The 576,716-nt window shown below is 42.4% G+C and overlaps 5 protein-coding genes and 2 pseudogenes across 11 annotated transcripts; 5 read left to right on the top strand and 2 right to left on the bottom strand.

The window, feature by feature from the left end:
- The first annotated feature begins 75,102 nt into the window (after nt 1–75,102).
- On the top strand, nt 75,103–83,541 carry SLC35G1 (solute carrier family 35 member G1). Its single transcript, XM_080912148.1, has 3 exons — nt 75,103–75,362; nt 78,864–79,044; nt 80,809–83,541. Exons 1-3 carry the CDS (start codon nt 75,176–75,178, stop codon nt 81,545–81,547), a joined length of 1,107 nt encoding a protein of 368 aa, XP_080768274.1. The 5' UTR covers nt 75,103–75,175; the 3' UTR covers nt 81,548–83,541.
- Nucleotides 83,542–97,020: 13,479 nt separating this feature from the next.
- LOC308416242 (tubulin alpha-1B chain-like) lies at nt 97,021–98,373 on the top strand (annotated as a pseudogene). Its single transcript has one exon. The product of its transcript is annotated as a tubulin alpha-1B chain-like (transcript).
- A 62,605-nt stretch (nt 98,374–160,978) lies between these two features.
- PLCE1 (phospholipase C epsilon 1) lies at nt 160,979–444,769 on the top strand. 4 transcript variants are annotated; one of them, XM_080913303.1, is made up of 33 exons: nt 160,979–161,270; nt 194,193–195,724; nt 286,989–287,277; nt 313,176–313,492; nt 361,177–361,322; nt 364,754–365,012; nt 366,797–366,999; nt 378,461–379,136; nt 383,339–383,521; nt 384,591–384,708; nt 385,523–385,631; nt 388,263–388,385; nt 388,474–388,610; nt 390,657–390,895; nt 392,267–392,328; nt 392,411–392,576; nt 398,792–398,899; nt 400,229–400,345; nt 401,511–401,669; nt 407,971–408,100; nt 411,703–411,824; nt 412,816–412,933; nt 415,476–415,607; nt 416,635–416,922; nt 422,910–423,073; nt 425,051–425,312; nt 427,572–427,690; nt 429,075–429,203; nt 431,382–431,591; nt 438,961–439,119; nt 441,184–441,402; nt 441,855–442,077; nt 443,726–444,769. In XM_080913303.1, exons 2-32 carry the CDS (start codon nt 194,531–194,533, stop codon nt 442,041–442,043), a joined length of 6,846 nt encoding a protein of 2,281 aa, XP_080769429.1. In that variant the 5' UTR covers nt 160,979–161,270; nt 194,193–194,530; the 3' UTR covers nt 442,044–442,077; nt 443,726–444,769. The 4 variants fall into 4 exon arrangements, with proteins under 4 accessions (XP_080769429.1, XP_080769428.1, XP_080769430.1 ...); XM_080913302.1 differs by having other exon boundaries at nt 385,523–385,679; XM_080913304.1 differs by lacking the exon at nt 383,339–383,521 and having other exon boundaries at nt 385,523–385,679.
- On the bottom strand, nt 237,819–239,493 carry LOC308416930 (stress-induced-phosphoprotein 1-like; annotated as a pseudogene). The gene has a single exon. The product of its transcript is annotated as a stress-induced-phosphoprotein 1-like (transcript).
- Nucleotides 303,079–304,493, top strand: LOC308416929 (large ribosomal subunit protein eL39-like; the record flags this gene model as incomplete). Its single annotated transcript, XM_080912051.1, has 2 exons — nt 303,079–303,094; nt 304,336–304,493. The coding sequence occupies 2 exons, from the start codon at nt 303,079–303,081 to the stop codon at nt 304,491–304,493; spliced, it is 174 nt and encodes a 57-aa protein (XP_080768177.1).
- Nucleotides 444,770–449,483: 4,714 nt separating the features above from the next.
- On the bottom strand, nt 449,484–478,582 carry NOC3L (NOC3 like DNA replication regulator). The gene is made up of 21 exons (XM_080910857.1): nt 478,488–478,582; nt 477,269–477,476; nt 475,001–475,133; nt 474,041–474,198; nt 473,298–473,351; nt 471,840–471,970; nt 469,713–469,874; nt 469,428–469,521; nt 467,281–467,456; nt 466,889–467,017; nt 465,185–465,316; nt 461,747–461,827; nt 461,333–461,433; nt 457,283–457,355; nt 457,133–457,196; nt 456,979–457,050; nt 456,475–456,656; nt 455,602–455,730; nt 454,144–454,241; nt 450,760–450,844; nt 449,484–450,137 (listed from the first exon to the last, which is right to left on the bottom strand). Exons 1-21 carry the CDS (start codon nt 478,494–478,496, stop codon nt 450,009–450,011), a joined length of 2,400 nt encoding a protein of 799 aa, XP_080766983.1. The 5' UTR covers nt 478,497–478,582; the 3' UTR covers nt 449,484–450,008.
- A 15,224-nt stretch (nt 478,583–493,806) lies between these two features.
- Nucleotides 493,807–576,180, top strand: TBC1D12 (TBC1 domain family member 12). 2 transcript variants are annotated; one of them, XM_080913584.1, is made up of 13 exons: nt 493,807–494,527; nt 511,933–512,056; nt 527,309–527,424; nt 550,512–550,594; nt 553,125–553,242; nt 555,274–555,380; nt 561,566–561,646; nt 566,590–566,678; nt 568,612–568,683; nt 569,358–569,486; nt 569,727–569,836; nt 571,902–572,160; nt 574,464–576,180. In XM_080913584.1, exons 1-13 carry the CDS (start codon nt 493,812–493,814, stop codon nt 574,530–574,532), a joined length of 2,073 nt encoding a protein of 690 aa, XP_080769710.1. In that variant the 5' UTR covers nt 493,807–493,811; the 3' UTR covers nt 574,533–576,180. The 2 variants fall into 2 exon arrangements, with proteins under 2 accessions (XP_080769710.1, XP_080769711.1); XM_080913585.1 differs by lacking the exons at nt 553,125–553,242; nt 555,274–555,380.
- The last annotated feature ends 536 nt before the right edge of the window (nt 576,181–576,716 follow it).

Raw genomic sequence — 576,716 nt, 5'->3', positions numbered from 1 at the left:
ACATCAGAGCACATCTTCTCACTGTATTCCTCAGCAAGAAGTCCTGTACTCCTGGATGGGCAGTTTGGTGGGTCCACCTCAAGACACACCAAGGAGAGAGAGAGGGAGAGAGAGGGAGATGGAAGGGAAAGGAATAGGATGAGAGAAGCAGCTGCCTATACTTCTGTTTGTTTCCTGTGCCACATCTCAAGACATCCAGTTGTGCTTTCTGCCCAGTTATCTGAGATACTTTTGTGACCATCCAGTTCCCACAAACACTCACATGCACACACACACATATACACCTGACATGCATGTATACACACATACTTTCTGAGAGATTTCTATATTCTTATAAACTATCCTCAACTGATATAGACCACATGGTGGCCGCTGTTACTTGACAAAGTTCCAGCATATCAGGATGGCAGACCACAATTCTGTTACATCCTTTTACCTTCATCTTTGATGACTTTTACTGTGTGTTATGGGAGTCTCCTTGTGCTTTCTGCACCCTTCCCATGGGGAATTTTGTATGAGCTTTGGTAGAGGGTATACATGTATACAATGGCAATCTCTCCAAACAAAATAATTCTTAGAAAACAGTCTCCGTCATTATGGAATGCTATACTGTGATAACTCTGCCCCCCCACAAGAACCCCCATTGCACCCCTGGCACCCAGAGTAGAGATGTTAAAGATTCACTAACTGAAAGACGGTTCCAGGAACTCTTAGGCACTTACACCTGCTCCCGAGGACGGAAGCACACAAGTGAGAGGAACAATCGAGACCCAGAGTCTGAGATAGTGCCCACAACTGATTCCCTGGGTGTGTGACTTACGAGATGAAAAGTGTCCCTGTGAGGAGCAGATTCTGTTAAGAAGTTAGACTGGCTTGATCCCTCTACCATAGACAGGAGCATCCACTGAGGGAAGGAGGGTGGTACGGCTAATGTAAGAAGAGTAAGATATCAGGACCCATAGATTTCAGATTATATTGTAACTCAGTAATCTTTACAGTTAAAATTAGTCTAAAATTGCCAGGGTGATGATCCTTATAGAGCTGTGGTCCTGCCTCAAACTGATTCTGAGCTCTTGCCTGGTGCTGGCCCTACGAGTTCACCTACAGGAACACTGCACTAGCAAATCATTCCGCTCTGCTAATATAGCCATCTGCCAATCCTAATGGCTACAGTGAAAGCATTTTAATCTGATTGGTGCCTACGACATTGGGCCTTATAGAGATGTCGCGCTTTGAAGTTCAAAAATGACCCTTGTCCTCCTATCCCAACGTTCTCCATGTTCCCCACATTTGTAATTCCTGTATCCCCACATTTGTAATTCCTGTAATAATATTCCCCGTTCCCCATCAATCACTGCGCGACTCTGTCTTAGGTCACCTGCCCACCTATCACACACCCCGCTCCCCGACTTCCCTACATTTTGGAATCTTCATTCATACCCTTCCGTGTGCCGCTCCCTCTTCTGGCTTTGCTGGCCCACTGGTTTTACCAGGAGCAAGGGTCCCAACTCAGCCGGCCCTGCAGGTTAGTTGTTGATTTAGCCATCATTCCTAGCTGACGTCACATTCCCGATGGTCAAGATTAACTCCTAGGCTCCTGTCACGTTTTTATCTCATCCACCCTGAAGCCTAAGCACTAAGAACAGTGCTTGCTACCTAGAAGATAAGACGAGCAGAAACGAAATAGCTGAAGCCCAGCTGCTTTGGCGTTCCTGTTTGCACATCAGTGGAGCAGCCTCATTCCCACAGAGAATCCTACCTGTGGATTACCCTCGAGTCAAGAGCAAAAGGCCAGGGATAAGGTGAAGGCAATGCTTCCGAAATGTCTGAATGCTTCATCATAGTCATCCCAGAGACAAACGGAGGCCTTACAGCCAGCTAGTAGGGGGTACCCGAGCAGCTTCTGCCCGAGGAGCTTCCGCCCAAGCATCTAAAAGTCAGTCTCAGCGAAACTGTGCCTCAGATACTGAGACCCTGTCTTCTCCATTCCCTTTATCCTGTATAGCCATATATATTTGACCGTATCTCAAACATAACAGGTTATGCTTCCTGGGTGCTGAGTCAGAGCCAGGAACTGTATTAAGTGCTCTTTCTACAGTATCATCCCTTCCTCTGTGATTCTAAGACTATTGCATTGTTTCACGGATGGGAAAGCATTTAGAAAGGCTAGATAACTTGTTCATGGTCATTTAGTTGATCAAGGAACAAAGAAAGATTCCCTTGGTTGAGATCTGCTATTGGTAACATTCCAGGAACTGCATGGGGACAAAATCCTAAATTAGAAATTCAGAACTCCAGGATCTGCCAGACACACAGACACACACTCAGGACCTGAAATGTTCCAGTAGCACATTGGTAAGTTTCATACTTATGAATACAACAAGCTCAACATTATTGAGGATGTTTATTAAACACCTACTATGTGCAGCACACCATGGTAGATAACACAAAGAAAACAAACTGAGCAAAAGTCATCCCTGTCTTTGAAGGATTTACAAAGCTGCCGAGGTTACGAATAAAAGCCTAAGTGCAAAACATGGGACAATGTGGCAGAATTAAGTTCTTTAAGAGGCTGACAGAGATGGTAACCATATCTTCCAGGGGCTCTTTGGTCTATAGACCAATCCTCTTGCTCCCTCCAATATTCTTCTTTCTGGGGCAATAGACATAGTGGTGACACATGTTTTACAATTAGGCAAACCTGTGTTTATATCTCAATGTGGCTTTTTACTAGTTTGATAATTATAGACAAGTCTATTACTATTCTATAAAATGTGGATAATAATAATTATTATTATAGGAGATATTGGTAGATTAAATCTAAGTTTCTTAAATGTCCTACTAGATGGGCCACTCAGTTTATGTGTATTTATTTATTTTAAAATTTTTCACATTTTACTTCTCTCTGTCTGTCTTTCTGTCTGTCTGTCTGTCTGTCTGTCTGTCTGTCTGTCTGTCTGTCTGTCTCTCTCTCTCTCTCTCTCTCTCTCTTTCTCTCTGTGTGTGTGTGTTTGGTGTTTAGTCTCCTTTAACCGTGTAGTTCCTGGAGAACAAACCCAGGGTCATCTGGCTTGGCAGCTACTTTTAGCCACTGAACCATCTCTTTGACTCTTTTCTTTATTGTGTGTGTGTGTGTGTGTGTGTGGTGCACATGTGAGTACATGCATAAGAATGCCAGTGCGCATGCGCAGAGGCCAGAGGCACAACTTTAAGGAGCAGATTCTCTTCCACAGGGAGTTTCAGGGATCAACCTTAAGTCATCAGATTTGCACAGCAAGCACTTGTACACACTGAGCCTTCTCTTGGGTTGAAGTGGAATTTTTAATAGGTCCATGTTGCATACAGCTAGCAGATCTGATCGGGGCGTGCACTGGACTGTTTCAGTTTGCGCCCAGGTTGATCCTGGGTAACTGACCTGCTATACCCTGCTGTATAGGAGCTGCGATCAAGAGCGTCAGTGGCAGGCTTCTCAACGTGCTTGTTCTTCTCTGTGACTGCTGAGGATATATGTGGGCTTCTAGAAGAAGGGATGAAACAGAAACCCAGAAGGTTCTGCCATTTTAGTCATTGAGACTTACGAGAGGAGAGCACAGACAGGCAGGCTGAAGAGCCAGCGGCATTCTTGTGTTCCAACACAGGAGACAGCAGGACTGAGATTTACATGGAGAGACTTTGTTCTCTGGGAACTTACTTCTATTTTAATAGAACTTGCTTTTGTTCCAGTGCGGCCAATGGTGTCTCGGTGAAGGGAACACTTTGTGAAAAATAAGCGCTTCAAACTTCTGTCTCCCTTTTGTGCCAATAAAAGTCAAATGTGCCCGAATAACAAAATGAAGTAATCTACCACAGTCTCTGTGAGCAGAGTTATGTTCAGAAGTGACGTGTGCTTTACTTTTACGGAAGATATGTTAGGATTTGTACCTAAGACAGGGAAGAATTGAACTTGGGAGAGGTTTACTGTGTTCTAGCTCTGTGACTGGCTTGGTTTCCTAAAGGGGAGTCTCCAGCAGACATGTTCCAGTGAGGAAAAGCAGATTCCCATTTCCTAGTCTCGAATCCCAACCATGTTCTTTGGATATATCAAAATTATCGGAATTTTTTTTTCAAATGCAAGTGGCCAAGACTCTACCCTAGATTCTGATCTCTGAGGTGCAGAGATCTCTAATCACTAAGGCAGTAAAAATTCCTCTTGGAACTGTCTTGGGGTTATTATGACTGTGAAAAGCTTTGGTCACCATGACCAAGACAACTTATAGAAGATAGAGTTTATTGGGGCTTATAGTCTGAGAAGTATGTTCATGACCATCTGGTTGGGACCACAGCTGCAACCTTACATCTTGAGACAGCAATCATAATGAAGAAAAAGAGAAAGCTAACTAGAAACACTTTGACTTTGAAACCTTAAAGTTTCTCCCCAGTGGCATATCTCTTCTAGCAAGGCCACACCTCCTAACCCTTCCCAAATAGTTCTAGCAATTGAGGAGCAAGCATTCAAACCTATAAGGCTACAGCGGCCACTCTATTTCAACCACCATGTGTTTTTAGCTTCAGAAATGCCTTAACCATTTGACCACATATTATTTCCATAACTCTGCCATTCCTTGGGTCTGTTTACTTCTGTGTTACCATCCTCCTAAGTCTTATTTCTTCCATGGAGGAGAAACATTCACAAGCAGCTCTGGCTGTTGGTCCTGTCTGTTCAGCCACTCCCAGAAGAAAGTTTAGGAACTTTCTCTTTGAATTTAGAGCAAAATCTCGGGGATGGAGCTCTTTGGTCCAGAGCTAGACTGGACAATCATTGTGGTAAAGGGCAGAATTCTCCCAATGGCTACTTTGGGCCATAATGCTTTTTTTGAGAACCTATAGATGAGAGCTAGACAAAAAGTAATTAAAGGTGACTTTTAGGAGTAAAACTGAGGAGTTATTATAAATAGAAAAAAAATGTTGGGCAAACAAGACCAGATGATGTCACTGTAGGGGGTTTGAGCTCAATTTCCAGAGCTGAATGACCAGACTATGTCCTCTGGTGTGTGTAAAATTTCTTTCTTGGGAGGTTTCAAAGCCTGTGCTTAATTAGCCATCCAGTCTTTGGAGAGGAGCCTGTGTTCATATCATGCTCTGTTCTTCTGACTGAGCTCCTGTCTCAAATGCCTCTCTCCCTGGCAAGGGCAACACAGCTGCCTTCCCTCCTTACAGTGAGGTTCAAATCTTCGGGGTTCCCTCATGGCCCAGACTTGCTCCTTCTTGACCTAGATTTCTGAAGATACCTAGTAATTTTTTGGAATTATCTTTAGCCAAGCTCAGGAAAGGAGAGTGGAACATCAATCACTGCCTTCAGTTAACACCGGCTTCCCAATCTGGGCATCTACAGCATCATATACACTTTATGTCAACAGAACATGGGCCAAAGAGATGGTTCAATGGGTATGGACACTTGTTGCCAAGCATGATGGCCTGAGTTCGATCCCCAGGACCCACACGGTGGAAAGAGAGAGTCAACTCCACAAGTATTCCTCTCACCTCTACACACATATGTATGCCTCCTACCACATGCACATAAATAAGTATAATTTTTTATAAAGTTCCTTAAATTGGTGCCAAAAGATAACTAAGTATACTGGCTGGCTTTGTGTCAACTTGACACAAGCTGGAGTTATCACAGAGAAAGGAGCCTCAGTTGAGGAAATGCCTCCATGAGATCCAGCTGTAAGGCATTTTCCCAACTAGTGATCAAGGAGGAGGGCCCAGCCCATTGTGGGTGGAGCCATCCCTGGGCTGGTAGACCTGGGTTCTATAAGGAAGCAGGCTGAGCAAGCCAGGGAGAACAAGCCAGTAAGTGACATCCCTCCATGGCCTCTGCATCAGCACCTGCTTCCTGACCTGTTTGAGTCCTAGTCCTGACTTTCTTTGGTGATGAACAGCAATGTGGAAGTGTAAGCTGAATAAACCCTTTCCTCCACAATTTACTTCTAAGTCATGATGTTTTGTGCAGGAATAAAAACCCTGACCAAGACATTAAGTAAATATATTCTTAGGGTCCAACCTATGCACACTGGACCTGTAGCTTCAAAGAATGAGACAAAGGTATTTTCATTTTTCTTTTCTTTTTGTTTTTGAGAATCAACCTTGCTTTTTTCTTCTTCTTTTAATTAATTATTTTATTTATTTACATTTCAAATGTTGTCCTCTTTCCCGGTCTACCCTCAGAAAACTCCTCTCCTCACCCCCTCCCCTTTGCCTCTAAGAGGTAAGAGGGTGCTCACCCACTCACTCACCAACTCCCCCCACCACTCTAGCTGGGGCATGAAGTCTCTACAGAAGACTCCCATTTGATGCCCAATAAGGCTGTCCTCTGCTACATATGGGGTCATCCCATCCATGTATACTCTTTGGTTGATGAATTAATCCCTGGGAGTTCTGAAGGGCCCAGTTAGTTGATATTGTTGTTCTTCCTATGGATTATAATTCCCTTCAGCTCCTTCTGTCCTTCCCCTAGCTCTTCTATTGGAGTTCCTGGGCTTAGTCCAATGGTTGTCTGAGTATCTGCATCTGTGTTAGTCAGGTACCATCAGAACCTCTCAGAAGATAGCCATCCCAGGCTTCTGTCCTTCACTTTTCTTGTGAAATGTTTCCTAGTGGATTGTGAAGTTGACAGTCTGGATTTGGGAATCCCTGGAATAACTGGTCACATCTCAGGGAACATCAGCATACCAATAATGACAAGCCTATGGATGGGAAAGTCTCCCCAGAGTTCTGGGCACACACTGAAGTGTCATCCAGGGTATGATGTTTAAGTTGCTTTGGGCTTCTTCTTGTTCTTCTTGTTCTTCTTGTTCTTGTTCTTGTTCTTCTTCTTCTTCTTCTTCTTTTTCTTCTTCTTCTTCTTCAATAAAATATTTGAACTGGATCTAAAGCTCTTTCCAATTTGAAAAAAGGTCTGTAGTCCTCTGTTGTAGAGGGTTTGGGGCGTGGTGAGGGAACAGATGAAAGAAACGTAGAGATTTAGAAGACAGTGAGGAGTTAGCCAGATTCTGCAGAATAACTTGTTGGGATGTTCGAGGTGAGGCTACGGATCATGCCAGTTTCCTGTTCGCTTGGCTTTGCCGGGTAAAGGATCTGCAGGCAGCATTTGGTATGTTGGTGTTTGACAAGTATGACATTTAACTCACCAAATGGGAAGTATTTTTAGGACAGAATCACCAAGGTTTAGAGGGGAAAAAAAGACTAGTATTTGGAATAGAGTATGAACAAGCAGATACACTATATTAAAAGGCCAAATAGAAAAAAAGGTCTCTCGCAAAATGGTCATACTTTCCTTCATTTGCACCTCGAAGCCTGAAATTTTGAATATTTCCTAAAAGGAGTTGCATATGTGTGTAGAGGTGAGAAGACAACTTGTGGAATCGACTGTCTCCTTCCATCGTGTGGGTCCTGGGGATCGAACTCAGGCCATCAGGCTTGGCAGCAAGTGCCTGGACCCACTGGGTTACCTGTTTGGCCCATGTTCTGTTGGTTCTGATGACGTAAGGCTTATATGATGCTGTGGGTGCCCAGATTGGGAAGCCAATGACAACTGAAGGCAGCAATTGAAAGAAAAGCTCCACTTTTCTTTCCTGCAGCTTGGTTTTTGACAATTTAAAAGGAAAAAAAAAAAAAAAAAAAGACTAGATATCCTCAGGAAAGCTCAGTCCAGAAGGAGCAAGTCTGGGCCAGGAGGGAGCCGTAAAGGTTTGAACCACACGATAAGAAACTTGCTCGTTTTCCACATCGGCATCGCTCTCCTCTATATTTCTTAAAATGCTGTTTTCCATTTAACGCAGTGACTTCTGGCTCACGTACACTATAAATGGTCTAAGCACCTGTGCAGAACAGACTGAACATGTTTGTGATGGAGATAAATTCTGAGAATTACTTTTGCCTGAGCATTTACCCTATGCAGGGAATGTGCTAAATCACTCTAATCATCTAATTATTGCCATAATGTGGTGATTGCCCCTACTGTCCAAAGAAAGAAATGAAGATTCCAGACCTAGGGACACAAAACACAGCAGAGACCATCACAAAGCCAGTTTCTTTCAACAAGTGAAATGGCAAAAAGCTTTCGTAGAGGACCCTCACCCCCAACCCAGGCTGCTTTTCTAACCTTGTTGCTTGGTGGAAAATAGAAGTGTTTGGCTCGCACAGTCAGTCAGCAGATTCTTGTAAAGCTAAGCAAGTAGCAAAATGATGCAGTTACTAACTTCATGAAAGCCGTATATAACTGTTACTCCCTCTGAGTCTTTCCCGAGAAGATATGGCGGGGCGAGTGTTCACCACCCAAACGAGGGAATAGAACAAGAAAGAGGGGGACAGAGGGTTGGGGTTTGGAAATAGAATTTAAGGCAGATGAGAAGCAGAGGCATTGCAGAGATGAGGTGGAAGGCAGTTCTGAGATGTCCTTTTTAAAGTTTGTTTATTTGTTTGTGTGCATGTGTACGTGTGCATGTGTACGTGTGCAGGTCAAAGGAATTGGTTGACTCCTTCCACCATTAGGGTCCCAGGCTGTTAGGTTTGGCAGCAAGCACCTTTAAGTGCTGAGCCAGCTCGTTGACCCTCATTCTGAGATGTCCATGCAGATGACAACAAAAGGACCAGAAGGTGAACATGAATGGAGCCTTCCTGGGATAATGGGAGGGTGCGTCCAGGGTTAGGATGAAGTGAGAAGTTATTGATGAGTTATCATTGTTGAGATTTACAAGGCTTTGGTCAATTATCAGGTTCACAGAAAACTAAACAAGTCACATAAAAATGAAAATATTAGTTTCAGGGGAACAGGTCACGAAAGCAGAAAAGCCACTTACAAGCACATTACCAATGGAGCTATTGCCCTAGCCCCGAAATGTAAATTTAATAACAACAAAATTTAACTAGAAGCCAGCACTATGGACCATTTACTCTAAGTTAATGTAACTGCCCCTATAGTTTAACCCATTCTGTTATATCATTCACCTATGTGCCCTTACTATCAACATTTTTGCCGGGCCAGGGAGTTTACACTCATTTCCTGAGGTCACAAAGCCTGAATGCAAACTTACGCAGCCTGCACTCAGAGGGCTGCTGTTCCTGCTGTCAAGGCATCTCTCCTCTCTTGCTGGTCCTTGGCGAGGGGCGAGGAATGGGGAGGGCACTGGGAGGCAGTGCCGAGAAAGTTAAATCTCCGTTGATTCTAATAATAAGTTGACAGATGCACATCCAGGACGAATAATGTAAGGAATTTCAGCCCATGCACACTACTCCGAGTAGAATACAGAAGTGGGTATCATTAGAAACACAAAGCAGCTGAAAGCATCTGTCTCTGGAGGAGGAGACTAGAGAGGAGTAGGGAAGGGCTCCTGCTATTACTGGAATCACTTTGTCTATTTTTTCGGGGTGGTGGAGGGGTGGGGGCTGGGGTTCGAGACAGGTTTTTTCCTATGCAGGCCTAGTGCATAGAACTCTTTAGTCCAGGCTGGCCTCGAACGCAGAGATCCTCCTGCCTCTGCCTACCGAGTGCTGGGATTAAAGGCATGCACCACTACCACTTTAATTTTTAAAAGGACTTTCTTTTTAAAATATTTTTTTACATTTACTTATCAGTCTTGAGCGTGCATGAGTGCACAGGTATGTGTGTACACCTGTCAGGAGTCCATTCTCTCCTTTTCTGACGTAGGTCCTTAGGAGTGAACTCAGGTCAGCAGGCTTGGCAGCAAATACCTTTACCCACGGAACCATCTTGCTGACCCTAATGTGACTTTCACATAACACTTGAGTAGCTTTTGAAGTGGGACGTTTTCTTCACAAAGAAAAGACACGAAATCCCCTCCCCTTCCAGCCCAGCTATTGTGTGAGACCATTGTTGGCTTGACAGTGGTTTTGCTGTCCCTATACCCATACTGAGGTCAGCATGCCAGTGTCCTGCCGGTCACTAGTGACTGAGCCAGATGTACACTGCCCTGCTTATACTTGGACGCAGCATACAGACCACTTAGATCATCTACTAAAAGAGCTCCTAGGAGTACACTCCTGCTCACACCTACATCCTGCAGTGGACTCGTGGACAGTATGAGGTGGTGTGTATCACTGATCTCATCTAACCCAGCACTTTGAACTATCTGAATTCACTCCCCTTTATCTCCAGCATTCTATATTTCACCCCCTTAGCATCTTCTGAATCTTCTCCCCTCCTGGGAAAAAAGTTTGAGTTTCTGTTTAAAGGGTCATCCTAGGAGTAGAGCGAGGGCTCAGCAGTTAAGGACACCTGGGGTCAGTTCCCAGCACCCACAGCAGGTATTGTAACTAGCTCTGTCAGTGGAACTGATGCCTTATTCTGGCCTCCACAGGTGGTGCACATAAACTCACACACATACACATAAAAAAATAAGAATTTGTAAGGGGGCAGTGACCTGATGCTACATTCTCAGCTACTTTGTCAGGGATGCTACAGCAGGTGAGTCATAGCAGCAACAATTATTACCACGCCGGGGAGCAAGAAGCTTTGTCCTTAAAAGGCTCTCGAGTTGGAACTAACGCAGTGAGTGGTACAAGATGAAAAGATACCGCTGCCTGACAACAAATCGAACAAGAACCAGAACGTAGTTGATGATCTCAGACATTTATCTGACTGTACTTTTGGGTCCTTCCCAGAAACAAACCATTAGCTGTTATGACAAATGCCAGAATCATTCATCCAGGCACGAGAGAGAACATCTACCTGGAAGCTGCACTATGGCTTCATGCCATGGGTCTTCGCTATAGGGGAGTCTGGTACCTGCTGAAGGGTTCTGAAGAAGGAGAGTTGAACAGCTATGACTCACAGCTTTGGGGGAGCGGGGGCTCAGGAAGAATAAATCTACATGTCCACCAGAGAGCTGCCAGCAGAACTAACATGTTCATGTAGCTTCAGTGTCTGTATGTGGTGATCGTGGACATCTATATGCCAGGAAACAGACGAGAAAAGATTTGTCTACTGTGGGCAAGGAAATTTTTGGAAAGACATCGTCTTCCCAGAGAGTAAGTAGAGGATCTATTATGGACAGTCCAAAAACAGAGTCCCAGGTTACCTAAAAGGATGATTAGCGTTGCCAAATGTTTGCCAGAGTCCTGCCTCTGCCTAATGATAAGGATGGTTGTAGGAGAAAGAGGAAGAGTAGGAAAGACATGGTAAAGCATCGCAGTTCATGCAGTGCCAGCCTGTGGTAGACGTAAGGACAGATATCAGATGATGGTTAGCACCTTCAAAGAACAACCTCTGGTGACCTTCCACCAGCTAGGTCCAAACTCCTAAAACCTGACTATCTGGTGACCTAGCATTCAAAACATGAGCCTGTAGGGAGAACATTTCAGGGTCAAACCATAACAATTCATAAGGACTAGACTAAGATATGAACAACTCATTCAATCACCCTGAAGCAATCACACAGCTTTTCCTGTGCACCAAAATGGAGGCACCATCAGGATTACAAATGTCCATTTGTCCTCAGGAAAGACAGATGATGGAAAAACCTTGACTTTCCCCTTCCCATAGGCCTTCAGCCTCCCAATCATCAGGAGGGACAATAGTCTCACCTATAGACCAGCACAAACTGCGTTATTTTTGGTGATTGTGTGGAGACTAAATTTTTGCAGCAAGGCCTCAAGTGTAGGGAATGAGGGATATGAGAACCGCCACCATTTGAGATGTCTGTCCTGTCTTTAGTGTTTCAGAGAAATCATGACTAGTTTTGTTCCTGTTCCTGATGAGGTAAAATCGTTGCTTTCATCATGTTCCCAAGTCTTCATGAGTACTCTGAATTAAATGTCTGGCTTTCCCCGAAGCTCTTCCAGGAGCTGTCTGGGGACTCCTGTGCATCCGAAATGAGGAAGATTGACAGAGCCTGCACAAAGTCTGTCAGCGGATAGTCTGGGGAATGGGGATCAGCAGTGTTCTGAAAGCCAGAGGTGAAGAAAAGAGCCTTGTACGGAGGGAGAGTGGGTGGGAGGGAACAGGAGGTAAGTTTTAAGAAGTGTGTCTAGGAGTTGCAGCCCCTACGCCATTTAAAAACACATCATTGGATCGTGTTCATCAGAAGAATCTTCTTTGAGAATCACTCTGTGAATCATAGTTTCAACAGGATTACAGAAATGACTAACATAATTCTGCTTCCTTTGAGTGAGCATTTGCATAACTTGAGCAGGTTATCTTGTACCTCAAGAGAAACCTGGAAAATTACCCACAGGACCCTAAAGAACCTGAAATCCAACAGACAGAATTCCAAACACTTGGCAACACACTGCTATTCCTACCCTTCTTATCCGTGCTCCCATATCAAGTTCCTCCAGAATCATCTTCCCTGCTCAAAAACTAGAAATAGTTCCTCTCTGTCTTTCTGGGAACAGCTCTAAGCTCCAGCCTTGGCTTTTAACCTCATTGCAGGCTGTAGGTTGTTCCCTAAGAGGGCTCACTGTGACTTGAACTGACCTGGTTTGTGTTGATGTCTCCCCCATGTGACAGCCTGGATTTCTACTTCAGTTCATTGTTCTCTGAGAGACCTTTTACAGTCCCCAGACTGAAAGTATTTAAAGATTTTAGTATCTTCATAGCCACAAAACCACAAAGCAACTTAATAAGTACTGTGTAGATTTGGGTTTACAGCCAAAGTAGGAGTCCAGAGCCATCTTTCATATAAAAAAAAGACAGGAAGCATCTGTACAAAGTCTGGTACTGTAGAATGAAGAATCGTGATATATGAGCTGCAATCTCTCTGTCTCTGTATCTCTCCCCCATTTATTGACGATGGATGGATGGATGAATGGATGGATGGATGGAAAAGGACTAGAACAAAGATAACTGAGCTGGAATTCACTGGGGAAATCACTTCAGAAGCTATGGAATGGGGCAGCACAGAAACTGGTCCCCACCGTAACCATAGTGACAGAGCAGCAGGAAGGTGGGAGGTGTGGAGAAGAATAGGCAAAGAGCAGTTCAGGCTGAGGACAAAAGAGAAAGAGAGAGAAGGGGTGACCAGATCATGGGCTAAGGAATAGGGACGGTGAATAGCTGGAGATAAATTCAAGTTTTTAAAGAAAGAATTAGTAACTGCAGTTAGCAAGGAAGGCAAGCTGCTCAGACAGCTGTGGGGTTCTTTTACATTAGAAAGGAGATCTATATATTCCATTAGGGTTTGGAAGAAGCAGGAACAGGGGCAATTATAGACGCTGCAGTTAGAGAGGGGAACTAGGAAGCATCCTTGGGGTTGCAGGAAGGTGGCCAGAATGCCCCAGAATTGCTTATCCTGGTGACCACACCACAGGGCTGCCCCCTGGTGGTAGATGTCTTCAAATACCAGAAGTCCATTTCTCTCTCTGCAGCTGAAGTGGCCAAACCAAACCCTTAGTAAGTTGGACAGATCAGAGCATAAAAACCCCAGGGTGATCTGTTAAATATAAATAGTATATGATGAGTAATGGATTAGTCTGTGCTTCTCCTACGACCTAATACAGTGGCACATGCTAATTACATTTCTTCTTGCTTTCTCATTCTCTTTGTGAGTAAGAGAGGAGAGAAAAAAAGAAAGGGGGTGAGGAGGAACGGACCTGAGGCCCAAAAATTGTCTCTCTATTTTCCTCATCTTCTCCTTCTCCTTCACTCTCTCCCTCCTCCCCTCCTCCTGTGGTGGTTTGAATAGGAGTGGCCCCCATAAACTCGTGAATCTGAACATTTGGCCACAGAAAGTAGCACTATTAGGAGGTATGGCCTTGTTGGAGGAAGTGTGTCACTATGGAAGCAGACCTTGAGGTCTTATATGCTCAAGCTATGCCCAGTGTAGCTTCTGCTACCTATGGATCAAGCTATAGAGCTCTCAGCTCCTTCTCCAGTACCATGTCTACCTGCATACCACCATGCTTGTTGCCATGATGATCATGGACTAAACCTCTGAAGCTGTAGTCCAGCCCCAACTAAATGCTTCCTTTATAAGAGTTGTAGTGGTCATGGTATCTCTTCCCAGCAATAGAAACCCTAACTAAAACACCTTCTTTCCTCTCATCCCCCTCCCCAACCCTCTTGCTTTTTAAACTTTAGTTATTCCTTATAACAATATGCCTTTAAAAATGAAATAAAATCAGAACAAATCCCTTATAAGATAAGATAAAGAGGAGGTTGAACTCTGCCCTCTCAGAGTTTCAAAAGACAAGACCGATGCTGATCTTCCCTATCTGTATCTCAGGATCCCCAAGAGTTTCTGATACAACTCAGCAGCTGCACAAGACCTGCTAGTTCCTGTCAGGCCCCTGGCAACAGATCTCCATTGTGGTCTCCCTGATCATCCTTCCTTCCTGGGTCTTATTCTGGCTCCTGGTCACCATTTCACAGGTTCCTGCCATCTGCTATTTCTGTCTAACTCTGCCCCTCTGCTCTCCAAACTGTACTGTAGAAGTATGCCCTGATGCTGAAAATCCATTCAATCACATAACATGAGCACCGTCTTTGTCACCTGTGTGCCATCAGAATGATGACTTAGAATCAGTCACTCTGAGGCACACCTACATTTTCTCTAATGATTGAGAGATAACCATTTTAAAATTTCATTCTCTATCACTCAGCTTTTTTTCAAAATATTTGTATTTCTTCCTGTTTTATATATATATAACAACAACAACAAAAAAAAAAAAATCCTGTTTCTAAAGGGGTGGAGAGATGGCTCCAATGCTCTTACAAAGGACCAGGATTTGATTCCCAGCACCCATATGGCAATGAACAACTTAATAGTTACAGAGAGTAAGCCCATGACCATCATTGTGGGGAGCATGGCGGCAGGCAGGCAGGCGTGTTGCTAGAGCAGAGCTGAGAACTTACATCTGATCTACAAACACGAGGCAGAGAGCAAACTGGGAATGGCATGGGCTTTAGGAACCTAAAAGCCCACTCCTGATGACACACCTCTTTCGACAAAGCCACACCCCTTGCCCTTCCAGAACAGTTCCACCACCTGGGGACTAAGCCTGCAAAGATATGAGCCTGTGGGAGCCATTTTTATTCAGACCTCCACATTTAGCATGTATAATGCCCTTGATTAATTTCCCAGAATAATAAACTAAGTAAATAAAGTAGTTAAGAACAGTTTTCTTTCTTTCATTATGTTCTCTTTAGAAATCATTATTGTCCTATAACAATTCTGAGGTTCCAAGTGAGTTCCCACACTGCCTATACCATGTGAGTTTTGGAAAATTGTCACCCTGGAAACGAGGGCCTCTGAGATGAGAAGAGAATTTAAGCAATGGTCTAGTCTAGAGAGCGCATGAAACTAAGCCAGGGTGAGACAGAGGCCAAAGAAACCCCAGCCTGAAAATGCTTTACAGGCTGAGATAAGTGGGGGAGTGGGGGCTGTTAATCCCACTGGGAGAGAGTAAGAACACTACCACAAGATTTGAGTTCCGCACCAGAGATTCTCAGAGCACTGTCTGAATTAGTCAGACTTTTAAAGGCAAACCCCACAAGGCTATGCGCGTCCTACCTTCTTCCAATCAGGAGTCAGTATATACCCTGATGCACCTCCCACCTGCATGTGCTCAAGCACATCCTGTGCGTTGGGGCAACCAAGCTTGTTTAAGAAAACCACACCTGGCTTGATTATCTTACGTGACTGCGGGCCCTCCGCATTCCCGGAAGTATCTGTCCTTAGGCAAGTGAGGCTTACAAGTTAGAGGCTTTGCTGTTTTATAGAGTTCTTAAGCATAATAATGTAAACTTAAAACGTAACTATAGCCATCACAGAAGTCTCCTGAGGTTACAAAACCAACCAAACAAACAAACAAAAACCATGCGGGTATGGTGGGCTGTAATCCCAGCACTAGGGAGGCCAGTTTGCTCTACAAAGGAGTTCAAGGTCAACCAGCGTTACATAACAAAGACCCTGTTCTGAAAACCAAAGTGTCATAGTAATTAATAAGTAGTAATACATCTCAATACATCTTATGTATGGGAAGTGGCTCATAGGTACGAAAGCTGTTCTGCATCTGGAAGCTACAGAAGAATCTGAAATCGGCTCTGAAATTAATCTGTTTAAAATATCCAAGAAAGCAAAACAAAAAAGAAAAAAAAACCTATAAGATAACATCTGGGGGGAAAAAACGTGGGTAGAAGAATTTGAGACTAGGATAGGTAATATACACAGAAGGGCCGGCAAGATGGCTCAGGGGGTAAACGTGTTTGACGTTAAGCCTGACCAACCTGAGTTCTGCCCAGGAGCCCACGTGGTGGAAAGAGAGAATCCACCCCAGCGGGCTGTCTTCTGCCCTGCCAACAAGTGTCCGGGCGTGAGTCAGAGGAGCAAGCGTGTGTGTGTGTGTGTGTGTGTGTGTGTGTGTGTGTGTGTGTGTGTGTGTGTGTGTGTGTGTGTGCGCGCGCGCGCGCGCACACTTTAATTCTTCAGCCCTTCAATATCCAACTGCTCTTCACTGCACTGACAGAAGAGGGTGCCCTCGAGCTGGGAATGGGAAGCGATCGTCCGTCCTTGAAGGTCATTCAGTGAAATCAGTCTGAATCTGTGCAGTTTTGCAGAGGGAAAAGGTGAGAGCGAAGGGGTCTCGGCAGCTGAAATGCTCCCCGGACCCGAGTGGGTTCTCTGGAATGTTCCACTGGAACATTTAAGCAGAGATGCTTCGTGCTCATGTACCGGAGGACTCAGTACTGTTGAGATGACAATTCTCCCCAAATTAAACTACAGAGAGACTTGACTTTCAAAACTCAGTGAGACTTACTGCAGTAGTTAGTGATCTACCACTATGTCCATAGAAATACAAGGAACTAGACCAGTGGTTCTCAGCCTTCCTAGCACTGTGACCCTTTAATACAGTTCCTTATGTTGGGGTTAACCCCCGCCCCCCGCCGCCAACCATACAGTATCTCAATATTTATTCATAATGGTAAAAACCAAACAAACGAAAACAAAAAACATCTAGAAACCACCCAACATCTCTCAAAGTGCATGAAGTAACTCACTGGGGTAAACACCTAACAGGTAAGCAAAGCCTACTGGAAAACCTCCCAAATATTACTCTGCAGCAGAGATGCCAGCTACAGACCAGTACATAGCATGATCTCCCTGTATGAAGTCCTACAAAAGGCAATTCTAGTCTGTAGCAACCAGAAACTTGATCACTTGGGCAGGGGATGATGACAAAGGGGACACGAACTTTTTAGGTGGAGAAATGTACATCTTTGTTATGGTGATGTTAGCCTCCTGACATTCATTTGCTAAAACTTACTTGTAATATTAATCCTTTTAAATGTTCCTAATATTTATACCCATAAAGACACTGGATGCAGGAACTGAGGGAAAAACCTGATAGCTCAGCAAGGTAACTTTGTTTTCTTAACTAGATATCGATTCACAAGCTAATTGTACAACGAAACTGCTAGCTCTTTAGGAATCTATGTGTGTCATTCTACAGAGCTAGTCTCCCTCTCTCTTGAGCTCCTCCAAGCCCAAGAGGGCTTCTTAACTCTCTGCCCTAGAATACTGTTTCACCTGTGTCCTGGGCCATGCCTCCGGGAGTCTGCAGATTATAGGTGTGAGATGCCATATCCAGGACCAACCCCTTGAAACTTTATTGCAAAATTATGTCTGTATGAGAAGGTCTGTCTCAATCGACTCTATCCATCTTCCTGTTTTGTAATAAGGTAGCAGCATTCAGGAAGCCCAGCAGTGGGCCAGAAAGGTGTGCACATGTCCCTGTGTTTATTCCCTCACTGTGTTTGGCTTTAAAATATCTTAGGCAGATTTTCCCCTGTTAGGAGCCCTGGAGATTCTATGATAAATTGTTTCTGAAAATCTTGCTGGCCTAGCTGAGCTGTTAACCTTTGAAGTTGCTATGGGAACCAGGAATTTAAAAAATAATACTACTAAATTATTGATGTAGAGAAAAGAGAAACTGGATGCCTATCTCAAGAGCATGCACTGAAAAGTTTAAGTGATTATTAACAGCTTCTTCATCTTCACTCAAATTATACAACAGAGGTTTCTCAGAGTAATTATCCTTGTCAATTAGCGTTTGTTAATGAATGAATGGATGGATGGATGGATGGATGGATGGATGGATGGATAAATGAATAGGAATGGGAGACAAGGTAATTGTGAGACAGTTTTAAGTAAACTGTCCTGCACACCTTACGTAAAATTGACTCTGTCACTCCCATGATTAGCTAGAAATTTTTACTTCTCTTCAATATTTTTTTTCTGGTTCTGAAGGTTCCCTGCGAGTCACTCGTTCACTCTCAGAACTCTTCTGGGCTGTGCTGTGAGGGTGAGAAGGTTGGTATCTACAAAAGTACCCCTTGTGAACTGGCTCAGAAGAGCCCTGTAGCGATGCATCATTGTAGGCCCGAGGCTTCCGGCCAAATCAGTGGAACCACCATATCCAGGTATTTATGGTTCCCTCTCAAGCAGAAAATAAGAGTGCATGCATTTTTAATGTCCAGAACCCACACTGTCTCCATTTCTCGATCTCAGAGTTAGAGTGCACACAGAGATCCACTGCCTTCAAGGAAAATGGATCTCTTTCCAGGAAGGACTTGCCTGGCTGCTGGGAATCTTATCAGCAGTCTCTTCGGCTGGTGCCACACAGGCCTCCTAAGCAGTGGGCTGCATCTCCAGCGGCAGCTTGGGGCTGAATACAAAGTCTGAGTTGGATCAGCCCATTGTGGAGCAACTTTTGAGGTTTTTCTGGCAGGCACCTATGATTGGCTGGGGCTCCTGGAACCAGAAATAAACCCCCCCCACCTCCTCAGATTTTGACATGTGAACATCTCAAGAATGCCTCCCATGAAACCTTTAGCTACATCTCAAGTTTGACTTTCCAGAAGCTTCTCCAGGAAAGATAGAGAACGCCCAGCGAAATGTGAATTTCAGATAACAGTACATAATTTTAGTGTAATCATGGCCAGTACTTCTTATGGCTCTCAGGTATTTGGCTTAAGCAAACGTTTGTTAGATGGAAGAAGATTTCAGGTTCTCAAAATAGAGCTTGTTATAAGAAAGAAGAGGTGCTCCCCACACCCCAGCACCACATAAGCATCTCTCCAGATGTCCACTTATCAGTAACACACCAGAGCTCCAATTTACCTAAGGGTGCTTGTTACAGATGTAGGTTTCTAGTAGCTGTTAGATTTACTGAACAAGAGTCTCTAGGGATGAGGCCAGAGACCTGCATTGAGGTAGGACCCCTAGGTAGATCTGCTCTGTAATGTCTGAGAACCTTTCTCACAAAGCTGCAGCTTGAACTAAAGTCCAGTTAGAAGGAAGGAGGTCCGAGATCAGGCCTATCCTGCCTCCTCCGAATCTCCCTCGGTGGGATGGGAATAAGTACCTGGACCAGGCTGGTCCTCATTATCCCTGGGAGTTTTTGAGGGAATGCAAATCTATGAAGTCAGAGACTGAAGGAAGTGGGCCCAGCTCTGCAGAGGAAATGGATCTGAATCAGCAGCAATCCTTGGAGCATGGTTCTGTGGACCGAGCATTCTATAACGAAAGAGTCTACAGTGCACACAAGCATGAATTCTCTGAGGAAGAGCATAGGTGTCTGCTCCTCTCTCCAGAATCTATACAGACCATTGTGAATCCTGAAATAGGGTTGAAAAGCCCCTGAGTGTACAAGGTGATCAAGCTGTGGCACAGAGCCTTCTGATTTCTCACAGACAGAAGTGCAAGGAGGTTTCTATTCAACATAAATCCAGGAGTAAGAACTGTTTCTAACTCTTGCTTTTTAAAACCCTTTAACACGAAGAACCCGTAGACAAACAAATGAATTTTTCTTATATTTTTATTCTATTTTATGTCAGAAAAGGCATATTTGGGTGAACCTTTCAAATAAATAAAAATCCACTTTCAAAAACTTGTAATTCCAGAACGTGGAAGACAGAGGCAAGTAGATCCCTGTGAGTTTGAAGGCAGCCTTGCTTACAAAGGATGTTGGAAAACCAGACAGAGCTACACAATAAGACCTTCTCTCAAAACAAAACTCCAACAAGCCTGTAAGTAAAGCTTCCCATAATGTTTGGTTGATGGAGAATTTGAAGTTAAGTGGGAAGAAACTAAATGGTATTAACTGCTAGAAATTCAGGTTCAGTTAACAATAAAGAGAACTAGAAAAAAATAATTTAAAACCCTTCTGCATATCAAAAAGCGAAGCCTGTCCACCAGTTTCCATTATAAAGATTATAGTGTCCAAAATTGTACTTATGTATTGCAAAGGGTGTCTCTCCACATTAGCAAACTGTAGAGTTTTCCAAAAACTAGAAAGAACCTGTGAATCCTTCTTGAAGTCTGTATGTGTATAGTTATGACCTGGTATGAAAAAGGAAGCAGCTGAATTATCTACGTTATGTAAAGAAATGTCCAATAATATGACAGAGGGGCCTGGAATGGCAGCTTACTGAATAGGGCCGCTGTTCTTCCAGGAAATCCAAGTTTGAGTCCCAGGTCAGGCCAATCATGATTATTTGTAACTCTAGCTCAAGGGGATCTGCACACATATAAAACACACACACACACACATACACACATACACACACACACACACACACACACACACACACAAAATAAAGTAAGTGTTCTTAAAAATAAGTGTATGATTAAGACTACCCAATTTGTAAGGTAGGTTAACTAGCTTGACACAGGCTATTAAATTCCTGGGTTTTTGTTTGTTTGCTTGTTTGTTCGTTTGTTTAGTCATTCATTCATTTCTCTTTTGTTATTTGAGTTTCGTGTTGAAGATTGATTCTAATGCTTTGATTTAATCAGGAATCTGTCCAAATGTTAAAGGTCCTCATCCCCACTTGGTTTTTGATCCATCATTAAAGATGCAGACGACCAATGGCTGAGCAAAGGGAGACAAGACAGGACCCTTAGAGGTGCCCAGGTTAGGATGCAGAGGGGAGGAGACAAAAGAATCACCATGACTGGGGAGGATGGGGAAGGAGAAGGATGAGATGTAGGAGCTACAGAAGAGAAAGTCATTAGCTATGTGAGAATTCAGGTGGATGGCCACTGGCCACTTCCCCAACTGGGCCTGGGGTAGCAGGGGAAAGTTTAGGAATGCCCAGCCTTTGAGGTAGCCAAGGCATTTTAAAATTATCTGGCATGTGTGTACATATTCCATTCTCAAATCCAGTTAGCTTCTGGGTGAGTGTATGCATGCAGTCCTCCAGGAGCCAAAGCAGTGTAGCTAAATTCACCGCTACAGTTGTGGGTGTTTTGCTCATAACCAGATAATGTTATATCTAGTTAAAGGTAAATTTCGGAGCCTCTGAATCCCTAGCAAAACCTATGCATATTAATAAAGATAAAATTTCAAGAATATTTTGTCATTCTAATCTAAATGCTCTAGTAGACAAAGAACTTGTGTGTTGGGAAATAAACAGACAATAAATTATATAAATTAGTAAAATATATGTTCTGCATCTTGGTCAGTTTTCTGTTGTTATTAAAAACAAGTATCTAGGGCTAGAGAGATGACTCAGCCATTAAAGGCTAGGCTCACAACCAAAATACAAATATCTAAGACTGGTCATTTTCAAGAAAAGAAGTGCTGAGCATGGTGGCACACATCTTTAGCCCCAACTCTCAAGGCAAGCAGATCTCTGACTTAGACGCTATCCTGGCCTATATAGTAAGTTCCAGGACAGCCAGGGTTAGTGCACAATAAAACACTGTCTCAAAACAAACAAACAAAACAAAACCACACAGGCAGTTACTTCTCTCACAGTTCTGAAGGTTGGGCATGCGGAGCATGGTACAGGCTTCTTCTCTACTTGATGAGGATGCTCTTGTCTCATAACCTGGTGAAGGGCATCACTTAGGAAGCCAAAGCAGATTTGCTAGCTCAGGTCATCTTTCCCCTTATTATAAAGTCACCCCCCCTCACACCACATACTACCATTCAAAGGCCCCACTTCTAAATAACTTTACCCTCTCTAAATACTTCTATTTGAGGATTAGGCATCCCACACAGGGACCTCCAGATACATTCAAACGAGTAATCTACTAGGCTGAGGCAGGCCAATAGAAACCTTTATGTGGATAGAGAGGGCAATTTTAGGTAGCATAGCCAGAAAAGAGCTGTGGGGAGGAGATGTCATCTGAGTGAGGCTGGGAAAGTCGAAAGATGTAAACATGTGAAAGAGTAACTGGAAGGCCACAGCGGGTTCCTGGCTTTTCACTGCTGAGCTGGTAAGCTTATTTGTAGAAGTCAACAGCAAAGGGAATATCTTATGTATTGTATCGATGCATTGAATGTCAATTAAAAAGCCTGTGTATGGCCTATGGGTTAGGCAGGAAATAGAACGCGGGACATCCAGGACACAGAAAGAATTCTGAGATAGAACCAGATGTGGAAAGATCTGCCCGGGAAGATGTGAGAGACAGAAGTGGGACACCTGAGCACGGGTACCAGCCATGTGGCAGAATGTAGATAAAAATAAATGGGTTATCTTAACTTATGATTTTAGTCAGAGAAGAGCCTAGCCATTTATTTGTAAGTATATTTTGAATCTGAGTCTTATTTCCGGGAGCATAGGGCTGGGAGGAAGAACCTGACCATAACATTATAGTGGAGCCTTCCCAACGCTTTTGGATGCTGTCCTTTTTCATCACAGCCTATATATTGCACACCCCGATCCTGAAGCCAGTTGAAGTTCGCATCCCCGCCCTCAAGAATAAATGAGTCTGCACTGTCGGAACTCAGATAAACACGGTGGAGTTCCAGCAGCAGCTCAGATAAGGAAACAGAAGCGACGCCACTTGCAGCTGCTGGGAAGATAACAGTGACAAGAAAGAAAATGGAAGGATTCCATGACTTCAAAGACACAGCAACACACAAGTCTTGCCACTGTTAAGTGGGGTTTTGTTCTGCAGTGTTTTGCGATACAGTGTTCTGATGTAGCCAAGTCCGCTGCGCTCTCAAACCTCTTGCCTTGGCCTTCCAAATGCTGGTCACAGCATGAGCGACCAGAACTGGCCAGGGTTTAGGTTTTACTCACACAAAGCAATTCTGAACCGAGGACAATGGCAAAGCTCATTGCTTGCTGCTGGCAGCTACTCGCTGGCAACTCTTCTCCAGCCTTGTCTAAGGGGTTGTTCTTGTAACATTGTTGCACATGCCTTCCCATGTGCTGTGCACCCCTGACCTTTAACCTCCTGCTCACTCTCCCAAGACACACCTTGGAATTTGACCTGCTGCCTTAAAACAAGCTGGCCGGATACAGGCTGCCTATACTTCAAAACGCAAAAGTTATAAAAGAGAATTTATTTCTCTCGATACTCCTGCCTGGCACAACCTCCCACCCTCACCCGCCCCCCAGCAAGGCCGGTCACTAAGCTTGGCAGTTCTGGGAATTGGGGGTGACCATCTCAGTGAGCCAAGGTGGGAAAAACAAGTGTAAAGCCTATCTATGTACTGAATACTCTTTTCAACCAGAGGCTCTCCGTGGGCCTTGTTTATCAATGCTATCAGATTACTAAAAACTAAACATAAGTTTGCAGTTTTCTTTATCCTTGATCTCTTCTGAGAATATTAATTCAAACTCTGAATAACAGTTCTGACGTGTTTCTTCCCCTGTTGGTATGGTTGTTAGTGTGTTTTGTTGGATACAGGGCCTTGCAACATATTCCAGGCTATCCTGAAACATATGTATCCTAGGCTAACCTCATAATCTTGACTCTCCTGCCTCAGTCTTCGGATTACTACAAGTACATGGATGTGCCATCACACCTGGACCTGTTCTCTTATTTATCCTCCTGGTTAATTACACAACCTCTGAATCCTAAGCTAAAACTGTGACATCATAACATACCAGGCAACCTTGGACAAGCTATTAACAGCTCCAAACCCAACTTACTTGTTATGGGGCAGTGATGATCTACATTTTAGAGTTTCTCAGAGAAGGAAATGGGTTCATGCATTTAAAAATATGTAAACACTGCCTCAGTAAATGATAGGTGTTCATTAAATGTAAAGTGTTACTAATTGTTCATTAATCTTTCAGGGCATTGAGTTTGAAACCATGGAAAAGTAACTTCAAGGAGCTGTGCTTCTGAAAGAAGACTGACAGATAGACAGACAGACAGGCAGGCAGGCAGGCAGACCAGGCTGATGTTCCGATGAGGCAAGTCTAAAGGCCTGCGGAGCCACAGACTATGAAGGTCCTATGGGAGAGCCGTCAGCGAACACCCCCTCCCCAAGGGAGAGATTGTCAAGCCATGACCATATTACTCAGCCCTTCCTGCTTGTTTTCCATTTCACCGTCATGTGTTTGACAGTATTTTTCAGTCTGGCCGAGCTTTTCTGACTGTCCCGAAATGGCATCTGGATCCTACCATTTGTATTCCTGATTCCTGTCTTGGGTCCCCTGTGACTCCAAAGCATCAAGCACCCCCCATGCCCTCACCAACCCCTAACAGGCTGAGAGGACTTCTGCTCTGGTAATACATTGACAAACACTACAGTCCTTGATCCATTCAAAGCAAAGTCCTTTCAACAGCCTTCCCCACATCACCACCACCTCGTTTCCAATCTCTTCTAGCATGTTCTCCTATCCCTTCCCTGTTTCAGACCTTTCTGAGGTTCTGGAACACACCAGGCACATTCATGCCCTAGGGCCTTTACACATATCCTCCACTATCTGCCCTAGATATCTTCAAGGCTTGCTTTTCCCCACTCACATTTTTACTCATACCCACACCTGTATTGACCTCACTATCTAAGATGAACCTCTGGAAAAACGGGCCAGTGGTTACAAAGTTAAGTCAGGACTAAGAGATCCCGATGTGCTATTGCACAGCAGTGTGACTATGGACAATAATATACTATGTGGTTTTAAAAAGAAGGGAAACAATTTTGAATGTTTTCACCGTAAATAACTGATGAATTCTTGAGGACATAAATATGTTTTTTTTAAAGATTTTTTAATTTTATGTATATAAGTACACTGCTGCTGTCTTCAAACACACCAGAAGAGGGCATCAGATCTCATTGCAGATGGTTGTGAGCCATCATGTGGTTGCTGGGATTTGAACTCAGGACCTCTGGAAGAGCAGTTGGTGCTCTTAACCACTAAGCCATCTATTCAGCCCAACATAGATATCTTTAATCTGATTTAATATTATATAATGTATCCTCATATGGAAATAGTTCATGGTACCCCACATTAATACCCACAATTTGTATATTTTACATATTAATTAAAATCATTTAAAATGTCTTGTGCCTCTAATTCATGCCTCTAATTCAGGAACTCATGAGGCTGAACCAGGGCAGAAACAAAAAACTGGCTAGCATCACTCCGGAGCTCTCTGCATTTCCCTAGTGCACACACTATGTTCTATAGTTCTGCATAATTTACTTGTGTTGCTTCTTACCTCGTTACTCCACTAGGCTGTAAGCTTCAGAAGAGGAGGGATATGTGTCTGCTTGGACCACCAACCATCCCATGCTGCACAATGTGGGTCCTCAAATGTTTATTAAATAAGAGATTGTCCATCCAGGTATGGAGGCACACACTTTTCAACCCCAGCATTCTAAACCCTAAGACAAGAGGCCAGGCCAGGCTACAGAATGAGGCAAGCACCCCACCTCCTATCCCTTAAAAACAAACAAACAAACAAACAAACAAACAAACAAACAAAAACCCTTGGTATTAGAACGCCTAGGGCAAGTTTAGCTGAGGCTTCTCACATTAGAAAACAGTGTTACCTCTTTGCATTTTAATTATTAAGCCTCTCAAGTGTGGAAACTCATTTTCACTTTACCCTTCAGTCAACAAAGCACTGAAGGTCCTTGAACTTGCTTAATGAGTCGGTGAGGATGAGAGCTAATTAACATGAAGTAGTCTAGACACTTGGTGACTCAGATCACCCAGAGACTCAGGCAGGGAGCAGACCTTTCTCAGGGTCTCTGCATATTTGCCTACTTGTCCAAGCCTCTAGGGGCATTCGGGGTCTTCCAAGAAAAGCACAGCCGGATTCTCCAGCTCCCAGCTTCCTCTGCCTATAAGTGGAAAACTACTTTCTCAGCCTCAGACAAGGGTCCTGGTTTGCTAGGTTCTCCAAATAACGGTCTGGGAGCCACTGAATTGGATGGAGTAAGCCCTGTGATTGTATCAGAGGTCACAGGATAATCTGGTTTGGACCTCGGCCTCTGCTTCTTCCTCTTCTGCTTTTTCTGACTAAGGAATATCTCTGTTCGGGTTACAAGGTTAGAATGGATGGTCCTCAGCAGTCTGGATGGGAATCCAGCTGGGCCACTCCCTGGCTGATTGACCACAGACAGGTTACTCAGCTTGTGACAATACTGAATTTTACTTGAGCTCTGAATAAAACAAAACATTTTACCACTGACTATATTGTTTAGAACAGTAAAGGGGTACTCTGCCCTCCCACATTTCTTCTTAAATGTGTCTCTGTCCTTCCTCGGCGCTCCTGTATGGCTCACTCCCTTCTTACTCTGATTCTATAAAAGCGAGAGCCCCTTCCCTTTCTTTGAGATGGTATTCAAAATGAGCATTGTCCCCATTGCAAGAGCCTGAGTAAAGCTCCTCAGGGGCATTCATTTCATGTTTCAGGCCCGTAAGCCTTCATTTTCTCACCTATTAAAAGAGAAACCATAGCTACTTTTTTGATTAGTTGGTTGGTTTGTGTTGTTTTGGGGTTTACTTAAGACAGCATCTCACTATGTAGTCCTGGTTGTCTTGGAACTCTTTCTGTAGACTAGACTGGTCTTACACTCACAGAGATCCCCCTGCCTCTGCTTTCCAAGTACTAGGATTAAACTTGTGTGGTACTATCACTCTGCATTTTTTTTTGGTTTTGAAAACGGGGTTTTTCTGTCTATCTCTGTCTGTCCTGGAACTCTGTAGATCAAGCTGACCGTGAACTCACAGATCTCTCTGCCTCTGCCAGACTGCTGCTTCTTAAACCCAACTATGCAAAGTAAGTAGTGAGCATAAAGCGTAATAAATGCTCAGTTAATATCTTGATGGACTTGTTATTTCTGCCGTCAGTTCTGCCCACCAGTCCAATCACACCCAGTCTTGGTCTTTGCAGTCTTGCACACTAACCCTGTCTGGAGGAAGTTGGTGCTCATTCTTCTTCATTGACAGAACTGTTCTAGATGTTTCTGCAGGAGTTTAGCCACATGTAGCTGACTTACCCACTATGAACAACACACACACATCCTAATACCCCTTTCTAATGCAGGCCACGATCAGCACGTCCCTGTTCACTGTCCATCTTGAAATAGGGAGACTAGGACCACTTTCTCACTCCGCCCACACGGTTTTCTTTAAATGCAAGACCTGCCCTGGGTCTCCTTTTGGATTTGACCTGGGATGTTTTCTGTATCTCTGGTTGCTGCTTACCTGTCCTCAGTATATATAGGGTAGAGCCTTGAGGAAGTGTTAGAGCTAAGTGTGTCCTAACTGGGTCTTTGCTGATGCTCAGGACTGGGACCTCCTGGGTAGCTCTTTAATGACACCCCTGATGTACAGCCAGCTCCCCAGAATCCCTGCTGTCCATAGTTCCATTCTTTGGAGCAAATGCCCTCTGAAATAATTTGTCTACCTTTCCTATTAGACCAAGATTCTTAATCTGCAATCCATAGACTACCCACAGGGATAATAAACAATGTATAACCAGAAAATACTAAGAGTCATTCTTCCAAGCCCAAGAACTCCTTGAGAACCAAGCTCGTGGCTTACCCACTGTAGTAAGCTCTGTACTAACAACACATGTGGTCAGAACAACGCTGGGCGACAGCAGCTCAACAGGCATGGCTGACGCACTGTGGGAAAAAGTAAGACCAAGCTGGGTGAAGGGGCTCCTGTCGGTGATTCCCCAGCACTTGGGAGGCTGAGGTCAAAGTTAAAAGGAGTGGCTTAAATGTAAAGCCAACTCGGTATACAGAGCGAGACTTTGTTATGAATAAATAAATAAATAAGTAAATAAATAAATAAATAAATAAAAGAATCAACAGCATAAAGTAAGCAGAATAGAGAGAGAGATAAAGAGAAATACTAGGTATTTAAAATCCTCTATATTTGCCCAGACATGTCTATTGGGATAGTCGGCTGCCAAAATATTGCAATTCTCAGAAAGTGTTCAGTCCCTGAAAATTCCAAATTTCTTTTAAATGTACTTAGAGAATTATCGACTTCCCTTCTTGTTTTAATTTTGCTAGGATAATGAGAGTTTCACAGAATTTTTGAAACAGAAATAGTTTTCTTTTAATTAATTATATATATATATATATATATATATATATATATATATATATATATATATATATATATATATATATATACACACAATGTAGCTGTCTTCAGACACACCAGAAGAGGGCATCAGATCTCATTACAGATGGTTGTGAGCCACAATGTGGTTGCCGGGATTGGAACTCAGGACCTCTAGAAGAGCAGTTGGTGCTCTTAACCACTGAGCCATCTCTCCAGCCCCAGAAATAGTTTTAAAATTCCTTCTGTACATTTGCACTAATGAACTGAGGTCTCATAGTTGTCCCTGGCATGGAATAACGCACAGAGATCCAAGGCTTGATCACATCCCCAGCATTTGTTCAGGGACCCCTTCCAGCTTGGAGGTGGAAACACTGCAACTACTTCCCTGTAGTTGATCCACAGATGTGGGGGAGAGGGGAGTGAAAGGAACAGTCTGGAATCCAGCAAGCCGACTGCAGCCAGCTGAAGGCAGCACAGAAAGGTTCTGCGTTTTCCCTGCAGAAAAGAACTGCAGGACGAATAGGAACACAAACAACAGCAACAACAGCAAAAGCAACGTTAGCAAGTTCACAAAGCAGAACCACACAGCTGAAGAGGCCAGGACAAGCATTAGAGGAAATGCCCAACTGTGCCCCAACCGTTCGGTTTGTGTGTCTCGGGGCCTTTCTTATTCTGCAGCTGAGTTCAAGTATCAGGGGAAATATCCATTGGTACACTCACTTTTCATCTCTAAAGGATTCTGCCCTTGAAGAGGAGAGGCATTAGGAACACAGTCATCAGGCAAAGAAGGGAATCCTAAAAGACATAAAAATCTTTGTTGAAGGAACCTTTATAGCAGGATTTAAGATACACATATAGTTCTTAGCCATTTTGACACTCTCATTCGTGATATGTTTCTTGCTTCTTTTACAAGTGATGTGCTCAGCAATGCCGGAATCCCAGGATGTCATCCAGGAAGACAAACTGGAGCCAGACTTAGATATTAAGAGTAAGGGACCCCCTTCATCCTCATAACCTCTTTATCTTCTGACTGTTTAGTCTTCCTGGGGGCAGTTCAAAATAGCCAAAGCAAACAGTCCAGCCTCTACATTTTCCACTGACCCTGTATGGAATTGTATTTTTGGTGTTCTGATACTTAGATACCCTGGCTCACTGACCCTAGAATGACTGCCCATCTGGTGCTAACAGGTAGTGTGCCTGTCTTATGCAGAATAATCAGTCCAGAGGTTCCCTGTTGCCACTCTGAGGTCTTCACATTCATGGTCACTATTCTGAAACCCTAAGCATTCTTAGAAAAGTTATCAAATAACCAGAGATAGCATCCCCACATCCTAGACCAGCTAATGTTACTTAAACCAGCCAAAGTTAAGCTTTCCTGCCTACCATAAAAACTACCCTAGCATACTGCTGTTCTGGGCACCCTAAATACATATCCATAGACCCCCCCCCAAAGATTCTCAATAAAACGGCCTGTGGTGGTTTGAATAAAAATGGTTCCATGGTCCCATAGATCCATATGGAGTGGCACTATTAGAAGGTGCTGTTAAATAGATTTCTTGGCTCTCTCCCAGACAAACTACACTAAACCAACACAGTTCCACATGGAGAGGTTTAATAGAACGATGAGACAGAGGTTGGGGTGGAGAGAAGAGGAGAGAGAGAGAAGGGGAGGGGGTCTTTTATAGGGGTAGTTACATCATTTGCTTAGCTGCTTCCATGGAGATGGAAGCACTGGTTGCTCTTCCAGAGACCCTAGTTTCAATTCTCAGCACCCACATGGCAACTCACAACTCTCTCTCTCTCTCACTCTCTCTCTCCACACACACACACACACACACACACACACACACACACACAAATATTTTAACAATTTAAATGTAAAAGATATTGAACATTATAACTAAGCTAATTGTTGTGATACTCTCTCTCTCTCTCTCTCTCTCTCTCTCTCTCTCTCTCTGTGTGTGTGTGTGTGTGTTTGTGTGTGTGTGTGTGTGTGTGTGTGTGTGTTTGTGTGTGTGTGTGTGTGTGTGTGATTCCTGGAGCTGGAGTTGTTGGTAGTTCTGAGTTCTTCCTGTAGATGAGCAGGAAGCAATTCCAGCAACTGAGCTATCTCCTTAGTCTTTCACCTGTGGTGGTGCCATCTCTGTGAGTAGGAGCTGTCCTAATGCCAACAGGTGTGGCTTTGTTGCAGTAGTTGTGCCCTTGCTGGAGGAGGTGTGTCATTAGGAGGTGAGCTTTAAGTTCTCAGAAGCTCGAACCTGGCCAGTATGTCACAGACCACAACAATCTCGTGCGGCCAGCAGATCTCAATGTAGAACTCTCAGCTACCGTTCCAGCATCACGTCTGCCTGTGCGTCTGCCTGCATGTCTGCGTGCCGCCATGCTTTCCGCCATGATGACGATGGACTAAACCTCTCAACTGTAAGCCAGCCCCAATTAAATATTTTCTTTTATAAGAGTAGCACTGGTCACGGTGTCTCTAAACAGCAATGCAATCTAAACTAAGACATTATACCATCTCACTGGGAGTTAAAAGCAGGGACCAGACTATCTTGCAGTTCCAACAGTGGCACCTGTACAGGCTGAGGGCATGCCACTCTGAGGTCTGGTTAAGGAGAGGGCTTTATTGTAGATGTGAGGGAGTGAATAGGGGCATCATCTGGAAGATTCCAGAGCAAGGAGGCTAAGTAATGAACTGAACATGGCCAGCAGACCTTACCTGGTCATGAGAGCTGGGAAGGGAAGATGGGGCGGGGGGGGGGGGCGGGAGAGAGAAAAGACTAATAGAGAGAACACAGCTAAATATAATGACAGGGTTCTAAGAGGAATGAGAAGCTAGAGGGAGGGGGCTGGGCGGGGGGAGGGAGAGAAAACTGAGAATGGGGATGGACTATTAGGGTAACAGTTACTTCTGATGGTGACAGAAAAGGACATGCCCTTTGGTATGCTAAGGGAGATGGCTCCTTTGGTAGAGGTGAACTGGTTTCACAAGTTCCTAAGGAATGCTGAATCTTGTCTAACAGCCAGAATTTGGGGAAATGGAGTATCCTTTGGACCCAACAGCATACAATTAAAACAGATCTTCAAGAGGTCTGCTCCAGCTGTTAAGAATGCCTGCTTTGGAAGATGTATAAGGAGCTTTGGTTTGACTCTGACTGAGAGGGTCTGTCTTCCAAGGAGAGGTAGCTAGTTCATTAACCCAGGATTGCAGCCCAGAGGAGAAAGCAAGGGTGAGGTAAAGGAGGTAAAGTTGAAGTGGGATAGGGACTTTGGCTGAATCGGGGCCCAAGAAACCAAAGCTCACAAAGGGACCCTGGGGTAAATAGTTTAAGACCAATTGACTTCTTGCTTTAGTGCTTTCGGGTTTTCTGAAATCCAGAGTCCTAATGCATCTCAACATTTCCACAGTAGCCAATTGCCTTTATGGAAAGAACAACTATTTACCGCCTGCAGGTTTGTATTAACATAAACTATGCAGATAGCTTTTTTTTGTTCTGGGGTGGAGAAGCTCTTTGTAGCTTGGGGCAATCAGACGTTCTCTTTAAGAAAGGCAGAATTAATTGGCTGTGGAAAATAAACCTGCCTTCCTTTGCCAGAGTACCCTTGGAGAGAAGTGATAGTCATTGGCTCTGTAACTGGCTCAGTTACATTATTTTAATTGTTTAAAAAAGATTCTCTGAGCCTTTGGAGGTCAGAAGCTGCTAAGTAGATGCAGTCTACCCCTGGCTAACCACCCACACAAACATATGTCACATCCTCTTTGTTCTGTGTTTATCGCTCCAGGTGGCTGTGGATGATTCTGTTGGGGCCCTAAACGATTACACTTCAAGCTGTATTTTTACATTTCTAGTTCATTTCACTAAGTACCTCTTAACAGAAGACTTTTGCAATTGATCTTCATCAGCTCGCTCGTTGTTAATGGGAAGACTGCAAAGAAAACTCTAGTTTCAATATGCCATAGGGTTCTAGTCTTTGGGTTGGACAAAGGACGCCTGGACACAGAGCAAGGCTTAGCAAAAATGAGGTGCGCAGTGGGATGGCCTTAGAACCGAGAGGCTATGAATCGGTTAATGTCTCATTCAAACAAAGGGACTTCTGAGAGCTCATCTGGGACTATGAATGGGACTCCTGAAAAGAAGCTATGAGAGTGATTGATTAGGATTTCAGTATGCTAGAGAGAATGGAATGTTGCAGGACCAGAGGCTAATTACCTTCTGTTGGTCTAGTTCAGTCATTCCTTGCCCATCACGGCAAAGTCATTAACATAATAGATAAAAAACCTCTGCAGACCTACCACATTCCACCAATCCCAAAGCTAAGAATGTCATCCTCCAGCGTCTTGGGCCTATAGAAAAGCCTCCCCATTTTGCTGTAACCACATCTCTAGTGTAACCACCAGTGTTGCCTTGATTTATGACTTTGTTTTGCAAAACTGTGAAGACTTCAGGAAACTGCTTCCTCATTGAAACCTGGTGCTTTGGGTCACCTAAGTCTGTCCCTGGGCCATGACTGTTTCAAGTGGCTCCAAAATAAATTGTCTCTTATTCCTTTTAAGACGACAGCTACAGATTTTGCCTTGCCAAGTAGTACTAACTGAATGGGATGTCAGTCATGGTTCAAGACATAGCAGCATTGTGAAGTTAGGAGACCACAGTGTCAGCATTTGGAGGTACAGGTAAAAGAGGCACAGCTTCCGACTGTTTTCCTTGGCAGTAGGGGATGGGAGTTCCCTAAGTTCTGGGAATCTCAAGTCAAGCCAGACCAACACTGAAAAGAATTCAGGATTAGCCAGTGTAGTAAGTAGAGTTGGGCAATTTTATGAAAGCTATTAATTGTTATTATAATTTTGTTATTATTAATTATTATTGGTTTTTTTTTTTTTTTTTTTTTTTTTGAGATAGAGGTTCTGTGTATAGCCCTTGCTATCCTGGAACTTACTCTGTTAGGCAAGGCTGTCCTTGAACTCAGACCTGCTTGCCTCTGCCTCCTGAGTGCTAGGATTAAAGGCGAGCACCATCACCGACCATCAGAAGAGCTTTCTAATACAAACTCAAGTATGTGGATGAAGGGAAATGGAATTCATGAATAAGATTTTGGCAGAATTTGTAGTCATTACTTTATCCATGGGTGACAAAATTATAGTAGACTAACCAAAAGTAGACCCACCGGACTACAGGAAGGCACAATACTTTTACTATGGGCAAAGTTGTCTGTGTTGTAAATCAAGTGTACTAGCTACCCCTTTAAATGGTCTGGGTTTCTTCTGTCTCCCAGTGTCTCTGTGTCTCTGTCTTTCTCTCACTCTGTCTCTCTTTCTCATGTTCCCACATCTGAACAGCCTTTAATTTTCCCCCTCCCCCAGTAAACCTCTTGCATTGGATCTGTTGCATGGTATGATCTCTTAGTGACACATCTTGGCCCCAATTGCCAAAGCTACCCCTGACCCCACCCTGCAGCCCCCTTCCCCCTGTTGCTTTATCCTAACAGTTTGAGATTCTCAGGCAATGACTGGCAGAAAGGAATGAAACCCTGCCCATGGTCATGCACATTCAAGACCTCAGCCTAAGCAGTTGCTGCTGTAGCATGAGATAACATTATATATACACATAGATGTGCACAAGGAATGTTCTCACAGCTTTTACGGCGAATGTTGTTTTGTGTTGGGATTCTTGCACCTCTGCTGGCTCCAATCCCTCTTGTGCCCCTCGGATCTCCCAGTCTTTCTGTTCTGCCTCAAGATGACATCCGTGAAAAGAGGAAAGTCGAAATGGAGGCTGTGCTGAGAGAGCTTGCCAGAGTCTAGATGCCTTAAGGCAACAGGATTGAGTTAGTTCTCAAGCCACTCTCTGGCAATGGGCATCCTTGGTTACCTTTGCCTGTAGCCAAATGGCCAGCATTCTGTTGTATCAGGGACTCCAGGTGGATGCTCTGATGTTTCTGGAGGCTGGGGTGATAGCTCAAGGGCTGCTGTACAAGGACAAAGACCTGAGTTTTGACACTCGGTGCCCAGTTAAAGCCAGTGTGGCAGTGTATGTACTGGGGTCAGAGACAGGAGGGGCCTACCAGCCAGTCTAGAGCAACCTCTAGGTTCACTGAGACTCAGTCACAAAAACTAAGGTGAATGCATGTCTAGCCTTCTTTTGTGAAAGCACGTGTGTACACATGGGCATCCACTACATTCATATACAATTTAGGAAGCTATTGAACTCTATTATGACACTTTTACTGTGTGTTTGAGTTATTTTCTTGGTTTATTGGTAATTGGTCTGTTGGTTGAGTGAGCAAGTCAGAGTCTTACTGACTCTTAGTCCTAGGCTGATAGTATGTAGCCCAAATTGGCCTTGAACTTGTGATCTCCCTGTGATTCAGCATTTTAAGTGCTAGAATTTCAAGAATGTGCCATCATGCCTGGATTCTCTTCTTTTTGTTGTTTTTATTTGAGATGGGATCTTGTGACTGGCCTGGGGTTTACAGTATATTCCAGGTCGGCCTACACAGTGTAGCCGTCTTCTGGTACCAACGTGTTCAGTGCTAAGTCCCATGCCGGCGCTCCTTCCTTCCTTCCTTCCTTCCTTCCTTCCTTCCTTCCTTCCTTCCTTCTTTCCTTCCTTTCTTTCTTTTCTGTTTGTTTTGGTTTTCTTTGTGTAGCCCCGGCTGTCCTGGATCTCATTCTGTAGACCAGGATGGTGTCAGAATCTCAGACTCAGATTTTCCTGCTTCTGCCTCCCAAGATTTATACCACTACCTTCCAGTCAAGCCTGCCTTCTTGTCCTTCATTTTATCTGTCACATGGCCCCACCCTCTCCAGTATTCAATAGGCATTTACCACAAAGGTAATTTAGCTTTGTGTATCTATATCAGCGCCCACCGCCCTCTACTTCCTTCTGTAAAGCTCTTTATCGCTTTTTGAACCTTCGTCTATGAATTTGCAATCCTAAAACACCACGCGCGCGCGCGCGCACACACACACACACACACACACACACACCCGATCAATGCTTGGACCAGTGTACATTTCTTAGCCTACTCCTTGTCTTTACGATAATGACACAAAGTCTCAGATTACTAATCATGAGACAAACACAAATGCACAAACACAAATGCACTTTATACATTGTAAACATGATAAAGATGTAAAGCTGAAATTCTTACAAGGAGATAGAAACATATGACAAAGTATAGATCAAAATAGAACTTTAACCCAACCCCTGCTCAGGAACCAACTCCATCTACAGCAAACAGCTTTCGAAGTCAGCCTGTCCTACAAGCCCTGATGAATCACCGTTACTAATCCCAGAAGAGAGCTCCTACAATAGCTGCCCTATCAGCCGCCCAGGTTGTTAGGCACCTGATAGTGACTGACACGTTTGAATTCCCTCAGCTACCTGCTTTCAGTTCAGTACTGACAGAGGAAATCAAATGTGTGTCCCAGCCAGTCACACAGGATGTCTTCAAGGTAGCCAACTGAAGTTTCTCCAAGCCAACAAAATGCATGAGGGACAGATCCTTCTTCACTAATGTTATCACAGTTTCTTGGAGTCCCAGCTAGAGCACACTATTGACAGCTCGCCCGCTCTCTTGGGTTAGCGGATCAAGAGAAATAGCTTCTCCTTTCCTCTTCTGTCTGCTGCCTGGGAACGACACCAAAACAAGACAAAGAAGGGGCGTCCACAGACCAGAAAACATTCACTTTATATAACTGCAGTCTTGAACTTCAACAGGAAGGCTGCTGTGAGCAACAGCTCATTTTGTGACAGATGCTGACATCTACTGGCCAAAATTGGTAGTTAAAAGTATAATATGTTTTAGCCCACAGTAAAGCTGTGATGCCTGTGATGGTGGTATGTAGAGTCAGAAGGGCTTGCGGTGGGTATGGAGTGCGGGTGTAGGAAGATGAGAACGTAGTCAGCCTGGGATGGAGACCTACGGATGAGGACAGAGCTATGGAACGGGACCATGAAGTGGGTTCTAGAATGCCCGGAACTCTGCCTTGCTGGTCTTAAGATTCTTGTCCTAAAACTTCTTATCTTGTTTCCCAAGTGGTTTTCTTTTTCCCCTTGAGGTGCACAGTACGTTTTCAAACCACCGGTTCTGTGGTCTCAAGCCACCTCAGAGGGAAATGTTCCTTGGTCACCACTGTCAGTATTACCAGGCGTTTCAGGACGCCAACTCCACACGTCTGGGCTAAGTGGTCTGTAAGTGGGCAGACTGGAGTCAGACTAGTGGTGCACAGACACTGCCTCTGTCATTCATTAGGTGTTAACTTTGGGTAAGTGGCTTTATTTCTCTCCATGTCTTTAAAATGAAGATGGCCACCGTGTCTTTCACGATTCACTCTTGAGAGAGTTTAAATAATCTGTGCTCAAAGCAGTAGCTAGAGCAGCCTAAATGCTAAACAAAGATTTGTGTCATTACCTACACTGATCGTTACAGCATTATTTTGAAGTAAATGCTGTATCTCTTACACCAGGAAAGTTTCCAGTTTCAGGCAGCAGGAAAACATGACAAATGGTGGCTTGTGTCTCTGCCTCCTCTCTCAACTCAGACAATTGCACAACAAGGGGCCTAGAGGTAAATGGCTGCTGGCCCTGGCTCCTGGCTGAGAGATGTCAGAGCCAGCATCTCAAAACTTTCTAGGGCTTTCATTCAAGACGGTGAGGTATTGTTCCAGTTTCAAACACCATGTTCAGCAAAAACAAGAGCAGGTCGTGTGTTCTTTTACTTTTTTTGCTCACTTTAATCAGAAAAAAAACTAAAATTATTTATTACTAAAGTCTGCTTTTGTTCGATTGGTCAAAACTGTCACTCGCCTACTCCTAGCTGAAAAGGCTCATGGGAAGTGAGTCTTTAACTTGCCCGGTTTATACGATCGGAAGGCAGCAGGGGAGAAGGGAGCTGGAGGTGACGGTTGTCAGCCATCTGGCTACGTGCCACACCTTAGAAAAGGGTGGAGCACCTGATACGATGATACTTCCGGCGTTCTACGTTCTATACCACGCTAATGCCGTGTTGGGTAGACTATGGAACCGTGGAAACCCACCTCAGTAAAACTCCAGTGCCTAAGCCTGCAGCCTCGGGCTTCCCAGTGGCTCAACTATGGTGTTGGAGGTTGGGAAAGAATACTTGCGTTATCTAAAGGCAAAGTGAGTTGATAGAGGTGACTTGTTGCAGATGTGCGAGAAGAAAACGGGAAGAGAAGGGTGGCGTGGGAGGGAGCAGGAAAGGGAAGACGAGAAATACAGTCAAGAGAAACCATGGCAACCTCACCCAGAGAGATAAAAAAGTCAGCCCTGTGTGAGGTATGCTGGGACTAATAACAGAGGATAAAGGGAGAAGACTGGGTGTCTTGTTAGGAAATTGGACTTCACAGACTAAACTGTGTTGGGCCTGACTTTCAACAGAAAGCCTTGCGATCCAAATCCACACGGCCTGTGGATCCAAATGTTCCCGATTCTAAAGCGCCTGTGTTGATGGAGCAGGCCATCGTGAGAACCTGCGGAGACAGAACGGGAGCAAAGGCTATAACCTGAAATTTCAATAGAAGGAGAACCCTTTAAGGATGCACATAAAGTCTACCATAGGACACCGTGTGTCAGTAAGGGGTTAGTTAGCCTTGGGCAGGAGCCTGATGGGAAACAGAAGACTTTTGAGCTTTTGAGTCCTGCCAACTGAGCGAGTACGGTGTGATGACTGAAGGCGCCTAAAGGTGGCGCTCGTGGATACTAGTGAGAGGGGGCGGGGCGAGGGGAAGGGTGTGGCTCAGTTGGTAGAGCTTTTGCCTAGTAGGCATAAAGTTCTGGGATACAATCCCATCGTGACATAAACCGTGTCTGATGATTCATAACTAATCCAACTCTTGGGAGGTAGATGCAGAGAGATCAAAAGTTCATGGCCAGCTTCTTCTGCTACATTACGAGTTTTAGTTTGAGACCAACCCCGGTTATATGAGATACACACACATTTCATTTGTAAGTGTTGACATTTTAACAAGACAAGTCTTCGATAAAGTGAATGTCATTGAACTCTGAAATAGCAATCACAGGGACCGAAGACAATTCTTCTTATTTATAAAGCCATTTTTTTTTTCAGTTCTTTGGCACTGAGTACTTTCACTGTCCAATTCTAGAACTTTTCCATCTTCCTTAACTGGACTTCTGACCCATTACACACTAAGCTCTCATTCTAGCCTCTTACCAGGCTTGGCAAGTGCCTGGTAAAATAAATAAGGTTTCTCCTTATTTCCCAGCATCCTGGCCCACAGGGAACTCGGTTTACAACTCTTGTCCCTTGGGGTTTTAAAGCCATCTTCTAGATTATATTACTTTCTGTATAATTTCCACAGGATCACCTTGTTTTGTGCTGTTCAGAAGAATACGCTTGGATGAGCTGAAAATGTGTCAGGCTGTCCCCTGTCTTTGGATGGACCGGTTCATTCACAGATGGACCCATCAGCGGAGCTGCGCGCCACGTGACCCTGAACAACTCTCTGTAAGGATGCCAAAGAAGGAGGTACACTACATCAGGAGACGTTCTCACCTCTTCTCCCACAAGCTTTCTTCTGATTGATGGTTCTTTGATCCGTGAAAGGAAACTTGGATCAAGGAATACAAACTGTTTTCATTGAAAACAGGTTGGTTAAGCTATTTAGCCAGTCTGCCCAGACATGAGTCACCAGCAGTTAAAGCCAGGTTAAAGGTAATAATATTGCTGAAATACAGCCTTTTAAGGCAAGCGGTTCAGCCAAGGCAGGGCTAATTAGCATAGGGTGGCAGTGATGGTGGGTGGTGGGCCCTAAAGCAAGAATTACAGATGGAAGACCTGGAGTCCAGACTCAGTCCAGACAGATCTTATTGGACCTGTGCACAGTACTTTTAAATATGATTAGCTTAGCTGGGGAATTTTAAAATTAAATTTCTGGTTTTGGTTGAAAAATTTGGCAACAAGCCTAGAATCCTGCCTGGTAAAAGAAAAGGCTTCCCATTCCTTATTTCCCTACATCCTGGCCCACAGGACCCAGGGTTTGCAACTCTGGTCCAGTAGGGTTTTAGAGCCAACTTCTAGGTTGTGTTTAATAAAATATCAAGTAAACAATTAATTATTGTTGGGATTCTGTAAACCCCACCCCTCAATTACCTGGCTGTAGCCAAGTATGCTCCGCCCCAATGACCTGACACTATAAAAGGGGCCGCTTGCCTCCTCCTCTCTCTCTTGCCTCCTGGCTCTCTTGCTCTCCCACTCCTATCCCTCCTCTTCTCCTTCCCTTCCCCCCTCTCCCTCCCTGTGCTCATAGCCGGCCTCTACTTCTCTCTCCTCCCCCCCCCCCTTTCTCTCTCCCTCTACTACTCTCTTAACTCTCTCATGACCTGAATAAACTCTATTCTGTACTATACCGTCATGTGGCTGGTCCCTTAGGGGGAAAGGATTCCCAACATGGACCCCCCCCCAGAGGCATCTCCCTTATCCCCAGGCACCTTCATGGGCCATATGCCCCCCACTCTCTTCATCCTTCCCCTAACATTGATGCTGAAACCCGAGACTTTTCATCTTTTCACAACATTGGTGCCCCGTGACTTTTCCTTTCATTGGTGCCCCATCATCTTTTCCTTACAATTATAGCTTCAAGATAATTAAAGAAAAATAAGAAAGCCTTTGAAAAATGAACAGATTCAGTGGGTGTTTTTAAAAGATGGGCTAAGCTTCAAATAAATTTGAAAAGTTGATAAAGTAATATAATTTGATATTTGAAGAGAAAGAGTCAGTCAATATGTATTTGGGGGCACTTTAACACCCCAACTTTTCAACCTGCACTCTGAATTGTCCCCCACACACTGACTACCACTAAACATACTACAGGGGACTTAATGCTTTAGTTATGGGTAAGATTTAGGCCTTTTTATGTGGTTATCATTATAGCTGAATAAACATTATGTTCTTAGATGTAGCCACTCATAATGACTTATTTTGTTTTGTTTTCATTAGAGTGTAAATTTACAAGAGTAGACACCTTTAATTTATTTCTAGAGCTAGGGATGATTGCAGACACAATAGCAGAAACCCAGTGGCTACGGGTAGAAAGGATGAACTTCTGAATGTGTGTATGTGTATGTATGTAGTCTGGTATAGAACCAGTAATCCGAGGTATGTTAGTTACGAAGCCACCTTCTTCATATTCAGAGAGCTCATTAGAATTATAAAAACAAGCCAGGAAGTGGTAGATCACACCTTTTATAAGCACTCAGCACTCAGGGGGTAGAGCTGGATCTCTATAAATTCAAGGCCAGCCTAGTTTACAAAGTGAGTTCCAGGACAGTGAGTACTACACAGAGAAAGCCTGTCTTGAAACAACTAAACAAAACTATAGAAACAAGACGTAAACTGGGCATGGTGGTACATGTGTTTAATCCCAGTATTCAGAAGGCAGAGGCTGGTAGAATTCTGGGAGTCTGAGATGAGCCTGGTGTATATAGTGAGTTCTAGGACAGTCATGGTTACATAACAAGGCCCTATCTCAAGAGCAAGCAAACCATTAAAAACAAGATATAAGATAGGAGATGATAAGGTAAAAATTTGTTTATTTGTTTGTGTGTGTGTGTGTGTGTGTGTGTGTGTGTGTGTGTGTGTCTTATTAGAGGTTCTTGAGCAAGTGACTTTAGTGACTTGATTTTACTTTGGAAGTTCAACACCATGCCTGGGTGAAAGACAAATCTCTAGTATGAAGATGTTGGGGCTCCAGAGAAAAGGAAAAATCTGGGAGGTTCCACAGAAGATAGTTGGGAGCATCACCTACAGGAATGAGTAGTTGGTAGTATTACCTACAAAAATGAGGAAGTCAGGACCGATGTGACTGCAAGAAACAGAAAGTCAGTTTGAATTCCTGGGAGCAAAAGTGCTTTATTGGCCCATAAAGCTGAACTGCAGAGAAAGTAGAAACAGGAACACTTGGCAGCCGATGCCTGGAGTCCACCCCACGCCCCGTCTGCTGTGGCTTCTCTGTATCCACTTTCTCTATGAGGCCAGAGCCACATCTGCCACTCTCCCAGACCCTCATCCTCCTATCTGACCCCAACCGTGACGAAACATGCTGCTTAGTGCCAAATAAGTATCACACTTTGTTTTGATGCATGAAAACTGAGAAAATAGCACCCACTGAAAGTCACAGAAGCACCTCATCTCATAGGTCCATAAAAGTCATCTGATCTTACAACCTTATCCAACGCATTAGTCATTTCTAGCAATATTCCCAACAAATGATCTTTTAGCAAGGACTGTACCACTTATGCACCGTTCAGGCACTCCAAGACGCTGTAAAAATGCTCCACACTGTTACAGAGTTGTTCTTTACAGTCAGATAATATCTACTACCAGTTGATAATGGCCTTCCCCTTTGTACATCTCAGTACATCAGATGCTTGAAGAGGTGGTTAGCCAGTTAATCTTCTCAGGATAAACTTCAACTTACTGTCACTATTTCGTATGTGGCACAGAGTTTAGCTCCCCCTGGACTTTATCAGCGGGCTTTCAACCTCCAAGAGGTATTTATTGTACACTGATTTTGTTCCGAGCAGTTAACTAGGTGTTAAGAAGGTCATGCATGGGAAGGAAAGCAGGTTCTTGGCATAATGGATAATAGACCCCTGAGAAACAGATGGATATTATCTGGGCAGTCCCATGAAAATACAACTTACATGTTTCTCTCTATATATTTTTTAAATATGAAAACATATTCTTATATTTCTGTGTTTTTGTTTTTCTAAAGATTTTACTTGTTTATTTTATATGTATGACAAGTACATTGTAGCTGTCCTCAGACACACCAGAAGAGGGCATCAGATCCCATTACAGATGGTTGTGAGCCACCATGTGGTTGCTGAGATTTGAACTCAGGACCTCTGGAAGAGCAGTCAGTGCTCTTAACCACTGAGCCACCTCTCCAGTCTCAGTACATGTTTCTCTTAAAGTTCAGTGTCACAATGAAATATAATGGGACTCATATGTGCTCCTATTGCTATGGCTTGGATCTGAATGTCTTCCTAAGGCTTGGTCGAAGGTGATGGCGCTATGGGAAAGAGGTAGAAATTCTCAGAGGTGAGGCCTAGGTGGGAAAGTAGGTCACTGGACCGTGGCCTGAATATAATAGGAACCTGGCCCTGCACATTCAAGCCCTTACTCGTTCTCCCCTTCTCTCTCTTCCCTCCCCTCTCTTCTTTTCCCTCCCTTGTCCTTACCTTCAGGAGGGGAATGTCCTGCCTCACCACAGTCCCCAAAACCAGGGTACCAACGAACCAAGGACAAAAGTCTCTGAAGCCAGGAGCCAAAATAAAGCTTTCCTCTTCTAAGCTGATTTTCTTGGGGGTTATTTTCTCACAGAAATGGACAGCAGACTCGCTTACATGGGGGCGGCAGATGGTGAAACTCACCCTCAAATTCATCTTCCAAAGGTAGTCCTTTGGAAGAACTCCTTTTTTTCTGAAAGGAGTAAGAACTGAACTTGTGACTTGCTTTTAATCAACAGGAAAGAAGAAAAACGGCGTAAGTGACAGGATGCAAGTTCGAGACTCTGTCTGGCCTCCCGGTCTAGCTCTGTTAGTCACTCTGGCTCTTTTTTCTCCGGTTCTGTAGGAAATAAATTTCTTCACCCTTTCCAGTGGAAGGGTTTTTTTTTTTTTTTCTATATTAGCATAATTAGCTAGACATAATAAAGGTTTCATTATAACATTCTCATTCAATATATATGACATGCTTTGATGCCACCACCCCTCTGTTCCCAACTCTTCCTCTTCTCCAGTAGCTCCCCACCATTGTCTGTCTGTTTTGTGGTCTGAGTCGAGCAGAGTTGTTTCCAGGTGAATGGTTGGGTGTTTGCTTACAGGAGCTTGGCACCTTCTCAGTTCCACACCATTGAAGAAACTGTCTCTCCCTCATCAGCCACGAACTTGCAGGCTCTTAAAAGGGTTCCCCGTGTTTTTCCTCTACAGCTTCAGCCTTCCAGGCTTTAAATTGAGGTCTTTGACTCATTTTGGATTGATTTCCTAAATTATTTATCTGGTTATTTCTCTGATCTTTCTCCAAGTGAATATCAAATTTCTCTTGCACCTTTGGTTGAATAGTGTCTGAGGCTGGCTCACAGATTCAGAGACTCAGGCAGCAGACAGGCAGACATGCTGGATAAAGGAGCTGAGAGAGTTCTACATCTTGATCCGAAGGTAGTCAGGAGACAGAGGTTGAGCATAGGACCTCAAAGCCCACACCCACAGTGACCCACTTCCTTCAACAAGGCCACACTTACTAGTGCCACTTCCCATGAACCCAACATGCTCAAACCAACACAAACAGGTTGTTTCCCAACCCCCCTCCCTTTTTTTGTCTTCTTTTTCAAAGGAGTTGAGTTTGGGTCAATGGCTCAGTTACTAAGTGTGCTTGCTGCTTTTGCAGAGGGCCTGGTTTGGGTTCTCAGCACGACGTAGTGTCTTACAACCTGCCATTACTCCAGTTCTGGAGAATCCAATGTCCTTCTCTGACCTCTGAAGGCACCAAGTGCACACCTGGTGCACATACATACACACAGGCAGGCAAAACACTCATACACATAAAATAAATAAATCTTTTTGAAAAACAAACCTCCGCTGTCAGGCAACTTCTTGGTCTACCAATCTGTTTTTATGCCAATGCCAAAGTTATCTTTATCTCTATAGTTCTGCTGTATAGTTTGAGCTTGGGCATTTCAGTATTTCTGGCTGTAATTTTTTCCCCTAAATCTTTAAGATATAACACCAGCATTTTGATAAGTGTCACATTAAATCTGTAGATTAATTCTGGTATCAGGATAAGAGTGACTTCATGGGATGAATTTTGTAATGTTCCTTACTTTTCTGTTTTGTGGAATAATTTATGAAGATTTGGCGTAAGGTCTTCCTTGAAAGTTTGCTAAAACTCAGCAGTGAACCCATCTGGTCCTAGGCCTTTCTTTTCTCTTAATTTTAATTACAGCTTTGAGCTCATTGCTTATAATGGCCTATTTAAATTACTTCTATTTTCTGCCTTTAATTTTGTAGATGATATTCATTTAGAAATCTTCTATTTTCTCGATTTCTTTTAGAGTGTATGTTTCATAGTAATCTCTGTAAGAGTGTCTACACAATAAAAGGAAATGTCAGGCTAGCGCGCAGATGGTCCAGAGAGTGGGAGAAAACTCTTTATCAGCTATATTTCAAACAAGGGGCTAAAAATTTAGAATTTACAAAGAATTGCAGAAATTAAATGAGGAAGTAAAACTGTCACTCAACAAATGAGCAAATGGATGCAGTAGACATTTTTCTAAAAAGATAAAGAAACATGTATGGCCAATAACTACTCTTAAGAAGTGTTCAACATCCCTAGTCATCAGGGGAATGCTAATAAAAATTACTTTGAGATACCACCTCACCTTCCCCCCAAAAAAAGGGCAGCTGGAGAGATGGTTCAGTGGTTAAGAGCACTGACTGCTCTTCCAGAGGTCTTGAGTTCAATTCCCAGCAACCACTGATGGTTCACAACCATCTGTAATGGGATCTGATGCTCTCTTCTGATGTGTCTGAAGACAGCTACAGTGTACTCACATAAATAAATAAATAATTTAAAAAAAAAACCTGACAACAAATATTGGAGTGGATGTGGAAGAAAAAGGAACTCTTATTCCCTACTGGCTCAAATGCAAATTTAAGCAGGCATTATGAAAATCAGTTTGGAGGTTTCTCAAAAATGTAAAAGTAGGAATGTTATATGACCCAGCTATTGCACTCTTGTGACATACCCAGAGTACTCTGTACCCGACCACAGCATAGGCAAGCACTCTCATGTTTGCCGCTCTGTTCACTGTAGAGGAACATGGCAACAACCTAGATATCCACCAATATCTATGTTCACTGTAGAGGACCACGGCAACAACCTAGATATCCACCTACATCTATGTTCACTGTAGAGGACCATGGCAACAACCTAGATATCCACCAACATCTATGTTCACTGTAGAGGACCACGGCAACAACCTAGATATCCACCAACATCTATGTTCACTGTAGAGGACCACGGCAACAACCTAGATATCCACCTACATCTATGTTCACTGTAGAGGACCACGGCAACAACCTAGATATCCACCAACATCTATGTTCACTGTAGAGGACCACGGCAACAACCTAGATATCCACCAACATCTATGTTCACTGTAGAGGACCATGGCAACAACCTAGATATCCACCAACATCTATGTTCACTGTAGAGGACAATGGCAACAACCTAGATATCCACCAACATCTATGTTCACTGTAGAGGAGCATGGCAACAACCTAGATATCCACCAACATCTATGTTGAATGGATAATGAAAACCTGGCACACACATAGAGCAGAATACTATTCAGTTGAGAGAGAGAGAGAGAGAGAGAGAGAGAGAGAGAGAGAGAGAGAGAGATTACAAAGCTTGCAGAACAGTGAGTACCTCCACTCCTCATCCCCACCCCGAATGCTAGATACCCAAACTTCTATGCAACCTAGAGGAAGCAGGGAGTCATGATTCCAAAATTCAGTGGCTCCCACCCAAACCAGAAAGAAGCTCACAACAGAGATCCAGTTTGCAGAAAATGGTTTTCATAGCCTTTCTACTTGAGTTTGTGTGTCTAGCTAAGATCCAAAAAATTGTCTTGCTTTTAGGGAATTGTGCAGTTTGTTTAAAATAAAATTCTACCAAGACTTCTCGTTTGTATGTTTTTAACGTCCTTAAGGGGACAGCTCTCAAAATCTACTGAAACCAGTGATTAGTATGTGAATTTTGTAGTCCATTAACACAAAAATAACCAAAGGTGTGGTCTCCGAGGAGCAAGGATATTGACAGCACTTGTCAATAGCAAGCTTCTCTGAGCAATCATACTCATGAGACAGAACGTGATGTGTGTATTCAAAACGGGATGAGGAAGGAGGAGCACCAAAGGTGCAAAAGGGAGTAAGTTATAAAGCTGTTGAAAACTGGGTTCACTGGTTTTGGAGAACTCAAGCAGAAGTTGATGTGAGCTCATGCGTGGACATGACACCTCTGGGCAAGCACTTTGTCCACAGCTGGTGTTTAAGTGATTGCAGTCTTAGCACATGCTAAAGATAACCCTTTGTTACGAAAACAGAAAACAAGAAACAAACAAACAAAAAACTGCCGATAGACACCAGGTCAGCAAAGCTTGGGGTGCCTGAGAATTCGAAAGAGTTCTTTTGTGGTGCCTGTCTTTGAAATAGGACTTATCTTAGACACCACTTCCCACTTATGGTTGTATCTGGGTCTGACAAGAATGATTACAGTCATCGACTAAGCTTTCATCGCACCGGGAACGCCGTGAGCTATGCTGTTTATAGGTTTATGTTAGTGACAAACATCCGAGTGAAACCATTTTAAAGGAGCAAAGATTTCTTTTGGCTTACGGTCAAGTAGCTTCACTGTCTGCTGGGGGCTGCCTACGTGGCAGAACAGTATTGTCATCTCTTGGCAGCCAGGGGGAAGCCAGGACAGAGACAAGAAGGGGAAAGATACTTTCTCAAAGACATAATCTAAGGATGCATTTCCTCCTTATGAGGTCATAGAATTATGAATCTGTGGATTAATGAATGATTGTTCCAGAGTCCTCAAGATGTAATTAGCTTCCAGTGATTGGAACCACCAACTGGGTTTTCACCACATGAACCTTCTGCAGGTCCCTTCATATCCAAACCCTAACATAGAGTGGCTGCCCTATTCCACAGTGGCCCTATTCATAGTGAATTGATAATTCAATGACTGTGCTTGTAACAAACAATTAGAGATTATAAATTAGATCAATAGAGATATCTGGCCCCATTTGGAACAATCAGATTCACTCCTGAAAGTTAGGTCTGATGGCTACCAAATTAGTAATTAGGATGCAAATGAAACTGAGTGGCCTCTCTCTCTCTCTCTCTCTCTCTCTCTCTCTCTCTGTCTCTCTCTCTCTCTCACACACACACACACACACACACACACACACACACACACACACACACGAGCGCAGGAAGAGAGAGGGAGAGAGACAGAGAGAGAGGGAGGAAGAGAGGGAGGGAAGGAGAGAGGGAGAGAGAGAAAGGGAGAGAGGGAGGGAGGGAGGGAGGGAGATATGGGGGGTGGCTGGGTGTAAGAGACTTCCCAACTGAATAGAGCGGTAAAGAAAGCCAGCCTGAAGAGTCAGGGAAAGCTAGTGTCCAGGGACTGTACACACCTGAGAGAAGTCCAAGGTCACCTTACTCAAGGTGGATATTTCCTAAGACACCCAACTGTGTTACTGTCCTAGGATTGTGAGGTACCTCCAGCATGTTCCTAAACCCATCCTGACCTCTTTTCCTTCTGACACTAGCTCCAGTGAATCTTTTTGCCAGCAGAGTTGAAAGATTGCACAAAGATAGTTGTGTTTGTTTGCCTCCTAGTAGGGCAGCCCGCAGCAGCTACAAGTCTCCAGGCCAGTTCAGATGATCTGACCTTCAACAGGCGTGCTATGACTCAGCAGTTTCCTCCCCCAGACCTCTGCAGAGTCCTGGGAAATCTCAGACAATGACTTCCCTCTCTGCATTCACTTGAACAGTCTCAGAACACAGGAAAGCAAGTCATCTAACACCAGGATTTGCTGGAAGACCGACCAAGCCTCTACCTGCCCCAGACAGCTAGCTAGTGAGAGACACAGGCCATTAAGCAAAAACTTATAATTCCCTTTCAGTGCTGACTAGACCTGGGGGGAGGCCATTACAGAGGCACAGGGTAGGGTACTTCTAGTCAAGGGAGCAGAAAGGAAAGTTATCTCTCGATAGAACAAGAGATCTAGAATCCATCAAAGTCATGTGTGCCACATGTTGCTTTAAGCTGTATGCATGTATATCACATATGTGCATTCATGCTAATTTAACCCACACAAGTCTAAATGCCTCTTTGTTCTAAATTAACAAGTGTCTACAATATGTAACTAGTATTGGTGGAGATGAGCTTCAAACTCATATTAATAATGAATGTCTGTTTATTGATTATTAGCTACAGTGTGTGAAGGGCACAATGTTTATCTGCCCTCGCATCCCCATGGGGGTTACTTTTATTTCCAAACCGTAAATATCTTTAGGCTTCGAAATGTGCATTTAATATGACCCAACTTTGTTCACAGGGCCAATGTCGAGAGGGTTAAAAAGAGCATTTCCAGGTTATTCGACCATGTTATCATACTCCAGAAAATAATGAGCAGCCTCCGAATTATTTATTATGTGCACTGACCTCTACACTTCGGGGAACAAGGAAAACAAACGGATCATTTCAAGGTTGTACCATCTGCCAACTGCAATTACCCTGTTAGGGGGAAATCCAGAGGAGGGTTGCTGGGTAAATGAAGCTGTTTACATGAAATGTTCCCTTTCGATAAAAACATCTCCAGGAAGGTTTCCATTCCCATATTTTAAGAGTTGATTTTCTAATTTCATCAGAAAATGTTTATTTAGTTACTCTAACAAAATGTCTTGCTGCAGCTTATAAAGATATTGCCACTGGCTGCCCTGTGTTTGCTTTTAATCAGAAAAAAAGTGTGTGTGTGTGTGTGAGAGAGAGAGAGAGAGAGAGAGAGAGAGAGAGAGAGAGAGAGAGAGAGAGAGAGTCTGAGAACAACTTTCAGACTTGGTTTTACTTCACTTTGCTCGAGGCCTCTCTTGTTTCTTCTCTTTGTTGTGTTGTACTCTAGGTGAGCTGGCTCTGAGCTTTTGGGGCCAGTCTCCTGTCTCTACCCCTCATAGCTGCTGAGTCTTGCGATTACAGCTTTGTGTTAACACACCCAGCTTTCTTATGTGACCCTGGGGACCAAGCTTAGATTATTAAGCTTTCCTTGCAAGAATGTGTACTCACCCAACCATCTCTCTGGTTATATTTTATATTTTTCAGACACGGCCTTAATACATAGCCTAGGTTATCCCAGAACTCTCGATCCCCCTGCCTCAGATTTCCGAGTGCTGAGGATAGGAAGGAATACTCCCACATCTAGCTGACAGTTGGTTTGTTACGGTTTTTCTGTCTTCCCTTGCCATGTCCTTCAGTCGCATCTGCAGCCCTCTCGGTGACTTTCTGCTCACTCCCTTCTGGAGACACTGCAGAGGTGCTGAGGGCAGAGCTGGTTTGCGCTGGTTTGCGCTGGTTTGCGCTCATGGACTGGCAGATGAGCAAGGAGCCTGATGCCACTCATCTCCTGGGACAGCAATTATGCCATTTTCATTGGGGCTCCTCCTCCCTTCCTCCCACGTGACAGCCGTGTATCTTCCGCCTGTCTCAGTGCTTCCTGTGATCACATGACTTGCTTCAGCTACTCAAACATGAGGAGTGGTATGAATGTATTAAGAGGAGCACACAGAAAATCCAATAATAGTGACACCCGTTGCTTTCTTTCTTCCTCTTGTATGTATGTGAGTGTTCTGTCTGTGTGTACACCAGCATGTTGGAATTGTAGATGGTTGTGAACCACCACGTGGTTGCTGGGGATCGAACTCAGGACCTCTGGAAGAGCAGTCAGCGCTCTAACCACTGAGCCACCTCTCCAGCCTGACACTAGTTTCTTAGCGGAAAATAACAAGTGAGGAGCCGGTAGAGGGATAGACACTGGAATACTGCTGGAGGGAATCTAAAATGGTGCAGATACTTTGTGAAACATTTGATTCTTCCTCAATGAATTTGATGCGAAGCTGGGTGTGGTGGCGCATGCCTGTAATCCCAGCACCTGGCAGGCAGAGGCAGGCAGATACTGTGAGTGCCAGGCCAGCCTGGGTGACTGTGACTATGTCTCCAAAAAGGAATTGTCATGGAAGCTGGCAATCCTGCTGCAGGGTATACACCTGAAAGAGAAAACAAGCATTCATTACGACACAAGTATTCCCAGCAGTTCAGCTACCATAGCCAAGTGCAGAAAGACTATTATCTATAAGCCAATCAATAGATAAATAAAATAATGCATATAAAATGAGATACTAGTTAGCCGTAAGCAAGAATGAACTACGGATGTAAGCCACAGCGTAAATGAAAGTCAGCAGCGTTACAGAGTGAAGAAGGTAGACGCAGAAGGGCACCTATGTGCAAGTCCGTTCATATGAAAGACTTGGAAGAGGAAAAGCAAACTGTCAGCTGCCAGATGCTAGGGGAAGTAGGGGTGGGGTGTGACTGTGCAGTAAGGAGGGTATTTCCATCTGGGGTTATAAAAATTTTCTGGCTCTAAACAGTGGTGACTGTATTCTATAAACTGTGAACGCAATTAATTCTACTAAATTATAATTTTGCTCTGTTAAGAACAATTTAGTTTATGTTATAATGTGTTAGATCACACATTTTAAAAAAAAAAAAATATATATATATATTTATTTTGTGTATATGAGTACACTATAGCTGTCTTCAGACACACCAGAAGAGGGCACTGGATCCCATAACAGATGGTTATAAGCCACCATGTGGTTGTTGGGAATTGAACTCAGGACCTCTGGAAGAGCAGTCAGTGCTCTTAACCACTGAGCCATCTCTCCAGCTCCCAGTCACACACTTTTTAAAAGTATGTGTACATGAGCACCCAGTTCTTCAGAGTGATCACAGACACGTGTCAATAAGTAACACCCATCAGCCAGGCTGACACTAGTCTGAACAAAACCAACTTTTCCGTTAAGTCATTTGTCACAGCAGCATGACCTAGCCCATTTTCCGCTGTAAACTGTTGGATCAGACTTGGTTCGCTGAGCCTTTCCTTATACCTCCTTTGTACCAGATAGTGGGAAAACAGAGGGAATAAGCCTCCAGCTACTTATAAACTAGCAAAGGAAGTAACCGTATAAATCAAAAGATGTTCTCCAGTGTGAGGCAACATAGTGGAGGTAGATTATAAGTTATAGTGAAATCACACAATAGAGGAGATTATGAGTCACACAGGGAACACATAGTAGATTCTGTGCTGTGGAGCAGACGCGCAATAGAGGGAAAGTATATGACAGAGTTGAATTATAAGCCACACTGGCCGGACTGGCCAAGTCCACCCTTAAAACCCAGAGAACCTACCCAAGAAGGCTAAACCTGAGTCAAAAAAAAAAAAAAAAAAAAAAAAAAAAAAAAAAAATCAAAAGATGTGTAAAAATTGCCAGGTAGAAAAGAGAAATTCACTTCAGGTTGGTAGAAGAGCTTGGAGCCTGTGCAAGGAGAAAGGCTTGCGACAGCTCAGTGCAGGGGATTGGCAATCATTCCATGACAGGATGTTGGAGATGAGACCAGAGAGGCTGGCAGGGATATGGATTCTGGACTAAATCTTGTTACCATTTCTTTCTAAGTTTCTGTTCGCTCCATCCATGGGAAGCGAATTCGTATACAGAATGCTAGCCTACAACACAGGCGAACCTGGGCACCCCATAGTTCGTGACAACTTAGAGGATGCCTTTGGGAAAGGAGACTATGGGTAATGTTGAACACGGATGCCATTTGCTGGGGTTTCTGTTGCTGTGATGAAACACCACAATCCAGAGCAACTTGGAAAGAAACAGTTTACCTTTCCGTCACCGGAGTGAGTCAAGACAGGACTTTGAGCAGGGCAGGAGAACCTGGAGGCAGGAGCTGATTCAGAGGCTGCGGAGAGGTGCTTCTTCCTGGCTTGCTCTTCATAGCTTGCTTAGCCTGCTTTCTTATAGATCCCAGAACCACCAGCCCAGGGATGGCACCAACCACGATGGGCTGGACCTTTTTCCCCCATCACTGATTAAGAAAATTCCCTACAGAATTTTCTACAGCCTAATCCTATGGAGATATTTTCTCAGTTGAAGTTCTTGTCTCAGATGGCTATAGCTTGTGTCAGGCGGACAGAGCACTAGCCAGCATTGTACTTAAGCTAAGAAACAGGATAATCAGAACTGTATTCTGAGGCATGGTTTAAAAGACAAAGCAGTATAAAAAATGAATGTCAAACCAGAAAGATCTGGACCTGTAGGAGGAAGCAGGTTTTAAAATTGCCCCCACCCGAGTGATTGGTAGGACTAGGAATAGCCTGGCCTCCCACTATTAGAAACCTGTTGATTGGCTCTGCTAGTGTATTTGATAGACACTTACATTTGAGGTCCTCACGTATGATTTTAGGAGAGGACTGGAGAGAGTTAAAGATGTCGGGGTTCTGAGACAATTAAAGCCCAGAGGATGGAGAGCTGAGAGACAATAAATGAGAAATTAAAAGTGCTGAGGGCATTGAAAGGGAACACACAGGAAGGAAACCCTCTGGGAAATAGCACTGACATTTCTTTGATGCCTAAAGGGATTTTGTCATCTGACTGAACCCTGAGAGTCTTTGAAGAAGTGACTCTTTCATCTGTCTCAGGGCTCCACGAGGGCACCTCAGAGGATTCCAGAAGAGTGGCCACAGTACAGGCTCACACTTTTTGTTAAATGAAATGTTTAAAAGATTATACTATTTATGTAATCTTAACAAACCCCTAGTTATCTCAAAGATCAAAGTATGTTGTCATTATTTACTTATCTTTCTGCCCTTCTAACTGGCCTGTGAAATCCTTAAATGCTATTTTACAAACAAACAGTCCCAAGCCATTCAATTTTCCCAAAAACCACTCAGGAGACAGATTCTAGGGTGAAAACCTATTAGCTCAGAGAGGCAGAGAAAGCTCCCAGCTGACCTCCCTACTCCCCTGACATCCCAGAAGGGTTTCTTATGTCCACTCCCTGTTGGCTGGTTACTTGCTCCATGTCATGACCTAGGGTCGACTTTATTTAGCTCTTGGGTTAAGGATGTGTGCTAGAGTTGAGCCGCACCACAAGATTTTTCCAATTCACAGTCTGATCAAATATTCCAATATTTTGCAACACTAGTCTTCATATCTGCCTTGGTTTCGGCACATAGTAAACACACAGGTGACAGGTTTGTGGATAAATATGTGAGTTTTAGAGTTCAGTCTAGATAGAGACTGTGATAACCATTTTGGGAACTCAGGCTCAGTTTTGTCAAGCTTTTGCCATAGAAATGTGGTAAGTAGAATATGTGTGTGTGTGTGTGTGTGTGTGTGTGTGTGTGTGTAAATTTTAACTATGACAGTGCCCTTCATACTAGTCAACATTAGTGATGCTGGATAAACTACGCTTAGAATGTAGTATCATACAGCTAATGGGACGAATCAAACAGAACCACATAGACAAATCCCACAAATATTAGTGGAAGAGGTCACATAAAAGCCTGCTCTTTTAATCTATTTTGTGCTACCAAAACAGAAAACTCAAAACTGGATTCTGAAGGCTAGGAAAACCCAAAGTCAAAGGGAGGGATTTCTTGTTGTCTTACCCCATGACAGAAGGCTGAAGGGCAAGAGGGCACATGCATTGGAGGCTCAAGGTGCAACAACTAACTCATTTTTCTTAAGCACCTATTCTCATAGTGACTAACACACTCCAGGATAATGGCATTAACCTACTAAGAGGTCAGTGCCCTCTAGACCAGCTTAATTCTTAAAGGTCCCATCTCTCAACACTGCAACAGTGAGGATTACATTTCCAGTGGTTGGGGTTCAGGAAATTGCCACACACACCGTATGCACATTGATCTCAGTTAAGCAAGAATGGTTTATTGAACACACCCCATAATACTGGACATTCAGGTCCACAAGAAGGAAAAAACTAATTGTAGCACTAGTCTGCTCTCAGGGTAGGCTTTTTATAGAAAAAAAAAACAGGTTCATAAGTGTTGCAGTAAATATTAAAATAGATGGCTTATCTCTTTATCGGCCACCGAGGTCTCACTCTGAGGGCTCTGCTCAGTATGAAGCGTGCACATGGACCCTGTCACCCCATCCAGGAGCTGCACTCCCCAGGAGAGTCCCTTCCAGGCGGTTCACTCCGCCCGCCCTGGTGCTTCTGCCCCGGGTAGTGGTTACCGCCCCGGCGTCTTCTTTCCTCCACCCCGAGTCACGAACATTACTCTGAAACCCAATAGCTTTTCATATATGTTTATATATTACACTCTCAACCCACAAACCCTCTCTACCATAAGAGTACATTAAATGGACAAAGATACAGACTTCCCTTTTATATGATATAAAAGACCTATATAATTCCTTAAAACATTCCCATCTACCTATTACCAATTACAGCCACCAGGCCTGCTTTCTCCAGCTCCATCTTGATTTCTTCTCCTCTCTGTTCCTCTTCTGTTTTCCTACCTTTTCCCCGCCTACCTCTCCACTGTCCAATCATATATCAATTTAACATAAATCTACTCTCAAGTTAAAGGACAAGGAAGGGTGCAGCTGGCTTACTTGGCAAAGTGTTATCTGCTAAGCTTTAAGCTGATTGGTCCTTGAGGTAACGCGGTTGGTGGCTGCGTAGTGAACAGGGGAATTTCAGAATATTGAGATGACAGCATGAGCATTATGACCATAATGTTTGGGCTTGTTAGTAACATTCTTCAGTGTTACCCACAAAAGCCACAGTGAGCTCATACGTAGTTGCAGGAAGGGCTGCCCCGTGGTTAGCTCTGACTCGAGATATTTTAGACATAACGGTTCATATTGACCTTTGATATGTTGGGCCCTATGCAAAGCTTCCTGGAATGTCTTAAGAGTAGCAAACCTCATACAGCACATTCAGGCATAAAAAAAATGGCTACAGCTATAGAGGTTGGGGGTCAGACCGTCACACAATAAGAACTTCTGAGGGCACATTCAAAGCACAGCATGATGTTATGAAATCTACATAAAGCACTTGAAGTTTAGATGAGCAGATAAGTATAGTTTGGAAGTCTGGAGGGCTTACCTTTGGGGGGCACAGTGAGGACAGATTCATGGGGTGCACTTTTAGAGAACTGTTCTCTGCTTCTCGATCTGGGTCGTGTTGACATGAGCGCGCTCGGTGTCTCTGAGCGTTCTTCGAGCTGTACATTTCTGTGCTTTGTTTGTTTGTTTTTAACTTAAATATCTATAGCACCTAATACTATGAGATACGTAGAAGCGTTTAGAAAAAATGTTGACATGAGCGTGGCGTTAAGACAGACAGTAATTGAAACAACACTATCAATCAGTAGGTTTCAGAAGGCATTGGAGACTTGGTTGACTATAGGCCCAATATTTCCTGGGTGGATGGTGTGTCCTGGTGGTCCATACTTGGCTGACAATATAGCAAATAAATAGATAAATAGAATCAAGAAACTGTTGAGAAATGACTTATATAAAATTACGAATTTTGTTAATATCGTTATAAAATTGCTTTTCTTCATCTCATTGCATTCTACCCCAAGAAGAGTGAGATTTCTTAGAGATACCACAACCCTAATGCAAACCACATAGTATCACTATTGTAGCGAGGGATGCTGACAGTTCAGTTTTCTCAGAGTTAAAGCCAAAAGATCAGGTGAAAGGAATTGCTCTAATGAGGTGCTCTCAGAAGCCAGCAATCCTGTTAATTAAATGCTCTGCCTGAGAAGCGGATGAAATTGTTCAGACCACCCACTGAGATGTCTAAGGTCTTGAATTCTGCTCCTATCTCTACTCCTTTAGTGTGACTGTAAGCAGATCAGTTGACATCTCTAAGCTTCATTTTCCCCATCTGTAAGCTGGAGAAAAAACACACACTTTAAAGAAAAAGAGCTCTTGCCTCTGGTATTCATAATAAACCCTCTCATATTCTTAGCAGCCAAATAGTCTTCTTCTATTTTGTATTCGAGAAAACAGGAGGCACGGCAGCAGGGGCGGGGGGGGGGGGCGTGCAGATGGGGGTCATCATCTCCTGAAGCCACACGGCTGGTAAGTGGGGCAGACAAATGGGACTCCAGAGCCTTGCTTTTAACAATTACTGAACTGCTGAACAGCCTGGTCAAGTTCCCCGGGGTTCAGTGAACCGATGCACCTAATTGTGCGTGGCATATTTGGAACATTTCATAAACGTTAATAATTAAGAGGGGAGCGGAGTGGAACCCAAGATATCTAACCATAACAAATCTGAGGTTAACATGGTTCATCTCTGGGCATGCCCAGTCTTCAAGCATAGATAAGTTCTCAGAGAGAGGTAAAAGGTTCCCGGGGTGTTAGGAATAATTTATGTGCATAGGAGCCAAGGTTCTCAACAATCTCAGGAACAGATTGGAAAGAGAGGACCAAACAGAGCAATAAGGTCTGCAGGGTGCCCTCTGCCCAGGAGAAAGGTGGTGGTGGGGGGGAAGGGGGGAGACCTGACTCATTGCTGAAGACATGGAGGAATCAGCTAGAGCTCCCCAGACACACACACACCCCATTCTCTGGCTCCTGGGATAGTTTGTCAAGCTGGGAGCAGATAGCCTAGGTCTGGATCCCATAACCTGCAGGATGCAGGCAATGCCAAGGTCAATGTTTGCACACCTCCATCTCTTGAGGACCCCATCCTTGAGACTGCAGGGGCCCTGTCTCTTTTGTTTGCCACTTAATTTCTGTTGCGCAGCAGAAACATTTAGACATTAGTCAGTCTGCTACATTTTTAAAAAATGGGATGAAGATAAATACATCGGGGACTAGAAAGGAAACCTGATATAAATATTTCAGATGGAACACAGGGACTTCAAAGACACTTCTAAAAAATCTTATAAGGGCTGTACATTCTGCAGAGCAGACTGCAGAACCCCAAATTCACACACTTTTTTTTTTTTTTAAATACTGGCAATATTTAGCTAAGAAACCACACTGAAAGGCTTGAAAGGCACCAAGCCAGGTTTTCTTTCCCCTCTTAGCCTTTGTATCTTTGGTGCTCACCATTCGATCCCAAGCCAGCTCAGGCTGCTGACCGGTTGGTTCATGCTCCTCTACAGTCCAGTCTCTCCCCTCTCACAGCTGATTTTCACACAGTGCCCGGTTAATATATTCTCCTCAGTCCCAGCGATCAGAGACAGCCAGGCTGCCAGCACTGTATAAAGGATCTATCAATCACATGGCATAGACCCCCCCACTGTAGCATGTGGGCCTAAACTCTCCTCAGTGTCCCCTTCATGTCTGCCTGTCTGTTTATAGTGTTAATTACCCTCTGAATAGATCTTATTCAAAAGGACAGTCTGTCTCAGTGTCTCCTAAACCCAGAATGTTTTTCTCATCTCTAGTTAGGAGCCAGAACTGAAGAGTGGCCAAGGGTGGTGCTGAAGATCATAGCTCATGTATCTTGGTGGGAATGTAGACCCGGGTTAACTGCAGCTATGGTTTTAGGTTCCTGAGGAGCCTTTACTGAGGTTTGTTTTGTATCCTTTTGAGATAGAGTCTCCCGGTGTAGCCCTGGGTGCTCTGTGACTCCCCATCCTCCTGCCTCAGACTCTCTCGTATGGGGATTGCCTGGCTATACTGCTGGTTTATTAGCTGACTCCTATATACTCTCAGAAAGGTTTTCTCTGGGAATGTTTACCCTTTTAAGGATAGTCGGTGTGTGGAGTGGGCTGGAAATGTAGCTTAGTGGTAGAGTTCCTGATGCTTGACTGACATGCAAAAAGCCCTGGGTTTGATTCCCAGCACGGCATAAGCTCGGAGTAGGGAGAGGGAAAAGGACCAGAAGTTCTTGGCTACTCAGAGACTTCAAGGGCAATCTGAGCTATATGAGACCCTGTCTCAAAAGTTACTCATTACCCCATGGGAAGTTATCAACTTTATCATATATTAACAATGTTAAATTTAACAATGTTAAAGTTATTGACATTATCAACCAACCTAACCCTCCAGAACTCCCAGAGACTAAAACACCAACCAATGAACACACCTGGAGAGAGACCCATGGCTCCAGTTGCATACATAAAATATCCAATTTAAAAAAAAGTTACTCATTAAGTAATTACAGAACTAAAAAAGTAGACATTCCCATAATGGTTACAATTTTCACCATCTTGAATACAGAGCTCGGTGCTAATTATTCACATCACCTTGCTGTCTCTCCACAGAACTCACTCATCTACCTAAACTGAAACCATACCGCTAAGCACTACCCCCATTCCTTCCCCATCCCACCACACCCTGGTAACCACGATTATACCTCCCATCACTATAAATCTGATTACCGCTAGGCCCCTCTAACAAGTGAAACCATTAAATTTTGTCCCTTGTGTGTTTATTTCATTGGCATAAAATTATTAAGGTTTATTCATGTTGTAACTTTGGTAAAAAAATTCCTTCTGAATGCTGAATAATATTTTCGTATATGGGGTATATCATATTTGCTTTATCTGTCGGTGGACATTTGAGTTGGTTTCACCTTTTCTCTTTGTTAATAATGATTCTGGGAACCAGGGTACAAACAACACACAAACAGGTATGTTCCAGTCTCTGTTCAGTAGAATTTCTGAGTCATGTGGTGATTCTCGGTGTAATTTTTTAATAAGCTGCCCTTATAGTCTTCTTTGCTTCTTACATTTTCAGAGATGGTTACCTATCTGAGCGATGTATTTTTGCCTTTCGAGTGCAATAGTCTACACTCATTCCAAGTGGCCTCTCTTTTGCCTGTTCCTTCTTTAGTAACAAGGTTATTTCAAAACATGATCTGAATGTTCTACTCCACTAATTTTTTTTTTTTCAAAACAGAAACATTAGGCTTCACTCTTTGGAACAAATTGCTATTTCCCAAGTCATGGTGTATATTTATATTTAAACTGTTAAGAATCTATACCTTCATGTCGAGGATAGGGCAAACAGTCTTTGAAATCAGTATTAAGACGCTGGTTTGGTCTGGGCATGCTAAGCTGTTTTGGAGCGTGCCCGGACTCCCAGCTACTCAGGGAGCAGGTGAGGGATGACTGCTTGGGTAGGTGAATTTCAGACCAGTCTGGACAACACAGTGAGATTATTACCAGTCTTAGGGTCACAAGCCTGTGCCAGCAACAAGCCAGGTTTAGATACCTTTCCTTAAGCCAGTTAAAAGAACCAATTTTAACAAGGAAAACGGAAAAAGGATATTTATTCAATGTAGCTACTTAGGAAAGAGAGACAAAGAAATCCAGAGACTTCTAAGTCTACCTTCAGGCTCCTACCTGAGTGTGCATAAAACAACAACAAAAACAACAACAGTCTAGCCAAGGTGTGATTCCCCAACTCACTACCCACAGCTTCAAATCTGTCTTGCAAGGCTGACAATTTCTAAAAAATTTTCCAAGAGAAAATCTCCTCCTTCCACCCCAGGGCATCAACCTCCTCTCCCTACAAATCCTAGTTTCTTGGGGGTTCACTGTTTTAATAGTGTGGTAGCCAAAGGAAGAGATGCAAACATTTTTTTAATTAATTAATTTTTATTAGCATATATCCATCAGACATAGCGTTTTTTTATATATTAAATATTCTGTATTTACATTTGAAATGTAATCCCCTTCACCCACCTGGCTCTCATCCCCTCCCCCTCTACTTGTCTTCACAAAGGTGCACTAGCTCCCAATAACCTTCTCCACCGCAGTGCCCTGGCTTCCCCTACATTGGGAAAACGTGCCCTCACTGGACCAAAGGCCTCTTCTCACATTGACGCCAGACACTGCTATTCTCCGCTACATATGCAACTGGAGCCATGGGCCTCTCAATGCATGTTCAATGGTTGGTGTTCTAGTCCATGGGAGCTGTGGAGGATTTGGTTGGTCGATAATGTTCTTCCCATGAGACCACAAACCCCTTCTGCTTCTTCATTCCCCCTGCCCTCCCAGCACCCACACCAGGTTCCCCGTGCTCAGTCTGATGGTTGGCTGTAAGCATGCTCATGACTCTGGCAGAGCCCCTGAGGAGGCACTCTGATCTGGTTCCTGCCAGCAAGCACCTCCCAGGACCAACCATAGTGCTTGGGCCCGGTGGCTGAAAATGGTGTGGATCCCCAGGTAAGGCAGCCCCTCCCTCTTCAATCCCTGCTCTTCCACTTGATCCTGTAACTCCTCCAGTGAGTGTTTTGTTCTCCCTTCTAAGAAGGCCTGAGGCCTCCACATTTTGGCCTTCCTTCTTTTTGAGTTTCATAAGGTCTGTGAATTGACAAACATTTTTTTTTTTTTAAATTGTGTTCATTCTTGCAAGGCGGGCTGGTTCCAAGGCTCACTTGAATAAATGAGTTTAATATCAGCCTGGGCGACAGAGTAAGACCTTGTTCCCCCACAAATAAAATGCAAATGAAGCTCTCAGTCTGGTTCATGGTGACACACTAGAAACACAAGGTTCTTTTTTTTTTTTTATCTAAGATCTATTTATTACATATAAGTGCACTGTCGCTGTCTTCAGACACAACAGAAGAGGGCATCAGATTTCATTCCAGATGGTTGTGAGCCACCATGTGGTTACTGGGATTTAAACTCGGGACCTCTGGAAGAGTAGTCGGTGCTCTTAACCACTGAGCCATCTCTCCAGCCCAGAAATACAAGGTTCTTAATGTACACCCATCCCAGCCAGGAATAGGCTTGAGTGCCAACAGTAACGGGGAACCAAGAGTCTAACTCTTGTGGTCCTGAGTCTCCACCTGCTGCAGCTGGACTATGAGGAGCTTGGCTTTCCAGTTGTTGATGGGGAGAGGCGGGGCCTACCGTTCTTCCACACTCCTCCTCACTAAGGCTCTGGATGTCACCCTCTTTGCTTACTGGAATCAAAGGGAGACCTACTGTTTGCTCTGGAAGATGAAGTCCTTCCAGGCACAACAGTTTCCCAAGTAGTTAATGGACCCTGACCACACCCAAGTCCACCCTTTCTTGCTAGTTCTCCAACCTGGAATCAGAACAGCAACTGAATTATCTCGGGGGATCTGAGCTGGTCTCCACCCACTCTTCAGACTATAGGGAATGGGGACCCACTTTTCAGCAGCTCCGTGGTTTTGCTCCCAAAGCCCTGGAATAACAAAGCTCAGTGGAGAATTTTAACCAGTCCATGCCCCTCCTGGGTGGATAAGCAAAGAGCCAGGCTCACGTGAATTGGTTGCCTTTTATCTGTGTGGCTCTTGTTTATATTTTATCTGTGTGGCTCTTGTTTGTAGAGCTGACACAGGAAAATGAATATGATCGCTACTATTCATATGGCAAGGTCAACAGTGGAGAGGGAGACAGAATAAACTGCAAGCCTGAAATGGTCTCAGCACCCCTTAGTCACTCTAGCCAGTACCAGTTGGTACCCATTTTCTTCTCTTAACAGTTGTCTCTTTTCAAGGATGTGATCATCAGAGTCCCTTCCCAAAGCACCACGCTTTTCCCTTCCTCTTCTCACTTCTCAGTCACCATCTCAACCTCTACACTGGGGGATTCCTTTTAGCTTTGCTACATCAAAATCCCAGACTGCAACAGAGAACGGCCCTGCCTTACTCGATGCTTGGAGAAAGCGTCTCCATTCTTGTGTCAGAGGAGTCTACCTGGACTTTCGGGGTACGTTCACCTTTTAGCTCTGCGCGGTGCCTCCCCGAATACAGACCCCTGTTAAAGTTCACATGGTAACTAGGTGGGAAAGAGCCTTGCTTCTCTGTGTTAAATCCTGCACCATTCCATCCAGAACCCCTCTGGAATACGGGGATCCCATCTTCCTCCCGGAAGAACAGGAGGCCTCGCTCTGATCAGCCACCCTCACACCCCTTCCTGCAGTTTTCCGTGGCAGCAAACGCAAAACCTTAACTCCATTATAAAGATCTTATGAATTCGAAAGGGATGGATTCATAGTAGCCACTTAAGGACAGTATTTGTCCTCTAACTGGTGATTCCCATTCGGCTAGCCACAGTCCAGCCTGCCTTTCGTCTTACAGGAGCCACACCCCATTTCAGGGGATTTGAACAAGCGATTGTGTGCTGATAGACAATCATACTGCAACAAGAAGATGTTGGTTTGTTGTTGTTGTTGTTTTGTTTGGTTTTAAATGAGTTTTGGCAAAGGTTTTTTTAAAGGAAAACTTTCTTTTATTCCCCAAGTCTGTTTTCTAACACGTTTCTAATAAAATCAGAATTAATTGGGTTAATGGGAGCCCGTGAGCATTTTCTGTAGTATTTTCCTTATGACGTGCCTAACTCTATATTATTACCTTCAGTAATGGACACCAGTTTTAGCCGACATGGCACAGTATTTAACTTCAGATTTCCTCAATGCCGGCAGCTGTGGGCGAGGATAAGCAGTTTCACTCTCTCCGGTTTGGTCACCCTTAGTACCAGTTTGTAACCCATTGCATCCTGTCTACTTTTCATAACAAGATGGAGCCTGGAGTTGACTGACACCAGGGACTTTCTCTGTCTTCTTTGTGGCTACCATCTTCCTGACTTAAGTGTGTGATGACACCTGTAAGGAAAAGATGACGGGGCACCAATGAAAAGAAAAGTCACAGGGCACCAATGTTGTGAAAGGATAATGATCCGAGTCACGGCACCAATGTTAGGGGAAGGATGAAGAGAGTGGGGGGCATATGGCCCATGGAGGTGCGGCGAGGCCTGAGGGCAAGGGAGATGCCTCTGAGGGGTCCATGTTGGGAATCCCTTCCCTGAGGGACCAGCCACACAACAGTATAGTACGGAATAGAGTTTATTCAGGTCATGGGAGAGTTAAGAGGGTGGTAGAGGCAGAGAGAGAGAAGTAGAGGAGTAGAGGCCGGCCATGAGCACGTGGGAGAGAGGGGGGAAGGGAAATGGGAGAGCAAGGCTGCAAGAGCACAAGGGCAGGAGAGGCCAAGAGAGAGAGGAGGGGTCAAGCAGCTCCTTTTATAGTGTCAGGTCACTGGGGCGGAGCATACCTGGCCACTGCTGGGTAATTGAGGGGTGGGGTATACCTGGCTGTTGCTAGGTAACTGAGAGGTGGGGTTTACAGAATCCCAACAACACCCCCCCCCAACCAAGACCAGTCACCAAGATAACCAGGGAGCAAGAAAGGCTAGGTAGCTCTTAATGCCTGTTTATTCTGATTTATTCAGATAATGAGACTTAGATTCCAAACATGTCTGCTCTCCACCTATACTATTCTTATGTTGTCATTCTGATCCATAAATAAAAACATCTCAAACTCAATTTATAGCTACTATTACTACCAAACTGTGATACACTCAAATCCTAATTCTCATGAATTCTTAATGTATTCAACATGCATTGTTTAATCCTAAGACTGAGAAACAGTACTTCATTTAAAAGGGTAAGCTACATCAGTTAAATTATGTATATGACATCATCTATTCAATTTATCGGAAATTGTAATTAATATAACAATAAACTAGTGCTCTTAACTTGGATTGTGCATGGGAAAGACACTGCGAGAAAACGCAAGAGATTGCCTTGCAATAAGAAACCTTCTCCAGAGGTAGAGAAATAAAAGACGATTTACTGTACACGTTTTGTTTATAGTTTTGTACACTGTCTTTAGTATGAGTGGGACCCGTTTCCTACTGGAACCGTTTGTAGTCAAAGTCAAACCACCTTACCAATACAATCCTGAAGCATGGCACAAGACACAGAAGCAAGACAGGAGTGTTAACGACAGCGGCACATTTTATTGCTCACAGACAGGTTTAAGGAATCACACATTGACTTCAGTGAGGTGGATGCATGTGTATTGATGCTATGTCCTTAAAATAATCACCAAGGAATATACAAGTTAACGTTTATACACCTTTCTGTCATTCTCCTGGATCCTTCACCAATATTACCTGGGGAAAATGCAAAAGCCAAACAAACAAGAACCTGAAGTCAGAGTCGCTTAGGTTTATCAAGACGGGAGGCAAGCTCAAAGCGAGCATCAGCCCAAGGACAAGCAAGGGAAAGGTGAACCCATCCTACCTTCCCACCAGCGAAACGCACTCCTGCATGGAGTGGAGCATAAACCGGTCTTTCCTGCTAACATAATAGAAATGCACGTTGTGTTCAAATACTGTGGAAAGGCAGGCGTGTGTGCCGTGGTGATTCTAACGGGCTGTTACAGAGCAGGCCAGGAACACAGCTGCAGGTTCTGGGGATGGAGTGTATTGGAGTTCGTTGATTGGGATAGTGGATTCTAGCAAAAACAAATTAAAATATAAAAAAGGAATGAACACAGAAGTACAAGCCAAAGGCGAAAGAGGCTTCTCTTATGTCTCAGCGACAGTCAGATGGAATGGACTTCAGTGTGGTTCATTCTGCTTTGGTGAGGCTTTGGTTTAGATCCCAATCTCAAGTGCTGACACATCTTCTGCAAGAACACTCAGAAGATGTCTTCTCAAACAGCAAACCTGTTTTTAGAGGTGTGTCGGCAGGGGACTGATAACTGATCGTGGAGAAAGTCCTAGCCTCTCCTGTCTACACGCCTATGTGTGTGGCTGCTTCCCTGAGTTAATGCTATGAGTCCACATAACTATCTTACCATCTTACCTCTAACACTGACCACAGCACCACATACATCGTCACTTCTGCCGTCAAAAGATTCCCCAATAAGGCACACAAATGTCCCTAGCCAGAAGTGACTGAGGCCACGCCGTCTCTGCTATTAAATGTGATTAGTCATTGTCTTCTCCCATTTTTTTTCCTCCTCTTCTCACATAACTCAATGTCATCCTTTAAAAAGGTTGAGTAGTAGTCACGGCCAGGCATTAAATGAGTAGGCTACTAGAATTGGTTGTATCAAGCCCCCAAGTCTTCCACTGTATCAAAATCACAGACCACTCAAGGATTTGCTAAGTTTTACTTTTATCATTTAGAAAAAAAAAACCACCCAAACCTATGGGATGCAATGAAAACAGTACTGAGAGGAAAACTCATAGCCCTAAGTGCTTCCAAAAAGAAACTGGAGAGAGCTTACATCAACAACCTGACAGCACAGCTAAAAGCCCTAGAACAAAAGGAAGCAGATATACCCAAGAAGAGTAGACGGCAAGAAATAATCAAAATTAGGGCAGAAATAGACCAAATAGAAACAAAAAGAACCATTGAAAAAAAATCAACAAAACCAAGAGTTGGTTCTTTGAGAAAATCAACAAGATTGATAAACCCCTAGCCAGACTAACTAGAGGGCAAAGAGAGAGTACACAAATTAACAGAATCAGAAAGGAAAGTGGAGACATAACAACTGAAACTGAGGAAATTCAAGAAATCATCAGATCCTACTACAAAAACTTATACTCCACAAAATTGGAAAATCTGGAGGAAATGGAAGAATCCCTAGACAGATACAAGATCCTAAAGTTAAACCAGGACCAAGTAAACCATCTAAATAATCTCATAACACCTAAAGAAATAGAAGAAGTCATCAAAAGCCTCCCAACCAAAAAAAGCCCAGGTCCAGACGGGTTCAATGCAGAATTTTATCAGACATTTATTGCGGATATAACACCAATACTCTCCAAACTATTCCACAAGATAGAATCAGATGGAATACTACCTAACTCATTTCTTGAGGCTACAATAACCCTCGTACCTAAACCACACAAAGACCCTACAAGGAAAGAGAACTTCAGACCAATCTCACTTATGAACATTGACGCAAAAATATTCAATAAAATCCTTGCAAACAGAGTCCAAGAACACATTAAAACGATCATTCATCATGACCAAGTAGGCTTCATCCCCAGAATGCAGGGATGGTTTAATATAAGGAAATTCATCAATGTAATCCACCATATAAACAAACTCAAAGAACAAAATCACATGATCATCTCACTAGATGCTGAGAAAGCATTCTACAAAATTCAACACCCCTTCATATTAAAAGTCCTGGAAAGAACGGGAATCCAAGGTCCATACCTAAACATAATAAAAGCAATATACAGCAAACCAACAGCCAACATCAAACTTAATGGTGGGAAACTTGAAGCAATCCCACTAAAATCAGGGACTCGACAAGGCTGCCCACTCTCCCCCTACCTATTCAACATAGTACTGGAAGTCCTGGCTGGAGCAATTAGACAGCAAAAGGAGATCAAGGGGATACAAATCGGAAAGGAAGAGATAAGAACATCACTCTTTGCTGATGACATGATAGTGTACTTAAGTGACCCCAAAAATTCCACCATAGAACTCCTACAGCTGATAAACAAGTTCAGCAAAGTAGCTGGATACAAAATTAACTTAAACAAATCAGTAGCCTTCCTATACTCAAAGGACAAACATGTAGAGAAAGAAATTAGGGAAAAGGTACCCTTCACAATCATCACAAAAACTATGAAATACCTTGGTGTGACTCTAACTAAGCAAGTGAAGGACCTGTATGACAAGAACTTCAAACCTCTAAAGAAGGAAATTGAGGATGATCTCAGAAAATGAAAAGATCTCCCATGCACATGGATTGGAAGGATCAACATCTTAAAAATGGCCATCCTACCAAAAGCAATCTACAGATTCAATGCAATCCCCATCAAAATTCCAACCCAGTACTTCATTGAATTGGAAAGATCAATGTGCAATTTCATATGGAATAACAAAGACCTAGAATAGCGAAATCCATCCTCAACAACAAAAAACATCTGCAGGAATCACTATCCCTGACCTCAAGCTATATTACAAGGCAATTGTGCTGAAAACTGCATGGTACTGGTACAGAAATAGGTATGTAGATCAATGGAATAGAATAGAAGATTCAGAAATGAGCCCTCAGGTATATGGTCACCTGATTTTTGACAAAGGAGCCATAAACATTCAATGGAAAAAGGACAGCCTATTCAACAAATGGTGCTGGTCCAACTGGCACTCAGCATGCAAAAGAATGAAAATAGACCCTTTCTTATCTCCTTGTACAAAGCTCAAGTGTAAGTGGATCAAAGATCTCCACATTAAACCAGATACACTGAAACTATTATATGAGAAAGTAGGGAAAACCTTAGAACACATAGGCACAGGAGAAAATTTTCTGAACAAAACACCAATGGCTCAAGCTCTAAGGTCAAAGATTAACAAATGGGACTTAATGAGACTGCAAAGTTTCTGTAAGGCTAAGGACATTGTCAAGAAAACAAAACGGCAGCCAACAGAATGGGAAAAGATCTTTACCAACTCCACATCAGATAGAGGCCTAATATCCAAGGTATACAAAGAACTCAAAAAGCTAGACACCAGAGAATCAAACAACCCTATTAAAAATGGGGTACAGAGCTAAACAAAACATTCTCAGCTGAGGAATATCGAATGGCTGAGAAACATCTGAGGAAGTGCTCGACATCCTTAGCCATCAGAGAAATGCAAATCAAAACAACCCTGAGATTCCACCTCACACCAGTCAGATTGGCCAAGATCCAAAACTCAGATGACAGCAGATGCTGGCGAGGTTGTGGAGAAAGAGGAACACTTCTCCACTGTTGGTGGGGTTGCAAACTAATACAACCACTCTGGAAATCAGCCTGGCGATACCTCAGAAAATTGGACATAGTACTACCTGAAGACCCAGCCATTCCACTTCTGGGCATATACCCCAGAGACACTTTAATACACATCAAAGATATATGTACCACAATGTTCATAGCAGCTCTATTTATAATAGCCGGAAGCTGGAAAGAACCCAGATGTCCTTCAGAAGATGAATGGATACAAAAATTGTGGTACATTTACACAATGGAATACTACTCAGCCACCAGAAACAATGACTTAACCAAATTCTGAAGAAAATGGCTGCATCTAGAAGATATCATCCTGAGTGAGATAACCCAGTCACAAAAGAACAGACATAATATGCAGTCACTGATAGTGGGAAGCTAACGCCAGAGTCTCGCACTGCCCCAGAAACAACTCATAGACTGTATGAAGTCCAAGAAAAAAAAAAAAAAAAAAAAACAAAACAAAAAAATAGTCATGCTCAATCCTTACCCACCAAGAATACATTGACAAATTCCGGGTTGTACCCTGTATTACATGTACTGACTGCTCATTGTTAAAAAAAAAAAATCTTTACACACCAAGAAAACTTTGACTATTTCCAGGTTGCATCTTGTTTTACATGTACTTTTTGCTCATTGTAACTGGTAGGATCTTGATCACACTATCAAACCTTTAAAAAAAAAAAAGTACTGACAAAAATGTATTATATACTTTTATACAAAAAATGCTTAAAATCTGTACATTTATCTTTGTTCTTTAAAATAAAGTTGTTAAAAACAAAACAAAAACAAAAACATAAACAAAAAAACGGAGTGCCCACTGTGCGCCAGAAGATGGTTAATACAGCTCTGGGTTAGCAGCCTCCTGATTAGATTCCATTTCTACCTCCTCCATAGGTGGTGGTTGGGTGATAATGGTAGGGATGGTTTCCACTTCCACAGCCACCATCTTAGCTGTATGCATGTTTGAAAGCAGTCTTCCATCACTTTTCAAGGCAAAGCTATACATTAGTTAAGTGAGAACTGAGGCATGCACTTGTCCTCGTTTGCTTAAGACAGTCCCAGTGAACCCACCCCTCTTGCCCTGCAATTTTTAAAAGAGTTCCTCAACCTAATCTAACTTCAAAATATAAAGACAGTTCCAGTTTGGAGGATTCTCTGTTCAGTGCAGGTAAAATCTTTTAGAGAAGTTTCCATGTTCTGCTGTGAGACAGTCATTGTGTCTCACTTACTAACAGCTGCTCTGAGCAGCGAGAGGTGAATTTCATCTCCATTCAGTGAAGGAGGTAACGGAGGCTTCAAGGATACATAGATGGGTGAGGCCATGCCATCAGAACAGAACTAGGATTCTCAACTTCAAGTCCAGTATTGCTTCTGCTATAACTGATACATGCCAACATGTATAAAGTCTAACTTCCCTCCCTCATTTGGTAACTTTGTTGGCTTCTGGACCTAGAACAGTTTAGGCATGTTCATCCTTGCCCAGAATCTGGGCAAGCATTTAAAGCAAGCAAAGAGATGGGGAAAAGAATTAACATAAAAAGCGCTTTAGCAAATCCAGAAAGCAAATGATGTAAAGCATAGCTCTACTGGGTTGTGTCAGGTTATTTGAATCTTTTATCTGGCCACATTAAGAATGGAATTGCATGGGGGCTGGAGAGATGGCCCCGTGATCAAGAGCACTGGCTGCTCTTCCAGAGGTCCTGAGTTCAATTCCCAGTAAGAATGGAATTGCAGGAGGCAGGGAGAGAAGAGAGGGGTTTTCGGGGGAGATACTGAATTTTGAAGAAAATCCAAATAAGTGCTATGTTGTCTTATAGATGCTTTTTCCCTTTGTCATATGGGTCAAAGGTATATATTCATCAAGTTAGAACTATAAGAAATATCAAATACTATAAAACTTATATTTAAGATGAAGAATTAAAATCTTATCACCTCAACTGTTAAACCTCTATGCAAATGTCTTAATCCCCCAACCCAGTAAAATCTTTGTTTATACAAAGACCCATTGCTATATTCCCTCGAGTGTAGAGAATAATGGTGACAGGTTGTAAATGTGAAGAAAGGACAATGTTTAAAATAAATATTAGAAGTTTAACCAACAAAGGAGCTAAATCCATCTCTGATTTATACAGTCCTTAAAAGCTGACTGATTTTGCCGGACATTGTGGTTCATGGGTTTAATTCCAGCATTTGCAAGGCAGAGGCAGGTGTATCTCTGACTTCAAGGCCAGCCTGATCTCCAAAGTGAGTTCCAGGACAGCCAGGACTATACAGAGAGAGATCCTGACTCAATACAAACAAACAACAAACATCTCAAACCCCCCAAAACAACCAAAAAAAATCAAATTTAAAAAAACAAGAAGAAACAAACAAAAATGTTCACTGATTTCTATGACATATTAACACACACTCCAAGAGAAAAGCAATAAAGTTAAAAACTCTAGCAGGGGTGGGGGGTTGGGAGTGGAAGAGGAAGAATGGGGGTAGGAGTGGGGAACTGGGGGGAAACTGGCACACATCTTTAATCCCAGCACTTGGGGGGCAGTGTTCAGCTGGTCTACAGAGCTAGTTCCAGGACAGCCAGGTCTACACACCTCTGCACACACATACACATCTTGTTTCAAAAAACAAAAATAAAGTAAAGCCAGGAACACTCCAGAAGATGCACTGGAGAGGGAGACAAAGAACTGGAAGACATTCTAAAAATCTTTCGCCTCAAAGATGGGTACCCATCAGTGAAGACTCCCCCTCATTGCATCCTTACCCAGGGATAAGGATAGATTTGTCATCCATTGGCCTTAAGAAAGAATGTTTGATATATTTCTATACACAGATCAGGCCTGAATATAGAATAAAATGTGTCTTCTAGAAAAACAATAGAACATTTTATTTTCCTGAAATTTGATTTCTATATAGGAAGGGAGACACTTACTATGATTTCCAGGCTTTCTGTCTTCATTCCCAGATGCACCTACACTGATTGTGGTATTAGTCATACCAAGTCTAGGCAGGGAGTGTCTGAGTTTGGACATTTGTAAAACTCTGGTTGCCTTGATCCTCCTTGATCATGGATTCAAACTACCACTTACCCCATAATAAAGATATCAGAGTGACCAAGCAAGCTCAGTCAGTCTACAAGGTTCTGCACAGGTATTTAAAAAAGAAAGAGACAGTTGGACAAAACTGTAGCAGGATCCCCAGCCAGTTCTGAGGCTGAAAGGTGGGTTCAATTCTTCCAGTCTCCTTTTATACCATTTTAATTACATAAAAGTAATGATAAGGTCAGTTCTAGGTTAAGGGAACAGGCCAGACAATAAACACAAAGAGTCAAGGAACAGGCAAGGCAATAAACAAAGTCCCATGATCACTGTTTCCAAGGGCTTATAAAGAGGACAGGATTATCTGAGCCCACTTCCCTGTCCTAGACAAAGTCAAGCTCTTGCCTGAAGCCTACTTCTTTGTTCTAGCCTAAAATCGGATTCCTGCCTAAGTTTACTTCCCTGTCCTAGCCCAATGTCAAATTTCTGCACGGAGTAGCCATACTTCCTTGTCCTGGGCCAAAGTCAAATTCTTGCCAAGCTACCCCAAAAGCTCTCCACATCAGAGGGTGTACTGGCTGGTTTTGTGTCAACTTGACACAAGCAGGAGTTATCACAAGAGAAGAGAGCCTCCTTTGAGGAAATGCCTGCTTGAGACCCAGCTGTAAGGCATTTTCCCAATTAGTGATGGGGGGAGAGGGTCAGCACATTGTGGGTGGTGCCATCCTTGGGCTGGTAGATCTGGGTTCTATAAGAAAGCAAGATGAGCAAGCCAGGGGAAGCAATTCAGTAAGCAACACCCCTCCATGGCCTCTGCCTCAGCTCCTGCCTTCAAGTTCCTGCCCTGTGTGAATTTCTGTCCTGATTTTGGTGATAAACAGTAATGTGGAAGTGTAAGCTGAATAAAGCCTTTTCTCCCCAACTTGCTTCTTGGTCATAATGTTTTGTGCAGGAATAGAAACTCTGACTAAGACAGAGGGCGACCCTTCAAGCAAGTATTCTGTTGGTGTAGGATCCAGTATCTATATCTTTCTTATATTATCAACATCTAGTTATACCTATATATTTCTTTTTCTGTCTCTTGTTAATTCCTATTCTAACTGCATGACCCAGCAGATGCTAAGACTCATTTGGACAAATTTATTCAGGTCATAAGGAAGACAGATGCTTTCAGTCCAGCCAGTTGTCACTGGACTCAACAGCAAGTCTCTTGTCTGATGTAAACCAGTGGGTTCAGTTTCATAAAGAAACAATGTTTTTATATACACTATTATTATCTCATGACAAAGATGTCTGGAGGAAAGTCAGCTACTGGGATGCTCATTCAAGGGGAGGATAGAGAAGACCCTCTGTCTAAAAATCTCTCAATAGTAACTTTAACATCTTAGTTTTAACAGGCATTTATTGGTGAGCTTTATTGGATGTTTTAAACATCAGTTGGATAACGTTTTACTATGTGTGCATTTACTACTTCTTTGTGTTTGTGACACATTGTTATTGTTCAAAAAGCACAGCTGGAGTCGTGACTCCAGCATTCTATGAAGACTGTCTTCCGTTTCCTAGAAAGCTTACCTGGAAGCATCCAAAGCCTCAGTGTTTAACAGTATGTGCCCAGGCAACATCATATTAATTCGTTACATTATCCCACGTACACGGCTTTCTTTCATAAAGGCGGCTTTTCACAATCTTATCCTAAGGCACACAATTGCCATCTGCTTCATAAGATCAGCTGTGTCTGCTTGCAAATGATGATCACATCCTGGCTTGCTGACTGTTGATGCTCCTTTATAGAAGGAATGGGGAGAGTAAGGAGAGTCAATGGATCCTCACCTGAGTACCCAGCCTCCCTCCTGGCCCGTCATACACCATTCTGCCCTAATTACGGGTGGCCTCATGGTATTGTGAAGGAGCTGGAGCACAGAGGCTGGGGAAGACTGGGAGCAGAGGTTTCCACTTATACAGCTACGGGAAAACCGTTAAAACATACTGGGTAAAGATGTTCCAACATAGCTGCTTTGGGGTGCCTGTATCCCTGTAAATACCCCCCACCCATGCAGAATAAGCCCAATAAACTCATTGGTTCTTTAGGGTGAAGTTTGATGAAATTGAACTTTGGTTTGTCATTGGGAGCTGATGATGAAAGGAGAGACATTACCCTTCCCCTTTCAGGAAGAAAATTCTCACATTGGATAGTAAATTCATTTGTTAGTATCATTATGTCTCCAGATACTGAGAAAGAAAATCAGTAAATAAAATAACATGTGAGAAGCACATATACATGAAAATTGTTTTAGTAAAGAGGGACTTATTACATATGAATATTGGGATGGTTGAACATTTCCATATTGGAAAAAAAGACTGGAAATCATTTGCAAGTTATGGAGATTTGAGTAAGTCACTTAAGGTACATAAAGGTTTTAAAGTCAATGATCAAAAATTATAAGGGCTGGCTAAAATGTATGTCTAGTCAAAGTTTATTGTCTTGTTAATATTTTAATGCCTTGACAATTTTGTAGCATAAAGTACCAGACAGTTATAACTGACCTTTTGGGAGTTTAATAACCATAGTTGGAGGTTATTTTAATTCGATCTTTGATCTGGGTTATCTCTTTAGGGATGAGAAAGTAACAGTGAAGTCCTCTTAAGGGGAAACCCCTAGTCAAGAGAACAGAATTTCTAGCCTGGGTGTAGACATAACATTCCAGTGGGGCCCTGCCAATCTCCTGACTAAGGACCCAGCCCTTGCAAGCAGGCTCACCTTAAACCACAGTAATGAAATATATGTGATCATTAATTTTTGTACTAAAGGACTAGTCTCATTATTGTAGTTTTTTACTACAAGACAGGACAGAAAAAGAGCAGGCATCTTTTGTTTTGTTTGTTTTGAGCCAGGGTTTTCTCTCTGTAGTCCTGACAGTCCAGGAACTCACTATGTAGACCAGGACGGCCTAGACTCAGAGGTCCACCTGCCTCTGCCTCCCAAGTGCTGGGATTAAAGGCCGTTCTCACCACTGCTCTGCAAGAGCCAACACTTTAATGAGTTTGAAAAGATGTGTTTTTGTTTTAAAGAGGAGGAATTTGTAAGAAATATTAAATATTAGTTTTTTTTCTATCAAATACTTATAAAACCTGTTTAGGAGAAGAAATCGACGATTTGTTTTTGTTTTTTAACCTCACCTACTTTGTAAGATTTTTCATGCAAATGTTTTCTTAAAAGATTTTATTTATTTTATAAGTATACTGTAGCTGTCTTCAGACACACCAGAAGAGGGCATCAGACTCATTACAAATGGTTGTGAGCCACCATGTGGTTGCTGGGACTTGAACTCAGGACCTCTGGAAGAGCAGACAGTGCTCTTAACGGCTGAGCCATCTCTCCAGTCCCATGCAAATGTTTTCATCCTTTCCCACCACCCATTAAAATGTTTGTTTACACAAAGCCAGGGCTGTATTCCAGGAATCGCATTCAGGAAGATCTGTGTTCCCTTTCCCCTTTGGCCTTCATTTCCTGAGGGCCAATTTTTAAAAGACTGGCTATAGAATAATACTATGAGGTCTGACCCCAGCCAATGGGGAAGGAGACACAGTCCCGTCTGAGGTGGAATGAAAACCAAATGCATTTCCTGTCTCTACGAGTTCCATCTTCCGAGTACACCCTCTTAATCAAGAGTAAAATTTACCCTGCCTAGGCCTTTCAGTTGGAGTAGTGGTCTCTTTCTTTGCCATCTGGAACCTAACTTCTAGCAGAACTGAGACAACTCCTTGTCTCAGCAAACTGAGACAACCCCCTTTGCCCTGTAATTTTTGTTTGTTTGGTTTTGGTTTTTTTGGAGACAGGGTTTCTGTTATGTTCTGGTTTTTCTGGAACTTGCCCAGTAGACCAGGTTGGCCTTGAAGTCTCAAAGATCTGCTGAACTCAATCTATCACCACACCCAGCTGCCCTGCATTTTTAAAGAGCCCTCCCTTTCAATCTTCTGTTTCAACCTTTATGTTTACACCTTAAAGGTCAGGTCGAAGTGTGCTTAAAAAACTGACCTAATACTTAAAAGGCCCTGGGGCATCACAGAGGTGCTCAGCAGCAATAAACAGACACCCGGTCCTTTTAAATTTCATTTAATCCACGTGTTTATTTAGAGATGGCATCTCACTATGTAGCGTTAGCAGGCTTTGAACTCACAGATCTACACTCCTCTTTCCCTAAATGCTGGGAGTACTGGGCGTGGGCCACCACGCCCAGCTCAGACAGTCTTTCTAAAGCAGCAGAAGGCCCCAAGACCGGAGGCGCCAGGGCAGAGAACCAAGCGTCCCTCCCAGTCTGTGCAAAGACAGAGGAGGACCAGTGTGCTGTCTAGCCCGACTGCACAGGGGCGGAGGTGGGGGGGGGGAGGGACCGTCACCGCGCCAGCTGCAGCCACCGCAGCCCGAGTGCACGAGCGCAGGCGGCCGGCTCCCCGGGGCGGGAGGGCAGCGGAGGACAGGCGCGCAGAGCCGGGAGCGGGCGCACGCGCACACGCACAGGCACCGGCTCGCCGGGGGCCGGAAGAGCCGAGCGGCCCGGCGGCAGTTGCGGGCGCCAGTAGGCGCGCGGCTGCGGCGAGAGCGCGGGCTTGCGGGATGGGGCCCCCGGAGAGCGCGGCGGAGCTCGCGGCCGAGGCGGTGGAGCTGCGCGAGCCGGAGCTGCAGCTCGCGGACCCGGCGTCCCCCGGCGAGGAGCACGTGGACGCCGAAGCGGAGGGCGCCCCCGGCCGCGGCAGGTGCTGGCCGTGTGGAGCCTGGGCGTGCGGCTCGCGTGGGGAGCCCGGTGAGTGCGGGCGGGTGACCGAGGTCCCGTCCTCTGTGTACCGGCCTGAGCCGAGACCCAGAAAGTTTCCGAGTGTTCGCCACCCAAAATTGGTGTCCCGGATAGGACCTCGGGTTCCAGTGGCAATCACTGGGGAAAGGTCACCGAGTGGGGCCAGGCAGCGGGTGGCAGGAAACCGACTTGGAACCTGCATCTCGAGTGTAAACCGATCTTCCTGAACCAAGTTGGAAAGACTCGAGTTCTGAAAGTGTTTGTCATGGAATCTCTGCATCTCAGAGAGGAGAGTTAAGTAGACCACTAGCCCTCAAGCTGTTGGGGATAGAGGACTTTTAAAGATACTGGCTTAAAACAAGGCACACCTTGTTAGAAGCCTCGGTGAAGAACTCCTAACTTTCGTTCAAACTCCCCTAAAGAGAGGTCGTGGAAGACGAGGGTTCCGGGTTGGGTCTCACCTCCATCTGCTAAGGTCTGGGTAGGGTAGGTCCAGACTGTACTAGGTAAGGCTCAGCATTTGCCAGAAACTCCGCCTAGGGCCCTTTCCACTGACTCGATTTCCAGTAAGAAGCCCATGCAGATCTTTCAGAATTACCTTTCTCAATCTATCTAATCTGGGTCTTTTCCCTAAACATGACCTGGGGCTTCTGTGCCTCTTGCCCCACCCAGGTTTCTCCCTTCTTGGTTGTGTTTTTCAGAGTTTAGAGAGAAAAGTCCTAGGGAGATGATGATTACTAGTTTTCTGTCCAGAAAGCAAAGAGAAAAGAGCTTTCTGATTTTGTTTGCATGGATTTGCCTCCAGAACAGGGTTACCCCACGCTGGACTGGCCAGTCTGGCTGCTCCTGAAGAGATCAGTTTCTCTCTAATCACCCTATGGGCTGAATGTCCTCCTGGCCTAATGTATGTAGACCCTGTCCTTGCAGACTTTAGTTTTCCATTTGGGCACGAGTGAAGGGGTCTGTATACTTAATCAGGCAGCCCAGGGTGAAATGTCAAAACATGGATAATTCCCAAGAATCTTGCCTTTCAATTTCAAGGCAAGTTTCTAACAATTTTTTTTAAAACAAATCATGAGAAAAGCTGGCATTAGATTTTCTTTCAACTGGCACATTTTAGACTCTGTAGTCCAGGCTGGCTCACACTCAGTCCTACTGCCCAAGCCTCCTTGAGTGCTGGGATTAAGGGTACCCAACATCAGGCCTGGCTTTGAGACTCTTGATCTTGGTGGTTTCTAAACAAAAGTCCCCTTCAGGTTCAGGCTGGAAGCTTAGCCAGTTTAGAGATGTGCTGACCCTCTTTGCTGTCTTTTAGACAGAGTAGAACTAAAGGGAGAGAGTTGTCCTTACCCTGCGCATCCAATTTTCCTGTTGAAGCGAACACTCTAATACATTAATGCCCCACTGGACCTCCAACCAGCTTCTACAAAGTTCCAAACGTTCTGGAGTGGGGCCTGGAAATGGAGTTTTTAAAAGTTTCCCCGGGTGATTCTAATTCCCAGCCAGGTCCAAGTTACTGGAGTGTGGAGAAGCCAAGTAAAAAAGGTTTTTACTCTCTTCTGGAAGTTGTATGGTGACCACTTAATTTTGAATCATTAAGCTTTCAACTTGTTTAGAGTGATTGGAACACCTTCAGTGGATGTTGGTGTGGAAATGGTATGCATGAGACAGTGTCTCCTTAGCCTGCTCGGCTCCTCACCATTTTTCAGAGGGAATTGAAAATTACCATGTAATAAGAAACTGAGGTTGCTTGAACCGAAGAACTGTTCCTTTTCTTCACTAACAATTCAGTTTGGCTCAACCTTCTGTTACCTGCCGGTCCTTAATCAGAAAACAGGAGCCTTAAATATTTGTAGGTTTTTGATTTGGGCATGATGGCACAAGTCTTTGGAGAGGGGAGATGCGATCTCTGAGTGGGATGCCAGCCTGATCTAGGACAGCCAGGGCTATCCTAGATCCTGCCTCTAAATATGTAAATAAATAATCAATAAATGCAAATACATATATAGGAAATATTTTAAAGCAGAAAACCCACTTTTAGAAGTTAAATATTATACTGTTATAATTGTTAAAAGGCAGTGGGTTTACGTTGGAGAGGATCCTTGAATTAATAAACCAGGGAGATGTTTTCTGTCCTAAGACTCCTCATTCTGTTCTGTTCTGTTCTGAGGGTGGAGGTTTCTTTTGAGAAAACTTGTTTTATTTGGATCTCAAATTTGAAATTTCAGAAGCCCAGCTCTTAAGACTGACCACAGCCAAGCCATGTGTTTTGTGGTACTTACTTGGCAATCTGGGGTCTCCTGGGGCCCCAGAGGCTCTTTATAGTTAGTTCCCACGGTGTTGGGAACTACAGGGGTAGAAAGTGACATGGGGCAGGGGGCTTTGACACCTCTCACAGAATGACAGTCCCAAGGTGGTCTCTCCAGGTGTAGACCCAGAACAGGAAGGTGTCTGATTTGGACAGTATGGCTGATGTAGAGGTCAGGCCCTATGGTGTTGCTGGAAAAGCTGTTAAGCTTTGGTCACAATCTGCAGTCACTCGTGGCCAAAGGTGTGAGGATGTTGAAATATATTACGTGGTGTATCATTTATCAGAGAAGGGCATTTTAAAAAGAGAACATAGTTATGCAATACTGTCCCATAGCTGAATGACACTTTGTACATCCTGAGCGTGGAGTGGCTGTTCAAGTCGTTCAAAGCAAATTGCAGCATCCACAGGTTTTGTGTCTCCCATGGACTCTTCATTAACGAGAGCCAGTTGTTTTCCTGATTGCTTTGTCTTCCCTCCGGTGTTCTTTAGGAGGGAGGGGTGTATGTTTGTGTATTGAGTGTGTGGCCTATTCAGATGTCAGTAATGAGTTCAATATTTAAAGGCCTGAAGAAAGCACCCATTTCCTGGTTCAAGTTATGGTAGGAAGTAAGAAGTTAAGGCTGGCAAAACTAGCAAAGCAGCTCACAGGTACCCTGCAGGGGAGCCTTTCAAGATGCTGTTCTTGCCTGTGGTGTTAGACCCTGGGCCTTCCCATGGGCTTCTCTTTTTCCCTCACTAGATAAGTTATTCAGGTTTTGTGTGCACGAACAGGCTGAGGCCCCTGCCCTAGAAAAGCTCACAGGCTTATAGGAGAAGTCATATAATAACAAGTGACAAATACAATTGCCGTTGATTTCCAGCAGAGACTTTGTCCCTAAAGCTCCTCAGTCAGAGGGATGACTTTTAATAAGCTAAAAGGGATCCAGTTTCTTTGTTTGTTTATTTGATTTTGTTTGTTTGTTTTTGTTTTTTAATTGGGAGAAACAGCAGTTTTAAAATGCTACTTTAAATCGTTACCCGCATCTGTGGCTTCTTTATACTGAACTGGGAGAGTTGTAACCAGACCACAGGTGCGTTTCTAAGGCCTACCCTGTAGTCTTTCCTCTTGCCGTTGATACCGAGCCTCTTTCGTAGATCTGAGTGAAGGTGGTGAGACACTTGCTTGGAACAAGGACTAACCAGAATCTAATCTCTTTCAGAAGCCAAGAAGAAAGCGCCCTTCCCTGGACTGGGCTTGTTTTACACGGTGTTGTCTGCCTTCCTTTTCTCAGTGGCCTCTTTATTCGTTAAAAAAGTGCAAGGCATCCATGCTGTAGAGATCAGTGCATTTCGATGTGTGGTCCAGATGCTAGTTATTATTCCTTGCTTAATATACAGAAAGTAAGTACTCTAAGAGTGAATAGAGGAGATTGATCAGTGTGTGTGAATCTGTTCATCTGCCTGCATATCTTACCCAGAGTAACAGGTTTACCAGAGATTGACCAGTCTAGTCCCCTTCACCCCGTTTAATGACATGTTCTTAGGGTCTGCTTACAGAAGGGTCTACAGTAAGCACATGCCACGAGCCCATCAAAGGAAGAGAAGGGGGATGTGTAACTGTTCCCTACCTTCCTTCACTCTGGCATAAATGGCATTTTGAAGATTAGAAAGTAAACAAGGCAAGTTAAGTACATCCTACTGTCAGGCTTCTATAGATGGGACACACCGCTTCCCTGCCCGATCGTACCAGTACCACTGAAGTCTTCCACACTTCAAGGTGGCAGGTGGAACCTTGAACAAGGTCCTTGACTACCTTGGTATTCAGGTTCTTCCGCATAAACTGGCGGGAGTGGCACTTTGTGGACTGTGCCCCACTGCAGGTTGCCAGGGTCAGATAAGAGTTACTTTTGGTTAGAGTACATTCTATAGACTTCAGCATGCAGGTACCATTTTCACCCTGCCCTCTCTCCCCTCCCTCCGCACCTGATCCCCTTTCTGTGTGGAATCTGTCATCTCTCAGAAGGGCTGAAATTGTCCCCTGACTCCACCCACACACCCTTGTCACTTACACATATTTATAGTCTTTGAACACTGGGAGGAAACTAGCTGGACCCTGACTGGCTACCTGACTCTTTGTTTTGGAGTTGAAGGTGCTTAAATCTCAAATCAGAAGTTGCCATCACCTGTATCCAGAGCCTCCTTTTATCTCCTGCCACGATACAGATTCAAAGTGACAATCTGCAAGGATTCATAGTGTCAGAAATTCCCATGCAAATGTAATGTGCAAGCCAGGGTGCCTTGGGAGATGGTGAGATAGCACCAGTTTCTAAAGGAGGTAACAACACTGAGGTTAGCAACCATATTCCCCGTTTTTCAATAAGAATATTCAGAAAGCTAGAAAGTATCTTGAAAATCTTTGGCTCTAATCTGTTTTGATGTTGTGTTCACTGTCATGGGCAATCCCTAGTTTTTCCACATAACTGTAGGTCACAGATTTGTGCTGACTCCAGATACCCATGGGTGCCAGATGAAGCATGTCCTAGCATGAGTCAGTGAGTTTTATGTAGCCAGGAGCTATAAAAGTAGGATCTAAATGAGTGAGTGGTTGAAAAAACACTGCTTTTTTTTTTTTTTTTTCCTGCCTCATATTCAGTGACTAAATTCTAGCATGGTCCAACTTTTGTAGAACAGTTGCTGTGACTGAATGTACATAGGCCAGGATTAAGCTTCCTTGTGTAGAGACCTAAAAACTTGAGATTATGTTTATTATAAAATGATGTGTTTTCATCATAGAAAATTTGAGGAAAATTATGTGATTCCACCTACTAGGATATAGTGTCCCTTAAGATCTAGTCCTTTATGTCTTTGCATTAGTTTTTGTAAGACTATCCATAAAGGGATACTTATCTGTATTTATTGACTTTGTGTCATGGTATTTATGAGGTTCTGTGTTCTTTTTTGCTCCTGCTGTGAACACTTTGAAACATCAGTACCAATACCTAGAAGAAATATTTTTAAAGGATTCATACTATTCAGTGCTAGAGAGTTTACTATTCCCTGATTTTTAATATAATGTACTTTTGGGATGATGTCTGATTAAGCATTTTGATTTCAAAGCAATGCCAAGTTCATTTAAAATGCATTTTTCCCCATTTAAATTTGCAGAACTGGGTTCATAGGTCCCAAAGGTCAACGGCTTTTCCTCTTCCTCAGAGGGGTCTTTGGTTCCAGTGCCATGATCCTTATGTACTATGCTTTCCAGACAACATCCCTCGCAGACGCCACAGTTATTGCATTTAGCTGTCCAGTGTTTACGTCCATATTTGCTTGGATATTTCTCAAGGAAAAGTACAGCCTTTGGGATGCTTTCTTCACCTTGTTCGCAATCGCTGGAGTGATACTTATCGTGAGACCGCCATTTTTATTTGGTTCTGACACTTCAGGGATGAGAGAAAGCTACTCAGAGCACATTAAGGGAACATTTGCCGCGATTGGACACGCTGTGCTATCTGCGATGACCCTGGTTATTCTGAGGAAAATTGGAAAATCTGTGGACTACTTTCTGAGCATTTGGTATTATGTCATACTTGGCCTTCCGGAAGCCATCATCGTCCTTTTTGTCATAGGAGAGTGGAGTCTGCCATACTGTGGGCTGGACAGGCTGTTTCTCATACTCATTGGAGTGTTAGGTTTGGGGGGTCAGGTATTTATCACTAAGGCAGTCCAAATAGAAAAAGCAGGACTCGTAGCAATAATGAAGACAATGGATATAGTCTTTGCTTTCATCTTTCAGATTGCTTTCTTTGATAATGTACCAACTTGGTGGACCGTGGGTGGGGCTCTCTGTGTAGTAGTCAGTACGACCGGAGCAACCATTCGCAGATGGCTGCAGAGCTCCAAATGAAATGTCACAGCTAAAATCTGCTTTTTCCCCCAAGTATGCCTGCTCAGACATTTTACACACCTACCCACATACCTGGAGGATCTGCATTTATCCATTGGTTATATTTAATACATTTCATAAAGTACCATTTTTGAACATAGTAGGTTTTTAATTAAGAGCAGCCAGGTAGGCTAGCCTAGCAGTTTCCAGCTGGCTTTATATTTGTGCTTTGGCTTGTGGATGAAGGAGGAGCTCATTTGAGGAGTTTCAGAAATTTTTATGAGTACAATTTTTTAAACTTATTTTTCGACAGAGGATGTGGATGGGAGATGCTCTATTTTAGCAGTGTAGGTAAGAAGCTGAATGTTGACAATGCTGCTCTAATCAGTACTGTGCTAATCCGCTGATCGCAATATAACCCCAACTAGGCTGCCGGGGCCGCAGCTTGGTACAGGTGCCTACTTACAAACAGGAGTAGAAATGAACCAGCCTTATTTTCAAGCATCTTAGAGATGATTACCACACGTCTCACTAATTTGTGCCTTTTCGTTTTGATGCTGGACCTTTTGTATGTACTCTGAACAGAGCCTTTAGCTTGCCACACGTGGCCAGCAGCTCTCTTTCTTTGGATATTAGCAGCTCTGGCTATCATTTTGATATTCAGTCGTTTTATTGAAATTACACTTTTTTTTTTTTTAACATTCCAAGATTTTTCAGTCTTAGATCCATGAGAGCAAATTGGTGTGACCAGTGTGTACATTCTCGACCTGAGGTGGTCTCACTTCGAGTGTGGTGATTTTTTTGTGTGCAAATTCTCTTTGAATTCATAGTGTGATGCCAAATACAATTTTCTCAGGATTGTAATAGGCTGGGCCATTGTCACATTGCCCAGATTCTACCATTTTTATTTACAAAACCCATAGTTCTAGAAGGTTCATCCTGCAATTAATCCCTCATTAAACCAAATATTTATGCCTTTACAGTACATGTCTGTTATTAAACTGACGGTCTCTTTTCCACTCTGGAATGGTATGTTATGTTATAATGCTTGTGGCATATGAACGATGTAAAGATGTATTAGTCCACAGGTGATTGGCTTTCACAGTTTTTTCCGCATATAGAAAGGGAACACAGGTAAATGCTAGTCTTTGACACACAATACCAGTGTGAACTTTGACAGTAGATTCTAACTGTGGAGGACCAGCAGGCTAATACCCTGTGAAAAAGGAGAGCTTGGTTGATTGGTTGGGATGCTGGGAGTGGAGTATATGACCGTAAGTCTTTGGATGCCTGTATGTTGAGACCATGATGACTGTCACCTCTTACTCTGTCAGACGCCGTCTATTGTTATCATTAGCTGCAGAGTTGAGGGGCTGCTGTTCTCTCCCACGCTTCTGAAGGAAGGGACTGGTCTCCTGGGTCTTACATTAGGCTATGAAAGGATCTTCTCCAGTAGAGAACTACTTAAGAGGAACTTTGAGTTTGGTGGTTTTAAAATCATATTTGCCACCTGATAGGCTGAATATTTATTTAGATGAGTCACAGTCGTACTTGGCCACAAGTAGGCTTGTTGTTGGTGGTGGAGGTGGTGCTATTCTACCAGCATCCTAGAAAACACAGTCAACAGACTTTTAGAACTCAGAGGGGGTCTTAGATCATCGTCCCAGGGGAGGGAGGCCTGCAATAGCCAGTTTCCATAGCAGCCTCTTCTCATTTAGTTCCTCTCCTTGGAGCCACTGCCTAACTTACACAATAGAAGAGTTTCTGGGACAGTGGAAGATAGACCCTTTTGGAAATACATTTTATTTCAACTGTGTCTTAAGTACTTGAATGTTAGGATATGTGGCTGACATTGGAGACAATGTTTCTTCTTATACCAATCTTAACAGGGTATGATTTTTTTAAAGCAATGTTCAAGTGTTTAAACAAGGCTATGTATTGTAACAATTATGGGGGGTTATGTATTTTCCAAAGATTGTATTTTCTATATCTTCAAAAGGGAAATATTTTTCCTAATGTGCTTTTATTTTGTAAGTAATAAAATCATAAAAGATGTTGGTTTTTATGACTATGGAAAGTGTCTCATGACTCATTTCTCTTCTGGACCAGGTGCTTCAAAACTCATTTTCTATAGGAGACTGGCCTCTAGGCATTTTGGTAGGCTGTGATCTTAAATTTTTAAACTTTACCTGTTCCTCATATAGAGCAAATATAACACGTTCAAAATAAAGATCTGTTAAGAGATCTTCGGTTTCCTAGACCCCAAGAGCTTGGAGCAGCTTGGAGCTGTGCTGTCTTTACAGAATCTACAGCTAGGTTCTGTAGTCTCCTAGGAACTCTTTCTATCCTCTCGGAGTCCTCAGTGATTGCAGTCATTACACCTGAGTTTTTTTACAGCTGTATTCTAAGACTTAAGACTTTGACATTGACCAGGCTGTCAAGGTCCGGACAGCCTTCCTGAAGCCCTGCCATTATCACTTCAGTTCTCAGAAAGCCACCACCGCACAGTGGTTCACACCGTCAGGTCCTTATGGCCTCCACTCCCTCTTCACCTCGGTTTCCCACATCCCAGCACAAATGAGATCCTGGGATCAGCCTTACCGTCAGCTCATACTTGCCTGAAGAATCTTTCCTCTTTTCCCTGTTTTTTTCATGACCTTTTATGTGTCCTCGGAGGCCTCCAGTGGCTGAGCTGAGGAGCTGTGATTTCTGATTCTTCCGCTTCCTCCAGGTTCTCACCCTCATTAATCCCTTTGGAGAAGGGGATTAGTTCATTAATCCCCTTGGAGGAGGGGATTAGTACCAGGTTAGGCAGCGGAAGATAGGTGTAGCTTTTGAGGCAAACAATGAACCTCAGCCATTTTCATGTGTTAAATAGAATATTATTCTCACTAGTGAGTGGCATAGACTTTGGGCCGAAAAGGAAGCACCAAAGCTTAAGTGTTGAGCCGTGCTTAAGACCTACCCCTTAAAATGATGGCCCCTAACCCCACCCTCAGCCCTCCTGAGAAGCCTTACCAAGAAGTGCAGGTACAGCTGTCTCCAAATGCAAACCTCACTCAGCCCCTCCTGTAAACACAGACTGGAGTGGATGGGCACTCGTCTGTTCAGGCTGAGCTGTCCACAGAGGGTTGCTGAGGGCCACTGCTTCTCTTACCAATGAACATGTCTCGTGCCTTTTTTTTCCAGTTGGCTTTAGTGCCTCTCCCCAGCGGGAAGATATTTGATTTGGGGAATAGGCCTATAACCCTCCATGTGCTTCCTTTGAATCAACCATGACTCTTAGCTTCTTTATCCACTAAACACAACTCATATAAGTGGTAAGAGCTAATTTTTCCTGTTATCATCATGTCCTTTCCTCCAGGTATGTGCAAGTGGTTGTGGTTGGCATGAGAATTGGTTTATTATGGTATTAGTTGGACATGTGATACCAGGACTTTTTTCTTGGTCCTTTTGGTGTTTTACTCCAAATCCCACACGCCACCATACTCGCCTAGAATTCTGCAGGATGCCTTACTAGCGACTCCCTACGATGCCTAAAGATACTCATCTTGGCTGTAGCTTATTTGAAACTGGCCTTGGAAAACTTCACAGAGAGCCCATGATATGTGGTACTGCCTTTTATCTAGAAAATGGGAGTGAGGGTCAGATCAGGAGGGTAGAGAGCAATTCCTTGTGATGTGAAGGCTGGACGGGTAATGTGGCAGTGTGGACCACAAGGACAGATGTACGGAGTTCAGGAGATACCATCGCTGGAGAAAAGAGCCTTGCTCTAACCTTTTATGACTCGTAAACTGTTCATAGCCCTAAGAAGTGTAGCCATAAAGCACAGGAACTAATCTACATTTGTGACGAGTTGCCAGGCTGAGCTGGAGAACATACAGCTCCACCTTTGAGGAAAGGGCAGGAGGAAGCATGTTGATGTGGTCAGGACAGAATCAAAGGACTGAGCCAGGACAGGCGAGAGAACATGGGAGCCAGGACACAGCCTGTTCCTGATAACGTAAGTACCAGCCATTCTTGCAGGCGATCTAAGCATGACCAGTCACATTCAAAGCTCAAACTGTCTATGCCAAAACACACCAGAGGGACGGGAACTGAAGATATAATTCTTTGGGGCTCTTTACGATCACACCAGGTGTTATCATGCTAATATTAAAGTCAAGTTCAAAGCCTAAAGTGTAATTCAGAAAGCACTAACCGTTTTTCTCATGTGACCCTCCCCTTGGGAGCGGACTTGCACTGCTGTGAGGAAGCTGGGGCCACATAAAAGACCCACAGGAAGAGGATTCTCCGCCCCTCAGGTCCTTCTGCACTCCGGCTGACAGTGTGCACACTGGGAATGGATCCTCCCGCCCTCAGGTAGGCAACCCCAACTAATGCTGTGTAGAGAAGACACAAACTTAACCTGCTTCTGGGTTCTCAGACTGTAGATTTGTGAGAATAAAAAAAAAAAAACAACTTGTTTTAAAATGTGTTCGAATCTGTAGGCATCCATTAATTGATCACAATTACAAGAAGACACTTTGATGTAAAAGATGAAATCACGAAAAGAGGACATGTCTAAATCAAGTCTTCTCCAATACCTAAACTGTTAATAATGGCACGGAGAGCGTTGGTGTGTTTCACACTCTTTCATGGATTTACAATAAAGTTTTTCTGGAGGTTACAAGATGCTGAAAAATCAGATAGAAGAAGCTAGCTTGTAACTGTCCCTGTTCCTGAAATACCAGCTCTGAGACTTAATTATGTAAGAATAAATGCCTAGGCCATATGCTTGGGCTTATAACCCAACCAGCTTGTGATTTAACCCATTTATTCTGAGTGCCATGTGGCTGGTTACCTCTCCTCAAATTCTTGTGTCTGTCTCCCCAGAGTTCGTGAGAATTGGTTCTGGCTCCTAACTCTATTCCAGAGTTCCTCTCTCCCTATCAGAACTCCTATTTCCTGCCTCAGCTAATAGACCATCAGCTTTTTACTGACAGGTGATGTTTCCAAGTAATGTTCACAAGAGATTCCCTCTGCACTAGTGTTGCAGTAAATATTAAAAGGGTTCTGTTGCTACCAGGCCCAAGGGTCTTACTCCATGGGAGCTGCTCCAGTGTGGAGCCGGGCACCTGGTACATTTCTCTACTACATGGTCCTCTAGGTGGTTAGTTACCACGCCTGGCACCCACACATCTCGTTCCACAGGCCACCTGCATGCTGCACTTTGAGTGGGCAACACAGCTGGAACTGCACACTCCAGCTGTCTCTCAGCCAGTGCGTTTGCACACTGTCCTCCACAGCCTGTTAAAATCAAGACCCAATAATCAATAATTTATCAATCAGATTTATATGTTAAATTTTCAATCCACAATACATCCAAACAATAAATTCACTGCCAATTAATAAAGATATAAAACACCCACCTAGACAAGATAAAATCTAGTTCACCTTGATCTGAACCATCCTCTTCTGCTGTCTCCATCTTGAATCGCCTGCTTTTTCCTTCTCTCCTGCCTTACCAAAACGTTGTCCCCGCCCCACTCTCCACTGTCTAATCATGTATCACCTTGACATCAACCAACACAACACCCTTTCTATCAAATGTAAGCTGTGCACAACTATTACCATCTAAAAAGCATCTAAATGGCTGTGATTTCTCAAAGTTAATTAACTTTAGTAGGCTAAAAACCTAAATTAGTCTTCAATTTCATCAGAAATCTGAGAATGAACAAATATCTATAAACACAGGAAGCCTAACATGGCTTCCAGAACTGAGGTTGTAGAGACAAATCTCCACTAGCACAGTCCCCTGTTAGCAACATGTGAGAGCAAGTCTTCAGCCTTCTGACCCAGACCTTTGAGATGCAGAAATCTTGAAGGGCTGATGATTCTGGCTTAGCAAAGATTATGCCAATTACTCTGCAATGTGTCCCTTTTTGGCCAGTAGTAGTCTGTAGATGAAATAGGCAGTTTTTTTAGCCCAGTGGCTGCCTCGCCACGATGTATACCTCACCTGGAGATGTTCAATATCTTCATTGAATCCACCACAGGGGAACTGTTAGGAGAAGACAGGTTGCAACAAAAGATAAATAACATTAGATGTCATAATTTATGGATTTCTGACATTTTTGAAAGCCCATCTATCTATATAAGGTAATCTGGACTGCTGTCTGTTAACTATTCTCAGCTATTTCTGATGGGAATATTTTTAAAACACTCTAAACATTAAACTAGGAGCCATGAATTTGTTATTTGGCCCCTAATTTCTATTTTTAATCAACTCAGAAGTTTGCAAAGGCATCAGTAGAAGCACTGGGTCCAAACCTTGTACTTTAAAATTTTTGTAACAAATAGGTTCTATACCGATGTAAAGATATGGCCTTAGCTTAGTTACCAAATGAGATTATGGCTGTACAAATCAACCTGGCTAATTCCTCCCTATTAAATTTTGACCATTTCTAAATTCCTCATAAAAACAACCTTAGAATAACCACCTCAGATGGTAAAATATGAGACTCTTAATCTCAGGGTAATGGGGTCATGCCTCATGTTGGGCGCTACCTAGCTATCCTCTCTTAAGCTAAATTTGTCATGTGTATATTTATGTAAAACAGTATCACTTTCATTTTTGGAGAAATGTTTGCCTTTGACAATTTCATATTTGTAAATTGTATTTTGATGGTGTTGACCCTCGTTACCCTCTCAGCCCTTCCCCACTCTTTCTGAATGGAAAATATTTTAATACCATGTTGTTATTGACAAGAAACAGTTTGTTTGTTTACCGTCTGGGGAGTCATCCTAGGACCTTGTACATGGTCTGCAGGTACTTGTCACTCAGCCATATCCTCAGCCCTGTGGTTATTTTTTTTTTCAGATTTATTTATTTATTTCATGTTTGTGGGTATTCTGCCTATGTCTTTAGACACACCAGAAGAGGGCATTGGATCTTATTACAGATGGTTGTGAGCCACCATGTGGTTGCTGGGACTTGAACTCAGGACCTCTGGAAGAGCAACCAATGCTCTTAACCACTGAACCATCTCTCCAACCCCAGTTTTGTTTTTTTTGTTTTTTATATTAGTTTCGCTTTTAAATACAGTAACTATATAGGAAACTTACACAGAAGCTTTCGGCATCTTCAATAGTTTTTCAAAAAGATATTTCATTTTATTTGTTGCTGTTATTCTTCTATTTTTACAAACAATAGATTTGCTACAACATGATCTGACTAATAATAGTTGAGCATAAAGGGGCCCAAGGACAAGAAATGTTAGAACAATACATTTAAAGACACACTAGGGGCAGGTGGAGACGTGTAGCTCAGTGGTAGAGTGCTGGCCTGGCACGTGTAGGGACCCAGTCTGATCTTCAGCCTTCAAATCAGGATACCTAGTTTGATCTCTTGAGAAAAAGTATGGAACAGAGACATAACAGAGTCTAAACTTGACACATCTTCCCAGATGTTCCCTTTTAGAACAGCGAATTTAAACAAGTCTTCATCTATCAGAGTATTCCAGGTTATCTGAAGAGGCAACAAAAAGTCCACTGGGCAGTGGTCATGGTCACAGAGAAGCATCTTCAGAGGCTCCATATTCTGTGCCTGTTTCTTTCAGATGTGTAGAGACTCAGGACACTTTGCAGCCCGTGTGCCTAGGTGCAACTGTAAAGCAGTTTGATAGCATCTATCAGATTTGCAAATGTGCATGATGCGCCCTACCCCCAGAAATCCCATTTGGGGAATTTGTCTACAGTGTGCAGTTTATCTGCTTATGTGCAAAACAGCATAAGAAGATTATTCACTGCAGGCTTATCTGTAATAGCAAAACATGGAGCAAGCCTGATCTTCTTCAGCAGGGTACTGGTTAGATGAGGCCTGGTATATATAAAAAATAAGCTAGCTTACAGTCCACAAATCAAGATCAAAGAAGTATCTTTCCATCCGTGGTTCTCAGAGCCTCCAAATGGCTAAGTGACAAAAGGAACTGAGGTTCAGATCAGCATGTGTGATCAGGGGCCGTTCCTGAAGGACACGCAGAAGCTGTAAGCATTGGCTGTCACTGGGACAAGGGACCCGGTGGCAGAAGGAGCCGTCACTGAATCCCCTTAGGATGCTTTGCATTTTGAACTGTGTCAAAGTTGGTGAAATAAAAACTAAAAGATAATTTCATTTAAAAAGAAAAAGGAAAAGCTAGACACACTTTTGGGTGTGTGTGTTTGGCCACTTTAGTTTGGGGATATTACTCTGCTCACCATCTTGACTTCATGCTGTTTCCTTCCTCTGCCTCACACAGACCAGACTTCATCCCACTGGCTCCAGGAATGAAGAAAATACAAAAGACGAAAACTGAGTCTCAGACTTTTCATAGGAACAGATCCCCCAGCAACGCACAGGACGCATGGCCTCTTCCTCACACAGATGTTTGGTTTCCTATAGAAAACATTTCTCTCCTAGAGGAGGAGACACATCTCTTGAATAAGTCCCACCCAGACCAGGAGCTCTTTGACATTTAATCCTTGCTAATTCTAGATAGGCCTATTGGGAGCCTGAAGTTCACAACAGTTGGAAGGTGTTAGTTACATGGTTAATTCTGGTTCCTATGCTTAATGGTAAGCCTGGACCACTAGGTCTGCCTGACTTGGAACTCCCACACTTCACAATAGCCTAGACACCTCCTCTTAGGATAACATTAAGTCTAGGGAGTCACTGTGGTGCCTGTCATTGTAGTGTAAGGACCACTTCTTTGAGACTAGGAGTCTGTCTTAGGGTTTCTATTGCTGTGAAGAGACACCATGACCAAGGCAACCCTTATAAAGGAAAACATTTTATTGGAGCTGGCTTACAGTTTCAGAGGCTCAGTCCATTGTCATCATGGCAGGAAGCATGGCAACATGCAGGTCGACATGATGTTGGAGGAGCCAAGAGTACTACCTCTCGATCCCAAGGCAGCCAGGAAGAGACTGTCTTCTGTGGGCAACCAAGAAGAGGCTCTCATTTTACACTGGGTGGAACCTGAGCATAGGAGTTCCCCAAGGCTCACCTACATAGTGACACATTTCCTCCAACAAGGCCACATCCTCATAGTGCCACTTCCCATGGGTCAAACATTCAAATCATCTCAGGGTCCCCCATTTCCATCCTTAATATAGAAGGAGCTAGATGAGAGATAGTGGGATAGGATGACCACCAGCATGTGTATTGTTAATTTTATTTTCCCAGTATTTGCTCCATAAAGGCAGCCAATGTAAAGAAGCTTCGTTACAGCCAAGCCTTTAAGTGAGGCATGCCTATAAGGGGAAGTAATGTATACATTGCTATATACTCAGCACACACGGACTATATCAGGATGCTTCTGGAGAACCTATTTGTGATTGACCTTCTGCTGCCTTTAAGTAAGAAAGAGTGGAGCTATGTGTAAACTCTGGGCCAGTGCATTCAGCCACCAGTTCCCCGGATGCGGATGCACTGAGACCAATGCTAAGGATGCAGGGTGACAGTGAGAAGCAGTCAGCCTAGGAAGTAGGAATGGAGAGTGGGGTTGGTAGGCTCCTGCCATCATCAACAAGAAATGTACCAAGATGGCACACTCCCTCCATTCCCACTGGAGGTGTGGCACTGAAAGACTTGTACTTCCTGGATCCTTGGTTCCTAATAACTTTCATTGTTTGTTGTTTGGAGGTATTGTTTGTTTCTTTTTTTCTTTTCCTTCATTTTATTATTGAGGAACTAGAAACTTGGAGACATGATCTATTTGGCCAAGGACACCTAGTTAACACAGAGCCTGGGTCTTATTAGCCCTGGCCTCTCAGACTCCAAGCCTGTGTTCTCTTTTTTATTTTTATGTATTCATCCTGACTGCAGCTTCCCCTCACAGTTCTCCCAGCCCCTTCCTCAGATCCACGGCTCCTTCATTTCCCTTTAGAAGAGAGCAGGCTCCCAGTGATATCAACCGAATTTGGCATAACAACTCACAGTAAGACTAGGGCTGGATGGGTCAGCCCAGCAGGAGGAACAGGGCTGTGAGCAGGCAGAAGGGTCTGAGACACCCCTACTCCCATTGTTAGGAGTTCAGCAGTAACCCGAACTAAAGATGTGTAGAGAGAGCCTGGTGCAGGCCCGTGCAGGCGCTGTGCTTGTTGTTTTAGTCTCTGTGAGCCCCTGTGAACCCTGCTTAGTTGATTCTTTGGACCACATTCTCATGGTGTCTTCAACCCCACTGACTCCTACAATTCTCTCCCTCCCACTCTCTCTCCTTCAGGGTTTCCCAAGATTCTCTTGATGTTTGGTTCTGTATCTACTCCCAGCAGTTGCTTTGGAAGCCTCCCTAATGACAATTGGGCTAAGCACTGATCGTATGACTATAGCAGAATATCATTAGGAATCATGTTTGGTTCTACCCTAGGTCTCTGAGCTAGTTATCTGGCTTCTGGGTCCTGGCCATCAAGGCAGTATTATGCACGGGCTCTGTCTCATGTTGTGGACCTCAGATTTACCAACTCCACACTCCAAAGAGGGCTAATATCCAAAATATATAAAGAACTCAAAAAATTAGACATTGGCAAACCAAACAGAATTCTCAACAGAAGAATCTCAAATGGTTGAGAAACACTTAAAGAAATGTTCGGCATCATCAGCCTTCAGGGAAATGCAAATGAACCTGACTTTGACTTTGAGAGTCAGTCCTACACCTGACAGGAGGGCTAAGATCAAACACACAAGTGACAGCTCATGCTAGCAGGGATGGGGAGCAAGGGGAACACTCCTCCATTGCTGGTGGGAGTGCAAACTTGTACAGCCACCATAGAAATCAATATGACAGTACCTCAGAAAAAATGGACAGTACCTAGATGTCCCCCAACTGAAGAGTGAATAGAGAAAAATGTGGTATTATTTATACAATAGAGCACAATCACTCAGCTGTTGGGGAAAAAAAACGACATCATGGAGTTTGCAGGAAAATGGTTGGAACTAGAAAAAAAAAAAGAAAAAAAAAAAAAAACAGCATTCTGAGTGAGGCAACCCAGACCTAGAAAGACAAACAGGACACATGCTCATAGGCTGGTATTGTCTCAGAGAAGTTAGATCACGAGGAGAGGTCTAGGGGGAACACATGGCTCTCTCCATGGAATAGGAAGTTAGTATAGATTTTGTGTGGACTCCAGGCTGGTGGGGATGAGACCAGGAGGGATCAGGTGAGGGTTGGAGGGACAGAGGGAGAGACAACTGAAATAGGTGGGCATTCAGGGGGACACACGAAAACCTAGTGCAGTGAAAACGGGAACCTCTGAGGTTGACCCTGGTGAGGTGTCTAGTAATGGAGAACATGGAGCCTGAACTGACCATCTTCTGTAACCAGGCTGGGCTCCCAGCGGGAGCTGGGACACCAACCCAAGCACTAGATCTACAAACCACAACTTACCCTGCCTGCAAGATGTGCTGGGGAGATGGTGGCTCAGGGCTGTGGGCATGGTAAGCCTGTGTTCTCCTTCTTGCTGCTTATACTAAGCCCGAAAGCTTCGTGCTTTAAGCACAATATTTCCTTAGGACTCCTTCCTCCCTCCCTGTCCTCCCCCTCAATTCCTGTCATTTTTTACATCCTGATTAATATATATCTGTATGTTTTCATGGGAATGTCTAATTCAGGGTTCTGGGCTTTTTAAAATATATATTATTTATTTAATGTATATGAGTACACTGTACTAGTCTTCAGACACACCAGAAGAGAGCATCAGATCTCTTTACAGATGGTTGTGAGCCACCATGTGGTTCCTGGGAACTGAACTCAGGACCCCTGGAAGAGCAGTCAGTGCTCTCAACCGCTGAGCCATCTCTGCAGCCTGGTACTGAGCTTTTATTACCCAAATATTCACTTCCTTAAGAAGATGTATCTTGTTTGTCCCCCGTCTCAAGGAACCTTTGAACTCAGTTGGGGGGGGTGTACGTGGCTCAGCGATTAAGTAATCAAATCTTTACACAAACATAAACTGTTCAATTATAAAACAAATACCCTCCCCCCCATAAAAAGGGCTGGAGTTGGCTCAGTGGTTAAGTGCACTGACTGTTCTTTCAAAGATCCTGAGTTCAAATTCCAGCCACCACATGGTGGCTCATAACCATCTGTAATGAGATCTGATGCCCTCTTCTGGTGTGTCTGAAGACAGCTACAGTGTACTTATATATAATAAATAAACATTTTAAAAAACAAACAAATATCCCTGTGCTTTATATCGTGTTATTACATAACCATGTGATTATAATTTGGCTTCTCATGTACTTAAGTGCAGAGGACAATGAACTAATCAAAGGCTTCAACACCTGGTTGTCTCACAGTTTTCAGTGAGTGTTAATGTTTGCCCATTATTATATCTTTTATATTTGGTTTCTGTAATTTTTCCTAGAGAGAGAATCTTACACCACTTTTTTTTTGTTTTTCTGAGATAATATCTTTACATTAGTCAGATTAATTAGCTACTACACAGTCAAATCTTCCACAGTCTCAGAAAATGAACAGACTTATGTTTCTTACACCTATCACAGTCTGCTTGCTACAAGATGCCATCTTTTATGAACTGCCCACCACAGGTTCTTGTATTTAAGGACTTGCACACTATCTGGCGGTGCTGTTTTGGGGTGCCAGGCATGGCTGGGAGGGGTGAGTCCTGGGTGCTGGCCTCTGGGTATTTTATCTCGGTCCCAGTTCTGGCTTGAGCCCTCTGCTTCTTGATTCACCAAGATATGAACAAATGTTCTGCAAGCCCCTGCTACCATGAACTGCATGGTCCAGCCACGGCACCTTCCCCTTATTATGATGGGCTGTACCCTCTAAAGTCTGAGACAAAGTTCTCCTCCCCTCAGTTGCTTCTGACATGTACTTTGCCACAGTGATGAGAAAAGCCAGTCTACTACTTGCTGTTGAAGCTCTCCTCTACCCTGGCCTGGGACTCCAGCCTAGTGCAGAAGTCTTAGCATGTAGCTTCCAAGCTTGCCAGCATTTTATGTGCACAGAGGCTGGGACAATGGCAAACATCACGCCCACATTTCAACCTCAATGGAAAAGACAATAGGAAACAGGGTTTTCCTTGTTGCTGAGGAATAAGGAAAGGAAGGGTGTGGCCCACATTCCTCTCTGGGGGAATGGCCCAACTAATTCCTTACCAGTCTAGGGTGGAGCTACTGATACAAAATGACACCCCAACCCCCCTAATAGGCCAGTGAGGCTCCTGACTTGGGCTCACTAGTCAGGTGCATTTCTCTTTCTCTCTTGTCAATCTGTCCTAAACAGGGTCACAAAGGCAGATTGCATCAGATAGTCCAGAGGTGGTGCTCAGGGACATGGGCTATATTCAGTGTTGGTTGTGGGGTTTCTTGGCTGCACTGGTTACCGTTTCTCCTCAGGTCCAGTTCTCTTGCTGTCCTGCCAAGTCTCTGAGATCCTGGCTTTCCTTCCTACCAATTTCCTGTCCAGTTAGAATCCATTACAAGTGCTTCCATGCAGAATGCCTTAACTATTATCCAGTGCTTGACCCTTACATGTTGACCAGCCAGATGTCTGTTCCATTCTTGACTTGGCCCTGAGCTGTGATAATCTTCCTGTGGAGAAGCATCTCCATCAGATCCAATGGCATGTCCAGTCAGTGTTCCCCAGACAACATGCTCTTGCATTACCTGCTGTAGTTAACCTTCCAAGTCCACTTTGGAAAGCAAACATTGATACAAGACAGGCATTTGAGGCTAAATAAATAGTAAAGGTGAGGCATCCTCATGACCAAAGTCTGAGTAATGGAACCACACCAAGGAGCCATCACTTAAGAAAGACTGGGCTGGAGAGATGGCTCAGCAGTTAAGAGCACTGGCTGCTCTTCCAGAGGACCTGAGTTCAATTCCCAGCAACTACATGGATCTGTAATGGAATCCAACACCCTCTTCTGGTGTGTCGGAAGACAGCAACAGTGTCCTCTGCTATAGAGTGAAAATTAGAATTTTCTGGAAGCCATATTAATAATGTATCAAAAAACAAATGAAAATTTAACAATATTTAACCCCCAATATATACGAATTACTACCCATCTCAGTGTATAATCAAAATAAAACTTACCAGTGAGACATTGTATATCCTGCTCCTTATTCAAAGCTTGGAGTCTATTTCTTAGTGTCTGCATGTCTCGATTAAGACCAGTCACACACTTCCAGGATTCAGTGGCCACAAGCAATAGTCACCATATGAGACAGCACAGATCCAGCAAATGCTGACGAGAGGAGGGCGCTGAAGGTACCATTCTTTGTGCTTGCTGTGGGTAACATATGTTAAGTCTCCTCGGACATTTTTCATTGTGACCCTTTGGAAAGTCTTTGGAATTTTTTTTTTTTTAATTTTCGTTGTGTTACAAATGAGAAAGATGAAGCTTGGGTAGTTTGTGGTCCTTGTGTGAAGTCATACAGCCAGCAGAGGACAAAGAGGACCATACACTGACTGATTTGACACACAACACCTGAGTTTTCTCATTCAGAGGGATGGGGAGATGAATTGCCTTGGACTTCATCCAGGAGACTGCAGATGAGAAAATGAGGCAGGCAAAGCTCAGAGGTGTTGGGGGCACTGACAAGGGCCTTGAGCCCACAGCATACACATGTCCAGAGAAGCCAAGAGTGTTGAGCGTGCAGAGGAAAGATATGCATCTTGTTGTCCCATCCTGAGAGCTGAGAACTGGACCTTATTAACAGCCCAGTGATCTGCATTTGTTGGGCCTGACCAAATCCAGCTCTTACAACCTGAACTGCAAATGGCTAGTAATTTAAGTGACCCTTGCAGCAAGGGGCTCACTCCCCAAGCTCCAAAAACCAGGACCAGGGATACCAAATAGTCTAAATGACCCTTATATTTTCTGTATAGCTGCAGGTTCCCCAGCTCCTACAACCAGACCAGAGGTGATTAATAGCCCAAATGACATTTATGCAATCTGTATGAGCAAGACCAGGCTAGACCATTCCTTAGGCCCTCAAGCTAGTAGTGTACATAGCCAATCTCTAGAACCCATCTTCTTGCAAGAAAATGGAGTCTTGTTGAGGTAAATAAGAATGTGGTAACCTTTTATCCCTGGATAGTGCTGGCACCATTAGGGCCACACTGCACTGTGGGGTATATTTATCTCAGTGGCTTCATGCTGCCCCCAAACACTCTCAGACCCAGGTGGTCCGCAAGCCACCCTCCCCCACCTGTCTCCCTGCCAGTGGGAACTTTGCTCACATTCTCCACCACCCAGTAAAAAAAGAAAACCACAACTCAATAATTAATTTATCAATCAGATTTATATATTAAATTCTCAGTCCACAATACTTGCACACAGTAAACTTACAACCATTTGACAAAGATGTAAACTTAAACAAATTGATCCTTAGGAACCCTTAGAAAGCCTCATTGCGTTACTTACCTCGACTCTTAGTTGTCGGGAATGGTAACCAGGACCCGGTGTCTGCCTCTATCACCCTTGCCTTCTAACCTGTAGCTGTCATGTGTGAGTGCATCTCCATCCACGTTGGCCAGGCTGGTGTCCAGATCGGCAGTGCCTGCTGGGAGCTCTACTGCCTGGAGCACGGCATCCAGCCTGATGGCCAGATGCCAAGTGACAAGACCATTGGGGGAGGAGACGACTCCTTCAACACCTTCAGTGAGACAGGAGCTGGCAAGCATGTGCCCCGGGCAGTGTTCATAGACCTGGAACCCACAGTTATTGATGAGGTTCACACTGGCACCTACCGCCAGCTCTTCCACCCCCAGCAGCTCATCACAGGCAAGGAAGATGCTGCCAATAACTATGCCCTTGGCCACTACACCATTGGCGAGGAGATCATTGACCTTGTCTAGGACAGGATTTGAAAGCTGGCTGACCAGTGCACAAGTCTCCAGGGCTTCTTCGTTTTCCACAGCTTTGGTGGTGGAACTGGTTCTGAGTTCTCCTCCCTGCTGATGGAGCGGCTCTTTGTTGATTATGGAAAGAAGTCCAAGCTGGAGTTCTCCATTTACCCAGCCCCCCAGGTTTCCACTGCAGTGGTTGAGCCCTACAATTCCATCCTCACCACCCACACCACCCTGGAGCGCTCTGATTGTGCCTTCATGGTGGACAATGAGGCCATCTATGATATCTGTCATAGAAACCTCAACATCGAGTGCCCAACCTACACTAACCTTAACCGCCTTATTAGCCAGATTGTGTCTTCCATCACTGCTTCCCTCAGATTTGATGGGGCCCTGAATGTTGATCTGACAGAATTCCAGACCAACCTGGTGTCCTACCCTCGAATCCACTTCCCTCTGGCCACTTATGCCCCTGTCATCTCTGCTGAGAAAGCCTACCATGAGCAGCTTTCTGTAGCAGAGATCACCTATGCCTGCTTTGAGCCAGCCAACCAGATGGTGAAATGTGACCCTTGCCATGGTAAATACATGGCTTGCTGCCTGCTGTACCGTGGTGATGTGGTCCCCAAAGATGTCAATGCTGCCATTGCCACCATCAAGACCAAGCACAGCATCCAGTTTGTGGACTGGTGCCCCACTGGTTTCAAGGTTAGCATCAACTACCAGCCTCCCACTGTGGTACCTGGTGGTGACCTGGCCAAGGTCCCAAGATCTGTGTGCATGCTGAGCAACACCACAGCCATTGCTGAGACCTGGGCTCGCTTAGGTCACAAGTTTGATCTGATGTATGCCAAGTGTGCCTTTGTGTACTGGTATGTGGGTGAGGGCATGGAGGAGGGGGAGTTCTCTGAAGCCTGTGAGGACATGGCTGTCCTAGAGAAGGATTATAAGGAGGTTGGTGTGGATTCTGTGGAAGGGGAGGGTGAGGAAGAAGGAGAGGAATACTAATTCATTCCTCCTACCCTGTATCGTGTCAAACTCAAAACTTCAGCTCCAGCATTAGCTGCAGGCATTGCTGCTCCTGGGCTGTGTCCGTTCTGTGATCATGTGTTCTCCAGGTGTACCTCCAACTTTTCCATGACGTGTCAAAGTAAAAGCTTTAAGAAAAGAAAAGAAAAAAGAAACCCTTAGAAATAATCATATCTACCTATTGCCAATTAAGACCACCTGGGTCTAGAACCTCATCAGTTGGCTCCCTCTTGATTCCCTCTCCTTTCCGTCTGCCTTACCAAAACTTTGTCGTGCCCCACTCTCTACCATCTAATCATGTATCACCTCGACCTAACTAGTGCCAGACATCAACCTACAAGTCTGAGTCAAGTTTTGATGTAATTATACTTCCTTGTACACTGGGATTGTATCATACCAGGAAACCTGATTTGTTGGGAATATACTACCTGCCATCAGACTCTCTAGAAGGTTCGATCCAGGGTGATGAAGTCAATCTGAGCCAAATTTTCATTCTCTTATCTTTGTGGTTTGCTTTCATGTGTGACACCTGCCGAGACCCCCTCACAGGAGATTGGCACAACTTGCAGTGAGCGTGCAGCCGAGCCAGCGATTCCCTGTGAAGGTAAGAGACAGTTAACACACAATTCAGAAGTGTAGAAATGGGTGCTGATGAGAAGCAGTCCTGAGGTGAGCACATGGAGACAAAAGCGAAGCTGCACCCCAGAGGAAGGCGTTGGAACACTAACAGGGCAGAGGTGGTGACATACAGAGCCATAACCTTGGCAAACGAGCTGTGTCAACAAAGTCAAAACACCCCAGGGCCCACCCACAGGGTTGCCCTTGGATGAGGTGCCAGAAACCTGGAGCCAGGGCAGAAGAGACAGTCTGGTGAACCACAGGGGCAAAGCCAAATGAGCCAGTGTCATTATGGAGAAGGTTGGGATGTATAACCCACAGCTAGGGAGTGGTGGTCTACACAAGCTACCAAAAGGACTGTGCTTAGCCGGGGGAGAAGCTCTATAACTACAACAGAATCCATATAAATAGCTCTCAATGAAATGAAGCCCGCAGGGCAAATGCATTCAACGCTTCTGCTGTGCCTTTCTTCTTTCTATTATTTATGACACAGTAGTGGTAGTGAGTAGTGCTGTTTGGGTGGCTTTGTCACTTCCCCTCTCCCCTTAGCAAATATAAGTTAACTCGGGGACCAGTGAGATGGCTCAGTGGGCAAAGGCACTTTCAGCCAAGCCTGACAGCCTGAGTTTGATCCCTATGAAGGTGGAAGGATAGATATGATTTTCACAAATTGACTTCTGACCTCCACACAGGTATTTTCTAGGAAGGAAGCCATCTTAAATAATGTATAAAGAAATAGGTGAAACTGTCAAAAAGACTTTAAATATATGTGCACACACATATATCATATATATCCTCTTAAATATTTATACATATCTCCACACACACACACACACACACACACACACACACACACACACATACATATACATATTTTGTGACAAGGTCAGGAATGGCTTTAGACTCACTATATAGCCAAAGGTGACCTGCCCCTACCTCTTAAATGCTAGGATTACAGGCATTTTACACCACAGATCATTATGCTATAGTGGGAATTGAACCCAAGGCTTTTTGTGTGCTAGACAGGGGCTCTGTCAACGGAGTTACATCCCTAGCTCAACCTACACCATTGGTAAGCTCAAGTTTCTTCTTGGTGTAGAAAAAACAATTTAGGACTAAAATAGTGAGCCAGGGACAAGATGGACTCTGGAGACAAGGTCGGTGTTGGCAGATCAGCTGGTTCTCCCAGAAGCCCTTGGGGGAAATAGGAAAGTACTGTTGTTTTCACACATTATTGCTTTTAATGCATGTAATTGTAACGGACTAAATAGTAAGAATTATTTATTGTTTTTGTTTTCTTAAAAGGATGTTTGACCTTTATGAGTTTTTAACTTCTTTTTTTTAAAAAAAATATTTATTTATGTATATGAGAATGCGGTTGCTGTCTTCAGACACACCTGAAGAGGGTGCCTGATCCCATTACAGATGGTTGTGAGCCACCATGTGGTAGCTGGGAATTGAACTCAGGACCTCTGGAAGAGCAGCCAGTTCTCTTAACTGCTGAGCCATCTCTTCAGCTCCTTAAACTATTTTTATTAATTATATTTGTTCATTGGCAATACCGTGAATACATGTAACACATTCTGATTGTTCTCATGCACTATTGTCTCTCTCCGTCCCTATAAGACTCTTTCCACTGTTCATGTCTTTCAGTTTTGTGACCCCTTGAGGTCTTCTCTTGAAGGTCTTGAAGGTCTTCTCTGTGACTAGTTTAGAACTATCCCATGGAACCTAGTGGGCTTGCCTGTGAGCTCATAGCTAAAGACAATGACTCTATCCTCACTAGCAGCCAAGAGTTCAGCAGGAAAATGAGCCTCTGAGCTCCTCCCTTTCCATGACTGACAGTTGATTTTGTGAGCTCCTCCCCGTCCATGACTGACAGTTGACTTGTCCAATCTTGTGCAGGTCCCGGACTGGTCAGTCACTACACTTGTGAATTCATAACTTCAATAACCACATCCTGCTCAGAAGACAGCATTTTTCTGGCTTTCTTCCTGTCTTCTGGCTCATTCATCCTTTCTGTCCTCTCCCCTACAGTGTTGTTCCCCGAGCCTTAGAATTGGGTGGCATTAATGCGCTCTTCAGGACTGAACGCTCAACCTTCATTGTCAGCACCTTGAGCAGCCACGAGTCTGTTCTCACTGTAGATTGAAGCTTCTCTGACTAAGGCCAAGAAGAGCCTTTGTGGGTTAGGTACAAACTTAATTATTTAGAAAGTGGTTTGACATTGTGTTAATTTCACTAAACAACCATAAGAAGTTAGCTAAGATTATGTGAATATGGGGAAAATAAAGCTATGTTCCAAAACTGGCTTCCAAATAAAGTTTGTTTCTCTTCTAGTTTTTTTTTTCTTTTAATCTGAGAAAGCTTCAGATGTTCAAAGATTTTTTTTTTAGATTTATTTATTATATATAAATACACTGTTGCTATCTTCAGACATACCAGAAGAGGGCATCCGATCCCTTTACAGGTGGTTGTAAGCCACCATGTGGTTGTTGGGAATTGAACTCAGGACCTCTGGAAGAACAGTAAATGCTCTTAACTACTGAGCCATCTCTTCAGCCCCCTCTCTTCTAGTTTTTTTTTTTTTTTTGTTTGCTTTTGTTTTTGTTTTTGTTTTTTTTTTTGACCAAATTTCAGATTTACAAAAAAAAAAAAAAAAAAAAAAAAAAAATCTCTGTACGAATTGTACAGGAATTCCCAATACTCTCCCCCCAGATTTCCTGAGTTGACACTGAGCTGAAAACACATTCACACAAACAGGAAATGGGACAGGGTGGAAGTTCAGGTAGAAACTCTGAATCCCACGAGACAGGGCCTGGGCATTCAGGTGAGGTTTCTGTGTAGAAGCTGCATCCCAGCCTTTGCTCTTATGCTTGTGACTGACAGGCTGAACCCACCCACATGGCTGCGACTATTCATCCGTTTATAACGCTACTGCGACATTCATTGCTCATGAAAACGCAAGTTTCCTTAACGCCTTGCTAAGATTCTGTGTGCAGACTCACATGTGGTCCTTTCAAGGGGCTGCCTGGCAGCTACGTTTGTGGAGTGTTGCTTTAGGTATTTGCCTGGATTTGTGTGTGTGTGTGTGTGTGTGTGTGTGTTCACATAACTTAGGCCAGATGCTGCTGCAGTTTTTTTTTTTTTTTTTTTTTTTTTTAATGAAAAGCTTGATAGACCAGTAGATGTCACTACAGCCATGGAAAAGAAGAGGTCTCGGGTACCAGCAAGACAAAAATTCTAAAATTACAGTGGAGGAATAAGGAAACAATCCTATGTGGATTCACCTGTAAATCACACACTCACACACAGACACACGTGCACACACAAGCGCACACACACATGCACATGAAAGATGAGTTGCAAGCCTGGCAACGTCTCACAGGGCTGAAACAGTGATCAGAGGTGACAGCCATTTTGGGCAGGTAAGTGGCACATCCTGTGCTCAGAAGCTTCTCTTAATTCTCCCCAAAGGAGACAGAAAGCCATCGGAGCACTCGGGAATGAGGTGGGTTAAATAGCTTGTCCAAGGACATTCAGTTAATGATGGAATAGTTAGGGGTCACCCTGCCTTAACTCTTCTGCTAGAGCAACAGGTTCAACCCTGGCTGGCTGGGGAAAAACTCGGGAATCCATATCACTCATGAAAACTCTAGCCAGTGTGTGTGTGTGTGTGTGTGTGTGTGTGTTGGACATAGCCCTGGCAGACCTTACCCTTCTCTCCATTCCCTCTGCTTGGCTAAAAACCTTTAGATCACATTCCTAAATGGACACCAAGGACCACTCCTTTATTTGGCCATTTTGTCCCCGGAGGCTGACTTCCGAGGTCCAGCTATCAAAGTATTGAAGTTCAGCAGCACTCAAAGGCTTCCCTAATTAACATGCCCAACTAAAATTAAACACTTCATGCTAACATGGGGTTTTCCTCTTGAACCTTTAACTGCCATTTTCCTGTGTGCCAAGCTTGTCTCCTCTCCACCCAGAGGCAGTCCTTTGTCTCTTTGGGGCAAACATCCCTTTCCCCTCCTCCCCTGGTGCTTCCCCTTCTTCCTCACCCTCTGTCCCTCTGGGATGAACAAATCTCTACCTCTCTCTCTCCCTCTTCCTCTCCCTCCCCCCCCCCCCCATCTCTCTGCTGAGAACTTGGTCTTGGTGTGTCTGGTGCTGACACTGGTCCTTTCATTGGGTATTTACATGCATGTGAAGGCCCTATGACCTCCAGTGTTATTCCTCCTTAGACACTGTCCACGACATTGGCTAGGCTGTGGCTAGTGAGCCCCAGGGACCCTCCTGTTTCTGCTTCCTTAGTGCTGGGATTACAACAAACAGGCATGCCCAGTTGGTCTCTCTCTCTCTCTCTCTCTCTCTCTCTCTCTCTCTCTCTCTCATTGTCTTCAGACACACCAGAGGAGAGCATCAGATCCCATTACAGATGGTTGTGAACCACCATGTGATTGCTGGGAATTGAACTCAGGACCTTTGGAAGAAAAGTCAGTGCTCTCAACCACTGAGCCATGTCACCAGGTCCCCCCCCCCCATCTCTCTTTCTTAGTGGGTTCTGGGAATCAGATCCTCCTGTTTTTGTGGCAAGCAAGCACTGTACAGACTAATTCATCTTTCCAGCCCCTCTCAAATACGTTTAAATTATATAGAGGACACGAAGATGCCAGATGACCTTTATTCAGGTTCATCTTCATCACCAAACGCTGCCCTCAGCAGCGGATCTAGGTTCTTTTACATTCATTCATTCATTCATTCATTCATTCATTTTTACATTTATTTATTTATTTATTTATATATTATGTTTATGTTTTAGTGTAGAACTGAGTTTTTACAGGGCATGGGAAGAAGAGGGCAGTAGGGGCAGAGAGACAGAAGAGAGGAGTAAAGAAGTAGAGGCCGGCCATGAGCACATGGAGAAAGGGGGGAAGGGAATGGGGGAAGGAGGGACAAGGGAGGTAAGGGAGTAGGAAGAAAACGAGAGGCCAAGAGCCTAAGTTCTTTTAAGATAGCTGACTTCCCTGACTCTCCTAAAGAACGTCTTGTTCATAGGAAGGGTTCACTGGGGTGTTTTTTTAGATGAGCTGTCAGAAAAATATCAGTTCACGACCCTCAAGGCCAAGTTCTTAGCACAAAGAAGATTTATTTGCCCCAGAGGAACAGAGGGCAGGAGATAAGAGACAGACAACACAGAAGATGAAGGATGAGGGAGAAAGGGAAGCGAGCAAGGGAGAGGGAGGAGGAGGATTTGTCCCGGAGGAAGGAGACTCACTTGCTTAGACCTGTGAGAGCCCTGAAGATATGTACCTACATAAACACACACATTCAGAGAGAGAGAGAGAGAGAGAGGGAGAGAGAGAGAGAGAGAGAGAGAGAGAGAGAGGGAGAGAGAGAGATTGAGAGAGTTTGGGGGAACTTGAAAAAGGTTGGAGTGTTGTGAAGAACATTCTAGATTCAGAGATACGTCTGGAGGAAGAACTAATGGACCTCATTTTCTCAGACTTTCCAAGGTAAAGCCCCTCCCTGGCTGGTACTCAGCACAAACTGACTCTTGTTTTCTGAAACACTGTCAGCACCTGACCCCTTTTGACAAATCACAAAACAGATGGTTGTTCACATGTTCTAAGAGGAGGCTGGCGTGCAGCTTTGGCTTGGAGTGTTACTGAGTTATGCAACTTGCTTTCTTCTGTAGTAACTCTTCTTCCTGAACAAGGAAACAACCCCATGGGTTGAGATCTCAGGACAAACATGGGCTGGCTGTGTTTGTTAGCCTCTCCAAGGTTCATGGGTCACACGCCTGGACAATGTCACTAGTCTGTTCTGTTCTTCCCTAAATATATAAATGTTTCCTGGCTCTACCAGGGTGCTTTAGTTTCTGCCCTAACTCTAACCCCAACCCCTAACCCTAACTACCACTGATACATTTTGTGAAATCATCTCTATGTGCTTTATGTTTAGAAAGGCTATTTGGGATGCTGTCTTGCTCCTTAGGGAACAAGTGAAATGTGGTTGGCTGTTATTTACTAACAGAATTTCTTCAGACTTGAATCTTCCTCACACACTTTATCCAGGGGCCAACAGAAGAAAGAATAAATGCCTCAAAACCAACAACTAAATCTACAATCAGTATAGTGTTCCTCCAGAACTGCCAGCAAACCCCATGTAAATTCATTATGAAAACCCCAAGTAAACAGAACAGCTTCACCTAACAGGAAACAACTGGGTTAAAACACTGAGCTAGCTCTACCATCAAGATGAAGGGCCAGAGCTGTGACTTCTTGTACTTGAACTCTGAATGGTGGGGATGCCAAACAATGTTGGTAAAACAGTTCAAATCACCAGGAGACTTTTGATCTATCTATCTGTCTGTCTGTCTGTCTGTCTGTCTGTCTGTCTGTCTGTCTGTCTGTCTGTCTGTCTATCTATCTATCTATCTATGTGTGTGTTGTGTGTATGGATGCATGTGTGTGTATATATATATATATATCTATCTATATATAAATATATATAGATATATTTAACATCTTTATGAAGATAAATATGTAGTATTTCCTGTGACGCAGGAACTCAATTTCTTAGACTTTCTCCTTTAAAAAAATCAGAAACAGAAAAAGTTAAAGATGCAAATTTCTTTAATAACTTACAGCAATGGTATACCTTTTGCCTTAGTTGAGTACAATAGGCTAAACAAACTACCTTCACAGATTAAAATCTTATATATGTTTCACAACCATATTTGTAGATGAAAGTAAACGAAGATTGTTCTGATGTGATATTAGTGGACAAAACAAGAGGGTAGGATGTGCAATGATTACTGGTTGGTGGTGGTACACAGATTTAATCCCAACACTCAGAAGACAGGAGAATTTCTGTGAGTTTGAGGTATGCAGAGTTCCAGGACAGCTAGGTCTATGCAGAGAAACCCTGTCTCAAAATATATCAACTCCTAACTCCCAAAAGAGAACAAAAAATTGGAATGTGCATTACACACAAGCACATACATGTACATACACACACCTCCATGTTAAATGAGTCAGTGATATCTGGCTGTTGAGAGTGCAGTTGGCTATCCCACCCTTGTACTGGCTTTGGGTAGGCAAGATAGCTGAGCTCTAAAATGATGTCATAGACATCTACCGTTTGATTAGCAGAATATGAGGTGGGCCAAGGGAGTGCCTAGATCTTACTAGGAGCATATTCTTCAAGAAAATACAGCTAGGAAGCTGGGTAGGGAAGGGCAGTAGTGAGTTAGCATGAGATTTTTGTGAGTCTAATATGGGCTGATTCCAGGACTGTCCAGGTTTGTTGCCCTGTAGGAGTTCTGTCCTGAGAGCAACTCAGGAAGTGGGCTTGGAGAATCTATGAGCCCTTGACAGTCAACACCCTCAGCAACTGGGCTCCAAGTGCAAAGTAAAGGGGGTGTGAGCTGGCTACAGGCCATCCCTCACACCAGTCAGAATGGCTAAGATCAAAAATTCAGATGACAGCAGATGCTGGTGAGGATGCGGAGAAAGAAGAACACTTCTCCACTGTTGGTGGGGTTGTAAGCTGGTACAACCACTCTGGAAATCAGTCTGGTGATTGCTCAGAAAATTGGACATAGTACTACCTGAAGACCCAGTTATTCCACTTCTGGGCATATACCCCAAAGATATACTCCAACATATAATAAGGACACATGCTCCACCATGTTCATAGCAGCTTTATTTATAATAGCCAGAAGCTGGAAAGAACCCAGATGTCCTTCAGTAGGTGAATGGATACAGAAATTGTGGTACATTTACACAATGGAGTACTACTACTCAGCTATTAGAAACAATGACTTTACAAAATTCCTAGACAAATGGATGGATCTAGAGAATATCATCCTGAGTGAGGTAATCCCGTCACAAAAGAATAATATGCAGTCACCGATAATTGGATACTAACCCTAGAAAGCTCTGAACACCCCAGAAACAACTTACAGACTATATGAAGTTCAAAAAACAAAACAAAAACAAAAAACAAAACAAAAAACAAAAAAAGCTCAAAAAGTGGAAGAGCCAGTCCTTCTTAGGAAAAAAGTATGTAACACCCTTTCAGAGTGTGGTACACATAGACCTTAAATCATTAATAATTCAAGAGCTAAGAATGTAGCCTTGTGGCAATTCTTGGTATTTAAAAATAATTATGTTTAATCTTTACACACCAAGAAAACTGACTATTTCCATGTTACATTTGCTTTACATGTACTTTATGCTCATTATAATTAGTAAGATTTCAATATATACTATCAAATCTTTAAAAAATCAAGTACTGATAAAAATATATTTATATAGCTTTATGCAAAAATGCTTAAAAAATCTGTACATTTATTTCTGTTTTTTAAAATAAAAATAAATAAATTAGAGCACTAAAAAAATTAATAAAATACATCCAATGGTGCCCCCTTGTGGTTGACAACTAGATTACCTAGATATGCATAGCTTGGGGCTATTTTCCTTTTTAATTTTAAACTCAAAATAACTTCCATTGCACTAGGTTTCCACACCATTCACAAAATGCCGCCTAATTTTAGTTGTCTTTTTAATATTTATTGCAATGATCATCCATTGATTACATCTGTAATCTTATACTTAGAGAGACCACGGTAGAAGGATAATATATTTGAGACCACCCTGGGCTGCCCAGCAGACCCTATTTCAAAAAGATTGGATACTAGAAAGGAATTCAACAATAGTGAGTGTGGAGAAAAAGAAAGCCTGGCTCACCACGGGTAGGTATGTAAACTGTTGTAGCCACCGTGGAAAAGGGTCTGGTGGCTATGCAGAAAATTACAACTAGACCTGCCGTATGACTCCATAAACCCCGCTCGCTCTGTGTCCTTATGGCCAGAGGACATGGGAATCTGCTTCCTGAGATTATTGCTCATTGCTGCAGCAGTGTCCACCATAACTGAGGCACAGAGTTCACCATGTAATTTGTTCAAGAAGGGTGACACTCTGGGCCACACTCTTTTCTTCTTTCCTGACATCAACACAGACAAATTCTTGGAGTTAAGTCCATGCAAAAGCAAGAAGTTACTCAGCTATCCCTGGCTGCCAACATCCTTGCAGGCAACCCCCATGGCATCTTAGGGTGTCATTTTCAAGCTACGAGTTCAGAGTGACATGATTTCTTTTCTTCCATTAAAGTGACATATATTCATGCTATAGGAAAAAACAAACAGTATAGACAAATTAAGAATTAAACCCCCTGTCCCCTCAGCATTTCTTGCCCTGGTTCTTTCCTTCATTTAGACTTCTGGTTTCTGGGTGTTTGGTTTGCTTCTCCCAGTAGACATACCAGTCAACTTGTGACTTACCTAAGAGGAATTTGGAAGCTGAGTAAGGAACTGAAAGTGGTCCAGGTTTATTTCATTATGATCAGATGTCCGAAAATAAATCTAGATCATCATTATGTGCCCACAAAGAGAACAACTTGGCACCGACGGAGAGGTATTTCATTGTAAGCTGGATGTGTTATGGCATTAGATGTTTGGTTTCATTATGTTCTCATTTGTTCACAGGCCAGCTAGACCACAGAGAATGTGAAGTCCCTGCCAGTCCTTTGCTGACCTCCAGTACTGTTAGGGAAAAAAAGAAAAAAGAAAGAAAGAAAAAAGAAAGAGAAAAAGAAAGAAAAGAGAAAGAAAAAAAAAGAAAGAAAGAACAAAAGAAAGAAAGAAAGGAAGCTAACTGAACAGAAAAGGTGTCAAGATTCACTTCCATAACCAACGTTCATGGGACACGGGGAAGGAATCTTGCATCCTCTCATTCACCTAAGTGTGTTGCAAAGTCTAGACACAGCTCTGGTTACAGCCGTTAACCTTCCAGTTAGAGTGACCCCCTTCCCCCACCCAAGCTTCTTCCGTACTGTAGGGCCCATCTTCACTTAAAAGAACTGTATTGGAAGGGTGCTCTCAGTGCTACCTTAGTGGGCTGTCTATTCTGCTGGTCAATGAATTCCCTAGTGGGCAAAAGCGTACAAGAGCAACCCTGTTTGTTAATGGGATGTCTCCACCAAGGAGTCCTAAACAGCATTAGGATAGCTATAGTCAAAATGTCAGATGCAAGCAATTCTTGGTGAAGACATGGAGAAATGGGAATCCTTATATATTCTGCTAATGGGAAAACCACCATGTTAGGTAGGGCTCATAAGAAAAATAGAACCAAGAGAATGTATATGCCACAAAAGGGTTTCACTAGAATGGCTGACATGATGGTTGGCTAACAAGAGCCTTCTGCAAGCTAGAGAGACAGAGAGTCCTGTATCTATCTTCTCAGTTCACAAAGCTGGATGCCTCCCTGGTCTCAGGCTGGCTCTGTAGGCCTGCTGGGTTTCTGCAAAACCTTTATCTTAGTTTAGTTGGGAAGCTCAAGAAACTACAGCAGAAACAAGGTTAGATGGTAAAGAACAAGGAGAGAAGGCAAGCATACCTCTCAGATTTCTGTATATCGGAATACCTCATTAGGAGTGGCAGCAGGGCTGGGGGGTGTGGGGCAGTTGTCTTCCTTCAGTTCATTCTTCATGAAAATGCCTTCAAGGACCCTGTGGTGGTTTGAATAGGAATGTCCTCCCCCCCCCCCCCCCATAGACTCATGTGTTTGAATGCTTGGCACCATTAGGAGGTGTGGCCTTTTTGGAGGAAGTATGTTACTGTGGGGCTGGGCTTTGAGGTCTCATAACCTCAGGCTATGTATGCCCATTGTGAGATACAATCTTCTCAGCTCCTTCTCCAGCACCAGGCTGCCATGAACTTCTGATACTGTAAGCCATCCCCAGTTAAATGTTTGGATCTTTTGAACCCATATTAAAGTTTTCCCAAATCCAAAAAAAAAAAAAAAAAAAAAAAAAAAAGTTACACCAAATGAAGTTGGTAAGAAGTCTCTCTCTCTCTTCTCTGTCTTACACACACACACACACACACACACACACACACAGTGTAACATTGAACTGTATAGACTAACATATATATATATATATATATCAACATAGATGAACATAAAGATCAACATATGAACACACAACATATATGTCAACATACAGATGAACATATATAGACCAACATAGAAACACACAAATAACAACAGTTGATCTAGGATTGGATGACAGTTTAAAGGTGAAGAATCTGTAAGTGCACTTTTATTTTTGCTTAGTGGGTTTGTTACCAGCAGTGCAAAGGCTTCAGACATCCTGGAAGTACTTTGTGACACGGTAAGAGGAAGCAGTGGATTATTTAATTTGTATCTAAGGTTTCTGAACCTGGAATGCTTGCCACTGGGAATAGAGTATGGGAATGTGAAAGGGGGCGTTGGACTTCGAGAAATTCCTTCTAGAGGCCTGGTGTCAAACTACTTATGCATGAATTTCTCCTCACTGGCCGAAAGAATCCAGACGTTGCTGACGTGGAGACATACACAACACACTCCTGCACCCGAGCCTCAGAAGCCATTTCAGAAGAGGTGAGGTTGTGTCTCTTAGAAATTTCCAAACTGCATCCTTAGAGTGTCACCAACCATCTAAATGCACGCTGAGCATGGATGGCTCCAATAAGCATGTTCACATGGAAGGGGAAAACCTCATGATGGCTCCAATAAGCATGTTCACATGGAAGGGGAAAACCTCATGGGACCGCAACCCTAGACAAAGAACTACAGGAAGTTAAGGAGTGCCGAGAGCAGGAGAAATGGTCTTCCCCAGAGAAGAGGCCACATAAGCTACCCAATACCAAGCGGTCACATACAACAAGAAAATTTATATTGACTGGACACAATGTATTTAGAAATACACATACATACATACAAATGTGTGTGTGTGTATCAGAAACAAAGATCATGAATTAGAGAGAGAAGTGTTTGCATGGAAACGGTTCAACAGAGGAAAGGGAAAGGAGAAAATGATGTAATTATATTTTAATTTCAAAATAAAGATTTTTAAAAAGCTCAGATACCACCACAACCCAGTGATAACAGTCTACTTAACATTTTGATCTTTCTAGTAAACTCTCTTTTGAACAACCCAAAGTCTCTTGGGGGAAAAACGTAACCAACAGTGAGTCAGAACAAAAACACAGGAGGCTTCATTGTACAGAGATGTGCCACCAGGATTGATAAGGATCTGTCAAAACCAAACCAAACCAAACCAAACCAAACCAAACCAAACCAAACCAAACCAAACCAAACCAAAACAAAACAAAAAACAGACTTCAAGGATTCTCAAAACTGACCAACTCAGGGTCATTTGGGCATCAAAATAAGCATCATTACTAATAACTTTAATAGAATCAAATAGAAATCCATGAGCTTCCTGTGGTATTACTTTTCAATCAATAAGTTTGATATATCATATAGATGTGTAGATAGATACATAGATAGATAGATAGATAGATGGATGGATAGATGGGTGTGTAGGTGGGTGGGTGGGTGGATGAGAGGAAACCTTTTTCTGTCTGAAGACTGTCAGATGGTGAATATAAACAGGATGATGAAATCAGAAAATCAGTACTTGGCAACCAACAGGACAATAAATTCAGCCAAGAAATATCACTGAATGGTCACCCGGGTGAGTGGGTGTTTGGTGAAGAACACAGTCACATGACCTCAAAATAGCATTGCACAAAACCATTTGCCAAGTATGAGAGAAAGCTGATACATGCAAGAAAGTCTGAGTCAGAATCCACTTTAATCAGGCAGGGAGGCATTATTAGACAGACTAAAATTACACAGTGCCTTGGAAGACATTGGTGAAGGACACACACCGCTTCTGTGGAATCCCTAAGGAAATACCAAGCCATTTGCTCAAGGAAACCCTGGGCAAAGGTGGGGACATTGCAAGTAACTCAAGGTCATTACATGAGTTACTTTCCTGTTGCTGTGATAAAATACGATGACCAACTCTGAGAAAGAGAGGCATCCTCATGTCAGGGATGAGAAGACAGAGACTGTCCTAATTCTGGGGAAATATACATTAGGGGCAAAACCAATTGTTTCAACTTTACCATGGTGGGAATGAGAATACTACTGAATCAGATGCAGTAAAAGCCAAGTTTTCAAGCCGGGCTTGGTGGTTTGTGCCTGTGGTCCCAGCACTGGAGAGGCAAAGGTAGAAGGATCACCGGCATGTTTAATCCAGCCTGGTCCACAGGGCATCATTTTGTGTTGTAAAGAGAACTTCCTCATTCAACTTTGTATACCCAATATTTCTTATCACATGTTTGCCAGACGCTCAAGTTAAGTTAAAACTTTAAGGGTCGAGGTGAGGGGGAGAGAGATCAATATATTTAGCTGTAAAGTTAAAAGGGCACTTGCTTCAGGCATTGCTGGATCCAGGGTTTCAATAATCCATGACCTGTGTCTGTACTCTCCTGTCCCTTCCCTCTTGCTTTCTCTTGCTCTCTCCTCTCTATTGGCTTTGTTCTTTCTTGCCAGCTGGAGGAAATAAAATTCTAGTCCTATAAACTTCACAGCCTCACATACGTTTGTTTTAGTGCCATGGTAAAAGTTGGCTGGAACCATCCAGGTGGAATGCACTCTTAGGTCACCTCGGCCCTAGTGGTTTCCTCACACTGAGCACAAGTCTTTCCCTTGTGTGCCTTGTGGTTTTTCCACCAATGCAGAAGCTTATGACAAATGGGAGGGAGCTTGGTCAGTCCCTGTGGCTTCCTGTGGTGACATTTAATGCTGCCCACCTTGGCCCCTTCTAGCCCCTCCATTTCCACTTTCCACCTTTCTGGAGTCACAGCCTTTTGTGAACCTCCTGTGGGTGCTTGGAATTGGACTCTGGTCCTCCGGAAGGACAGTTACTGCTCCTAATCACTAAGCCATCTCTTCAGCCCCCTGATCTCAGCAAAATGTAGTGCAAAGAATAGCAACATCATCATAAACAGCAACAGTAACAAAACAAAAGCAAAGACTAAATAAAAAAATGAAAAAAGTAGGAGCCGTTCAGAAGTTTGGCAAAACCAAGCTTGTGCCTGACCGTGGCACAGCAAGAAGTTAGAAAGTGCTTTACCACAGTCTGCCTCAGTTTCCCCAGTCTTGCCTCAATTGGAATTACACTAGCAGCAAAGGCCAGGGCTTCTCACTACCATGTGCTGTGTGGCCTCACACCCGGCCCCAGGCCCTAGGACTTCAGTCTCTTTAAGGACGTCGGCTGCATATTTTTGTTATCACGTTGTTGAGGAACACATGTCGGAAGTAGCAGGTGTGATGCTAATTTTAATACGGCCGGGAGTTGGCCGAGGCAGCTATTTCAGAAGGGCCTGGGGAGCCGCGTTAGAGCCTCAGGCTGGCTGGAGCATTGTGCTGCCTGAACGAACGGAGCCCCATTTGACTGAGTCCATTGAGCCTCCTTCTAGCTGCTTAAATCCCTCGAGTGCTGAGTGATAAAGGGGAGAGGGGGTCCGCACCTGTTCCAGCTTTGGAAAGAACCTGAAATAGAGCGAGCGTCTCGTGTGAAGACTCCACAGCATTTGCAGTTGCTTCCTAAGTGACAGTCCATTCCCGACTATTACATAACAGAAATAGGGCTATCTTTCTCTTGGTCTAGGTGCCATGTTTCTTCTTCTAAAAAAACAAAACCAAAAGAAAACAAGGAGACCTTTTTTTCATTCTACGTGCACGGACGTTTTGCCTGCATGTATTCCTGGGCACCCACTTGCATGCGTGGTACCCGTGGAGGCCAGAAGAGGGCACCAGAGCCCTGGAACTGGAATTGTTGTAAGCCACCAAATGGGTGCTAGGAATCACCCCACCCCCAGGCCCTCTGTCCCGGATCGTCTAGAAGAGCAGCCAGTGCTTTTAACTATTGGGCCAGCGCTCCGGCTACACCACTTTTCTTCTCAATGAAAGGAAGCTTTTGAGCACTTCTATGTGGATCTGGAGTCAGTGTGTGTGTCTTTTTTTTTTTTTTTTTCTCCTGATATGACCTACTAAAATGTTTCCTTTATATGTTTTTCTTTTTTTTTAAAATTGGGCCACTTATAACAATAAGCGGTCTTAATCTTTTTCTTTTCGAGACAACCAGCAGAGGAATGAATGAAAAAAATATGCATGAGAACCCAAAGCTTTGCTCAGTACACACAAAAAGGAGTAAAACAGAGTTCAGTTTAGTGCAACAGTATAGGGACGGACTGAGATCCAGAGGTGGGGGCTGGGGGAGGGAAAAGAGACAGGAGAGATAGAGGAGAGAGAGATGTCACATGGACTCAAGTTCCTAAACCCAAATTCATTACAACTGTGCCAACACCAGCCCTGGCTCCACAGCGTTCATTTATTTTGATGCCCGGTGCATCACTGGTTTTCCGGAGAGAGAATTTCCAGGAGTCCAGGAGCTTTGACAGCTCTCTATAAATTCTCCATTCTCCCAGCATTCCCTGCCTCCTGGTGAATACTGCTTGAGATACAAAGGATGATGAGACCCACGAGAGGATCTCGTATCAAACCGCTCGTACCCAGACCATCAGTCACAGGCACGTGCACCCCGCTCGGCTCCTTTCTGTTGTCATTCCTTCATGTTGTTAATGGCGCAGTTATAAAAATGAAATTCACCTCAATTCATATGGTCTGTGGGCTGTGTGCACCCCAGAATAGCTACACATGTGGCCAGCAGCAACAACAACAACAAAAAATCAATGTTATGAAGCCGTTTTTGCAATCTATTTGTGACTCGATGATTTGGTTCTCAAGTCCGAACTTTCGGGTGACGCATCATACTGCAATGTGAGAAGGCTACATGTGCTTTGAGAGGAATACACATTCTCCGAATACCTTTGTTCATAATGTAAAATAGTAAATGAATCTAAAATTAGTCTTGAGAATCGGGATGGCAATTAGTCACACCGCTTCCTTCCTCCTGTCTCTCTGCACGATGTTTGTCCACCAGTACCTCCAGGAGAAGCTAAGGATAGACAAATGGGTCCTGAGGCTATGAACCCAGGATCTTCTCCTCCCTCCGTCTCCTTCGGTCTAGACAGAAACTCCACCATGAACTCCCCCCTACCATAATTTTTCTTAGAATATTTGCCAAGACCAGATGAGGCTTTGTTGGGCTATGCCTCAGAGTTCTAGGCTCCATCCCAGTCCCTGAGTTTGACACTGAAGATGGTCAATGCAGGCCTGGGTGTAGCGAATCATTGCTCTGGTTCTGGTTTTGTCTTGACCTTTAAGCCCAAAGGTGAAGCCAAAAGTGTCTGTAACATCTATTACAAAACCAGATGATCTTCTGGTTTGGGCTAAGCACAGGAGAGTTATTTGTTTTGAAGAGTAAAAGGTTGTCAAAGGACACTGATTCCTTGCCCTAGGGATTTCCTCTGCCGCTCCCAGGAAATCCCACCCAGGAAATCCCACTTTCTTGAGATTTGAGTTCCCAAAATACCACAGAAGGTCCGGATGACCTCTGTGGAATGTCCCAACGCCCTAGGTGTGCCTGGGGGTGTACTGATAAAAAAAATGTATGATTCTTCCCCTTTGAATTTCCTCATTCCACCTGTCCTCCCCCTCCTTTGTAATTTTTGCCTTTATAAGCCTGTTACAAGTTCAGGCCGGGGTCGAACTCCTCTACCCCTGCGTGGTGTATGAGTCTCGACCCCAGCATGCTGGCCTGAGATCTCACTCTTTCACTTTCAATAAACTTCCTCATGCGATTGCAGCAAGTCTGGTCTCGGTGCCTCGCTGGGTGCGCGCCTCTCCTGAGATTTGAGTGAGGGTCTCCCTTCGGAGGTCTTTCATTTGGGGGCTTGTCCGGGATTTGCGCGACCACCCAGGGGCCCTAGACCTACTTGGAGGTAAGGATTTTCTTTCCTTTCTTTCCTTGTTGTCCTGTTGTGACTCTGTGTTTGTGGATTGTCCAGATTGTGATTCTGTGTTTGTGGATTGTCCAGATTGTGATTCTGTGTTTGTGATTTGTTCAGAGGTCTGGTGCGATCGCAGTTCGGTATTCGCAAACGCTCTAACCGAGTCTGCTCTTCCAAGGGAGGAGTGGAGTGGACGGGGATAGACGTGTCCAGGGTCCACCGTTTGCTCGCCCTGGGAGACGTCCCAGGAGGACAGGGGGAGGACCAGGGACGCCTGGTGGACCCCCACGGGAAAAGTCAGGAGATCAGTTTTTCTCCTTGACGATCTGTGTCAGAGGGCCAATTGTGGGCCATCTGGCTCTTTTCGGGATTTCGGGTCGACTCGAGGTCGGCGACTGACTTTGTCTCTCTGTTTTGTAGTATCTGTGAGTGTTTTGTGTGTGTGTGTCAGAACTAGAAATGGGCCAGACTGTGACAACCCCACTAACACTGACTTTGAACCATTGGATGGACATTAAGACAAGGGCCCATAATCTTTCTGTTGAAGTCAGGAAAGGACCGTGGCAAACTTTCTGCTCCTCCGAATGGCCGAGTTTTGGCGTAGGATGGCCTTCGGAGGGAACTTTTAATCTATCTCTCATCTCCGCTGTTAAGCGAATTGTTTTTCAGGCTTCAGGGGGACACCCCGATCAGGTTCCATACATCATCGTGTGGGAGGACCTGGTCCAAAACCCGACATCCTGGGTGAGACCCTGGACAGTGGGGGCAGAAACGGCAACGGTGGCTGTGGCCTCGAACAAGCTGGCACCTGCTCCATCGGCCCCCACGCAGATCTATCCTGAAATTGATGATGGTTTTCTTCTCCTCGACAACCCTCCACCCCCATACCCTCAACTGGCTTCTCATGCAAGTCCCCCACAGGCGCCGACTCCCACTGACTCCCAGACGGCCTCTGAAACAGAACCAGCGGCCGGGACCCGAAGCCCCCGGGGTTCGAAGCCCAGGGGGAAATGGCGCGGGGCTTGGCTCTGCTATTGCCCTACCATTACAGGCTTATGGACCCGCCCCAGCTCCGGGAGAAGTAGTCCTGCTACAGTATTGGCCGTTTTCATCAGCCGATATGTATAACTGGAAAAATAACCACCCCTCTTTTTCAGAGGACCCCTCGGGCCTGACCGGACTCCTTGAGTCCCTGATGTTTTCTCATCAGCCCACTTGGGACAACTGCCAGCAGCTTTTGCAGGTCCTCTTTACTACGGAAGAGAGGGAGAGGATCCTCCTGGAAGCTAGAAAAAATGTTCCAGGACCAGATGGGACCCCCACCAATCTCCCTAATCTTATAGATGCAGCTTTTCCCTTGATCCGCCCTGACTAGGATTACAACTCTGCAGAAGGTAAGGAGCGTCTCAAGGTCTACCGCTGGGCTCTAGTGGCAGGTCTCAAGGGAGCCGCAAGGCGACCCACGAATTTGGCTAAGGTAAGAGAGGTTCTTCAGGGACCTGTTGAGCCGCCGTCTGTGTTTCTTGACAGGGGTTATACCTTGACCCAACCTCTGAGGGTCAGCAGGCAGAGGTGGCTATGGCCTTTATACAGCAGTCAGCATCAGATATTAAGAAAAAGTTACAATGGCTAGAGGGGTTCCAAAACTATACCTTGCAGGATTTGGTGAAGGAATCAGAGAAAGTGTTTCATAAGGAGGAGACTGAGGAAGAGAAGCGAGAAAGAGAGAAGCAGAAGGCAGAGGAAAGAGAGGACCAGAGGGTAGTAGACAAAAAAGGAATTTGTAGGATTTTGGCCACAGTAGTGAAGGGCCAGGGAGTTAGGAATCAAGTCTGGCACTAGGAGGGAGCCTCTTGGCAAAGGTCAATGTGCTTACTATAAAGAAGAAGGCCACTGAGACAAAAAATTGCCCCAACAAGAAAAAAAGGGGACACCAGCAACAGAAGCCCCGGACATGTGGCTCCAAAGTTTTAAATATTTATGGACTACCCAAAGATCTGTGGATCTCGGAGTGGGCCGGGTATCCCACTTATTCATTGTAATGCCAGACTGTCCCTGCACCCCGTTGGGGAGAGACCTCCTGACTAAGATGGGGCACAGATTCACTTCCACTCTGATGGACCACAGGTTAGAGGTCCAGAAGGGGAGCCTGTGCAGGTTCTAACCATCCAGTTGGAGGATGAGTACCAACTCTAAACAGTCTGCCTCAGATCAGACGGACTGGTGGCTGCAGGCATATCCACAGGCCTGGGCGGAGACTGCAGGAATGAGAGAGGCTAAGAACCAGCCCCTGCCCATATGGAGCTGAAAGTCCAGGCTAGTGGTGCGTTAGTACCCCATATCAAAGGAGGCATGAGACGGGATCAAGACACTCATCATTCGGTTACTCCAACAACTTCGTATGTGTCCATCATCCTGAGGTATGCCTCTCCTACTGGTGCGGAAACATGGAACCAACGACTGCTGGACAGCTCAAGATCTCTGGGAGGTAAACAAATTGGTGGCAGAACTCCACCTCACAGTACTTAACCCCTATAACCTGTTGAGCTCATTGCCCTATCCAGGACCTGGTGTACAGCACTGGACTTGAAGAAAATGCATCAATGGACTCATCTAGAGGTAGACAAACTTGTAAAGACTGTCTTGAGGTCAAATTCTTTTGTGCCAGATTTGACTAGATAACTGTGTGCCATGTTAGAAAGCAAATGTATGTAGAAGGCTGGGAGGAGAGAAGATAGACCTGAGGTTTACTGAGAAGTGGATTTTACAGAACTGAGCCAAGAAGATATAGATATATAAGTATCTATTAGTCTTTATAGATACATTTTCTGGGTGGGTAAAAGCCTCCCCACAAAGAGAGAAATGGCAGCAGCGGTCATAGCTAAGAAGATTCCAGAAGAGATCTTCCCTAGGTTTGGCACCCCTAAGGTAATTGGATCAGACAATGGGCCATCTGTGTTGCCCAGGTAAGTTAGATATTAGCTTGTTTATTGGGGACTAATTGGAAATTACATTGTGCTTACAGACCCCAGAGCTCAGGACAGGTAGAAAGAATGAATATAACTCTAAAAGAGACCCTTACTAAATTAGCTATTGAGACCGGCGGTAAAGACTGGGTGACCCTCCTCCCCTTTGCGCTTCTTAGAGTCCGAAACTCGCCGGGGCGTTTCGGCCTTACCCCTTATGAAATCCTACATGGGGAACTGCCCCCCTTAACGGAGTCGTGCGGGATATTGGATCCTGGCACTAACTCCCCCTCCTCCTCTGCTCTATTTGCCCACTTAAAGGCCTTAGAAGTTATTAAAACACAGATCTGGAGTCGAATCAAAGAAGCCTACACTCCAGGAACCACCGCGGTGCCCCACAGGTTCCAGGTCCGAGACTCAGTCCTGGTCAGACGACATCGCGCTGGCATGCTTGAGCCCGGTGGAAGGGACACTACCTGGTGCTGTTGACTACCCCCTCGGCAGTCAAGGTCAACGAGATTGCTGCTTGGGTACAGTGGCAGCTGGTGACAATTCTCTTAAGCTGCACCTTCGTCGTAGCCCCAACCTTGGGTAATAACCCCCATGCCCCTCAAAAATTAACCTGGGAAGTGCTTAATGAAGTGGGCGACATCGTGTGGTCAACTACCCCTTGGACTTGGTGGCCTGATCTTGCACCCGATGTCTGTAAGTTAGCAGCCGGCTCTATGGCCTAGGATCTTTCCAGTTATACCAATTTAGAAAAGCCACCCCCAGAAGAACAGTGTGTCCCTCATGGCATAGGGATCACATTGGGGTGTTCAGGACAGTTTTACCGAGCCAACCTTAAGGCAGCAGACTTCTATGTCTGCCCCGGACAGGGACACACCAGGGAAATGAAGAGAGGGGCCTCAGACTATTTTTGTAGTAAATGGGGATGTGAGACCATGGGAAAAGCCTACTGGAACCCTTCCTCCGCTTGGGATCTAATTATAGTTAAAAAGGGTCGTAGGCCAGGGGAGCCAGAGAAAGGGGAAAGAGATCCATCCAAATACCTGGCTTATAGGACTGGGTGTGCCTCTAAAAGCTCCGGTAGCCCTCAGGGACCGTGCAAAGACAGTTATTGTAACCCTCTAAATATCAGCTTCACCCCATAGGGAAAACAAGATCGTCAGTGGGTAAGAGGAAACCGTTGGGGATGGAGAGTCTATACTGGCAGAGGGGACCCTAGATTCATTTTTTGTTATTAAGATAAAGATAGAGAGTCCACCCACATGACCCGTAGGCCCCAATTCGGTGCTCGATAACCCTGCACCCAGGCCTGAGAGTCCTCCTTGTCTCACTCTGTCACCAAAGGAGGACTCGTATCCCCTTTTGACCACACCCTCCTATCTCCCTATGAGAACTGAGGACCGCCTGTTCAATCTGCTTGATAGTGCATTTGTTGTTTTAAACTGCCACTACTTTGACCTTAGCTGTCTTGTTAGGACTTGGAGTGGCAGCAGGAATTGGAACAGGGGCAGCTGCCCTCATCCAACAACCTTACTACTATAATGAACTCAGAGCAGCTATGGACGCGGACCTGGGAGCATTAGAACAGTCCATAACCAAACTAGAAGAGTCATTGACTTCATTATCAGAGGTAGTGCTACAGAACAGGAGGGGATTAGATCTGCTTTTTCTAAAGGAAGGAGGGCTCTGTGCTGCCCTAAAAGAAGAATGTTGCTTTTACGTAGATCATTCTGGTGTCATAAGAGATTCTATGGCAAAGCTTAGAGAAAGACTAGAAAACAGAAAAAAAGAAAGAGAAACATACCAAGGATGGTATGAAAATTGGTTTAACCGGTCACCCTGGTTCTCTACAATAGTCTCTGCTTTAGTCGGGCCTTTACTCATTTTAATGCTAATCCTAACCTTTGGGCCATGCATCCTCAATAGACTGGTGACTTTTATAAAAGAAAGGGTGAGTGCTGTACAGGTAATGGTCCTAAGACAACAATACCAGATATTACAAGAAGCTGAGGGATCGCTCTAAGATTAGAGCTTTTTACAAAAAGAAAAACGGGGGAATGAAGAGTAAAAGGTTGTCAAAGGACACTGATTCCTTGCCCTAGGGATTTCCTCTGCCGCTCCCAGGAAATCCCACCCAGGAAATCCCACTTTCTTGAGATTTGAGTTCCCAAAATACCACAGAAGGTCCGGATGACCTCTGTGGAATGTCCCAACGCCCTAGGTGTGCCTGGGGGTGTACTGATAAAAAAAATGTATGATTCTTCCCCTTTGAATTTCCTCATTCCACCTGTCCTCCCCCTCCTTTGTAATTTTTGCCTTTATAAGCCTGTTACAAGTTCAGGCCGGGGTCGAACTCCTCTACCCCTGCGTGGTGTATGAGTCTCGACCCCAGCATGCTGGCCTGAGATCTCACTCTTTCACTTTCAATAAACTTCCTCATGCGATTGCAGCAAGTCTGGTCTCGGTGCCTCGCTGGGTGCGCGCCTCTCCTGAGATTTGAGTGAGGGTCTCCCTTCGGAGGTCTTTCAGTTTAACATGCATGTTGTTAATTTTATTTAGTAATAACCAACATGGTGATTGATGGGTAGACAGAGTTCACGGTGCCACTTAGACTCTTACTAAATATCCTCACGATAATCTCAAACAGACATTTAATTCCCATTTTATATATGAAGAAACTAAGACTCTTCCTCTGTAACTTTCCACCTTGTTTTTTGATACAGAACCTCTCACTGAACCCAGAGCTTGTCATTCATTCCAGGGATCTGTTTGTCTTTACACAGCATCCAGTGGGTGTTGGGGGATGGGGATGTGGGGGTTGAATGATGGGGTGGTGGGGGGTGGAGAGATGGGGGAGTGGGGGTTGGGGGACAGGGAGGTGGGGGATGGAGATAGGGAGGTAGGGGTTGGGGAATGGGATGTGGGGGTTGGGTGATGGGGAGGTGGGGGTTTGGGGATGGGGGTTGGGGGTTGGGAGACAGGGATGTGGGGGTTGGGAGATGGGGATGTGGGGGTTGGGGAAATAGGTATGTAGGGGTTTAGGGATGCAGATGTGGGGGTTGGGGTGCTTATAGGTCCACTTCACTACACTTAGCTTTTCCCCATGTGCTCAGGATCTGAACTCCAGTTCTTAAGCTTGCTCTACAAGCTCTTTACTTACAGAGCCATGTATGAAGCCATCACATTTTCTTTACTAAAAAGGTCTGGTCTCGTCCCACAGACTGTCAGCCCTGGGTGTGAAATTTTGCTCTTTTTCTCTCACCTCTCAGAATGCTAGCACACAGTGAATGTTTGCACGTGAGTTGTTAGAAGAATGCTGAAGTTAAGAAATCAAGGAGGAGAAAACCTCTTGATCTAATAGGCCATCTGGGTACAGCAGTGAACGTTAGTTTGTGGGTAGAGGTAAGGCTGGGCATACAGGGATGGAAGAGAGTTTCCAGGCTCCAGCCAGCACCTTCCCTTTGGTCCTTGTTTTCATCTGTAAAATGCCGGGGTTGAAACATATTCCTGGATCTTTCCAGCTCCATATTCCATATGTGTAGCAAAAGAGAACCAAGTGGCTTGATTTAATCACCCAGCTATTTATTATCCACCCACCCAACAATATTTACTAAGTGTCTTTTTGAGCCAGTCATTTTTGGATATCTTACAATCAGGCCGACATTTATGAGTGACACCTGGCTATGGGAGAGGGACTTCAGCCAGGTGGGGGTGGCACCAAAGTGCAGTATTCTGGGGGGAGGGAGGAGGGGCAGAGGGAGGGGAGACTTCACATACAAAAAAAAAAAAAAAAAAAAAAAAGAGGGGAAATTGAACCATGAAATACGTGGATTTTTTTTTTTGTTTTTGTTGTTTGTTTGATTTTGTTTTAATTTGTTTACTTTAGTTAGTTGGATTGTTTGAGACGGGGCCTGTGTAGGCCAGGCTAGCTTTCTGGAACTCACTGTATAAAATAAGCCAAGCTGGCCTAGACTCACGGAGATCCACATGCAACTGCCTTCCAAGTGACATTCATTAGTTACAGGGACGGGCCACTATGACCAGCTGACTATGTGTATTTTAAAAAATAATTTTATGAACAGTGAAAAGAGAAAAATTAAGTTTGAAAATTAGACAGTAATCCTAACATTAAAAAAACCTTTATTTCACTAAATTTTTTTTTAGCCAATTTGAAACTTGCCACCCTGTCATTCACACGTGTGAGACAGCATGAGACTCACGGATCAGGCTTCTGCCCGTGCCGAGTTCAAGGGAGGTCCAGAGGGACACCTCTATGCGATGGAGCTAGTGGTAGTGTGATGTCCAACTAAGCACTGGTTCTCCTAAGCAAAGTGGGATGGCATTGTTGGAAGAAGAAAGGGGCAGCAGGCTGGGGAAGAGCTAAAGATGTCCATGAAGGAGTTGGTAGGGATATGATATGAACAACAATTAGATACACAGATAAAAACAGTATCCAAGGGCTGGAGAGCTGGCTCAGGGGTTAAGAGCGGTTAAGAGTGTTCCTGAGTTCAAATCCCAGCAACCACATGGTGGCTCACAACCGTCTGTAATGAGATCCGACGCCTTCTTCTGGTGTGTCTGAAGACACCTACAGTGTACTTATATATAATAAATAAGCAAATTCTTGGGGTGGGGGACCAGTATCCAAGCTCTGGGTCAGGCCTGAGCCAGGGCAGCCAGACTCCAAGGCCGTCCCTCGGAGCTCTGAGGGTGAGCAGCTGTACCGTCTAATCTACGCTTCGCTCAGCTGCCTGCGCTCAGAACACAGCACATGCTCAGTGGAATGGAATTTGGAGCAGGCACAGCCCCTCAGAAGGCACAGAAACCTGATAGGTCGGCTTTAGCCTGGGGTTCCTCCAGGCATTTCCTCTCATTTGATTCCAATTCTTTGTGCTGTCCAAACAGAATAAAGCCTGTCTTCCACGCCAGAGGATAAGAGCAAACCAGACAGAGTGATCAGGCCAGAAATGCCCATTTAAGTGAGATGAGGAATTTGGTTGAGGCGAATGCCTTAGAGAGAGGCCCTGGTTTGGTTAGAAGGTGCTGGTACCAAGGACGGGGACTTTCTGTAATATGTGGGCAGTGAAGCTTTATTTATCTGGAGCCAGAAATGAGGATAAACAAACGACAATAATCTCTAGATCCAACAGGTCTGTGTGAGACCCTGGACGTGAAGAAAGGAGGAAACAGCGAGACAAGATCAAGAGCCAGTCTGTGAATAGACCAGGAAAGAAAACAGTCAGAGGAAAGCTTAAGAGAAGTTCAGAACAGGCAGGGAAACAGAGCTTAGCCACAGCGCAGTCTCCAAACTCCTGCAAGGTTCTGGACTAGATCTCAAACACTAAAAGAAAGGAAGGAAAGGAGGGAAGGAAAGATGGAGGGAGGGGGAAGGAAGGACTTAGATGCCTGAATCCTGGCTGTTGGACTAGTTAGACTAGACACATCAGGATCCAAACGAACTACAAGCAGGAACCAGAGGTCTAAAGTACAGAATCCAGAGGTCCAAAGTCAGACACAACACTAGCCGTCAGACAGACCTCTGCCGTTCTAGGACACCAGGCATGTTAGAGAGAATAGTTAAATGAAAACAAATGTAATTCTAGTTTAAAAGTTAAGTTTTCTGTCCATGGTCACTCAGCTCTATTGTCCCTGGGTCTGTGTGAGGACTAAGAACGTGGCTTGGGACATATAGTGGAGCAAAGCCACACAGTTCTTAGAAGTGGGCAGGAAAGAGTGAGCGACTGGAGCCAGGTCCCAGCACCTCTCAAGGGCCATGCCCCTGTGGTGGAGTACGTCCAAACCAGACCCCTAGCCTCAGATTTCCACCATCTCCCATAGCACCACCAGCCAGAAAACAAACCTTTGGATGACGTTACAGTTATAAACTATAGCAACAGATCTTTCAATTGGCAATGGTATCTACTAAATCTGACCCACGGTCTGACTGAGCAAGTGCAGCTGCTTAACCGGAGGTTACTTCATTGCACACTGGAGTCCCCTAGGGTTTAAATAAGCTGACGCCTCAGTTCCTCCAATAATCTAGTTTATCATATTTGAGGATTTTAGGTGGGTGGGGCAGTTTAATAGGTACTCATTGATAGCACTTCACAGTCAGGGCTGAGGACCACTCTCCTGACACTGGGTTTCAACAAACATGACACACAGGTCTTTTTTGAAAACCAGGGTCCACATCCACAAAGCAATGTAAAGTGTCCTATAATATCACTTTGGTCATTTCCTGGGCAGTTTGACAGCAACTTGTTATCTGAGCGGATGGAACATCAATTAAGAAAATGCCATAAGATTCGATTGTAGGCAGGCCTATAAGGCATTTCCTTAACTAGTGATTGATGTGGGAGGGGGAAGCCCATTGTGTCACCCCTGGGCTGGTGCCCTGGGTTCTATAAGAAAGCAGGCTGAGCAAGCCATGAGGAGCAAGCCAGTGAGCAGTTCCCCTCCATGGCCTCTGCATCAGCTCCTGCCTCCAGGTTCCTGCCCTGTTTGAGTTCCTGTCCTGGCTTCTTTTGATGATCAACTGTGTGTGCTATGGAAGCAGAAGTCAAATGAGCCCCAACTGGCTTTGGTCATGCGTTTTATCACAGCAGTCGTAACCTGAATTAAGATGGGAGATGTAACCAATATCTATGGATATTTCAGCAAATAACTTTTTTTAAAAAAAGACTTATTCCTTATTATAAGTAAGTACACTGCTGCTGTCTTCAGACACACCAGAAGAAGGCATCAGATCCCATTACAGATGGTTGTGAGCCACCATGTGGTTGCTGGGATTTGAACTCAGGACCTCTGGAAGAGCAGCCAGTGCTCTTAACCACTGAGCCATCTCTCCAGCCCAGAAAATAGCTTTAATAAAATAACTTTTATATTCAGTAAAGGGTTCAGGTTCTAAGCATACAGTTTCTTCTGGCAAATCTAACAGTTGACGAACCTCTTTGAGGAGAATTGCAGAAGTACCCTGCCCTAACTGTCCCGTAAGTTGACAGTATATGATCACATATACTTACTTCAAAGTCTATATATCATCACTTAAAACAAGAGATAGAACATTTCCATCATCCCCTGTGGGTCTCTGGGCCCACTTTCCAGTCAGCACTGGACTGTCCCCTGAGGCACTCAGAGATATTTCTATCACCACAGCTAAGCTTCAGCTGTTCTTGTATCTTATAACGATAGTATCATGTGGCAAGAACTCATCTGCACAAGCTCATTCCCCTAGACATAGTGTTTCTGTTGTGTTTTGTGAGTCGGTATTCATGCTTCTGAAGTCCATCCATACACGTGTGTGATATATCAGCTGGTTGCCACCATAAACATTGAAACATGAACATTCTTCACAAATGCTCTTCCATTCGTCTTAGGTACAACAAGATATTTTTCTGAATGTTTGTATCTGTTTGTGTACAGCAGTGAAACACACACACACACACACACACACACACACACACGGAGGTGCCAAGATCTGAGAATAGGTGTATAGCTGAGAGTAGCTGTTCAGGGGTTGTAGTATTTATTCATATCAGTACCAGTGGATATCACAGCTAAGACATTTCTCTGCCCACACTTTGCATGTAAGTCTGTTTCAATAATTGTAACTGCTGAGACATATACATTATTGCTATTTTAGTTGGTATTTACCTGATTACTGCTCATTTTAGGTACCTTCTCTTGTGTTTACTGGCTATATAAAACTGAAGAGATTTTGTTGCTTAAATTCTTTTAGATTTTAGATTCTTAATTGATCTCTAGAAGTTTTTTTTTTTTTAATTCTTGACTTCTCTGTCACCCATATACATTGTGAACATTTTCTTGCAGCCTACTAATTTTCTCTTTCACATTTTCTTCCTCATCTTTCTCCTCCTCCCTCCCCTTTCTCTTTTCTTTCTTTCTTCCTTTCTTCCTTCATTCCTTTTTTTCTTTGCTTATTTATTTCTTTGTTTCTTCCTTCCTTCCTTCCCTTTTTTCTTCCTTTCTTCCCTTTTTTCTTCCTTTCTTTCTCTTTCTTTCTTTCTTTCTTTCTTTCTTTCTTTCTTTCTTTTGACATAAGGTGTCTCTTATTCCACTGAGTATCACTTTGAACTTCTATATCTGCCCCTGTTTCTCAAGTGCTATTTCAGATCTGAGGATTTGCATACACACTGCATCCTTAAGGCAATCTCTTCATCAACTAAGCTGCATTCCTAGCTTGTCCCTCCCCTCCTCTCCAGTTCCCTCCTCTCCTCCCCTCCCTTCCTTTTCCTTCCCCTCCTCCCTTCCTTTCTCTTCTCTTTCTACTTTTGAAATATTTCTTTTTAAAAAATGTTTTATTTATTAAAATTAGATTTTCTTTGAGACAAATTCTCATTAGTATCCCCAGGTTGTTTCCAAACTTGTGATCCTTCTGCCTCAGCTGTTCATGTGCTGGGATTGCAGTGTGTGCTACCACATGAGACAGTCTTGTACCTATGAGGCATGAGACCCTTTCCACTACTGGGAAGAGTGTTCAGTGCAAGTTTTTAGAGATAGCAGCAACTTCGGGTTCTTCTGGTTTCAAAAGTTAAATTTGTCCCTTATTAAGATAAATACTAAAATATTTTTGTTCATCCCAAAGTCATGAAAATACTCCTCCGTCTCCCTGGAAACTTGGTGGTCTGTGCTTCCTTATTCAGGCCAATTGCACATCAACAGATTTTGTATCATGATGATTATTTAATTCCCATTATGAAATATATTTCCCTCCATAACACCCATCTTCACCCCCAAATTAACATATAAATCAGTGAGAAAGGGGTGCTTTTCTAGAAGGATGTGTGTAACACCCAAACTGATCAACTTGACTTGACACTATCAGATCTCTTTGGTACAAACCTGGCCAAATGAACAAGACGCAGACTTGAAACTGTGAGTATTCAAAACACGAGAAACTATCAAATGTCAGCTAATTTTCCGGTGAATGTGTTAGTCAGCTTTCTGTGGCTGGGACAAAAATAGCAGAGACAGCATCTTAAAGAGGAAAAATTTATTTTGGCTCACGATTTTAGAGATTGCTTCCCACGGGGTCTTAGGGCTGCTGTCCTTGAGCTTGTTGGAAAGCAGAGAACATTATGGCAGGAAGCTCAGAGCGGAAGAGTCTGCAGGCCTCGTTAGAGATGAGATGTGCAAACAGAGACAGGAAGCACTAGCTCCCAACCACCTCTTCAAAGACAGTTCTCCCTGTGACCTAACCTCCTCTCACAAGATCCACTTCCTACAAGTCCCAAGTAGCAGTGCAGGCTGGAGACCAAGTCTTCAGTACTTGCATCTTTAAGAGACATAGCAATCAGCATACTAGCCCTGGATCAATAGAAATATGAGTCTTGAGAAGTGCTCATTTTACTGTGTCTGAGGAATCTAAGACAGTTCTAAGCATATACTAAACACTTTATGTTTGTTATATTAATATATATATATATTAAATATATGTTGAGATAAAAGCTCATATATCACAAGCTAGGGGGCTGAAGAAGATGGCTTAGTGGTTAAAAGTACTGACTGCTCTTCCTGAGGACCCAAGTTCAATTCCCCATTCTTACATAGCAGCTCACAAGTCTGTAACTCTAAGCTTGGACACCCTCACACAAGCATACATAACAGGCACAACACCGATGTACGTGAACACAACTGAACAAATAATATTACAAGCTCTATAATGAAGACTAGCCTTAAAAGTTCCAATTCTCTACCTCACAACTACTGTGATCACAGGCATTTGGCACATCATGGCCAATTAATAAGCATTTCCCTTTGAGATATAGTCTTTCTTAAGAAATTTCTATCACGATGCTTGATCTTTCCATTGGTAGTGAGACACTTCATGCTTATGTTCATTTATAAATATCCATATTCGTATTTTCTACAGAAAACATTACTTATGTTCAAAATATACATTTATGTGGGCCAGGGACGACTGTTCAATAGCTAAAAAACTTGTCACACAGAGTGAAGACTGGAGTTTGGATTCCTAAGAACCCACATAAATGGCGTGTGGTCATGGCAGAAGATTTCTGGGGCAAGCTGACTCATCAGATTAGTCACATTGGTAAGTTCTGGGTTCAACTAAAAGCCCTCCCTCAACAAATAAGGTGGCATAACCAAGGAAGACTCTCCCTCCCCAACACACACAGACTCACCTGCTCACACATGAGCATCCACATACATGCAAATATGAGCATATATATGTATATACCCTACACACATGAAAAATAAAATATATATACATATCATATGCTTTTTTTTTGTGGGACTCTTTGACCTCCATTAGGAGAAAAGACAACATTATGACTGAGGCAACCTATTAAAAAAGCATGAATTAGGGGCATCCAGTTTCACAGGGTGAATTCATGTCTACTATTGTGGGGAACATGGTGACAGGCCAACAAGCATGGTACTAGTGCAGAAGCTGAGAGCTCATGCTGATCTGTAGGCCAACGCTGAGTAAGAGTGAGGCTGGGCCTAGGGCAGGCTTTCAGCCCCAATGACAGAACTCCTCCAGTAAGTCAACACTTCCTAGTTCTTCCAAAGCTGTTCCACCAGCTAGGAACCGAGCTTTCAAATGGATGGAAGCCATTTCTCATTCAAACCACCATGGGCTCTGTTATTAATAATTGGTAAAACTAAGTGACCAGGAGACTTCGTTTTGCAAACCCGTATCAAATATACAAATATATGATGTGTCTCTGAAATAGAATGCTTTATAAAACAGGCAAGAGGTGTTGACTGTTGCAAGAGCTGATGTTGCTTTACATCCAGTTTACCCTAAACATCAGAGGCTAAGAGCAGGGTGTGGTGGCAAAGGCTTGCAATCCCAGCACCCAGACAGAAGCATCCAGTGTTTGAGGCCAAAAAGTTGAAACCAAATAAGAAAAGAACATGACTACTCATCAAAATGCCTCCATCTCAAGGAATTCCTTTAAGGCTAATGACTTTAAAGTCTTTATAATCTATGGTGACACTGGCCAAAGAGCCAATTGTGATTCAGAGTATTCTTGGCCTTTACTCTGTCGCTGGACAAAATGTGTTATGTAAATTAATCCAAACGTAATTAGACTGTGTTTACTTAAACAAGAAAAAGACATCTTATTTATACTAACTATGAAGCCCTGCACCCTCAGTCTAGAGAGAGTCCACAGTGACCACTTTGATATGGGACAACTTGTCATTGTATCAATTATTTCTGTTGCCAGGAAACAGGATACCACAGACTAAGTTCATTGAAACAAGACATTTATTTTGGCTGGTGATTCTGCGGAGAGAAGGTGGAGGGGTCACATCTGGACATGGTTGTCCTGCTGGAAGTATCCAGGGGCAGCACTGGGCACCACATGGCAAAAACAGGGCATGCATATATCTCCTCAGGACTCTGTCCTTACGAAGTCACAGGATGAACTAACTGATGGGGCTTTGCCTTGGTGACCTTATCTAGCCCTAGTTCTCCCAAAACTCTGCTTCTAAACATCCTCTTCATGCTTCCCAATGGGGGTTGAATGTTAGTACATGAACTCCTGGGGGGACACACTCAAACCAAATCTAAACCACAGCACTTGCCAAAAATGAATACGTTTAACAGCCAAATGGGAGGGTTCTCTTCCCTCGGAGTGTGAAGCAGTTTTCTTTACTCACTTCCTTAAAAACAAAGAACAGGTTTAGTGTAAAAATTCAAAACAAACAGAAAATGGAGGTAGGGAATGCCACAGGGCACCACATATTTGGTCTGTCGTGTAGTTAGTAGACTATGGTGTATTTAATAGTCCTTGCTGGAGTATTAAGTATTCGTCCTGTATTCTACCATGATCAGAGGAGACGCTATGTTAAGATTTGGAAGGAGTATTGCAGATGGCAAGACTTTAGTGATTGCTCCAGCAGACCAGCTCAGGAAGAGCTGGTTTTACAGAAATAACATGGGGGTAGAGGGGTTTCAGTTTCATTCATGTGACCCAGCGGGCTGTGGGAAGTGGCCAGGATCGATCTGGCAGCGTAGATGCTGAGTCTGGATTTGGGATTAGCTTCTTACTCAGACAAGGACAGAGCAGTTCTCTCCAGCCCTGTGTTCTGCTGCTGCATCTGTGGTCAGGGGACAACCTGGAAGCCATTTCTCCCCCACCATGTCAGGTTTTCCGATACAATCCCGGTTGTCTAGCGCACTGACAGGTGCTTATACCTGCTGAGCCATTTCACTGGCACCTAGGATTATTAAGTACTTTAGTGACAATTGTTATTACAAAGGGTTTCAACTCAAGGGCAGCCAGGTGGAAGAGATAGACAAGACAAAGTATAAGGATGTAGAGCATTTGTCTGAAGTGTCCTAACTTCAGTTTCTAAGGCTGGAAGATAGAGATGAGAGTCGCCAATGAGAGAACAGCTTTGGGCCAAAGTAACAATAGAGTGTTTCCCATTCTAGAGTAGACATTGCAATCTCCAGTAAAATACCACCATTCAGAAGCAATAAATAATTCCCGTGGGCTTTCCTCTTGTCTCCACACCCCCTTACCTTGTATTATCTCTTCCTTCATATATACAGCCAATGGAGATTCCGCTCATATATTTTATGCCTTCCTCTTCCAAATTCTCTTACGTAAACTGTCCAAACTTGGATCTGGCGGCCACCTTTCCTGTGGCTCTCCAGCCCTGTTGCTGGTCCCAGAATCTGGTCCCTTTCCTAGCTAGCATCTGTAACATTTCTTGCTCATTAATTAATTAATTAATTAATCAATTTTTAGTGCTGGGGATTGAATCCAGGCTTTTGTGGATGCTCAGCTATATTCAGACCCATGGAATAGTTTTCAATAAGTTCTTTTATCTCAAAGATGCCTGTATCTGAGTTCTCTCAAGTAGGCTATCCTGTCAGCATGGAGTGTGTCTATGAAGCTAGTAGTGACTCCAGCCTCCTTACTCTGATTTCTTATAGTTCAATGTTAGCATTTTACTTCTCCTGAATGGTCAGTGGACTGGGCTGAAAGTTCTACCCTTATTACTTGGTCTTTCTGGCAGCCGGGCCCCATCCTGATCTACCTAAGGATCAGTCCTAGTCACCTAATCAACATAAACTCAGTCAAGATCAAAAGATGATCCCTGTGAAGTACAAAAGCCAGGTGCTGTCTCTCAGGAAATTCTAAGGGTTTTAGGAGCTCTGAGCTCTGAGTCAGGTACAAAGGCCAAATATATTTCTTATTACACCACAAATACTTTTTCAGTGAGGAAATATTTATGCTGCTAGAAAGCACATCCAAAATTTGAGAAGCCAAACCCATTCCATTCTGATCAAATGGAACTAATAGCAGACTGTGTTGGAAGAGTGTATTTCATGTCACAAGGTGTTTTAGCTGTGCCTCAAATAGTGAGCTTCAGGATGGCCCTGGGAGCTAGTAACTGATGTCAAAGTTTGGAGCAAAGGGAGGTTATAGCAGCCCAGGGGTTATACAATCACAAAATTGCTGGAGATTAGACTGGAATCCAGATTCTGAGTCTAAATCCACTGCCTCCTGCCCTATATCGGTCTGTCTTAATTTTAGAAGCATGAAATGGTACCCAATGTGTAGAACAAAAATGATGGGAAGCCATCATTTTAGACTAAGGGGTCCAAAGGGTTGGACCAGGCTAACAGTTCACAATCAAGTTCCACGTCACCAAGAACCAAGCAGTTTATACAGCTTTCTAAGAAATTGTGATTAGGGAGACGTTGGCAAAGAACCCTGACAGCCAAGAATTCTGATGGCCATCAATGATTTCTCTATTGTTCAGTCTCTCTGTCCCAGCATTATAAAGAAAGGAACTTTGGCACCAACCTTTTGTTTTTGTTTCTACTTCCTCCAACCTTTTTCTTAACAGCTCATTGAAACACTTACTCGATTTTATGAAATGAAACATTGAATGATTACAGAGTCGAAGGTATGGCTAGGGCTGACAAGCTGGCTCAGCTGGTTTAAGCACAAGCCTGATGACCTCCGTGCAATCCTGGAACCCTGAGCAGAAGAGAATTGTCTTCCAAAAGTTAATCTTTCACTTCCATAAACGTACTTCGGTATGCATGCACCCACTCTCTCTCTGTCTCTCTCTCTCATACACACACACACACACACACACACACACACACACACACACACATGCATGCACACACACATGTGAACCCATACACACACGATATATATATATATATATATATATATATATATATATATATATATATATACATTTATAGCTAATAAACAAAATGTAATAAAACCAATTAAGATTTTTAGATTTTAATTTTTTCCTTTTTTATCTTTATGGCTTTATTTTAGGGTGTATATATATATTTTTCTCTGTGTGTGTGCATATGTGTGTCCAGAGGCCAGAGGTTACTGGGTATCTTGCTCTACCCCTTATATCCTTAAGAACAGTTCTTTCACATGTTGATTAAATGGAATTGAATCTAAGACCCAGAAATAAACCCATACACCTATGGACACTTGATCTTTGATAAAGGAGCCAAAACCATACAGTGTTGGAATACTATTCAGCTATTAAAAACAAAGACATCACGAATTTTGCAGGCAAATCAATGAAACTTGAGAATGTTATCCTGAGTGAAGTAACCCAGTCCCCAAAGGACATGCATGGTATGTACTCACTTGTAAGTGGATATTAGCCATAAAATACAGGTACCATGTTACACTCCACAGACCCAAAGAAGCTAAACAAAAAGGAAGGCCCAAGAAAGGAAGCTTGAATGTTATTTAGAAGGAGGAATAAAAGAGTTGTAAGAGAAATCTAGAGGAAAGGAACTGGGGCGGGGGGATGGAAGGAGTATGAGGGGTTCAGGATCAGGTGTGGGGAAGGCCAGGAGAAGTGGTCAGATGACCATGAAAAGGAATGGAAATCTGCAACTGATGGGGGAGAGGTGAGGGGCATTTTCAAGAAGAGACAGAGACCTAGGATAAGGGAGGCACCCAAGAATCAATGGGGGTGACCTTAACTGTGACTCACTACATTGGGGATATGGAACCTGAAAAGGCCACCTCCTGTAGCCAGACAGGAACCCCAGTGGAGAGATGGAGACACCAACCTACCCATCAAACTTTCAATTCCCCATTTTTTTTTCTTTTGTCTACAAGAAATGCAGGCATGGGGGTTGGAGCAGAAACCAAGGGAATGGCCAAATCAATAACCAGCCAACTTGAGAGCCATTCCGTGGGCAAGCATCAGTTTCTAATACTATTAATGATACTCTGTTATGCTTGCAGAGAGGAGCATGTAGTTTTTTGAGAGGTACCACAAAGCAACCAGCACAGCTACAGACACCCACAACCAAACAATGGATGGAGCCTGGAGATTCTTATGAAACAATAGGAGAAAGGATTTCAGGCCCGAAGGGGAATAGGAACTCCACAGGAAGACCGACAGAGTCAACTAACCTAGAGCCTTGGGGTTCTCATAGAGTAAATCACCAACCAAAGAACATACACAGGCTGGACTTAGGCTTTTCCACTCATATGTAGTAGATGTGCAGCTTGGTCTTCATGTGGGTCCCAAACAACTGGAGTGGGATCATCCCTAAAGCTGTTGCCTATACATGGAATATGTCCTACTAGCTAGGATGCCCTGTCTGGCCTCAGTGGGAGAGGAAGCGCCTAGCCTTACTTGAAGTGCCAGAGTTGGGGGATACTGAGGGGACCTCAATTGCTCAGAGGAGAAGGGGTTGGGGGACAGATTGTGTCACAGATGGCCCGGATGGGGGAAGTGAGCAGGATGTAAAGTGAATAAGTAAAAAAATAAAATTATAAAACAAAACAGGTCTTCCTGAATTTAGAGCTAGGCTGCTGGCCAGCAAGCTCCAGTGATCTCTGGCCTTTACTCCCAAACACCCCTGATTTCCAGTCATGCTTGGCTTTTTATGTGGGTGCTGGAGGATACAAACTCGGGTCCTCAAGCTCATGAAGTAAGCACCCCTTTGAGCCATCTTGATACCTAGTGGTTACTTTGAGGTAGGGAGGAGGCAGGTTTCACACACTGTATCCAGGCTGGTCTGGAACTCATGTAGACCAGGTAGGCCTCAAACTTAGAGCAAATCCTCCTGTCTCAGCCTCCCAACTACTGAGATTACAGATGCACCATCAGGCCTTGCTCCCTGTTCTTTGACAAAGGCCATGTGAGTCGTTTTCATTCATATTTCATGATCCTGGACTAAAGAAAACTTGAAAGAGAATTTGCTATGCCCCTTAGCAACAGCATCCTTATTAGAGTGTGTGGTTTCCCGAGGGACAGGCACATGGGGTTTCTGTCTCTATGTATACTTAGCTGGTACCCTAAAGTTCCATTATCTTCCTGGCACAACTGGAAGGAATTTAAACCGCTCACTGCCACAGAAATCATTATTCAGGGACAATACTGCAGGCATAAGCAATCTATCAGCCGCTGAAGGGGAAACAGCAAGGGACGCCTAATGGATGTCAACATAACATAAAACCAGAGCTACGTTTAACTGGTAGAAGAAAAAACACACTAGCATAACAGCCGTACCTCTGAGTTCTCAGGAGAACCTAATTGCACTGGAGACCGTCCATGAGAAATACCAGATCATTAAAGAAATACGAAAAGGGTGTTCCCCTGATTCCCTGTCTCCCTCCCATTTTTGGCTTTTGATTTTTTTTTTCTTCCACTCAAACCCACCTTGCTCTTAGGCGTGCTGACAGTATGTTTGAAATCAGGCTAGGATGAGGTTCCGTTGCGATAAAAGCGTCTGCTGTGTGGGTGTCATAGCTGGCCATTGAAAGGCCTGGTGCCGGTGACTCACCGCAGCTTGGTTATTACACAGTCAGGCATCTTGTGAGCCAGCCTTAGTGGGAGTGTTTACTATAGAAACCCAAAGGCCTGCAAATCAGAGTTCTTCCTCAGCCCTCATCCAAGGTAGCTGAATCACACATGCTGCCCAAGACAGTAGAGGGCCGGGAAGGGGCATTGCTGCTCGGCACACACGTGCTGAAAACCACACACCAAGCTTTCTCTGACACCAAAGCTTTTGCCAGCGTCTCTGGTGACTGTGAATTTGCTGTGTACATAAAGGTTTACTAAGGCTGGTACTGTAGGGCTACACTTAAGACCATCTCCATGGTACCTGCTTAACATTCGGAGCAACAAAGACCAACCAAAGTGGGTAAAGTTCGGTTCACTTTTAGGTTAGAATGATGGAAAATGGTCATTATGCATTGTTAAACGAGAAAAGAAATCAATCTGTAACCTAGGCGTACATGATCCAATGTTTGCAGAGAGCTTTTGAACTGGATGTTATGGAAGGCCGCACCAGATTGAATGTCTTATGATGTGTAAACAGGGATGGTTACTCCTTTTTCCTTTTGAATTGGTCTTGGTTGGTCTCCTTAGGGGAAAAAAAAAACCCAAAAACCCAGGCACTTGATTTTCTTTTAGTTAAATACTACTTTTAAAGCAAAGAAGCGATCCAGAAATGTCAGATGAATTTGGTCACGCTCATCATTGGTCAACAGCCTCTTCCAAGCAAGCTTAAATCCGATCCAACACATGCTGTCTGTCCTATTTCTGTCCGTCTCAACCCATTCCCTCACTACATCACCCCGGCTGCCTTGGAACTCTATGTAGATCAGGCTGGCCTTGAACTAGTTTACCTGCTTTTTGACTCTCCGGTGCTTTTTTTTCCTTTTTAATGGGTGTTTGTTCCCCACCATAATGAATGCATTTCTTTGATAAACTAAATACCCAGTTGCACTTGTTTCAGAATACTTTGAATTAGTTTCTGCAAGGCACTGCTGTGTACTGCTTACGCTCTACACGTAGCCCGGGCTGGCCTCAAACTTGTTACATTGTTAAAGATGACCTGGAATTCCTGGTCCCTGAGTGCTAGGCTTACAGGCACCTCACGGCCACACCCAGTTTTTATGGTGCAGAGAGCTGAACTCAGGGCATGTAGGCAAGTACTCTTAACAACTGAGCCACATATTGACTGCCCTGGCCACATCTTGAACTGGAGTCCTGTATACCTAACAGGACTCTTTCCCGTTGTTAGCAGCAGGCAGATCTGGCAGCGCTTTTCTAACATCTTTTTATTAAGGGGGCTCAACTCTAGGGAGTTTGATGATTAGGGCTTCTCTGGCATTGAGGGGTGGGAGGGCTGGAGAGGGTGGGGGTGGAGATGGGCTGCAGTTCTTGCCGGATGGTAGGCGGGGCTTCTATAGCACCAGTGGCCTGGACAACTCTTGCTTGAAGATTGGGGGACTTTTATGGCATTTGGGAGTGGGTGAAGCTGTAGTTCCTGTTCAGCCAGGGAAGAGCCCTCAGACTTTAAAAGTGTCATCGGAAAACAGATACTTTCTCTGTGATTCTGTGACTCCGAAACATGTTTTTATCTTTTTCTCTTTCTTTCTTTCTTTCTTTCTTTCTTTCTTTCTTTCTTTCTTTCTTTCTTTTTTCTTTCTTTCTTCCTTCCTTTCTTTTTATCACATTTAGTTTTCCTGAGATGGAGGATATCTAAAAAGGTGGCTGACTCCAGGCCCAGCATGGATACCCTAGATTGAGATACATTGGTCCTAGATAAACTTAAAAGGAGATAGAGAAGGCAAAATTTGGTGGCACACACCCATGTTCCCAGCATGGCGGGGGGAAGGCAAGAGGGTGGTAAGGTTGAAGTCAATTTTGGCTACAAATTGAAAACCAAGCAAAGGTTACTTAGGCTTCTGTTCCTGGGGCACCACAGCACACGGGACATTTGCCTGATGTCACTACACGGATTTGCATTTCTTCCCATCAAACATCAACTTACATTTATCCTAACAAGAGTCTCTCTGGAGGACTGATTAGTTCTCCATATTGTCCTGTTAACTAACAGCAGGCTCTTCCTAATAACTGTTACTAAATTGAGATTCTTCGACTGGTGACATGGTGTAGCCCAGGAAAATGGAAAAATCATATGAGCAGACTAATGCTATTGAACATTAAATAAGATTATGCTCATAAAATGCTTAGTGTGGTGCCTTTGTACCCAGGAAGCACGCAGGAAATGTCGTGGTCATCATCATCATTCTTTATAACACAGCAGCTGACAATAACTTGCTAGTGCTATATTTCATTCACAATCCCCGTGTAAGGAATTTTCTGGTTTCCCCTCCAAGTCCCCCTAACCCATCCCCTCCTTCCCCTGCCTCTATGAAAGTGCTACCTCACCCACTCCCCCACCTCTCCCTCTTGCCTCCCTGCTCTGGCACTCCCCTCATGACACCGGGGGCATCATCAAGCCTTCACAGGACCAAGGATCTTTCCTCCTGTTGATGCCCAATAAGGCCATCCTCTGCTACATATGCAGCTGGAGCCATGGGTCCCTTTTTGGTTGGTGGTTTAGTCCCTGGGAGCTCTGGTGGGTCTGGTTGGTTGATATTATTGTTCTTCCTATGGGGTTGCAAACCTCTTCTGAGCTGGTGATTCTTCCAGTGCCTGGAGTCCAAGAACAGCTACAGATGCTCCTGCCTATAAAGGTCGTGGGCCTCTGTGTTCTGGTTGAGACTGATTAGCAGTTCTTGGTCTTAGTTTCACACCACAGCTCAGAATCTGCCTATCAGCAATGCAGATGGAGATGGGGATCTAGGCAACAGCCCAAAATATACACGGCAGTAATGCTGGTGTGGATGGGGGGATTGGGAGGATTTGGGATAGGGGGCTAGGAGGGTGGGTATCTGAGCAACAAAACGTTTTTTGTAATGGTAAATTTCAAACAGAATTATCTGGCATACCTATATTTTAATTTAGACTCACGTGTGCCAGCTCCTGAAATTCTCAGATTCTGAGTGAAAGCCCTGAGGTCTGTATTTTCTGCATGTTCCTGTGGTTTTTGGTGTGGTATGAAATATGAGAATTGCACGTGTGTGGTGACCAGGCTGTCAGAAGAGCAGGGCACTGCTCTTGATTTTGCTGCTCAGTTTTATTCTTCCTCCTCTGTGAGACAGGTGACTGACTGGATGGCTCTCAGAGGTGGCTCACGTCCCTCTGGCTCCAACACTGGGAAGTCCAGAGTCATTGTTCTGTTGCTTTGTCTGTCCACCTCCTCCGGGAAGTTAACCTCTCTGCTTGATTCCAGGGAAGTTTCTTGCAAACATGGGCTCCTGGGCCATTGTTGCTACTTCTGGTTGCATGTTCTGCCAAATCAGGTCAGCCGGAACCTTCTAGAGGAGATCTGAACTTGAGCAGAGAACTGAAGTCTGTCTCTTCTCTAGTGACAGAGCAGAAGCTGCCTCTGGAGTTTGGCCCCGGATTCTGCTTCCTTTGCCACAGAACAGGGAGCTAAGGTGATGGTTATTTACACAGACCGAAGTAAAGATGGCAGGTAGGGGAAGCTGGACCCCTTGTTCGAAGGACCTGTGGCATCTGTACATTCTCAGCTCTCGAGTATTCGAACTCAGGATAAAAAACAAAGGCACAGTGGCACCACGGAAGACTCCAGCTAACACAGCTTATCCTTGAAAACAGGCCTCAGGTGCGTCTACTTACCGCCTCGTTAGCATAGCACCTGACCTGATTTTAAAAGAGATCCAGAACTTGCTCAGTGGTTAAGAACATGCACTGTTTCTGTGGGGACTGGGGTTCAGTTTCCAGCACCCACATCAAGTAGCTCACAACAGCTACCAGCTCCAGGGGATCTGCTGCCCTCTTGTGTCATCTGTAAGGACCTACAGTCACATGTATCTATCATCATACACACACACACACACACACACACACACACACACAGATTTTTTAACTTTAAACTGAGATACAATTCAGATGCCATAAAATTTTGTATTTTAAGGTATATATAATTCAGTGCTTTTTAGTATATTCTGAAAGTGTACAACCATAATAACTACATAGTTACAAAACATTTTATTATTCCCAAAAGAAACATCAACATCATAATCCTTTTTTTTTTTTTTTTTTTTTTTTTTTTTTTGCTGGTTACCATGATAAAATATCCCGATAAAAAGCAATTAGAAGAGAAAAAAGTTTATCTGCTTCACAGCTCCACGTTACAGTCCGTCCTTGTGGGGCAGTTAAAGCAGCAGGAACGTGAGGCATTGGGTCACAGTACATCCACAGCCAACCGCAGACAGCCTCTCTCCATTTTATCCAGTCCAGGACCTCCTTGCTCAGGGCCCAGTCACCCTGCAATTAAGATGGAGCTTCCGATACCAATGAACACAATCAGGACAATCCCTCGAAGATGTTCTCAGAGGCTAACCTGAAGCTAGACAACTTTCACAGGTAAGTCTGGACACTCCCCTCCTAGGTACCAGATGCTGATTGTCACACCATTTGTAGACAGCAATTTCCTCCCCCACCCCACCCCACCCCCACCCTTACCAACCTCCACTTATAACTCAGGTGCTTCCATCCTTCATTTACAGGAAGGGAAACAGGGAGGAAGAGAGTCTGGTAGCTTTCTTATAAAGGTATCATACGTTTTCTTATAAGGGTAGATCTGGGAAGAGAACCAGCTAATTCATCTCTTCCCTTTTCTGGGCATATTCTTACCCAGTTTATTTCCTCAAGTTATATTTCCTTGCTACTGTAGACCTTTGCATACTGTTGTCTCTCTTTGAAAACAGGATTGGTTATGCTGAGAGATTAAGTTGCCCAGAAATGGGGGGGGGGCATGATTTTGATAACTTTATTTTTCTGTAACTGCAACATACTTGACCTCCTTAGGAGAGAGGTCAAACTGAATGAATACAGTGACTCTTTTTTTTTTTTTTTTTTTTTAATAAACCTAGGGAAGGGAGCAAGCTGAAGGTCCTCCACAGAGCCACAGCTCTTATGCAGAATGTCTAGAGGTTATTAGGCACCTGACCAAGATGAATATCCCTTATGCAAAATGAAGACAGAGTTCAATGGGAAAGGCCTAAGAAGAACAGAGACGATGAGGGTGCGTTATAGTGTGAATATTTGGAGTTCAAGCTAACTTAGAGGTTCTCCTTTGTGCAGATGTTATGATAATAAGACGGATTGCCCACTGACTGCTTTAATCTGATTGCAGAAGGCAGTAAGTTGCAATCTGATTTTTAGATGATGGAAGACAGTGGGGTGGTTTGGAGACAGCAATTTGTTCCCCTGCAGTTTTTCTTTCCGTGTTTAGGTTCATGGGAAACGGAGATACACAGCCTCAACTTCAAGGGTAAGAAGGCATCAAGGGCTACAGACCCATGTCTGTGGGCTACACACCCATATGCCCCTTGTGTGGCCCCCTTTCTGTGGCACAGAGTCTAGTTTTGTTCCCACAGATAATACCATGCCTGCAAAACCCAGGCTCCAGAGCCCCTCCGGGCAAAAGTCTAAAGAACAGCAAGTCCTGGGAACAATTGGGAATCCTGTTCAGTTTTGGCTGCCTGTGTCACTGGCTTGCCAGGCTGTCTGAAGCACTCGGGGAACACCCAGTCTTTGCCAGCACTTGAGCATAACAGTAGAAAACAAAAAGGAAACACCCCAAATTTCCCAGAAACGGAGAAGCAGAGCCACATTTGAAAGAGAAGATCCCCCGTTCTTTAGCACCAAGACTCCTTCCTACCCTAGCCCGGACACGTTGGTCCAATGTTCTGTCTATGACCAATGTTAAAATATTTTCCTATGGTCATTTCCCAAACTGGAAGTCTCCGACCTGTCTTTCGTGCCATTGCTCTGTTGGCACGTTTGAACCCTGCTCTCATCAAGGCTCACCCACCCACTCGACACTGTCCTCGTGTGGCTGGCTCTCATGTCCTGTTTGTGGCTTTTCTAACCTCCCCACCGCCGCTCACCTCCTACACTATATGCCATTCGCTTTCCATCTTCCTGTTATGATGGCTGCTGGACTCATTGACACACTCAATCTGAGTTTCTCTGATTTTTAAGGGTCTGGCCACACACACACACACACACACACACAGACACACACACACACACACGGAATCAAAATAAGACATACACACATCAATACACATAAACTGAGAATGATAATAAGCAATGTCTAGTGTTAGGATCGTGTAAAGAACATATAGCCAAGAGTAGTGACGTTACATTCCCTGCAGCAGGGTTGAAGACGCTGTGTGCAGCGGGCAGGGTCTCCTGAGAACAGCTTCAGCCAGAAGAACAGCCCCATTGCCTGCTGACCCCACAAGGCAGTAGTGAAAAACCAGCATCACGAGGAAGAAAATATTCAGGATCCAGCCATGCTGGTTTGTTCTTTCCAGTTGTCTTTTTCATCTTAGGCCAACTCCCTGGCTTCAGACTCTTTTTTTCTTCATAATCAGCTCATTTATTTGATATTTACAATCATTGCACAAACAGTATATCCTGAAGCATGGAGCCTTTCCACAAGTTCATATAGAGATAAACGTAATTTTCTCTAGTTCTTTTCCTCTGTTGCATACATTGGGGCAGCTTCAAATGGCTGATGGAAAGGTTCATACTTCTGAAACCCTAATTCAGTGAATTAAATGTCTACGGTAAAGATATTAAGCTTATTCATGTATCTTCATGCTTTTTAAAATCCAAATTGCAGTCATATAGTTTCGTATTTCATTAAATGTTAGTCTCAACTCTTAAAAATGATGATCACTACTTCATGCTTGTGTGTGTGTGCACGCACACACACACACTCACATATGCATGCATGCACGTCCTGTGCTACAGTGCACATGTAGAGGTCAGAGGACAACTGTGGAATCGGTTCTCTACCTGCACCTTTATGTAGGTTGTGGGGATTGAATTTGTGGCAAGCATCTTTCCTGTTGAGCCGTCTCAGCAGCCCAATTTCTTCGAATCACCTCACAGAACCTTAAATTCCCTGTTCAGTGCTTGTGTACTACACCATCTAGTAATAGTGTATAATTTATTAAATCTAACCCACTAAACATTTGTAGTGCTTTAATTTCTAGTTTTTAGGCATATTTTGTTATTATTATTATTATTATTATTATTATTATATTATCATCATTTTTCTTTTGTCAGCCTAATTTCTTGAAAAGAATTATGGGAGAAGTGACTATTTTCACAGCATGAAATAATTCCTATATGATGCTGCATTTTGGTCCCAGGTCTAAGCCTGTGGTTGGGCCACTAGCAATTTGTGTGGCTCAGCCTCCCCACCGCCTTGGCAGTGCTTGATGTTATTTCAAAAAACAAACCACAGTGAGGTGGGAAGAACTGGTTTAATAGACACAGAATGATGTTTGCTTTTCTTTAACTGTTTACTTTTCTACCACTATTTTCCCCAACTTTTTATTTTGAAAGTTTTAGATTTTCAGAGAAGTTGGAAAAATAAAAAGTGCACCAAGCATATATTTCTCAGCTGGATTCACCTGTGTTTAATATTTCCCACATTAGCTGTTTTTCTTTCTCAACACACACACACACCATACATACATACACATACATGAACACAATTCTTTCTCAACACACACACACACACCATACATATATACACATACATGAACACACACACATGCACACATATACATACATGCATACAGATACACACCCAGATAAACAATTTTTTCTTGTTCAACCAGTTGAACTGTGAAGGCATTATGATACTATATTTCTAACCTCTCCATCATGTGTGTTCAAATAAGCTGAGTAAGAACCATGTATTTTGGGCTGGAGAGATGCTCATCGATTAAGAGCACTGGCTGTTCTTCCAGAGGTCCTGAGTTCAAGACCCAGCAACCACACGGTGACTCACAACCATCTGTAATGGAATCTGATGCCCTCTTCTGATGTGTCTGATGACAGCTACGTTGTACTCATATAAATAAAATAAATCTTTAAAAAAAGAACCATGCATTTTATACCCAAGAAATTTCATCACTGGGTATGACAATATATGTCTATAATCCCAGCACTTGGGAGGCTGAGACAGGGGGATTGTTAGTTCAACACCAGCCTGGGATTCATAGTGAGCTGGTTTTGTGTCAACATGACACAAACTGGAGTCATCAGAGAAAGGAGCCTCAGTTGAGGAAATGCCTCCATGAGATCCTGCTGTAAGTAATTTTCTCAACTAGTAATTAATGGGGGAGGGCCCAGCCCACTGTGGGTGGTGCCATCTCTGGGCTGGTGGTCCAGGGTTCTATAGGAAAGCAGGCTGAGCAAGCCATGAAGAGCAAGCCAGTAAGCAGCATCCCTCCATGGTCTCTGCATCAGCTTCTGCCTCCAGGATCATGCCCTGTTTGAGTCCCTGTCTTGATCTCCTTCAATAATAAACAACAATATGGAGGCATAAGTGGAACGAAAACTTTACTCCACATTTTGCTTTTTGGTCATGGTGTTTAGTCAGAGCCTTAGAAACCCTGACTAAGATAAAGACTCTGTATCAAAAGTAAAAAATAAAATGAAATAAAATAAGGATAGGACTTGGTGGCCAAGAGCACCACAGCTCCAGGTTCAGACATACAGGTCACAACCTGTTGTGGTAAATATTAAATGGATGGCTTATCCTTTTATCCTTGGATACCACTCTAGTGTGGAGCCGATCGCACGGACTCTGCCACATGGTCCGTAAGCTGCACTCTCCACGCTGTTCCCTTGGGGGGGGGGGTTCGCTCCGCCCACCCTGTTGCTTCTCTCCCAAGTGGATACAACTGCCCTGGCGTGTTTCTTTCCTCCACTGTCTGGTATAAACACAACTCCAAAGCCCAACTGCTTTTCAAGCAGGTTTATATGTTAAATTCTTAATCCACAAACCCTCTACATAATAAGGTTACATCCAATGAACAAAGATACAAACTGCCCTTCTTATGAGATCAAAAGACCTATAGACTCCTTTTAAAATATTCATATCTACCCATTTCCAATTAATATCACCTGGATCTAGAGCCTCCTTTTCCAGCTCCATCTTGAGCTCCTCCATCTCTCTTCCACCTCCTGCTCCAACTTCTGCTCCTTGACCTTTCCCCACCTACCTCTCTCTTGTCCAATCATATATCGCCTTAACATAAATCTACAAAAACCATCTATAACTTTAGCTCCAAGGGATATAACACTCTCTTTTCACTTACACAGGCATCTGTCATGCAAGTGGTACACAGATACACACGCAAGCAAAACACCCCAATACACACAGTTTTAAAGTAGTAAGAGTGATCTTTGAATAAGCAAACAAAAAGAAGAAATAAAAGAAGACAAAAAAGTAAGAAGGTCCTAAGTGTTTCTTCCTCAGATAGAAAAAACAGCAAAAACATTCATCGGAGAGGACATCACCTGGAGAGACAGGCTGGCTGAATAATATCATATATACATGTAGTAGTAGATATTAAATATATGAATCTGGGAGTCACCTGTAGTCATAAATATTAAACAAAGGCAGATGGTTCCAAGCACCCCACCATGCTACCTCCTTCCACTCTCTGGCCCCCGCAGTGGCCGCCCTCTTGCGGCTCTCTTGTGCAGACTCTGTTCCCATTCCCAGCATTCGTCCCCTGTGGTTACTGTCACAATTCTCAGTAACCCAACACAACTAGAAGGTTGTAATTTATTAATCAGATTTATATCAGTAAATGCTCATTCCACAAAACATCCACACAATAAACTCAGAGCCAATTGATATTGATATAAACTGCCCACCTAGATAAGACAAATTATCCTGCAATAATCCATCTCTTATAAGCTATTCATAGCTATCTGTGGCTATTTAAAACCACACAGGTCCGGAGCATCCGTCTCTTCCTTCATCTTGGTTTCTTCTTCTGCTTCTCTCTTTCTCGTCTTTTAAAAACTCTGCCCCTGCCTTTCTTTTTCACTGCCCAATCACAGGCCTTGCCTTATCTTGTGCCTGCCCTCACCTGCATATAGACATCAATCCACATATATATATATATAATATGTTATATATTTATATATGTTTATATGTGTATAAGTATACCTGGACCTCTGAAATCTCTCCACCTGGCTCACTAAGTTCCCATGACAGAGTGATTGCCCTGCAATGCTTCCATGCTTCCAAATTCCCACAGCTAGTTGGGGTGCGCTTCTTGCAAACCCGTGCTTGGCTGCTGTACCTTTCTCTCTGGAACCCAGCTGAGTCACCACATGAAGGAAAACACCACACAATCTTAGTTTAGAATCAACAGGTGGGGCTGGAGAGATCGCTCAGTGGTTAAGAGCACTGACTGCTCTTCCAGAGGTTCTGAGTTCAAGTCCCAGCAACTACATGGTGGCTCACAACCTTCTGTAATGGGATCTGATGCCCTCTTCTGATGTGTCTGAAGACAGCTATAGTGTACTCATATAAATAAAATAAATAATTCTCAAACAAACAAACAAAATAATCAACAGGTAACACAATCATTGGGTGCAGCAACTAGCATTCTAGTTTGTAAGTTATTCTAAGTCAAAAAATTCTCCAGGGGGCTGGAGAGATGGCTCAGTGGTTAAGAGTACTGATTGCTTTATCCAAAGGTCCTGAGTTCAAATCTCAGCAACCACATGGTGGTTTACAACCATCTGTAATAAGATCTGATGCCTTCTTCTGGTGTGTCTGAAGACAGCTACAGTGTACTTATAGATAATTAATAAATAAATAAATACATATTTTAAAAAACTCCTCTAGTAGCAGATCCCCATGGATCTAGCACCTAAACTGGGATTCCCTCATCTATATTGTGTCCTTCATCATCTTACCCGTCCAAAAAGCTGCATTTATATATATATATATATATATATATATATATATATGGATATGAATATAGATATATGTGTGTGTATATGTGTGTATGTATATATATGTATATATATGCTTATACACACAAACTGCTGAGTTTGTTTAGTGCTACTCATATGTATATATTTTTAAGGCTAATAACTTGGTATCAGATGACCAGTTACGGTATTAGATGATCAATTTGGGGGTCTATTACTAGAGAGACTGGATCTTCCTCTCTCTGCAGTCATGTTGCCGGTAGTGCTTCATCTAGCAGATGGAGACCATTACAGAAAGCCCCAACTGGTCAAAATGCAGAAGACCATTGACTATAGGTCAGCTGATGCATCTACAACCCATATACTAAGGTCAGAGATTGGTATACTAAGGTCACAGAAGAGAGAAAGAGGAAAGAGTTTCAGATCCAGAGGACCAGGACGTCTATATCTGTCAGGAAACTTGCACCCCTACACTTGGAACAACATGACCATTTAGCAGAGATCTGAATAAAGACAGCAGCACTTGACGTACCAGGGTGGCTGGGAAAATCTCCCGTCTTTTGAGATTGATATCCATTTTATGTGTATGGGTGCTTTGTCTGCATGTATGTCTGTGCACTATGTGCATGCTGGGCCTTGGGAGGACAGCTGAGGGCATAGGATCCCCTGAAACTGGCATGACAGATGGCTGTTGGCTGCCATATGGTTCTGAGAATAACATGTAGGTTCTCTCCAGGAAGACCATCTCTTCAAGCCTCCTCCTTCCACCCTTATTTAACTGAAAGTTGTCTAAAAATTTGTCCTATTTTTCATATTATTTACCTCCTTTTTTTCCCCATTACTTTTTTCTCTTCCTCTGGTAAACCATTTGAATTACATTGGTTTCTATTACCTCTAAATAAGAAAATATCTGTGTCTTTTCATCCCCTTTCCCATATAATGGGAAGCATTATTTCAACATTCTTTTGTGGATTGCTTTGTTCAAACAGCTTAATCAATATATTATTGACTTAAACTGTCTATAACCAAAAGGTATAATTTGACACATTTTTACCCGTGTATACACCTGTAAGTTATTGTTTTAGTCAAGGTCTGTAGGTGACACGCAACTGATTGAACACACACACACACACACACACACACACACACACACACACACACAAGCTCATGAACGTAGAAGAGAGGGTTTATTAGAGTGGTTTATAGACTTTGACTGAGATTGTCTTACAACAGAAAGTCTAAATGTCCAGTAGGTGTTCCGTTCACAAGGCTGATGTCTTAGCTGGTTTTCAGTGTATGTCTAAAGGACAGAGACTCCACAGCCAGTGAAGACACGAACTTGCCAGCAAGAGTGAGAGCAAGCAGGCAGAGAGAGAGAGCTTCCTTCTTCCATATCCTCTGCATAGGCTGCCACCAGAAGGTGTGGCCCACATTAAAGGTGAAACTTCCCACCTCAAAAGATATGGATGAGAAGTAGGTGTTCCCACCTTAAATGATTGAATTAAAAAAAAGAAAATCTCTCCCAGGTGTACCCATACACCTGGGTTGCAGTTAATTCCAGATGTAGTCAAATTGACAGCCATCATCTCAAATCTCCCTTCTTCTTTCTTGTAATCCTTCCTTCTCCCCTGGCCCACACCATTTAACGCATGCTGCGTTCTTCGTTGTTTGTATGGTAGTATGCTGAGTGGGTATAGCTGCATTTAGTCAACAATCTTTTTAAACATGACAGGTGATTTCCAGTATTTTATATTTTAGTGTTACAGTGATTTATTGAAATAACCCCAGGCATATCTATGTTTCTGTTGTAGATATATACCCCCAGGACAAATTTGGTCCACCCAATTTTCAATAATTTGTCTACAATTGTGGGGATGAGACCTAAGCTTGCTTAGCCATGTTAATTATCTGAGTCCCTTCACTAGGTACGACTTAACACTGGTGTTCTGTGTATGTAATATGGTCACATCTTCGTATTTCTTGGTGCTAATCCTTGTTCTAAAAACAAAAAGGCATTCAGGGACAAAACTCCATGATCCTGAAAATCATTTGTGTCTGGGCCTTTATGAAAAGCTGATGAAAGCCATGAAATGTCCTTAGAAATTCATTCACATAACCTTAAGCCTTTAATTTAAAGGACACATACTCATGCTTTCGGCTCTCTACACTTATGATGAATGAAGTGACCAGTAAGGAGGTTAGGAGGAGAGGGGAAGAGGGAGAGGGGGAGGGGAGAGAGGAAGAGAGAAAGCTAGAGGAAAGGCAGAGAAGGGGAAAGAGAGGGGGTAAGAGGAGAGGGGAAGAGAGAGAGGGAGATGGAGGGGGGAGAGGGAGAGAGGGAGAGGTGAGAGGAGAGGGAGAGAAGGAGAGGGGGGGATAGAGGGAGAAACTACCCTTATTTGTGGTGGGGGGAAATTGCAGAAGCTACAAAAAAGTTCAGGTGACATCTTAACTCCAATTCCATATTTTTTTTTTATTGAGCACCTACTATGTGCCAGGTATTAATCTAGTTACTATGGATAGTAGTTGTCTTAGTTAGGGTTTTACTGCTGTGCCCATACAACATGACCAAGGCAACTCTTATAAGGACAACATTTAATTGGGGCTGGCTTACAGGTTCAGAGGTTCAGTCCATTATCATCAAGGCAGGAACATGGCAGCATCCAGGCAGGCATGGCGCAGGAGGAGCTGAGAGCTCTACATACTCATCTGAAGGCTGCTAGCTAAATACTTAAAGCTAGGGCTAGGGTCTTAAAGGCCATACCCAAAGTGACACACCTATTCCAACAAAGCCACACCTTCTAATAGTGCCATTCCCTGGGCTGAGCATATACAAACCATCACACTAGTTAAATGGTATAACTAGCCAGGAACCTCTTGGAACATTCAGTGGTGGTGACAGAAAGCAATCGGATCTAATCAGCTACTGGGGATAAGTATTATGGAAGAAAATAGGAAGCAAGGAGGACTTCCTGCTAAGACAGGCTTCTGAGGGAGAGGGGAGCCACTGCAGGGTTCTGAGCTGAACTGAACAGTTTAGGCCCCACACTTTGAAAAGCTCAGTCTGGATTCTGTTTGACAAAAGGTCGTGAAGGGCTGGAATACAGGCAATGGGGCTCGAGCATGGTTGCTGGGTGAACAGGTGAAAGCCCAAGGTGTTTCTGGCCAATGGAAGGGTAAGAGTTGAATGCCACCTTTGGAGCCGTAACTAAGTATCTTCCTGGTGGCTGTTGACTAGTGGGGGTGTCCACAGGACCCAGGAACCCCACCTGCAGGATTCCAGACTGAACATGGGCTCAGACTAGGAACGGTTGCATTGAACGAAGTGTCTGGTCTGCGTTGCCTAGCTTACCAGACAGCGCTGAGCTTAACAGAGATGAAAAATGAAAAACGTTAACGAACCATGGCAGAGCCTCCTCTGGCTGCTAATAAATCTGAGCCTGACTGCTCTTCCAGCGGTGGAATTATGCTTAGAGTTTGGACCAAATTGCATTAACTGTTGCTTCCGTGTACTCAATAAAAACAGGAGAAGCATGACTCACAGTCCCACTTATAAAAGCAATGCTTTTCAATACTGAGTAAAGGCTGCAGGAACAGGTCCAGCTAGATCTCAAGAATTGCTTCCTTGTGGATCACCTTGGCCAAAGGCCGACTTCTCTCTCAGCCTCTCTCTCTCTCTCTCTCTCTCTCTCTCTCTCTCTCTCTCTCTACCTCCCTCTCTCTCCCTCCCTTCCTTCCTAGGGTTAATGATTTAATGTGTTCAGTTGACCCCAAACCACTCCGAAGCTTGGCCTGCCTAAGGAGTATGTGGTTGAGCTGAGGCCACACTGGCATGTTCCATTGTGAGCCCGAGTCTGAAGAGCCTAGAGAGATGTGAAATAGCTTAACGTAGATGCCACAATCAGGCATATAAGGAGCTCAGAAGGTATCTGGGTCAACAGAACACTGTAGTCATTAACTCTGGGGAGGGATTTTCTGAATTCTACATTGATTCTGTTACTCCCTGCCTGGGCTTTACCTGTCCGTGCCTACACTTTTCAAATTAAGATAGTGCTTGGCCTATACAGTGCTTCAGGACAGCTACTGGTGGATAGGAATGTAAGAAAAGGCCTCAACTTCTCTGGCTAAGATCTGAGTAATGGCACCTTAAGTAGCTCTCATATAAAGCCCTTGGAAGTGATGAACGTATCACCCACCATGCACAGGTAGAGCTCTCTCATCAGCCTTTTGGTCAACGTTAAGGTGAGGGAAAGAGAATTGTGGAAAGACTCTCACAAAACAGATTCACACTAAGGACATATTTGAATTACTCTTGTTTTGCTTTTTTTCTGTTTTTCGAGACAGAGTCACTGTGTGGCCCTGGCCAGCCTGTAACTTATTATGTAGACCAGGCTGGATTCAAACTTACAGAGACCTGCCTGCCTCTGCCTCCCAAGAGCTTCGATTGTTGGTGTTACTTCAGTCTTTGCTCTCTACTGCTCATTTTGGTCTAACTCTGGGAGTGAAGTTAAAACTAAATTCAAGTTGGTTTCACTTACCTGGTAAGGATCTGTCCCAACTTTTCATAGTTGGAGGGCAGGATTGGAAAGGTCTTCTGAGTCCATTTGGCAACCCAATGTAATGGAAATGCCTCAGAGATAGGCTCTTGCAATATTACCCACAGGTGCCACAGTAACTGCTGTTTGGTATAAACTGCTCTGCTTAAAAAGTGTCTTAATAATTACCCAGGCACAGGGGAGACACAATTCCATAATATGTATAGGTTTGGCCCAGGGAGTGGCACTATTAGGAGGTATAACCTTGTTGGAGTGGGTGTGGCCTTGTTAGAGTAGGTGTGGCCTTGTTAGAGTAGGTGTGGCCTTGTTGAAGTGGGTCTGTTACTGTGGGTGTGGGCTTTAATACGTTCTAGCTGCTTGGAAGCCAGTCTTCTAGTGGCCTTGAGATGAAGATGTAGAACTCCCAGCATCTCCTTCTCCAGGTCTGCCTGGATGCTGCTATGTTTCCACCTTGCTGATAATGAACTGAAAATCTGAATTGGTAAGCCAGCTTCAGTGAATGATGTCCTTGTAAGAGTTGTTTTGGTCATGGTGTCTGTTCAAAGAAGCAAAACCCTGACACACATGGCCATGATAAAAGGCCCTTGAATCTGTGTCCCTAAACACAACTGAGGAACACCCACATACAAGCTGCCCTTTCCTCATTTTTATTCCTTCTCCCACCCCCGGGTCCTTACCTTCAGCGTTGGGTTTGGCTATCAGATCTACTTTTATAGTGATGACCTTGGATCTTTTAGCAGTTATCATTTTCTATTCCATCTCTGGGGCTTCATGGCTCACCCCCCCCCCACACACATACCTCCTACCCTGAGTTTATTTCAGTTCTTCTGAAGAGGTGACTCCATTAGGCACCACACATGTGAACAGCCCCTCAGCTGCCAAGTTTCCCTTTTGTGAGTTTGAAACTAATAATTCAGAATTGCTCAGTGAAATCAGATAAATGCCATATCTGAAAGATAGGTTGTTCAGGTGGACTTTGTAATGGAGTTGGGGGGCAGGTAGGTTAGGGGCTCTATCGGCAGTGTCAGGGAAACACATCTCAGCATTGAGAGTTTGCTTTGAAGTTCTACTAGCAGGTTACAGCTGTTTGAAGATTCTTTACAAAAACAGTCTTTTTGTACGGAGTGAACAGCCTTGGGGAAAACGCGCACATCAGGAAAAATGTGCACATCTCTAAGAGAGAGGAAGGGGGCACCTCCCTGCCAGATCAGCTGACTCAACCTTGGTGATCACTGCAGTGACAGATGACAGTCACAGCCACATCAGCACTCAGCCAATACATCCCAACTTAGAAGTGTTTTCCTTACAAGCTGTGTAAACTTGGATTTAAACAAACTCCCCACTGTAAATCTTAGCTTTTAACTCCATTTTAAAAAATTCCATTTAAGAAAAGACTAATGAATCATTGGCTCAGGTAGATAATGCATAGGGTTTGGTATATAGTAAATAGCTATGACCACTACTGGCTGCAGTGCTTGTTTCTTTAGCACGAATTTACTAACCAACACCATAAGAACTTTAACATGCCTAAGGCTATAGAACGTTCAACAAGCAGAATGCAAAACAAGCATGTGCTTTATAATACTATTTGAATATTATTAAAAAAATCACAGTGGGAAAAATGTGTGGTGGTGTGGTTCATGTGAAAGATGATCTTTTGGTGATCTTTTGGAAGTTACTTATCAAGTGAACATGACGGGTCACAAGTGGTACAATAGGCTGACGCAAAACTTCATAGAAACTAAAAACATTCTTTGCTTGGGGAATAACTGGAACATGATGCTGGTTTCGGGGAAATTTCTTCTTAGGGGACACAAAAACAAATATCCACCTCCTTTTTTAAGACTCAAAAAACCGAGCAAAGTGTAATTGCACCAGAGTTTAATCTGTGGAGCCTATGAGTTTAGTGGACATCTTGACATTTGCTCTCACAGTCTGGAACCTTTTTTTTTTTTTTTTTTTTTTTCTTATGCCAAGTAATTTGTATAAAAAAACTACACTATGGGCAAGGTAGAGAGTAGATCTCATGGGTAAGTAGATATGTGAGTGACTCCAAAGCAGATGTCACCAGAGAGCCTCAGCCCAACACGGAGGACAACTCGCTCCAGAGGTTAACTCTTCCCAGTTCATATATTTTAGCAATTTCCGGGACCCTGATAGCACAAATAATCGAGGTAGATTTGCATACATATGGGTGTTGTGGGGTGAGTAGAGAAAGAGGCTGCTCACATCTCAGGTGAGGGAGGTTCCAATAACCCCTCTCTCTCTCCTCCTAATTGAGGGGACATCAACAATCAACAGGCCAATTAGTGGTCTCCTGAAAACAGGTACAGCAGATCTGATGAAGATGGTAGGTTTGTTGTTGTTGTTTGGTGGGCTGTAATCTACAGTAACTAGAAAGGTGTGAGAAGGTATAGAGAGACTGAATGGCAGCCAGAACGACAGACTGTGGGCTCTAGAGACCCAGGCATCAATTCAGGTTCCACTTCATTATAAGAAGGAAGTGGTGCTCTTAGAGTTTTACCTCACGATTAAGCAAAAGGAATTATGTTAATCTATCTCCAGTAAGTGGACATCCAGTATGTGGACAGACTGTAAAGGTATGTTGCAGTCTGTGAATTTTGTTTAGGAAGTTTCTAAAAGAACTGCAAAGAACTCATAGTTTATTTCATTATGTAGATGTGAAATTCCTCTAGAAATTTCTAGAATTCTGAACATTCTTCTGGTATATAGACATAGGCATGAACCTGATTTTGCACTGTAACATTATCTGCAGCAAGACCACGTATTGCCTAATTGCTCTTTAAGTGGTTATACCAATGGAGACTCATCAACAAAGTATGAGTCATCAAGACTTTTCATCTTGACATTTGCTCTCAGTCTTGACATGGTCTTTTCTTATACCAAGTAGTTTGTGTATGTATACACACACACACACACACACACACACACACACACACATATATACATATATATATATATATATATATATAACTACCCTATGGGCAAGGTAGAGAGTGGACCTCATTTATTTGTTTCTAGAACATAAAATATGAACCAGCATGCTTTCATTCCTTCATATAATTTTCCTACCTTCTATTTTTCTGACTCAAAGGTGCTCTCTGGAGAATAGTAATCATTTATTTCTTGGCATGCTGCAACTTTTATTTCCCAGTCTTTGGGTTTTCTTTCTTAGGTGACTTGGTTCATTTTGCTTTTGTTTTTGTCTTCCCTGTGGTTGTGCAGGTTACCTGGTATGTTCATTGTTTTTGAGCTTCTGTGACCTGACAATAAGATAGAAACAAGTTAAGAGGGCCAAAGTTTGTTTTGATTCAGAATTTCTGAAGTTTTCAGTGTGTCATATAACACGGAAGGCTGAGAGGAACAGCTCTTCTGTCCATGAGAGTAGGGAAATAAGGAGGAAGGGGAAGAAGAAGAGGAAGAAGTGGAGGAGAAAGAAGAGGAGGAGGAAGAGGAAGAAGAAGAGGAGGAGCAGGAGGAGGAGGAGGAGAAGGAGTAGGAAGAAGAGGAAGAGGAGGAGGAGGAAGAGGAGAAGGAGGAGGAGAAAGAAGAGGTAGAAGAAGATGATGAAGAGAATGATGAAGAAAATGATGATAAGGAGGAGGAGAAATAGGAAGGAGAGAAGGAGGAGGAGAAGGAGGAAGAAGAGGAGTAGGAGGAAGAAGAGGAGGAGGAGAAGGACAGCTGATCACATGGTCAGGAAGCAGGAGTGGAGCATAACTGGAGAAGAGCTAGGCTGTGACCTCCAGGAGTCTACCCCTCCTCCTTCCAGACAGTTCCCACCTTCCAGAGATATTGCACCCCATTCAAATAATGTTATTACCTGGAAAACATAGTCTAAACATGAGCCTGTGGGGGGGGGGGTTCAGATTTAGACCATAACACGATTAGAACCAAATTTGCCTACTTACTTTTTTTTTTAAGCCTCTCACATAAACTCAACCTGAGATCTCAGTAACACAGTCCTGTGCTTCTTTCTAGACGTTTTCTAATTTTCGTGTTGTTTCTTGCTTGCTGCAGAAGTCAGCTTGATTCTTGTATATATATATATATATATATATATATATATATATATATATATATGTGTGTGTGTGTGTGTGTGTGTGTGTGTGTGTGTGTGTGTGTGTGTGTGTGTGTGTGACGAAACAGGCTTTAAACACTGATGAAAATAATCATATCAGCTAAAAGATGAAAGAAAACAGGCCTCACACAGCTCTTAAATAGAGAGCCCTTAAATACATCAAGAAAAGAAGTTGAATATGGTGAAGATTAAACAGGTGTGGAAAGATCTCTAGCAAGGGCACCCTGGCCAGCAAATCTCCTTCCCATAAAGGAGGCAGGATGCCAAGCTAAATGCCACACCCAGCAGGGAATGCCAGTGGCCACTGTTGGAATAGCCTGGAGAAGTTTGAAAAGGACTTTGTTGGCCAAGCAGAGGAAAAACAAGGACTCACATATATCGCTAGGGGAAATATAAACCATTATAACCTCTATCACGGTCAATTTGGCATCACCCTTTAAATTTAAAATGTCTGAAGCCTTTTGACCCTGTCGCTGGGACTTCTAGCCCTCTCCCCTACAGGAATACTATTCATTCTGGAGATGAAATGATGTGCGCCCAGGGCTGTTCATCACTTTTTTTTTTTTTTTTTAATGAGAGAAATGTTGAAAGCAAACTTAATTTCCATCGTCAGAAAACTGGATGGGTAAATAATGGCGTGGCCAGAGAATAAAACACAGTACTCTAGATGCAGGCATGGGGACAATCTTCAGCACACAGTGAGAGATGGAAGGGTCATGGTAGATGTAAAGTGTCAGGTGATTAATAGGGTATCAAATACGATACACTAAAAATACCCTGCAAGATACCCACGTGCTTATGTCTGAGTTATGAAAGAGGTGGTAAAGGATCATGAGAAGTTTGTTTGTTTATTGGTTGGGATCAAATCCAGGGCCTTATATGTACTGAGCAAGTGTTTTTACCACTGAGCTATCTCCCCAGACTATAGTTTAAAAATCTTTTAAAAACAATTTCTACACTCTTTTTAGTTTTAGATACAAATAGATTCAGATGGAGCTACGGGTTCAACACAACCCCTATCAAAATGCCAGCTACTTTTTCTTTCTCTCTCTTTCTTTCCTTCTTTCTTTCTTTTGTTTTTTTGCACAAATTAATTTTAAAATTCAGATGTAAGCGCAAGGCACACACATTATCAAAATAACCTTGAAAAGATACAAGTAGAAGAACTTGTGCTTCCTGTTAGTAAGTAAATGGTGAGGGATAGAAACCCTATAATCAAACTACTTCATTTCTTTTATAGGTGTTTATGAACGAGGCAAATCGCTCCACTCTCCCATGCCCCAGTTTCTTCTCACTTAAATAGAAATCACTGTGGTATTTATTTCATTGGTTTGTTGTGAGAGTCAAATGAGTGAATTCCCGCCGAGTACTTACAACTGTAGCTGGCCTTAAGTCACCATCTGAAAAACATAGGCATTGTGATTACTCCCTCATTTTATTTCTACACATTTAAAACACCTAGTCTTACTAATAGTTTGCTTTAAAAATTTAAAATTTGCCTTTTAGTTTTCTGCTTGGTTTTAATTGATGTTTCTGCAGGTCTTATCTCCTCCGTTTGTCGTGTTTTGTAGCTAGAGTCTTCTATTGAATGCTTAGATAGCTCACTGTAAACCGTTGTTCTTTTCTGGTAAATGCGTTCATTAGAAAAGTATGGTTTCCTGCCAGTATTGCTTTAGCAACAGCCAACACTTTTTTTTTGTATGTAGTATGCTGTTATTTTCATTGTCTTTCAGTTCTAGCACTTACATCTCTGTCAATACCTTTTAACCTATCAATTATTGGGGAATTTTGTTTCTCTCTTTTGTTGTTGTTGCTGTTTAAATATTATGTTCTATCTCTTTTTAGAGATTTTTCTTCTTTTCATGGTGCTTCTGCAGGTGTGTGCTTTGTGCATGTGTGCATGAGCATGTGAACCTGTGTGTGTGTGTGTGTGTGTGTGAGTGTGTGTGTGTGTGTGTGTGAGTGTGTGAGTGTGTGTGTGTGTGTGTGAGTGTGTGAGTGTGTGTGTGTGTGTGTGTGTGTGAGTGTGTGTGTGTGTGTGAGTGGATGTATGTCTCATTTCTGTTAGTGCCCGAAGAGACCAGAAGAGGATGTCAGATTCCTTGGAACGTGTTGTAAACTGGTCATGAGCTGCCTGACTGAATTTGGTCCTCCGTATGAGCAGTAGATACTGCTGAGCAATCTCTCCTGTCTGCTCCATCTTTTATAAAAGTGAGGAGGGAGAAAGGGGAAGGAGGACAGAATGAGAAAGGGAGATGAGTTGTTCCTTCTTTTCTAAACCGCTGCTCAACTCAGATTTCATGTCTGCAAACAAGGAAGAGGTGTATAGTATGTCCAAGGCACAGGAGGGTGTTTGCCACCTTCTGCTATGCTGTATCTGGACTTACTTAGATCCATTCCTGCCAGAATATCAGTACTCAGAAGGTGGGGCTTTGCTGACTGTTCTGTGCACTGCCCTCATCCTGGCATCCGGAGTAAACACACCAAAGAGAAACAATGCTTGCAAAAACTATCATTTAAGTAAACACCAGCAAAGCAAAGCCTGGATGAAGTTCCATGATTCCTCCATGAGTGAAGTCATACGAGAGTGTCACAATGGTGAGCACGGGGTGGTTGCTATTACCTCATGATTACTATCTGGCAGGAGCGCTTGAGAGCAGGCTGTGTTTAAGATGGTAATTATTAATGACAGGGTTGCTAGGCATGCTAGCCAAAGTGACATGCAGGCATTCATGGAGTTTCTTGTTCGTTAACCTTAACACACACCAAAACACACACATCAGAACACACACACACACACACACACACACACACACACACCAGTTTGGGCCTTTTATCTTCTACTTAAATCATTCTTTTGGCATGTATTAGTTCTTCTTCAGTGTTGACTGAAATACTATTGTTTTCTAATGTCTTTATTGTTTCAAATGCAGAGCCACTGAAGCACAGGATTGGTTGTAAATCAGTTCAGAGGTTCCAGTTGGGAAAAACTCAGTGAAGAAACTGGACCTGTTTGATTACAATGGCCTCATGAATGCCTGGTTTAGGCTCTCTAGCCTACTTGCAGACTGGGAAGGTCTGTCTGCACCGTCTAGGCAGTCACTGGCTCAGAGGGGGAAGAAACGGTGTCTCATAAAGCAAGGTCGTACCTTCTTCAGTCCTTTCTCAGCCTCCTAGGGTCTCAGTAGACACATTACCCCCAGCTGCTTAACACAAATCATCGTAGTAACCTGTACTGACCACTCAACCTCTCAGCTTCAGGATTTGTTTTAGCGCAGGTTGGCCCATGTCAGGCTTGTTGAGTATAACAGAGGGTCCATCTTTTTTTTTTTTTTTTAAGTCGAAGTATGCATAGTAGAGGGTGTACGGCGTCTTGCTGGGAAATAATTTTTACAACTTAAATTCTTAATGTTAAGGATTCCCACTTAAGTCCATTCCTGTCCAGTGGTCCTTTTGGTAACAATTCTGGGAAAAAAAAAAAAAAGATGGCAGGCTTTCTTCTTTGGTCTCCAGCTCCATATGTAGATACAGTCTTCACGTCCCCTTTTTGGAAGCTGTTGTTGTTTACTGAGCAGAATGGTCCTCTGTACTGAGATGCGGACTTGCTTCTCTGAACTGAACTTTCCATGGAAATTGTCCAGCGCTTCTCCGATTCTCAGGCGCTTTATCTGACAGTCTTTCTTCCTGCAGATAATGGCTGGCAGCAACCCACAGTGCAGAGGTTATATGCTGCACTTCTGAAAAGGCCTTGAATGGAGCCATTGTGCCCCTGAGACGGTCCTGCATGCTTGACTGAACAGAGAGCGGGGTGTAAAAAAAGGCACCTTGTACGCAAGTGTTGGCGAGGTTGAGGAGTGAATTAAGATCTCCAGAAAGTCTGGGCAGTGCTGTTCAGAGGGAGCAATGAGCCCTCTGGAAGCACTGTTAGCTCAGACATTCCAATGCGGTGAGGCAGCCTCAGGGACTAGGCTCCCTCCAGTGGCATTTATGGAGGGAGTGAGCAGGGGAACATTGGTCAGGATACTCTCTTTGCAAAGATTTGGTAAAGGTACCCTTTGTATTCGGTGGTGCCTGCAGGTCATCAGACTTGGGTGATCAGCTTTCTACTTATGGGACCTACATTTGTCTTGGATCTCAGTAGTGCACTGGCTTGGCTGGAGGGTTTGATGTTTTTGCCTCTCTAGCCACCAACTTTGCGGCAATCTGATTCCCACATCAAATTTAAAAGAAAGAACAACCAACCACAAGTTTGGAGGTACCAGGTGATGATGGTATCTGGATGAGTAGACCCACTAAATGAACTATACAGACCACAGGGTAATGGCATGCTAAATAAAAGCCCGATCGGTTCATCTACCAGGAAGGTACTTGCTGACCTCTCTACTTAGTTACCCAAGTCGATGGTTGGGGTAAATGACCATTTGTTTGTTGGTGGTCCAAAACTAAAAGTCCGACACTTAACGCACCAAAAATGTCCCCCCAAAGCCTTCTGCTAAGCCCTTCCTGAACCAGCTTTAGTGGGAAGCAACAACATTAGTTTTCATTAAAATCCTAGTGGTAAGAAAACAGCCAAACAGTATAAGGAGAGGGCTGGCAGATTTTTCTTATGGGCAGAATTCTTTGGCTGTCTTGTGCATTCTTGTTCCAGTCTCTCCTGTGCTCTAGAGGCTCCAAGGAGGGGAGATCTCATTTAAGAAGGACCTAAACTGAGCAAGAGCAGAACTTATGGGAAGCAACCATCGTGGCCATGATCCAGAGAGCCCAGCGAAGTTACAGGTAGATATGGGGGAGGGTGGGGGGCTGGACACACCCCTGTTGTGTGTCTCATACTGGCTAGGGCATGGTGACCTTTTCACAAGATGGTTAGTATGGAGATATTGAAGATTTCTGCATTAATTAAAGTTGTGGAGGAGAAAGACTATGGCTGTGGTGTGGAGGGTTGATGTGGTTCAAGGAAAAGACAAACTTGAGATGCGGGCCCGAAAGAATTGGTTCTGGTTGAACGTGGGAGATGGTGTCAGGCCTAGGGTATCTGTAAAACAGGCAGGTAACAAAGTTTGAGAGAAGGCACGGGTTTAGGTAAACGGGAGGAGGTTTGGTTTCTCTCCAGGTCTCTGGCTCTCCTAACTGCAGACAGGGCATAAAACTTTTGCCAGTAGCCAAGGACGCTCTATGCAAAGCCGGCAGTTTCTGGCAGCTGTGAAAATCTCTAGATCGGCTTCGAAAAACCAAACAGGCACGGTTGGCTTTTTTAGAGGTCACAGGCATGGGTAGTCACACACACACACACACACACACACACACACACACACACACACACACACACACACACACAAAGAGGGGTGGCTTGGGCACAAAGATAGCGTTCTCGCGAAATGAATGGATGAGTGCAGAGTGGCGGGAGTCTTGCTGCTGACACCCTCTAGAGTAATTTCGGTGAAGTCACTTAGTGACCTCGGGACCTCAGTTTTCTAATCTGTCACCCAGGGACGGTCAGGAGGGGAGGAAGTGAGAAAAGACCTCTTGCACCCGAGGTGTGCAGAATTCCCGCTCTCCCTGGAGCAAGGTGATCCATCGCAGCTGTAGCCGGCTCCCTCCTGGACCTGAGACGGAGTGGCTCTTGGGCTCCTTGGCCAGGGGGGAGGGGAGACTGGCTGGCGGTGGTCGCCGGGACTGCTGGGGTGGGGTGTCAGGGTGGTGGGGGCGGGCCCCATCCAGCCGAGTCGGGGGCGGGCCAGGCACTAGCCGCTCCCCCGGTCGCCTGGCGGCCCGCGGTGGCGCTCGCGGCCTCTCACCCCACGGGCAAGTTCTGGGAAAGCCCGGCCCAGGGCGGGGGCCCGCGCCGCCCCGCTCCGCTCGGCCCCGGGCAGCGCGCACTGCTGGGGCAAGGGCCGCGCGGGCTGCGCCCGGAGCGCGGGCGGGCGGCGGGGGCGGCGGGCTGGAGCAGTGGACGGCGGCTGCGCTCCCCGCTGTGCTCCCGGGCACTTGCCGGGCTCCTGCTCGCTCCTGGGAATCGGCTGTGGCGCTGACACTCTAGCCAGGACTCTCTACGGCTCTGGGGACTCACGCGCGTGGACCGGGTCCCCAGGGACGCGGCACTCCGGCTCCGCCGCACGACTGGCTGGAGATCTAAGGTGAGCCTGCGACTCTGTCGCTTGGTCCCTGAGGACCGCAGATCTGGAGAGCTGGGTTGGGTGTTCTCCGGATTGGCGTCGCTCCCGGGTAGCAGCCTGTGTTCGCGTACCTGGTGACCCAGCCAGAGACTCCCGCCTCCCAGGGACAGCCGGGACAGTCATCGCTTGGGGAATGCGAGGCTGGAGGTCACCCGGTTACCCTGGCCTCGGCTCACCCATTTCATGCTTTGTGTGTATGTGTGTGCGCGCGTGTGTGTTGGAAGTGGTCAGCACAAAGCAAAGTAGAAGTCCCCTTTTCAGCAACGCATTTCAATGAAAGTTGTCAGACATTGTTTCCGGAGAGATTTATCTGCAGAATCTTAATAAATACATACAGTTCAGGACCTGTCACACTCTAACTGATGATTTCGAGAAGGGCTATACTTTTTCTTTAAAGTCCTTCTGAATAACACAGATCCACAATTCTTTGGCCATGGTCCGTGTTCCGAGCACAGTGTAAATATGCCCCCCCCCACCTTTCATTTAAGCCGTGGCACACTTGGTTCAATTGACTAAATCAATCTGTATGGGAAATATTTGTCATTAAATGGTTTTGGTGCATTCAAAAGAAAAGCTCTCTGAATAACTAGAGTCGACTTCGCTAAAAACTTTTTTTGGACGTAGTTCATGATTTCATCAGCATTAGTGGGGTTTCACAACTTTAATGTAGACACCCCCCGTAGGGGCAGGGTGATGCCAAGGTCACAGAATAGGCACAGCTATAGCCAGGAACATGGAAACCCAGAAAAGCCAGTCTTGGGAAGTGGTTGCAGGTGGTTCCCTACTCAGCCTCCCCGCTGCTAGTGCAGGAGGAGCCCACCATCCCTCAGTTACTATACACAACTGTAGTTTTTCGGAACCGTGCTCCACAAGATGCTCTAGAACAAAGGTTCTCAACCTGTGGCTCACGACCATAGGGGTGCCCAATACTGTCAGAAAGCACAGAGCTTCACAACACAACTCACAACAGTGGCGAAATTACAGTTTTGAATCAGCCCCAAAAATGATTTTATGATTCACATTGAATAAAGGGTTGCAGCATTAGGAAGACTGACAACACATTGTAGGCTATGTTTTCTTCTTCCTCACTGACTTTCACCAGCCTCCCCAGTGGCGGTTCGAGACGCTAACCACTCTCCCGTTTGTTGACCCCGCCTCAAACGGCCAGCATCCTCCCCTCTGCTTTGATTGACGTAGCCTTTTACCCCAGTGGATCTGTGCGATTTATGCAGACAGCACATTTTCCTCACCCACGGTATTTGCTGAAACTTTCCCGGCCCGATCCCTGCACCTTGAAGGCTCTCTGGAAATAACTGTGGGCAGACATGAAACGTTAAGACTTTGGTTCGTACAAAGTAAAGCTCCATTTTAGAGGAATTAATGCAGCCACAAGGATTTACGGAAGCATTTACCATCCGTACATCCTTCACTTACAGCCCTCAGGGGGAATTTGCTCTCTGCTTAGGAGTGCCTCCTGGTCATCTTTGGCTTCAGACCAGGTAAAAGGTGAGATTAAGCTGGAGGGACATTCTTCCCTGGTCTTTCTAGTAAGACAAGCTCCTGGATGTGTTCCAGTTTGGCTTTTGTCATAAAAATTTTATACCTAAGCAATCGGAGTGAAGCTAGAGTCTAATGAAGGTGGATAGTTTTCTTTTTCTTGGTCACACGTTTTTTTATACTGGATGGTGTGTGCAGTTTGTTACAACCATGAAATGGATAAAGGAAACTCGAAAGGGACTGGACACACTGAGAGGTTTTGTAAGTAGAGGGGACATTTTCATAAAGCATGGCTGTCCTGTAGGGATGTGTGTGTTTGTGTGTGTGTTGGCAGTCCCTGCCTGCCACAAGCAGCCTGCCCAGGACAATTGCTTCCATCCTGGCTCTTACACTTTTCTTGGGGGCTACTTGACAAGTGATGGAAGCTATGGATGGGACTTAGAAGACGGTGTAGCTTCCTGAACCTTGGGTGGGGAAGATGGGGGCTGTGGATGGATGGGACAGGGAATGGAAAAAGAGGAATGATACATCAAAGCGTACCAGCTGTGGGGTCTGGCAAGGAAGTTAAACTCTTCCTTATCCCCTTGGCTTCCTGGATGAAAAACTCAGGCTTGTTAATTCAATGTTAATTTGGCTGAGTTATGGCTTAAGTAGGTTTTCATGGGCCAGATTGGGAGCACGACTCTCTCTGACTATACTGTCAATATGGTAGCCACTAGGCACACATGGTGAAGTTTAAATGAGCTAAAAATAAATGAAATTCACCCCATCTAAGTGCTTGGATGCTACATGTGGCTAATGGACAGCGCAAATACGGGGCACTGCCACCATCTCAGAAACGCCTGCCCTAAAGAATTGTTTCCACAGTTAATCTCCAAAGGGAACTCATTTGCAAATGAAATTTAATGGTAAATTTAAAGTTTCTCGTTTATAATCCCCTATGTTGATGGAGAAAACACTAGACAGCATGCCAAGCACTGTTAGCTTATTCCTTTCTTATGACGTAGGGCAGAAGTGCTAGAGATCTGATCCCTTCCCTGTATCCTTCCATGGATTTATAGGTTTGGCAACAAAACGTGGTCTGGCCTTATGTGACTTTGCAATAGTCTCTCTTCTTCTTAGTAACAACTTCACACATCTTTACTTCATAAATAATGGACAGTGGAGTTATATAATTATGTACTGGGCACATGTACCCCTAATTCAACGGGTCTCAACCTGTGGATTGTGCCCCTTTGGAAAAGCCCTGCCTCCAAAAATAGTTACATTGCTATTTATTACAGTAGCAGAATTATAGTAATGAAAGTAGCAACAGAAATAATTTTATGGGTAGGGGTCATCACAACCCGAAGAACTGAATTAAAGCCTTAGGAAGGTTGAGAACCACCGCCCTAGGTGAATACCATCAAAATGACCTCTACACGGTGGCTATTTTCTCAGTCTCAACTGAGGAGTATAAACTGCTACTATTCAGTCCATTCTGATAATGATGAAATAGAAGGAGCAGGAAGGAATGTATACTGAGTCACAGCCTAGACTCAATCAAAGCAAGCGGTCTCCAGACCCATTCCCGCTGTGCTGTCCTGTGCCTGCCTTTGAGCTAACACATGCAACTGGGTGTAGCTTAATAAATTTAAGTCAGCTCACTGGGAAGTTTCAGATAAGGCTGTTTAGCAGTTGAGGTTTGAAAGCTTTGACTACTCAAGCCATCCCATCAGGCATGCGTAGCAATTGTGTGGTTTGTCCCTTCTCTCCATCTGACAGCTATTCTTGAATTGTAGCCACTGGCTAGGTGGGAACTGAGGAGAGGTCATTTGTCGTGGGTAGCAGAGACACCACTGGACCGTGTTGATTCCTGCAGCACGTGGGGGCTTGCATATTCATAACTGCCACGGTGGAGTGGATGGCTGAGTCTTAGTGTAAAGCAAACTTACTGATGACAGGACCGGTTTGCTGGCCCACCGGGGCCTCCAGGGTCAGCTCCACCTAACTCAATAGGACTTCTTTCCAGGAATTCACACAAATTCTTTCTTTAAGGTCAGATGGAGCAGCGGGGTTATTCTAGTTAGAGATAGGAGTGGATTTCTTATACCTCCTTACGCTCCTGAAATCTCAGGTCTGTGTGGTTCCTTCTTGGATTTTTGGTAAGCATGTCTTTTCTTTTGCATTCAAGGATGTGTTCTCAGTGCTCTGCTATCTGTGTGTTTATTTATCCCAGGACCCTGCAGGATCCTGTCTCAAGGCAGGGAACACAGGTACCTCTTGAAGTCCCCTGATGCTCTGTGTCTTCTCCCAACCAGTTATCATGGTTGAAAGAATAGGTTCAGACACCCCTTTGATCAAAGGCAGAGACTTCGTACCCAAGCACACCTGGGTACTTAAATCTTGCCCCCAGCCAGTTCTATAATCCTGTTTTGTAAGGTAATAAAAGTAACCTCTCAGGGTTGTACTGAGGCATGAGTAAGATGATTCGCCTCAAGCACTTTGCAGAGGCCTTCACGTTTACCACTTAACAAGTTAGCTATTAGCATCATGGTTTCTGGGCTGTGAAGGTCTGTAGTTTGGGGTTTGGGAGGTACATGTGGGAGGTTGAAGATGTTCAAGGGTGGGGGCTGGAGAGATGGCTCAGTGGTTAAGAGCACTAGCTGCTCTTCCAGAGGTCCTGAGTTCAATTTCCAGCAACCACATGGTGGCTCACAACCATCTGTAATGGGATTTGATTCCTTCTTCTGGTGTGTCTGAAGAGAGTGACAGTGTACTCATACATAAAATAAACAAATAAACATTTTTTTAAAAGGATGTTCAAGGGTTAGTCCCTGGACTTTACATGACCAAATAGACCCTGCAGATGTGTTTAAAGTAAGACATGATTATGGGTTTATGTTTGGGTTACAACCCCTCTAAAAGGGAGATGGATGGCCTTTATTTATAGAGAGGGGTGTTTTACATAATGTAAAAAGAGGTAAAGGATGCAGGCAGAGAGATGGTAACACATTGTCGAAGCTCATGAGGGGCTTTGAGTTTAATCCCAGTCTGAAGGGTGGAGAAAAGGCAAGAAAACGAATTCTTCTCTAGAATCTGCTGAAGGAACCAGTCTGGAAGCCAGCCCATCAGAGACTTTCGACCTCCAGGGCTCTACAGTAATAATTGTATTATTTAAACAGTCAACATGTAGTATCACAGCCGCTTAGGAAGCAGAGCGCAACGTGGAAGAGAAAATGGAGCAGACAGAATTGGGAAGCACTAAGGATAAGTCTTGCTCAGGCTCCCACAGCTATTGCAGGCTCAGCTGTGTAGTGAGACCAAGTCTCTCCTTGCTCTTCCCTGGGAGCCCACAGACCCCAAAGCAGGCACTTCTGCAGAGCCTGAGGCCTTCGCTCTTGAATGCTGTGCCTCTGTGAGGAAGGGAGAGGCAGTGTTTGATTTGGGGAGAAGGGCAATGTAGCTGGTTTTTGTTATCCCTTCAGACACTGATTTTTGAAGTCCCATTAAGTTCCTGTCATTCCTCTGTCACTGTGCTCGGCAGCTCCAGCCTGAGGAACAGGCTGGGTGAGTAGAGGCATACACCCTTCTCCTACCTCTGTTCCTGCTGAACCTTCCTCCTCACCTCTGATGCTGGCCCTGGCACCCCTGAAGGCTCTGCTGGCCCACCTCTGCCTGTTTATTGGATTTGCCTATTCAGAACTCTCCCTTCAGCCTGGAATTCCACCTCCCTTGGCCTCTCTGCTCCTCAGAGGAGCTGTTTAGTGTCAGGGTGTGGACCAGGGTCTCTTAGGTCTTTGGTGATAGTCTGTAGGAGTATTTTTGTCTTTTCTTTTGATTTTTGTTGGTGTTCTGCCAGGCTTCTTTCGACTCTCAAACACCTTAATTCTGGGGGATAATTATTTGGACCAGGGTTTTGCTGTTGTTGTTTGTCTGTTTTAACAGCATCCTAGGAGTGTTTGAAACCTCAGTCTGGTGAGTGCCGTACTGGCCATGGAGACCTGTGTCTCTTAGGTGATCCTTTGGGTACTTGCTTTATATGTTGGGCTCTGCCTTATGTTTTTTGTGAAAGGAGAATGTGTGTGTGTGTGTGTGTGTGTGTGTGTGTGTGTGTGTGTGTTTGCATCCTAAGTAAAAATATAATATGGATGATCCTCAGATTTAGGTGTGAAAGAAATACAACTTTGATTTTTCCTTATTCCGTTCTATACATTTAGGTTCCAGAGGAAAGTTGCTTGGACCGTTTCTATCCTGGCTCCCTCAAATATGTGGCTTAAATGCCCGAGTGTACACATCACAGAGGGATAGTGTTACTTATGTAACAGGTTGTGAAATTGAATGGGTAATTTGTATAAAGTATTGAAAACACCACCTAATTAATATAAAGGAAGAATTCAACACGGATTAGCTAGCATGAGCTCTTGTAGACCCATTGGTATGGCAGAATTTAACTTCTCTTTACCACAGTGATACTGCACTGTTCCTATGGGCTTACCTGAGGTCTCTGAGGTCTCATGGTCTTCTGCCCAGAAGCATAGTGGCTGCTCCTTGTAGAGGTTGCAGGTCTTTCTTCAAACCCCTCCAGCAAAGGCTTACAAGCATCCTTCCCACACCCACCCAGATGGTGGATTCCCTTCGTTGAGTTCAGGAGCACTAGGGTAAGAGCAAAGGACCTGGAAAAACAATCCAGAGTAGCTAGTCTTCATAGAGCTGATAAAGCTGAGCAGTTAGTGCCAGCCAGATTCACTATTAGTATGCCTAAGACTAAGTGTATTGCTCCGCTTGGTGGTGAGGCTGCTGTGGCCAGAGCCTCCACCACACACCACTCACAGAAACTGTGAAAGGCCTCTTTTGGGGGGAGTGTCTATGGGTGCACCCTCATCCAGAAATCAGCTGGCAACTGTGTATTTTTATTTCTTGGTAGGAGCAACTAGCGACATGGTAATATTTAAACAGTGTGGGTTCTTTACTCAGAATTAAAAGAGGCAGAAGCAAGGAGAGACTCTGTTTTGATGACTTCATTGTAAGTTTAAACTATATAATATTACTGCGTGTGGAAAAATCCAGGGAGTGGAAAGAAAATCATTTGGGAAAAACACATGTGACCCAGTGCATGCTATACACGTCTGGGATTAAAATATCATATAACGTGTTTTAATTTGGGTATCACCAGAGTTGTTTCAAATGCTGCCGATTCTAAAGAAAGTGTCCATTCATTTGCTGTTCTGCAAAACAAGACCAGACTTCATCGTTGATCATCTTTTCACCAGGGAAACGCTTGCTGGGGAGAACTGTAGGGTTCCCGCTAGGCCAGCCTCTTTTCTCAACCTCTGGGAGGTGGATAATATTCACGGAAGTTAAGACTCTTGGCATGAAATTTTGTCTCCACTTCTTCACCCACAGAGACAGGATGAATTCAGAGGTCAGGGCAGAGTCTGAGTTCTTTGTTAGCTGCTGGGGACTGAGCTGATTCGATGATCAGCAGGCTGGGTTGGTTCCCGAGTCTTCCTGGCTTACAGGGCTTGAGGTTTTCTCTTTTAGTTGTGGCTTGGGCATGATATTAAAATTCACAGTGGTAGAGATTAGTAAAACTAGAAGTACAGTGTAGGGGAATGCCAGGGTGGTGAGGTGGGAGGGGGAGCATCTTCATAGAAGCAGGGGGAGGGGAAGGAGAGAGGGGGAAAAGGGGAGAACATTTGAAATGTAAATACATAAATATCCAATAAACACACACACACACACACACACACACACTGCTCCATTATGATTTGAATCTCAGGGCTGAGGAGACAGCTTAGGGACAGGGTGCTATGCATAGCTTGAGGCCATGGGTTCGATCCCTAGTACCATGACAGACAGAGGCTGGTGTCAGTGCTCAGAACTTCCAGAATCTGCACGGAATGCTGCGTATGTGCAAGAAGCTTTCCAGTGATGCACTTCTGGAGGTTCATGCAGCAGCAGCATTCTTGTGTGCTCTCCAGTGACACCTCTTGACCAGAGCTGGCTGAGGATGACCAGGGACTCTCCAGTGTCAAGTCATAGGATGGCCGGCAACAGGTGAAGTCTGCTCATATCCCAGACAGGCAAACCCAGATCAAATTAGTTACAGAGGACGAGGAGTGTGCTTATTTCTAGCCGTGTTGTGTATCACCCCAGCAATCGTGTCTTAAAGTACATCACCTGTTTAAGAGGCAGAATGATCTTTCATGCAAACGCCATTTTAACAGTTACAGTTCCGTGTATTATCTTTGTGTGCATATGGGGCATGGGGGTGGGCTATGGATGCCCGTCTGTGCCCATGAGCTACATGTCGATGCTGGGTGCCTTCCTCACTTCCTAGCCTCCTTACTTTTGAGACGGTCTCTTACTGAACCTGGAGCTCACAGAATTCGCTTGGCTGGCTGACCTTCTGTCTGTCTCCCCAGTTCTGGGATTACATACACGTGACACATTTTTAGGTTGGTTCTCTCCTTCCGTTCCTCCTTTCCTCCTTTTCTCCCTCCTTCCCTCTCTCCCTCCTTCCCTCCCTCCCTCCCTCCCTCCTTCCCTCCCTCCCTTCCTTCCTGGGGATGGAGCCAGGGCCTTACATATACACTGCCATGGATCACTTTCCCTCACAATTATTATTATTATTATTATTATTTTTTTTATTTTAGTACTTATCTTCCTAAGTAGCCCAGGCTGCCCTTGGTCTTAAACAATTCTCCTGCCTCAGCATTTCAGACTATGAGATGCATACTACCATGTTTAGCGTCTAATTCTCTCTTTAGTGTATGAAGTCCTAGAGGCAAAAATGAATGGTTCAAAAGGTATTTTAAAAAGATACTCTCAGTAGGTGTTAAAAGGCTGCCCCCAAACTGTCATAACCAAGAATACGATTCAGGCCTGACGTCATAGGTGCTCAAGTGCTCATGGTAGGATGGTTGCTTAAAGCCAGGTGCTTGCAGCCAACCTGGACAACGTGCTGAGACCCCCACATCAAAAGAAATAAAATGGTATCGATTTGCAACTCTATTCCTAATGTATTACTGTGTCCTTTCCAAGTGATGTTTCAGCAACAGGTTCCAGTTTGTGGGAATCTCTCTTATTTTTATCCTTTGTCAAAACTTGATATTTTATAATCTTGAAAGTGCATTTCTCTAGTAGTAATGAAAACTGTTTTTATCTATCCTATTATCAGTTTTCTTTTCTTAATTAATTTATTTAATCACTTAATGATGTTTTTTTTTTGCTCTGTGTCTTTGATCTTCTTTTTCTTTCCCTCCCTCAATCTCTCCCCCTACAACCATCATGTGTTTAGTGGGTATATTCCTGTGTTTCTCATTTCCAATAGGCATTTTTTGATTATTGAATATCTTATGTTTAAAAGATGGCTAATTTGGGAAATAAAAGTACAATAAGGAAAAGGATGAAAAGATACCTATAATTGTATATTAACATTACAGACATTCAGCATTTGGTTTTCTTTAGTGCTTCTTTTTCTCGTTGGGCTAATGCTGCTGCATGCTGTAGTGTACATCTTTACTGAACATCATCCAACAGTATGAGACAGATCACATTTATCCCATCTGTGTGGCTCTATGAGTAAATACCAATGTAAGAATACATATTTCAGGGCTGGAGAGATGACTCAGGGGTTAAGAGCACTGGCTGCTCTTTCAGAGGACCTGGGTTCAATTCCCTGTACTCACATGGTGTCTCACAATGATGTAACTTCTGTTCTGGGAGATCTGAGGCCTTCATGAGCAGCATGCATACATGCATGTGGTGCACAGACATACATGCAGGCAAAACATCCATACACATAAAAATAAATATATATTAAATCAATAATGCTTGTAGGGGCTGTTTTCAATATAACTAATAAAGATTTTATATTTAAAAGAAAGAATACTGTTTCAAATGCTCATGGTGCTTTATTTTGCTCCTACAATGCTTTAGAATATTTATTATTGTCATTTGTGTGTATGTGTATGTGTGTGTGTGTGTGTGTGTGTGTGTGTGTGCATGTGTGCGTGCATGTGCAGGTCAGAGGACAACTTTGTAGAGTCTGGTCTCTCCGTCCATCTTTATAGGTTTTGGGGATTGAACTCAGGTCACCAGAATTCTTCGGCAAGGCCTCTTTCTAACGAACCATGTCGACAGCCTATGCTAATTTTAATTTACAGCAGACTTTACTTTTTGTATCACCCGGTATCTGTTTCTTGATGATTTTTTTCTTATACTCCTCTCTCAGATACTAATTAAATTAAAATCACATTAAATTCCCCCTCCTCTTTCCTCCCTCTTGTCCCTTCCTTGCATCCCACTCCAGTTCCCTCTAAAGACCATGGTTTCCTTTTATTTGTTATTGATACAGGCGCGCGCACACACACACGCACACACACACACACACACACACACACACACACACACACATTAAAATAAATACTTAGTTAATAATTTTGCATTATTCCTATCTAACCCTGGATGATTCCTAATCACATATATTATATATTTTAAAAGTCAGCTTAGGTCTGAGGCATCTGTCCTTTGATTTTTGAATATTTTTTCATTTGGCTTTGTAATAGCTCCTAATATCTCACAGGGAAAATTCTCTCTTTGTACTTAGTCAAACACTCCGTCGTCCTCCTTGTTTAATATTATAATGAACTTACACTAACTTTGAGGCAGTTCCCAAAATCTTAGAAATTTGTTGAAACACTTGTTGAGATTATAATAAATATATATTAATTCAGAATCTCCCATAGCTGGTTCTTCTGTCCTGGTATGTTTCTTCATTCCTCAAATGTTTTTTATATCTATCATGTAAAGTTTATAGAATTCTTCATGTCAATCCCATCTTCCTTACTTATACTTTTAAAATGTGTTTATGTTTTTCAACTCTAATTTTTACTTTTCTTTATTCTTAAGATTTTCATAAAGGGGCTCAATACAATTTGACATTAAAATTTTTTTTCTCTAAGTCCTTCTACATTCCCCAACATGTCCCTTCATAACTTCTAACATGTCCCTCCACATCTCCAGTATGTCACTCTATACCCTAACATGTCTCTCCATAACCCCAACATGTCCCTCTGTAACCCCAATATGTCCCTCCATACCACTACTATGTCCCTCTTCGAACTTTAAGTCCTCTCTAAATATATTAGTATCCTTTACTTGGCTTAATTTTGTAGTGACTGTCCTCAGTCTTGTAAGTAAAGAATTATGTTATGCCTGAGTTATTACTTCTTTTTTATAAAGATTTCAGTATATCAATATCTGACGGTGAGAACAATGGGCCTCTTTGTGTTATTCCTGAGCTTAAGAAAAATGTCTCTTGTATTTACTAACCAGAATGACATTGGCTTTTGGCTTAAAATAGTTTAAAGCTCTTTGGAAACAGTAGTATCATATTTCAGATTTTTAAATGAAAGATTATTGAAGTTAATCAAATGCCTTCAGATGATTTAAGCATTTATACACTTGACCTACTTCTGTGTTTTGTCTTGTTAACAAATGCCCTGCTGGTCAACTATGCTGTTAAGGCTCTTTATGATCAGTTTGTTGATGCATTATGTCTCTAATACAGAGATATTAATCTAGAGCCCGTTTAGATTTTCCTTTGGAGTTAAATAAAAATAGCTCTAATAGAGCCATGCTCACCACAGGTCAGAATTAAAATTAGCACAGGGCTCCTGAGTGTGCATAGATTGAATTCCAGGAGATCCCTGGTGCTTTTCTGAAAGTGTGGGCAGCTTCAGATGTGGTAGTGAGCTGGGGCCTCCACTTCAGAGGGAGGCAGGTGGGAGATGGGGCTCACACTGTGGCTTGTGCTCTTTCTTTTAGAACTTTTGATTAATCAAGGGTAATCTCTAAATTTGCCTTTCTGTGAGAAGAAAATGGAATTTCTTTTACTGTCCCCCAAAGAAACCCTTTCTTTGTGTTCCTCACAAAATAAGCAGCATCAGAACTTTATCGTTAGCTGGTTAGATGCCATCCTTGAATCATGGGTAGCTGCTTGAGCACTGTGTTTGAGAAATGGAGAGTGTGTCTTCTTCTCTGGCGTGAAAGGGCATTAGGAATGGAGCAGCAAACGTGGGCAACAGAATCTGGCTAAAGCATTTCCTTAAAATCAACTTCCAGCCAATTTCAGTACAATTCCTGTTTGCATGAAAGGTCTTCAAAAGTGGGTTACCAAGGCATATAGAAAGGAGAAAGCTATGAAATTGAAAACATGAATATCAGCATCTGTAGATCTGAGAAAAGACCCTAACACTTGGCTGCCCCCTGGGCTCTTTGTGAATGAGCATAACCTGTAAGGGGTGGGCTGGTCCCTTTTCTTTCTACATCTTCACATGCTCTAGCCACGTGCATGATTCTCTAAAAATAAGGATACCAACAGCTCCTCCCAGTCTTTTCCCCTCCTTCTTGTCTTATACTCCTCCCCCTCTTCCTTCTCTCTCTCTTTTTATTTTGAGATGGGGGTTTCTCAAATGTGGCTGTTCTGGAACTCACTTTGTTGACCAGCTGGCCTTGAACTCAGAGAAAGATCCACCTGCCTCTGCCTCCTGGGTACTGGGATTAAAGGCTCCAGACACCACTGCCTGGCTTCTACTTCTTATTTTTAAAAACTAGAATGAGAAAATATTATCATCCATTTCATACTTGAGTATTCTGTGGTCATGTTGAGTCCCTACTATGTGTCAAGTACTAGATGGGCTATAGACCCAAGCGGACCTGAGGCAGTTGAAAATGCTAGAGAAGACACGGCAATTTCTTATGAAATATGATATGAGAGTGTCTTTCCCTTTCTCAGTATTTCAGATTTTTCTTTCTTTCTTTCTTTCTTTCTTTCTTTCTTTCTCTCTCTCTCTCTCTCTCTCTCTCTCTCTCTCTCCCTCCCTCCCTCCCTCCCTCCCTTCCTCCCTCCCTTCCTTCCTTCCTTTCTTTCTTTTTTTGATTATGGAAGGGTTTATATACAGAGAGAATAAAAAGAGAGGAGTTGTTAATAATTTGCAATTTTTTTAAAAAAAGATTTATTTTATGTACATGAGTAAACTGTTGCTCTCTTCAGACACCAGAAGAGGGCATCAGATCCCATTACAGATGGTTGTGAGCCACTATGTGGTTGCTGGGAGTTTAACTCAGGACCTCTGACAGTCAATGCTCTTAACCACTGAGCCCAGGTTGTAAATTTCTGATAATGTTTTTCTAAAGGGGCTTGACTAAATCAGTGTGACTGGTCTCATGGGAAAGACATTTCTGTTACTGCTACTTCCTTTCTAAGTTTTCCCTTCTGCAGACATTTGTGTTCAGTCTGATGGATTATGAAGGCAATGGCACTGAACAGTATCTTCCAATAGATAAAAAAGACTGTGCTAGGAGAGGGGACTGCTCACCTTGTGACCAGTTCTCTTTAGCACAGAGGCTCAAGGGAAAGCTTGGGCAAATTCCCAGGTTTTCAGATGCTGTGGTTTGAGGAAGTCATGTGGGTAACTAGTTATCACAAAAACTTCTTTATTGATTTATTGCTTTCTGACTCTTTGCAATAGAGTACTGTGGTGGTTTGAGTGGCCTCCATGGGGTCATATATTTGAATGTTTATTCACTAGGGAGTGGAACTATTAGAAAAGATGAGAAGGATTAGGAAGTGCAGCCTTGCTGGTGGGAGTATGCCATTGGGAGAAGACTTTGAGGTTTTAAAAGCCCACACCAGGCCCAGGATCTCTCTCTTTGCCTGTGGATCAGAATGCAGCTCTCAGCTACTGCCTCAGTGGCAGAAGCACTGCCATGCCCTGTCATGATGAAAATGGAGTAAGCCTCTGAAACTAAGCCAGTCCCCAACTAAGTGCTTCATTTTATATGAATTTCCTTGGCTATGGTGCCTCTTCACAGCAACAGAACAGTGACTAAGACAAGGACTTGACTGTTTCCGAAACAAGGATGTTTTGGGAATGTCTAATTCTATATTCAGGAGTTGCCTTCAGTCTTCTTACACTCCAGGCTGGGAATCAGGGTACAAATACCTGAAAATTCTAATGCCTATACCAGACATCTTAGTTCCAGCTTGGTGTTAAATGGCCTGAGGATGGAATGGGATCTCTGTCCTGGGGTTTTCTGATGCAGAACACAGGGTGGAGAGGAGGCCGCATCTGACTTGATGCAAAGTTCATCTGCCTATGGGATAGATAAGTGGACCAATTCTTGGAAGGCCTGGGAGGATTAATTGGCCAGGTGGGAAGGGTAGCTTTTGAGACCTTCTCTTTCCTTTTTCACTCTTCAAATGTGTCAGGGTTCCTCACCTTCTCGAGCTGAGTCTTCTCTTTACATGATGATTCTAAAGCTGTCTGCAGCCCCAGCCCCATTCCTGGGCTCCAGAGCTGCCAAACCAACTTCTCCCCAGGCATCTCTCTGGAATCCGAGACTGAACTCAGTCTTTCCCAAAGATGTCTCTCTTGTACTCTCCGCTGCAGGAAGGTAGTTGCTGCCACCAACTTGATAGCAGGTGCTGGACGTTCACTCCCAGAAGACCTTAGTTAAACACTGAGAACTCCCCCTGATCTCTCAGGACAGTGTGTTGCTTTCCATCTTCAGTCTTGCCTTTTCCTATAGATTCTGTACTCAGTAAAGATAGGCCGGGCCCCTGTTGGATGTTCACCTTTGTTTTCCCTACTCTAGATAGAGCCTGAAACAAGGCTCCCCAATAAATACTCTCTTAATTGTGCAAGTGGAACTATGGCTGTGTATTCTCTCTCCTACCTAAATATCTCTTAATATCAGGTCTAGATCTGATCCAGCTTTGCTGTTTACTGTACCCTTGTAGCTATTTTTAAAAGTATTTTGAGATAATAACTAATTTACAACTCAGGATAGTTTTAATCTCTATGCATCCATCGCTGATTCAGCAGAACGGGTATAACTGTAATATCTAGCAGTCGAGGTTGTATTGAGACTGAGTAAAATACAGTATGTGAAACTTACTGTAGCGTTTAACACAATATGGTTCATTGTTATAAGGTAAGACACACCTTGGGGTATGGAAATTCATCAGCACAGCTTAGGGGGGTATGTACTTCATCTTTGAGAAGACAGGAATTTGTGAAAGGTCCAGCTATATGTCATAAAACAACAACAACAACAACAACAACAACAACAAAAAACCAAACCCCCAAAAACCATGGGTTCTGAAGTTGTAAAATGGGTTTATATGAAAGCCCAACCACTTAATGGCTTCCAGACTTTTCAAAATTTGCATAGTTATTTTCAACTTCTGTCTCAAAATAGCTAAAACTGGGGGAATGCTACCTCTTACTGGGGTTTGTTGTAAGGCAGAAACTGGGATCCGCTTGAGTTTTTTCTCTGTTGCCATGATAGAATCCCCTGACAAAAAGCAGCTTTGGGTAGGAAGGGGTTATTGGCTCACAGTCTCCATGGGGATGCAGACTGCCATGGTGGGAAAGTTGGTGGCAGCTGGAGCAGGAGCTAGCCTGGCAACCTGGGAGCAGAGAGAGCTTCATCCAGGTACAGGAAACAGAGAGAACAGGAAGTGGGTCAGGCTCTAACCCTACAAAGCCCTCCCTCTGAAGGACTTCCTTCAGCAAGGTTCCGTAGTCTTTCCAAACAGCATGGGAACCTGCTAGGAAGCCAGTGTTCAGATGCTCAGCCTGGGCATTTCTCTTCTAACCACCGTAGCATTGTACCGTAATATTATGATTATTTGCTTATTATTTATTTTGTCACTTTCTTTATTCTAGTAAAATGCTTCCAGTTGCCTGCATACCGAGTCTTGTACTTGGCCTGCTGTAACATTTTTATCAGATACTCGGGCGAGGCATAAATCTGTATTTCCCAAATGTGTCTTAAGCTGACAAGATATCCGGTAAACTAGGTGGTAGAATGATCTCAGTAGACTGGAACATTGGTCTTTTGTCCAGTAAGATATTTAGTTAGTGTATCAGAGCAGCCAAGAGCAAGGAGACCACTTGAAGGTAGTTCGTCTTGCCCATGGCTTCTTAAATTGTGAGTCATGACCTCATATGGGGTCACATAACTGAGATTAGGAATAACAAAAAAGTTGGCCACAATAAAAGGTTCCTGAACACTCAACCACAACACTTTAATTCTGAGTCAAATTAATAATCAGTCTGAGGTTTTTCTGGCAACGCTCACTGCATAACCTCACCATAGTTTTAGCTTGCACACACAGCACATGTACCTTGTACAGGGTATGTCCTCGCTCCATACACCACCAGTCAACTCTATCAACTCAAGTATAACTCAGAATTTTATGGATTGCAATGTTTTTATTACATATATGTGTGTATGTATATGTGTGCGTGTCTGAGTATGTATGTGTGTGAGTTTGTGTACAAGTTAATGTGTGCATGGAATATGTGTACATGTTAATGTGTGTATGCATGTGAATATATGTGTGTTAATGCGTGTATATGTGCATGCATTAATGTGTTCATGTGTGAGTGTGTGCATGCATGTGCTTGTGTGTGAGAGTGTGTGTGTATAAGTATATGTGTACATGTGTGTAGCACAAGTCTCAGCACTAACAGTTATAAAAGTAAAATATCAGCTAACTCTGAGAAGGGCTGGGGGTGCTCTGTGTCCAGCAATATCCAATACTCAGCTAATACTGAATTCTTTGTGCAAAGATAACTATGAACATCCGTCTCATTAGTATGCAAATTTTGTTTAATCTTTACTAAATGGTAAAATTGAATGTGTACCAAAGATTGGTTTTGCATACCACTTTAATTAGTATTCCTGTTTGATACCTTTGATCATGTGAAATTTTCTTAGCTACAAAAGCCTCATGAATGGAAGTGCTTAGGAAGCCCTGGTCTCATGTGAAAATAACTGTGTACTGGGGTGGGGTCATTGGCCACAAAAAGTAGTTAACAGTGAGAAAGATCTTTTAGGGAAAAAAAAAGTCAGGTAGTGACAACTAGGGAAGTATGGGGGTGGGGACACGGATAGAGAGGGTCTGTGTGTCAGTGTGATGGCTGTGAAGGCTTTTCTGGATTCCTGGGGGGAAAGGAGCCAGCTAACTGGGATGAAGAGTTTAGGTGGGAGAGCAGGATCCGTGAGAAGAGGGAGGAATCTGGCTTTGGGCTGGTGTGCTGGCTCTGCTGGGCAGGAAGTTGGGAAGTCAGGACTGCTGTGTGAGGGAGAGGCTGGTTCTGGAAAGAGGCATTGGGGAGTCATCCCTGGAGGTGATAGCTGAGGCTGTGGGTGGGAGTGAATGGGCTGGGGCAGGAGTGGCTCTGCTATTTGCAATTATTGACATTGTTGGCCTTAACTTGAGATAAAAAGAATAAACAAGGGCTTGCTGAAGTAGGGAAAAGTTCTGCTGCCTTCCTGGCTCTATTTAACACATCTAAACCAAGTTCTACAGGAGAAACAGCTCCTACAAGAATTTCAGGCTAAAAAATACAGATCCCTTGATTTATTTTTAATCACAGAACAATATGTGGTGGATGTATCCTTATTCATAAAGAATATAAATATGATAGATATAGTAGCCTTCATTAATTCTTAACAAATCCTGGTTTCTTTTTTAAGTATGGCCACTGTGTTGTCTTTTGGTGGGCATACTTTAGGACTTCTCTATGTATTTATATGGGTTTGTTTGCATACATACACACACACATAAAAATATACTTTTGGCTTTCATAAACTTGTTTTTTCCTATTACTGAGCTTATGGTACATTTTTCTCTTCAGTTTATTTATATTTTAGAGTGTGACAATATGTCCTGAGATGTAGCTCAGGGAGCTGGAATAATGCTTGCCTTATACGCTAGCTAGCCTTTTGTCTAATTGACACTGGCTAGAATCATCTGAAAATTCCTCAATACAATCTGGCTGTAAGGCGTTTTCTTGATTAGTGATTGATGGGGAGGACCTAGCCCTTGTGGGTCGTGCCATCCCTGGGCTGGGGGTCCTGGGCTCTATAAAGAAAGCAGACTGAGCAAACCCTACAGGAGCAGAGATACTTCTCTGTCTACAAATATACTGTTAGTTCCATTTTTCTGGAGTGCCGGAGACTGAGGCAGCTCCAGCAAAGACTGAGAAAGGAGACGAAGGCCCTGCACTGGCTTTGTCTCAGTTTGATGATGTAGTCTGGCTGTCTCTGTTTCCGACTCTTTCTGCTTGTTCAGCCTTATGAATCGTAGCACATCTTGAGCAAATGGGTGCCTGAATGCAAACTACCAAGGCCTCATTTCCTCCCTTCTTTTCTGATGCCATCTCCTGGGATCTGGAGATGTCACTAGGTGCTAATCTGCAGGGACTCCAGCTGGTTTCTTCTTTCTCCTGGTTCCCTGCTCTCCCAGGCTAGAGAAGCAGCTTGGTAAATAGTCTCCTGGGTGATTCGGAATTGTCAGCATATTCCTTGTGGATAAAACCTAGCTGGAATTTCTCTCTGTCTAGTGCCCGGAGCCTGACCAGTCCCAGCCCAAGTCCTCTCTTCTAGCTGTCTAGTGAACTCTGGTTTGCCTTAGCTTCTTTTACTTCTACCGTAGCCAAACTCCACTCACCCTCTGGGCTACTAGACTGATGAATGGGCCCTTTGTCTGCACTGGTGCATGTGTGTGTGTGTGTGTGTATGTGTGTGTGTGTGTGTGTGTGTGTGTGTGTGTTGGCCACAATCTGGGAGAGAGTATCTTGCTATTTCTCCAGCTGCCTATTCCAGTCCCTTGGTCTGCCTACTGCTTCTCCTTCGCGCAGCAGGCTGAATACTCTGGCAACAAATGCCCACTGCTTTTGGTGTTTGGTCATCTTCTCCTTACAGTAGGTTGCTCATTGCTCTGCATCCCACTTTTCTCTGCTCTGTAAACCCAGTTTAGACATGGACCATTCTGGAAAACCTCCTGTGCCTACCCTGGGTCAGAGTCCCTGTGTTGAATCAGAGTTTTCTGTTTCAGGTCTGTCTCCCCATTGTGTGTTGCCACTTCTCTTTTTGGAGCTGAGCCCAGAACACAGTATAGACTGGAGCCTCCGTTCATACATACTGACTACCACTGACCCACCACAGTGAGCTTCGTTCCTCTAGGTTTGCCCTCCTGGCGAACCCCTGACTTCAAAAGCACAGCTTGATCATTTGAGGCCCTCACGGAGAAGGCTCCCGTCCTTTGTTCTGTATCAGTTTCATTCTGCTTGGATGGTCTGCAGGTAAATAGTGTTCTCTGTTTTAAAAAAGTAGCAAAATGAGGAGACATATCCAGGGCAAAGTCACAGAAAGAGCCCCCTCCAACCTGGGGTTTGAAAATGGCCCTTTTTTTCCATGAAGCACAATGGTCCTACTACTGTGTGGCTTTTCCCCTTTCTTCAGGGACCTCCATCTCATCCAACATTTCTTATGAATCACTTTGTGCAGGAAAAAACTCTCATTGCATAAAATGAGGACGATTGATTGGTTTATCCTCTAAGCAGTCATTGAGTATTTTGAAGAAAGTTCTGGTTCTAGTCAAGGGAATCCAGGAAGTAACAAGTGGGTAAATAAATAATTTCCAGTGGTGGCGAGAGCTAGGAAAACAGGGGGTGCAGAATGATGCTGTGGAAACTCAGGGCTTGGAGGGAGGGGCTGCTAAGGAAGCGAAGTGCTTCTGAGTGACAGTCAGGCAGAGGTCATAGGGTGAGATGGAGTGACCAGCTGACACCCCAGGAGCTTGCTGAGGTCCCAGGATGCAAGCTGCATCTAGAGTCCTGAAGAGAGCTCTGTCCCTGAATATCTTACTGCTCTTTTCTCTTCAGCATACTCACCTGTGAGTTGTGTCAAAGACAAGACTTGGATTTATCTAAGGTAGGCAGGGCCTTGGAAGCATTTATCAACCCCAAACTCTGAATGTGAGCGTGTCCTGCCTAGAGACCTAGCCCCTGGGGCCAGGGAGACTTTCCTTGTCTTACATAGGGCTTACCCCTAGTGACTCCTTGAGGTTAAATTTTCCTTTTCCAGGTCATTAGAGACAAGTCAGAGGCACCTTTCCCAGTGTAGCTAATAACATCCCGCCATGTTTTCTGTGATCAAGTAAATAAAATTTCATCTTTTAGCCATGTTGAAATATACAGTTTGGTGACATAGTCATGTTATTGTACAGCTAATACCTTCCTCACCCACTTACCAGCCCCACCTTCCCTTTCTCCGTCACTCTTAACTTTTCATCCTTCAATGTAGCCCAGGCTGGCCTGCAACTATCTATGTAGCCCAAGCTAGATTTAAACTCAGAGCATCACAGCAATCCTCCTTCCTCAGCTTCCTCAGTACGGGTGTTATAGGCATGAGCCATCAACTGTAACACTCTTCTTTTTTCATCATCTGAACTGAAGCTCTCTACCCCTTAAACAACAGCTTCCTGCCATGTTTTAAAGCCCACATGAGTCACGGACAATGAGGAAACATGTCACCTATGAAGCCTCGTTCTGATAGCAGTGCCTCCTAGTGCCCAGTGCATCGACTTGCGGTGTGGCCTGAGGAACACTGGAGGATCACCTGGGAGTGATGGTGAGGGATGGGAGCCTGCTACAGGCGCTCAACTCTCTTCCTCTGCCTCAATCAGAGTGTCTTGGGTTCCAGCCAAACAAACTCCCCATAACCTGCGTCTGATGTGAATGTGAGGGTCACTGGTCTCAGCCTCAGGGAAAGAGCAGTGGTGAAGATGATTCATCCCGTCCGGAGGTGGTAACTCAGAACAGGCTGCTCTGGGGAGGCAGCTGCATGGGTTTGATTTTCCACGTTAGCCTCTGAAGGGTGTGTCCGTGTGCTCCATCGCCCTGCTCTTCAGGCTTCTCTCCAGTTGGAAATTTGAATATTGACACGCTGCCCATGAGGGATGAATAAGATTAAACAGCCGAGGTGCTTCTCATGATGCTTCATGGGAGTGAAATCTCTTTAAAAAATATTATTGTTTTTCATTCTGTTAATTTATTAGCTAGGGAGCAGGGTTCTTTATAACCTTTTCACACATCTCAGTGTTACACTTTGTTCGTTTTGTGTATGTTCCCTTTGTCCTCATCTGTCTCCTTACCCACTTTTGTTGATCCCTTTCTTTTCTGTAAGCACAGCACCCTTCTGCTTTCATGGTGTATATGTTCCTTTACCCTTTCCTGGTCCCTTCTCCCCATTCCCTTCGACTTCTTTTCTTTTATAATCCTCTCTCTACTGTCAGGCTGCATTCATGCACACGCACACAACACACAGGCATGAAGATACACACGCATGCCCACACATGCCCACACATGCACTCATCACACAGCATACCTGTGTGTACACTCGCACGCACATACATGAACATGTACACAAATGCTCTCACATACAAATCTAGAGTCTGCATATGAGAGGAAGCATGACATTTTGTCACCTTTCTGGATGTTCTAGTCACTTTTCTCATTGCTGGGATCAAATACCAGGCACAAAACAGTTTAAAGAGGAAAGAATCCTTCTGTTTTCAGTCTGAGGGGACCATTCCATCATGACAAGGAAGACATGGTGGGAATAGGAGGCTACCCTTCATAGGCCAGCTGCAGGGCCAAGGCGTTGACCATAGTTTCCTTCTACAGGGTTCGTTATCCTTCCCTTTCTCTACCCATTGACTTTCCAGCCTGTGGGTTCCTTAGGCCTCAGCCTTGCTAGTCCTTTAGTGTCCTTAGCAGGGGCGAAGTTCCTAGGTTTTGCAGTGTATGGGGTGTTAGTTATTTCCATGTGGGACGCTCAAGGCTCTTGCTCTGGAGCAGTGACATCCACTATATGTCTGTGGAACTGAGAGCAAAAGATGGGGTGGAACAGCCTCTATATGGCTGCACAGGGTCTGTGACCCCAGTTGTCTAAGGGTGGGGAGGAATGGGCTTGTCCTGTTGGTACGAAGAATGAGAAAGAAGATCACAGAGGCAAGAAAATAAGTATGTGTGTGTGGGTGGGGGGCGGTGATTCCATTCTGGGGGAGTCCAAGACTACCTATAACCTTCTCTTAGTCTTCACTCTCCTTGTCTTCCCTTGTGCTTTTGAACCCCACTCTTCTGTATTTGGACACAGGCCCCTGCTTCCTGACCAAGTGGTGGCACAATGATACTGTCATCTTCCTGTTGCTGCTGAGGACAAGGGATAGAGGCCACAGCATTGCTGTTTAACCTAGGCTCAGAAAGTGCAAGAGAAACACACAGTGTATCCACACTCAGAAGCAGGGATTTAACAGGAAATGGGGTTGGGCTGTATATTAAGTCTCACTTCAGCAACCATTTTCTATAGTGAGGTTCTACCTCCTAAAGGTTCTTCAACCTTCCCAAATAGTGCTACCATCAGGGAACCAAGCATTCAGCCATGCCAGCAGACAGAGGGCACTTCACATCCAAACTACAGCAACGAATCTGTTTATTTCTTTGTTTTTGAGACAGGGTTTCTCTGTGTTACCTCGGCTGTCATGAAACTCTTTCTGTAGACTGGCTTCAAACTCATAGCGATCCACCTGCTTCTACCTCCTGGGTGCTGGGATTAAAGGTGTGTACCACCACTGCCCGGTCCCAGAATCTGTTTTATTTTGGTTACCACAAAGCTCTCTGGCTCCATTCATTTTCTTGCTCCAACAGGACAGCATGAGATCATTCATCACTGTAGAAAAACAAAAACAAAAACATGATATGCTTACAGTTCAGGGGACAGAGTGCTGTCTGTTTTGAAGGATACATTTTTATTCTTTGAGAAATTCATACATGCATATGATGTATTTTTATTGTATTCAACCCTCAACTCCTCCCAAATCCATCCTCTAACTCCTCCCAACTTCACGTCCTGTTTGTTTTTTGTTCGTTTATTTTGTTTTTCCTTCACAGTTGAGTTCACCTTATACTCATAGGTGTGTGGCAATCCACTGGAACATGGTCAACCTACCATGCACCACGCCCTGGAAGACAACTGCTTCCCCTTCTCCCAGAGTGCTTTTCGTAATGTTTGTCTAGAGGTGGGTTCAGGTGGGGGTTTCTGAGAGGAAGAACAGAGTGAGTAGTGGTGGTGCTTGTGTTGCCTAGCTACGGGAAGCTAAATGGGGTGCTGGCTCTGTCCTGCGCACTTACTAAGCTTTTACTGGGGGAAGAAGGGCTTTCCGGATTGTCTGAGAATGTTCTAGATGCTTGGATCCTGAAATAGTTTCAGAATGATACTTATATAGACTCTGGCCAGAAACCTTGGTAGAATGTAACTTGGCAGGAAGTAAAATGGAGGGGCTTCAGAGTGATGTACAGGGCACAGAAGAAGTCATGAGGCCAGGCTTAAGGGACTGGGGGCTGGACCACTCTGAGTGAAGTGGGTGTGTATTGGTTGAGTGGACAGGCTGATCTTGATCAGGTCAGCTTCAAATGTGGCTTCGCATCCCTAATTTAATATGAAATGACATCTAAACCTAACAAATATGCCGTTGATAGAGACCACCTAAACCATTAGAGTACTTATGAATGAGTGTAGATGTGTGTGTACATTTGCATGTGGGTGCATGCATGTGAATATGGAAGCCAGAGATCTACCTCAAATGTCATTCACAGCCACTGACCAACTCCTATTTTTTTTTTTTTAAAGACTGGGTCTATAACTGGGAACCTGATCTTACCAATTAGCCTAGGCCTGCTGACCAGTGAATTCCAGCAACCTGCTTATCTCTGCCTCCTCAGAACTGGATTAAAAGTACATGCTACTACACCCAGGTTTTTGCATGAGTACTGGGGATTCAACTCTTGCCCTCAGGAAAGTACTTTGCCAACTGAGCCATACTTCCCGGCCCCATTAGAGCATTTTAATGGAACATTTGTACTTATTTCCTATTGTATAATCTGACACATATTATTTAAAACTTACTTGTTAGTCACGTAGCTGGATACAACTTAAGTCTTAGCTATCTTACATGGAGTTGGAATGGCGTACTTTACTGCTGTACCTGCGAATAGAATGTTTCTGTTTCTGGGGAGAGATTAGAAGGGAGCTCTAACATAATTAGGACCAATGCCGGCATCTTCTCTTTCACCTATCACAGGTTTTGTTCGATTGTTTTTTTTTTAAATTTCTGCAGTAAATATGTACTATGTTTATAATTTATGTAAGTTTCTTTTTGATTAAGAAGTAAAGTGAAATGTGTTATAATAGCTCTTTTTTTTAAGAGCTTGCCTTTAAAAAAAAGCAATAGCACAGTGGTACTGAAAGCGAACCACATTCCCCATACATACTTCCTTACCAGGAGCCCAGTCTTCCCAGTCACAACACAGGTAACTTGGTGAGGAGCCAACATACCCAAGCACTATGATTTGGTGGAGAGACATAGCTTCCCCTGTCCCCACTACTGATGGGCCTTGGGAGGGACCTGAGAGCTGGTGGCACAGGCTGAAGAAGCTAGCTGCCTTCAGACTGTGGACTCTACCAACAGCTCTCTGTATATTTCCCTTGGGATTACACCATCTTGAAAAATAGCAGAAGCGCCAAAGTATTAGGCAGAAGATGAACAAACAAGGAACCCCAAGCAAAATGATAAAATGTCATTGCCTGCTCTTTTTTTCCCCCATCAGGTAACGAGTCTGAATAGTGTTGTCTCTCACCTATGAGGCACAGCTAAAATGAACTTTGAGTTTTAATGAGGTGTTCTATTTGCATTTTTAACTCCACTCAAAACAAGCCATGTGAATGACATCAACTGTTTGAGTCAGCTGTTGGCCTGGGCATCCACCCAGCATTTGAGGTCATCAGTGGCATCTGTGAGCTGCAGGGGCAATTTTTTTTAGCTTGTTGACTACAGGATACTCCCCCCCGCCAATGCTTTTACTGGTGCTGGTGTTAAGTAGACTATGGGTTTGAAGAAGAACATGGCTAGAACTGACCATGTAATACACGGCATATGTGGGTTAGAATGCCTCACATTCTTTGTAGAAGAACTCCCACGAAACTGGAGTTATTTAATCTGGAAAATATCTTGTTTAGTGTGATGATGATGATGAAGTATAGCCTGGGCATTACCCATGGGGGACCCACAGGAGAAGGTGCTGTAGGCACAACCATGAAGAAACGTTTGCAGAAGCCAGTTCACACCTTCTTTTGATGAAATGGGGATCCCCTCACTGAGACGCCGTAACATGAGAATGTGCTAGAGAAGGGCAGTTCTGTTGAGTTTATCTCCTCAGGCTGCATTTTAATCGCATGTATTTTTAATTCTTTGGAAGACACTCAGAGTAATTGAAGAATGATTCATAGGAAGGCTGGCTTGAGGAAACATTCAGCAAATGGGTGTGCTGATGCTACCTGTCAATGAATTAATAGCTGCTCACAATAGGAGCCTGTAGTTAGGCCAGGGAAGTGGTGGCAGTTGGCTGCTGAGGAAACTCATGATTTAGATGCACAGGTCATATAATGCCATACCTTTAAGGCAGCGGTTTCTGGTCCTTTCTGCTTTTTATGCCCCTTCATGCCTAGGTTTCCAAAGTGTGCTGTCTTACCCAGGAATAAGAACAACTGTCCAGGGCCTGAGGAGTTCTACTGACCCTTCTGAGATCATGCTCTAAAAGGGCATTGTGATAAACACAGGCCAAAGTCAGCCCAGAACCTTCTATCTCATCTGTAAGAAACGACTGGCACTCCACTCTACTCAACTATTTTTGCACCAGCCTTCCTCACTAGGGGAGCCCTTGTCTAAATATGCAGAACTCTCAGAGAGGTCCTCTTCTGTCCATGCTGATTTCTACCAGTCCAGCTGTGTGTCTTTTTAAAGATCAAGCTATACACACAAATGGTCACAAGTGGTCATCGTGATGGGAAGGATACTAAAATTTTTTGAGCATTACATAAAAAAGCAATTTTCCCCCATTTTACAGATGAATGTACCAAGGCTTAGTAAGCCTGAGCTGTCTGAGCTTGGTCTACTAAACAAGTGGTAGAGGCAGGCTCTGAAGCCTGTTGTGTGAGCCTTTAAAAATTTCATCAGTATATCATATAGTTGAACAGGTTGCTTGCTGTTTCTGGTGGTTTGAATCAGAATGGCCCCCATAGGCTCATAGATTTGAATGCTTGATTCCTAGTTGATGAAACTGTTTTGGGAAGGACTAGGAGGTGTGGCCTAGTTAGAGAAGGCATGTCACTGGAAGTGGGCTTTGAGGTTTCAAAAGCCCAGGCTAAGCCCAGTCTTTCTCTCTTTATGCCTCCGACTTGTGGATCAGGATGTAAGTTCCTAGTTACTGCTTCAGCACCATGTCTGCTTGCTTGCTGCGATGCTGCCTGCCATGATGATCACCCTCTGCAACTGTAAGCCAGCCCTAACTAAAATGATTTCTTCTATAGATTGTATAGTTCATGGTGTTTATGCACAACAGCACAATACTGAGACACCATTCAAAGTCCTATAGCTGAGGGAGCAAGTAGAATGGAAATGCAGTTTCAGACACTAGAAACTGCAGACTATTGGGAATTGTGTGCCTGTGCAACTTCCACATTAATCCGAATGTAGAAAGTTTTAAGCTGAGGGTAGTGACTCATAACTGCATTCTAAGAATCTTGGGAGCCTTGAGGCAAGAGGCCTGTTGCAGATAGAGGACTGTTGTAGTTGGAAGACCGTTGCAGTTAGAGGACCACTTCATATGGAGGACTGCTGGAGTTGGAGGACTGTTGCAGATGGAGGACCACTGCAGATGGAGGACTGCTGCAGATGGAGGACCACTGCAGATGGAGGACCACTGCAGATGGAGGACCGCTGGAGTTGGAGGACTGCCTGATGTCCATAGTGAGACCATATCTCAAACAAAACACAAAACAGTTAAAGTGTTTGCAGTACTTCTCAGAGGATGCCACTTGGAATCCTTTTACTCTATGCTTCCACTCCCTCACACCCTCAGGTAGATTCTGTCTCCACAGCTCAACTCTGCATGTTTGCAACAGCATTGGTCTACAGAACTTGATACCATTTTGAAAATGTTCTGTGTACCCAAGATGTCTCATTCAGCGGTCACTAAGTAACATGACTCTTGACTATCTGAAAGGCGATAACCGCAACCAAGAAGGCCAGAGAAGGTCCTGACTTCTGCACGCTGGAGTCACAGGCAGTTGTGAGCTGCCGGGTATGGATCCTGAGAACCCAGGTCCTCTGGAAGTTCACCAAGCGTCCTCAACCACCGAGACATCTCTTCAGCCCCAAGTTATAGTAGTTCTTAAAAAGTTATTTATGTAGCAGTTTGTGGCTTTTGGGGTACCACAGGAGAGAGTTTTCTTTTTGGATGTGGCCCTTAGAGAGTTGCTCATGCTCTACTATACATGCACACACCAGCATCACTAACTGGACTCTGTGGACTTAAAAATCAAAAGTACATGAAGTTGGAAATGTTGGGGTTGGTTCTCAGAGGACTTGGGGGGAGGAAGTGGGCAATGATTTCTATCAGAACACATTGTGAATATATAAATAAAGTATAAATAAACAATGCTAAAAGCATTAGGACTACAAGGTCTCTTCCAGGTAAATATATTTTGCAAACTCTCTCCCTTGAAAGGTAGGAGTTTTGAGTTCTGACTAAGGCCATTTCATCCTTCCCTCTTCTTTATGGTTAGTGCCTTTTCTGTCTTAAGAAAATGGTCTGTGCCTTAATGTCATGAAGACATTTTATCTTTAACTTTCTTCTAGAAGTTTTACCTTGTGGGCTTTCTGCTTGGGTCCATAATCTGTTGTGAGTTAACCTTGTGTATGTTGGAGTATAATGGACCATATTCTGATGGACAGAGACGAGTCTCATAAGCAATGTAGCATCAAAATCCTGTCCCTCTTCTTTTGACTTCAGTCTGGAGACTTACAGTTTTTATTATTTCTGGGGAGAGGACTGTATTGCTGTGTTTTCCAGAATGGCTTCCTGTCCTTATGACTCTTACAACTGAGACTTAATCTGATATGGGCAATGTTTTTGTGAACTTCCTTTTTTTGTGTGTGCCAATTTTAAGAAAGTATAAATTAAAAACCGCTTTTGTAGCATTCTCATCTAATGTCAACCAACTCCCATCCCAAACGTCAGCCAACTCCCATCCCAAACACACACAGAATATAGAATCGAGGCGTCTGGGGTCTTTGGAGTTTTTAGCCTGACATTTCAGACTCTTAAAAGATTTCTAATCAAGATAGCTAAAGCTATGAGGGGTTAAACCTTTGTGGTCTTAGACAAAAGACCCAAATGAGTGCACCAGAGCCTTGAGGGAACATTTCAAAGCTTTGTTTCCTGTGAGTTATGGAATTTCCATCATAATACTTCGGAGAAAGGAGGCCAGGGGGGAGTGGAGCTGCAGACACTTAGAAGAAGCAGCAGAGGGGACTGACTTGCACCACGCTGCGTTTGTGTGTGGGCATGTGCACATTGTACCCACGTGCCCCGTGCCCAATGACAGGGAGGACAGACTTGTGAGTGTACAAATTCCTCCTCTAATCTCTGCATAGTGGGTCTTGGGGAAGAGAATGTATAAGTAAACAACCATCCCCTGGTTGGCTGGCTGTCTGCCAGCAACTCAGTAAAACCCTTTAGGTTTAAAGATGCGAGACTGTTGATTCCGCATCCAGCATTCACATTTATCTTAGCGCTTCTTTCTCATGATGGTGAAACCCACGAGCAGCATTCACTCTGATTGGCAGGATAAAATGTTCTCCGAGAACTTCAGACGAGCTCTCAGCTCTGCCCCGACTATCCTCCTCCCTTATCTGTTGTTAAGTATGTGGTCCACTCTATTCAAAGTCTCCTTGGCTATAAATAATTGCTATCTTTCTGTAAAGCTCAGCTCAGATCCTCCATCTGTCAGATCGTTGCTGTCTTCTAGTCAAGAACCATCTGAACTATGCACGCTGTAACAGGTGCAAAAGCTGTTTTCTGCTAACTAAGGCTTATTTATTATATATTCGTTCTACATGGTGCTAGCACCCGTAACACCGTTTTCATACAAGTCTGTAGCACACTTCATTAAATTCTCATTTTCCTCTCATCAGCTAAGATTGATGTCTCAGATCCAGCCGTTGTGTCTTCCTTCAGAGGAGCAGAGTAAGAATAATGCACCTTCCAGGACATTATCAGAAGTTGCAAACCACTTTTGCTTATATCCCATTAATGGTAACATAGTCACATGGCCACATTTAGATATAAGGGGTAGTAGCCATGGGCTGCCCTGAAAATCAGAGACTATGTTATTGAGGATAATCATGAACACAGGTTTCCAGAGTGGGAGAGGACATAAGTAGGAGTCTCTGGCACCCAAGTGATATTGTATTGTTGTAACTATTAAGTGAGATAATACACACTACAGTTTGAACATATTTTACACACAGTTCATGTTCTGTTAAGTATTAGCCATTGTTTTTAAAATCAAATTAGATAGACAGCCATCCATTTACTCAATTTCTCAGCATATTTTGGGCTCCCTCAATGCTGACTGTTGCTGCTCTATTGAAACCCCTCTGTTACATCTAAAGAAGACCATTACTCAAGATGGCTTTGTTAAACAGCTCTGCAAAACAGGGAAATCTTTACTAGGTTGACTGAAGACTTCTTTCATAATTCATATGCTTTGGCCCTTATCCTGCCTCTCGAGACAATATGAAACGAGCCTGTATTCATCCTGAGACTTCAGATAGGCAATGACAGCAATCAGGACTCCCACTTCATTTTCTGGCTCTAAACATGCATCTCATCATCTTATTACTTATCTGGCAGAGGGTGGGTGAACCTCTTTCATAAAGGGCCAGATTGTAAATATTTTTTTGACTTTGTGTAACACGTGGTCTGCGTTACAACTTCCCAACCCTGCAGTTATAACGTAAAACCAGACAGAGATATGACATAAATGAGCAGATGTAACTGCATTGCGGCAATAAAACTTTATTTATAATGTCTGGTGGCAGGCCAGCTTTGGTCCTCAGGCTGTAAATTTTCAACCCCCTCTTTTTGCCCCTGAAAAAAACCATTAACACCATTATTCTTGGCAGATGTGCCCTATTCTGATGCTAAAACTTTCTCTACACTACTCCCCAATTACTTATGCCTTTTATCTGTTTTTCTTATCTTACTGCTTTTTCTATGATTCCCAACACAGCTTGTATCTCCATAGCTCTGCCTTTTGGTTTTTCATTCTCCTAATCATACTATCTACCCCCAATAATTCTCCAGCTTAGACATACTACCTTGACATGCTCTCTCAATATTATATAGAGTTTTTGAACTCTCATGGGGTGGTCCCTTTCTAGTCTGCCTCATAAGCATGTCCATGTAAGAGAAGCAATCAATCTCAGTTTACATCCTTTTGCTTTTCAAAGCTGTTAGCATATGGCCCACATTTTGGTGCTTCTAATTTCATTTAGATGACATCGTAATGTTCACTGTAGCTAAATCTGAATGCTATTCAATCACTTCTTAAAAGTCCATCCAGGATTGTCCAAGAGGGTCTAGATAGAAATCAATAGTTGTTGGTTGGCTATTCACTTTTGACATATGTAACATATATGTTCTTTCCTAATATTATACATGTGGAGAGGATAGTTTAAGCATGAGAACTCATTGATGGTCATAAAAACTGACATTTCAAGGAGCCGATTCCAGTTACAAAACAGAAACAAAACCCAAGCAGACCTGGTGAGTTGTCTGTCGAGAGTAAATTCAACATTATGTCACCATCCCAGCAGAACCACTGATCTTTGGTTGTCTTTTCTTGTGAATAGTTTAGAATAACAGACATACTTCCTGACTTGGTATCTTTCAAAGCATTTCATTCACAGCCTTATTCTGGAAGGTAATTGTATTTCTATTCTGCAGGAGGGAAACTCAAGTCCTGACTGTATGGTGTTGTCCAGACTCTGTGTTGGGCTGCTTTTGTGCGTTTCCCTTCGTGTTGTTCTTTTAAGGTGCACTCCACCTCTTTATTTTGCTGACTCCTGCTTGTCTTTAATAATGCAGCTCAGCTATCATATCCAGGCTCTCTGTGAAAACTAATCTTACCTCATGCCCACCGTCTGTCTTGGGTGCTCTTACTCACTGCTGGTGCAGCCCTGTTTGTAATATACCTCGGTAGGTCATTTATTAGCTCATAAAGAAAGCAAAGGCAGATGCTTGTTGCCTCATTTAGTTTGGCACCCAGTAAACATTTGTTGAAAAAAGGAAAACCCTGAAATGGAGCCAAGCCTAGGGAGTCAGTGCCCCATGATGTTTCCCATTCCTGACTACAGCTGGAAGTAAAACAAAAATCATTGCTTCAGTGGACTGTCTACAATTTCCAGCCTTCTGAAACAAACGCAAATAAAAGATAGGCTACTCCCAGCAGCCCTGTGTCTGTAAACAGCAGAACCCAAAACCAGGAGGTCTCAGACTGGATGGAGAAAAAACAGCACAGTTCAGGGCTAGGAAACACTTCTGGACTCAGGCTTCTTAGATTTTAATCCTCCACCATTCCTTGACTTAGCTTCTCTAAACCTTGATATCCAGTTTCCCAAGTATAGAGAGCAGAACTTACTTGTATTATTGATTGCTATACAGCAATATATGACAAAATTTATGATGAAAAACAATAAACATATTATTCCATATATCTCTGGTTAGGAGTTTCAGAGAAACCGGATATGATTCTGGATCTATCTCTCTTTCTCCCTTTCTCCTCTCTTTCTCTCTCCCTTTTGGTTTTTCAAGATAGGGTTTACTCATATATCCCTGGCTGTCCTAGAACTCACTGTATAGACCAGGCTAGCCCCGAACCCACAGAAATATGCCTGTCTCTGACTCCTGGGATTAAAGGAGGATTAACTGCTGGTGGCTGAGGGTCTCTTATGAGGTTGCAGGTGCTGGCTGCATCTGTAATCACTGGATTTTTTGACTGAGGCCAGAGGGACCTCTTTCAAGATGATGCACTCACATAACATTAGTGGGGGTGGGAGCTGGGGCGGGATGGGGTAGGGGGTGAGACTCAGCAGCAGCTGAACCAGAGCCCCATGACCTACTCCTAGAATTCCTCACAGTTCCTCCCACATCAAATGGGAATTTGCTTGATTCCGTTAGGGTTAAATGTAGGTTCTGGCTGTCTACACACAGTACAATATGCGGCAAAAGGAAGAGGTTCAGTTTGGTTAAAGAAAAAAGGACTAAGCCATTAAATTAGCTAAACCGTTTAAAATGCTACACCTTCATAAATCAAAGTCTTTTATGTCTACTTACATCCGACTGAACAATTTCTTACTCAAATGAAACCGAAGGGATATATTTTTTTAATGTGTTAGAGGTGGGGCAGGGATGAAAATGTTTACTAAAGATGCGTTTTGGGATATTTAATTCCACTGTTAATTTCTTCCTTCCTTTTGTCTCAGATCTTCGTTGTTTGCCCTTTGGTTTTGTGAATGTTTAAAATTAACTGAATTATTGATGATTTTAATTGTAATGCTTTTTCCTAAGTGATCAGAGTGTCCACCTTTAGTCTACCTTGAAATCAACTTATAATGATTCATGCAGAAATAATCCTGCAGAACTAATGCTCAGGTCCCTCCTCTTGACCTCTGTTATGCCCAGACAGTTCACTTCGATGTTTATTAGAAATCCCACAATACACACTCACTATTTTTGCTTTAAATGATTGATTATCTTGCTAAGTGATTTAAAAATTAAAAAAAAAACATGCATAGATTTAGTACATTTTAGGCTTCCTGTTGCTTTATATATAGACATATCTAGGATTTTTCTTCTGCACAAAGGTCTTCCTTTATTACTTCCTGTAGTTCAATCCCGCTAGAATTAGTTTGGTTTTGCATGTCTGGAAAAGGTCTTACTTCATCTTCATTTGCTGAAGACATTTGCTTGCTATGAACTCTGCTTAGTAGGTTTTGCCTTCCTTTCTTCCTTTGCTTGCATTGTTTCTGATGAGAAATATATTGTCTTACCTTGCAGTCTTCGTTTCATGTCCCTAGCTCCTTTAGCCTTTCTGAAGTTCTAGCTTTTTATCTTTTACACACATGCACGCACGCACACACGCACACACACACACAATATTGGGTTCTACTTGGGCCTGGAAACTCTCTAAGCAGTGAGATCAGGTATTTACACTGTGCTTTTATTATTATTATTATTATTATTATTATTATTATTATTATTATTATTATTATTACTTCAGATATCAACATTTTGTTTTGACTGTTCAGTGTGTGAAAATCATTTTTTTTCCTGCTTAGACTTTACTTAATGCACCAGGATAAACTTGATTTTTGTAGTCAGTTTTTGTTGGAAGCAGAAGTTCTGTATTGTCCAGCCAAAGTAATAAATGGTTAAAATATTCAAACTAACTTTTGATTACAGAACTTGACCCTCAGAATTGACCTATATTTTTCATTCACTTAAAATTATCAATTCGCTCCTGAAAACCCATTTAATGCCATAATGTTTGACATTATTTCTTTTCTTACAGGGGACGGAAAACACTCAAAGTGGATTTTTGAAGGCACATTAACAATAAACCACAAATCGCAGAATGTGATCCTGAACAAAATCCGTTGGAAAAAAAAATTAGCTTCGGGCAACAGAGAAAAAAAAACCTACCTGTTGTTTTGAAATACTGGTGTAAAACAAACTGTTCTTGTAGGAAATTACAACTGGAAAGTTTTGTTTGACTCTTAATATACCTGAATGAAAGGAACTGTCAGCTAGCTTCTCACAAGGACTGGTATTATCTCGAGACTATCTGCTGTATGCACATGATTACCAGGGAAGAAAGCACAGAAGAGTCACTGAGGGACGCTGGTCAAGATGACGTCCGAAGAAATGGCCGCTTCCATCCTTATCCCCGTGACTCGAAGGAAAGTGGCTTCTGCCCCGTTGGTGGAAGAAACGATGAGTGAAAAGGTCTCAGATGCCGGTATTCCTAAGGTACCTGGCAGGCAGGATGCGCCCCTCCCTCGCGCCATCTCCCAGTGGAGCAAACCTGAGGAAGAAACTTCTAGAATGGATTTGTCCAAGGTCTTCTCAATAGCCAGGGGGGAACAAGTCAACGACGAGAATCACAATGAAAAGTGCTGGGAGGAAAATGTACCGGACTCCGTGAAAAACCACGCGGTTAACTGCAACAGCTTAGTGCAAAGCCACCGGAACGAGCTTTCGCGGAGCCGGCTCTGTGAAGCCTGTGACCTTGTCACAGAAGAAGACCTGTGCTTGCAGCCTGGAATTCCTTCTCCACTGGAAAGGAAGGCTTTTCCTGGAACTCTACTGGAGACGGAGGACTCCCCCATGGACGTGAGCCCTTTGGGAAGTCAGCCTGGAATCATGGAGTCCAGCGGACCTCACTCTGACGGCAACCTGGAAGTATTTCATTTCCATTATGAAGCTGACAGGACAATGTCCGATGCTTTTCATACCCTGTCAGAAAAACTAATTTTGGACGACTGTTCAAATTGTGTTACTCTTCCTGGGGGAACGCAAGATAGACATTGCATGGCGTATACTTGTAAGCTGGTGGAATTGTCAAGAACCTGCGGTAGTAAGAACGGGCAGCTGAAGTGTGACCACTGTACCTCACTGCGCGGTGAATCCCTGTGCTTTGAAAGCTCCTGCCCGGAGGCCGACGTGGTCTGTTCAGGTGGTGGCTTTTGCGAGGACGACTTTACTCACGGTCCTGCTGCCAAGACTTTCCTCAACTCTCTGGAGGATTTCTCTGATAATTGTGAAGACGGAGATGACTTTTCTAAAAGCAAGAAGGAGAGGTCCACTTTGTTAGTGCGAAGGTTTTGTAAAAATGACAGGGAAGTCAAGAAGTCTGTATATACTGGGGCAAGAGCAATCATGAGAACCCTGCCTTCTGGTCATATTGGGCCAGCTGCTTGGAACTACGTTGATCAGAAGAAAGCTGGTCTCATATGGCCTACTGGGGGTATCATGGGACCTCCATCAACAATGGACATAAGACGAAGTGGGAGCCAATGTCTGTCTGAAGCCCAGTGGTGTCTGGTAAGAGTTTGAGTTTCTTTCCATCATCTTTATTTTGTTTTACCTTTTCTCCTTTCCTTCACTGTCCTTTAGGTGGTTTGAATATAGGCCCAGAACTTGCTGTGTACATGGCTTAGCTTGTCCTTGAACATGTGATCTTCCAGAATCTTCAAATTACAGTTGTACCTGTTTCCATTATTTTAATTAACTTGATTTTTTTTAAATTCTCTATTTATATTGCTTTAATTAATGGAAAAGATAAAGCAAGATCTGTCAAGATATGACTCTTATGGGAGTCATTTGTACTTATTGGGATTTAGCTACTCATTTCAATTTATAGGTCTCAAGTCTGAGTTGACTCTGCAGTGACATAGGCCATAAAATACACACAGGCCTATGTATGGAGTGGAGAAATTAGAGATTTTCTGATTGCAGAAAAATGGCTTTGTCTGAGCTTTGGAGATGCATACTCAAGTCTTTGTGTGTGTGTGTGTGTGTGTGTGTGTGTGTGTGTGCTGTGTATCTACCTCTATAATGAAGTCTACAGATGTAAAATAACACTTCAAATGCATCAAATGCAACAGAAAACATTCGCAAAGGAGAAAACTATACCCATTTTCATTTATGAGACACAAGATGATCGAAACTGTGAGATGGCAATTTAAGAGTATCTTTCTTATCACACTGGCCATTGTTACCTGGCAATGTTGTAGCCTCTTGTTCTAGAAAACCCCTCTAATCAGGGCAATGGAGACAACTAGTCACCCTAAATAGTTATAATATTGTATGATATTCACCATGACCTTGACATGACGTAAAAAAAAAAATCTGTGTTATTTTTATTGGTGACAAGATCAGTTAAAAAATCAGCAATCAAAGAAATGCTAAATTTCTACATAAGATGAATGAGAATATTCTTTTAAAAAACTTCTTATCCAAGTTTCCTGGTCCTCTGAATTCTTTACACGGTTTTCTCTCTTTAACCATACACAGCCAGGTAGCCTTCTCTGGACTGGTCTGTACTGTTCACTGCATACTTCACCCTTTCGTTGTTTCCTTTTCTTCTTTTCTTTTGTGTGATAGAATCTCATGTAGTCCAGGCTGGTCGGGAACTTACTCAATAGCCAATGCTGGCCTTGAACTCACAATTCTGTTTCTAACAAGTGCCGGGATAGCAGGATTGCACCACCACACCCCATCCCCTGTTCTATCTTTGCCGAACATTCCTGCTTCCTTCAGTGATTCTGGGAAATTGTTTCTAGAACTCTCACATTTCAGTTCTCCACACTCCTTTTATTAATCTAAAGGAAGCACCCAGTCCAGATAAATATTTTTTATTGCAATACTACTGGTGTGCTTCTACCTTGGTTATTATAATTGATCAAAAAAGCCTGACATTTATCAAGCATTTAACGCACACCAGATCTGGGGCTAAGTACCTCATCTGCTTGATGTCAGCCTGTGAAGTTGGTGTGATCATTGTTCCCATTGTGTTGCTAAGAAAAGCTTCCTTCCGGCTCCACCAGCGCTATGGGCAGCAGCTTCTAAACACTTTTACTGGTCACTTTACAGTGGAAATAAACCAAACTGTCTCCTCTTAGCTTTGTCTCTGGAGGCTGGGAGTGATGCCACAGCTCTGTTAGAGTGGGGCCCAGGAAGGTCTCTTCTCTTTGCTTTAACTGTCCTCCTGGAGGCTCTGAGCATTTTTATTGGCACTTCTGGTCTAGCTGGGCATGGGCTGGCTTGTCCTGTTTTTGTAGAGAGGATTCTGTAAAGGAGAGACCCTTTCCACACGCACCCAAAGTATAGTCTCTCCTTCACATCTGCCTTTTTTCTTTAGTCTGTTGAAAATGCTTAGCAAGATTGGCCCAGCTAAAATATATTCATTTGCCTTGGTTTTCTTCTAATTATGCCCTTCATCTGAAGGTGAGGTTATTCCAGCGGTACCCAAGCTATACAACCTCATTCTGTTTTCCCGTTGTTTCGTGTCTATCCTGCCTGGCTGCTCAGTCAGGTTGTAAGAGACCTGTGCTCTTTTGTCTCTATAATGCAGACGTAACTCCAAATAGAAAACAAGGACAATGGCATGGTTTGAAACAGACTCTAGAGTTAACCCACATTTAAACTATGGCTTGTGATTGACAGGACCTAATTACCTTTCAAGTGAACCAGGCATAAAGGGGCTATTGTAGGTCACTCTACAGTGAGATGCTATCCTTAGCACAATGCTGAAAGCAGTGAGCTCTCCTGTCCTCCTGACCTTTAGTTTCTTACTTGGTGGTGGACTCATTCCCACCTTGTCCTGCTTTTCCGTGGCTCTGAGGGAAATTTACAGCAGTATGAATTCTAATGTTCAGACGACTCTCCGTATCTACAGGCTTTGCAGAAGTCCATGTGGTAAAAATTAGAAGTATTTGAAAAAAAAATTGCTAGTACTGTAGTGTAGTGATAGGAAGCTTGCTTATTACATACAAAGCCCAGAGTTTGAATTCCAATAACCGTTGCCTCCCTCCCACCCACAAATATTTAGCCACTACTACTCATCAACTACTCAGGAGCCTGAGATGGAAATATTGCAAGTTCAAGGCCACTTAGTGAGACTCCATGTCAGAATAAATACAAAAAAGCCTTAGGATATAGCTTTGGGGTGTGGGGTTTTCCTAGCATGTTAGAGGTTCAGGTCCAAGTAACACACACAGCCCACATACCTCTTATAAGTATATACAGCTGGCTTTTCTGGCTATAATTCCTCACACAGCACAATACAGCAAGCACAGCACAGCAACTTTTTACAAAGCATTTACATCATATTAGTTGCTATAAGCAATCTAGAAGTGCTTAAAAGTATATGCAGGGGTGAATCTGTAGCATGCACATACTAACCAGTCTTACACAAACGATCGAATACCTGCACTTTTGAGTTTCCATGGGGGTCCAAAGAACAACTGTGTCACCTCAGCCTATAACACATCGCCCAAGCAGTTCTTCCTGTGTATTGCTGGCAAGTGTCATTTCTCTAATTAGTTCTTTGGCATCACATTTTTCTGTTTCTGGGTGTGTTGGTCCAGTGAATTGATATTTTCACAGCTGTATGGAGAGAATGGGTTTGGATGAAAACATTAATGAGGATTCATGCTTGCTGACTAACTGGATTGTTAGCCTCCTCTTGCTTGTAAAACATTAAAGCCCTTCCTCCCCCATACATACTCCCTCTGCCCTAAATCTTTTGGCTCAATAAAGTAGAGTCTTTGGCTAGTGGCTAAAGTCTGCAGGTTAAACAGTTGACTAAGGGCGGTTGTCTTTTTTGCTGTTTTGCTTTTTAAAAGCATTTTAAGATTTATTTCTGTTATGTGTGTATGTTCTATCTGCATGTATATATTTGCATGCCAGAAGAGGGCATCTGACCTCAATGTAGATGGTTGTGAACCATGATGTGGCTGCTGGGAGTCGAACTCACGACCTCTGCAAGAGCAGTCAGTGCTTCTTAACTTCTGAGCCATTTCTTCAGCCCCCCCCCCTTTTTGTTTTGCTTTTAAAATTTTCTCCCTGTCTACATCTTGTGGAGCTCTAAAGCCTCAACTTATCCTTCAGGTGTGTTCTAGCGCAGAAAGTACCAGGTGTTGTCTTGACAAACTTGCCTGTGTAACCCTAGCTCTACTCAGTAGGGGTGAAAGGAGATCCGAGCAGCCAAGACAGAAACATCAGTGCTTCTCCTGACGCCACCTTCAGGGTTCTCCTTCTTGGATCCAAAGACAGGTCACTCTACATGAACCCGTGTGGCAAACCAGAGAAGATTCATACTGAACTTAAAAGAGGATAGGGAATAATTTAGGAAGACTTTACAGAGGAAAGCAACCCACGTTTAAACATCTGATTAGAAGAACTGTACGCAGAAAAGGTTGTCACAACCATCTTTCTGTGTCTGTTCCACCTTTTCCTAAAATGCTGGTTCTTTACTGCTAAGCACAGAACATTAAACTTAAGAGGCAAAGAGAAATTGAGCTGTAATGCTTTTTGTTGAGATACATATGTTAAAGGAAGGGAGGGAGGGAAGGAGGGAGGGAGGAAAGAAGGGAGGGAGGGAAGGAGGGAGGGAGAAAAGGTGGGAGGGAGGGGGTGTATGTATGCTGGGTATTGAACCTATGGCCTCCTGTCAAGTGTAGACAATCAGTCTACACTGAGATATTTTCAAATGGAGCTAAACCTAACTCTAGGAAAATGCTAATGCCTCTGATTTGTGACTCACTGCTGGTAAACCCATGTCCTAAGCTAAAGATGTAACTCTTATAAAGGACCCAATCATTTGAACCCTAACTGTCCAGCCTTTGAAGTATCAAAAAGGCCTTTTTTTTTTCTGCCTTGAGCATTTGGTTGCCCTGGAGATCAGTGACAATTTGAACCTTGAAATAATTAAGATTTCTTCGGGTGCTTAGACTAAGCTGGAAGCCAGTGCCTGGTGAGCTCCCTGGTGGCTTCTTCCTTTACTGAAGCTTGAATAGCATTTTGACATGGGGTTAGGAAGAAGCTAAACTTTCCTGCTGACTGTTGTGTGTGAGAAAGAGCCAGTTTCACTAGCTCCATACAGTGCAGTTATAGCTAGTACATCACTGATGGGCTGTCCGAGGTCTCCCGGGGTGGATGGAACTACTCACCTTCATTAGCTGACCTGGGACAGCAATGGTGCATCTACTTCCCCATTTCTTTGGATACTCTCTTCGGCTAGGATCTGATAAAAGGTAGAATAAAAGACTTCCACTTGAACTCTGCTTTGAGATGCGTGTGTTTCTGCTACTCTTAGGATAGGACTTACCCCCATTTGCTGCACTTGTCCTACATAAGCGGAGATCTCAACTTCAGAGATGCATCTCTCCGAATGGCCATTTGTATGTGGATTGAAAATGGCCTGAGCCAGTGGGTAAAGGACATGCCGTCAGGTGAAGGCCTGGTCTCATCCTTGCTCTGCACTTCACAGGCTGGGACCTCAGTATACCATGGAATGGCTGCCATAGTCATGAGGAGTGGACATTTCCCTCCTGAACATGCAGACAGCAGACGATAGGGACACCTTAGCATGGTGGGGAGGTTTCTATCCTGGTGACCAAAACGATTCAACATTCAGGGACTTGAAGTATCATCACAGGGCTGGGTGTGACTATTCTCTGCCCTCCATGACACATTGGTGGCTCGTCACTTCCTAAAAAACTATTCTCAGAGTCAGAGCGCTGACTCATGCTCCTCCCTCAAAGGCCTCAGGAAGCCCACACGACACTTTTTTTGGTGGTTTGGATACATGAGGAGATCAAGAGTGCAAACTCCTAACCCTTATGCTGGGTCCCTGCCTGAACTCTCATCCCTTCCCTTGTGTAGGCTCTAGCCACTCAAACCCTCAGAAAGCTCAACAGAAAACCTCCTCTGAAAACAGACCACAATGAAGGTGCTCAAAAAAGAACCGAAGGAGCTGAAAGGGGTTGCAACTCATGGGAAGAACAACATTATCAACCAACCAAACCCTCCAAAACTCCCATGGACTAAATCACCAACCATTGAGCACACATTGAAAGACCTATTAATCAACTACTAAACAACCCTGTCCTCTTTTGCCCATTTTAAAATTGAGTTGTCTTTTATTTTGAGTTCTTTTATATATTCTAGGTATAAATAAAACTATGATTATATATATACACACACACAATGAAGATTGAGAAAATGGCCAAGATGGTTCACAACTTTAATATCCATGGAACTTATTTAATATTTCCTGTAGATATCAGTTTATTTCTCCTCTTTCTTAATCTTCCTCCGGATCACTCTGCAAGCAACAGTTTTAATTGTGAGTCATTCTCCAGTATTGTACCCGTTCCCTAGACTACCCTTAATTCCAATCCTCACAGCCTTTCATTTTCCTGTCTCCATTTGCCCTCACAAATTTTTATTACCTAGGTCACCTTTCTCATTAAACAAATTGTGACTCCCAGAGGAATGGTTGGGAAATCTTCGTTTGGGTGTGCAAGTGGGCACACCAGCAGAAGGGCATCATAACAGCTCTGGTGGAGATCGCTGCTCCATCATACAAATACTCTATTATGCACAGGTGCCACATAACCTAGAACTGTGGTGAACCATGTAAGGTGTCCAGGGTTCAAAGTTTAAGGAGGCGCTATGCTTTCAGGTTTCATGTGTGGCAACCTTAGACTCTTCAGTGACTGCCTCCTTAAATTTTGAATGCCGGGCAGCTCAAGTGTCTCATTCTTCTTAAGTCCCAGCCCTGGCCACAACAAGGGTATAAGAAAGTTCGTGGTTATCATCTTTGTTGGAGAATGATCTCCACAGGGTCCCATAAACCTTGGCAAGGGTAGTCTTAAAACGAGCAGAGATGGCTCTTACATTCTTTAAAGGCTGAAAAAAAATCTAAAGAAGACTATTTCACAGCAAGTGAAAATTATATAAAACTCAAGTGTCCGTGCTGGCAAACGTTTTAATAACTTTTTTTGGAATGCAGCCATCCCCATTCCTTTCCACACTGTCTCCAGCTGCCTCCACGTCGGAACAGGGAAGCCTGGGTGTAAAGCCCAAACTAGCCTTTGTTCTGTGTTCTTTTACTAGAATTTCTCTGATAGTCAGAGCCAGTCCTCTTTCCATAATTTTTGAATGTCTCCCTGGATTACAGATAGAGAAGCACAGTTTATACCTGCTCTCATTCTCTCTCTCAGCTTCTGTTCTCTGTCTTTGTCTCCCTGTCTCTCTGCCTCAGTCTCTCTGTCTCTGTCTCCTTTCCAGGCTGACTGTAGGCTTGTTAGCCAGCCCTCTCTTGACAAAGCTGCAAGAGCCGCTTATTTTGTGCTCTGCCTATAACAGAATTAAGATTTTTCCACTGAAATTCAAAGGAATCTTTTTCAAGCCCTGTGAACCCAGACAGAATGCTCTCACCTCTTCAGACTTGGCCAGAGAGACAAAGCAGGGTCAGATCTGCGTCTCTTTGTCTCTGGCACATTTTCTCAGTTGGCTGTAAAAACCCTGGGAGGCCTTCCAGAGGTGGAGACAGAGAAAAGGATCCTGGGATCCTCCTCCTAGAGTTCTGTTCTGCTCTTCAGACTCCCTTTCTCTCCCTCCCTCCTTCCCCTCTCCCCCCCCCTCTCTCTTTCTCTCTCTCTCTTTCACACACACACACACACACACACACACACACACACACACACACACACACACACACGCACACACACACACACTTTTACCGGGCAGTTTATGTGTGGACCAGGAGGAATCCTGCTTCTGATTTGAGGGCAAGGAACATGGAACTGTGTTTTAAGTTGGAAAGATTCTTGGGGTTTTGAAGGTGTTTGGCTGATTTCTTCAGATTGTCTGACTTTGTACTCTTGACAGTAGGCCTGAGACAGGACTGAAAACCCAAAGACCCGTTCCAGTTCTGCTCTTAAAGAAATGACTTTTGATCTAGCTCAGGGTTTTGTTTACACTGAGTATAGCACACAAAGGCAAGCTGTGTGTGCATCCACTGGCTTCTGTCAGTAGCTCCGAACACAGTTTGCATGTGTAATTTTACATATTATAAATTACACATGCCCTCCTGATTCTCGAAGCTCATAGCCTATGACATCTGATTTACGTCCCTACCCTGAATTTGGGGTTGGGAGAACATTCTACTTCTCTCCAAAGCACCATCTTTAGGTTTGACTGGAGTTGAGCCTTATTTCTCTCCCTGAGAGCTAGTAAAGTCCCCATGCTCATCACGGGCTAAGACTCCAAGTCCACATACGTAGTGAAAAGCAAATACTCATTCCAGATGTGGTGGGACAAGCCTGTAATCTCATAATATCTAGGAGAATCGAGAATTTGAAGCCAGCCTGGACTACACAGTGAGATTCTATGTCAAACAAACACAAACACAGAGCAAGCAGACAAGCATTTGGTGGATGAGAGTGCTTGCTCTGTGCTGGGGGGGAGGGGCTATCTTTTTCATATTCATAATGGCTGTCCACAAGGCGGACGTAATCACCATTCCTACCAAATACTCAGAACGAGAAGTGACCCTATCCAGGTCTGGCTGCCTCTGAAGTTTATGTCCGGAGCCTTTGCTTACAAGTTCCTCTAGAAAGTTTTGATGCAACTCGCCCCTCTAACTTGGCAGGGTTCTGCTCTCTTATTAAATGTGCAAATGCTGAGCTGGTCAAGAATGGGGATCTTTCTTTAAATGTGAGCTGGGTGTGACCTTTGAGTGAAATGGGAGAATGGGGAACAATACCAGTTCTCAATGTGAAGGGTGTGTTGGCTGTTCAAATGGCTGGGGTTTCTTTTATGACTCAGCCAGCAAGGGGAAGAAACTAAACCCAAGGTCTGATTTTTTTTCTTTTTTTGAATTGCTGTAATTTAGAAGTACATTTACCACATTTTATAAGTAAGTAAGCAGGAACAATGTCCAAGGCAAACTGCACACACATCTGAGTCAGATTCTATAGCTGCTTCCTGGCCTTGCTGGAATGCCCATGAACCAATAACACAATTTAGAACTTTGCCATTTGAAAGTTTTTTTCAGGGTCTCCTAGAGCTCTGACCAACTGGCCCGGGCACAGGAACATGACTCGGTCCCTTCTCCTTGCAAAGTCATGCCTTTGTGACAAACTTTCATTTACAAGGTCCTGAGGCAGGAGAAAGGTCAGATCTTAATGTGGACTCAGAGTGCTGGCGAGCACTAGAAAAGTCTCCCTGCGAGGACAGCTTTGCTCCTTTTAGTCCACACAGAGTGTGACACAATGGAAGATAGGAACACAAAACTACCCCAGAGTCATGTAGTCCAGGCAGCCACAGGATGCTTGTCTTTCATACGAAAGCCCGGAGTCAACGAGCCCAACTGTGCGGTTCTCCTTTCATGGCCCTGGTGTGAATGAACAGCTTTAATTCTAGTGTGAGACTGGAGAACCCCTTATCAGCTACGTCAACTTGGTCTCACCCCTATACTTTAATAAGGAATCACTTTGTAAGTAGACCATGCTGAGTAGCTTAACTTCAGAGAGATTTAGCACCAAATTATAAATGGTGACACTTTAATAGCGAGCACAATGTGCCCCAAGAGCCAGCATGTAGGAGTTTGGCAGCTGGAGAGCCCCGTGGCTTCAGATTTTCCAGTTTGTGAACACTTCCACCAAGTAGGAACTCCTTAGGTTTGAAAATTTCTCCTCTAGAGCAAGGGAAAAGTTCATCTGAGTTCTAAATTGTTCAATAGAAAATGCATTATTTTTCTCTTTAGTGAAACTTAGGTTCTAGGGTCAGGATGGACCCCTTAGTTCTTTTTTAATGGTTACAAACCCAACAACAACACCACAATGGGGGTGTAGCTGTGTGTATGAGTGTGAGTGTGTATGTATGTGTGTGTGTTTATGTGTGAGTGTATGTGTGTGATTGTGTGTGTGTGTGTGAGTGTGAGTGTGTATGTGAGTGTGTGAGGGTGTGTGTATGAGTGACTGTGTGTATGTGTGTGAGTGTGTGTGTGTTTGTAAGTGTGACTGTGTATGTGAGTGTGTGTTTGTGAGTGTGACTGTGTGTGTGGGTATGTGTGTGAGTGTGTGAGTGTGACTGTGTGGGGAGTGTGTGTGTGTGTGTGTGTGTGTGTGTGTGTGTGTGTGTGTGTGTGTATGTGTGTGTGTAGCAAACATCATTATTACAGAGACTATATTTTCCAAATTTAAAAAAAGGGGATATGGGGGATCTTCTTACTTCAGAGGAAAGGGAAAAGAATATTTGAAAAAATGAATGACCCACGAAATCCAGAACAATAGTTTCAGTAGCTTCTAATCATGACAAGATGGGTAAAAGAATTCAGGTAAAATGCTGTAAATCTAATGCATTAGACACATCAGTAGTTATAGTGTGGCCCGGTGGATCATTCCTGTATTTCCAGTTCTTGGAAGGCTGAGGCAAGATTTCTTTATTTTGTTAAGATTTATATATTCATTGTATATAAGTACACTGCAACTGTCTTTAGACACACCAGAAGAGGGAACTAGATTTCATTACAGGTTGTGAGCCACCATGTGGTTGCTGGGATTTGAACTCAGGACCTCTGGAAGAGCAGTCAGTGCTCTTAACCACTGAGCCACTTCTCCACCCCACAAGAAGATTTTTAATTTTGGGCTAAACCTGAATTACAGAGTGAGATACTATTTTGAAAAAGAAGTTAGATACCCTAAGCTGAGAAATAGCATCATCACACAGCTGGCCTCTGTGCGACAATCTCACTGAACTGGTTGCTTGTTTGTTTTTTAATCAGTTTTGTGTGTTGTTGGCTTTGCCAAACCCTCGTGGCAGCTACCGTATTTAGGAAATGTGGCATGCCCCACTGTCTCAGCGGAGTCCTGCTCTTCAGGGCCACCCTGAAAGGCTCCCTTGTTTTCTGTGCTGGCTGTCTTCATTCTCGGAGCTTGGGGTGAGCCTGTAAACAGACTAGTCCAGCATCTGGGGTGATGCTGGCTTGGTTAGATCATCACTACAGTGTTGGGGTGTCTTACCAACTGACTGGAGGTGCAGGGAGGAACTGTGGAAGTGTTCTGAGCAAAGGTAACGTGGAAAGCTCTGTATACAACATGAATTTCAATCCACGCTTAGCCATGGTCTGAACACAATAAGAACTTCAATACAAACCATGGCCATGGCTTCCCGGTCTTGTCTGTTAATTTTCTTTGATAGACAGTCCAAAGGCAGCTCCAACCCAATTATACACCTTTGGCTTGGAATGAGAACACATTAAAGTTTAGTCTCATTTCCCAGACCTCCTTTGGCTGTGTTCTTCTGCACAGGGCATGACATGTCTCACCATACATGGTCATGTTGGGTAGCACCACATGATTAGAAGCAGAAAAGCCGCCAAAGCCAAAGTCTACAGCTGCGTTTCTCCTGGTTTCAACTCTTACATGCTCAGCACAGTGGATTCCATTGAGAGTTAAGAGCCCCAAATAGAAAGATATTCAACTGGCCTTAGCACCTGCTTTTCTAGGTGACTATAAACAAGTGTTTAATAAGAATGATCAGTAGAATTTGTTGTAGCTGAAGGCTATCTTCCATAAACTCAATCAGCCCCTCATTTATTTTCACTTTTTATTAGCATATATTTAATATCCAAAGTGATGTGTTTCATTATTTTTCTATAACAAATAGTGTTCTTTAACTGTATTTACCCCCTTCATTGCCCTTTCTTCTTCTTTCTCCCACTTCGATACCACTAAAGTCTCCCTTTTATTTTTCTATCCTCTATTCTCCCTAAATTTCATTATTTTAATATTTTATTAATTTATTTTTATTAATTTTTAAGTTGCTTACGAAGTCTCCCCTGAAATTTATCATGAGAGAAAACATGCGGAATGCGTCTTTGTCAGACTGGCCTGTTTCATTTAACATGATGAGATGCAGTTGCTTGGCATTGACCTGTAAATGACACAATTCTCCTCTCTTTGAGCTGCTCATTTTACGGGTGGATAAGGCCCTGGTCAGGTAAAGTTACTTGACTGAATTCACATCACCAGTATTGGGAAAACCCAGAATTAAAATCCGGGTCTCCATGTACTGTCTTCTCAACTAGAGAGCAGAATAAAATTTTAAATTTTTATGTCATCTGCCACATAGTAAATGTTCACTTTATGTCAGCAGATTCTGAGCATTGTGACTTTAGGACTTCTGGGGTACATAGATGCCTATGCACTGCACCAGCCAAGGAAGAGTTCACTGTGGAGTGTGTGTCTTTCTTCTATTCCTTCCCAGAGCATCAGTAACCTTGGTGGGTACATGGTTTGCCAGGTTTATCTGCCTTTCTCTGATTCATTCTGGCTTTCCTAGCATATCCTATCTTTATGAATTTTTTTTCCTCAGGGGATGGGGGTTTGGGGGAAGTGAGTGAGCTGAGGAAGAGTAAGAGGGGCAGGGGGATGATTGTTTGCATGTTTGTTTTGAGTATTCTTGTAATAGGCTTGTATGTATCACAGACTGGCCTAGCATTTGCTCTGTAGCTGAGGATGACCTTGGGTTTTTTTCTTTAATCCTGCTGCCTTTACTTCCCTGGTGAAGCAGAAGCTACCTGGTTTGAGCTGGTGCTGGAGATCAAACTGGAGGCTTTATGCATGCACGATGGGCGGGCACTCTGTTGACTGACTACAGTCTCCACTCCCTGCCTTCTGTGCTTTACAGGGCTGGCTTTTTCCCCTGCACTAGCATCCTCTGTTCATTAAGTACTTGGAGATGTCCTTTTAATCTGAGTGCAGCCAGGTTTTGTGTTCATTCCTCTCCCAGCCTAGTTTCTTTTCATCCTTCACTTGGCAGTTATTGCTCTTTCCTAAGGACTACAGGTCTACAACGAATGTAAAACAGCCAAAGGGATCCCTCCCGGTCTCTCAAGAGGATATTTCCCTTGTTCTTTTTCTCTCGTCAGAGCCAATATCAGACACAACCCAGCAGGCAGGACTAGATCTAGCCCAGGAAGAGCCAGTATTGTCTGGGCCGCAAAGAATGGAGTCAGAACTCCAGGCTCACGAGACAGCACTGGGAGGACCACTGAGACCTTTGGCTTTAACCCTTCATCTTGTAGAGAGGGAAACCAAGGCTGAGAGCAAGACACATAGTCTTGTCCAGGTCTGGACAGGCATCATTTTAGGAGTCAGAGCTGGTACTTGTTTGATCTCAGGCCAGCTTCCTGTTCTGTGGGAGAATATCAAACACTATTCTTGACCCATAGTGTGTGGAACTGAAGTGATGTTATTTAGAGCTTGAAGATTAGTGTTTAAGACTAAGATTGGGAGCCAATATGCCTGCAGCTCTATGATCTAGTACAAAATCCTTCACTTCTTTGTGTCTCTATTTCAAGGTGGGGATAATCATTTAACTCACTTTTAAGGCTGTTGAAAGGAAACAGATTTTTATACATTAAGTGTTAACATCTGTTTGCAAAGGTGTTTCCTTCCCCTTTAATTTAAGCATCCAATTGTAATATCTGGCGTGGCGTGAATGTTTTCCTCTGGTTCTCAAGCTCAGTTTGAACCATAATATTGTGTGACCTCTCAGGAAACAGTTTCCTCTAGGGGGTTCTCTGATGGAATAACAAATTGTGGGAGATATTCTCTAACCACTAGGCACCTTGGGAGACTTGGTACGGTCTGAGTAAACTTCTTGGAGAAGACGGGGTACCAGCTCTTGGGTGAAGCGAAGACTGTCCCATCACAAGAAAAGCCTCTTGGCCACGTGACTGCTGTGATTTCAGAGGCCATTTGCCATTTCATATTAGCCATCTCTTTCCCTCCTCCACTTTTTACTACTTCACATAAAATTTAAGCGATGCAGTTACTGCCAGGAGAACAGGAATTTTCCTGTTTTGTTTTACAACGCCTATTATAAAACTCTCCTGCACTTGCACAAAGTTGTTTACAAGCACGGTTGATGTGAGGCAGAGAGCAGCTCCGCTGTTTATGCAGTTGGTGATTTTTCCCTAATGACATAAGCAAATGTATATAAGCTCACAACCCTAAGCAAAGCTGGACCTCAGCGAGCCCTCGTCCAGCCATATGGGTCTCCTCTCTTGGCCACCCAAACATCTGCCTGCCTCTCCCATCCCAGGTACCACAGTAAGTCTTCTCTTACTTTTTTACTGTCCAGGACAAAGAGTTTTACCCACAGGCACTCTTGGGAACAATAATTTGTAATAAATGCCACTGAGGTATGTATTTCAAAGGACTTCATTTATATGCAAACTTACCTCACCCCCCAAACTATAGATATTTTATTTTAGTTGCTTTTTTTAACTTTATATAAAAACAGAGTGCATGTCATCCTTTAGGACTTTTTTTTAAAGCACTTTTTATTTCTGTTTGATTTTCATTGTTCTGTATGGCTGTAGTTATTTGTTTGTGCAAATACATCAATTTCCTCACGTATTTTCCAGCCGATGAATGTTTAGATATAAGCCCTCTTTCCATGAACTTTTACAAAATAAGTTGCTTGTAATGTAGGCTCCAAAATTTCTCTTTCCCAGAGGATTGGAATTGCTGAAACACAGGGTAAGTGAGTGGTGTGATTTGAGAGCTAGCTGTGACCTGGTTTGTTTGTAACATTGTATTGGTTAACCCTCACGCTCTCCAGGGATATAGGAAAGACGGGCCAGCATCCTCTCTGACACATGATGCTGGCCTTTAAACAGTGCTCCTCTATGGTCGGTTTGAAGAGCATTATCATATCTCCATGTTTTCATGGGTTATGTGTGTTCCTTTTTGTTTGAAATGCCTCAGCTGTTTGGTCCATTTTCTGCTCATGCTGCGTTTCTTGCTGATTCTCATGATTTAAATGATATACATCCTTAGCATTGTCTATTTTTTGTTTGCACATATTACTACTATTTTTTTTGGTTCTAAGTTATATTTTTTCTATTATCTTTTTTTTTTTGAGATTTCAACATATCATTTCCCTCTCCCCTTTCCTCCCTCCAAACCCTCCTTCCTCTCTTTCAAATTTATGACCTCTTTCCTATTAATATACATATATACATATGTATTTCTGAATATATACATACAACCTTCTCGGTCTGTATGTCATTTGTATATATGTTTCCAGGGCTGACTGGTATAGGTAACCAATTGGTGTGCTCTTACCCTACACACAGAACTTCAGGCAAATAAGGAATTCTGAGGGCATCGAAAAATAGTCTTCTGTAAAATTACCTTGCTACTATTCATATTCTCATTATAACTTGCTTTATGAGCGAAGGACAAAACCAGAAGCTGCAGCCATAAACAAAGAGAAAGGCAAGTATGAACTACAGTAGGCCGAGCTCAGAGAGATGCACTTGAAAACAAGCAGACTTGGGGGCCATGATGTGTGTGCTACAGCCAAATGTTTCTGGTGCTGCACAGGAATACACATATCTTCTTGATGACAGAATATATGGGTCTATTTACACAGTTGATTACTAGTTAACCAAATTATTGCCATGCAGAATGGGAATCCCATCTGAATATACGTTCTATTTTAAATAAAGCTACTTGAAAAAGGTGCCCCTGGAGGTCTGATCTGCAGCACTCATGTAAACTCTCCCTGAACTGAAGCCATTGCTGGCAATCGCCCGGGTGAGAGCACACGCAGCATAATTTTCACACTGAGACAAGTATAAAAAAACCCATAACAGTATTGGAATATCTTTTTATAATTTGCACACGCATAAGATCCCCCTTTGTGTGCCAAAATATCACCTAGGCGTAGATGAAAACAAAGTTCTTAGTCCATCACTCAGAAGCCCCAACGCTCAACACGTTCATTTCTGTGTCAAGAAGACAGCAGTAGATCTTTGCCTTTTTTATTCTTTCATCTGTTTACATTCTAAATGTTGCCCCCTTTCCCAGTCTCCCTCCAAGAGTTCTTCACCTCATCCCCTTTCCCTTTTCTCACCCCTTTCCTCCCCTTTCCTTGGGGCATTAAGTCTCTACATGATTAAGCACATCTCCCATGAGGCCAGACAAAGCAGTCTTCTGCTACATATGTGCTGGGGACACGGCCAGCCCATGTATGTAAGCATCTTCAATAAATGGTGCTAGTCTAACTGGTGGTTTGCTTGTAGAAGAAGCTAATTGATTAATATCTATCACCTTGTACAAAGCTCAAGTCCAACTGGATAAAGGACCTCAACGTAAATCCAGATGCACTGAATCTATTGGAAGAGAAAGTAGGAAAGAGCCTTGAACACAGGCACAAGGGAAAATCTCCTGAACAGAACATCAATGGCTCAGGCTCTAAGGTCAATAATTTACAAATAGGACCTCATGAAACTAAAAGGCACTTGTAAGGCAAAGGACATTGATAATAGGACAAAATGGTAGCCTATATATTGGGAAAAAATTTTCATTAACCCTACATCCCATAGAGGGCTAATATCTGAAATATATAAAGTACCCAAGAAGTCAGACTCCAGAAAACTAAATAACTCAATTTAAAAAAAAAAAGGAGAACAGAGCTAAATAGAGAATTCTCAATGGAGGAAGCTCGAACAGTCAAGAAATCCTTAAAGAAATTCTCATCACCCTTAGTCATGAGGGAAATGCAAATCAAAATGACCCTGAGGTTCCACCTTACACCAGTCAGAATGGCTAAGATCAAAAACTCAGGTAACAGCAGATACTGGCTAGAATGTAGATAAAGAGGAACATTTTTCCATTGTTGGTGGGATTACAAACTGGTACAACCACCCTGGAAAGCAGTCCAGCGGTTCCTCAGAAAATTGGACAGAGTTTGAGGACCCAGCTATACCACTCCTGGGTACCCAAAAGATGCTCCAACACACAACAAGGACACATGCTTCACTATGTCTATAGTAACCTTATTTGTAATAGACAGAAGCTGGAAACAACCCCGATGCCCCTCGACCAAAGAATGGTTACAGAAAATGTCATTCATGTACACAATGGAGTGCTAGTCAGCTATTAAGAACATCATGAATTTTGCAGATCTTTGCTTTCGAGCTCTGTGCCTGTCCATACGCTTCAATAGCCTGGCTGCTGTTCAAGCTCAGAGACAGGCTGCAGATACAGGTGAGAGCAAGTTCGGAAGCTCAGAGCATTGCTGCCAGTGATATCTTCCTTTAAAGCCATGTTTTCTTTGGTGCATAACAATGTATCTTACATATTAAATACCAAGATAGTCAAAATGCCGTCTAAGATAAACACATTTTCAGTAAGAAGCTTAATACATTGCTTTCCACATGCAATCCTCTAGCCCACTGGGATGCTTGATACTGTATGTAACGTAAGGCAGAGGTCCATTTTTGTCTCCTATATTAATATTCATTTCCAACGTTCATCTGCCATGCCACTTTCTGAATTAGTCCTGAGAGTCTGTGCATGCATGGTTCTCCTTCAAGCTCTCAGCACTATGTGCTGGGCTTTCTCCATCACCATGACAGTGTTGGAAGTCCTAGCGGCTTCCTCTCAGGGAATCATTGTTATTCTTGACCCCCCCCCCTCTCTCTCTCTCTCTCTCTCTCTCTCTCTCTCTCTCTCTCTCTCTCTCTTTCTCCCTCCCTCCCTCCCTCCCTCCCTTCCTCTCTCTCTCTCTCTCTCTATCTCTCTCCCTCCCTCCCTCCCTCCCTTCCTCCCCCCCCTGTAAATTATTATTAAAGCCCAATGTACCTACTGAAGAATATACCAACTGTGAAAAGTGAAAAGTATAATGGTCTAAGTATTTTACAAATTAAACACAATAACTTAATGAGCACCAAAGCAAGCAAATAAGACAGTCAGACGCTAGATTAGTGGTCCTCAACCTTCTTAATGCTGTGACCCTTTAGTGCCCATTTCCCCACATTGTGGTGACCCCAAACCATAAAATTATTTTTATTGCTACTTCATAACTGTGTTGCTACTGTTATGAATTGCCATGTAAATTTCTTTGTTTTCTGATAGTCTTAGGTGACTCCAGTGAAAGTCATTTGGTCCCCATGGAGGGAACAACCCACAGGTTGAGAACTTCTGCCCTGGAGTCTTCCTTGTTCTCTTTCTAGCTTTTTGTCCCTTTTCTTCTTCTTGCCACAAAGTAACTGGCCCTGCTTTCAAAGCTGTAGACTCATTTGAACTTTACATGGGTGAATCCCTATTTTGTAAGTCCCTTGTATTGTGTTTGTGAGATTCAGCCATATTGTTGCGGTGCATCTTCAGTTTATGTGTTCCCATGGCTACTTCCTATTTTAGTTCACCAATATCTGGCTTTTAAATCTATTCTTCCATTGAGTCATTTGGGTTTTTCTGCTCTGAGGGTATTTTGGATAGTGCTGGTCTGTTTCTGAGCAGCCCCAAGCCCTTACACAAGTGACTTTCTTCTTCCTGTCACACCCTATTCACATTAGTACTTAAGATCACAGCCATTTAAGTCTAGGTATATGTCCCTCCCTTTTATGAAGAGTTCTTGGAGACCCAGGATCTACCAAGTTCTCCTCTGCTGGACATCTGCAGACCTGTATCCTGTAAGCTGACCCCTTAAGTACCATACTCCAAAGGCTTTTTGGAAACAAAAGCAAAAATAAAAACAAAACAAAAGAACCCCAAATCAACCAATCAACCAACTAAACAGACAAACAAACAGAAAAACTGGGGGACTGGAGAGTTGGCTTAGTGGTTAAGAATAGTTGCTTTGCAAGCCTGAGGGTCTGAATTTGTATCCCAGCATCCATGTAAGAAAGCTGGGCTGGGCTTGTTAACTATCAACCTCCTTTCAGGTTCAATAGGAGACCTCATTACAAAGGAATACGGTGGGGAGTGACAGAAGATATGTGAAAATTCTCCTCTGGCACACACACATGCATTTGGAACACACACACACACACACAAGTGACAATTTCAACATAATTCTTTTCTAGCAAATATGAATTAACAGACTATAGCACTGGACTGTCACACCTGGCTGCAGGTCACAGCTCTTGAGGTCAGCTAAGTCCATGTAACAACATTCTTGTTTGTTTATTTGTTTGTTTGTTTATGTGTTCTTCTCTCAAATATTACATCCTGGCCACAGTTTCCTCCTCCTTCTCTCCTTTCAGGCGTCTGCCACTCTCCAGAACTTTTCCAGATCCAACTCCTCCTCTCTTTGCTTTCAGAAAAGATCAGGCCTCCCAGGGATATCAGTCAAACTGGAATAACAAGATGTAAGGCCAGGCACAAATCCTCATGTCAAGGCTAAACAAGGAAGCCCTGCAGGAGTAAAAGGGTCCCCAAAGCAGGCAAGTCAGAGACAGCCTCGGTCCCAGATTAGGAGTCCAACAAGAACACGAAGCTATATCTGCAAACATGTATGCAGAGGACCTGTGACTGACCCACACAGGTTCCCTGATTGCTGTTTCAGCCTCTGTATGCCCCTGTGAGCTCTGGTTAGATGATTCTGTGAGTTGTGTTTTTATGGTATCCTTGCCCACTCTGGCTCCCAACAATCCTCCCTTCCTTCTTCCTTTATATTCCCCAAGCTCCAATTAACGTTTGGCTGTGGGTCTCTGCATTTGATGTTGTGGGTCTCAGCATCTGACTCTGTCATCAGTTTCTTGATAAATCCTCTCTGATGACAATGACGTTAGGTTCCAGTCTACAGTCTACGAATATAACACATTATCATTTTATTGATGTTTTAAAAAACTAGTTGTGTTTAGTTTTATCCTAGGTCTCTGGGCTATTCACCTCTGGTTCCTGGTTATCTGGGCAGTGTTCCCTCTTGTGGCATAGGTCTTAAGTTGTACTAGTCATTGGCTAACCACTCCTACAAGTTCTGTGCCACCTTTACCCCAGCTCTTCTTACTGGTAGGACAAACTGGAGGTCAAAGGATCTATGGTTGAGTTGATGTCTCAATCCCACTGGTTGCCTTGCCTGGTTACAGAGGATGGTCAGTTCAGGCTCTGCATTTCCTATTGCTAGGAGCCTTTGCTAAGGCCACCTCATATGTTCCAGGAAGTTTCCACTACACTAGGTTTCTGCATCACCACCAAAAGACACCCTAATTCTAGTTCAGTTCCCAACCCCATCTGCCCCCCCCCCAGTAAACTCACAAAATCTATTAAATTGTTCTTTCCCTGACATATCCTCCAACTATCCTGCCTTGTGCTCTCCTTGTTACTTATCCTCTCTGGGTCTGTGGTTTGTAGCATGATTATCCTTTACTTTGTGGCTAATGCATGCTTGTGAGTACACACCATGTTTGTCTTTCTGGATATGACTTTCCTCATTCAGGATGATTTTTTTTCAAGTTTCATCCTCTTGGCTGCAAATTTCATGATACCAGTGTTTTTGCTTGTTTGTTTGCTTTAATTTTAAACACCTGAGTAATACTCCATTGTGTAAATGCACCACATTTTCTTTATCCATTCTTTCGGTTGAAGGACATCTAGGTTGTTTCCAATTTTAGGCTATTGTAAATAAAGCTGCTATGGTTGGGCAAGTTTCCTGTGGTAGGATGGAGTAAAGATTGGTATAACTTGGTCTTGATGTGGATCAACTCCCAGGTTCCTGAAAAACTACCATATTGACTTCTGAAGTGGTTGTACAAGTTTGCATTTCTACATCCTCATTAGCATGTGGTTTTGATCTAAGTCATTATGACAGGTATAAGTTGGAATCTCAAAGTAATTTTAACTTGTATTTTGCCTGATAGCTAAGGATGTTGAACTTCCTTCCCTTCCTTCCTTCCTTCCTTCCTTCCTTTTTTCCTTCCTTCCTTCCTTCCTTCCTTCTTTCCTTCCTTCCTTCCTTTCTTTCCTTTTCAGTTTGATTTTTGAGAGAGTAACTGGCTGTTCTGAAACTCTGTAGACCAGGCTGACCTCAAACTTGCAAAGATCCTCCTGTCTTTCCCTCCATACATTTCTTTAAGTGTTTCTTGGCCATTTGAGATTCTTCTGCTGAGAATTCTCTATTTAGATATGCAATTTTAAAACTGAATTATTTGGTTTGTTCATGTGTAGTTTATTGAGTTTTTTTTATATATTAGATATTAGTCCTCTGTCAGATGTGGAGTTAGTGAAAATCTTTGTTCATTCTATAGGCTGCTGTTTTGTCCTATTGACAGTGTCCTTTGCCTTACAGAAGCTGTTCAGTCTCATGAGGTCCCACTTACTAATTGTTGATCTTAGTGTCTGGGCTGTTGGTGTTCTGTTCAGGAAATTTTCTCCTGTGCCAATGCATTCAAGGTTAACCAAAAATAAAATCAGTAGCCCTCCTATATACGAATAATAAACAAGTTCAAAAAAGAAATCAGAAACACCCTTCACAATAATCACAAATAATATAAAATATCTTGATGTAATTCCAACTAAGCAAGTGAAATACCTGTATAAACAATAACTCCAAGTCTTTGAAGAAAAAAATTGAAGAAGAAATCATAAGATGAAAAGATTTCCCATGCTCATGGATCAGTGGGAATAACAAAATCAATCTACAAATTCAGCACAGTTCCCATCAACGTACCAGCACAATTCTTCACAGACCACAAAAGAATAATGCTCAACTCCATATGGAAAAAAATAGTCAGAGCAATCCTGTATATAAAAGGACTTCCAGAGGCATCACCTTTCCTGATCTCAGGTTGTGCTACTGAATTGAGTCAATGGCCCAGATGTAAATTCAAATAGCTATTGATACCTGAATTCTGGTAAAGAAGTCAGAAACACATAGTGGCAAAATGAAAGCATCTGCAATAAATAATGCCGGTTTAACTAGGTGTCTGCATGTAGAAGAATGTGAATAGATCCATGTTTACTACCCTGCCCACAACTCAAGTCCACTGGCTCAAAGACATCAGAATAGAGCTTGACACATTGAACAACAGTATTCTTACTGTCAGGACACTCCCTGAAGACAGGCTGTGTATCAACACACCTGTCCCTTTCACATCTTCAGATTCTTTTAAATCTCCTCTGGACTTCAATTATAAAAACAAACAAACGAAAAACCTCCAAATAACACACATTTCTTATACTAAAATCAGTGTATACAATTTTGAAATGAACAGTTTCTTCCTGTTCCATTTGCTCTGTACTCCTGTCTTCCCTAAATTTGTGGATTTAGTCTCCACCCCTTGAGTTTTTTTCCTTTAAGACTTGATTGGGAGCCATGTATTTCTTTCTTTCTTTTTTAAATTAAATACTCAGTATTTACATTTGAGATGTTATTCCTTTACCCACTCCCATCCCCCTCCCCCTCCATTTGCCTTCACAAAGATATACTCGTTCCTAATCACCTTCTCCACCCCATTGCCTTGGCATTCCCCTACATTTGGAAAACGTGCTCTCCCTGGACCAAAAGCCCCTTCTCACATTGATACCAGACACTGCTATCTTCAGCTACATATGCAACTGGATTAATAGGTCTCTCAATGTGTGCTCAATGGTTGATGTTTTAGTCCATGGGAGTTTTGGAGGGTTTGGTTTGTTAATAATGTTGTTCTTCCCATGAGGTTGCAACCCCTTTCAGCTCTTTAGGTCTTTTCTTTAGCACCCTCATTGGGGCCCCCGAGTTCAGTCAGATGGCTAGCTGCAAGCATGCTCAGCTGTATCTATAAGACTCTAACATGGTCTCTGAGGAGGCATCTTTATCTAGTTCCTACCAATAAGTAATTCTTGGCATCTATAATGCTTGGATTTGGTGGCTACATATGTGGTGGATCCCAAGGTAAGGCAGCTTCTGAATGATCTTTTCTTCAATCCCTGTTCCTCTATTTGACCTTGCATTTCCTCTCATGAGTGTTTTGTTCTCCCTTCTAAGAAGGACTGAGGCATCCCCAGTTTGGCCTTCCTTCTTTTTGAGCTTCATAATATCTGTAAATTTTTTTTACAACTTTATTTAAAAGAAAACAGAGATACATATATATATTATCAAAAGCATTTTAGCGTAAAAATATATGAATATATTTTTCACAGTACTTGATTTTTTTAAAGGTTTGATAATATGCATTGAAATCTTACTATTTACAAAGATCATAAAATATATGTAAAACAAAACGTAAGATGGAAATAGTCAAAGTTTTTGGTATGTAAAGATTAAACATAATGATTTTTAAGAGCCATGTATTCTTAACAAGGTAACCTGCATGTCCAGAAAAAATGCTTTGCACAGAGGTTCCCTGTGCAAGCTCATCTGCTTGATGGTCATCGTGATAGTGACTGTGTGTGTGTTTGTGCACCTTAGTGTTGTTCCGTCACTGTCTACACAAAAGTATCATAACAACCAAAGTATGATGGTTGCTAGTCCCTACATGTAAACCTTTGAGGACATTATAGATATTTAAAAGGAGAGAATTGTGATCTTTCTTTCCCCAGCTCTTCCTCCTTGGACATTGAAGAAAAGGCTGGGAAGGCAGATGAGATGCAGTTAATAAATCTGCTAGGTTGTGTTGCTTGACCGTAAAGTTGGCTGTAGAGTGTTTTTTATTAGTAATTTCTTTTACAGATGTTTTTGAAGAAAGTTAAAATGCTGGTAAAATCACATCCAGGCACTACATTGCAATTTAAACATACTGGCATTTTATTTCCTTAAGCACAAAGGCAGACACTTTCCCCCCTTTCCTTTCTTCCTTTTTCTTTTTAATTATAAAAAAGGGGGTAAGAACATCCAAAGCAGCTTTTCTTCTTGGGCTACAGAGTTCGTTGTTGCTTTGGGAATAAAGGGAGTGAGCGTATCTCATTTCTAGTTAACTCGTAGGTGCCCTGAAACATAAAGTGCAGCAACGTTTGAGGACTGAAAATATCTACCGGCGGTGTATGACTCATAGTATTTCCCCAAGGATTCATTTTCATTTTTATTTTATTATTCTCCGACTCCATGACTTGAGGTTTATTTGGCTGCAAATTGAAACAGGCTGGACTAGAAGGAGCCACTTGACGTTGCCCGTGAATTGTTCTGGGTAGGTTTGTAAATCTTCCACTGAACGTAAAGTGTCCTGTCTCAGGGAACATCTCTAGAGGGGAACCATTCTGGGAGGACTTTCAATATGCTTTCTCTCATAGGGTGATGGCATGATCTACATGGGCTGGCTAGCAAGCACTTAGGAGCCAGGCACTCTCCTCCGGGCTGTCCTGCCAACTATAGCAGCCCAGTCATTGGCAGCAGTTTTCTTGGTCTCCCTAAGCTTCTGGTTTTCACACCTGAAAAGAGAGAATGACGAAAATCACCACTCATTCAGAGAATCACAAGGACTGGACGGCTGCAAGAACTATACACAGGGCAGGTAGGAACTGCCCAGCAAAGTTAGCCACTGGTATTATCATTATGATTTCTTCTAGTAATACAGGACTTCTAGTAATAAGGACTGTGCCAGAGCAGATGGGTGTGTGCACACTCAATGAGTGATCTTTAGGACATGAGCTATCGTTACTCTGACACAGGGCACTTGTTTATGTAGGTCACCTTTCTTAGACTGTAAGCCTCTGGCTAGATTAACCAGTTCTTAACATTAACTTTTGGACTCCCAGCATGCTGCCGGTCCTCAAGAAAGACTGGATAGCACTGGAAATGAATAGGTAGAAAGTTGGGTCCTGGCTGCTTTGTGGAGAGGGAGGGCTCTGTCTTAGAACTGTGTTCAGAGTCGCAGACTGAGGATGGGGATGGGGTGGTGTTTTGGCCAGGAATTAGAGCTGTTTTTGGTGCTGGCCACAGAACCAGCAGCCACCTTTCTAGTGTTTGGATGAGGATTCTTGGTAAATAAAGTCCACTTTGTTGAGTAGCCATTTTATGACTGTGTGTTTTATTTTTATCATGCATGCGGTGTGTGTGATGTGTATTATGTTGTTAAGGGGTGAGAAAATGGGTATGCCTGCACTACAGTGCTTGTGTCAAAGGACAGCCTTGGGTGTCTGCACTCACCTCCCACCCTGTTTGAGTCAAGGTCTCTTTGTTGTTTGTGCAGCTGGAGATATGCCAGTCCTGTGTGAACACTAAGATTAAACATGTGCCCAACTTTACTTGGGTTCAAGGAACTAAACTCCTCATAATTGGGGAGCAAAGGCCTTATTCAGTGAGCACCTCCCTAGCCCATCTAGTAAATATTTCCAACTATTCAGAACATGAGATTCATATTTATACATGTCCTACCATCAGTACAGATGTTTGACTCACCTAAGGAACATATGAGTCTGAGTCTTGGGACACAAATACAAGTGGGGACAGTAAGGGCATAGCTTCAGCTGTGGATGGGCATGGTACTGCTCATGTTCCTTAGTGAGAATTAAGCAAGCAAGCAGACTGAAAGATGCAAGCACCCTGTGAAGTTTCACGAAGGAAGAGTTGCTAGACCCCCCCCCTGCTAAGCTCTGTTCTAGACAAAGAAGAGCCATTGTTAAATTCAGCCTGCAATTGTGCCCTTCCCTAGGTTACCTCTACTGCATCTTCAATTTCTTCATTGCTCCCAAACTCAGGTATCACCATGCACCTGTAGTTATTTCTTCTAATTTACTAGTGGTAGAGTGATTGATCTAAGGGTATACATATATTTTAAGATCCATGATAGCCTGTAAGAAGGATACGATGCATTATCTGAAAGGAGCAATGTCTGGGAGGACAGATTTATTTTGGCTCACAGTTTGAGAGAACATAGTCCATCATGGGAGAAAAGGCATGACAACTATGGTTCTCCAGCAGGGTGTGAGCTTGACACAGCTGCTTGTAGCATAGTACTGACTAGGAAACAGAGAAACTGGGGCCAGACATGGGGCTGGGCTGTGATCCCCAGTACTCACTCCTGCTCCTGCCCCAGTGACCCACTTCCTTCATCTGGGCTCCATCTCCTAAGGGTTTCACATTCATCATCAGCTGGGGAACAAGTATTTGAACAAAGAAGCCCGTGAGGGATTCCCATTCACAAAGTACCAGTTAGCAACCAGCCTTCTCCTAAGGTTGCTCATGGCTTATATCACGTTCTTTTAAACAAGACCCTAAGAAAAATTGTGTTAGTTGTCTATTACTGTGTGACAAATAACCACAAATGTAGTGACCCTGAAACGCTGTGAATTAACTGTGCCCCTCTGTAGTGTATTGATCTTACACAGTATGGATGTCATTGCTGCTCTGGTTTCACTAGGCTAAAGTGGAGGCATCTGGAAAGATTGAACATTTTCTTTGGGGTTGGATTCTCTCCCAGGTTCATTAATGGTAGAATGCATCTACTTCCTTCTCCTGCTTTCTACCCATTAGCTTAATTTTCTGTAAATTCTGGAAGAATAGACTATTACTTTCAGTAGCAACAAAGAAATATTTTAAAGTGAAGATTTAACCTTCTCATTGCTTGTTAATGCATGTTAAATATTTGCAAAAAATTGTCAAGCTTTCCACAGACACTAGCTGTTATAAGTGTATTTTTTTGGAACATGGTCTGACTATCCCTGCTTCTGTAATTGAAAACTTCACCAATGGAGATGTCAGTGACCATAACAACTTCTCCTGTGTGTGTTCTATGCAATTCTAGCCCTGGAAGATATTTTCTGAGATAAATATTCTATGATAATTGAGTGTGGGGAATGTGTGTCATATTTGTTCCACACCTTTTTGGAACATTGTAGGGCACATAAACATGTGCCAAGTTCTTCTGTGAAGAAAGGAAGAGTTTCCATAGATTGTTTAGATTTTCTTTGTCCATAGAGCAAGCATCTCTTTTTTCCCCACTGATTAGGATTTTGAGTGAGTCATCTGAAGGGAGCCTAAAGGTGTGTGTTCTGGTGATTTAGAGCATACTCTCAAACCCGCCTCTCATGCTAATCCTCTCCTGATAAGAATGGAGAGTTGACCTTACTTTACAGCCTCAGTTCTAATAGACAATTCTGTCATGTTCTATAAAAGGATAAGGGAAAAGATTCTAATAAACACAACCTTGTTGACTATAAATAACAATATCAACAAATAAAAACAACACACACACACATACACACAATTAAAGCCATCTGCTGGGCTTCTGAGAAAGAAGGGGGTTGAAAGAATGTGAATGTTTGAGTAGCACACAATGTGTAAATATGTACTTGTAGCTTGTGTTAGGCCCTCAGTGACAGACCCAGGTATAAACTCTTATATGCCAAGGTATACCTGTTTCTTTTTCTCTTTCTGTGACCTTACACACCTAAGAGAAACAACTAAAGGGATGAGAGGTGTATTTTTGGGTTCAGTAGTGAGGGAGGCACAGTAAAACAGCACAGATCATGGTGGCTCTAGCCTGTGGCCAGTGCTGTTCACATCATAATAGATTAGAAAGTTCAGACTCAGGCAGAAGAGCTACTAGACAGGGAAGATGTGCTCTCTAGAACCCACTGCCTGTGACACTTCTCCTCCAGCAAGGTCTACCTTTTGAAACTTAGGAATTCTCTCCAGATAGTGCCATTTAGCTGGAGACCCAGTGTTTAAAACAAAAGCCTGTGGAGGTCAGTTCAGATCCAAATCATAGTGTCCAAGGTTGGTGATTATGTGCAAGGGAAGAGGTAAAAAAGAAGTTTGAATTGACACGCAGACATGGTAGAGAGAGAGAAACAGATAGAAGTGGTAAAGGTTGTGGTCATTTGGAAAGTAGTTAGCACAAAGAGCACAGGAGAGCATCAGAAATAAGATTCCCTGGCTTTAAATGTCTGTTTCTTAGCTTTGTGAACTTGGCAAGATTTCATTTCCTTGTGTCTTGGAGAAATGAACACTCTGTGGCTTGCCTTACAAGAAAATTACAAGGATTAGTGAATTTATATTGAACTCTTGGACTCTCTGATTGCAAAGAAAAAAATATTTCTTGCAGCTGGGATGCATTAATGCTAGCATGAACCTGGGCACAGTTACCAGATTTGGGCAGTTGGGTTTTTCCTGCCCCTTTCCAGCGTTTGTGAGACTTCTGTATTTCTTTGCTGTATGACTGAGGGGATCGGGGAGAACTCACCTCTGACATTTTGGTGGAAAGGAAGCCATGAGTGTGGGTGCTAGATGTTCGGGTGGCATGGGTTCAAGCTAAACCCGTTTTCTAGTTTTCTTTTGGAATGAGGAACCTTACCCAGTCTTGTTTCCCTCTGAGACAAGATGGAGAAACCAGTTATGTTGGGAGATTGTAACAGATAGAGGCTCCTCTCCTGGAGATAACATAGTTGTGTTTTCTTCTGTTGAGAGAAAGTCATTAGCCAATGAGAAGTGAGCTTTTATAGTTACTATCGAGAGGTATGCCTGGAAGTTAAGGGCACACTTCCTCCTGAAGACCTAGGCTCACTTCCCAGAATCAGCGTGACAACCCACAACTATCTGTAACCCCAATCCTATGGGATCCGAGGGTACTGAGCATGCCTGTGACACACAGACATGCCTTCAGACAAAATACCTATACATGTAAATTGATACATAAAATTTAAGGGCCAGAGTGTTATTGTTCTGTGAAAGCGAGTAAAGAAATAAAAGTTTTGCCGGTTCTGCATTTCTACCTTGTTTGTTTGCTCATTTGTTTCTTGGTGCTGGCAACTGGGTTGAACTGGAGACTAGGCTAGCAAGGAGGAATGACCTAGACGTGGAGATCAGGAAGGGGAGAGCACTGTAGAAGAGGTTACAAGATGAAGGGAAGTAAGGACACCAGGGAAGATAGTTATTTAAGAGAAATCGCCCAGATCACCTCAGAGCAAATGGAGGCAAGGGATCCACTCAGTGAGCTACATCCTTAACTCCCAATGGTATCTAATTTGTAGCACATTAAAAACTACAGCATAGAGGTTAATTCTGTGGAGGGACAATCTTGTGAAAGGGTTAACACAAGAATTGAGAGCAGACTCTTTTTTTTTTCCTTTGAAACAGGGTTTTTCTGTGTAGCTCTGGCTATCCTGGAACTAACTCTGTAGATCAAAATGGCCTCAAGCTCATGGTGATCCTGCTTTTCAGTGCTGGGATTAAACGTGTGTACCACAGCCACTGGACTGAGAGCAGACTCCTGAGGCAAGCCATCCAGACTGGAATCCAGATTCAGCCTCTTCCTAGCCACGTACCTTTGTGCAGATTTCTTGACCTTGGAGGAATATCTTCCAGAGTTGTAAGGAATAAAATAGTTAGCAAATACGTAAAATCTGTGATACTACTTAATTCACAGGGTAAGCACTGAGCGCTTGTAGGTTACTTTTCTGTCATTTTTGGGCTGTGGGTTCAGGGTGTAGGCACTGGATTTAGATGACTTGAATTTGGGTCCCAACTCAAAAAACAAAAGGTCTTGCTTATAAGCTGACTTCTGTGAGTCTTTATTTTTGTTAAACAGTTACACATCTTCTATCTATTTGGTCAGAATCATGGAAGAATTAAATGAGAATTTTCAGGGCACATTCTAATTTCCAAATATGCCTGGTATATATGAAATACTCAATGTGTGTTAGCTATTGGTCTCTTGGCTTTCCTTTAGATTGCAGTTATATCTTTCTTAGCCTTTAAGTAGAAAGTTGGAAAATCTGAGTGTCTTGGGCTTCTGAGGACTGGTGTCCACCTTCCACCTCTGGAAGAGCCTGCCCGGATTTTGAGCTGGCTGCTGAACAACACACTCAGTCATTTCTGAATCCACTCTCCAGGCCACGGTGTTCTGCAGCAGATCTTGGCAACACATCAGGTTCCAGGAAAGTACATGAATCACCACAGGACTCCCGACTCTGCACTTCTGAACCATATAAAAACATGCAATGCTGTTACCAGATCACCTAATACTCATCTTCCCCGGTGTCCTCACTTCCTTTCATATCCTATCTCTTTCCTTCTCCCCCCTCTACATTGTTCTTCTTTCTTGCCTGGTTTCTATGTGCAGACCCTTCCTCCTACCATCTTCAGCTCAGACTCCAAGCAAGTTCAGTCTCTTCTCACCTGGACACCTTTTTCCTCAACCCCAACCCTATCCCCTGCCCCTGCCCCTGCCCCTGCCCCTGCCCCTGCCCCTGCCTCTTCCCTTCAAATTCTTGCTCTGCTGGCAGCACTCCCTACACGTCTGCTTCACTCATCACTTCCTCCAGCTCAGCTCCTTTCCTGTACAGCACTTTTGTTTTAACTGTAGACAACTTGTATCCCAAAGTCTCTGTGTGTGGAAGTTCTACCAGCTCTGGGAAAGGTGAACGTTTGGTTTCCTGGGAGTAGATAACTGCACTGTGCCTGGATCAGGATAAAATCCCTGTTGTAGTCTTGCCATATATCATTGCCTTTTCCCATCTCATCCTATATTAGCACTTAGAATAGAGCCTGACACATAAGTGGTACATTCCTTTAATCCCAGTACTCAGGATCCAGAGGCAGACAGATCTCTGTGACCTCAAAGCCAGTCTATTCTATAGAGCAAGTTCCAGGGCAACCAGGGTTACATAGGGACATTACCTCAAAAACAAAAACAGAAAAGAAACAAACAAAGAAAACCAAACCAAAGTAAAACAACAAACAAGCAAATAAGGAAGTGTTAATAGTGAGGTTTCTGTAGTATTAGGAAATCAATGACAGCTGCTGAGTCAAGGAGGACTGGAAGAGGATGATATATTCCAGGCAGGGCATCATGTACCAAGGTCTTGAGGTGGACAATATGGGACAAACAAAACCCAGAGGTATAGGAATAAGAGTGGGGAGGCAGGTGAGGTCATTCAGAAGTGAATGTCGACTCAGTGAAAGGCCTCAGCATTGACTGATTGAGCTTTGATCTTTCTTTATATCACAGTTATTGACTTTGCCTGTACCATGTCACTTTGCCCGCTGTGTTTCTATATTTCACACATTTATGTATCTATATTTCATACATTTATATCCGTACAAAATATCTTTGTCTTATCTCTAACTCAGAATGATGTTATTGATGAGATCAGAAGCTGGTTAGTGTTGTAATTAGTTTTCATTGTCAACTCAACACCATAGAATCTCCTGGAAAGACAAGAGTCTCCATGAGGGATTGTCCAGGTCATATTGGTCTGTGGGTATACCCATGGAGCAACTATCTAAACAAGTTATTTGATGTGGGGGACCCAGCCCATTGTGGGTTCAGTATCATTTCTTGTTTTGGGTCTTGAACTCTGCAGGAGTAGAGAAAGCAGGAAGCAGGCATGCATTCATCCTCTCTGCCCTTGACTTTGAAGCAGTGACTTTAGTCCTGGCTTCATCATCTTCTTGAGGGATAATCTTGGGCAAGTTACTTACCCTCTCTCTGGGCTTTTATCTGAAAAGAAAGCTTCCATAAATGTAAATGGCAGCTGTGGTAGGAATGCTGAGTGCCACCCATGGCTGTGTGACTGGCAGGAGGGTGCAGGAGCTTTGGAGACATCACAGTAGGGAGCAAAGCTCTCTTCAGTTGCAGTTAGATCTTAATAGAGCCTTGAGCATTGTCTGAGGTGAGAGGCCAGCAGTTTTCAAGGTCTGGTCTATAACTTCCTTAGAGAATGATCTGAAAATTTTTTTCCTTATCCCTGTTCTTTCCTGAGAGCAAATGGCAGCCATGTCTACAGTTCCCACTCAACATCCCCCAGGGAAGCCACTCAGCCTTAGCTCTTCTAGTGTGTCTCTGAAGGTCATTCGTCAAGATTTAATTTGTCACCCCATTTCTCACTCAACCTCAGTTTTTATTTGATATAAATCTGGGAACTTTGTCTCCTTTGGTCACTGAAATATGATATTCTGCGACTCATTATCCACAACTCTAGCTCTAGACTCTTGGTTTGCTGATTCATGTACCATTTTCTGCTCCCTGTGACCTCTCAGATCTGGGACCACTCTTTATTCCTGCTAATCCAAGACCTACACTCATGCCCAATCGTCTCAGCCTTCTGCATTATAAGTTGAACCTCATGCTGTTTTTGCTTTCATCTCCTTTTGGGTAAGAGGCAGAGTCCCTGAGTTTCCACTTCCAGTTCTAGAATTACATATCAAAACAACATTCCTCTCCCCAGGCCTTACTGTGTGCTTTGCTATTGCCTTGAGTCAAGATCTCATCATAGCTCAGGTTGTTTTAGAACTCCCTTTATAGCCCAGGGCAGCTGCGAACTCATGGCAGCCATCTTGTCCCAACTTTCTGAGTGCCGAGATTACAAGTGTGAGCCACCACATCTGGCCTTTCTGTGTGCTTTGGTCAGGTGCCAGACCGAGAGCTTGCGGCACTGTTTGTGTCCCCCTTCCCCCGAAACTGTGAATTCTTCAAAGGCAGCTTGCTTAATTATCTCTGTGAGTCAGAACTTTGGTAGGGCCTTATAAAATAAAAGAAGGCCTTTAATGAATGGTTTTAAAAATTAATTAGTTCATGATTCTTTGAGAAAAGACCAGCCAGTCTGAACCACAGAGAGGGTACTTGGCTGCTATGGAAACTGTGGACCATTCTTAGAGATGGCTATCTATGGGGAGGTTTCTTCAGCTGTTGAACTCTTTGAAACAGCCTTCCTATCTGCCCGGGGATGACTTTCTAGATAGCATTGTGGCATAAAAACTAATGTGTTAATGGTTTCCTCTTTCTTTGACTTAATGAAGAATGTGTCCACATTTCAGTGTTCTGTTTGTCTTGTTTTGTTGTTCTGGTATTCTGGCTAGCTGAGAGAGAATTCAAGTTCATCTATTGCATAATAAAGATGAAAAAAGAGAAGAAAGGCCAGTGCAGACAGAGTGTGAACCTGGAGACATTCATTATATAAAGAGCATGGACAAGGTGAACAGGGAAGGGAAGGGGTGGTGTGTGGGACTCTCTGGTGTTCTGTCTGAAAGTAAATAAGGATCTACCTTAGTAATAGAGTTTCTCTGTCTTTAAACAAAGGCTTTGTCAAACTGGAGATGGCTCAGTGGTTAAGAGCACTGATTGCTCTTCCAGAGGTCCTGAGTTCAATTCTCAGCAACCACATAGTGGCTCATAACCATCTGTACTGGGATCCAAGGTCCCCTTCTTGTGTGTCTGAGGACAACAGCAGTGTACCTATCATGTATAAAAATAAATAAAATCATTAATTAAAAATTCTTTGTCCTTTTAAATTAGCACAGTCTTCAACATGTGAAAGACTCCCAGAGAATACTTATTGATTTGAATTTCCTAAGTAATAATTGTGATGGTTGAAATTATATCCTTACAAATACAAATGCTATATGCAACTTGTGAGTCATGTATTCATTTTTTATTTTTATTTTTGGTACCATAGGTCTGGGAGCATGATCTCTGAACGTCCTCATTCTGGGATGGTGGTAGTGCTACAGGAAGGCAGGGAAATAACTCCCAACTCATTTCCAACTTCACAGTTCAATGGCCATGCTCTTGTGTGCAACTGTGGTTCAGGACCAAGGACAGCATCCTCTCCTGTGGAGGCTCCCCTCTCCCTTCCCAGCTGCTACTCTCATGCTCCTGTGCCCACACTTCTGGGCCCTCTTCTTTTCGTTGTACCTGTTCTGAAACCTTCCCACGAGGAATGCATCAAATGAATTTCTTTTTCAGTTCTTTACGAAGGCTGCAGAGCCCTGCTGGAGACAAATGACAGAAGTCCTTAGATGCCACACAGTTCCAAAGTCTCATGTCAGTTCTGCCAAGAAGTATGAAAATGCCCATTGACATCATTTTGTACCTTAAGCCCAACATTGACTATTTTACACCTGTGTCACTTTGGTCCTGTGTCCCTCAGCTTTTCCCCTCAGTTTCAGTATGTGGCTCTGTCTCCCACATACTAAGAAACTGAAGTTTACATGGTCAGAATTTTTTTTATCTACCTTCTACTCTTATGCTTGGTCCACTTGTGAAGAAAAGATCGCCCCCCCTCCCCCGCCATCTCTGCATGTTCCTCCTTCCACATACTTCAGGTACTCACATACTGTCTGGAATCCTGGCAAATATTTCGATCAGCATCTCCAGACAGCTGTGAGACTTCATAGTCATGACTTAAACAATAGTCTTCTTCCAGGCCTACTGAACCAGTCCTTGGCAGTCAGGCTTTGGAACACACACACACACACACACACACACACACACACACACATATATATATCAAGACCCGTTTGGGAAGTGTTATTTATAAAGACTTGCCTTTGATTGTTCTTTCCCTCAACTGTCCTCCAATGATGAGTCAGAAGGTGCAGTCTAAAATGTTCCTATAACTCCTGTAATTAAATGCTCAAAGTATGGCACATATGGAACAGCAAAGTGTGTGATTTGAAGAGTCTTTAATTGAGGGGGTATTTACAGAGGCATGGCAGTATGTAGACCACAAATGAGGGTCGGGGCAGTATCCCAAGGCTGGCACCAGGGGGCTCCAGAGGAGCTGGCAGGTCTGTAAATAGTGCAGAGAGACATGCAGCTGACTGGGAAGAGTAGAGGAAGCATTCTCCTCCACAGCTTCTTCCCTTGGAGTGTCTGCCAGGGCACCACCTATGAGGGTGAAGGAGCATTGTGAAGGCTAGTTTGTAGTCTCCGGCTCATGGAACAGCAGAGGGAGATTTGCGTTTTGGAGGAGGGAGGCCATAGAAACAGAAGTTATATAGTATGGTGGTATGGTTTCTAACCAGGGCTTCTTTACTTTGACCCTTTGCTGTAGCTTTTGTACAGACCTTGGGGGCTTGTGCAGTCCTGGAATAGCTCTCTGTGTTTACAACTTTGCTCTATCTTTTTGCTCATGCAGCTTTCTTTGTGTGGAACACCCAATCTGCCCTTATTAAACCAAAAAATGTCAAGCTTTCTATAAAACCGAACTGAGATGCTATTACTTGAATATCAAATGTCCCCCAAAGACCCATTTACCCAGAGGCTCATGACTAAGGGATATGTCTTCCAAGGTGTAAAATATGACTAATCAAGACCAGAGCAGAAGCCTTATCTGGGGCTCAGTTCCATAAAAGATGTTAAACATTACCCAAAGATAATGGAAGTAAAGTTCTGCTTAATTCAGCATTCCATGGGCAATCCTAAAATTGCTAGGAAGGAAGGGTTTGTTCATCATGTAAGACTTCTTGTTTAAAGTAAGAACTGTATAAAACATGCTTACCAGAACCAGCCAGTTCCCAGGACTGAGGAACTGTATAGCTGCAGGTTTCAGCCCCAGTCCATCAAATGGTCCTATGACATCAGTAAGTACTGTTAGTGAACTTTGAAACTGAATTATGCATGGTATGATAATAATCTATCTTCTTATCTAACTGAATATTTCTCTTGAGATAGGATTTTCTATTTCCCAGGATGGCCTCAAACTCACTATGTAACAAAAGACAACCTTGAATTTCTGATTTTGCTGTAGTAACCTACCAAATTCTGGGATTACAGACATGTGTGCCAGGATATGTGATACCAGGGATCAAGCACAGGGCTTGTGCATGCTATACAAGTATTCAGTAAACTCAGCCATGTCCCTAAACCCCTTAATTTTTAAACAACCAGGAGACCTGGCTGAAAAGTCCATGCCATAAAACCAATCAGCAGTCTCTTATTTTTTAACTGAGTGTGAACACACCTATAATCCTATCACTGAGTATGATGGACATACCTGTAATCCCAGTCCTGAGTGTAGTGAACACACCTGTAATCCCAGCATTGAGTGTTGTGGACACACCTATAATTCCAGAACTAAGTATGACAGACACATGTAATCCCAGTGCTCAGTGTGGTGGACACACCTATAAACCCAGCACTGAGTGTGAACACCTGTCATCCCAGCACTGAGTGTGGTGGACACACCTGTAATCTGAGCCCTGAATGCAGTGAACACACCTGTAATCCCAGCACTGAGTATGAACACCTGTCATCCCAGCATGGAGTGTGGTGGACACACATGTTTTCCCAGTGCTGAATGTGAACATACCTGTAATCTCAGTGTTGAGTGTGGGAGACACAGTATGGTGAATACACATCCAATTCCAGCCCGAAGTATGATATATATATATATATATATATATATATATATATATATATATATATATGCTTTTTATCCCAGTGCTGAGTGTGAATACACCTGTAATCTCAGTGTAGAGTGTAGTGGACATACTTGTAATCCCAGTATGGAGTGTGGTGAGACATGCCTATAATTCCGGCTCTTAAAAGGCGGTGAGCAGGAGATGGGATTCAAAGCCAGCCTTGCATTGTGTGTTTGTGTTTGTGTGTGTGTGTGTGTACATACACACAGTTTGAGGCCAGCCTGGGCTACATGACCTTCCCTTAAGAGAAAGGAAGGAAGGAAGAAGGGAAAGTTCCTCTTAATTTTAAACTCAGTTTGTGAGGTGCTTATTTTGTTGTTAGTGAAGGGTAAGTTTCTGTCTTTGCCCCAACAAATGCTTGCTAATAATTAATGTTAATAGTACCAACCACACGCCTGTAATCCCGAATTTGGGAGGCAGAGGAAGATGGATCTCTGAGTTCAAGACCAGCCTGGTCTACAGACTGAGTTCCAGGATAACCAAGGCTAAAAAAAAAAAAAAAAAAAAAAAAAAAAACTGTCTCAAAAAAAAAACTAAAGAAAGAAAGAAAGAAGAAAGAATAAGGCCTGATCATGTACTCTGGTAAGCCAGAGCCCAGAAGACCAGGACAGGAGGACAACAGAGTTAGAGACCACCGTGGGCTGTGCAGTGAGACCCCATCCCAACAAAGAAGTGCATGAAAGCTGGCATTTTTCTCTATTTTATCTCCTTTCAGTCCTGGCTCTAGTTACCCGGGTACCCAGATGCTGGTGATACTTCCTAAGTGTTCTCAGCAGCTTACACCAGGGCACAGAGAAACACTTTTCTTGGAACAAAACGTCTAAGCCTTTCTGCAGCCAGAAACATTTCTCCCACCTACTGCTACTTGCCTTGACTGGGGAGGCTTCCTTCTAGTTTTTTTGTACACGTAGAGAATCAGGACTCTGGATTGTTTCAGTGTTGCTGAGCCCTGCGTCCCCATTTCCGGTCCCCCTCTACCTTCAGTTATCTTTCTCTTTACCAACTCCTGCCTGTCTCTGCGACCTCCTCTTTCTGTATAGCCTTGTTCGATCACACTGGCTAACAGCAGTCCTTTCCTCATGATGGTGACATTGTGCATGCCACATGCCAGGCACCCTACTAAGCACTCTTCACCCCCACTGGCACTTATGCTTGCCCACAAATCTGGAAGGACATGTTCCCATATCCATTCCACAGTGAACCCAGTTAAGTGCAAGGATGCTGGACAGCTTGCCCAGACCTTCCATTTTGTCAGATGTGTAAGACTAACACCTCTGATGCTGTCATATGGTCACCCATGCTGAGCAAGCCCTGTGCACAGACCAGCAGGCTACGCTGCTCCTTTATTTCTCTCTGATCCCACTCATGACCCCAGGCCCCAGAATGTCATCTTATGGCTTGGCCACCCAGTTGCTCCCTTCGTTGTTGCTCCTTTGACCTTGATGTCATTATTCAGTTTTGTTCTGGAACTTGATAGGACCCTTGGTCTCCACCATTTTCCTTTATATCACGCAGCCCCTATTACCCTTTCAGGTCTGTGTGATCCCTGCAGATGCCTGAGTTTGTAAATAAAAACAAGCCGAGGAACTCTTCAGGTATCATCTCCCCGCATTTTCCTTTGTTACCTTTTGCTTATGAAAAAGTAAGCGAACTTTTTTTTTCCCCCTGAAGCATCAACTGTGACTTTTATTTGTATTGTTTTGTTAGGTTGGATTCCTAGAATTGCAGTAGTAACAAGAGCTACGTAAACATGACCCAATGTCAGGAGGTGAGTTCCTCTTTGAGCTCTCCACAAAGATATCCCTTTACCTGACAGGAACACTAGATAGCATTAGAGACAAGGTGAAGGTCCATAGGATGCTACAGGAAAGACAATATACCTATATACCTTCCCTCATTACCCAACCATTCAAAGCATTTTCAGGTACAGAGTCTCTTCTGTTAGATGGTACCAAGAGTCCCCTCCTCTCCCTCTTGCTCTGGGAAACACCCTTTCCCCCTTCCTAGTTATATTTTCTTCTCTCCTTGTCCAGTTCTACCCACAACTGAGCATTTTCTGGCAGGACCTGCCTTTACCCACAAGCAGTTCACTACAGTTCAAATGAACAGAATGCTTCACAAAGCAATAGCGTTACACTTATTTCTATGCGTTAGCTGAGGATGTCAACCAATACTTATATTTCATGTTCTCTGAGCAAATGCAGTCTTATTTACAAATAACTGCCTTGTGGGTGTGTATGTACCATGTCTGAAGCTGAGCAGTGAGGATGGGTCCTGAATGGCTTTAAAAAAAAGTGAATCTTGTGTTAGCTTTCAGATGACGGATAGAAAAAAGTCAGAAAGGAAGATGTGCCTAGGGGAGACAGACATATACAAAGAGTAGATAGGGGGCCATGAAGAGGACAAAGCATGCCAGAAGTTTCCACTACTCAATAACAAGAAGCCAGCTGACTGTTTCAGTTCACCTCCTCTTCCTGCCCACTTCTTTGAAGGTTTTAAGTTAGGGGAGGCGCTACTGAGCACATTTGATGGTGTGGTGTGCCCACCTCACCCACAGCAGATGTTACTATAACAAATCATAATACCAATCGTCTTGATGAATTCAGCTGTGATCTAAAAGTCCCTCATCACAGAGCGTCCCTAACACTTTAGCCTGCCTGCCAGAGCTGACCTGCAACACAAGATCCTTTTGTCTTATGTTCTGGTTTTAGTCAACCTGGTCTCACTTTAAGCAGAGCCATTTTATGGGCCACTTTGTTGAATTAAACACTGAAACGAGCATTATGACAGCATGGATATAATTGTTCGACCACAATCTAACACCATCCGTCTAGCATGTCTGCTTCACAGTCTTTGGAAGTTGAGATTCGGTCCATTTCCCCCAGGCTAATTGCTTCGATTCTTCAGATCACAACTTTGCGCTGCTCAGCTCTGTTTTTCAGAACATTGATTTTCCTAAAGGATGCTTTTCAAAATACCAAGCGAAGCAATTATATTAACAATTTCTAGTCCATTTTTTATCACATAGATTTATCCCTTGATTACATGGGGTCTGTCGCATGTACTGCTTTCCTTTAGGGCGACATGATTTTTGGTCCCCTGTGCATCTCATCTTTTTCTTGCCTTTTTTCCCCTCTTTTTTTCTTGGCCTAAACCTTATCCTTTAAGAACCCATGGCTTCAACCACATACCTAGCAGAGGATGGCCTTGTTGGGCATCAGTGGGAGGAGAGACCCTTGGTCCTGTCAAGGCTTGAGGTCCCAGTGTAGGGGAATGCAAGGGTAGGGAGGCAGGAGGGAGTGGGTGGGTGGGGAGCACCCTCATAGAAGCAGAGGGAGAAGGGATGTGATAGAGAGTTTCTGGAGGGGAAATTGGGAAAGCAGATAACATTTGAAATATAAATAAAATATAGCCAATAAAAGGGAAAAATTAAACAAGGCTGACACGATGGTTCAGTGGGTACTATCAAGTTGAGTTTGGCCCCCAGATTCAGATGGTAGGAAGCAACCGATTTTGACAAGTTGGCCTCTGACTTCCATGGTACATTCTTTCTTTCTCTCTCTCTCTCTCTCTCTCTCTCTCTCTCTCTCTCTCTCTCTCTCACACACACACACACACACACACACACACAATTTTATAAAATGAATTTTTTAAACACTCTAGAAAAAGCTTAGGTAATATTAATAAGAAAAGAAAGGAGCAGAAATCTTCCTCACAGGATTGTTTCCAACCTGGTCCTCAGCTCTCCCAGGTCTGCCTCCCCCCCCCCCCCCAAGCTGCTGCATTGTTTGGTTTTGCACCTTTGCTGGATGCTGATGAGTTGGAAACCTGTCCTCTTCTGCAACTAAACTCGGAGACCCTTCAGGACAGACTGAGCCTGTTCTACCATTGTCCATCAGGTTGTAGACAACAACTGCATCCTTTTCCAAAGGTCAATGGTAATGACATATAACAGCAGCAGATTATCTTTACAGCGCTGGGCTGCTAGAGTTTTTTTTTTTTTTTTTTTTTTTTTTTGGTGTGTTTTTTGTTTTTTTCTCTCTCTTTCTAGGGACTGTTGTTCCTGATGTGTTACTTGAGGAAGTATTGGTGTAAAATTAGATGGTGAATCCATAACTGGATTTGGGGAGCCATTCATGTGGAAAGGTGATGACTTGTTCTGATTACACTGCTGTCTCTGTCTCTGTCTCTTGCAGTGACAGCAGCTCAGGTATCCAGATGTTTTCCAGAAAAGCCTACCTTCCTTTGAGTAAAGGGAGTAGTTAGGGCCTGTGACTGGAAACATGGCATGTCATGAGACAAATATGCAAGAATTTCTGTTGGTACAGCGGGTGACTTCCTCTTCCCGAGTAAAGTGGAAGGGACTGGGCATGTAGAGGGGCCTGCATCATGACCTAGGGTGAAGGGCCACACTGAGCCTGTATCCTGCTGTCAAAGTTCCCTTCCTCTGAAGCATCAATTTTTGCCTCCATCTGTGATCGGGTGGAAGCTAATGCACTTCCTGAGTCAAGCTGAATGCTCATTCCTTTAGACTTTTTTCCAGTAGCACCCCGAGACAGGCATAGGACCTGGCTCTCTGGAAGAGGAAACAGCTGTTCAAGGAGGGTGAATGGAGTGCTTGACGTCATCGGCTGAGAGCAGAGTCCACGACTTTCAGACTCTAGGGCCTATAGGTCTCTACCTACATGCTAAACTGCTACCATTTCTGCCCAGGAGAGCGCCATAAGAGAGGCACCAATGGCAACTGCATATCTGAGGGTCCCACTGCCTCATCCGAAATACAGTGCACTGTTTTCTTTTTTCCTACCAGTAGGTGGAAATAGAACGGAATGTTTCAGCAAGTCCTAGAAGGATTACTGTAGTCTCTCCCTCAGAGGAAAAGGAGGGGGAGAAGAAAAGAAAAAAAAAAAGTCCTCAGGAGAAGCTAGAGTTAGAGGATGGTAGTCAAACCTGAACAGACCCCTCTCCCTTTAGCCTCATGTTCTGATGATGGTTTTAACCTCTTAGGCTGGGAGCAGCCTCTGCAGGCTGTGAAATCTTGTGGGCTTTGCTGGACATTGCCAACTGGGGGCTTTCCTTGTCCTCACCAAAGTCACTTTCAAAGACTTTGCCCACAGCTGTAAGCTACTGCTCTGTGAACACTGTCTCACTACAAGTTTGTACTTCGTGTTCATTTCTAGGAAGCGTGGCGATGGGCTGGAGAGGTGGCTCAGCCATTAAAGGCTAGGCTCACAACCAAAAATATAGGAAAGCATGGCACTGAACACACGTGGTCTCATGACATCCTCACGTCCAGATGTGTTCCTGAACAGGACTTTTCATAGACAGTCAAATTCTCCCTATGCATATGCATTTATCACACAGTGCTATATTTAAACCAGATCGCAACTGCTGAGCCACATTTTGCCCACTGCTTACGAGGACACCTTGAGTGTTTTCAGTGCTAGCTGGTTCCTTTCTGTTCAGGTGGTTTTACCCCGAGCTGTTACTTGGCAACATCTGGAGACATCGGCTGGCAGGCACTATTTACTCACATCTAATGAGCAGAGGGAAGTTGCTGATCCTCCTACAATATGTAGATCAGCTCCCCACAGCTAAGAATATCCAGGCCTTACATTTTTGTGCTTTCGGAGAATTCTAGAATATGAAAATGCAAAGATAAAATATCTGCGAATAAAGACTTGGGTTATTGAGTGGCTCCAGGGCTAGAGACACCACATAAGCCTGACCTCCGAGTGTAAGCTCTGCAACCCACTCCCAAAGTTGTCCCCAACCTCCACATACACTGCTGTGTATGCACACATGCACACATGTACACACACACACACACACACACAACAACAACAACAACAGTAATAAAAATTATATTTACATCCCCGATCTCTCACCCAGTTTCCAAAATTGAAAGAACTGTTTCTAGTTTACAGTAAACATGAATTACGGTGGCAGACCTTAATCAGAACGGATATGACTCACTTTAGTCTTTATTCCATTTAGTGTGCAAGCTTACCGGTCTCCTTCCCCCCCCCCCCCCAATTTTATTGGATATTCTCTGTATTTACATTTCAAATGATATACCCTTCCCCCAACTCCCCTCCTTCCTCCCCCTCAACTTGCTTCCATGAAGGTGCTCCCTCTCCCAATCACCCTCTCCACCTCAGTGCCTTGGCTGATGATAATGATGTTGTTCTTCCCATATGTTGCAAACCTTTCAGCTCCTTCAGTCCTTTCTCTAGCTCTTTCACTGGGGTCTCCGTGTTCAGTCTGATATAATATATATAATAACAATTATTTCTTTCAAGATTACAATTGGACTTGAAGAAAGCTATCAAATTTCACTTGAGTGGAGTAGATTTTTTTTTCACTGTATAACCACGCCTGACTGGCTTGTTTTATTGAGGAGGGACATGGGTAAGAGCAAGTAAAAACAGCTGGGACCTTAGGTTGGGAATACCCTCCCCTCCCCGCATGCACCCACTGCCCCAAATAAAAAATAACCAACTATAGGGGAGCAGCCGAGACAGTGACGGGGAGGCTGGAAGTGGGCAGGGAAGGACACTCGGAACTGAGGGCAGCAGTGAAGAGACCATGTGTGTGCTGGGAGGGCCCGAGGTGGCGCCGGATGAGTTTGTCTTCCTTGTTGGCATGTATAAATATAGAGATAAGCCTTTCTTCTCCCCCCTCTGCCCAGTGCTGCTCGCCACCATCCCAGCTCGCCTTTCCTCATTGGCGAAGGGAAGAGGGGAAAAGCAAGTTATCACTGAATTGCGATCAGACCCACATCCATCAGCTTCTGTATCTTCTGTGCTATTACAGGATTCTTTAAGTGTTCGCTCAGAGCCTGGGGGTCCTTTTGCATCTGCTCCAGGACGAGCCTCATGGCTGGGTCACTCATTGTCCACTGCACCTCAGGGTCAGCCGTGGCCCGCCGCTTCACATCCTCAGGGCTGTTGTGTCTGTTGTACTGTGCCGTCATACAGCGTTGGTAACCGTCTGCTGCTTCCTTACGGTTAGTGTCCAGGTCTGACGCCTTCTGGTACACATCCATGGCTTTTGTATAGTCCTTCATGGCTTCCAGAGCATGAAGCTGCTTTTCATGTATAACCTTTGATGAAGGTTGGCTCTAGCTGGGTGCACTCTTCACAGTCCTTGAGTGCCAGCTGAAACTACAGAAGCTTGGTGTAACAGGCAGCCCGGTTGCTGTACAGTTTGGCATCTCTTGGGTTCCTTTTAATGGCTTCAGTATAGTGCTTCATGGCCTGGGGGTTAGTCCCCTTTCTGGAAGCATTCATTGTCCTTATTCTTTTCCTCCAAAGCTGAGTCAGGGTTGATATAAGGCAGCCGCTCTGTTCCTTCAGAATTTTTTCTGCCTGCTGGCACTTCTTGAGTACATCTGGGGTTTGATGCTCTGCCAGAGACTTGTTGTAGAAATGGATAGCATCCTTGTACCTTTCTTCTTTGAAATAGGAATTGCCAATTCAGGCATAAGCTTTGGCAATCTGCCGGTAGTCCTCTCGGTTCTCTCTGCCCACTTCCATGGCCTTCTCACAGAGCTCCCAGCACTTGTTGTAGTCACCCTTCTCAAAGTGCACAGCTGCTTGATTAGTTATGTAAGTCATATTGGTAGGGTCCAGCTCCTTGGCCCTCTCATAATGCTTCATGGCCTTGTCAAAATCTTTCTTCTTGTAGGCATCATTTCCCAACTCCTTTTCTTCCAGTGCCTGTTTCTTATTCTCTGGAAGATCTTCTTCCATTTGTTCTGGCTTGGCCTCCTTTTTGGGAGGGGTTGGGGGTGTTGCTGCCTCTTTCTCTTCATCCATACTGCCCAGATCAACCCCAAGGAGGACACTGAGAGTAGTCATGAGCCGGGGATCTTGTAGTGTTGTGCCCAGGTCTGAAGGCTTGTTCTGTAGCTGCTCTATGAGTTCCCTGTAGGTGGGGTCGCTGAGCAGCGACCTTGCCCTGGGATCATTCTCTAGCTTTTGGTATAGATTAGACAAGTTGAAAGGATTCATGAATTTCCTCTCTGCTAACCTGGCCTCCGTGTTCTGCAAGCCCTCCTTAAGCTGGAGATTATTGGCTTCATGTTTTAAACCTTCTTCATAGGTTCGTTTGGCTTCTTCAAACCGCTTTAGGAGCTCAAGGGCTGCTGCTTTTCTTGAATAACGCTTGCCCGAGTCAGGCTTCAGGTCAACAGTCTTGCAGCCGTCCTCATAGGGCTGCTGGTAGTCTCCTTTCTTGGCATAGGCTGCAGAGCGATTGCTATAGAGCACATGCTTCTGGGGATTTAGTTTAATTGCCTCAGAGTAGCACTGTAAAGCATCGTCAATATTTCCAGAACTCAGGGCCTTATTGCCCTTCCCCTTTAGATCATTCACCTGCTCCATAGCCTGGCCCGGAACCCCGTTGAATCGAATTCGTCCGCTCTGAGTTCCCAACTGCATGCGCTGCCTTCTGGGACCCCGGAGTAGATATTTTTATCAGAATACTAAAATAAAGTCACTGGAGCAAAGCTGATGTTACTAGGCTCTGCCACCAAAGACTCCAGGGCTGAGCGTTATTTGAAATGAGAAACATCAGCGTCCCCGCTGGAGCCAGCATTTGATGAGATATTAAGGAGAGCTCTCAGATATATTTATTTCTCTTGGTTTAATCCCAAGAAGCTGTTGGAGCCGTCAGTTTCCATTATGAAAGCAGCAGGTGTAAAAAATATTATCTTCAGTTCTCTATAACAGAGCCAATCCAAGAACTTTCCAGAGAAATTTGAATATATAATCTCTAATTGTAAGCTCCGCCTCTCTGTGCGTGCACGTGTGTGCATGCACAAACCGCATGTGCATGGGTGCATGGGTGCGTGTGTGTGTGTGTGTGTGTGTGTGTGTGTGTGTGTGTGTGTGTAGGTTGGTTCTGAGATGCCTGAGACAGCTTCATGTGTTCTGCTGACTCCTAGCTTTAGTTTTCTCCAGAAACCATAAGCAAAGGTCATTTCTATCTTCAGCAGAGTCTTCAGGGTCTCATCCCCTATGTCTTGAAATCCATCTACTGATATGTTTTCCAGCAAGGGTACCACTGACGTGCCTCAGTGACCAAGATACCAGGTATGATGAAGTGTGTACAGGCTGGCTCAGCTCTGTGGTTTTTTTTTTTTTTTTTTTTGCTAATTATAAATTTTTTACCAGGGCCCTTCAGCCTTGGGAGTTAGGTTGGGTTCTTTGGTCTTTAAGGAAGACATAAACACACTACCTTCGATTCCTTACCAAAATTCTCTTCCTGGCAACACCCCTTTAAACGCTGTGTTTAATTTTAGTTCATACCCACAGAGAAGGTTTCAGACCAGCACTTCCCTTTATTGAGACTGGACATCAGTTGTAACTACTCCAGGAGTCGCTCTCTCTTGTGGGGTTGGGCATGCTGTTAAAGCCAGACAAAAAACAATCTGGATATTCCAAAGTTCCAGTAAGTCTTTGTGTGAGGCATGGACAAGAAGGTGCTGTGTATCTCTGGTTTCTCAACTGTCCCTCTACCTCTGACTTTATTCATAATAAATTATGTTATTGATATAATATAATGTAATAATTTATTATATATTACTTATAGTATAATACTTTATACTATGTAATATTATTAATAACATACTATTACAATAATATTAATAATAAAAACCAAAGCTTTCTGTAAAGTTTCTGTAAAGCTTTCTCACTTTGTTCTCAGTCCCGTCGCACCAGCCAGCACACACTTCTCCAGAGCAGTCTGGTTCTTCTCATGCCTGCCTTATCAGCTTACTCAAAACACACACAAGCAACAGCAACAAAGCAAAACTGACATTTACAGGTGCTTCTCTAGACACGAGGTTGTTGTTTTGGTTTATGTTGTTGCTGTTCACTTATGTTTACTTGCTGTGAATGTTTGGGCCTACGGGGAAAACAGAAACCTCTAACCAACAGCTAAGTACCACTGCTTGGACTTACAAGTGTCAATGTTTTCCTTTTGTCAAAAAGCAAAACAAAAGCAGCCACAACTTTTCAGGAAATCCTGGGATACAGAGATGATGGGAGGCGTATTGCTTCCCCTCCTTCACCCACCAGAGGAGACTGACTACTCCTCAGGCAGTTGTACTGGGAGGACCATAATTAGATAGCAGTGAAAAACAACATTTCCACCCTGCTTGAGGTGAGAAATACAGTCTCTTTGTTTTTCTTTGTTTTTTCCTGACCACTAGTAAGGTTGAATATTTTTCATGTTTATTGCCTATATGCCTGGAAGTTATGTTGGGTTTAGCAAACTGTCTTTTTCTATTATCTATTTGATTGGTTTTACTATTTGGTTTGTAAAAGTATCTGAGTATTTTGATTATTACTTTGCCTCCTATATTAAGATAGCTACTTCCAGCCCATAAGTCAAGTTGTTTCCTATATTTGAATATATATATATGTACATATATATATGCCTGTTATATAAATATTTAAAATTTAAAATTCATTTATTTTTCCTTTATGGCATTTGTTATATATATATAAAACAAATAAAGGAAATTACATATTGTCTTAGTCGGGGTTTCTTGTTATTTTCGTTTTTGTTGTTGTTGCTTACTTGTGTTTACTTATTGTGAATTTTTGAGCCTATGGGAAAAACAAAACAAACAAACAAACACACACACACATATTACTGATGAGTTTCTTCCTTATCCCACAGCAATGAAGGTATTCTAAAAACATTTTTTTAAAATTTCCCTTTCACACCTCTGTTTTTCATTTATCTGGAATGTACTATTATAGCTGGATAGAAATATCATTTATTTTGATTCCCAAATTGATGGGCTGCATTTCTGCCTTGGCTGTATTTGAATAACGTGTGTGTGTGTGTGTGTGTGTGCGTGTGTGTGTGTGTGTGTGTGCGCGTGCACGTTTTCTTGTCTTATTTCACTGTTCAGTGTCTCCAACACTAATACACATGTGCTCAGCTATGGCTAACAGTTCCAGCCATGTGATGTTATCTCCGCTTTCCAGATGATGTGCAGGAGTGTCACCGCAGAGCCACACAGCTAGTAGATCATGACAGAGTCTGAATGAAAGCCTATCTGAGTAATGTCAGAGTTCAGCTGCTGCCTAGGCCATTGCTGAAGTGGGAGGAGCTAACCCTTCTCACTGTGCCTGCTTGTGCCCAGATTCTGTCCTTAATAAGGAAGGGAAATGCCATGGAAGTGACACCAGAGCAGCACTTGCAGTTAGTCTGAACAAACTAGTAGACATTGTTTAATTTAAACCTGCCAAGAGTAGATCAGAGAGCCTCATGAGTGTGGAGCCATTCTTATTCCAGTTGGTGTAAGCATTCGCTCAGGTAATGTAATCACATCTCAGTGGAAACTCAGGGAGAATGGATCTTCATAGACATTAACATTCTGAGAACAAACGGAAATGTCTTTCTTCGCTCCCTCCCTCCCTCCCTCCCTCCCTCCCCAGCTTCTGTTTGTAAAAACACTGAAGCAGCTTACAAAGGCATGTATAAAACAAGGCAGACCACAGATATGGTAAAATCGGGACAAACGGAACACAAATGTGGTAAATTAATAATTCTTTTTTAGAGTCATTTCTGAGTTTGACCACAACACGGTCTGAGGCTTCCTAGCAACTGAAGCAAAGAAACCCTGTCCAGCTGCACATCTCACAGTGGGCATGAGATGGAAATAGAATGGTCACTAAGGGAATACCCAGCATGTCCTGATTCAGAGATGGTAGAGAAAGAACCGTGGGGTCACTGGGCTGCAGGTGGGGTGCACTCCTTAGGGTCTTCTCAGTGGTGGGAGTGGATTTTTCATGATCTGCATTATTCTACACAAACTCCACCTCCTTGATGGAAAAATTATTCTTTATCGTGAACAGAACGTAAAGCAATAGGTGCTCCCAATGTTTCTGGAGTGAGTGCTATTTATAATACCTATCTGTATAAACCATTGCCTGAGTAACATTTGTAATAATTATAGCTCTAGACACTATCAATGAACTACCTAGAAATGACATTTTAGGAGATATTTTTTAGTTCCATGAACAACATCATCAAAAATAACTCAATACTTAGTAATAAATTTAGCAAGAAACAGTGCACAGTTTACCCACCGGAAACCCAGAGCACCGTGGGAAAGTCGGTGGGAAACCCAGGAACAAATACACAGCAGCAATTCTCTGTGAAGTACAAAGGCCGAAACTGTCAGTGGGTGGCTTTTTGATTCTCTGACTTGACTGACTGTAATTTCAAGTTGTAAGAAGAGCCGAGGATATGGCTCAGCATTTAAGAGCACTGGCTACTTTTAGGAGAGATGTGCGTTCAAATGCCAGCTTACAACTGTCTGTAACTCCAGTTCCAGGGGATCCAACACTATCTTCTGGCCTTTGTGGGCCCCAGGTACACATGTGGTGCACAAATATTCATATAAGCAAACACACACACACACACACACACACACACACACACACACACACACACACACACACACACACATTGCTTGGTAGCCTTGGGTCAAACCAAGGGCCTAAGGCAAACCTGGAAAGTACCTGCCATCCCTTTCCCCCACTCAAACCCAGCTTTTCTCCCAGCCTAGAAAAGCATATGTTAGATAAAATAGAATCATGCTATATAGAAAACTGCCTCAAATGTTTAACAGTGTATAATTTAAATTACAGATATCCACTATTACTGATTACCCATAAATCTGTATTCTGATATCCCATGAATTGGTATTCTCATATAATATAGGTATCTGCTGTCATTTTTTAGCTAATTTTTATTGAGCTATAGCACATATCTGTCACATTTAATGCCCCACAGGGACAGGGACATTAGGCCCTTTACCCAGGGTTACTCTAGCAGAGGAAATACCCAGGGACAGGAGCAAGCCTGGAACCTGGACAGTCCATGTGTTCTCCCCTGTTCTTGCTGACTTCATCATGGTAAACTCTAGTGTCCAGTGACTAGCTGGAAGCATTCGGCCCATAAATATGGAATGAGAATATATTTTGGGATTCTTAATGCCATTATCGGGGTACCACAATTAAACACGTGTCCCCATTTAAAAATCATCTTTTCAGGTGGCCACCTTAGAACGTCAAAATAATCTCACATACAAGCTAGATGTGGTAGGGTTCACCTGTGATGTCAGCGCTTGGTTATGTCTCCAAAACCAACCAAACAAAAAACAAAACCCAAGCACAGTTTGCAAGGTATTTGCCAAATGCTGACTTCAGAAAACATATCCCTCAAATAGATCCTAAGCACAAACATGATTGGGCGACAGGTCTTGTTTTCCCTAGACTTTCACTGTGCCCCGGGAAGTGAGGGCTTTGAAGTTAAAACCCTGGGCTGTAGAGTTCATCACTGGGGTTCAGATGCTTGTTGGGATGATGAAAGAGACTGTCGTTAAGATGCTCAGAACTCTGTGGGGTTTTGGCTTTTAAGACTAGCAGCAGGTGAAACACACAACCTTGTAAGGCTAGACTTGAGGTGAACAGTGCATTTTTGAGAGCAGCCAGCACCATTCATAGTGCAGAGCTGTGGGTGGTGGTGCATGCCTTCAGTCCCAGCAGTGGGGAGGCGGAGGTAGGCAGACCTCTTAAGTTCAAAACCAACCTGGTTTACACAGACAGTTTCAGCACAACCGGGGCTATGTAGACAGACCCCGTCTCAAAACAAAACAAAAAACCCAGACGACAAACACTGGACCGGAAGCTGAGTCTCTGTCCTCAGACGACTGTCCCCAAGGCCCTGCAGGTTATTCTTCTACAAGAACAGGTGACTGGCATAACAATTGCCCTGCTCTGTTTAATATGTTTAACAGGTGCTCACTTTAATATGAGCACCCAATGTGTTAGTCTGAGCCAAAGGAAAGATGTCTCAGTGTCCTTTACCGAAGGTAGGTTTCAGGGTGGGTCAAGTGTTCCATTATGTTCTGGAGACTCTCAGTTTATAAACCTAGTGCAAATAGTGCAAAGAATAATTCCACAATTCTGAGTGAATCCTGACATTGTTTCCAGTTGAACCATATGGGTGTTGGTTACACCTTGGGTTGTTTAGCTTAGCATTCCATCTGCTCAGTACCTCAGGGCTACGTGGGGCAGTCTCTAATTGCAGATTTTCTCATACAACTTGGGCTTCAAAATCTGTTTTAGAAATAGATGTTGTCTGTGTACTTTAAAGATTGATTTATTATATATATAGCATTCTGCCTGCATATATGTCTACAGTCCAGAAGAGGGCACCAGAGCTCATTACAGATGGTTGTGAACCACTGTGTGGTTGCTGGGAATTGAATTCAGGACCTCTGGAAGAGCAGACAGTGCTTTTAACCTCTGAGCCATCTCTCCAGCCCGTTTATGTATTTTAATATAGAAGCCTCACCAAGGTTTTTCGTGGCATAAATGGGGTAAATCATTCCTGCAGAGTGACCTGCAGAAACTCACCTCTTCGTTGCAGTCTGCATCCGTCTTTGTCTTTCCAGGAAGGTTTAAATAACAGCTACATTGCTCGGGGCCTACCAGGTACCAGGCATGGTTCTAAGCTTTCTGTGTACATGTTTACTTATGACAGCGTTGTACTGAGGGATACCATACTTGCTTTTACTTAAAAATGAAGAAAGTCTGGCAGCTTACTTAGGGAGCTCAGCAAGGGTTTGCAGTCAGTAAGATACCATCTCTTTTCAGTAGAGGTGAATAGGAGGGGGAACTCAGTTTAGATTCCCCCAAATTCCCTCATTCTTTTGGGATCTTAGTAGCAGAAAGATATTGGCCAACGATCAAGGACAAAGAGAAGAAAGGCATGAGGAAACCATGCCCACAGAGGTCCAGGAGACCCTTGTTGGCTTGACTGTCCTGAGATCTGTTCTGAACTATGTGGTTCTGCTGGCTTAAGGAGTCTTTGGGGTTTCATTGACATCATTCCGCTCTGTAGTATGTGTGGTAGGCCTATGCTTGCTGGGGTATCCCAAGTTCTTGCAGACTTAGGCATGTTAGGAAGTAACACTGGCTATAAGACATTCTATATGTTCCATTGACATTCCGCAGGGGTGTCTGGGTTCTAGGGCTCGCAGTAATGGAAGAACCAGTCAGCCCCTTTGTCACACATCTTAACCAGATGCTAGCTGGTGGTATCTTAGGTAGGTGCCCTGTGCTCATCCTTCTTAGCTCTGAGTGCAGAGCTGGCCACATGGTACGTAGGACACTGTAGTAGACAGTGATAGTCAGGCTGATCTATGGCATGGCTGAAAATAAATGGTACTTATTAAGGGTGCAGCCTTAATTTTGTCATACTGCTCAACTGTGAAGCTACTCAGATTCAACCTGCAGATGTCTCAGTGTGACTTAGTAACATGACAATTAAAAAGAAAACAAAACCCTAGAATGTTTGCTTTTAAAATTACCTCATTCTGTTAACAAATATTTATTGAGGAGCTCTCACCACCACATGCATGCCAAGAACTCTGACAGATACTTTGAGGATAGCCTTGAGCAAGTTGGTGAGACCTTGGAATAGGGTGCTCAGGAGGGAGGGTTATTCGGTGAGCTTCTGATTCCAGTGTGGGCAGCTACTGTGCTGGAGAAATCCGGTCCCTTTGAATCTTGCTGGCTGGTGCCACCTTTAGCCTGGAGGTGATGTTCTTGCTCGAAACAGGTCTTTTGGACTCTCCCTTTAGGAATTGCCTTTGCAGCTGCTCTGAGCCACACAGGAAAAACCATCTCACTGTGTTATTTTATAACCACACCTAGCTTTGTGACCAAAAATGGTATTACTTGATGACCCACTTTGTTCTTCAGAGTTGGCTCTGATTGACTTGCCTGTGAGCCAAAACTACATCCACTCTCTGAGGCTGGATATTTACCACCACTGAGCCAATTATCAGTAATTCGGATCGTTTTGAAGTGATTTCTTACTGACTTTCTCTGTGTAGTAACACTGTGTCCACGCTCTCTTCTACCTCCTGCCTCTCTCTCTTCCCTGATAGTTTGGAATCCTTGGAAGCGTTCCAGGGCTATATGTTCACATTTCCAAAAATGTGTATTTACTAAAATTGAGCATATAGTTTCTGAGGAAACTTTCCAAGTTGACCTCTCAGAACTTTTGTGGGATAATGGGTGGTGTAGTATGTTTTAGGACCTGCCTGCCCCGCCTGGCTTCAGTCTCTCTTTTCCAAGTGTTTGGCACACAGAGGGTTAGAAACTCTATCCCTGAGGGTGGTATTATTATTATTATTATTATTATTATTATTATTATTATTATTATCTATTATTATCAGACACAGGAAAGAAGTAGAATACTGACTTTGACAAACTGTCATTCCTAGGAGATGCCGCTTCTTTGAAGGTGTTACTGCCTGTGGACTCTGATATTCTGCCCATATCATCAGTAACTGGACACTGTGTTCTTTGTACGTCAGTATACTAGGTTCTGCTTGCTGCTGTCTCCTGTTACTGTTGGACTGGAAGTATGAATAGTTGAGTTTTCCATTTCTGTCTAGAAACTATGATATCCTTGAGACCAGAACAATTCAAATGAACCAAAAATTAGAGGCCAAATTAATGTAACTCAAGGGCAATTCCCCCTCACCCCTCAGTTCAGTGAAGAAATTGCATTTCCCAGTAGGTCTTGCATGCCCTGAGTCTGGATCCCAGCCCTCCCTCGATTCTGAATATTACATCATTTCATTTCGGCTAATGTAAACACTCATCACCCTGCATGCTGCAGGATCCTCCTCAACGAGTTGAGACCGAGCCCCGCTTGCTCGGTCGCTGTGATGGTGATGAATGGGTTTCGTAAGGAAGTACAGCAGGAAGAGGCCTTGCGGTGATGGAAGAGGTGAGGCAGCTCCACGTGAGCTTCTGCGAAAGGATTAAGATTTGGCACCAGGCTGGGTTTCTATGCAGCCTCTTAGGCAGAGAGCCCCGGGAGAGGGAAGCAGAGTGTCAGCTGGGGTTTGCACACTCCCAGCCGGCCTTGAGGGTGGTTGGCTCCTTTCTTTCGTGTTCTCTCTCTCTCTCTCTCTCTCTCTCTCTCTCTCTCTCTCTCTCTCTCTCTCTCTCTCTCTCTCTCTCTCTCTCAGATTTGCCTTGTTAAAGGATGGATCTGGATACTGTAGTTTCAAAGGAGACCAGGTAAGTGTCCTCATTATCTGACGTCCCCTGGGGTTCTTAATGACTGAAATCAGGCCGATTGCTCCTTCTCTGGTGCACTAGTAGCCAAATAGCATTCCTCTGAGACATTTTGCAGGGAAAATCAGCAAAGTTTCTTTCTATGTTATGGAAATTTCTAGAGTGTTTTAACCAAAAAGGCTTCACTGTACAAGTGCAAACTCCTGTCCCTGAAATCGCAGCAGTAAGATTGCTATTCTCTTTTCTTTTTGTCTATAAGACTTTGAAAAAAAAAAGATTCTGAAGGTTTGTGAGGTGTGTATTTGGAGGGTTTTATTTTGCTTTTATTGATGCCTGTGGTGTGTTCTGTATCATTTGGTTCAGTGAAAATGTCTAATTCATTGTGTTCTCTTGTAAACTAGTTTTTGAATAAGTTACTGTCTTTCGTAGACTTGATTTTTAACTCTCTTGTGGGTATTTGGCAAATATGGTGTTGGTGAAGCATCACCCGGAGTCTAAGCAGTGAAGAAAGACCCACATTGATAAGCTTTTTGCAAACACATCTGCTGGCTTCCCTCATCAAACTGAGCGACAAGCTTTTTGATGTTTCAAGCAGACTACTTTTTTTTTTCTTCAAAATTTCAGTGTAAATATCCATAGTTTGTGGAAAGAATGATCTGATTGATCTGAGGAGCTAAGTTATTGATCCATTTGCATTCAAGGCTTTATAGATCTTCTTGGTAAGATTAGCTTAATAATGGATCTTTACAAGGGTAGTTTATGCTCAGCACCAACTCCGTTCCAATGCTGTTTCTTTTCTGTTTTAAAAAAAATTAGAAGTTAAAAATAACCCTAGTATAAAACTTGAAAACTGTTTTGTTTCTCTGTATTTGGCTAATTTTGTTGCAAAGTGCTGTGTGTAAAGAATTTGAGTTATGAAGAGTACTCTCAGATCGGCTCACACGACTCCAACTGCAAATGTCCATGATTTTCTGTGAGAGCGTATATTTTATGGTTGTTAGGATTAAAATTATCAGTTAAGCCCGCCTTTCTGCAGCCCTAGAAGAAGGGAAACAACCCTAAGGAAATAACTCTGGAAATTGTGTTTATTTTATGACACAAGCTTGTGTGTACAGTCATGTGAAAAGGGGGCATTTGGCAGCCCTCAGTCTGTTGAGTGCGTGGGATGACATGACAGGAACGATCGTCTGTGGCCCAGTGTCAGGCAGAAAGAGGTAGGCACTCTTGACCATGTTAAGTTACTGAAAGTAAGTGGGTGTTCTTATTAAATGTGGAAAATCAATTTCAGCTCCGATTGTGGGGGGCTGTCTGTACATCCGTTTCTTTTTACTGTTTTTGTTTGATGAGCCCTTTTTAGTTCATGAAATCTCTCTTTTCTCATGAGAACCCAAGAATCTATGCGCCCTCCTTGAATTTTACATTACTTAAACATTTTAACCATTGTAAATATTTTTATTTAGTGGTGATAGTTTCAGTAGTTCGGTGGGATGTCTGGTGATGTGATAGGTTTATGTCTTCATCTGAGAAGGTGTGAGGACAGTTTTAATCTTTGAGGAAAGAAAATCATTCCAAGAATTAAAACATGGAATCTTAAATCTGACATCTCCATTCTCCTTTATTACTTGAGACTCTAGTCTGAAAATGTTTTTCATAACTAAACATTATAAAGACATGCTTTGAAGTGAGTGGTAAAACCTGATGCTGCTTTGTTTTTTTCACCATCAGAGTGATAACATCTTAGAAATATCTTTAGTTCTCAATTATTTTTAGAGGTCAAAACCAAAACATAATTGTCCCAGAGTATTGCCACATCCTCTTTCTATCTTCTTCCTTAGCTCTCCTTCTAGAGGAGGGGAAAGTATCCAAGTGAAAAGACTGGAGAACAATTGTCAGAAACATCCAAGAGTGATTACCCTCATGTTTTTCTTTTCCTTCTTAATGCTTTCTTGGTAATGGGTCTGCTGGTTGTTTTATTCCTATTGAAACTGTAAGACAGGCACTGGACTGCAAAATAATACAATGAGAAAACAGGGAACCAGAAAGAGTGTCTTCCATGGGACAGTCCTTAAAATAGTTTTTGTAAAGCCATAAACAGTACTTTTAAAAGGTATTTGTTCACCTTTCGTTTGTGTCAGCAACATGGCAGAGCTGGATAAAGCATCAGCTGCCTGGTCTTTGCCTTATATAGATGGGAAACAATGATACATAGGTAAGTGATAGGTAGGTAGGCAGGCAGATAGATAGATTGATAGATGGATGGATGGATGGATGGATGGATGGATGGATGGATGTGGATGGATGGATGGATAGATAGATAGATAGATAGATAGACAAATAGACAGACAGACAGACAGATAGGTAGATAGATAGATAGATAGATAGATAGATAGACAGACAGACAGATAGATAGACATGCTGTCCATAGCCTCCTTGAGACTTGTAGAACTTGAATGTCCTAGTGAGACCCAGAGACAGAGGAGCAAAGAGATGTCATTTGAGTTTCTCAGAAATTGAAGACTTTCTTGAGGCAGATGACAAAAAAAGCATAAGAAGACAGGGTCATGAATTAGATACTAGAGCAATGGGTACTCAGCATTAGACAAATGCTAACAGGAAATATACAGTAAGTAGAAATAGCCAAAAGCTAATGAAAATGTGCCAGTAGAGAGGGGTTACGGGCCACCTGACAAGGATAATGAGATTGAGCACGAAACTAGACTCAGGCTGACTGGGTTAGAAAATTAGGCCAATTAGTAATAATGAGGGTGTTTACTCACTTATAGATTTGCAAAACAACTCCCCAGGCTGAATTAGGGCAAATGATCATTTCCTGTGCTAATGCTTTTACAGAACAAAAGCAAGAACAGTCATGGAAGGTGCAGGGTATCTGTATATGAACCACTGTGATTTGATGACATGCTGAATATCAGGTTAACAGCCTTCAGCAAGAACAGAAAGCCAAAATAGTGTGTACAGCCACAAAGCCATCAGCAGATTTCAGTCACCTACCCAACTAAAAGGTCCCCTGCCACACACCTATGGGAAGCAGAAAGTATGAAAATCCTTCAGGGGTTTCTGATGAAGAACTAGATTCCTTTCTCTACCTTATGTCCAGTAGGAAGAAAAATCTTCTCTTTACCAGGCACTGTCTTTGTTCCAAGTCTCATGTCTTAATTTATTGAACCCTTTTAATTCTGGAAGTAAGATTATTAGCTGGAATAATTGTCATTTACAGCTGCAGCCCATGGTGGATGGAGATGGTTCACAAGAAAGAGGCATTTTGAATAGAAATAAACACTTCAGCTGATAAACCTGCCAAATCCAAGTAGGAAGCACCCTTCTTCCCCCCAAAAAATTAATGTAAGGAGCATCCCCTTGAGACTGGAGCAGAAGTAATACTTCCGAGGTCTTTTAGAGGACCAACCCCAATCCTTATGTAGATACAGAACATACATCGGAGGATGTAAAAAGAAGCCAGTGGGCACCACATGCCCTTTCTCTGCAGACTATGTCAAATGGAATGCCAATCTCAAATCTTCCTTAGAAGCAGAGATACCAGATCAAGTTGCAGCAGATGCACAGAATGTTCTAGACCTAGTTGACAGACTGGATTTGAATAAATCACAACGACAGGTTGGCCTTTGTCCAAGAGTCAGATAGGAATTTCATGGGACTGTTTGGTAGAAAGCAACAGATCTTTACCTTCACAATTCCAGCAGCCCCTTCACCCATAGACGCTAGGTAAAAAAAAAAAGTGTCTGGCTTCTTTTCTCGAGACATAAATTAGAGCGTGTGTGTAAAATGTAATAGATGGAGTCATATATTTTAGATAGCAGTGCTTTTGAATTCCCAAGCCCCATATTTCACTGAGTTGGATGACTCTGAGAACATTTCATTCTTGGAATTGCTGAGTGTTACCAGCTCCTTACTATAATGTAAAACAAGCTTATTATAATTCATGTGAACTGAGTATCAGGAAGCACAAAGAAGACAATGGCCAGTAGTCGGGGGTTTGAGAAGTTATTCATCACTCAGGGCTACATTAGGGGAGACATGGGCTCAGAAGTGGCCGTTCCCTGTCAAGTAAGTTAATAAATGGCACGTGGAAGAGTCGAAAGATCTGAGCACTTGAGCCCTGTGTAGTCAGGCCCACTGCCCAGGCCCTGCTCCAACTTGTCCCAGACCATCTTCTGGTCATTTCTACTCCATCTTAACTCTGCAGCTCAGGTGTTCTGTGCTCTGCTTTCCTGTGTGTAGTTCGAATTCTCTACTGCCTGTGACCTGTTGTCTATAACAGAAATGCTTGGGAAGAGGCCTACAAAGAGTCGGTAAGTTTGAAATTTGTGCTGGGCAGGGTGAAAAGCTCAGTGCCGTCAAAAGCTAGCAAGAGTAAACAGGAGCTGCGACCTGCACTCCCCAAAGGTCACTCAGTCTTTTGACAGATATCTTTTGAGCTCCTGGAAAAAAAATATATAAATGAGGGAGCCGACCTGATAATGGGAAACACACCATAAGCAATTCCAGTAGAGCAGGATTTCTCAAACTCAGCACATATGATATTTTGAGACAAATACTTATGTGTTGAGGAGACAGTCTTACATCGTAGGATATGTAACAGCCTCCCTAGCTTGCACTTGCTACATGAGACCAGTGTCCTCCCCCCATAGATATAACAGCCAAAAATGTCTTTATTTTGGGGTTTTCTGCTGGGAAAACCACCCCTAGCTGAGAACAACTGGAGTATGCCATGTTGGTTGCCCAGAAATGCACAAGCTGTGAGTTCCCAGGAAGTGCATCTAACCTGGTCCAGGCACAGGCTTGTTGGAGGAACATGTCATGAAGAACGCCTGCAGGCTGAGAAGCCTTAGAGTCCTTTGGAGAAAAAAGACAGCTAGACTTGAAGATGCAGAGGGAAGGAGGAAGTCCTGGGTCAGCCTGGGGTGTTATTTTTTAGGGGTAGTGGACCAAGCTTTTTGAGATCAACCCTATCTATCCCCAGTTCCCACTCAGAGCATCTAGCAACAGGTTAGCAGCCTTTGGGAGCCACACAAGTAGAGGAGTGATTTGCTTTAGGTCTTCTTGTTCTCAGTGCCCGAAGGAAAGAAATGACGTTTCAATCTCCTTCTTACTGAAATTTCAGCATAACTGACTAAATTAACTGCATGCCTTAGCTAAAATGGGGATTCTTAGTTAGCTAAATGCAGTTAGACCAAGATTCAAAACTTTGTTACCGATAACTTTTTTTGGTTTACTACAACTTGGGTCCGATTGCTGATAAGCACACATCGTTTTGGCAATGACTGGTCAAAGCACCATTTCTCTCTCCATTACTCCCAAAATGGCTCCTTTTAGAGCAGTGGTTTTTAATCTTCTTGATGCTGCGACCCTTTCATTCTTGTTGTGGTTATCCCCTTCCCAAATCATAAAACTAGTTTTGTTTCTATATCATAACTATAATTTTGCTACTGTTATGAATTGTAATGTAAATATCTGATAGGTAGGATGGTCTTAGGCAACCCCTATAAAAGAGTCACAACTCACAGGTTGACAGCCACTGTTTCAGAAGGTGATTGGTTTGGATTACTGCTGGCAAAGGCCTATGTGCACTTGTTGGTTCTGCCCAGAAGATCATGGAATGGTGACTGTCCCTTCCAGGCAGGTGCATCTCGTGTCTACCCAATATGTGTGATCCTTCCTGTGGGCTTCTTGGTTACTTCAGTGACTCATCAGTTCATGAGAAGAAATAGTAAGTGGCACTGGGCACTTGGTGCATTCCAGCAGAGGGGATGTATATACATATACACACATATATACATATTATAATATATATGTGTAAATACTTCTATAGAAGAATCACCCACCAACACAATTGTGTCTGCTGAGCCCCACTTCCTCTGTCATTAGGCCAGGGTCACTGGGTATGTTTTCTGTCTAAAAAGCAGGTATGGACTTGGGAAACTTCCAGGAGTAAGGGTGAGGAAATCCCCATGTGTTCTGGGGACCTCAGGTGATGTGGTGCCATTTTATCATTGCTTCTTTCTTGGTTTGATGCGAGCAGCCTCGTTCCCTGTGTCCGCAGAGTTCTCCATGCTAAGGAATCCAGGGCAGTGACCTAAAACTCAAGTTCTGGGTCCCATCGCCTTTCACTTACTGTTCTGTTTTGACTGTGTTGCTGACATATTTGCAGAATGGTAAAGCACTAATTAACCCTTCTTGACCTTCACTGCAGGTTGCCCTGGGCATGAAATAGAATATTGGCTAAAAAGGCATGCCAAGGAGGTGTGCAATGTACATTCGGAAGGAGGTACCATCTCAGCAACAGGAAAAAAACCTAGGAAGCACATGTTCATTAAAGAGTAACTGACTCTGTGATTGAGTGGGTCTAATTTTCCCATCAGGCAAGCTGCTGGCAACTATAGTAGAAGATTCTTTGTGGCATTTTGAGTGCAAGTACTACAGCAGCTATAAAAGAAAGTGTCTTTTATAAGGCTGTCGGGAGCAGGGCTCAATTATAGAGAAGCTATTTGTGTGCACAAGGCTTTGGTTTAATTCCCAACCACCAAAACCCATTAAAGAAACAAAACATAATTGAAAAGATCTTGCCAACTAATCTTCCTTCGATGATGAGACAGAGGATCAAAAATATTGATGATTGATTCTTATGCAGTCAGAGTGAAGCTAAGAGGGTTTGGCATGTCAGGGAAAGGTCACTCGCACTGTGTAAGTAGGAAAAGAGGAGCTTCAGGATACTTTTCCTTTAGCTCTTCAAATCACCTTTGCTATAGTCTTCTAGAAAAGTGTTTCCCGCCCTTAGAAGCTTGAAGGGAAATACAAACAATCTGACAGTGGGTTTCTCAGCCTTGAGTGGTTGGGAGATGGTAGTGGCCAGTCCGAGACAGCAGATGTGGACCTGCTTGATGGTAGGACATCGGAGCAGATGGGTTGGCCAGGAGACTTAGGAGAGCTGCTGCCCAACAGGTATTTACCCCTCACCTGGAGACTTAGGAGGGTGACAACATTATGTCACTGGAACATTAAACTTGACTGAAAGTTCAGGAGGCACAAAATGAAACAGTACATTTCTTGGCAAGCACCATGTGTTTTGTTTTGAGCTAAGATCTCACATAGCCCAAGATGGCTGCAATCCTCTTCAAACTATGTAGCCAAGTGGGGTTTTGAACTCCTGATCCTGCACCCTCAGCCTCCCAGGTGCCAGGATTACAGGGCTGCGCCTTTTAAATAGAAAGTCATTGTTGTATAGCTTTTCAAGCATAAAAATACAGAAAAAAAAGGAGCTCATATGCTCTTCACCTATCTTCAGTATTTATTAGTGTCGGTCTCTTGTTTCATCAGCCCCTCTACTGAGCATGTCATTTCTGCTAAAGTACTCAAAGCAACCTCCAGATTTTATATCCTACTTTATATATAAATCCTGGCTTGGAATTCTTAGCACTCCTGCCTCAGGTTCCTGTGTAGCTGGGATTACAGTGTGTGCTGCCACACGTGACCTGGAATTATCTTGTATATTTTCTGTCCTGGCTTCTCAGTCATCATAGTTGATGCTGCCCACGGTTCTAAGGAAAGAATGACTTCCAGGCTACCCAAGGGAATTATAGAACCTAGTACAGCGGTCACAGCTATAAATCCAGCATTCGGGAGGTAAAAGCAGATTATTAGGAGTCCAGTGCTCTGGATGTGTAGCAAGTTAGAGACCATCCTGACCTACATGAGGCTTTGCCTCAAGCAAACAAACAAACACTCCAATCCTAAAGACAACATGGAGTTTCCTTACCAGCCCCGAGTCAGAGTACAGTGTGTATGATGCCATACCTAGCCATCTTAGAGACGCAGGAGAAGCGGAAGTGCCCTTGCTCTGTGGAGTTTGTCATGCAGCTGGAAGGGACTAACAGAAACGAAGGAAGGAACAGATTCACACAAGCAACACAGGTGGGAAGTCAGGTACAGCTCAAGCCCCACTTGGCTCAAAGCCCAGCTTCGACATTTAACAGCTGCAGGGTCCTGAACAAGCTGCTCTGCATTGCTGAGCCAAATTCCTCATTTTTAAAAGAGGGAGAAGAACCTCTTTGGCCTCAGGATTACATGAAAAGTTGGAGTGTGGCCCTGACATTAGACACTGGAGCTGACTGGAGCCCCAAGACAGCTGCTTTCTCCTGTACCCTGAAGTCACCATCATGACTGAGTGCTAATTCTGGGCTCATTCTGTTGGATACGTTGGCTCATTTGAGTTCTCTTCTCAGCAACGCTGTTTTACATGTCCACATACTCAGGCTCAGAGGACCCGTTTGTGCATGATGTTTTATGCAGTGCGTTAGGAATACAGTCTTGGTAGGCTGATTCAGAGTTGAGTGCTCACACTTTAAAACTGTAAGGCTGTGTTTCCTCTCCGAATAGGTTAATACATCTCAATTTCCTTTTTAGGATATTCTTTATGTCCCTGAAAATCATTATCTGTTTGGTGGAATTAATAAAACATTTGCAGATAGTAAATGATCAAAAGTACTTGTTTTTATGGTTGTCATAAAATAATGAGTTATACAAATGATTAGACAATCTGCATAATTATTAAACTGCACAGAGGAAAATACAAATCCAACAAGGATATGGAAAATAGTGAAATTAGCACACATTCAAACCTTTATGGTGAGGGCAGGTAGGTAGGGCCCAGTGGCTCTTGAACCATTAAGAGAGCTAAAGTTACTCCCCTGGGAGGTTCAGGAAGGGTTCCACACTAGACCTCCTGATGATTCACTTAATATACTGAGTGGTCAAAAAGAAAATGTATGTGTCCCAGACTACTCTAAGAAGACTATGTAAAACGTTACAAAAATGGTGTCCCAACCCAGGTTCTAGTACTCAGGCTAATTCTCAGCACAGCCTCTGTCTGCTTCTGCAGTCTCAGCATGTCGCTGACCTTTGCACCTCATTGTTTATTCCCAGGTAAAGGGAGGTCATAAAGGACATAAATCTGAGGTTTGTTTGTTGAAGTACACGAGATAATGTGAGACCCAGGGCACATCAAACACTGGGCTGACCGAATCCCACCTCCCTCTTCTATCAGGATCACAGTCTCCCCAGCCTGTATCCCACACTGCAGTCAGGATTCTGGGGAAACTGCTAAGATAGCAGGATGGGCATGAGTGCCCCTTCCATAAATTAGGACCTCGAGTAACAAAAGAAAAGAATCAGGGGGGGGGTGCATGTGTTCATCTGGTCCAGGGAGTACTTCTGATACCTGGATTTCCTTGAATAAGAAGCTTTTCTCCAGCCTCTTGAACCATTTGGTCTAAGGCGATGAAGCCTTTAGTGCTAGAGCTTCTGACTGCTATTTGGATTATTCCCCTTTCTTAGGAGTCCGGTGCTTAGTGTTTGGGCTCCTGCAGGCAGGAGAGACGTTCAAGGCCACTCACACTGTGTGGTGTGTTGGTTGTATATGCTCTTTTCTGAAGCCATATACAAGCCGCTGCAGAGATGGTATGAATGAAAATGATCTGGGGCAAGATAGCTAAGGAAGGTGTGTAATGTATCTCATAAGAGGCTTTCCCCGTGGAGCTGGAGGCTCAGAAGAAAGCACCTAGAGATTGTGACTTACCCATAGTGACCAGAAAGAGAGTATCTCATGTGTAGGAATAAACAACTGGCAAAGACTTAGTCCTAACTGGATATCCAAATCACCTGCTCCAAGGCTTGGGGAACATTGGGAGAGAGGGCAGAAAGAGCATTAGAGGAAGAGCAGCGTAGAACACTGTCTTCCAGGCACGACACGTTAGCTCTTTCATTCTCAGAATAAGCAGCGGTGATTGATTACTGACACAGGAGTACGATCTATGGGCAGTTAATGCTTGCTGGGGAAGGGAGGGACATTTTCTCCAGTGTTGTAGCCACTGGTAACTTGCCGTGATCCCATAAACTCACTGAGTCACAAAACAACAACAAAAATCCAACAAGAAAGCAGAAGAGAGAGTGGTTAGGAAGGTAAACTGACCAATGGGAGTGGAAGGGAGACAAGAGAGAGCGATGGAGTGTAAGTATGCATAAGTACATTATTATCCATGTATGAAAATGTCATAATGAAACCAGGTATTTGTATAATTAATATATGTTAATGAAAAATCAAAACCCCTAGAGATAAAAGAATGAACCCCTGATGTTGGGACCCCACAAGTAACTATTTCTGCAACATTGCCAGGTTCTCAGAACTCATCATAGAGGAGACAGCCTGGGAACATGGCCTTGACCTGGTGATGAAATGGGGTCTGGGACAAACGACACAGAGGAAGCAACGCCAGGATTCTGTTGCCTGCTCACTCACCCTGTTGCTCAGGGTAGTATTTTCTCATGAATGAAAGGAGGACTCCACAACATACTTTTTGTCCCTCTGTTCTATGGGTCTCTAAAATTATTTTTCAAGTGGGGGGGGGGAAGAATCAAGTAACTACTGAGACCAGATTTCAGTCCTTATTAGGCTGCAGAATGGGAACAGAGACAGAACCTGGTATTGAGAAAGAATTTGGAGAAATAGTTGAGAAGAGACAGCTTTGATATTGAGTAGAAAGACCTACAATTCACGTCAGTGCCAAGCCGGAGCTACCAATAAACAAGACGTGAATCACAGGAGAAGTCGAAGGAAGGGGAGAAAAGTTCTTCTGGGAGCTGAGGCATTTGCAAACAAGCGCTTGAGGTCTCTCCTGGGAGGGGGAAGTTGTTTGGAAATATGGTGGCAGGTCACTGTCACAGGAGAATATGTGAGGGTGATAGTGGTGACTGACAGGTGTGCCTGAGAGCTGAAGCCCCTGAAAGCGTGGGCCAGGGTGTGATGTTGTGTGGAGGTTGTTGCTCCCTGTCCTGGGAAGGGCAGTGGAAGGGGCTGGATCTCCAGCCCAGAAGGCCAACTGAGAGGTGATGTGTGATCTTTAGCCACTGGGCAGAAGTGATGTGTGTGTGCATGTCTATGTGTCTGTCTGTCTGTCTGTCTGTCTGTCTCTCTCTCTCTCTCTCTCTCTCTCTCTCTCTCTTTCTCTCTCTCTCTCTCTCTCTGTGTGTGTGTGTGTGTGTGTGTGTGTAGTGGTCCCTGAGAACTCCCAGAGTGGAGAACAGAATGGGCCTTCTCTCCTGTGGCATGGAACATGAGCCAGATGCACAGTCAGGCACTGTCTCCAGAGTCACATAGCAGCAATAACAGCATCTGCGTCCTCCAGACATCAGGCCAGGCCCATTATCTTGCCTGGTCACAGATCTCATAGGAACTCAAGACAGCCCTATATGGTCGTCCCCATTTTGCTGTATATTCCAGGGAGCCTAACAGGGTTGAGACTCAAAACTAGCAGCAAACTGGAAAGATAGAGATTCCTACCAAGTTTTCCGAGACCTCTTTCACATGACACAGTAAGAGTCCTCCCTGAGTCCGCAGCAGGTGCTCCCCTCTGCCATGCTTACAGTAATGAGCTTCTGTAATACAGTAATGCAGTAATGCAGAACATAGAAACTCCAAATGCTGTGGTTTTAAAACGTTTCCTTTAATAAATACATCTCTCTTGTCTTTAGTTTGCCTGTCTGATAACTCGGGAAAGGGTACACTGTACTTGCTGATGGTCCTCCCAGGGGAATTGCCTAACCCCCTTGTGTCACATGGAAAGACAAGGTGGTCCTACACACTTAAGTCACCTATCCAAGGTCACACAGCTAGTTAATTAGCAGAAGGGCCAAGGCCAAATGGAAGACCCAGTTTGATCCTCTCAGCTCTCCTCACTGTCTCCATACTGTTACCCTGAGCCAGACCCCCAGCTCCTTTCCAGAGTGTAGACACGAGCGCTTCCTTTGTCCCATGTCCTGTCCAGGAGAAAGAAAGAGTGACACAGAGCTGGCCAGAGCATTCACACATGGAGTCTTTTTCTGCACAAAACCCCTGGAATCTCTTCTGAGAATAATAGTGATCCACTCGCACATGCTTTAAAATAGCTGGTTTGTTTTGAAATTAAAAAGGGGGGGGGGCAAAGGGAGGAAAACAGCAGGGAGCAGATGGCAGTTTTTAGAAGAGTTGTCACAGGATATTTCTAAAAGCCACTATACAAACCAGCTGATTAAACCTCTCATTTGCACCCAAGAACTCCCTGAAGTGCTCACAGCAGCCACGGTGCCCAAGTCCAGCTTAGTGTGCACCTCTCCCCATCACACCACTTCCTTGAGTATCCGCCTGATGCCTTATCACTGTCTGCTAGCATGGATTCAGTGCTTCTCATCATCGCTACCGTATGAAAGGCAAACCGAGGCGGAGAAAGGTTATGAGACAGTACACAGCAAGGCTGGGCTTGAACCTTAGCTGGATGGGAATGCTTGTTCTCATCATAGTTGCCTAACATGTGGTCCACGGCAAGGGCAGAGGCTGCAGCCATTTAACCAGGCAGGCACTTGAATAACATGTCCTGGTCCAGAGAACGCACTCAGAGGCCCCTTGTTAAGATCCCTGTTTGAGATGAACAACAGTACTTTTTCTACTCTGCTGATCAAGATGCAAGAAATCAGCTTAAATGACCCCGAGGTCAAGCATATTATTTCCTCTCCCCATACACACACACACACACACACACACACACACACACACACACACACACACACACTACACACACACACACAACGTGCATGTGGACACCCACTAAGACACACTATCCCTCACACATGCAAAACAGCTAAGAATAAGATGAGTTCAAATAACTCAAGCCAACAGTTGGTTGAAATTACAGACTCCAGGGCTAGTGGGCACAGTGCCAAGGTATTCTAGTTTCATCTCTGCCAGCAGACCGGTATCTCCCTTTTAAAAGAGAAGAGGCATTTTGTGTTCAGCAATAGTTACAGGAGGCTTTTCAGTGTCAATTTCTGTTGGCCCTCTCTAAGGAAAAGTGAAGAGCTAGCTCATCTTTGTCTTTCTTATTGTATGGCTCTTCTTGATGAGCTGACAGTTGTCATCTGAGAGGATCCATGTATGGTTGCTTAGCCGCCTTGTGTTGCCCGTAGCAACTAAGATTTATTTTATAAACACATACACAACAGCCACTCTATGGCAGGCACTGCCCGAAATAATGTGCAAATAGCATCCAGCCTTCTCCTCCCAACCCTCCTGGGAGACTGAGACAAGGGGTTCTGAGTAGCTTACACGAAGCAACCTAGCTGGCCAACAGAAGCGACAGGTTTAGGATTCAGGTAGCCTGACTCCCATGTGTTACTGAAGAGTAGTGGAGAGATGCAATTTCCTCTACCAAAGAGTTCATTGTCTCCATGCTAGACTTTTCTCACACAGACACTGAGCCTGCAGTTCATGTATCCTGTGACCTTAGGGATAAGAAGGAACCTAACCAATCCACCGCGAGCAATGGGAAATGAGTCAGAGTCCATTTATGTTGATGATTTATTTTGCAAGGGAGATTCATTCAGCGAATGAGCACATAGACCATGGCTGTAGCTTCTGTTTGCCACTCTGATGCCATGGGTTATTTTGCTTGATACTCTAGGTCATTTCCTTTCAATACCCACATATTCTTATATTAGCGGTTATGTCTTCAGCCCCACTTCTGCATCTGGGATGGTGGACTCAACTGTACTTCACCCCTTGTGCATTTTGACCCCTTATGCTAAAAATAAGGGTGGGATGGATGTGTGGATTCCGCATAGGACAGATGGCAGTTTTTTGGGAGGAGTGTGGTTTATGCTTTACAACAGCTGCATGTATGGAGCAAAATTGTTCCAGTGACCTATTTTCAGATTTCGACACATACATTTGGCTAAAAATTCAGCATGCACTTTCTCAAGAAGGAAGTGAATATAAACAACCTCGTACATTACCCCGAACATCGGAATCCTGAGTTGTTAATGGTTTCTTCTCTACAGTATGCTGGCCAGGGGAATGGAAGTCCCTTTCTAGTCTTTGTGGTGATAGGGACTGTTTGAACGGAGAGCCTGTGTTCCCTAGACATCATCACGCTGACCCTCTTATTTTGCCAGAGTCTTCTAAGGATTCAGTTCCTAGTGCCTCTCAAGTCAGTAGTGCTGAACATGGGGCCAGAAGCAGGTCACCTGACTCAGGCCAGCAGGTGGGTAATGCTTGGTGACCTGTGCAGTGCTGGTGTGTAGAGGTTCTTTAGCACCTCTCGTCTCTCCTCCAGCCTCATCCATTGCCCGGACACCAGTGGCCCCATTTGTGACCTCACCTCATAGACCTCTGTTATGAGCTTCAGGCTTGGTTTTCCTGTGTACTGGGATCTTACCAATGAACAGTGTGGTAACTGCCGGTCTACAGGCACACCCACAAAACAACTGTAGGACACCGTTCCTGGTGCCCCCCCAAATCACTATTGGTTACCTTAGTCCTTCTCAGAAATGCTGCTGTTATCTCTGCTCTGTTGACCCGTGAATCCCAGCCACCTAGAATGATCTCTGTTGCTGGGAAGGCACATAATATCCACTGAGTCTTTTGTTTCCGGTTGAATTGCTCAGTTCTCTTCCTTAGCCCCGCGGTCGAGGTTCTTTGCTTCTGTGTTCTTGGTGGCAGTTTCCAGTGGTTTGATCGTCGTTTGCACACATACAATCGTGATCTTGGCTTGTCCTGTCATTTCAGGCTACGTTTCCTTTCTGTGGCCGCACTGGATTGGCAGTGACTCCGTTCTTGATTTCCTGTTCTTTGATTCCTCTCTCTTTTCCTCTTTCTTTCTCCTTTCTCTTTCTTCCTCTTCTTTTCTCCTTTTCCATCCCCTTCCTCCTCTCCCTCCCTTTCTCCCTCCCTCCCTCCTTCTTCCATCCCCCTTTTCCTTCCTTCCTTAAACAAAATCATAACGTAGAACTAGTACTCAGATTCTGCACAGAGGAGCACATAATGTGTGCACCTGTCTGGGGTGGTATTTTATACAAGTTGATGCATATGATGACAGCATTTTTTGTGATGGTAAAGATGGCCTCTCCTTACCTCCTTTATTTAGAGCACAAAAGTGGAATTGATAAAGGAACAGAAGATTATGATGACAGGTAAGGTTATATAGGGACCTTCTTTCTCCTTAAAGCAATTTTGCTCTACAAGCAAAGGTAACCTTGAACTCATGACCCTCCTGCCTCAGTTTCCCAGGTACTATGATACAGACATGTATCCCAGTGTCAAACTTGAGTTGGTCAGCGTGCTAGGAGTCTTCATCATTTGTGTGGATGTCTTGAACCACCAGACCATGAAGATGTTAGGAGGAAGAAAAAGATGTTGCATGCTGGTCTTCTTCTTATCTCTTTGAACCGGACTCTCTCTACTTCTGTCTCCATTTAGTGGATTTCATATGACAGCTCCCTTAGAGAGGAAAGTTCTATTATTTAAAAAAAAACTACAAATTAGCATTACAGATACAAAAAAAAGTGCATTAAAAAATCTATAAAGCAGCATTAGTTAAAGATGCTGGTTAATCACTTTCTAGGGTTGTCATTGTCTGTGTGTCTAATGCTCACAAAGGCGTTCAAAGCATTTCACAGACTGCTTCAACTTTTGTGGTTGTTGCTGGTAGGACCTCCTTGCCATGCCTCTTCCTGCTGATAGCCTATTCCCAGCTCTTGAGTTAGAGTGGATTTTTGACTTCTCTCATCATACCCACCCTGGTCCCCTACTCCGGCATCTGCCTGCTCCTCTTCACTCACATTACTACCATATCAGGGATGGTGTGTCTTCCTTGTCTACACCTGAGCTGACATCACGGAGCACGGGGTGCAGTTCCCAGCCACACACTAGAGCAAGCCCCTTGGATGCATTAGCCTTTACAGAATCCCATTGTCTCTTCTGTATTGCCTTGTAAGAACAGCTTCATTTGTTGTCTCATTTGACAGTAGCAGTTGAAATAGTAGAAACATCGGACAGCGCTACCCAATAGGCTTTCAGCGGCTCGGGCAAGCAGAACTCAGGTCCCTTGCTCCTAATCTTACTTGCTTCTGATCTTACTGTTGCCTACTGCTTTTAATTTGCGTCTCAGGGTGTACTGTTTTGCTTCGATTGGTTATAAACTTGTGCCCCCTGAGAATCTGAGTCAGGAAGGAAAAAAAATCCAGCTTCTCCTTTGAGATTTGTAACAAGGTGCTGAAACATGACAAAAACTATCTGGGCGTTGGTGAAAAGAACTTTTGACTTGCTCTTGGCTCAAAGTTCTGAGTTGATCTCAACAAACAAATGGTATTTGTTAAATTCAGTGCATTCCCACAGATCAAAGTAGATCCATACGATAGGGAGAAAGTGTGATTAAAATATATATATAAACAGATAACATTTGAGAAATCGGCTACTTGAATGAACAGAAATAGACTGTGCTTAAAAGAAAGACATTTTAAATGAAAGACTCTGTCTTCCTGACCAGCACACCCTGCTATCTTAAGGACACGCTAGTCTTGTCTCTCTTTGCCAAAAATCACAAGACCTTCCACTCTTGTTCTCATGCTCTATTCAGAAAGTCCTGAGATTTTTTTTCCTGGTTCCTCTGATGTTTCTTAGTTTGATACACTGCATACTGTGGGTGCCATGGGCTTTTATATTAGAGAGACTTGGAGTTGTGTGTGTGTGGGGGGGTCTTTCACACAGACTTTAAGGTTATGTAGATTCTGTTAGAAATTAAATCAGGAGAAGGTGGAGAGGTGGAGAGTTGGATAGAAGCTGCTGCTGCTGAACAAGCACCGGGACTTGAGTTCCATGCCCTTGAGAAGGGCTCATCGCCCTGTGATCATGGAGAGGAGTCTCACCAGAAAGTCAAATGAGGCTCTGAGAGCTTCTAGGGACATGGAGAAAAGCTGACTCAGACAGTGTATAAACAAAGCGGAATGTAAGTCTTACATATCACTACAACTTCGTCAGAAGACAGTGTCGGAGATGTTAGCTGTTACCTTTCTCTTTTAACTTCTCTGTAGGGAGCATGGATTTTGATCATCAGATAAGGGGTGTGCTGAAGTATCACCTTTGTTGGTAATTTTCAGTTCTGTTTTCTATGATGCCTCTGGCTATTGACGCTTCACTAACCACAGTGCTTCTTAGCCTCAGTTCTCTGAGGGAGCACCTTCATGCACTCTTATGTAATGAGAGGCCAATAACTTGTCCTTAATCGTGACAACCCAAAATTTCTCCACACAGCACAAGTGTCCTCTGAGGTGACCCTTTGTTCAGAAACTACTCTTCTGGAATCATGTGCTCATACCCTGGGAACCCCACCTGAGGTAGCAGGGACTGTTGTGTGCACAGTAATGAAGTCCACGAAAGTCTGGGCATTCATTCACTTGTCCGTAGACCCCTTGCTTCTTCACCAGAGAAGCATTTGGTCTGAGAAAGATGGGGCAGTAGGTAGCTCTAGCCTTTCCCTCTGTAGGATGGGACGCCCTAGGAGGAATTCAGCTGCTTGTAAGCAAAAGTCCAACGGGGAAGGGGCCTGGTGACTGACTAAGGTGCTAGCAGTTTTGTTTTCGAGAAGGAGGTGGATGCTGAATTCCCAGCCCGAGAGGAGAATGAAAGGGGAAGTGCCATTGACTAGACACTGTGGAGCCTGAACCAGAGAACTGAGGCTTTTTAAATTCCTTCTGTCGGGCAGCAGGCTTGTCCTCAGAGCTGGGGGCAGCTCTCAGCATGTGTGTGGGAGAAGCAGGACCTCAGGAGAGGAGATGGATGGATAGGTCGCTGGAAGATACTTCCACTGCCTCATGGGGGCTTGGATTAAGACTGAGACTTATCTACCTGGTGTGACAGTGAGGACACAGAGGGAGAGGACAATCCCCTAGGAAAGATCTGTAGAAGTGAGTGCTACTTTCAAAATGGTCAGTGGGGGAAAAGGCTTGGAGCCCTTGATAGTTCCCGGATGATGTATTTGTGATCGGCAGTGTTTGTAGAGGCTTCTGTTAGCTGCTTTTATGGCATCAGTATTGATACTGTCTCTGACTTACATGATTCCTCATCTAGGAACAAAACCCTCACCCTGAGAACTGTTTCCCCCTCTGGGAAAATGTATCTTGCTTTGTTACAATGTCCTTTACAATAAACTTTCCAGAAATAACGTGTGAAAAAGACTCCTTCTACTCTTGGGGTTTGCTTTCTCTGTGGATGGGTTCCTGTGCCCTTGTCTTTTTCCATAGCCAATGGCTAATTTATCTTCATCCTCTGCTAGATATAAAAATGCACAAAGTGCTCTTTTAAAAAATAATGTGTAGAGCACAAGAATGAATACAGAATTATCAATAATGGTTCATTCATATAGCATATAGTTCATAAAATAAGTTATTGCATATATTTTATAAACTAAATTATTCAGTTAGGCTTAGTGATATAAAATTCCCATTTTATATGTCAAACCAGCCAAGCAGCAGCAATTTCACATGGCCCAGCCAAATACTAATGTTGGCTATAAAGAAAATTTTTGTGAAGTGAATATTCTATTTTTTTATTGCTTTAGTATTTTTTTTTTTCAGAAGTTCCTTTCCCTGAAGACAGAGTCGAAAACTTTGGCTGTGCATCATGTTGGGCATGGCTGGAATTCAACACATTATTTTTGCTTAGACTCTTGTTTCCATTGGAACAAGAGTTCTCAACCCCGACTGCTCAGAGAATCCCCAGGGGAACATTCAGAATCCTGGTCCTACCCTAGGCTGATAAGTCGGTCCTCTCGGGTTGGTATGTGGTGGGGCAGGACGCAGCCTTGTCCAGTTTTGCTCTGGAGGTGGTACAATGGTGCAGCCAGGCTGGAGCAATGCTATGCTGGGGCTCCACTTTGGGAAGAGTCTGTATTACTTCTTTATACCATCTTCCTCCTGACCTATTTCCCCATTGTATTTTGACCTCAAAAGACCCAAAGACAAAATATGTACAATCAGCTTAAGTTGGTCAGCTCCTGTTTTGGTTTTCATTCAACAGAATATTGATTGAGTAGCTATTAGGAGCTTGGTCCCATGGCCGGGTATTTTTGGAAAATCATGATTGTCTAGAGAAAAGTTTGGCCTCCTTAAAAAGCCAGGCGATTAAGCAAGCCATCCGGAGACAAATCTATAGAGGTAGAAAGCAGATTAGTGGCTGTGCTGGGCTGGTGGGAGCGGCTGAGGGGTATGGAAATGTGGGGTGACTGCAGTGCTCTGTATTGTGTGGGGGATGGTTGCTCGAGTCCTTGAATATATTAAATACGATTGACATGAACACTTTGAGTGGATTGCATGGAATGTTAGTTATATCTCACACCTATTACTGCCTCCTATATCTCAAATAGATTCTGAGTGTTCCGAGGGATAGAAGGTCCCGGAAGGGATGGATGTCTTAAGTGAGACAAGGACAGAATTCTCAGGGAGCTCACTGTCCTAGGCACTTTGGTAATCTCTATAACTCACGGCACAGGCATCTCCATTTTACCAAACTGAAGCTAAGGGAGTTTACCAGAAAGGAGCTCCTCAAAGAGGGGAGAGGACGCCAACAGGTGTGTGAAAATGAGCGCATGTAAAGGGACTGTGGACGAGGACACTTGGGTATGCCAGAGGGACAGACAGTACATGACAGCGGGCTTGGCTCAGGGAATAGTGGAGGCTGCTGCCACAGGGGTGCACAGAGAAAACTTCCAAGCTCTCCCAGCTAGTCACTAAGGACAGCGGGATTAAAGCAGGGCTCCGGAAGGCATGTACAGTGTTCTTAGTATGCAGGCATGTAACAATCTAAAAGAGTGTTTGTCTGGATCGGTTTCAACATCTCACCTGGTATGCGTGTGAGCTTGATCACAGGACCTGCCATGTGGCTTCATGGTATGACCTCTGAGGGACAGCCACCAAACCAGAAGTTCCAGTAACCTGAGGCAGTTGCAAAGTCACCTGAGGAGACTTATAAGTCTTTGTTCCTTGTGGTAGCAAAGCCCTGGCTGAGGGGAACATCTGAAAATGTGCCAAATGCTCAGAACATGTAATGTCCAGTGAACCTGGTGGTGGAGGTGGGGGAGTGGGGGATGGGGTGGAGGGAAGATCCTGTTTCCACTTCCCCCAAAGAGGGTCAAATAGAGTTCCAGTTTTCCCTCCCTTCTTCATACCTACCCTAGAAATGGGATGGAGCTGAGAAGGACAGAAAAGTTGATGCCCATCTCAGGGTGTCAGACTAGTTTCTGATCAGCTCCTGAATGTCCATCAGGGTAACTTTTAATCCCTGTGAATTCAGTTTCCTTCGTGCCCTTAGCTTGGTCTCTTGCAAGGCAGTTCATTCATGAGATTTTTCCCCCAGCATCTCTTCCTGTTCTTTCTGTCCTCAGATTTTTATACCAAGTCTCAATTCCTCATTTTGAACCTCAGCACTATCTCCATCACCTCCAATCCAGATCTCACGGTGAATCTCTATTTTACCTATTCATTTTCCTCTGGACCAGACCCTGGGTCAATCCTGTTATACCCTATCCCACTAGCTTGCCCTTTCAGCCACTCTTCCTCCTAGCCCTAGCTGCCTAAACCTCTCCCTTCTCTCTTATTATCTTCTGTTTGTCCCTCTCACCTGCCTCCCTCACCACCCTTGGTCATGAAAGAGGTGCAAAACAAGTGTGAATCTCCTGATTTATCAGGGATGTTTCTTGAGGCAGGGATGAAGGGTGATAATTGTGATGATGTCCAATCCCCCCACCCCTGGGGGTGAGCAGCAGGTGTCCCTGAACACAACAGTCTGAGATGTGACTGTCCTCCATTCTTTCTCTGCCTCCAGCATCACATCTCTCCAGAGAAAGTTTCTTTCTCTGAGTCTCTTCTCACCTAATCCTGATCCTCAACACATGGATAACCCACCCGGCCCTATCCCTAACCACCACATCCAAGAGTTCATTCCGCTCCCCACAGCCCGGGGTCTTTATATTTTGTCCCATGTCTGGAAAAGACACTAAGTACAATCATATCCACATGGGCATGGGGAGCTCTGGTTGATTTCTAAAGTGTGGAACAGACACAGAGCGCTCGAAGGTAAAGATTATCAGCTTGACTTTGGAGTTCTGAGTGGTGTGTTCAAGCAGAAGTGTAGAAGAAACAACGATGAAGTTTGTTGGATGAACTTCTGAACCTCCTAAATCAGCCAGATAGAGAGACAGCTTCTCCCCCTTTTCCTAAATGAGATGGCATTTGCTTGTCCACAGCTTCAAAGTGATGGACTGAAAAAGAACAATTGTGCACACACACACATGTGTGTTTGTGGGGAGAGGGAGGGGGCCTTAACAAACAAATGAGACCTTGGTATCACTCCTGTAGTTTCCCAAAGTTTGTATTCCAGATGCTCCCCGTCATCCTCCCCTACTCTCTAGCATATCACCTTCACCCCTGAGACACAAATCAGGCACACATAAGCGATGGAGTTGTGTTTATTCTTGTATTAGCCCATACACATGTGTGCATGAGCGCGCGTGCACGCGCGCGCGCACACACACACACCATCCCAAATGCCCAAATCAAGCTCTTTTGCTATCTACTTCACTCTCAGGATGTAAATGGCCAAGCAGGAACCAAAGTTGGAATTCTTGTAATGAGTGTAGAAAGCTTTGAAAGAAGAAAGCGTATGGGGGTTATGTTCTCTGTAAAATGAAAACTGGCCTCACTCTTGGGCTTTTAGTGATGGCTAAACCCTTCAGCTGAATTGTATTTGCTTCTGAAACACCATCTGTTGTTACGCAGTGCAGCTTCTGAATTACTGAGATTTAAGCAGAAATGTAACACAGTAAAAGGCAAAACAAAACTGAAAACCAAAACAGCCTCTATTCTGGGCTCTGCACTGGGTCATCATTGCTTCTTACCCACTCTGTTCAGAGCAAGTCTTAGTGGCACTGTGTGCCACCTGACTCACTCAGCCCAGGAACTCCTACCAAAGACTGGCTCTCTCTGCACTGACTTTGTTTGCTCCCTCCCTGCCTTTGGTATGCTGGCTGTGTCCAGTAACCACAGCCAGATGTCCCAGGCCAGCTAAAATCCAAAGAATATTTCATGAGTTCCAACTGTATGCAACCTAATACCCCGTATCACTGGATCAGCGAGGGCGTAAAAATGAGAAAGTCCTTGGCTTACCCACAAGTAGTTGATAGCACTGAGTTGGCTGTGTTTAAAATTCATCCTATAAAATCCTATAAAAGCACACCTGCATGCTCTCCACTATATCCTCTCAGGAAACATGACAATACATAATTGTCTAGGGTTCCCTTGAAGCAAAGAACAATAGTATTTTAATTTATTGCAAGAAATTCAAAGAATCTGGAAGCAAAGAAACTCTTAAGTCTGCTTTGTACACATTCGGGTTTCACAACATTATTTTTTATACCAAACACTGTCGCCTGAATCTTTCAACAAAAGACCTCTTTGTTTTGATAGCTAAGGAAAACCTTAAACTCACTAAGACAGCAGAGCCGTCTTTTAAAATTACAAAATGTAAGAGCTAAAATGCTGTATTTGGGGAATGCTAAGTTAGAAAAATATTTAAATTTTGTTAATTATTAAATACTTTCATTTTTAAAAAAGTTTCAGTCAATTTTAGGGCTTGTGGGGCATTTTCTTTGGACATATTAAGTCTATGGGGTCTTTGGAGGGTGGCCATATCTTTCTTATCTGATTACCTCATGAGGACAGATGATTTGAGAGACAACAACTTTCTCAGACTCTTTTGTCTTCTCAAGGTCAAGTATCTTACTTTTGACCTTTGGCCTCTCAGTCCTGAGCCCATGTGCTCTCACGCACCCTTGAACTGCAAACCTCTGTGGCAGATAGGGTAGAAGCATGCCTCAAAGGCACAGTCAGAGTCCTCACCAACCACACAGTCATAGTATTGTCTTACCCATCATATTAGTATATTGTTCCCCCAAATGGCTTGGAAACTCCTTGGAGATTTCTCTTTCCACTGCTGTCTTCTAAAGGTAGAAGAATGCCCATTGCTTTTCAAGTTTATACCTTCAACAAAGCAGGGGGTTGGGGACTGGGGGGAAGACCTATGTCCTACTTCACCCTGTGGGGTGTCTCTGGAAGTTTTAAAATCACCGTTAGTGCAAATGAGGTGATCTTTAGCTAGAGCGTGTAATAGGCACACTGCATTTTATACTTCCTTAGTGTGTGTGTGTGTGTGTAGAAAACATAAAAATATATAAAGAAACTGTCCAAAGAGCTCTTAGCTCCATTCCATCAGTCCCTCAACAGCAGAGCCTGTGTCTTGTGTGAGCTGATCTATACTCAGCCCTGTTCTGGAAGGTGAAATCTTCTGGCACAGGAGATAAAGTCTTCAGCTGTACTCACATGGGAATGTGTTTAGATAATATTTGCTAAAACCTGTAAACATACCTGGTTTCTGAAAAGAGAGAAATTGGGCACATAGTTCCATTCCTTGCTGAAGCTATTAACAACTGTTAGCTCCCGGGAGAGGAAAAGACAGTAAGAGTATAGCTCATGGAAGGTCAACTATGCACTAGTGAAAGGCCGTGCACCCAAGATTATCTGGGCGTCACAAACTGGCCTTGAAGGAAGGAAGGAAGAAAGAAAGGAAGAAAGGGAGGGAGGGAGGGAGGAAGGAGGGAAGAGAGAGAGAGAGAGAGAGAGAGAGAGAGAGAGAGAGAGAGAGAGAGACAGAGAGAGACAGAGAGAGACAGAGAGAGACAGAGAGACACAGAGAGAGACACAGAGAGAGACAGAGAGAGAGAGAAGAAGAAGAAGAAGAAGAAGAAGAAGAAGAAGAAGAAGAAGAAGAAGAAGAAGAAAAGAAAGAAAAAAGAAAGAAAGCATATGAAGTTGAATGGTTAGGAAAGGGGTCTGGATATGATCAAAGCATTCACAAAACACTCAGAACACTTTCTTTTCTTAAAGATTGAGCTCCTTTATAATAAAATATATTTTTTCTGATAAGAAGAAAGTATGAGAATCAGTGGTTTTGACTCAAACTGCATTCACTTGAAGGGCTCAGAAGGTTTCAACCATATGGAACTATTTTTCTTACACTGTTTTCTCTGGTTAGGACATTTCTGCCTCTCTTGGCTTCCCCTGGCATTGATATTACCTGCAAGTTGTGCTAACATATTTCATCTTAGAAGCAGCCTTCGTGGTTGGATAAGACTATCCTGCTTCTCACACACTGCAGAACATACCATGTATACACATTCTAGCCACTCATAACCTGCTTGCCTTCCCTCATGCTAAGTAATGTTCCTGAAGACCAAAAACAAACAAACAAACAAACAACCTAATGACCATTTTGTCAGTAGCTCCTGGCAAGTTATTAGGCACAAAATATGCATCCAGTAAATCATTTTTAAATGAGTGAGTGAAAAGAATCCAGTCAGGGAAGACATTATTGACCATAGATTTCTTCTTTATCTTCTTTATCTGTGTCTGTACTAGATATGGTCAGAGATTCCCCAGGAAAATCCTCTAGACAGGAACTCCAGTCTAGGGGTTCTCTTTGTACAAGACTCTAGGATATCCTCTAGAGTCACCTTTCTTCCTTTAAGCCTCTGAATAAAATGGATGGGTTGTGCTCTCTCTCTCTCTCTCTCTCTCTCTCTCTCTCTCTCTCTCTCTCTCTCTCTCTCTCTCTCCCTTCTTCCTCCCTTCCTCTCTCTCTTCACACACACACACACACACACACACACACACACACACACACACTATCTAAGCATTAATACTGTTATGACTCTAAGATACAGATAGAACTGGAGACACAGAATTTACAGCTAATCACCCTCTTTGAATCTTTACTTAGAATGATTAATAACCGTCTCCACTAAGGAGACAATCTACTTACCTGTTTCAACTAGATGGTGGCATTTAAGTGTCCAGTGTGGTCAGTGTCATACAAAGATTACATTCCCACCCCCCTCTTATTTTGCTAGCCATTTCTGATTGTCGAAACAATCCGTTCTAATACGTTCATTTCAACCTCAGGCAATCTTCAGGCAGAACAGGATTAAAGGCTCTGGAGGGACAAAGCAGACCACAGCACTGGCACTCAAAACCTAAAAACAGACCAACAGACTGGATGAAAAAAAATCCCCCAAATCAATCTACAAAACCAAGCCAGCTGACATTCTGCAAAGAGACCCCAGACATCAATTAGACAAAGACCGGCCTCTTCCATGAATAGTGCCAGGGAAATTGGACATTCATATGTATACAAATGGAACTTCCCTCCTTTCCATATGCAGAAATCAATATATATATGAAACTGGGGACCATGGAAATACTAGAAAAAAATAAAGGAGACACTGAAATATCCCTTACAGGCAAGGGGCTTTCAGATATAGATATATGGAATAATAAAGGCTGCATGGCAAAGTGAAATCAGCAGAAATAGGCTGGGGGAATGAATTTTTCAACCTATTGATCTAGCAAGGAATTAATATTTGAAGTACACAGGAAACCAAAAAGCCAATAACAAAATAATATTAGAATCTAATTGTGATGGGCAAATCACTAGAATACACTTTTTTCAAGGTTTCTTTTATCTATCTATCTATCTATCTATCTATCTATCTATTTATTTATTTATTTAATGTATATGAGTGCTCTATCTGAATGTATACTTGTATGTTAGAAAAGATCATCAGATCCCATTACAGATGGCTTTGAGCCACCATGTGTGGCTCATGGGAATCGAACTCAGAAACTTTGGAAAAAACCAGTGCTCTTAACTGCTGAGCCATCTCTCCCTACCCTAGAATAGACTGTCTAAAGAAAGAAAAATATTTGTTTTGACTCACAGTTTGAAAGTCCAGTGAGTCATGATGGGGAAAGCATGGCATCGTGGGGAAGATACGGTGTGATGGAGAATGTGCCATGGTGGAAATGAATTCCAGCAAGAGCATAAAGTTCCTGCTCAGGTCTTGGTGAAATAGGCAGAGTCAGGACGAGAAGCAAGATGAGGTTATAAATCTTTGACTCCTCCACCCCCACCCCACAGTGACCCATTTGCTCCAGCTGACCTGACCCTGTATCCCAAAGGCTCTACAGCCTCTCAATATAGCGTTACCTGCTGGAAACCAAGTGCTGTAAAATAGTGGGAATGTGTATTGGTATGGGCATACTGGAGTACAGTGTGGCAACTGCTTAAAATATTTAAGCTATATCTTTCATCTATCCCTACTTTTGGAAATATACTGTGATGGTTTATGTATGTTTGGCACAGGGAGTGGCACTATTAGAGGCAGTGGCCCTCTTGGGATAGGTGTGGCCTTGTTGGATTAGGTGTGTCCCTGTCGTGTTAAGACCCTCATCTTAGCTGCCTAGAAGCCAGTATTCTGCTAGCAGCCTTCAGATGAAGATGTAGAACTCTCAGCTCTGTCTGATGATGCCTGCCCTGCTCCTACCTTGCTGGTGATGGACTGAAGCTCTGAACCTGTAAGCCAGCCCCAATTAAATGTTGTCCTTTATGAGACTTGCCTTGGTCATGGTGTCTGTTCACAGCAGTAAACTCTAACCAAGACATATACCCAAAGGAAATTAACAGTACATCAAGGAGAAACCCACAAAAGTATGTTTACCAAGGTATTATCTACAAAACATATGATGATGAGCCCAAGGAAACATCCACTGATGGATCAGTGGATAAAGAAGCGTAATATGCATCGAGCAGCCATAATCAAGAATAAAATCCTGCCATTTGCAGCAAGGTGGGTTGACTAGGAAACAAGCTAGGAGGTGACAGGAAAACATCACATGTCTGTCCTCACCATAGACGTTGAACCCTGAAAGGAAACGAGAGTGAGGAAGAAAAGGCTAAAGAAGAAATTCAGCGGAGTTGGATAAATAGGTTCCAAAACACAGCTTGGAAGAAGAAATAGGCTCTTTGTGCCGAGGCAGAGTCAGAAGACTATTTGCAGTAACCTGTTGTGTACTTCGAGATGAACTAGGACAGAGGAGTTCCAAGACCCCAAACACCAGTAATAAGGAGATAGTCATGCTGGTTACCCTGATTTGATCCTTAAGTGCTGTGTACAAATAAGGGGTTATGTTTTGTGGCATCCCACATACGTGTAAAATTATGTTAATTTCAAGAGAAAAAAAATAAACTAAGTGTCACAAAAAAAAAACAAAAAACAAAAAACAAAACAAACAAACAAACAAACAACAAAAAAAAAAAAAAACCAGTGGAAGAGAGAAATGGGGTGTTGGTCCCAAAGCAATGACGCTGGTAGAGGAGCTCTCAGGACTGTGAAGACAGCTGGCTCTTTCCAGCTGGCCAAGGGAGGAGAACGTGAAATTGGTCAAGGGCAGCAAAGGCTCTGTCCATGAAAGGAGTAACACGGAAAGTACACACAGCCCGGTCCTATGATCGGCTTTGATTTCTTCTTTCTGTTCAGAACCTGAAGCATTTCCGAGCAGTGAGATGTCCAGAACTTTCTGTCCCTCAGAGCATCCCATGTTCACAGCTGAGCGAGAATGAGACTCTGGACTTTGAGCCCGGGAACGGGGCTGCAGCATTTGTGAAACCCTGTTTTTATCTTACAGCGGCTTTGTCCTCATGTGTTTCACTAGATGACCCACTGCTCCTCAGAGCTACAAGAAGCCTGGGGGGTCAAAACTTTAAATCCCTTCTGTAGGCCTAATTCACTGCCTGCCATCACAAACCTAACAACATAATCCATTTGTCCTAATTTGATTTTTTTCCCTCTTGTCCAGAGGCTTCCTTGGCAGCTAGATTTTCTCATTATGACATGATTCATCCGTGTGGTAATTCCCATTAGAATAAGTATCTCAGGCATGATTCATCTCAGAGGATATTATACTGGAAGTTTCCTTTATACTGGACCATCACATTTACAGCCGTGAGTAACATCATTCGGCAAGAGATGCTCCCCCCCCCAGCCGACACTTCTTAGTTTTACCCCATGCTTGATTTAAACGCTGGAGCTTTGAAGCATGAGAAACAAATAGGATTTCAGCAGCATCCCCTGGCAAGGATCATCTGAGGAGCACAGTCAGAGATGAAAGAAAATACAAGAGTCTCCTTCAAGTCTATGGCTATAGACCTGAAATGCTGGTAGCAGTCAGAACTCTGTGGAGAGCTGGTTAAACACAGATTGCTGTGTTTTGGTTCCAGATCGTTTTTTAATTTTTTAAAAAATATGGTATGTGAATTAATTGACTGATTGATAACTTCATGCATTCAATGTATTTTGATTAAATTCACACTCACACCCCTACACACAGTTCTCTTCCTCTCTCCAGATTCACCTCCCATCTGCTCAACCCTTCCAAATTTATATCATCTTTTTGTTTTTTTCATTTTTTGATTTGTGCTGCACACACACACACACACACACACACACACACACACACACGGGTGTGAGGAACATTCACTGTAATGTGGTCAGCCTACTGGTAGCCACAACCTTAGAGAAATCAGACTCTCCCAGCTATCAACTATTAACTCCCATACCGGGGAGGGGATTCAGGAGTCTGCGCATCCTCATAGGAATGGTGTCTGACTTGATCATGTGCAGGTCTTATGTACCACAGTGGATGTAGAGCTCATGAGTGCAGGTCCCAAAGACACTGTTTCCCAATCTTTGGCTCTTCTGAGATGGTCCCCGACCACTGCAGGGATGAGGTTGTACAGATGTCCCATTTGTGGCTGAGCACTGTGTTGATACTTATTTCCTTCCTTTTTGTGAGTTTCGGCATTAACTGCTATCCACAGCACTCATCTATACCTAATGAGATAGGAATTTAGAGGGCAGTTTGATACTGTGTTCATTTAAAACAAATAATAGTGCATTCACCTGTGAGGTCTAGTAGATCGTCCATTGTGTGTTCTTCACCAGATTTACACTACCCGGCATGTGTTTTCTCCTGTGGAAGGGATCTCAGGTCTTTGATTCAGCACATCTGGGACAGCATTCTAACAAGTTCCCAGGTGACATTGCCCCTGACGGTCTGTTTCCCTTATTTTGGGTATATAAGGCTATATAAGGCTACAATTATTTCTCCATTGTACCCTTGTTCTCTTGTTTCCTGTGTGATCCTGTGCTGGGAGCAGGGGGTTCAATCAGAAATGGTGCCAACATCATGGTAAAGGAGCAACTAGTGACTTCTGTGGTCATAGGAAGTACCAGTATAAGGTTTCGCTTTGAGTGTGGTTGAAGCACTAGGAAGAAAATGCTTATGTCTTGCTGATGATCAGACAAAGGAAGCAGTGTAGACTGGAAGAAGTTGTGGGGAATGGTATTTGTTGCTGTGAAATTCCCAGATCATCACCAGTGGGACATCCTCTTGTATTCTTAGATGCTTCCCACGGTAATGAAGCCTCGGCTTGCTTCCTGTAGGAGTTGATGCTACAACTCCAGTTAACTGGCATGGTGCTTTGCAAAGCTTTTATTTTTGGCTCTTTGGAATTGTGTTTGGTCAGTGCCTTGTGCTTGGTCTCAATACTCTCAGGAGAATGGAATTCTCCACACAGACTCTGGAATGGAATGTGGAATCAGGAACAGAGGAAACTCAGACTGCAGCCAAAATGTGGCTCCCCATCCTTTTCATTAGGTCTGAAGCCACTGTTGTCACCACTCCTCCTGTTTGTCTTCACCCCTAGGCAATTTGGTAGTTCTAAATCAACCTTTGAGAATTTTCTAGAACCTTCTAGAACATTGCTTTTAGGTTCCAGCCATTAAAAGAGGCAAATAAAAGGGTATTCCTAATCAATACATGATATACATTTTTATTATATTCTAGAAGGAAGATCCCTACCTTGTTATTTACCTATTAACTTATGGTTAACAGAGTTCAAATAACTTTGGTTATTTGTTTTTATAACCCAGGATACTCTAAAAAGCACTATTTTAGGTGAGGACAAGGGTGCTGTTAGAAGTAGATGCAGTCACGGCTCATGTGATCACTGGCATTGAGAAGCACTGATAAGAAGGAAGGGAGCACAAGAATCAACCTGGTTTGAAAGGAATGCTCATCAAAATAGGCAAAATTGCCCTGGAGAGATGACTCAATGGTTAAAAGTGCTGGCTGCTCCTCCAGGGACCCGGGTTTGATTTCCAGCACTCACACAGTGGATCACCATCTATCTGTAACTCCAGTTCCAGAGATTCCAATGACCTCTCTGGACATCTGCAGGTTCTGCATCTGTGAGGTACACAGGCAAATGAACACCTATACATATAAAACCAATCACTCTTTTTTACCACAAATTAAATCAGTATTGAGACCAATTAATACTCTCCTTCCCAGCTTAGGAAAGTGAGTATAAGTCTGAGAATAGAAACTCTTGAAGGACTTTGGTGACAGTCTGGGCTACCCTTCTTGTGTCAACAGAAAGCATATTGGGTCAGGTGTGACACCACAAACTTTTAATCAAGCACTGGGGATTCAGAGGCAGGTGGAGCTCTGCGGGTTCTGGTCTACACAGCAAGTTTCAAGTCAGCAAGGTCTGCCTAGTGAGACCCTGTCTTGAGAGTGGGAGAGATGGGGAGTAAATTGTCTCTAGGATGGTCGTTTTCTGAATAACTGATCTCAGTCATTCATTATAATGTCTATAAGTCTAAAAATGTTCATTGGATTAGCTTGACTTAGGAAAGGCAATTTATAAATCTATATGTCTATATGCCGAGTTTAATGAGGCCTTTGATCCTTCCAAATGATCATTTGTGAAAATTTATAATTAAAAAATAGATAAGATTAGCATTCTAAACCAATCAATGAACATATGATAGTGGAACAGTCCTTAAAACTGTGAATGAATTTTTCAGGACTGTTGTTAGTAACAATGACAGCCTTATTTGGCAATAGCTGTTCTGAACACTTTTCATGAGGATATGATATAATTTAGTTTTGATTTTTACTAATGTTCACCAAGTACAGTTGATAGTACCATGTCATCCATGACTCAAATGAACCAATGGATCCATGATTCCAAAAATTGAAAGATTCTCAAGAAGTTTGTGTTGAAAATGTGTTAGAGACTCATTCATTAACAGGAGGTGTTTGTTGAGATACTATAGTGCCAATCACTGCTCTGGACATACAGCAGGGAAAAGCAAAATCCCCATGAGCTGAGTTTCTAGGAGTGAAGAGAGGGGGTCTCATAGAGGCCTGTTTCTCTCTTGCCATCTCTTACTTTTCCATTCATAGTGAACTGCCCAGTGATTCAGTTTGGTAATTAGTGGCACTGTCCTAAAGTCACAGGATCCTAACACCAAATCTTAACCATGTGCACCTTATTTCTAAATGGTGGTCTGGCAGGACCTTTGAAAATATCTGTCCTGAGCCCACATAGAATTATGACTCAGTGCTCAGTGTCGGCTCATCCTGTGCACACCAGCAATGTTGAGGCAATGGCCAGCATTGCGCAGTCAGCGGACCTCCTAAGTGTAGGTGTCCTTTCTATTGGAAGGTGTCTGAAGGTGTGTTGGCAGACCCTAAAACATCATTTTCTACAACTGTGATTCAGAAACACAGTTTTGGGAACAAAACTGTTCAGATGGCTTCTTTTGGCCATCTGAAGTGAAAACAGAGTTCCTTTTCTCTATATAAAGAAACAAGCTATCTTCCTGAGTTGGTCTCTTACTCTCCTAATGTGGTGTATGTGAGGGCGCATCATGCCCCTTAGGGTCTCCAGTCCTTGGCTGTGTTTCTGTCTGCACCATGATGCAGTCTTTACCTTCAATTCACTTGTTTTATTCTTTTCTGGATCTGGACTCCATGTCCTTGGTTTCTTCACGGCATCCCTTTTGGCAAGCATTGCATTGATAAAGTCACCCGGCAAGTGACTTTAAAATAATGAGGTCATTTTGTTCCACCCTATCCCCCACTCTCTTTTTGTAATGGGATGAGTGTAATTCTGTAGAAAGCACCATTAAGTGGCTGAAGAGCACTTAATATAGCATTGATCTTACTATATAAATCTTAAATCTCTAAAAACTTAACAAGGGGTAAATGTAGACTCTTGGGTTAGTTTCCTATTTTGTATTGTTTTTACTTACAGAAATGTAAGCAAGGCCTACCAGGTCAATCCAAACACATCTTGAGTCTATAGAATACTATTCTTTTGTTTTGTTTGCCTACATGCTAGGCAATTCTACTGTGAACTCTAGACCCAACCCAGTCTACAATTTACAAAAATATATATATATAATTTTGGTGCTGAGCATGGTGACACATGCCTTTAATCATAGTAGTTGGGAGACAGAGACAGATGGATCTTTGTGAGTTTGAGGTCAGTCTGGTCTACATAGAGAGTTAAATGTGTGTGTGTGTGTGTGTGTGTGTGTGTGTGTGTGTGCTTATACGTGTGCATATGTTCACATTTGTGAGTGTAAGCTCATACACGCAATAGTGTGTGAGTGTGGAGGTGAGAGGACAACCTTGGTGTTAGTTCTTGTTCTGCACTTTGTTTAATATGGACAAGTGTCTTTTGATGTCTGTCATTGTGTTCACCAGGCTAGCTGGCCTGTGGGCTTCAAAGAGTTTCCTGTCTCTGCCTCCAGTACTGTGATGACATGCATCTATCTTTATGTGGGTTCTTTGAATTTGAACTCAGACCACCATGCTTGTTAGTTGCCAAGTTTTAATTAATTTCGTTGGTTCTCTTGCTTACTGTCGTCTTCCCTGGTGACATGGCACTTCTTTATGGTTTGCCAGTAGTTTGTATAGGCACATCTCATGTGCTCAGTAAATACAGATGATTGGTTAAGCAATTGAAGGAGAGAAGGAACACATGGCTATTTAGTAAGCTTCTTGATGGTTATACTGTGACATGTTTATTTTATCTCAAAAATAATATTGACCCATGTAGGGCAGTAGTCTGTCTTCTTTTCAGCACATTCTCTTACCACATTAATCAAGCAGGATAAAGTTTATGTGCTTTTTCACGTTGTGACCTCAAAACTATAAATCTCCATATGAAGGAAACACGTTTGGTCATCCATTAGTCACACCGTGACTATTTTAGCGTAAGAAGGAAAGGCATGCCCAACAACAGCAGTGTTAGTACCACCAAGACCTCTTGCCAAATAACAATGGAATCTTGAATCCCACAATTGAACTGTGTGGCGGTTCGTGGGGCAAGAGATAAAGGCAGGTCAAGGAGTGGGATAAAACATGACTCTTAGGCTTGCCTTGGGCATTGATGAGCTGTATGAGGTTAGCTATGTTTCTCATCTGTAAAATAAACTCAATCTAAATAAGTTACCATAGGGGGCCAACACAGATGTGCCCAACACCTCACCTGATGCCTGCCGTAGTGTCTGTTCACAGCAGCCGTATACTTGCTCCATGACTGTGGGAATTATCTGGCTGTTTTCCTAGTCTAGGTCTACCAGCATCTACGTGGCTGTCCTGTGCATCGGTGGCAGCAACAGAACTGGAAGTGGAGGACCTGGGAACAGGGATGGTTTCACTACGAGGCTGGATCTCGGCTGTACATCAGCTGGGACGAGGAGCAAGTGAGCTAGGGTCCCCCTTGCTGTCTGGCTAACCAAGGCTTCTTCACATGGACGTTGTTGCAAAGCCTGAAGCAACAAGCAAGAGCAAACCCCATGACAAAAACATTTTTGTAAGGTTCTGCTTGAGTGAGTTCACACCAGGGAAGCAAATGGCAAGGTAAGCCAAGGTTAGGAAGGAGAGAATGCATGGCAAGCTTTATAGCCCCCAAAGTCAGCACGGTCACCACTGCCCTGTCACCACTGGCTAAGGGCCAGATGCCGTTTTAATGTGTTATCTTTATCAGAGACTGTAATTCTCGTTTCAGCTTTATGAGGCAGGTATGTTCAGGTCCATACACTGCAGAGAAAAGAACAGTGCTTCAGAATGCCCAGCAATGGCGTATCCAAAGAAAACCACACAGCTGGGAAGCAGGGCAGGGAGTTAGGAGTCAAAGCAATGCCCCAGAGCCTTAGTAAGTAATAAAGACTGTTTCATAACCCCTTCCTTTTTGTAACGGAGTGATCTGGTAAGATATGCTGACTTGGATTAGCATAATCCCATGATTATTACCATGTCTACTGCCGCTCGGTCCATAGCTCAGCATTTTTCTTGATAAACATTTTGAATTCGTTTCTTGAATATTGGTATGACTGAGGTTCGTTACCTCAGATTCTCTCTCTGGGCTTTGGGGGTGAGGGTGATAGAGATGGTGGCAGGCTAGGTGTTCATTCTGAGAGCTCTTTACTTTCTAGTTAAGTTAATAAACTTTCTAGTTTATTCTATTTTATTTTTTAAATTAAATATAATTACATCATTCTCCCCTTCAACATCTTACATGTACTACTACTGCCTTTCTCCCTCCCTTTCTCTCTCTCTCTCTCTCTCTCTCTCTCTCTCTGTCTGTCTGTGTGTGTGTGTGTGTGTGTGTGTGTGTGTTTCTGTAAGAGAGTCTGTGTGTATGTACACATACATACAAACATAACTATATAATCACAACCTGCTGAGTTCACTTTGTGTCATTTGTATGTATCATGTATTTGATCCCAGGGATGACTACTTGGGATAACTACTTGGGATAACTGGGATGGCTTCTTGGGATGACTGGGATTACTACTTGGGATGACTACTTGGGATGACTACTTGAGATGACTACTTGGAATGGCTACTTGGGATGATTACTTGGTATAACTACTTGGGATGACTACTTGAGATGACTACTTGGGATGACCAGTTAAGGGTTTCATCCCCCGGGAAGACTAATTCTTCTGCTCACAGCGTTTCTTGATGCCTGTAGTTCTCTGACTAGGTGCTCAAGATTTTTCACTTGCACTTTAGCCTGCCTATTGCTGTTGCCCTTGTTCAGGTCGTGCTTAGGTAGACATATTATTGAGATATCATGGTTGAAGCTTCGTTGTGATTTCTAGAAGAAAACAATCTCGAAGAACCACAGATTCCTGGTTCTCCAGCTTTTTAAAAAAGTCTTTCCATTTTCTTTTCTAAGATGTATCCTGAGCTCTTGGTATAGGACTTGTGTTATAGATGTATCTATTAGGGCTAAACACCCCATGATCAATTATTTTTTGACCAGTTGTGTTTTTCTATAATGATCTCCATCTGTTGCAAAGAGAAGCTTCTTTGATGAGGGATGAGAGCTACACTTACTTGTGGGTCTAATGGTAAGTACTTAGGATACATTTAGGATGTGCTGGTTTAATAGAGAGGCAACAATAGGTTCTTAGATCCATGACCTCACTAGCCCCAGGTAGTTAGCTAATTTTCTAGTACCAGAAATGATTTTTCTCTTGTTGAGTAAGCCTGAAGTCTAATTAGAGAGCCGTTGGTTACTGCCAAAATATATGCCACTACTGTGTATCCTTAGGGATATTTTGCCATGCTAGCCATTGTTAGATCATGGACTTCACAGCAAGATAAGACTATTGGTTGCTTCCCTCCCTTGGAAGCTTGCATAACATGGAGTGAAACCATTTAAGAGTACAAACTGACTTTCTCCCGATATACTCAGCAATTAATACAGGAAGAACACAGATTGGACATACTGGAGAGGCTGGCTCCATGCATAGTTACTGTATAAATCTACACTCTCTCTATAAATCACCGAGGGAAGGGGCCACAGCATATATACCACCAATAACCAAATATTGGACAAGTATAACTAAAGAGCGGTAGACTGGTGCCAACCTGTAAAACATTTTGCACCATATGACAGTAGAGAAGTCCTGCCATGTAATGGTTTGTGTGACACTTAGTGCTATTAGGCTACCCAGATTTGAGGGAATGCTGAAGTTTCACATGTGCATACAAACTTCACTGATACTGAAATACTGTTGAATGGAGCCAATCTGACATTTCAATCTGGTTCAAGGCTATCATTTTGTGACCTTCCTATATTAGGTACTTATTGGCACTTTCCTTTTTATAACTTTCCAGAAGGCATGGTAAAAGAAAACCAGGTGGACATGGAAAAGTGGGGTAGTGGAAAAAGAACCTCAAAAGTGTTGTGGGAATGGGAGAGTCTGCCAGAGATTCCACTGGGATTGAGGAACTGGAAATAAGAAAAGTCTACTAAATTTGAACAAATTATATTGTACGAAGCTTCACCTGTAGGCTAAGTGTTCTTTAGAAAACAATTATTGGTCAAATAGCATGGGAAACACTCAAACCTGCAGTTTAGCAAAACAAGATAAATTTCTTTACATCTGTGGTGGTTGTTAATATTCTGTTGTATAGATTATATCTCCAGAGGAGGAGCTATTCTCTATGTTCATGTTTCTGTGATCAAGAAGTCTGCATGTCATGTCATTCCTTCTCAATTCTAAGGGTTTGAGAAAGGCACTTTGAAAAAGCTGGAGTAAAGATTGAATGGGCTGGCCATTAGGTATCTATGAAAGTATTATAATGGATACATAGTTCATAAAGCAATGACTGTGGGCACAGTAAGCCTGTGGGGCAGCTTGGCATGAAAAGGAAGTAGGCAACCTATTAGTAACTGGGAACTGTCTGTTCATCTTTTTAAACAAAGCTGTTTTAGCCTCATTCCTCTTCTGAGAACAAACAAATACCAAGTGTCAGGGGGTTGCAGCCTCTGAAGGGTTGGAACTCTGTGTGTAACAGTTAAGGTTCTTTGTTATTAGGCTGTCCGGTCTCCCTCATTGCACAGTTAACACACTCTGGCTCTGCTCTGCACACTCTGTTCTATTTGATATCGACGGGACTAAGTCTGCATTTTCCAGCCTCGTTGCTTGGGTCCTCTCCCGAATTAAATTCCATATTCATTGCAGTCAGAGTCACAACTGCTTTCCAAGTCTCAACGCAAGGCCTGCTTTCACTATGGAGCCTTTCTTAGTCCTCAAAAGGGATTCCTGTCCTTGAACATCTGGATTGTAGGCAGGACAGGATGACAGTGGAGATTTCCTTCCTTCTTTAAGGACATCGATGTCTAGGAAAAGACACATTGAGAAGATAGACATGATCTGAGCTCTACATTTTCCCAGATAGGGTTAGGATGACATTGTGTAGCTACACATAAAACACAGCAATAACTGAATCATGCTGAATAACATGGACCTGCTCTCTGTTAACAACCTCTCATCCCTTGAGGAGGGGGAGTACATTCTCTCCTAGAGTTACCCGATTGTAATGGGTACTATTTTTTTTAACACAAAGTCAGATATGCCATAGGAGTTTCCTTAGTGAATCCCACAATGTCCCTACGAACTGGGTATCATTGGCCTCACTTTATAGAGAAGGATCCTGGCTCAAAACCTTCAAGCCACTTACTCGTGTTGTGTTCATGATCAGTTCTCTGGCCAAAAAAAGCAGAACCAAGTACCTATCCTCATGTCTCACCTTGGAATCTGGATGCAATCCCAATACACCATTCACCTGGACACACTGGTCTCCAAAACCCTAATGATGGAGAGTAAAGCTGAGAGTTTTCTTTTTAACTCTAAGTGACAGGGATGTGTCAGCATGCAGAGAAAATCAGAGTAGAAGTCTATGTTCAGTTTGAATGCTGTGGGGGTTTGGTTTTATATCCGGGATTCATAAGGCTTCTTTTTTTTTTTTTTTAAAAAGAATTATTTATTTTATTTTATATGAATACACTGTCCATTACAGATAGTTGTGAGCCACCATGTGGTTGCTGGGAATTGAACTCAGGACCTCTGGAAGAGCACTCAGTGATCTTCACCACTGAGCCATCTCTCCAGCCCTCATAAGGCTTATTAAGGGCCATAGTTAAAGGTAAAATTTGAAGTGTACAGCACCATAAAGGTGGATCCATTGCCACAAGTGCATTGCAGGTCTGTGATCTCTGTAAGATGAGAAACTGTCAGGTTTCCACAAACCTGACACAGCAATTTTGACTAAAGCAAAAGGAGCTGTTCAAGGTGTCATGGTGAATTCGCAGTCAGGTAGCATCCCATCCTTCCTTCTTTACAAAGGTACAGGTGTCCCTCGGTGTAACATTTTTCCCATGCTATTCACACACTATCTCAAAGACACTAAAAAACCCCAGGACATCTCAGACGAACCGACATCCCCTCAAAGTATTGTTGAACTTCATAATAGCTAAGCCTCTTCTTCAGAGCAATGTGGAAACACTACAGTGTATGTTTCACCCTTCGTGTTTGCTCATATTTTCCAACACAGTGAATCACACGGAGCAGTGTCTGTATTCATGCATGTTGAATGACTCTATTCAAATAGGCAGAAGACATGGATGGGTGTCTGTTCTAATCAGATCATACTTGGTGAATACAAATGATCAAGGGAGGAGGACTCACGAAAATGACAGAGCAGGAATGCTGGGCAGGGACTAACTCTTTACATGTGGGAAAAGAGGGAAGAAGAAGAGAATAAAATCGTTCAGAGACTCCAGTGCTACCTGAGAGACAGGAAGAGTATAGTCATAAGGGAATTCCCTCCCCGTGACCCTTTTATCATGCCTAATTTTGTTCATGGAACAAGAATTACCTATGGAGGTTAGATAGAAGAAAGAATGGAAGCAGGCAGACTAGGTCAGTCCTGCAGGAGAGCCTAAAAGGATGAGAGAAAGGTTTGTTCATGTGGCTCTACAGGAGAGCAAAGCTCTCCTGTGGAGGAGGAGAAATTTGAGCTGAATGTATTTTTGGTTGGAGCAACTCTAAGTGCTCTGTTTGATAGCAGAGTTGTTTGAATGGCCTATTTAATAACTACACAGAGCTTTTCCAAATAAATGGCGTCTGTAAAATGTCCAGGTTAATGCATGAGTGCAGAACTCAAAGGTGTTTGTGCTCAGACCGACTGAGCCTTCTCTCTTAATAAGTCATCTTGGCATTTTGTCAACAAGTTAATTTGCTTTTCTAAGAAACTAGATTAATACTTCCTGTGCTTTGTGCTATTCACAGATCTACAGTGCCCTGAGAAGAGGGGAAGAGACAGAAGACACGGTTGGGCCTCTTCTCTATTGCTCCACACAGCTCCCGACCTCGGAGACAGCCCATGGAAGAATTGGAGACGGTCCCTGCTTAAAGCAATGTGTACGCGTCACTGAGTGTGAGTACCGTGCCACCCTCCAAAGGACGTCCATAGCTCAGTACGTCACCGGCTCTCTCCTGGAGGCAACCACGTCTTTAGGAGCAAGAAGCAGCCTTCTCAGTTCCTTTGGAGGATCCACTGGGCGAATCATGCTGAAAGGTAATGTCTGGAATTTCATTTTCAAGTTTTTATGTTTGCCCGTACAGAACAGTCTAGGATAATGACCCAATATGCATCTGCTGATGGAAAATTATCAGAAACTCTAAGAAGATAAAGCAAAAGTTGCTGTTTTGAGTAAACAAAAAAGTTAAATCCCTTAAGCAAAAGAACAAGTATTAATATTTTAAAGTTCTTTTTTTTTTCTTCAAAAAACAGTAGATGGCTAAAATTCTACCTTTGATTTATTTATTTTGGTTTTTACGTTTTTTTATTTTGCATGTGACGGTGGGTAGCTGAGTGCATGTGTGTTACAGTTGCATGTCTGGTGGTCAGAGAACAACCTTTATACATTTGTTTTATCTTTCCATCATCTGGGTTCCAGTGACTGGACTCAGGTGTTCGAGCTTCGTGGCAAGCTCCTTTCCCAGTGAGCATCTCACTGATCTTTAAAACTTATACACACACACATACACACAAACCACATATTCACACACTCACAGACACACACACACACACACACACACACACACACACACACACACACACACACGAATGCATGCATACACGGTGCATGTGCACATGCAGGTGGTAGTGTTTCTCCTAACAATCATTCACGAAAGATGTCAATTAGTCCCACAAGGTGCTGGCAAGTAACTCTGATCATATGATTGCACTGAAAACCAGCAGTGCTTGGGAACAGAGTGAAACCTAAACATTCCTCACATAGAGAACCAATAGGTTTCTGCTGACAAAAAAAAAATGAAAACAACCATTTTTGAATATGTCCTATTGTAAAGGCCCAGAAAGAGAGGGGTAGCTCAGAAAAATGGAAGCCAGTAGAAAACGGGGTCCTGAGCATCCAAACATCCCTGTGACTTCACACTATATTCAGGCAGGCCAGTCAGAAATGGCAGTGCATTAGGGGACCTTGGAGGCTTGCTCACTACACAGTTGTCACAGACTGCTTGGCAGCCTTCCCTGGCAGGAAGCTACCAACCAGACAGGGATCATTCAAGGTTTACTTCCACTGCCTGGGGCTGCGCAAGAACTCCATCTGACATCCGGCTGCTCTGTCACAAAGACTGACACTGTCTCTCTACCATGAATCCCCAGACCAGGGCTAGCTGCCGGCTAGTGACCTTGCTCCTTGGTCAGCCTGCCATGTTCTACCTTCATGTTCACCCTTGGAAAGCCTAATAGAAACACCATAGTATTAGTGTACTGTATCGAATGCCGTGTTGGATGGTTTTCAGCTATTACCTTAACTTGTGGGAATTGCCCTCAGAGGGGGAATAGAAGGAAAACACACCATGTGGGAATAGTAATCCAAAATGGTAATATGGAGAAAGTTGGTGCTAGCGATACATCTCCACCCTCATGGAACATACACTGTCTACACAGTAAGGAATCCCCCACCACTACCATCACCACCATAGGGTTGAAGGTTTCTCTGCTATGATGTGACCCTAGACACTAGCAAGTCAACATTCTGCATGGTTCTCTTCCCAAGACATGAAACCGAGATTATCATGTGGAATTGGCATGGTTTCAATGTGTTTGACTGCGTGGCAGGACCTCCCATGAGTTCGCCATCCTAAACATACCACGTACCATGTACCATATAGACTGAAGGTGTTATAAAACCTCCCTGGAGTGTTGCCAGTTAGTTTGCTTGTTGTATATTTATAAGATTTGTATTGCATGTAATAGTTAAAAGACTAATACGTAACTATGGCGAGTATTATATAAGGAATATAAAAGACTCTAAGTGTTCAAAGGGTGGAGATGGAGTTATGTCAGACAAATGACTCAGCCTGAAAGAAAAGTCAATACCTTCTTCTGGAATATCTCGGGTCCCAACTATGGCAGGAGTGCAAACAGTGCACCACAGGCCTGTGAAAATGAAAACTCTCATCAGTGTACCTGTTGCTGTGGTAACTCGAACTTGATTGCTGTTGTGCTTTCTTGTTCAGTATAGCATTTCATGAGCTCCATCGGCTAATGTGAGAGCTTTCCATTATTGTCTTAAGCAAGAGGTGGAGTTTAATTTTCTGTTTATAGCTTCTTAATGGTTTCTAATAACCATCAAATTAGTCCCTGCTAAATACTACAATTAGCTGGTTGATTTTTTTCCCCCTCTAGACTTATTTCTGCTGTTTCTAGTTTGCTATCTTGTAGGCTGATTTCCACTTCAGGGCTCTCTTCCATGGGGTCTGCAACATTTCAAAGTGCCTTCATTAAATGTGCTTCTTGAATGTGCACTGGGAAAATATGCATAAAAACAAATTAGTTTCTTATCACATACACACACACACACATATACCAACGAGCCATTCTACTGTGTAAGTATATTACAAAACATTATATTGTACAACAGCAAATGCATGTGTTTTTCATCCATTTATATTTCCAAAGTAAGGCCAGCTTAGTCTACAAAGAGAGTTCCAGGCTAGTCATGGCTACATTGTGAAAACTTTTCTCAAAAGTTATATTTAGTTTTGCTTAAAAAAATAGTATTTAAAGAGGAAAACATCAACACATGAAACTTCAAAAACACAGGGTATTGTCAGAATCTGAAGGGTTCTCATCTTGGGTAGTAGGTCTGAATCCACCAGTGATAAATGAATCTAGAGGAGGTGTCTGAGTATTATGTTTCAGTTGGCCATGTCTTTTGTTGTTTGGTGTGTGTTCTCTGGCATGGACTTGGTCAACAGCTTTCAGGTTTAAAATCGCTAACACAAGACTGATCATAAAGATCAAGGTATATGGCACTTGGGAGACTGAGGCAAAATGATGCTTAGTTTCAGGGCAGCCTCAGCTTCATACAGGATCCTGCCTAAAGAAAACCAAGAAATCAGAAGAAACTTGTAAAATCTGTATAGTACACGTTCAGTCTCAACCTTTCAAGTAGATCATGTTCTGTAAGTTCATCTCCAAGGAGCTCTGTGAACCTTTAGGCCCTTTCTCAGAGAAGTAGCACTATAGTTCGGTTCCTAGACTTGGTTCTCAGAATCCCGTCAACCTTCCACAACAGAAATCTACACACTCCATCGTGGGATGCTGAAAGATAGTCCAGTGGGGTGCTGGGTGGGGAACGTTAGATGTGGGTTAAATGGCATTTCCTGTCAAGAAGAAATTCTTTTCACTAAAGATGAGTGAAGAGCTAAGACTTTGACTGGCCTCGGAGACAAACTTTCAGCCAGTTGTGAGATCTTACATGGTGGGCAGCTCACTTTCGTGGTTTTGGTCAATAGCACATTGATGCTCATACCTGGATGGAAGAACTGGAAAATTCCCAAGTTACTTTTAAAGGATGGAATTGAGTGGGAGAGATGGAAAAGGACAAGACCTTTTCCCTAGAGAGACAAGGAAAGGAAGAGTGTCACGGGGCGACCTCTCTAAGAGAAAACTCATGTCTGAAGTCTGTGAAAATGAAGCGGAGGAGATGGGAACGAAGGAGGGGACAGAACATTCCACTCGGACGAGGTACATGGTCTTGGTGGTGGAGGCAGAAGGAGGAATGACAATTACAGAAGTCGAGACACTGGCAGGTGTGCAGTTAGGGGCAGCTTTAGTTTTCCAAAAGGACAGTTCTGGAGATGGGTAGTGAATCAGCTGTGTGGATGTACTTAATGCCTGCGAACCCCACCCAAAAATGTCGGGGGAGACTCTAATGTTTCCGATATTACCACAATTAAAGAGAAATACTGAGGTGGTTGTGGGGAAGGCTCCTGCTGTGCCGGTCTTTCTTCCCATGTCTGAATGAGCTGATAAAGATTCAAGCATTCTCTTCCTAGAAGTGGCTTTGGTTACAAATGGGGATTGCATCATCAGGAAAAAAACAGGAGGAAAGGCTGCCTAGCAGCTCATCACCATCATGCCCAAGTCAGGAGGTGTTCACACAGGGCTCTGCAGCCTTGCAGCTTTGCTTATGATCTGGAGGTGGCCAACTACCAGAGTATAATCAATTTTAAAAGATTTTATATATAAGTACACTGTAGTTGTCTTCAGACACACCAGAAGAGGATATCAGATCTCATTCCAGATGGTTGTGAGCCACCATGTGGTTGCTGGAATTTGAACTCAGGACCTCCGGATGAATAGTCAGTGCTCTTAACCACTGAGCCGTCTCTCTAGCCCTGAGAGCATTTTCTTGATTGCCGTTTGATATGGTGGGGCTCAGTCAGTGTGGTTACGGCCTCTCCCTTCCCCCTCTGGAATATGGTCTTAGATTGTAGAAGAAGCAGATTGGGCAAGCCACAGAGAGCAAGCCAGTAGGCAACATTGCTCCACGGTCTGTGCTTTAGTTCCTGACTCCAGGTTCCTACCTTGGCCCTCCTCAATGACAGAGTGTGATACGGAAGTGTAAGTAAAACAAGCCATTTCCTCTGCAGGTTGGTTGAGAACATGGTGCTTATCACCGTAACAGAAAGCAAACTAATTTTCAGGGCAATTGTTCTTAATTGTGGAGGCATCTCTCTATCACCTCAAGAATCATGTTCTGATATAAAGCATTGGTCAGCCAGGATATGGCCTTAATTGCAAGGGGGAGCTATTTCCAGATGGACAAGGGCAGGGCCTATGCTTAGTGGAACAACTTCTACTGTTTGACGCAGTTAATCTCTCTCACTCACCTCTCCCTGCTAACTTCATTAGAAGCTCTCCCCACTTTAACATGGTGAAAATGGCAGACAGAAGAATCTTTAGCTTTAATAGACTTACAAATTATTCAAGTGCAGTGGCGTCTGTGGGCACAAACCTGTAACTCCAGCCCTTGAGAGGCCCAGGCAGAAGCATGGCAAATTGGAAGCTGTCCTGAGCAACACTAAAAGACCTGTCTCTCCCAAAGCAAAGCAGAACAAAGATAGTAGCATCCCCCATAAGACAAGATGAAAATGAAGAGAAAGGGGTAAAGTAGTCCATAGAAATATGCAGTGGTGAGCGAGAAAAAATGAAATGAAGGTGTGGTGATGAACATTTCTCAAATAACACAATTGAATGTTCACACGTGTGTGCGTGGCACCCGCTGATAGAAGGCACAGTGCCACAAACACAGCTTTTCCTTCTTACGTTGTTAAGTTTGTTAAGTGACAAGATGAAACATCACAGTCAACCAGTTCCCATATGGTTACTGACATTGAAAGTGTGTATTGAGAAGGAAAACCCCACTGTTCCTCTTTAGTAAATTTCACATATGTCTGTACATGTGTGATTAACTATTCAAGGAACAGCCAGACTGTAGCTAGAAGAGTGACATAAAAACAAAGCATGCCTTATAGATGGAATCTTACTTGGAAATAGAGGGTATTTTGCTTCTGATAGAAAAGTCTGACATAGTTTCAAATAACTGCAATAACTATGTCCTAACAGGTTCTTTGTCAAGAGTTAATAGCCTTGAATACTAAAGCCAGAAATCACAGTAGGAAAGCACACACATTTGAAGTGCAAGACTATAGCTCATAAATGGCTCTGTTTATAACGGCTGTCTCACTTGACTTCCTCCTAATCAAAACAGCTAGCCCTTGCATGCCTACCAGGGTGAGGAGGTATGCACATAGCTCCAATTCCAGGGTTGTCTGTTTGTTTAAAGAAATGTCCTGACTTACAAGTTTTGCTACCTTGAAATTATTTGGTGGATAAAAATATACCTTAATGTGATGCTGAGTATATTTCTGTTGCCGTTAATTAATTAAGAAATATTCATTAGCCTCCCACTGTGGCCTAGAGTTGGGTCAAGTATGGGAAGAATGCACATACATGAGGAAGTCTGCAGCCTGTGGACTAGCATTTCCCATCCAGAGAAAACGCAATGCCTGGTCTCAGGCCAGCTGAAATAGCCCTTACTACCCTAAGTGAGAAAGCGCTGGGCTGCTGGGCCAAAATGGGGCCATTTGTCATAATATCCGGACATTTTATGGGTACATGACAAAATGCTCCTACGCTGGGGCCCCAGGTAGTCAGGTGTCATTCAAAGAACAGAATCCACACTCAGGGAAACCTCAGCATCTATCTGACCAGCCAGCTATGATCCAGGCGTGAGCATGCCATTAGATGGGGCCCCTAACCTGAGGGGGCACGTGCTGCAGTTGGCTCTTACACAACTTCATCTTGCCTCCAGAAACTATTTTATGGAAAGAAGACATTCTGTCCTGTATCTCAATGAAAGTGTCGATACAGTGGGAGGAAGGATGGAAGGCAGTGGTAGGGCAAATAGCAAAGGGTCCTTTGAGTTCTAATCAGGGAACCCAGAACGATGATTGGTGAAAACTGTCTTGCCAGAGCAGCCCTCAGGGTTTCAAATGAGAAAGTCAACTCATCCACCAGGGTCATCTGAAATGCTACTCCAAGATCTTATCTAACAATGACTAGATGCAAATGCTTTCCTCCAAAACCTTGACAAACATTTCAAAAAAAGAAAAAAAAATGTTTCAATTTTTTTTCTCAGTGTCTCCATTTAAATGTTAAAAGAAACCAAAACACCCAGAATAAAGGCAGGCAAATGTAATCAGAAAAAGACCACCACAGCTGGATTTCACCAGGGGAATCAAGAACTGCATCTGAACTACAAGCTAAAGAGAGAACTTAAGAGTTGTGTTTGAGGCTGAAAGATTCAGTAGATAAAAAGGCTTGACAATGCAACTTGAAATGGTTGGGAGAATGTGGTCAAATCTCCCATCACAGTGGTTATGGCCAAGAAAGGCCGCTCATGTGTCATCTACAGCGATGTACCGCATCCGTGTACTAACACTACACTTGGAATTTTGAAAAGAGGCCAATGTGAAGACGTTGAGGAGTTCAAGTCCCTTGTTTCAAATATGGCCATTGCCAGGAGCTGTGATGGAGACCCTTTAATCTTCACATTCAGATGAAATCAGGAGGAGACACAGAGGCTTTGTTGAAACGAGGTGATGAAAGGCACTCAAGCATGAGCAAGTGTTACTTTGGGCTCTCTTGGTCCTGTGGGGAACATCAGTCTCTGACCTGTGCTGTTGTGGAGGCAGCATTGAACTTGAGCCTCGTTGTCTTGGGTTTGAGTCTCGACATCACTGCTCTTACTTAGAAGAGCTTTACTTTTCTGAACTTCCGTTTCTGCATCGCTAAAGTGGAAACCAGACCAGTAACCCTAGTTGTTTTCAGGTCTGGGTGTGATAAAGTATACAAGGAACTCGGTATCTGTTAAACCTTCAATCAGGCTTGAGACAGTAACAGTCACTGGTAGTGATGGGGGTGCCCCTGCGCTCTTTATTAGGGTACCCCCTGCCACCCCTCTACTAAGTCCACTAACGGTCCCATGATCTCAGTCATAGCATGCACAGAGAAGAATAATGCCTCCCAGGTTTTCCTGGCTGTGGGCCTTTGCACTAGCAACTTAAGGACACCAAAGAGGGGGTTGTTCAGTAGCTTCTGGCAGCCACTTGTAACTTCATTAGATTGTCCTTAGTTTTCATGCATTTAGCCACCCTTTCATCCATTTACTTAACATTTATGGAACATCTTCTGTTCCAAAACAACAGCAGTAAACAAGGTCTGGCCTTTACTTTCGAGGACTCCTCTGCCAGTGGAGGAGAGGAACAAAAGAGAAGTCAGCCCACACCTTTAGCACAGTTAAGGGTTGTATCTGAAAGGTGTACACACATAGGGGCACAGAGGAAGGTCCACGAACTGTGTCGAGAGAAGTGTGGGGAGCCTAAAACCACCTGGGAGCCTAAAGAAATGTGAACAGGATTTAAAAGGGGCGGGGGCAACTTCTGATTTACATTAGGGACCTCTTTTTGTTTCTGCTTAATTCTCTGCTGACTCTCTGTTCCCACAACAGTAGGAAATGTACCACACATTCACTGCTGGCAGTGGGAGCTATCCTGGCTAGTACTTATGTCAGCTTGACACAGGCTAGGGCCATCTGGGAAGAAGGATCCTCCACTGAGAAAATGCCCCTTAACAGATTGTCCTGTGCACACAGTTATGCCTGTGTTGCATTTTCTTGGTAGGTAATTGATACGGGTGAGTCTAGCCCACATCCAGCAGGGCCAGCCATGGGTGAATGGTCCTCGATGGTATAAGCAAGCAGGCTGAGAAAACTAGGAGGAGAAAGCCAGAGACAGCATTTCACTAGTGTTTCTGCAGCAGCTTCTGCTGTCGGGTCCTGCCTCGAGTTCCTGCCCTGACTTCTCTGACTGCTGGAATATGGCCCGAGAGTTATAAGATGAAACAAACTGTTTTCTCCCCAAGATGCTTTGATGTTTTAGCACAACAATAGAAGCCTTCACTAAGACAGAAGCTGAGTCTGAAATTTGCCTTTGGCACAAAATTTATCACTCAAGTTAAATTTTGTGTTATGTATTTCAGTGATAATAACAGTAAACATTAAATAGAGTTGTTTGGGGCTTTTTTGCTACATGAAATTAACCTTTTTTTTTGAGTTTTCAAATTGTTTTAAAAGATTAGAACTCACTTAAATGGTGTGTGAAAATTCTTGTCCATGGGAATCTTTATAGAACATAATGGAATAATGTTTATAATCTGTTTATAATGGGGATGTGGGTCAGTAGCAGATAATTGGGGAAGAGGAAAACTTCAAGATAGCCTGAATCAAGAAGGTTAAACTTCAAGCAGAACTGAGTCTTGAGTAAATAACGAGGAAACCAGTGATGCAGTTAAAGCGAGGGTGCTTTGTTTTGTTTAACTGAATTCCAGCAGAACACATTTAATTATGCGCGTGCAGGAAACTTTAAAATATTTGCCAGCTAAAAATACATACCTACTATTTTAATTCTTTCTTTTATTTAAGCCTTTTAACTTTGCCTTTTTTCTGACAATAAATACTATTTTTAAAATGCTTTCAACATACTAATCAACAAACAATTTACAGGGAAACGTAAACAAGCTTATGTTTCAGTATTTCTGAGGCTCTCTGTGTATACATTGTGAATGCTCTGCTAGTTTGTGCTCAGTTACACTCTTGATTAATATTTAAATATCTTAATTCCCAGTTCAAGCGCATGTTCTTGCAGATGACTGGGGACAGTGAGAGGAACGGAATATGCAAAACATTTTAGAGACTTTTGGAAACTCTAGCTCCAGACTAGTGACTTCTAAGCATATAATACGCATCTTCAACTCGCATGTCCCAGCCAGTGTGTATAAAGACCATGTTTGATCCCAAGTCTGGCTGATTCTCACATCTGTGTTTTTCACTGCTAAGATAGGGCTTCTTCAATTTTTCCATCCATGACCCATTTTCACCTGAGAAATTTTTATAAAACTGTAGATATAGGTATATATATATGGCATCTTATACAATTACTGATGATAAAGAATTTTTGTTTTAGAATAATTATTTTTAAATGGTGTGTTTATATGTATGCTAATGACAAAAGCCAATATATACACTAATGAGACTGAGTTAATTTTAGATTAATATAGCATTAAATATTGGCTTAGTACTTGATACTTCAGACTACAAAGAACCTTCAACATTTTTCAGATTTGATCAGGATTTTGATTTTGTAGTTGTTAATGCTGAAAATATAGCTTCACATTAAATATATGCTATAAAATAGCAGGATATTTTTAGGACCATCTCAGAAATCATTGGAAATTCTGTCCTAATGCCCAAGCTAAATTTTTAATCAGTTTTTTTGGTGGAAAGAATAACTACCTGTGACTCTAACTGTGCAGGAACCAATACCCGCTTGTGCCCTCCTCAGGCCCAGCACACATGCGTGTGCATGCACACACACACACACACACACAGAGAGAGAGAGAGAGAGAGAGAGAGAGAGAGAGAGAGAGAGAGAGAGAGGGAGGGAGGGAGAAAGAAGAGAGAGAGAGACAGAGGGAGGGAGAAAGAAGAGAGAGAGACAGAGAGAAACAGAGAGAGGGGGGGAGAAAGAAGAGAAAGGGAGGGAGAAAGAAGAGAGAGACAGAGAGAGAGAGGGAGGGAGAAAGAAGAGAGAGAGAGGGAGGGAGAAAGAGAGAGAGACAGAGAGAGAGGGAGGGAGAAAGAAGAGAGAGAGACAGAGAGAGGTAGAAAGAAGAGAGAGAGAGACACACACACACACACACAGAGAGAGAGAGAGAGATAGAGAAGAGAGAGAGAGGGAGGGAGAAAGAAGAGAGAGAGACAGAGAGAGACAGAGACAGAGAGAGACAGAGACAGAGACAGAGAGAGACAGAGAGAGACAGAGACAGAGAGAGAGACAGAGACAGAGAGAGACAGACACACACACACACACACACACACACAGAGAGAGAGAGAGAGAGAGAGAGAGAGAGAGAGAGAGAGAGAGAGACTTTTAAAATTTTAAAAAGAGAGAGTACCAGGAGTTGGAAAGATGGCTTCTCTTCCATTGATCCCTGGCATCCATATGGTGGTATTTTCTCACTGCAACAGGAAACTAGACTAAGACTCTTCCAGCCCACACTCACTGATGCCCTTGAGTTCATCAGGTTTGGTTTGGTTTGTGTGTGTGTGTGTGTGTGTGTGTGTGTGTGTGTGTGTGGTGTTGTTGTTGTTGTTGTTGTTGTTTTGGATCAGCTCTAATTGTATCAGGGAAGCAAATCTATTCTTAGTGGGTCAAATCTAAGGCCTATGTGTTTTGCTTTGACAGCTGCTGTATTTTCAAAACTGGAAAAACCTTTGATTAACAATTGGCATTCTAACTCTTCTGCCAACCCAGTGCCATTATCCCTACCTGGCCAGGCCAGCAGGTGCTAATTCATGTATAAAACACAGAAGACTCATTCCCACATCTGCTGCAGCTCAATTTTATACCTGCCAACCCTGCAGACTCCCACATTTATGAGTCTTACATTACATCCTGGTTGTCTCTTGTACTGTGGAGTGCTTCAGTTCAAGGGTCCAGGAAGCTAGACCAGAACTTGGGGTAAAGAGGAGACAAACTGTAAACATGGAAAGGTTGTCTTGATACAGGCTTGCACGTACAGGCTCCTTGGAGATCCAGGTGAAGAAGTGTGAGAGACTTTGAGGGATGATGTGTGCAGAGCCTGGGAGACAAAGAGGAAGTGGCCCAGTGATACAATGAGGAGGAAGAGCCATTTGGCAGAATGATGTGGCTACACATCAGAGAGTGAAGCAAAAGTCTGGCCCTAATACCTTAGAGAGCCCATATATCCTTTTGCAGGTTGGATTTTAGAAAAGTCCTACCAACAGCGAGTGTCCTATGGCCCAGAGCCTGAGAGACAACCCCTGCAAGGAAAAATGTTGTCATTGCAATCCTGATTATTCCTGCATTAGGATTTGGTTTGCTCAAAATGAAGATCTAAGAGTCAGTGTGAGCCCTCTTAGTTTGATTTGCTGTGGAGCAGTGGTTGTGGAAAAAAAAAACTAGTTTAGAAAATTCAACATCACTGGGGGGAAAAATGAAATGTAATGAACAATACAGTTGGTTGGTTTAAGAATGGGGCACTTTTACTACAATATGCACTCTTGTTAAAAATAAAATAAAATAAAATAAAGCAAAGTAAAAAATCTGTATCTGTGCCAAGGAATAGCATCTACCCTGAGCACAACTATCTGAATGCTTCTAGCATATCTGCCTCAGCAAAGCATCTGGGAGCAAAGCCTCCTTAGGACTGACATAAAGCATAGATCTTGTCCAAATGTGGAAAACCTTTAGGGACGCTAAAACCATTAGGGATCTGTAACCCTGACTTGAACCAAGCAGAATAAACAAACCCCTGCCCAAATTGGAACTCTCTGGATGCCTTGCAGAGCTATCCAAGGGGAAAGGCTGGAGCCTCCAGGGTCTTTGAGTGGGTTAACGTCTTGTTTCAGCCTCTCAGCTCAAGTCTGATGAGGATGTGTGTCCTTTGAAATACTGTAATATCTCAGATGCCAACCCATGGGTAGTTGGAACTCTGAACCAATAATATATATTTTTTAATCTTCCTGAAAGTGAGATGTTAAAACCAAGTTAGACCTAGTGGACTTGTGATACAAATTCCAAAGTTGGAAAGGCTCCAGAGAGCATTCACATTTTCCATGGATGGAGTTTTGGTTCATTCCCAACCTCTATTTCTAGTTTCAATATCCTTTGTCACTCTTCCCAGCTTTATAGTTTAGTTTTCTGTATGCACATCGGAGAGAAACCTTATGTTTAGTTATTTTAGAATCTGTTGACCCCGATTTAAAAAAGAAAAGAAAACTGGACAGGCAGTTTGGAGAGTTATTTTATCAATAAATAGTCACTTTTACGTCTGTTGTGATGTATGGACTATGTTAAGCACTAGAAACCTTAGAGGAAGCTGGTTTTTAAAATAATCATTTCCTTATGTTCACAACCTATCACAAGGCAGAGATGAGACATTTAAATAGGAAACTGAGTCACAGAACAGCTTTGAACTGAGCCCTCAATGGTTACAGACCCAGAGCTCACAGGAACATGACTTGAAATATTCTAGAGCTATACTCAGCCCTTATTTAACTCTGATTTACCTGTAGGAGATGGGTGTTGTAGAGGACAGTTATGGGAAATACCTACCTTAGTTCAAACTCTTCTCAGCTAAGGATGAAACAGAAGAGAAAGACATTCTTTTCAACTCCGGAAACTGGTGAATTAGTTCACAGAGAATTGACCATGTGAACAAGTGACCATGATGTTGTGTGATGTATAACACCAAGGCAAAGGTCAGAGATTAAGAGTGTAGGATTTAGGAGGGAAAGAAAGGGTAATAAAGTACACACGACATGAATGGAGAAGAAGGACTTAGTGGGGAAGACGACCAATAAGAGAGGGTAGAAGGTAGGAGGCAGTGGAGGGTAGAAATTAATTATAGCAAAGTAATGATATATATATAGCTATATAGTAATATACTATATATTAATTATATATTGTATACTTATATATAACATTAATGTACTTAAGTACTTCATAAATTTATGAAATGTCATAATGAGAGCCTTTACTTTGTATGCTAACTTTAAAGATAATTTAAAATTTAAAAACAAATATTTTTGTAACCTTTTAAAAAAGTGAAATGTGGTAAGACTTCCAAATACACTCACAGAGTGATCTGGAAAAACCACTTAATTCCTTTCCTCCTGCATTTCATCATCTTAGGCAGGATAATGGGCCAGTGCACATGCTTGTCTTGGAAAGTATGGATGGAATGAATGAAGATGATAAAGTTATGAGAAAATTGTCCCCCAAAGTGAAGATGGAGCAAAGAAGACAATCATGAATAGCAAGAGGAAAACTTTAGGGGTAGGATGAGTCTCTGGAAGGGGAATAGTGGTGTCAGGTTTTCCAAAGGGAAGGAACATGGAGGGCCTGGCGGACAAGGTCTCTGGAACTGTAGTTGGGATGCTAGGTCATAGCAAACCTCAGGACAGGGATTTGAGGCAGCCACCCTTCCTGGATTTTACTTCCAGGGTTTGTTTCTTCCATACATAGCAGGCCTTCCCACAATTCCAAGGGGTATCAGCCATGGTCAACACCTTTCCTGTCCTAGGTCTCTACACCTTCCCAGTAAACTCAGCTGAGTGATGTCTATATGATTCCTTCTCCTGCTCTAGCTCAGTCCTGAGGAAGTCAGTATTTTTAAGGAAAAATTCCCTTTCCTATAAAATGAGAGGACAAATGGAAGGAGGGGAGAATGGAGAGAAGGGATGGGAGAAGAGAAGCAGAGGGGGTGGACGAAAGGGAAGGCCATAGCATGCAGACTTACTGAAGCAGACATGTACCAGAACCTACAGAGACCAGAGGCCACCTTATCACGACCTGCCTCACAGACCCAGCCTTGCGAGTGGAGTCCATTTGTCCAGCTTCAGCTCTTCTCTTTCCTGCTTCAGCCCAGGATATTCCTTTTTGTCTTTTGCTACAGAATCTCTCAATGAAAACATTGGCTCGTGTATGCCACTTTCTTGCACAGCTGTAATCCTCTTTCCCTTGCCTGAGTCACCAATCCCTCGGTCTCAGCTTCGTGATCCACTTTAAAACATTCCAAATTCCCTCTGCTAAGGAAGCATCTGGGGTTACTCGCTAATGCTCAGGGTCTATAGTTAACAACTACAAAACACACTCTGAGTTTTAGCGGACTATTATTCGATAGAGAAAGCAGGGTTCTGAGGTGGGTCTCTTCAGGAAAGGATCACAGTAATTAAATTGTTTTGATCACCTGTCAGAAAATACTTAATCTCCTGGTGTTTTATGTTTACATCTGTAAGTTTACCTTCCAGCCATGTTATTCTCTTCTTGTTTCACACTGTATTGTTCCAGCCCACAATCTGAAGACCTATGGTTAGGCTTAGTAGGTTCCCCTTTTTTAGATGATTGTGTGGTCTCTTACTCCCTACTGCAGAAGCCTGGCCTTTGTAATGGTTTTCATATGCTCAGCCCAGAGACTGGCATTATCAGAAGGTGTGGCCCTGTTGGAGTAGGTGTGTCACTGTGGATCTAGGCTATTAGACCCACTTCCTAGGTGCCTGGAAGTCAATCTTCTCTTAGAGGGCAGCAGTTGAAGATGTAGACCTAACCACTTCTCCTGCACCATGCCTGCCTGGAGGCTGCCATGTTCCCTCCTTGATGATACTAGACAGTCTCTGAACCTGTAAGCCAGCCCAAACTAAATTTTGTTCTTATTAGGCTTGCGTTGGTCATGGTGTCTGTTCACAGCGGTAAACCCTAACTAAGACAGCCTTGGAGAGAGTAAGCTGGCTGAGAAGATTCTGCTAATATGAGTGCCATGACTTTCATGTCACTTCCAGAACTTTCAGTTTAACCCATGGAGGTCTCCAGGTCTTTGAACCCTTGGGCTGTGTCAATTCCACACTACATAGACACACATAGGATATAGGTGTGAAGAGCTCAAGACTGTTGACTTGTACCATTTCCTGGTGACTGTTTTGTACTCTAAGCTAGGAGTCACTGGAAGTTTCCAGATAGATGTCCCTACCCAAAGAGCTTGATTACAAGAGCTAAAAAACTATGAAATGGCCAAGCAGGATTTGAACTTGGGTCCATCCCGTCTTAGAGTCTACACTTGTGAGCACTCTTGATATGGAGTCCTGGGAGGATCCTGGGAGAAGGAGGCATCTGTAGCAATCAGAGGTGCCAGGACTCTTGGGCTTTCAGCCCTGGCTTGCACAGTGAGCAGTGGCAGCTGGCCAGCAGGGATTCACAGACACCAGATACTGGCAACTTGGATTGTCCACATCCAGGTGAAGGAGCCAACACTGTTCTTGTGTGTGCTTGCTGCTCGAGCCTCAAAAGACGAAGCCAATGGGTGTCTCTTTAGGTCTGATGGCTGTTTTATACCAAATCAGAAGAAAACCTGACCTCAGAAAGGAAATGTGGGGTCTCTCCCAGACTTGTATAAATGGTGTTGTTTTCTTTACACAGTTCACTGGGCCAGTTCTGGCGTAGGCATCAAGGGCATCATCTCATGGGGCCCAATGGCCTTTCTGAGCCACTAAACTTTGATCTAGTGAATTTTATAATATCCCCCTTAATTTTTGTATAGCATAGAACAATCAACAGCTGATATAAACACACTCAGGTGGAAGTTAGGAGAAAGCTGAGGCCAGGGAAGGGAAAGGACTAGCCCTGGAGACTATCGGTTGATGGGTAGGACAAGTGAGGCCCAGGACAGAGAAGACGAACTAAGTAATGCCTCTGGGACTTGGAGTCTGAGAAAATGAAGCAGTTGGACTTATTTTATAAATGAAACCTAAATGGAATTTGACTGTCTTAATGTTGAGAATCTGGAATGTCTAGATTTGGTCACAGTAAGAAGTTCAAAATCAGAGTTATATGTGTGTAAGCCATTCACTCAGCTGCAATGGTTACAACTTATGGTGAGCCTTCTTAGGAAAAGACTGGGAAGAAGGAAGGACTAAGAACTACAAACTCAGAATGAAGAGCTACAAAGTGGTCCAGAAATTAGTATTACGGCTGTGGAGTAACTAAGGAGGTGCAGTAATGTAGTGATCTAAACTAGAACTCAAGCGAAGCATTAAGCTGTAGATACCCAAACTTCCTCCATGCAACCACCTTATGATGATCTTAGTGCATCCAGCCTGAAGTCCCCAAATACATCATTGGTCAGTTTGTACAGCCATTTTTTACTTTCTATTACAGTTGAGTTTGGCTTTGCCAGTTAAAAGCTTTTGCTTAAATTATAGTCATGGACACACTGGCTACATAATTAAATATAAACTAGTCTGTGTCCATTACTAGCACATTTATAGTATCTAGGTTGAATTCACATAGTGTACCTTCTAGTAGTTTTGATACCATTTCTGTTCAAAAGGAGAAATGAACATTCCCGAGTTTGCAGCTAAGGTAAATCATGAGAAGTGTTAAAAGCATGGGCTTAGGAGCCACCAACATGTAGCTTAGAATGCAGGGTCTTCTTCTCGCTACTTACGGCTGTTTGGAAAAGCTGCTTGTACTCGCTGAGTTTGCTCAGCTATAAGATGGAATGTTAATCCTCCCTTGGTAAGACTGAGATGCCTTAATTTTTTGCAACTAATAAGCTTAGTGCTTAGCAGAGTGGGAGGCTTTCAAATGTCAGCAAATGGTATGTTATCAGCACCATTTTTTCAGCCTCTGGGAAAAACAAAGTCTCTAGGTCCATGTACATTTTTCTCACTGAGTAACTTTGACTTATCTGAAGTGTAGCGTAGGTCATTTCTGCAATAATTTGTTTGTTCTCAGTCAGAAACAATAATCATACTTTAATTTTTATTCTGTAGAACTATTTTAACTGATACTGTTGCAGGCCAAAAACATGAGTATGACCACAATGACAATAAATAAGGGTCTTTTTCGTTAATTAAAGATGTGTATTCCTTTTTCAAAATTCAAATCTTTTCAAAACATCAAACAATGATTTGAAGACACAGTTGCTGTTACATCCTATTTGGCCCTCTTTTCCTGTCTAACACCAAAGTTAAGTTAGATCCCAAATTGCAAATAGACAATGAACGTTCTTCTCAGATCAAAATTAAACACGTAGTGATGTCAGATCAAAATGGGTAAAAACTTGAGCATGAAATCCAATCCATTCTCTTTCCTCTGCTATTGTGCGCACTAGGCCTGTCGTCCCACAAGACTTTCAGAATCAAAAGATATTTGGCCAAGAAACAAAAGCAAAACCATCCTATTCCTCAGTGGATTCGGATGAAAACTGGAAACAAGATTAGGTACAGCTCTAAGAGAAGACACTGGAGGAGAACGAAGCTGGGTCTGTGAGGATTCACACGATGGCAAGACTGAGGGTTTATGCTGAATGGTGGTCACCGATCAGTCCTACCAGATGGATTTTAACATTTTTAACCTGAAGACTTGTTCATGTCTAAATTAGAATGTTTTCCCAGTAATAAAATTATGAACCTTTCAAAATAAAAGAAATCCAATCCATTTAGTATGCTTATCAGTAAAATAATAGACAAACCCACATCATTCCAATAACCACAGAGGTAGCATCTGACAAACTCCAACATCTTTTCATATATGTGTGTGTGTGCATATGTGTATATACAGGGAAAGATCTTCAAGCTTGTACTCCTATGTGAAATACTAGGCTAAGTTTATGTATAGTGTTGGGAAATGACCAAGCAGAGACCCCACTCTGATTACTGGAATGAGAATATGAGGTAGAAGGAATCCAGACTGGAAAAGACAAGTCAATCTACTATGTTTGCAGATGGCATGATTCCATGTTTAGATAATATGACGAGGTCCACCAAAGCAGTACTAGAACAGGGAAGTTCTCAATCTACAAAGGCATTTTCCCTCTTTCACTGTGACATGAAATATAATAAACCCAAGCAAGTTTCTTATCACATGGGTTTTGTAAAATAATAAAAATATATGTTATAATCTACAAACAGCACGGACTGTTAAAGAGCCTTTTAAAAGTAAACATAAGATTAGGTTTAGGGTTGAAGAAATGCGTAATGTGTGTGGGAAGCTTTAGTTAGAAATATTTTTGTGTTTCCATATCCTAATTTAATAAACAGTCTCTCTCTCTCTCTCTCTCTCTCTCTCTCTCTCTCTCTCTCTGTCTCTCTCTCTCTCTCTGTCTCTCTCTCTCTCTCTCTCTCTCTCTCTCTCTCTCTCTCTCTCTCTCTCATTAAATATTGGTCATTTTCATTCTGTTCCTATTTGTCTTTGTGTTAGCCATGCGTTTCTTCAGAAAGCAGAGCTAACAGCATGTTTCCTGGATGGGAATATTATCCTATAATTTTTTTCTAAGAATTTTCAATCTAGTGACAGTTTCATCCAACTATGCTTTAACTCTTAATCTGGAGGATTTATTTATTTATTTATTTATTTATTTATTTATTTATCTATCTTTTTATGTGCATTGGCAGTTTGATTACATGTATGTCTATGTGAGTCAGATTCCCTGGAGCTGGATTTACAGATGGTACTGGGAATTGAACTCAGGACCTCTGGAAGAACAGCCAGTGCTCCCAACCACTGAGCCACCTCTCCAGCCCCTAAAGGTTATTTTTAAGTTACAATATGGAACTAAAGATGCTTCGTTCATTTTATGAATTCATCTTTGTCAGGAGAGGCTGCAAACAGCCAGAGACAGTCATTGTTAGATCGATTTTGCTACTCTAAAACCAATAACAAGAAACGAGAGGGAAAGTTCACGCCAATTGACTAACCTGCTCTAAGCCTGTCACTTCTCAACAGAAGCAATTTCTAGCTCTGCCTGAGGAGTGGTGATTTTAAGCCACTTTTTAATCTTTTCTAAAAGGAAATCGATGTCCTTCTCTCTGTCATATTTTATATAATTGGAAGCGCACCGTTAGAAATGTGCAGTTGAGAACCTGAAATATAACTTTTTAAAAATAAAATAACTGTTTACGAAATCCACTGTTTTTCAGAGTTAAAAGTAGTTTATTCAAGAAGGTTTTTCTGCTTTCTTCCCCAAATAAACTACTTTTCAAAAGAAAAATGTAGTCGTTCATTTAATGTTTGAGTGTTTGGCCAGCCTGAATTCTCTGAACCCTGTGTGTGCCCAGTGCCCTGGAAGGTCAGAGGAGGGCACCGGATCCCCTGGCACCGCAGTTACAGACAGTTGTAGGATACCATGTGGGGAGTGGGAACCGAACCTTGGTCCTCAGAGCAACAAGTGCTCTTAACTGTTGCACCATCTCTCCATCCCCAGAAATGTTTTTTGGAAAAAAACTATAAACATCCCAAAAACTAAGCCAGTTTTTTGATTGTGAGAATATAGGAGTTTTGTTCTGTGGGTAAATTTTTCAGAAACATTTTCATGTGTTTTTAATACTCTTATTTGTACATTATTAAAAAAAACTAAATAGAACAGAACTGTGTGTCCTGGACAGATATGAAAACCTAGGCCTACCATTACAAACCTCTCTACCCTTCAATGATGTCATATTTATCGTTTTATGGATTTTTTCCATTTAAACTCATGTTCAGTACAGAATAATTTACCTCAGTTTATATTTTTTGCAAGAATATCTGTTAGATAAAATACTAATATTAAAATGGCTAAAGAGAAATGCCTACAACCTTGACTTGTTCTCCTGGGTTTTTGTTTGTTTGCTTGTTTTTGGTTTGTTTTGGTTTGGTTTGGTTTGGTTTTTCCCCTACATCCTTTAAAGTTGTAGTTGGAAATTAGAGAGAGAGACTTCTAACCTCAGATCCCATAAGGAGAAATCCAATTCTCCAGCCCCACCCCTTACCCAGAAGGGAGACAAAGGGGGATGAGGGGGCGAGAATAAGGGAGGGAGGGAGAAAGAAAGGAAGGGAGGGAGGGAGAGAGTCACTCCACTGGAAATCATGAGACTGTTTCTCCTCTGCAAAAGAATCCTCAAAACGTTTGTAGTAAAATGGACATATTTTCAGAGTCAGAACAAGGTTAAAATCCCAGCCTCATCTCTCCCGAGCATTGCAATCTTTGAGAAGATGGTTTAACATTTCCTGTTTCATAGTCTGTGAAATGGAGAGTGCCACACCCAGTACATGGTTTCTGTGAGGATAAAGCCTGCTGTGTAATGCCAGTGACAGTGCTATTTGGAAAGGGAGAGCTAGAACGAGTAGCTATCATTTGAGGTGTGTTCCCTGCAAGCACCGTGTTCTCCACAAGCACAGTGACAGGCAGAGAAATCAACTGGGAAGAGGTGAGAATAAAAACTTGGTCCGGCTTGACTTTGTCAGGCTGAATAAATGTCGACAGTCTGACGTCAGGCAGTTTATTGCTAGCATATTTAAAACGGGACAGTCTGGGGGAACGTTTCCTGGTGTACTATAATCCCCAGTGCACAAAGGGACATAATCACATTGAAACTCAACTCAAAGTACATGTCACTTGTTCTAAGAGAGGCCTGATAACATAGTCACACTGATAACATAAAGATCATTTAGGCTGTTAGCCATCTCTGGTCCTGGTTGTGGGAGCTTGGGGTAGCCCCTGTCTAAACAGATAAAGTAAGGATCATTTATACTATCCACTACCTCTGGTCCTGGTTGTGAGAGATGGAACATGGCCCTACAGATAACACGGATCACAAGACTCTTAATCACCTCCAGTTTCCAGCTTTCTGCGTGGAAAAACAGGTTTTACATCCTTTCATTTGAAAGGACAAGCTGCATGCTTAACATTCCTGGTTTCCCTGGTGATTTGTGGGTGCAAGGCCCTTCATGGTCCCAGCAGGTAAACCAGCCAACAGCATTCTGAGTGGCTGTACTTTACTCACTGTTGTAGAAAGTGTTGCCATCTTGGTTAGCACACACTCCCTGACACTACACTTCCCAACCCATGTTCATCTAAATTTTGTTTTAATGATTATTTTGTCTGCATGTATGTGTGTGTACCATGTGTGTGTGCTTGGTGCTGGAGGAGGTCAGAATAGAGCATTAGATAGCATTAAACTTAGGTTCCATTGTGAGCTGGTATGTGGATACTGGAATTGAATTTGGGCCCCTGCAAGAGCTACAGGTGCTCTTAACATCTGAGCCATCTCTCTACAGCCAAGAGGTTCTTTTCTTAACTGCAGGATTTCTCAAACCCTTTAATAATTTCCACAGGGAATATGATGTGCTGTCCACAGCAGCCCTCAACCTTGCTGTCTGTCTCCACATCCTTTATAGAGAGATCGGTGTCTCTTCACGATGTCTCATTGCCCTCGGCTATCTGCAATGGTTCAGCCTGGGCCTTCGGATTTTCTGAAGTTTATGGTTCCAAAAACTTCTCCTGGTCTTCTGGAAATCTGTGTAGAAGGCTGTGCCTGCTCAGGAGACAGTAGTTTGTCCCCCACGGCCGAAGCCTATTTTAAAAGAGATGGGGTGTCACAGTAGAAAACTAGGAAGAACCAGAATGTGTGCGTGCTCAGAAAGAAACAAATAAGTATAACCTTGCCTTGGGGAATGGGGAGTCCAGGCCAAACACTTCTTTATGAGATGTTACTCAGAAAAGCTTCGGAATCCTCAGAGAGCACTTTCTCTCTCCATCCTCTCTGATGATCACCAATTGGACTTTGTCTACTAGGACCATTTCCCAGGGCAACCTACAAGAACCGAAATCAGCCAGGTAGACGCAGGGGATGAACGTCTACATTTTTGAGTGTTTCGCATGAGTTACTCTTCATCTAGTACCTTTTGGAAATCTCCCACCCTATGAGGATTGCATGACAAAGAACAGTAACTTGTTCAGAACAAAATCCTGCCCATGTACCTCGAGCTAAGGTCCAAGAATACCAGCCATTTCTACTTCACAGAGCAGTTTGTTTTTCCTTCTGTGTGTCACATGGTCACCACCGTTCCAGAGTAATGCCATCATCCTGGGAGGCAGCCATTGCTCTTGAAACAGGTAGATACTACTGTTCTTACTCTGTATAAGGTTAGAGCTAAGAGATTGTGCAGAAGACCCAAGGCCATCAAGCTGACCAGCGGTTGGCTCCAGAATTGGCAAAAGGCTGAGTCAAAACCTGGAGATTCTGGCTTCTGTCTGAGCACTCTGCCTCCCTACAGCAATCTGTGTATGGACAGTATTCAGAGGCTGGCCTTCATGTAACAGTACATCTCAATGGATGTTTATTTACTAATGGCCTACTGCTTTCTAGTCTTTAATCCTAAGTACTCTGATGTTGGGATTTACGAAACAAGAAAATATCTGTTTATACAGAACATCCTTTCTTAGGATCTAAAAGAAAGTTTAATAAAAAATGTTCTGAAGAAAATTAATAAAATATCTATACCATTGTTTTAACCCAGTATTTCAGTAAATTATTAATCTAGAAATTATGTTTGGTATAAATCCAGTATCACATACTGCAGACAATTCTGATTTAAAACATGGGGAATTCCTCTCAACTCACAAAGGGCCCACCTGAGTGACTGTATGCTACAGCGTGGAAATTAAAGAGATGCTTTAAGCTGAGGGAGAGAAGCCTACCTTCTGGGCCACAACCTCACCTTTAAAGTTGAAAAAGGTCATTTTATATGACTGATCCAAGTAATTCGACAAACAAATTGCTTTACACTAACCAAGATCTTTTGAAATATGTCTATGAACTGGGATGTCAAGTGACAGCATGCTGAATAATAAGGACATGGGGTCTGGAGGCAAACAGACCCTTTTCAGGTGACAGCTCCTACTGCTTACATCACCTTATATGAATACAGCTCTTGTGAGTCAAATCTGAATAATAGCATCAAATCTCCTGGGAGATGGTGACAAGGCTCAGCTGGTAAAGGTGCCTGCCATCAAGCCTAAACAACTGAGTTCAATCCCTGGGAGTCACATGGCAGAAGGCTTCTGCACATTGCCCTCTGACCTCCACGTGTGTGGTATAGCCCACTCACACCCACCTACACTTACAATAAATGTAAGTGAGGAAATGAATATATTTACATTTAAAACTTGAGTCTCCTGAATTAGTCCATAGAAAGTACTTAGTATAGGAAGCTTTTATATGAGCCGAGAATTGAAATTTGAAGTTACTTTGTCTCTGGGCAGTGATGGTATCAATATTTAGCTGTAGAGTGGGCATTACAGAAGTGTGGCTGAGCCTGAAACAGAGGTAGATCATTTTAGGTTGGGTTTTTGGTTTTTGAGCAAGAGACCTGTAGTTCAGTTGCCCTTGAACCCAGGACCCTCCTATTGCTATCTCCCCACCCCCCAACCCAAAGTTAGGATTATTAGTACAGCATAGCACACCCACCACACATAGCTGGGGAAGATAGTTTTATCCATCAGAAACTTTCTTAAAAGGTTTTAGCAAGAGACAATGTCCATTCAGGTGAGAGGGGAAGATTAGGAGGGGTGAGCCACTAACTCCCCATCAGGCTGTGCAGGAGGAGGCTGTGCTAACAGGCTGATGAAGTAGGCGAGGATGGCACGTAAGGAGGAAGGCTATGAGCAGGAGGGTCCAGCAGGGGTGAGAGAAGGATGGGAGCTGGCGATAGAAAATAATGTCCCAGGCATACTTGCCATGTTCCCTTGTAAATATAAATCCTCCCCGAGCAACCCTGCCTTTAGAAAACTTGTGGAAAAGCTCAAATATGTTTCAAGCCCTGCAGCCTCGAACTGTGTTTTCTTTGGGTGTGAGGTCACAAGGACCTTAGATTTATTGTAGTTACTCTCATTATATTTCCTGTTTTATTCTCCTCTCCATCATTCCGCTTAGCACTAGATCCATCACTGTGACAGGGGTTCGTATCTCAAGATACACTGTCGTTTCAAATATATCATCTTAGCTATTTATACATTTTGTTTCATCATCTTGTCTATTACATATTATACAAGTTGCTGCTACAGAAGATTTACTGTTGTTTTATTTTCTCTGTAGAGTCCTTTATTTTGAAACCATGTTTTCAAGTTGGATGCTTCTGAGAAAAGTGGCTAATTCCACTGTATGTAAGGCATTGGTACCAAAAACTGTTCCTGGCATCTGGCTTTAGTGTGACTCAATTTTCAGGAAACCTGGCTATTTTATAAACTATTCAAAGAATTGAGCTTTGGGGTCACAGTGGCTAGATCCTTGGATACAAGTTAGACTTTTAAAAACATGAGGTTAGAGGAACCAAGTGGTAGTCCCCAGTTTCTGCTCCAGTAGGTTTTTGGTAGTTTAGTCCAGGACAGAGATAAGTATAAAGGGAACCCCTCACTCACCTAGTTGACTTTTATGATTAAACAGATGTGATCATGTGGCTGTGATAGAATTTATAGTGAAAACATAACAGAAATTTTTCCAGCAATAAGTTTAGAACCTTCTAGCTTTGTATCAGTGAAGGGCAAAGACAGTGGAGCCTTTAATATTTTTCTTCATATATATATATATATATTTTGTGATGGTCTCACTACTTACTCTTAAGGCCTGGCTGGCTTGAAACGGTCTCATCTATACTGACTTTAACTCATAATCCTCCTGTCTCACCTTCTTCAGTCCTGGAATTACAGATGATCTCCACCATACTGAGTGATTTCATGGCAGAACCCTCTTTGGTGATACATCCAAAGACCTCTGCAAAAGAGAGTACAAGGGTTGAGTCTGAAAGGGTTGAGTCTGAAAAGTCCTTCTAGAACTGATGGCTGCCCAGCATCCCAGCTTGGCCGTAGGCTGGAGTCTAGTAGTGTAGTGTCATCAGGAAGACAGATGGGCTTTTTCTTCACAAGGACCACTTAGACCTTTTGTATCAGGAGGCAGATACAGTTCTGGTTGTGTAGCATATGATCTTTATTGCAGCAGTATAAGAATATAAAGATGTCCAGGAGGGTCTACTATGACAAAAGACATGCACAGGATGGAGATCATGAGTCGGTTACAAGGATGCTAGTCATACAGAATGATAAACTAGATACTGGAGAAAGTGTGGGCACTGCTGGCCTAAGATAATGCAAGTGGGCTTTTTACTGCAAGCCATCCAGAGCCTGTAGTAATGTACCAGTGTGCCTGAAGTATTTCCAGGAAGAGATTGTGTAACATGAATGTTTTAACCTTTCCCAATTTGTTTAACCACAAAGCTGGGTGCTGTCCCAGAGATAGGGATATAGCTCGGCTGGTTGAGTATTTGATGAGTATAAACAAGGTCCTGGGTTTGAGTTCCAGTACTACAGACACAATTGTAATTACAGCACTGAGAAGTAGTAGAAGTTCAGGATCGTCCCCCAAAAAATAGTGAATGGCTCAGTTTTAAAGGGGAGGGCAAAAAATGAATAAATGAATTTGGGCAGATAGCTTAAGAACTAGAGTAGGAAGGTATCAAAGTAAAGAGAAAGTGTGTCAGTTCTAATTAGCAGAACTGTTTTGAAACTATACATCCCTGCCTTCGGTACTTCTTTCTCTTGCATTCATCACCTCCTGCCCTGCATTCCTCTGTCACCTTCTTGCTACAGTTGTAACATGAAATAAGATTATGTATTCTAATGTGTCCTCTTATAACTCATTCCTTTCTTACCTTTATAGGTGGGTCTGTTCTTGCAAACTTCCAAATGGTCCTTAGCAAAATAGAAGTCTTTGCAGGTATAGGGATGGTAGAGTATATTTGAAATTGTGTACATAGAGGTTCTACACATTTATAACAAGTGTGCACATACATGTGAAATTTTCTTTCTTCAGATTCACCTGGCTGTGCACACACTCAACCTTATTTATCTTAACTCTGATGACTAACCAAAGAAGAAGTAGATAATGATCTATAAAATTTTATAGTGAGCTTGTTGGATAGCAATGTGTAAAATTAATGCTGCTTCTGGTGGAAGATTAGTCCCCACCTATACCTCCCAGGAATATGGGAGGACAGATGTGAGAAAGGTCTCCCTTGCAAGTATGACTGTGTAGGACTACTCATTAAGCTGAGAAATCTGTAAGGTTTTGACTGGATCTCCAGTAAATGTGTGTTGTCAGGGATCCCAGTCTTGGCATAACCATAATTCTTTTTCTCTAGAACGCCAACCGGGTACCTCCATGGCCAATTCCAATCCTGTTCCTTCAAGTTCAGCTGGAATCAGCAAGGAGTTGATTGATCTCCAGCCCCTCATTCAGTTCCCGGAGGAAGTAGCCAGCATCTTAACAGAACAGGAACAGAACATTTACCGCAGGGTCCTGCCCATGGACTACCTCTGTTTCTTAACCCGGGACTTGAGTTCCCCTGAATGTCAGAGATCATTGCCCCGGCTCAAAGCATCTATCTCAGAATCAATCCTCACGTCTCAAAGTGGAGAACACAATGCCCTTGAAGACCTCGTGATGAGATTTAATGAGGTAAGAAACCACTTTGATGTTTCTGTCTTTGAGCCAACATTCATTATTCTTAAGTGTATTTCTTGTCCATGGTTTGTCTCTTTTACATATGTGTCTTTGCCTCTTCTGTGATGGTCAATTTCCTTCCCAGGCCCTAAGATTGCCAGCATGTTTTCTTCCTCCTCCTCACTCCACCCTAGCTGCCTACAAGTCTGATGGAGTCTACAAATATTCCCCATCTACCCATTTCCAACAGTGTTTTTAAGAACTGTGTCTTGGTTGTGAGCTTTAACAGCACGACACCTGGCCACTTCTATCTACATATCTCCCTCTGACCATCAGCACTTCGCAGAAATGTAAAAGGCCAACATGCCTGAAGCTCCTCATCTAAGGAAGCATAGCGGTAGTTCCTAGGGAGGTGTGAATCATTCCACTCCTCTTCCTACATCCTACCAACACCATTAAAAACAGAAAGTCCCCTTAAAGCTCTGAGAAATGCCAGAAGCCAGGTCTAAAGGACTCCGTGATAGTTGAGTTGGAAACAGTAAAGCTGGAGCTTCTTTCTATATGGCATCAAGGGGCTAGGTTGGGAGTGAAAAAGCCAATGGCTGCCATCTCTGTGGCTTAGGTCAAGGAGAAAGTGACAGAAAAGAGACACAGGTCCTGGTCTTAAAGAACCCTTCTCTCTCCATAATGCACCCCACACCCATCATTTTCTTTTTCTTGTTCTACTTGTTATAGTTTTAATTTCTATTGACCTGATTATGAAGTCACTGATTTTTAATGTGGACATTAGAGGTTCTTGGTTGGCTGGATTTTACAAATAGCACAGTTTCTGATTTGGTTCACTAGTAAGCTCCATCTAATGTTGAGAAAACTCTCATCGTGGGTTATGTATATGACAGAATTGACAGAGGGCCAATCAACCTTGGTTACATGTGCCTTTCCTTACTCTTGGCTTCAGTCTGCGGCCTCCTTAGTTTTCCAGCAAAAACCCTGGCAATGGTGGTCAATATCATCGACCAGGGTGAAGCCCAAGGGATAAGGCTGAGCCCAACTGGCTTCATGTGTAGACGTGTCCCCAACCCCATTCCTCAGGAAGAAGCCTATGTCCACAGGCCTGGTAGGCTAATGATCACCACTTTCCAGACACCATGTTTCCACAGTAAGGAACCTTGAAGAACAGAGTTTTCCATCCTCAGTAGTTAAACCAAGATGCAAGGACAATTACATAGGAGATGAGTGGCAGCTGTGAAATCTAAACCCATATATTCTGGGCTTTCACCTCTACAGTATCCTGTATGTCACCTGCATTGAGGGTGACATTAGCTATAACTGCAGATTTCCATCCCACCAAACTAAGACAGAATTACAGGGAATCCACAGGAGAGCTAGAAAACCACACCCACCCAGGGTTTTTTGTTTGTTTGTTTGTTTGATTTGTTTTGTTTTGTTTTTTTAGTTTTTGGTTTGTTTGTTTGTTTTATTTTTTTAATAAATCTCCTGGTGGTCTTGATTTTTCTTACGGATAAAAACGGATGGGAAAACGAAAGTTTCCATAAATGGACTTTTGTGACTTATTTGAAATTTCCAGCTCTCTTCACTCTCACATCTTTAAGACCCTATTCTTGTCTTTTTTAAAAAAATTTAGACCTTAACTTACAAGTGAATTGCCAGAAGTTTTAAAAATCTAATTTTAAACCAAACTTGGACTTTTTCCATCACTGTCACGGCCTTGGGAGTCAATGATGATCTAGCGATTCCCTGACGCAGAGCTGAGCTAGAGATGGGGCACCCACAGCTGGGGTGAGGTATGCTTTGGGCTATCTCTGAAAATAGTTTAGCTGCAACTTCAGAATGTAAACAAGATTTCTGGGAAAACACTTAAACTACTTATGAGAAGAGAGTGTTTTTCAAGTATTCTCAAGCATCTATTTTCATACAAATCATGGGCAAAGTGATTAAAACTTCAGTCTGTGCGGTCATCAAAGGCAGATTCCAAGGAATGTCCACCAACCAGCTTGTAGATAGATAATTCTGATCACTTTACACTAAAGGGTGTAAAGGCTGAGTAGCATTCAAAGAGAATGATACAAGAATGACTTTGACATGCTTACTGTGGACTGCCTCCAAGCTAGTGTGGCTCTCTACAAAGAAAGGAGAGGTTGCTGAGAGGGGTGCGGAATAGACAGGTGGATTCCGGAGGTCACTGGCCTGTCAGCCTTGCTGAACTGGTGAGTTCTAGATTCAATGAGATACCCTGACTCCAAAAAAGAGGTAGAGAGAAATTGAAGAAGACAATGGACACAGACCTTTCCTTTCCTTTCCCCACCTATGCGCGCGCGCGCGCGCGCACACACACACACACACACACACACACACCTGCATACACATATGAACATACACATGGCCATATATATACACCACACAAAAAGGGAAGAAAATCTTACCTATTTGTGAAAGTATCTTTTATACTCCTATTGGTAATTGTCTTCTCGTAAGCTCGCTGCCTCTTTCTGCTAACCCATGTCCAGTCCTGGAAGCTTCTAGCTCCTGTACAATCCAAACTATGCCTAGAATGTTTTCAGCCTCTGAGACTTACTGCTTAATAAGATAACCCTTTATATTTTTTTTCTGAACTCTGTTAGCTGCCAGGCTCAAAACTCCTGTCCAAGCTGACTGATTCAAACTGGCATCTCTCAGCTTCTGACTGATTTGCTCTGCTTGGTCCCATACTAACTTTAGCAATATGTTCTAATTTTCTGGCTCCTTGGCATTCTCTGGTTTATTCTGTCTACCTCGTTACCTCTTCAACCTGTCTCTGTAACTGTCCCAGGTTCCCTCTGTGCTGATCCCTCTTATGTTGCCTCTCTTTCCACATGAGAGTTGGGCATGTCCTAGTTTGTCAATCTTTCACTGATGCACTTCTTTGTCTGCCTCTCAAACATCATTTCCAAACATGGGTGCTTCCTTCTACTAACTAAGTTTACCTTCACTGTTTGGTATAAAAGGTGTATACTAAGGATGTGTCTGTATTTCCACCAGAGTAGTCATGTTGCTAAATTAAAATACCCTACATCTATTTAGTATGTGCTCCCTGTCTTTCAGAGAAAGTGAAACTTAGAGAGCAATACAAATAATGATGGTTTTCTTACTTACAGAATTGATGTAAGAGTTGAAGGACTGAGACAATTGGGGAGCCCCATGAGAACCCAACAACCATCAACATTGCGTGTAGAACCACTGAAGCATTCAAAGTTACTAGGCAAAGGGCAATGTGATGAGAGGTGGGGTGTTTACATAATCCCCAAGCATCTTTCTACAGGATCCTGGCTAATCACAGAATAATACAATGGAGAAACCCAGCCACAGATACCATTTCAAGGTTCCTTGACCAGTAATGATGCATGTCCTCTTGTGCCCTTAGTTAACCTGCTTTAAAGAGGTATGATGTCACCTCTATGTGCTCTTGCTACAGAGGTGAACCAGCATCTACTAATGAGAAAATGTCTGGCATGCTCAGGTTGAGGGACAGGCAATGCTTTAGAATGTGTTGAGGTCATGAAAGGTGAATAATCCAAAGCTCTCAGCATTAGAGAAGAGATTTGACAGGTACACAGAGAGTCAAAGTCTATTGAACAGGGGACTGGGGGTTGGGAGGGGAAGTGGTGGGAGATAGTAAAACTCTTAGAAGGTATACAGTCATGTTAGTTACTGTGTTGATGTTTATGTCCTGGTTTTCATACTTCAGTATGATTGTGAGCAATATCAGCATCCAGGAAGGGAAGGGGAAGTGTGGAAACTATGAACTATTTCTACAGCATCTGTGTAAATCTAACATTATTTCAAGATAGGTTTTAAAATAACACAATGAGTTCAGAAAGAGTGAGTCACTTGTCCAAGGTCACACAGTAGCTAAATGGATCTCAGACCCCGAGTTTGTCTTCAGTCTGTCTTTTCCTACTGCCTTTCTGCTGTTTTACATTATGAAGCCAACTTTCTGGAAAATCTGGAAGTGCTGATTCTGAATTTAATTAGCCTTGAGCTCTTCCCATGTGTTTCCCTAAATCTCTTGTGCATTCATCCATTTTTATCATCTGTTTGTATTTTTTATCTAATTCTCTAATTACTCCTGCCACTAGTCCCCTATTTATTCATTTATTCATCTATGCAAGACATTCCTACCACATGCCTACTGTGCTTTTGCCTCCTTCTTTTTCCCTCCAATGATAGAGGCCAGACATACACAGGCCAATTTTAAAATAAAAATTTGACACCATTAACCAAAAAAGAATTTTTTTTCTTGTCAAAATTGAAACACTTACCTTCAAGAGAAGGAAACAAATTCCTTAGTACATCACAAGACAAAAGAGAATGTCAGCCATTGCAGAGTACTAGTCCTCAGGGAGAGGCTGATGAGTTTATTGGTACAGTCATCCCGGCCCATTTATTCAGCACGTTTCAGAAGCAAGCTAGTCGGTGGATATGCTCTAAGGAAAGTAAGTCTGCAGCTGCCAGAAGCTACCACGGGCAGACACAAATAACTACCAAAAAAGGCAGCGAACTCATGCAGCGTGGAGTGCCACAGACAGTGCGGGTGGAGGTGGTAAGGTGGGAGACGGCAGCCCCTTCTGCTGAGCTCCAGAGTCTAGGGCTGGTCCTTGAGCAGTAGACATTACAGGAGAGGATCTGTGGGGCATGAGTGACATTCAAACGGGAAGACAATCCACTGAACCTTTTCCATTCAGAGCAAGACTTCCTGGCATAGCGAGGTAGCTTGCTCTTGAGTGGCTGCCGAACATGAGCTAGATGTCGCCCACATCCCAGACACTCTGTACATACAGACTTATCTGTGATGAGGGGAAAGGGAAGAAAATTCCTGCTGCGATGTTGCGTAACATTCGTTCTGAAGAAAGTATGGCTAAAACGCAGCTCTGAGAATAACCATGAAACAGCTGGAAAGGTTTTGCCACTTGAAAGAGGCCAGGAGATAAATCACTCCCAGCGTTTCTTCCTGTGTCCTTTTCCCAGCTCCGTAAGACTAAGGTGCCACTAGCCAGACACCTGGCCCTGTTTTCTCCCTGAGAATACCCAGAAGCCCACGGGAGAGGGACGTTCCTAAGCTGGTAGGCATCAGATCTATACTGGACTCAGCCCTGCAAGTGTGGCCTGAGAGGCAGATCTTTCTGGACCTTCTTAGGCTGGAATCTTGACCTTAAGCTCCCAGGAGTCAATGCCCCTCTCTCCCTTTGGATGAGCTGCCTTGCTTCCTGCCCACACACGATGCCTCTTTCTTGGAGTCTCGAGTCGTATTCTTTTCATCCTCTTTTTCTTTCTTCACCCAGCTTCTGCCGCTAGCCCACAGTCTCTTTGATCTTACTTTGTTTTTATTCCCCTTACAATAAATTCCCAAGCCATTTTTCTTTTCTGGAAGAGACAGAGGCACTTGCCCCATGTCTTCTCCACCACAGAGACCATAAGTAGCCAAGAAAAGTGGAGTAGAGACTGAACCCCCCCCCCCCCGAGGTCCCCACACAAACACTTTTCCTTTTTTTCCTTTTCAGGACACCCATGCTGTAACACAGGGTAAGGGGGAGGTTTCTAGGGTCACAGCTCCTAGTCTTTACTCCCCAAACTTGATGTCCTATAATTCGGCCTCTACTCTTGTGTGCCTGGTTCACAGGATCAGCTCCCAAAGTGATTCTGCAGCCTGTCACTGCTCACACGGGGTCATGCTCTCTTTCATGTCGCAGACAGTTGCTATCTCTGGCTAGTGAGTCACATACAGCTTCAGGAGGCCATTAACAGGACGGTGTTTGCTTGCCTGGGCTCTTCTTCTAAACCAGTTGGAATGAAGGCAGGTCCTACCTACTGCATTGAAACCTTCATTAGCACAGAAACTCCAGAGGCCTCTGGACCCTGGCTATCTTTACCTATGCATGTCAAACTGTGTCATTTACCCACCTGCTTCTCTCAGCTCCACAAACCTGGTGGCCCGGAGCAACACTCTGGTATTGCTTATTCCTTCCACTTGGTAGACCGCATGAACTACATCAGTTCTGCAGTTCAAAAGTCACTTTTCTATTAAAACAAAACAAAACAAAAAGCAAATAGCCACAGCCTTATTCCTAGGAAAAAGATGAATAAGAAAAATAAGTCAGGTTTTTAGAGAAAAGCAGTTCAGGTTGATAGCCTGCCCCCACACTCAGCTCCTAGCTCCTCCCATTCCTCCCAACTGACAGCCATCACTGCAGCAAATTCTGACTCCCAGAAGCCTGCCTTGTTGTCACTGAGGACAGGCTATTCCTCCAGAAATCAGAATACAGAGCACAGGGTGGTGGCGAGATACAGTCCTGCACTTGAAATGTTTTGGGAAAAATAGTTGTGAACTTACATAGCCAACTGTGTTAAGAAATGTTTCCTCCCAAAGTCTTTCCCCATTTTGCAAAAGCAGGCATCTGGGAAACCAACGCATCTGTCTCTTCAGGACTGCTGTATAAACCGTCTTCCTCAAATGTATACACATAGAGGCTAGTAAAGACACTTGAGGAAATAAGTTTCAGCTCACTGGCAAATCTTTCAATGAAAACCACGTCTCCCAGGGGCATGTGTCTCCCCAGAAGTGTCCTTCCTCCCCAAGAGTAGTGTTGAGTGGGTAGAACGCACCTGTAATCCCAGCTGCTCAAGAGTAGTGCTGAGTGGGTAGAACGCACCTGTAATCCCAGCTGCTCAAGAGTAGTGTTGAGTGGGTAGATGCACCTGTAATCCCAGCTGCTCAAGAGTAGTGTTGAGTGGGCAGATGCACCTGTAATCCCAGCTGCTCCAGAGTAGTGTTGAGTGGGTAGATGCACCTGTAATCCCAGCTGCTCAAGAGTAGTGTTGAGTGGGTAGATGCACCTGTAATCCCAGCTGCTCAAGAGTAGTGTTGAGTGGGTAGATGCACCTGTAATCCCAGCTGCTCAAGAGTAGTGTTGAGTGGGTAGATGCACCTGTAATCCCAGCTGCTCAAGAGTAGTGTTGAGTGGGTAGATGCACCTGTAATCCCAGCTGCTCAAGGGGTTGAAACAGAAGGAAACAGTTGAGACAAGAATTAGAGGATGGTCTTGGCAACATATAATGACACCATCTGAAAACAAACAAAAATCTAGCCTGCTAGGCAGCATTCTAAAAGCAAACTTATCTGTTGGTGGTTATCTACACTGGAGCTAGCTGATAGCAGATCACTGTAGCCTTTAGTAGAGGCCAGGGGTGAAACGTTGTCACTTGAGGACAGCTTGGGAGACTGGCTGCCTGGTTTCAATTCACCTTGCCCTCTTATCTAACCCCTCATCTTTTCAATCCCAGAGATTACATTTTGGGCTAATATGCTAGTTAGCTTTGTGTTGTGGTGGTCAAATATGTGAGAAGTGTAACTCAGGCAATGGGTTTTTATTTTGTGTCATGGTTCCAGAGGGTTCAGCCTCCAGTCACCTGGCTTTCTCTCCAACCCAGAGTAAAATGGCACATGGCCCCAATGGAAACTTGTTCACCTCACGGCAGCCAATAAGCAGAGAGAATACCTACACATCTTCCCTTCCCTTCCCTTCTCTTCCCCTTTCCCTTCCCCCTTCCCTTCCATTCCTTTCCCTTTCTTTCCCTTCCCCCTTCCCTTCCCTTCTTTCGCTTCCTTTTCCTTCCCCCTTCCCTTCCCCTCCCCCTCCCCTTCCCCCTCCCCTTCCCTTCCCTTCCCGTCCCCTCCCTTCCCCCTTTCCTTCCTTTCCCCTTTCCCTTCCCCCTTTCTTTCCCTTCTCTTCCCCCTTCCCTTCACCCTTCCTTTCCCCCTTCCCTTCAACCTTCCCTTCCCTTTCCCCTTCCATTCCCCCTTCCCTTCCTCCTTCCCTTTCCCCTTCCTCCTTCCCTTTCCCCTCCCTCCTTCCCTTTCCCCTTCCTCCTTCCCTTTCCTTCCCCCTTCCCTTCCTTTTCCTTCCCCCTTTCCTCCCCTTCCCCCTTCTCTTCCCTTCCCTTTCCTTTCATTTTCTTTCTTTCCTGTGTGGAACATCCATAGCAGACCTTTGTTTCAGAAAACCTCCTCACTGACACACTCGAAGAGGTAGACACATACCTTAGCAGTCTAGGTACATCTCAGTCCAATCAAGATGAAACAACCCAGGTGATAATAGTACCTGTCCCAGAGAGATGAGGTAGAGAAAGCACTAAGCAGGGAATGAAGACACAGTAGTTATTCAGTGTTAGAAGAAAAAAAACCCACAAAGATAACTATTTTTTAAAATAACTATCAATAAAACATTTTATTATAGCTTTATTATATTTGTTAACCAGCTATTCACTTAACAAGCGAGAAAATGTAGGCTTGGTCTAGCTCAGTAAAGATTTGTACTCTGCGAGCTAGGATGGAAACTCAGGTGTCCTGACTTCCTGGGTTGTGTTCTTGGTATAATGGTTCTCAATCAAACACTGAAAAAGCCTTATGTCTGAATTTAGTTGTCTCCACTGAAGGAAACCATCTTCTTCCCAAGGTAATACAAGCATCTCTCTGACTTTAACACCTCTTTGAGTTCATCAGTTTCATTTTCTGATCCTGAAAATATGGCGCCTCCTGCACACTGGGAGACACCCGGAAGGGACCTTCTGAGGGCATGATTTCATTAGTTTAACAGTTTAACAGGTGCAAACCAGAAACATTCAGCCCCAAGAATGGTAGAAGTAAGAGTGGTATTAGTGGAAACAAAAATAGGCAAGAATTGTGACATATGTAAATGTGTTATACCAATCATCATTATTATCAGAAACTGTAGCAGCCCTTCAGTGTTTTAGTCCTCAGTGGTCAGATTACCTTGATGGCCTGGGAATATGGTAGGAAAGATCACATAAACTTTAGTCAGAGACTGAATATTTGAGCCTCTCTTTGACTGTATTAGTTGACCCTATTAGGATATATCATTCAACTCTGAAAAACTGCTGTCTCAGAGATCTTTACTGCTCATGGAAGAGCCAAGGAGGAATGCATTTATGCTTTGCCAGGGATCTGCATTTATCCAAAATATTTAAACAGCCATAAATCCAACTGCCATCTCAACTGTTTCTTGTGGGCATTTTTTGTACCAGTTTATATCTCAACTGCTGCTTTGGGCTCTAAGATACATTATAGTGCAATAAAGGCAAACCATCTGCCCTGGCAGAGCTGACGTTCTAATGATGCCTTGAAAACATCTCAGATGTGCCCACAACAGAACAATTGCCTCCTCCTCTTCTCACATATAATCTCCACACCCAGGACATAGCCATCTTCCCCATATGCATCCTAGTTAACAGTGTCTCTTCCCAGGTGTTAAGGCCAATAACCTAGGATTTATCCTTGGTTTGCTGTTTTCCTGGACCCCCGGTATCTAAACCATCAGTGAGTCCCATCCGTTCTTCCTAAAAAGTCCCAAGCTAGTCAGCTCTTCCCAAACCCTCCACTTTGGAAACGTCCAGCACTGCATTCCACCCCTCCTGCTTTCATGCTGGCATGCCCTGGAATCTACTCTCAACCCTGTAGCCAGCCTGATAAGTGTGAACGTCATGTTCTTTTGCTGAAGGTCTTCCCAATGGCTCAAGATCCCATTTGAGTTTGCTTCCACCAACCTTTTCTTTCTAACTGTATACTGCCCGACCCTTCCTTCTCTGATGCTGGTCTACCCGCAAAGAATTTCATTTTCTTCTGTGAATACGTTCCTCTAGTTTTCTCCACACAGCCGCTGTACTTGGGGTTTTGTAGACTCCTCGGGATCAAATTTTAGTTCAAGGAAACCACTGGCTTGCATTGGTTTTTTTCTCCCTTCCCCTATCTTTTTACACTCAGGTTTTTCCCCCTAACTTGCTCATGGCTATGTCTCTTTTTCTTTACATAATGCCACACATGTAATACATGTTCAATAAATAAGTACTTAATAATTTAATGACTAATGGTACTGCTTGGTGTTATCAATTATTTATTGAAACAGATGCTGATAAAATATAGGGAAACACAAAACATGGCTTTTTCTCCTTAGGGATTTACAGGCTAGCTCAAGGGCATATACAGTATAAAATACTGAATTAACATATTCGTGGATGAAAAACCAGTATCAAGCATTAACAGTTATGGGAGAGGAGGTGACAAGCATTCTGGGTTGGTGGGAAGAGGAGGGCTCCATTGGGAAGCCTGAGCCAGAGCTAGGGTCCCAAATCATTCTCACTGAGGGACTCTAGGCAAGTGTGATCGTCCATCTTCATTATTATGGTGACTAGCTTTGGGATCACCAAGGAGACATACTTCTGGGAATGCAGGTGAGGGCCCTTCCCATAGGCGTAACTAAGAGGCAAAGACCCATCCTGAATGTGAGTGTCACTGTTGATGGGCTAGAGTAACAGACTGAATCAGAAGGGGGGAAAGGAAGAACATGAGCTGAGAGTCAGCATCCGTTTCTCTCTGCCTCGTGACCATGGAGGCCTCATGGTCCCACCTCCATGTCTTCCACCTTGATGGACTTTAAACCCTGAGTCAAAATAGTTCCCCTTTGTCAGTTACTTGATCACAGCAATGAGAATAATAACCGATTCAGCAAGTAAATGACGCGATTTCAGCTCCTGTTTCTCGATGCTAAAATGTGATAATGTTATCGCTTTTCCCATTCACCAAATGCACTTTCTCACAAGCTCTTTCTGAAACCTTTGAGCCCACACTCATCTAACCTGTGTTAGATGAGTTTCCCTAGGGTAAGATACTCTTGGCAAGCCTTCCTAAGCCTAAGTCATATTGATAATGACATATAAAGCAAATTATCATATCAAAAAGAAATGGCAGTTGGTTAATTTGGCAACTATTTGAGAATATCTAATTTTTTTTAAGTTTTCTTTAAAAAATTTATTTATTTCATGTATATGAGTACATTGTAGGTGTCTTCAGACACACCAGAGGGTGGCGTCAGATCCCATTACACATGGTTGTGAGCCACCATGTGGTTACTGGGAATTGAACTTAGGACCTCTAAAAGAGCAGGCAGGGCTCTTAACTGCTGAGCCATCTCTCAAGCTCCAAGATTATCTAATTTTAATAGTAATACAAAACTACATTTGTTGATGCATAATAATGACAATATTTTAGTGAATAAAAAAGATTGCACACTTAGTATGAATCCAATTTTCTTAAATATGTGGTTTCTGAATGTATAGCTAGATATGTATTCACATAGACAATAAAATACTTGCCAAAATTTTAGCAATTGCCCTCTTTTTAAAAATGTTTTCCTTTATATTTTATGCTATGATTACTAGTGTTTGCCTGCATGTGTCTTTGAAAGCTATGAGGCCTCCTTAGAGGCCGGAAGAGGGTGGGGACTCCCATGGAGCTGGAGTTCTGAAGCACAGTGTTGGTACTGCGAACCAAGCCCAGGACCTCTCAGTCAATGAATCACTTCTCTCCAGCTTCACAATTGCTTTTTATTTCCTTCCTTCCTTCCATCCATCTATCCTTCCTTCCTTCCTTCCATCTATCCTTCCTTCCTTCCTTCTCCCTTTCTTCTCTCCTTCCTTCCTTTCTTCCTTTCTTCCTTTCTTCCTTTAGGACTGATAGTATTATACATACTATTTACCCCCATTTTTATCTTAAAATATTTTCCTTGTGAGTAGTACTATTATACAAGGATATTTTCATACAAATACATACTGCATGCTGAGCACAAACTTAGCAATCCCAGTCTCTCTCTTGTCCCCTCCAACACTTCCACTTCTGCTTACCTGTCAAGTATACCTATATCGATTCATGTCTTTACATAAAATCCAGGAGCCACAAATGAGAAAGACACATGATATTTGCCTTTCTGAGACTATAACTCACTTAATATAATTATCTTCGGCTGCATCCATTTCCCTGAATAACAATACATATGTTTTGAGGAGTACTAGAGACCAAAACATCATCCATACGAGACACCACCTAGTCTCTTAGTCAGATTTACATTTTACAATGATGACTATTATGGAGAAAGTAATGATGGAACTGCCGTTGACTATGTGCCTTGTACTAAGTCAACAACAAATAAACATTTCATGTTAATATATATATATATATATATATATATATATATATATATATATATATATATATATATATTCCCCCTTCCTTTTTCCCCTTCCAAACACTCCCACATACCCTTTCATGCTTTTTTCAAATTCATGTTGTCGAGCTGACTTTTCAATATTGGATAACCTAATGGTGTGTTCTTCCCTGGGGAAGAGCATTTCTCTGGCTCTCAGCATTCCTTAGGTGCCCACAGTTCTTTATGTACAGTTGAGGCCTGAGGCGTCATGGACTTTCCCCATCCACTTTAGTGTGTATATTGAGGTTGTCTTTGCTGAAATCATATGAAATATCATACTGGTAAGAGTTTATGAGTGTAACTTCTGACATTACCAGGACACAATCTCAAGCAAACTCTCTGATCCTCTGGCTCTTTGGCTCTTAAAAGTTTTCTGTGCCATCTTCTGCAATTTTTCCTGAGCCTCAGGTGCAGAAGTTATTTTGTAAATGTAGCTGTGATTGATTGGTTGTGGTTTTCTGTTATGGTCTCTGTTACAAAAAGATTTTTGTTATTGTTGTTTTATTTTGTTCTTTTTTAATCAAGAGATGAGTTATATTTATCTGTGCATATAAGAAAAATAGAGCATAGTTAAGAATTTTGCTGGCTTAGTAAAGTGGGGGTTTATGGGTTCTCCTCCAAGATTCTCAACTTCAATAGCCTTGGAGAGTTGAGTAGGTATCCAGTACCAGGAATGATTTTTCCCTTACTGAGTGGACCAACTAAATAGCTGTTGATTACCACCAATGGTATGTATGCCACTACTGCCTAGTTATGTTGTGACTTATAGGCATAAGAGCAGAATCGGACTATTCGTTGCTCCCCTACTGTGGAAGCTTCCACGACACCATCTGATACTGTGAAAGCTGGTCCTCAAGGAGCAGGCTTTCATGTCAGTTCTTGCTCGGGGGCCTCTGGACCCTATTTCTGAAGTATACGGTGTCTTTATCAGTATGGGTTAATCTTCTACCTCTCTCCAAGGGGCAATATCAATAGATTGTGATGAGTTGGGAATCTCTCAAACAACCCTGACTTCAAAAGAGGACTTCTCAGGTCTGATGTCAGGGTATTTGTTAGATGATCTTAGGCTCTTAGAGGGACCATGATCAGCCTAAATGATAAAGCGTCATTTCATTGGTATATGTCTAATAGACTTATGAACACTTCATGTTCTTACATCACATCTAGCTTTTACAGAACACTGAAGAGAGGAGATCATTATGTGTTAATTATTTTTCTATCAATAGGATAAAAATGCCTGGCGAGAACATCTTAAGACCAGATTTATTTTGACCCAGTTAAATATATCTTTTCAGGGAAGAGATAGACACAGTCACCAAGGACATGTCCTCAGTGAAATTTACCTCCAGCTATCCCCTTCATCCTAGGCACTCCATTCAGGTTGACAGCTAAGGTTAGCTACTGCTTAATTTTGAAAATAAGAACACCAAGGTTCAGAAAGATGACATAATTTGCCTAATACTACAGAGCCACAAAGTGTCTAGGCCAAGAGGAAACTCAGACTTTTGTTGATATTGAAGCCCAGACTCTTCACATGCATATGATATGGTATTTTATAAAATAAAGGTGTCATAGAAAGGCATGGGTATAGAAATGAGGGTGCAAAACGCTGTTTGTCTGAATATTTTAAGAGTGACAGAGTGAGATCAGGATGTGGTCTTCCAGCACAAGTTCTTTGGGATGTTTGCTTGTATTTTGTGGAGAGGCAGTACCTATGGTCTAATGCATAAGCCAAGTCGTGAGCAAATAATGAAAGGGGAGCTGTTGGTTGTCTTTTCCCACATTGTTATGTCAATGCACAGGAGGTCTCTCCTGTTTGAGCGTTTCACGAAGTGCCTGAGTGTCCAAAGGTCAGTGCTTACTACTGAGCCAGCACTGGGAAGCCCTGTGGGTAAGATGGAGGTTGGTCTAGGCCTTGAGGCCTTGGTTGCCAAAGCAGCCTGCCTACAACCCTCTTGACAAAGAGATAAGTCACAGAGAGAAGGTGGAGTATTCCACTGGAGGTCAGAGCAAGGCAGATGCCAAGAACAGTGATGTCTGCGTCCCTCTTGTCCCGACTCATGGGTCTGCTCTTGTGAGCTTACGAAGCAAGATCTGAGTCCTATTGTTCAGATTCCATCTGCCCCAGGCAACCACAAGTTTCATTCCTTCTCATCACTCCTCACACTTCAAAAACTATACAGACAGTAAAATTATGTGTCCATCATTAGGGTAGGAACAAAAAGCATGCAGGCTGCTCTCGGACTGGATGCAGCCAAGACATTTTTCAATAGCCCAACCTGCATATCATGCGTTCCCTTCTCAGGTGCTCACAGCCACCATCATGACTCAGACAATCCAACCCATGATAAAGATGCACAGCAAGAAAGACTTTTTTTCTGTTGCTGGGCGTCTACAGTTCAGGATGTTGTGTACACTAGGTAAACTCCATCAACTCAGTGACATTCAGTCCTAACAAAGATGCTTTGAACTTACAAACATGTCCTTCATGTGTTAACTGAGTGTGTTATTTCTGATCTTTCTCTCGCCCTGTAGAACACGTTTCTCAAAACTACCAAAACAACAACAACAACAACAACAACAAAATTGAGCAACAAGAGATGCATGCATGAAGTATTCAAAATGTCCGATAGTTGAAGCACATATCTCACTCCAGGATGAGGGCTCCAGGTTAGAAATGGCTGAACAATAACCAGAGGAAGCCCAGGAGGAATGCAGCAGGGAAGGCATGTCAGATGAAGAATCTAACTTGTCCAAATGTGCTAGGCAGGATACATTGTAGATTGAAGGAAGAATTGGATGCAGGAAGACCCAGCGGAAAAGAGTGACCACAATTTGTCAGTGACAAGGGGATGCTGAAATGATGGTAAAGTAAAGGGAGAAAATATTCTTAGACATTTAGAACAAAGAACTCCAGTGTGCCAGTGGCTGATTGAGTAGCAAGGTCGATAGCAGAAGACTCAAGACTGACTCAGGCTTTCTAGCCAGGACATTTGAGATAAATGGGATGCCTGTGATGTCATTCATATAGTTACAAGAATATACATGGTGTTTTAGACATTCACAGGTTCAAATTCTGTTCCTTTCTTAATTATTAGCAGGGCCTTTGAACTATTTATCCGAGTTTATTTCATCATCTTTGAAATAGGGCTGAGTAGTTTCCTCATAGTAAGTGATTGTAAAAGGTGGGGCCTACCGTTTTTACAGTGTTTGTAAAGAATAGCATCTGCAGAGAGTATGAGCCAAGAGATCACATGCTGGCCTTGGGCAGATGTGATTGTAGAGTCTACCCTCTTGCAGGGCTGCATGATCCAGGGGAATCAATCTGTTCTTTGAGTATAAGAGAGGGATCACAGTCTTCATTGAAAAACTTTGGTTACACCCCTTTTCATGGTAGATAATAAAAGATGCAAGGAGCAGAGTAGTGTGGGCCTCAGGGGAGAATCAGACTGAAGGATGGAAATCAAGGCAGGAAGAAATCACAAGCTGTGAATTGCATGCTGAAGCTGAGACATGTGTTCAGAATGACTAGCAGATCACACACAGGCTGGCACAGAATTTGCTTTCTTCACCTTCAGACTGGCACACTGGAAGTGTATTCTGAGCTGACATTTGCAGGTGGATTTCTACAGATTATACCAGAGCACACACACACAGATATGCACAGGCACAAACATACACAGACACACATACATATACACACAGACAGACAGACACAAACATTTGTTCTATACAACAGTTAAAGGAACAGGCTACATGTGGTGATTCGTCTCTTTGATCCCAGTACTTTGAAGGTAAAGTTATTAGGAGTTCAAAGCCATCCTCGGGTACATGTTGAGTTCTAGGCCAGCCTGTACTACATGAATGCTGTCATAAAAAGAAATGAAGGAAAGTAGGAAGGAAGGAAAGAAGGAAGGAGGAAAGGAAGGGAGGGAGGAAAGAAGGAAGGAAGGAAGGAAGGAAGGAAGGGAGGGAGGGAGGGAGGGAGGGAGGGAGGGTGGGAGGGAGGGAATGAGAGAAGGAGGAAGAAAGGTAGGGGCAATTTTGCTTGGATGTGCAGCTCTAGGTAAGGTAGATATATTTCAGCATTTGAAGGTTAGGCATGGAGATGAAGTTGAATTAGTGGTAACTTTGGCTGGAAAAGCTAAGCATCCTACCTTAGAACAAGTGGCCTTCAGAGGTACGAGCTTCTTAAATTGGACGTTTGTAGTCTGTGTAACTGGCTGCAAATCTGGGATTAAACTCATGACTTGAATTAGAAGTTTGTCCTAGATCAAATCAAATCCATTTCACAGCTTGTTTTTGTGAATCCTATGAACCAAAAACAGTTTTTGAGAAGGAGTGATGGGGAACAAAGGAATTTGTGGGGAGAGGAAGGTTGGCAAGTATTCCTGTATAAGAGCCTCAAAAATTTTAATAAAAAGTTCATTTAGAGACAGGTAAAAACTATAGTAACCCAAAATTACATTATCCGTAAATAAAATTTTACAGGAATGCAACTGTGCTTACTTGTTCCTGTGCTGTTCACACTGCAATTGTAGAAGGAAATACTTGCAAAAAAAAAAACAAAAAACAAAAACAAAAACCAAAACAAAAAACAACAGATGATTTGCAAACCCAAAATTCTTGTTAAGCATCCTTTCAAAGAGAAATGTGGGCTAACCCCTGACCCAAGACACCCAGTGGTCTTTTGATGTTCTCAATTCATTTCTCTTGCTGTGACAGATATCGTAAAGAAAAACAACATCAGAAGAAAAGGTTTATGTGGCAGCTTACAGTTCTAAGTTGCCATCCATCATAACAAAGAAGTCACAGAGACAAGACTTTGAGACAGCTGATAATACCATAGTCAAGAGCAGAGAAACACAGATGCATCCACCCATGCTGTTTGCTTGCTCAGCAGGCTTTCTTCACTTCCCTACAGTTCCGGGCCAAGCCTGGGGAATGGTGCTGCCTACAGTAGGGTGGGTAATTAACAGTCAAAGGAGTTTCCCACAGACTTGCCCTAACAACTCAACCTAACCTAGATAAATACTGTCATAGTAAGAGATCATTGTCATCATCAAAGCAGACTGCAGTATTGGAAAATAAGCACGTTTGTAGAGAGGAAATCTAGAGCATGGGGTAGGTGGAGTGAGCGGGCACCTTTGCAGCCCAGGAAGGTGTTTGGAGAGTAGGGTAGGAAGACATACGTTTATCAATGGCAGAAAAAGTCGATAGGCCTTTTCCGTTCTTGATGAGCACAGATAGTACTCACAATATCTGCTTTATTTTACAGCCCCGTTAAACTTAGCTGTTGTCACATCTCTCAACAAGAGAGGATTTTCTAAATGTTCTTGTTTATAAATATGCAGAAGATTTTTGCACATAAAGACATGCTTTTGTTGGCCAAAAAGAATGAGCACTCGCTTGTTCTCTGGCAATCCTAACAAAAATACTGAAGTATATTTATACTCCGGGGCCAAGACGCATTTCAAAATGACATTGCTCAAACACATGATGAACCTTCCTCTTCTGTCTCCACTGGGTTTAACCACCTTGCCAGAGCCTTCCCTCTGAAATTTACTCCTGTGAATATGTTAGCTGACACTCACTGCAATCAGCCACGTAAACACAAAGAGAGGTTTTCCTGCTGGGATGCTCTGTGGATTGCGCACTCACCAACCACTGAGAGAGGTAAGCAGTCTAAATCTACTGAAAATACTGTACAAAATTGGTTTTTAAGACACAAGGTTTTTTTCCTTGCACTTTATAGTGTGGTTTTTAATCAGCATCACATAACAGTCACAAAAAATTTGTTTCTCATGTTTTTGAGGTGTAATGGTATTCAGGACTGAATTACAAATTTTACACAAGACACGAGACTCAGGAGGTGGTAAATGCAAGTAACTTTTAGTTATTTGTGCCAATGGAAGAAGCAGACACTCTGTTCATAAAAATCCACACAGAAACAACTAGCATTGTTTGGCTCATAGTTTAGACTATCCTTTTCTGGAGTGATTATTCAGCAGTTGTTAAGAAACAGCTTCATTCATCTTATTTTAGCATTTATTCTTTGTCTCCATGGTAACCATTTAAGATAACTCTGTGGTCTTAACTTTTTAGTAGGTCCTTACAGGAGACACAGTGACATCCCTGCACGTTACCCACAATTAGCAGTTGTTGCTACAAGATATGTGTCTTGTCTACCCTTCTAATCTGTTCAAGGTTTTCTTACGCATCAGCCTTGATGCCTCTCTATCAAATTCTGTGGGGCATGGCAGATGCTTCACAGTACAGAACATCAGCAGCCTCAGACAAAGGTGGTGGCTGAGGGATTTGCATTCACATCCCAGGTTCACCACTGTCTGCAAGGAAGTTTCCTACCCAGTGTGTGCATCTGTAAAATGGCACAAACTGCACCTATCTAGTACATAGGGTTGCCATACGGACCTCAAAGGGAGTTTAAGAAAATGTATTTTTGAGGTGACTAGCCCATAGTCAAGCACTCACTAAATGGCTAATAAGGAAATAATAAATCTAAAATCTAGATCAAATTTAAAACAAGCAAGAAAAAAAAATTCCTTGCTTCAAATACTGTCATACTTTAAGAATCTTGATACGTTGGTTATAGAGAAGCCATCAAGATTTTTATAATTATTTCTTTTATTTTTTAAGATTATAATATAATTAGATAATTTGCTCCTTTCCCCAAACCTTCCTGTATTTCCTTTCTTGCTCATGGGTGTGTGTGTGTGTGTGTGTGTGTGTGTGTGTGTGTGTGTGTGTGTCCTGCCCCTGCTCAGTCTGTGTAATGTTACTCATATGTATGTTTTCAAGGTTGACTATTTGGTATTAGGTAACCCAATTGTTATGGTCTTCCCTGGGGAAGACCATTTTTCTTGCTCTCAGCATTTCTTAGTTCCCTGTAGGCTGTGTGTGTGTGTGTGTGTGTGTGTGTGTGTGTGTGTGTGTGTGTGTGTCTGTGTGTGTGTCTGTGAAGAGTGGAGGCCTATCAGATTTTCTTGCATCCACTTTAGCATGTCTACTGGTATCCTTGTTCAATTCATGTTCAACCATTCATGCTGATGAGACTGTATGAATACAGCTTCTGACATTCCTGGTAGACACAATCTCACAGCAATGATCCATGATCCTTGGCTCTTAGAATCTTTCCTCCCCTTCTTCCCTGAGACTTGGGTGCAGGAGTTGTTTTGGAAGTGTAGCCATTGGGAATGAACTCTACAACTTTGTATTTTGTTTGGTTGTGGTTTTCTGTAATGGTCTCCATCTGTTGCAAAGAGAAGTTTTTTTTAGGATGAGGGTGAGGAACACACTTATCGGTGGGTATAAGGACAAATATTTAGAATGTAGTTAGGGATTATGCTGGTTTAGTAAAGTGGTGGTTGTATGTTCTCTGCCAATATGAATGACTTCACTAACCTTGGGTAGTTGGCTAAGTTTCCGTAGAAGCCATCAAGATTCGGGAGAAACAAAGACCACATGTTGAGAAACTGAACACACTTCTGTGGGATTTTTGAATGAAAACACGCTGCAACAACAGCACTGGCTCCACTGCTCACAGGTGGATCTGTAGAATGTAGAAACTGAGATGAAGGCTTCCTCATAGTCTTCCTCCACGCCTTCTTTCAAGTGTTTAAAAAATAATAATAAACAAACAGAACTCAGCAGCTTATATCTACACTTAGTGTGGATTAGAAAACATAGTGACAACATGAATGGAAACGACTATTGTAGATATACAAGAATATGATGTGTCATCTCCTTTATCCTCTCCATTCATTCTAGATGGCCAGCCCCTGCTCCGGTGTTGAGAATGTCTAAAGAAGGAATAGACGGCTGATCCAGAGTATATGGCCTCTGGTGAGGCTGCTCTGGTCCTCATAGGCTTGGTAATGATCATTAATCAGAAGGCACAGTAATAACCACATGAGATGTTTTCAGTGAACTATGGGCTGCAGGTAGAAAGGTGCTTCCGTGAGGTTTGTGATGAAGTTGAAGGTACAGGCAGCCATGAGCCACCCGACACACATGCTGTGAGCCAGACTCAGATTCTTCCCCGCAAGATCAGTATGTGTTCTGTACGCTCTCAGCCATTGAATCATCTCTTCAGCCCTGTAGTTTGAGGTTTGACAAAGGTATGTGTTGTGTAATGACCACCACAATCAAGATGGAGAATGTCCTGTCATTCTGAACATTCCCTCTGTAGCTCATTCCTTTCTTCATCTTTTGGCCTTTCTCAAAGGGCATACAAATATCAACATAGAAAAGGCTCTTTTCATTCTGTACGATGCTTTGGAACTTCTTCTATGCCATCACATGTATTAATAAGTTGATAGTATTTGAGCAGTATTCCATCTTATGGATCTGCCAGTTTATCCATTTATCAGTGGGAAGACGTATGGCTTATTTTTCATGTTTTTATATTAATCTACCAGAAACATTTTGGAAGAGACAAATGCAGCTCTTCATTTCTCTTGGGTATTATGCAGTGCTATGTAAGGTGGCTGGGTCATTTGATAATCTAGTAGTGGTGAGTGATACATTCATTATGTTCCCACGAGCCCTTGCATCTGATACAAACCTCAGATTCTTTTTCTATAAATGGAACAGTTATTAGCCTTAGTATTATAAAGACATTTTTAAAAATTACCCAGCATACCCAGAAGTGTTTTTCAAACTGTAAAGTGCTATTACCAACCAAACACTGTATAGGACAGTGTTCTTGTAAAGTGTGTTTCCCACAAAGGCTAAGTGCTACACTACATTTCCCCTCTACATCTTGGCAAAGTGAGTTATCCCAAGTCTAAAGCAGCAAATGGGTTTGTCTGAGATGCATTCAGGAGTTTGTGTTGGCTCTTGTTTTTGAATGTTTACAGAAACATAAGTGACCAAGAGTGAATCCATTTTGTAAATAAGGTAAGCCTGGATGAGGAATCTTAGCAGGAACGGAGTCAGCACAATAGACCGTATGACATGTTACAAAAACACCAGTGCAGCCCCCACCCAACTGTGGGACAGACATCTAGAATGCTCCTTCAGTGCCAGTAGGAAGCTGTCCAACATGGGTGGCTGTGGTGGCGTGGGAGGTGTGGGTAAGGAAACAGAACTAAAGATTCAATTTCAACCTTTTTCAAGTTAGAAATCTTACTTTTCCCATTATATAAATTCCCATTCCAGAAACATGGAAGAAGAGAGCAAGCTGAAAGCTGTTTGGTTTGTGTTGTAATGAATTCTTATTTAGTATATCACAGAGATGGTGACATTCAGAAATGCTTATAGATCTGTTAGTATACGTATGGATCCAAGAGGACATAGAAACAGCTGGAATTTCAGAACAATGGACGTACCTAGCCAAGTCTTGGTTCCTAATATTTTTCTCTAATATGAGGATCCTAAGCTCCTCGGGAAAAGCTGAATCTGGTACCAAGATGCACACGATTTAGGATGAGCCTGGAACCTCTGATGGACAGGCAGTGAGGAAGTTCTCACCCTGAAGCACAGTGGTGGGACACTAAAGAGACAGCTGACAGCTGACAGAGCTCCCTGTGGCCAAAGCTGGAGCAATCTGAGGGGAAGCCAGGAACTGGGGATGGCCTAGAGTACAAAATAAAGGTACATAGAAAAACCTTTATTTTGAACATTTTTCACCACTGAAAAATCTCCTCTTAGGGATTTCAGTTTAATCATGAAAGTTTTGACAAGATATGTTAGTTGAAGTCTGTTGGGTTTTGAACTTAATGAGCCTTACATAAAATATTTATTATGAACATTTTATTGCTTCTCACTAAGATACACAGGAGAAAAAAAGATGATTGTAGGTATCAAAGGGTGCATTTGTTTCTAAAACTGAAAGAAATACCGACGAATTTTATTTTTAAGACAGAAGATGAGCATTTCAAACATCGGACTCGAAACCAAAGGTTTGTCCTTCTGCCAAGTTAAAGATAAAATCCAGCTCTAGCTTGTCTCAAATGTTACTTAGTTTTCCCTTTCACCTTAATGAATTAGAGCAAATAACACCAACTTACAAATGCTGTTTACTATGGCTGTTTACTATTTATCTAACACAATTGTGCATAGAACCGGGCTATGCAATAAACACCTGGACCCTTTACCAATTTAATTTCTGACAGCAAGCACTCTGACCCTGCTGGCCAGATAAAAGTGATGCCATTACAGCCCATGTTGCAAAATGGGCTTGCCTTCTACTGAGCTTCCTATAAGAAAGATTCTGGCAACATGTGTTATATTCAGATCTAGAGGGGGTCTGTGCCAGCCTGAACTCCACCACCACTGTCCTTCAGAAGCTGGGGCTCCCCCATAGTCTCTCCACCTCACACCCCTCTTGTTCAGTGTTTTCTCCTGGATGGTACTTGGAATCTATACCCAGTATTCCTCTAGGCCATGTGACCAAGTCTATGCTCAGCCGGCCATTTATACTTGGTGACATTGTGGGGAAAGGCTGTCAGTGTGGGCACAACAGAAGTAGGCAGTGGCTGTGGCATTCATCCACTGGCTCACTTGACAGCAACTGTCCCATCAGAGTGGCAGGCTGAAACCTCACCTCCAAAGCATCCTGGCCCAGGCAGTCACATCTGTTTGCTGCCCCTAGTGAGCACTTTCACGACCTCCTCTGTCCTTCAGATGTCTCTTTGCAATTCTTGCCTTGTTGGTAAAACAAAATGGATTTAACAGTCTATGGTAGGGCACTAACTCCACTCACAACCCACGGACTACAAATCATTGAATGCTTAGAGCTAGCACTGTGCTGAATATGTCACGGCTCTGTGAAGGCCTGCCACATCCTCTCCACAGTCCTAGCTAGAGTTCTTCCCATATACAGACTGAAACTCAAAACCTCACCAGACATATCTGGCAAATGGCAAAGCAGTTATTGGAGTCAAGGTAGTATGTGTACCTCCAGAGCTCCGGGACAGAGTGGCCCTTCAAGTGGATTATGGCTCTGTCACATACTCCGCTCCCAATTGTGAGCCTCTTTTCTATATATAGCATAAGTTCCTATCAGTCCATCCTGAATATTTATCTACACCGGCATGTCCCCTAGACTCCTTTAACATTTGACATATATTTCTATACAGCTAAGCATGAAGGTACAAATGGGAATATTTACTTCACATTACAGTTCTGGGTAGAAATTGCTATCTTATATGCAATTAAATGTTTATAGGTGACTTCGTAGTCTAACTTACCTTTGTGTTCATGTGTTTGTGGTTCTAGGGATTGAAGCCAGAATTTCACCTATGCTAAGCACATCTGTAACACTGAGTTACGAGCCCAGGCTCTAAAGATGATATAGAGTTCTTCTGCCTGCTATAAACTTTTTTTCTCTTAGTTTCTGATGAGCCCATAGTGCACTTGTGGAATAAAGGGTAATCATCAGGAGCACTTTCATTCCTAAAGCTGCTTGATCTATGGCATGATAATTATAACTAAAGCCCCACTTGGGCTTGCTAAGTTGCTCGATCTGGGCCTCCATAAATATAAATAAATAGATATAAACAGACTGTGGATGTAGCTCAGTTGGTAGAGCATTTGCCTAGCATGCAAGCTCTAGGTTTAATTCTCAAAACCTGAGCATGATGATTCATCCCAGCACACAAGAGGTGAAGACAGAAGGAAGGACCAAGGTGAAAGGTTTGTCTTGTTGACATAGACAGGACATTTCTATTTCAAAAAAGACACAAACAAAGCCAAAAGGCAACAGAATAAAACACAGATGTAAGGCTGTGTCTTTCCCCTTCCTGGACTGTCATTCCTCCGTGCTAATGGTGGTGATGGGGGACGAGCACTTGGGCCCATATTTGGCTGCCCTTCCCAGGCACAGAGCAAAAAGCAAAACAAGCTCAGTGACTTGTCACAGCACGTGAAGGCAGAAGACTTATTAGTCCCTAGTTTGAAATAGTTTCACAGAGTGGGAAGGACAAGAAGCCTCAGATCTTTGTCTAAGTCCTCCCATTAACCCACCTGGTTTTCCCTTTAGCAAAGGGAGCTTTATTGGCCCTTGTTTTTCTTTCCATAAATAATAAAATGGCAGCACCAAACTGGTGGTGTCTTGTTTATGTTTCCTTCTACTTGCAAAGGTGGAAAAGGTACTTTAAGGAAGCTTTCAAAAGTCATAGAGTAAAAGGGACTAGAATCTTGAAAAGAAGAAAATAGATACCACTGACTAAAAAGTTGGTCAGAGCTTCCCAAAAACCTAGGCAGAAAAAAAAGTAAGATGATGTGTAATGTTCTCATCACTGAAAAAAGAAGAAGGGGATGGGAAGGAAGGAAAGAAAGGGGACAAAGAAGCATGCCACATCAGAGAATCCACGGTGTTTCCTCGAGCTCCTGGAGATGTGTGCCCTCTGGCTCAAGGGTAGTGTCTTCCAGGCAGAATTGTTTGCAGCACAAATTTTCCTTGGGCTGTGTCTTATACTGAGCCTTAGTAGTGAATGTATTCAAAGCATGACTCTTAAGTACTTGGATGCACTCATACAGACCTGCCCAGGTATGCTGCTCACTGACAGTCTTTCTTGGCCAAGGGATGATGCCTAGAGAATCTCAGGAATGGATGCCTGGTGTGAGCCTTATAGCATCTTCCTGGAATTCCATATTCATTAGCCAGAGTCTCAACAAGTGTGATACGCTACAGAGAGTCAATTATTGATATTCCTGGCAGGTCCCTTTGCATTTTAAAACAATCCAGATTTGTAAAAGTCAGCCCTCCCACCAGCTTTTCCAGCTTCCAGGCCACTGTTGTCTCAAAGCCAAGGAGCTGAATTTTTATGGTAACCTATAGTAAGGCGAGAAGGAAGGAGACATTTCCTACTGTATGAGATGTTATACTGTTGGATATTTTTTTGTAAGCACACATTACTTTCTATGATAAAATTTAAATCCAGGGTCCAGTAATGGGACAAGGAAAGAGAATAAAATTAAGGATCGTTGCTTGAAAATATATTTGACAGTTTCTGCTTAACACATGAAGAATAGACCAGTCTTGCCACTTTGATGTTATTCCACAGGCAGTTGAATGACTAAAGAAAGGACATAGAAAAAGTCTGGTGGTAGATGCTACTTGGCCACCTCATCTAGGAAAACAGACCTTCTTTAAACCTCTTTGTTCTCCTTAGGGCAGCAGCCCAACCCCCTTTTCAAGATGAGCAGCCCCAAGTGACCTTTGCGTCCCTGTAACATTTCAGAGGTAGGCTGCCAAAGATGGCTCTTCTGATCCAGCCTTAATGGAAGCAAACTCTTCCTACGTTCCTCGGCCAGGCAGCACACGTTGTGGTAGCTTTTTCAGGGAGCGCCTGAAATAAACATCTGTTTGTTCATTCAGCCATTGATCCAGAACGTCTGATAGGGTGCTATGTGTTGTTTTCTTCTGTAGTAAAAGCCAAACAAAACTCTGCCTCTTGTGGCGCTTACATTTAATTAGGTGGAGACATGATAAGTTGCAAAACCATGAAGATTGATGTGTATTGAGTAAGACCTGATCAGATAACGAACATTCCTGTCTCCAACCGAAAATGGTCTTTGTCACCTGACCTCTGTGTGTGATGTCTAGGGTGATGCAGTAAGCAGAGCCCAGTCTCATCCACCACTTTCCCAACAGCAAGACATCACCTATGTGCTCGTGAGGAATGCCAGGCAGAACAGGCAGACAACCATCCAACAGAATGAAAGGCCTGTAGGCTTTGAAATGACATGAGGACATGAGACTGAGGCGACAGTGGCAGCCTTAGGATGGAAGAGACCAAAGAGAGCTGAGAACAAAACGCAAATAAGTAGCAGCATTTGCAGCATCTGGGAGCTGGAAATGTGGCCTCCTCTGCCCACATCTCACTCTCTGAGGAGTCATGCTCCTCATTTGAACAAGCCCCTCAGCTACTCCCATGCACATCTAGGTCCAAGGCCCCCCAGGCAGATTTCTATCTTCATCAGAATAATTCAGAAAACCCTTATCAGGCTCATGTCTATTCTCCCAACAGGTAGAGTTAGTTTGCAAACTGCAGACTCTACAGTGTGGATTGTAAACTTGGGTATTTTTTTAAATATCTTTGCCAAATGGTTCAATCGTGTGCTACACTTTAGAATCCCTGGTTTCCAGATGGCACTGGCATTTGTGAAACATATCCAAGAGCATTCTGCTCAGACTTCAGAACACAGATTAGAGAGCTGAATATTAAGTATGTCACCACGATTCCTGCTCTGAGCACCAGTATATGACCGCAAGCTAGTACTGCAATGTAGGCATGGAATGTGGGTAAATATTGCTGGCTCCCATTTCAGGAGTTTTCTAGAACATTTAAGTGGATTTGAAAAATACTTTTTAAAGGATTGTTTGTTCAAACATCATTCTCTTTCCAATCCATGTTTGGCATAGAGTTTAATCAGATTTACAGCGGTGAGTGTTTGTTGTAAGACTGTATGTTTCTTTTCTTCCAGGGCATGTAAACCAGAACATCTGGGTTTTATCATTAAAATACTAGACAGGTCCAGTGATTTTTAGGAAATTTAAGCCAGATTTTATATGCCGCAGGTGTTGGGTATATTTAATAGAAGGCTGAATCTACTTTTTGTAATTTAAAGGCTTAAAAAACTATGCATATCAGTCTTGTCTCTACAAACTGTTTAACTAAACATTTACATTTTTACTGCATTGCCAAATGCTTAGAAAAATATGAGAAAAGAGAAAGATATTCCCTTGTCAGCTTTTTATGAAAATATGCAATATTCAGACAGTTTTCATTTTATATACCTCTCATCAACCAACAGCAAAATTTGCTTTTGTTTTTTTTTTACACCTGCAAATTTGCATGTAGCATCTCTTTAGGTACCAAAAAGCAGTATCCTTTACTACTAGATTCTTTTCCTGCTTCAGGAAAAATATAAACATGTAGAACTTGAAACCTCGGCTATGTATAATGTAGGCATATCCTATGGCCAAGTATAGAAATGAGGTTGTTTAGCAGAGAGCTTGAGGGAACACTGCATAGCAAGCAGCAGATACGTCATATGACACTTATAAGTTGTTCCTTACAAATGTAAAGAAACAGCACATGACATGTAGCTGCCTCACTAATTCAAATGTCACAGCTAGAAATTCTTCATTATGCAGTTATTATTAACAAAACTAGCTAAACTTCTTTCTGGGTTTTTAAGGATAGAAAGTGCTTTCTTATTGTTTCCTTTAGACCTGTTACTCTACTCACAACCTACCTTTAAACTGAAGACAAGAGAAGGGGTCTAAGAAAACGCATTGAGTGTTTAGTAAACGCTAAAGCTGAGTCACTGGATTCCTCCCTGCACCTGGTATAGAACATCTGCCCAAGTCAGCAAGGCAACACTGTAACCCTTTATTGTTCCCGAGTGCCTTGAGGGTTTGTTTACTGTTTGTTTGTTATTGATGTCATCCTAAAATACTTAAACGATGTGTTTGTTTGTCTGTCTGTTTCTGTCCTCTAAACTCTAAGCATTTTCAGGAAAATATTTCTTCGAAGTGATTGCCTGAACCAGGTAGGAAACACTTTATCTCTGAGCTAATGTTTACCCCTCTCTATAAGGAAAGCTTGGCTGGAGTTCGGCTCCTCCTTACTTTGTTGTGAGGCTGTGTAAAACCTTTTACATTGCTGGTGGCTGTACACGGCCCTGCTTTGTGAGCAGTCTGTCACTTTCTCAGGACCTGTCAGCAAGCCTCTAACCTGTGACTGACTCCCCTGAAGAGAACAAGCAAGCTTCCACTGATCCCTTTTAATCCTGTGGCTGATGGCCCCAGTCTCCAACACAAATCCCCTTCCCCTTTGGGTCTGAACCGCATGTCAGCCTCCCTAGGCCCAAGGCTTTGAGTCTCTGCAGCCCTTAAACTTGAATGTGCCTACGGAGCCCCTAATTCACCACCGGTGCTGACAGCTGTGCCCTCCCATTTTGAAGCAGATCCTAACCGGAAAGTTCTCAGGGCCTCTTGCTGCTGCCTTTGGTCACTTCCTTCTCAACCATGGGTGCTTAGGCAATTGGTGGCTGCATTATTAATTCTTTCCTGTTTTTCATGGAGTTCCCTTGTAGAATTCTGCCCTACTCCACTCTCCCTGGCCCCCTTTTTCCCATAGCCTAGTCCGGAGGGCACAAGTGATCTTCCTCTCTGGCTGGAGCTAGAGACAGAAGTTGAAGCCCCAGCATATCTGAAGTTTTGCAGACAGGTCTGTTGTTAAAGCTGCCTCTTAGAGGCACCCACACTCCAGATACAAACCAGGAGCACCAGCACCACCACCACCATCACCACCACTACCACTACCACCACTACCTCCACCACCACCACCATCACCACCATCACCACCACCACCACTACCACCACTACCTCCACCACCACCATCATCACCACTACCACCACTACCACTACTACCTCCACCGCCACCACCACCACCATCACCACCACCACCACTACCACCACTACCTCCACCGCCACCACCACCACCATCACCACTACCACCACTACCACCACTACCTCCACCGCCACCACCACCACCATCACCACCACTACCTCCACCACCACCACCATCACCACCACCACCACTACCACCACTACCTCCACCACCACCACCATCACCACTACTACCACCAGACTGTTAAGAGCTGTGTCCTGGCAGGTCCTGAGCAGGGCACTCTGATTTATATTGCCATTTGTCCTAGGCTTTTGCCCAGACATTGCCACTAACTTAAGTTGGTTACCTATAGAAGTTGCAACAATTCCCAACCCTCATCACCTTTCTCGCCATCAGATCTTCCAGGCACACACCACTTCTCCCAGCTGAGCCTATATTTGATGACCCACAAGAGGGAGGAGGGCAAGTGCATCAGAGCTTTGTCACACAGAAATCTAGCAGGTCATATCTATAAGATGTTCAGCGATCAGAAGACCTGGAGTCTAGCCCTGCACTGACACTTGCTGAGTGACCTTTGTAGGACACTTAACTTTTTTTTTTTTTTACATCTTTGTCTATCAATAAGAAAAGAAGGAAGAAAGGGAGGGAGGGAGGAAGGAAAGAAGGAAAGAAGGAAGGAAGGAAGGAAGGAAGGAAGGAAGGAAGGAAGGAAGGAGATCTAAGGTCTTTTTAAATTGCAGCATTCTAAAGCCCTTGCTGAATAGTTGCTATATCATAGACCCTGGTAAGATCTTGTCTGTTTTCTGTGTAATTGCCTCATGGTTGCCTTGACTACAAAAAGATGTGCCTCAGCCTCCTCATTTTGAGTTATAAGAAAAATCTTCCTTCATGTCTTGGATTTAAATTTTCCCAGGGACACTCTGATTCTGAGTCTGTAGCACCAATCATAAAAGGCTATGCTGCCCTTCCTGACTTTCCAACTTTTCACACCTCCTGACCCCAGGCAGTTTTCTAGTGATGAAGAAATATGTTTTCAGGATGCCAGATGCAGGTATCAGATCTTATGACTGCTAGCGGCAGGAGCCCTGGGCTGTGTCCACACCCGGTAAAAAGGAGCTCAGAGAGAACTGAGGCCCACATTCCAAGCTCTTCTACCTCCTAGAAAAAAAATTCACGTAGCCACAGGAACAGGAGACACACAGCTAACCCCTCCCTGAAGATTCATCACTCTCATCAGCCTCTTAAAGGTTCCAAGAAATCCTGCCAGGAAAAAAAAATCTTGTTCTAATCCTAATGTTTCCTGAACTTACATGGCCGCAGACACTTCTCAACAAAATATAGAACATCTGGTAGAGTGTGTGCCCTCGAGCATTGCTTGGGAAACATTAGGTCGGAACACTGCTGACCTGTTTCTGTCTGGGGTCTTCAGAGCAGGATGGGGTGACAGCTGCTGGGATATTCACCAAGCACCTACTACTACCAGGAGAATATGGAGAATTTTAAGTTTATTTTCTTGTGTGTGTGACAGAGAGACAGATGGAAGGGAAGGAGACCTCAGTTCTAGCTGCACCCTCAGCATTACTAATATGGTATCCATCAAACAACTTTCAGTGGTGAATCTAAGTTGTTGTGGTGTTGAGGGGGGGAATGTGTAGTGTATGTGCATATGTGTGCATGTGCGTATTCGTGTGTATGTGTGTGTGTGTGTGTGTGTGTGTGTGTGTGTGTTCATGGAGGCCAGACTTAGATGTCTGGTGTCTTTTCTTGATCGTTCTTTACCTTTAAAAATTAATCAAAAAAATAAGAGTAAAAATTCCCACATTTGTTATTTATATGTGTATGTAGTCATGTGCTACAGTACTCACGTAGAGGTCAGAGGACAACTTGTGGGTGTCAGTTCTCTCCTAACATGTGCATCCCAGGGATCAAATTTAAGTTGTTAGGCTTAGCAGCAAATGCTACCACTGAGCTACATAGCCAGCTCTCCAACTTTATTATTTGAGGCAAGGTCTCTCACTGAATGTGAAACTCATCAATTAAGGAAAATGGCTGGCCAATGAACTACAAGGGATCTGCCTGTCTCCACCCATCCCTACCCTCATCACTAATATTATAGGCATGTAATCCCAACCCCTGGCTTTTTACATGGGTTCATGGGAATCCAAACTCAGGCCCGTAAGCTTGAGTGACAGGCATTTTAACCACTAGGACATCTATCTACCCAGCCCTACTGATAGACTTTCTGCTCTCTTCCTGCCTTCCTCTACTTCCTCTTTCCCTGCCTCTTTAAGAGAAAGGAAGAATAATTCCTCTGGAGGGTCTTGATCTTGGGAGGAGTGAATCTGCAGTGATAATAATTTTTAAAAGTCTCAGTGTTCCGTAAGGTCTACAATGTGAAGAGGGAACCACTTATTATTTTTAATTATCAATACTGGTTGACATTTATTGAGATGCACTTGGCTCTGTGCACTGGATCCCTTTTCACATATCTTTTTATTAGTCAGAACCCATTAAAATAGAAGGCATTTGATTATGCCTGGTTTATAGGTGAAGAATTCAGATCTCAGAGTAACTAGAAAGCTTACTCAAGGTCACAAAAATAATGCGAGGCAGAGCCAATAAATGAATCCTTCTGGTTTGGGCTCCAAGTCCTGTGTTCTTTGCCATCTGGTACAATTCTCTATCTCCTGCACAGGTTCTCTGCCCAAGGGAAGAGAAGCAAAGAGGCTGGGATTCTCTTCATCACATGTGCTCTCCCCAATGATTGGTATGCCCAGATCATCCTGTGGATAGGTACTAAATGAGCTGACCACTCTTCTCCATGGTCTAGAATGTATCCCTGTGTCTAACAGGGATAAAAGGAAATTGACCTCTAGGAAATGTCAGTGTCTTTTGTTTCTTCCCATAGATATGTCTGAGGGGAACATCTGCCAACATGTGCAGACTGTTCTGTTCCTCTGTCTCCCTCTTCTGACTGGTTGTTGGTGTTGGTTGAGGCATAGCCCCCAGCTTCCTGCTCAACATCTGCACAGCAGAAGCTGAAAGTTTGTATTTCATACCAAATGATGTAATGACTTTCTGGACTCCCTTTCACATACCTGTGGCAGGTGTTCACCTACACCGGGGCCTAGCAAGATTCACAACACATCTCCAAAGCCCGTGGTCCTTCGTAGTACTTCCGACAAACAAATTTCATTCACTTCCTTTTCCCAGGAAGTTTGGCCTCTGGCCAATAGTTTCTCCAATCAAGAGACTCAGCCGGGGAACCTTTGAATTAATAGGCCAAAGCCATTTCAGAAAGACACACACACACACACACACACACACAGAGAGAGAGAGAGAGAGAGAGAGAGAGAGAGAGAGAGAGAGAGAGAGAGAGATCCTCCACTACCTTCATTCTCCAGTACTAAAGTATCTCAGTTAAATAGAATCTTCTAGGATGGTCCAAATTATCCATTAGCCCTCTGTGTCTGTTCTCCCTGGATGTATTCCCAATACTAATGTTTTAGGTGTAAAAAGCATACAGGTGACTGTAATAGGTAATTGTGGTAGGTGATTGTGATAGGTGATTGTGGTAGGTGATTGAGGTAGGTAATTGTTGTAGGTGATTATGATAGGTGATTGTGATAGGTAATTGTGGTAGGTAATTGTGGCAGATGATTGTGATAGGTGATTGTGATGGGTGATTGTGATAGGTGATTGTGGTAGGTGATTGTGGTAGATGATTGTGATAGGTGATTGTGATAGGTGATTGTGGTAGGTAATTGTGATAGGTGATTGTGGTAGGTGATTGTGATAGGTGATTGTGGTAGGTGATTGTGGTAGGTGATTGTGGTAGGTGATTGTGGTAGGTAATTGTGATAGGTGATTGTGGTAGATGATTGTGATAGGTGATTGTGGTAGGTGATTGTGGTAGGTGATTGTGATAGGTGATTGTGGTAGGTGATTGTGGTAGGTCTGGGGTCAATAGCCTTGCCTCACTTTTTGTGCCATACCCACCAGTGCTGTGGCCTACCCATGTGTGTGTGTTGTCTTCTGAGAAGGGCAACACTAAGAGAGAGTCAACTGCTGTGCTTTATGCATAACACAAAATAAGATGTCAGTGAGCATCTGCCATTTGTATGAGACCTGTGCGGGAGACATGAGCAAAGTAATTTTACTTCGGGGAGCTCTTTCTCCTCCGAGGCGTCATGATCCCCATGCAGCAGTAAGTTATGTTAACACAGAGGGCTTCTGAAGTCTCTGTGGTTCTGGGCGGGCTTCCTAGAGGAGATGGTGTCTGGACACCTGGATGGAAGGGTGGAGGTGACAGAGTCAGGGACCGGAGACAAGATAGGTGTGAGGGGTCTTTAAGGCCTCCCAATAGATACATATCCAGTTTACTCTTCTATATTCAGAACTAGAAATGGATGCTTGAGTCTGGTTGCATTGGTGGTAGGCAGGAGCAAACCCGAGTAAAGAACCATATCTATGGGAAGGATGAAGCAAAGAGACTCAGGATCAGCATCCATGGAACACTGGAGTTCAAGAACCAGCTCAGACCAGGAAAAGTCTGGTATGGGGAGCCCTTGAGGCAGGCCAGCTTGGAGGACCCCACCTTTGACACTTATGCTCTGTGACAGAGCCAGCATGAGCTCTTTGAGTCAGGACCTGGAAGTAAGCCACGGGCTACACTCTGTCACACACTTTCTTCCGCTCTTTCTTTCCTCTTCAAGATTTTGGAACTAGGAGAGTCCCTACCCTGTTCTAGAGGTCAGAGATAGAAGGGTGACCAAATAGAACATTAATGAGCAACCAGCAGGACCAAATGTTGCAATCCCTGTACCTTCAGGACACGGCCGTTCTGCTTCTGAGTGAGACCTAACCAGCATTTCTCGGATCTTATAGCTTCCCTGGAGTCATTGCTAAGGGGCATTTTTAAAACCATGAGCTCAGAATGACTTCCCAAGGTTCAAAGCTATAAATAAGCCACTGTTCATTCCTATAAGAAAGAAGGAAAGTATCAGTTTCGTAGATTAAAAACATATCTTTCATTTTTCTTTCTCATTCATGAGGCATGCTCATGTAGCCATTCTGGACACTGGGCTCCTCATTTTAAGATGGAACAATATTAGTATTCAGCTTGCAAGGCTGGGGAAATAGAAGAAGTGTTGTGCTTTTCATGTATACATGTCTAATACATCTAACCTATTATAATTGTGATCTTTAATACCGAAGAGGCACTGGGGAATGTATCTTCACGACAGAGCACAAACTTAACATGCATAAGGCCCTGGCTTTGATCAATGCATACTTTTATAAAATAAGGTATGTACAAGATGAGTCTTTTTTTTTTTTTTTTTTTTTTTTTTGAAGTCCATTTTAGTGATTAGCTTCAGACTGAGTGACCCATTCAATCTGACTGGCTGTGATCAGAAGGAAGACTAATGTTGCCTCATAACTGCTGGGAGTTCTCCCAAGTCTGCCTCATTAAAAATGATGCCTTGGTATCTCAGTAAGAATATGCTCAGTCGTTGATATCAAATCACTAAGCAACTGGATGCAGACCTAATTTCTCAGTATTTAAGGAATTTATAGCTGAAGAATTCAGGGATAAACAACTGCGTTTTGCTAACTATGGACAAGAGATTCCTCCAGCAGTAGGAACATGGCCAGAAACGTGCTCTTACCCTGTAGGAAGTTAATAGTGCAGAGAAAATGGACATGCACACAACTGGCCTAGTCCCAGGGAAAAAATATGCACCCTGAGGGTTCTTCTGTTCAGTCCAGTCCTTTCTGCCTGAATGCCTCAAACAGTTCCCAGAAAGTGCACAGTCGTGCAGAATGTATGGAAAGAAATGCTGACAGACATGTGAACAGCCTTGGGAGGCATCTCAGTTAGTCTTATTGCCGTGAAGAGACGCCATGACCAAGACAACTCTTAAAAAGGAAAGCATTTACTGGCTTACAGTTCAGAGGTTAAGTTCATTATCATCATGCTGGGAAGCATGGCGGCGTGCAAGCAGATATGATACTGAAGAAGAAACGGAGAAGCATCAGGCTCAGCAAGCAGAAAAACAGTGAGTCACTGGGCCTGGTTTGAACTTCTGTAACCTCCAAGTTTCCCCCAGTTGCTCCACCACACTCCCACTCTGTGGCACATTTCTTCCAACAAGGCCAAGCCTACGCCAAGTGCACAAGTTCTAATCCTTTCAATAGTGAGACTCCTTATGATCATAGGGACCATTTTCTTTCAAACCATCACAGGAGGTGAACCAGACTTCCAGAAAGGCAAGTGGAAATGGGACTTTTTACTAATTCAATGAAATATTATTTACTTCATTGTTTGTGACTTTTCTCTCACAAGTCTCCAAGTTTTGGTGCTGTTTACTCTGGTTCAGCATGGTGCACACAGCAAGTATTCATTAGAAGAGGGAGAATTACCTTAAACCAAAAAAGCTTTGTCAGGATTTGTTTCCAGTTGCTTTTAGCAACAACTCAATTAAAAACTGCTCAACAACCCCCCCCCCAGTAGATTTTTTTTAATATATGGAGTAGTTGCAGAGTTTCAGGCTGAGTCTAGGAGTTTGAATGAATAATGTCAGGTAACTTATAACTTTAAATTTTTATTCCTAACAGGGAAAGAAAAGGTAAACTGAGAGTTACCCTGTTAGGAAAGGATCAGGGGGCTCAGGTATTCTTCTGGTCTGGCCTGATCTGTGGTTAAGATGTGAGACTCAGTGATTCTTTCTTCTGGGTCTCTGAAGTCTGTCTCTGGAATTCAGCTACTCAATCACTCACATAACAAAGTTAATGGTGACCATAGCAGCAGCTGCTGCCATGGCCACCCAGAAAACATCCATCCAGCTCTCCTTCACACACACAAAAGGCCACTTCATTCTCACAGTAACTGTATGAGATGAGTTCTGTTCCCATTTTACTGAGGAGGAAACTGAGGCCCAGAGTGGCTAGGCGGCCAGTGGATCTGGAGGTCAGGTGCAGCTCTGTTCACCTCAGATGTCTGTGACATCTATTCCTGCCCTTGCTGCTTCCTCCTGACTTCTTCTTCCTATCTCCAAGTGGACCCAAGTAGTTAGGGCGGTAAGGAGGCCAGAGCACCTGGTTTGAAGTATGAGACCGTGTCATAGGCACTGTGGTACCAACAAAGGACACTGAGCTCCCACACTCATTCTCAATCTGTGATGCAGATAGGAATCACCCGAGAGTTTACCTGAAGACACAGTTTCCCATGCCCTGCCCTGCCTCTAGACGGCCTGATTTCTATGTCTAGGCGAGGCCTTGGATCCACCTTTGTACAGACACCACCATCACCAGTGATCCCCACATGAGCATCCCACCTTGGAAGAGCACGTGGATGTGTGCAGTGACATGTGTGGGCTGCCTACGTCTGCTAAGGGCAGTAATGAGTATCCACTCTACCTAACTTAGCTACTGGAAAGGAGCTTTTTATGACTTTCACTGACTTCTGTATATGTCACCATTTGAGCCCAACCTTTGCCATTAGAGTGACCAGATACCATTGCAACAGGTCCTCCTGACTACATTTATACTGGCATATTAAAAAACTTTTGGCAGAAAATAATATGTCTCCTTTTCTGGACCTGGGAACAGCGATAGAAAGTGCTTAAGCCTTTCCCAAATATAATTCCTGAGCTCTGAGAATCCTCTCTACCCACGGCCTCCTGGGACTTTGGATGGCCCTCTGTTGGCCAGAGGCACCAAAGCATCTCCATCCTGGAAATGTGGGAATGATGGTCTCTGTCCTTGAGAACTCAGGGTCGGCTGAGACAGACAGAGCAGACTCATGTGAAAGTCAGGCACACAAACATAACAAAAATAAACTAGATGTACGTGCGTGCAGTAAGAAGCCAGTGCACAACTGTGGCTGTAAGGTCTTACATTAAGTCAAAGAGAACAGGAAGGAATTGAACGGAAGGTACCAGGTGACTCAGAGAACGCCCTCCCATAAGAAATGTGGGTCTATCACTTGTTCCTCTCTTGCTTCCTCTCATTAGATTTATAGATGGTAGATCTCAGCCAGTCACTGACATGGATGCTTGCTGTAAATACAGCAGACTTAGCATCTGCCTTCATGGAAATACAACACCAAATGTGTGCTGGGGTCAAGGTGGTATAGGATACTGGCTCCTTTCTAGATCATTCATTATCTGTAGACCCATGCCTCCACGTTCAGTGACCAAATGATCCCAAACCCTTTTCCAGGTCTGTAAGTACCTGTACATAGCCCAAAAGGGAAGTCAGTGATGCCTTAAAAACAGTGATGAGTTTGTCAGGTTACTAAAGGGAAGCTTACTTACCCCTTCTTTCTGGGGCCCAAGGCACAAGAACAAAAGAAGGTCTGAATTATTGGCCTCTCCAATCTTTCCATCTTGATGTGTGTACCAGTAAATAGACATTTCAGGTCTCTAGTCCAAGTCTGTCCATGCACCACTGTCATCTCATGGCCCCTTATGGTTTACAGTCAGTCAGAGGACTGGAACACATAAAATATTTTATTGAATCTGGAAATGGGCTTGGGACCATTTGGTCACTGAACATGGGAGGCATGGGTCTATGGGGGATGGATGATCTAGAAAGTAGCCTGTGGGTCCTCTCTACTCACAGACTTCTCACTAGAGGGAGCACAGCTGGACAAGGGCCAGTGAGGGCCCTTCTGAGGTATGAGACTTGGAGGTAAGATCTTGATGACAGATCTAGGGGAAATTCTGAAGGATGAGTAGAAATGAGCTAATAAGTTGGGCATGAGGGAGCCTTCCATAGGAGAAGTAGCATCTCAAAGTCCCTGAGATGGACAGAAACCTGGCTCAATTCTAAAATTAAGGGTGTGAAAGGTGAGATAAAGCTGGAGAACGGACTTAAATCTATGGCCGAGAGGACTATCTTATTGTATAGAAGACCTAGACAAAACATAATGGACCAAGGGAAGATCACTGACTGCTGCAAGAACACTCCTTCCTGACTGAACTGTGAAGCAGTAATGTGGTACTAAATGTGGGAAGAGAGAGCAAGATGTTGAGTCTGGCTAGGCCTACAAGTACAAAAAGAGAGCATGATAAGGATGGGACTGACAAAAACGATGCTGCACATGCTGTCACACCACTATATTTACACCTATTGGGAAAGCTGAGGCATATGGACTGTAAGTTTAAGGACGGCTCAGACAACTTACTGAGACCCTATCTCAAAATAAAGAACAGCCGAGGATGTGAGCTAATGGTAGAGTGCCTATGTAGCATATGGCAAGGCTCTGAATTCAGTCTCCAGTGTTGGAGGAAAAGAAGGTTGGAGCGGAGGGAGGAAGAAAGAGAGGGAGGGAGGGAGGAAGAGAAGAAGGAAAGGAGCAATTGTAGAGAAGCTTTGGGCTATATTAGGATCATCAGAGTAAGCACAAGCCTTCTGGAATAAACTCCTAGACTGAGGGGCTGCAGAGATGGCTTAGCAGTGGGGAGTGGGTTTTGTATAACCATGAATCCTGGAGTCCTGTAAACTCTAGTTTCCAGGACCTATCTAATGCATACTCTCACCGACAGGCACATACAAAATTCAATCAGAAAACCATATTTACATATATATAAACATATATACACATATACATATACATATATATGTATGAATTAATCCAAGAATCTGATTCTCTGCTTATTCATGCTGACCACTAAAATCAGGCAAAATAATCTGCTACAGGTAACATCCCTGTTCTCTTGGTGTTTCCAATAGTAGTCCAACAGTACCCTCATGTTTTTCTTTGTGACTGATTACATGACACTTTTCTGAGCTGGCACCCTTCATCTCTACTTGGTAAGTGTAACTATAATTTAAGTTGTGAGCTACATTTGAGACCACCAAAAATTGTTGTCTGTTTTTTAATCATTTCTTTTGTTTCACTGATAACATGCTTACCACTTAGCACCAATAAAATCATAAATATACTATGCCATCATAAAAATTGCCCTTACATTTTGTAAGCTATGTGGGCTGTGTGTGTGTGTGTGTATGTGTGTGTGTGTGTGTGTGCGAGAGAGAGAGAGAGAGAGAGAGAGAGAGAGAGAGAGAGAGAGAGAGAGAGAGTTAGTTTATGATAACAGTGCTTATGTAATCTCAACAACCAGGGGCCCTGGGGACTCACACTCAGGGATGGAACAGTTGGTTTAAATTATGTTTCCATGTGAAATACAGTATTGCTATTTTTTCCCTAGCATGTGGGAAAGTGTATGGGAAATGATTTGACTGATAGGAAATAAATCTGTGTGCGTGATCAGGGTTGAGACACAAAGGAGGGGTGGGTTCTGTTCTCTGGGAGGAAGGCCACTCCTGGGTGAGGGTTAACCCTTTTCATTCCCTGCCCAGTAGGAACAGTCAGAATAGTTCCAGTGACTTTCAACACTGGCCTAAAGCCATAGGACTCAGCCAGGCAGTGGTCTCAGGCAGGAGCTGGGTGACTCTAAAGAACCATTTTAAACATTCAGAATCCCATTTTTACTTGTAAAGAAAAGTTTGACTTGGTTCCCATTCTAGGATAAGGTCCATCAAACACCAACCAAGCTAAAGGAAGAATTGGCTAGCTGCACCAAACCACGACCAGTCTCTGTTGGCAAACATTTCTTCTTGATCCAGCAGAGCCAAGGTTTCATGAACTGACTGTTGCATGGTGAGGAAATGGGCTTGGAGAACAAAGCGGGGGTTTTTCTGGTAACTTCAGGGTAGCTTAGCTCTAAGAACTCCATAGAATTTCTCGGACGATGTTGGAAGGCCTCATTCCAGATCTGTTCTGGTTTTGCATGAGGCATCCCCCAGAGCAAGGAGATAACAGAGGATCATACTCAGAGCCTCCTGGATGTTGGAGTGACGGGTTTTACTTCAACTCATATCAGAAAGGAATTGGCAGATTTTTTACTCCAGTGCAATAACTGCCAGAATGTAGCCACGTTTAATTAGTATCCTACATGACTGCCACCATTTTCATCCTTGTTCCTATGAAGGGGTAGAAAGGAGATGTTTAGCATCTATATGTTTAGCATCCTATATGTTGTAGGTTGGGATGGATTTTGATGATAGTGGTTTTTCTTTAATTATTTTAGGGGTACTGTTCTTGATTTCATTCTGTCTCTATCTTCAAATGTATAGCTCCAAATTGAGTGCTTAAGACAGTGGTTCTCAACCTTCCTAATGTATCAACCCTTTAATACAGTTCCTCAAGTTGTGGTTAACCCAGCCATAAAATTATTTTCATTGCTACTTCATCATGTAATGTTGCTACTGTGAATGAATGATAATGAAAATATCTCCATTCGCCAATGATCTTAGGCAACCCCTGTAAAAAGCTAAACCAACCCCCAAAGGGGGTCTCAAGCTACAGGTTGAGAACCACTGGCTTAGGAGGGTCCACCCAGGACCATGTATAAAACAAATGCTACTAAGCTGAGAGTGATGGTTTTTAAATATCATGGCTTCATAAAGTTTTTTGTGAATATTTCTCCTCTGAGACACACATACTTTTGGTTTCTTTATTTGTTTTATTCTTGGTTTATTTGTTTTGTTTCTTCTGTTTCAGTTGTGATACAAGGTATCAAACCCAGGGCCTAGCAAGCTGAAGGTTCTAGATCTGAAAAACTAGCATTGGAAGTCCCTTTATGGCGGCTGCTGACACTAACACCATTAATTCTTATTGTTTCCATTTGTGGGCAGTGTGCTCTCTACCTTGAACTCCTATTTCCTTTGATGTCTGGGTCACTATGAACTCTGTTCAGGCTGTACTTTCTAACAGACTGAAGCAAGAGTTGCTCCTTAGGTTTCAGCTCTGTTGCTAACCTGTAATTCAACAAATACGGTCAACAACAGACAACTGAGTTAGCGGAGGTGGGGAAAGCAACTCAACTTGGACACCTATGGCCAAGCGCCAGAATGAACAACAGTGAAATATTCTCAGAGCAGAAAGAGATCATTTAAATACCAAATGTCAGAAATGGGGTGTAGATGTGAATTACTAATTTTTATCAAAAATTAATATTTAAAATTTTATCAAAAAATTTAATTAATTTAATAAAATTGAAAAATACAACTTGATTCAAAATTCTGAGTATATCAGCTTTCCCCCCCTTTTTTATTAGATATTCTCTGTATTTACATGTCAAATGTTATCCTCTCTCCCCCCTGCTCCAAGGCCCCCTCCCCATCCACTTGTTTCCATGAAGGTGCTCTCACTCCCTATGACCCTGTTCAACTCAGTGCCTTGGCATTCCTCTACATGGTGAAAACAGGCCTTCACTGGACCAAAATCCTCTTTGCTCATTGATGTCAGACAATGCTGTCATCTGCTACATATGCAACTGGAGCCATGGGTCTCTCCGTGTGTGCTCATTGGTTGGTGTTTTAGTCCCTGAGAGCTCTGGCGGGTTTGGTTGGTTGATAATGTTGTCCTTCCCATGGGGTTATAAATCATTTTAGCTCCTTCAGTCCTTTTTCTAGCTCCTTCATTGGGGTCCCCGTGTTCAGTCCAATAGTTAGCTGTAAGCATCCTCAACTGTATCTGCATGACTCTGGCAGAGCTTCTGATGAGGCATCCATATCTGGCTCCGGTATGCCAGTAAGCACTTATTGGCATCAGCAAAGTGCTTGGGTTTGGTGACTTCGCATGGGGTAGATCCCCAGGTAAGGCAGTCTCTGAATGATCTTTTCTTCAATCCCTGCTCCTCTATTTGTCCCTGTATTTCCTCCTGTGAGTGTTTTGTTCTCCCTTCTAAGAAAGAATGAGGCATCCACATTCTGCCTACATTATTTTTGAGCTTCATAAGGTCTGTGAATTGTTTCTTGGTATTCAGAGCTTTTGGGGGCTAGTATCATTCATCAGTGAGTACATACCATGTGTGGTTTTTTTGTGACTGGGTTACCTCACTCAGGATGACAGCTTCCAGTTCCATCAATTTGCCTAGAAATTTCATAAAGTCCTTGTATCTAATAGCTGAGTAGTTGTCCATTGTGTAAATGTATCCATTCCTCCATTGAAGGACATCTGCATTCTTTTTCCAGCTTCTGGCTATTATAAGTAAAGCAGCTATGAATATGGTGGAGCATGTGTCCTTGTTGTGTGTTGGAGCATCTTTTGGATATATGCCCAGGAGTAGAATAGCTGGGTCTTCAGGTAGTACTATATCAAATTTTCTGAGGAACTGCCAGACTAATTTCCAGAGTGGGTGTACCAGCCTGCAATTCCACAAACAATGAAGGAGTGTTCCTCTTTCTCCACATTCTCGCAAGCATCTGCTGTCACCTGAGTTTTTGATCTTAGGCATTCTGACTGGTATGAGATGGAATCTCAGGGTTGTTTGGATTTGCTATTTCCCTGATGACTAGGAATGTTGAGCATTTCCTTAGGTATTCATCTCAGCCATTCAATATTCCTCAGTTGAGAAATCTTTCTGTAGCTCTGTACCCCATTTTTAATAGGATTATTTGATTCTGTGAAGTCTAACTTTTTTAGTTTTTTTGTATATATTGGATATTAGCCCTCTATCAGACATGGGATTGGTAAAGATCCTTTCCCAATCTGTTGGTTGCTGCTTTGGCCTCTTGACAGTGTCCTTAGCCTTACAGAAACTTTACAATATAATGAGGTCCCATTTATCAATTCTTGATCTTAGATCATAAGCCATTGCTGTTCTGTTCAGGAAAATTTCCTCTGTGCCTTTGTGTTCTAAGCTCTTCCCCAGTTTCTCTTCTATTAGTTTCAGTGTACCTGGTTTTATGTGGAGGCCTTTGATCCACTTGCACTTGAGCTTTTTACAAGGAGATCAGAATGGATCAATTTGCATTCTTCTGCATGCTGACTGCTAGTTGAAACAGCACCATTTGTTGAAGATGCTGTCCATTTCTCATTGAATGTTTTTAGTTCATTTGTCAAAGATCAAGTGTCCATAGGTTTGTGGGTTCATTTCTGGGTCTTCAATTCTGTTCCATTGATCTACTTGCCTGTCTCTATACCAATACCCTGCAGTTTTTTTTTTTTTAATCACAATTGATCTGTAATACAACTTGAGGTTAGGGATGGTGATTTCAAGTACTTTTATTGTTAAGAATAGTTTTTGCTATTTTGAGTTTTTTGTTATTCAAAATAACTTTGCAAATTGCTCTTTCTAACTCTATAAAGAATTGAGTTGGAATTTTGATGGGGATTGCATTGAATCTGTAGATTGTCTTTGCATGATGACCATTTTTACTATGTTGATCCTTCCAATCTATGAGCATGGAAGATCTTTCCATTTTCTGAGATCTTCTTCAATTTCTTTCTTTAGAGACTTAAAGTTATTGTCATACAGATCTTTCACTTTCTTGGTTAGGGTCACACCAAGGTATTTTATATTATTTGTGACTATTGTGAAGGGTGTCGATTCCCTAATTTCTATCTCAGCCTGTATTTCCTTTGAGTAGAGGAAGGCTACTAATTTGTTTGCATTAATTTTATATCCAGGACTTTGCTGAAGTTGTTTTTCGAGTTTAGGAGTTCTCTGGTGAAATTTATGGGGTCACTTAAGTATACTATCATATCATCTGTAAATAGTGATATTTTGACTTCTTCCTTTCCAATTAGTGTTGCAGTAAATATTAAAATAAATAAATAAATTGTTTATCTCTTTATTGACCCTGAGGTATCACTCTTCAGGCCTGACCCTGATACAGAGTCCCACGCACCCCTGTCACTGGGTCTGAGCCGCCACCACGGCCCAACTCTCAGAGCAACTCCCTTGGTTTTCCTCCGCCTCTGTCTGGAGGTATTTTTCTATCCCAAAATCACACATAAATACAACTCTATAATCCGGAAGCTTTTTATACAGGTTTATATATTCAACTCTCAATCCACAAACCGTCTACACAACAAGATTACATCAAATAGACAAAAATACAAACTGCCTTTCTATATGAGATACTAGACCTGTAAAATCCTTAATGTTCATAGCTTTTTAACGCTAATCAATTCCACCTGGGTCCAGCTGGTCCTTGGGAACCTCCATGTTTTGACGACCTCCAGCCCTCTCCTTTGACCTCCTCAGATCTTTTTTCTCTCCACCCCACTCACCCTGCCCCGACACTGGCTTTCCTTTATTTTACTAATTAAAATGGGAAGGTTCAGATGAGGTCACCTCAAGAGTATATAACTAGGTAGCCCTTCTTTGGGAAGTAGAATTGACATTAAAATACAAACAGCTTCAGAACAATCTACAAATTAGTATCACTTTGACCTCCTTTGGTGGTCCAATTGTTCTGGCTAGAACTTCCAGTACTATATTCAATAGGTTGGGGGAGAGAGGGCAGCCTTGTCTAGTCCCTGATTTTAGTAGGAATCCTTCAAGTTTCCCACCATTTAGTTTGATTTTGGCTACTGGTTTGCTGTATATTGCTTTTACTACATTTACCTATGGGTCTTAAATTCCTGTTCTTTCCAAGACTTTTAACATGAAGGGGTGTTGAATTTTGTCAAATGCTTTCTTAGCATCTAATGAGATGATCATGTGGTGTTTTTATTTTTTTGAGTTTTTTTATATAGTGGGTTATGTTGATAAGTTTTCATATATTGAACCATCCCTGCATCCTTGGGATGAAGCTTACTTGATCATGGTAAATGATCGTTTTCATATGTTCTTAGATTTGGTTTGCAAGTATTTTATTCAATATTTTGCATCAATGCTCATGAGGTAAATTGGTCTGAAGTTCTCTTTCTTTGTAGGGTCTTTGTGTGGTTTAGGTATGAGCATAATTATGGTTTCAAGGAATAAATTGGGCAGTCTTCCTTCTGTTTTGTGGGATAGTTTAGAGAGAATTGGTATTAGGTTTTCTATGAAGGTCTGATAGAATTCAGCACTGAACCCATCTGGTCCTGGGCTATTTTTTCAGGGGGTGGGGGTGGGAGGCTTTTGATGACTGCTTCTATTTCTTTGGGGTTATGGAACTGTTTAGATAGCTTATCTGATCCTGATTTAACTTTGGTACCTGGTATCTGTCTAGAAAATTGCCCACTTCCTCTACACTTTCCAGTTTTGTTGAGTATAAGTTTTTGTAGTAGGAGCTAATGATTTCTTCAATTTTCTCAGTATGTATTGTTATGTCTTCACTTTTATTTCTAATTTTGTTGATTTGGATACTCTCTCTTTTCCCTCTAGTTAGGCTGGCTAAGGGTTTATCAATCTTGTTGATTTTCTCAAAGAACCAGCTCCTGGTTTTATTGAGTCTTTGTATAGTTCTTTTTGTTTCTACTCGGTTCATTTTAGCTCTGAGTTTGAGTACTTCCTGCAATCTACTCTTCCTGGGTGTATCTGCTTCTTTTTGTTCTAGAGCTTTCAGGTGTGCTGTCAAGCTGCTAGTGTATGCTCTCTCCAGTTTCTTTTAGGTAGCACTCAGAGCTGTGAGTTTTCCTCTTAGTACTGCTTTCATTGCATCCTATAAGTTTGAGTATAATGTGCCTTCATTTTCATTAAATTCTAAAAAATCATTAATGTCTCTCTTTATTTCTTCCTTCTAGTCCATGGTGATCTAATAGGATGCATGAGATTACTTAGATCTTCTTATATTTGTTGAGATTCATTTTGTGTTCGGCTATATGGTCAATTTTGGACAAGGTACCATGAGGTGCTGAGAAGAAGGTATATATTTTTTGTTTTAGGATGAAATATTCTATAGATGTCTGTTAAATCCATTTGGTTCATAACTTTGGCTAGTGTCATTGTTTCTCTGTTCAGTTTTTGTTTCCATGATCTGTCCATTGATGAGAGTGGGGTATTGAGATCTCCCACTATTATTGTGTGTGGAGCAATATACGCTTTGAGCTTTAGTAGTTTTTTTGTTTTGTTTTGTTTTGTTTTTTATGAATGTAGGTGCCCTTGTATTTAGAGCATGGATATTCATAATGTAGAGTTCATCTTGACAGATTTTTCCTGTGATGAGTAAAAAGTGTCCTTCCTTACCTTTTTTGATAACTTTTGGTTGAAAATCTATTTTATTTTATATTAGAAGGGTTACTCCAGCTTGTTTCTTGGGACCATTTGCTGGGTGTTCAGCTCTCGTAGATAGACTGTGAGTTCTGTTAGAGGTGGACCGGCACTGGACACAGATGCGTGCTGGAACAATATGTTCCTAGGCAGTATTGTGCTAACTGTGCCTCAGAAGTTCTTTGAGGTCTCTCCCTGGATAGTCAGTAGAGAGTAAGTGGGGACTTACCCATGAGCTCAGGAGGGAGAGCCTCCTGAGGCTCTTCTGGGTTCTTATCATTCTGCAAGCAGGCCGTGAGTCCTGATGGTGGAGGCCCAGCTTTGCCTTTGGGTTGGAAACCATGAATTAATAAATTTTATATTCTTGTAGAAAAATATAAAAAAGAACAAGTCACAGTAGAAGAATATAATTCTGAAGTTAGAGCCAGCAAGCATGAGATTCCCAGTGTATTCATTCATACAGCCACCAAATGTCAACCCCAATCTAAGGCAAGCCTTTGCTACCTATTTTGCCTGAGGATCTTCAGTAACCTTTTGGAGGTACTAATTGTCTCTGAGTTTGAACTGTTGAGAGAGAGATATGAGGTGTCATAGTCTAAGTACTTAGGGTGGCTCCTGACTCATAATCATTTGTTTTTACCCTTCTAGCTGTTTTGTCATTTGAAGAATAGAGTAGATTAGTATATGTGAGGGGTTGTTCCAAGCTTGAGGAATCCTATGGAAGCAGGGAAGGAAAGATTGTAGGATCCAGAATGGTCAAGGATACCACAAGAAAACCCATAGAATCAACTAACCTGGACCCAAAGGGGTTTCCAGAGGCTGAATCAGGGAGCCTGCATGAGGCAGACCTAGGAACTCTGTGTATGTGTTACAGTCGTGGCCTCACAGAGGGAGCAGGAGATGTCTCTAACTATGGTGTCTGCCTTTGGGACCCTGTCCTCTTCCTTGCCTGCCTCGTCTAGCTTCAAAAGAAGGTGTGCCTAGTCTTTCTGCAACTTGATATGCCAGGACTGGCTAATATCCATGGGAAGCTCAAGAAAAACAGAGAAGTGTGGGTTGAGGGGAGGGGAGTTAGAAGGGAAGAACTGAAAGGAGAAGAGTGAGGGGAAACTGTGGTAGGGATGTAAAGCTGATTAATTAATTAATTTTGAAAAAAAAGAGATTGTTCCATATATTTTGTATTTTTTTGGTTCGGTACCACATGTTTTAATTTTTAAAGATTTTTGAAATGTATTTATGCATAGGTGTGTGTGTGTGTGTGTGTGTGTGTGTGTGTGTACACATTTGTGCACATGAGCTAATGTCATAGAAGGCATGTGAAGATCAGAAGACAACTTTAGAGATTTTTTTTCTCTCCTTCTACCATGTGAGAACCGGGGATAAAAATTAGGTTGTCTGACTTTGGTGACAGGTATGGCTACTTGCTTAGTCATCTTACCCGACCTGATATCCCATATTTCCTGCTTGATAAATGTTTTCAACGTTTAGACTAAATGCATTGCCTTTAATCTTCATGTTCGTCATCCATATTTCATCAAGAATATCGAAGGGCAATGATATATATTCTTAAGGGACCATGTAGATCACAAGAGATTTTATGGTTACCCTTTCCAGCCTTTATATTTTAAGATAGAGATGAAGGTGCAGACATGGGCTGGAGAGATGGCTCAGTGGTTAAGACTGCTCTTGCAGAGGTTCTGAGTTCAATTCCCAGCAACCACATGGTGGCTCATGGCCATCTGTAATGGGATCTGACACCTTCTTCTGGTGTGTCTGAAGAGAGCAACAGTGTGTTCGTATATGTAAAATAAATAAATAAATCTTTTTTAAAAAATAAGAGTGTAAAGAAGATGCAGACATATTGGCTCTCCAGGAGCCATATTAAAGCAACAATGAATCTTGTTTTCACGTTATTCCTTGCTTCTTTTACTGGTCCCAAATTGATTTCTTCATATATATATATATATATATATATATATATATATATATATATATATACATGTGTGTATGTATATATATATATGTGTGTGTGTGCGTGTGTGTGTGTGTGTGTATGTATATATGTGTGTGTGTGTGTGTGTGTGTGTGTGTGTGTGTGTGTGTTATATATATAAATAGAAAGAAAATATATACATGGAGAGAGAGAGAATATCTCCCATTTCTGGGATGTCTTCAGTGAATTTCTGCCATCCATCTTCTAGGTGAGCTCCTGGGTAACATGGCTGATCCTCACAGCAGGCTCCATGGAGGAGAAGCGGGAAGTCTTCTCTTATCTGGTGCATGTGGCCAAATGTTGCTGGAACATGGGCAACTACAACGCTGTCATGGAGTTCCTGGCTGGCCTCAGGTAAGCAAATCTGGTGATCTGGACAGGTTCCTCTTTGTAGTCAGATAGCTCTGAATCAGTTTCCTAGACAGCCAGCAACACTTACCGGGATAAGCTCCACAACCCAGATCCCTCAAAGGGAGAGGAGGAGAGAGGAAAGGGAGGGCAGGGAGGGGGCGGCAAAGGGGAGAGACCAGGAGTTGAGGGAATAAAACGTCCTTCTTGGCTGGCTGTAAGCATCTCCACAGAAATAGATTTGCATGGTGTCAGGGCTCCTACCTAGTGACTCCTGTCTGCTCACCCCTTGTTCTGTAAGAGACAATTAGAAGGAACAAGTGTCTACTTTTAACTCATGGTTCCAAGGTGTCCCACATGCTCTCTGGACTACTGGTGCCTGGGTATGACATGACAATGTTGTATGTATTGAAGACGCTTCTTTCCCTCATTGTGAACCTAGTGGAAGTGGAGAGAGAAATAGGGAAGGCTCAAGGACAAGGTGTTATTCCTAAAACCCTGCTTGCAGTAACCTTCTTCTGGCTAGACCTCTCCTCCTAAAATCTCTAAAATCCTCTAAAATAGCACCCCCATCGGAAGGCAAGAATCTCCCCAAATGTTTAAACATATCTGTCAAAGTGGGGTACACTCTTTGAATGACCACTCAATTCTCAGGCTTTAGATCTAGTCCTGGGGTCTTCTGTCTTAGATTCAGGGATCACTTCATCTGACAGGGAGGCTTTTAATGATAGCCCCAAGCTCTATGACCAACTCAGTTACCATTCAGGCCCAGATCCAGGACTTTGAGTTAGCCCACCCCAACATATACCCCATCTATGAACTACTAGAACATGTGAAGAGCCCAGGTCCTGCAAAGCTGAAGCCTTGGGGTCTCAATGACACAGGGCAGCAACAGGATATATGGTAGAAGTCCCAGTGAGCAACAAGTATTAATAGTGTAGCAGAAGCCAGAGGCCTTGAACCAGACCAATGACTCATTGCAATGAATTCAAGTAAACACAGAAGGGTAAACTGTGCAACACACGGTGACACACTACAACTTCCAAGATGAGATGTTTGGTTTGGGGGGGAGGGGTTGCTTGTTTTTATTTTGTATTTTCATTTGGAGGGTTGACTGCAAGAGCAGAGGGTGAATATGAAGGGGGGGAGATGAGTGGGATTGGGGTGAATGATGTGAAATACACAAAGAATTGATAAGACATTCTCTTCAAAAGCCAAGGAGCTACTCCTGATTTTGTGTGAAATAAAATTGTTTCCTCTCAAAAAGAAAAGAAATAAGTAAATAAATAAAAAGCCCAAGCTCAGCTCCTTCCACAGTGTCCACTCTGACTGAGCTTACGAGAGACACCTCCACTGCCTTATAACCCTGTAAAGGCAGAAAGCATCTACAGAGCCATCTCCCTGAGCCTTTGGACAACTCCAATGAGCTGCCCATATTTAGGTAAGAGTTGAACAGTAGGCCATGATCCGCCCTGCCCAGGATGAGTGTCTAAGGAGTCCACTTGACACACCCAGCCCCTGAGGCTAAGCTCATGCTTTGCACATAAACCCTTTCACAGTACTCACCCTAGGGATGTTTCCAACTGTCTGGATTCCCTGTGTGGGATAAAGGAGGACAAGAAAGCATCGAGGGCAGGGCAGTCCGGACACACCTCATGATGCCATGACTACTCTTGAGCTATGGTGTCGCCTGTTGATCTCAGCAACAGTTTTAGACTAGGAAAAATATTCCATGTAATATGTTGTTCTGTGAAACATACATCAACACAAGGTCCCGGAGGGTGGTGTGGAGCTAAGGTCAAACTTCATTCTGCAAAAGGCTGTTTCTGCTAGAGTCTAAACTAGCAGGCTTCATGTATGCCAGTGAGGGACTCAAAGATTAGGAGGGACAAATAGACAAACTCTCTTTGGAAGCCTCGAAATATTCTTACAAACCATGTGTTCTGGTTTTCTTTCTGTTGCTGTGATAAAAACTCTGAGCAACAGCAACTTAGAGAAGGAATGTGTTATCGGTCTTACTCTTGTGGATCATAAGTCCATCACAGAGGGAAGTCACAGCAGGATGCCAACGAGAACTTGGAACAGAAACCTGGGAGGAATACTCCCTGCAGTATTCCTGGGCTCACACTCAGAGAATTTAATACAAAATGTTTTGAATATATCCATCTTTCCCCCAACTCCTCTTATAACCATCTTCCTCCCTCCTCCCTCCTCCCATTCCTCCTCCTCCTCCTCCTTCCCATCCCTTCCATCCATCTCTGATATTTCTTCTTCTTCTTCTTCTTCTTCTTCTTCTTCTTCTTCTTCTTCTTCTTTTCTTCTTCTTTTCTTCTTCTTCTTCTTCTTCTTCTTCTTCTTCTTCTTCTTCTTCTTCTTCTTCTTCTTCTTCTTCTTCTTCTTCTTCTTCTTCTTCTTCTTCTTCTTCTTCTTCTTCTTCTTCTTCTTCTTCTTCTTCTTCTTCTTCTTCTTCTTCTTCTTCTTCTTCTTGTTTCTGTTCCTCCTCCTCCTCCTCCTCCTCCTCCTCCTCCTCCTCCTCCTCCTCCTCCTCCTCCTCCTCCTCTTCTTCTTCTTCTTCTTCTTCTTCTTCTTCTTATCACACAGAGTCCAGTTGTGTCACCCCACCAGAAGTAGGACCCCGCTTGGAATGTGGTCAACCTACCAAGGATCACATCATTAAAGAAAACTGACTTCTCTCCCAGCAGCTACCAAATGCTTTTAGCTCCTCAGATAGTAGTGGGATTTTGTGCCTACTTCCCACGCTCCCTGCTGGAATTTTTGCCTGACTGCAATGTGCACAGCTCATGTTGTCACAGTTGCTGGGAGGTCAAGTGCGTACCTGCCCTGTCTTATCAGGAAGATGATTTCCTTTCTCTCTTACAATCTTTCCACTCACACTTCCACGAGAACCCTGCGCTTTGGGAGAGGGATAGAATAGGAATGTCCCCTTTAGAAATAAATCCTTCACAGTCTCTTGTTTTATGTGTGTTGATCAATCAGGGCTCCCTGTGCTCAATCATCTGCTACAAGAAGAACTTTCCCTGAGGAGGGTTGAGAGATGCTCTGATCTATGGGTATAGCAATGCATCATTAGGAGTCATTGTATTATTATGTCCCAAAATAACAGTGATGGGTGACTTCCTAGGTCTACAGTCTATCTAGTCATGGGATCTTGGCTCCTTGTAACAGTCCTCCTTTCCATCTCGTGGAGTGGGCCTTAAATCCCATCAGAAAGTGGTTAGTTACTTCTATACTATCTGTGCCACTATGCCACCAATTGAAGATAGGAATCCTAAATTATTAATTAATTAATTAAGAACACAGAAAAAACACTAAAAAGGCAAATGACAATAAACGTGTATGGAATCTTATGCAAAATGTAAGCTACATTGTCACCCCTTTAGGCTTAAAAAAATATATATATCATTTATTTGCAATAGGTCAAGGAAAGTTCTAAAGATGTGGCAGTTCATGGACCAGTCTGACATCGAGACCATGAGGAGCCTGAAGGATGCCATGGCTCAGCATGAGTCTTCTGCAGAGTACAAGAAGGTAGTGACCCGAGCCTTGCACATCCCCGGCTGCAAAGTGGTTCCCTTCTGTGGGGTGTTCCTGAAGGAGCTCTGTGAGGTGCTTGATGGTGCCTCTGGCCTCCTGAAGCTCTGCCCGCGGTACAGCTCCCAAGAAGAAGCTCTGGAGGTGAGCCTTTCCGAGTGCATAGTCCCCAGAAGACCCACCCAGCCTTCTGTGTACTCAATTGTGCGGTGGGAAATCACCTTTTGAGTTTAGAGCAAGCCTTGCTGGCTGTTGTTTATGGGTAGAGAGGAGATCCTTGAAAGTTCTGGAGAAAGCCACACCAGCTGTTTGGAGCCTGATATTGTTACGTCAGGCTTAATGTGATATTGTTGAGTACAAAGGGAAAAGTGTTGCTAGATTTTTGTTGTTAGTTTTGATTCCAAAAGTTGGTAAGTTTTCACTATTAGGTAGAACTATCTAGATTTAAATTTAGGATGATGTCAAATGAGACGAATAAATCGGTGGGGGACGGAGTGGGGAAGTCAGTAGTGCCTTCTCATCATGCATGTAAGAAAATGCACACACACACACACACACACACACACACACACACACACACACACGCACCATCTCATCCAGACACTCCAGGCTCTGCACCTTCCGGCCCCACTCTCCTAGACCTATGGCTTTTGCTCCTAAATGGGGAGGATGCTGTGAGCTTTAAGTCGGGACACTGCACACTGAGTAAGGGGCACTAAGAGGCTCACAAAATGTAAGGAAACCTCCCTTTGGGGTGTTTAAAAGTGAAATAAAAATCCTTTTTAAACATGTTAGGAAGAATTGTGAGGCATTATGTATTTGAAAATCTCAAGCCCAAATCTAGTTATTCATGTTCCCATCTATGTAAATGACAACACTCAATACTGACCCTTCACATACACACACACACAACACACACACTCATACATTCACTCACACACTCACATCCACACATACATACAAACAGATACCCATACACACTCACACACATACACATACTCACACACATGCATACACTCACACCCACATATACATACAGATACACATACATACACATACTCATACATACACGATACACATTGACACATGCTTGTGCTCACACACACACACACACACACACACACACACATACTAGCATCCCTTCTTATTTGAAGTGGGAAAACTCGAAACTTCAGCTCATTTCTTGTCACCTAAGAGAGGCATCACTTGGTCAAGGAAGACTTGAGATCCCCGGACATGGACATATGACAGACACTGTCTGTACTTCCTTGGTCTCAGCAGCTGGTATTAAAAGTTCTGGAAATGACAGACATGCTTTAAAACACCTCCGTCCCCACTCTCCCCAGCTCCCTGCTGTGGTGGTTGACGCCCCCCTGACTGGGCTGCAGCTCTTCCCTCTGATTCTGAGAGCTTCCTGGTCGTGACCAAGCCACAATGGTAGCTTCAGAAACCTCTAGAAGCTACTGTCTTCCAGGAGCACACATGGACAAGGCCGCCAAAAGACGGCTTTTTAAGTGTTTGCCTTGAGTCGGGTCACTTCATCTCGTTCCATGTCATGGAGCTCTTTGCCCATTCTCGTCTCAATTCCCATTACAAGAATAAAATGACTGCCCTCCTCTGCAAAGTGGCTAACCTTGTCCCTAGGGAGCCATGAAGTAATATTGTGTTCTATGTTATAAAGTCACAGTGCAGTTGAGATTCCTAGAGGTGCTGGGATTGTCACAGCAAGAAAGGGGCGAGGTTTGGGATTTCGTGTGGTGAGGTTAAAAATAAATAAATAAAAAATAAAGCTTTTCTTGAAGCCTCTGGACTTCAGTAAAATAGGCTCAGAGGTGATTACTTCCTTCTGTTTTGACTTAGGTCTCCTAGGTTAGGTCATTCAGACACAGTAAGCTGCAACGGTGCGTTCTTGAACTCTTTTTCTCTAGTTTGTAGCCGATTACAGTGGACAAGATAACTTCTTACAGCGAGTGGGTCAGAATGGCTTGAAGAATTCGGAGAAGGAGCTGACGGTCAACAGCATCTTTCAGATCATCCGGAGCTGCAGCCGCAGCCTGGAGACGGAGGAAGAGAGCTCCAGCGAAGGGGGCGACTCTAGGAAGAACTCCCTGAAGGACAAAAGCCAATGGCAGTAAGTTCCAGCGTCAGCGTGCATGTGGGTGGGTGCCTTTCTTCTTTTTCCCTTGACTAGCTTTTTCCTACTCCGTTCAGTTTTCACATTTAAAAAACTGATAAAGATGTGTCACTTTCATGCTTGACTAAGGTTGCATCAAATTTTACTTTCCTGTGTTGCGCCTTTGTTCTAAAATTACTACGTACATTTAACTTTTTCCATGAGTTGTAGCCTTTTTAAAGGTAAAGTATTTCTTATTTTTTTAACTGATAGTAAAATTTTAGAACTGCACGTATACATTATCCCTATAAACATAGCTGAGGCTATCCTTCTCTGTCTAAAACATCAACAATTGAGTTTCAAGATTGAAATCCCAATCTTTTCTTTACTTTATGGACCTTGTAATAGTGGCTCCTATTAAATCCTGGGCAGGGTGCTGGGGGGGATATTAAAATATTTTTGAATAAGATATATCAGTGTCGTAGGTATTGAGTGATACGCAGAACCAGCCCACCTGAGATCTGGGGTTCTAACATCTCATTTTGAGGAATGAGGAGGAGGGGGAGGACAATGACAACTGACAACCTTGTCCTGGAACCTCACTGTGTCACTGTGTGTCCCACAGTACACCCTGTTGTCCACACATCGTCACTTGCAAATGTTCATTGCAATGAGTGATGGCTCTGTTTCCAGGCCTCTGACTTCTGCTACACTATCTGCACGCGCTCCTCACTGGAACTCCTATCACATGTCCTGTTGCTGCCCTGTGTCGTGGAGATTCTGCAACTTCACATCTGCAGGACTGGCCCTTTCACATGCTCCAGAAGATCATAGATGGGGTAGATGTTAGGGTGGGCCAACTCAAATCCCTGGATCTGGACCAGGGAGATAGTTGAGTTGGTCAACCTGCTACCTCTTCTGGGCCCTCACCATGAGGGTGAGCTCTCCAGCACTGCTCTGGCTAACTCACACAGTTGCTGCAGCCAGCAGGGGTCAGGGTCAGCTCCTGCTCCCACATCCTCAGGCCAGCTCACCTGTGCCGCAGGGTCTGTGTTTTGCTGCCCAGTGGAGGTGCAAGGCCCACTCTCCTGAGTGCTGCAGTGGGACCAAGTCCTCCGTTCTCAGTACCCTAGCCCAGCTCTCCTGACATGTGGGGGTCAAGGAGGGGGAAGGCTTCTCTCTCTTGCCCACAGAACCCCTTGCCAAGTGAGCGCAGGACAAGGTCTGCTGTGCTTATGCCTCTGGAGCTGACTCATCGCACCCCTGACACCAGGCAAGGGTGTTGGAAAGGAGCTTTAAAATAGTTTGTCTGTCATGAGAAACTGCATTTTTGTAGATCACAGGGGAGGTCCTTTGTGTGCTGGTGTTCTGTTCTGTTCTGTTCTTTCTCTGCAGTGGAATAATTTTTGAAAATTATTGCATGGTTAGCATATAGAAAAATAGGTTTCAATGTAATATTTCATAAATATATACCATTACACTTTTTTATTCCATTCTGTTCTAATTGCCTCCCTCAGTTCTCTCCTTGATCTCTCTCCTTTCTTACCATCTATGCTCAAACAGCTCCTCCTCAGCGTTCAGGACACATATATTTCATCGCCCACTCTCACCCTCATCCCCTTAGGCCTTTACACTCTCTGTCATAAGTCATTTTTACCTTCTTGTCATTTTTTTAAAATCCAGATTCCATACTCCATATTGAAAGAGAACACGATTAACACGATTAAGTGTATGTGTGTGTGTGTTTGTGTGTGTGTGTGTTTGTGTGTGTGTGTGTGTGTCTTAGTCTAGCTTATTTCTCTTAGCGTAATGATCTCCCATTCTGTCCATTTTCCTTTGAATGACATGACTTCATTCACTGTGTGTATTTTCTATCCGTTCCTCTGTTTGTGGGTGTCTAGATTGGGTTCATACCTTGGCTTCTGTGACTAGTGAAGCAATAAACATGGGTGCTTATCTCTGTGAGGTGCTGACTTAGAAGCCTTTGCGTGTAGACCCAGGAGTGTCGGAGTTAAAGCATATCACTACACATTCTAGATAGCAATCTATAAAGGTACATAGCTTCTCACAGCCTCCTGGGCATCTCTTTTAAATGATAACCGATTTGACCCAGGTGAGATGGAATCTCAAAGCTACGTTAGTGTGCATTTTCTTAATGGGTACTGGTTTGGACACTTTTCTCTCCTCCTCTCCTTTCCCTCCCATTTCCTCTGCTCCCCTCCCTCCCTCTCTTCCATTTTTTCTTTGTTTTCTGACATAGGATTCTATGTAGACCAAGCTTGCCTCAAATTCCTATGTGGCTGTAGATGACCTTAAACTCCTGACCTGCCTGCCTTTATCTACCAAGTGCTGGGATAATAAGGAAATGTGTCCCACACCAGGAGAGTTGTTGAGTACATTTTCAGACTTGTATTGAAAAGTTGCATTCCTTCTTTTGACAACTGTCTATTCATTTTCTTAGATCTTTATAGAATCTAGCTGTTGACCCCCATTGGCAACATTTTCCCATTTCATAGACTGTCTCTCAACTGTGTTGATCTTTAACTTTGCTCTGCAAAAGAATTTTAACTGAATGTGATTTTACTTGCTGTATGACAAAACTTTTCCAACACACAAGTCTACTCACCCCACACAGGGATCCCATAACAGATCAAAATATGGGTATTATAAAAATCCTACTTAGTGAGCCAACGAGTTCTATTGGGCTTACTTACAAAAGCATAGTGAGGGGTCACTTACAAAAGTAGAAATCAACTCAAAGACAACTGCATCACCAAGGTCCACCCCAGGATGGGTAACTGGTCACAAAAGCTAGGAGCATGGATCACACTACACAGCCTGTAAGTAGGTGAGCAGGTTGGAGAGTGCCCCTTCTAGGGGATTCAGTTGGTTTAAACCTCTTCCAGGCATCTTGACTGCCTCGTGCTTTCCCCTGGCTGCTGTTCTGAGAATCTTTGTAGCTTAGCTTCTCTGAGAATCTTTGTTGCTGTTAAATGGATCTGAAGCCTTCTTGGTAGCCCAGCTTCCTTCTGTCTGGAAGGAACTCTCAGCTTTCGCTGTTTACTCTGGCAGGGATGTTTCAGGGACTTCCTGAAGCTATTTAAAGTTTTTTTTTTTTTTTAACCTTTCTGCTTAAGGAGCTTCCCTGAAAGATGGGATGTTTCAGTACGAGAGGAAACTGTTACATAACACTTGTCAACTACTGGGGTTAGTTCCTGTGATTTTAGTCTTTTTTTTTTTAAGTTCTTACCTATGTCTTGAAGCACTTTATCCATGTTTTCCCTTAGCAGTTTCAAAGTTCAAGCTCTTAAATCAAGGCCTTTGACCCATTCTTAGTTGATTTTTTTATGTTGAGTGAGAGATAGGAATCTAGTTCTTCTGGATATAGTTTTCCATGTAGAAGAAACAGTCTTTTCTTCAATGTATGTTCCTGATGTCTTTATCAAAGATCAGGCAGTGTTAGCTGTCTAGATTTATTTCTGGTCCCATTGTGTGTTCTATATGTCTATTTGCTGTGTCTGGATCAGTAGTGCGTTCTTCTTGTTATGGGTTGAGTCTCTAGTTTGCTCTCAGGAATACTGCCCTTTTTACAGTATTAATTCTGCTAATCCACCAGTTTGGAAGATCTTCCCACTTTCTGATATCATTGTCATTTTCCTTGAGGCTATAATGTATCCGTCGTAGAAGCCTTTCCTTGGCTAAGATTAGTTTCTTATGTGTTTTGGAGGTTTAGCTTGGTTTGGGGGGGGGGGGCAGGAGGCATGTCTTAATTTGTTTTGAAATAGGATCTTACCATGTAGCTCTTGTCCATTCACTATGTAGACCAGGTTGGCCTTGAATTCATGGAGATTCCCCTGACTGCCTCTAGAGTGCTAGGATTAAGGGAGGGATATTATACCGCACTTCACTGATATTTTTAAACAACCCTAGATGAAACATTTTCCCTGATTTTTCACTGCTGACATAAGAAAAAGCTACTGACGTTCCTACATTAACTCTGTATCCTGCTACTTTGCAGTGTCATCTGCTCTTTTGTAACTCTTTGTGATTATTGATCACTTTTACCAGTAAACTTTGAGAGATCCATTCAGCATTTTACCTAGTTCATTGTCTGCAAGTTTCGTGATCGAAGGGCCGGAGTGTTGGCTATGTTGTTCTCCTATAACCCATACTTCTGATGGTTTAAATGTCACTTCTGATTTTGTGTGAGCACCTTCTTATAGGGGATCTCGCTTTTGAGAGCTTACACCTCCAGTGTGCCTTACCATACAAGATGCAGTCAAGTACTTAAAACAAGGAAAGTGCAATGGGATGCCATTCTTGCATATAAATCAGAAAATGGAAAACTACTGTAAGTTTTGCTATTGAGTTATGGTTTATTTAGGGTCAGAGTTGTAAATACATCCAGTAGAAGAATAGAGCAAGGAGAGGGGGAAATGGAAGAGAAACAAGATTAAATAAACCAAAGGAAGCATAGGAGTCAAAGTGGGAAATGAGGGGAAGCAGGAAATTAGAAAAATAAAATGAAGGAAGGCTCTGCAATCGTGAGCAGACCCACAATCAAAATGAGGTAGATAAGTGAGAAAAAGAAAGGAAAAATTAAAATCTGATACTTTTTTAAGCCAATGTATCTAAAACATTCTAAAAGTACAGTAGAAAATAAAGCTAAAAGGGGGTAACATGAGAGACCAGAAAAAAGATTGTCCTAAAAAAAATGCATAGACAAAATCAGATAAATGTATAAAAAGGAGAATAAAAAATGAATACATAAAGCCTTTTAAAATATGATATTTATTTTATAATATTTTATATTATTCTATATTTATATTATACTATTTTATTTGTAGAAGTAAAAGCATTTAAAGGGGGACTTGGTACCCAGTTCCTCTCCACGCTGAGATTTTGTCTGGCTTGTGCTTGAGTTGGTCTTGAGCATGATGTCACAATTGCTGGGACTTCATGTGTGTCCAGAAAACACTATTTCCTTGAAGTCACTCGCCACCTCTGCCTCCTAGAATTTTCTCTTCTTCTGCAAAGGTCCCTGAGCCATGAGGAAAGAGATGAGATATCGACATCTCCTTTAGGGCTGAGCATTCCAATGTCTCTTTTTCCCTCCCACTGGCTAGTTGCGAGTCTCTGGGTCAGATGGTCCTGCAAGAAGCATCTGACGAGGGATGAAGGATGCACTGATCTATGGGTGCAGTAAACCATTAGCAGAATAATACTATTGCTTCTCCACTTAGGGCCCAAGGAGATGTTGACATTGATGACTTCTGGGAAGGAAAAAGCTAGCATCCTTCAGTGGATTGACTCCCATATATTGAACACACTCGAGGACAGACACTACACCAGTAGTTGGATGGCACAAACTGGGCCGGGGGTGGCAAAAATTTGGATTGGAGGGGAGGGAAGAACCTGGGGGGACATGGGAAGGGGGGATGAATATGATCAGAGGGCATCATGTGAAAGCCTCACAGAATTAAAGATAGCATTGTTTTAAAAATTAAAAAAGAAAGAAAGAAAACACACATGGGGCGGGGGTGACGGATTAAAGTGAATTCTTTCTGGGACCTTGAAAATGGGAGAATGCTGGTTAACATAGACCAAGGAGAAGGTAGGTCAGACTGCAGGATATATGTATCGGAGAATGTGGGCCAGACCCCTGAATATCTTACTTTCTTACATTTTATGCAGGTACTGAGTCTGTCTGGGGCAAGTGCCTGCTATCAGTGAGAGCTGCCTCATCATCTAGTATCTTCTCTTCTTTGCACACTAGGGCCCTCTGCTGGCCACACGTAGGTTTGTAGTCTATGGTCTAGGCACGGACTCCAGTCCTGCCAGGATTCCCTATTCACACTCCATAGGGTGGCTAATGTAGCTCAGAAAATTTTCCCAGGTTCACCGGGAGTGGAAGGAGCAGTCATTCCACTGAGATTTATACAGGTTGATCTGTCTTTGGGCTTTCAAAATCCTCTCAACTTTCATTACCCTGTGAGAGGTGTGTAGCTACGGCTGTCAAGGGGTCTACCTCAACTCCTTGGAGGCTTGGTAGCTCCAAAAGTTGCTCTATTGCTGGTCTAGGGCTCAAAGCTGTGAGAGGCCAGAATGATTCTCAGCTGATGAGTTCTGCTCCCAGCCACTGAGGGTAGAACCATCTACTCCTAGACCACATGCTGGCATTCAGCCTTCACATCCTCTTCAACCGCCTCCAGGATCGTCTCTTACCCTTGGGGGAATGGGGTACCGAGGGCCAGTTGACTCTGGTTCCTCACGTTGGGAGTCTTCTCCTTTCTTTAGCTGTCAGGGTAAGTGACAGACTCCCTTGGGACAGAACCTTTCTGAGCTGACTGAACCCTTCTACTGCTGGCTCTTCCCACCAAAGAAGTCACTCTCTCTCGGCAAGACCTGCAGCTGGATTTGAGGCTCTGGAGAAGTGTGGATCTGTCTGTGGTTGGGACTGCCAGAATCTTCTCTCTGGAGTCATCTGATTATACACCTTCCAGATGCCATTTCTGTTTCTGCTTTCCTGTGCCAGCGGGTCCTGCCGCCAGTGCTGTGCTCAGTGTGGTGCTCCTTCTGTTTGCTGCACCCTTCAGCCGGTCTGCTGCTCTCTCATGGATTTTCACCATTCTTCCTCTCTTTCAGTAATGGTTTCTGTCTCTCTCTGTCTCTCTGTCTTATCCTGACACTTCTTCACAGGGTCTCAGAGAGGCAGCTTCTAGTCTGCATCTGACATGGAAGTCACCTCTTATAAGAAACGTATTTCTGTTTTTCTATTTATTCCCTTGGCTTTTCCCTCATTACTTAATCATCTATATCCTAAGAACATTCTCTCCCACTGTCCATTTTTCCAGATCCTGTTGTAAGCATCCTGAGAATAGGGAAGAAAACCGCAAAGATGCAAATATTTATTTCACAGAGCTGGGAAGGCATATTGAAGTCCTCACTTTGAGACCTTTGTCCTAAGTAGTGGAAGTAATTTCCTGGCCCTTAAGTGACTGCTACTCCAGAAGGAAGCCCTAGATACATGGCAGGGAGGCAGGCTTTCATAGGTTTCCGGCAACCATCCCAGCAACCACTGTTTCCTTTATTTGCCTCTGTTCAGATCACCTTGTGAGATGCCCTGTTCAGAGTGTCTTAGGCATAGTGTTTTGCAGGTCCTAAAGGACAATGGAAAATGGGCTTTATTGAGTCTTAAAACAATAGCCTCCAGTCCCTGTTCATATGACAATGCCCAACTCTGTGAAAAAGATAAGAAAGGGAGAAAAAGGAAAGAAGAAGAGAGGAAAGAGGAAGGGAAGGGAAAGAATGGGAAGGGAAGGGAAGGAAGGAAGAAAGGAAGGAAGGGAAGGAAGGAAGGAAGATAAAACCAAGAAATCTGTCTCATGATCCTTCAGTTTATATCACTGCGTTAGAATTCCTCTTAAATCCTTCAGCTGCTCCTGCCAGAAAAGCCAATGGGAGTACTCAAAGAAACCCCAGAAAAAGTGGTCAGAAATAGCTCATGTCCACAAGGCTGGAGAGATGGTTCAGCAGTTAAGATCATTGGTGGCTCTTCCAAAGACCCTGAGTTCAGTTCCTAGGACCCACATGATGGAACACAAATGCTTATAGCTCCAGTTTCGGAGGATCTAACTCACAGTGTAACTCCAGTTTTGGGGGATCTAACTCACACACGCACACACACCAGACAGACATGCAAGCAAAATACCAAATGTGTTTGCTATACTAGCATGAGGACCTGAGTTCGATCCCAGCTCCTGCGTTAAAACAACAACCTGTGCACCCATAATCCCAGCAGAGGAGAGTTGGAAGCAGGATTTCCGATACTTGCAGACTATCCACTTTAGTTGAATGTTGAAATCCAGGTACAGTGAAAGACCATGTCTCAAAAACTAAGGTAGAGAGCAACTGAAGAAGACATTACCAACCTCTGACCTCCACGTCCAAGCCCCACACACTACTCCCACACACACATCGAAGGTCTCAGCAAAAAATGAATAGAACAAGGAGACAAATGCCACTGACATTTTGTAGCGGGCTTGTGCATCCTCTGCAGAGATGAGGACACGCCCAGAAAGCTGACCACACTTGCTTAAGTGAGAAAGAGCACAGCTAGAGTGTGACGCTGATAGAACTGCCCAGCAGTATTAAAGACATCAGCTGGACAGGAGTTCGTCCTTGGCTTCTCTTCACGCTGCGTCTTTGAACTTGGAACAGTTCTTGTATTAGTTAGGACATTGCCGTATTAAAACTCCATGACCAAAAACAACCTGGGGAAGAAAGGCTTTATTTTAGCTTAGAGCTCATCCTTTATTGTCTAGGGACTTCAAGGAAGGAACTCAAGGGAGAAATTAATGCAGAGGTCAGGGAGAAACCCTGCTTACTGGGTTGTTCTTCATAGCTTGCTTAGTCTGTTTTCAGATGTACCCAGAACCCTCTTCCCAGAAATGGCACCGCCCACAGTCATCAATCAAAAAAAAAAAAAAAAAAAAAAAAAAAAAAAAAAAAAAAAAAAACCTGCACTGCAGGTGGCCCATAAGACAATCTGTTGAGGGTATTTTCAGTTTGCGTCACGTTGACATGAAACAAGACAGCGCCGGTCTCTTGTGGAAAATAACTGAGTGAATAACTAACTATAACTGTGAAAAATGATAAGTTAATTAAAAGCACAATTTTGCAAAATGGTAAAACTTAAAAAGTGTTTTTTTTTTTTTTAATCGTGAGAAATAGCTGAATCAGCTCATATGGAAAGGTGATATTTTTCTGTTTTAAAACATAAAATTTAGTCTCTATCTGTTGGTGATTCATGTTCAAGTAGTCATTTTCTATAAAGTAATAAACTCTTACAAAGAAAATATATAAGCATGTTGACAAACAATCTTGTTTCTAATGTGGGATAGGATAGAAGCTTTTCAAAAGCGGAATTAAACCTTCTCTCTGAAAAAAGAAAACAAAAGGAAAAAACAAAACCTTCTTTTTGTTTGCATGCCTAAGAATGATGGAGCAGTTTCTTGCTGGCTGACCACTTCTCTGATCTGGTTAACATTACTTGGTTCATAAAGAAATCTTAATTTTCCATCTTATCCATTTTCGTAAACCCACAGAAAACTGTCTCCCGGGAGACTCAGGCTCTGAGCTCCATAAAATCCACTCTAAGAGACAAAAGATACTAGTAGCTTCCTGCTTAAAATCAATTTACTTCATTACAAACAATTGTCAATTTTATTTTGAAGATTAGTCCCTAGATGAATGCTTTTTAATGGAATCATTGCCATGTGGCATTGGTTCACTTTCTATTCGAAAATAAATACTGATGTCAAGAAACTCAGCCTCCCTGCACCCCTACATACATGCATAACCCACCTCAGCCTCCCTGCACCCGTACATACATGCATAACCCACCTCAGCCTCCCTGCACCCCTACATTCATGCATAGCTCACCTCAGCTCTGAGAGGCATGAACAGCCTTCAGAAAAGCCATATTATTTTTAGATCTAGAATTGTTTTTTTATAAAACTTGTAGTTTTTCACTGGGAAAACGTTGTTAAATTAAATAAAAACCAGCAATTCTATGTCTAAATTAACAGGTTATATTTAATTATTACCAATGCTCACAACGTTTCTTCTTTCAACTTTGGTTGGTTGGTTGGTTGGTTGGTTATTTGTTTGTTTGTTTGGTTGGTTATTTGTTTGTTTGTTTGGTTGGTTGGTTGGTTGGTTTCTGAAATAGGATGTTACATTGTAGTTCAGACTGTCCTGGAAGTTACTGTGTAGCTGAGACTGGCCTAAAGTTGTGGCAATCCTCCTGCCTCGGTTTCTTTGGTGTTGCAGTTACAGGTATCAGCTACCTCTCACCCTAGCCATTTCACTTAAAAATTTACCACAAAGTGTCACAGAAAAAAAATGTTAGTGGCCCCAGAGAGAAATTTAGATGTGACCTCTGGAGAAAGCCATTCCTGGGATACAGTGGCTGGTCAACCTGGAGCTGAGACAGCAGAGAAGAGCTCAAAGTAATGACGCCCGTCTCCCTACATTCGTAGTCGTGCCCTTTCCTGAGCCAGACCTGGGTGCACTTGTAACCTTCGCCGTGTCTGTTGCCCTCCCCTGCTCTGTGAGGTGACCATCTACTTTCGTAAGTATGTGGAGAGAGACTCTGAGTTTTGACAAGATCACACAAAACACAGGCAGCAGATCCACCCGTTCTTCTCAGCGTGACAGCAGAGGGCATGAGGCGTGAGGCCGTTGTGGAGACACCCACGAGTGTTTGGTTCTTTGCCTCTGAGAACACTTCAGAGGGGAACTAAGTTACCTGTGCGAGGTTTTCTCTCTTTTTAACTCTTTCTCATAACACGTGAAACATCAAGAAAGTTGGGTGACATTGTATGAGTTTGCACCTAACACTCAGACACTGGTTCCTGATATCATTCTACAGTGAAAAGAAGCAAGCTCCTTGAGGTAAATGGCTGACTGTGGGATGGAAGCGGGAAGTGAGGAGCCTGGAGTGTCTAACAGTGCCGCAAAGTAGGGAATGCTCCACAGTAGAGCAACAGATCGCCCAAGAGAGGTCTGAGTCTGTGAAAGAAGATCACCAAGAACTCCTAGTGGGCAAAGCAACCAAATAAATGAAGTAGGATTAAGTTATAACTCAAAGCCTTGGCTAAATATCCCCAAGTCTATACAGTAAGGAGCTGGCATGTAAAAATTGATAAGGAAGCCAACAAATGGGGGAGAAGAGAGAAAGCTCCTGTGTAGAAGAATTCCAAAAATGTAACATATAGCTTCTCCATTCCCCAGGAGGTGGGACATAACCCTTCTCTCTTTCAGTGTAATCTGGACATAGTAACTAAAATTCAATTAGAATATGTGGAAAAAATCTTTAGAAAATAAATTAATGATGATGATGACGATGATGGTGATGATGATGATGATGATAATGATGATGATGATGGTGAGGATGATGACAATGATGGTGATGATGATGGTGATGATGATGGTGATGGTGATGATGATGGTGATGGTGATGGTGATGGTGATGATGGTGACAACAACAGTAGGGTATGAGGTACACTACCTAAGTCATGCTGAAGGTCTGCATTAGTGTGTTGTCACGTTAGAAGTATATGCAGTTTATAAAGAGTGATAAGAATGGTACTTTATTGCTGTACCATTCGTCACCCAACCCCATAATCTCGGACTAATTTTGAGCAAAATGCCAGACAAATCCTAACTAAAACTCCTACAAAATACCTAATTGTCCTTCTCAAACCCGTCAAACGCACCACAGAGCATGCCTGTGGTCAGACACCTTGATAAGTATAAATAAAGTTGCCCAGTGGTGTTTAGCATTTTATATTTCCCATGCTTACTTGAATTTACAGCAGTTTGAGGAAAGCGTCTGCTGTGTGGGAAGAGCAGGCTTACTGTTGGTCCCCTTCTGCTTACAAGACAAAGCACATGTGTATCTCTTTCCCATCAGATTTCTAATTGGAGATTTGCTGGACTCAGAAAATGACATCTTTGAGAAGTCCAGAGAGTGTGACCCACATGGATCAGAGGAGTCACAGAAAGCCTTCGACCATGGGACGGAGCTCATCCCATGGTACGTGTTGTCCATCCAAGCAGACGTGCACCAGTTCCTCCTGCAGGGCGCTACAGCCATCCACTATGACCAGGACACACACCTCTCCGCCCGCTGCTTCCTGCAGCTGCGGTCTGACAACAGCACCCTGACCTGGACGAAGCCTCCCACTGCCTCCCCAGCCGGGGCCAGACCCAGGCTCGGTGTGCTTAGTAACTCGGCTGAGCCTGGCAAGTTCCCATCACTGGGCAACGCTGGGGTGAGCGGCCTGGCAGAGGGAATCCTGGATCTGTTTTCAGTGAAGGCTGTGTACATGGGACACCCTGGCATTGATATACACACTGTGTGTGTCCAGAACAAACTCAGTAGCATGCTTCTGTCGGAGACCGGGGTCACGCTACTCTATGGGCTTCAGACCACCGACAATAGATTATTGCACTTTGTGGCACCGAAGCACACAGCTCAGATGCTTTTCAGTGGCTTGCTGGAACTCACTACAGCTGTGAGAAAGATAAGGAAGTTCCCTGACCAAAGACAGCAGTGGCTCCGGAGACAGTATGTCAGCCTCTATCAGGTAAGGGGTGCTATCCAGCCCTCGCCCCAGAGTTGCGCAATCCTCAGGAGCAGACACTGGCATTTAGACTCCTAGACTCCCAGCCCTGTCAGTTACTCCTGTGTACACTTGGGCAGCTTCCCTTAACCTCCCAGGGCCACCATTTCCCTGTCTGAAAATGAATGAGCGGAACTTGAGCATAGGGTGTCTAGAGACTCGACAGAGCTCAGGCTGCGTAAAGGCAAAGAGTAAATTAATATGTCCGCCTGCTCATGGTGGGACCTCTTGTTATTCTGTGTGGGAACAGTGACTGCTCACTGCAGCTCTCACATCTGGAAAGGAATCCACCGGTACAGGCATCTCCCCAGCTGGAGGTCTCAGCTGGAAGCACTGACACATGGTGGCATGCACCTCAAATCCCAGCCCTTGGGAGGATGAAGAAGTCCAAAGAGAAGGCTTTATTTAATCAACTTATTTAATCTGGCATCTTCCTAAGTGTGTAACCTGGGAGACGTGTAATTAGTGTGAAGTCTATGCCCCGCTGCTAGGAAAGGAGGAAGATCCCAGAATGCCAGGAGGTTGTAGAAAGTTTTAAGGACTTTGTTCAACTCGGCTGCACATCCAGTCCCTGCGTTGGTTGCTTTTCTCGTCACTGGGACAAAAGACCTGGCAGCCACAACTTAAAGGTGAAATGATTTATTTTTAAGTCGCAGTTTGAGGGTACAGTCCACTGTGCCAGGAAGTCGTGGAGATGGGGTTAAGGCAGCTACCATGCTGCATCTGTGGGCAGAGAGAGTTGAATACTGGGGCTGCTCAACTTACTTCCTCCTTTCTCTGCAGTCCAGAACCCCAGCCTGAGGGATAGCACTGCCCATATTTAGAATGGGTCTAACTCCCCAGTTAGCCTGGTCCTGAAAGTCCCTCGTAGAATTGCCCAAAGGGTTTTTTTTTTTCTCCTTCTTCTTCTTTTTCCAAGTAGCTCTTTGTGCTCAAAGCTGCCTGTGGAACACACAGGAAGCAGGTGTGTTGTCTTGGTTGGGGTTTTATTGCTGTGAACAGACACCATGACCTATGCAAGTTTTATAAAGGACAACATTTAATTGAGGCAAGCTTATAGGTTCAGAGGTTCAGTTCAGTACCATCAAAGTGGGAGCAGGGCAGCATCCAGGCAGGCATGGTGCAGGAAGAGCTGAGAGTTCTACATCTCCATCCAAAGGAAGCCAGGAACAGACTGAGCATCCTCAGGCAGCTAGGAGGAGTGTCTCCAAGCCCAGCCCCTGAGTGACACACTTCTTCCAACAAGGCCACACCTTCTAATAGTGCCGCTCTCTGGGCCAAGCATATGTAAACCATCACATGTGTTCATTTCTGCTCTAGATAAACTAACTAGACCAGACTTTGTGATGTACAGCATCCGAATACAGGTTGAGTGATTTACACACACACACATGAACACAACTCCCACCATGCACTAGTACCAAAAAAAAAAAAAAAGCTATTTAATTTAATTTTACTAGCTAAAGTTTTTGAACATCTGTGTGATTTTTCTCTAAAATTATATTAACGGCTATATAAGAGTATTGCTTTATCCCAAGTTTGAAAAAGTGCTCATAGAAAATTAAAAGTATTTTTTCAACTTCAAAAATGTAATCTAATGAAAACGGGGGAACTGCGATGATGCGGATGTGAAAGGTAGAAGAGACGCGGTCCCCTTAGCTTCGTCAAGGACACTGTCAAGTCAAACATAGAGCCCACAGTCCTGAGTATTTAAATAGAGTTGTGAGCACCTGGAAGATTAAATATAGCAATATCAGGTAAGCATCTTGGCTGTAAGCAATGGGCACAAATTACTCACGATACGTCCCGGGAGGAAAATTTGACCAAAGGGTGTAAATTACTTTCATGATTTTCATAGAACAGAGATTTCAACATGTTAAAGTACATGAATTTTTCTTAAAAGATTTGATTTTTCTTTATTTGTTTGTTTGTCTGTTTGTTTGTTTTCCCCAGAGATAGAGATTGGCTGTCCTGGAACTCGCTCTGTAGACCGACTGGCCTCCAACTCAGAAATCTGCCTGCCTCTGCCTCCTAAGTGCTTAAAGGTGTGCACCACCACCGGGCAGGATTTGCTTTATTTTTACTTTATAATTAATTGTGTATCACTGTGTCTGTTGTGGGTGGTACATGTGCACGCAGGCCAAAGGCATCAGATTTCCTGGACCTAGAGTTATAGTCAGTTTTGAGTTGCCATGTGGGTGCTGGGAACCAAACTCTTGTCCTATAGAAGAGCAATCTGTTCTCTTAACCATTCAGCCATCTCTCCAGTCCCACGTGAAGACATTTTTAACTGAATCTGTTTTCTAGCCATCAACTTCTACACCATTTGCTAAAACTAAAAATGTGTGTTCACTCATAAGCATCCTTCACTCACAGTTGTTAAAAAGAGAAAAGAAAGTATCTCCTTTACCCATCCCAAACATGTTTATTATTTTGTATAAAACAACTCACACTGGATTTCAGTTTCCAGAAAGCCTCCTTGAGAGATTAAACCCAAGTATTGTTTTCTCCTGGCCTGGTTTTCTTTCTTTTTTTAAACTTTTATTTTGAGATTATAATTTAGCTACAGCATTTCTCTCTTCTCTTTCCTCCCTTCAAACCCTCCCATATATTCCTTCCCACTCTTTTTCAACTTAATAATCTCTTTTATTTTTTAAATTATATATATATATATATATATATATATATATATATATATATATATATATATCATAGTTAGAAGTCGGCTTGGACTATAACAGAACTTTGTGTTTAAAAAACCTCGAGAGAAAGATTCTGAGTGATTTTTTTTTCTCTTTCTTTCTCTCCTTTTTTTTTTTTTTTTTTTTTGGCTCATGCATCAATCACTGGTTAAGGGAGCATATTCCACTTTGATTGACAGATCCATCAATATATATTAGAAAACCAATAAAATAAAAGTTAAAGAAAGAAGAACTAGGCATAAAGGTCACAGACGTAAGTCACATGACAGGAGATCACCTAAAGATTTTTGGCATCAAGTGTTCATTATGCTGCAACCTAGGACCATACAGGATGCTAAAGGTGGAGTTCATAGATTAGGTCTTAAGAGCAGAAAGCCATTACCCACTAGGTTAAAGAAACAAACCTGTCCACAAAAATCTTCTTTATTATCTGCATACAATCTATTTATAGGGGCTGGAGAGATTGCCAGAGGCTAAAGCACTTGTTGCTCTTGCAGAAGCCCCAAGTTCAGTTCCTAGAATCTACATTAGGAGGCCCACAACTGCCTGCAACTTCAGCTTCAGGACACCTGATGGCCTCTCCTGTGCTCTGGGGCAATGGCACGAGTATATACACACACACACACACACACATACATACACACACACACACACACACACAAAGAGAGAGAGAAACAGAAAGAGACAGAGACAGACAGAGATTCATTTTTAAATCTATTTACAAATACTTCCTTGGAAGTATAAAGGAGGGCTATCCTTAAAAGGTTACAGTGTACAAACATAAAAAAGGTAGGTAAGTAGATAGATAGATAGATAGATACATACATACATACATACATACATACATACATACATAGGATTCTTAAAAGGCTACAGGAAATAGTAAATGGGAATATTTGAGGGAGTACTGAAGGTTGACCCAGAGCCTCATAGATGCTAGACGATTTCCCCAAAATTATTATTTGCAAAGTCTTCAACGATTTCTGGAGTGCCTGTTAGACAAACACTCTACCAACTGAACTACACCCTTAGCCTCTAATTTCCCAAGTCTTAATGAACTTTCCCACAGTGCTAGTTTCTGAATTCCCTCTGAGTATAGGAAGTGTTTTGGGTTTGGTTTGGTTTGGTTTGGTTTGGTTTGGTTTGGTCTGGTCTGGTCTGGTCTAGTCTGGTCTGGTCTGGTCTGGTCTGGTCTGGTCTGGTCTGGTCTGGTCTGGTTTGGTTTGGTTTGGTCTGGTTTGGTTACCCCAGCTGATGTTGAAGTACTTTGATGACCCAGGATGTGATCAGGACAACCGGGACATAATCGAACCCTTAACAGGAAGTTCCTAGAGTCTGAAACAATCACATGGGTAGCCAGATCATGGCTCTGTAGACAGTTGAGCTTATCCCCGTGGGAGTTCACTGGGACCCTTAATATGTATTCCCTGGTGCTGCTTCTGTTCAGCATATGGTTCTTTGCAGGAGGATGGTCGGTATGAAGGCCCAACCTTGGCACATGCTGTGGAGTTGTTTGGTGGTAGGCGATGGAGCACTAGAAACCCCAGCCCTGGGATTTCAGCAAAGAATGCTGAGAAGCCCAGCATGCAAAGAAACAACACCCTGGGCATAAGCACCACCAAGAAAAAGAAGAAAATGCTCATGAGGGTAGAGTAAATTCATTTATTAAGCATCACACCCAGCCTTCTATCCTGACCACCTGGCCTGCCCTGCCATGAACCACCTTAAGTCATCTGAGTTAGGGACAAAAAAAATTGTAAAACAATGGTAACAAGAGCTTGCCACAAACCTCTCAGGTGCCAGGGTCAGTGTCAGGAATCAAGCAAACTCCTAGGAGAAACCGAAGTCCTTAAAAATCTGCATCAGCTTAAACACAGTAAATATGAGCCATCGTTAAGTCACCTCCAAAGTTCTGCATCAGTAAAGAAAATATGGGGCTGAGAGGTGGTCAGTAAGGGCCTAGAGCAGCAGACACATGGTGGGTCTTGAAGTGTGTATAGTTTTCCAAACACACCCCAAAGGAAAGCACCTGCCACAGAGGAGAGAGCAGAGAGGCTTCAAGGTTCTGCTTATTCCTAAAGGTCTCTGTAGGAACTAAAACACAAGTTCTGTGGCAGACAAAGAGAGCTGAAAAGAAACAGGGAGGGTTGTCTCAGGCATGATGGCGCCCTCCCGTAATCCCAGTGTGTCAGAGGTTTAGACAGGAGCACTACAGTAAGTTCAAAGACAGTCTGAGCTACGGAGCAAGACGTGTCTCAAAATAAAATCGGCTGAAAATAAAATGGATCACATTTAGGAAGGCAATATGGCTGGTAAATGCTGTATATGAAACAAATTAAGATAGTCAGCACAGTATATTATTGATTATATAACATATATTTTCATTGTGACATTTGTTTCATAGCTCTCTAAAACATGGGAGGTTCTTGATGGTTTGTGGAACTTTATTGGTTCACATTGTGTCTGTCCCCACGGACTGCAAGGGTGTGCAGCCCTTTTTCAGCCTCCTTTTCTGAGGGCACTCTGCTTCCCAGTGAAGGGCACACTGGGTAAAAATGGCCTGAGGTCACTTAGGCAGCCTTACCGTAGGTCTTTACCGGTCTCACCAGGCAAGACGAGATGAAAGGACACAGGTTAGAAAGCAGAAACCTATCTGAGCGAGGCGTTCTGGGAGAACAGTTGAGTCTGGGAGCCATGGAGAAATTTCTGTTCCCAGGGAGAGAGCGGAGAGGTGACGGACGACGAGATGGCCACCCGCAAGGCCAAGATGTACAGGGAGTGTCGAAGCCGGAGCGGCTCTGATCCTCAAGATGTCAACGAACAAGAAGAGTTGGGTAATGCAGCGTTTGCTTTACTTTTATGGAAAAGTACAGATTTGGCTTTGTGCTATGATTTTAATTTCATATTATAGGAATTCCTTTTTTACTGCTCTTTAAAAAAAAAAAAAACATTCACGTGCACACACATGTGCTGGTGTCTTTAAAGGCCAGAGAGAGCCTTAGATCCCCTGGAGCTGGAGTTACAGGCAGTTGTGATGTGTCTGATGTGGGTATTAGAAATGAAACTAGAGTCTCCTGAAAGAACAGCAAATGTTCTTTCCTTCTGAGCCATCTCTCCAGCTCCTGGTGGGAACTCTTAGGATAATTTCTTTATCTTGGTGAGATTCGAAACCCAAGAGGTATTCCTTTTTTTAAAAAAAAATATTTATTTATTATATTTAAGTACACTACAGCCGTCTTCAGACACACCAGAAGAGGACATCGGATCCCATTACAGATGGTTGTGAGCTACCACATGGTTGCTGGGATTTGAACTCAGGACCTCTGGAAGGGCAGTCAGCACTCTTAACCACTGAGCCATCTCATCATTGAATGGATGTTGGTGCTTTTAAAAATATACCTGATGACAATGACCACATCCATGACCCAGTCATTTATATATTCTTTGCTGTGGCCTTGGGCATATGTGTACTTTTTTAAGTTCCCAGACGATGCTAGCTAGCAGTCAGCTGACACCCACCAGATTGGCCCGCTCATTGAAGTCTTTGCGTGCTCCTTGCAGAAAAGTCAGTTGCATCCACTGTTTTTGTGACACTTAAGAGAAAGTAGGAGCTAAGTCATCATTTCTCTTTTCCTTTGATCCCTGCAGAGGCCAGTGTCATCACTAACCCTCCCAACCCCCTCCATTCCAGAAGAGCCTACTCTTTGACCACGGCTGGGTCACCCAACTTGGCTACCGGGATGTCTTCTCCCATCAGGCCAGTCTCTTCCCCTGTGCTGTCTTCTTCAAACAAGAGTCCGTCCAGGTGGGGCCTTGACATGATTAAAGAGAGGGAATCCCTACGTCACTCCAGCTGTGTGGAAGGGCATGTGCCTCGCTCCCTTTGCACGGTCTGACTCTAGCTCTAACTCACAGTTAAAGTGAAAACCAAAAAAAAAAAAAAATTGAAAATTATTCTGATTTTCCTGCATCTGTAAGCATGGTCTCTCATAGGGCCGTAAACCCTTCTAATAGTTTGAGAGAGTAGCCCTTCCAAGGTCAGAGACAGTAATCAAAAGCTAAGCCATGATTCTCTAAAGCTGCAAGTCTAGCTGACTAGCCACTAACTACCTGTAGGCATTTAATATCAAGTATCAATCATTCAAAATTAAATTAAACTGGAAAGTCAGTTCCTCGGTCACATTGTCAACACACCATGGCCATGGGTGGCTAATGGCTACTGAGTTGAATGCAGCAAACAGGGGACATGTGTGTCCCTACAGCAGGTTCTTTTAGGTAGCGACATGCTGAGGGGAAAGGAACTTGTGTGTGAGCTGCCTGACCTTACTGCTAGTTGTGATCCATGTTAGACTTCCTGACACGTGGTGGAAGTTGTACTTGCCTGGAGACTTAAATGTAACTATTGCAACAAATAGTGTTCATCTCACCCCCAAGCTGGGACTGTTGCAAATGGTGGTGCAAGAACCCTAGGCATTAAAAACACAACATGACCTGTCTTTGCTCTTGGTAGCAGAACATGCCTTTAATTTCAGCAGGCAAGAGGAGGCAGGAGAATCACTATGAATTGGAAGCTAGTCTGGCCTACAGAGCTAGTTCCAGACTTGCCCACAATGTATGGTGAGACCCTGTCTGAAAAACAACATCAACAAATCAACACTTTCAGAGCAGAAGTAATTATAACATCAAAAGCCACCAAAGGGAGCTGGGTTGCTGCTCTGTACACAACAGTTGAAGAAATGTGGAAAATCAGGCAGAACGCACATAAAGCAGACGTCGTGCCCTGTGCCAGAGGAACAGGTCTCAGCATAGGCTTTGGCAATGTTCATTTCTCCACTCACATGGCCATAGCTACAGATGCGCTCCACAAAGTTTGCTTTTCACATGCTAATGATAGTAACTCTGTAGTAGAAAACTGCTTAAAGGGGAGAATTCTCTACCATGGAGTGATAAAGTTGTACTTTAGTCTTTGTGCATTCAAATCCGAAGTTGGTAAAAAACGGGCCAAAGTCTAGATGAGTCTCCATTTTTCTCTCGCCACTTTTCTGTAGATTCAGATTTATAATAAAACTGAAATCTGAAAACAGTTGGAATCCTTTCTATTTCAGCCTATGCAGAATCCTGGGTATATAAAATAGACAAATCAACCAGATTACGTGTGTTTTCCCTTTATTTCAGTCACTTGTGAGCAAGAAAAGGCAGAATGGAGTGAAGGAGGGAAAATTTTGGACAAGAAACTTAAGTGCAGGACCCAAAATCAAACACCCAGCCCCAGGGGGAGGGACCGGTCCCTCCTGACAAGACAAGTTCTAGCCACAAGGCAGACAGAAGTGGCAGCACTTGAATTGTGTTAAAGGAAAAGAGAGTCTGAGTCCTAAGTATAAAGAGAGAGAGACCAGACCCAGATTGTCTAGAGTCAGAGAGACAGTCCCATAGACAGGAACCAAGGGTGGAATTAAAAATGAGAAAGACAGGAAACGCACCGGTTCAAACACAGTGTGTTTCAATGATAAAGAACTATTTTTATCTTTCTGAACTTGCACCCTAAGCTGCCCACACCATACCCAACTGTAAATTCATCTGTCTGAGATGCCGCCACCCACCCTGAGAGGTGACTGTCAGATCTTAAGACTAAATTATTCTCCAAGAGTGGACAATGGGAGCAAAATTAAAAGTAGACAGCCACCCAGTGTTCTCTGTGCTTTCTTATATATTAACACCGGAAATATCCCCCTCGTACACCACCCAGGGGTGGAGGGAATATAAGCCTTCCTCAAAACAGAAAAAAGTAAAGAAAAAAATAGCCTGTTAACTGATTTGACTGAAAGCCATAGACAAAACAGTCCCTCTACTACTCTGTGAGTGATCCACACAGACAATAAAAAGTGTGGTGAGACAGCCAGCCTGAACGCGATGATATTTTTACGGTGAATGGATTAGGCCTTGGCAGGTGCAGATGGGCTCCAGTGAGGGGCTGGCGCCCTTCCAGTCTTAATATTTTCTGACTCATAGTTTCCATTAACAATAAAAGCTCTTCCCTGTTTTCATTGAAGAGCTAGCTGGTTAAGAAAAGGAAAGAGAAAAACATTTACTTTACGTGTTTCAAACTTGCCTCCTAGGTGTGTTTCCATAACTTAGAACACAGAAGAGAGCATGAATTATTTCCCACAGATTATGAATGAGAAATTTTGGATATCTTTAAAAAAAATGATGTTTCTTCAGACACACTGAGTTTAGGAGATTCCCCCTGATTTATCAATCTGTACTCATAAAGAACTGTTTCCATTAGCGAAGGAATAGTAATCCCAGCATCTTTGTCCCAGTTGAGTAACTGTTGAGGCCGAATGGCTTGGGGCATGTACTTGCCAGTGACGGCCATGTTTCTCTGCAGTGTCTGGAGCAGCAGCAGCTGGCACGGGCGGATCAGAGGAGGAATGAAAGGTTTCCAGAGCGTCATGGTGTCAGACAGTAACATGAGTTTCGTTGAATTTGTGGAGCTGTTCAAATCCTTCAGGTAGGACACAGTCTTTCTTCTCACTCTTTCTCAGGCCCCCACAGTTGGATGGCATCTCTAAATGGGAGGTGTTTTCCCTTCTCCTCAGCATAAGAAGCCGCAAGGACTTGAAGGACATCTTTGACATCTACTCTGTCCCCTGCAATCGGTCTGCCTCTGAGTCAGCCCCACTCTACACCAACCTAACAATCGAAGAAAATACCAGTGACCTTCAGCCTGACCTAGGTTGGTTTAACAACTTATGATTTCCCTTTGAGAGCTTTCTCTAGAAAAGCCAAGGTCGGAGATCCAGTCACGTACACCTTCAGTATGTCATTCATGGTGTTCCTGTTACCTGGAGCTTGGAGAAACTGAGAATGGGGTCCACAGTCATTTGGTGTTGAAGGGTAGGCAGGTCTCGTGGGAAATCCATCACATACAGTCTTTTGGCACCTAGTTAAAATTGGGGTGTTTAATTAAGAATGTTCCAGTCACCCTAACCACCTAGCACCCTTTCCCAACCGTTTTTAAGTGTCCATGGATTGTGTCTTAATTGAGAAATACCAGTATCTCTCTTACCTATAGGTAAGTGCTCGATCAGGCCCAGGTAGTGATTGTCTGTGCTTTGTCAAGGGGAGTCTTTGGTGACCTCAACAGAGTGTTCCTGGCTGAAGATCCACGTCGTTTTTCCTTCACCTGAATGTTTCCTTCTACTCTACTTTTACCATTTTAGTCATCTGTGAACTTTAAGCCTGTTGTTTTTCTCCTTAATTCCTGATCTAACTGTAAACACAAAAGGAAGGACACACACACACACACACACACACACACACACACACACACGCACGCACTCGCTTGTAAGTTTTTGGAAAATGAGCAGACATCACAGTTTCCATACACTGGCCCCTTGCACACATGTGTAGATGTCTGCCCACACAAGCTTTGACTGTGTTAGTAAAGTACATTTATTACAATTCAGTCACTATCAAAACCTATTGGTAACTGGAGTCCATGGTTTTCCTTTGAGTTGCATGTTCCGTGAGTTCTATAGACAGATATGTAAACACCCCTACACTAGGCAAAACAGCTTTGCTGCCTTGAAAATCCCATCTCACCTTTGCCTTTTCCCTCCTTCCGGGTAACCCCTGGGCTGCCACCAACCCTGTTAATGTCACCATTACTGTGTCTTTTGTAGGGTATTGGAATCCTGTAGCCTTTCAGGATGACTCTTCCCTGGCCAATGTGCATCTATAAAGCCCCCCCCCCTTTCTGAAACCTCAATGGCTAATTTATTTTTAAATTGAATATGTTCTGTTATATAGACAAGCTGCTACCAAGATCTGTGTGCATACTTTTGTATGGAGATAGGTTCTGTAACCTTTTGTCTCGGTACCTGAGAATGCTAGATTGTATGGTGAGCCTCTGTTTTTTCTGTAAGATAATGCCGTATTGTCTTCCCAAATGGCTAAAATTGAACCAACCAGATCTGTCAAGTTCCTCTGAATGGGGAGCACTGAGAACACTTCTGGTTCAAGTGCAAAACTGACAAAATTAAATTGAGAACAAACAGAAACTGGCAGTGTGGCGGCTTCTTGCTGAACTGAACATGCTCATAACATAGGGTCTGATGGTTATCCTTTCGTTATGTGCCAAAATAAATTTTAAAATGGTATTGATGCAAAATCAATATACAGGTGTTTATAATTACAGATTTAAGGTGCAGAAACCTTTAAGATTACATTTCTTTTGTCTCTTCTACAGGAAAAACTTAGAAGTAGGTATTCTCAAAAAAAAAAAAAAAAAAAAAAAAAAAAAGCACCCTGGGCTGGAGAGGCTCAGCAGTTAAAAATACTTGTTGCTGCCCTTCTAGAGGACTGAGTTCAGTATCCAGGACCCACATCGAGTGCTCCACAACCCTCTATAGCTTTAGGTCTAGAGGATCTGACACCACTGTACTCACACCTACATACCCACCCCAGCTCCCCCATATACATGTAAATTGTAAAATACTTCTTCTAAATCTAAATTTGGGCTACATGTGATTGTACATACTTTAATGCCAGGCAGAAGCAGATGGATCTCTGTGAGCATCTTTTCAGCTCCTATGTTCATTCATTCGTTCATTCATTTCTTTTGTTTCCTCTTTACTATGGGAAGCCAGGGACTCACACCGGGTTTGGCACCTTATTTGGGCAGATTAGAGCTTCATCGGGGCATTGACTTCATAATACCAATGAACTCTGTCAAAGAGGCTTCTGAATAATCCACAGTCCGTGGGTGGCTGTGTTTCAGATTTGCTGACTAGAAACGTCTCTGACCTGGGGCTGTTCATTAAGAGTAAACAGCAGCTTTCTGACAACCAGAGGCAAATATCTGACGCCATTGCTGCTGCCAGCATCGTGACCAACGGCACCGGGATTGAAAGCACGTCCCTGGGCATCTTTGGCGTCGGCATACTCCAGCTCAACGACTTCCTGGTGAACTGCCAAGGAGAACACTGCACGTATGATGAAATCCTCAGCATCATCCAGGTATCACATGTATGACGTGTATGGTATCACATGTATGATATCACATGTGTGACATGTATGGTATCTCTTGTATGACCAACCTCTGGCTGGTCTAATACTTCGATGTTAAGCATTTTACCCTGTCTATACTTCTTCATATCTGGGGTAGAAATAGAGTTTCTTCTACTGCCAAGTCCACTGGTGTCCTTACATTATGATTAGCATAGGACCCAATGACAATTACAAGGAATTTGGTCCCAATCACTTCTCACTGTTCTACCGCGGACAGGGGTGTAGAATTTCAGTCTGTTACTTACCACGTATTTGTTAGCTCTTGCCCTGCAATCCATGTTCCAAGAGCTGGGACTGTAGCATTGCATAAAGTCTCGTTCTGCACAGCTTACTTTCTGGTGTGTGAGGCAAACAATAAACCGATGTTCACAATTTCAAGGGTGAGCGAGGTAAAAGGCTGAGCCGCAGAGCGGCATTTGGGCAAAGCGCTGAACACATCATTTGGTGCTCTGAGGGAAGAGACTTCTCAGAGAAACATGAGCAGCTAGCTCAAACCCTGGGGCAGGAGTGGACGGGGGTTTTATGAGGGGTATCAAGAAGCAGGCATGATAATCAGAGCCAGGCAGGACTGGCAGATACGGTTTCGGGCATGTGTCCAAGGACCAGCGCATCTAGGACCTTTAGACCGCAGGACGGATGGATGGACAGTCAGAGGGTGACTTCTGTTCTTGTGGAGTTTTAAGCAGGAGGGTACATGATCTATGCTTCAAGAGGCCCCCGTGAGTCCATTTGGCAATGAACTGTGCTGATGAAGGTTGGAGTCAGGTGGGAAGTGGAAACTGTCCCAGGAGCCCTCATAGGGGTGGCAGCTACGAAGAGCAAAACTTTGCTGTGGCAGGGTCACATGCAGCAGAATTAGTTAATCTGCTGATCCATGGATGGGGTAGCTGGGTGACCCTTGGATTTAACCCCTAGAGATGCCAAAACTGAGCATTTACTGTCACTGAGAGTATGTTTGGTGGGGTTGCTCCAAACGAATCATTACATCCCACCTCCCACTGCTGGACGCCAGTCGCCTTTATTATCCTCACCATCACCTGATAAATGCACTGTGCTTTCATAGAAATCACCCTTACTCCTTTCTCTTGCTATCTTTTCTTCCTCTTAAATAAATATGCTTGGTTATAACGCAGGTATAATAAATATTCTCCTTCAGACTAAAAAAACAACATCTCACCACTATGTGACTAAATTAGTTCAAATATTTGGTGTAGATGATTCCTAATGAAAATAGAACCTTTTTTGTTAACTATGTGGTGCTATTTTCTCCTTCTTAGTTTCCTTTTGCCTATAAAATGTCTCTTTTCAAATCCTTTGCAGAAGTTCGAGCCCAGCATCAGCATGTGTCACCAAGGCCTATTGTCATTTGAAGGATTTGCAAGGTAACTACTCGGGCCACCTTTGTCCATCATCAAGAGCACACGGGTGTGCTGACGCAGCCTTAAGAACGTGTGTTTCGCCTAGGTTTCTGATGGATAAAGACAACTTCGCCTCAAAAAATGACGAGTCACAGGAGGACAAGAAAGACCTGCAACTACCCCTCTCCTACTATTACATTGAATCTTCACACAATACCTACCTCACCGGCCACCAGCTCAAGGGGGAGTCCTCTGTAGAGCTCTACAGCCAGGTACAGGGAGTGCCACTGTAGTGTGGCTTTGGGGGAGCAATCTCATCAAGGGAACCCCCAAACATCACCGAACACATGGCCCCAGACTCCTGTGAAGAACTTGTAAAGTATGGCCTGAAATATGCAGAACTATCAAGTGTGGGAAAAATAGCCTACACACACAGCGGTTGTTTTCTTCATTTCTCTCTGCCTTTTTGATTGTTTGCTTTCCCCTCAATCTATACTTGTAGGCAAAGAAAAAGAGAGTGTTTGTTTGAAACTCATAGCTTTTAGATCTTAGTCGGATCTACTCCTACTAAAATTAAGTTTTCCCCTGGGAAAGGCTACCCGATCATCTCACTAAATGCTAAATAAATCAATATATGGTGGTGGGAAATGGTAGAAATGCAGACTTTCTTGCAGAGCTAATCCCCAAAAGCTGTTTGTTTTGTTTTGCTTTGCCATTTGTTGGACAACCAACCCATCCCTATGACGACCAACAAAGGAAAAGCTGCACAGGGTGAAGCCACTTACTTTTCTCCCGGCCGAAATTCATGGGAATGTTTTGGGAAACAGTGGGCTCTTTGGACTGGGAAAAGTACATCCTTTGACCCAACCAGCCAGCTCCCAGTCATTTGCCTGTCTCTCTCTTAGGCTGTATTTACTCAACTCCTACCAGAGATCAGAGAAGAGCCAGGGTAGGTCCAGGCAGTGTAAGTGTGTGGTTTTGTGCTTGTGTGTGAGCACAAGCTAGAAGACTAATTCTATTACAATCGCACATCCCCATCGGTGAAATGCCTTTGTTCTCCAGACTGGTCCATACTCAGGGTAGATTATAACACAGTTTTCCCCAAAGTTTGTTTAGCACGGAATGGACATGGTAGCATAGACCTCTAATCCCAGCACTCAGGAAGCAGAGGTTCAAGTATTTTTCTGAGTTAAAAACCAGCCTGGTCTACAGAGTAAGTTCCACAACATCCATGGCTCTGTTAGACAGAGAAACCCTGTTTTCAAAAACAAACCAAAAAAAAAAACAAACAAACAAACAAACAAAAAAACCTAGAATGTGTTTTTTTAATCTCTGAATTCAGAGAAATTTTTATTAGGAAATGAAAACGTGTCCTCGTAGTAATGATTTTCAAACTAGAACTCTGCCAAGGGCTTTCAGCTGCTTATCCTGAAACAAGTAAGCATCAGCTAGAAGGGGCTTTATCAAGACCCGGTTCTGCTACGGGACTACTGACTGTCCTTTATGGGCTTCACTTAATGGTCACTGATTTCCACAAGGAGCTCCAAAGTAAAAAAAGAAAAAAAAGAAAAGAAAAGAAAGAAAGAAAGAAAGAAAGAAAGAAAGAAAGAAAGAAAGAAAGAAAGAAAGAAAGAAAGAAAGAAAGAAAGAAAAAGAAAAAAAAGTTTGTGAAACTAGTGAGAAAGTTCAGTGAGTTCAGGCACTTGCCTCCAAACCTGTTGACCAAGTTCAATCCCTGGAACCCACGTGGTGGTAAGAGAGAACTCCTCCAAGTTGTCATCATCTGACATCCATACGTGACAAGGCATTCATATGGGGACACACACACACACAAATAAATAAATGTAAATTTAAAAAGTTTAAAATCCATCGTTCCGTAGGAAATAAATATATAATATTTGAATTGGTCTATATATTTTATATGTATATACACATGCACATAGTCATAGTTACACACATACACACACACACACACTGTGTGTTCATTCTTCAGAGAAAAACAATCAAGAACCATTTCTGAGCTTTGATTCCCAAATCATTGCTTGACTTCAAGAATTTTTAAATTCCTTCATGTTCAACCCCAACCAAAGATTATGCCAGCTTTTGACTAAGGTACAGCAGCCCTCACACGGACTCACAGTTGTGATTAAATTGTGGAAGGATCTCATTTGCTTTATTTCTCACCCTTTTATGCTCTCTTGAACTTCTCAGTTACTTCCCAAAGTTTCTCTCCTGAGCAGATGGAAAACAAAACCAAGTCCTGTCCACCTTACCTGGAGTCTCCAGCCCTGGTTTTCATTTTCTACCCTAATACAGAGACACTAGGTTGTATGAACTTTACCAAAGACCTATAGCCCCTATTACCAGTGACTGATCACACAGTTTGGCCAGCTCGTCAGAGGAAGTGGTCACATTTGCAGCTAACATACTGCTTACCTAGCTTCAGGCCAAGGCATAGACAAAGTGGCTGCCAACTGAAACTGATGGGCATGGGATTATAGGCCACAAACGACACCAGGTCACAGGAAGAGCCTGTCTAGAATCTTGCATAAAATACCCTGCACATTCTGCTATGTTTAGTTGCAGAAACTCTAGTGGCTAGGGCATCCCGATAATGGATTACTGTCCCATGGAAATAATTACATGTACTCTCAAGTCACACTGTATCAGCTCAATGGCAGACAGTCAACTCCTTGTCTTGGGGTCACCTTTTCATTGTGTAATAATTTTAAAGACAGTCTACAGACGAGTCTAGGGAAGATGAGATTGCTCCAGACAGACGTTGCAAGGCTGCAATCCACAAAAGTGTGCCGAGAGTCTGGCTTCCAGCCTGAGATCCAGGGTAGTCCATAGATGCTGTCTCATCTGCATCACTGGCAGGTTCTTGCAGCAGTATGCTGAAGAGACTGAGAGATAATATGTCAAAGCTTGTTGGGAGGGGGACACTATAAGTGACCGATGCTATTCCTAAGGAAGACGGGAGCTTATGGACTATTTACTGTCTCTGCTCCAGGTGCGAGTCCAGGCTTACATAGCCAGGCAAATCTTTGACAATTCTTTGCTTCTATTCTTCTTACATGCTACATTTTGATAGCAAGGATGTTTTCTCATTGCAGAATTTGGGTCTTAATGGAAGACGTTGTATCAACATTGGATATTGATTTATATAAATGTTTAGTCACCTTATTAGGGGTCAAGGCTTTAATTCAGCATCTGCACCTCTACAGACATTTCCTTAGAGATTATGCTAACTGCATTTTTTACATTTTTCTTTTATTGAAAATAGATTCTTTTCTCATACAATATATTCTGATTATAGGTTCTCCTTATTCAACTTCTCCAAGTTTCTCCCTTCTTCCCCTCCAGATGTACTTACTTTCTTTCTGTCTCTCATTAGAAAAGAACAGGCTTCTAAGAGATAGCAACCAAACATGACAAAATAAAATATAGTAAGACAAAGCAAAACCTATCATATCAAAGTTGAACACAGCAACTTAACCGGGGGAAAGGAGTCCTAAGAACAGACACAGAGTCAGAGACCCACTCTTCCTCACAGTCAGGAGTCCCATCAAAATGTTAAGCTAATAGCTATAGAATATTCACATAAGTCCTGGTGCAGATGCTTGTAGGCACTGTTCTTCCTGCTTCAGTCTCTGTAAGCTTATGTGTGCCTTGCTTAGTTGACTTAGAGGGCTATGTGTCCTCCATCTTCTCTGGCTCTTACGACCTCTCTTCCATGGATTCCCTGAGCTCTGGTGAAAAGGATTTGATGGACACCTCCCATTTAGACTCTCTCTCCATATAATGTCTGGCTGTGGGTCTGTGCATTTGCTTCCATCTGCTGCCGGAGAAAACCTCCCTGGTGACAACTGGATAAGGCATTGATCTATGAGTATAGCAGAAAATCATTAGAAAAAAAATATTAATTTTTTTAAACCAAATTTTTGTCTGGTTTTCCCCTAGGTCTCTGGACTATCTAGTCTCTAGTTCTTGGCTATCCAAGCAATGTTGGGTGTGAGTTCCTTCTCATGGAGTGGGCCTTAAGTCAAATCAGACACTGGTTGACTACTCCTTCAATTTCCGTGCCATTACCCTAGCATATTCTACAGGCAGGACAGGTTGTAGGTCAAAGGTTTTGTGAGTGGGTTGTATCTATATTTCTCTCTTAGTAGCCTACAGAATACCTTCCCACACCAAAGAGACTAGGACATAGGGTGAGGGCTCTATTTAGATACCAGTTCGATTTCTCCATGTTTAATGAATTGCGTGAATATTGTCCTCCTCAATGAGACCCCACTGTCAGTTTACAGAGCACAACCTTTTGTCTTAGCAATAGCCTGGGTGGTTTGGGGATTTTCATAGGACCCTCTTCAACAAAAACTCAATTGAATGCTGCCTAGTCCTATAGATGGAAACCTTGCCTGGCTTCAAGAGACAGCCAGACTCCATATCCTACATTACTATGAGACCTCGTTAGGATCACCTCCACCCAGTCCATGAAATCTCCACTGCACTGGGTTTCCACACCATGCCTCAAATGCGTTCCCAATCTCAGACATCTCTCCCCACATTCTCTTTCCAACTCTGCCTTGCCCACACCTTATCTCCCATTCCTTTCCCCACCCATCCCCAGTCTGCCCACAAAATCTCTTGGGTATGTACCCAAGGTTTCTGACTATTTTTTCTCCTTTTTTCTTTTTCTTCTTTTTAATTGGATATTTTCTTTACTTACATTTCAAATGTTATCCCCTCTCTCGGTTTCCACTCTGGAATTCCCCTATCTCATTCCCCCTCCCACTGCCTATATGAGAGTGCTCCCCCTCCCACCCACCCATTCCCTCCCACCTCCCTACTCTGGCATTCCCCTACACTGGAGCATCAAGCCTTCACAGGACCAAGGGCCTCTTCTCCCACTGATGCCCTATAAGGCCATCCTCTGCTACTTATACTGCTGGAGCCATGGGTCCCTTCGTGTGTACTCTTTGGTTAGTGGTTTAGTCCCTGGGAGTTCTGGGGGGTCTGGTTGGTTGATATTGCTGTTCTTCCTATGGGGTTGAAAAATCCTTCAGCTCCTTCATTTTTCTAACACCTCCATTGAGGACTGTTCTCAGTCCAGTGGTTGGCTGCAAGTATCTGCCCCTGTATTTTTCAGGCTCTGGCAGAGCCTCTCAGGAGACAGCTGAACTTCTGAACCTGTAAGCCAGCCCCAATTAAATGTTGTCTTTAGTAAGACTTCCATTGATCACGGTTTCTGTTCATAGCAGTAAATCCCTAACTAAGACAGTTTGGATAAGGATTTGTTTATCTTGTTGATTTCCCAAAGGATCAACTGTTTGTTTCATTGACTCTTTGTATTGCTTTCTTTGTATTTTATTGATTTCATCCACCAGTTTGATTATTTCCTGTCATCTACTCCTCTTGGGTATGCTTACTTTTGCTTTGTTCTAGAGCTTTCGGGTGTGCTTTTAAGTTGCTAATATGACTGAGATATCTCCAATTTTTATTTTTGCATAGGTACTTACTTAGTGTTAGGCCCTTTCATCTTTGGACCACCTTCATTGTTTCCCACGAATTTGGGTTATGCTGTGTATTCATTTTTTATTGAATTCTAGGAAGTCTTTAATTTCTTTCTGTCTTGACCTATTTTTCATTCAGTATAGAGTTCTTCAGTTTCTGTTAATTTGCAAATTTTCTGCTGTTTCTGTTGTTGTTGATATCCAGCTTCAATCTATGATGGTCTGATAGAATACAATGAGTTATTTCAATTGTCTTGTATCTGTTCAGACTTGCTTTATGTCCAAGTATGTGAGCAATTTTGAAGAACATCCCATGAGGTGCAGAGTAGAGATTATATTCTTTTGTGTTTGGGTGATGTGTTTTATAAATATCTGTTAGACTCCTGTTAGCTCCAGTATTTTTCTGTTCAGTTTTGTCTGGACAATCTGTCCTTTGGAGAAGGTCTACAGACATCCTACCTGGGTTTCTGGTAGTGTGGCCTGCTGGAGATGCAAGAAAGGATGGAGCCATCAGTGAGGGGAGAAAGGTTAGGAGGAGATGGTTTGTGGGATCCACTGAAGATCGGGAATGGGGTGGAGTTACAGTTCTTACTGTGTTGCTGAGCTAGGGATGAATCAGACTAGGGGACTGTGTCTGGGGTAACACAGAGAGAGTGGCCTGTGTTACCCCAGATGTTCCATGTCAAAGAGTGAAAGACACTTTTAAAAAGAAAAGAAGAAAAATGACATGTTCTTAAACCCATTTTACCTTCAAAAATCCTCATTTCTGGTAAACAATTTTCTTACCTTGATTTGTTCTCTCCATCTCCAAGCTCATATTAATTGTGACCTTTGGCCAAAGTGACACATATCTATATTTTATTTAATATCTATAGCATAAAAGCTGGCTGGTGTTAACTGTGTGCTTGGTTCCGTTTGAGGCTTTATCTCCTGATGCTCATCTGAAATGGCCGCATTCATTGTTCACACAGGTCCTCTTGCAAGGATGCAGAAGCATCGAGCTGGACTGCTGGGATGGAGATGATGGGATGCCCATTATTTATCATGGACATACACTGACAACCAAGATCCCCTTCAAGGTAATGCTTCCCTTCAAGTCACAGGACATTATCCTAAGTACCTTATGTCAGAGGTCCATGCACTAGATCCGGAACACTTCCAGAGTGTTTGCAGTACGCAGTGGCGTGAACCGGCTCATTTTTCTAGGATTTAATCCTAGATCCTTATTCAGCTAAATTTTAAGAACCATTATGTCATGTTAGAACATAATGATATTCTTGCTGTTTATTTTCTCATGGTATAATGATAAGTAAACACAGAGGCTGTTTTCTTCCTAGAGAAATTAAAGGTCATCCATCCTGCTGCCTTTCCTGACAAAGGAAAACATCCTGTGTCATGAGCTAACTAAGTAATCACCATTATAAAGTAGGGAGTACTGGTTCCACCTGGGAAGATAGATTTTCCAGAAGACTGGCCTTATTAGATTTTTTTATAATCTACACAGCTTATTAATTTAGCTATGCAGTTACTCCTCACTCAGAGGGTCTTAAGCCATGCAACATCATTTTTCTCTTAGCTGTGGCTAGGCGCAGAAGGAATATTATTATGTGAGATTATATGAGATAGTAGCTAAAATGTGTTTTTCTTCAATTCATTTTCTATTTATCATTCATAAAACTCTTGTATATTAATGAATGGCTGTGTTTATAGATATGCATTAAAAGATGTGTACCTTTTTTGCTCTAAATATAATACTAACTGTTTGAATATGTCTTGGGCTTTACCATATCACATACTATCACAAAAAACAATGTCATATAGTATTCTTTAATATATACTGATTTTTTCCAGTTTAACTTAGTGACAGCTGTTCCTTGTAGTATGGGAACAAGACTCAATATGAATAGTTTGATGTCTTTATATGAAATAGCCCAGTCTCTTGCTTTAGTTTACAAATACATTTGGCCCTCCTTAGCCATGGGTTCTACATTCATGGACTCAACTATACAACTGTAGGTCCAAAGTGGAGTAAAATTGTGTCCATAGTGAATTTGAATAGACATTTTTTCCCTGTCACTATTTGAAACAATGTGTTCACATTGCACTGGGAATGCTAAGTATCTGGCCGTTATTTGAAGTACAGGGGAAGATAGATGTGTGTAAATGATACATAAATATTATGCCATTTTTATGGAAGATCTGAGCATCATATAGACTGCGGTATCTGCAGAGGTCCTGGAATTAATTTCCCATGAATCTAGAGAGACGCCTGTACTTTTGAAAAGATAAAAACCACTTTATCCAGAGCCTGCTGGATGCAATAGTGTAGAGACTCTGTGTGGCTGAGGCCCAGCCTTCTGACGACTCTGACAAACGTCTGACTCTAAATAGCTGTTTGGGTCTCACAGGAAGTAGTGGAAGCCATCGATCGCAGTGCCTTCATCACCTCCGACCTGCCAATCATCATATCCATCGAGAATCACTGCTCGTTGCCTCAACAACGAAAAATGGCAGACATTTTCAAGGTGAGCTTCATCCAACACACTTATATCTTAGTTGTTGGCGGTATCTAAATGGGGCAGATGTGCACCTCCGTGCAGCTGGACTTTATCCATGAAGCATGCATGTGTTATTAGGGTTCTATAGACCTGAAAAATGTCAAAGCTCAGAGAGCTTTGGATTTTTTTAGGACAGTCCCCCTTTTTGTCTGTAAGGATATAGGTATTGTTTTCTGGTCTCCTGGCCCTTTCCAGGAAGCCTTGAGAGGTAAGGATAGACCAGTACTCCAATACTCCTGATACTACTAGCAGAAATACCTGATGTCACCTGGCAGTTATACATGAAAAAAAACTGAAACTGTTTCAGAGAAAGTCGCATAGCGTTGTGACCCAAACTATACTATTAGCAAGTTAGACCATTCAGAACATTTTCTCTATCAATAGTACACTTCCTTATACAAGGGAAATGTAACGGAGACTGAATAGAGAGATTTCCATAAGACACCCCACCCCCACTCTCCACTGACAGAAGCATTTGTAGAAATACAGTTCTCATGGAAGGAGAGACCACTAACATGGAAATTTTCATATTGCCTTAGCCTACACGTTGGCTTTTTGCTTGTCTTTGCTCTTGTTTATTTAAAAATAACTAGAAATTAAAATTGCCATATTTTTCTATTTATCTTAAGTGATCATCCTGTGCCTACCCTCCGCTCACAACCTCCTTAAGAGAGAGACATTCTGCTTTGGGGACCAGTGTTCATTCTTTATCTATGGTTAGAATCAATGCTCCCTCCCTGTTGCCTCTCATCTTTTCTGTCTGTCCCAGGGTTTCTATGTTCTGTGCTTCTGAATTTACTGGAAATTAAACCATGTTTTACAGAACCTCGGCTGTTCACCAAATCTCTGCTTGCTTTCCTTTAATACATTAGACTCCAGAATGAATTCCTAAAACATCACAGCTGGTTCTCTCCACAGTCTGACCTCGGTCTTCCCCTTTGCCCTCAACACATCCCTTCCTTCCAGCAGGAAACGGCCAGGAGAATAAACAATCTCTTCTTTAGTTCCTTTTCCCGGGATTTCTAAAACAATTCAGCTGAGCTGAGGCGTCCAGTATATGTGAGAAATGTAAATGTATTTATTGAGTAGAGGCAGGAGGCATTGACATTGTGCTTTCCTTTATACTTTGTAGAGTGTGTTTGGAGAAAAACTGGTGGCTAAGTTCTTGTTCGAGACCGATTTCTCAGACGACCCAATGCTTCCCTCACCTGACCAACTTAGAAGGAAAGTGCTTCTTAAAAACAAGAAGCTCAAGGCCCATCAGACGCCCGTCGACATCCTAAAACAAAAGGTACTCCTCTCTGGCTAAGCAGGTTAGGAATATGCCATGGGCTGGGGGACAAAGAAGTTCATGTCATTTGGACTTTTCGGATGACTTGCTGCATGGCCAGGTTCTGAAGACTGATACACTAACTGATACACTGGATGTGGGGATTTCTAACTCATAGACCAATAGATTCCCTCCTCCCACTAACCTGAAGTTTCATTTTGTAAACTGTACGCATGTGGACTGTACCTCCGTGTTTCTAGTTTGTTCCAAGTGGAACAGTGCCTGACTCTTAACTCTTGAGCGGGCCATCAAGGCTGCCAGTCCCATAGTCGGTGGAATAGTTCTCTTTAGGGAGAGCACTTGGGGCCTGGGGTCCAACTGCAACAGCCCTGAGAATGCAGTGTATCATGGAAGAATGACCCCAAAGGGCTTTTTCTCTTCCATCATGCAAGAGTTCTGTGCTCAAGCTCCAGCCTATACTGATGAGTCCAGGATCCTCCGGGAAGTATCTTCAAACTCTTTTGGCTTAAACATCAAGGCTTTTAAAAACTTATATACCTCTCATTTTTTTGTCTCATTTTTTTAAAACAATGATGCCTTGTTATAATGACTTAGGCTTGCTCAGAGCTCTAATTCCCTTACCAAAGGTGTGAGCCACCATGTCCAGATATGCATTTTATATTGGATCATCATTTTTTTTTGAAACAAGTCTTACTGGATACCCCTGACTGACCTTCAACCCACAGCAGTCCTCCTGACTCAGCCTGTTGAGATTTGTATTTCCAAGCCTAGCTGGATCACAAGTTGACACATTTACAGAATATAATTTCTATTGTTTTACTTATTTATATCTATATGCCTACAAATACTACATGCGAAACAGACCGCACTGCTGAAGCAATAGGCCTTACTTCTAGACTTAATTTCTGTCTGAAAGAAAAATATGATTTTTTAAAAAATTCATATAAGCATTGTATTCTCACCCCTATGATGACCATCTTGATTTTGAATTTTTACTTCAATATAGACAGGAGTCAGGAAAAAGTCAGGAAAAAGAGGAGGACTTGACTGTGACCTCAAAGGTACTTTCTAGGTAGATGCAATGGTGTTTCCTCATCTTCTTTACTTCCTCGGGGTTTTCTTTCAGACCCTGCACATTCTTACTTGTCCCTTTCACTTGGCCTCAAGCATCATTCAGAGATGATTAGTGGGTTAGAGTTACATCTTTCTGTATAAGACAGGGATAAACACAGCGAGGAAAGTGGAAGGAGGGAGAAAGGGAGGGAAGGAGGAAGGGAGAGAGGAAGGAAGGGAGGGAGGGAGGGAGGGAGGAAGGGAGGGAGGGAAGTCGCTGTCCTCCTGTTTTCAGGCAAGCCTGATTGTTTAAGTGATACATACACAGAGATGCTAAAGGTCCAGAAGTGGATCTAAAAAGTGTCCAAGGGGGTCCCAGAGAGATGGCTTCGAAGTTTAGAGCACTGGCTGGTCTTCCAGAGAACTCAGGTTCCATTTCTAGCTCCTACACTGCAGCTCACAAGGGGCTGTGCATGTGCTTGTGTATGTGTGTGAATGTGCATTGTGTATGTGCACATGCCTGTGTGTGTCTCTGTATGTGTGTGCATTGTGTGAATATGTATATATGCCTGTGTATACATGAGTGTGTGTGTGTGTGTGTGATAGAGAGAGAGAGAGAGAGAGAGAGAGAGAGAGAGAGAGGCCTTCTACACTGTCTCGTCTGCACACTCCTTCATTCTCCACAGTGTTCTGCTCGGTGCTTTGCTTCCTGACTTCCTGACTTCTGCTCCTTGATCTTAGCTTGACACCTTATTTCTCTACAGTGATACACAGCCTTACTTTTGGGGTTCACTTGTATCTGGAACAACTTTCAGTTTCTTTTGTTTTAATTTTAAAAATTCATATTCTTTCCCCTCCCCTAACTCCTCCCAAATCTTCTATTCATTCAAGTTTAGGTCTTTTTCACTCTTTAAAAAAAAACAAAAAAGACTGATACCAACCACACACACACACACACACACACACACACACAATTGCCAACTACTTCTAAGCCTATAAACTGCCCTGACTTTGTTGAAGTCCAGGACCACTCTATTGAAATGAAAACGATTTTCCCTCTCCCACAGGTATCAGTTAGAAATAGCTTCTTGGTTGAGGGTAAGACTTGGTTTCTGCTTCCCCTTCTCTGCTGGGATTTTGCCTAGCTTAAACTTGTATAAATCACGTGTGTGCTGTCAGTCTCTAGGATGAAACAGATTTAACACTAATTTAGAGAAGGGGGAAAGAAAGTGAGCTGTGTAGATAGAGGACAGCTTGGGGCAATCTGTTCTCTCTTTCACCGTGTAGATTTCTCAGATTAAAGTCAAGTTGCCAGGTTTTACAGCAATCTCCCTGCCTGATGGGCGGTCTCACCTGCTCTAGAGCAGACTGTTTACAAGTTCTACTGGGCACTAATCTTATACTATTTTCTAATGAAAGGGAGAAAAAAGAAGAAGAGGGAAGGAAAGAAGGGAGGAGGGGGAGAAGGAAAAGAAAGGAAAGAAGCGAGATAGAGAAGAAGGGAAGGGAGGGAAGGAAGGAGAAAAGGAAGAGGGAAGAAAGAAGGGAGGGAGGGAGGAAGGAAGGGAGGAAAGGAGGGAGGGAAGGAAGAAGGAAGAGAGAGAAGGAGGAAGGAAGGAGGGAGGTAGGGAGGGACAGAAGGAAGGAAGGAGGGAGGGAAGAAGAGAGAGAGGGAGGGAGGAAGGGAGGAAAGGAGGGAGGGAAGGAAGAAGGAAGAGAGAAGGAGGAAGGGAGGAGGGAGGGAGGGAGGGACAGAGGGAAGGAAGGAGGGAGGGAAGAAGGGAGGGAGGGAGGGAGGGAATCAAAGAGGCAGGGAGGGAGGTCCTAGATACAGTCAGAAATCCTGCACTGGAGACATGACCCCCTTATCCTGTTTAATGACTGTTGCATGGAGCTGTGTTCTGGGCTAGTTGTCTGCTGTTCCCAAGCTGGCCTTGCATTTTGTGGCTGAGTCTACAGTTTTTCATACTAGCCATTAACGCCCACAAAGCTCCCTAAACCTCTGAGCCTAGCCAGTGAGCACTGTAGAGCAGTGGACACAGTCTGGGTGTGGACACAGTCTCGACTCCATCTCCCCTATGTGTACATTTTATTATAAAAATGATATAACCACAGTTTTAGAAATCAGAGAATATAGACTGGTAAAATTATTCAAGATGCAGAAAGTACATGCTATCAAGCTTGTCAGCCTGAGTTCAGTTCCCAGGATCCATAGAGTGGAAGGAGAGAAACAACTCTCCAGAGTTACCCTTTGAATTACTTATACAGTGTGGTTCGCGCGCACGCGCACACACACACACATACACACACACACACAGAGAGAGAGAGAGAGAGAGACTCACACAGACACACAGACATGTAGACTCACACAATGTGCACAATAAATAAGTACATAAATATATACATACATACATAAACAAACAAACATAATTTCTAATTTTTACTAAATGTTTAAAAAAATTAAAACTAGGGGCTGGGCATAGTGGTGCACACCTTTGATCCCAGCTCTCAAAAGAAGGAGGCAGGTGGAGTTCTGAGTTCCAGGAAAGCCAGAACTATAAGAGAAACCCTGTCTCAAAGACTAACAAAAATTCATAACTTGGGTAATGTCTCCAGCTACAGGTCATAGAGTCTGTCTTAGGTTTTTATCGCTGTGATAAAACACTATGACCCAAAACACACTTTGGAGAACAAGATTTAGTCAAGAGCCCAACACTCAGGCTCCGGTAATACTCAAATGAACTCAGAGCAGGGACCCAAGGCAGGAACCTGAAGGCAGGAGCTAATGCAGAGGCCATGGAGGGGAGCTGCTCACTGGACTGCTCCTCATGGCTTGCTCAGCCTGATTTTTTTAATAATGCCCAGGACCACAGATGGCACCTTCCACTTTGTCTTGCTCACGGACTCCACAGGCCAATCTGTTAGAGACATTTTCTCAATTGGGGTTCCCTCTTCTATCATGACTCCATGTCATTAGCATAAAACTAGCCAGCAGAGTTCAACAATATAAATAAAAACAAATTGCAAATGTTTATGCAAATTGGGATTTTACTTTCTTTTAATTCTCTCTCTCTCTCTCTCTCTCTTTCTCTCTCTCTCTCTCTCTCTCTATCTGTGTGTGTGTGTGTGTGTGTGTGTGTGTATGTGTGTGTGTGTGTGCGTGTGTATGAGAGAGAGAGAGAGAAAGAGTTCATATGTGGAGGTCAAATAACCTTCAGGAGTTAGTTTTCTCCTTTGTTCTTGGGTTCTGAGATTCCAGTTCAGGTTGACACATTCGTGTGCCAAGTAAATTCATGTCTTTATTTTTATTATTCTCCTCCAATAGGAATTTAGCAATTTCTCTGTTTATAAATACAGAAGGAAGAAAGCCAGTAGCTTAGGCAATACCTATGGTTTGGTTTTTTGTTTGTTTGTTTATTGTTTTTGGTTTTTGGGTTTTTTTTTTTTTTTTAAGATTTATTTATTATGTAGTGTTCTGCCTGCATATATGCCTGTACACCAGAAGAGGGCATCAGATCCCACTACAAATGGTTGTGAGCCACCATGTGGTTGCTGGGAATTGAACTCAGGACCTCTGGAAGAGCCATCAGTGCTCTTAACCACGGAGCCATTTCTCCAACCCCTATGCTTTGTTTTTATTTTTTAATCAGGAGAAATGTTTTCTTATTGTCTCACAGATGTTGGTAACATCTCCAAGAATTATTTATATTCATCCTATATTCAAAACCGTCACTCACTTGACCCACTATCATACTTTTTTGACGTTTTCTCAAATTTTTGTTTCAATGGTATTTTTTTTTATTATCTTTAAGTGTGTGGGGAAGGGGGCCGTGCCCATAATCATAGGCAAAGGTACCTGTAGAGGCCAGAAGCATCAAATTCCCCTTGAAGTTAAACTTACTTTTCAAAAGGTAATTTAATATTTACTTATTTTCTGTATATGAGTGTTTCTTTTGCATGTATGTCCATGCCTGGAGCATCAGATCCCCTGGAATTGAAGTGATGAGTAGTTGTGATCCATCACGTGGGTGCTGGGAATCAAAACCAGGTCCCCAGCCCTGGAGCTGACCTTTTACATATGCTTTCTTAACCACAGAGCCATCTGTTGAGCCCCAGGTTCCCTAAAATTTCTCAGCCTGTTTTGTTATTTTGATTTATAGCTCCGATAACATCTCTCCAAACTAGCAACTGTTCTTCTGGTCTGCTTATCCACAGGGATTCTAGCACTATTCTCCAGGTCAGAGGACTTTCAATATTATTTTAAGACAGAAAAAAAAATTAGTTTCTTAGCAGAGACTTCCTGCTCTAAAGATGACGGATGGGCTGTTTCACTCTGTCCCTCGGGACCCATCTAGTTTTCCAAGCATCAGAGTTTTTCTCTTGCAGGACTTTCCCAAGAGCCTAGGAATCCAAATACTTCACACAGGTTTCTTATGAATTTCTAAAAGTTCCCAAGTTCTTCCATTAAAGGTGCTAAAGCAGCCTCAATAAACTACACTTTGTGCCCCTTAGAGATGCGTGTAACAGTGAAAGCAGTGAAAAGAGATTCTGCACTCAGTGCGCCCCACCCCTGGGAGGAATACCAAATGGAGGGACTCCATGATGTCACCTCTGTCCTCAGGGCACCGGCAGGATGTAGCTTTAAGTGAAAGGCAAAAGGCAAGAGGTGTGCACAGGCCTCTGCCCTGGACCTGTCAGGTGGTCCAAAGAAGCCCTTATCCCTGAAGGAATGAGACTCTTAGAGGCGAGTACTGCTGGTTCCGGGAGCAGCCTCCCTGTAGTGGATAACTAACTTCATTTGGGGTGCAGGTGGGAGAGTCTGTTCAATGAGGTACTGTTGTTCTGGGAATCTTAGGTGACTTGAAAGGCTAATAAGAGACGATGATTTATCTCTTTTCCTTCAGACTTGACAGGTTAAGATAGGCGTCAGGTTAGTTAGAAACTGCTTGAGTCATTTTCATGCCTGTATGGCAAGGAAAGCAGGGTAGCTCCAAGTCAAGAAGCCAGACACAAAATGAAATCCAAGATGCTACCCTGGCTCTAGCTCTCTGTGGGTTCCAATGAGAGGACAAAGCCACTAGCAGGTGCCAGTCTTACACTAAATCCAGACACTTTCTTCTCTCACAAAGGAACCCGGAAGGCACAATTCACTTTTCTAGCCGTGGTAAGCCCCAGGTGGCAGTATTGAAGGTCGGGGCGGAAGCTCCGTGGGTTGCATGTGCAGTCTTTAATTGCTACCATCTTACAGGCTCATCAGTTGGCATCCATGCAAGCACAGGCCTTCACTGGTGGGAATGCCAACCCGCCACCTGCCAGTAACGAGGAAGAGGAGGATGAGGAGGACGAATATGACTATGACTACGAGTCCCTCTCCGATGGTAAGAGATGCAGAGCCTACTGATGTGGGTGTGCAAGTGCACAGCGGATTGTTTTTCCACTTCCCAAATAAATCTAGAAGACCATAGATGAGCAATAGAGGTGATTTAAGAATCCAGATGCTTAGTGAGGACAGAGGAAGGGCTGGGTTCTGGTAAGCACCACAGCCACACTCTAGGAAGACAAGGACCACACGGGAAGCAAGGGGAAGGGATGTGGTGGAGGCGTCATTTCGGGAATGGGTTTGTGTGGGGAAGAGGTGGGATACAAACAGAAAACCACACCTTCATCGTACCTAATTCCCCCCTTACCTCTCCCCCCTCACTGTCACTCTGGGGATCTGGCGCCAAAAAGAGGAGGCTCATTCTCCTTCCTCCATGTTCTCAGATAACTAACCCAAACAAGACATCCGGCCCCACCAAAGAGAAAACCTCGAGTGATGGCTAAAGGTTAAAGGTTACTAGTGAGGACTGTTCTCAAGTCAGAACTGGGGTCTGTGTGTGGTTCACTCGCCTATAATTGGTGTCATGAGCTGGAGATTACACGATGTTTCCTCCTGTAACAGTGCTGATACTTGGCTTTTACTTTGGTGCCCTCTAAAAGGCATTAGTGTCCCCATGAGAAAACAGCAAGGTTTCTAGTTGCATAAGCTTTTTTTTTTTTTAATGAGACAGAGTCTCTTTGTCTAGTCCTGGCTGGCCTGGAACTCTTGGTCTTCCTGATTCCGTCTCCTGTATTGTACAGTGTGGGCTGAGGGTTTGGCTCAATGGTAGAGCATTTGCCTCGTATTATCAAAGGCTCTGTGATCCTGGGCACACTCATGCTGCTTGGGTAGCTGTTCCCACTAGTAAACATTTGCCATTGATGTGAAGACCACCAAGCCACCTCCACACATTAGCTTCTCAGACTCAAGGTTGTTTCCAATCATGTTTCAGTTCAAAGCCCTCCTCGCTGGTAACTGTCGAGTTGTACTCTGACCTCAAATGTAATGCCAAGCGATAACCAGTCGAAATAGTTGATTCTCGTGTGCCGTCAGCTAAAGGCCCACTTATTTGATTGGAAATGCTGCTGTGACGTAATAACTTGGAGTCAAGACAGGTTATTAGCATCCCAGTCCTGAAAAATCAGGGGAAGGTGGAAAGTTTTCACCCTGGTGTGTACACCTCCATGGAAATGCCCCCAAAGCCAAACAAATGGACTCAGAACAAATGAAAAATTACACTGGCCAAATTAGCCAGTCCAGATGTTATTTGCTCCTGTAAGAAGTTGGTCCACCATAATATAAATCTTTTCTCCATCATAAATTACCCTGGGCCTTTTGTACTTCTTTCGAGCAGGAAAGGAAGCTTTTAAAATAATCACTTCTGTAGGTTTTTTTTTTTTTTTTTTACTTGCAAATAGCGAAATGAACAGAGGAGAGGAAGAGTGTTCTGATTTAGTTCTGTGTAGGGACATAAAATTTAACTCTGTTCTTCACTAAATTTCTGTTAGTGGTATGCATTGTTTAAGGTTCGAGTGGAGTATTCACTGAAAGTGGAGGCCTACGAAATGCTACTCCCATGGTGTATGAGGCTTTGGACACTGACTTCTCACCACTGGGAACCAGAAGTTTCTCTGAAATGTCATGAAAAAGTTCTGTTGAATGTTTTATTGTGCTCAACACACACCACACACACACACACACACACACACACACACACAAGCACACCTCTGTGATCTATGACAGCTGAAGTCCGCTATCATGACTATTTTTCATTCCATTTGAAAGATCCTTCTGGCTGGCTGACTTCCAAATAGGCCTTGAAGTCATGGCATGCCTTGTGAAGTTTGTCCTATGACAGCTGTCTTAGTCAGGGTTTTCTATTCCTGCACAAAACATCATGACCAAGAAGCAAGTTGGGGAGGAAAGGCTTTATTCAGCTTACACTTCCACACTGCTTTATCACCAAAGGAAGTCAGGACTGGAATTCAAGCAGGTCAAGAAGCAGGAGCTGATGCAGAGGCCATGGAGGGATGTTGCTTACTGGCTTGTTTCCCCTGGCTTGCTCAGCCTGCTCTTATAGAACCCAGGTCCACCAGCCCAGGAATGGCACAACCCACAATGGACTGGGCCCTCACCCCTTGATCACTAGTTGTGAAAATGCCTTATAGCTGAATCTCATGGAGGCATTTCCTCAACTGAGGCTCCTTTCTCTGTGATAACTCCAGCTTGTGTCAAGTTGACATAAAACCAGCCAATACATTAGGTTGCATAGGCAACCATTAAATGCCTTAGCAATGATATGTTTTCGATAGTGGTTGCAATGCATCTCACACCTCTCTGAGTTTTATTAAAGCCATATCAAGAATAATACAGTCCTAACTAGTAATTGACAGCTTTTAGCATGATTTGAATGAACAATGTTTGCTTTGAGTTTTTTTGTTTTGTTTTGATACAAGGTCTCACACAGCCCCGGCTGGCCTTGAATGCTTTATGTAGTTGAATATAACCTTGAACTCCTAATCCTTTTGCTTCCACTATCCAAGGACCAGGATGGATTGTATTTCCTTTATTGTTAATCCTTGAATCTATGACAGTCAAAATATTAGCTCTCTAAGACACTTTCTGATTCATAACCTTGTGACCTAAGCTGTTGTAACCTGTGCTTTGCCCCCCCACCTTAATTTGATGTATCTAGCTCTGACTTAATTCTCCTTCCCTGTATCTTCCTTCTGCTTCCCTTTCTCTGTAGCAGATGTCCTAACTGCTTCCCCTCTTCCTAACAGTCAGGAAGGTAAATGCCATTTGAACCCAGTATTTTAACTGCATGGATGTCTGCATTATGTCTCCACTGTTTTGGGTCGGATTAGCATGGAGTTGTGACACTTCTGTGCATAGAAGTGCAGTGAAATTATTGATCTCTAGGTAAGCTGCATGGCCCTGATTTGTTATAAGGATATTTTGGTCTAAGCATTTTTTTTTGTCCAAAAAGATAGTGAATCTGGAATGAGACTTCTCTTGCTTCTCACTTTTTAAGAGTAACATCATGACGTACTTCTCAAACTTTCACACTTGTTCTGAATAGAGATGTCAAACATGGCAAAAATCTAAGATTATCTACCATACTTAGAACGATTCGCATTGAGATTATAACGTAAAAACAAGTGATTAAAAACTTTCCTTTCTGATGAACTTAAATTGGGGAAACTGCATCGTGCATAAGAAAAAGCATTCTCCCATGGATATTGATTGGATGTTTCTGGGGTCAAAAGAAGCACATAACTTCATTTCAAGGGAAGGCTGGTTGACTCACAAATGTACAACCTAGAAGTGCTTGAACCATGAGATCCTTCCCAGCTTGTGTGCCATCAGCCTCTTGACATAGAATCTGTCTGACTTTTCATCTAGAGTATATCTGTATGGAACCGTAACTATTGATAAATGAGTTCACGCAGCTAAACATGTAACCCAAGTTTTAAAATCGTGCTTCAAGCCATCATTTTGGTAGCATGTAGCCAGTGTCTCAGTGTTGCAGATACACACAAGTAGCCGGATATTCTTACACAGAGCCCTGAAGGGAAGCATTTCGTTCTTTCTTGCTGATGCCTGGTAACTCGTTTTCAGACAATATTCTGGAAGACAGACCTGAGAACAAATCATGTGCTGACAAGCTCCAGTTTGAGTACAATGAAGATGTCCCCAAGAGAATAAAGAAAGCGGACAATCCCTCTGGCAATAAGGGAAAGGTGAGAGGTCACTTTTTCTCTCTCTTTTAAAGATTTCACTTATTTAATTCTGGCTGTCCTCAGACACCCCAGAATAGGGCATCAGATCCCATTACAGATGGTTGTGAGCCACCATGTGGTTGCTGGGAATTGAACTCAGGACCTCTGGAAAAGCAGTCAGTGCTCTTAACTGTTGAACCATCTCTCCAGAGATTGCTTTTCTGTACATGAATATTGGACCTTTGGGATTTTGTCACTTTTGGCTGGGACTCACCTCCCCTTCCTATTTCTCACTCCGCCTCTTTCAAATGCCAAAGTCCACATGGAGATGTTATGGGACACCTGCTGCCACTTGGCATAATTTCACCCAGTCAGTACCCACTGGAGTTATATATGTGGCAGGCACTGGACTGGTGCAGGGGATGGATGGGTTAGTGGTTGGTCAGACCTGTAAATCATGTTTGTGAGTAAGTAAAAAGCATAATAATCACACTATATTGTCAGAGGACCAAAGACAGGCTCTTGTGGAAGATGTTCTTTAAGAGTGAAGATTTGCTCAAGTGTACAGAAACAGGCCACTCCAGCCAAGAGGACAACATTAAAGTCATTCACATCAAAAAGATGAAAGGAAGCCAGGTTATGAAGAGTTAGCAAGAACACAGAGACCTGAAAAATACATGAAATACCCAGGCCTCGCCCTCAGGTGCCTCACAGCCCATATACACAGGAAATCTGTTCAGTGGCAGCGGAGCATATAAATCATCAATCCTCTATTAATTCAACAAATGTGGATAGCCTACTCAGTGTGAAAGATAATGCATTCCTCCTACGGGACATGAAGGATAAGTTAGACACACTCCTTTCCCTCACAAAGGTGCCGAGATATGAGGGTGAAGAAATACTTAGTAAGGATAAGCATGCTGGCCGTGTGGGAGAGGGGTAGAGAAAGTGCTTTGGGGATTTGGAGTGAAGGGACTCTACCTTCTGGTAAAAGGCTCGTTTTCCTTGGAAGGTTTATGACATGGAACTGGGAGAGGAGTTTCACCTTCCTCAGAACAAAAAGGAAAGCAGGCAGATTGCACCGGAGCTCTCTGACCTCATCACCTACTGTCAGGCAGTAAAGTTTCCAGGTAAGAAAGATAAAGAATTGTAATAGGGTCTGTGGCTGCTTGGCCTAACTCCTAACTTGAAGGACAGGATACATATGTAGTTGTTCTATTTTCTGTTTGTTTTGATTTTCAGTCTTTTGATTAGTTGTATAGCTTTGGGTGTCCTAGAGCTAGGTAGACCAGGCTGGCCTCAAATGCACAGAGATCCACCTGCCTCTGATGTATGCACCATCACACACAACTAGCTGTTATTCCTAGTGCATTGTTTTAAAACATTTACAAAACATAGCTTTTTAAAAAGAGATTCTATCTATCCATCTATCTATCTATCTATCATCTATCTATCTGGTTTTTCAAGGAATGAGTCTCTTTGTGTAACCTTGGCTGTCTTGGAACAACCAACTCTTGTATGCTGGAATTAAAGAGATGAGCCACCACCCCTTGGCTTTTAAGAATTTATTTTTATTTAGGGATGTGTGTGTGTGCATGTGTATGTGTACATGCGTGTGTGTTAGAGAGAGGGGGGAAGGGAGGAAAAGAGGAAGGGAGGAGGGAGAGGGAGGGAGGAAGAGTAAGAGAGAGAGAGAGAAAGAGAGAGAAATAAAGAGAGAGAGAGAGAGAGAGAGAGAGAGAGAGAGAGAGAGAGAGAGAGAGAGAATCTGGTCCCGATCGGTGCAAGCCCTGAGCTTGGTGCTTTAGTTCTGTGCGCTCAGATGGCGTGTTCTCCAGGTGCCATCCATCCCCTCTGGCTCTTACACTCCTCATGCCTCCCCTTCCACAGAAGAGCTCTGTCCCAAAGTCTCTCTGTGTGTAATGTCTGACTGTGTGGGTCTGTATTTGTCCCCATCTGCTGCAGAAGGCAGCCCCTCTGATGATGGCTGAATCAGACACCATAGCATACCATCACGAGAAGTCATTGAGCACCACATTTTTATTTAAAGGACCAATAGTATTTGGCTTGTTCTCATCCCTGAGCTATCCGATCTCTGGTACTCGGCCACCCCAACAGGGTCAGACATGCTCATTTGTGACTAAACACATCCCTGTCCTTTCTCTGCTGATGTTCTTACAAGAGTTTCCATTTTCTGAGGAAGACCTCCCAAACTGCAGCCTAAGGAGTTGCTCTCCAATGGTACAGCTATGACAACAGGGATGATGGCTCCTAGGAGCCTTTAAGTCACTCTTCTGAAACTAGAGCTGGGTCTGTGTGGTTGCTGTGCGTTCATTCTCTCATTCAGCAAATATACTAAGTTCCTGCTATGCACCGGGCACTGTGCCTGGCATAAAGGATCCAGGGACTGAGTGGACCAGGAGTGAGGGGCGAAAAAAAGCCACAAAAACATCATCTTTATATCTTTTCCATTGAGCTCTCAGACTAATCCTAGGAGTAAGTTTCTTTAGTCACACCTAGTTTTTAGATAAGAAAAAAAGCAGAAGGTTTGGTCAAAGATCATGTCAGAAGGATTTTTTAAAATTATTTCTTTAATTTTTTGAGATTACAATTATATCATTTCCTTCTTCCCTTTTCCCTCCAAACCTTCCCATATACTCCTTCTTTCTCTCTTTCAAACTCATGGCTTTTTTTTTGTTTGTTTGTTTGTTTTCATTAATTGTAGATATATATTTTTCAGATATATGTATAAAACAAGCTTCATTAATTTTCATATTTTTCACATATATAACAATTTTCATTGTTTATATAGATCTCTTGATGCATATACAGCCTGCTGAGTCTTTACACTGTTACTTGCATATAATATACGTTGTATATGAGAACTGCCCACTTGGCATTAGACAACCAATTGGCGTGCTCTTCCCGGAGGATGACTATTTCTCCCTCTCACCATTCCTTACTTTACCATTACAGAAAACCACAATCAGAACGCAGAGTTGTAGAGCCCAGTTCCAAAGGATGCGTCTACAAAACAGCTCCTGCACTTAGGGCTCAGGGAACACTGGGGAGGAGGAGTGGCAGAAAGATCATAACAGCCAGAGGATCAGGGAGTTTGCTGTGAAACTGTTACCTAGGGATGTCAGAAGCTACACCCACAAACAGGAGCTGAACAAAGACCACGATAATAGACAAGCTAATGTGGATGGAGAAAGCCCTCGGGGCTCCACAAAGAATGCCAGAAGACTTAGAATATGGACAATACGATGCCGAGGTTCACAATCTTGCATCTTCCCAGGCTGTGTTGTTAGCCTCTAGGAAATAAACATTAACTGTAGCATATTTTGTATGTGCAGTTTTAAAGCTCGGGCATACGTTTCACTAGAAATGAGTGGGGTGGGTGGAGGTGGGGGTGTGTGCACACGCTGTTTTGTAATTTGGGGATTATTCTCTAATAACTATGCAATGTTTGTTGAATTTGTCTAGGGATTAAATAAACTTGGTTATAGTTACCTTCAATACTATTATCAACCATGTTAAAGTGTAATGGGTTTTCTGTGCTATGTAACGAGGAAATGGTAGAGCTTCAATATAAACATTAATGAAGATGGAAAATGTTGAGCTCTCTTGCCTGTAGCTTTTGGCTTATTTATTTTCGTTTTATGAGAACAGGCCTGTCAACTCTAAATTCATCTGGCTCTAGCAGAGGGAAAGAAAGGAAAAGCAGGAAGTCCATTTTTGGCAACAATCCTGGCAGAATGAGCCCCGGGGAGACGGCATCATTTAACAGAACATCTGGAAAAAGTAAAGTCACCTTCTCTCAATGTCTTCGCTTGCTCCGGCATCCTAGATGACTCAGATAGTTTGCTGTCCAGCCACTTCCTTTGAATTTTGAAACCTGCCTTTATTTTTATAGATGTTTACACTATCCAAGTACAACATAAATATTTTTCAATTGTTAATTTATTCTTTGAACTCACTGCCAATAGCATTTTTACTGACGATGTTCTCACATTGTTTCGCCTCAAAAGAAAAATTGGAAGCACCTTCGAATGTTCTGGCGGTTTCTGGAACAGAGTCCTGAATCCGCAGGATACATCATTTTACTTCTAATTACTTCTCATTGTAAAAGTAATAAATTCCCCCAGTTAAAAGTCCAGCTGATACAATGATGAATACAGTTCCTTTCCACTCTCAGTGTCATGCTGTTGTTCCTCAGAGTGGACCACTGGGGAGTTCGCTGTAATTTGTTCAAGAAAAAAAAAAAGATTTTTAAAGTGGGATGTAATCGAACACATGAGCTCTCAGTTGTCACACACACCAGACTGGACATTTGTCCGCCTTACCCTCCCGAGTGCCTATATGATATTCCTTTTTATGGATAGCTATTTAACCACTTGGTCACTGATAGAATATTTGGATTTTTGTTTCTTGTTGTGGGTCATATACATTTGCGTACAGGCTTTGTATTTGTAAAGATTACCCACAGAACAATGAAGTCTTGAGGCAAAAGGACTTATAAAAGTCCAATTTAAATTGATGTTACTGTCCTCATGTTATTACTTAGTTTAGTTTTTGGTGCTGGTAGTTGAACCCAAAACTTTGTGCCCAGTGGCTGTGTACCCTACCCCTGAGCCACACCCCATCTTGCTACCATCATTTTAAAACTCAGTAGCAACCATGTTTCAAGGTAGCCAACTAACTCCCAAGTCGCATTCAGGATGCACTTGGCTGGTTCCTTTTGCAACCCTGTATCTGATGTGCAGTTGAGAGCGATCTTTCATAAATTTGAGGTTTTGCCATTAACCAGAGACTGGTCTGCTGTGTTTAGGTTCCTGTGAGGGAGTTCGACAAATCTGGGAGGAATCTTCTCCACTCAGCCCAGGCGCATCCCTCAGCGCTCTCATTAGGACTCCCAAATGCTATCACATCTCGTCGCTGAATGAAAACGCTGCCAAACGCCTGTGTCGCAGGTACTCTCAGAAACTGATCCAGCACACTGCCTGTCAGCTGCTGAGGACCTACCCCGCAGCCACCAGAATCGACTCGTCCAATCCTAACCCCCTCGTGTTCTGGCTCCATGGGATACAGCTTGTAGCTTTAAACTACCAGACGGATGGTAAGGAGCCCACATCCTCACCTCTCTCCGTGTCTTATCATGTGCAATAACAAGTTTTGTGAACACTTGTTTTCTCAGGAGAAGGTAGGAAGAGGGAGGGAGGGAGGGAGACAGAGACAGACAGAGAGACAGAGTGTCCAGGCAGGGGCACACGTATGTGGAAGAAGAATACAGGACAGAAAAGTAGGAAGCTCACAGTAATCATTGTCCTGCTATTTTGAAGTGATAGAGAAGGTGGGCGGTGACTCTCTTAAGAAAACTTGTTAAACACAAGCTGCTCTTGAGAGAAGTCGACCCAGATGGATTTTAAAAGCTCTGTGGAGGAGGAATTTCCAAGCTTCACTTATAAACCAATTGTCCTTGCAAGTCCGAAAGTAGGGAGGGTGTCGCTGTGTCTCCCTTGAATGTCAGCACTCCAGAGGTGGAGGGAAGAGGCTGCCAAGTCCAAGGCCGACTTAGGCTATGAAGAGAGTTTGTCTCAAAGGGGAAAAGCAGTGACTTCAAAGACGGTTCAGATGCACCACGTGCCCAAGGCTGCAGAGTGTGTTACAGTGAAAAGTTTGGGTTCTCTGTGGGTTTGGGAAATAAGGCATTTGTGTGCGCATGCCTTAGAAAATGGGGGATGTTTCCTAGAAACTCAGGCAATGTCTTTGTCTTTTCTTTGAACAGCAGAGGTGACAGTAGCCTCTGTCATTTATCTCATACAACCCGTATCTGAACCTGTGTCAAACCGTAAACCACCATGTGCTCCGCTTCCAGTTGAGATCAGACCATGGCTCTCAGCTCTGGGACAGAGAGGTGTCTGGCATTGGTCAACTGCAGCCGACACTAAACACATCTGCTCAGGGATATCTCCCTGCTTTGTTTTGCCTTGATCATATATACTGTTTTTAGTCGGGATTTCCTAAGAAAGGTATAAAAGGAAAAGCAACTTGCAAAGCTCTCAGAAAAGAAAGAAAGAAAGAAAGAAAGAAAGAAAGAAAGAAAGAAAGAAAGAAAGAAAGAAAGAAAGAAAAGCACTGCACAAATGTTAACTCTCCTTAAGGGAGTTTGATAAGTTGTTAAAAACAGTAGGATTTGGACTCACAGGTGGAAATAATGGCAAAATGGTTTTGGAGTTGCAAAAGTTTTCTTTTCCATTTCTTCTCAGTCTTTCACAAGTGGCCTGTTCCTTTACCTCCCTGGCTCTGTCTGTATCACCGAGGCCAAGGTTCCCTGGACTCTTATGCTAGTGAAGTCTTTTAAGCTCATATAATAACTAGCACACTGGTTTCCTCAAGGAAATAGAAGGATGCTTGGCTTGGGATGTGCCCTGTTCCTGAAGAGGCAGAACTAGTGCAGACACCCTGGCTCCACTGATGGCAAACGGTGCCCTACCTAGGGGGAATAGAGGAAGCTACCACTCCTGAACCTACTCCACAGTCCACAACATGAACTGAGCCTCAGAGTGCCTGCCACCCACCCCTGCAGTCTTTAGTCTCCCACAATCAAGCCGGGAGCACCTGTTGGAGCTACCCGACTCAAGGGAGGCAGATGGCTGGTGTGTGGTTCATCTGCCAGGTTCTCTGCATAGCCTTGTCACCAAGGCCAGCTCGGTCCAACAACAGGTTCTCTGGGGGCAGGAGTGAGGATTGAAAAGAAAAAAAGACAATTAGACAAAACCAGAACTGAGGCTGAAGCAGGGTTTTTTATTTTCCAGTCTGTTTTTAAACCACTTTCGTTACATGCAGAATAATAAGATCAGTTCGGAGTCAAGGACCAAGCAAGGCAGTAAACAAAATTCCTGTGAGCATCTTTTCTAGGGGCTAAGCAGGAGGACCGGGACAAAGGGACTGTCACACATGCTTCCGCTGAGCCTGCCCTGAGCTTCAAATATTCTTAATCCGGGTCTGTCTCCTGAGTCCAGGCCCAGAGTCAGATTCCTGCTTTGACCTTATTTCTCTTGTCCTGGTAATTTCAAATTCCCGACACCAAGTGTCTAGAAGCAAATTGCCCCAAAAAGGCCCTCCACAGTCTTGCAAACCAGAAAGAGTATTATCATCTAATCTCTCTTAGTTCTATTCAATGAGCCTTAGACATCACCCATGATGTACAAGGCACACAAGCTCCACGTAGAGTGGCTCTGTCCATCTATCAGACTGGCCTTCGTTTATGCAGTCGTGACTGGAGCCTCTCTCAAGACTTTGCACATAGAAGATAATAAATATATGTTGCCTTGAGCCTAAGCCAACTCCTGATCAACCTCACTGAGATGTGAACCTATGGTTCTTGATGGTGGTGGTGATGATGATGAGAAGGATGATGATGATGATGATGATGATGATGATGGTGATTATTTTGGTCCAGATCTGTTACTTTTCACACTTACACATTAGGAAGAGGATATGGTTTATCAAAGAAGGGAAGGCATTGTCAGGAGAATCAGAGGTCAGCTACTCACAATACATCTACAGTCAGGAATCAGAGGAGGGACATGGAGTAGACCTAGGCTGTAATACCTGAAGGCTCATCCCATTGACCCACTTCTTCCAGTAAAGCTCTACCTCCTGATGGGTGTCCATAGACTGAGGAACAAGTGTTTAAGCATATGAGCCTCTGGGGAACATTTCACATTCAAACCTTAACAAGCTATTTTCCAGGTGTTTCTCTGTGACTTGAAAATCCAAGCAGACAGATAAACAATATCAAAATAGCCACTTCTCAGTTGTTCAAAGTAATGCCGAGGTTAAGAAGCACTTGCTTTTCCAAGACCCTTCCTGCTGACAGGATACTGCCAGCAGCCTCACCTCACAGGACTCATCTGCCTTGCCGTTTTGTAGCTGTCAGGGGACCCTGCTGCCGGGCTGTCTGTGGAAGTGGGACATCTACAGTCTAATATCAAGCTTCCAGCTGACGTGTACACTCAGAAATGATCAGCAGGTCCGTGCTCAATAGAAATGAGCACCAAGCCTGTGAACCTGGAGCTGGTGTGCAAAACTGTGGTTGCCACTGACAATGGCCCATCAAAGTTCAGAATGAACCTTGCTCTTGCTCTATATACCAGAACCCACCAGGATGTAAGCATTCCAATCCCAGTCAGGGGAATTAAAAAAAAAAAAAAAAAAAGGCTGCTTTTATTATGCTCTATTGGATTAAAGTTGCAGTGTTCAGGGTTCGTGTTTTTCTTTTTTTCAAGATCCTAAATACAAGGGTAACTATTATGAGTGTGGTATCTGCCTACCAGTGTTTTTAAGTGATTAGGAGACCATGCAAGTGATGTCTGTCTGATCTACATGTCTGATGGTATGCATTGATTCAGACAGGCCAGTCAGGGTATACTGGTTCCTGTATGCCCTTTCATTTGGTTACAAACAGGTTTCCACACTGTAGCTCTGGCCTCAGGTAACCACTAGAACTCCCCGTGAAGACAGTAGACTCTATTTGAGTCTCTCTTTATCTTGAACTGAAGAGCTTCACAGAGATCCGTTTTACATACTGAAGTACCAGATGAGATCTTAACTAAGAAAAGGTGCCTTAGAGCCTTTAATAGCTAATAGCAGTGCACTTGGAGACAGAGACTGGCAGATCTCCCCAGCACTGGGAGGCAAAAGCAGGCCAGTCTCTGTAAGTTTAAGGCCAACATTGTCTACTTGGCAAGTTCAGAACCCCACCCCCAACCCCAACAAGATGCCTGGGGGACCCAGTCTTTAAAAATCAACTTTTAAAAAGCAATTAGGCTAGGCACAGTGCAAAGAATGTCTGAGCCCAAAATTGAGTAAAGTCAACACCCTTAAACGTGAGCCACTATGACGGTTGTAAGAATACAGGCTGATCACCCTCTATCTAAAACACTTAAGACTGAAAGCATTTGTGGATGTAAAGTTTTGTTATTTGTTTGTTTTTCAGATTTAAAATTTTTGGGACATTTGTAGAAATATATGAAATATATGCACAGACATACCTTTTTTTATCACAACCAATCATGAGGCCAGACAGGGATTTTTACATTGCGGTGTCACATCATAACTCACAGAGTATTGGATTTGGGGTTTTAAGATTAGGAATGCTGTTTTCAAATTGGGGGTAAATACCTATTTTACATTCAACCACCTCAATCGAGCCGTTTGTGTCACTCTTTCAGCCATCCCAGCTATGTTTGTTTCATGTCACAGAGTGGCCAGTGAAGGGACAGCGTATCCTCTGTAAGCCAGTCACATCAGAACTGGAAGGGACTTGACAAATGGGTGCTGTGCACGAATTTAACAGAGGAGACCAAGGCTCAAGGAGCTTGATGTGTCTAATACGTCTTCTGCAGGAATCTCTGAGCATGCCCTTGGCCAACCTCAGACACGTGGAAAACTTTTTATACACAAGATACAAGAGTAGGAGCCAAGTCTTTGTTGTTCAAAGGCACTTAGCACACTTTTCCTTGATGTTGGGTCACGTAGCAAAGTTCATTCGGCACATGGAAGGAATCTACAAGAGGGAACATTAGTCAGGTGTGTCTCATAAACCTTTTGCTCTTTTGGGCAACATTTATACAGACTGAGCCATCCCATGAACACGTGACTATGGAAGAGTCCAGAAACTGCACAGTCGTTCATCAAAAACTGTGCCAAATAAAATTTGGCGACAAAACACTCAAAGCCTTTGTAAGGGTTCCTAAAGTTTATGATTGAGGAGCCTGTGGACATGATATGAATCATGTCTGCTGACTTTTTTCATATTTAACCCTCACAAAAAAAGAGGTAAAAATTATTATGGCCCAAAATTAAGATTTCAAGAAAATGCTGTTTTTCTTCCTTGCATCATTAAGATTTTTATCTTACCTTTGAAATATCAAGAATTGGCTATAAAATGGTGTGCACAGTTTGGTATTTGTAGATGAAAATAAAACGGAATGAGTCTTTCCCAAGAAAATGATTTTGTTCCAAACTTCAGGATAAGACGGGATTTCTGATGGATGTAGTGAAGTTTTACATGCAGAAGTTCTAAAGAGGCAGAACCTAGTTTAGTGTCGGAACATGGGGCTTGTTCATTTATGTGAGCAAAGTGGTTTGTGGTGGCGGTGGCGGTGGCGGCGGCAGCTTATGATGGTGGTAGTGATGGTGGTGGTGGTGGTGATGGTGGTTTGTGGTGGAGGCGGAGGTGGTGGTGGTAGTGGTGTTTTGTGGTGGTTTGTGGTGTTTTGTGGTGGTGGTGGTGATGGTGGTGGTGTTTTGTGGTGGTGGTGGTGGTTTGTGGTGATGGTGGTGGTGTTTTGTAGTGGTGGTGGTGGTGATGGTGGTATTTTGTGGTGGTGGTGGTGATGGTGGTATTTTGTGGTGGTGGTGGTGGTGATGGTGGTGGTGGTGGTGGTGGTGGTGTTTTGTGGTGATGGTGGTGGTGTTTGGTGGTGATGGTGGTGGTGGGGGTGTTTTGTGGTGATGGTGGTGGTGTTTTGTGGTGGTGGTGGTGTTTTGTGGTGGTGGTGGTGGTGGTTTGTGGTGATGGTGGTGGTGTTTTGTGGTGGTGGTGGTGGTGATGGTGGTATTTTGTGGTGGTGGTGGTGGTGGTGGTGGTGGTGGTTTGTGGTGGAGGTGGTGGTGGTGATGGTGGTGGTTGTGGTGGTGGTAGTTTGTGGTAGAGGTGGTGGTGCTTGTGGTGGTGGTGATGGTAGTAGTGATTTGTGGTGGTGGGGGGTGATGGTGGGAGTGGTGGTGGTGGTTTGCTCGTTTTATTTTTGTGTTATCTGTTACCTGCTGTACCTCTCTCTCTCCTAATACAATCTGGCGCATGGTTTGAATGCATCAGTCTATGGAGCATGGCTCAGTCAGGGTTTCTATTGCTGTGCTAAAATTCCATGACCAGAAGCATAGGAAAGGGGTTACATCAGCCCACAACTCTCGGGTCACACTCCTTCATGGAGGGAAGTCAGGAACTGAGGCAGAGGCAATAGAGGAACACAGCTTACGGGTGTGTCTCTTCTTCATGGAATAGTGTGTAACCTTGGCTTTTTTGCTCCGCAGACCTTCCTTTACATTTAAATGCTGCCATGTTTGAGTCGAATGGTGGGTGTGGTTATGTTTTGAAGCCCCCTGTCCTGTGGGATAAAAGCTGTCCCATGTACCAGAAGTTTTCTCCACTGGAAAGAGACTTAGACACCATGGATCCTGCTATCTACTCTTTAACTGTGAGTATGCCCCTGTGGCGCAAGTGATGTGTCGTTTAAGCCTCCAGGGATGAGTATGAACCAGTCTGGAATTCAGGTCACTGCAAAGCTCTGGTGATTCTGACCATGCAGGTTTAGTTTCCACAATAATTTCATATTTCTAAGAAAGCAGGCATGCTGTTACAGACTCTGTGTTTCTGAGCCAAGCAGGTGGAATTATGAGATTTCTATTTTATCTCATAAACTAATAATGGTCATCTTGCCTTCTGGGGTACCCAAAATCATAACTGTTAGAAAAAAGATGAAGGGGGGAATATGCTTCATGGAGGTGCGGTGAGATATGGGGGAAAGGAGGATGCCTCTGGGGAACCCATGTTGGGAATCCCTTCCCCCTGAGAGACCAGCCACACCATGGTATAGTATATAATAGTTTATTCAGGGCTTGGGGAGGGGACTTAAGAGGGCAGTAGGGGCAGAGAGAGAGAGAAGAGAGGAGTAGAGAAGTAGAGGCCGGCCATGAGCATGTGGAGAGAGAAGGGGGAAGGGAACAGGGAAAGAAAGGACAAAGAGGTTAAGGTCAAGAGAAGAGAGAGCAAGAGAGCAAGCAAGAGAGAGGAGGGGGCTAGCAGCCCCCTTTATAGTGTCACATAACTGGAGCATAGCATACCTGGCTATTGCCAGGTAACTGTGGGGTGGGGTTTACAGAATCCCAACAATAATGGTGTCCCCATAAATGTTGAGTTCCTTCCCAGGTCAGACAGACTGGGATTAGTGTATACACATTGTAAGGCATATTCCCTGCTTCCAATTACTTACCTCATCACTGAGCTATTGGCAAAACTCTACAGATTGCTGCCTTAAAGTAAAGAACTTCAGGCTGTTAATCATCTCTACTTCCTCCTTCAGGGCAGAGATGGGAGAGAGCAATGAACAAGAGTGGTTATTTCTCTTTTCTTTTTTCAGCTTTAAATCTCATTTTCCTCTTCCCAAAGGAAGCATCCTTGTGATGACCCAAATTCTGTGGTAACTGCAAACATTCTCCCACCACCCAAATTGCTTTCTCTTTCACTCTAAGTTGGGAGAGCAGTTGCCTCTTTTGTATCATACCATTTTAGCAAGGTTAGACTTGTTTTATCTGTTTACAGAAGGCTACTGTCAAGTCTGAAAGGAACCCCAGAAACCAGCTAACTGGGGTGCCTACTAACATGTCAAAGCGGACAGTCTGCCAGCCTCTCTCAATGTTGCCCAGTACCTGTCACAAGTTGTCCTGGCTGCCACACCCTCCCCCTACCTCCCGTAAGCTGTCTAGCCCAGGGCTGGACTTCCCTTCCTCTGGCTTCTCTGATTCTTATATTACTCAGCCATTTTTGTCTGCAAAGCCCTTGGCCGTGGCTCTTGATTCCAAGTTTTCATGGCCTCCTGGCTTCTGGCTCTCCCCTTTGCCCTAAATGGTTCAGTCTGCTAGCCATGTTCAGTCTGGCCCATTCCAGATCCCTCATGTCTACAATAAATGTTCTACTCAACCCATACCTAGGACTGTCAGATTTTCACTTCATCTATCTTTTTTCCATTGAGCTATGAATTAATTTCTGTTAACGTGTTCCATGATTTCCTCCAAAACTATTGAAGAAGATTTTGTAGTTGTAAAATAGAACCCTGTGGAACTTAAAATAAATAAATCAGTAGCAAATTTGTGTTTATGTGGTGTAGATCTTCTCTTGAGATCTATGAGAAACAGTTTCATTGCAGTGTTTCTTTTTTTTTTTATCATATTTCAAAGTTTAACCATCTTGAGGTTCAATTCAAGTAAATGAGATATAAGCAAAATAGGGTTATCAAGAGGTTCTAGGCATGTGGTTGCTGGACTACAACCCCTTGGGTTTGCATAAGGGTTTTATTAACTGCTCACCTTATCCACTGTAACCTTCTCTGTAGAGAAACAGTCTCTTTGCTTCTCTTTCATCTTCTGTGACCTTGGTCATTTGTCTTTCTCTTCAGATCATCTCTGGCCAGAATGTGTGCCCTAGTAATAGCAGTGGAAGTCCATGCATTGAAGTTGACGTATTGGGCATGCCCCTGGACAGCTGCCATTTCCGTACAAAGCCCATCCATCGAAACACTCTGAACCCCATGTGGAATGAGCAGTTTCTCTTCCGGGTTCACTTTGAAGATCTTGTGTTTCTTCGTTTTGCGGTTGTGGAAAACAACAGTTCAGCAATAACGGCCCAGAGAATCATTCCACTCAAAGCTTTAAAACGAGGTAGACTGAAAGTCCCAGATGGTATCTGCGGAGCTGGGTCGGTGGGGGAGCATTTTAAAGCAGAAAATGAAGTAAGGAGATAAAGGGCGATGGGAGGGAGAGCTGAGGTGCAGTAGTAGTAGCCAAGTGAGCCATAGCTGACTGGGAAACCTAGCGGTGTTGGAAGGGTGTGTGTTAGGTGAAAGGCAAAAGCATGCACCATTGGCTGTAAGTTGGCTTGGCTGTGACCTGCAGGAATTTCGGATTCTTGTGTTGCCTCACAAATTGTGATGTGCATGAGATCCTCCTGGGGCTCTTGCTAATATGTATAGACTCTGATTCAGTAGGTCTCGGGTACAGTCTAAGATTCTGCCTTTAAAGTCCTTCCAGGGATGCTGACTGTTGGTCTACTCTGAGCATCAAGTTACTCATGTGCGCTCCCCACAGCCACACTCAAGCTGATATCCTCTGGGTTCCACAAGCATGTTATACTTTCCTGCTTTTCCTTCACTTCCTATTCTCTGTCTCCCGTGCAAGCAGCCCCTGGTCACTATACGTGTTTGGTAGAGCGTCCGGAACAGCCTACTACAACCAAATTTATTCACAGCCTCGAAGGCTAGAAGGCCAAAACCAAGAAGTCAGAAGGTTTCATCTCCTCTAAGACCACTCTCCTTGGTTTGGCTCTCTAAGGTGTAGTCTCACAATCCTCATTTGTGTACACAAGTCTGATACATCTATCTTTGAAGACTGCTTGTATTTATTTGTACCATGTGCATCTGAGGATTGTGTGCCTGTGAAGGTCAGAGAACAGCTTGAAGGAGTTGATTATCTCCTTCTATCACACGGGCCATGGGGACCAAACTCAGGTTGTCAGGCGTGGCCGATATGCCTACCCACGGAGTTATCCCTTAATCGGGGACGCTAGTCTTACTGAATTACAAGCCTCCCTCATGGCTTCACTTTAACCTCACTAAACAATAAAAGAACTACTTATACAGTCAGACTCTCAGGTACTAGGGGGCCTGGGACTCGATTTACCAAAAAGAGGGGACATAATTCTGGCCATTATAGTTACTAGAGAAGTGGAAGAAAGGACAGAAGAACCAGTCAGTTGTCTCAAGCGTGTCATGCCATCCCCCAGTCTGACCACTTTAGACACACATCTGTCCCGGGCTTTGTTTCTCTGCCCACGTATCTAACAACGCGAGACACACCTAACAAATAGACTTCTTACTAATCCTAATGTTTTATCACTTCCGGGCTTCCCATTTCTAATGTGTATAGTGAGCAACTTCCTATATTAATGATCACACAGCTACATTACCACTTCCAGTGGCTGCATAGTGTTGTATTTTATATTTATATAAAATCTCTTGCTATTAAATATATTTAATGGAGTAATTTTTTAAAGTGGAAAAAAAAAAAGTCTTCCCGCACATATGCTGCAATGGTACAGCTTGATGTTCATGTGGGTCCTGAACAACTGAAGTGGAGTCTATCACAGGAGCTGTCACCTGTATGTGGGATGTGTTCTGTCTGGCCGTAGTGGAAGAGGGTGTGCCTAGCTCCGCAGAGACTTGATTTGTCAGGGTGGAGGATGGGGGCGGGGAGGGTGTGGGCACTGGATCAGAGGAGAAGGGGAGGGAAAGTAGGGAGAAGAATTGTGGGAGGGAGTAACCAGGAAAGGGGCACTTAATGGGATGTAAAGTGAATATGTAATAAAGAAATGAAAAAAATTTAATGATGAACATTTTTTAAAACTGATATCGGCCTTTGGTAAAGCTGAGGTAGTAGTTGCCCTGATGTCTAAATCATCAGGTTTCTCTATTCATTGTTGTTTGTGTTTAATGGTTATTCATGTGAATATAAGTTAGAAAGAGTATTGGGCATGTTAATTATTCATTGACAGTCCAGTAACAACCCCAGGGAACAGCTCTCTGATAGTGAGAGGTTCCTGCTGGCCTGCCTCCTGCTATCCACTGCTCATTTGAGGATGATCTCAGCCCTGCAGTGTGAACAGGCTTTCCCCATCTCAGCCCTTCAGTGGGAACAGTCTTTTCCTATCTCAGCCCTGCAGTGTGAACAGGCTTTCCCTATCTTAGCCCTGCAGTGTAAACAGGCTTTCCCTACCTCAGCCCTGCAGTGTAAACAGGCTTTCCCAGATCTCAGTCCTGCAGTGTAAACAGGCTTTCCCTATCTCAGTCCTGCAGTGTGAACAGGCTTTCCCAGATCTCAGCCCTGCACTGTTAACAGGCTTTCCCCGATTCTTCATCCTTCCAGGATATCGACATCTTCAGCTACGGAACCTCCATAATGAAACCTTGGAAATCTCTAGCTTGTTCATAAACAGCAGAAGGATGGAAGACAGTCCTTCTGGCAATACCCTGCCAGCCTCTTTGGTAATTAAGTTCTTATTTCAGACAGCATATCTGCAGGACAGCTACATAGAAGTTGGACTCTCCTGAGTACATCAGAGTGGCCAGTGAGTCCCTAATTAGGTGCTTTGGAAATGACAACAACGAAAATGGCTGACAATTTGGCACTTAGATAAAGATCCCACAACCAGTGACTTTTGAGAATGACAGGACCAGGGCTTACCCAACTAAACAAGGATCACTACTCCTATTTACCGGTTAATTCAATTTTTCTTCCTCTATACATTAAAAACATGTGTGACAGTGTGTCCTGTTTGCCTCTGTGTTCAGAAGCTCTGGACAGGTACTTTCTCTGACCATTTTTTTTTTTTTTTTTTTTGTGGATATTTTCCCCTTTCCCAGTTTCCCCTCTGGAATCCCCTTATCTCTTGCCCATTGCCCCTGCCTCTGAGAGTGTTCCCCCACCCACCCACCTACTCCCATCTCCCCACCCTGGCATTCCCCTACACTGACATATTGAGCCTTCACAGGGCCAAGGACCTCTCCTCTCCTTGATGCTTGATAAGGCCATCCTCTATTACATATGTGGCTGGAGCCATGGGTCCCTCCATGTGTACTCTTTGGTGGTTTAGTCTTTGAGAGCTGGGGGGCAGGGGTTGGTTGATATTGTTGTTCTTCCTGTGGGGTTAAAAACCTCTTCAGCTCCTTCAGTCCTTTTTCTAACTCCTCCATTGGGGGTTCTGTTTCCAGTCCAGTGGTTGGTTGAGAGAATCTGCCTCTGTATTTCTCAGGCTCTAGCAGAGCCTCTCAGGAGACAGCTATATCAGGGTCCTGTCAGCAGGCACTTCTTGACATCCACAATATTGTCTGGGTTTGGTGACCGTATATGGGATGGATTCCTGGTGGGGCCGTCTCTGAATGATCTCTCCTTCAGTCTCTGCTCCACACTTTGACTCCGACCACTTTTATCACCACCTCAAATAGCCCTGCCTTCTTCCCTGGCCTCCCTCTCCTTCACCTCTACTGATCTTACTCCATGTGCCCTGGCCCTTATTTTCTTGCATCTCCTTCTTTCTTCCTCCCTTTCCTTGTGTCACACTACAGAATCCTTGGCTTCATATCTGTGTCACCTGAGGAGCTTTTAAAAGTAAAAACTAACACACATTTCCTGTTACACCCATCCCTACCCATGCTGGGAAGAAGCACTGTAATTTCAGTAAGTTAATAAGTAAGTTTCACTCTGGTGGCTGAATTTCCTTTTGCCTGTTGAGGAAGATGTAGCATTGTCTCTTCCACCACACCAGTTTTGCATTGTTACAAGTGGCTCCTAGAAACATTGTGTTGACTACAGCCTAAGGCGGCTGTGTCATATGGAATTCATGAGAAAACTTGTGATCTCCATTGGCAGATGTTTAATACTGACGAGAGGAAATGTTCTCAGACTCACAAAGTCACAGTACATGGTGTACCAGGTCCAGAGCCCTTTGCGGTCTTCACTATAAATGAAGGCACCAAGGCAAAGCAGCTTCTCCAACAGGTGAGTTCACTGAATCCATGGCTAAGGAAAGTCAGTCTCCAAAGTGTATGGAGGCACAGGTGTGTGTAAATATGTATGTTTGTATACTCATCCCCATAAATCCATAAAAGTCCATGTTGATGATACAACTTTTATTTATTTACTTATTCATTTATATTTTGTTTATCTTTATATGTCGGGGCTTGAACATACAGCTTTGTACATACTGGGCACTTGCTCTACCACTCAGCCACAACCACAGACTTTCTATCTTTATTATGAGGCAGGATTATCCCAGGATGACCCTAAATTTACAATCCTCCTATCTTTCCTACCATAGATCTTTTGATCTTTTGAAATCGTGAGAATGGTATAATGGTTTCTGTTTCCACGAGACAAGCTGGCTGACCCACAGAGAAGAATCTCTGTCAATTCACTGGCCTCACATCCACACACACTCTTCCACCCTTAACCCATTTTAGAGCTGCTTCTCTTTGAGGGTAGGCCAGGGAGAGCACTGACCAAGAGCCATGTCCTGGATCTTCCTCCAAAGTCAGTGCATATAATGAACTGTAGCAAGAGCAGTATGATGCATGGCAGAATTAAAAACCAATGGGGCAGCCATGTGTAAGTATTGATTTTGTCATATTAATCTCTCTCATTTAAGGGCACCTTTCTGTCAATAATGCAATATTTGCCCAACATTTTATAACTGACTTAAGAAGCATCATAGGAAACCTCTTACAGTCCAAATTTTATATATAATCAAACAGAAGCTACTGCTTAGGTCTTGGGGAGGTTTTTATTTTTTTTTCCCTTGGTTGCTTTTTATTCAATCAGTCCATAAACTTCAGTGTCCAGTCCCTACTAAGAGTCTGTAAAATCAGGTAAATTTCTCATAGCCACTAATGAAAGCAACACCATATTGTTAAATAAACAAATAGCAAATACACAAATGAGTCCTCAGTGCTAAGAATGAGTAGAATTGAGTCTCTTGGGGAGATGACAGTACTAACAGAACCCCTGGAAACTCCTCATCTTGAATAAGTCTTATAATAGTGGGCATGTGCATGGTCTAAACGGTTTGCCTTGGAATTACTAGCATTCCTAGGAGCAATTACTGTCTACTTTAGACCAACGACTCGGGTTAGAGGGATCAGAGTTGTGAGAATTTTTCTGCTCCGACTATCTTTGCCACCTTAAATTGTGCTTCCCTCCAAGTGAGAGATGTTAACCATGGCCATTGCATCATCGGCAGGAGATGAGTGTTTGCTAATCCAAGCCAGGTGGTAGCATCTGGGTTACATCACACAACCACCTCTCAGAAGAAGAAAACAAAAGATTTCTTCACTCTCCCTGACACTGCAACAGAAATCTACATGATGGGATTGAGAAAGAAAACATCAGTAAGATCCTAAAAGTGGCTAGTATTCACTGGATGGTCACGATGTCTCACACTGTGCATAATGCCTTCATTATAAACCAAAACCATTAGATTATTACTATGTGCATTCCCATTTTATAGATGGAAACACCAGTTCTCCTTCCAATGCTCCAAAGACAGTAAATCTTTACAGTCTCATGCCCGCTAAGCAAGTGCTCTACCACTGATATATCTTCAATCCAAATAAGTCTTTAAAGGACTCTCAGACTTAGGTCCAACTGACTCCAAAACTCTCTCTTAACCACTCCATTTGATTGTGCACAGTCCAGAATCAACAAAGAAAAAAATCCTTTAGGCACAGTGTCAGGAATCTAATGAAAGGAAAATTCCCAGATGAGAACTTAGCCCTGCGAGCCTTCCATGAGAAGATAGTTACTTCCACGGTCAGAAACAGAGATGGTGTTTGCAAACTGCACTGGGTCCTTTGCCTCAGTTCTTCATTGCACGACTTCAAAGAACCAAATCCGTGGAGTGAGAAATCTAAAGTTTTCATTCAATAGGATCTCTCATTCCAGCAGTGGGAAAAATAGTTGTGCTGTCTGGGGATTATGAATAAATTGTGTCATTGCCCAGAGTGGATATATTTTAGACATATAAGAATGATTTAAGTTCTGGAAAGAATTACACAACACCCCTGGGTAGGTTTTGCTTATACGCTGCACAGCAGGCCCATCAGAACACCAGGAAGACAGGCGAGTGCTCCGTTTGTGTCACTCTGCAAGGATGTTATCATGCTGCCTTTGCTCTTTCTTTAGATTCTGGCGCTTGACCGAGACACCAAACTTACTGCCACAGACTCTTTTCTGATGGAAGAGAAGCATTTTATATCCAAGGAAAAGAGCGAATGCAGGAAGCAACCGTTCCAGAGAGCTGTGGGTCCAGAGGAAGACGTAGTGCAGATTTTAAACAGCTGGTTCCCAGAAGAAGGCTATGTAGGCAGGATTGTCTTAAAGCCCCATCAGGACGTAAGTACATCCTAGACAGAGCCTGCTTGGTGGCTGCTCAGTATGTCACCCAGCATCTCACCACTGAACACCTTCTTTGAGTCCTGAATTGTTATTGCAACATGGTTTGGATTAGTCTTCGGGAATAATTGCGTAGAAGTGGTTTGATTTTCCTGCACACATTCAGATGGTTAACTAAAGAAACCCAGTCTAAAAACAACATCCTTGTAAAACAAAGGAACGTAAAGGATTCCTGTGAGCCTCAGCTGTAGGTCCATTGCTGTATTTGCATGTGTGAAGCCATTGTTGTAAGGGTCACCTTGGACTGGCAAGCTCTGTGGAAATGGCCTAGGCAGCCCTTCCCTGTACATGCCTGAAACCTCACACAGAAACAATCGCCGGTATCCAGGCATTATGATCTCACGGCAGTTGACTTGATTGATCACTGAGACAGTGAAGACTGAAGGGCAGATGGTCTGACAGATAAGCTGGACAAAGGATAATTCATGACCACATTTATCCCCCTCCCACTGCCCCAGGACAGAACAGAATAGCACGAAATAAACTTTATTCCACTTAAACAATTGAAAACTTATAAATTATTTATTAGTGGCATTTCCCACTTAATATTTTCAAACCAAAAGGCTCAGATGAGGGAGCTGCCACACTACCTAACACTGGACCTGTTGGCTCTCTTCTTAGCGTCTGATAAGGCTTTGGCTTAGCTAGGGCTAGCCAGCTTTTACAGTCTGTGCAGATTCCCAAATCTGAGAGTCGACAAAATCTGAAGCACACTGGGTCCCAGACTTTTCAGACAGGGAATAATCAACATCTAAAAGGCTCTGAGCTTGTACATTAGCTGCATTATGTCCTTGAAAATATTCTACAGTTTCACACAAACTGAAGATAATCTCTCAGTCTTTTTTTTTAACGACTTTATTTTACAAAACAAAGATAAATGTACAGATTTTAAACATTTTTTGCTTAAAATTATACTTTTTTGTCAATACTGTTTTTTCAGACATTAAAATAATTTTTACATAAAACCATGTGAATATATTTTTTTTAGTCAGTACTTGATTTTTTTCAAGGGCTTGACAGTATGCATTGAAAACCTAATAGTTACAATAAGCGTAAAGTACATGCAAAACAAAACGCAACATGGAAATAGTCAAAGTCTTCTTGTTTGTAAATATATGTATATATTTTTTTTTTGTTTTCTTTATTTCTTGGACTTCATACAGTCTGTGAGTTGTTTCTGGGGGAGTGCAAGCCTCTGGGGTTAGCATCCCACTATCAGTGACTGCATATTATGTCTGTTCTTTTGTGACTGGGTTATCTCACTCAGGATGATATTCTCTAGATGCAGCCATTTTCTTAAGAATTTGGTTAAGTCATTGTTTCTGGTGGCTGAGTAGTATAATCTCTCAGTCTTAATCAGAATTAGTAAACAGTTTTGTATGCCGATACTTCATGGTGTATGAAAGGGAAACAGGCAACAACTCCAAATCCATTAGCTTTTGTTTCAATTGTCTGTGGAGCAGTTTGCCTTGCAGAACAATCTAATGCATGCCCGCTCCTTTACTATCCCTTCTTAATGTGGCATATTAAGCCATTGCTCCAACATATATCATCAAGCCTCATAACAAACCAAGTGATGAACAGTCGAATCAATTCAATTTAATTCAACACATATTTTAATCACCCAATATGTCCTGGGCCACTGGTCGTGTCTCTTTAGTATGTGATTAGTCAGGTATCCCCTGGTAGCATGCTGGGAAGGCGAGCTGGTTTTCCTATCCAGGCCTACTTTCTCCATTCTAGTTAGTCACTGTAAGCATAGCCTTCAAGCCAAACAGGATACTGGCCTCTCTTCTGGGATCCAGAACTGCTACCTTCCTTCTCTACTCTTGCCTCAGACCATCAAAGGCTGTATTTCAAGCAAAGAAACGTTGTCATTTTCCTCGCCTTTCCTTTCAGGTGTGTGAAGAATAAGCTCACAATACTTTATGGGAGAGCATCAGGAGCTCAGGTAGACTTTACACTTGATCTTAGCCAAAAAGCCAAGAAGTGATTCGGATAGACTTTTGAAGCCATCTTTAATAGCTTCCTAAGTTTCTCTAGTTTATAAATGTCTCGCTTCATCACTATCTGTAAAAGGTAGCTAAGTGGCCATGTTAGTAAACAAGTAAACACTTCAAAATGACTTAGAGAGTTGATCTGGCTCAGACCCCCATAACTTTCAATATCCTCATGATGAAATTATTTTGTGCATAAGAAAACTAAGATTCAGAGGCATTAGAATAAGTGATGGGGTCAGAATGGAAAGAACAATCTTGTGGCTCTGATTTGATATCTTTTTGCTATCCTCTGTGGCCAAGGTAGAAACCCTGTTATTAGCTACTGAGAATTATCCACATCCAGGGTGTACTATAGTCAGCAGCAGGGGAAGTTTGGGGGTGGCAGTCAGCGAGAGGGGGCAGTAATGAGGTTCAGATGGGACTTTGTTATGTAGGTAGAAAGACTAAGGAGTTTCTAGCTGCCCATGAGTTGTCTAAGTGTACATGAGAACAGGCAGAAAAACCTCCCAGAAAGGATGCTTAAAACCCGAGGGGAGAGAAGCACTCTGAGGAGAGAGGACATAAATCACAGGCGTCTCCTAGTGAGTAGACTGTTGTAGTTTTACAGTGGTAGGGGAGTTTGTTTGTTTGTTTGGTTGGTTGGTTGGTTAATTTTGTTATGACTGAAGTATATGTTAAAAGACAACAACTCATATTTGGTGACTTTGCTTAGTACTAGAGCAAAGTCATAGTTTGCACAAGGCACACAAGGTGCAGTGTCAGCATCCCTATTCTGAATAACTGACTTCATCAATGATTGAATGCTAGAGGGCACTGTAATCACTGACCAATTTCTATTACAAAGATCTACATTTATTTTATAGGGGAAAGCTAGTAATCTAAATGCTGATTGCCTGTGCAGCATATTAAAAGTTCCCACTGGGCATGGTAATGCATGCTTTTAATCCCAGTAGAGGCAGATAGGTCTCTGTGAGTTCAAAGCCAACCTGATCTACTTAGTGAATTCCAGAACACCCAGGGTTTTTAAGAAAGACCCCATCTCAAAACAAAAAGTTTCCAGTTTCTGCTGGTAACCTGTCCTCTCTTCTCCCTGCCTGTCACTCTTTTCTGATATTCTAGTCAGTGTATTCTCTGATGGCATGCACATCACCTGACCTCTGTAACGCATGCTAGCTAACCTTACTTGTAAAACCTACTATACCCCATTCTGTCCAAATTATCATGAGGCTCATGTTGCATATGTGTACAATATGTAGGAAAATACTTAGTTAAAAAGTATTTCACTGACAGCCATGTTATTATTCTCTGTTCATTACCTATGACAGAAAAGACCTTTAAAAGTAAATAAACTCTTGTGGGGCATGGTGGTGTATCTGTTTAACCCCAGCACTCAGGAGACAGAGTCAGAGGATCGCTGCAAGTTTGAGTTCAGCCTGGTCCACAGAATGAGTCCCAGGACAACCAGAGCTACATAGAGCAGTGTTCTTCAACCTGTGGGTCACACCCTAATAATTAATTTAAAAAATAAGCAGCTTGGTGGGAGGCAGAAGTAGAAGGCTAAGAAGGCCAGCCTCACCTAGGGAGTGATGGCACAAACGTTTAGTCCCAGCAGTGGGAGGCAGAGGCAGGAGGATCTCTGTGATTTCCAAGCCAGCCTGGTCTACAGAGCAAGTTCCAGGATAGCCAGGGCTACCCAGAGAAATCCTGTCTCAAAACCCAAAATGGATAAGAGAGGGAGGCAGCCTCAGACACATAGAAAATTTTAGGTTAGCTTCATCTTTATGAAACTCTGACCCAAAATAAAAAGGGCTGGAGAGAGAAGGCTCAGCAGTTAAAGCACCACTCTTGCTGAGAAGCCAAGTTGGATTCCTAGCATCCATATAAATGCAAGTGCAGTGGAGTCTCTGTGACCCATGGTGGACAGGCTGGGACAAGCACATCCTGGGAGTTATCTGACCAGCCAGCTGTGCTGAATCCTCAGGCTCCGGGCTCAGTGAGAGAGCCTGGCACAAAAAAGGTTGTAGAGAGCAATAGGGGAAGACACCTGATGTGAAACTCTGGCATCCATTCATGGACACATGGGTGTGTACCTAGAGTAACACACACACACACACACACACACACACACACACACACACACACACACGAGCAAAAAAAAAATAAATCAAAATGTTTTGAGTCAGCATCTCACTATGTAACCCTTATTAGCAATGTAGACCAGGCTGGCCTTGAACTCATAGAGCTCCACCTGCCTCTGCACCCTAGTGCTGCGATTAAATCTGTGCACTACCCTACCTAGCAAAATACGTATTCTTGCTGATTTTATGAAACAACGTAGATTTTTTTTCTCTTTGTGTGTGTGTGTGTGTGTGTGTTTACATGTACTTGTATACATGTATGCCTATGCATGAGGAAGCCAAAGAACTACCACAAGTACTGTACAGGAGCAATCTACCCTGATTTCTTGGAGACAGGGTCTCTCACAGGATTTAGACCTCACTAAGTAGGCTGTACTGACAACCCAGCAAAACCCAGGGTCAGTCTGTCTGTGCCTCCCGGTCACACAGGTGACGCCACACATGGCTGCTTTTTCTCTACCTGTGTCCTGGCATATGAGCTCAGGTCCTTGGGCTCTTCAGTAAGCACTTTACTGTTCCTTCAGCCACACGATCCTCTCTTCCTGCTTTGAAGAATGCTAGATCATAAATTCTGTCCTGTGCACTACCCCAACATCACTTCTGGGTTGTTTAAATATATGATGATGAATGTGATGACACAGGCAATTATGTAGCAAGAACTAGAAGTGGGGAGAAAAGCAGGTTGTAGAATGGTGGGGACCAATCATGTTTTACACAATAGAAGTGGGCAGACACTACCTCCACTCCTCCACCTCCATTGTTTGAGTAAGGCTGGAAACTCCAGTCATGTAAGCTGTAAGCTGTGACTTCAGGATTTTTGAAAAGGCTGGGGCAGATCGTCTCCAGTCTTGGTTACAACATGGCACCACCTGGTGGCTATTTCCCATTCTGACATAAGTATCAATGGGAACAACCCTAGGTCCCCATCGATACTTTCAATGGAACCCGTGGAAACTTCCAGGCCATTGACAGCAATCTTTGAATGCTTCTGGTTAATTAGCATTGTCCCAACGGCCTATGTGTGGAGATCGGGTAAAAAGAGTGCTGGGAAGAGAATGTTTTAGGTGAAGTCTTGACACCTGATAGGATCACCCACCACTTCCTTCATCTCTTTTTTCATGTCACTGGCTTGTAGAAGATAACTTTAAGCTACTGTCATTTGAAAACAGGGCCTAGTAAGTGGACAGAAGCCATGTTAAAAAAACAAACAAACAAACAAACAAACAAAGAAAACTACAACTAAATTCACACAGTTCCAAGATTCTGTGTATATCTAGCCACATACTGGGAAAAACACTGATGTATCAATGGCAGGTGTACACAAGGATCCATCACCTAAGAACAGCAAGATTCTGTTTACAGACCTGTTTGCTCATTTGTCTGATTGTGAGAATGAGATGATATAAAAGGGAAAGGTGAGGACAGGAAACGGGTTTTACCATTTTCCCAATTATTAAAAAAATTTTATTTTTTTGGATGCATATGGTTGTTTTGCCTATACATGTATCTGTGTACCAAATGTATGCCCAGTGCCTACAAAAGCCAAAAGACATCATTGTATTTCCTGGAACTGGAGTTACAGTGGCTGTGAGCTATCAAGTGGGTGCCAGGAATCAAACCCAGGTCCTCTATAATAGAGCAGCCAGAGATCTTTAGCTGCTATCTTTCCAGCCCATTTGAAATTTCTAATAAAATAAAAATGAAGGCTGGAGAGATGACTCAGCAGTTAAATGCATACATCGCTCTTGAAGAAGATTCAGTTCCCTTGACCCACATGGTGGCTTATAGCCACCTCTAACTCCAGTGCCAGGGAATCTAACATCCTCTTCTGACCTCCAAAGGTTTCTACACTCATGCGGTGCACATACGCATATGCAGGCACACAATCCTATACATAAATAAATAAACCTTTTAAAATGACGCTACATGTAAGAGAGAGGGAAATTAGGATTTCACTAAAATTTACCCAAATCCAATTACTCAGATAATAATCCTCATATTATTGGGAAGTCAGTCTATCAATATTCACCGAAGAGTGGTTTACCGGCAGCCACTGGTTTAGCCTTTTCCCTGTGGGTTCTTCTCATTCCGCCTAGATAAGTGCTCCATGTTCATATTTAATATGCCTAGAATTTCTCTTTTGTAACTTTAAAATCTATGGGAGAGAGGGGGTGAGGGTTTGGGGGGGTATGTGTGCCATAGCCTGTGAATAGAGGCCAGAGGACACCTCTGTGCAGTGGGCTCTCCTTCCACAATTCCATGTAGCCTACGAATTGAATCCATCCTCATGCTTACAGATCAAGGTCCTTTATCCACTAATCCATCTCATCAGCTCCAATGTCTAATATTCCTTAAATATTAATGGTGTTTGGGGAACGGACTTCTCTTCAATACCGCTGTGTTTGTATTATATTTCAATAATGAGCAAAACTGTCATTTTTTTCTAAAAGTTTGTAGCTGATTTCTTCTCTCAAAATCCACAAAGTAGGCACTTATAAACTGGTTTATTCTAAAACCTGTTGTCTTAGTCAGGGTTTCTACTCCTACACAGACATCATGACCAAGAAGCAAGTTGAAGAGGAAAGGCTTTATTCAGCTTACACTTCCATATTGCTGTTCATCACCAAAGGAAGTCAGGACAGGAACTCAAGGAGGTCAGGAAGCAGGAGCTGATGCAGAGGCCATGGAGGGATGTCACTTACTGGCTTGCTTTCCGTGGCTCAGCTTTCTTTCTTATAGAACCCAGGTCTACCAGCCCAGGGATGGCACCACCCACAAAGGGCTGGGCCCTCCTCCCTTGATCACTAGTTGAGAAAATGACTTACAGCTGGATCTCATGGAGGCATTTCTTCAATGGAGGTCCTTTCTCTGTGAAAACTCCAGCTTGTGTCAAGTTGATACACAAAACCAGCCAGTACAACTATGTATGAGTCAAAAACAGAAATGGAGCCCTTTCTTCCCCTCAGAAACAGGTTCATCTTTTCAACAGTGTATGTACGAAAGATTAACCAATGTATTAACTATAAATTTAGGTGATATTTTCCACATTACCAAGATACAACTCAAATTTTTGCTAGATTTTTTTCTTTTTTTTTTTTTTTTCTTTTTTTTTAGAATTTTTTTCCTGTCTTCTGAATCATCTTACAATTCCTGGTGCATTTTCGCTTGCAGATCCTGGAAGAGAAAAGCATCATCCACGATGACAGAGAGGTGATCTTGAGCTCAGAGGAGGAGAGTTTCTTTGTCCAAGTGCATGATGTCTCCCCAGAGCAACCTCGAACTGTCATCAAGGCCCCACGTGTCAGCACTGCACAGGAAGTGATTCAGCAGGTAAATGCTCCCTTGGGGGCCACTGCCTGCCCTGCAGGCACAGGGCTCTGAGCTCATCCCAGCACCACGAGAATCTCCACTTTCCTCACTCCATGCCTCCTTGATATAAATGATTGGGACAAATCAGATACGTGTGCATTGACAGCTCATTCATGAATGAAGTTCTAGAGTGGAATGGGGGGCAGGGACAGGGGAAACAGTTTCTTAAGGATAGGAAATATTTGTTCACTCCTGTAACAGATCCTTAGCTAGCAATGAGTTTAGATCTCTGCTGATGATGTGTTTAGGAAGTGGTGTTGTCGTAAATAATAAAAATTGAAGCCCTTTGTCCCTCGCTAGGGCTGGCTCCCATGGGGCCGTATGGCACTGCGGGGATCTCTATCTCCGTGGCTCCAGGCGCAGTTCACTTTACTGCCCCTGCTGCTTCTGTCCCGAGTGCATACGACCACCCCAGCATGTTCTATTTCTCCACTGCCCAGCACAAATATGACTCCAAAGCCTGATAGCCTTTCAAGCAGGTTTATATATTAAGTTCTCAAACCACAAACTCTCAACATGATAAGCTTACATCCAAATGACAAAGATACAAACTGCCCTTCTATATGAGATAAAAAGACCTGTAGACTCCCTTAAAAATATTCATATCTACCTAGCGCCAATTAAGTCCACCTGGATCTAGATCCTCTTTCTTCAGCTCCATCTTGATTCCTCCCAGAATCTCCCTTCTGCCTGCTGCCTCCACTTCCTCTCCTCGACCTTTCCCCACCCATCTCTCCCTTGTCCAATCATATAATCACCTTAACATAAATCTACAAAGTGACACTGCAGAAATTGCCCCCAAAACACCCGGGTAAATACTGAATGACCATCTCTGAAGGATGCCACAGACCATAAGCAGGAGGCCAGCTCTTACTGTTGGCCAAGTCCTTTTCTCTCTGCCAAGCTGCTGTTTTGTTTTTAATTTGATTTCAAAGACTGCTTACACATGGCATGTGCATCCATGGAACTCCTGTTTGAAAAGTGATGTCGCACTGTAAACAACACACAGACCCTTGATCACATGGCTGAGGGTTCAAACCCTGCTCTGTCCCTCATTCCCTCAGAGATCTCCAGCAAGATCCCTCGCTCTCAGATCTGTGTCTGAGTTACACTGTGTATTGACAGACTTCTTTTGTGGTTATCAGTGGGCTCCCATTCATTTCTACTGGATAAACCCTCCTCTGTCTGACCTCCCCATCCCATTCCATTTGGCTCTGGCACCACTGTGTGGCAAGTTTCCAGGTGATTTAGTAACCTGGAGATAGTGCAATGGTACCTCCCACACACAGCTGCTGCAACAATATGTGGGGTGCTTCACACAATGCATGGCATGTACTTGAGTGTTATTTGTTATTCCTGTTGGGTGACAATCCGGCTAGTTACTTGCAGTCTCCTTAATTACCTTTGAATTTCAGATTCTCCTTTTGTTCCGCTTTGTCCCCAGAGTACAACACAGAACTGGGTATAACAGGTCGTGACTGTTATAAAATGAATGAATGAACAAATGAAAAATGTTCTTCCACTAAATGAAAGGGAACCACGTGACTTCCAAACTCCTTCAGCACCCTAAGGTGTGATAGAGACAGCTAGTGGAACAGAGAGCTCCTAGGGCAGGATCCCATCTCTCACTGGCTGCCTATCCTTCATGTCTATATGCTGTCGGTTGGTGGGGGTGGGGGAGAGTGAGGTCTGGATCTAGCCTTTGCAGTTATGTCATAGGCTGGACTTGCTCTGGATTCTGCTTGACCTCTGTTAAGTTTAAGCTTCCTCCTCTGGTATCTGCTTAGGCTTTTATAAATGTAAGCTTCTCTACCAAAGCTGAGCCATTTGGAAGGTAAATGAGGTAATCTGAGAATGTGTGTTATAAACCACAGCTACTCAAATGAAAATGAGGCAGGGTGGCCTGGTTTGGGAGATCCTCTCCACCTCTCAAAGTCTGAGCTGTTTCTCCACCTTAAGTTTTCATTCATGATGGATGCAAAGGTGGCAGACAATTAATTCGGCTGACCCTAACTTATCTTTCAGACCTTATGCAAAGCCAAATATTCCTACAGTATCCTGAACAACCCCAATCCATGTGACTATGTGCTTTTGGAAGAGGTGATGAAAGATGCACCCAATAAGAAGTCTTCTACCCCAAAGTCCTCACAGAGGATCCTCTTGGACCAAGAATGTGTGTTTCAAGCCCAAAGCAAGTGGAAGGGTGCAGGGAAGTTCATCCTTAAGCTAAAGGAACAGGTGCAGGTAACATGAAAGTCATATTGCTATCTTTATAAATCACTGATAGTCTGTAATTTATAATTAATGTGGGGGGCTACGGAATCAAGAAAGTCCTATGTCAGCAGTTCTTGGAAAGTAATTATTTTGTTTTCAGAGGGAATGGGGACAAACAACATGCTCTCCTGTGTGGTTAAAAGATCCTGGATCGCCTGGTGATAATGGCACATGCCTTATATCCCAGCACTGGGGAGGCAGAGGCAGATAGACCTCTGAGTTGCCAACCTGATCTACATAGTAAGTTTCAGGACAGATAGGGCTATACAGAGAAACTCTGTCTCAGAAAACTTTGGCCCATCTAGTCAATGTTTTACTCACCAGAGAGAAGAATAAAGGTGTACATACTTTCTTAGTATGACATGGAAAATCAGAGATCTGGGTTTACCGTCCCATCAGGAAGGGTCTTTCTTTCTGCACAGGCATCCAGAGAAGATAAAAAGAGGGGCATCTCCTTTGCAAATGAACTCAAGAAACTCACCAAGTCCACTAAGCAACCCCGAGGACTCACAGCGTCTCCTCAGCTTGTAGCCTCAGAAAGTGTTCAAAGCAAGGAGGAGAAACCCACGAGTGCCTTGGCCTCTAGTGACACAGTGGGTTACCAGCAGTGAGCAAGTACAGCAGATTTGTTCCAGGGATATGAAGGTACTGTAGCATTTGGAAATGGGATACAACTGAAAGTGTTTTGTGACACAGGACAGTGCCTTTTCAAGAGACGTGTCCTCTGAAAATCGGTGGGAATGGTACCTCAAAACAGGACTAGGGTTCTGACCTTATATGTAAGCTTTTAAAATTTTAGACTTCCTGAACTAGAGAGGTGGCTCAGTGGTTAGAGGTGTTTGCTGCCAAGCCTAATGATCTCAACTGAATCTGTAGGGCTCACATGGTAGACGAAGAGAAATGACTCCTACAAGTTGTCTTCTGACCTCTACAAGCATACCATGGCATGTGCACATCCTTGTACACACACACACACACACACACACACACACACACACACACACACACCTTTTAAGACTTTATTTTGTAGATAACTATCCCAATGGCCCCAAAGTATCAGACAGACTTATGTTACCACATATAGGGCTACCTTAATTAATAACATAAATGAACATTCTTCAAAGACTCTACACATTGTTCAGTGTTTATTCCTTTGGACTGCTAGTATAGTCTAATGTGTTTCATTTAGACTCAACAAACACATCTTTTGTTGTCTCTTAAAAAAATTAAAATATGCCAGGCATGGTGGAACATACCTATAATCTCAACATGTAGAAGACCAAGGCAGGAGGATCACAAATTCAAGGTCAGCCTGGGTTACATAATGAGCTCCAGGCCAACTCAGGGATCACAGTGAGACCCCCACATCTAGAAAGAAAAGCAAAGCAAAAGAAAAATAACTTCAGTCTCCATTCTGAAAATGCAGTGTCATTTGCCAACTTCACTGCTGGATACTCAATACAAAGTCAATCTTAGGAGATGGATGCTCTAGAATGTGAAAAAAACGAGCGCGGGAGAACGAAACCTAAGTCTTCACGGTTCCTTTGGTTGGTTTTTGAGGCTGTGTTGCCCAGGCTGGTTGTGGTGGTCAAAACGAGAGTGGCCTCTGTGGCGCATGTACTTGAATGCTTGGTCCCTAGTTGGTAAAACTGTCTTGGGAAGGATTGGGAGGCCTTGTTGGGGTACAGTGATTTAAATGCTTGCCTTTGGACCCCACTTCCTTTGGCAAGTAATCTATTTATAATGACTGAACTGACTTCACACCTTTGCTAAACATTGGTGCTTTTCTTTAAAAATAGCCATCAGTGTGACCATGCCCACTTACAGCCTCCTTTATCATGGTATTTCCAAGAATGAACACATTTTTTAAGACGTTCTCTCTGTAGGTTCTCACAGTACAATGTTTCAGTCTTTCTGACTGCTATAGGATTTATTTTTTTCTAGTTTCAATAATCGTAACCTAAGAATTTCCATAGAAGCAAATGTTCTCCTCACTCCTACCTGAAGTGGTAACAGTTGGGGAATTTCTCCTTTTTCTAAAGTTGAAGAATATTTATTTGATGTAATACAAAGGGTGTTTGTTGTTGTTACTCCTAAAGAATTTGTTGTCCCAGGACAGAAATAACAGTGTCCTACCTCCTAAGGACATCACTGTGTTAGGAAGTAAGTCCTTCCTAAGCTAGCCACCAGAGCTCTGGGGTTCTGTAGATGAATGACTTGGAACCTGGCTGGGCTGTAGATATCCCTGCTTCTTCATGTTCAGAGCACTAATTAGCCTATGTGGATGTTACAGGGGAAGATCCTTGATGAGAAGCTATCAAGAATCACATTTAAACTGGAAACTGATGATTTCTGAACTCCAGCCCTCTTCACACCTGATGAGAGGTTCATGCGGAGGACAAGCCAAACTGGCACAGGGCTGCCAACCGACTTCCTGAGGCGTGAAGCAGGGACACCCAGGGCACTGCCCGGGGCATTCTGGGTGGAAAAGCCACCCCTCAAGCTTGAGGCAACAAGTCTCACCTGTAAAGGGGCAGCTGGTAAACACTTTAGGGTTGGGGCCACATGGCTTCCATTGCATTGAGTCAGCTCAGCTACTGGATGGCAAATGCAGCTGCCGGTAACAGGTACAAGAATGAACATGACTGAACAATAAAACTTTATTTATGGACACTTAAATTGGAAACTCATATAACTTTCACATGTCACACATCTTTCAAGTGTTTCAACCACTTAAAATTGTAAAATCTTTCTTCGTTTAAGGGTCAGACAAAAACCCACGAACTTGGCTCAAGGACCAGCTTGCTGGCACCAACTTGGGAGAACTGGGAGCCAAAGGCATAGAGGTTAGAAAACCTCCCAAACTGGCCATGGGTTTAATGGGAAGTGGAAGTCTGGAGGCACTGGAAATGTAAACATATCCTGTAAGATTTGTTAACAATTATTCAAATTAGTTCCTATTTTGTGTACCCAGGTGCACTCTCCAGGCTGCCTTTCCCCACATAGAAATGTTTTTCCGAAAGGTACGATTCACTCGTCTACGGACTGTTCCATTTTCAGTTCTCACAAAGTGAACTTAGAATGATGTACAATTTAGTGTCTATTGAGTTGTGATGTCTTCATAAGAATCCTAAATCATTTTTAAAAAGCAGAAGTAGAAGGAACTGATGTTTAAGGTAAATTTATTTATTTTACAATGTTTATACGGACACTGTACTTGTGTATTTATTAGACATAGCTTTCTCAATATTGCTATGGGTGACAAGCATTAGCAGTTCAATCTATTTCAAGACATCCTAAAAATAAATCATATGAGCATGAGAAGTGGGTAGATATTCAGTGCTATGGTGTCATCTTCATCTCTGATTTACCGTGGAGCCATGGATCCAAGTCTTCCCCCGCCGTATGATCTGAGTTATTTTAAAACCACACTTCATAAACAATCATCTAAGTACAATGGATTCTTCTCATTCTTGGGAATTAGCAAACTGAGGCTTATCAGACTAAGATACGAGCTCCTACAGAGCCAAGCCTATTTAGTTCCCCTTTCTACTGGCATTGTTCCATTTGAAGATATTTTTCTTCAAGTTAGAAAACACACTAAAAATCCTGACTTTTGCTTTTGAGACTTTCCTTTACCAATTATAGAATGGATAAAACCACTCTTTTCTTTTTGGCCCATTGTAAAAAGAGAGGTGTCAAAAACACACCACACAGCTTTCATGTCAGTGGAAGACCTGCTTCCCTGTCATTCTCGCCAAGAGAACTCAAGACTGTTCTCATTTGGGCAACTGCTCCGCAGTGCCGGTTCTCTTCTGTGTCAAATGCTAGGTCTGTAACAAGTGCATGGTGATGCTTCAGTTTTAAAACATGTGCTGGAGACATTTTATCGCATTTCTGTAAATTAAAGAGGCCAAACAATCTGGATTACCTTGGGTTGAAAATGAAATTACTGGTCTAACCAGTCAGAGCCAAACAAACCCGCAGGTAGTAAGATACAGAGCCAGGCTGGTTTACCCCACCCCACCCTCGTGGTCCTTACAATAGATGGAAATTTGATACAGAACAGATCTGAAACTGACCCCATATTCAAATACTGATTAAAAGAAGAAAACCGATTCCATAAAATTATCTATCCTGTCTCCATGTGTGCCCCAAGTCATATAACATACACATACACACATAATAAATAAAATAAAAGATTTTAAAGTATTAATAGTTCATTACAGAACTGTGCCACTTAATAATGAGGACATTTTAAGAAATGTTCTGGTAGAGAATTTCATTGTTTTATGAATGTCAGAATACACCTACACAAGCTAAGATGGCTACTGGAGGTTTGTATTAGCTTTATTATAATACTGTGAGATCATGATTCTGTTCCATAGCACCCCATAGCAGTCCATCAATGTGCAGAGCACCACTGTAAGGCACGTGACTGCATTACAGCTCCTTAGCACACACTGGTGTTTCCCAGAAACACTGTTTTGACTGAGAGCTTATCTGAATCATGGGCCACACTGGTCTATCAAATGGAAGAATCTCGTTCATAGTAAATTAGAATGGCCACTACAATTATGCCCACCACCATTTTATACTTTTTAGAATACAAAAAATCTGGATAACAAAATCTTAATCAGTAAAACTGGTATAAAAAGAACTTAAATATGCAAGCTGGTATTACTGTAATATCTTTTAAAAGGTATGAATGTGGGGGTCCCTAAGAAGGCTTATGGCCTGCAGAAAAATGATCCCTGAGAGGTAAGAATATCTGGCTCAACACAACTTAGCTGGGCTTACTCAAAATTCCATTTATTTTACCCATACTTAAGCACAGCACAATTTCAGAAAAAAAGTTTCCAGGTGATGAATTCAATCCTGTGTGTACAACAGTTAAGACATGTTTACACCGAAACTCTTTACAAAGTACATACGGCCCCTTTCATAAAGATGGGTTATTGACTTAGAAATAAGGTTTCTAAACAGCCTATGGGTGTCAAGATTGGTTTGGCCCTAAGATAACACAACTCAGGCTGTTGTGAGGTACAAGTGACATCTCCCATGAAGATGAATTTTACTGACTGAGAAGCAATGCACAAGAGCTAGGGAGGGAGAGTCTGGGGGAACCCTGCAGACAGCAAAAGGTTTCCAGGTTTAGCAGGGCAGTGGTGGAGCACGCCTTTAATCCCAGCATTGGGAGGCAGAGGCAGGTGAGTTCGAGGGCTACACAGAGAAACCCTGTCTCAAAAAACCAAAACCTAAAACAAAATATTACCAGGTTGGAAACAACATCCATTCCCAGAATTCCAGGGAGAAAACAGGTAAACTTCTCCTTCCCCTTGAAGAGACAAGCCTGGGTGTTTAACTTTCCTGGTTTCCCTGTCGCCTCTCTGTGTGCACAAGGACCTTCTAGGTATGAACCCAGATCAAAGTAGGCAGCTCAACTAGTACACGAAAATTACCTGGCAATAAAGGATTGAAGAATCCAGCATGACTACTCAGGAGGAAGGTGAAGACATCCTCTTTTTCTCGGTCACCTGTCCTCTGTCACAACTGACTAACTGACAGGATTAGAATACTAAGGAGTGTCTGGGGATGGGGTAGCTGGGATATACCGTGGGCAGTAAGGACACTATCCGGTGAAAATGCCTGTCTGAGGTAAGGCCTCTTCACACGTCATCCACAGCACAAGCAGTTTAGAGTCTCCAGATGATCAAAATGGAATCTGGACTCAAAACTGTTTTCATAATGGCTTTCCCGTCTCAGTGGTTCTGAAGGTACAATGCTGGCCAAGTTTCTCTTTAAAACGTATCTCCCCTTCCTGTTCCCTCCCAGTCTCTCTGCAGACACCCAGGACTTGGTTCTGAAAGGAATAAGGCTTAGCTTCGTTGCAATAAAATAGAATTCACTCTAAAACACATTTCAAGCTCCACAGACAACTACACTCTCCTGCCAATAAAGAACATGGTTTTTGGAGATCTTTTTTTTAATCGTATATTTGGCAGTGTAAGCAGCAGCCCCGGGTACGAGATCACAGATGCCACTTTTAACCCCTTTACGGCTGCTTCTCTCACCAAAGTACCAGGGCCAGAGAAGGCGAAGGCACTGGTCCCACGTGATCAGACAGCAACATCTTAGACAAAGTCTGGCCCTTCCTCACCTGTCCCATACCCCTTGGTTAAGCTACATGATCTCTTCCTAAAAGCAGCCACAAACTAGAGACTTCTGACACAAGTCATTACTATACTTGCCACCTCTTTGACTGAACACATGCTGTGCATATTTCAGATGACAGCCTCTGATCTTGGAAATAAGTCACTCTGACACTGAACTGGGTAACGCTTCCTTCTTAAATAGTGTGAAGTTCCTTACTTGGCATCGAAAAATCACGAAGCACTGAAGCTGTTTTACTCCTACTGTCGCACCTTGTTTTTAAGTGCCTTGTGTGATGCTGAGCACATAGTAGGTGCTCAAGATCTGTCTTTAAAAAATTAAAGGGGGCTGGAGAGATGGCTCAGTGATTAAGAGCACTGACTGCTCTTCCAGAGGTCCTGAGTTCAAATCCCAGCAACCACATGGTGGCTCACAACCATCTGTAATGGGATCCGATGCCCCCTTATGGTGTGTCTGAAGACAGCTACAGTGCACTCAGATAAATAATATAAACAACTACTAAAAAAATAAAAAGGCTGTAGCTTAGCATAACCCTCAAGAGGTGTGTATGTGTGTGTGTATATGCATGCTTGTGATTATTAATGACTATAATATTTACTCCACAAAGAAAACATTAACATAGGGCTATATGAAAAAGTTAATTTACATATACAGTTTGTCACACTCACATACATTATTGGAATGCTAACTGTATAGATTTATGATTCAGCTGAGGCAAGAAACTGAAAAGTGTAATACAGTTATGAAATACCCAGTCAGTTTTCACCTATTTACAACTGTTGCTGACAAAGTGGACTATGAATGCATCCATGTTAGAAAATAATTGACTTTTGATTATTTTGACCTTGATTACAATCTTCTGATTGTATATACCAAGTATTTCTAACATTCCCAAAATTTTTTTATTCAAATGGTATGATTTGAGGGCGCATTTGTATGAACCATTTGCTTTCTCATCATCAATAATCAAACCTTAACTGAGTAGAGTAAGAGGCAGAGTTAAGAGCCTCTCTGTGAGTTTAAGGCCAGCCTGGTCTACACAGAGAGCTCCAGGACAGCTAGGACTACATAGGGAGACCCTGCTTTAAAACAGAAAACAATAAAAGAGATAAACAAACAAACAAAAAAAACTGACTTTCAGAACTCACACATAAGAATACACTCAAGTTCAAATCCAGCTGCTAACTGTTCCCCGCAGTGCTCTCTCCTCTGGTAACTATCTGCCTCTTCTCTGTCCGCATACCACATATCCAACTTAGTTAGGAAAAGAAGTAGAGGGTGACTTTAAACTAGTAGCTGGTCACTATCCATGACTCTTCCAGATGGTGAAGGGATTTTCTGCTTTCATACTTTCATGAGGAAAGAGCTCTAAGCCCCAGAATGACTGGCTTCTGTAGCACTGAATTAAGTCTGTTTATCTGAACTGTTTCTCACCCAAATAAAAAACAAACAAAACCTCACAAGACTAAGAAGTAAAAAAATGGAAGCTACTTTATTCAATTATTAATAGCAGAAAATACTTATGTACACATTTTATAAGTCATCTCTATAATATGACAATAGCTATTATATAAAATAGTTCTTTATAACATTACAAATATATACAGTTTTAATCTGTAGGAATTTAAAAGAAAAACACTTTCCTGATTGGTTAGGAACTGATCTATGGCACTATAGAACTCTTGGACCTTTTATCTTACTGAGCAACCCCCCCCACCCCCTCTGCCCCCTCACTTCCCCCCCACCCCCTCACTCCCCACCCTCCACCAGGCAGACACACAGTTAAGGTGCCAGGGTGGGTGGGTACCCAGGGGGAGACCTCCCCTGTCTCAGAAATAAAGGGCAGGGGGGAGGGGAGACGCCATCTTGGGGGGGACTAGAAGAAAGGCAGGCTGCAATGGGGATGTAAGGTAGGTAAATAAATTTGAAAAATCAAATTAAATCACATAAATAAAATAAAATAAAAACCAAGAAGATTAAAAAAATTACAAAATCTATTTTATTTGCTTTCATCTATTGCTGCAATAACAATATTTATTAAGTTAGAGAGAATTTAATAAGTGTCTTGTTGATTTAACATACACTGGAGTCACCTGAGAAGAAGAAATCTCAGCTGAAGAACTGCCTCCATTAGACTATGGCATGTCTGTAATAAGGCATTTATAGAATTCGTGACTGACAGGCAGTGCGATTCCTGGACAAGTTGGTGAGGGCTGTATAAAAAAGCTGAGCAAGGCATGAAAAGCAAGCCAATGAGCACTGTCTTCTGTGGCCTGGCTTCAGTTCCCATATAATCACTCTTAGGAGACCTTCCTTGTACAAAGAGAAACAGGTCCTCACATATCTGTATGTGTCTCTGTATATGCACATACAAGCATATGGCAGTCCACAGACTCTTGCTACTACCGTGATGATGTTTTCAAACACTTGGTGAAATCCAGTGGTTTCTCAGTTGCAGCTTCATTACAGTATCTTTTGATTAGTTGATTTAAATCTTCATTCAAAAATGAGTCTCCTTGTAAAAATTTGTCCTGAAAAAGGTTAAAATTGATAGATAAACCACTCACGTTGTAAGTAATAACCAAGCAGAGCAAAGCCAAAGACATTAACAGTGAACACCAACCAATGGAACAGACTTTGTGGGGCTGGATGCAGTGATGACACATGCTTTTAAACACTCATAAGGTACAGCCAGGTGGATTTGAGTTCAAGGCCAGCCTGGTCTACACCGTGAGTTCTAGACTAGCTAGAGCTCATAGTGAAACTCTCTCAAAACAAACAAAAATAAACAAACAAAAGAAATAAAGCAAAGAGAGATCAGGTCTTTGGCCTAGCCTAGCCTTAATTAAAGTATCACCAACCATGTCTTTAAAACTCTAGCCCCATAACTCTAACCCAATCTCAACTCCTAGAGCCTGCTCTTTGTGGTCAACATCTATAGTCCCAATTGATGAGAGGCTAAGGCAAGTTAGTAAGTTCAAACTCAGCCTGGACTACAAAGCAATACCTCATCTCAAAAAAAAAAAAAAAAAAAAAAAAAAAAGAAAGAAAGAAAGAAAAAAAGAAAAGAAAACTGGCAAAGTAGAGCTGAATTGCTAACAGACACATTGATTTAGTGTTTACTTCCTCTATGTAAAAAACAGTATCCCATACCTTCTTTTTGGAGCTTGAAGATTCAACAGGTGGGTTGAATGTCATTGCTGCCATGCTGTAACTCTCAAAAAGTTCAACTGCAGATCTACAATAAAAAAATATAAGATATGCAGAGATGCTTTCATGATTTGTGTAACTTTAAGAACATTCAACCAACCTAATCATTTTAAAAAAACAAGCTACAACTGGACAGTGGGGACGCGCAGTTATAGTCCCAGAACTAGGGAGGCAGAGGCAGACAGACCCAGGAGTTTGAGGCCAGCCTGATCCATAGGATGAGTTCCAGAACAACCAGGGCTATAGAGAGACCCTGTATCCAAAAGCAAAACAAGCAACAACAAAAACCCCTGAACAACTTAGCCAGGCTCGGTAGTCATGCCTTCAATCCTAGTAACTGAGATGATTTCTGTATACGAAGCAGCTCCAGGGTAGCTAGAGGTACTTAGAGTGACCTTGTTCCTCTGTAGTACAATTAATTATCTTACTAAAGCTATTTCAGAAAAACCTAGTTCCCATTCAGAAATGCAGATCTACAGCCCAGGAAGAGTGCTAAGCATCTGTTGACCAGCTTGTCTGACTGAATCCCAACTTGACCAGTGACATTAATGACAAGATAATAAATCTGTCAATGGAACCAGGAGTGATGGATGGAGTTGTCATTCCTGAACATTAAACACTACTAAACCCTTCAGCTATTAGCTCGGATGAAAAACATAAACAGCACATTCATGACATGAAAGAAAATATATCAATACCCAAACCATGTCAGTAAATCTTTTCTGATTTTTTATGGCAAGGTTTTTCTTTGTAGCCCTGGCTGTCCTGTAACTCACTTTGTAGAGATGAAGCTGACCTCCAATTCAGAAATCCACCTGCCTCTGGCTCCCGAGTGCTGAGATTAAAGGTTTGCACTACCACCACTTGGCCCCCAGTAAGTAAATCTTACTCATCTGGGATTGCTACTAAGCCCACACTACTCTAAGGATAGAGATAAGGACTGTGCTCAACACCCCAGGCTTCATTCCCCGAGAGAAGAAAGCATTCTCTACAGGCCAAGTCTTAGAGACAAACCTAGGACTCATCTTCCTCCAGAAAAGGAAGACAAGCACAGGAGAGGCAAAAATCTGATTATTAATAAAAATATGCCAGAATGGTTACTAAAATCAATGACAAAAGACCACACTTTTCCATCTTTGCTACACATAGTGAAAGCCTATCTTTAAAACAAAACAAAACAAAATCAAATAAACAAGTCAATGATAAGCTGGATGGTGGTATGCACACCTTTAACCCCAGCACTTGGGAGGCAGGGGCAGGAGGAGCTCCAACTTACAGGCTGCCCTGGTCTACAGAGTGAGTTTCAGTAAAGCCAGGGCTACATAGAGACACCTTGTTTGGAAAAACAAAACCAACCCAACCTGACGCAGCGGGACATGAGACTCATGAACAGTGTCTGCCCAGCACATGCCAGGTCTTTGCTTGTGCTCCTTGCAATGCAGACAGAAATAAAAAGGAACGAGGCTAGAGGGAGACATGGGAAACAGTTGGAAAAACAAAAACAAAAAAACAGCCACTGTATTTAGTATGACCAAACGTTACCTTTATCTGCCACAAAGGGTTTAATAGAAAGAGCAGAGCTGAGCCTTATTTGGAGGGAATAACTCTCTTGGTGATTTAAAAATACAAAATAGGAATTGGAGAGCTGGCTCTGTGGTTAAGAGCACTTGTTGCTCTTACAGAGACTCAGGTTCAGTTTCTAGCACCCACAAGGTGGCTCACAACCATCTGTAACTCCAATTTCAGGGAGCCTGATGCTCTCTTCTGACCACAAAAGCACACAGCATGCACATGGTGCAAAGACACATACGTAAGCAAAACATCCATCCACATAATTAAATCTAAAAAAAAATCTACCAAACGAAATAACTAAATCTAGTATTTCAAGACAAGCAGGAAGTCAATTCTAAGTGAAGTTTTCTAATCTTGAAAGGTAACAATTAGTCAGACATAGACAGAGCACACCTGTAATCCCAGTGTTTGGGAAGAGAAGGAAAGGGATCAAGAATATAAGATTGTTACACATAAATCCTTCTTTCTGTGCTTAAGTTTGTGGCCATCCTAGACTACATGGATATGAGGCCAGAGAGCTGTGGGACCATGGGAACAGACCTGCAGCAAGACTGGGGTCAAGACATGTCCAAACCCCAGAAATTGGCAGTAGTAGGATTGTTTGGCCCCTGCCCCGGGCCTGTGTGTCCCTGTGCACGTAGCCCTGGCCCACCTTTGCTCCACTGAAGGAGGTCACATAGCCCAGTAGCCAGGTTAAAACTTCTTTCCCCTTAAAAGGTCATGTCCAGCAGCACCTGGAATTCTTCCTTATGCTAATGTGGCATCCCCAGCACCCTGGCCCTGGCCAATGATGTACACGCACCCTAAATGCTTACACACACGAGGGTTTAAATAGCCTTTGTTCCTCCCAATTAAATGAATTGCCTCACTGAAGCATGTCCCCCAAGAGCCTGAACTAGTGTGAGGTCTCCTCAACACACCACCACCACCACCACAGTTCAGCCCTGTGCCCCTACTCAAGACCCACTGGTTGTGATGGAGGGCTGATCACTCTGGTATGAATGGAGAAGCAGAGCCTGAAGGAAACATGGGACCTCGTCTAAAACAAACAAACATACAAATTTCTTCCATTTTTGCTTATTCTCTAAAGACAGTATGAAATCAGTCTAACCTACAATTCATCTATAATATCTAAATTAAAGAAATCTATGGGCTTAAAAAAAATGAAAAGAAAAAAACAAAACAAAACAAAACAAACCTGGGGTTGGGTTCAGTTTAGCTCAGTTGCTAAAGTGCTTATCATGCAAGCTTAAGAAACCAAGTTCAAGCCTAGCCACCATGTGTTTGGGGGGAGGGAGGGAGCCAGGCATAGCATTGTTATTTTTAATTACACTGGGTTCACTGGCCAGCAAGTCTAGATTCTGTATCATAAATAAAGTGGATGACTTCTGAAGAACACACAATTTGACCTCTAGTCTCCCCAAGCTCTTATACACATAGGCACCTGTACACACATGTGCACCCACACAAACACACCCACACAAAAAATAAAAGGGTAAGGCCCAGGTTCAGAGTCTTTCAGTCTTAGAATAAGTTGGTGCTTTGGGTTTGATTCCAAGCACACTCGTGCACACTCGAGTGCATACATATATACATACATACACACACACAATAAACCCTAAATGGTGACAGGTGACACACATCATTAGTAACAGTGTTCAGGGGCAGAATCAAGAGAACCTCTGAGTTGCAGGGCAGCCTGGTCCACATAGTGAGTCTCAAAAAGAAGAAACACAATGCACTGGCAAACGCTACCTGCGGCTGAACTCAGGCTTGAGGGCCTCAGAGCCTTCAGATGGTGCCCCAGCAAGTAGATGTACTGCAAATCTTCGCACAATGGGATGGTAATGTCTCTGAAGAGGAAAAGAAACATTATTCACAGGTCAATACTTTAAAAACACAAGCCACAGCTTTTTTGTTTTTTAATTCAACTTAAAAAAAAATAACAAAGGCTGGAGAGATGGCTCAGTGGTTAAGAGCACTGACTGCTTTTCCAGAGGTCCTGAGTTCAATTCCCAGCAACCACATGGTGGCTCACAACCATCTGTAATAGGATCTTGGCACCCTCTTCTGGCACATAGGCATATACTCAGGCAGAATGCTGATAAATAAATCTTAAATAAATAAAGAGCAAAAACATGAATACACATCATTTCAAGCACATATATAAAGAGTATCATTACCTTTGGACCAGAAAATCTGCCTTGAGAGTGTCTCTTTGAAATGATAGTGAAGCTTTCACCCACACTACCTCAACACATGGCGGCCTAAACAAACATGCTCATGTCAAAGAGGAACTCTGACAAGGGCCCTACTCCTGAGCAAAGCACTAAACAAAGGTAACTAAGGACTGCAGATACAAAGTGGGGAGTTAAGTCTTACCCAGGGTTGAGCCCTTAGCCAATCCTGAGAAGTCAGTCCGAAGTCATATACATATGAGCAACAATAATCAGACTTTGTACGTTCTACTTATGTAGCTATTCACATGCATGTGTTGATATGTCTATAGCTTGTATATATACATATATGATATGATATATACTATATAATGCAATATATGTTAGCAGCTAAAGAAAAAGAGGCCATGAACTTGAGAGGAGCTAGGGCAGTTGAGCATGAGAGGGGATGAACATGAGCAGGAAGGGAGAAAATAATATAATTATTTTTTAAAGAATATATTATTAGCCAGGTGTGGTAGAGCACATCTTTATATCAGGTCTCCCACAGATCTGAGTTTTAGGACAGCCAGAGTTACATAGAGAGACTCTGTTTCAAAGCATAAAACCTTTGTTCTAGGATGAAAATATGCATCTGTTAAATTACCAAGTTACCAATAGCAAAAGGCACTCTCTATTTCATGGTGAGAAGTATGTGACCAGTTTCTAGGCTCAGTCTACTGCTGGACTTGCCATCAGACCTTGGCGCTGTAGGTGAAGCTATTTTGTAATGGAGTCCACCTAAGTTTCCTTGGATCGGACCCAATACAGTATAAATGTACCTGGTAACAAACCCTCTTTTCTAAACAGTGTTGGGGAAAGACGTCATTAAATCTCCATAAGCTCATTACAAAACTACATCCCTTTTTGCTGTTGTAAGTATCGCTTCTACAGAAGGCATTCCAGAGAACACATGTGCCTGAGGAAAAGGTGAAAACACATTGCTCTGTCATAAATGGGTGGGAACTGAGTGAGGAGAGAAGGGACGGGCCCTTACCCGAAGAGCGTGCAGCTCCCACAGTGCGGTATTCTGTGCATTACAGTACTCTGGCTCCTCCAGCTCAGGCAGAAACACCCCGCTGCCCTGAGACTCATTATCAAGCAAGAGATCTGTTCTGGGGAAAGTCTGCCAAAACACCACAGAAAAAAGAATTAACTAAAGTAACTTAAATGTGACCGTCCTATACTTGTATTTAAATTTGTGGTTATAGTAAGAGCTACAATTTAAAAATCTTTACACCTAGCTTTAATAAGAAACAGTCTGCATGTGGAACATGAAAGAATGTCTTGGTGATATAGATTTACCCAATCCTCAAAGATGGCATATTTTTCACATCTTCTAATCTCACTTTAAGGAATCTTACAGATAAACACTGAATGTACCAACATTTGTTAGAGCATCATTTCTAACAGCAGTTTTATATTCTTAGATCAAAGAAGCATTAAAATGTCAGGCTGTGTGAGTGCAAATCCTCATGCTCCCTACTCCTTAAATCCAGTCGTTTAAGGAGCACCCTGCAAAGGGACAGCAGGCTGGGCAGTAACCAGAGCACAGCGCGGTTCCGTCTTTACAGTTCACCAGCAGCATCTTCTGAGTCAGGGTCTCACTGTGTAGTGCTGGTGGGCCTGGAATGAGCTATGCATATGGCCTCAAACTCACATCTGCTGCTCAGGCTGGCATGGAACTTGTGGGCTTGAGCAGTCTCCCCACATTAGTATGTCATGCAACTGTAGGCACAAACCACTGCCTCTGGCTAGGGATTACTTGAGTAATAAAAATGAAGCATTCAAGGAAAAGAGACACATCTAAACAAGCACAGCACCAGTACACTGTGAGAACTAAGCTCTGCTTCTTTATGCTACTACTTACATGCATCAATATCCTGGTAGTTGCTAAAAGGCTGATGCTTGAGTTTGGAAGAACCTGCAGAGCAAGCGTACAAAGGCGTTTGATGAAGGCAAGAGCTCGCTGATGAGAAACCTGCTTTCTGCGCTTGCTTAGCATGACATCGAGGCAGTGGAGCACAATCTCAATACCGTCGTTGGTAGCACCTAAAACAGACATCCTTCAGGGTCATTCTCATTATGATTTCATTGTGATACTTCCTGACTTCCGGAGACCCTGTGATAAACTGTCATGCCCACTGCAAACCATCCTAGTAGCCAAGAGAGCCTTAGAGATGCGCTGGGCTGCACTTACTACATTTCCAGTCAATGACAGAAGTTCTTTCACCCAAATCTTGGCAGCACTAACTACAGGTGCAGGGCAAGCCAGCATTGGTGTAGCAGATCTATTCCTCATCAGCTACCATTATGATCAAACACACTCTCGGAATATACATATGTACCAAGCAAGCATCATCTGAAAACATACCTGCGTGTAATGTGAACAGTGTCTTGTAGAGATGTGTATAGAATTTCATCGGGTCAATATTTAAAACGTCACCTTTGAGATGACAACAAATTCAGGTTAGGTTAAGTTACAGTCTTCAGGGACAAAGCAAATGAAGCCTAAGGTAGTAACTCACCTTGTCCAGAAAGAATATGAAAAGCAGTTTGAACACAGTGAAGACTTTCTTGATAACTTAGGTCCTTTATAGAAACAAAACAAAAACCACATGAGAATGATTTTTGCCATTTATATCTTTAAAAAGTAATTCACTGATAAAGTTACTTACACCAGACTCAATGAGGGTATGCAGAACCACTAATAAATCATCAAAAAACTCCACATTTATAAGATGTGCAAACCTAGAATCAAATAAAGCTTAATTACTAAATAAACCAAAAGCAGAAATAAAGCAAGTAAAAATAGCTTGATGTAGTAAGAATTTGGGTTTCTTCAAAAACCCAGTTACACAATGTCCCAAGCTGGAGCAAACTGTGACTCCTAACCATTGCCCGGCCTCCGTGCCTGTAGGCTGCTGGCACTGAAGTGGGTCAAAAAAATTACGTGACTGTACAACAAAGATACATGCACCACAATATTCATTGCAGCTCTATTTATAATAGCCAGAAGCTGGAAAGAACCCAGATGTCCTTCAGTAGATGAATGGATACAAAAATTGTGGTACATTTACACAATGGAGTACTACTCAGCTATCAGAAACAATGACTTAACCAAATTCTTAAGAAAATGGATGCATCTACAGAATATCATCCTGAGTGTGGTAACCCAATGACAAAAGAACAGACATAATATGCAGTCACTGATAATGGGATACTAACCCCAGAAAGCTCTGAACACCCCAGAAACAACTCACAGTTGTTTGTGTGAAGTTCAAGAAAAAAAAAAAAAAAAGAAAGAAAGAAAAGAAAAAACCATTATGCTCAATCCTTACACACCAAGAAAACTTTGACTAATTCTGGGTTACATCCTGTTTTACATGTACTTTATGCTCATTGTAACTAGTAAGACCTTAATGCACACTACCAGACCTTTGGGGGAAAAAAAAAAGTCAAGCACTGACAAAAATGTATTCGTATGCTTTTATGCAAAAATGCTTAAAATTTGTTCATTTATCTTTGTTTTTTAAAATAAAGTTGTAAAAAAAATTTATGTGACTGTTTTTGTTTTAATCCCAGGTGTGGGATGAGACTGCTTCAGGTTGTCCACAGCAGCTGACTACAATTTCCCTGGTACTCTGGCAGGGGTGTGATCTTGCCAGCTGCAGATAGCTTATTTTTGAAAGTCTGGGGACTCTTGAGTGGGTATAAAAGTGGCCGAGCCCAGAGAGGCTGCTGCTGGCTGCTGCTATTGCAGTTTGTCAAGTGGTTGTGAGCGAAGAGACAAGAAAACACTGGGTGTCCTGCTGACAAAGACTGGACTTGCCCCAAGGAACTCGAGGCCCCCAATCAGCAGGAAATAGTCTAATGAGATTGCCGTCCGTTTTCCCTTCTAACCTTCTTTCTTTCTTACCTAGTGTTCAGAGATTGGAAGGGGCTGGGGTGAAAAAGAGTGATAGGTACAAGAACCCAATAAAATAGCCAAAAAAAAGTATGGTTACAGCTTGACTTTAAAACAACACTATAAATATTACATATTTTTAATTATTAGTTGTAATGAAGGAAGTGATCACTGATAGCTTTCACTTACTTCAAACTGACTTCTTACATAATTCTCGCACTGTTGGACATTATACTTGGTAGGAATATGAGGCATCAGACAGAAACACTCTGTCCTGAGAAACAAGTTAACAAGTGCCCTGGGTTTCTGCAAGTCATAAAGGAGGCAGCAGAAACAAGCTTCTCAGCAAACAGCAAGCAGTAAAAAGAAAGGACTCTGTCATTTATAAAAACATGGGGGTCGAGGTGGGGTGGTTGGGGAGATGGCTCAAGAGATGGGTTAAGAGCACTGGTTGCTCTTCTAGAGGTCCTGAGTTCAATTCCCAGAAATTACTTGGGGACTCACAACCATCTGTAATGGGATCCGATGCCTTCTTTGGCAAAGCAGGCATATGTACAAATGGAGCTCTCATATAAATCAATCAGTCAGTCTTTTATAAGAACACTGACTTTGGGGGTTAGAGGAGCTGCTGCCAGGTGGAACACATGGTAGGTCTCAATCCTTGGCACTTAACATGGGAATGTAGACACTATGATATGCTTAAAAATAAAATTTAGGGCTGGAGAGATGGCTCAGTGGTTAAGAACGCTGACTGTTCTTCCAGAGGTCCTGAGTTCCATTTCCAGCATGGTGGCTCACAACCATCTGTAATGAGATCTGGTGTGTAGGCATAGGTGCAGGTAGAACACAGTATACATAATAAAGCTTTAGGAAAAATTTAAAATTAATGGACTGGTGACTAAGTTCTGCTACTAATGACGTATATGATACTACACTGAATCACCTGGCTGCCTGAGGCTTCTATTTCTTGGAACAAATGAAATGGCAGAGTTCAGAATCTTATCTGCTAGATGTGAGAACACTCTGTACACTACAAAACCTCAGGTCCAGACGCCTGTGAGACCTCTAAACAAAGTGAGAGATTCCACATGCACTGCTACCAATTTCGTGGGAAGTGGTGTGGCGTTATTGGGGGGTGGGTGGTTTCAAGACAGGGTTCTCAGTGTAGCCCTGGCTGTCCTGCTCACCAGAGACCCTGCCTCTGTCTCCTGGGATTAAAGGCATGAGCCACCACGCCCATGTGCTCAAGGACATGAAGATGTAAAGAAGTGGTGTATGGCTTTAACCCCAGCACTCGGGAAGTGGAGGCAGAAGGATCAGAAATCCCTCATCCTTGACTTTACAACAAGTTTGAGGCTAGTGTGAACTGCGTAAGACTTTTCTTCAGAAGTCTCTAAAACTAAAAATAAACTATTTTAAAGGGAGAAAAGAAGAAAATGCTCTCTGTGTGCTGCCACGGGAAGGCCCACTGAGTACCTTCAGGTAACTTATAAGATGCTGCACACATACTCTTCCATGTATGCATCAAAAAGGACAAGCAGACATACAAATACATAGGAAAGGAAGCTTACATTTCATATTCTTTGCTTATAAAATGAGCATGTATTACTTTAAAAAGGGGGGCTACTCTTTAAATAGGGAATTACCCATAAACAAAAACAAAAAGATATCAGGAACTAGAAATGCTGATTCACACCTGGAAACCACAGGCTAAAGGCCAGTCTGAACTACACAGTAACTTCTAGGCTACCCTAGAGTACAGAGCAAAGCCCATGTCAAAATAAAACCAAACCAAACCAAAATAGCAAGTTTCATAATCCCCCCCTTTGCTCTGCCTTTTCTGGAGGTTTCCAATGACAAGGACATAAACGTTCATAAGGAAGCTTAGCCCTGCAAGCTCCAGTCACTTCATTCTCCAGTGAGAATGAAGAACAGCACCCCCATCTTCCAGCCAGAGCTGTATTTCCAAGTCTGTTTCTAAATCTCTGCTACCCACCGTGGCTAGCAGAAGGTTTCAAGCTGCATCTGTGGTGTTCGTGATATCACACAGGATAGGGAAGAGTACAGGTACCGCCTCAGATTTAATAACTATTACTCTGAGCTCCTAAGATCTTCAGCACACACAAGATGTACTCTAGCAGGAACACATGCAGAGAACTAGAGGCATGGTCTGCAAGCTGGGTTAGTAAAACAGAAGAATCGTGTGTCTCTGACCCCCACCAACGGTACACTACAGAAGGAATCAAGAACTGGGGCTGGAGAGAAGGCTCAATGGTTAAAAGATTTCCCCTTCAGAGGAAGGTTACATCAGCACCCACAGAGCAGCACCCACATTACAACTCTATTAACTCCAATCCCAGAGACCCAATGCCCATTTCTGCCCTCTGTGGGCACCAGAAACACACATGGTGTACAGACATACACAAAGGTAAAACACCCATACATGTAAAACAGAACAGAATCGCGAGCTAAGGGTGAATCTTAGGGATGCCAGAAAAATACTAAGCAGAAGAAAAAGGAATCAATTTTAAAAGATTCGAAATGAGAAAAGCAAAAGACACAGCATGAGGAAAGGCTGGGAGATAAAATGAGGTGAGAAGTGCAGCACAGGGACAGCACTGGGGACAGCACAGGGGACAGCACTGGGGACAGCACTGGGACAGCACTGGGGACAGTACAGGGACACGGACAGTACGGGGACAGCACTGGGACAGCACTGGGACAGCACAGGGACATGGACAGCACAGGGACAGCACAGGGGACAGCACTGGGGACAATGAGAGCCACAACTAAGCAGCCCACAGCTATTTGCAGCCCTTACTTGGCGAGACCTTCCAGGACGGCTGGCAGAAGAGGTGACCTCTGGGCCTTCTTCAGTATTCTGAAGTAGGTCACAAACACAATGTTCAGAGTCTCTGTGTGCTGGCAGAGAGAGCAGACAAGAACGCCTTAGAACTAGCTGGTTGTTCTCCTTGAGTTAGAATTATCACAACTTTCAAAGCCAAAGCTTCTTTTCCCTTTCTCATCCCCCAAGAATTCAGATTTTGGAATAAAACCTGGTAATTTCCAAAAATGGCATGCATCACTTCATACTTCCTTATATGTTAAAAGAAAAAAGAAATAAACCTACCTAAAACTTATCAAATAAATCAAAATTATATAACTTTAAGTCAAAACAATTTATAATTAAAATCACTTAACAAAACACTGAGAGAATGACGGTATGACTGCCCACCAGTTTCAGCTTTCTCTCAGTGCTCTCCGAAGCCTCAGCCTCCCGAAGCTCCCGCTCCAGTTTCTCTTCTGCTTTCTTCCACTGAAAAAACAGGAAAAACATTATTTATATGTGTATGTGTGTATGCATATACACACTACATACATACACTTACACACATTCATACACACAAATGTGTATATACATACACATATATACATGTATACACACACACACACACACACACACACACACACACACACACACACATACACGTGCATAGCAGCAAAAGTTAAGCTGAGGCAGTGTGAATACTATAAAACATGGCAAGACCATATACTGTCTATGGATACAGGCAAGAGCAAAGGGAGAAAAGCATGGATAAGATACGTAAGCTAACTAGATTAGTAACACTGGTGGTCCCTTGGGAAAAGGTGGAAGAATGAAAGCTTGTGTAAAGGTGGTAACAACTGTTTATAAAGACTGCCTGCACATGCATCATCTCATTTAAATTGTGAAATGACCCTAGGTAGCTACAGGGGGTAGGGGGTTTGGGAAGGTTCCAGAGATCTGGAATGGAGGAGGCTCCAAGGAGTCAATGTGGGTAACAATGGGGACATGAAACCAGAAGAAGCTACCTCTTATAGCCAGGCAGGAACCCCAGTTGATAAGGAGATCAATCCACCCACAAAACTTTTGACCGAAAATGTGTCCTATCTAAAAGCAATGCAGGGACAAAAATGGAGCAGAGACAGGGAATGGTTAACCAATAACTGGCCATAGGCAAGCACCAATCCCTGACACTATTAATACTGTTATGCTTGCAGCCTGTTCTCAGAGAGGCTCTTCCCAGCAGCTGACTGAATCAGACAGACTCACAGCCAAACAGAGCTTGGGGAATCTTATGGAAGAGTTGGGGGAAGGACTGAAAGCAATGAAGGGGACAGGAACTCCACAGAAAAACCGACAGTCAACTAACCTGGACCCTCCACATTTCCCAGGGACTGAGCCACCAACCAAAGAACATACACAGGCTGTACTGAGGCTCCCAGCACATAGGGCTGCCGTGTCTGGCTGCAGTGGGAAAAGATGTGCCTAACCTTGCAAAGACTTGATGTGCCAGGGTTGGAGAATACCCGGAGGGTCCCACCCTCTCAGAGAAGAAGGGAAGAAAAGTGGGGATAGGAACTCTGTGGTAGGGGGGAAGGGGGGGAAACTGTTCTGGATGCAAATTAATTGATTGATTAAAAAATTTAAGAAGAAAAGAAAAGAATCAAAATTCAAAACATCAAGAATATAACTACCTCAGTCAAGTGGTAATAGCGCATGTAGCACTCAGGAGGCAGAGAGGCAGGCAGATCTTGATCTCCTGAGTTCAAGGACAGCCTGATCTACAGAGTGAGTTCCAGAACAGCCAAGACTACAAAAAGAAACCCTGCCTCAAAACACCAAAAGAAATGGACTATAGCTCTGAACATAGGGCAGGGAAAAGACAGTAAGTAAAGACATTTGCTACCAAGCCCAGTGACCTGAGTTTAAGTCCCAGGACCCACATGATAAAGAAAACCAACAGTTCTCTCTTGATTTCCATACATACATATGCTATGGCACATGCAAGCAAACACACACACAGAGACAGACACACACACACACACACACACACACACACACACACACACCCCAAATACTGGAGAGGAAGAGAATCAAGAACAACTCTTGTTCATTCTTAATGGGAGTGTCAACTGACAGAGACACCATGAAACTCAGTGTGGAGATTATTAAGAAAGCCAGAGGTCAAACTGCCATGTGACCCAGGTATTCTACTCCTGGATATATTTTCTACTAGTATAGACACTTGCTCATCCAAGTTCACTGCTGTTGCATTCCCAACAGCTAGGAATTGAAACAGCCTAGATGTCACCAACTAATGAATGAAAACGTAGATTATACACACAATGAAATCTTATTCTTCTCTAAAGAAAAGTAAATCACAGAATTTGCAGGCCACTGGATAAAAGTACAAAAAAAAAAAAAAAAAAAAAAAAAAGTACTGAATAAGGTAATGGAACTAGGCACAGAAAAATAAATGTCACATGTTCACCCTCTTATGAAGATTCTAGCTTCCAAACTCAAACTGTACCTTCAAGGGTGCCTACAAGGCCAGGAGTGGTGGCCCATCCCTTTAATCCCAGCACACAGGAGGTAGAAGCAGAGGCAGAAGGATCTGAGTTTGAGGCCAGCCTGGTCTACACAGTGAGTTCCAGAACAGCCAGGATTAGAAAAGTTCCAAGTGGCGTTGGGAGGGAGATGCCTGAAAAGAGGGGGTGGCAGAATATATAATACAAAGGTGGAGGGGGGAAAACTGGGGCTAGAAAGATTTAAGCAAGGAAAACATGGTGGGAAGGCAGAACTAACCAAACCAGAGGCCTATAAAGAGCCATATAAAAACATATCTTGTAACCAAATTTTAAAATGATTTTTTTTAAGAAAAAGTTTGAAGGGAGATACCCTACCAGGCTAAGAGAAGCTGTTCCCAGAAGCTGCCAGTTTTTAAACAAATCCCCAGTGCTGGATGTAGATGGCTCCTCCTGAACTATGTGGGGTTAAAGAGGTCCCAGAGGCCCTTAAACAATATAGGTTCTTGCCATTCCTCTTGACAGCCACCTAGAGCTAAACAATACGACCTTATTACTGAGGAGACCATATACCTTGTATTCACGGTATGAAGAAATCAAGCTGGGATTTATCTGGAATGGTCCTCCCTGCCAGCTAACTTTCACAATCCCTAAAGGTGCTATACAGCTGCTGGGGGAGAAAAAGCAGCAAAGGTCTTATCTAGGTGTGAATGCTATAATCTTGACAGACCAGTCAAGCAAGATGCACCCACTTGCGCAACAGAAGCCTACGTTTATGGGGTGGCTAACTGCTCTCTGCTGGATTTAAGAGTTGTCTCACAGGACAGGATATAACCCTAGTACTGTAAACATAGTCAAACAAAAAATCAAAACAAAACCAAAAACATGATGGAGAGATCACAGGCCCTAGGAGAGAATTGAATGCTGTTAATTAGCTAAATTGACCTACCTTTAAGCTGCCTTCTAAACATTTATGTGTATATACACAGATAAATGCTACTCTCAACCTTATTCAGACAAGTCTTGGTTATACTGAGTGAGCCTGAACAGTGGGCAATGCATCTTTGGGAGTGAAGGGAGTGATAGAAATGACAGGGAGATTTAAGAAAACAGTGGGGGAGGGTAAACAGAATACATTAAATACATACATACATACATACATACATACATACATACATACATACAAAACTGCCAAACAACAAGACTAATCAAAACAAGTCCTTTCTTATGATTTATACAAGATTTATCTATCTATACTCTGACTGTAATGCAAGACCTATCAAAGCAGAAAAACTTATAAAATGAAAAAGAAAATAAAGCAAACCTTTCTTTGCATTCTTGATAGAGTTTTTCTCTTTTCCTTGAAAGTCATGAACCGTTTTGGTTTGTTAATGTCCTCTGTATCTTTTTTCACTTCTACTTCCTTGATTCGCAGGCATAAAAATGTTTTTAACATCTAACAGTGAAAACAACACACAGAGAACTTACTCGGCATTTATACGACACCCAGAGTCTATAAAGAACGCATTCTAAGTGTTCTAAGTGCCAGTCAATACAGAGCTCTACCCTCATCTGACAGTGGGAGACAAGATGGCAGAGTAAGTGGGCCAGAAAGAGGTTTGGGATGGTATGGACAATCAGGACATTCCTATGCTGTGTTCCACCAGGTTTTGCAGTTATCAGTGCCAGCACTCATCTGGTCCACGATACAAAACAGTACAAGACCGAACCCTGCATTTCCTCTTGAAGAAGCCGCCTCACTTAAGTCTCGGTCACAGCGGCTTACATGGGACAAGCTCTTGACAGTCATAGGTTTGGCACTCTTTCAATTCCAACATACACATCTAGAGGGGAAGATGGGTATTTCAGGTAACAGGTCTAAAAGCATGGGTTAAAAATGGCTAAAGTCATTCTCGGTATTGGAAAGATAAATTTCAAATATTTTGTAGGCATTCTACTTGCTCATAAAATATTACTAGCCTATAAAAAACAACTCCAAATTAAAGGATATAGTTTGTAGGGGTCTGGAGAATGTAACTTTTATTCCAGCATCACTAACGTTAAAAGGATTTTTCTATAGCTGAGTTTCATATTCAAGCCATATTAAGTGATTATCTTTTCTCCTAGGAAGCCTGTGATTGCTGGCGGTGGTGCCCCAAACCTTTAATCCCCAGCACCCAGAAGACAGAGGCAGGTGCATCTCTGAGTTTGAGGCCAGCCTTGTCTACAGACTGAGTTGCAGGTCAGCTAAAGCTGTCTTGAAATAAAAAAGAAAGAAAGAGAAGGCAGCAGAGAAGGAGGAGAAGCAGCAGCAGACTAGGCAGTAGAAGCCTATTATTTATTATTTAGGTGGTTCAACCATCCCACTTTTTAGAGGGGAAGGAAATGAAAGAGATTTGAAGGCAAACAGTATGAAATAAACACCCAGGTTATTTGCTTCTCAATTATTTTTCTTTCATCCTTCATTAGTTCTCATTATGTAAATTTAAATTTTCTAATAAAGCAACATCTTTGAAAGATCAGAGAAGCAAATCTTTATTAATAAATATGTAAATTATGACTTAAAAACTGGCTCACTCAGCAATGTGCCTGAGTTCAGAGCCCCAGTATCTATATATAAAGTTGGGTGTGGCACTGTGCAGGGGTGGGGGCGGGGTGGAGAGGACAGAGCAGACTCAAAGCCAGCCAAATCATGAACTTCAGGTTCAGTGAGAGGCTGTCGCTGTGTTCCTGGGTGAGACGTTGATATTGACCACACATCCTAATGTACTGCTGCAGAGCCGTGCTCCTATCAGAAACCTGGGTTTTACATTTTGAAACTAGGATGCATGTCTCCATAAAAGTCCATTTAGGAGGCTATACATAACCTATACATAACAAAATGTCAGCAACACTCAGTGAATGGAAACATTTAACTTTTCATCTTAAATAGACATATCTGTAAATAAATTTTTTGAAACAATAAAAATCACTTTGTAATTAAAAAAAAAATTCAAAGTTAAAAAAAAAAGAAAAAAGAAAGGCTTACCTCTGGCCTTACTTCGTAATTTCTGCCCTTTACAAAACCAGAGATTACTTTAATTACACCAAGAGAAGCTTGGCCTAATTTATCTTGTTTAAAGAGTTTCTTTACTGCTTCGCAACACATTTCAGACACCTGGAAAAGGAAGCATTACAATGAAGCAGTGCTGACACTGGGTCAGGAGCCCTGCTGCCAGGGACTGTCTGCATCTGAGAAGTTAGAGCCTCCAGGGCGAACCACTCACTAAGCTAACGCTCAAATCATTTTCTTAGAGATCGTGAATAATAAACTGATAACTTACCACTAACTGCTCATAAAGGACTTATGGGTAAGAGAAATACAGTGTGTAATCTTTCCATAAGGACAAGAGCAATAAACCTGTTTTTACAGCAACCCACCAGTTTTGACCCATCATTCATCAGAGGGACAATCAGTACAATGATGTTGTTGTGAAAGTTAAAATGGGGCAGGGCCACCAACAGCTCACACAGGCTCTTCACTGCCACTTCAGCCAGCCCTTTGTAGGCCTTTAAGGACACCACGTTGCTCTTCTTCAGCTTCCTCTGCTTCCAGTCTAATTAAAACACAAATGCAGTTACTTTAATTACTGGATTTTGATCTTGGGACCAGAGAAAAACCATAAATCATCTTATTAATCTTTCAAAGTAGTTACATGACCAGGTGGAGCTAGTGCACTTTAGTGAATAATGGACCCCAGGTCAACCCCTGGAATCCACAGGATGGAAGGAGAACTAATCCCCATGAACTGCCCTCGTGACACTTATATTCCCTTATACGACATGTGCATTCACACGCATACCCACAAATTTTATATATATGTGTGTAATATATTTTATTATATATTAATATATATTATATTTTATTTATACTTTAATGTATATTTATCACACATATATTGTATATTTATGTTTACATATTTATATATAATATATATTTACAAGTTAATATGTTATATATATTTATGTGTGTTATATATGTGTATGTATATATTTTGATTTATGTAGTAATTTGCATATATTAACTTAGTATTAAGCTTAATTTCATTCCTAGTATACGTACATTAAATTCTTTTATGTGTGTGCACTGTATATGATTCTATGCCCACTTTTATATCCATGCCAAAGCCAGAGGTCAAAGCCAGATTTGATTTTAATGTGTATATGTGTGTCTATGTGTATGTATGTGCACATGTGAATGCAGGTATCCACATGGTCCAGAAGATGCAGTGGAGCTCCACTGGATTCAGTGGAGCTGGAGCTATAGGCAGCTGTGAGCAGCCCGCGTGAGTCCTGAGAACCAAACTCCAGGCTCTCTACACTTTTTTGAGACAGGTCTCTATTGACTGAACCAGTCCTGGGGCTTGACAATGGCCAGGCGAGGACCTTCAGATGAAATCCAAGAATGTTTCAGGTGGATGCCAGAGCATTAAAGAAATACCCAAGCATCCCAACTGCACTGCATGTCTGCTCTACCACTTCCCTGTCCTACTCGGGCCATCAGGAGATCAGCGCATGGTTTAGTCAGTAACTATGTACTCCTTGGTCCCAGCACTCAGCAAAGTAGTCCAATGAGATGAAAGCATCTTACCTAGGCATCTATGTTTCTTCTCCATTCACCAACCTCCCATTTTCCCAAAAATATTGTGGAAAGAGTTTATCATCCGAGCTAAGTTTTGTTTTTTTTTTTTAAAGGCATGGATATATATTTCAAAGTACAGCCTTTTTTTCTAGAGTTCGAAAATTTAAAAAAAAAGAAAGAAATCCCAACTATTCACAAATTCAGCAAACGCATGGCTATCAGGCTGGGTGTGTGTGTGTGTGTGTGTGTGTGTGTGTGTGTGTGTGTGTGTATCTCAGTTACAGTGAGCTTGCCTAGTATGCATGTGGTCCTAAATTCAATACCAGGCTGAGTGTGTGTGTGTGTGTGTGTGTGTGTGTGTGTGTATCTCAGCTTGCCTAGTATGCATGTGGTCCTGAATTCAATCCCCAGCACTACAAAAAGAAAAACCAAGAACTACAGAAACAAGGAGGCTAATATTTATAGTTGACAAAACATCTAAACACTGCATGTCCACACATCCAACTCAGTCTCGTAAGTCATACAATGTTAAGTGATATTATTGCAATTTACTGATAGAAAATAAGGCACAGAAAAGTAATTTCCCTACTATGTAAATGGTAGAGAAAGGCTGAGCTCTGGAAGTCTTTCTGTACTTTGAGACAGGTCTCCTCTGGCATACAGTGGACTTGAACTGCTATGTAGCTGAGACTAACCCGAACTTCTGATATTCCTGCCTCCACCTGCCCTGTGCTGAGATTACAGATGTGCACCGCCACACACATCTGGCTCATGCCGTGCCGGAGACAGGAACCATCATGCACACTTGGCAAGAACTCTTCCAAATGAGCTACAGCCCCAGCCCCCAGGAGGCAGAGGCAGGCAAATCTCTGTGAGCTTGAGGCCAGCCTGGTCTAAGTACTGGATTCCAACCCAGCTAGGGTTACATTAAAAAGGTTTAATATACCTTTAATTATCTGCTCCAGATTTTCCAAATAAAATTTGTATTGGCTAACCAGGCCTTCTTCAAATTCTCTTAACTTCTGGGTTTCTTTACGAATCTAAAAAGATCAAAATCGTTTTATGTTTAAATATCAGAGCATTAAGTTCAAAAACTGGCATAAGATAAGTGCCTTATTGGTGGGGCAAAGTGGGACAGGAGCACAGACTAAATAGCAATAACCCTACTTCCCCATCTCTAGCCCTCCAAACTTCCTGGCTTATTTTATGCAGCAATCTTCTCTAGCATCACCTTGGTAGATTTCTCTGCTTCAGTTAGGGGCCGGATTTTATACGAGGGCGCGATGTCCTTGAACAGCTCCATCAGTGAAATGATAACCAGCTTCCGGACTGTGACAGCCACGTCAGGGTCCTGCTCCATCAGCATGGAACGCAGCTCTTTCAGTTTTTTAATCTGTTAAAGCAATGCTTTGTAAGATACAGAAATCGTGGCAAAACACTTCAGAGCAAAAGACAACAACCCCACACCTAGCACCATAAGTGGATTCACCCAATGACTCGGAGCCAAGATGCATCACACTCAAACGAACATATCACATACATATGGTTTATTGTATGAAACCATACTTTAGTGATGTAGGCAAGTACAAGCTTTATTAAAGTAAGTTAGGAGCTGAGTGTGGTGGTGCACACGTTTAATCTCAGTACTCACTTGGGAAGCAAAAGCAGGTGGATCTCTGTGAATTTGAGGCAAGCCTCGTCTACAGAGAGAGTTCAGGACAGCCAAGGCTATACACAGAAACCTTATTTTTAAAAGCCAAATGGGGGGGGGGGGGAGAAAAAGAAAAGAAACAAACAAACAAAACCTGCCCCAGGTACATCTGGGCAGCACTGATTAATTAATTAGACTTGGTGGGTCATCGAAACAAACAACAAAATCAGCTGGGGGCAGGGGTGACTATATCTCACTGTACATTTATGAAATTCTCAAAAATAAAGGAAAATACTTTTAAAAACTAAAATACCTCCATGGTTTTCTAAGAGTAGAATAGAGATAGTAGAAAGCTAAACTAACTTCCCTGCTCTGATTCTGATTCATATGTTACAAGTACTTCTCAAAGTCTGGCTCCCATGAGCATGACTGAAACCCTGACTTCAATCCCTGGAACCCAAGTAAAGATCAAACAAGAGAACCCACTCCACAGAGTTGTTCTCTCACACCCACATTCCTGTGACGCGTCCCTTCCCCCACAATAATAATGTTGAATGTAAATCTAATGTATCATTCAATAAATAAATACCTGTCATACTCAGATGCTGGGAAAGTTAATATAACAGCAATGACATCACTTATAGTATTATATTTATTCTCATTTGACCCTCGGAGTGTTTCAAGTGTTTCTTCTTTAAAGAATCAAGTGAACCTTGGACAGAATGACTTAGCCCATCTCAAACAGCAGTTGGCACAGCCATCTAAACCCGAGGTCCTTTGAGCATACATTCACCACTATCCCCAAGACCCAACTGCAGTCTTCTGCAGTTCTTGCTCTCCCTCCCTCATTTCCTTCCTTCTTTCTTGTTCTCTTCTCCTCTTTCCTCTCATATTCCCTCCTGCCTCCTTCTCCCCCTCTTCCTCTTTGTTTCTCTGGTTTTTGATACAGGATTGTACTTACAGGCTGACTTTGAATTAGTGGCAATTCTCCTGCCTCAGCTTCCCAATGCTAAGGTTTGTACAGTATTTCCTATTTACACACATTCCTGAACTGATTCCACTGACTTTTATGTAGAAAGTTCCTCACTAAAAACTATAGAGCTGGGCTGGAGAGATGGCTCAGTGGTTAAGTGCACCGACTGCTCCTCCAGAGGTCCTGAGTTCAAATCCCAGCAACCACATGGTGGCTCACAAACATCTGTAGCGGGATCAGATGCCCTCTTCTGGTGTGTCTGAATATATAATAAATAAATAAATCTTTAAAAAACACTATAGAGATAGGCATGATGGTACAGACCTAGTATCCCAAAACCCAGGGGAGTTTGACGCCAGTCTAGAAAGACCCTGACGGACACCGACAGACAGGTGTAGGGCTGGGAAAGAGCTCATTGACACTGCAAATTTCCTAACATTTTTGAGGCCCTGGGTTTCATCATCATCAAACATGCCACCCACTCACTCTCTGGAACATGGCGTGTGTGCATGCATCTTTGTTTACAAACGAGGAAAACAAATCTCAGCATCTAAATGGCTGTTCAAAGCTCATGAAAGCAATAAAGCTGAAACGCAGGATGAAACTAAGATCCCACCTTTTCTTCCATTCCACCCAAACCTATGTTTCGTTCTTTCTTTCCAGCTGTGTATTTATAGGGAACCAAAGCTCTTTAACACACCATGTGTGGTTCACACGGAGTTAAAACCACTCACATGACTCTCTGGATCTGACAGAATAGCAGACGCTAAGGTTGCAATCTGCATTTTCTTGTCCTGTAGTTTCTTCTTTCTCTCGATCACATGCTCTTCTATGGTCAACTCTTGCCTGGGATCGTCAATGGCCTCTGAAAGAAATGGGTTTTCCTCCTTAAATATCCCTCTATTCACAGAGAACTAATAAATTCACAGTAAGCGCTAACGAAGGCAGTGGGGAATCTGTGTTTGCTGCAGTGTCTCAGCCTCTCAGCAACCGTATAGAACAAGTACTGCCATTCTTAGCAGCACACACAGAGCAGCAGAACCTAACAAAGTGGACCAAAGCCTCAGCTCACACTCTTAACTGCCAGGCTAACAGGCCCACAATTCATTAGCTAACCAAAGACACACTGCTGCTCAGTCCCCCCCACCCCCGCCCCACAACTTTGTTGTTTTGTTTGTTTGGTTTTGCTGTTTCTCTGTGCAGCTGTGGCTGTCCTGGAACTCGCTCTGTACACCGGGCTGGCCTCGAACTGAAATCAGCCTGCCTCTGGCGCCCTCCCTAGTGCACGGATTAAAGCTACCACCCAGCTCTGACTCAGTAGTTCCTTAAGGTACAAAACACTTTTGTAGTGCTTTGACTGATACCTTAAGAATGAAACTAGGTAAAAAACACACGTAAGTATAATCTGTATGATTGAAACCACTTTAATACAACAGTTGATCTATTATCTCATATGCATTTTAATGAGGTCTGCCAAGTTAAAAAATAAAATTTTTGACCAGCTTGTTGTCATACATTCTGAACTAATGGTTTCGAGTAAAATGTATTTTCAGGTTAATTTTGATTAGTTAAAGCTATTCTGCCGGACATGGTGGCTCACAGCTGAAACCCCAGCATTCGGTAGGCTGACTCAGGACTGAGGCCATCCTGGGTTATGAAGTAAGTTGAGGTGAGCCTGAGCTACAGTACAAGAGCTAGTCTGAAGAAAAAAACACAAAAGGGGAAGCTGGGGGACAACGAGACAGCTCCTCCAGCAGGAGCCTACTGCCAAGACTGTCCTCTGAGTTCACACCCACACATACACAATAAAAATATAATTTAAAAAACTTAAATAAGCAGCAAAAATGTTAAGTATTAAAAAAACCCACATTTCAATATCTGAAAAAGACATATACTAGCACAATTGTACTTAAAAAAAGCAATTTCCCATCAAAAAATTCAATCTGCTATCTTAAAAAGGAATAGTTTTTTTTAAAGTCCTTCTCTTATAATTAAAAGGATTCAAACAGTAACAATGACAATGCTTCATGTTTGCCTCACCACTGAAAAAACTGTTCACATTTTTCCATAATAAAAAAAGTATATCAATTGTAAGGCATATAAATTCGTTAAGGAAAAAAAGCCTATCAAATTCCACAAGGTGAGACTTTTAAACACAGAAAAGTTCCCAGTCAACAAGCTTCATTCATTACCTTCCTCAACCTCCGGTTCTTCTTCATCCTCTTCTTCTTGCTGGAATTCAGGGACTATTGGACAGGTTTACATATTAATGCCATGGTAACATTATGTGATAAAACAACAAGACGACGTGAGCTGAGCAGTGGTCAGCACAGACCTCAGGATAAACCATCACTGAGTGACCGAGGAAGCACCAGCAATGGTCCTGGAAGGTGGCAGAATTCGGTGTTTGCCTTGATGGAGTTTCATGAGTGCATGCTTTGCTATAAATCACTATAATTGTCTTTGATTTTTGCCTTTTTGTTTTGTTTCTGTCTTTCTCTACCTCAGTCCCACCCCCTCCCCTTTGAGGAGATCACTGCTCTAACCTTGTAGTTCTCGTTACAGTCTTTTACTTTTTATCGTTTATATCACTTTTTTTGCACTCCAGATTTTATTCCCTTCCTGGTCCACCCTCGGACCGTTTCACATCCCATACCTCCCCACTGCCCCCTCTATGCCCCCACTGCCCTCTCTACCCCCCCATCTCCACAAGGATGTACAAACCCCACCCCACCCCTCTCCACAGTCTTAACACAACAGACATTTGAAAGAACTGTGGGACCCGGGCCAGATCACCGAGTCTGCTATATGCTGACGTCAGCTACCCTTATTCTGTAAGTATAACTAAAACCTAAAATATAATTAAACTTAATGAAAAAATAACTGCTCTATTAGAGAAAACTGGGTGTAGCTAGCAGTTAACCACAGGACTTACCCGGCTTCTCCCGAGTCTGTGGGATTATACCACTCTTATCCTTGATAGGAAGCAGATGAATCAACTCCTTCTCTGGTGCTGTTTGCAGAGATCTTGGCACTTTTTCATATTTCTCTATCACACTCTCATGCTTTCGTTTCTTGATGTGAACCGGTTCACTGCACAAGAAAGTTCAACTTCAGTTTTAAAGGGTACTGTTCTAGCTGGGTCTCTACTGCTGAATTAAGCATGGGAAACTAAAGCAACTTGGTGAGGAAAGGGTTTATTCATCTTACAATTGTCATCATGAAGGGTGGGAACTTGAGGAAGGAACTGAAGCAGAAGCTTTGGAGCAGTGCTTACTGGCTTCTTCAGTTTTACTTACTCCACCCAGGATCATGTGCCCAGGAATGGCACTGCCCACCGTGGGCTGGGCTCTTCCACATCAGACTTCAATCAAGAAAATGCCCCACAGGTGTGCCTATAAGGAACCTCAACCTGTAGTTTGCAACCCTTTTGACAAACCTAGATCCCCAAAAATATTTACATTGTGATCCACAGCAGTAGCAAAATTCATTACAAAGTAGCAACAAAAATAATGGCTGGGGGTCACCACAGCATGAGGAACTGTATTTAAGCGTCACATGAAGAAAGTTGAGAACCACTGCTCTAAGAGGTTCTCTCTTTTCAGATTACTCTAGCTTGTGCAAACTGACAAAAAACTAACCAACACAAGTACCTATCATTTACAAAGTCTATTGTTGACCTTGGCCGATGATACATGCCTACAATCCTGTCATGCTGAGAGCTGAGGCAGGAGGACCATCAGTCATAGTACACGGTGGGCTTCACAGTGAGAACACTAGCTTAGTATGTATTGGGCCCTGGGTCTGATGTTCAGAAACCACGAGGAAAAGTAAAAATCAGAAGTACATTGTAACACTGTACAGATCAGAAGTTATAATTCAGATGAAATGTTACCTCGAGGAAAGATCTCTTGTGAGAAAAGATGCCTTTTGTCCTAAATCTTCCAACAGCTGTAAGTCATCCTCGTCCATCATGTCTAAAGGAAGGGCTTCTTCCTCCTCTTCCTCGTCCCTCTCCATCCTTCTAACTGTTCCACACCAAAGAAAAGCAGAAGTGTTAGAATTATGCATTTTTTTACTCTGTTATCTGCCCTCCCCCCCCCCATACTCCCAAGGAAGGTGACAACTGTTTTCCAGACAAAGGACCTAGCATCTAAGTATCTCTGATTCCTGAAATCTAAAAATGAATGTTTCCATGAATTCTGAACCGTGGCTCGGAGCACCTAAGTACCAATGACTGAGTCTACTAGCACCTCCTCATCTCCAGTGACTTCTGCCTCATTTCAGCTGTCGTCAAAGGCCAGGTCCCAAGCCTCAATGCTCACTCTTGGACCACAATCACCTGTCCTTCCAGTATCATTTGGTTACTTCCAGTGCACTGTTCTACTAATTATAGATATAGAGCTTTATTCCTTCCACCACGTGCTGTCCTATCCACTAGTGTGCGCTCCTTTTATCCTCTCGCTTAGACTGCAAGGTCACACCTCACCTACCCTTCCACTAACACACTCAGACTACAAGACTACACGGTAACACCTCACCCACTCTCCTGCTGACACACTCAGCAACTTTCCCTTCTACATCTAAGGCACTCATGTCTATCAAAAGCCCAACCTCACTCACATCATTCTAACTTCTCTATCCTCATTTCCCCTGTTCCTCTTTATTCGCCTCTTTATTTTTATATGAATACATATAATTATATATTTAGAAACAATGCCAACTAAATGTCAGAAAGCCTTAGGTGAAGAAGATTGAACTGTGAACAATATTACTGTTTTCCCTAACAAAACAACCTTCCTCATAGCGCTAAGATTGACAGATACTGTTATATAAACACTGCACAGAATAAAACTATTACTTTAAACTAGTAGTCCATTTCTCAAACCAGAAATTGGTGTTCTGTTGATCAACTTTTTCTCTTCCACTGAACCTTTTTTTCCCTGTCATTATATCTCTTTTTTTTTTTTAAGTATTTATTTTTATGCCTAAGTACGCTGTAGCTGTCTTCAGACACACCAGAAGAGGGCATCAGATCCTATTACAGATGGTTGTGAGCCACCATGTGGTTGGTGGGAATTGAACTCAGGACCTCTGGAAGAGCAGTCAGTGCCCTTAACCACGGAGCCATCTCTCCAGCCCTTGCCATTATATTTCAAACTCCTTCACCTGCCTCACTTCTTAATCACCCAAGGACCAGGCCTCCTATTTTAGTAGGAAAAATCCTTCCTTTTTTTTTTTTTTTTTCAAATCAGATTTAACAGTGTTTGCATCTGTCTTTTTCTTCTATTCATCCTCCTCTGACAACTTCATTTAGGTACTTAAGTTGCAAAAATAAACAAATCTTTAGCTTTTTCTTTGTTAAAGAACTATTAGCATATTACACTTTTCAAAATGTAAAATTCAGACAGAGATCTCTCAGAGTGTCTAATCATCCAACTCAGGATTCCTTGATTGGAGATTGGGGTGACCAACCAAGACAACATGGCTAGTAACAAAACTCAAGAGGAAGGCACACCTCCTGATTTCCAATCAAATGATCATTTCCCATCACAGCAATGTTGCTACTGGGTCAGACTACATCAGAGTTACGAAAATGAGGCCTCTATAGAACAATGAACAGTTACATCAGCTTGAGAACTGTCCTGACTTTAAAATGGTCATTTTCTTCTCCTGTTTTGAGGAGCTGGGGTTCTTAGATAGTTCTACAAAAACAACCCAGACAATCACAGCTGAATTTTGCCCCAAGTCTACGAGCAAAAAGAAAACCACAAGTTTAGAAAAGGAAAGACCTGTTGGCGGCGTGGTGGAGAATGGAGCAAAACCAAGGGTGCTTACCTCCTTGCTAACTCTCAGAGGATGGGAAGCTGGCAGCCCTGACACGTGACCTCAAATTTACACAGCTAATCTGAGCATCTCCCGAGTACATCTTCAGATCTGCTGTCTACACTAAGGAAAAGCACAAGCTCACTCTCTCACAGAGCACGTGATCTTGAAACGTTTTCTCATACAGACTGCGGTACAACAGAAAGGATTCTATCCTTACCTAGGCCTATAAGGATCTGAACACAGGATGAGTGGTCACTAGTAAACAAGTCAGTTCTATGGAAATATTTCAGAATAACTAATGAAGACGAGGAGGGCAAGTGACACTTTTCATTACCTGGTCGTTTGCTCTTTGGGTCCTCCAATGGAATGGGTTTTTTAGACACGGCATCTTTTACAGCTTGCCTTAGTTTCCTCTGTTCTTTGCGGTACTTCTTGACAGTACTTTGTTGTTTAAATTGCTTATTTTTCAGTTTGTTTTCAAGCTTCACTTTACTAGTTTTTATCAACTTTCGAAAGCTGGGGACCTGTTTTTTATTCCTTCTCTAGAAAACAACAGAAGAAACACAACAACTAAGAAATTTACATTATTTCTAAAAATCAGGTTAAGAAAAAGTTTGTAAATTAAATAAGAACAATTTCACATATGTCTCACAACCATGGATCCTGTGTAAAAACTAAAACCAATAAGTAAGCAATCCTAAAAAATGATACTAGAGCATCAGTCACTCATTACTGGATTTCCCCATGATCTGAATCTAGCTTCTCACCTGTGTGATCTGTAAAAAAAAAAAAAAAAAACATTATGAATCTTTTATCTGGTGGCAAATGTTCATTCAAGGCTAGTCTAACACCTGCACTCTAACACCTTCGGAGCAAAATACGGATGCCTTTAACAATAACTGACACTTATTTGATGTTTTATTATTTATTATTTACAAAGCACTCAAACTGCCCAACATCCTAAATAATGATCCTCACAGAACACATAAAGCAAAGGTTACAAACGCTATGCGCCCTGAAGAAGTTCCCTGACCTCAGGAGGGTAAAACTGAATTATGCCCTTTGCATTCCAACTCGCTGGCAAGTGCTATGTAATCCAAATTCCAAGGCTACTTCTAAACTCTCTCGTCATCTGGGAAAAATCACCAGCCTTCCTATCTCCTTAAACTTTAAAGGGGAAAAGTCTCTCTTCGGTTCTAGTGACTCATAAAATACGTTCGAGGAAGTTTAGACTTGCTCCTCATGTGTAGAAAACGGGTTCGAGACACAGCCTGAAAAAAACTTTCAGCCTGACATCCTTCGGATGCAGAACCGGGTGCTGGCCTCACATCTGCTCCCTGAGATCGTGCTTGGGCATGGAGGGCGAGGAAGCAAAGACCCCAGTAAGGACCCCAGTAAGTGAGTGGAGCGTAAAGCCGCCAGGGAGCAGCAACATAGGCCACCGCCCCCTAAACCAGAGTCAAAACCCAAGGGAATGATAAGCCAGGCAGAGGGAGGCCCTGTCAACCGGAGTAACCATAACCCACGGGGGCTGGGGTTCTGGGAGCACTTACCGCCTTCATCCTTAGGCCTGAAAGCAGTACTACAGACAAGATCACCCAAACAGAGGGACACGCAGGAGCCCGGTAGGAAAGACACACGTGCCCAAAGCTAAACCTTTCTCAAACCGGAAGTCGCTTTCGGCCTTTCCCCTTTCCGGAAGCAGGAGGCGGGATTTCCTCTTCGGACCGCGGTGCGTGCGCCCCCTGGTGGCGCGGTTCTTGTGCTCTGGCGCTCACAGATTATCTGGGGGTGAGAATCGATGAGGCTGGAACAGGCGACTCAGCTGAAGGACTCAGTTCCGGCCGGATTCCCTTAAATCCTGGAGAAAAGCGGAGACGCGCTTGGCGCTTTCATTCTCCTGCCTCTGTGGCTCCGCCTGTTGCGGGTGCTCGTCTTCGGGGTCCTCTGGAGGGCGACTGCAGCTTCTTTATTGGAAGCCGCCCCTTCAGGCTTTCAGTAAAGAATTCCGTACAGGCACTGGGGCTTTGTACGGAACGATGAAAGATTTCTCACTACCTTACACCAACCAAAAGTCCACACTTAAGTTTAGGCGTGGTGGAACACGCTTTAATTCCGACATTGGGAGGCAGAGGCAGGCAGACCACTGTGAGTTCGAAACCTGGTCTACAGAGCCTACTCTACAGTGTCTAAAGAAAAAGTCTATGGTTTAACTGTGGAGTCGTTTTTCTTTGGGTTTAGTTATTATATGATAAAGTACTGTATTGGTCAGACTTGCAGAACTAGGATTCTGTTACCTTTTGATAAAAATACTGTTTAGGAATTCTGACTTGAATCGTTAAATCTTACAGGAAGATTAAAGCATTGCGAGAAAGTGTTTTTCAAGTATTTGTCTCACAAAGACTTTTTCCTAAATTAAAACAACGACAACAACAAACAAAAAACCACCGGGGTAAAGAAATGGTTCAGTGTTTAAGGGTGCTTGCTGCTCTTCCAGAAGTCCCGAGTTCTGTTCCCAGCACATCTATCTATACCTCCAGCTCCAGGGATTCTGAAGACCTCTTCTGCCCTCCTCAGGTCAGTACCTACCCACACATATATACAAATAAAAATAAATTTTAAAAAAGACGTCGTTGTTTTTGACTGATCCCCAACTCAATATGCTTCTGTCTCAGTCTCCCATGTCCTAATTACAGAGTAGAGCCACCGTGCCCAGAGTTAAGCATATCATTCTTGAGCATAACCCTGACATGGTTGGCCTCACAGCCCTGAGCTGGTGAGATAAGCCAGGAGAAGCCCAGAGGACACTGAGATCATGAACAGTGGTGTTCTTACAGAAAATAAGAGAACTAGTCCTTTCTGCTCTTCACCTCAGAGAATAACGCCTTCTATCTGGCACCGTCTTTCCACCTCCCTTCTGACTTGCTCCCTGCTCTCACTCCTTCCACACCCTGTCTTGGAAACAGCAGATCCTGTCTCACTATTAGATGACTTCATCGCATAAATTGAAAACATCAGCCTGTGCTCTTTCTTACCAAGCGCCTGAATTCCCTCCCAAGCATATCAACAGTTACTCCCATGACTTCAGCTTGCCTCTGGTTGTTCTGAGGAGGAGGAGGCATCCCCATTCCTATTCAAGACTAACTCCATGATTCTTACTCCTCTGCCAGTCATCTTGCCCTCTGCCTTTCCCTAATATTTCCTGCCCCGTTAGCCCATTCCCATAGAGGTCCTCACTATTTTTCCTAATGACGTTTTCTCCTTTTCTTGTTTTTGTCTTTCTCCTCCCAAGGAAAATCACCATCCTGTGTTTCCACTTTCTCTTCTCTGCTGTCATAATAGCTCTGTGCTAGCCTTTTATGTATGAGTGTTTGCTACACGTATGTATGTGCACCACGTTTGCTTGGTCCACGTCAGAAGAGGGTGTCAAATCTCTTAGAACCGGAGTTATGTACGGTTGTGAACAACCAAGTGGCTTCTGGGAATTGAGCTCTCTGTAAAGCAACAAGTACTTTACAAGAAGTAAAGCTACTTCTCCAACCCCCTGAGCTACTTTTTAAAGGAACTACCTCTTATTCCTTGCCCATTTTATATTTGAGTTTATAATCAAGTAAAATCTTTGGGTCATTCTTAAACAGTTTGTTGCCACACTGTCTCCTGTCTAAAAAAATCAAACAGCTTTTTGTTTGAAAAAAAAATTTGAAAACGGAAGCTTTCCTAATTCCTGCTGACTTAATCTAATTGGCTTCCTGATCCTGTCCACTCCAGTTTATCACCAATTCGGCTAACTCACTGTTAAGCCTGATTTAGGCTTACTTGTCTTCCTGGCTTACTCTGAACTTTTCTGGATACAGACTAATAGGGATCAATGGGCTATACCAAGCAATGAAGGAGTTGTACTGGAAGATTCCTGTGAGTCCTCTGGGGAGATATGTTTACCCATCCGGATCTTCCTGTGACATCCATTGAAGCTGGTCATGGGAAGGTAACCAAGAAACTCCAGGTTGTGATATTCTAAGTGTATATAGTGTTAGAGTTTCCCTCTCTTTAGCCCCGCTGGGTTACTGGGCTACATTTGATGCGACTTCCTCTTCTGTCTTCTCTTTCTCCCCTCCCCCCACTTTTCCTCTCTGCATTAGAATATGGGTGCTCTTGGCTCTCCCAGCCATCTTCCCCAGGATCTTCTATTCCTTCTCTCCCAAGCTTCCTCAATGTAGGAGATATTCTTTGCAGCACTATTCATAATAGCCAAATTATGAAATCAGCCCAGCTAACCACCACTGAATGAATGGATAAAGAAAAGGTAGCTGAGACTAGTGGCACAGATCTATTATCCCAGCTACTCAAGAAGATCAGACAGGATTGTCACAAGTTCAAGGTCAGCCTTAGGATTTGTTTTTTTAGTGAGTGAGTGAGTGAGTGTGTGTGTGTAAGTCTCAGATGTGTGGGTACCCCTGAGGTCCAGAAGAGGTCAGATTCCCTGGAGTTGGAGATACAGGTGATTATGAGCCACCAGACATGGATACTGAGAACTGAATTCTGTCCCTGTGGAAGGACAGCAAGCACTCTTACCCCTAAGACATCCTCCAGGCTCATGTCTGAAAAACATGTAAAGTAAAAAGGAGAATTGGGCATATAACACACACACACATACACACACACACACACACACACACACACACACCACAAAAAGAAAGAAAGAAAGTGTAAAAAAATGTATATGTAGACAATGGAGCAATATTTAGGTATTAAGAATAAAATTATGGGCCTGGAGAGATGGCTCAATAGGTAAGAGCCCAGACAGTTCTTCCAGAGGATCTGGGTTCAATTCTCAGCACCCACATGTAAGCTCCCAATTGTTCCCAACTTGTGTTTCAGGGAATCTAAGACACAAACACATAAAATAAAATTAAGTATTACAAAAAAATTAAACAAATAAAATTGTATTATTTGCAGTAAAATGGTTGGAACTGGAGACCATCATATTAAAATAAGGTTTGCTCAGAAAAATATCTTTTTTTTCACATATTTGGAATCTTGAGTTCTAAGGCATTAAAGTAGAATTAAGATTGATTGGGAAGGAGAGGGAACAAGTGGAAGGGATGGAAGTTTAAAGGAGTAAATATGACTCAAGGGTGCTATGTTCATCTATGAAATGTCACAATGAAACTGATAACTTTGTGAAAATGATATACCTTAATAGAAAGAAGGTAGAAATTCCAGCAGCCACCAAGGGAGTCAGAAATCAGAAACCAAATCTCCTCTTTGTAATGCTGGTTGTAGACTTCTGGTCTCTGAAACTCTGAGAGAATGACTTTCTGTTGCTTTAAGTCACCAAGTTTGAGGTAATTTGTTATAGCAGCCAAGGAAGACCAATAATACTAATATTTATGCCAATGTCCTAGGAGATAGGACAACATTTCATTGTACAAACATTCATGAAATGATTGAGCTCAGTCTACAAACAGTGCACTCACAATCACAGTGTCAGGGAACTTCTCTTTCTGGTCTCACATTTACACTTTATAATCAGTGGATCCTGGACTTACCTTCAAAAAACTATTTACACCCAAATGCTGTATTCTCTCAACATTACTAAGGCTACAAGTCTAAAATCAAGGCATTGACCTAACTGGTTTCTTTTTAGGGACCTCTGTTCTCATTTCTGACATTCTGTGATAGTTAGCAACCCTTGACAGCTTTTGGCTTGTAGATGGCTAACCCAGTCTCTGCCCCCATCTTTATTTAACATTTTCCCTTTGTTTCTGTGCCTTCACATGGTTGTCTTCTCTTATAACACTTAACTGGATTAAGGGCACAACCTAGTGTCCTGAAATCAAATTGATTATTTCTGCAAAATCCCTATTTCTAAGAAAGGTTACACTCTTAGGTACATCCATTTAGAATTGTTAACATCTAGCATTATTCTCCCCTTATCTGCAGAGGATGTGTTTCAAAACCAGAATTCAGAGATAGTATTGAGCCCTTACCACTGTGTTTTCCCTATGAAGACAAAAGGATTATCAGTTGGGTACACAAGGAAAATAGCAAAATAACTAATAGAATATTGGAACAAGTACAGCAATATGCTGTCATAAAAATGACTAGAGCATCATCTCTGAAGTGGGAGGAGAAGCCACAGATGACTATAAACTACTATGACAGGAAGGCTGTTTCATGCTATAACTAAAAACATTTTTACAATGTCTCATATATATGCCTTGCATACTGACCTCCAACCTCCCCAGCATCCCTTCACCCTTCACTTTCACACAGATCTGTCTTCCACATTCATTTCTTCTGTGATCTACCAAGAGTAACCAGGGCTACCTATGTGCCCAGGAGTTTGTAGCTCCCTGCTGAAACCAGCAGAGGCTACCCAACTAAAGACCCTCTTCTGGAATCTTTGAGGCCATGTGCTAAGAATTAAAAGGTAGGGTCCTGTGAGCCCTCTTCTTTCCTTGATAGGGCTGGTCCTGGGACAGGTACCTACAAACAATGTGAGTTAATGAATACGGAGCAGAAATTTTGAATCCAGAGTCAAACCTAAAACAGCTTCCATACTTCTACTTATTTAAGCCCTTAATGTTTCCAAACCAAGTGTAACTTATCTCCCCTCAGTGCCAATAATCTAATAAGATAGCATTAGCTCTACTGAGTTGATTTTTTCAATGTACCCCTGAATACTAGCCTTGAATTTGTGACAGTTTCCCTTCCTTAGTCTCTTGAGTGCTGGGATCATAGGTAGGAGTCACCATAGCACACTAGTGAATTTTTAGTCAAGAATCAGGACACTATTACACTGAATTACAAATCATCTGGGAAATGTGCCAGTCACGTTAGAGAGTAGTTCTGAAGCAAAAAGAAATCAGATTCCTTTCCCAATCTGCAGTAATGTAGGCAAGGGGAAAATTAAGTTGAGATTTTTCTAGGGTCATGATATTTGTTCTTTCTCATTTAAGATTTGTGTTGATAAACTAAACCTTGACATTTCCTTCTTGCATCCTTGCATGGTCAGTTCAGAGCCACTCTCTAATCATTGCTTTTCACAATCCCTAGGGAAAATAAAGTAGTTCCATGCACAACGTCATGAGCAGTTTCTGAACGACCCTGGGGCAACACAACTCCCTCATCCTCCCCTTCTTATCAGACACTGCTAGTTACTGTCTGTGAAAAAATGTCTTCCAAACAAGGATATATTGCCAGTGAGTCTTTACTCTAACATTGTTGTTAAGTATAGATGATCCAGGAAGACACTGTAAAGTAAAACTAACATCTACGGTGTCAGCATCTTTCTCACAAATCCCAAAATCCACCCCTGCCTTTTCTAATGCACTCTTTCCTCCACCTATGATCAAAGAGAAGTCTTTTCTCTGGTTACAAGTTAAGAAGCTGGTCTGTTCACAGGCTTATTCGTGGATACTCTGAAGATCAGCTTTGCTGGAATTCATGATTTTAATATTCTCCTTCATTTTCTAAGCTTATGCTATTAATTGCATTTAAAATTCACTCTAGCAAACAAATGGATATATACATAAAACAGACATCTCTACAAGATGCCAAACAGAAAGAAACGATCTACAGCTGAAGAATTTCTTTAACCCATAGAAGAGGAGGAGGAAAAAGAAGAGAAAGAGGCAGAGACATAGTTCATTTAAGGACTTTAGAACTTTATTTTACTACATTTGTTTATTTACCTGTTCATTTATTTTGGTGTGTGTGTGTGTGTGTGTGTGTGTGTGTGTGTGTGTGTGTAGGAGTTTATAGCACAACTTGTGGGGGTCAGTGTTCTACCATGTGGTTCCCAGAGACTGAACTCAGGTTGTTGGACTTGGTAGCATGCACCCTTTTCCCACTGAGCCATCTTGAACCTATTTAAGACTTTATAACTATCAAAATAAAAGGGATTTGGCAATCTTAAGAAGAGGCAAAATATGGGAAGCAGGAGGCTGGAGAGATGGTGCAGAGATTAAGAGCACTTGTTACTCTCCCAGTGAGCCCAGGTTCAGTTTCCAGCACACACATGGTGTCTCACGAACATCCATCTGAGATCCTCTTCCATTTTCCATGGGCACTAGGCATGCATGTGGCACACACACATACATGCAGACAAAACAAGCAAACAAACATAAAATATAAATAAATCTCTAAGATTTATTTGTGAAGCAGAGGAAGGGAAAGAGGGAAACAAGAGGCCACAAAACAGCTACACTTTAAATTTCACATAATGATTTAGTGTGTCAGCTCTGGTAAGTAAATTATGTATTAAAAATCACTTTAAAATACTAATGGATAGTTATATTTCATAGTGTTTCTGTGGGTCCCATTTTTTAAGAGTGGCTTAGCAGGCTTATTCTGGTTACAGAGATTGCAATCTAGTTGCCTCTTGTCTTAGTTAGGATTTTACTGCTGTGAACAGATACTATGACCAAGGCAACTCTTCTAAGGACAACATTTAATTAGGGCTGGCTTACAGGTTCAGAGGTTCAGTTTATTATCATCAAGGTAGGAGCATGAACTGTCCAGGCAGGCATGGGGCAGGAGGAGCTGAGAGTTTTACATCTTCATCTGAAGGCTGCTAAAAGACTGACTTCCAGGTAGCTAGGATGAGGGTCTTAAAGCCCACACCCACAGTGACACACCCACTCCTTGTGTCACTCCTTGGGCCTAGCATATATAGCCAGTCTTACACAGAGAAACTATGTCTTAAAAAAAAAAAACAAATAAGTAACATTTATACTGTGTGTGTGTGTGTGTGTGTGTGTGTGTGTGTGTGTGTGTGTGTGTGTATTCATGCCACCACATGCAGGTGATGTGGAGGTCAGAGAACAACTTGTAGGAGTCAATTCATTCCTTCTACTACATGGATCTGTTATGTTTTATTCAAATATCCAACTTGGTGTGCAAATACTTTTTTTTTTCATTGTGACCACTATTGGGAGTGTGGGTGAAGGGTTACATACAAGTAGCATAAATAACTCAAAAACAGCTTTATCACCATAAAATCTATTGCTCCCTGGGTGAGAGCTGCAGAAATGCAGCCCTGAGCTCTGCACAGCTGGAAGGCAGCTCCGCTGTCTGAACCCCTTCTCCTGCACTTTTGCCTGCTGAGAATCTCCATTCCTGGCACTGCTCACTCCGATTACGTTATTGAACAGAGCCCTCAAGATTGCTCCAGGTTCTTAAAGCTCTTTTTGCAGCTGCTTGAGTTCCTGTCCTGACTTTCTTTGGTGATGAGCAGCAATGTGGAAACTGTGAGCTGAACAAACCGTTTCCCCCCCCCCCAGTTTGCTTCTTGGTCATGATGCTTGTGCAGGAATTGAAACCCTAAGACAGATGGATCTCAGGGATTGAACTCAGATTGCCAGGCTTGGAGTGCCTTGACTAACTAAACCATCTCATCAATTCTGTGGACAAATTCAATGACTATTTATTGAGACCTGGGTAGGCACTGAATTCAAAGATCAATATTTCTATCACTAAAGAAATAGTAAGTTTGGGGTTTGGTAATATTTTTGGTTTGCTTGTTTCTTTAGTTGGCTGGTTGGCTTTCTTTATCTGTTGTTACTTTTGGAACTTTTTAAAGATTTGTATTCATGGGTACATGTGTGTATTTGCTCCCAGAGACCTTAAGAGGGTGTTGGATCCTTCAGAGCTGAAGTTACAGGCAGTTACATGATACCTGGTTTGTTATGTGGGTGCTGGAATCTCAATTCCGGGTTCTCATGTTTGCACAAGTGCTCTGGGGACTCAAGTGCTGGTTCAGAGGTCAAGCACACTGGCTGCTCTTCTAAAGGCCCAGGCTTCAATTCCTAGCTATCTACAGGGCAACTCCTGGGGGATCTGGTGCCCTTTTTGTGACCTTCTCAGACACCAGACATGTACTTGATGCACTTACAGGCAAACCACTCACAACACATAATAAATGAACAACAACTACCACAACAGCAACCAAAGAACAAAGCGTTTTTAGTAGTTGAGCCGTCTCGCCAGCCTCTGCTTTATAAATTTGTGAGACAAGGTTTTGCTATTTAGCTCAGGCAGAAATGGAACTCTGGATGTAGCCACCCTGCTCTGGACTTTGAGCTTACATCACCCCTACCTCAGCCCAAGTGCTAGAACTACAGGAGAGCACCACCACACCCCACTTGAGCAACAGAGGTTTCGTGTAGGAAGATGAGGGAATTTAGTTTTTTAAATTTCAAAAATATTTCTTTTTTTTTTACTTACTTATTTAGCATATGGAGATGGCTACACCTGTGGTCTGACAACTTGGGAGAATTGGTTTTCTCTTTCTGTTATTTGGGGGCTCCTGGGATCAGACTCAGAACAATAGGCTTGGCAGCAATGCTGACTCATCTAGCTGCCTTTTTTTGTTTGTTTGTTTGTTTATTTAAAACAGATTCTTGTGATATAGTGTCTTAGTCAGGGTTTCTCTTCCTGCACAAACATCATAACCAAGAAGCAAGATGGGGAGAAAAAGATTTATTTAGCTTAAGCTTCCACATTTGCTGCTCATCACCAAAGAAAGTCAGGACAGGAACTCAAGCAGGTCAATAAGCCGGAGCTGATGCAGAGGCCATGGAGGGATGTTACTTACTGGCTTCCTTCCCCTGGCTTGCTCAGCTTGCTTTCTTATAAACCCCAAGATTACCACCCCAGGCATGGCACCATTCACAATGCCCCCCCCCCCATCACTAACTGAAAAAAATGCCTTACAGCTGGACCCCATTTCCTCAAGAGAGGCTCCTTTTTCTGTGATAACTCCAGCTTGTGTCAACTGACACACTAAACCAAGCAGTACAATTGACCCCTTGTCAACTTGACACACAAACATAACACTATTAAGCCTCAACCCTTACTTTCTTATTCATCAGCAAGATCTAAATAACTTTAAAAGTCCCACAAAGTTTACAAAATCTTAGATATTAAAATTTCAGTCCCTTTAAAATATCCAATCTCTTTTAAAATTCAGTCTTTTTACAATTCAAAGTCTCTTAACTATGGGCTCCACTAGAATACTTTCTTCCTTCAAGAGGGAAAAATATCAAGGCACAGTCACAATCAAAAGCAAAATCAAGTTCTAACTGTCCAATGTCTGGGATCCACTCACGATCTTCTGGGCTCCTCCAAAGAGCTGCCATCACTTCTCCAGATCTGCCCTCTGTAACACTCTAAGCTTGGATTGCCTTACAGCTGGATCTCATAGAGGCATTTCCTCAAGGGAGGCTCCTATCTCTGCGATAACTCCAGCTTGAGTCAAGTTGACCTTGCTTTGTAGACCAGGCTGGCTCAAACTTGTGATGATCCTCCTTGCCATTGCTCCTCTGCCGATATTAGAATAAAGATATTACAGGGCTTTTGTAGTTTTAAAAACAGAAAGACAAGAAACTTGGATTTAAATCATGGGCTGAGTTAGGAACTGGTTTTCTGCCCAGCAGAAGAAACAAACTATTTTGTACCCCAATACGACTGTGCATTCATAAGATTTAATAGGAATTGTATAGAACTAGTAATTTACTATCCACAACAGGCCAATCTTTAGTACCTAGAAAAAAATTAATAAATATTTGTCGTTGATTTCAAGTACTATGGCTCCTCTGAATAGTTTTTGTTGTGTTTTGCCCCCTCCCCTTTTTGGACAGAATGTCTTGGTAGCCTGCTGTCCTGGTGCTCAGATGTATATCAGGCTGGCCTTCAACTCACAGAGATCCTCACGCCTCAGTTTCTGGAGTGCTGGGATCAAAAGCCTATGCTCTGAGCACATGTGCATAGACGTGTGTGCATTTGCGGAAGCTGGGAGTCCATGTCAGCTGTCTTCTTCAATCATCTCAACTTAAAAAAACAAACAAACAAAATGAGTTTCATCCCTGTATATAGTGAATCTTGGTCACTTTCATCCTCTCCGCTCCTGCTGGAGCCTTTCTTCCCAGCTGGTTTTCTTATTTTCACATTTGTTTTTTATTTCCCCACTGAGCTTAATTGTGGCTACTTGCAGTGCAGAAGAAAATTACACTTCCCCTTCCTTCTCCTCAACAATGACTTCACAGGGGAGTAGGGGGCTCATGAGCATCTCTCCACTATCCTTCCATGATGGGCCCAACCTGGTGCAGATAACCACAGCTGCTGTGAGCTCCTGAGTGTGGTGGCCATGTCACATCGGGAACATTGGACTTGTTTTATTTTTATATTTTATAAGTAGTTAATATTTTGAGAAAGAGCCTGGAGCATGCTCTGAAGTCAGACTATATTGGCCTGGAACTCAAGGAGATTTGCCTACTTATGCTTCCAGAGTTCAAGGATTAAGACATGGGCCACCTCTCCTGGCTTTAAACTGTAGGTTTAAGAAGGTGTCATTGAAAAAAAAAAATGACTGAAATTTGAAACTGGCTACAACTGAGCCACATAGCTTTAAAATATAGCCTTATGGTTGCTTCCCTTTTCAAATGCAGCTTAATGTCCTGTTGCAACGTAAAATTCATTTGCATTACTTTACAGTCTATAGCTATACATACATCTAGAAATATACTTCAGAGCATTCTTTTAAAGGGTTAACATTTAATTAGTGTAAAGTTATTATAAGGGCTGGAAAGATGGCTCAGTGGTTAAGAGCATTTACTGATTTTGTAGAGGATCCAGGTTTGGTTCCCAACACACAAGTGTTAGCTCACAACCATCTGTAACTCCAGTTCCTGGAAACTGAGCCTCTTCTCATCATAGATGGATCTTGAAAGCAAGTAGTGCTTATACATACAAACAGGCATGCATACACATAAAATAATAAAGTACAGTTTTTAAAATGTTATTAAAGAAATATAAGCTGGGCATGGAGGTGCCGACCTGGGATCTTGGAATATGATGACAAGAGATCAGGAGTTCAAGGCCACCCTCAGCTCTATGTTGAGTTTGAAGCCAGCCCCAGGGCTGCCAGAGACTCTTTCTCAAAAAACAAAGAAGCGAAACCCCAAATAATGTCAACAAAAATATAAAATAGGGTTCTACCCTTTCTCTTTTCATGGCAACCCTTTTTGACCTGTATAGATATATAATTTTACACAGTGTGGTAATTGTAGCATTCAATTATACTTCTTTATTTTATTTTCTCAAACAGGGTTTCTCTGTGTAGCACTGCCTGTCCTGGAACTGGCTTTGTAGACCAGGCTGGCCTCAAACTCAGAGACTTACCCATCTCCGCCTCCCAGTTTCTGGGACTAAAGACATACACCACTATGTCTGGCACACATCCTTATTTTTTATCTAGCATAGGCTTGTTAGATTTCTCTGCATTTTTATATTTCTGTCACTTGTCTTTGATATGTGACACACTAGCTTGGCCTGCACTTCCCAGATTGCTCTTAGGAAAATTAGAATGTTGGGCTGTAAAGCATTTAGCTATAAGGGTCTCTGCACAGCTGTTATCTTTTCTTTGGAATGGCTTCCTTTTGACAGGTTCCCCTGGGGGTAGGATTACAATACTTCCTAATATGTGGCATGAGTTGCTCCATCTAGGATCATTGTGTATTTTTAAAGCATTTCCTCTATCTCTTGGTTTGTGCTTTGTCCCACTGTGGCTTACCAAATGGCAGCTGCTCTATGATCTGTTTATTATTTATTTCCCACTCATACCTCACCCTGCTAAGTTAGTCTACAACGTGCAACTTTGAAATAGTTATTATTTTGTTATAATCCACAAGCTTGATCCCAGTCACCTTTTTACCAGATTGGGTTTTACCAGGAATGTATGGAATTTAAATTATTTGCAGAATTTGAAGATGATTGCACAGCTTTTCAAGATCATGTATTTCTACTACATTACAGAGCTCATTTTAAAATTTTGATATCAAATTTGTTTATGCTATCAATCAATTTCCAAAGGGACATGCCGACAACATGTTTTATTCATCATCTAAGATAGTTACATAGTTAGTTGATCTGACCCAGGCATGTGTGTGTGTGTGTGTGTGTGTGTGTGTGTGTGTGTGTGTTTAATCCTAAATGTTTGAGTAACATTGCTCTAAGGGTCTGTAGATTATTATACGTAGATACTCTTTTGAAATCCAGTATAGCTCCAGAACTATCAAGAAAACATATGAAAAGCCCATAAGATGGTTTAGTAGATAAAAGAAACCACCACCTGTGCAGGCTTCATTACAGACCACCAAGATAATAGTAATTAATAATACTACTACTAACAATATATTTTAAAGGAGGGTGTAAAGAATTTGAGGTCTTTATATTCTTCTAGACTGCTGGCACGGCAAAACTATCAATCTAAGAGGGACCACACAAAGGTACAAAGATAATGTGTCTTATAAGGAGACATTTCTTCGTTAAACTGGATACAATGTTACCAGATGAGGCAGAAACTTTTTAAATAGTTATTTTGAATCGGAGTCTTGCTGTGTAGCCCATACCAGCCTGGAAGTCCAATTCTGCTGCTGAAGCCTCCAGAGTGCTGGAACTGTGACACATTAGTCACCCCACCCGCCTCCCCCTTCTTTCCTTCCTCTTTTTTATTAGTGAGTGAAAAGTGCTATCTTATAGTTTGGATTTGTCACTCCCAAATAACTTATGATACGCTTATTGATATTCCACTTGATATATCTTCTCCAGAAAAACACATATATCGAAATTTTTACACTCTCCACTCTGGTTTTGAACAGACTACCTCACTGGAACTCACTATGTACTCAAACAATCCTCCTGTTTCAGCCTCTGAAATGCTGTGATTAAAGACGTGAGCTCACTTAAAATGAGTTGTCTTTTAATATACTGATTGATTAACTGATGTTCTTAGTTTTTTGAGACAGGGTTTCTCTGTGTAGCCCTGGCTGTCCTGGAACTCACTGTGTAGACTAGGCTGGCCTTGAACTCAGAGATTTGCCTGCCCCCACCACCTGAGTGCTGAGATTAAAGGTGTGCACTACCACCACCTATTCAAGTTGTCTTTTAAAACATTGCATTATGATTTTTTTTTTCTTGAGATAAAAGTTTGCTGTGTAGCTCATGCTATCCTCACATTTGCTATATAGCCCAGGCTGGCCTTGAATTTGAGATTCTCTTTTGCTTCATCCTAGAGAGTTCTGTAATTACAGGTGCATTGTACCTACCACATTGGCTGATTTATTTTTCTGTATGTATTCTGGGTACTGGCCCCATAACTGATACGGTATCTGTTTATCTGTCTGTCTGTCTATCTATCTATCCATCCATCCATCCATCCATCCATCTATCTATCTGACTATCTATCTATCTATCTATCTATCTATCTATCTATCTATCTATCTATCTATCTATCTATGGTTCATACACACTTCTTTCTTTTTTCTTTTGAAAGATCTTTGTGTATGTATGTGCAGGTATGTGTGTCCCTATGCATGAGGTAAGTATATACTCATACTTAAGGAGACCAAAGTTCCACTCAGCTGTTACTCCTTCGGAACTGCCCATCTCATTATTTGAGACATAACCTCTTACTAAGATCTAAGGCCAGCTGTTTTAGCTAGGCTGGCTGATTGAGCATCACAGAGATTGCCTTTCCTGGGCTGGCACTGCAAGGGCATTCTACCACAGCGGCTGTTGTTATGAGTGCTGGGGATGCAATAAGGCTCCTCACGCTTGCATGACAACTTGACCAACTGAGCTAACTATCTTCCCACCTTTCAAAAGATCTTGATAATAAATACTTGTACTGCTTCAACCTGCAGGAAAGCTCATTACAAAAGACACTTGATAGTTCTTGATCTAAATGGTAGGTACATAGATGCACATTCATCATTAAACAAAGTTTATATTCCCTCAAATCTATTTATGTATGTATTTCATGTGTATATCTGACAATACTGCTTTGCTAAGTACTTCATTCTACTTCTATACTTACTTTCAGAGACATGTGTAGACTGAATGGTCTCTAGTTACTGCTTTATCCTACTACAGCAGTGGCTATTTAGACCTTTTATTATAACTTCATCATCTCTTCTGAAATACCAACACTATTGGGTCTCTGCCCTATGTTCATTCTTCTATGCTGGTAGGGTCACTTGATACCCTGCTTTGTGGCTTACATAAATGGTTCCTCCATCAAACCAGAACCTTAACCCAAGTTTTTAAACTCTCACTATATGTTAGTTAATTCCAGTGTTTTTCCCCAATCCAGTTTCCTGTTTCTTCACACCACACCAATCTCATAGCTTTGTTGTTCTTGACTGCCTTCCTATCACTCCGGTGGCTTGTTATTATGTCTTGTGATTCTTACATTAAATACATTTTGTTTCTATTAAATGGTCATCATTCTATGTTAATTCATTACCACAGGGTGCTGCCGTTATGGTCCTTCTCGCCCTGATTCCGTTTCGTTTATGCACCCAGGTGATATGACAACCAACGTGTTAAAAAGTGGTGGGAGATAAGACTTTGGTAAACATGGAAGACCAAGTGGAAAATGTAGGTAAGGGGCTGTCATGGAGACAATAAAGACCTGAACGGTCCCAAGAGTTCTTCACAGTTGTGAGAGGAGGTAAAAACTGTCAAGATAGGAGGACTTAAACTTCGTTAGTTTAATCTCACAAACAAATCACCGTCAAGAGATGTGTTTTAGGCGAAGTGAGCCTTGCCCACCCTCAGGCTAAGTAAGCGCTGTCACCCGGCTGGCCGATCCCAGATTGTCCTCCCGGGTCGCTCTAGCTGCCGTCTCTATGGTTTGGGGACGCGCCGGGTCGCGGCAGGCCCGGCCCCGCTGGTGCGCGTGCGCGATCCCCGCGCGTGCCCGGCCTCCCGCAACTGCCCCAGCCTCTGGGTGGGAGGGGTGGGTCTGGGGACGTTGCGGCGGCCGTGGCCGCGGACCCTGCACGCAGGGTAGTCGTCCCCCGCCGCCTCAGATGATGGGTCCCGAGGATGCCGGAGCCTGCTCGGGAAGGAACGCCGAGCTGCTCCCAGTCCCGGGGCCCATGGGTCAGGACGGGAAGACCGTCCCGGCCACCGGCGGCTTTAGCGGAGGCGCCGTCGCCGCCGAGCCGCCCGGGGAGGCTGGAGAGGAGGAGGCGCCGCCGCCGCCGCAGCTCCTGCAGCGGTACCTCGCGGCCGCCGCGGGCCAGCTGCAGCCGGGGCTCGGCGGGGAGGAGCCGGCAGCCGTCCCCGCGGCGCGCAGCTCAGGCATGACCAACGGAGACTCGGGCTTTTTGCTGCGCCAGGACCGTCGCGGCCCAGAGGAGCCTCGTCGCCGCCGAACCTGCGGCCGTCCCTGCCTGCTGGAGCCCGCGGACGAGGGCGTGGACGGTGCGGGTGGCCTGGACGACTGGGCCGCGCCGCTCGAGGACCCGCTGCGGAGCTGCTGCCTGGCGGCCGGGGACACGGACGACCCGGACCCCACAGCCACCACCTCTGCCGGGAGGGCCGTTGGGAGCGCAGAGTCCAGCCTCGGCCTCCCCGACGCCCGCTTCGGCTCTCGGAACACGTTCGAGGTGAGCCGCCGTCAGAGCGCTGGCGACCTCCTGCCCTCGGCGGGGCAGTCCGCACCCTTGCCAGCGGCAGAGCAGGGCCCCGGCACCACGGCTCGGGCTCGTCGGAGCGGTGGCTTCGCGGATTTCTTCGCCAGGTATCGCACTGGCAGGGCGAGGGGCTTGGGCGGGGCCGGGAACGGGCTGCTTTCCAGCGCACGGAAACCTCTGGACTCGCCTTTGATCTGTCGCTTAGGGAAGGGGGACCGGATGGCTTTGTGAGCTCAGGGCCTGGAGCCAGTCCCCAGGAAGCGTTGTGCTTCCAGGTCTGACCAGCCTCCTAATGCTATGCATTCAGTTTCATCATCAGGAACATCAGATAACCACTGCCCTATTAGGTTTTTGTAATTGCATTACTAGAAATTTGGACTGGGTGGGCGGCAGGGTATTTCTACAGGTGTGAAGTCTGCGAAGTTCATTTGCTTGGAATCTAAGCCCATTCCATTAGTTTGGGGATTTGTAACTTAAAAAAAAAATTAACTACATTTACTTATTTTGTGTCGGTGTGTGTGTGTGTGTGTGTGTGTGTATCCTTGCGTGGAGGTCAATCAGTCTTTGGGCTCTTCTCTGGATACGGGCGATTCAACTGATGTCTAGTGGAAAGTGCCTTTACTCACTGAGCTGTTTTGGGGGGCTTAGATTAGAACTTCTTAAGTTCAGAAATGATTCTTTTTCTTTTCCTTTTTTACTTTTTTTTTTTTTTTTTTTTTTTTTTTTTTTGTGGGCTGGTCTCGAATTCACAGAGATCTGCCTGTTTCTGCCTCCTAAATGCTGATTTTAAAGGCATATGCTGAGCTCAGAAATGATTATTTTTCATAGTATTTGTTTCAGTGGCTTTTACTCATTCCTTGTCGGGAGTACACACTTTTAATACCTACCAGTGCTACTACAGAAGGACGAGGCAGGAAGGTTGCCATGAGTTCGAGGACAGCCTGGGCTACGGAGCTATTAGTAGATCTACTAGTAGATCAGCAAGGGTTACATAGCAAGATCTTGTATTCAAACGAAGCAAAGCAGGCAGGCAGTTTATTTAGTGCTGAGAGTCAGATCCCAGCCGTTTAGCTCAAATTACTATGGCACTCTAGGAAATTAGGAAGTCCCTTGTCTCCTTATCTCAGATAGGCCTCATCATTCTTCATCAACTTCACAACCCCCCAACCCTGTTGTTAATTGAACCAAGGGACACAAGGCAAGTAGCCTGCCTATGGAGTTACATCCTCAGCAACTTTGTGTGTGTGTGTGCGCGTGCGTGCGTGCGTGCGTGCGTGCGTGCGTGCGTGTGTGTGTGTGTGTGTGTGTGTGTGTGTGTGTGTGTGTTGGGGGTGGGATTTGACTCACTTTCATGTCAGTTTTTATGTTTGGGAGCATGTATTTTGTGGCTACGGATTGCTGGAACACTGTAATTATCTGGGAAGACTTCATTCTCTCCCACACCCTATCAAGAAGGTCCTGGCAATGTAGTTGAGGCTGGCCTTAAAACCCCCTCCCCACTCTGCCTCAGTTGGGATTTTCCTCAGCCCCACTCCATTGCTGGGACAACTTTAATTTTTAGTGGTGTTTTATCTGTGATTTAGCATTCTTGAAGTTGAATTATGATGCCCAGAGTTTACTCACATGGCTAGTCTGACTAGCTAGCCTGATCTGGGGGTTCCTTATCTCAGCTTCCCAATTGTGGAGATCACAGGCAGGCTTCCACGCCTACCCAGCCTTTGTGTGTATTCCTGGGCTATGAACTCATGCCTTCACACTTGTGGGAAGTGCTTTCCTGGCTGAGCCAAATAACTAGGTTTAAATATTAACAAATCCCCAAAATGTGGGTACTTGAAAGCTAATTTCTTTTTAATTTCTGAGGTTTTTATATGAATTAATTAATTGAGTGAATGGAGATACATGTGGGTGCATGCTTGCCAGATGCATGTCAAGGTTCTAGACATCACGGCTTCCTTTGTTTTGGATAGAGCAAAGTGAGGAGCGTTTCTTTTTCCCCTTTGGAATTTAGTCAAACCTTAGCTGAATTTTTGGCCATCTTAAAGGCAGGCACTGTGACGTTCATCTCTGAGTGTGCAGTAGCTAGCACTGGTATGAGTAGCCCATCAAGTTGGATTCAATTGGCCACTTTCATGTCTCTTCTTTTGTTTTCTCAAGTGTGTAATTGTGATCAAAGTTTTGATCCTTAAGTAAAATAATCAGTAAGTGCCCATAGTCCTAGCAACTCAAAAATTATTTATTGTTATTATTATTGTCTGAATATAGTTGTCAACTGCGGAGGGTTACCTTCAGAATCAGCTTGTTTTTAAGTGGATTCTTATTCTTTGGAGTACTTTGCTCCTACTTCATTCTTTAGATGAAGAAGCTCACTATTTAAAGAAGGCTGCTCAGCTAACTAGTGGTAACTGGGGTTAGAGATCTGGATTCCTGATTGCCAGTCTCTCTTTGCATTGAGTTGCTACTTGTTTGATACTGTTCTGTCCTACCTCTTCATGGTGGTTTGAATATGCTTGGCCCAGGGAGTAGCACTCTTAGGAGGTGTGGCCTTGTTGGAGGAAGTGTGTCACTGTGGTCACTGGAGAGGTGAGCTTTGAGACCCTTCTCCTAGCTGCCTAGTGTCAGTCTTTTCCTGACTGCCTTTGGAACAAGCTTCTCCAGCACTACATCTGCCTGGATGATGCCAATGCTTCCTGCCTTGATGATAGTGGACTGAACCTCTGACCTATAAGCCAGCCCCGTTTGAATATTGTTTTTATAAGAGTTGCCTTGGTCATGGTATCTCCACCCCTAAGACACTCTTCATCCTTTTTGCTTCTCTCTTTCTCTCTCTTTCATCTCTCTCTCTCTCTCTCTCTCTCTCTCTCTCTCTCTCTCTTTCTCTCTCTCTCTCTCTCTTTCTCTCTCTTTTACCTTTTACTACTTTTCCCCCTTAACTAGACAAAAGTCTATAACAAATGTTCCAAAAGTAGCTTCATGGTGGGCATGCCAGTTATTCCAGTACTGGGGAAACTAAGGCAGGAGGATTGCTGTGAATTAGAGGTTAACCTGATACAGACTGAGACCTTGATTCAAAAAAGCAAATCAAACAAACAAGAAAAGCTTTATCCTTGTTTTAATTCAGTGGTGGGAAGAGATTTATGGCAATTTGTTATTAAGTCATTACTACTCTGTATAACAACTCAGCAGTGAAAAGAGAAAACATTTTAATTTTTTTCATTTTTAAAATAATTAATTTTGATATAGGGTCTTTGGCTACCTTGGAAATTGCTGTATAGATGAGGATGGGCTCAAATAATTCATTTAATTCTATAAAGTGAATTATTTATTCTAGCTAGCCTGTATGAAAGACACAAATCTTGGTATTTTATTTACAAGCTGTAAGCCTAGATTGGGCAGGTTTTGAGGTAGTCTAATTTACATCCCAGCCATATGTTCCCTGTTACTTGCTGTGTGAGTCTTGTCTGGGCTTCCCTTTTGCTCTATCAGCTTGTCCTCAGGATGCACTTGGGCCGGGGGCAGTGGTCCATCTCCTCTCATCATGACCTCCTTCTTTCTCTGTTTCCTTTCTTCTCCCCTGGTCTCTCCTGAGACCCTCCACTTGTTCCTTAAATTTTTCCTTAAATTGAGGAGCAAGGTTTACACAACAAAGGCTAGTGTACCTGAGAATTCTCTCATCTGTGGGCAACCAGATTTTGGGGTTCAGAATTTAACTTTTGTCTACATGGCATCAGACCAACCCCCAATACATAGTCCCCTAACTTCTACTTCCTACGTGGCTATACTACCAGATCTGGTACTTGTTTGTTATTGTTTAATTACCTATCCCTCCGTCCGTCCATCCATCCATCCATCCATCCATCCATCCATCCATCCATCCATCCATCCATCCATTGCAGGGTCTCTCACTCTATAGTTCATAGTGTACTAGAACTCAGTATGTGGCCAAGACTGGCCTTGAACTCATAGGTAATTCTCCTGTTTTAGCCTCACAGGTTACTGAGATTATAGACATGAGCCACAGTGACAATCTTAAAGGAATGAAAACCTTTCTTAGTGTCAGCTGGGAAGAATCTGTGCCCCATGCACACTTCTTTACTTTTCTCTTTTTAAATATTGTCTTAAAGGTTTATTTATTTTGTTTATGTGTATGAGTGTTTTGCCTGCAGAGAAGTATGTGTACCACATGGGTGCCTTGTACGTGTAGAAGTCAGAAGACAGTAAATGGAATTGAGTTATAGTTAGTTGTGAAGCCATAATGTGGGTTCTGGGAACTGAACTTGAGTCTGCTGTAAGAATTCTTGGGGCTAGAAAAATGGTTCAGTGGTTAAAGGCACTGGTTGACCTTCCAGAAGATCTAGGTTCAGTTCCTAGCATCTGCGTGATGGCTCGAAATTATCTCTGGTTTCAGAGGAATCCAACAATCTCCTCTGGCCTCTGCAGGTATCAAGCATAAATATGGTTTATGGTGCACATATATACACATAGGCATAACACTTATGTACATAAAATGAAAAAATAGAAACAAAGCCATTAAGTGTTCTCAACTGCTGAGCCCCCATTTTCTGTTTCTTAAAAAGCAAATAACTTTAAGCTATTTTTTTGTGGGTCATTCAAACAAACTCTTGCTTTCAAACACAAATGGCTTCATTTTGCACATACAGTAATAAACCCCAGATATTTACTAAATATTATAAATGTGAACTGAGTTTAAAAGGATCTAAAAAATGCTTTTTTGTTTTGTTTTGTTTGGTTTTTTTCTAGACAGGGTTTCTCTCTGTAGCTCTGGCTATCCTGGAACTTACCCTGTAGACAAAGCTGGCTTTGAACTCACAGAGATCCACTTGCCTCTGCCCTTGAGCATCAGCATTAGCGGCATGCACCATCACTGTGTAGCAGGTTTTTTGTTTGTTTGTTTATCTTTAAAATAGGAAGGTAGGCAGAGATATGCCAGGACCTACTTCCTTCTGTTCCAAGCTCTCTGTAGAAGATTTGGTTTTATTTTGTAATGCCTACCTTAGCACAATCATGTTAAACATCAACTGTCTCTGTTCTGTTTCTTAGATGTAGACAGTATAAACCAGCATCTACTTGTGTAGCTTAAGTTGGCCTCAAACTGCAGATCTTCTCGAGTGCTGAAATCATAGATATTTGCTACAGTCTTCACTTTAGAGCTGTTTTTTTTCCTACTGTAATTTCTTTGGAGCATGTGTATATGACAGAAAAATAGTGTCTCTGAGACCTACCCAACTTAATGGAAAAGAAAGACGAGGGTAGTTTTTGTACTGCCCGGGGAAGCATTGCAGTCTGTAGAAATGTGCTTATATGTGTGATTAGGTGTATGTCACACTGGATTCTTACACAATGAAATGAAGATTAGATTAAAAAATTGAAGAAGGAACTAGAAAGGAAGGAATGTTAAGAAAGGTTAAAATATTTTTGTCTTTTTTTTAGGGAACATGTTAATATAGGCAGGTAAAGTAAAAATTTTAACTTAATTATAAAATTAAGTTAAATTTTTAACTTGGCTTACTTATACTTTTGATACTGTGTTGTCATGGGAAGTTTTGGGGAAAGAGCAGAAACATTTGGAAACTTTGAAGCAGTGCATCTGTTACCATCTCTAATGTATTCAGAAAGGCAAAGAGAAGTCTTTTCTGAGGCTGCTGTTCCCTGTTCCTCCCAGGTTCTCAGCAGCTCTGTTAGTTCCATGAAAAGCCATCCCAGATGGTGCTGTTGGAGACTGCTGAGATTCCTTTTTCTTTTGACTGTGTGGGTGAGTGGGTAGAGGTGTGTGTGTGTGTGTGTGTGTGTGTGTGTGTGTGTGTGTGTGTGTAAGAGAGAGAGGGAGAGGAGAGAATTCACTTGCTCACGAACTTGCTTGTGGAGGCCAGGAGGTTGGTATGAGATGTCTTCTTTTATCATTCTCCACATTATTATTTTGTTTCTTTGTTTGTTTAAGACAGGGTCTCTCAGGGTCACCCTTGGGTAGACTGGATGGCCAGAGAGTCACAGTCTATCTCTGCTTGCCTATGCCCATCACGGGGGTGGGGTGGGGGTGGTATCTGAACTCAGGTCCTACTCGTGAGTATAGTTCACTGACTTTCTGTCACCACTGGCTGACTTAAAGAAAACAAAACCAAGGTGTTTCTTTTGTGTGTGTTCGTGTAAATGCCGTGTGGAGGCCAAAGGGATAACTGTTGAGACTCAGTCAGCTCTCAGCTCCTGCAGTGGTTCTTATTTAAGTTTTTAAATCACTTGGACGGAGAGTTATAAAGAGTAAATTGTTTTGTTTTTAAGTGAAGATTTTTGGATTCAGTAGAGTATAGAAGGGATGTCTCCAGAATCTGAATTTTAACAAGCTGTACTGTGGCCCCCACTATTCTGATCTTGGTGGTTCTTGGACGTAATCACTGAAATGTGAATGTTTCACTTAGCTGACGATGGACTGGTCTCCCTGGGTGTAACTAATGGAAATACAGCACACAGATTTATAGCTCACGGCACTTCCTTGCTTTAGAGTTTGTTCAGATCTGCTTATTGTTATAATCAGAGAGCAATAGAGAACAGGCAAAGAAATCGAAAATACAGCATTTCACAAGCTTGAAAATTCATGTCTGCATAGTTAATCTCAGCTCTCTTTTAATTAATGGGAAGAGGCTGGTATTTATGCTGCTTAGACTGTTTAAGAAAGGCTTTAGCTTTTAAAGCTTCCTGGGTTCCCTGATGCAGCAGCTTTTTGTACTGTTTTTACAGAGTATCAGAAGCCTGCTAATTTCCCTTCCTTCTGAAGTTCTGCACAGACCATGGCTCATATCCCTCTGAAATTTGCTGCTTCAGCCTTTCTTGAACACATTTTTGTGGCTAAGAGGGGGAAACCCATGTGACTGTCTGGTTTTTCAGCAAACTCTTTCCTGCAATTAAGAGAAGTTTACCTTAGGAAACCAAGCTAGCTACTTTAGTTGAACTTAATAATCATGCGTTTAACTTACCCTTGAGTTTTTGGCTTTTCAATTCCTTTGTAATTAGAATTTCATGTTGGGTATTTTTTGTGTGTTAAAAAAAATTTTCTGTCTGCCTTCCCCTAACCCCACATAGATTAAAACATTTTAAATTTGGAACTGAACATGATAGTTTTAAAAAATTTATTTATTCACTTTACATTATAATATCAACTCCCCCTCTCTTCTCAGTCTCCCACTCTTGCAGCTCCTTCCCCATTACCCCTCCCATTCTCATCTGAGAAGGGGACCCCCCCATATCATTCCACCACTTTCCTCTCCCAGCATTCCCCACACATCAGTCACTGCAGGACTAGGCACATCCTCTTTCACTGAGGCCAGACACAGTGACCCAGTTAGGGGAACAGGACCACAGGCAGGCAACAAATTCAGGGACAGCCCCCACTCCAGTAGTTGAGGGACCTGCATCAATTTGATAGTTTTTAAATCAAATTATTTTCCTTTCTCCCTCCCTCCCTCCCTTTCTTTTTCTATCTCCCCACTCCCACCCCACCCCATCTCAAGGTAGGATTTCCCAGTGTAGCCCTGTCTATCCTGGAACTTGCTTTGTAGACCAGGCTGGCCTGGAACTCAGAGACCCACTTGCCTCTGCCTCCAGAGTGCTGGGATTAAAGGTGCTCACCACCACCACCACCACCACCACCATTTGGCTACTGTTTTCTCATATTTTCTCAAATACTGTAATATACAGGTGCCCATTTATCTAATTTCCAAATATGGTTTTCATCAGACTTCAGTTAACTAGCAATTCTTTTCTTATTGTCCCTGAAAAAAAAAATGTGTTCAGGAACTGTAACAGCTTTTGGTGATGGGGGTGGGGAGGAGGAATCAGGCTTTAGATTAGAAAATCAAACAAAGCTAATTGCTTTGATTCTACACTGTTCTTACTCAGGTAGTGAGAAGAAGATGAAAACTGGGAGGCATGGAGGCATGGTTGCACAGGTGCGCTGCTGCTGGAGGGCAAATATGAAGAGGTTTAGAGAAGCTTGCCGGGAAGAGTGAGTGATAGGTAGGTTGGTAATAATTTAGCTAGTACCTCGACCTGTGGCATCAGGTGTAACTACAGATTATGCCTTTCACCTTTTTCTATTCTTTAGGTAGCTTCTACTCTAACTCCTTCATTCTTTCAAAGCTTTTTAGTGAAGTGTAGAGTCTTACTGTATAGCTTGGCCGGCCTGGAACTCACTGTATAGCCTAAGATGGCCTCAAACTCACAGTGAGCCACCTGCCTCTGCCTCCTCAGTGCTGGGGTTAATGGTGTGCACCGCTATAATTTTAGTTTAGGCTCCACAGGCTGATTTGGGTAAATCTGGGGATTAAAAAGTACATGCATGAGGGGTAGAAAGATGGCTCACCAGGTAAGAGCTATTTGCTGTTTTTGCAAAGGATTTGGATTTGGTTCCCAATACCTACATGGGGGCTCACAACTGTCTGTAACCTCAGTTTCAGGGGATTTCAGACTTTATTCTGGCCCCTCGAGGCACTAAGCACACATATGTTGCACATATATACACGCAGGCAAAACACTCATACACATAAAGTAAAAATAAATCTTTTTCTAAAAAAATACGTATTTGAGAACTGGTGGGATGGTTCAGCGGTTAAGGACAGTGCTCAGGTTCTAAGTTCAGCTCTCAGCAACCACATGGTAGCTCATGACCATAAAGGGGTCTGATGCCCTGTTCTGGCATGTAAGTGTACATGTAGACAGAGCACTCCTACATTTAAAATAAAGTATAAATAAATGAATAAAGGTTTAAATTAAAAAGTGCATATTTGACACATTACGACACCAGGTGTGACACACACTTCTGAAGTCCCTGTACTTAGAGAAGGATGGAAGCAGGAGGACCAAGAGTTCAAGGTTAGCCTTACCTGCATGGCAAGTTCAAAGCCAGCCAGTACTATGGGAGACCCTGTCCCCAAAGCAAACAAACACAAGTAAGATGAGTGTAATACAGCTTTTTATATAACATATTTTTACTTGAGTTTCAGAGCTAAAAAAGAAATAATTCTCTTTAACTCAATCAAATGGTATTTAAACCTCTCTTACTCATGAGAAAAAGATCATCATTGTTTATTATCAAAAACATGCTGTGGAGAAATTTAATTCTAAAGTAGTTATTAAACTTTTAAATATGTAAGGCTCACATCTTAACAGTTTCTATATTGGTTTTTTTTTTTTTTCTTTTTTCTTTTTTTTTTTTTTTTTTGTAGTGACCTTTTAAAATAGTGTCAATGGAGAGTTTCACTGAAGAATGAAACTTAAGTTGCTTTTTTACATTCATGGTTCACTAACTTCCTACCTCCATTTAACTGTTAAAGGTTCAGCCATACATGGGGGTCAGAGGACACCCCGGGCAAGTCAGTTCTCTCCCGTCCTCCATTGTCCTGTCCTGGAGATCAAGCTAAAGTCAGCAGGTGTTGCAGTTAATATTAAAAATGGAATGGCTTATCTTTTTATTGGTCCTGGCGGTCTTAACCATGTGGTGCTGCTTTAGAATGGAGTCAAACGCACGGACTCTGTCACTCGGTCCAAGCGCCCTTTCCACACGATTCCCTTCCCAGGCGGTTCACTCCGCCTGCCCTGCTGTTTCTGCCCCAGGTAGACACCACCACCCCGTGTGTTTCTTTCCACTGCTGCCCAGCAAAACATTACTCCAAAGCCTGCTTTTCATCATCTCTGTCTCTGTCTCTATCTCATCTATATCTAAATCCCCTCAATAGAGATCAAGATGGAGCTGGAGAAAGCAATCCTAGATCCTGGTGGCTGTAATTGGACTTAGGTAGAATTGGATATTTTTAAGGATTTTGTAGGTCTTTTATCTCTTATAGAAGGGCAGTTTGTATCTTTGTCTATGGGATGTACTCTAATTGTGTAGAGGGTTTGTGAATTGAGAATCTAATATATAAACCTGTTTGTAAAGTTACTGGCTTTGGAGTAATGTTTGTGTTGGGTAGTGGGATAAAGAAACACTCCGGGACAGAAACAGCAGGATGGGTGGGGTGAGCCGCCTGGGAAAGGGGTCTCCAGGAGAGTGTAGCTTGTGGACCGAGTGACAGAGTCTGTGTGTTTGACTCTATACTAAAGCAGTGCCCGTTGAGTGAGACCACAGGGGCTGATAAAGAGATGAGCTAATTTCTTTAATATTTACTGCAACAATAAGGCTCGGCAGTAAATGCCCCACTAAGTGACTTTATTTATTAATTTTAGATAAGTTCTCCAACTCACAGAGATCCATTTGCCTCTGTCTTCCAGTGTTAGGTTTAAGGGCCTGCACCAGCATATCTGACCCCAACTGACTTTTTACTCTATCAGTATTATTGAGAATTAAAAAGACAGCTAATATTGGGAAATAAGAGATTTGTTATTCAGAACTGGGTATTAATTTCAAATTTTTCTATCTAAAAATGAATGAGATTTTTGTCATTATTGTACAGGATGACCAGCATAAGAATTAAACATACACTTGGAGGGTGATGCCTGTCTTTGTAACGTAATTCCCAAAGCACTAAGATGTGGTTAGGGATACTAGATAGGGATTGGTTTTCAAAACTGGCACATCTGGGTGTGGTGTGGTATTCTTACTACCATCTGGGAGGCTGAGGCAGGAAGATCTCTAAATTGTTCCAAAGGACACAGTAGAGCTCATCTCACACATAACAACCCAAACAAAGCAAAAAGTAAAGCCAGTACTGTCTTGTAGCTCCAGTAACTCAGAACTGTCCTGTGTGAAGGGTAGCCATTATAACATGGGTCAAATGATAGCCGATCACTTATGTCAGCAAGGAGCTAAGACTTTTTATTAATATCATTGAAACACTGTTCAGCAATTTAGTGGTTCATTTCATAGAAGCATACCATCATATAGGAAATACAAGATATCTTTGGTTATAGTTGGAATTTCACCTAACTTATCACACATGAGCAAAATATTAATGAAACTCAGCAATACTAACAACATCAGAGCTTGGGGGAGATTTTCTGAGAGTTTACTGATAACTTACTTATCCCGTTTGAATTGTTTCAGCCTGAGTTTAGTTTCTCAAGGTAGCCAGCTAAAGGTATCGTTAAAGTGTTCTTTATGTTGAAGCAAAATATCATAGTTTTAATATGCATTCGAGAACCACAAAAAACAAGTCAGTTCCTTGTAGGACTCGTTTGTTTGGGTGAAATGGGATCTAGCCAAATAGTGCAGGCTAGCTTGGAACTTCCACCACCTGGGTCCTGAGATTTTCCATATGCCCTACCATACCTAACCAACACACGTAGTTCTTATGAGCTAGTGTGCAATTGTCCTATTGTTTATTTGTTTGACAAATTTTATTGGGGCCATTATATACACTATGCATTAGAAAATAGATGAAATATTTTATTTAAAAACTTAAGGTCAGGGCCATGGTGAGAGAAACCCTGTCTCAAAAACAATAAATTAATACTTAAGAGTAGAGTTTTGTAGATGTTTCAGTTGGTAAAGTGCTTGCTACTCAAGCAAGCTGAGTTCTGAGACCCAGCACCAGTATAAAACCTCAGTACTGTGGGAGGCAGACATAGATAGCTAGATCCCTGGGATTCTCTGGTTAGTGAGCCTAGTGGAATTGGTGAGCTCGTAAGTGCAGTCAGAGACCCTGTCTCAGAAATAGTGTGGAGAGTAACTGAGGAAGAAAGCCAGCATCAGTCTCGATTTTTACCTAACACATACACACACCACAACCACCAACACCACCAGCAGCAGCAACAAGATATTGATATCCTATAAAATCGGTATTTAAAATATTCCCTGATTAGTGTTATAAAAGGGGCTATTGCAGCTTCTATTCAACAGAGATTAACTTTGGAGTAAGAAATGTGGGAATTCTTCCCTATAAAGCAAGCTTGACTTTTTACTAGATGACAAGGTTGGGTTGGAATGAGGCCGTCAGCCACACGAACACATGGTAGCATGCACAGAATTACAGGTGAAATAGTACAAAGCTTTTTGTTTTGTTCAGCACAGCACTCAGCAGTGTGATTGGCCCCAAGGTACATGAAGTAATGTGAAAACCAGAACCACACAGGTAGGGACTAAATTTATATGACCAAGTAAGTTGAATCTATTCAGCGAGGGTGTCTATAGTACATGGATCAGCTTTTCCTCAGTCTTGGATTGGTTCAGACTCTCATCCATGCTAGGCAAATGTCCTCACAACTGAAATGCATTTCTAACCTTCATTTATTTTAAGGTAGGTTCTCAGTAATTTGTCCAGACTAGCTCTGAAGCCACCAGTCCTCCTTCCTTACCCTCCTGAGCTTCTGGAATTATAGGCCTGGACTACTAGACTGTGCCTCCACTCTCCAGTGAGCAAAGGCACTTTATTAGTGGTCAGTAATTCTGAGTTGGGAAGAAGGGGACAGAGAGTCTCATATAGCTTAGCTGGCTTCATCTTGGAGCTGAGGACATCTTATCTTTTGTGGCCTCTTCCTCAGCACTGAAAATAAAGACACGTACCACCATATTGGTTTCATGGGCTGCGGGGATCAGCTCTAGGCTTAATGCAATCATTTTACCAACTGAGCCCGAGGCCTAGGATCCTCCTTCTTCAAAACAACAAAACAAACAAAAGCTAAACATGCTTAGGATTGTGTTTCAGAATAGTAACTTGAAGCATTGTGGCAGACATTTTGGGACTTGAGAAACCAAGGACTTAGAGACAGCTCTAGTAGGGAGAGGCACTTGCTGGTATTACTAAGCAATACTAAGTCAGACTTGCAGTTTTTGTCAGTGACATAGCTGATAAAGGGGGGCATACATTTATGTCACTGGACTTTAATGAGACATAGTAAAGGCAAACTTTGAAACCCGACTTTCCTTTTGAGGAGAGTGAAATGCCATGGAACTTCTTGTGTGGAAGTCAGACCTTTACTGTAGTTTGTAAAGGAATTCCTTGGGTTAAAGAAGAGTCAGGCAGGGCTGGAGCGATGACTCAGTGGTTAAGAACACACACTGACTGCTCTTTCAGAGGTCCTGAGTTCAATTTCCAGCTCACAACCGCCTGTAATGAGATCTGATGGCCTCTTGTGGTGTGTCTGAATATAAATAAAAATTATTTTTTTAAAACAAGGAAGAGTCAGAGAAGCCGTTAGGCTGTTGCTGCGGATGGGATAGAAAACAGATGCAGAAGTGCCACAGGTACAGAGTTGTCTGTACATCACTGTGTCCCTTCTGCATGCTGCTTCCTCACTAGATGTAGTGGTTCTAACAGGTAACCAATTTTGAGAATTAGTGAGCTAAAGTCAGTGTTGAGATTTACAAACACAATCACTTGTATAAATGTCTCTGTTAAGTTCTAAACTGCCTAAAATTAAGAACTGTATCTTTTAACTATTGAGTTAAAACCTTTTAAGTTGTGGGGATCAGAAGAGGTAGTGGCTCAGAAGTTAAAAGTACTTACTATTCCTGTAGGAGACTCTTCTTGAGGTCTGTTCTCAGCTCACACAGGCATCCCACAAGCATCTGTAGCTCTAGTTCCAGAGGATCTGATGCCTTCTAGCCTTTGTGAGCAGCAGACACTCAGCATGGTGCATAGACACACATGCAGGCAAAACATCCATACACTTAAAATAAATCAGAGTCTCTCTTGGTCTCTGTATCTGTCTCTCTGTGTCCTTGTTTCTCTGTCTCTGTACTGGCTAGGTTTATGCCACCCTGACACAGGCTAGGGTTATTTGAGAGATGGGAACCTCAATTGAGAAAATGGCTCCATAAGACTGGGATGCAGGCAAGTCTGTAGGGCATTTTGTTAATTAGTGATTGATGCTGGCAGACTAAGACCTTTGTGGGTGGGATTACCCTGGGCTGGTGGTCCTAGGTCCTATAAGAAAGCAGGCTGAGCAAGTCATAGAGAATAAGGCACAGAGAAAGCAAGGCATGGAGCCAGTAAGCAGCACTCTCCTATGGCCCTGGCATCTGCCTCCAGATTCGTGCTGTTTGAGTTCATTTGAGGATGCATAGAGATGTGGAAGTATAAGACAAATAAACCCTCCCTACAGTGCTTTGGTTGTGGTGTTTCATTGCAGCAGTGATAACCCTAACAGTCTCTATATGTGTCTTTCTGTTTCCCCCGACCCGCTCCCTAGAGACATGGCCCACAATTAAGAGCACTGGCTGTTCTTCCAGGGAACCAAGATTTTATTCCTAGTATCCACTTCACCCCTCACAACTATAGCTCCAGTCCCAGGATGCACTCCTCTGGCCTCCCTGAGTTGCAGGTCTAAATATGGTATGCAGTCACACATAGACAAAACACCTATACACATTATAAAAACATTTTTTAAAGAGAAAGAACATATGTTAAAGGTGACTTCCAAATGTGAATACAACTGAGTTTTATTCTAGAAAGAAAAGAAAATAGTTTTTCCACTGTTCATTTATTTTGCTTTTGCTTTTGCTTTTTTTTGGGGGGAGGGGGGGACAGAGTTACTCTGTATAACCCATCTGTCCTGAAACTTGCTCTGTAGACCAGGATGGTTTTGAGATTTCACCTGCCTCTGCTTCCCAAGTGCTGGGATTAAAGGTGTTTGCCACCACCTGTTACATAAAATATAAAAATAACACCCATGCTAGCTGTAGTGACTTGATCCCCCTCCCCCAAAGTTTTCATGGCCCCCATGCAAGCGACTACCCAACTCGCAGATCTCTTGCCATGGATTCTGCTCCCATTCCCAGCCATCCACCCCATGGTTAGCTGTCACAAATCCCTGTGAACCTGTAACTCTAGAGGCTTGTAATTTATCAGTCAGATTTATATCAGTAAAGTTTCAACCCACAAAACACCCACACAGTGAACTCAGAGCCAATTGATACTGATACAAGCTGCTCACCTAGATTGGACAAATTGTCCTGTATTAATCCATCCCTTCTATGACAATCATAGCTACCTGTGGCTGTTTAAAGCCACACGGATCTGGTTTGTCCTCTTCCTTCATCTTCCCTCCTTCTTCCTGGTGTCACTATTTCCCCATCTCTAAAACATTCAGCTCACTTTCTCAATCCACTGTCCAATCACAGGTCTAGCCTTATCTTGTGCCTGTCCTCACCTGCATGTGGACTGCAGTCCACAGCCACCACCCTGGCTCTTTTGAATTGTTTAAATGAGGGTATTTAGCAATGTGTAGGAAGGAAAAATGGGAATGAAGTGTCTGTTCTTCACGTCTTAGCACTTGCTGACTTTGGTTTGATGAAGACTAGTGTTTATTTTTACAAGCTATTTTTCCAAAGTGTATTTTTTAACATGGCTACATGTTTCTATTCTGTGGTCTGCTCGTAACATGATAGTTTTTTTTTTTTTCCTTACACTTCTGGTTTCAAAAAGGGAACGCAAAGGTCCCTGCCTCATTTAGTGCTTTGATAAACGACATCCACACAAACGACTGGTGGGGTGAGATCTGAAACTTAGACTGATGTCTGTGCCAGGGCCTGGGGTGCTCCCGGACCAACACCATGCACAGAGCTGCGGTCTGGCGGCTGTCTTCCACTCCTTTCCTAGTACCGCTCAACCACTCCAGCAACAAAGACTACTGTCCCATTGCCACAAGAAGTGGTTGCTCTAGTGAGCAGGGCACGCTGATTGGTTTATGTATATTACTCATGTTTAAAAAGATCAGTCATCTTCTCTATCTGGTTATTTTAAAGCTGACGAAGCTCTGAAGTTCTAAGGTACTTACTTCAGTTATTTCTAGTTTCGTTCAACTTTGTTAGAAGAGGTGACATGAACTTCATATGCTGTCTACTTTGTGGAAGTGGTGTGTTTGAAGTGTAGATATTTAAATTTGATTAAGTTCAGCCCAAAATTACTTTTGTTTTATGAATTTTACTCTTGGTGTCACTTCCAGTGGTTCTTTACATAAAGTACGGTGCAGAGGTTTTCCTCCATTCGGGACGAATAGGGAAGAGTGGCAGAATTGCCTGGGGCCACAGCCCAGGTGAGTCTGGGAGGGAAGAGAGAACTGGCACATTGGTGTTAATAGGCCTTTGCTGGGGTCAGTGTCCATGGACAGAGCGATGCAGGGGTGCCATCTCCAGGGACTGCACAGTCTGGACGTATGTCCCTGGATGTGCCATGGCCATGTCACTGCCCATTGTGCAGCTGCTAGAAATGACAGGGAAGCCCCTGTCTCAGCCACTACCCTCCTGGTGCCCTCTACTGAGAAAACTGAACAAAATTTCATTTTGTAAAATGGAATGCTTAAAGGTTTCTGTTACCACAGAATATATTTTGAAAGATGAATGTGGAGCTGTGAGGCACACATATATCAAATAAACTGCACACATATATCAACCATTTCAAATGAGTCGACCGCTGGGGCAAATGGGATGCCTTAGTGGGAAACAGTACTTGCTGCCAAGCCTGACAACCTGAATTCCATCCTCCAGAACCCACAGAATGAATAGAGAAGCAACTTCTGCAAGATATCTTCTGACTCCCACTCACACATACATGTACACACACACACACACACACACACACACACACACACACAGTGAAAATCAATCAAATAATAAGCAAAATTAATAGACCATGAATTGTGGTTTGAAATTGCTTGTCTTTCCCTCCCTTTCCTTCTCGCTTGGCATTTTTTTTTCTTAGATTTTTCAATGAGAGAATTTTCTTCTGTAATTATATGCTAGCCTTTCTGCAATAAGCTTTGTTATATAGTTGTTTTAGGAAAAGCATTACTAATGGTGGGGCAGCAGTAGATGTGCTTTTATTACAAATATTTTTAAAGTATTACTAAAAGTAACTAAGTAGTATTTTCAAAACATTCTATTACCTGGGACTGGAGAGATGGCTAAGTAATTAAGAACTGTTTTTCTGGCAGAGGACCTAGGTTCGATTCTTATCACCTGTATGGTGACTCACAACCGTCTATAGCTGTCATCCCAGGAGTCCCAGTGCACTTCTGACCTTCAGAGGTTCCTGTGTGTTCATGATGCACATGCACACATCCAGGCACGTGACATATGCACACAAAAGAGAATAAGCATCTTTAAAAAGTATAAACTATATTGTCTAAGCTCTTGAACTCTCAGATTCTTGGCCTTTGTAATCAAGTATCTGAATCATGTATTTAATTTATGGCTCTCACTTTTCCTTATTGTTAATCTTGTCATAATTTTGTTCACAGCTGGGCATGTATCTGTAATCCTAGTACTTGGAAGGTAGAGGCAGGAGGATCAGGAGTTCAGTGTCATCATAGGCAGTTGGAAGTCACCCTGAGTATCATATTCTACCTAAAAATAAAACAAATAAATCTATATGACTGATTCTACTAAAACATTTGTATAAGTCAGATAGTCTTAACTGAGTTATTATAAGCAATATTTATACAAGTATTAGGGATAATTTTTATTTAAAAATATTTTAAATTTGCTTTGGAAATAAATATGCTTTAAAAATTATTAATTAATAGTTCCCTGACTATGGAAAACAATTCATGTAAATTTTCTGTGTTTCAGAAACCTTTTTCCAAAAAGGACAAAGGAACTCAAATCAGTTGTCCACAGTGCTCCTGGATGGAAGCTATTTGGTAAGGTCCCTCCTAGAGAAAATCTTCAGAAAACCTCCAAAACTATTCAGCAGGTAAGTACAAAATGACTGGAAACTTTCCCAGAGCTCTTAAAGCATTGTTCATTTGTGGGGTGAGATCATGAGAGTATAAGGTGGCAGGGTCACCCCAAATTTATACATTGTGAATACAAGCCAGTATTGGCTACACAATGGGGCCTGTCACAAATAGAGCATTGTTTTCTATCTTAAAAGGCTTTTTAAAAATATTTATTTTATTTGTTTTATGTATATAAGTACACCATAGCTGTCTTCAGACACACCAGAAGAGGACATCGGCTTCCATCACAGATGGTTGTGAGCCACCATGTGGTTGCTGAGAAGTGAATTCAGGACCTCTGGAAGAGCAGTCAGTGCTCTTAACTGCTGAGATATCTCTCCAGTGCTTCTTAAAAGTTTTTTTAAAACTTATTTTTTCAAAGATTTATTTTAATCTTAAGTATACGAATATTTTGCCTTTGTGTATGTGAGTATAGCATTGTGTTTGGCTCCCACCAGCAGAGGTTAAAATTAGTGAAAAGATGTTAACCCCCTGAATCCAGAGTTACAGATGATTGTGTGCAGGGCTGGGAAGCAAGCTGGATGGGTGCTCTATAGGTCAGTAAGCTCTTTTAACCACTAACATTCCTCAGCATAATTTTCTTGAAAATTAACTATTTCATTTTATTTTTCTAGATATAAATTTGGGAATTATAGGTACTTCTGTAGCTGTCTTAATATTTTTTAAATGACAGGTTACAATATTTTCTAATACATGCTAAGATTGTGGAAATTCTTTAAGGTAATGGGGCACTGGTTTACATTCCTAGTTATCCTTGAGTAGCTAACAGGTGGGACTCAAAGCTTAGGTGACCACTCTCACTGTGCAGGACTCAGGTTGGTGAGACTGCAAACCAGGGAACGTGGGCCAACCTGAGCTGTTCTAGAACTCAGTTGTTGTGTAAAAGGAGCTTTCTAGCCTAGCATGGCGCTGTGCCCCTTTAATCGCAACATTCACACTTGGGAGGTAGAAGTAAGTGGATTTCTGTGATTTCAAAGCCAACCTGATGTACATAATAAGTTTCAGGCTAGCCAGGGATACATAGTGATACCCCATCTCTAAATAAATAAATAAATAAATAAATACTAAACAGAAAAACAAACAAATTCTGTGTTTCCTGCCCAAATGGAATTGACCAGATTTTACATAGCCAGCATCTATAAAAATGTTGAAAGTTTTCATCTTTATTCATCTTAGAAAACTTTATTTAGACCAAATGCTTAGGCCATCTGCTACCGGGAACAGCGGAGATCCAGGGATGCAGGCCTGGTGAGATGCGCTGCTAGTAGCTGGGGCATAGAGAGGTCTGGGCCAACCAAACAGAAAGTGACCCTCCCCATTGGTTCAGGGGAGCAGGAACTCTACCATAGGGACTCAGTTTCCACCCAGAGGGCCCGCGCATGTGGACCAAATGCTCAGGCCATCTCCTACTGGGAACAGCAGAGATCCAGGGAAACAGGCCCGGAACAGCTAAGAGATGGGGGCCAATCACTGAAAACAAGACCACTTATAATCACAGACAACAAGATGGCAAGAGGAAACCAAAAGAACTTACCCAATGGAAACCAAGATAACCTGGCAACACCAGAACCCAGCTCTCCCATCACAGCAAACAGTGGAATACCAAACGCTCCAGAAAAAGAAGACTCACCCTGAAATCATACCTCAAGATGATGATAGAGATCTTTAAACAAGAATGGGAAGAAAAGCATAAAGAAATAGAAGCTTTTAAAGAAGAAACAAGAGAAACACTCAAAGAAATCAAAGAACTAGAGGAAAACAAAGCCAAAGAGATGAAGGAATTGAAGAAGGAATTTAAAATGGAAATGGAAACAATAAAGAAAACACTAAAAGAGACAACCCTGGAGGTAGAAAACCTAAAAAAAGAAATCAGGAGTCACAGATGCAAGCATTTCCAACAGACTACAAGAGATGGAAGAGAGAATCTCAGGGGCCGAAGACAACATGGAAAACATAGACAAAACAGTCAAAGAAGATGCAAAAGCCAAAAAGCTCCTAACCCAAAATATCCAGGAGATTCAGGACACAATGAGAAGACCAAACCTAAGGATAATAGGAATAGAAGAGGGTGAAGAATATCAACTAAGAGGCACAGTAAATATCTTCAACAAAATTGTAGAAGAAAACTTTGCTACCCTTAAGAATTAGATGACCATGAGCATAAAAGATGCCTACAGAACTCCAAATAGAGTGGACCAGAAAAGAAATTCCTCCCGACACATAATAGTCAAAACGCCAAGTGACCAAAGTAAAGAAAGAATACTAAAAGCAGTAAAGGAAAAAGGTCAGGTAACATATAAAGGCAGAGCAATCAGAATCACACTTGACTTCTCAACAGACACTATGAAAGCTAGAAGATCCTGTACAGACATCATGCAGACCCTAAGAGAACACAAGTGTCAGGCCAAGCTGCTATACCCAGCAAAACTCTCAATCATAGATGGAGAGACCAAGATATTCCAGGACAAAACTAAATTTACACAATATCTGAACACAACCCAGTACTACAATGAATTATAGGTGGAAAACCCAATACAATGAGGGAAACTACATCCTAATAAAAAAAATAAAAAAATACCTAAGCAAGAAAACCAAAAGAAGAAAGACACACAGGCACAATTCTAAATCTAAAAGCAAAAATAGCAGGAAACAGCAACTTCTATTTCTTAATATCTGTTAACATAAATGGACTCAATTCCCCAATAAAAAGACATAGGCTATCAGACTGAATACATAAACAGAATCCAGCATTTTGCTGCATACAGGAAACTCATCTCAGAGACAAAGACAGACACTATCTCAGAGTAAAAGGTTGGGAAAAAACCTTCCAAGCAAACGGCCCCAAGAAGCAAGCTGGAGTGGCCATTCTAATATCGAATAAAGTAGATTTTCAACCAAATTTATCAAAAAAGATAAGGAAGGACACTTTTTACTCATTACAAGGAAGATTTGTCAGGAGGAACTTTCAGTCCATAACATATATGATCCAAATACAAGAGCACACATATTCCTAAAAGAAACCCTACTAAAGCTCAAAAAATACATTTCACCCTACACAATAATATTGGGAGACCTCAACACCCCACCATCATCAATGGACAGATCATGGAAACAGAAACTGAACAAGGACACAGTAAAACTAGCAGAGGTTATGAACCAATTGGAATTAATAGACATCTATAGAACATTTCATTCTAAAACAAAAGAATACACCGTTTTTTCAGCACCGTATGGCACAGTCTCCAAAATTGACCATATAATCGGTCACAAAACAAGCCTCAATCAATAAGAAGATTGAAATACTCCCATGCATCCTCTCAGATCACCATGGTCTACGGCTGGTCTTTAACAACAACAAAGACAACAAAATGCCCACATACACATGGAAACTAGACAACGCTCTGTTAAACAATAGCAGGGTCAAAGAAGAAATAAAGAAAGAAATTAAGGATTTTCTAGAATTCAATGAAAATGAAAACACAACATACCCAAACCTATGGGATGCAATGAAAGCAGTACTGAGAGGAAAACTCATAGCCCTAAGTGCTTCCAAAAAGAAACTGGAGAGAGCATACATCAGCAACTTGACAGCACAGCTAAAAGCCCTAGAACAAATGGAAGCAGATACACCCAAGAAGAGTAGATGGCAAGAAATAATCAAAATTAGGGCAGAAATAGACCAAATAGAAACAAAAAGAACCAATGAAAAAATCAACAAAACCAAGAGCTGGTTCTTTGAGAAAATCAACAAGATTGATAAACCCCTAGCCAGACTAACTAGAGGGCAAAAATAGAGTATCCAAATTAACAAAATCAGAAATGAAAGTGGAAACATAATAACTGAAACCGAGGAAATTCAAGAAATCATCAGATCCTACTATAAAAGCCTATACTCAACAAAGCTGGAAAATCTGAGGAAATGGATGAATTCCTAGACATATACAAGATCCTAAAGTTAAACCAGGACCAGGTAAACCATCTAAATAATCCCATAACACCTAAAGAAATAGAAGCAGTCATCAAAAGCCTCCCAACCAAGAAAAACCCAAGTCCACATAGATTCATTCTATCAGACATTTATTGATGACCTAATACCAATACTCTCCAAACTATTCCACAAAATAGAATCAGATGGAACACTACCTAACTCATTTTTTGAGGCTACAAAAAGCCTCACTCTTAAACCACACAAAGACTGTACAAAGAAAGAGAACTTCAGACCAATCTCACTTATGAACATTGAGGCAAAAATGTTCAACAAACTCCTTGCAAACCGAATCCAAGAACACATCAAAAGGATCATTCACCATGATCAAGTAGGCTTCATCCCTAGGATGCAGGGATGGTTTAATATACAGAAATCCATCAATGTAATCCACCATATAAACAAACTCAAAGAAAAAAACCACATAGTTATCTCACTAGATGCTGAGAAAGCATTTGACAAAATTTAACACCCCTTCATATTAAAAGTCTTGGAAAGAACAGGAATCCAAAGCCCATACCTAAACATAACAAAAGCAATATATAGCAAACCTATAGCCAACATCAAACTTAATGGTGAGAAACTTGAAGCAATTCCACTAAAATCAAGGACTAGACAAGTCTGCCCATTCTCTCCCTACGTATTCAACATAGTACTGGAAGACCTGGTCAGAGCAATTAGACAGGAAAAGGAAATCAAAGGGATACAAATTGGAAAGGAAGAAGTAAAAACATCACTGTTTGCAGATGACATGATAGTGTCCTTAAGTGACCCCAAAATTTCCATCAGAGAACTTCTACAGCTGATAAACAAGATCAGCAAAGTGGCTGGATATAATGTTAACTCAAACAAATCAGTAGCCTTCCTCTAGTCAAAAGACAAACATGCAGAGAAAGAAATTAGGGAAAAGGTACCCTTCACAATAGTCACAAATAATATGAAATACCTTGGTGTGACTCTAACTAAGCAAGTGAAGGACCTGTATGACAAAAACTTCAAATCTGTAAAGAAGGAAATTGAGGAAGATCTCAGAAAATGGAAAGATCTCCCATGCTCATGGATTGGAAGGATCAACATTTTAAAAATGGCCATCTTACCAAAAGCAATCTTCAGATTCAGTGCAATCCCCATCAAAATTCCAACCCAATTCTTCATTGAGTTGGACAGAGCAATGTGCAATTTCATCTGGAATAACAAAAAGACCTAGAATAGCGAAATTCATCCTCAACAACAAGAAAACATCTGCAGGAATCACCATCCCTGACCTCAAGCTATATTACAAGACAGTTGTGTTTAAAACTGCATGGTACTGGTACAGAGATAGGCACGTGGATCAATGGAATAGAATAGAAGATCCAGAAATGAGCCCTCACATATATGGTCACTTGATTTTTGACAAAGGAGCTGTAAACATTCAATGGAAAAAGCACAGCCTCTTCAACAAATGGTGTTGGTCCAACTGGCACTCAGCATGCAGAAGAATGAAAATAGACCCTTTCTTATCTCCTTGTACAAAGCTCAAGTGCAAGTGGATCAAAGTTCTCCACGTTAAACCAGGTATAGTGAAACTATTAAAAAAGAAAGTAGGGAAAATCTTAGAACATACAGGCACAGGAGAAAATTTCCTGAACTAGTGCTCTAAGGTCAAATATGGACAATGGGACTTAATGAGATTGCAAAGTTTCTGTAAGGCTAAGGAGACTGTCAAGAAAACAAAACAGCAGCCAACAGAGTGGGAAAAGATCTTTACCAACCCCACATCTGATAGAAGTATATACAAGTATATCCCAGGTACACAAAGATCTCAAGAAGTTAGACACCAGAGAATCAAACAACCCCATTAAAAAATGGGGTACAGGACTAAACAAAAAGTTCTCAATTAAGGAATATTGAATGGCTGAGAAGCATCTAAGGAAGTGTTTGACATCATTAACCATTAGGGAAATGCAAATCAAAACAACCCTGTGATTCCACCTCACACCTATCAGAATGACTAAGATCTAAAATTCAGGTGGCAGCAGGTGGCAGCAGATGCTGGTGAGGATGTGGAGAAAGAAGAACACTTCTGTACTGTTGGTGGGGTTGTAAACTGGTACAACCACTCTGGAAATCAGTCTGGCGATTCCTCAGAAAACTGGACATAGTACTACCTGAAGACCCAGTTATTCCACTTCTGGGCATATACCCCAGGGACGCTCCAACATAAAACAAAGACACATGCACCACCATGTTCATAGCAGCCCTATTTATAATACCCAGAAGCTGGAAAGAACCCAGATGTTCTTCAGTAGATAAATGGATACAAAATTGTGGTATATTTACACAATGGAGTACTACTCAGCTATCTGAAACAATGACTTTATGAAATTCTTAAGAAAATGGATGCATCTAGCGAATATCATTCTGAATAAGGTAACCCAGTCACTAAAGACATCCAAAGACTGAACATCCCAAAAACAACTTACAGACTATATGAAGTTCAAGAAAAAAAAAGGCCAAAGAAAGAAAGAAAGAAAGAAAGAAAAATCATTATGCTTAATCTTTATACACCAAGAAAACTTTGACAAATTCTAGGTTATATCTTGTTTTACATGTACTTTATGCTCATTGTAACTAGTAAGATTTTAATGCATACTATCAAACATTTAAAAAAATCAGGTACTAACAATTTATTCATATACTTTTATGCAGAAATGCTTTTAAAGTATGTACATTTATCTTTGTTTTTTAAAATTAAGTTGTTCAATTAAAAAAAGAAAACTTTATTTAAGGAGTTAATAATGTATCTTTTGCTTCCCAAGTAATAGTTTTTTGTTCTTGTATTTTTATCTTGGTAATGCATTTTGGATTTTTAAGCACAGTTGCTTGGGTATGGGGTGGCATATATTTTTATAAATCTCAGCTCTCTGGAAGCAAGGAAAGAGGAAGGACTGCAGTAAACTCAAAGCAATCTAATCAACTTGGCAAGTTCCTATCAGCAGTACTGCGTGTCATAAACCAAAACAAAGGTGAAAGCACTGTCATGTCAGCGTGTGTGGCTCAGCTGGTAGGGAGCTTGGTAGCAAGCATATAAAAAGCCTAAGCCTGGGTTTGATCTCTCAGCACTGCATAAACTGAGTGAGGTGGTACATGCCTTTAAGTTCTCAGCTTTATAGGGAGCCTGAGGCCAGCCTGAGCTATAAGACCCTGTCTCAAAAAAAAGGACGTTTAATTAATTTCATAATTAAAAATAGTAGTTTGTGTAGGTGCAGGTGCTTCAGAGTTCTATAATCCCCAAACTTTATGCCTGCTTCCTTTGGTATGCAGGGGAGACATGTGGGTTGTTCATCTTTTTGATGTAAATTCAGTAGAGTCCCACAGTTATCAGGCAGCGTGTAAACTGTTAGCAAGGATGTTGGTTTTAACATTAACTAGTACTACATACTTTTCAATGGCATTATCATTGTTAATGTTTTTTCTCAGATTGATGTGAGAAAAATCCGGGTACTATATTAAAAATGGTATTGGATTTAAAATGGGGATAATAGTGTCTAATCCTAAAACAAGATTTGAGGAGTTTGTATAGCATGCAATAAGTATTTGTCCAATTGTGGTATATTATATATAAATAATATCTGAAGGCTGGAAAATGGCTGCACAATTAAAAAGTGTGTACTGCTTTTACAGAGGACCTGAGTTCATTCTCTCGCAGTCATCAAGTGATTCATTCATAATGACTTGTAACTCCAGCTCCAGGGACTTTAACACTGTCTTATAGACTTCATGGACACCTGTACTTGTATTTACATGATACACACACACACACACACACACACACACACACACACCCCTAATTAAATATGAAAAGCAGCGAGGGCTGACAAGATGGCTTAGTAGTTAAGAGATGTCTTAATACTCTAGAGGATGCAAGTTTGATGCCCAGCAACTGCATCAGGGCTCACAACTGCTTGTGACTTCAGCTTCATGGAATCTTAACATCTGTAGTCTCTGAGGGTAGCCCTATACAAGTGACATACATAGATATACACACATACACACAATTAAAATCCAAATAAACTAAAATAAAATCTGAGCATAATAGTACATGTCAGTAATTCTAGCTTTGGACATTAGGCTGTCTCATGGGAAAATACTGAGTTTCAAGTTCTAGGCCAGCTGAAGCTATCTATAAATAAATAGGAAACAAATGTACATGTGAGTGTGTGTGTGTGTGTGTGTGTGTGTTTTAAAGAAAGGGTCTTACTTTATAGTTCTGACTAGTCTGGAACTCATGTTTTAGATGAGGCTGGACTAAAACTCACAAAGATCTGCTTGCCTTTGCAGCTTGGGTGCTAGAATTAAAGGCATGCACCACCACATCTGGCTATATGTGTATTATTTTTTAATGCTTACTTAGTATTAAGATATTATTTTAAAGTTATTCATTTTGTGTATATGTGGCTTTATCTGCATGTATATCTATACAAATGCGTGTTTAGCTGGTGCCCACGGAGGTCAAAAGAGAGTGTTAGGTCCCCCGGACTGGAGTTATAAATGTGAATTACTATGTAGGTCCTCTGAAAGAACAGCAAGTATTCTTAAACTACCGAGCTGTCTTTCAAGCTCCTGTTAAGATATTCTTAAACTCTTATATTGTTTTGAGATTTCATGAAGCCCAGGTTGACTTGGAGCTGACTGAGATGCAGTATGACCTTTATCTCCTGTTTCACCTTGTACTCAACGAGATTAGATACCTTTATGCCTCTGCCCTGGTTTGGGCAGGACAGAGGCCCTCAGGCAGGATCCATGGGCCTGTTAGCCGAGTTAGGCACCCTCCTGATTAAGCTACATTGCTAGCCCTCTACTAAGGTAGTCTTACTGAATTCTCCACACGTGGCTATTTGTTAAAGAGAACTACTTCTTTTTTCATTTGGTTTAGAGTGTGTCGAATGAAAATTATTACTAAGAATTATTAGTAACTTGGGAAATGGAGGTAGGAAACATAAGTTTATGCTACATAGTGAGTTTGAGATCTCTCTGGGATACAGAAACACTTTTCAAAAACATACACACATGAACAAATCTTTGAGAATTGTAAAGATGTCTCACTTGCTTTCGAGTGGCTAAGCAGTGAGATGTAGGTGCCAAGCACAAGTGACAGGCTCATGCACAGCTACACACACTCTTAGGGAGCAAGTGTTCTTAACTGCTGAGCCATCTCTCAGCCACCTTGGGTCATTCTTTTAAATTAAAAAGTTATGTGTGGCAGTGTTTTGCTTGCATATATGGCTGTGCACCACATGTTCCCATGGCATCTTGTTCTCGTGGAGGCCAGAAGAGGGCGTTGGAGTTTCAGATGGTTTTAAGTCACCATGTAGGTGCTAAGAATCAAGCCCAGGTCCTCTGGGGAGCAGCCAGTGTTCTCAGCTGAGCGCTCTGTCCAGCCTACGGAATAATTTAAACCAGGTATTCAAAACTGAGATGCCATATTCATAAGTATGAATATAATGTCTATGGGCCATAATTCCTTTTGTTTTTAATGAAAAGGTGCTTGTAAGATTATACATGAAGGCACTAAATAGAAATTGAAGGTTTGATTTTCAAACTTTTTTCTGTAATTATTAGTGGCATAAGTAACACAGTTGTATTTTTATGAAATATAAAACATTATAGGATGATATTTTCATTCTACTTCCCCCAACCTATTTTTAAGCCTATTAAATCTTTCTGTGGCCTGTGAGATAATCACATAGAGAGTATAGGTGTTGCCTCCAAACTCAGTGGTGTGGGTTTGATTTGCTGGAGCTGTATGGTGAAAGGACTGTTACTGAGAGTTGACCTCTGACCTCTACATGTATGTTCTTAGAGACACAAATAAAAAAACTTAAGAAATTTAAATTTATTTTGTAAGCATTTTAGCATTTGAGTATTTATATATATAATACTAGATGCATTTTTCTATAACTTATGAAAGCATACATAATATGCTTATATTTTATGTATGTGAAATTTAACCATCATGTTTTTTATAATTTTTATAGATATGTGAAGTGAAAGTTAGTTAAATATTTTATTCATTTAGTAAATTATATTAAAAATCTGGTCAGTTTTAGTGTTATCCATGTTAGCAGCAAAGAAGCCTAAACGTGCACAGCAGTGGAGCACTTGGCTGCCAGGCACATGCAAACATAAAGTATGTTGTAGCATCCTAGTCTAATAGCAAGTCACTCGGATGCAGATGACGTAACTAGTGATGAAGCCCTGAGCCGAGCCACCAGAATATTGGTAGTATTGGTTTTTGAGGATGATCACGTGTGTTCTTTTGCAGGTATGAAATTCCTGCTTGTGGCCTTTTGAACCATTGGTGAGCCATATTAAAAGTTGAATTTCTAGTATTTCAATTATATTGTTATTCACTTAACCTGGATTTCTGGCTTTTCTAAGTTGATAAAGTTAGAACATAGTTCATCTCTGACCTCCAAACTCAAGTGGGAGTGCTCTCAGGTGAGCATGCAATGAGCACTGTGTGTACAGAGCCTGACTGTACCCCTCTGAATCCAACAGCGCTTTCCAGTTGAAAATGAATGTTTATGTGTTTGTGACAGGCCTTATTTCTGTGTTGCTCTCCTTCTTGTGAAAATGAGATTTATGTCTTGGATGGTAGTCTAGGTTTTTCATCAGTACTGTGCCATTCTTTGAAAGAAGTTTAAATGAAATAGTTAAATCACTTTAATGGAACTTGACCAGCAAGGAAAAATGTTTTAAAATACTGATTTCTGGGCTGAGATGTAGAGCGGATGGTAGAGCACTTGTCTAGCGTATCATAAGCCTTGGACGGCATAAACCTGGTGTGGTGGCACATGCCTGCTATCTCTGTACTCACGGTGAGCAGTGAGGAGACAGGGTTCAGACCAGTCTGGCCTACCTGAGATTCTGTCTTCAAGAAAAGATAACCTTGCTTGCTTAAGTCTTCGCATTTGTTGTTGTTCTTTGACTAAATATTGCGAAATCAATGCTCTTCAGCACGATTAAGTTGTCCAGAGTCTGGGCTATGTTGAGAGTTTATTTCCGCAAAGTCCTTAAACTTATTACATATGCTGATGTCTTTCTTTCTCTTTTGTCACCCTGAAAGGGTGGTCGCTTCCTTTTTGTGTGTATCAATTCACAATTGATAGAATATTTTGTCTTTCTATTTATGAATGCATAGATTTCATTACAGTTCATGGTTAAATATTAGGAGAGGAATTAAAAATGCTTCTGGGTTTAGCCTTGTTGGAGAGAGAATATTAACTTCAACAGAAAATAAAAGGAATTAAGAAAAAAGAAGAACAAACAAGTTAAGAGTCAAACATGATCAGAAGAGAGTCTTAGAAATACTTTGTAGTTTGAAAGTACTCTGTTATTTTATAGCGTTAGTTGTTTGAATATCAATGTTATGTTAAAAGATTCCCTCAGACTTCTGTATTAGGTTTGGCTTCAGATGAGACCTAAGACAGTTGTGCTAACAATGCCACGTGGTGGCTACTGTAAGGTGGCAGTGTTGACATTTTGTGCCTAACATTTTAATTAAGCTGTAGGTATGTTTTTTTCTCTCTCTCTTAATTTATACATTTTGGAATAAAACTTGTCATCAGAAAGACATTGTAACTGACCAAATCTTCTTAGAAGTTTTCCTGGCTTGAATCAAGTTATATTAGAATCCAAACTGTCCTGTTTTTTTCTTCTCAAGCCCAATATATGATATATTTTTTTAAATTGACCTTTATATATATGGATGTTTTGCCTGCATGTATGTCTGTGTACCGTGTATCTGCAGTGTTTGTGGAGGTTACAATAGGTCATAATATCCCCTGAGATGGAAGTTATTACGGTTGTGAGCTGCCATGTAGGTGCTGGAAATGGAGCAACCAGTGCTCGTAACTACGGAAACATCTTCCTAGCCCTCACGGTTTAGTTCTTAAAAGATGCTCCTGTAATATTTTACTTGTTTATTCTGATAGGTCTTTCCAGCTATAGAATCAAGGCACTGTGTTAGAATATCTAGCTGTGCTAGCAACTGAATGTGTGGCGTTAGCAAACTCTAGGTCTTTCTGTAGCAGAGCTGGGATGGCAGATGTCTTGAATTGATCCTAGCTCTTTCTTATCATCTTGCCTTCACTTCAGGAAATGCATAGTTTAGTTGATAAACATTGACTGGTATAATATTCTGGTATAATAAGTTCTTGGTATAGAAATAAATATATTGGGGTTAGGGATTTAGCTCAGTGGCAGTCATGAGGCCCTGGGTTCAGTCCTCGGCTTTGGAAAAAAAAAAGAAAGAAATATATTGAGTAGTGGGTGTACTAGTAAAATTGTGTTCAGAATATGAGAGTACAATTGTGTGATTTTCCACAGATGTGATCTATGAATTGTATACCGTAGTGAACTCGTGAGAACTGACTGGGTAGACCAGATAGGGAAGCCTGTTTAGATACAGGAAGTTGAAGAACTGGTGAGCATGAATGAGCTGTGTGTGGTTAACTGGCTAGTGTGTTAGTATTGCCCACATAAATCAACTCAAAAGGCAGTTTATGTTAGATCTTGGTTTCAGTTGGCAGTAACCTGTCTCCACTTCTGGCATGTGGTGAGACAGACACTGGTTGAGAACCTGTGATCAAAGCTGCTTTGCTGACAAGGCTCAGTGGGTAGAAGCATCTGTTGCCAAACCTGATCAACTTGTGTTTGACCCCAGCACTCACATTGTTGAAGGAGAAAACTGATGCAGTGATGCCTGCACATGCACCTATACACACACACACACACACACACACGCACACATAAAAAATAAATAAAATGGTATAAAACTGAGAGAGAGAGCATTGTGAGATAATAGGCCAGAAAATTTTAAGATAGTTGCTCAATTCACAGCAGCATCTGGGGAGATCTCCAGCATTTGCTCCTTTAAGGGCATGGCCCCAGTGACCTAACAAATGCCTACTAGCCCCACCTCCTACAGTCCGGACCCCTTACACTGTACAGCTGACTGTGGCTAAGTCTTTCTGCATGTGAGTCTGTAGGGGACATTAAGGGCTATAGAGTAGAGGGCGAAGAGTCCTTAGGTTAGGGTTAGAAGATTAGAAAGTTTTGGAAGTAGCATAGAAACGGAAACAATAGACTTGTACATATGCACATGAAGTTATATCCGGACAGTCTGTCGTTCTGCTTCCACAGGGTCTTAGTATTACTCAGAGCCCGTGTAATGTGTTAATGTGTTAAGAATAGAGACCTTGGATCTGTAGACATGGCTCAGTGGTGAAGAGCACTGGCTGCTCTTCCAGAGGACCAGGTTGTGATTTCCAACACTCAAATGGTGGCTCACAATCTGTAACTTCAGTTCTGCGCCCCCTCCTGGCCTCTACAGGCACTACAAGCACATGGTGAGAGCAAATGCAGGCAAAACTGACACATTATTTAAAACAAAACAAAACAAAAAAACAACAGCTTTAGACAAACAAACCAAATTTTGCCTGGCATGGTGGCATATGTTTTTAAAATCCCAACATCTTGGCTACATAGTAAGAACTTGTCAAAAATGGGGGGTTGAGTAGGAAGAGGGAAAGAGAAGGAGGAAAGAGGAGTGGAGAGAAGAGAGAGAAAATAAGAAAGAGAAGAGAGGAAAGAGAAGAAATATCTTTTAGCAGCACCATATGTTGAATAGTTATTATTTTTTATATTTTATTCGTTTTGTGACTCAGGATCTTTTTCTGATTTGCCTGGGACCTCACAGAAATCTGCCTTTACCTCCTAAGTACTGGGATTACAAGCTTTAACCACCATGCCCAACTCTGTATCACCTTTAAAACATACCGTCTGTACGTATGTGTGCATGTGTGCACATTCGTATGCATGCCTGTGTCTAGATCTGTGGGCCAGTATGTGTGTATTTGCACAAATGTTCATAGCATAGATGTTGAGGTTCCGAGACAATGTGATGGAGTCTGTTCCCTCCTTCCACCGTGTGCTTCTCCAGCTCCAGTCCATGGCACTTTTTTACTATGTGCAGTTCTCTTCTGAAATTCCAAGTTATCATTATCTCCTCGGACACAGGAAGTTCATATGTTGGATCATCATGACTCATTAGAGAAAAGTTCTCTGAGTTGGAAAAATATCATGTAAAAAGATTATGGGCTATGGTAGCTAAGCACTAGTGAATGAAACTTCTGAACACCTTACAAATATTTAACTCTCTTTATATAAATTAGTGTCTTCTGTGTTGCTGGGTGACTTTCACAAGTTGTTTGTGTGTGTGCACATGAGATGAGCATGTATGTGTATGTGTAGTAGACGTTGTCAGAACCAGTGGAGCTAGAGCTGCAGGTGGTTGTGTGTTGTTCACCATGGGTGCTGGATCTTACATTCTGCAACAGCAGCAAGTGCTTTTAGCTGCTGAGTAATATCTTCAGGCTTTTTTTGGAGCAAGTGGAAAATGTATGAATCATAGAAATTATAAATGAATAAACTTATTACTAATTTTTTGCTAAGTTCTGTGAATGGATTTTATAAAATAGTACATGTGTCTTTAAAAATGCTCAAATGGAGAAATTTAAAAGATTCTTCAAAGAGTATATTAACATTGTATCTCTTAATAGACTATCAGATTCAGTGAGTTAAAGAAACATTATAACAAGGTTTTAATTTAGTGAAGTGTATTGTGTTTTACACTATAATTTTGTATACCACGTATCGGTAAAATGTTTAAAATTAGAGAGGTATACTCATAAGGTCAGGCTTTCTTCTCTTGAAGTGTCTATATCTGTGGTAGTTAGACTCATGAAAGCCTGAACTCTAAAACCCTCATTATGTTAGAACCTCATTGTCCTCTTTAGAGAGCTCTTTTGAGGCACTGCACTTGGTTCTCTGCATCCTGTTTCATCATTTCTGTCACTCAGCCAAGGTATAGAAAGAAAGCTCATCTGCTTGTGGATTATTCAAAGCTTAATTACATGGTACTGAGGGCAGTGAGACAAAGGGCCCGAGACCTCCCCAGTCTATCTGTCCAGCACTTCTGTCCTCCTTTCCTGACAGTCTAATATACTATATAATATTAACTCATAATTTAGGCTCTCCTAGGAAATAAAAAGGGATTTTATTTGTTTTATTCATATTTTAGAACCCGTATAATGCCCTTAAATAGCATAGGTTTAATAATACATAATGTAAATTAGGAAAATCTCTACATAAATTATATCCTTATTTGCCCTAGGAGTATGAAGCACGAACAGGGCGGACCTGTAAAGTACCACCTCAGTCTTCAAGACGTAAGAATTTTGAGTTTGAGCCACTTTCTACCACTGCCCTGATTCTTGAGGACCGGCCATCGTAAGTATTTAGTGACCTTTAGGTGCATTATTTTACTTAAACTTAGATTTAGTTGTTTTTACTATTTCACTTAAAATAGAACTTAAATACAGGATGAGATTTATTTGTTTTGTTTGAGATAGAATCTCATTTAAGTCAGGCTGACCACAAACTCAGTATCTTCCTGCTGTTCCTCCCAGTGATGGAATAATAGGCATGCTTCGCCATGTATCCTAAAACAAGGAAAACAGTGATGTTCAGGCTTTATCGGTACAGTCTTACTACGTGGCTCTGGCTGTTCTGGAACTCAGTATGTAGACCATGTTGGTCTCAAACTCATAGAGATCTGTCTCCCTCTGCCTCCTGAGTGCTGGAATTAAAGGTATGTACTACCACAACCAGCCATTATAAAATAAAACCTTTATTTTTTTTCAGGAATGATGATGTATACCTTATCCAGGAGGCTGAGGTAGGAGCATCAGATGAAAACACAATTTGTGGTCAGACTGGAAGATACATACATGCATACATAGACAGATATACAGAGACACACATACAAACACAGCCAGATAGACACACACACACACACATACACACAAATTTTAATCTTAGAACTGTACCACTACCACTAAAACCAGCATGTTCTTTTGCTTTTATTTCAACAGTGTTCTTTATTTTATGGCAAGTATTATTTAGAGAATTATTTTGGTTTTGATGTTTAATATGTATTTAAGGTATACATGTCTTTGCCTTTTATATTATATAACTACTGGATGTCAACCAGCTCATTTACTACTATTTAGAACTTGTTCTTGGGCTAGAGAGATGGCTTAGTGGTTAAGAGCACTGGCTGCTGTTTGGGAGGACCCAGGCTGAATACCCAGCACCCCACATGGCAGCTCAGAATCATCTGTAATTAGCTCAAGGCCTTCTGGCCTCTGTGGGCACCAAGCATGGACACATGCAGTTAAAATACTTATAAACAAAATAATAATATAATTTTTAAAAATTAGGGGTTGGACAACATTTAGGGGTAGGATTCTTATTTAGAATGTGGATGGCCCTGGGTTCAATCCCCAGCAAGAATCTATTGTTCAATGGCAGAAAAACATCTTAAATTCTTTCCATCTCTGACTATTTTTGTAGTGTCTACAGTGCTGCTATTATTCAGAATAATGTCTGACTTTTTTTTTCCAGAAAAAAATATACTTACTAAATTAATAATATTTGTTTCTTTATCTGTTTTTTTTTCTTTGAGTCTCCTGGGTATGTTTTTGTTATTGATAATTTTGGTTTTCTTTTTTTATCTTTTCCCTGGCATCTGGCCATTTGCTGGTCTGCATCTGTTACCTTGTTGAACATAGAAAATCTGAAGTTAAGCAAAAGTAGACTATTTTGTAGATGCTTTCAAAGAAGAAGAATGGCTGGACTTAAAAGAACATTTAAGACAAAAAAAATGGTGGTCTCCAAACAACTTTCTTTTCCTTAGTTAAGGTTTTATTGCTATGAAATTTATTACTAGACCATGGTAACCCCTATAAAGAAAAACATTTAATTGGGGTTGGCTTACACACTTAAGAGGTTTAATCTGTTATCATGGCAAGAAGCATGGTAATGTGTAGGCAGACATGGTACTGGAGAGCTGAGAGTTCTGCATCCAGATCAAAGGCAGCAGGAAGAGAGCCCTCAAACAACTGTTTAATTGGATAGATTTGAGTCTAAGAATGACCTGTAGGTGACATACGATTACCCGTTGATCTCCATAGTTGATTGGACTGATTCATTTGTCTAGGTGGATGTCTTTCACCCCTCCACTTATGTTAAAATGTTCCTGAAGGAATTTCCACTGGCAAGAAAGCAGATTGTAGAGGGAGAGATAAGAATGAAAACTCAGGCCACTGCCATTTTAGTGGGCACTAGGTTAAGGCCTCCTGAAACTGACCCTCTTGTTTTATTTTCCTTATACATTTAAACATGGAACTTGTGACCTTTACAGTAAGAATGAATTCTATTGGTTGATAAACAGAGCCCAGATCTAGGGCCTAGAGACAGATCTGTGATAAGCTTAAGAATCTAAGTCTTATGGGAGGACGCAAAGTACATGGGGTCTCTTTCATAGGGATGTGTTCTGTTCATTCGAGAGCTAAAGCTCAGAATTAGAACAGTGTTCAGGATATTGGGGTGTCCAGAAGGCTGGCTCATAAAAGAGCAAAGAGACTGTCAGGTTTTTACTCTGGCATTCTAGGTGACTAGGTGTTATTCATTTCCTTCCACTGAAGAAAATAGACCCATGTGATTGACACCCACACTGTGGCTCATGACTATAACTCCACTTCCAGGGGATTCAATCCCTTCTTCAGGCCTCAGCAGGCACCAGACACAAATACAAGCAAAATATGCATGCACATAAAGTAAAATAAACAAATAGGGGGAAATCTTAGCCTCTGAGCCACTCTTTAGCCCCTATATTTACTTCTTTAATCCTTTGTGACAGCCTGCACAAATTTCTTGAAATAATATGAGTTGAAATTGGCTTGAAAATAGTCTGTGCATTGTATTTGTGTATGAACTCAGCCTACAGAAATTGTATAAGCACCTGAAAAAGAACTTTTCTTGTTTTTATTCTGTTGATCTTAAATTAATAGAATAATTTATTAGAGTAAGTATTGGAGCTTTTTCATCCCTATGTATCTGTTCATCTGTAACCTAGAAATTAAATGTGATCTCTGTTCTATTCAGCTTTGAGTTGCTATAATGAATTTTCCTTAAATTTGAATGAGGCTGTTTTAGAATGGAATGATTTATGTGACTTATATTATTGTCATTAAACCAACTGTATCTTTAAAGGCGCTGGGATATGGGGATGCTTAATTACCCATTGCTTATCTCTACATCAGTGAATTGAAAATAGGTGTAGAGAACTGAGGTAAATGAAAGTTTAGTGTTGTGAAGGATAAAGCCAGATGGTAATCCCTGGGTACAGCCTGAGCACCAACTGGAACACCTAGCCTTTTTCTCCCACAGTGCCTTCTGATAGATTTAGGTCAGATACCATCTATCCAGCCAGAGGCGGAGAAGCTGGAGCAGAGGCCTTAGTAATTTTGTAGGTTTTGTTTGCTTGTTTTTCTGTTGTGGATGCTGACAGTTTCAAGTTAGCATGTTTTTATTTTGAAACCAGGTCTCACTATATAATACAGGTTGGCCTAAATTTACTATTTAGACGGGATTGGCCTCAGGCTGACAGATATCCACATGCCTCTAACTCCTGAGTTTTGGCTTCCTTTTGAATTCAGCTATTTTTTTAGCTGTGGGATACCGTCTATGAGAACACTCACCTGAGAAGAGGGAACCTCAACTAAAGAATTATCTCTAGCAGACTGGCTTGTGCACATGTCTGTGAGATATTTTCTTAGTAATTACTGTAGGAGGGCCCAGCGCAGTGGGCAGTGATACCCCTGAGTGTGTGGTTGTATCAGAAGGCAGGCTAAGCATTTTAGAGAGGAAATAAACCTTTTCTCCTCTAAAGTGCTTTTGATCGAGATGATCCAAGAACACAAACTCAAGCCTTGTTCTTAGAGAGAACCTATTCTTCCCAGCACCCATATCAGATGGCTACAACAACTACCTGTAACTGTACTTCCAGAGAATCCGATGCCCTCTGGCTTCTGTGGGCACCTACACACTCAGTGTTCACATCAACTCACACAGACATATCAAAATGAATCTTCAGCATGGAGTTGATGTTGGAAACTTCCTCCTGCGTGAAAAGAAGGGATGATGTGAGGAGGGTTTTTTGTTGTTGTTGTTGTTTGTTTGTTTTCCTTAAGGAAACCTGTGATTGATCAGTTCCTCCTTTTCCTCTCTTGCTTCCATTATTTTAGATGCATCTGGAGGCACTGAGTGCATAGATTTCTTCCTACACTGCATAGGCTTTTATGGTTGAAACTTTTCTTTGTAGATGGAGCAATAATATATCATCTCATCATCTGAAATCTCTTTTAGAAGATTTCAAATACTGTACACATGCAAATAAAAATCATCTTTTTGTTTATTTTGTGTCTGCCTTTTCCTCTACTAATCTAACTAAAAATCAAGAAATTAAGACAACCTTAAGGAATATGTATCTAGAAATTTAATATATTGATGTGTCTCTTCAATTTTTAAAAAACAAAACAAGTAAACAACAAAAACAACAACAAAACCTAAAAAAAACCTGATTCTATATTAGTCAAGGTTCTCTAGAGTCACAGAAATTATGGAATGTCTCTCTATATTAATGTATTTTAATGACTTAGTCTGCAGTCTAACTAACCCAACAATGGGCAGCTGTGAGTGGGAAGTCCAAGAGTAGCAGTTGCTCAGTCCCATGAGGGCAGGTGTTTCCCTCGGTCTTCTGTATAATTGGAGTCCTGAAGAAGTAGGATCCAGATGTGCTGGCAGGTGCAAGCCGATGAGGAACAGACACTTCCTCTTTCTAGAGTCCTTAGAAAGGTAGGCCTCCACCACACCTGGATTTGGAACTTGCTCTGTCCCAGGCTGGCCTTAAACTCAGAGTTATGCTTGCCTCTGTCTCCTAGGATTAAAGGCATGCACTACCTTGCCTGGGCCTAAACTGTTCATGGTCACTATGTCTCAAGATGTTCTTGTCAAGAATGGGTTAGAAGCCAGTTTCTTCCTGTCTCAAGTTACCTAGCAGTTATCGTATGGAAGCTCTCTCTGCTTCTTCAAAATATCAAAGATTGCTAAGTGTGGTGCCACTCATGCAGGGGTAGGCTGACCTCTCTCAGTTCAAGGTCAACCCAGTCAATAGAGAAAAATTCCATTGAGGCCCTATGCCAAAAATAAAATAACAACAGAGATTGATAGGATTTTTATTGTATGGTTGATTCAGCTTTGTATTTTAATAACTGAATACCTATTATACATTTCATGTTTGATTAATTGGAGAAGTCAGCATCACAACTTAGAATTAAGTAGTAAGCCAATTGTTTACACATGTTATAAAAGTTTGGATCTAATACTTATTTTGATCAGTTGTTTCTAAAGCACAGAGGCTGCAGTGAAAAGTATAATTTAAGACTGCAAACACTAGTCTTGTAACTGTGTTAAAAGTGTTAGAATACTTTGCCAGTCTCTATTCCATGGACTTTCATGCTCTCTTGCCAACTTCTGTGTATTTTCATTTTCCTTCTGCTGGAAGGTCCTCTAATGTTTCTTTCAGTGTTGGTATGTTGGCAGTAATTACTTTTCTCTTTGAGTACTTTAGTAATTTTTCATTTCTACTTTCCTCAGTTGGATTATGATATGATTTGGTGTGCTTTTCTCCCTTTTGTGTTTTGTATTTGCATGTGTAGTTTTCTAATTGCTAAATGATTAGACTTTGTTTCTTTTCTTTTTGTTATTTATTATTGTGTTTTGTTTGTTTGTTTTTGTGAGACATGGTTTTTCTGTATCATAGCCCTGGCTGTCCTGGAACTGGCTTTGTAGATCAGGAAGACCTTGAACTCAGAGAGATCTGCCTGCCTCTGCCTCCTGAGTCCTGGCATTAAATGTGTGCACCACCACTGCCCAGCTATTTTTATGTTTTAAGATTTTTATATGTTTGAATATTTTTCCTCTGTGTTTATATGTATACCACACGTGTGCCTGATGCCTGTAGAGGTCAAAGGAAGGCATTGGATCCCTTGGAACTGGAGTTACAGGTAGGTTGTGAGCTATTGTTTGGGTGCTAGGACTCGAACCCAGGTCCTATGCAGGAACAAGAAGTGCTTTTAACTGCTGAGCCATATCACTACCTCCCTCGTTTCTTATTACAGTGTTAATTTAAAGTCACTGACATTATTCTTTATTATGTAATCTGGAAATTTTACCTTATGTTTCTAAAGTTTGAGATTATATTTTTCATCTATGAATAGCTTATTTGGGTGCTAGATAGAGGTGTATCTCAGTGGTCAGCATCTGTTGTAAGTGAGGCTGTGGGTTCTCTCTGAAATTGGAAGGATTTAAAAAGGAAAGTTACTTTGGTTCTTTAGTTTCTTAGCATTTGGTGATATTTTTGTGTATGTGTATGTATATGTTATATTTATAAAAGTATTTTGAGCCAGGTATAATGGCACACACCATTAATTCCAGTAGTAGGGGGGAAAGGGGCAGAAGCAAGTGGATCTCTGTGAGTTTGAGTCTAGTCAGAGCTACATAGTAGAGACCATGTCTTTAAAAAAACAAGACAAAACAAAACAAAATACATCCCTAAAACCCCAAAAGACAAAAACAAACAAGCAAACAAAAATACATTTAATTATCATTTTGTTATAAAATTTTGCTACCAGTGACATTTCTGTGGATAGACTTTTCTTCTTAAGTTCTGTGCTTTATTTCTCTTTTAACTTTTGAAATGTAACAGACATTGGACTTTGCATAATTGTATAGTGGACCTTTGGTATTCTTTTAATGTTTTTTTCTTTAGTCTGATATCAGTTGTTTGGAATTGGCTTGATCCTCCCTTTGTTAAAAAAAAAATCTTTAATCATGGATTGGCAGGATTAATATAGTAAAAATGGCCGTTTTGCCAAAAGCGATCTACAGATTCATTGCAATCTCATTAAAATTCCAATTCAATTCTTCATAGAGTGATAAAGAGCAATTCTCAAATTCATTTAGAATAACAAAAAACCCAGGATAACGAAAACTATTCTCAACAATAAAAGAACATCTGAAGGAATCACTATCCCTGACTTCAAGCTGTATTACAGAGTGTACCGGCTGGTTTTCTGTCAACTTGACCCCAGCTGGAGTTATCACAGAGAAAGGAGCCTCAGTTGAGGAAATGCCTCCATGAGATCCAGCTGTAAGGCATTTTCCCAACTAGTGATCAAGGGAGGAGAACCCAGCCCATTGTGAGTGGTGCCATCTCTGGGCTGGTAGACCAGGGTTCTATAAGAACACAGGCTGCGCAAGCCAGGGGAAGCAAGCCAGTAAGTGACATCTCTCCATGGCCTCTGCATCAGCTCCTGATTTCTGACCTGCTTGGGTTCCAGTCCTGACTTCCTTTGGTGATGAACATCGATATGGAAGTGTAAGCTGAATAAACCCTTTCCTCCCCAACTTGCTTCTTGGTCATGATGTTTTGTGCAGGAATAGAAACCCTGACTAAGACACAGCAATAGTAATAAAAACTGTATGGTATTGGTACAGACATGGACAGGTAGATCAATGGAATAGAATTGAAGACCCAGAAATGAACCCCACACCTATGGTCACTTGATCTTTGACAAAGGAGCTAAAACCATTCAGTGGAAAAAAGACAGCATATTCGACAAATGGTGCTGGTACTGAAAGACCCCTGAATTGGGGAAGCTCTTCACTCTAGTACCAGGAGAATGTGAACCCAGGAACTCACAGAGGACCAATCTTGCTGCAATCAGGCTGGAGGTTTATTTGGGTTGGGCGGGGGAGGCCAGAGCTCTGGGGACAACACATATCTCACGCAGTTGATAGAGGAGTCGACCCCCCAGCTCAATTAGGGGGACATATTTATAGGGAAAATTACATAAGCAGTTAGCAGCAGGCACATAGCAATTTCATTGGTTTATTCAAATTGGCATTCTCTGTCAGCTTTTGGATATGATTCAACTCCAGATCACCCTGTTTTGGGGCACACTGACCTTCAAACTAGTTTTTCTCAGGAGTGCAGAGCCAGACCTTATCAAGACCAGGTGGTCTGCGATTTTTATTCTCAGCCTTGAGACTTACTTGTCCTCAAGGCAGGGTTAGTGGGGCTAGCTTAAAATTTTAACTCTTTCAGTTCAACTGGAGGTCAGTGTGTAGAATAATGCAAATTGATCCATTCTTATCACCTTGTCCAAGCTGAAGTCCAAGTGGATCAAGGATCTCCATATAAAACCAGATACACTGAAGCTAATAGAATAGAAAGTGGGGAAGAACCTCGAACACATGGGCACAGGGGAAATTTTCCTGAACAGAACACCAGTGGCTTATGCTCTAAGATCAAGAATTGACAAATGTGACCTCATAAAATTGCAAAGCTTCTGTAAGACAAAGAACACTGTCAAGAGGACAAAACAGCAACCAGCAGATTGGGAAAAGATCTTTACCAATCCTATATTCAATAGAGGGCAAATATTCAATATATACAAGAAGTTAGACTCCAGAGAATCTAACAGCCCTATTAAAAAATGGGGAAGAGAGCTGAACAAAGAATTGTCAACTGAGGAATATTGAATAGCCAAGAAACACCCAAAGAAACATCCAACATCTTTAGTCATCAGGGAAATGCAAATCAAAACAACCCTGAGATTCCTTCTTACACCAGTCAGAATGGCTAAGATCAAAAACTCAGGTGACAGCAGATGCTGAGGAGGATGTGGAGGAAAAAGAGCACTCCTTCGTTGTTGGTGGGATTGCATGATGGTATAACCACTCTGGAAATAAGTCTGGCAGTTCCTCAGAAAATTGGACATACAGGATCCAGCTATACCCTTCCTGGGCATATACCCAAAAATGCACCAACAAGTAATAAGGACACATGCTCTACTATGTTCATAGCAGCCATATTTATAATAGCCAGAAACAGGAAACAATCCAGATGTCCCTCAACAGAAGAATGGATACAGAAAATGTCATTCATTTACACAATGGAATATTACTCAGATATTAAAAAGAGCAACTTCCTGAAATTTGCATGCCAGTGGATGGATCTAGAAATTATCATCCTGAGTTAGGTAACTCAGTCATAAAAGAGCAATACGTGGTCACTGATAAGTGGATATTAGACAAAGAGCTTGGAATACCCATGATACAATTCATGAACTACATGAGGCTCAAGAGGAAGTAAGACCAAAGTGGGGACGTTTCAGTCCAACTTGGAAGGGGGAACAAAATAATCAAGGGAAGTAGAGGGTGGGAGGGACTTGGGAGGAAGAGAAGATGGGGGTTCCGAATCAGGATTGGAGCAAATGAAGGAGATATACAGAGGGTCTGGAAACTGAACAGAGGTGAGTAGAAATGGGGGATGGGGAACTGGGGGTAGCAACCAGAAAGTTCCAGATGCCAGGAAAGCAAGAGCATCCCAGGACCCCATGGGGATGACATTAACTGGAATACCCCACAACGGGGAGGGAGAACTGTTGAGACCATATCCAGTAGAGGGATGGGGCCACCCACCCATCTCCAAATTTTTAATCTATAATTGCTCCTGTTTAAAAGAAATACAGGGACAAAGATTGGAGTGGAGGGTGAAGGAAGGGTCATCCAGAGACTGTCCCACCTGGGGATCCATCTCACATGCAGACACCAAACCTAGATACTATTGCTGATGCCAAGAATTGCTTGCTGACAGGAGCTTGTTGCATCTATCTTCTGAGAGGCTGTGCCCAATCCTGACTAATACATATGCAGGTGCTCGAAGCCAACCATCAGGCTGCTCACACGGGCCCCAATGGAAGACTTAGGGGAAGGACTGAAGGAGCTGAAGGGGCCTTATCTGGCATCAATGGGAGGGAGGCCTTTGGTCTTGTGTTGTCTTAAAGCCCAGTGGAGAGGAATGTTAGGGTGATGAGGCAGGAATGGGTAGGTGGATGGGTGGGTGAGCGCCCTCATAGAAGCAGGGTAAGGGGTAATGGGATAGGGGGATTCGTGTTTGCAGAGGGGAAACCAGGAAGGGGGATAACATTTGAAATGTAAATTAATAAAATATCCAATTTTAAAAGTCTTTAATTTTTAATTATGTGTATGCATGTGTGTCTGTATTTGTGTATGTGCTAATGAGGGTAGGTTTCCCTAGACTCCAGAAGAAAGTGTGCTATTCCCAGGAGCTGGAGTTACAGGTAGTTGTGAGGTGCTAGACATAGATGCTAGGACATGAACTTGAGCAAGAAGTATTCTTAACCACTAAGCCATTTTTCTAGCCATGGCTTACACTTTTTGATCTTCTGTTTGTCAGAGCACTCTGAATAGCTTTTAGTCTGGAGCTAATTGTTTTTCATACTGAGGTAATATCTTTCTAAGAACTTGGCACTTTGGAAATGTTTGGATGTTCTTTTATGGTGATTCTTTTCTTGGTCATGATTTAATTGCTCACCCAAGAGTTGTGAGGGACATGTCTGTAGGAGCCTCCTGATTGTTCTAGCTGTCTTAGAGTCCCCAGTCCTGTCTATTCAATTCAGAGACTGGAGGATTGGCAGGTTCATTTTATGCACTCCCTTTAAGGCTGAGACCCGGAAACGTCAGTCAGTCTCACAGGAAGTTTCCTCTGTTCTTTACTACTGGCCATGCATTGCCTGAGAACTGCTATTTCATGGCTATTCTGGTTGTATAAGACAGGAGGGTTAACTTTTCCATTATGGCCTCAACAGATGTCTTAGACTTGATTTCTTCTTGCTACAACACACTGGAAGAATCTTGTTAACTTGAAAGGAGAACAGGTGCTGGAACAAGGAAATTGGGTGTTTATCAGAACACACCGTACTTACCATTTTTCTGTGTACATGCATATACTCTTGTGCAGGTGTACACGTGCCATGAGATAGATGGAGCTCACAGGTCAATATTCAGGACTCAGTTCTCTCCTTCTGCTATGGGTTCTGGGGCTTGGACTCAGGTTGCCTGACTGACATGACAAGCATTTTACCCACTGAGCCATCTTGCCAACCCTATAAATATCTAATTACAAACTCTGTAAAGCCATTGACCTGATAAAGCAAAAAAAAAAAGGAGGGGGAGGAGATTAGCTGTCAAACTTGTATGGAGAATGTTCTTTTTATTTTTTAAATTGAACAACTTTACTTAAAAAAAAGATAAATGTACAGATTTTAAGCATTTTTGCATAAAAGTATACAAATACATTTTTGTCAGTACTTAACTTTTTTTATAGGTTGATAGTATGTATTAAAATCTTACTACTTACAATGAGCATAACGTACATGTAAAACAAGATGTAACCTGAAAATAGTCAAAGTTTTTTTTTGGTGTGTAAAGATTAGGTACAATGATTTTTCATTTTCTTTCTTTTTTTTTTTTTTTTTTTTTTTTTTTTTTGGCCTTTATTTTTCTTGAACTTCGTATATTCTGTGAGTTGTTTCTGGGGGTGTTCAGAGCTTTCTGAGGTTAGTATCCAATTATCAGTGACTGCATATTATGTCCTTTTGTGACTGGGTTATTTCACTCAGGATGATAATTGTCTAGATGTATCCATTTTCTTAAGGATTTCATAAAGTCATTGTTTCAGATAGCTTAGTAGTACCCCATTGTGTAAATGTACCACAATTTTTGTATCTATTCATCTACTGAAGGACATCTAGATTCTTTCCAGCTTCTGGGTATTATAAATAGGGCTGCTATGAACATTGTGGTGCATGTGTCTTTGTTGTATGTTGGAGCTTCTCTGGGGTATTTGCCCAGAAGTGGAAAAACTGGGTCGTCAATGTCCAATTTTCTGAGGAATCGCCAGACTGATTTCCAGAGTGGTTGTACCAGTTTACAACCCCACCAACAGTGGAGAAGTGTTCCTCTTTCTCCACATCCTCGCCAGCATCTGCTGTCATCTGAATTTAATCTTAGCCATTCTGGTTGGTGTGAGGTAGAATCTCAGGGTTGTTTTGATTTGCATTTCCCTGATGGCTAATTATGTCAAGCACTTCCTTAGATGCTTCTCAGCCATTCGATATTCCTCAATTGAGAACTTTTTGTTTAGCCCTGCCCCATTTTTTAAAAGGGTTGTTTGATTCTTTGGTGTCTAACTTCTTGAGTTCTTTGTATACCTTGGATATTAGGCCTCTATCTAATATGGGGTTGGTAAAAATCTTTTCCCAATCTGTTGGCTGCCCTTTTGTTTTCCTAACAGTGTCCTTAACCTTACAGAAACTTTGCAATTTCATTAAGTCCCATTTGTCAATATTTGAGCTTAGAGCACGAGCCATTGGTGTTCTGTTAAGGAAATTTTCTCCTGTGCCTATGTGTTCTAAGGTTTTCCCTACTTTCTCATCTAATAATTTCAGTGTACCTGGTTTAATGTGGAGATCTTTGATCCACTTTCACTTGAGCTTTGTACAAGGAGATAAGAAAAGGTCTATTTTCATTCTTCTTCATGCTGAGTGCCAGTTGGACCAACACCATTTGTTGAAGAGGCTGTCCTTTTTCCATTGAATGTTTACAGCTCCTTTGTCAAAAATCAAGTGACCATATATGTGAGGGCTCATTTCTGGATCTTCTATTCTATTCCATTGATCCACGTGCCTATCTCTGTACCAGTACCATGCAGTTTTTAACACAATTGCCTTGTAATATAGCTTGAGGTCAGGGATAGTGATTACCACAGATGTTTTCTTGTTGTTGAGGATGGATTTCGATATTCTAGGTCTTTTGTTTTTCCACATGAAATTGCACATTGCTCTGTCCAACTCAATGAAGAATTGGGTTGGAATTTTGATGGGGATTGCATTGAATCTGTAGATTGCTTTTGGTAAGATGGCCATTTTTAAAATGTTGATTCTTCTAATCCATGAGCATAGGAGTTCTTTCCATTTTCTGAGATCTTCCTCAATTTCTTTCTTTAGAGATTTGAAGTTCTTGTCATACAGGTTCTTCACTTGCTTAGTTAGAGTCACACCAAGGTATTTCATATTATTTGTGACTATTGTGAAGGGTACCTTTTCCCTAATTTCTTTCTCTGCATGTTTGTCCTTTGAGTATAGGAAGGCTACTGATTTGTTTGAGTTAATTTTATATCCAGCCACTTTGCTGAAGTTTATTTTATCAGCTGTAACAGTTCTTCAGTGGAATTTTGAAAGTCACTTAAGTATACTATCATGTCATCTGCAAATAATATTTTTACTTCTTTCTTTCCAATTTGTATCCCTTTGATTTCATTTTGCTGTCTAATTGCTGTGGCCAGGACTTCCAGTACTATGCTGAATATGTAGGGGGAGAGTGGGCAGCCCTGTCTAGTCCCTGATTTTAGTGGAATTGCTTCAAGGTTTCCACCATTAAGTTTGATGTTGGCTATTGGTTTTCTGTATATTGCTTTTATTATGTTTAGGTATGGGCCTTGGATTCCTGTTCTTTCCAAGACTTTTAACATGAAAGGGTGTTGAATTTTGAAATGCTTTCTCAGCATCTAGTGAGATGACCATGTGGTTTTTTTCTATTGAGGCTTGTTTTGTGACTGATTATATGGCAATTTCTAGAGAAGGTGTTGTGAGGTGAGGAGAAGAAGGTGTATTCTTTGTTTTAGGATGAAATGTTCTGTAGATGACTATTAATTCCAATTTATTCATAACCTCTGCTAGTTTTACTGTGTCCTTGTTCAGTTTCTGTTTTCATGATCTGTCCATTGATGATAGTGGGGTGTTGAGGTCTCCCACTATTATTGTGTGGGGTGCAATGTATTTTTTGAGCTTTAGTAGGGTTTCTTTTAGGAATATGGGTGCTCTTGTATTTGGAGCTTGTATGTTGAGGCTTGAGAGTTCCTCCTGACAAATTTTCCCTGTAATAAGTAAAAAGTGTCCTTCCTTATCTTTTTTGGTAACTTTTCGTTGAAAATCTACTTTATTTGGTATTAGAATTGCCACTCCAGCCTGCTTTTTGGGACAGTTTGCTTGGAAGTTTTTGTCCCAACCTTTTACTCTGAGATAGTTTCTGTCTTTGTCTTTGAGATGAGTTTCCTGTATGCAGCAAAATGGTGGATTCTTTTTATGTATCCAGTCTGATAACCTATATCTTTTTATTGGGGAATTGAGTCCATTTATATTAACAGATATTAAGGAATAGTGGTTGCTGTTCCCTACTATTTTTGCTTTTAGAGGTAGAATTGTGCCTGTGTGTCTTTCTTCTTTTCATTTTCTTTCTTATGTATTTTCTTGTTTTTATTAGGATGTAGTTTCCCTCTTTGTATTGGGTTTTCCACCTATAATTTGTTGTAGTGCTGGGTTTGTTGTCAGATATTGTGTAAATTTAGTTTTGTCTTGGAATATCTTAGTCTCTCTGTCTATGGAGATTGAGAGTTTTGCTGGGTATAGCAGCTTTGACTGGCACCTGTGCTCTCTTTGGGTCTTCATGATGTCTGTCTAGGCTCTTCTAGCTTTCATAATCTCTGTTGAGAAATCAGGTGTGATTCTGATTGGTCTGCCTTTATATGTTACCTGGCCTTTTTCTCTTACTGCTTTTAATATTTTTTCTTTGCTTTGGGCACTTGACATTTTGACTATTATTTGTTGGGAGGAATTTCTTTTCTGGTCCAATCTATTTGGAGTTCTGTAGGCTTGTTTTATGCTCATGGTCATCTCATTCTTAAGGGTAGGAAAGTTTTCTTTCACTATTTTGTTGAAGATTTTTACTGTGCCTCTTAGTTGATATTCTTCACCCTCTTCTATTCTATTATCCGTAGGTTTGGTCTTCTCATTGTATCCTGGATCTCATGGACATTTTGAGTTAGGAGCTTTTTGGCTTTTGCATCTTCTCTGACTGTTTTGTCTATGTTTTCCATGTTGTCTTCGGGCCCTGAGATTCTGTCTTCCATCTCTTGTAGTCTGTTGGAGATGCTTGCATCTGTGTCTCCTGATTTCTTTTTTATGATTTCTACCTCCAGGGTTGTCTGTTTTAGTGTTTTTATTGTTTCCATTTTCATTTTAAATTCCTTCTTCAATTCCTTTATCACTTTGGTTCTGTTTTCCTTCAGTTCTTTTATTTCTTTGAGTGTTTTTCTTGTTTCCTCTTTAAAAGCTTCTATTTCTTTATGCTTTTCCTTCTGTTCTTGGTTAAGGATCTCTATCATCATCTTGAGGTATGATTTCGGGTCTGAATCTTCTTTTTCTGGAGTGTTTGGCATTCTGCTGTTTGCTGTGATGAGAGAGCTGGGTTCTGGTGTTGCCAAGTTGTCCTGGTTTTCCTGCGGTAAGTTCTCTTGCCATCTTGTTGTCTGTGATTATAAGTGGTCTTGTTGTCAGTGATTGGTTCCCATCTCTCCCATGTACCTTGCCTGTGTCCCTGAATCTTTGCTGTTCCTGGTGGCAGATGGCCTGAGTGCTTGTTCTGCATGCATGGGCCCTCTGTTTGGAATCCAAGTGCTTAAGGCAGAGTTCCTGCTCCTTTGAACCAATGCGGGGGCACTGTCTGGGAGCTTGACCCAGACCTTTCTGCACCCAGGCTACTCGCAGTGCAGTCTCACCAGGCCTGTGTCCCTGGATATCAGCTGGTCTCTGGTGGCAGATGGCCTGAGCACCTGTTTTGCACACACAGGCCCGCAGGGTGGAAACTGAGACCCTATGGCAGGGTTCCTGCTCCCCTGAACCAATCAGGTTGGGGGGGGGCGCACTTTCCAAGTGCTCGGCATATACCTCTCTGCTTCCAGGCTACTAACTGTGCAGTCTCATCAGGCCTGTGTCCCTGGATCTCCAGAGAATGTTCTTTTAAAATTCTAATAAGAGGATACCAATTTAATAGTTTGTCACAAAGGTAGACCAAAAACTTTTCTTCTCAGTAGTTACTCAAGAGAAGTGAAAATAGATGCCAAAAGAATTGACATTAATTCCTTATGCTAACTTTATGTATAAAATTTCATACTGAAAATAACCACCCAAATGTCTATATGAATTGAGAGAATGCTTTTCAGAAATGGAGGCAGGAGGGTTCTCCATTCTAAGTAGGGGATGAGGGGTAGTGTGAGTCAACTTCTTGTGCCCACTGTCTACACAGGGAGAGGCCACCCAGAACTCTCTCAGTACAGGAGGTAGTGCTGCCTGGGAGTGCACACTTCTGGCCCAAGTCCAGACCCAGTCCAGCTGCATCAGGACTGGAGTCTGCCATCAAGACTCAGCCTACCCAGAGTGATGAACACTGCGGAACAATCTCCCTCTAGAAACCACTGGCCCACAGTTCCACAAGAGAGACAAGCTCTAATATGAGACTACAAGATCACCTAGCATCACCTATAACAAGATGGCAAGAGGCAAAAACCTCATAAAGAAATAGAAGCCCTTAAAGAGGAAACACAAAAATCACTTAAAGAGCTACAGGAAAGCACAAACAACCAGGTGAAGGAACTGAAAACAGAAATAGAAACAATGAAAACAATCACAAAAGGAGATAACCCTGAAGTCGGTAAACCTGGGAAAGACATTGGGAGTTATAGATGCTAGCATCACCAACAAAATACAAGAGATGGGAGAGAGAATCTCAGGAGCAGAAGATACCATAGAAATATTGACACAAAAGTCAGAGGATGCAAAAATCAAAAAGCTCCTATCTAAAAATGTCCAGGAAATCCAGTACACAATGAGAAGACCAAACCTAAGGGTAGTAGGTGTAGAAGAGGGTGAAGAATATCAACTAAATATCTTCAACAAAATCATAGAAGAAAACTTCCCTGCCCTCAAGAATGAGATGATCATGAACGTACAAGAAACCTACAGAATCCCAAATAGATTGGACGAGAAAAGAAATTCTAACACATAATAGTCAAAACAACAAATGCTCAAAACAAAGAGAGTACTAAGAACAGTAAGAGAAAAATGACAGGTAACATAAAGGCAGACCGATCAGAATTTCAACAGAGACTATGAAAGCTGGAAGATTCTGGACCAACATCATACAGACCCTAAGGGAACACAAGTTCCAGCCCAGGTTACTCTATCCAGCAAATCTCTCAATCACCATAGATGGAGAAACCAAGCTATTTCAGGACAAAAACAAATTTACACAATATCTGTCCACAAATTTAGCGCTACAAAGGATAATAGATGGAAAACTCCACCACAAAGAGGGAAGCTTCACCCTAGGAAAATCAAGAAACTAATCCTCTTGAAACAAACACCAAAGAAGGAAAGCACAGAAATATAACTCTATCTCTAACAACAAAAATAGCAGGATACAACAATCACTATTCATTAATATCCCTTAACATCAATGGACTCAATTCTTCAATAAAAAGACAGACTATCAGACTGGATACATAAACAGAATCTAGCATTTTGCTGCATATAGAAAACTCATTTCAGCAATAAAGACAGGTACTATCTCAGAGTAAAAGGTTGGGAAAAAACTTTCCAAGCTAAAGGTCCCAAGAAAACAAGCTGGAGTAGCCATCCTAATATTGAATAAAATAAATTTTCAACCAAAAGTCATCAAAAAAGACAAGGAAGGACACTTTTTACTCATCAAAGGAAAATTTTATCAAGATGAACTCTCAATCCTTAACATCTGTGCTCCAAACACAAGAGCACCCACATTCATAAAAGAAACTCTACTAAAGCTCAGAGCATATATTACACCACACACAATAATAATGGGAGACTTCAACACCTCACTCTCATCAATGGACAGATCCTGGATGCAGAAACTGAACAGAGACACAGTCACACTAGCAGAAGTTATGAGCCAAATGGATTTAACAGACATCTACAGAACATTTTATTCTAAAACAAAAGAATATACCTTCTTGTCAAAACCTCATGGCACCTTCTCCAAAACTAACCATATAGTTGGTCACAAAACAGGCCTCAACAGATACAAGAAGATCGAAATAATCCCATGGATTCCATCAGATCTCCATGGACTAAGGGTGGTCTTCAATAATAACAAAAACAACAAAAAGCTCACATATACGTGGAAGCTAAACAATGCTCTACTCAATGATAGCTTGGTCCAGGAAGAAATAAAAAAATCAAAGACTTTTTAGTATTAAACAAAAATTAAGACACAACATATGAAAACAGTGCTGAGAGGAAAACTAAGCACTGAACATCGCCAAAAAGAAACTAGAGAGAGCATACACTAACAACTTGACAGCACAACTGAAAGCTCTAGTGCAAAAAGAAGCAGATACACCCAAGAGGAGTAGGTGGAAGAAAATAATCAAACTCAGAGCTGAAGTCAACCAAATAGAAACAAAAAGAATTATATAAAGAATCAACAAAACTAAGAGCTGGTTCTTTGAGAAAATCAACAAGATTGATAAACCCTTAGGCAGTCTAAGCAGAGGGTGCAGAGAGAGTATCAAAATTGACAAAATCAGAAATGACAGGGGAGTCAGAAAAATAGAAACTGAGGACATTCAGGAAATCATCAGATCCTACTACAAAAGCTTATATTCAACAAAACTGGAAAATTTAGAGGAAATGGACAATTTTCTAGACAGATAGCAGGTAGCAAAGTTAAATAAGGATGAGATAAACCATCTAAACAGTCCCATCACCCCCAAAGAAATAGAAGCAGTCCCAAAACAAACAAACAAACAAACAAACAAAAAAAACAAGCAAAAAAAAAAAAAAACCCTAGGACCTGATGGGTTTAGTGCAGAATTCTATCAGAACTTCATAGAAGACCTAATACCAATACTCTCCAAACTATTCAACAAAATATAAACAGAGGGAATACTACCCAACTCATTCTTTGAAGTCTTGATTAATCTCGTTTCTAACCCACACAAAGACCCTACGAAGAAAGAGAACTTTAGACCAATTTCCTTCATGAACATTGATGCAAAAATACTCAATAGAATTCTTGCAAAACTGAATCCAAGAACATATCAAAGCAATCATTTGCCATGATCAAATAGGCTTCATCTCAGGGATGCAGGGATGGTTCAATATACAGAAATCCATCAATGTCATCAACTATATAAACAAACTCAAAGAAAATAACCACATGGATATCTCTCTAGATGCTGAGAAAGCATTAGACAAAATGCAACATCCCTTCATGTTGAAAGTCTTGGAAAGGTCAGGTATTTAAGTCTCACACCTAAACATAGTAAAAGCAATATACCACAAACCCGTAGCCAACATCAGGCTAAATGGAGAGAAACTTGAAGCAATCCCACTAAAATCGGAATCTAGACAAGCCTGTCTACTCTTTCCTTGCCTATTCAATATACTGGAAACACTAGCCAGAGTAATAAGACAACAAAAAGAGGTCAAAGGGGGTACAAATTGGAAACAAAGAAGTCAAAATATCACTATTTGCAGATATTATGATAGTATACTTATGTGACCCCAAAAGTTCCACCAGAGAACTTTTACAGCTAATAAACATCTACAGCAAAGTGGCTGGATATAATATTAACTCAAACAAATCAGTAGCTTTCCTCTACTCAAAGGACAAACAGACTGAGAAAGAAATTAGAGAATTGACACCCTTCACAACAGTCACAAAGAATATAAAATACCTTGGTGTGACCCTAACCAAGTAAGTGAAGGATCTGTAAAACAAGAACCTCAAGTCTCTGAAGAAGAAAATTGAAGAAGACCTCAGAATATGGAAAGATCTCCCATGCACATGGATTAAGGATCAAACTAGTAAAAATGGTAATCTTGCCTAAGTTAATCTACAGATTCAACGCAGTCCTCATCAGAATTTCAACTCAATTTTTCATCAAGTTAGAAAAAGCAATGCACAAATTCATTTGGAATAACAAAAAACCTTGGATAGCAAAAACCATTCTCAACAATAAAAAACAAAAACAAAAACAAAAACTTCTGGGGGAATCACCATGCCTGACCTTAAGCTGTATTACAGATCAATTTTGATAAAACTGCCTGGTATTGATACAGAGACAGACAGGTAGACCGATGGAATAGAATCGAAGACTCAGAAATGAACCCACACACCTATGGTCACTTGATCTTTGAGAAAGGAGCTAAAAACATTCAATGGAAAAAGGACAGCCTCTTGAACAAATAGTGCTGGTTCAACTGGCAGTCAGCATGCAGAAGAATGCAAATCGGTCCCTTCTTATTTCTTTGTACAAAGCTCAAGTGCAAGTAGATCAAAGACCTCCACATAAAACCAGGTACACTGAAACTAATAGAACAGAAAGTCGGGAAGAGCTTAGAGCACATAGGTACAGTGAATAATTTTTTGAACAGAACACCAGTGACTTATGCTCTAATATGGAGAGTAGATAAATGGCACCTCACGAAATTGCAAAGCTTCTGTAAGCCCGAGGACACTGTCAAAAAGACAAAATGGCAACCAACAGATTGGGAAAGGATCTTTACCAATTACAATTGGTCTTTTCCAATATATACAAAGAACTCAAGAAGTTAAGACTCTAGAGAATCAAACAATCCTATTAAAAATGGAGTGCAGGGCTAAACAAAGAGTTCTCAACTGAGAAATGCCTGAGAAGCACCTAAGGAATTGCTCAACATCATTAGTCATCAGGGAAATGCAAATCAAAACAACCCTGAGAATCCACCTCACACCAGTCAGAATGGCTAAGATAAAAAATGTAGGTGACAGCACATGCTGGTGAGGATGTGGAGAAAGAGGAACACTCTTCCACTGTCGGTGGGGTTGTAAACTGGTACAACCACTCTAGAAATCAGTCTGGCGGTTCCTCAGAACATACTACTACCTGAGGACCCAGCTATACCACTCCTAGGCATATACCCTAAAGTAGATCCATCTAACAAAGACACATGCTCCGCCATGTTCATAGCAGCCTTTTGTATAATAGCCAGAATCTGGAAAGAACCTAGATGTCTTTTGACAGATGAATGGATACAGAAAGTGTGGTACATATGCACAATGGAATACTACTCAGCCATTAAAAGCGAGTTCATTAAATTCTTAGGTAAATGGATGGAACTTGAAGCTATCATCCTGAGTGATGTAACCCCATCACGAAAGAGCACTCATAGTATGTACTCACTGATAAGTAGATTCTAGCCCAAGAAGCTTGGAATACCCGAGAAACCATCCACAGAACTTATGATGCTCAAAAAGAAGGAAGAACAGAATGTGGGGGCCTCACTTCTTCTTGAGTGGAGAACAAAACTGGGGAGGAAGTACAAGGTCAAATAAAGAAGCAGGGATTGAAGCAAAGAGCCATAGAGACTGCCTCACTTGGAGAACCACCGCATATACAGCCACCAACCTTAAACACCATTGCTGATGCCAAGTGACAGGAGCCAGATATGGATGTCTCCTCAGAACCTCTGCCAGAGTCATACAGATACAGATGAGGATGCTTGCAGCTAACCATCAGACTGAACACTGGGACCCCAATGAGAAAGGACTAAAGGACACAAAAGGTTTGCAACCTCATGGGAAAAACAACATCATCAACCAGCCAAGGCAATGAGGTGGAGAGGATGATTGGGAGACGGAGCACCTTCATGGAAGCAAGTTGAGGGGGAGGAGGGAGGGATTTGGGGGGAAGGGTATAACATTTGAAATGTAAATTCAGAGAATTTCCAATAAAAATGGAAAAAAATGAAGTTAAATGGAAACGTTATATACATCACAGACAATTAAAAATCAGATTGAACAAAAGAAGAATTTGATACAACGTCAAACATGGTGACATGAGTTCAATCTTAGTGCTCAGGATGTTGAGGCAAGAGGAGCGTGTGAGGCAGACCCTGTGCAAAAGGAACTTGGTATGAGAAAGTATAATGTTTAGCTGGGTAGATCTCTGAGTTGGAGGCTAGCCTGGTCTACAAAGTGAGTTCCAGGACTGCCAGGGCTGCACAGAGAAACCCTGTCATGAAAAAATAAAATAAGCAAAAACAAATAAAAAAGAAATTGTAATGACAATGAACTAGTACATAATAATTAAAATTAAAAAATAGGATTTTATAAGGTGAGATATAAATTCAGTATTGTGTATATACAAGTTCTGAGAAAATTTTGTATGTATTTTGCTTGTTATATAATATGAATTACATATTTTTCAAAAATCATTAAACCATTCTATTCTTTTTTTAAGACTTAAAGATGTATTTATGTGTGTGAATGTTTACCTGCATGTTTATATGTTCACTAAGTGTGTGCAGGTACCCTTGAGGGCCAGAAAAAGGTACTGGATCCCCAGGAACTGTATTTATAGATGAGCCACTGTATAGGTTCTGGAATTCGATTTCCAGTCTTCTGTAAGAGCAGCCACTGTTTCAAACTGCTGAGCCGTTTCTCCAGTCTGTTATTTATTTGTTTGTTTTTTTATGTTTTGTTCTGTTTTGTTTTGTTTCCAAGGCAGGGTCTCTGTGTAGCTCTGGTTGATGTCACATTCACAGAGATCTATCTGCCTGCCTCTACCTCCCTAGTGCTGAGATGTAGGGCATGCACCACTGTGTTTGGCTCCCATGCCATAAACTTTTTTTTCTTTTTCTCTTTTTTTAGAGCCAGGGATTCTAGCTATAATACAGGTTGGCCATGTACTCACTATAGCCCAGACTAGCCTCAGATTCACAACAGTCTTTCTGCTTCAGCCTCCCAAGTGCTAGGAATATAATCAAGAGTCACTACCCTTTGCTTCTTTTCAAGCTATTTTAAAATGTATATAGTTTTTTAGTTGTATGTCAAAAGAGTTTAGGCTCTGGGTAAAACCTTTAAGGTTGAGAACCACAGTTCTGTGTCTGGGACTATATAGAAGTCAAGAAGCAGCTCCTACACAATGCTCTTTGACTTCCATATGCAGGCCTCTCACCAAACCCTTCACTTAACACACCCACACCCACACACATACACACACACACACACATACACACACATACACACACACACATACACACACACATACATACACACATACACACACACACAGACACGCACACAATACAAACCTTTTAAAAATAAATATGGGGCTGAGAGATCAGTGATCAAGTACTGTTCAGAGGACCTAAGTCACTTCCTAGCACCCACACACGCTGCTTATTCTCCATCCTTAACTCCAGCCTCGGGGGATCCAGAACCTTCTGGCTCTGCAAGTGCCTGCACACACTGAACATGAACACATAAACTCATATACACATGCATACATACATATATATGTAATACAATAAATATATGCTTAAATGTATAGACATAAACTATATATGTATATACATACAAAAAATATCAGAAACCCAAATTCCGAGTTTGTTTTGAAATGCATAGTTGTTCTTAAGCTTCATTTGTCTTTTCTGTGTTGCTGAACAGGAGAGACAAGGCGGGCCTCTCCTTGAGTGCTGGGATTAAAGTCTGAGCCACCATGTCTGCTCAATCACGTTTCTCTGAAAGTAACTTTAGTTTAGCAACATTTTTTTTTTGTAACTGGTTCCAAAAAGGTAGTAAATATGAGACTTGTTTACATTTGTGATTTTTTTGTACAACAGGAACCTCCCTGCGAAGTCTGTGGAGGAAGCTCTGCGTCACCGGCAGGAGTATGACGAGATGGTGGCTGAAGCCAAGAGACGCGGTGTGTGTGGGCTCCAGTGTGTACTTAATTTTCTCTAGCATTTCTTATAGTGTAGCTTTATTTTGGGGTTTGCTGTTGATTTAATGTTTTACGACAGTCTCACTATGAAGCCATTCTGGCCTTGAGCTCATCATAAGTCTCAGGACTGGACTCGGCCTTTCTGGTTCTGGGACTGTAGGTGTGAGCCACTGTGCCCAGACCTGCTTTTTCTTTTTCTTTGTCTCATTAAAGAGGATTGTAAAGGTGTTATTCATGAGCCTTATTCCTGTTACTTTATTTTTAGTGTTTAGACTTTAGATCTTTTACATTTACTAATTTTCATGTAATGGGAATTACTCTTCTGGTATTACTTGCGTTTTCTAGTTTACTGTGAAAATATAGTTTGAAGCTAAAGTTTGGTTTTATAATTAGTGAGGTCTCTAAAATCTCAGTGCTGTCATATAGTTAGTTCATAAATAAGTACTCTCATTAGCACATCATATTTTTATTCACTCTCTTTTTCCTGTCCTCTCTGCAAATATATATGCATGTTTACTTTAACAGTATAGAGAATATGTGTTGACCATTATTAGTTTAGGATAAATTATGTATTTCCAATATATTTTTGAAATATTTATTTTGTATATATTTTAAAACAATTTATTAACTGATTTGTCTTTGACGCAAGTGAATGAAGTATATTATAATAACATATGGTTCTGCTTTATGCTGCTGTTTTCTAAGTAAAGTTGTGTTTTTAATGTTACTACAGTAAACATAAGGTATATAAGCCTTCTAATATTCCTACTTGAACACTGGCTGAGTTTATTTTAATGCATAGAATTAAAAATACTTTTTGAGTTCAAGACCAGCATGGTCTACAGAGTGAGTTCTAGAATAGCTACGGCTACACAGGTTTTGGGGGAAAAAAAAATCAACCAAACCTATTTTGAAAACAAAGCAAAAATATTTTTAACACAGTCAGCAAGCTTTTAATTACTGTTTTATTATTTGGCTAATATTTATTGAGAAATAGATGGCATGTGGTATAATAGAAATAATAAATAATAAATTGGAAATCCCAGTGTTTTAGGCTTAATCCAATGTTACGTAATTTCTGATTGTGATACTCTGAATAGGCCCACTGTGCTTCCGTGTATCTGTAAAACTGGAAGTATTTGCACCTCTTGTTTAACATTTTTTTCTTAAAGACATTTCATATACAATCTGGATACATAAAACATAAATATGCAGCCATTGCTTTGGCTTCTTGTTTACCCCTTGAGTCAATTTCAGAGGCATTCATGAAATACAAAGTTTGGCTAGCTATTCTATAGGTTCTTGCTGGTTCTAAAATTTTTTTTATAACTTTTTGTTTGTTTTGTTTGTTTGTTTGTTTTTTAAACAGGGTTTCTCTGTGTTGCCCTGGCTATCCTAGAACCCACTCTGTAGACCAGGCTGGCCTCAAACTCACAGAGATCAATCTGCTTCCGCCTCTCCAATACTGAAATTAAAGATGTGTGTCACCATCACCTGATCTTATAACTTTTGATAAATATCCCACTTTTTTTTTTTGTGGCAGCCTTTTTTTCAAAGTTGTGACCTCTAAATTCAGAGGTATGTCATTTTTGTTTGTTGAGAAATTTTTATTTTGTCCTAATTCATAAAACATTATGTTAAAAGGTGTTTATATAGTAATAGTGTCATTGGCAAAATCATTTTAAATAGCATTTGTTTATGTTGAGAATAATAGTACATTGTATGAAAAGAGGCTCTTGGTTAGTTGCTTGTACTTTTTTAATGTAATTAATTCATCAACATGTTTCATTTTGTAGATGAAGGAAATAGAAATGTGTTAACTAAACAGCCAGGCATGGTGGTGCACACCTGCCCTCCCATCCCTGGGAGGCAGTGGTAGGTGAAGTACGTGTGAATTCCAGGCTATCCCAGAAGAGACCCTGCCTTATCTTACAGACTGGGAGAGTGCCTGCCTAGTGTAGGCAAAGTCCTGGTGTAGAGCCTTAGTGTTACATAAACCAGGGGTGGTGACACACACCTTAATCCCAGCACTTGGGAGGTGGAAGCAGGGCTGTCAGGAGTTTAGGGTTGTTCTAGCATCATAACAAGTTTGAAGCCAGCCTGGGATACTTGAGACCCTGTGTCAAAAAATAAAGGATATAAAAGAGAAAAGAAGAAAAAGAAAGATGTAGAACAGCCAGTTGGCATAAGCAGTCTTACAGAACCTTCTCTTGATTTAAACAAAGCAAAAAACAAAACCACCAGAAAGAAAGAAAGCAACATAGCAATTTACTGGCCATTTTCTTAAAATTGATTTTTTGCCCTTTATCCCATTACTTTTTATAAGATAGAAGATACTTTAAAATGATGTTAGACAGGTTTTGTTTTGTTTTTTTAAATTTTTCTTCCCTTTTTTTTCTCTTTATGATCAGAAGACCCTTCTTGAAGCCTTTCTTATAGACTTGACGTACAAAAGGAAGGGATTTTGGTTTAGCTCATTTGTATTAAAATGATTCTTACTTGTTTAAAACAGAAATTAAAGAAGCACATAAAAGAAAAAGAATAATGAAAGAGCGATTTAAGCAGGAGGAAAGCATTGCAAGTGCAATGGTAACTTGGATCAATGAGATACTGCCCAATTGGGAAGTAATGTAAGTAAGCAGATTTTTCCAGTCCAGTGTCTCCAGATATTTCATCTTTCCCAAGTCTATGTTATCACTTCTCAGCATGTATCTTATGCTGTAGCTAAATTATGCTATTAACCATTGCCCCAAACCCATGTTTTTCTGTACACGTTCATGAGCTCCTGTCTCTAACACATACTTTTCTTACTGACCATCCTCTGCTCTGTCAACATCTTACCTGCTCTCTGAAACCCATGAATGACTCAGGAAACCTTTACTCTTCTAAATTACCATTTTCTTAATTCTAATATAACACTAATAGAAAAGCATTCATTTTTGGAAGAACTCATTATGTAGAAATATAAGGTTCATTTATCAGATGTTACAAGTTTCTAAACTTGAATATGGTTGAATGCCTGTAATCCCAGAAATCCAGAAGCTGAGACAGGAGGAATTCAATACCAGCCTGGATAATATAGAGAGTTCCAGATTAGCCAGAACTACATAGAGAGACAGTATCTACAAATAAATAGATACACAGGAAGAAAGGAAGAAAGAAAGAAAGGAAGAATGAATGAAAGAATGAAAGAAAGAAAAGAAAGTAAAAAGCAATAAAAAGTATTTTAAATGCTGTTTTCTTAACTAAGAAACCATGTGAAATATGTTCTTTTTCCTGTAAGAGTCCTTGGTGCCTTGAGGCTAATATTCTTCTTGCCCTCCCTCTTTTTGGTCTCTTCTTTTTTGACAATATTTTTACATATGTTTTATCTTCCCTCTGGGCAAAAGGTTGAAGGATAACTTCTCCAATGTATGGTAGAAATACATTGACAATTTGTTAAATATTAGAAATGTGACAGACACAGTAGTCCCTGTTTTCCAGTCTTGCTACATGAAGTTTCAGTTGTCTGTAGTCTAAAAATGGAAAATTAGCTAATTGAATATAAATAAAAACTTGTAGAAATGAACAACTTTAAATTGTGTCCCTCTTAGAAGCCCAGTGAAGTCTGTGCTGCTTGTTTGTCCTGGCCATAAATCATCCTCTGTCCTACCTCGCCATGTGGTGCACACGGCCTGCCCTTACTCACTCAGTGGCACTTGACTTACCAGAGCTGCTGTCATATGTTGCAGAGCTTCTGTTAAGTAAATCTTCCTTTACCTGTAAAAGTAGGGATGCTGGTGGTCAGCTTTGTCAAAGAGAAGTGGGAAAGTTCTTCCATTAAGCAGAAAAACTAGTAGAAGAACCCTATTTTGAGTGAGTGAGTGAATGAGCAAGAGGTGGGATATTTACATAACACTTATAGTATATCCTTTTAATTCTGTTTTTATTGTTAGCTATTGCTCATCTCTTATTCTAAATTACAAATTGATTTTTAATTCATAGATATATTTGTGTAAGGAAATCTATAGTTTGGTTCTATTTGTGGCTTTAGAGTTTATTCCCTGCATATAAGAAACTATGATGTTACCTTGTCTACATTAAGTATATAATAAATATAAATATAACATTTATATTTGGGTCTTAGTACTTCTATAAGTCATTTATATTTTTATCACATTTATCTTACTCAAGGTTATCCAGCTCAAGGTTGGAGAGGCTAAGAGATTTGCTCAAGGTTATACAATGAGTGGTTGAACTAGATTTGAATCTAGGTCTGATTCTAAAGCCTATACTCTTTCAGTGAACTACTGTTCCTTAAAGGTTAGGGCCTTACCCAGGCATTACTCATAGTAGGTTCTTTGTGATTTTAGTTTTTGGTGCTGAATTGGTAGAATATTTATGTCTTTTTTGTTTTCTATAATTGTCCATGTGGATCTGATTTTCTGGTGGTATCTTTAGTATAAGTAACATCTGTCAGGCTGTTTCTTTAATTTCCCTTAGCCCATTTTTGAGGGCTTTCATGGTCCATAGGCATGAACTCAAAGGAAAGAATGTCTTACATACGTAACACTTGAAATTCTTAAAGATCATCTGATCACTTGGCCATAGGTAAGCCATCACGCATCTAGTATTTTTGGTATAAAAAGTAACTTTTTCCTTTTCTCCTCCTTTAATTCTAGGCGTAGTACAAGAAGAGTTCGAGAATTGTGGTGGCAGGGATTGCCCCCTAGTGTTCGTGGGAAAGTTTGGAGTCTAGCTGTAGGAAATGAACTAAATATCACTCCTGGTTTGTATTCTATATTCAGTTATTCCCACACATACAAATTATCATCTCCAAAGTTTTATTAATCATATTAGTAGAGTTGCCATTTAAAAAAATACTACTGTATCTTTCACTTTCAGAGCATGCCTCATGCCCTCCCAAACTTTGTAATAGTTAATATGTTTTTAAAAATCATATATATGTATATATGTGTATATAGATATAGGATTTGTGGGCTTTTTTCCCTTTAGTTTTCAGCAGTCAACAGTATCCAAATACTACAAATGTAGATGTAAAGCTAGTGAGTCTGTGCAGTAAGTACCAGAGGAGACCCTCTAATGCCTGAGGGACAGCTTCTCTGTGCTTAAACAATGAGCAGTGTACAGAGGGAACTTCATTTTCTTTTTCTGCTAAATGTTTATCCAAACCAGTTCTTTTAGAGTTTGTTTTTTTCCCTTATTTTTTAACTTAACAAAATAAATGGGTTTCACTAAGCAGTTTTGTTGTGTATTTTTTTAAAAAGATTATTTTATGTATGTGAGTACACTGTCTCTGTCTTCAGACCCACTAGAAGAGAGCATCAGATCCCATTACAGATGGTTGTGAGCCACCATGTGGTTGCTGGGAATTGAACTCAGGACCTCTGGAAGAGCAGTTTCTCCAGCCCTGTTGTGTATGTTGTTTAGATTTTACTTTTAAAGTTTATCTAGACATGATGACTCAGTCTGTGGTCATAGCACTTGGAAGGCTCCGGCAGCTCTGCAGCAGTTTAAAGTCCAGCTGGGCTGCATCATGAGTTGTAGTCCAGACTAGGCTACAGTGGTTAAAGAATTTGTGTTAGAAAACCCAGTAATACTAGGGATAATAATGATAAGGTTTAGAAAAAGAAAGAGACTTGAAGTGAATTATCTTATTTTCTTAAGTCTCTTAAGACTTTGCCATGTAGTAAGATGTAAGTCATTTGATGAGTTAAAGAAAAAGTTTAAATAGGATAATATAAATAAAATACATTTTAAAAAGTGGACAGGACACATGCCTATAATCTTATGGCTGTAATCTCAGCACACAAGACTCAGAAACAAGAACATTAGGAATTCAGTGTTATTCTGTGCTACATAGTTGAAAGGCTACATAAAATTGTCTTCGAATTTTTTTTATAAAATATGTACCAATCAGCCTGAGTGATAGTGTTAATATTAGACAGACAGTCAGTTAACCTAACACCACAGGAGACTTTGATCTCTAATAGAAGGGAGTAAAGAATATATTGTTACTGTTTTTTTTTTTTTTTTTAAGATTTATTTATGTATTTGCCTACATGGTAACTATCTTCAGACACACCAGAAGAGGGCATCAGATCCCATTACAAATAGGTGATTGTGAACCACCATGTGTTTACTGAAAATTGAAGTCAGGACCTCTTGAAGAGTAGTCAGTGCTCTTAACTGAGCCATCTCTCCAGCCCAGTTACTGATATTTTTTAAGTACACATTTAATATTTACTGAAAAATACAAGCAATAATATAAACTTTAAATGTTCACCACCCAAACTATTCTTGATCTTCCTGTCAGTACCGTTTGGCTGTAGCATAACATTTAATGATTTTTCTCTGTGCTAGCCAAATTAACATGCATGTTACAGCAGTATCAAAGCACATATTTTTATTCTCAGAGTTTAAAACATTAAAGTGAAATGAAATAGTTACAGGGTATGACTGAAAATGATTTAGAAATACTTCTAAAATATCTGAAACTTGAAATCTTTTAGGGCCAGTGAGGTAGCTTTTCAAGTAAGAGCACTTGCATCAAAAGCCAGATGACTGTGGTTGACCATGGAGTCCATGGGAGGTGGGAGGGGGCACGCTGGCCACTCATGCCTAGGGCTCAGGCTCTCCCATAACAATAAACAGATTTTAGTTAAAAAAGAAATTACCATTCATCTGTTTGAGTTCCAAGTATCTACTGGAAGGAATCTACTAGAAGAATCTACATAGGATTGGGTTCAAAAACTGTTTGACTAAGATCTTTATTGCTGTAATCAACATTAATATGAAATTGAATAAAAATATAAAAACCCATATGTCTATTTTTAATCACTAAAGTGATATCAACTGTAGACACTACAGTTATTTGTGATCTTTCAAAGTAGGTTTTTCACCAAAGGCAGAGGCTTGAGGGTCTGTGAGCTGGAAGTGTGCTTTGTCTACACAGTGAGTTCCATGCTAGGAAGGGGCGACATAGTGAAAAATTGTCACTAATTTTTTTTTAAGTACCATATGCTGTGCAGTCGTGGTGCACACCTTTAATCCAGCACTGGAGACACAGAGGCAGGTGGATCACTGTAAGTTCCAGGTCAGCCTGGTTACAGAATGAGTTCCAGCCAAGGCTACAGAGAGAAATTGTCTCAAAAAACAAACCAAATAAAATAAAATAGAAAGTACCACGTAATGAACATTTTAAAAGTATAATCGAGATTATTAAGACATTTTCATGTAGATTTTAAACAGGGTTAAGAGGAAGGTGCTAAGAAAGAAAGAGACGTAGGTGTAAGCTGCTCATGGGAGTCATACAAGCATGCTTCTTTTACTCTTAAAAACAGAAAAGTTGGGGCTGGAGAGATAGATGGATTAACAATAAAGAACCCTTGTTTTTTTCAGAGAACCTGGGCTTGGTAGCCAGCACCTAAATGGCAGCTGACAAGAGCTTAACTTCAGTTCTAGAGCATCTGATGCTCTCTTCTGTCTTCCACAAGCACTGCACACATAAGGTGTACATACACTTGTACAGGCAAAACACTCAGTACACATAAAAAGCACATTAAAAAAACAAATAGCTTTTAGAGGGTTGGTGAGGTGGCTTATCTAATAAAAGGTGCTTTCTATGAAGCATGATAATTTCCATGTCTTGGTCCCACACAGAGAGAACCAGGTCCCACAAGTTTTCCTCTGAATTTCATTCAAATATGGACTCATTTTTAAAAACTTAAAGAAATAGAACTGAATGACCTTGGCATAGTGGATTAGGCCTATAAATCAAGTTATGGAGGCTGAAATAGAAGGATTACTAATTGAAGACCTGTAGAGGTTACAGAGTGAGTTTGAAGCCAGCATGGGAAATGTAGATCCAGGTCCAAGATAAATAAGATAGAAGTTTGGCATGTGGCCCACGCCTCTAATCCCAGCATTCAGGAGGCAGAGACAGGCAGATCTTTATGTGTTCCAGGTCAGTCTGGTTGACACAGTGAGAACCTGTCTCAAAACAGCAGTAACATCAAAAAAAACCAAAACAACAAAAACAGCAAAACTCCTCTGGAAGAGGGCTTACCTACCAAGGCTGCGGGTTCTTTTCCTACTGGACTGAAAGAGAAAGAGATAAAAAACAGAAAAGGGTGGTGGTGTGTTGTATAGTTTAGTGATAGGGCACTTACTTGGCATTTGCAAAGTCCTGAGTTTAAACCGTAGTACTACTCCCCAAAAGAGTTTAAGGCATAATTTTAGGTTTTAATATTTACCTTAGAATATATTAGATTTTATATGACTTAGTATCTTTAAATAAGACAGGTTTCTAATGTTTTCAGTGGGACAAGTTAAAAGAAAATGGTTTTCTTGTAGATTTAAAAAGCACTGACTGATGGTTATTTGAAATTTTGTTTTATTTCTAAATTTTCTTGTTGCTGATAATGTTGGCCTTAGAATGGGTTGGTAGCTCGCTCGGTAACTGAGAATGTTGTCTTGATCGTGGTAAGACTTTCTGACAGTGAAACAAACATGAAGTTTGCAGTGTGACCAAGTCATCACTTCAGGTAACTAGGTTCTCTTTAGTAAACACTTATGTATTGAAAAGTGAAATAGGAAACTAATTCTCTTCCTTTCTCATGGAAAGATTAAGTACAGTAAGCTTATTTCTTATGACTTAGTGCACATCCTGGTAATTAGCCCCTTATTTGAATTTATTTTAATCATAAAATTTATAACAATAAAAATATTAGCTGAGAGTACAGGCTGTAAAGTTAGATTCACATCTGGTTCTACCATGTATTAGATCATGACCTTGGGCAAACTGCTTACCATCTAAAAGTACACTTTTTTTATTTGTAAAATGGAGATAAGATTATTAGCTATACAAAAAATTGTCATGTTATTCATAATATGAGTATTTCTTGTGAAAATGCTTTTTCTTAAATGTCTGTATATCATCATTTTCCCAAATTCTGATACTAAAACCCCCAAACCAGAATATTCTCTATTCAAGTATAAGGCACTGTCCTTGTCCTGTCTGTAAGCCTAATTCCATCTCTCCCTTTTTAGATTTTATGTGAAATTAACTGAGACAAAGGCCTTCTTACTGAGTATATTAATTATAAGTCCTCTTATAATCAAGAAAATATAGGAAAGTTACTCTTTTGATTTTTAAACGTTCATTGCCACATTTTTCTTAGTAGATCAGTTTTGTGGTTCCTAATGTGATGGATTTGTCACCAGAGTCTTCTTTTCTTCCAAGGCAATTTAAAACCTGGTTAAAGAGGGAAACTGACATGGAAATACTTTGACATTTAAAAAGTATATGCAGTCGATAATTGATAGCCTCAAGTAATTATATACATACATTTTAAATTTAAATTAAAATTGTAGTTACCTCCTCTACCAAACCATTCAGGGATTTGTACTTAAGTAATTTAAAAATTTTATTTCTTTTAAATTTTAAGTTCAAGTCATTTGTAGTAATGATAAGTAAGTAGAAAGGGAAATAGAATTGTAATGTTTGAAATAGGTATAGCCAAGGTCTTGACTAAGTAAGAATACTTGCTATAGCATTGTTGTCATATATTGGAATATTGTGTTGAATGGCTCCAGCTACATTTCATTACTTTAGTTTTCTTTTAAGATTTATTGTTACTGTTTTTAATTATGTGTACACACGTGTGTGGCGTATGTGTATGAGAGTGCAGTGCCCATGGAGGCCAGAGGCGTAGCATTCCCAGGAGCTGTAGTTGCAGGTGATTGTGAGTTGCCTGATGTGGGTACTGGGAAGTGAACTGGGACCTCTGCAAGAGTGGTAAGCGCTCTCCAGCCCGAGTCTTTAAAACCGAGGATATACAAATCAGATGTGCGCATCTTTACATTGGAAAGAGTTCCTAAGAGCCCTGCTAACCGCAGTATTTATGTTTAGAGACAGGAACTTTTTAATGCTCTTTTCTAAGTTTGTATTTTCAGAAACCATGTTTGTATTTTACATATAAAAATAATTTTAGTGCATGTCGTTAGTCCCTGAACATGAGAGGACGAAGTAGGCAGACTCCTGTGAGTTTGAGGCCGGCTAATCTACAAAGCAAGTTCTAGCACAGCCAGGGTTACCTAGTGAGAACCTGTCTCAAAAGAAAAGAAAAGATGGCAGGTGTGGTGGAACACACCTTTAATCCCAGCTTTTGAGGCAGAGGCAGGTATATCTCTGAGTTTGAGGCCAGCCTGGTGTACAGAGCAAGTTCCAAGACAGCCACGAGTACGCAGAGAAACCCTGTCTTAGAAAATAAAAATAAAGAAAAATGAAAGAAAAATAGAGAGAACAAAAGAAAGAAAATATACCAGAACCTACAGGAAAGGACTTGTTTATTATTGTTATTTTCTTTAATTTGAAGATGAAAAGATCAAGTTCCAGGGTAGCAAAGTGAGTTTCTTGAGGTCCCAGAGACATGAATTGGCGGAGCTGGGATGCACTGTAGGTCTGACTCCCAACATTCTTTGCTTTTGGCCAGTGTGGCTGTTGAGCAGAGGCCCTTGTCCTTCCTATGCTCTGGACCAGCTCCCAGAATTACCTGGAATGATACTGGTGCTGTGCCTTTTGCTGTCTTCCTAGTCATGTAATGAAGAGTTCCAATTAAACTAGTGTGCTTCAGCTTGCCACAATTTTGATACCAGCTTGTACCAGATAGAGCTGATCCTATAAGTAAAGAGTGACAATGACAGGTTGGTCTGGAGGCAGAGGCAGGCAGGCCTGGTCTACAGAGTGAGTTCCAGGACAGCTAGGGCTGCAAAGAAAGAAATTCTGTTACGTGTGTGTGTGTGTGTGTGTGTGTGTGTGTGTGTGTGTGTGTGTGTGTGTGTGTGTGTGTTGGGGGAAGGGATCCCCAAAACAAACAAAAGAAGGTGAAAATTAAAATATGAATTTATTTATTTGGTATTACTCATGAATTTTTGTTTTTTTTCCTCCAGAACTTTATGAAATCTTCCTTTCAAGAGCAAAAGAACGGTGGAAAAGCTTCAGTGAGTCAAGTTGTGATAACGACACGGAAGGTACGGGGTTTCCCACTCACTGAGTACACTGGTGGGGTTTTCTACCATGTGCCAGAAGCTGTGATAGTTGCTGTAAGTACAGTACCTGTTTTTAGTCCATGCTAGTATTCTGAGTTGTGGAATGGGGAACAGGCTTACAGTAATTAGAAGCAGGAGGCTGGGCTCTAAGTCTGGCCTGTTTATCCCAAAACCTGAGATTCAGATCACAACAGTGAAGCTAATGGGCTGAATCAGTGCTAATAAATAAGAGCATGGTGCTAATAAAGACTGACATTCTTCTCTCCTTCTGAGCTCTCCTCCATCTACTGACCCCTATACCCAGGAAAGTGCACACATTTCCTTCTTCCTGTGCTTTGCTCTGCCTTGTTTATTTATTTCACCCGTAGCTCCCACCCTCACCTCTGCCTGGCCAATTAGGTTTCTTCATCATTTTAAAGAATTTTTTTTCTTATATTAGATTATTAAATTTAGGGGGGTGGAGAGATGGCTCAGTGGTTAAGAGCACTGACTGCTCTTTCAGAGGTCCTCAGTTCAAATCCCAGCAACCACATGGTGGCTCACAACCATCTGTAATGAGATCTTTATGCCCTCTTCTGGTGTCTGAAGACAGCTGTACAGTGTACTTATAATAAATAAATAAATAAATAAATAAATAAATAAATAAATAAATAAATAAATAGATAGATAGATAGATAAATATTTTTTAAAAAGATTATTACATTTAAGCAAATTTATTTAATTATCTTTCGTACTTTGATAATGGGGAATTGTTTTTCCTAATCTATCACTTTTTGTTTTGTTTGCTTCTTAAGTAGGTTTTCATTCAATTCAGGCTGCCTGGAATTCATTAAGTATCTGAGAATGACATTGAACTTCTGATATCCTGCCTCTGTCTCCAAGTTCTGGGATTACAGGTGTGAGCTACTGTTTTCCATTTATGTGGTGTTTCAGATTGAACCCAGGTCTCAGAAAGCACTTCACCAACTATGCTATGTTCCCAGCACCTACCTACCTACCTATCTATCTATCTATCTATCTATCTATCTATCTATCTATCTATCTATTACTTTATAGAAAGCAATCTATCTATCTATCTATTACTTTATAGAAAGCAATCTATCTATCTATCTATTACTTTATAGAAAGCAAAGCAAGGTCACTGGGCGTGGGGACCCATACCTTCAATCCCAGCACTCAGGAGGCAGAGCCAGAAGGATCTTTATGAGTTCAAGGTCAGCCTGGTGATCTTCAGAGTGAGTTCCAGGACAACAAGGCAGTCACTCTGTCTTAAAGAAGCAAGATGATAATAATAATAACAATAATTATTATGATAATGATAATAATAGAAAAGTCTTCCTTGTCTATAAATAAAATTCTAAAATATATCTTTGAATAAATAAATAGAACTTATCTTTAGTAGTTGTCTATGAGCAACCACTTTTTAAATTTCTTTTTTTTTCATTTTATGAAAGTGAACATTAAGAAAGGGAAATTGTACTAAGTGGTCAAGGAGAGGACTTGGTTTTGAGAATCATAAAAGAACCACCTGGAAATCGGTTGGCCGTCTTAGGTATTTTCTGGAGAACTGAAAATGCAAAGAAAGTAAGAATACATGAAGCTATGGCCAGCGAGATCTCAGCTCTTGCGATATTCTTTCATTTATTATTTATTTATTTTGAGATGCAGTCATATCCTATGTAGCTCAGACTAGTCCTGAACTGTGAACTTGCTGTTCCCACCTCTGCCTCCAGAGGGCAGAGATTGCAGGTTATATCCCCATGCTTTGCTCAGTTTTCTATTCAAACAAGTTTTATGAAATACCAAAATTAAACAGACTAAGACTGAAAATGCCACTCAGTGCTAGAACAATTGCTCAGAGTCATAAACAAATCAAAACAAAAAACCATAAATGAGCTAAAATGGCAGTGTCTGAGAGCAGGTTGTGTAACTCACACCTGTAACCCCATACTTTAGTGGATGGAGGCAGGAGAATCGGGCTTCAGCTGTGTAGCCAGTCTGAGGCCAGCTAGAACAACATGAGAGGGGGTCTGAAAAAACAAACACAAACAAAACTTTTTGTTATGGCTAAATAATGGGAATTGTACTTTAGAGTGAATTAATTGGATGTAATAATTATGTCAGGATGGTAAGATGGCACAGTGGGTAAAGGTGTGCACTGTCAGATTTGAGGGTGACTGACCAGTGGGTCCTACATGGTAGCAGATCTTCCATGACACATATGTGCACACACATACACTAAATAGATAACTATAATACAAAATTTGAAGCTGTTTCCTTAACTAATAAACACCTGTTTTTTAACCCCTCTTGTATCACCTAGACAACCTATTGAAAAGAGAATGAGTCCAATTTACAGTGTTCTATTTAACTTACTGTTTTCTCATTTCTTGATGGTAATTATCAGTTGTCATATAACTTTTTGGTTGCGATTTCTTTTAATATTTATTATTGAGAGATGGCTCAGCAGTTAAGAGCACTGACTTCTCTTCCAGAGGTCCTGAGTTCAATTCACAGCAACCACATGGTGGCTCACAACCATCTGTATTGAGATCAGATGCCCTCTTCTGGTGTGTCTGAGAACAGCTACAGTGTCTTCAAGTACATAAAATAAATAATTTTTAAAAACTTATTATTTTCACTGTTTTATTTTAGTCTATTTTATTTTGTGTGTATGAGTATTTTGCCTGCATGGAAGTCAGCCTGGTACCCAAGGAGGCCAGAAAAGGGAATTGGAGTCACAGGCAGTTGTGAGGCATAACGTAGGTTCTAGGAATCAGACTTGGGTCCTGTGTCAGAGCAGTACATGCTCATAACCACTGAGCCATTTCTGTAGCCCCTGTTATCTTTGCAATACTGCTTCAGCCTCGTCTCTCTTGCCCCCTTCTTATGTCCTATTTTAATTACAGTCAGCCATTTATTTAATAGTGATTTACACACCTTATATGGAACATAATTTTTCTTTGTTTCAATTTGGATGATTTGTATTCATCTATAATCAAATTAATCTTTTTCTATTCTGTCTACTGTATTGTTAAATCTGTCCAAATGAGTTTTAAATTTTAGTTGTTACATTATATAATTAAAAAATGACCACTTGTTCTTTTGAAATTCATCTTTCTTACATATTTTCTCCCATCTTTATCATACTTTATTTAACTTATGTATAATAGACAGAAATGTCTGTTGAACCAATACTGTGTTATCTGTAGGTGTTTTTCATTGTAAGTCACACTTTCCTATTTCTTTGCATGTCTTTTTTCCTCCATTTAACATATTTTAAATTAAAAAAAATGTCTTGACACTATAAATAAAATGATTAATATAAAAAGATATTGATGCTTTTTCTTTTGAGCAATTAGGTTAGGAGCTTTTTACTTCAATTCACACAATAATTTACCTAGGTTAGAGCAAAGCTATGCTTTTCATCAAATCTCCTAATGGAAAGAATTGTCCAGCTGGGCATGGCGGTGCACACCATTAATCCCGGCACTCAACAGGCAGATGGATCTCTGAATTTTGGGATAGTGTGGTCTACATAGTGAGTTCCAGAACATCCAGGGATACATAGTGATACCTTGTCTCAAAATATATGTGTGTATTTACATACATATGTGTATGTAATTATGTAATTTATTTTTATATTATACATTAATAGTTTGTGTGAATTGTGACTTGGTATATACATATGTGTATGTATGCATATGAGGGAGTGATGTATGTGGCATATGTATACTTGTATACTTGTATATATATATGAGGTGTGTGTCCATGTACGTATGCAAATGTATGTACACTTGTGTCCCTCTGTGCTCATGCAGAGGCCAAAGAAGAGCAGCACCCAGTGCTTTCCTCTGTCACATCCACCGAATTGCTTTGAGGCCAGGTCTGTCTCTCCCTCCCATGGAGTTCTCATGCTTTTTCCTGCTATGCTGAACAGCAGCAAGCCCCAGCAACCCTTCTTTCCCAGCCCCTCGGTGCTAAGGTTAGAGACCGGCATGGGGCTGCACAGAGCTTGTTATGTGGGTGCTGGGATCTTAACTTGTACATATGGTCTGAACTACAAATCCATCAGCCCTGATTTTCCTAAGTAGGATTTTTTTTTCCGGAGTTACTACCATGGGAGTATTAGTCTGTCTTTATATTCAATAAGAACTTGAATAGAATTATTTCACCATGTATTTTGCTGATGAATGCGTTTATGTTTCCCTAGTAAAAATGCTAAATTCAAAGCCTGGTATGGGAACATATGCCTATGATTTCAGTAATTGGGTGAAAGCCAACTAAGGAGTTCAGTCCCTGCCTTGGTTACAGAGTAAATTCAAGGCCAGCCTAGATTACATGAGAAAATGTTGCCTTGTGTGTGCATACACACACACACACACACACACACACACACACACACACACACACCACAGTGAAAAAGGAGTGGAGAGAGAGTGGGAAGAGGGAGAGAGAATGAGAATACAGTGGGAAGGAAAGAGGAAAGATAGAGACCCTGTTTTGCTGTCCATGATTGCTTGTGTATAATCCCAGAACTCATAAGGCTGAGGCAAAAGGCTTGATAGGAGCTTGTGGTTAGCCTGGGCTACAGAGTGAGACCCTGTCTCAAAACAGGAGAAAGAGGACTAAAGATGCAGCTCAGTATAGTACTACCTCGCATGCACACGGTCCTGAGGTCGATCCTCAGCACGACATGACTTATGTATGCTGGCACAGGCTATACTACTATCCCAGGAGGGTAGAGGCAAGAGCATAGGGACTTGAAGTTTGAGGCTAACCTAGGCTACGTGAAGATGCTAAGTTATAAATTCTAGGAAGGCTATTTAGTGTTTCTTGAACATTCTAGATTATTCAGTTCTACGCACTTTAACATAAAGGCAGTGTACTCAGCCTGTTTAAATTTTATCTGTTTGGTGATGCAGGTCTATCTGTTGCTGACCGAGAGGCTAGTCTGGAATTAATTAAGTTGGACATATCCCGTACATTTCCATCTCTCTACATCTTTCAGAAGGTGAGGTTTTCTAATCAGATTTAACTACTTTTTATTCCTTTATACTTAATGGTACAAATTCTGTAAATCTATGGGCCAGATCAGGGTGCTGTAGAAATCACTGAGATCCTCCTGCCTCTGTCTTCCAAATGCTGGTATTAAAGAAGTGAGTTACCATACCCAGTCAGATATTACTATTTTTATAATACTTATTTATTTTTACTTTATGTGCATTGGTGCTTTGCCTGTATGTATGTATGGATCCCTGGAACTAGAGTTACAGACTCTTGTGAGTTCGCATCCGGTGAGTGCTAGGAATTGAACCTGGGCCCTCTAGAAGGGCAGCCTGCTCTTAACCACTGAGCCATCTCTGCAGCACCCAGGTATTATCTTTTAAAAGAAGAAATATTTTAAAAATTTGAGAAGAGTCCAGGCATTGTGGTTTGTGGCTTTAATCCCAGTACTCAGAAGGCAGAGGCAAGGGGATCAGCCTCATCCACGTAGAGTTCCAGAGCTCACAGTATATAGTGACACGTTGCCTTAAAATGAAAGAAACATGTTTTTAAAAGCAGGACTAGAGAAATGGCTCAGTGGTTAAGAGCATTACAACCATCCCTGGCTCCAGAGCCAGGGCATCTGACTTCCTCTTTTGACTTCCTTGGGCACCAGACATGTGCAGATAAAACACATCCACTTAAAATAGAATAAATAAAAATTTAAAAATTAAAAATAATTTAAGCCTTTATATAAAAATGCAAAACTAAAAATTAAGGAGTTTGTTTTCTGTGGAATAAAACATAGCATATACTTGATATGTAGTAGGCACTTACCTTTTTATTATAGTGAATTTCTATTTTTGAATTATTAATGAATTTGCCTTGCAAAATGTTAAAGTATAAATACATTAATTCCAAATTGTTTAGAATTACCACTGAACTAGGAAGGAATAGTTCAGTTTTATATTTATGTTTTACAGGACTAGCTTGCTATCTTTAATTTTTAATATTAAGGTCCTAATAAGTAGTTTATCTATAATAAAGGCTGTGTGATTGATAGATATTTTTGCTGTTGGGATCAGTGAGATAGTTCAGCAGGTAAAGGTGCTAGCCGTCAAAGTCTGACAACTTGAGGTTCTATGGAACCCACGGAGTGGAAGGGGAGAAGCGTTCCTGGGCGTTGTCTGCTGACGTTCACATGCGCCGTGTCATTCGTGCACCTGTACCCATGCACATTTACACTGTACATCCAGGGGATCTGCCTCATCAGCATCAGGCACACACACTGTGCACAGATGCACACTCAGGTAGAACACCTATAGATATTCAGGCAAAACACCCATCCACTTACATTTTAAAAATTACTATTGCTATTAAAATGAACTAACACAACTTAGTATAGGTAGTTGGTTTCTTTATTAAAGACAGGGTCTTAGTGTATAGCCTCAGCTATTTAGGAAATCACTCTTTAGACCATGTCGGTCTCAAACTTGTCGATGTATCTTTACTGGGATTAAAGCCATTTACATGGCCTATTTTATTTGATTTCACTTTACTTTTCTGATGGGAAAATTATATGAAGTGAAATGGGCTTAGTATACCAACACCTGCAAGGCCCTAGTTTCAATCCTTGTGAGTATATGTAAAATAGCAAAAGAATTAAACAGAAAATTGTTTACATTTATCATATTTATTATAGTCTAGAAGTATTTAAAGTAGTTTGCAAAATTTAAAAGTTGTATTCAAGTGAGTAAATATATTTGACTTATTATTCAAGTTCAAACTTTAACTACTTCTGAAAGCATCTTGATAGAATACTTTTAGAATATTTTTATAATGATTAAATGTGCTAAATCTGGTCATTTAGGGAATCGTACAGTTTTATAGTTTTTAATATTTTATGAGCATTAACCTATAAAGATACTTCTAGTTTCAAATTTATTCTTTTTTTCCCTAAGGGTGGCCCATATCATGATGTTTTACATAGTATCTTAGGGGCATACACGTGTTACAGACCTGATGTTGGTTACGTGAGTATTTGTTTCAGTCTGCTTTGTACATATGAGCATTTTGTCTATAGTTGTCAGGGCGCCCTTTCCAGACACAGAAGCATCTCTAGCTCTTATCTTTCGAGGTTATCAGTTTATCTGAAGAGGAAGCGTTCCATCTCTTGCCAACTGCCTAGAATGAAACTAGCTGTCATCCTATCACCTGTCTTCTATGTGGCTCATTAGTTACCATTTCTTTTCTTTTCATTTTGCATTTCCCCCTCATTTCTTTCTTGTTACTTTCCACAAATTCAGGCTCTTTTAAGCACAACAACTTCTTTTGAAATTTAGTATTTTATCTTACAGATCTCCTTTATTCTGTGTCCTTTGTGTGTTATAATGTGAAAACAACCACTTAATTTTCATCAGCATGTAATTTTGAAAGATCCAAACTAAGAAGACATGAAAGCTAGTTAGTATACTGAGATAGGCTCTTAGACCTAGTAAAAGCTGATTTAATTTTTTTGATTTATTAAACCCTATCACGTGAGCAAGTATAAAGTTATGGAAATTCGAGGCCATTGCAGGTTCATAGTAGTTGCTTTCACCGGGAAGAAAAACAAAATTGGAAAATTTTTAATGTCCATTTGTGAACTCTGAGGAGGGTAACTAACCGTAGAGTGATTTAAAACTGTTTTATGTTTCCTTCCCTGAAGGTCCAAGGCATGTCCTTCATCGCAGCTGTGCTAATCCTCAATCTGGAGGAAGCGGACGCCTTCATTGCCTTTGCAAATCTCCTAAACAAGCCCTGCCAGCTGGCCTTCTTCCGTGTGGATCACGGCATGGTATGAGCATTCGGGACAGGCTGTGTCTCCTAAGTTTCTGTACTCTGAACGCCTGCTTAGAATAAAAACCATGAAGGCACTGAGGTAGCCTAGTCAAATAGACAAATTTTTCATTGAATAACAATTTTGGAAAACTTGAAGCAACTCAAAATAGTTGCTAATAAAGTTTTCTATTAATGTTAACAATTTCTCTTTCTGCAGTAGATTATTTTCTAATTTTATTTATTTTTTTATGTACAGATGTTGAAGTATTTTGCAACATTTGAAGTATTCTTTGAGGAAAACCTATCCAAACTATTTCTTCATTTCAAGTCATATAATCTTACACCAGATATATATTTGATAGATTGGTAAGTCACTAAGAGACATTAAATAACATTAAAAAAAATACAGACTGACTTTCTCCTTTCTTAGGAAATACAGTAAATCTGATAGGTGAGAGTATACATATAAAAGGCACTTTTCCTTAAAAATGAAAAAGCCCAGCATCTTGTAAGGTTGTATCTAAAAACATAGACTGGAGCCAGGCTTGGTGGCGCATGCCTTTAATTCTAGCGCTTAGGAGGCAGACACAGGAGGATCTCTGAGTTCGAGACCAGCCAGGTCTGCAAAATGAGTTCCAGGGCTAGAAGGAGAAATCCTGTCTTGAAAAATGAAACAAACAAAAAACATAAACTGGCTTGAAATTAGTTTCTTTTATTATTATTATTATAATAAAAGGGAATAGGAACGACTCTACTCAGCTATTTAAAAGTGCAACCTACTTGTGCTGAGAACCCGAATTAACTTCCTCGCTTGACCACCTTCACCATAGCCTGTAACTCCAGCTTCAGAGGCTCTAATACCTTTTACCCTATAGTTATGTCTCACACACACATGCACACACACACTCTCACACACATGCACACACACTCACACACACAATCTTTTTTTTTTTTTTTTTAAGAAGAGGGAATAGGGAACTGGGAAGGGCAGCATGAGAAAGCACTTGCCACACAAACAGAAACCTGACAACCTGAGTTTGATCCCCAAACCTGTGTCACATGTCTCAGCCTTCCATATCTGGCTGCATGGGAGGCAGAGACAGGAGAATCACAGGGATGTAGCCTGGAGTAATGGGAGAAGCATCAAAAGCAAGAGAGGCCCTGCTTCCACAAGGTGCAAGGCAAGAGCCAACTCCCAGTAGTTGTCCCCTGACATTCGTGTTCAATATGGCATATATATACTGGCATGTACATGCTCACACACATCCATGCAGGCACACATATAAATTAGTTCAACTAATTTTAAATAAATTTTAAAATAAAGAGTATAGTAATATTTTGAAATGTAGTGAATTGTAATGGATTATCTTATTTAATGTCTAGCATATACTAATATCTTAGAAAAAAGTCGTTGCAATCTATTCATAACACAGTAAATCTATATTATATGGTAGTATTTCTTTGATAAAAGATGTTTTTCAAAGCTTTATCAAAAGTTCCAAAATAGGAATGATTTCCTATTTAGATGCTAATATATATTTTATTTCCAATCTGTTCTAATTCTGAGTATTTGTGTGGAAAGAAACAGCCAGTTGACTTTAGTATCATTGGTGAATTCTGATAAGAAGTGAGAATTTGGGCTGGAGAGATAGCTCAGTGGTTAAGAGCACTGGCTGAAGCTGGGTTCAAGTAACTGCACCCTCAAAGTGTCTCACAAATGTTTGTAACTCCAATCCTAGGAAATTGGATGCCCCCTTCTGGCCTCCTCAGGTACTGCATGCACACACATCCAGGCAGACTCATGACATTTAAAAACAACTTTTTTAGGAGAAGTTGTCTGGTTCAGGCTGGCCTTAAACTTGAATGTAGCTGAGGATGGCCTTACCATTCTGATCTTCACAGTCCACCTCCCAATTCTAGAGTCTCAGACATGTGCCGCCACGTGCATTTTATCCCGTTTTGGCTGAGAGTGATACCCAGGTACCCTGCATGACAGACAGATGCTCTACCTCAGAACCCAGATTGGCTATATGCTTTGATGGAAAAAAATGAATAAGCAAATAATGACCTTGATCAAATATGACATCTTCCTAATCATTTGGGACTTTTCCTTTCTCCTCTCTTAAGCAAGACTAAATATTATACTCAATCTCACATTAGCAAATTATAAATTCAAACTCAAGATTCTGGTTTTAGAGCCCTATGGCTGAAACCATTATGCTATTTTACACTCCGGTTTATTCCAAACTATCTCCATGTCAGGTTATAAATTTACTTAATGTTATTACTTACTGTTTAATTTATCACTATTCAAGTTTTGAGAAAAAAAATGTATTTTTCCTTTTATTGCTGTATACTTCTTTTCCGTAGTGATGCTTAATGAGTGATTGAGTCAGTACATGATCAGTAACTGTTTCTTCCTTAACTCCAGGATCTTCACACTGTACAGCAAATCACTGCCACTTGATCTGGCTTGTCGTGTCTGGGATGTGTTTTGTAGAGATGGGGAGGAGTTTTTATTTAGGACTGGATTGGGAATCCTCCGGCTATATGAAGATATACTCCTCCAGATGGACTTCATTCATATAGCTCAATTTCTTACCAAATTGCCAGAAGATATAACATCAGAAAAGCTTTTCAGCTGCATTGCAGCCATTCAGATGCAGAATAGCACCAAGAAATGGACTCAGGTAGAGTGACTTTATTTAATTTTTAACGTTTAATAGTTAAAATTATCTGTTGAGTTTTCGCAAAGCAGTTATCTGTATCACAATGTTAGTGCTTAAGCTGAAATGGGATGATTTAAAATGGATTTTTCTCTTCTATGTATCTAAACTACAGCTTTGCTTTACAAAGTCCTGCAGTATTTTAGTGAATTGCCACCGACAGTAGTCATGCCTTCACCAAAGCAGTCGTGGGTTATTTTGATATTTCAAATGCCTGTATTTCACAGATTGTATTTAACACCTGCTGTGAGACTGGTGACATGGTCCAAGTATGACAAGTCTGAGTTTCATCCCAGGTCCCAAACGATGGAAGGAGAGCACTGACTTTACACGTGCACTGTATACATGCATGCGGACACACTCACACATACCAAACAAACAGACGAGCAAACAAGTAAACGTTAAAAACGAGACCAATGCCAAAGAGCCCCAGCTGCTGTGTGCGAAAAGCTCACAGCAGAAAGAACCTAATGTATGACCCTGTCTTTTTGTTGTTCTGAGTCAGGGTCTCATTTATCTGAGGCTTGACTTGATCTTATTATATCGCTATAAGGATGACCTTTCTCTTAGTCGGTGTACTACGCTGTGAAGAGACACCATGGTCTCAGCATTTTAATTGGGACTTGCTTTGTTTAGTCCATGGTCCTCATGGTAGGGAGCATGACAGCATTCAGTCAGACATGATTGCTGAGCATTCTGTGTCTGGATCTGTAGGCAGCAGGAAAAGAGATACTCAGCCTGGCTTGAGTATTTGAAACCCCTAATGACACATGTACTCCAATAAGGTCACGCCTCCTAATCCCTCTCAAGTATTACAAAGATAATCACCCCCAGATGACCAAGCATTCAAATTGATGCGCTTATTAGGGTCATTCTTTTTTTTTAATGTTTTTTTTTGGTTGTTGTTGTTGTTAAGATTTATTTATTTTATTTATATGAGTACACTGTAGCTGTTTTCAGAAACACCAGTAGAGAGCATCTGATCCCATTACAGATGGTTGTGAGCCACCATGTGGTTGCTGGGAATTGAACTCAGAAGCTCTGGAAGAGCAGTTGGTGCTTCTAACCACTGAGCCATCTCTCCAGCTATTAAGGTCATTCTTATTCAAACTCTTAATCTTCCTGTTCTGGGAATACAGTATCTGCTACCACACACAGAGATTTTGGATTTTTAGATGCTAGGAGAAGCACATACACTGGTTAAATTAAATAAAATAAACATTGACACTTAGTCCGTGGATGTCACAAACTGTCCTTTAACTTTATAGTTTAATAGCCTTTGAAAGTGAAATATAAGAATATTGGTCCAGAAATATCATAGTAATTTGCAATTAATGAAAACTGGACTCTAACTATATTCCATAGAACTGGGCTTTGAAAAACAAAACAAAAGAACAAAAAAGGAAGACAGAGAGAAGGGGAGATGGCTCAACAAGTACAGGTTCCTAGTGTGAAGCCTGGCTGTCTGGGTTCAGTACCCAGGACCCACATGGCAGAAGATAACCGACTTATACAGGCTGGTCTGCTGAGCAAGGCTGCATACATTCTCATTTATACAACCAATGAACCAGCAACATGTAAAAACAAAAATAAGAAAAACCAAAGCAAAATAAACAAAATACCCAGGTGATCTGGAGCCTGGGATGAAGGAGGCACATGCCTGTAATCTCAGCACGTGAAGTGCAACAAGATCAGCATTCAGTCATCCTCTGTTGAGCAACAAGTTCAGTGCCAGCCTGGGCCATGTGATACCCCGTCCAGTGTGGGCCATGTGAGACCCCTGTCCAGGGTGGGCCATGTGAGACCCCTGTCCAGTGTGGGCCATGTGAGACCCCATCCAGGGTGGGCCATGTGAGACCCCGTCCATACTGGGCCATGTGAGACCCCGTCCAGGGTGGGCTATGTGAGGGCCTGTCCAGGGTGGGCCATGTGAGACCCCGTCCAGTGTGGGCCATGTGATACCCCGTCCAGTGTGGGCCATGTGAGACCCCGTCCAGGGTGGGCCATGTGAGACCCCCGTCCAGTGTGGGCCATGTGAGACCCCTGTCCAGTGTGGGCCATGTGAGACCCCTGTCCAGGGTGGGCCATGTGAGACCCCGTCCAGTGTGGGCCATGTGATACCTCGTCCAGTGTGGGCCATGTGAGGCCCTGTCCAGAGACCTTTTTAAAAGGTGGTATGAGGAACTGAGAATGCTAATATTTCAAGAAAGCTTTCTTGTGTTTATGCCTATGATTATTTAAGTCTCTTTGTTTCATGCTATTTGCAGGTCTTTGCATCTGTAACAAAGGACATTAAGGAAGGGGATAAGAACAGCAGCCCTGCTCTGAAGAGCTAACCTCTGAGTTAGAGACAAACTGAAATGCAAAAGGTAGTTTTGGGGGAAAGTTTCCTCTTTCCTTTGTAGATAGTTCAGAAGAAATGTTGGAGAGAAGAATCAAGAGCTGGAAAACTGCTGGGTTTAAAAAATTCTATGGCTGAAGTAAATGAAATACGTAATTTATTGACAGTATTAATAGAAAAGTACCTGGGGAGAGCCATTTTTCAGAGGAAAAGGCTTACTTGGCTATTACATACTCCATAATTTGGAGTGAATACTTTAATGCAATAATTTTTTTAAAATAGCTTCACAGAAACTTCAATTTTTTATGTCATTTCTTTTTTAACAATTAACTACAAATGCACTTTTGGAGTCAGAATAGGATTTTTAAATCCTACTTTAGTCTCCAGTAAAGATAGAACACGTGTATTATCTCCAGTTTGAGCTTTTGAAGATATTCGAGACCAGTCGGAAGCAGCTTGAGTTGTAAGTCCCATCGGTCGCTGGCACTCTTGCTTCCCGGCCTCATTGGCGAGGAAGGGTCTCGGCCTCTGGAACTGGAACACTGACGGCTGACATCATTTCTTCTTTTGCTTATGGTGTTTACCTCAGTGCTGTGTCTCTTTGTTTTTAAGAGAAATCTTTCTCTACGTAATTTCCATCACAACAGAATTTTTGCCTTTTTGTTTCTTGTCTGCAAACTGTTCCATAGCAACTGAACCCCGAAAGGCTAAGTGGCTGGTAGAAGGGAAGACCCTTTGCACTTTAGTGGACCCGAATAAGAATAAAAAAGCAATGAATTCTAAGAGTTCGAGATAACACACTACTTACAAGACTTGAATTTTTTTAGTTAAAATCCATGTTCTATCTATAGAAACAAATTTTATTAATTTCAGTTTGAAATTTAAAACTTTATATAGCTAAGTCTAAGACTTGTGAAACTCTATGCATATTTTTTTCTAATTGATGAGAATAATAGTAAAAGTAATTTTACCTTTTTTCTTAGTCTAATGGCATTTTAGATAAATTATTAATCATTGGTAACTGACATTAAATTTATTATTCTTAATTTTTTAACCTAACCTAAATCATTTGAGTATTATAGTTAATATCTGTATAAAATACTATTTGGTTATTGATTAGATTTATACTGTTTTGATGTTGCAGTTTGGTTTGAAACAACATAGAAGCACAATTTCTGTTAGTAGTGGACACACATGTATAGTCTTTAGACTAACAAGCCAGAGATTCTTCCTTATTGGATAGTAAGCTGCCCTAGGAGTATGGGACCAGAGGAAGTGCATATATTTTTACCCTATGGGTTGATCATTGTAGCCTCAGGAACCCTGTAGAATTCACTCCTATCGTTGGGGCTGGCTCAGAGAAACTATAGTATAATGAAACAGTGAGGGAGTCTCGAGAGTCTTGATAGGTTCTAGCATCAGGACTATCCCTTGATATTGGTGTCCCCCATAAAAGGCATATAACCTGTGGGAGTAATCTCTGAGTTTCTACTACTTGGACTAGACTTAATCTTATCTTCATGTATTAGTTTGCTAAGGTGGTCCGACATTCTGTATTTCTTACTCTTTTTTTTATTGTACAGTTTCTTTACCTACCAAGTATAAATGTGTATATAAAATGTAAATATGAGAAATTCACTAAAATCCACTAGTAACAATTACTATGAAAAATAAAACTTGTATACAGAATTATGAGAAAATGAGTCTTTATTACTTTGGTCAACATCTAGAAAAAAGGAGTAACTTTTTGTGAGGGTGCACAGATTTCTTCTCTAAGGGATCTGTGAGATTGTCAGTGCTATGAGCCTTTCAGAGCAGCTGACATACAGTACTGTTGTATGTTCATTTTGTGACCTTTGGGTCACATAAATAGGCAGTAATATGATTACTTGCATAATCCCACACAGCATGCTCCTTGTCTTATCTGTCTGTCTGTCTGTCTGTCTATCTATCTAAGACAAGGTTACTCTATGTATTCCTGGCTGGGCTGGCTTAGAACTCACTATGCATACTACTCTGGCCTACAACTCAAAGAGATTAAGGGTGTGTGCTGCATCTAACTGACAAAAATACATTAGGGGTGGCTAGAGAGATGACTCAGTGGTTACAAAAGCACTGGGTGTTTTCCTAGAAGACTCATGTGTGATTCTCATTACCCACATGGTGGCCCACAACAATC

This window comes from Micromys minutus, assembly GCF_963924665.1.
Source record: "Micromys minutus genome assembly, chromosome: 2".
Lineage (NCBI taxonomy): Eukaryota > Metazoa > Chordata > Mammalia > Rodentia > Muridae > Micromys > Micromys minutus.
The sequence above is the reverse complement of the archived record's forward strand: the minus strand, read 5'-3'. Positions and strand labels throughout refer to the sequence as shown.

Excerpts from the sequence above, each read along its gene's own strand:
- PLCE1 (XM_080913302.1), top strand. The coding sequence starts at position 194,531 with ATGACGTCCGAAGAAATGGCCGCTTCCATCCTTATCCCCGTGACTCGA. Across the intron at positions 195,725-286,988 it reads CTGAAGCCCAGTGGTGTCTG|ATCTACAGTGCCCTGAGAAG; the intron begins GTAAGAGTTTGA and ends TGCTATTCACAG. Across the intron at positions 365,013-366,796 it reads CCCAAGAAGAAGCTCTGGAG|TTTGTAGCCGATTACAGTGG; the intron begins GTGAGCCTTTCC and ends CTTTTTCTCTAG.
- TBC1D12 (XM_080913584.1), top strand. The coding sequence starts at position 493,812 with ATGATGGGTCCCGAGGATGCCGGAGCCTGCTCGGGAAGGAACGCCGAG. Across the intron at positions 550,595-553,124 it reads GGCTGAAGCCAAGAGACGCG|AAATTAAAGAAGCACATAAA; the intron begins GTGTGTGTGGGC and ends TGTTTAAAACAG. Across the intron at positions 569,837-571,901 it reads GATATATATTTGATAGATTG|GATCTTCACACTGTACAGCA; the intron begins GTAAGTCACTAA and ends CCTTAACTCCAG.
- NOC3L (XM_080910857.1), bottom strand. Across the intron at positions 461,828-465,184 it reads TATCAAGAATGCAAAGAAAG|TGGAAGAAAGCAGAAGAGAA; the intron begins GTTTGCTTTATT and ends CTGTTTTTTCAG. Across the intron at positions 456,657-456,978 it reads ACTGTTCACATTACACGCAG|GTGCTACCAACGACGGTATT; the intron begins GTATGTTTTCAG and ends TGTCTGTTTTAG.
- SLC35G1 (XM_080912148.1), top strand. The coding sequence starts at position 75,176 with ATGGGGCCCCCGGAGAGCGCGGCGGAGCTCGCGGCCGAGGCGGTGGAG. Across the intron at positions 75,363-78,863 it reads CGGCTCGCGTGGGGAGCCCG|AAGCCAAGAAGAAAGCGCCC; the intron begins GTGAGTGCGGGC and ends AATCTCTTTCAG. Across the intron at positions 79,045-80,808 it reads CCTTGCTTAATATACAGAAA|AACTGGGTTCATAGGTCCCA; the intron begins GTAAGTACTCTA and ends TTAAATTTGCAG.